The 576,716-nt window shown below is 41.2% G+C and overlaps 1 protein-coding gene across 2 annotated transcripts; it reads left to right on the forward strand.

Moving 5' to 3' along the window:
- The first annotated feature begins 25,694 nt into the window (after positions 1-25,694).
- PIGN (phosphatidylinositol glycan anchor biosynthesis class N) lies at positions 25,695-386,671 on the forward strand. Of its 2 annotated transcripts, XM_063450558.1 has the most exons (30): positions 25,695-25,776; positions 43,095-43,241; positions 47,128-47,386; positions 47,875-47,996; positions 50,418-50,516; positions 50,811-50,917; positions 58,521-58,645; positions 68,171-68,301; positions 69,167-69,283; positions 77,401-77,441; positions 87,940-87,999; positions 92,980-93,072; positions 102,492-102,547; positions 154,859-154,937; positions 165,085-165,267; positions 173,829-173,968; positions 180,384-180,483; positions 180,575-180,667; positions 198,443-198,534; positions 207,482-207,593; positions 230,726-230,834; positions 243,972-244,074; positions 258,080-258,182; positions 287,976-288,062; positions 291,606-291,661; positions 307,613-307,688; positions 321,628-321,701; positions 348,476-348,518; positions 359,613-359,665; positions 386,073-386,671. In XM_063450558.1, exons 3-30 carry the CDS (start codon positions 47,166-47,168, stop codon positions 386,194-386,196), a joined length of 2,799 nt encoding a protein of 932 aa, XP_063306628.1. In that variant the 5' UTR covers positions 25,695-25,776; positions 43,095-43,241; positions 47,128-47,165; the 3' UTR covers positions 386,197-386,671. The 2 variants fall into 2 exon arrangements, with proteins under 2 accessions (XP_063306628.1, XP_063306629.1); XM_063450559.1 differs by lacking the exon at positions 43,095-43,241 and having other exon boundaries at positions 25,704-25,776.
- The last annotated feature ends 190,045 nt before the right edge of the window (positions 386,672-576,716 follow it).

Raw genomic sequence — 576,716 nt, forward strand, 5'->3', positions numbered from 1 at the left:
TGCTCGCTGTATTATATATTCTATATAGTATTAATATAACCCGCTCGCTGTATTATAACATTCTATATAGTATTAATATAACCTGCTTGCTGTATTATAACATTCTATATAGTATTAATATTACCTGCTCGCTGTATTATAACATTCTATATAGTATTAATATAACCTGCTCGCTGTATTATAACATTCTATATAGTATTAATATAACCTGCTCGCTGTATTATAACATTCTATATAGTATTAATATAACCCGCTCGCTGTATTATAACATTCTATATAGTATTAATATAACCTGCTCGCTGTATTATAACATTCTATATAGTATTAATATAACCCGCTCGCTGTATTATAACATTCTATATAGTATTAATATAACCTGCTCGCTGTATTATAACATTCTATATAGTATTAATATAACCCGCTCGCTGTATTATAACATTTTATATAGTATTAATATAACCTGCTCGCTGTATTATAACATTCTATATAGTATTAATATAACCCGCTCGCTGTATTATAACATTCTATATAGTATTAATATAACCTGCTCGCTGTATTATAACATTCTATATAGTATTAATATAACCTGCTCGTTGTATTATATATTCTATATAGTATTAATATAACCCGCTCGCTGTATTATAACATTCTATATAGTATTAATATAACCTGCTTGCTGTATTATAACATTCTATATAGTATTAATATTACCTGCTCGCTGTATTATAACATTCTATATAGTATTAATATAACCTGCTCGCTGTATTATAACATTCTATATAGTATTAATATAACCCGCTCGCTGTATTATAACATTCTATATAGTATTAATATTACCTGCTCGCTGTATTATAACATTCTATATAGTATTAATATAACCTGCTCGCTGTATTATAACATTCTATATAGTATTAATATAACCTGCTCGCTGTATTATAACATTCTATATAGTATTAATATAACCCGCTCGCTGTATTATAACATTCTATATAGTATTAATATAACCTGCTCGCTGTATTATAACATTCTATATAGTATTAATATAACCCGCTCGCTGTATTATAACATTCTATATAGTATTAATATAACCTGCTCGCTGTATTATAACATTCTATATAGTATTAATATAACCCGCTCGCTGTATTATAACATTTTATATAGTATTAATATAACCTGCTCGCTGTATTATAACATTCTATATAGTATTAATATAACCCGCTCGCTGTATTATAACATTCTATATAGTATTAATATAACCCAATACCTGATTAACATTTTGCAGCCTAAACATCCTATATTTAAAAAGTGTGCCACAATAAAGCTGATCGTCTTAATCTTGTAAATGACAGCCTATTCCTATTTTATGAGTTGGGTAGCATAGTTACGGATCCTATAGTTGAAGTGTTGTAAACTGTGCCATTTTTGAAAAACGGTAAGTATTATATAGTATTAATATAACCTGCTCGCTGTATTATAACATTCTATATAGTATTAATATAACCTGCTCGCTGTATTATAACATTCTATATAGTATTAATATAACCCGCTCGCTGTATTATAACATTCTATATAGTATTAATATAACCTGCTCGCTGTATTATAACATTCTATATAGTATTAATATAACCCACTCTCTGTATTATAACATTCTATATAGTATTAATATAACCTGCTCGCTGTATTATAACATTCTATATAGTATTAATATAACCTGCTCGCTGTATTATAACATTCTATATAGTATTAATATAACCCGCTCTCTGTATTATAACATTCTATATAGTATTAATATAACCTGCTCGCTGTATTATAACATTCTATATAGTATTAATATAACCCGCTCGCTGTATTATAACATTCTATATAGTATTAATATTACCTGCTCGCTGTATTATAACATTCTATATAGTATTAATATAACCTGCTCGCTGTATTATAACATTCTATATAGTATTAATATAACCTGCTCGCTGTATTATAACATTCTATATAGTATTAATATAACCTGCTCGCTGTATTATAACATTCTATATAGTATTAATATAACCCGCTCGCTGTATTATAACATTCTATATAGTATTAATATAACCTGCTCGCTGTATTATAACATTCTATATAGTATTAATATAACCCACTCTCTGTATTATAACATTCTATATAGTATTAATATAACCCGCTCGCTGTATTATAACATTCTATATAGTATTAATATAACCCGCTCGCTGTATTATAACATTCTATATAGTATTAATATAACCCGCTCGCTGTATTATAACATTCTATATAGTATTAATATAACCCGCTCGCTGTATTATAACATTCTATATAGTATTAATATAACCGCTCTCTGTATTATAACATTCTATATAGTATTAATATAACCCGCTCGCTGTATTATAACATTCTATATAGTATTAATATAACCGCTCTCTGTATTATAACATTCTATATAGTATTAATATAACCTGCTCGCTGTATTATAACATTCTATATAGTATTAATATAACCTGCTCGCTGTATTATAACATTCTATATAGTATTAATATAACCCGCTCGCTGTATTATAACATTCTATATAGTATTAATATAACCTGCTCGCTGTATTATAACATTCTATATAGTATTAATATAACCCACTCTCTGTATTATAACATTCTATATAGTATTAATATAACCTGCTCGCTGTATTATAACATTCTATATAGTATTAATATAACCCGCTCGCTGTATTATAACATTTTATATAGTATTAATATAACCTGCTCGCTGTATTATAACATTCTATATAGTATTAATATAACCCGCTCGCTGTATTATAACATTCTATATAGTATTAATATAACCCAATACCTGATTAACATTTTGCAGCCTAAACATCCTATATTTAAAAAGTGTGCCACAATAAAGCTGATCGTCTTAATCTTGTAAATGACAGCCTATTCCTATTTTATGAGTTGGGTAGCATAGTTACGGATCCTATAGTTGAAGTGTTGTAAACTGTGCCATTTTTGAAAAACGGTAAGTATTATATAGTATTAATATAACCTGCTCGCTGTATTATAACATTCTATATAGTATTAATATAACCTGCTCGCTGTATTATAACATTCTATATAGTATTAATATAACCCGCTCGCTGTATTATAACATTCTATATAGTATTAATATAACCTGCTCGCTGTATTATAACATTCTATATAGTATTAATATAACCCACTCTCTGTATTATAACATTCTATATAGTATTAATATAACCTGCTCGCTGTATTATAACATTCTATATAGTATTAATATAACCCGCTCTCTGTATTATAACATTCTATATAGTATTAATATAACCTGCTCGCTGTATTATAACATTCTATATAGTATTAATATAACCTGCTCGCTGTATTATAACATTCTATATAGTATTAATATAACCTGCTCGCTGTATTATAACATTCTATATAGTATTAATATAACCCGCTTGCTGTATTATAACATTCTATATAGTATTAATATTACCTGCTCGCTGTATTATAACATTCTATATAGTATTAATATAACCTGCTCGCTGTATTATAACATTCTATATAGTATTAATATAACCTGCTCGCTGTATTATAACATTCTATATAGTATTAATATAACCTGCTCGCTGTATTATAACATTCTATATAGTATTAATATAACCTGCTCGCTGTATTATAACATTCTATATAGTATTAATATAACCTGCTCGCTGTATTATAACATTCTATATAGTATTAATATAACCCGCTCGCTGTATTATAACATTCTATATAGTATTAATATTACCTGCTCGCTGTATTATAACATTCTATATAGTATTAATATAACCTGCTCGCTGTATTATAACATTCTATATAGTATTAATATAACCCGCTCGCTGTATTATAACATTCTATATAGTATTAATATAACCCGCTCGCTGTATTATAACATTCTATATAGTATTAATATAACCTGCTCGCTGTATTATAACATTCTATATAGTATTAATATAACCCGCTCGCTGTATTATAACATTCTATATAGTATTAATATAACCTGCTCGCTGTATTATAACATTCTATATAGTATTAATATAACCTGCTCGCTGTATTATAACATTCTATATAGTATTAATATAACCTGCTCGCTGTATTATAACATTCTATATAGTATTAATATAACCTGCTCGCTGTATTATAACATTCTATATAGTATTAATATAACCCGCTCGCTGTATTATAACATTCTATATAGTATTAATATAACCCGCTCTCTGTATTATAACATTCTATATAGTATTAATGTAACCCGCTCGCTGTATTATAACATTCTATATAGTATTAATATAACCTGCTCGCTGTATTATAACATTCTATATAGTATTAATATAACCCGCTCGCTGTATTATAACATTCTATATAGTATTAATATAACCTGCTCGCTGTATTATAACATTCTATATAGTATTAATATAACCCACTCTCTGTATTATAACATTCTATATAGTATTAATATAACCCGCTCGCTGTATTATAACATTCTATATAGTATTAATATAACCCGCTCGCTGTATTATAACATTCTATATAGTATTAATATAACCCGCTCGCTGTATTATAACATTCTATATAGTATTAATATAACCCGCTCGCTGTATTATAACATTCTATATAGTATTAATATAACCGCTCTCTGTATTATAACATTCTATATAGTATTAATATAACCCGCTCGCTGTATTATAACATTCTATATAGTATTAATATAACCGCTCTCTGTATTATAACATTCTATATAGTATTAATATAACCCGCTCGCTGTATTATAACATTCTATATAGTATTAATATAACCCGCTCGCTGTATTATAACATTCTATATAGTATTAATATAACCCGCTCGCTGTATTATAACATTCTATATAGTATTAATATAACCCGCTCGTTGTATTATAACATTCTATATAGTATTAATATAACCCGCTCGCTGTATTATAACATTCTATATAGTATTAATATAACCCGCTCTCTGTATTATAACATTCTATATAGTATTAATATAACCTGCTCGCTGTATTATAACATTCTATATAGTATTAATATAACCCGCTCGCTGTATTATAACATTCTATATAGTATTAATATAACCCGCTCTCTGTATTATAACATTCTATATAGTATTAATATAACCCGCTCGCTGTATTATAACATTCTATATAGTATTAATATAACCCGCTCGCTGTATTATAACATTCTATATAGTATTACTATAACCCGCTCGCTGTATTATAACATTCTATATAGTATTAATATAACCCGCTCGCTGTATTATAACATTCTATATAGTATTAATATAACCCGCTCGCTGTATTATAACATTCTATATAGTATTAATATAACCCGCTCGCTGTATTATAACATTCTATATAGTATTAATATAACCCGCTCGTTGTATTATAACATTCTATATAGTATTAATATAACCCGCTCGCTGTATTATAACATTCTATATAGTATTAATATAACCCGCTCTCTGTATTATAACATTCTATATAGTATTAATATAACCTGCTCGCTGTATTATAACATTCTATATAGTATTAATATAACCCGCTCGCTGTATTATAACATTCTATATAGTATTAATATAACCTGCTCGCTGTATTATAACATTCTATATAGTATTAATATAACCCGCTCTCTGTATTATAACATTCTATATAGTATTAATATAACCTGCTCGCTGTATTATAACATTCTATATAGTATTAATATAACCTGCTCGCTGTATTATAACATTCTATATAGTATTAATATAACCTGCTCGCTGTATTATAACATTCTATATAGTATTAATATAACCCGCTCTCTGTATTATAACATTCTATATAGTATTAATATAACCTGCTCGCTGTATTATAACATTCTATATAGTATTAATATAACCTGCTCGCTGTATTATAACATTCTATATAGTATTAATATAACCTGCTCGCTGTATTATAACATTCTATATAGTATTAATATAACCCGCTTGCTGTATTATAACATTCTATATAGTATTAATATTACCTGCTCGCTGTATTATAACATTCTATATAGTATTAATATAACCTGCTCGCTGTATTATAACATTCTATATAGTATTAATATAACCTTGCTGTTTAGTAGATAGGAGAGTGCGCTGGATCTTGTGTATTTATTGTATAATATGGCCCCCAGCAGCACCCCATTTAAGCATGTTTAGGTGAGTGCAACCATCCCCCCATGTTTCCTATATATATTTGGGAGTCTAGCCAACTCCTTGGTTCTGCACCCCTCCCTGTTACAGGTGCCTCATCTCAGGTCCCTATTTAGCCTTGTACTGCAGAGAGCCTCAGATGGAATTTTTTCCCAAGTAAGTGGTTAATCTCATAAGAGCAGACATTAGACTGTGAGAGTAGGACCTGCCAAAGATGGGGTACATTGACGTTGTGGCAGGCTTATGCAATGTATGATCATATAATGTAACTAAATCCCCATTTTTTTGCCTAGATTAGGTGTTTTTAAAAAAAACTTTTACAGACTAATAAAGTCTGTCGACATTGAAGTTGCTGTTTAGTAGATAGGAGAGTGCGCTGGATCTTGTGTATTTATTGTATATACATATATATATATATATATTGATACATTTCTTCTTCTAATTCCAAATATTAGTTCTTTCAGGGTAATTAAATTATACAGTAAAGCATACGCACATGCAGACACAGACAATCTTACTGATGCACACAAATAGGCTCATTGACAGACAATCTCAATGACACACACAGACAAGGTTACTGGCACACACACAAATTTAGTACAGACAAACTCTGATACACACACAAGCTTACTACAGACAAGCTCACTGATTCGCACACACTCTCCCTACAGACAAGCCCATTGACACACACATGCTCCCTACAGAAGAGCTCACCAACACACAGATTCACTACAGACAAGCTCACTGACACACACAAACTCACTAGCAGGCACACACACACAGATGCTCACTCACTAGCAGATGCACACACACACAAAGGCAGACAGTCACTGACACCGAGGCAAACATCCACACATACAGAGAAAGGGAGACCTTCACATACACAGGCAGACCGTCACACGCACAGGCAGACAGTCACACGCACAGGCAGACAGTCACACGCACAGGCAGACAGTCACACGCACACGCAGACAGTCACACGCACACGCAGACAGTCACACGCACACGCAGACAGTCACACGCACGCAGACAGTCACACGCACGCAGACAGTCACACGCACGCAGACAGTCACACGCACGCAGACAGACACACACAGACAGCCGCAGACAGTCACACGCAGACAGTCACACACACACAGTCAGACAGTCACACACACACAGTCAGACAGTCACACACACACAGTCAGACAGTCACACAGACAGTCAGACAGTCACACAGACAGTCACACACACACAGTCAGACAGTCACACACACACAGTCAGACAGTCACACACACACAGTCAGACAGTCACACACACACAGTCAGACAGTCACACACACACAGGCAGACAGTCACACACACAGGCGGACAGTCACACACAGGCAGACAGTCACACACAGGCAGACAGTCACACACACACAGTCAGACAGTCACACACACAGGCAGACAGTCACACACACACAGTCAGACAGTCACACACACAGTCAGACAGTCACACAGACAGTCACACACACACAGTCAGTCACACACACAGTCAGACAGTCACACACACAGGCAGACAGTCACACACACAGTCAGACAGTCACACAGACACAGTCAGACAGTCACACACACAGGCGGACAGTCACACAGACAGTCACACACACACACAGTCACACACAGGCAGACAGTCACACACACACAGGCAGTCACACACACACAGGCAGTCACACACAGACACACTGACCTGCTTCTTACCTCCACATCCCTTGGAGCTCCTGGAGGCTGGTTGTTGGGGAAGCAGGGACTCCTTCCTGCTTCCCATGCTGCAGTCAGCCAGGCCCCCGCCGCACCGCAAGCTCCGCCCTGCCGCACGCTAGGCCATGCCTCTGCCGCACACTAGGCTCCGCCCCGCCACAATTTTTTTTTACATTTTTTTGAAATGATGCCGGCCATGTGTGAGCTGTGCTGGCCGCCTGGCTCCCCCTGCTCCCATGGGGTCCTGTGCGGCCGCACAGCTCACACATGGCCGGCTGGGATCACAGGAGCCTGATCAGGATGATAAGGGCTGTCAGCCCCGCCCCTGGTGCCGTGGCCCACCGGGAATTTCCCCGGTATCCCAGTGGGTCAGTCCGGCCCTGCACACTTAGCACTCCTCACACAGAGCACCCCTCACACACAGAGAGCACCCCTCACACACAGAGCACCCCTCACACACACACACTCAGCACCCGTACACACAAACACATACACTGCACCCCTCAATGCACTATGGGTGTGTGTATTCAGCAGTCTGTATGTAGTCAGCAGTCTGTGTATGTGTGTGTGTGTATTCAGCAGACTGTGTGTATGTATTCAGCAGTCTGTGTGTGTGTTTGTGTATATGTATTCAGCAGTCTGTGTGTATGTATTCAGCAGTCGGTGTGTACTCAGCAATCTGTCTGTGTGTACTCATTATTCTGTGTGTGTATTCAGCAGTCTGTATGAGTATTCAGCAGTCTGTGTATTCAGCAGTCTGTATGTATTAAGCAGTCTGTGTGTATTCAGCAGACTGTGTGTACGTATTCAGCAGTCTGTGTGTATGTTCAGGGCCGGCCTTAGGCCATTAGGCTCCCTGTGCGAAAAGTCTTCATGGCGCCACCCTCCCCAAGTTGCCTGTATACAGTCACACACACAGGTACAAGCAGACAGTCACACAAACAGTTACAAGCAGACAGTTACAGGCAGACAGTCACACACACACACACACAGTTACAGGCAGACAGTAACACATGCTTAGTTACAAGCAGACAGTCACCGAGACAAACACACAGTTATAGGCAGACAGTCACACACAGCTACAGGCACACAATCATGAACAGTTACAGGCACCCAGTCACACACACACACAGTTATAGGCAGACAGTCACAGATACTCCGTTACAAGCAGACAGTCATACACACTTGGTTACAGGCAGGCAGACACTCACGCACGCTGATAGGCACACACACTGCGTTAAAGATAGTCACACACAGTTGCAGTCACACATACAGTCACAGGCACACACAAAGGCACAGCTACAGCGACACACACAGTTACAGTCACACACACAGGCAGACTGTCACGCACACATAGGCAGACTGTCGCACACAGGGAGAAAGTCACACACAGACAGGCAGGCAGTCACACACACACACACGCAGGCAGTCACACAGACAGTCACACACAGGCAGGCAGTCACACAGCACACACATACTTACCTCTTTCAATTATGGCTGGAAGGGGGAGTGGAGGCAGTTGGCTGTTGGGGGAAGCAGGGACTCCTTCCTGCTTCCTCCTTCCTGTGCAGCAGTTACCAGGGGCTTCTGGTTTAAACCCGCCTTTGCTGCCATTCAGCAGGCTGTGTGCATGTATTCAGCGGACTGTATGCATGTATTCAGCGGACTGTATGCATGTATTCAGCGGACTGTATGCATGTATTCAGCGGACTGTATGCATGTATTCAGCGGACTGTGTGTATGTATTCAGCAGTCTGTCTGTGTGTAATCAGCAGTCTGTGTGTGTATTCAGCAGTCTGTATGTGTATTTAGCAGTCTGTGTCTGTGTGTATTCAGCAGTCTGTGTCTATGTGCATTCAGCTAACGGGGTGTGAATGTGTTTAGCAGACTGTGACTGTATTCAGCAGTCTGTGTGTATGTATTGTATGTATGTATTGCATTTGTTGGAGATACTAATAAATATAAGCTTAAAGGGACTCTCCAGTGCCAGGAGAAAATATATGGGTTCTGCAGTGCCCCTCTCCCTCCCATCCCCCATCCCATGTTGTCTGAAGGTGTTAAAACCCCTTCAGTGACTTACCTGAATCCAGCGCAGATGTCCCTTGGCACTGGGTCAGGCTGCGCCCACGCTCCTTCTAATGCGTGCGCATTAGACCTCCCCATAGGAAAGTATTATTTAATGCTTTCCTATGGGGATTCCGGCAACGCTGGAGGTCCTCATGCATAGACAGCCACTAGAGGATGACGTAACCGTAGCCAGTTTACAAAAACTGCAATAATTACACTTGCAGGGTTAAGAGTGGTGTTAGTTGGCACCCAGACCACTCCAATGGGCAGAAGTGGTCTGGGTGCCTAGAGTGTTCCTTTTAATTTTATCTATAATTTAAATTTGTATTCATGTGAGTTGTGTGTAGGCAGGGCCCCAGTGCACTGCTTTGCCCGGGGCCCATAATGTTGTTAAGATGGCACTGATCATCTGCATATGCCACTATTTAAAATGTCTCCTTCCCCACCTCTTTCCCCTCAATCTAGATACACTCTGATTCAGTGTAACAATGGCTTTAAAGAGAGAGCAAACAACAAAGGGGAAAATGGGCACCCCTGTATTTTCTTATTCCCTGTTAAAAAGGGTTTCCTCTGTGTCCAAGGTAAAACCAGCTGGACCCTTAGATCGGTGTGTGGAGCACACAGATGGCCTCCATGAAAGGTTGTGGGAACCCCCGGCAGCAGTCCAAACAAGTACGGCCACTTCGCCTGTCGAACGCCTTTTCCACATCCAAAGAGAGGAGCAGAGAAAGCATCCAAGAGGCTCCCATGTGCCAGACCAGATCTATAACTCTTCTTTTATTCTCTTAAAGCTATCTTTAGCGGATGATTCCCACCTGATTTGGGTGTATGAGGGTAATCAATAGACAGTTGAGCCTAATCGTCAGGACCTTTTGGTGTCTGCATTTATGAGTAAGGTAGGCCAGTATCTGCTTACCTCAAGGGGGTCCTTTCTGTCTTTTGTAAGCAAGATTATATTGGCTAGTGTCATTTCACTAGATAAGGAGTCCTCCATCATTTGGTGGGCAAATGTGGGGTGCCTAGGTAACAATGCACATTGTGCTTATGCTGTTCATTGTTGCTAGCGTGTGATGGGGAATGGTTATAGAGAAATTAAAAAAAAATCCCTGAATACTTATGTCCTTGGGTGCCGTCACTACTGTTACCTCCTCTACCATTAGCTTATCCTTTAGCATGGAGGAGTTAAACTGCCATGATCATTGAATCTGAGCCCATCAGCTTCTAAGGGATAAGGTAATGTCTGAATGGTCAGACCATGACATTTTATTTATGTCCGCCTGTCGCACAAGGAGGACCACTTTTTGTGAGGTGAGAAACAAGTCTATGCGGGAGTAAGTCCCATGGGGGGCCAAATATAATGTATATCAGTTGTGTCTGGGTGGTATGCCCTCTAAATGCCGATCAAAGAAAAGAACTCTTGACTTTTCCCAAATTAAATCTGAATGACAAAACTGCAGTAAAAATACCTTAGTTGTGACTATGGCTGAGTTGGGGGATTTTTACAAACCAACTATTTTTGGTCAGTTTTAGCATTTAGATTTAATTTACAAAGATTCTGAGTTTAGTGAATTTTATTGATAGTGTTGTTTTAACAACTTGACTATTAGTCTAAATATTAAACAGTTTTAATTATACTTAATATGCATGCATTCCATCATATAGTCACAGCATTAGAGTCCATGAATTTCAGTAACAGCTTATCTTGCCAGCCTTCTCAATGTGATCTCCCCTGATCCCCCGGGGTCTGACTCCAGTCAGCTGCCATGCATAGTACCGCATTGCAATCTCTGCCTATGATCAAGAAACCCACATTATTTCTGGAGTTAGTGCCTGTGGTGGAGAGAACGCTCCCCCTTCCTTTTCTTTATTTTTTGGGGGGATATGAAGTTTTGTCAGGGGACAAAAAGAAGCATTTATACTTGTTCCATAATCTCTGATGATATCTTTTTCATGTGTCACAGTTCTATGCTTAATTAAACTCTCACATGCTGCATAATGGCTCCTGTCATCCTCTTGTCTAAGATGATATTGACACTATCTGATATTGTATGTAATGCTTGTCTTCCTGTACTCTTAAATAAAGAATTAATAAAAAAAAAAAGAAACCCTTATTACGAGGTTTGACTATCTCATTTAGTCCTATCAGCTATGTTAGGAGCGTGGTTATTGAGCAGGTGAATTACCCTCAAGCTCATGGCTCCTGAGATACATATGTTATCACTTGTCTGTGTCTGTCTGAGAGTTCGTGACCCACAGGGTGCATCTCCTGTGGATGAGGATCTCTACTCCATTGTGTTTGTGATCTTTATGGCAATATTTGAGGACCTGGTCAAATGATCTCTTCAGCTCGCTAAAAGATATGTGCCATTTCTTGGCAGAGTTGAGGTCCTTCACATGTAACAATATTATTTTGACCTATTATGACCATTATGACCTATTGGGGATCGTTGAGCACTCCTGCGTGGATGTGAGCACTGTTGTCCACTATCCATGTTCTCACTGCGCACACCTTTAGAGCTTTTTCCGTCACAGTGGGGGGACACAAAACATATACAAAAATAACCAAATAAACATTAATCAACGTAAGATTGAACATCCCTGTATTCCCTGCGGCAAAAACTGCGGACTCCATGCGGCAAAACTCTTTGACAAGCAATCGGTGGGAAGAATCCATGACAGCCATTAGGTTATTGAGCTTCTCTCTCTAAGGCCTACTTGAGAGGCATCACCAGAGGCACTTATGCCTCGTTTCCACTGAGCGGATCGGTTCGGTTCGGTACGGTTCGCTATTTTGGGTGTTTCCATTATGAAAGTAGTCCATACAAGCAAACCGTACCGATCCATTCAGGGTCCTGCTTCAGATGTAGGGCCATAGGAAATGGATCGGTTCGGTTAGGGCAGAGCTACTATACAATCCATTGATTGGTGGACAGGAAGAGCATTTTTTCTAAACCCCGCATGGCCCTGAAGGTCTGACTTGCAGTGGAAACGCTCACCAGAATGGGCTGGTCCATTCTAAACCAAACTGTACCGACCCGAACCGATCCGCTCAGTGGAAACGAGGCATTAGTGTCTTTCACTGTCTAATCCTTCATGGTACTGCAGATTAGATTTCATTAAGGAATGACAGCGACCCTATAAGGGAAGACTCCATAAAGCCTCTGGCAATGTTGTCATGTCTTGTCATCCATCCATAGTATCCCCAACCAATGACAGAGCATGGATCCATTCCTTCCCATCTCTGACCTCTGCGATACCCCATGAGACCCCCCCCCCCATAACCTATGGTCCTTTCCTCCCACGCAGCACTAATTAACCCCCCTCACATGGAGGCATTGGTCCTCTAGCTCTCACCAAGAAACTCTGGGTCAGGCAACATTCCTACCCCATTAACAACCCAATCTGTATTCCGCTCCACTCTATTTATGTTTATTTACATACCGTATATACTCGAGTATAAGCCGACCCGAATATAAGCCGAGGCCCCTAATTTTACCCCAAAAAACTGGGAAAACTTATTGACTCGAGTATAAGACTAGGGTGGGAAATGCAGCAGCTACTGGTAAATTTCTAAATAAAATTAGATCCTAAAAAAAATATATTAATTCAATATTTATTTACAGTGTGTGTATAATGAATGCAGTGTGTGTGTATAATGAATGCAGTGTGTGTGTATAATGAATGCAGTGTGTGTGTATGAGTGCAGTGTGTGTGTATGAGTGCAGCGTGTGTGTATGAGTGCAGCGTGTGTGTATGAGTGCAGCGTGTGTGTATGAGTGCAGTGTGTGTGTGTGTATGAGTGCAGTGTGTGTGTGTGTGTGTGTGTGTGTGTATGAGTGCAGTGTGTGTGTGTGTGTATAAGTGCAGTGTGTGTGTGTGTGTGTATAAGTGCAGTGTGTGTGTGTATGAGTGCTGTGTGTGTGTGTGTGTGTGTGTGTGTGTATGAGTGCAGTGTGTGTGTGTGTATGAGTGCAGTGTGTGTGTGTGTGTGTGTATGAGTGCAGTGTGTGTGTGTATGAGTGCAGTGTGTGTGTGTGTGTGTGTGTATGAGTGCAGTGTGTGTGTGTATATGAGTGCAGTGTGTGTGTGTATATGAGTGCAGTGTGTGTGTGTGTGTATATGAGTGCAGTGTGTGTGTGTGTATGTGTGTGTTGCAGAGCCTTGGGGGGGGGCAATTTTATTATTTTTTTTACATTATTTTAATATTTTTTTTTCATTATTTTTTTTTATTTACTTATTATTTTTTTAATTATTTTCATATTTTTTTATTATTATTTATTATTTGTAATGTTATTTTTTTTTTTTTAATTATTATTTTATTATTAATTTATTTTTGTTTCGTCCCCCCTCCCTGCTTGCTAGCTGGCCAGGGAGGGGGGCTCCTTCCCTGGTGGTCCAGTGGGGTTGGTAGTTCAGTGGGGGGGCTGTGGGGGCTGCAGAGATGTTACTTACCTTTCCTGCAGCTCCTGTCAGCTCTCTCCTCCTCCGCGCAGTCTGTGCAGCTCCCTCTGTCAGCTCACACTGTAAGTCTCGCGAGAGCCGCGGCTCTCGCGAGATTTACACTGGGAGCTGACCGAGGTGCTGAACGGACGGCGCGGAGGAGGAGTGAGCTGACAGAAGCTGCAGGACGGGTAAGTAAGATCTCTGCCAGTATATACGGTACTTGTTTCTTTGTGTCGTGTTTTACATTTTGATTGAGTTTTTTCTTTTGGGGTGTTTCTCCTCCTGTCAATTTGGCAAAGGCTGCTCAAGATCTGCCTCTGCCCCCCTCCTCGTACCAGCCTTTAATAAATGAATTTACCCAATGGGTGGCCAATACTGCAAACACACTCTGGGAAAGAGAAATCGTAAATTCTGCTATATGTATGTGTAAATATGTAGCTGCACTCTGTTGTAGGAGGTTTTTGCTCTGTTGCATTTCTTAATAATTACCTTGGCGATGTAGCTATGAAGGAACTGGACTATCACATCGTGGGCAACATTGCCACTGCTCCGCTTATGTGCAGGGCCCGATGAGTCTGCTCTATGGACCACTTCTCCAATAGAGGGTGAAAGAGTTCTGTCATGAGTTGAAGTAAAGAGCCCTACCCCAATGCCCCCTGAGCCCCGGATCCGTACATTGTGCATCCTTGACCTGTTGAAGAGATCTTACAGCAGAGTTTCAACCATATTTAGCCAGCCTTGTAGATTGTGTGTTGTCAGCCATGTTGTTATGGGCTTGCACTACCCTCTCCACTATGTTCTTTAGCGCCGCCATACGATTGTATAATGATTGTATTTCGGCCCGTAGGGCTTTACTTTTTTATAATTCTTTCGCAAAGTAGGCTTTATCTGAGCTTATTTTTTGTAGGATACGCTTAGTGTTATCTGACTGGACATGTGAATTGGAGGCTGTTTTGTCATGTTCCTCTAACCCGCTTGGCTGAATTCCAGCCCATCATCTTGCGAGTGTTTTGGGCCTCTGCCCGTTTGTTTAAAGAATGTCACTGTAGCGGAGAGCCGATCTTGCACAGCTATTCTCCACTAGAGATTCCAGTGAGGCTCAGGAACAAGGTGATGTTAAGTCCATAGGCAAGGTTTCCAGCAGGTAAAGTAATACAGCAGTATCCCCATCGCAATCCCAATAACTGGACGACACACAGTTTCAGGAGTAGACTGACAAGCTTTATTCCACAGTTCCTTATAAAGCCCTCTCCCATGCAAGGGAGGAGGTTCTAACACTTAAGACATTATCCAATCTCTAAGTAGTAACCTCCCACAGATCTCCTCCCCTCCTCTAGCATCATAATCCCCTTATTGTGTACACAGTTTTCCCCGAGTTTTGGATGTACCCTAAATACTTGGGGTACATCCACAAATCCAACATCCCCAGATAGCTCTATTCTGGGGGACCAACATACTTAAAAATTAGCCCATTCGGATGAATGGTTCGTGAGATATGGGGTTCCAAAGATTTGACCGACCGCATGGGTAAAGTATCCGAAAACAGTTCCATGCATTTTGGCCCTGCGGTCGGTCACAAACAAGGGAATGAAAACAGGCGAATTGCCTGTGTTATAGAGCCTGGAGAGGGTTTGAATGAATTCCCTTGTTTATGGGGCTCTTTCTACCGAACGGCGGGTCATTCGGTAGTTTCCATACGAATTTCTGGAAGTATGGAGGTCTCAGCGGTGTTTGCCTAGTCAAGTGTCCGATTTTAGTTCCAGACACTCGACGGCAAAACACCGCTGTTCGGTAGTTTAAGATGGCCGCCGCCACGTGTTTGTTTCCCGAATGGCGGCCACCCAGAGGACAAAGACCACACTGCACTGATTGCCAATGACCTGTTTGCAACATTGTTGCAAACGGTAATTGGAGGCACACTCATTCCTGGGTGGTCTGGTTGTTCGGTAGTTTCATTCCCTTGTTTTATTTGAATGATTCTACCGAACAACTAGAGGAATACAATTCTTTACATACATTTAACTGTCATTATACCCGGATACCATGCTTTCTATACATGTACATACACATTAAACCAGCCATATGACCAAATACACTTATTCTCATACATGTCGTGGGACAGCCCGGTACCAATCCGCTACAGTCACTATGGTAGCCTTCCATTTTGAAGTCTTCTTCTGTGAATACTTCATAGTGCAGGACACCTTCCTACATCTTCGGGTGAGTTTTTGGGCTGTTCTGTGAAGTTTTTCTGCGTTTGGCAGTTTGTCTTCCCAGGAGCACACAGACTACACACCATTCTCCTCATGGATCAAGGCACATCCCGTCAATGTCCATTTTTAATCCAACCTTGTCAACACTGATTAGCTAAGTGCACTGGGGAAGGTTAACCCTGTGTTTCTAGCCAATCAATATTGTCCAGGTTGGATAAAAATTACATTGATAATGCAGACGTTTTACTCTGCATTATCAATGAGGCCAACATAGACGTGGTCCCTCGGCACTGAGATGATCACAGATTTATATGAAATGGCTATAAAATAGTTAATATTAAACGAAAGGACTGAATGTGGTGGAATCTCAGTAAAAATAAATTTATTAGGACAAGATTGCCACGTGGTATGTGCACTTGCATATGCTGATGTATCGGTCGGTTGGTTGCACGTGGCAACGATACAATCAGTAGTGTAAGGAGCATGTGTAGGAATACAGGATATACGAGTATTCCCCTCCTCCATTGTGCTGGGCAAGCCATGTGGTCAAACAGGAATTTAGTCTCTATTCTGTTGATTGGGTAAGAGTACGTGTAGGTTGAACTGATTATAGGAGGAGCTATATGTCTATATAAGGTGCCTACACTGTACGATCAGGGCTCATATTTTAGCTGTTTTTGGTGACATTAGTCCCTCTGAGTCCCGGTCGGTGAATCGAATAAAGATCTCTTCCTTCCTGAAGAAACCTGTGTCCATCTCTCTGTGCTTGGCTTCCGTCAGTTTCTCCGGGACCATTTGGTACCATTTGGTGCATTGTTCAACGGTAGCTGAGAGCAGAGGCGTGAGACGGTCTATCTTTGCCCACGCTCCCTACGGCTGCACCCCTGAACTTTTGTGTGGACCTCCCTTCGTCTCGGCGCCACTGGTCTGTTGTCCAGGAGATCATCGCCCTCTACGTAGTAAGTGCTGGGGTGCCCCCGTCGATGAGTGTGAACTCAGGTTCAGGAACGAGGAGGTAAGACGACTACTGGTTTAGACGGTGGACCCACTAGGGGTATTGGATACCGATTGTGCGGTAGGCCCATAAGGGGTTTGTATTGTGTATGGAATTGGCCCCCTCAGTAGAGGGAAGGAGCGAAGGCGCACCGCTCATAATTAAACGCCCTGTAGTCAGCCCGTTTAATCTTGGTTTGGAGTCAGGCTGGGTCCTGTGTAAATAGCCCAAGCCGGACACCGGTGTCTTGTCTAGACTAGCGTATCTAGGGTGTATATTTCGTTCGCTAGGTCGGAGGGACCGGGAGACTAAGCGGAGCCTGTGTATATTCTGTCCGCTAGATCTCAACCTATCTTGGCTAAGTGGGAAGGCGTGTAAATTTGGAACCCACTAGACTATTGATAGAGTAGATAGACTAAGAGGGTTCTGTGTAAATTCCGCCCTCTAGTTCGCTATATGTGGTGCTTGGGCAGCGACGGCTAACCAAAACGGATGTAAATTGTTTTAGGTAGTCCCTTGAGGTATTGGCCAATAGATAAGTTGGGAAACTGTAAATGTGTTAAAATTATTGTAGTAGAGTGTATATCTTGCTAGATAGCGTGAGCTCTGCCGTCTAGCGAGAGTGTGAATAGTGTGTAACTGTATCATAGCGCACGGTACCATAACCACTGACATGTACTATAACCACTGACATTGTGTAAAAATTACTAACAACTGTTGTCTTATGTTATATGTATAATACCATAACTGTTACTAACTGATCTGTGACTTTAAAACTGTATTATAACCACTTACTAACTGTACCATAACCACTGACTGTGAAGATGAGATTACTGTGATATAGTTGGTTAATTAAAAGTTGATTTATAGTACGGATAATTGTAGAGATGATTTATAGTTACAGAGATAAGTATCTAGTGTTTGGTAAATCTTTGTGAGTGAGACGTCGTGATATCACTGTATGTATGAGAATTCTCTGCGTGTTATCTTGTGTATGATTGGCTTAGCAACTGTGCCACATGGTGCTGTTGCCAGGGAAACGAGTGTGACTGTTGGAAGTGTATTTGGGGTATTGTGTTTCTTTGTATTAGACGCTCCGTTGCCAGTATGGGTGCGTCTGCCTCTAAGATTGTGTATACCTTGTCGTGTATGATGAAAAACTTTATAAAGGAATATGCTGTTTGTGATTATGGTGTAACACTGTCCCCCAAAAGATTAAAATACTCTGTGTAGCAGAGGAAGGCCTGTTCTGGTAACCAGTGTTCCTGTGGATCCTTGATCCAGATTTAATACAGAAGGTTTACATTGTAATAAATAATATGCTGGGGCTACACAGTAGTTTCTGTATACAGATTGTTGAAACACTGCTAAATGGATCAAGCTGTGCTAAGAGGAACAATGGAGTCCATGGTAACCAGAACCTGTTTGTTCACTAAGGCCTTAATTTCACCTAGTTTGGACACCTCCCACCTTGCATCTGATTACCAATTCATCCTCCAGAGCCAGAGTAGGCATTCCCCCACTCTTCCTCCCAAGCTAAAACTGGTATAGCTAGTATTTGCATTCCCCCTGCTCTATTGTCCCCGCCTACCCACATACCTATCTGTTCTTTTCTTTCAAACAACCCCCACCGATTCTTTGTAAATTTAAACTGACTTCCTTTTTGGTAGGAGTGTATTTTAGTATTGAATTTTATTAACAGTTAAATTGTGAGGAGAATTATTTTCAAATAATTTTTATTAAAGTTTTACATATTTGTATAACAACAAGAATATAAACATTGTATTGGGGGTAGGAAGGGAAGGGGAACTTGGAAATGGAAAAGAATAACCATCCAGTATTAAAATAGGCATAACAGTGTATATGGCAAAAAAATAAAATAAAAAATAATAATATGTTTTTACATCAATGCATTTTAATAACAAATATGTCAAAGACCATATGCTGTTTTGATTTTTTCTTCCCACTTATCCCAATTGTATTTTAATATTGGGAAACCACGCATATTAGCTCTATGTGATAACTCGTGTGCCTTGTTTTCTAGAATCAAATTAAAAACTTCCCTGAGAGATGGCACATCTTGGGACTTCCAATGTCTAGGTAAACAGGATGTAGCAGCGATCAAAATGTGACCTATGATTATTTTGTCTGATCTATTAATGGACTCCGGGAGTTTTTTAAATAAGGCTAGTTCCGAGGTTAAAATGCTAATGGTTCTGTCCACTTTAATAATTAGGTCGTGAATCAATTTCCAATATTTAGTTAATTTAGGACAGAACCACCAAATATGGGCCATATTGCCCACACCCCCACAATCTCTCCAACACCGGTCAGAATACATATTGTTCATGTTGTGCAATCTAGACGGGGCCAGGTACCAACGATATAAAATTTTATAATGATTTTCAAAGTGGTCGGTGCAATACGAAATACCTTTTAAAGCTTTAAAAAAAACGAACCATTCTTCTAGATCGTACTGGGCACCCAACTCCGTCTCCCATGACAACATATGTTTTAATTTAACTAGGGGCTTGGCGTTATAAAACGAGTAGCATAAGGATATCATGCCTTTACTAGTGGGGCTGCATAAAAAAGCTTTCTCTAATGGAGACATCTCAAGCGTTTTATAGTTTTTATCCGTTTCAGGTACCTTATATAGTTCTTTCAATTTGTCAATGATTACCTTACAATCCAACTCACATACATTCGTTAATCCATACTTAAGTTTCAATTTTTCCAAAGAAAGAATAGCATTGCCGTGAAAAAAAATTGTCAAGATTAGTTATAGAGCATTCCTTCAACAGTTCTATTTTTAAGGATGGAATATAATCTTTCAATAACTCAATAGGCATTGCTCTATATAGGCTGGGAGAATGATCATTTTTAAAAACAATATCCCAGGCCTTAAGTGTAGTCTTGGTAGATAAAAATAACTTTGTAATTCCAGGTCTTTTCTTAGAATGTAACCAGGGTAATTCTGACAATCTAACTGGTAAAATTTTTGATTCTTCTATTTCCATCCATCTGGGTTTATCAACCTGATTATTAGTGAGGAGAATTCTTAATAACAGTAACTGAGTCTATTGGATTAGATAATTCTCAGCAATGACATTGTACCATAATCATTGAAATAGCACTGAAACTATTGAACACAGTGTAAAATACAACTGGAAGAAATGATCAAAGGTATAAGATGCTATAGTACACTTTTATCCTTTTTTTTAGTTATTGGATGGGCCCCTCCCAGCTTTGTTCAAAATATCCCCTTTACTAAAATACAAACTGAGATGTTTAATTTACCATAGAACTAAAGCTTTACTCAAGCCTAGATATTAGGGTGAACAGTGATTAAAATAAGCAATAATAAAATAAGCACATAATTAAAGTTTATCTGCTTCATTAGACTTTAAGAAGGCACTCTAGGGCCACCTACTGGCTATCTTCGGGAGGTACATTGATTTACATTGTTTAAAATATTAATTACGTATAATCATCTTTAACTCTATACTGACATACAATAGACAGAAGTAGGATTGATTACCCTATTTTAATATATTTATTGCTATAAGGTTTTATTATGTATAAATATATTAAAAGTTAAGTTTTATTATTAGACCCATAAAGATTATTTTGATACAATTATTTACCCTTTGGTGACACCGACTGGTAGGTTTTTGTTTAACATTTTTAATTTATTTTTTTTTCATCTGCCAAATGCTGACTAGTAGAATTACCTCACCCCCTTCCACCTACCTTACTACCCCTAGACCGGAACTTATTATAAAACAGTCTCGCCGAAGTCCCATATTAACCCGACAGATGACTGGTGCCCTCCAACCCCGACATTATCAAATGCCTCTCCGACTGACACCGGGCCCGACACATATTAACGGTGAGGGCCAGTTACAACATGCTGATCCCGTATTTGTCTATATTCCCTTTACCACTACTGACTTATTCAACTGGAAGACCCATAACTCCTCCTACACAGATAAACCTCAAGCCATGTCAAAGACGGCTGAGGTATTGAACCCAGTTACTCATCCTTCAGAAAGAACTATCACTGTAATAGGAGCAACTGGGAGGAGTGCTGCTAAACCGGTTCTTAAAAGTCGACTCTGTACACTGGGAGGCCACGTAGTAAAACATCAGTTCCTTTATATGCCTGAATGTCCAGTCCAACTTCTAGGACGAGATTTGTTGTCGAAGTTACAAGCACAGATAACATTTCTGCCTAACGGAACGACATCCTTGAAGTTTAATGGACCCTCAGGTATAATGACATTATCAATACCGAAGGAAGAAGAGTGGCGACTTTATACAGTGTTGAATCCTTGTTTAATATACCAGGAGTGTGGGCAGAGAGTAACCCACCAGGACTTGCTCGCAATATCCCACCTATACGAATTGAACTAAAACTTGGGGTTTATCCAGTGAGCCTAAGACAATACCATATTCCCCAAAAGGCAAAGAAGAACATACAGTCTTATTTGGATAAGTTCATAAGCTGTAAAGGTGGCAGAGGTGACTCCGTGGATTCATCATTCTAGGGTTAAACCAGCATCAAACTTTTGGCAAGCTATCCCAGATCCTGAGAATCCCTGCAAGATCCGGTTGAAGAGAGTGACCCAGTTGGATTGAAAGTGATGTTTGCGAAGAGTTTTGTTACAAGGGAACATCAACAAGAATCTACAAGTAGGTGTTTTGACGGCCACAATAAAGCCTGACCCCCTGCCTACGTTACATAGTCAGAGTGTCTTGAAGGGATCTCTGTGAAGGAAAGTGAGGATCAGAAGGACTCCATTCCCTGCAGCCCTCACACCTGGAAGCTGAGGTGCCATCGCACGGTCGAAGAGTTAGGAAGAAGATGTCAGGAGTGATGTGTTTAATAATGTATATATGTGTGTTTTTAATTATTCAGGAAGGTAGAGGTACCGACACACCAGGCTGCGAGGTTTGCATTAAGACTACGAAAACAGGCAATCACATTTCCCAGACCCTTATTTGTCATTCACAGTATGAGTGTAAAGGACATGTATCTAAGTGTAGATACTTAGGCATAGATTATAGTGTATGCCATTTAAGAGCAGGAGAACCTAAGTGTTTTAGCCCTGAGTATCAACCCCGTACAATTTGGTTGACTATTCGGAATGGAGACTCACAGGGGACCCTGATAAATAAGACCATACTAGAAACCGTTCATTCTCCAGGTGTTTTTCTATTTGATGCATGTAAGGTGATATCAGGTGGTAGAAAACCGTGGAATGTATGTGGCGATCTTAAATGGGAAAGAACGTATGGGTCTAATGATAAGTATATTTGCCCCAGTTTTAAGTATAAATATATAGATCCAAAATGCCCAAATAAAGAATACAATTATTGTCCGTATTGGTCCTGTGTGGGGTGGGCAACCTGGGGACAGACAGTAGATAAGGATATGATCGTCACTAAGTTGCCTACCTTGCCATATTGTAAGTCTAGGGAGTGTAACCCAGTCCATATACTTATCAATGACCCAGAACGATTTATAGATAGGTTTGGGAACTTTTTTGGGTTCCAGATATATGGAACAGGTTTGGATCCTGGGACAATATTATTTATAGGAACCGATACTGTGGCAACCCAGACTCATCAGGTCTTTCATTCCTTCTATGAGGAGATGAGTGTGGAAAATAAGATCCCCCATAATGCAAAAAACTTATTTATAGATCTAGCCGAGAGCATTGCTGGTAGTCTTAATGTAACCAACTGCTATGTGTGTGGAGGTACTAATATGGGAGACCAATGGCCATGGGACGCAAAGGAGGTAATGTATTCCGGTTCTGAGACAGTTGAACAGTTAATATCTTCTCAAACTGATTATCAAGTGAGTGTTAGAGGTAAATCTGAGTGGCGATTAAAGACCTCCATTATAGGTTATGTTTGCATAGCAAGGAAAGGAATAATGTTTAATACATCTGTAGGAGAATTGACTTGTCTAGGGCAAAAAGCTTATAATGATAATACAAAAGATACAACTTGGTGGTCAGCTTCAAATGTCTCAGAACCACCTAATCCGTTTGCAATTTATACCAGTTTAAAGGATGTGTGGTTTGACCTATCTGCTACATCTAGTTGGAAAGCCCCAGCAAATTTGTACTAGATCTGTGGTAAGAAAGCCTATTCGGAGTTACCACAGGACTGGGAAGGGGCATGTGTATTAGGTATGCTCAAACCATCCTTCTTCATGTTGCCAATTGAAACAGGAGAGACTTTGGGAGTTAAAGTGTATGATTTAAATCATAGAAAGAAAAGGGGACCCCTAGAGATAGGTACCTGGGAAGATAATGAGTGGCCTCCCCAGCGTATAGATTATTATGGGCCAGCTACGTGGGCAGAGGATGGTACTTATGGATACAGACCCCAATATACATGCTTAACCGTATCATAAGATTACAGGCAGTGGTTGAGATAATTACCAATGAAACATCACAAGCGCTTAATCTCCTAGCAAAGCATAACACTAGGATGAGGACAGCCGTCTACCAGAATAGATTAGCCTTGGATTACCTATTGGCAGTAGAGGGAGGTGTATGTGGGAAGTTTAATCTAAGCAATTGTTGTCTTCAAATAGATGATGAAGGGCAAGCAATAGCTGAGCTTACTAGCCATATGGTTAAACTAGCACATGTGCCTATTCAAGTATGGAAAGGGTATAATCCGAGTAGTTGGTTTGGTAATTGGTACGAGCAGTTTGGAGGACTCAAGGCACTGGTAGGTGGAGTCATGCTAATCTTGATGCTGTGCCTCCTCCTGCCGTGTCTGATTCCTTTGGTAGTTAGGTTTGTGCAGAGCATTATAGAGAATATAGCAGAGAGAAAGGCCGCTTCACAGATAATGGCTGTTTGCAGGTACGAGGCTTTAAATCAAGGAGAACACGTACAGGAAGAGGAATGCTGAGGGGTTCGTCTCTCTAGAGAGTCGTAAAGTCTAGTCTGGTTTATGGCAACTTGAGGTGTAAGCAAACCCTGATTAAGTGATGCATCTGGGATTATGAAATATCAGAAGCATCAAAGGGGGGAATGTGGTGGAATCTCAGTAAAAATACATTTATTAGGACAAGATTGCCACGTGGTATGTGCACTTGCATATGCTGATGTATCGGTCGGTTGGTTGCACGTGGCAACGATACAATCAGTAGTGTAAGGAGCATGTGTAGGAATACAGGATATACGAGTATTCCCCTCCTCCATTGTGCTGGGCAAGCCATGTGGTCAAACAGGAATTTAGTCTCTATTCTGTTGATTGGGTAAGAGTACGTGTAGGTTGAACTGATTATAGGAGGAGCTATATGTCTATATAAGGTGCCTACACTGTACGATCAGGGCTCAGATTTTAGCTGTTTTTGGTGACATTAGTCCCTTTGAGTCCCGGTCGGTGAATCGAATAAAGATCTCTTCCTTCCTGAAGAAACCTGTGTCCACTTCTCTGTGCTTGGCTTCCGACAGTTTCTCCGGTATCATGACTAGACAACATAAGCAATAGCAGCTGCCCTTTAACCCCTTAAGGATCAAACTTCTGGAATAAAAGGAAATCATGACATGTCAGACATGTCATGTGACCTTAAGGGGTTAATTAACTGATATATATATATATATATATATATTTATATATATATATATATTACTGCAGTAAATGACAGAGCAGCACTTTTCATACACTGTCCATCAGCATAAATAAGAGAAATGTACAGGAAACAGTTGATCTGTAAATCCTTAAATAGCATTAGGACAGGGCATAGCTGCTAGCAACAATCATCAGCCATCATGTGATTATTATTAAATTGTTTATAAGATTGTATTTTGTATTAAATATAGCATATATTTCATTAGGAATGTCGTTCAGTATACATCTGACATAAAACTAATACAGCTGCGATTGATGTCTAATAATGTGAGAATTTAGGTATTGCGCCAAGTAGAATCGTCTGACAAGAACTACATTTCCCGGCATGCTCCAAAATCGACGTCCTCACTCGGCGACCAGGAAGTATGCACAAGCATGACAAAATGACAGAAGAGTAGCTGGGAATATAAGCAAAGCATCCAGGAAAGCTGTAACTGGGGGTGAGTGAGGACTTATGTGATAGCAGTTGTAGTTTATAGGTTAAGAGTATTTAAGCGAATAGACGGCCAAACTAAATGTAAATAAAGGACTGAGCACTGATTGAAGCTCAGAATGGACATTTCTGTATTACAGAATCAGTGAGGAAAGGGAGTTCAGAGATGTTGGGGATTGCAATGCAGGAGGTATTGAAATCTATGTTTCAGTAGCTAACTGCTACAAATATTATACATGGGGTTCCATTTATTCAATCACTTGTGCTTTCAGAATGACTTGCATTTTTTATGTTCATTCATTAAACTTTTAAATGTGATATTTGAGTTATTTAAACTATTATTTTAAATGCCGATCAAAGAAAAGAACTCTTGACTTTTCCCAAATTAAATCTGAATGACAAAACTGCAGTAAAAATACTTTAGTTGTGACTATGGCTGAGTTGGGGGATTTTTACAAGCCAACTATTTTTGGTCAGTTTTTGCATTCAGATTTATTTTACAAAGATTCTGAGTTTAGTGAATTTTATTGATATTGTTGTTTTAACAACTTGACTATTAGTCTAATAATTAAACAGTTTTAATTATACTTAATATGCAAGCATTCCATCATTTAGTAACAGCACTAAATACCAAATTATGGTTTTGATATATATACTTTGTTAAATATAAGCCAAAATAACTATAATTATGTGTGGAATTATCATCTGTTGTATTATTTATGTCTGCGTACTCTTTGTGGTGTTGTGTGTGTGTGTGTGTGTTTCTGTGTATATATATTGTCTTTGGTCTTGCTTGTATGGGGCTCTCTGTAACATTAAGTGTGTGTATGTGGGTTAAGTGTACTATTTGTGTGTGTGTGATGGGGGCTATCTGCAGGCCTCCCAATCATTCCAATTTGCCCAGGACTGTCACTTTTTCAGAGTCCTGTCTACAGGAAGCTTAGAATGAGAGCATCATAGACTCATGCCAACCAAGCTCCACATTTAGTTGGCTGATCTGCTTGATTGGCAGATGGTTTTGTATTCATTCATGCCAGTTCTTGGACCTGCTCCTCTGCAGTGCTTGTCTGGTTTAGGGGCTCTTTGCAGTTTTGTGTATGCGTTGCTGTCTGTAATATTGTGTGGATTTTATATGTAGGAGGTTTTTGCAAGGTATGTATTTATGCATTACATATTGTTTTAATAAAATATTTATTGTAATGTTTTTTCCACGCCCCCTCCCTCTTGCCTACGTTTTGCCAGGGAGGCGGCTTGAGTACTTGGCATTCTCTGGTAGTCCTGTGGTGAGCGTGCCATGGACCCTCTAGGCTTATAGTAGTGAGTAACTATTAAGGCCTGGCTACTAACATAAGATTTTAAATTGCATACCTTGCTTTGTGGGTAATATACAGAGAAGATTTATTTGAACACAATTTGGAGCTTTGTTTAGGTGTAGCACACCACATATTATTTCACTAAGAAGTGATAGCCAAGTATTATTTGTGGTTTCAATGAGATGGGCACATATCAGATCAAGAAAATGCCCAGTGAAAATGCAGTGTGCATGTAATATAGGCAAAATATAATAAATACATTTCAAATAACAAGTAACATTTGACTTGAACTGGTGAAACAATAGCAGTATAAAAAGCATAGGCGTGTGCAGACTATTGCATAAAGGTGTGCACCCTAAAGCACACACACACACACACACACACACACACACACACACACACACTCTGTGTGTGTATGTATGCATGTATGTGCATCTAAAGGATATATATTGTGTGTGTGTATACATATATAATATATATATATATATATATATATATATATATACACACACACACACACACTGCTGTGTGTGCTGGCTGTATGTGTGTGGGTGATGTATGTGAGTATTGTGTGAGGACCGTTTAGTTAATAACCCCCTTCCCTTCTTACCTTTTGTAGGGAGGGGAACCATGCTGCTGGTGGTCCAGTGGTGAGTGAACTCTAGCCTGTGGGGCTAGAGTTCACTCTCGCAAGATCTGAGGGTTGCCGCTGCAATGCTCCAACCTCGCGAGAGGAACCCGGCGGAGCTGATGGCTAGAGTCCTCTCCTGCCTCCCTCCCTGCTTGTGGGTTGGTGAGGGAGATCTATGGAGGCACATAGCGCCAAACTGCTGTAATGCCCAACGATGAGACATAGGCAGATCAAATTTATCTATCCAAATTCTAACTAAAAACTGAAATGGTTGGTACCTGGCCCCTTCGAGATTACATCAAATTAATGCAACTTTTTCAGATAGATGTTGGACTGCATATGGGAACCTCTGAACTTTGTCTCACCTATGGTGGCACTGTGGGAAACTTGTTTGGAAGGATATTAATTTGTTAATTAAAAATATTGACCCATCTATTGTCACATTTTCACCAAAATTGGGATTGTTTAAGAAAGTCCCCAAAACAGTTAGTAAACTAAAAAGGATCATGAAAGGCCACATTCTTATAGTAGCGACAACCTTGTTACTTGAAATCACTGACCATCCCATCCATGAAGAAAGTATTACATCTAACACTTGATAATAAGACATTGAGGCAAGATCCCCTAAAACAGTTAAATAGTTTGTAAATGGTTGAAATCCTAAAGGGGACCAAGCACCAAGGACTTCCTGGCACCATAACAACTTAATTTTGATTAACTTGTTATGGTGTCCTGAGTATCCTTTTAATACCATTTTTTTTTGTCTTTTATAAACCGTATTTAAAATGTTTTGGTGCAATAAGTGGGAAACATGAACATTGCTTGTATTCTTTAGTACTATACAAACGGAATTTGTCTCCTTAAAACGACACTATAGTCAACTAAAGCTTAATGTAGTTGTTCTGGTGAGTATAGTCAGTTCCTGCAGGCTTTTTAATACAAACACTGCCGTTTCAGAGAAAACAGCCTATTAACCCCTTTAGTGGCAGCGACTCAGACGGCCGCTAGAGGTGCTTCCGGGGTTAGCGCAGCACAACGTGCAGTGCAGCTCTGACGGTCAGCGTCTCCATGGTGGTACTGAACTTTCCCTATAGAAGTGCATTGAGGCAATGCATCTCCATGAGGAGATACTGATTGACGCAGTGTGGTGTTTTGCTGCACATGTGCGTTAGCCTTTCAATGCTTTCCTATGAGAAAGAATTGGATTGGCTGAGGTTATCAATTCTGATTATCTCAGCCAAGGAAATGGATTGGGGAGGGAGCCAGTGCTGGCAGTTCAGTGCGGTGATGAAATATAGGTATGTTTTTCTACTTATTTAATGTGAGCAAGTGGGGGCCGGTAAGCTCAATAGTGTTTTTATATTAAATTGCAATAGGTTTGCATTTCAGATCCTATAGTGTTCCTTTAAGACAGGCTTGCCCCAGGCTTGTGACCCCCCAGATGTTTTTGAACTACAACGCCCATGATTCTATGAATAAAACAGCCAATGCGCATGATTCATTTAATAAAACAGATAGCCAGGTAATCATGTGAGTTGTTGTAGTTCAAAACATCTGGGGGGGTCATCATGTTTGAGTTTCTGTATGTGTTCAGTAATGGATATGAATAATAGTGAAATATCAAAGTATCTTTTAATACCCTTTATATAAGGCTAACAGAAATTGTAGATTATACTAGCTTTAGTGTAACTATAATCTTAATTTTATTAATGCCAGGAGGGAATATTTGCTTAAGTCTCTCTTTACCAGAACTCCACAGCAGCACATTAACATAGAGAGATAAACATAGGCATCTATAAAAGGCTCCTCCCAACCAACCATTTCCTCTTTCACGCTGCGACCAAATTATGTACACAACAATGCCAATAAACTAATTAAAGGGAAAAATATAATACGACAATGAATGCCATCTGGAAGAAAACTTCGAAGATTGGATGGGATCTTGATCTTCATCCTGCCAAACAGTCGATTCTATGAACTGTAGTCGAACTATTAAACTGAAACGAAATAAACAGTCGAAAAACACTGATTAGTGAAAGAAATGTACAGAGAAAGACATAAATCCCACTATCCAGTACTGATAGTACAAAAAACATGAAACCCATCATCAACTACCGGCAATACAATATACCAGACACCTCCTCCAACTTCCCCAGACTACCAAATCTAGCCCAGGCGACCAGACAAATCAACAGAAATTCAATCAATCCAAACAAGGGGGGGGAAATAAAACTGGGTGGAAAATATTCGCCTCCTGTTATTAATAAAATTAAGATTATAGTTACACTAAAGCTAGTATAATCTACAATTTTATAACATGACAGGAGGCTTCATATTTGCTGTTTTAACGCTCTGACAGCAAAGCAAAAGAAGCATGGTCTGACAGTCTAAAGTAGAATTTGCGAAAAGTATCTTCATGGGACCAGTCCGCCGAACGCAAAATGTTCTGAAGGGAAGCGCCTGCCATGAAAGCTCTGGAAGCTGCGGCGCCTCTAACCGAGTGCGCTCCGAAGGTCGCATTCACCTCCGCCAGTGTCAATAACCATCTTATTCATCGAGCCAGGGTAGGGGACGAGACCGGCTTGTAGGGTCTGACATACGAGATCAACAACTGGCCAGAATGAAAAGAGCGAAATGGAGTGGTAACAGCTACATAGCGAGCCAGTGCCTTCACCACACAGAGTTTCGGCGAATCCCTGAAGTAAGGATACGACACAGCCGTCGAATCTGACTTGGTACGTCTAACCACCTTGAAGGAGACCCCCACTGGAGAGAACGTGAAAGCGTAGATATTGAAGGCCAGGACATCAGAAACATGTCTGAACGAGACCAGACACAACAAGAGGGCAAATTTCGCCGAAAGCTGGCGAAGGGAAAGGTCCTGGTTATTTGGCCATTCCCGAAGGAACGCTAAAACCATACGTACGTCCCAGATGGAAGAGTACTTAGGCGCCAGAGGATGCGCCAGCCTCATTCCACACAGAAGTCTGCAGACTAGCGGATCCTGGCCGATGGGAAAACCTCTAAGTGGGACATGCGCCACCGAGATAGCTGACCTAGTCACGTTAACCGAGCGGTACGACCGACCCAAGTCAAAGAGGTGAAATAAGAAATTCAACACGCTGGTTACAGGGCCTGTAAAGGGATCAGTATCCCGTTACAAGCACCAGCGACACCAGGAACCCCATGCTGAGAGCATCTCCTCGTCCCGGGAGCCCAGGAATCCCAGAGAAGGTCTCTAGCCGATTGCGATAATGCCTCGACATTCCAGGTACCCCTGAAAGAGTCCAGGCCACCAAGTGTAGGTGGCCGTCCCTCACTAGGGGATGAGGGTTGCCCCGGGAGTCCGAGAGGAGCATTTGAGAGGACGGTAAGAGAAGAAGATCCCGATAGGAGAGATCCAGGAGTTCCGGAAACCAGGCTTGACTCTGCCATAGCGGATTCAGCAACACCAAGGACACACGTTGACGTCGAACTTGTTGCAACACCCTGGGAATCATAGCGAACGGAGGAAAACGCATACGCTCCTTGCGAAGGCCACACCTGGAGAAAAGCGTCCACTGCTGCGCACGCTGGATCCGGGAGCCAGCTGAAGTACGTCTGGGTCTGGTGATTCGTCCTGGAGGCGAATAGATCCACCGTGAACGGACCCCTCTGGTACATGAGTTCGAGGAAGATGGGCCGAAGGAGTTTCCAGTCGCTGGCATCCCTCCAATATCTGGAGAACCAGTCCGCTGTCAGGTTCGACTCCCCCGGAAGATTTTCCGTTTGTAAGGTGATGTTGCGTTGGAAACAGAAGCTGTAAATCTCCTTCGTCACCTCTGATAGTGTTCGAGACCGAGCGCCCCCCCAAACTGTTGATTTGTTGCACCGCTGAGACATTGTCCATCCGAAGGAGGACGCAGCAGTCCGACAGGTGGTTTGCCAGGCTCCGAATCACAAATGAACCCGCAATCAACTCCAGGCAATTGATGTGGAATTCCGATTCCTTCTCCGACCACGGGCCCCCCATGAACCCGGTCGCACACGTGGCACCCCAGCCCCAAAGACTCGCATCTGATTCCAGCACGAAATCTGGGGTTGGTCCGAATATCGCCTTGCCGTTCCAGGCGGACATATGCAGGAGCCACCAGCGCAGTTCGGTCTTCACATCCGGAGACAGGGAAATCATCTGGTCGTAAGAGGGTCTCTTGCGTAGAAAATGAGCCTTCAGCCGTTGCATGGCCCTGTAATGTAATGGGCCCGGGTAGATTGCCTGTATCGAGGCCGAGAGGAGACCCACCACGCAAGCTAACATTTGAAGGGTAATCCGGTCTTGCCGTAAAGTCCGTCTTATCTCCTTCCGAATGGTCGCTATCTTTGCCAAAGGCAGGCGGAGAACGCATTCTTTCACATCGACTTCGAAACCCAAGAACTCCACCGTCTTGGAAGGCTCCAGATTGACTACAAACCCCAGGTGTTCCAATAAGGAGATCGCAGAGCGTGTCTGATATCTGAGCCTGGAGGGGTCCTCGCAGAAGATCAGCAAGTCGTCCAGATATATTATGCAACGGACACCCTCTGACCTGAATTGGGCGACTACCGGCTTCAGGAGCTTGGTGAAGCACCAAGGGGCTGAGCTGAGGCCGAAGGGAAGGCATGTGAATTGGCATGGAAGCGGAGGAATCTGCGACGGTCCTCGTCCACCGGGGCGGAGAGGTAAGCGTCCTTCAGGTTCAGCCTTGTGAACCAGTCTCCTGGCTGGAGAAGGTCCCGAAGAAAATGGATGCCCTCCATCTTGAAGTGTTGATAGACCACGAAGGCGTTCAATTCCCGCAAATTGATTACTGGGCGGAATTCTCCTGACTTTTTCTTCACTAGGAAAATCGAGCTGAAGAAGCCCCCCAAATTCGGGACCCGTTGGACTGCGCCTTTGGCGAACAGAGCCCGAACTTCCGCATCTATCAAGAACTGTTGTTCTCTTGTGATGATGGGGACCCTTAGAGGCCCAACCTGTGTTGGAGGGGAGTGGAAATCTATGACATAACCCCGTACCGTCCGCAGGACCCATACATCTGAAGACACCTCCCGCCACCTGTCCCTGCAGTGAAACAGTCTGCCCGCATGCAATAGAGGGTGATTGAAAGTGGCAGGAGTCATACTCACCTGAATCTTGCCCGTCCCCTGGCACGGTACCCCCGACCTCTATCCACCCTCTGAGTGTAGAGGGGTCTGGATTGGTACGATGGAAAGAAGGATGGACCACGGGATCTTTGGCGGCCCGAAGACCAGCCACGGCTGGAGGCACGACCCGCTGTCGTCCAGCCTGTCTAAAAACCCGGGATGACTGTGGGCGGATACCTTCTTTATGGAGGACTGTGCTTTATCCAGGGAGGGAAACAGATTGACGTGTTTATGCAGCTCCTTAATGAAAGGTTCCCCGAACAGCAGGCCTTTAGCCAGGGGGCCCAATTCTTTGGACCCCAGCTCCGACAGTTTGTTGTCCATATGGAACAGAGCTGTCTTCCTGCCCTCTGTGCAGAGGGCCACATTGGCATTGCCCAGCAGGCAAATGGAACGTAGCGCCCAGTCCCTCATGATGGCCGGGTCCAGGTTCGTACCCTCTGTGTAGGCCTCGTCTGCTAGGGCCAACATCCTGCACAGGGGGCCCAGCATATCCAGCTGTTTATCTTGCGCTGAACGGAGGCTACGCTCCACCCCTTTCTTGGGGTCCCGACCCGTACGAGTCAAATACGCGGCCACCAGGGGGTCAAAATCCGGGGTTGCTGCCACCTTGTCCGGGAGGTGACCTAGAGGAACAAAACTTGTAAGGGAACCTTTTCCAAAGGATCGAAAGAGAGTTACCAAGAGCCAATAAAATTCAAGGATAAGTCCCAGGAAGGAAAAACAGATCTCTAGGAGGATATCTGGACCTGACAGATTACAAAACCTTCAGGTTAACATATGGATGCAAAAATCTTTTTTCAGCAAGATTCTCAGGATTGAGGCCTGAACTTCAAAGCAGAAACACAGAAACCTGCAGAAAAACATCCTAAAGACATTGAAGCATGGGTCTACAGACGGATGAACACGCAGGCAGTGGTGTTCCCAACACCAATACAAAAAACAAAAACCTGACCCTTATTAGAAAGTAGACCTTTAAAGCAGGAAGTCTAGTTGATCAAAGTAACACAGCAATTTATATCTTCTTGCAGACCTAGATGATGAAGTAACCTAGCAGTAGCCAAGCCATTAACCTGAACCTCTACAGAACCACTAGGGTAGATTCCTGTTCATTATGAGATTGTTCGAGATTGGAAGTTACCACTGTGTGGAGGCCATCTTCTTGAATGTCTGGAACAAGAACCTTCTTTGGCCAGTATGGAATAAGAACCAGGATAAGGCTCCGAAACCCCTAATTTCCGAAGAAACCTTGGAAATAGCATCAGCGGAAGAAAGACGTATGCCAGCCTGACATTACATTATAAGCAAACTACAAAATGCATAAATAGTTACATATAAGTGTACTAAATGGTTATAGGAGATGCCATATTCAATAAACCCCCAAAAATGATTAATTACACAAAAATAACATACCAGACCTAGTGAGAAGAAGGACAAGAGTCAACCAATAGACCCCCAACGTTTCGGCAAAATGCCTTTATCAAGGGAGCCTGAAAAAAGGCATTTTGCCGAAACGTTGGGGGTCTATTGGTTGACTCTTGTCCTTCTTCTCACTAGGTCTGGTATGTTGTTAATATTTTTGTGTAATTAATCATTTTTGGGGGTTTATTGAATCTGGCATCTCATATAACCATTTAGTACACTTATATGTAACTATTTATGCATTATGTAGTTTGCTTATATGCAACTCAAGAATTTATTGATATTGCATTGTACTCTTTTTTTTTTTTTTAATTCTTTATTTTTGTAGTGCATATAAATGGTACAAGCATGCATGAGGTGCCCCGAAAGCAGTCCTCAGGCTTTTCCCCGCTAAACATATGTTTGGTCAGGTATGTCAGTGAGTCGCCATCGTTGAAGTACTAGCATTAACATTAATCAGAGGCTATACATTTCAATAGGGTAATAGCTTTGTCTGTCAGGCTACCTAAGCATCCAGTAGCTAGAACTGCACAGTAGGAATATCTGAGTAATATTATGCCACTGCTAACAGTAGATTAGAGAATAAAAACTGAGGCATAAAATACCACTGGGAGTGGAGTCTTAGGAAAGAGTGGGTTACACTTCTGTTGTAAGTCTGGTAGATACTTTGCTCGGTGCTTTCTCCCTGTGCCCAACATGGGCTTCTGCAAAGCATCTTTGGCAGTATTGATCTGGGGTCCCAGTCAGCCAATGCCTGTCAGGGGTACCTCACATTCTTGCAAGTTATCGTGGTATAGCGAGTCTCTGGGTCCGTGACCAAATAGATGGGGCTGGTCTGCTAGCCGGGACAGGGTCTGACTTATAGCAGGGTGTTGCCTTCTTTTGGACCCCAGGACCATCTGGTGGGATATGTGAGCTCGTTGTGTCGGGCATTTCCGAGGTGCTTGCTGTTCCTGGTGATGGCTCATATGCAGTTTCGACTTCTTATGCTGGGGAGAAGAACGCAGCTTGGTCCTGGGACTAGGAAGTCCTGTGTGGGTCTTTGTTCTCTTAAGGGTGCAGCTCTGGGCTGGAGGTCCTCCGGTCCGCTGCTTGTTCCCAGGTGGGGCAGTGCTCCCCCCAGAGAAGTGAGGGGCGCCGAGAGGGTGACCACAGGGTGAGTCCCCGTTTAGGCTTTGTGCGACTCACCACTGGTCGACGTACAAAGTGTTGAGGCTGTCGTCAACCCTCCTCCTCCCGGTTCTCCAGTGCTCCCCTGAGGCCCATCTCAGAGTCGCGGGTAGCTGTCCGTCGGCTCGTGGGGTTATAGTCGGTGGGGCTTCCCCCGGGATGTCCCCGGGGTAAGAGAGCTTGGCCCAAAAATCTGTGAGCAAACGGTCAAGCCGCTCCGACAGTGGGGGTAGCAGAGGCCCCAGTGCTGGGTGACACGTGGCGTCCGCCATGATGTGCCTTGTACTTTCGGTGGTACAGGCAAGTCGTGGTTGGTGCCCCAGTCCAGGGCTGCGGGCTGTTGGTGCCGGGATATCCCTCTCCGGCAGGGGGGGGGTATGGAGTGTGCCGGGGAGACCGTTGGCGGTGTAGGCCGCAGTCGGCGGAGGTAACTGCCGTTTCCCCCGCACCGTCTGTGTAGGCCGCATGTAGGCCTCTGATCTATCCCCTGGCTGTAGCTGCCGATTTTGACCAAGGGTCCGTTTGTGCATCGCTGTGTCGGTAGACCTTTATCTCTGGGGCTCGAAAGCAGGCACTTTTTGCCCACTTTGGCCCAGAGCTCGCCTAATGTGCGACTGTTCTGCTTGGCTGCCAGGCTCCCCCTGCATTGTACTTATTGTCATTTATTGTCTTTTCTATGCATTGATACTGTGTATGAGAGCCTATTATTTTGACCCATGTAATAAACTTTTTTTCATAAACTCATGTGGTTGTGCTCCTTGTTTAACCTCCCTGGCGGTATGATTATGTCAGGAATTTTGTACCAAAAGCGGTACCATTTTTTTGCATGGAAATTTGGTGTTATGTATTGTAGGCCAGTAATTACTTTCTTAAACCTGACCAAAAGTACTCTCAGATGTGATAAAGTTCGAAACATAAAATCATGAATTATAATCTAATAAATAATATAATTTTATTCAATAATGTAATAAATAATGAAATTTGTCAAACAAAGAAAATTCAGTAAACATCCTGGGTGTGGTAAATGTTTGAAACATGGGACTGCACATAGACCGACATCACAATCAGGGCAATGGAATCTGGTTTCCTTTCGGATTTTTTTTCCATTGCTATCTCGCTTTGAGCAGCAAACTACGCACATCCTTGTAGGTGCTTCCTTTTTTGCGGTTGGCGGGATGTAATCCATAAAGTGACAACCAGTCAGGCGTTCTGGGTTGACAACGTCAACAGCACGACGTCCAGATCTGTTCACGGCCACTGATGCCGTTTGGTAGTTCACAAAAATCCGCTCCGCCACCTTCCAGATAAAGTCAGAATGAACAAGAGGCTTGTCACTCTTTCCTCTGTGCAGTATATAGGCATTCCAGAGGCATTGTTCCAGTAGATGCCTCAAGATTTTTTTGTAATATTTTTTTTGTTGTTTCCGCATAGCCGGATAAAATGTCATCGCCTGATCAGCTCTATCGACTCCTCCCATGGTGTTGTTGTAGTCAATCACAAGTTGTGGCTTCATGACATCTTTCCCACCTCTTGTGTGGACCATAGCAGTGGAGGTGTTATGCACTGTACTCATTAGGCATACGTTTTTTTTGTCACGCCAATGCATTGCCATCATCTTTCCTTTCTGCCAGGCAACCATTTCTCCTGTTTTCAGTTTTTTCTTGGCAAACATAGATGGCAGGTCACGTTGGTTGGCCCTAACGGTTCCATATCCATCAGTCTTGTGTTTTATCAGAAACTCGTACAGCTCAGGCGATGTGTAAAAGTTGTCCGTTGTCACACAATACCCCTGATTCAGCAATGGCTCAAGCAGTGTAAGGACTGATGATGTTGCCATCCCATAGCCGCTGTACCTGGGGTTGAATTGTGTTCCTTTACCGGTGTATATGACGGAATTCCATATATAGCCAGTGGCAGACTCGCAGAGCATATAGGATTTTATTCCAAACCGTGCTCTCTTGGATGCGATGTATTGAATCCAGCTGAGGCGTCCCTTGTAAGCCATCAGACTTTCATCAATGCTGATGTCTCTATCTGGCACATGGGCCTGCTGGAAATGTTTTAGGATCATTTGGTATACTTCCCAGATCTTCTTGAGTTTTGCCGCTGGATGTGTGGCTTCGTCAAATTGGTGTAGTGCAAATTCTTCATTATGAGGGAAAATCGGTACTCGGACATGATGGTGCCAAAAAATGGGGTTGCCAGCCATTTATTGGTAGTCCAGTACCATTTCTGCAGGGGTTTCCCCACCACCCCCTGAAGAAGTATTAGCCCCAGAAACTTCCAGATGTCCTCTTTAGTCACCGGTTTCCATTTTCTGTTCCTGGAAAACTTGCTATGCAGAGTAGCTGATTGCTGCTCGTTGTAGCGATTTGTCTCCGTGACAATCTTTTCAATGACGTCATCTGTGAGAAATAATTTTAGGTATGCCAAAGGATCATTGTGCTCAACGTCTACCTTCATCCCAGGTGATCCAGTAAACGGAAATCTTGGCGGCGGTACCTCATCCATACCGCAATCAATAAGGCACCAAGTGCGCACATCACTGAGTTCGGGTGCAGAATCGTCGCTGTCGCCACTTCTCTGGTCACTGTCAGAGTCGGATGACGAATCTTGTCACGAATCGCTATCGCAGTCGCTCAATTCTGCGAGGGGCTCTGTGTCGCTGCCGCTGTCACTCCTCTGATCCAAACCCGCTTTGGAGATGCTAAAGTGACGCTTTGATGCCATGGTAAAAAATGTATGTTATGGGCAGAAATTACAGCAAAAAGGGCAGGCAGGGCAGTGTAGGATGATCAAATTTCAAATCTGAGGTGATACTGTGTCAAATCTGAGGTGATACAATGTAATCTGACAGGATTTCACTGTATCACCTAACTTTATGTGTGTGTGTCACTTTTATACTTTTATGCATTTGAATTACCCGCCCAGTTCCGCCCCCATGAGCCTCTGCGGCTCACAGAGACGGATCCAGGAGGGCAGATGGAGGCATCCGCCGGGGCTCTCACCGGCAATCACAGCGCGGGGACATCGCTGGATCGCAAGGAGAAGGTAAGGAAACTCCGCTGCCAGCTCTGTTATCTGCCCCGAGCGTGACTCGGGGTTACCGCTTCTGGCAGCGAAAATTAACCCCGAGTCACGCTCGGGAATACCGCTAGCCTGGTTAAGCAATATATTACTTCCCAGATCTGCCAGAAAGCCTCTGATTATCTAGGAGAAAATCAGGAGCCTCTTTAAGGGGCTCCACAGAAATATTGCGGCTGACATTGGCCAGTTTAGGGAAGAGATCATTGGGGTCTCCACATGCCTTCACAACACGGAGGTGAATAATACATTAGAACAGGATATCAAACCTGGATCTGGGACTGCAGACACTACGCTTATAAGCCCAGATTCAGGAGCGCATGTTGACCATCAAAGACAGGAGGTGCTGGAAAAAAAGAAAAAAAAGTATGGCATGATGCAAACCATTAAGGCTGCAGAGATAGCGTATCTATTTTATAGATTACTTCTTCACTTCTTCTCTGCAAAACAAGCTAAAGAAATGCTTCTCGATGGATGGTACCGAATACCTAAATCAGCTTCCAGCGATCCTGAAACAAGCACAGTCATTATTGTTAGATTCCAACAGAGTCAGGACAGATTGGCATTCATGGCAGCGATCAGCAATAAGTCTTCACTTTGCTTTGAGAATCACTCGCTGACTTTCTTTCTTGATTTATCTAGTTACTAGTACCACCCTAGATTGTTGGAGGTCGTTGCGGCTTTTACCAAGGAGCTTACTACTTGTAAGATGCAGTACAAATGGTGCTGATCACTCGAGATTTTGGCTTGATAAAGGTTAGCAACACTTCAGAGATGACATTCATGTTGCAGAAGCTTGGTTTGACCACCGACCTCTCCAAACTGACAAGTCCACCTCTCTCAGCGAAACCGAGAACTTGGATTCAAAGAGGATTCACCCATTCGGGCCAGTGGCTCAGAGAGGGGCTTCCTCCTCTGCATCAATACTGTGACTAGTCCACACGCAGCTATTGTTTTTTTTTTTTTTTTTACTTTTGTTTGACTTTAGTCTGTGTTTTTTTTTTATAGATATTTTTTGGTTAAATAAATAGTGTTTCCAGGAGCACAGTTTTATGCCTTAGTTTATTCTTTACCTGCCGGCCAATGGGGGTTATGTCCCTGTTTTACCCACTCTTTCCCCCCTTACCCCCCTCTTCACGGCAAATAGTAGAAGAGAAGTTACCTTATCAAAATGTATCAAACTGCAATAATTACCTGCTCAGGGTTAAGGTACCTGGGCAATGAACCCAGACCACTTCAAGGAGCTGAAGAGGTTTGGACACTCACTTTAACAAAAAAAAAAAAACAACTGATATTGTTGTATACCACTGGGACTGCATAGATAATTAAATAATTGCAAGGTTCGCTATCTCTAGTTTAATAAGTTAATCATTCACATTTGGGGAACAAATTACATTTTTTTTGTTTAGCTAAAATAACATTTTATAGCTTATATATTCTTGTATTTGCTTAACCCCTTAAGGACCAAACTTCTGGAATAAAAGGGAATCATGACATGTCACACATGTCATGTGTCCTTAAGGGGTTAAACATCAATGTTTGTTAACTGAACTGGTTAAACAAATTCTCTTACAAAACTGCAATAGTTTGCCCTCTTACCTGTGTCCCCACCAGGTGCCAAATCCTTTTCTGATGTTGGGCAATGCGCATCTGTTTTTAACCTGGTCATCATTGACTGAGCGCTCTTAGCCAATAAAAGATTCTCTGTGCAAGAAATATATGCATTGAATTACCATTAGCCAGCAATGACTTCTTGTTCCGTGCTGGCGACCGATGTACTAATGGTGCTACTGGAGGTTGAGTTATACCATCTTGAAAAGCTGCAGGTACTGACTCCGGGCACCATGAACACTTCAGATCACTGAAGTGGTTATGGTTCTTGGAGGAATCCTTTATGGCAGGGGTTCCCAAACAGTCCTCAAGTAGCCCCTACCAGTCCAGGATTTAGGGATTATCCTGTAGTATCTAACATGGTTTTATTTATTATAATTTTTTTTTTTTTTCTAAAAGAACCTTAGACACAACTGGGTAATCCCTAAGTCCTGGACGGTTAGGGGGTACTTGAGGACTAGGTTGGGAACCTATGCTTTAAGGTAAGCTGTTTACTCTCTGCATATAGATATGTAAAATAACAGTGGGATTGAGGTCTTTACTGAACTTTTGTATATTTATCTAAATTTTTGGTGTGAAGGTATGCATGTTATCTCTATAGCTACAAGTTCAATTAACTTGGATTAATGTAATTAGTGTACAAAAAAATGTAAATTAAGCATCGTAATAAGGAGTTATCACTTTATTTTATGTTCAAGAATTTGTATGACGTGATAACATATTGCTGACTTGGGACATGAGGCTGTTAGCAGTGACTCTCCACAGCCATTTTGATGACGATGAGTTGGCACAGAGAGGGAAACGTCCTTATTATGACATCTCAAGCAGAAGGCTTTACGTAGAATGCTTTGGGATTCTCTGCATTTTGTCAAAGCGCTTCAAAATGTTTTGACAAAAAACGTAACCCGTAGTCTAATACAGGCACAGGCAACCTTCAGCACTCCAGATGTTTTGGATTATGCCTCCCATGATGCTTTGCCAGCACTATGGGTGTAAGAGCATTATGGGGGATGTAGTCCACAACATCTGGGGTGCCGAAGGTTGCCTACCCCTGGTCTAATATCTCCATAGCTACAACAAAAAAGCAGTACTTGCTATAATTCCAGGAGTGTCCCTTTAAACCGCTAGACTGGTGTATTTACACAGAAAATACAATATAATCTGAGTTTATTAACCATTACTGTCACTAAAGTGATGAGTGTTTTTAAATTCAAAGTGAATTTCAAATTAAAAGTCAACATAGCCAACTTGGAAATATTTTCCAAGTCAGCTATGCTTCCATATCTGTGTTAGCTTTAAATGTGCAATTCTCTTTGAATTTATTTACAATTCTGAACCATTCCCACTTTAGCGAATAACTCTTTTAATGTTCTTTTTAATTTTCAGAAATCTTGTCATAACTGGAAAACATGACACTAGGTGGCAGTATTGAGCTGTCCCTGATTTTTTTTTTTTTTTCTTCCCGTATCTAAGGACAGACAATTAGACTACAGAAACTTGTTAATGGTTTTGCACCTGTCATGGTCATTGTATCTTAATCCAAGTGATTGTCTTAATTCAGTAGCCCTAGGTTATCATATGAAATGGTAACAGGTGTTCATAACATGCAGTATTGGGACATCTTCCAAATAGCATAACAATTGCCTGCTTATATGATTTTTCATGCTCATTACAATGGATAGTCCTCAAAAACAAGCTGCTTTGGCTAGATTAGACTATCTGTATATGTTCACGTCGTGTGTATATTGGAAATATTCTGATTTGCAACATCTACGCATCGTTGGGAAAATGTATTTTTAATTGGTCGATGCTTCAACACTACTTTCCAAATGTCATGCTGAATATGCAAATGAGCATGCACAGCATTCCTGCTTTTTAAATTTATTGCCCATGTTTTCCTACAGACCTGCCGTTTGTTTTAGCTTTTGCACCAAAGCATGGGTTAAAGGGGAACCATTACCTCTGTGGAAATGACATTATTGACTAAAACATCAACAGGGTTATTCACTAGACTTCGGCGCCACGGAAATTTTCGTTTTGTCTGAATGCAAATGTGTATTCCTGACAATTTAGTGTCACATACACTATTTAGCCCTTGTCTCCTTCAATAACTAGAAAACTAGAAAGCGGGGCATGGATCTGTTGGCCCTGCCTCTGATCCACCTCCCTGGCTAACATTATCAGAAGTGATGATCTCAGCCAATCACAATGATTTCCCATAGGTAAGCATTGGTTTACCTTTGGTTGTCAAGGAGGCGTGTTAGGGGCAGAGCCAAATGCCGTCCTGGCCAACCAGCATTTCCTCATAAAGATGCATTGAATCAGTGCATCTCTATGGGGAAAGTTCAGAGGCGCTGAGCGTAGGTGTTGCACACTATGCTTCACTGACCGAGGAAGCACTTCTAGTGGTTGTCTGAGGAGTGGCCTCTAGAGGTGTCCATAGGGAGCAATGTAAACACTGCCTATTCTCTTAAATTTGAGAAATACAACTATTCATTTTGCATTTTTATTTTAGAATTCTTTTTCCCCACAAAAAAGTGATCATTGCTATTTAACCCCTTAAGGACACATGACATGTGTTACATGTCATGATTCCCTTTTATTCCAGAAGTTTGGTCCTTAAGGGGTTAATAAGGTATTTTATTATTGTCCGTTAGAGATGGCATCATACACCCCTAAAGGGAATTGCCTTTTATACAAATTGCTAAATAAATCATGTATCATTAGTGTTCATTTGCTAATTCCTAAATAATGATTTCTAAATAATATCTGGAACATCTTGAAATCCATGGCATAGATTAGTATATGCATGACCAATTTTAAAACATTTTCCTGCACTCTGACTTCTGCTTATGACATGAGCTACTAACAGGGTATTTTCAGATTTGTAATAAAGGCTGAGTGAGTTCAAAATGTCTTTTTTCCTTTCAGGAAGCCTTTCCTGGCATAAGTGTAAAATCAATTCTGCAGAATTAATAGCAAGGATGATGCATCTGCCATGCTTGTGAAAACATGAAAAATTTATTATTTGGAATATCAAATCTGTATTTCACCTCATGAAAAGAGCACATTCTATGTGTAAGTAGATTGTTCAAATACTGTTTGCTCAGTTAATGTCTTGTTGTCAGTATGCACACAATGAACCATTTTGCACTTAGTCATCCTCCAATCCTTGCTGGTACTCCTGATCCTTTGAAACATTTACCACTATGTCTGTAAAACATGCATAGTCTTTGTCACATTGCAATATAATTGTAAAAAAAAAAAAAAAAAAAAAAAATCAATAATTTGTCAATCACAAAATAGTCAGGTATTGATGGGTTGTTAAAGAGTTATGCCAACCAAACTAAAATACTGTTTAACCCCTTAAGGATGAAGGCAATTGTCCAAGTTCTGACCAAAATAAAACCTAGAATTTGAGCGATATGTCTGTTTAACATTTTTTACCTCTTTCATATGAAGTGCAACCACACTTTTATGTATCAAACTTAACTTAAGGCCAGCTGTCTACCAGCTGAAGCTCAACAGAAAAAGGGTGTTGCAACAGGACAATGACCCAAAGCATAGAAGTAAATCAACAACAGAATGGCTTAAACAGAAGAAAATACGCCTTCTGAAGTGGCCCAGTCAGAGTCCTGACCTCAACCCGATTGAGCCTGACTGCCGAGCAGACTGGTCGCACTCAACCAGAGCTCCGTGCGAAAACCGGCTAACAAGCGACATTCCCCCAAAACTACCACACCAAACCTTCCACAACGAAGCAGCAGAGTAGTGGGGTGACCCCCGAGACTCAATTTGCCGGATCGCCGAGCTCGGAGAAGCGACCTGGAGCAGACACAGGATTGCGGCCTACCAACCTATGCAGGCGCGGGAGTGGCAGCCGACCTCCGCGCCAACAGCTCAGCGGGAAAACGCTGCAACCCTCCAGACCCCGTTCACCCCCCCTGGCCGGTGAGGGATATCCCGGTACCACCAAGCGACGGACACAACACATACGACCCAAGCAAACCTAAACGGTGAGCGAGATACCCAGACCACATAACTTGCAAACGCACAAGGCACCTGAGGCCCAGCCAAAATGGCCGCCCAGCTAAGACACAGAAAAAAGTCAGCGGTCAGCCGTGCCACACTCCACTCTCTGATGGCCCTAGACCACTGTGCCTGAAATTCTGCATAACATTGGTGGACAGGGGGGTGACCTACTAGCGGGCTACACAATTAGTGGCCTCGTGGCTAAGACCAACCACCCGCAGACGTCATTACGAACACCCAGCTCTGGCCTTCCAGGCGGCCACCAGGCCGCGCAAACGCCAAAGACCGGCATGGCGGGATCACGAACCAGGCACACACACCAGCCCCCTCTCACAGAAAAGTAACACCACCGAACAGACCCTAAGGCCCAGCACTCTACCAGAACATGGCTACAGGACCACGCCAAAGGCCCCAGGGAACCGGCAAGTACACAGGCGGACGCACATCGGCCCGACCTCCCACCAACATAACAGCGAGAACTCACCCACAAGTGGTCGGAACCAGCTGATGAAGAGGCAGACAACGGCAATGAAGACGGCCCCGACATGGTGGCACATAAAGCAACATAAAACGCACCGGTGGCAGACACCAAGCAAACGGGAACTGGCGACCCCAGGGAATGGACTTACTTTGCAACCCACTTCACAGCCCGAAAGCAGAAGTCACTCTCCCTGGCTATCGGGAAACTACACGTCGGGCATAGGCTGAACTGTCTCCGCAACCGGTCAGACACACGGACTAGAGCCATATGCGCGCTCCAGTTCCTTACCACCAGTGGTATTCTCTTATATTTTTCCCATATGATTGCCTTTTTTCCTTATGTTTTTTCTTTAAATTTCATACTGCCTATATCACCATAATGTTGTTGCCTGAACTACGCTTACTTACACAGTATAGTTTGCCAGCCAGTCCGGGCTAAAGTGAACGATCTCCTTCTCAACAAAGCAATGTTTTATACCTTTATAGCCTAGCATGTTTTATAATAAGGCACCGATGTCAAACATAGCGTTTCATATATTTTACTTTCTTTTATTAGAAATTTCTTTATATAAGCCTGTTTTGGACGCCTGTTTCAATAGGCCTGTTTCCTCTCAGCATGAACCTAATTGCATGGCTTTGCTAAAAATAAGATTGCATGTGTCTTGTCTGTACCCTCAGTCACGCCTCTGCATACTTTATCCTGACAAGTGCACATAGGCTACCTCAACACTCACCTTAACAATAATTGCAGTTACTGTCTATGCCATAAGCCTGTTTAAACGTTGCCTTTTACCTTACTCGTTTCTGCACTAAAGCAAGAATTTCAACAAATATAATCCTGGCATATATATGACTGTTAGTTCCTCTCAGGAATGTAATACCTTATACTCTACAAAATTTTACTGTAACTAGATCCATCATAAGCCTGTTTATTAAGCTGTTATATATAAAAAAAAAAAATTGTGCACATTTTTCATGCCACTGTATACCATGTAAAACACTTGAAATACGCTGTTGTGGCACTTATCGAAATATTGTGACTATCTGCACTACTAAAATAAAGAATAAAAAAAAAAAAAAAAAAAAAAGAAAGCGATTCACACCAGACATCCTAAGAATATTGCTGAACTGAAACAGTACTGTAAAGAGGAATGGTCAAGAATTACTCCTGACCGTTGTGCACGTCTGATCTGCAACTACAGGAAATGTTTGGTTGAAGTTATTGCTGCCAAAGGAGGTTCAACCAGTTATTAAATCCAAGGGTTCACATACTTTTTCCGCCTGCACTGTGGATTTTTACATGGTGTGTTCAATAAAAACATGGCAACATTTCATTCTTTGTGTATTATTAGTTTAAGCAGACTGTGATTGTCTATTGTTGTGACTTAGATGATGATCAGATCACATTTTATGACCAATTTGTGCAGAAATCCATATCATCCCAAATGGTTCACATACTTTTTCTTGCAACTGTATAAAACACAACTTAATGTGAATAAAATCTAAAAAGGTTTGAGATAACAAGACATTCTGTTATGTTCCAAGTCCTGCATGACATTTTACCCATGAATGTTATAATACTCTTAGCTTTTACTACAATAAAACACACATATTTGTATGCTGTGATGTCCCCATATATTAGTTTCAATTTTCAAAGTTACAGAGTTTGCTTAATTCAGTTTTTGCACATTACAATTTTCCAGATTGGTTTGCTTCAGCCAATGTTGCCTTTGAGACCGGAATGAAAATTACCCCCGTCATGGCATACCATTTGCAGAAATAGACAATCTAGGGTATTCAAAATGGGGCATGTCTCGTCATTTTTTTAGTAGCCACTTAGTCATTAACCCTGGCCAAAGTTAGTTTATTTATTTATTTTTTTATTTTTGCATTTTTCACACAAAAACTACACTTTCACTGATAATATTATTGTCAGAAGTGTTACTGCTCTAAAACACTCATTTATGTTCAGCGGTGTCTTATTAGTACAACAGTACCCCCAATCTACAGGGTTTATGGAGTTTTGGGAAGTTACAGTGTTAAAAACATGGATTGCAAAGTAAACTCTTTGCTATTTTTGGCTGGGCTGTCAAGTAGGTCCCCTAATATATAATTAATAAAATAATATAATTATATATAAAATAAATTTAGAATCACATTTATATACAATCAGATTCCAAACTCTCCACCATGGCCAAGACCAAAGAGCTGTCCAAGGATGTCAGGGACAAGATTGTAGACCTACACAAGGCTGGAATGGGCTACAAGACCATCTCCAAGCAGCTTGGTGAGAAGGTGACAACAGTCGGTGCAATTATTCACCTCAAATCTCAACAAATGAAACTTTGAGTATAATAAAGACAATAAGTCCAGCATTGTGTGACATTTTTAAATCTATATTAAGTTACATGTTTTTTCTGTTTTTACATTTTTTTTTCCTTTTCATTACTAGGATTTTACAACGGCTACTTCTCAAAATACATTTAGAAAATGCTCCTCTCGTTCATTGCTGGCTTGTTCGTGCATTTTGTTTTCTTCACTTCGATTTTTGACATCTACTTTACATCACCATTGATACATGGGATGACCCCGCAGCGCACACTACTGCAACCACCAGCAAATCGCTTGGTGCTGTTCGTGGCTGATGGCTTGAGAGCTGACACTTTTTTTGAGTTGGATGAAAATGGCACATCCAGGGCACCGTACCTCAGGTACAAGCTGTCGCTCATAAAATAAATTGGTTTTATATTTCAGGTACATTATTGCAGTACAATTATATTTGCATATTTCATCCCCAAAAGGTTTGCATACGGACCACATAACTAGGACAGTGTTGACTAACTGTGAACTTCAGATGTTTCTGAACTACATTTCCCATAAAGTTCAGCATCAGAAGTTTCTGGGACCCTGTGGCTAATAGCCTTGGCCCTATGAAGTGTCATTTGGTGCCTTGCTTTGATTAAACCACTTAATAATGCATCCTGCAGATTTTACGTAGTTTCCTTTTATGTAGATTCCTCCACCACCAACACTGTTGAATTTTTGATCTGGTATACACACTTGGCTAAAAAAAAATAATTCAAATATTTTGTTAATATTAATTCAGCTTTTATTGTATTTACATTTTACTTTTTATGTACACACAATTTAACTTGTTTCGATTTTATTCTGAATTGAATATCTCATTGTTACATTCTAGAGATATAATCCACACAAGAGGTAGCTGGGGTATTTCTCACACTCGAGTCCCTACAGAGTCTAGGCCTGGACATGTGGCTCTTATAGCTGGCTTTTATGAAGATGTCAGTGCCGTTGCAAAAGGTGAGAAGCCTTGTAAGAAGTAACATTAGATCTTTGCAATTGACAACTAGAACTGTCTTAAAAAATGTTAATATTAATAGATTTACGTTTTTTAATTCTGTAATCTGGAAGTCATCTGATTGTATTTGCCCAGGTTATGCCTACTTGTCACGCAACCCAAAGTACAGAATGCTCAGTTCTAAAATTAATGTTGCTTTCCTTGCTGTATTGTGCTGAAGGTTATTAAAAACATTGACACAATAGTTTGGGAAAGCAATACAATACAAGTTTTACAACTGAAGGAGTGCCTGATTTTAATTACTATTTGTTGATGCATCACTAACCAGGCGCAATCTGTTTGTAACTATGCAGTGTGAGCCAAAGCTACTTTAATGATGTGGTCTGAGAGACATTGCTGTTTGGCTTGCATTCAGAAAGCTGTGAAATTGAGTTATTTTCCATAGAGTTTAATAAACTGCCTGTATTTGAATGGTATCTACGCAGAACACATAATTATAGCCTTATTATAACCACAGGATATTTAGAGTGTATGTATTAGGCTAGTTATACCATACCTGAAGAAATCTATTACGTGACGTGAAAGAGTTGTCCTCTGCATATTCTGCCTGTTTTGACTTGCTGGTTAAGCATGTGATTTTGCTACTGATTCCTGGTTTGATTTTTTTTTTTTTTTCCTTTTATATTTTGAATTACAGCAGCATCCAACACACACATACATTACTAGGCAGAAAGAGCGTGAATGGACTTGGAAAATTCAAGGGTTCTGTATACAGGGATCACACCTAAAATGCAACTTTGTGATGAAATATAGTATGTCAATAGCTGATCTGGATCTTGGCAAATAATATAGTCTACTCTATACTTTAGCAGGAGATCTATAAAAATGATATCAGAAATGTGGTGTAAAGTTGTACACCACATCTAAATTGATTTCCTTGCTTATCCCCTGAATTCTGTTGTGATTTCATAACTTAACTAATCACAAGACCGTTATATACCTCAATGTATTGCCAACTTCATTTCAGAGGAGATAAGTGTAAGAGTAAAATTAACTAATTGATCATTTCTTCGCCATGGACTTCTATGTAATTTAGCAATCTCTTGTTTGTCCTGCAATCTCTTTGCAGTGCCGGGAAGAAGTTACCACGGCACAGACACAGACTCATGTTGTTCACAGTAAACATCTCCAACAGGTTATGTTGTGTTCTTTAACAAGGCATGCTTTTACTTCTTTGTCCAATCAGATAGATACACCTGGTCTTGATGTAAGGAGAGGGCAGTGAAAGTGGAGTGAGGAGTTTTGAACTTCCCTTCTTTAATTAGCTAGATCAGTCGTATGGAGGGTGCTTAATTAGGACTTTACTGCTGTTACTTTGCAAACAGCAGTAAGGGGCTAGGATTTAAAGTCCAAACTTGTAAACAACCAAAAAGCTTACTATGCTAAAGCTTTGAAACTTAGTCACTAACATATTAAATATCAAAAAGTATAAAAATAATAACATTCCATCAATAAAGGATCCTCTGTTATTTAATTTATTAGTAGATTTTAGCATATTGTAGCTCCATCTTTAGGACAAACTATGGCCCCAGTTTAATAATCTTTCCAAAATGTTTAATAAGGTTAGAAAAACTTTCCCAATGATTTATTTACAGAAGTCACCATTCAAGTTTATGAGTTATTTCCTACATAAATAATTTGGAAATTCTTTTCCGACAATCATTTGGAAAACTTATGCTGGTTCTACCCATGACATATCACAAATTACCATTTAAAAAAAAAAAAAAAAATAAATAAAAAAAAATCGTTCATTTTCATTTAATTCAAAAACAAGACATAACATAATGTGATGATGTAAATAGTAAGTACATGAGTGATATTGAGTGTAGTTATTACCCTCTTAGCTGGTAAGCATTTATTCTTATTGAGGTTTTAAGTTCTAATGTTAACTGCAAAGGGATCAGGCAGGATCCATATGTGAAACCCAATGTGTAATACAACTCATTAGAGGTACTCAGCCCATATAATCAGTATACCATAATGAAGTAATGTTACTAAGGTAAAGAGTGAAGGTAGGGTAAACTGCAGGGGAAAGGGAACCATAGAGTCGCTACAACTGTGCAACATGTATAGCGAGGGAAGGCAGTAGGGCAGGTGAGACCTGTGCTGGTCTCATTCTGCCAATATTTGGGGATATCCTATCCCATTGGACTATTGAATATTTTTCTGAAGGGTGAACGGGTCAAGGACAGTGTGGGGAGTATTTATTTTTTCTTCTTAAAAAAAGACAGGATTTATATTGTGCAAAAAAATCCAAATATAACCTTTCATGTAATTATATAAGTATTTTCTATTTATTAATTCAATACCATCTACTGTCTTGTGATGTTATGTCCTCTGTGTTTATTTCTCTGTGTGTGTAGGTTGGAAGGAGAACCCTGTTCAGTTTGATTCTGTGTTCAATGAGAGTGCATACACATGGAGTTGGGGAAGTCCAGATATCTTACCCATGTTTGCAAAAGGTATACTATGTATTATCTATCTGTACCTGAAGGCCTGCTTCACTGGGTGATGCATGCTACCTTTTCATAATTTGTCAGTCAGACAGTAGTGGGAATAATATACACCTAGACAAGAATTCCTAATAGAGACTTTCATATACTTACATGCAGACTATGTTCATAGTAAGAGTTGCAAATTTATCTTGAATTTTCTTGACAGTTGCGCAAGTTGTTAAATAGAACAGTGATGATGTAATGCTCCTATGCTTGTATTAAAAAAAGCACATAAATTGTATGACGTCTGCTTCTGTTCAGGTGCAAGTGGGGAGCATGTTTACACACATTGCTACTTGGCAGAAACTGAGGACTTTGCTGCTAAGGATGCTACCAAACTGGATACCTGGGTTTTTAAAAATGTGAAGGTTAGTATAGCATTTATTTAACATCATCCTTGTTTCATCGTTCAACCTGTAATTAAAATAATAAAAAAAAAAAAAAAAAATGTTTTCATGATTTTTTTTTTTTTGTAAATTTGATTTTTATTAACGTATTTGCATTGTCATTTCAACAAGAATTAGGCAAGAAGCAATGGGACTCGCAGGTCCCTGGGAATAGTAACAAAAAGTATTTGCAGGTGGGCTCGCAGGCCCCAATAAACCTTATGGACTCGCAGGTCCCGCTTGTTCTTGTCGATAGTATTGATTTTATGGAGTCATTATTCAGTATCATTCGTGAAGGTGAGACTCGCAGGTCTCTTTGTGTTTTGTATTTTTTTTTTTTTGGAGGTTCGTGGATGCGCAGATCCAATTGTTGCCATGTACGACTTCAGATTTGTATAGTGGTCGTGAGCCGTGTGGCTCTCAACTGATGTCGTATATGTTCACATTTAAGTTTCAAGTGTAAATTTCAACATCCTATAATTTTAAGATTCCACCCCCTCTGTCCTTAACAGTAGAATGCTGAGTTAAGTAGGTCATGTCCCAGCTGATTGAACTTGGTGTGTTCCACCCTATGTCCTACCCTTAATTGTCTAGGGGTGTAGTCTCTAGTTGTCTACAGCTTTCAAGTAGCCGCTAGGGTGTCTTTATGTCGGGTAACATTGGCCTACTGTATGGTTTTAGAGTCAAGTGGGGTCTGCCGGTGCTTTCTCTTTGGGAATTGGGGAAAGGTAAGCAGGAGGGGGTGGGGTGGTCGGGTTGGTCCTCTGTCAGTAGTCTTCTGTCGCCTTGGGTGTTCAGTTTCCGTGTTCTGTCAGGTGGTTGGGAGGTGGGCATCAGTGATTGTCCTAAGATCTAGTTGGAATTTCGGTTTTGCCGTCTCTAGGATCCAGTATGTCCATATGTCAGTGTATGTCGTCGGGGTAGTGTTTGTCGTCATTGTCAGTTCCTCAATTGTCCTTAGTTCCTCCATTTGGTTGAACCAGGACAGCATTGATGGTGTCACAGGTTTCTTCCAGTATTGAGGGAGAACTCGTTTGGCTACATTTAGTATTCTGATAGTCATGGATTTTTTATATTTGGAGTGGGGAACTGGTGTATGGTGTAAGAGCATCGCTGCCGGTTCCAGGGGGGGTGGTCGTTCTGTGAATTTCCCTAGCATCTTGTGTATTCCCCGCCAGTACGGGGTGACCAGTGTACAGTCCCACCAGATATGTTTCAGTGTGCCTTCTTCCCTTCCACATCTCCAGCACAGACTGGATAGGCTTGGGTTCATTTGGTGTAGGAGGTGTGGCGTCTTGTACCAGTGCGTCAGGAGTTTGTAGGCCGTTTCCTGCGTTTTACTGTGTGTGGAACAATGGTGTGTGAGGTAGCATATTGATTCCCAGTCCGCTTCCGTGAGTGTGATACCTAGGGTTGCTTCCCATTTACCCATGAAACGGGGCGACTCAGTCGGGAGTTCCGACTGTAACATGGAGTACAAGGAGGATATCCCGTGTGGGAGTGGGTCTGGGTGCGCGCTGATCCTCTCTATTGTGGTGTATTCCCTGGCGAGTGCTGGTCCCTGTGGTAGGGTGTGTATGTAGTTTATAAGTTGGGCATAGCGAAAACGAAGCATAAATGTTGGGGGTGTTTCCTCTAGCATGTCCGTTAGCCGTTTGCAGGTCCCTCCCTGGAGGGTGTGATGCAATCGTGGGGACGTGTTCGGGATGATATCTCTGAGGGCTCGTGGGTCTAGTCCTGGGGGGAAGTCCTCATTATGTGTCAGTGGCATAAGGGGGGAGGGGTAGGGTGAAAGGTTTCCCTGTCGCTTGACCTTCCGCCATACCCCCAGGGTGTTTTTCGTGTATATGGACATGTCATGTCCTTCCGTCTGGTCACGACTCCATGGGAGTCCTGCGATTGGTCTACCTGCCTCCGTCTCCTCTACCGTTTTCCACAGTTTATTTACCCCGTCCTTGGACCATTCTACAACCCTCTGTAGGTGCGTAGCCACATAGTATAGCTGAAAATCTGGGAGGGCTAATCCCCCTTTGTCCTTAGGTCTGGTCAGTGTGGAGAATTTTATTCTGGGTTTCCCCCCGCCCCATATGTACCTGGTCATCTCCTTCCTGAGTGTCATAAAGAAGGGTCTCGGAATTACAATGGGGATGGCCTGGAGAAGGTACAGGAGGCGCGGGAGGAAGTTCATTTTTATGACCTGTACTCTCCCTAGCCACGAGATATGGGGATATGACCATTCCCTCATGTCCCGCTGGAATGTCTGTAGTATGGCCGTGAAGTTGTCTCTGAACAGGTCTCCCGTGCGTTTGGTCAGCCAAATTCCTAGATATTTAATCTTGTTTTCGGCCCATTGAAAGGGAAGGCTGCGTCTCAGGGATTCCGCTCTCGTGTGGGGTACGCTAACGTTTAGGATGTACGATTTTCCGTAGTTAATTTTCATATTGGATATGTCCCCAAATATTTGTAGTTCTTTCATTATATTCGGTAGGGTGATTACTGGGTTGGTCACCACGAAAAGCAGGTCATCGGCATATGCCGCTACCTTATGGTGTACCGGGCCCTTCGTCAGGCCTGTCACGTCTCCGTTGTGTCTGATGTGTGTGAGGAATGGCTCCAGGGCCAGAGCGAAAAGGAGCGGCGACAGGGGACACCCCTGTCTGGTGCCATTGTGGATGGTGAAGGCATTAGTTAGCGCCCCGTTGACTAGTACCTGGGCAGTAGGTTCTCGATATAGTGCCTCTATCCATTGTCTTAAGTGGGGGCCCAGTCCCATGTGGGCGAGCGTTTCGAAGAGGTACTCCCATCTTACTCTATCGAAGGCCTTCTCCGCGTCTGTGGACAGCAGGAGAAGGCCTCCGATCGCCGTCCCGTTGCCGTGCATAAGGGTAAGTGCCCTGATGGTGTTGTCGCGGGCCTCGCGCCCCGTCACAAACCCCACCTGATCAGGATGGATCAGAGATGGGATGTGCTTCGTGAGGCGCGAGGCGAGGACCTTAGCCAGGAGTTTGACGTCGCAGTTAATTAGCGAAATTGGTCTATAGTTCCCACAGTATTCCCTGTCTTTGCCGTCTTTGGGTATGACAGTTATGTGGGCCGTCAGGGCTTGCTTGGGGATATGTTCCCCTTCCCTCACTGCGTTGAACGCTTCCACCATTGGTGGAAGTAGCTCCTCCGCGTACGTCTTATAATATTTCACCGGCAGGCCGTCCGGCCCTGGGCTTTTACCGGGTTTGGTGCTTTTAACTGCTGCCGACAGCTCCTCTATTGTGATGGGTTCGTCAAGCACATCGGCGGTTTCTGCGTCTAGGGTCGGCATTGGGTACTTTGTCAAGTATGTTTGAATCGAGTGGCGAAGGCGGGCCTTCGCTGGTTCGGTCTGTGGTTGCGGGAGTGTGTATAGCTCCGTGTAGTATGCGCGGATTGCGTTCATGATGTCCGATGGGAGGCGGTGTAGGGTACCCTTCTTATCTCTGATCTTGTCAATGTACGTGTGTTGCCTTCGTTTCCGCAGCATAGCAGCCAGAAGCCTGCCGCTCTTGTTCCCGTGTAGGGTAAAGAAGGCTTTATGTCTAGCGGCGTCTCTATGGTGTTTAGAGTGGATTAACGTGGCTAAATCTCTCCGCAATTGTAGGAGTCGGGATTGGAGTGTGTGGTTCGGGTCGAGTTTGTTTTGATCGTCTATGTGGTGTATTTCCTCTAGGAGGCTTGCTAGTCTTAATTCAGTTTGTTTCTTTATGATCGCCCCTTGTTGAATGTAGTGTCCCCTTATTACTGATTTGTGCGCTTCCCATCGTACTGTCGGGGATGTATGTTCGGCTGTATTGAGGGATAGGTAGTCTCTGATTTTGCGGCCTATGAGGGTTACGACCTCCGGATTAGTAAGAAGGTATTCGTTTAGTCTCCATTTCGGGGTAGTGGGGCGAAAAAGTGGTGATTTTAGTTTAAGGGTGACTGGCGCGTGGTCTGACCACGTCGCCGTTCCAATCGTGGCTTCGGTGACCAGTGAGAGATCGTAGTGTGTAGTGTATATGTGGTCTATTCGGGAGTATGAGTTGTGTGGGGGGGAAAAGAAGGTGTAATCTCTTGTGTCTGGGTGATGGGCTCTCCAGCAGTCAACCAGGCGGTGACTGCGTAGTAACGCTTTAATGTTTTGCCGTTGTTGCGTGGGAATGTGGGAGGTGCCTGACGATGTGTCCCATGTTGGGTCTAATGCCATGTTAAAATCCCCTCCCAGTATGAGGGTTCCCTCTCTAAACTCCATGAGTTTACGGAGTGTTTGCTTGAGGAAGCGGTAGTGTCGTGTGTTGGGGGTATATACTGTCGCGAACGTGTATTGTCGCTCTGCTATTTTCCCTTTGAGGAACAAGTATCTGCCCTCGTCATCCGTCATGCTTTCTCCCCCCTGGAACGGCACGCTCTTGTGAAGTAGTATCGCTGTTCCCCTAGCCTTTCCCCCGTGATAATCGCTGTAGTAGCCCTGTGTGTAGCGGTGATTAGTCAGTTTGGGTCTAGCCCCTTTCTTGAAATGGGTTTCCTGTATCATAACTACTGAGGCCCTCCGCTCGTGAAAGTCCCTCAGCGCCCCGGATCTTTTCTCCGGTTTGTTGAGTCCCTTCGCATTGATAGTGATTACGTGTAGGGGAGCTGGTGTCAGGGCCATGTCTATCGTCCTGTGTGTCTCGGGTGGGTGGCACTTCTAGTTCCTAGTCCGTTTTCATGATTTTTAACAATTTAATTTAGAGCGTATCATTAGTCTGGAAATATATGGCTTTGGGCCTACATACAATTATCGTATTCACAATACAATAATATATACAAAGCCATGCATATAGCAATATAGCAAATTGCAAGGCACTCAAAACTAAAGTGTAAAGAGACATTCTAATTACTACAACAACGTAGGGTATTTGCATAGTGTAATGCAGGATGACTCATTTCCTCCCTTTATCCTATGCATTAGTGCTTCTGTGTTTTACTTAAATTGCAGCAGCTACATGCTCACCCTGCACTCCATGATAACAAAAGTGACCTATAGCTTCTCCATACATCTTGAATGGCGTGTGCATAAATGACATATACATGGCATATGATGCCTAAGTGACTTGCACTGGATATTTTGTAAATCAGCTAAATGTGCATGCATTACTGTAATTCATGATAAAACATGGAGTTGCCATTACGGCTAAATTGTCATATGTGAGATTTATGCACAGCTTGATAGCTAAACAAAATGATAGAAAATAACAAATCCTCACAATTATGTGAACAGTTTTTATTTTGTAATTTACATGTCTGTTGAATGCTTTACAGTTTAAAGAGACATTCTAAGAACCAAAACCACTTCCAACTTTGGAATCTAATATTTTGTCCCCGTGACTACCCCCCCAAAAAACAGAAAATCCAGTACATGGGGGTAGTGTTATATTCAGGAGACAATGTTAAAGAAAATAGTGAGGCTTTGTTGCAATAACTCATACCAGGAATAAGAAATGTCCTGTGAAAAGTGAGTTCATGTGTGGAAAAAAGCACAAATAAAACTATTACCGCTATGTGGGCCCTTCATTTCTGATAAAGTGGTTATACCAAACATCTTAAAATGCACCACTTGAAATACTCTGGGTTGCCTACTTTTGAAAATGGTATGCCATAATAGTGGAAATGTTATTACCCAGGCTGCCATGCTTTCTCAAAAGCGAGAGAGGCCCAGAAAATCACTTTGCCAAAATTCCAACTTTGAAATGGACATCTAATATATTTGTCCCTGTGACTTCCCCAAAAAACAAAAAATCTGGTACATGGGGGTACTGTTATATTCAGGAGACAATGTTAAAAAAAAAAATAGTGATGCTTTGTTGCAATAACTCATACCAGGAATAGGAAATGTCCTGTGAAAAGTGAGTTCATGTGTGGGGAAAAAAGCACAAATAAATCTATTACCGCTATGTGGGCCCTTCATTTCTGATAAAGTGGTTAGACCAAACATTTTAAAATGCACCATTTGTTATACTTTGGGTTGCCTACTTTTGAAAATGGTATGCCATAGAAGTGGAAATGTTATTACCCAGGCTGCCATGCTCTCTCAAAGGCAAGATAGGCCCAGAAAATCGCTTTGCCAATTTTCAATGTTTAAAACCAAAAATGGACAGGCGTATATTTGACCCTGTGTAACTTTTTAAAACCCCATAGAACCTATACATGGGGGTACCGTGGCGCTTGTGAGACATCACTGGACAGAACCAGGAGTGTTTCAGGGCAGTAAACTATATACTAACAATAATATTATCAGTGAAAGTACAGATTTTATGTGAAAAATGCAAAAAAAAAAAAAAAAAAACGCTAACTTTGGCTAGGGTTTGTGCCCAAGTGGCTACTACAAAAGACTGGGCATACCCCATTTTGAGTACCCTGGGATGTCTACTTTTTCAAATCGTATGCCATGATGGGTGTAAATTTCCTTTTGTGGCTGCCATACGGTCTCAAAGGCGGCCTTGTCACAGCAGACTAATCTGACAAATTTGAATGTGAAAAAGCATATATGGATAAGCCTCATATATGACCCTGTAACTTTCTAAAAAAAACATAAAACCTATACATGGGGGGTACCATGGCGCTCGTGAGACATCACTGAACAGAACTAGGAGTGTTTCAGGGCAGTAAACTATATACTAACAATAATATTATCAGTGAAAGTACAGATTTTATGTGAAAAATGCAAACAAAAAAAATGAACGCTAAATTTGGCTAGGGTTTGTGTCCAAGTGGCTACTACAAAAGACTGGCCATACCCCATTTTGAACACCCTGGGATGTCTACTTTTTCAAATGTTATGCCATGATGGGGGTAATTTTCATTTCTGGGCTGCCATACGGTATCAAAGGCAACCTAGGTCACTCAAACCAATCTGTCAAATTTCTATGTAGAAAATAAAATAATGGACAAGCCGTATATTTGACCCTGTAACTTTCCAAAACCCCATAAAACCTATACATGGGGGGTACTGTTTTAATCGTGAGACATTTCTGAATACAAATATTATGTTTTATTGCAGGAAAACCGAACAGTATTCTGACATTAACAGTTAAATTGCCATGCTGAAATTGAAAAATAACAAGATTTCTTAAATTTTTCAAGTTTTTTAGATTTTATTCATATAAAATGGAGTTCCATATATGAATGTTTGATATGAAATGAAATCTCTGTTTCCCCTGAACAAAATTATATATAATAAGTGTGGGTGCACTTAGTATGAAAGAGGTAAATTATTGTTGAACAGACATATAGTAAAATTCTGTGGTTTGTTTAAATTTTTTTTGAATCACAATTGTACATTTGGCTGCGGTCTTAAGGGGTTAAATTAATAGCTGGGTTAAATATTACATAAACTGGAGAATCAGGATTGCTTATATGTATATATCATATCATTTTTATGTACACTAAATATTTTTTAAATTGCATTTAGCAATACATCACTTTGTAATATGAAAAGCATAAACGTTATTATCCATTTCCCCATAGTATCCTCTATTCTCCAAATGTATTTTTTTTTTCTTTCTCTTTTTAATTTATCAAAACATTTTTGTTTTAGGAATTCTTTATTTCTGCCCGGGAAAATCAAACCCTATTTAATAAGCTAAATGGTGAAAAGGTTGTGTTTTTTCTTCACTTGCTTGGTTTAGATACAAATGGACATGCTCACAGACCAGGCTCAAGGTGTGTGGATTTTCCTTTTTAGCATTGACTAACACAAGATTATGCAGCTGTAATACATAAATACATTTGCAATTTATAGACTAAAACAAATTCCTCAATAACAAAGCATTTCATGATGTTTATTTAACAAATAGGTGAAGGGTTATTTGGGTACTAATGCTGACTCTGCTTTGTCCATTTTTTGTTTGTCACATTAATTATTTTCATGCTCTGTGCTCATATTTTCTACAAAACTAGTGTTGTGTTTTTGGAAGTAGGCCTGCATGTAGTGTTATGTTTAAAATCAGCCCTTTAAATGGTTTTTAAAGAGGTTGTTTTTTTAAACAATTGTTTGCAATCTCTAATTTTTGTAGAAATTCGTGCTGTGACAAACATATTTGATATACCGATAGTCTGTTTTTTATTGAAACCCTTTAAAGGGACACTATAGTCACCTGAACAACTTTAGCTTAACCCCTTAAGGACACACGACATGTGTGACATGTCATGATTCCCTTTTATTCCAGAAGCTTGGTCCTTAAGGCAGCAATCTTATCCAACATAGTCTCAGATAATCCCTTCTTAAAGGGACACTATAGTCACCTGAACAACTTTAGCTTAATAAAGCAGTTTTGGTGTATATAACATGCCCCTGCAGCCTCACTGCTCAATCCTCTGCCATTTCGGCGTTAAATCCCTTTGTTTATGAACCCTAGTCACACCTCCCTGCATGTGACTTGCACAGCCTTCCATAAACACTTCCTGTAAAGAGAGCCCTATTTAGGCTTTCTTTATTGCAAGTTCTGTTTAATTAAGATTTTCTTATCCCCTGCTATGTTAATAGCTTGCTAGACCCTGCAAGAGCCTCCTGTATGTGATTAAAGTTCAATTTAGAGATTGAGATACAATTATTTAAGGTAAATTACATCTGTTTGAAAGTGAAACCAGTTTTTTTTTTCATGCAGGCTCTGTCAATCAAAGCCAGGGGAGGTGTGGCTAGGGCTGCATAAACAGAAACAAAGTGATTTAACTCCTAAATGGCAGTGAATTGAGCAGTGAAATTGCAGGGGAATGATCTATACACTACAACTGCTTTATTTAGCTGAAGTAGTTTAGGTGACTATAGTGTTCCTTTAAAGTTATTTGCATGAAAATTTACTGTCCATAATTTTCTGCACTGTAAGTTGTTATACGTCTCCTACATGATCATATCTTGCACTTTGCTGGTCAAGATCAATTAATAAAGTTCAATACATGCGAGTTTTTCTGTGGAGTTATATTCAATAATAAAGAATCCACAGGTAAATCCTGGGCGGATCGATTTGTTTGAGCTCAGAATAAAAGAAATTAAATTTCTTTGTACCAGCTTAAATTCATTTGTGCACAAGTCCAGTAGGGGTATATTGCATGTCAACCTGATCAAATCACAGTTGCTGTGATAAGCGATAAAAATAACATTTCCAATTTGTCCCTTTATTAGGTATCTACACAAAATTTCACAAATGTAAATGCAACAGAAAAGTAAAAGACCAAAAAAGACTAATCATGCTAAAGGGAAACTATAGTGCCAGGAAAACAAACTCGTTTTCCTGGCACTGTAGCTTCCCCCTCCATCAAGGCCCACCACTGTGGTGCAGAAGGGGTTAAAAACCCTTTGTTACTTACCTGGGTCCAGCACTGACTCGGGTCCGCCTCGCATTAGTATTTCTCCATCGTTCGGCATTATACAATGCTTTCCTATGGGGTTTTGGGTGGAGCTGGATGTCTCCATGTATAGAGCGGAAGTCTCTCTAGTGGCTGACTGGTAGACAGCCACTAGAGGTGGAGTTAACCCTTGCACGGAATTCTTTTTAATAAAACTACATTAATTACCTGCTCAGGCTTATGGGCCCTAGGATAGTGCTAAAGTGATTTAAGTGTCTGTAGTGTCCCTTTTTAATTTCCAAAATCATGCTAATCTAGGACCCCAATGCATGTTTTGCATTTTTCTCCTTTAATAAGCAAAATGTGAAACCCATGTTGTTTAAGATACTAGCTTAGCACAATTTTTGTGAAAGAGATGTAGTTTTTCATATTTTCTTCTCTGTCTCATTTAGTACTCTATTATATTTTCTTTCAATTAGCTGTGTTTTTCTTTGTTTTACATTAGCCTTGTTTTATTTTTCTGACTGCCATTCTGGGGGTCAAGAAGGAATTTTTTGTCCTAGCTTGTTGCAAAATTGTGCTTCAAACTGTTTTTTTTTTTTTTTTTGCCTTTTGGATCAACAGCAAAAAACAAATGTGAGGAAGGCTGAACTTGATGGACGCAAGTCTCTTTTCAGCTATCTAACTATGTAACTATGTAACTATGATCCTTTCAATTCTGTACATTTCCTTATGGGGATCTAATGTAGATACTTAATGAAGGGACAAATTGGAAATGCTATTTTTGTCAAAGAGGGAAAAGTGGGAGATGGGGAAGGAAACAGAGTAGTTCCCACAGTGAATACAAGAATACATACCAGTCTTTGGCAGGAAAATACTGATCCTGGAATGAGGATGTCCACAAGACCAAATGAAGGGTGATGTAAGATGATGATGATGATTGATGTGAAAGAGGAGGATTCCGGAGCCCTGTCACAGTGGGGAGATTGTTGATAAAGAATATATTGAAAAAGTGTCTAGGATTAGCCTCTACAACCTACACTGCAAGACAATCTCCGGTATCTGCTACTTTTGTAGCACATTTATGGAAACTTCACTCCCTCTTTATTAGGGCACAACCAAACCAAAGAGGAAACAAAAACAAAAAAACAACCAAACCACAAGCTATAAGGTATTACTCAAATTACCAAGGGCGGGGGGGGGGCGGAGCCTGGCTCTGGAGCTGATCAGACATGTGTAACACGAGCTCCAGCCTGAAATCCCACTTTAAGCGAAATAAACTTGGTTCTCATGCTACAATCTCATCCAAAACGTACCACCCTGGTAGGGGATGCAGGCTGGATCGTACAGAATCTACTCCCGTAACGCTGAGCCACTGAGAACGCGGGCTGCATCACTGGGGCCTACCGCAGCAACAACAAGCCTGACTAGAGGCCTAAGTGGAGGTAAGAGCGCGGTTGAGGCGGCCAATCACCCATCCAGGGACTCCCCAAAAGCCAATATTAACACTGTGGAGGACCACCCACAAGCCTTCCTCCCCCCTCCCCCGCCGGTGGGGGACATCCCGACAACAGCAGCACACCCTCCGCTGACTCACACATTCCACAGACTACAAGCTCCTAGAGTCACCGACCCCAAAATGGCGGATGCAACGAGCAAGCCCGCAAATAGGGGGGACTGCGGGGAGCAGCTGAATAACACACTGATCAAGCTGGACGCAATCCTTGCTGCCTTCTGGGCCAATATCTCGGAGAGGGCGATGACCACAGCTAATGTCAAGCGGTCTAATCCCGCACCACTACCCCCGGCACCCACAGGCCCAAGGGGCGGACACAGACCAACAGTCACTAGAAGTCCCCTCAAAAGGCACCGAAGATGGGATCGGAGACACAAACGGACATGCAGAGCCTGCCTCAAGAGAAGTACCCGCCGCCGCGTCAAAACCGCACCGGATGTATGGCGCCCAGCCCACCGGGATGGTGCCGACCACCCGATGGAACAAACTTACCCCTTCATAAGCTGGTAACCTGGTGCTTTGCCGAACACTTGCCTCTGGGGGCCCCCGGGGTATGTACCCCTCACCCAAAAGGGATCAGATGAGCACAAGCAGGAGTGCGGAGTCTGCCAGGCATGTCTTGCTATACATAGACTTCCACATTATGCCGTTACTCATGTGAACTGCTCTCCACAAGTTATTTCACCTCCCGAAGAGTCTATAACCATGGTCGCTCATACATATATCTACTATATTTACTATACCCACTTATGTATCTTGTTATTGACCAATCTTATCTCATGGGACACTTTCAGTTTGAATTAACACTAGTGGTAGGGCTGCTGACATGTCGTAACAGTTGATAACATTCAACTCACACCCTGACCACAACAGCTGTCGTTCTTAATAATGCAATGCCTTAGACTTACAAACCCCAGCACTACTAGCCATGTTAAATGCACGTTCAGTCTAGCATGCTACACTATACTCCCTTTATGTTTAACTGCCTGTATTCCTCATGTTATATATAAAAAACATGTGCTGTCTAAACTGCAAAATGTTATGAAAATGCATGCAGAAGCTGTCGTGGCTCTGTGCGCTTGTTGTGAATCTGAGCACATTAAAAATAAAGAATTAAAAAAAAATAAAAAAAATTACCAAGGACTAGTGATGTCCCGAACGGTTCGCTGGCGAACATATGCGATGTTCGGTCCGCCCACTATTCGTCATCATTGAGTAAACTTTGACCCTGTACCTCACAGTCAGCAGACACATTCCAGCCAATCAGCAGCAGACCCTCCCTCCCAGACCCTCCCACCTCCTAGACAGCATACAATTTAGATTAATTCTGAAGCTGCATTCATTTTTTTAATTTATTTTTTTGTATTATTTTTTTTGTTTGTGTTTATTATACATTATCCTCCATAGCCAGTAACCTGTGTTTATTATACATTATCCTCCCATAGCCAGTAACCTGTGTTTATTATACATTATCCCCCCATAGCCAGTAACCTGTGTTTATTATACATTATCCCCCCATAGCCAGTAACCTGTGTTTATTATACATTATCCCCCATAGCCAGTAACCTGTGTTTATTATACATTATCCCCCATAGCCAGTAACCTGTGTTTATTATACATTATCCCCCATAGCCAGTAACCTGTGTTTATTATACATTATCCCTCCCCATAGCCAGTAACCTGTGTTTATTATACATTATCCTCCCATAGCCAGTAACCTGTGTTTATTATACATTATCCCCATAGCCAGTAACCTGTGTTTATTATACATTATCCCCCCCATAGCCAGTAACCTGTGCTTATTATACATTATCCCTCCCATAGCCAGTAACCTGTGTTTATTATACATTACCCCCCCCCATAGCCAGTAACCTAAAGATTACTTAGTATTCGTAAATAATATGCCCCTACTCGCTATACCGCGAGTAGATGCATGTCTAGTAAGCAGTGAGCCTGTGGCTGCTCACTGTAAAAAAAAAACAACCTAATAACCTCCCCCCTCCCTTGCGCGGATGGTAGGGGCCCCATAAATAACAATAAGGGGGGGCGGACCTACTGTCCTCCTCCCCTGGCCCCCACCCCTGAGCAGTGGGTGGGGGCCCTAGATAAGAATGGTGGGGGGGACCTACCGTCCTCCCCCCCGGCCCCCAGCCCTGAGCGGTGGGTGGGGGCACTAAAAAAACAATAAGGGGGGGACCTACTGTCCTCCCCCCCGGCCCCCACCCCTGAGCGGTGGGTGGGGGCCCTAAATAAAGATAGGGGGGGGGACCTACTGTCCTCCCCCCGGCCCCCACCCCTGATCAGTGGGTGGGGGCCCTAGATAAGAATGGTGGGGGGGGAACCCTACCGTCCTCCCCTCCCGGCCCCCAGCCCTGAGCGGTGGGTGGGGGCTCTAAATAAAGAGAGGGGGGCGGCCCCCATCCCTGAGCAGGTTTTTTATTTTATTTTAAGTTCGACGGGTATGATGGCTTTTTATTTTGCCTTTTTGGGGGCTGAAAAATGAAGATTTTAGAAAAAAGAAGACGTCAAATGGTCTAATTTTTTTTTACAGGTTATTTATTTTATTCCCCCCTCACTATTTTTAGGGTGAGGTGGTAGGTAGGGGATAGTTTGATTTGGGTGGGGGGGGGGGGGGGTGACTAGGGGCTTGGGACCCCTAGTCACCTTGATTGGGGGGGATTTTCATTTAGCTCTGGGGTGGGGGCCGGGGGGCGGACAGTAGGTCCCTCCCCTTATTGTTTTTTTAGGGCCCCCACCCACTGCTCAGGGGTGGGGGCCGGGGGGAGGACAGTAGGTCCCCCCATCTCTTTATTTAGGGCCCCCACCCACTGCTCAGGGGTGGGGGCCAGGGGGGGAGGACAGTAGTTCCCCCCCCATATTGTTTTTTTTAGGGCCCCCACCCACCGCTCAGGGGTGGGGGAGAACGGCAGGCCCCCCCCCCACCATTCTTATCTAGGGCCCCCACCCACCGCTCAGGGGTGGGGGCCGGGGAGGAGGACGGTAGGTCCCCCCCCACCATTCTTATCTAGGGTCCCCACCCACCGCTCAGGGGTGGGGGCCAGGGGGAGGACAGTAGGTCCCCCCATATCTTTATTTAGGGCCCCCCACCCACCGCTCAGGGGTAGGGGCCGGCGGGGACAGTAGGTCCCCCCCCTTATTGTTTTTTTAGGGCCCCCACCCACCGCTCAGGGGTGGGGGCAGTGGGGGAGGACGGTAGGTCCCCCCCCACCATTCTTATCTAGGGCCCCCACCCACCGCTCAGGGGTGGGGGCCGGGGAGGAGGACGGTAGGTCCCCCCCCCACCATTATCTAGGGCCCCCACCGACCGCTCAGGGGTGGGGGGGCCAGGGGGGAGGACAGTAGTTCCCCCCCCCATATGGTTTTTTTTAGGGCCCCCACCCACCGCTCAGGGGTGGGGGCGGTGGGGGAGGACGGCAGGCCCCCCCCACCATTCTTATCTAGGGCCCCCACCCACCGCTCAGGGGTGGGGGCCGGGGAGGAGGACGGTAGGTCCCCCCCACCATTCTTATCTAGGGCCCCGACCAACCGCTCAGGGGTGGGGGCCGCGGGGGAGGACAGTAGGTCCCCCCGTATCTTTATTTAGGGCCCCCACCCACCGCTCAGGGGTGGGGGCCAGGGGGGGAGGACAGTAGTTCCCCCCCCCCATATTGTTTTTTTAGGGCCCCCACCCACCGCTCAGGGGTGGGGGCCGGGGAGGAGGACGGTAGGTCCCCCCCCACCATTCTTATCTAGGGCCCCCACCCACCGCTCAGGGGTGGGGGCCGGGGGGAGGACAGTAGGTCCCCCCCCATATCTTTATTTAGGGCCCCCACCCACCGCTCAGGGGTGGGGGAAGGGGGGGAGGACATGCATCAACTATGTAATTTTCCATGGAAGTTTTGCCATGGATCCCCCTCCGGCATGCCACAGTCCAGGTGTTAGTCCCCTTGAAACAACTTTTCCATCACTATTGTGGCCAGAAAGAGTCCCTGTGGGTTTTAAAATTCGCCTGCCTATTAAAGTCTATGGCGGTTCGCCAGGTTCGCCCGTTCGCGAACATTTGCGGAAGTTCGCGTTTGCGAACCGAAAATTTTATGTTCGCGACATCACTACTAAGGACACATATTGGATACAAACATTTTAAATAGTCCTAATAAAAGAGTAGCTCTGTCGAGAACTTGGAATAAAATGCCAGGAATTTCAACCCATAAGTGGTTGCTACAGTAGGACTCATCCCTGACTGGCTTCCCTGATGGGGTGCCTGTAGCCCTGGTAAAAATGTGTGCTAAGATAATACTCTCCTTTTACAGGCAGGCACGTTATTAGTAATGCTGACTGTGTCACTGTAATTCCCAACTGTTGGCTTTGCCTCCCCCCCCCGCCCCCACACACCTTTCCTGATTGCAAGTCTGTGAATGCTAATATGAAAAGAGATTTTCAGTAAAATGCAACACATGTATACTGTGTTAAAGCCAATGGCAACATTTAAAAGCTGTGAAAAGGGATCGTAAGTAAAATAATGGTGTACAAATAATGCTATGTTATCTTGTGAGAAGCATTCCTCATAATTGACAATCCTTGTGAAACAGATGACTTGAAACTATACTGTAAACACACTGATTAGCACTTCACTTGATGATGTATGGGATTTGACAGCACTTTGATCAATCCATATATAAATGGAGCTTACGGAAGAATAAGAATCAGTCTTACTAACTAAAAAGGGATGTAATATAAAGTACAATGAAACGGCTGGAAGAGATCTTCACTTGGTTTTGGGTAAACCTGGTGAGCCACACAGCAACAGCACCCCACCAAATTCAAGAGGACAGTGGGGTAAGAGGATCCCCTCCAAACAGTCTCTATTCAAGTACCAATATTGCCTGTTGCCATGGGCATACATAGAGCATTTGGCACCCGGGGCGGGTCTAATTTTTGCCCCACGCCCTCCCCCAACTTTGATGTTTCAGTTGTTTAGTAGCTAACTCCCTTATTTGTTATCCTTATGTGGGATCAAATAAGGGAGCTATCTACTAAACACATACACATTTATATACAAACATAATACATGTATGTTTGTGTGTGTGTATGTATATATATATATATATATATATATATATATATATATGTATGTGTATGGATAAATATATGTATATATACACACACACACGTGTGTGTGTATGTCTGTGTGTGTGGGCCTGTGATTGTGTTTGTGTATGTCTGATTATGTGTGTGATTGTGTGTATCTCTGTGGTTGTGTGTGTTTTATGTATGTGATGGTGTTTGTGGGTCTGTGGTTATGTGGATGTGTGTGTATGTATATGTGTGTGTGTGTGTATATAAATATATATATATATATATATATCAAATTATTTTAGAAAGCCTACATCTGCAATCGTGGCTCTGTAAGCCTGTCTGTATATCTTTTACAGAATTGATATTAGAGAGTCTAGAACAGAGCTGCGGGCTGCCTATGTCATGTGTTCCGGGAGTGGAAAAGTGCATTTTTCTATACAGACTCCTACCACCAAAACCACTTCTGAAAGCAGGAGTGGTCACTGTGGTTGGAGCACAACATTTTGAACAAGCCCAAAACATACACAATCAAACTAGCATGTATTGAACTTTACAAATTGATCTGGACCAGAAAAGTGTAAGATTCGATGAGGTTGGAGACATAGAACAACTTAGAGTGCAGAAAATTATGGACAGTAAAATTAATTTGTTTAATGTGACTTCTCTTGAAATTACACCACCGGCTGACTAAATATTAAAAATCACTTAGAATTTTTTTTTTTCTTTTCAGGTGATCCATCTTCTTTCTCTATGTATGTTTTCTCTATGCTGACTGTTAGATGCAAAGGACATTGTTTTGATTGACAGGGAGCTGAGGTGGAGATGTGCAGGATAAAGAGGTGTCTGGGAAATTTATTTAAACACTGAATCACTAATGTTTTTTTTGTGTATATTTCTGGCAGTATAAACACAGCATTGCTTTGTTGGAGAGCTGTTAATATTTGGATCAATCTAAATTTATAAAATTTTAGCTCCCTTAGCAATCCACAGTACATCAGTTACTTCTAAATGAACAAACACATCTCTAACCTTTTTCTTCTTTATCTGTTCTATAAGAAGAGGTTTTGGTAACCCTACTGAGGTAGGGTAGCTGTATTGTTCAGAGAATAAAGTATCATGCAAACAGATGAGACAGGAAGGTCAAACTTGTCTTCAGACAGAGCCCAACCTCTCTCCGAGACAGAAAATTAATATCCAAGATTCTTTCCAAATGTGTGTGTGTGCGCGAGACCTGATGCCCTCTGTCTGTCTTCTTGTTATATCTGCTTATCATTTCAAAGAATGCTTTTCTGATCAATTCCAAAAAAAAGGGAGTACAAAGAAAATGTGAGAAAAGTTGACGAAGGAGTCAAAGAAATCGTGGAATTGATTGAAGCTTTTTATGGAAATGATGATAAAACAGCATTCATCTTCACCTCTGACCATGGAATGACAGACTGGGGTGAGTGTATCATGTGTGTCCATTGCTTATCTCTCTTTGTGAATAATTACTTTCTTTTTTGTACGCTTTGATTTTCTGCATGAAAGAAAGACATCACATTTTTAGAACATATTTTTCACAATCTTTATTTAGTCAATTTTATATAATAACAAGACATATATTAAGCGAAAAAGCGTAAACACAAACTTAAACATGTTAATCTAATCTGGGTGGTTTACATATATCTGTATTACTCTTGCATAAATACGTTTAGTGTTGATTAAGAAGGAAAAGGATTATGAACTATAGAGGAAATAGACAAAAGGGAGCTGAGAGAAAGACCATAGCAAATTTATGGAGAAAGGGCTTTTCACATTGACTGTTGGGCTGTTTTAACAGTACTAAATAACACTTAAGAATTAAGAATGTTTAAATTGTAACTAATTCAGCTCTATATATTGGCTGTTTGACCTATGCTGACTATGATCGCCCCCCCTATTTTGTTTCCTCACTAGATGAGCGGTTAAAAAGTAAAAAGAACAAAAAATACCCCCCTTCCTGGCACCCATATACCACCCCCTCTTCAGCTTACTTGTGTTGAATGTATTCTTTGGCACTGCCATTATCAGTTCTATCTAACATGGGCAAGAGTAATAGGCTGAGAGCGCTGTTGACTGTGTCAGCCACAGAAGGATATAGATGTATATCCTATATGTAGAAGTTCCTACATCTCCCATAATTAGCACTGTGAAAAGAGAAATGGGGGGAGGGGGAGATACTAGTTTGTTAAATAGAAGTCTTGTAACGTGTTTTGTTCCAGGTTTATGTATAATCAAATCAGATGTTTGTGTTATGTTTCAACTACATTACAATATTTTTTCTCCAGGGTCTCATGGAGCTGGCCACCCATCTGAAACCTTGACACCACTGGTTGCGTGGGGGGCTGGGGTTCATTACCCTAGAAGAATTACATTGCAGCATGTAGGAGACACCTTCTCAAAACGTATGTAGTTTAAAAAACTGAAAGAATGGAAATCTTTTTTTTTTTTTTTTGTTCACCGCTGTAAACTGATGAACTGGTGAATAAATGTGTTTCACCATTCAATCTATGGGTTGGAGCCCTATAAACACATAATCAAAATAAATCGGATGTGGTGAAACGCCATAACTAGAGGATTCTAAAATATAACTTTTATTAGATATCAATTAAAATTATCCAACACATGGATATAGATGAGATATCCTCCTAATAAAGAGAGAGAATTTGAGAAAGACCCAACAAAGTGGGAAATTCCCAAGAGATTACCATTAATTGAAGCCACTATATCAAGGTAAAATGCAAACTTTATTAACTGAAATAAAACCTATATGAACAACCCACCAAAAACAGTGTGCTCTACAAACGTGATTACATGAAAAAAACTACTGTGGTTAGTAGACTATACCTATTGAAGTAGTAAAGAACAGTAAATGCTAAATGTACCCAGGTTTGTAGAATGATCTAATGTTTAAAGGACGATTGTGTCCAAAATAGTATCCAAAAGTTTAAACAGTGGGATAAAAATTGCAATTTGCCACTTCATATCATTTGGATAACCTTTTCAACATAGTATCACATAAGTAGCATGCCATATACACAACAATTCTATCCGATAAAGAAAAATAGGTTAGTGGTAAGTATTATTCAAACCTACAGCCAAACATCTGTTCGTATAAGGGATAACAGGGAAGGTGCATGTGTTGGTTGATCCCTGCACTTGTCTAGAAGTTAAGAAAATATTTCTAATCCCTATGTATTTTGCAGCCGGCACATGCTCTCTCCATGTCAGCAGCCCCAGGTATATATTTGCAGAAAAAAATTCAAATGATATTACCCCAATAGTTGTAAGTCAAATTATAAAGGAGAAACAAATGTATATAAGTACATTTAGTGTCCAGGGGGAAGGAGTTAGGGTAAGCTAGATTTGAGTAATGAGTACAAAAAAACTTTAACTCGTGAAACACCTAAGTCTGCACTCAACGCGAGTTTCACCCGGCTGTCGTTGCCGGGATCATCAGGAGTGCTTGAAATGGTCCAGAGGTGAGTCGATTTTTATATGCAACAGTCATTGTTGCTATTGGTTAATTGTCGGCTCGTGGGAGAAATCAGCGGTTGATAATCTCCCAGATAATATTGTTAGAGGGGTAGATTTAAGAAGATAAGAAGTGTGGAATATAGAGCATCATTCTATAGAAGAAAAGTGACATAAGTTATAATAACGATGATGATATATTTAAGAAAAAGTTATGCACAGAATATGAAGTGATAAATGAAAACAAGTATGAGTTAAGCTATACAGTTAGATTCGATTGTTAATTTGACAATACATGACTGTGTGGGTAACCTGGTCACCTATCGCCGGTATATTGATAATTAATTTTTTATCTGGAGGGGTCCTGTGGGACATCTCAAATTGTTTTTAGAATATTTCAATACTAATAACTGAGGTATAGTCCGTATAGCTATTAGTAATACGTCCGTGGATTTTTTTTAGACCTTACTATATTTATAGACCATAATAAGATCAATCCGAAAACCTTTTTTAAACCTGTAGATGTAAATAGTTCTATCCAGTCTTCCACTACCATCCGTGGGTAAATGGCATTCCCAAATCACAATTCCTTAGAATAAAGAGAAATTGCACAAGTGAAACGAACTTTACGATACAGGCATCCAAATGAAGCAAAGATTTTAAAGAAAAAGGTTATGATGACAATAAAATAAAATCCAGTTTTAATGAAGTTTTAACGATAGAAAGAAAGGAACTTTTAAAATACAAGAAGAAGCAAATGCGACAAGATCAAAATAACGTACCCATTTTATGTGATTTTAGCCAAAATAGCCACAAACTAAAGAAAAGTGTAAACTGGCGCTTTCCAATTTTACAACAAGATCCCCAATTACAAGACAATTTAACAGATAAACCAACGATTATTTTTAGAGGAGCACCCACTCTAAAACATAAAGTGGTGAATATTTGCATAAAAAGAGAGAAAAATAAAACTTTTTTAAATCCGAGCAAAGGTTTCTTTGGGTGTGGCACATACTTGGCATGCAGAAGCACCAGCAGTAAAAAGAGTCATATAACGATTTTCAAAAATCCATGTCAGCAAATTTCTTTTCACATAAAATAATTAATTACTTGCGACTCGAATAATGTGATTTATTTATAAATCTGCCCATGTGGGCTAATTTATGGAGGTTGCACTAAAAGAACACTTCATATTAGAGTAGAAGAACACGTGAGGAACATTAAAAAAGCATGTGAAAATCATAGTGTATCCTCCCACTTTAAAATACACCATGATTGTAATCCGATAGATGTGCAATTTTTGATATTACAACCGAGTGACCTTAACGCAGATTTTGAGCTCTTCCACTTTCTTAATTGATGTTTGATATTTTTTTTTTTTTAGTCGGTGTACTATATAGCCATAGGCACTTTAAATATTTATGTACATACTGTTCACAAATATCTGGGGACACTACTATGTTTACGTTATTTTTTATTTATTCGATTCATTAATTTTTAATGCTATTTTTAGCTTAAGAATACCCCACTTGTTGGTACACTAAAATGTTAGAATATTAACCCCTTCTTTTATTAGTCATTATTTTTTATCAGCAATTGTTCTTAGTAACTTCTATTATCGCTACCACTCTTATTTATGTTTTATTTCTATTTTATTAGACCATACCAACTTGTTCTAATTATATTGATTATATATATTGCAAATAAGTGTATCTTTTCATGTGCTTGCACTAATCACTGTTCCACTTTCCCGCCCCCTTTTTTCCTTTTCCAAAACTGTGTGTTTGATTTCATGTGGGTGGAGGACTTTATTAAAGAGTGAATTTGTCTGACCGGCGAAACCAGAAGTGACGTGCCGCAAGTGACATCGCGTATATGGCATATGTTTGGATCGACGGCCCACACCATTGAGGGGCGCCGGATATAATGCTGAATTGAATGTTAATTTCTTTACCATAAGCCTTCTCCAAAGGCGTTTCAGAGAATTTTGCAGTACATCCAACTGGCCTCACAACTGCAGACCACGTGTAAGTACACAAGCCTAGGACCTCCACATCCAGCATCTTCACCTTCCAAAATCATCTGAGATCAGCCACCCAGACAGCTGTTGCAACAAGCGGTTTGTATAACCAAAGAATTTCTACACAAACTGTCAGAAACTGTCTCAGGGAAGCTCATCTGCATGCTCGTCATCCTCATCAGGGTCTCAACCTGACTGCAGTTTTTCGACGTAACCGACGTGAGTGGGCATATTCTCACATTCAGTGGCGTCTGGCACTTTGGAGTGGTGTTCTCTTCACGGATGAATCCCGATTTTTCACTGTACAGGGCAGATGTTGTGTGGGTGAGCAATTTGCTGATGTCAACGTTTTGGATCGAGTGGCCCATGGTGGTGATGGGGTTATGGTATGGGCAGGCGTATATTAGGGACAACTAACACAGGTGCATTTTATTGATGGCATTTTGAATGCACAGGGATACCGTGATGACATCCTGATGTTGCAGCATGATAATGCACGGCCCCCATGTTGCAAGGATCTGTACACAATTTCTGGAAGCTGAAAACACCCCAGTCCTTGCATGGCCAGCATACTCACCGGACATGTCACACATTGAGCATGTTTGGGATGCTCTGGAACGTCCTGCCAACATCCTGCAACTTCGCACAGCCATTGAAGAGGTGTGGATCAACATTCCACGGGCCACAATCAACAACCTGATCAACTCTATGCAAAGGAGATGTGTTGCACTGCGTGATGCAAATGATGGTCACATCAGTTACTAACTGGTTTTCGGACCCCCCAACACAGTAAAACTGCACATTTTAGAGCGGCCTTTTATTGTGGCCAGCCTAAGAAGTGCTCACTAAGACAGATTTAAACAGATATGTGAACAATATTTGAGAGAAATAGGCCTTTTGTGTACATAGAAAAAGTCTTAGTTCAGCTCATGAAAAATGGGGGCAAAAACAAAAGTGTTGCGTTCATAATTTTGTTCAGTGTATATGGATTGTTTGGAAAACTATTTACTATTTTAGTCTTCCAGCTAGCTATGAGGATATCTCATCTATATCCCAGTGTTGGATAATTTTAATTGATATCTAATAAAAGTTCTATTTTAAAATCCTCTAGTAATGGTGTTTCACCACTTCCGATTTATTTTAGTCTAAAAAAACAAAATCATCATCAACTAATAATGCAGTTTTCTATTTGTATTGTATTTATGTTCTATGATAGATAAACATATTGTTTAAACAAATGTGATGCAAAGAGTGATGGGGGTACCCAGTAGTAATTTATTTGTTCAGTCATAAATTTCCAGGACTTTTAAAGAAAAATAAGGGGAAAGTGATATTTAGTCTTAAACATTACAAAATCTGTCCAACTGTAAACAATAGTTTGCCAACAACATCATGTCAGTAAAGTAGTGAAAGTAGTAAGCTGTGCTTTATGCATGATGTGACTTACTTAATTGGCCACTTCTGAAACAATTAACTAGGGGTTTATCTACAAAGTATGGCCACTTGTAAACCATGATTGACTTATTAGAGATCATTGGCATTATCTCTCCAAAATGTCCCCCCATTCACCCGTTTTCCACTCTTTATGGGAAAGTCACAGAGGTATATATATGATGCTCTTTTCAACTTGGAAATTTGACAATTTTATGTTGCCTTTAAGAGAACATGGCACCCTGAGAAAGAAAATTGTCCCCAAGATGGCATGCCTTTTAACAAGAATTCTATATTGTCACGTATTCATCCTCTTATAAAAATGTGGTAATGGAATTTACTGTCCACACAGGAAAAGTTGTGCTGAGCAGCAACCAAATCCACAGAAGAGTTAATGCTGAGCAGCAATTATGCAAATGGGAACCTGGTAACTGCCTTTGGGGTCAAAGGCCGGTTACAGCCTATCAGATCTAGAGGAGGGGTATTTAGGCCCAGTTCTCATCCTGCTTAGTGCCCTATCATAGGTTCCCTTGTGGTTGTCCGAGAGCGCGTCCTGATTCAAGTTTCTTCTGTTTTTTTACTTTGGCTTTGATTTTGACTTCCCTGTATTCTGTATCCCTGACTTCTGGCTTTCTCTTATTGTTGTGTCTCTTTCTGTATCCCCTGACCTCGGCAAGTATCCTGACTATTCTTTGGCCCGGTAATACGTTACCTATTAGTCATCTGCGTGACACAATTCTACGTGCTGGATCAGCTAGTAATCCTGACATATATGTAGTGTAGAATAATCAAACCAACTGACAAAGTCCCATACAGAGTGATTCAATCGTTCAGCTCTGTAAGGTTGACTATGAAACTTTCTGTCATGCAGAGGGCAGGAATAACTGGAGTACTTCCCTGTAGCAAGGGAATTGGTGGAGCGCCTTAGGTGTCCTTAGCAGTTTATGTAACAACAAAAATGGAGAGAACAAGTACGGAACATGTAGTAGGTCTTATGAAGGTAAAAAAAAGTAAGGAATATGATGCACACTTACACTTACACAAAGAGTTTTGAACCAGCTCGCACCTGAGCGGTATGATCCCTGCTTAGGGATATTGTGTAGTTCTTGTGTATCCGATAGTTATTCTTGTAGGGTGTCTTGTAAGCATAAAAAGGAGAGCAAATAAAATAATATTGTGAAGTATATTTTGTATAAAATTCCCGAAGTAAGTAAGTTTATAGGGTTACCCTCACATATTATGAAACTTGTTCCTAGGATGTAGCATGGAGTAGTATGATCCTCAATCAGGGATATATAGGTAGTGCAGGTTCTCTCCATGCAGAATGAAAATATTTAGTGCACAATTGATGTTCGTGTGAAACCAAATAAAAACGTACACAGGAAAGAGCAATTCCAGCTTGCTCAATCTAAGCTCGTAGGTGGTTTGTATCCCCATCAAGTATCATGAAAAATTCTAAAAGTAATTTGTTATTTTGACTGTTTGGTCTTTTAGATTTCAGCTTTGGTGACTCCACTTTATCTGGAGTTATCCTTAACAGTATTAGCTATCTATCCCAGAATCCAATTTAGGTAAACTACTTCTAGCTTTTTAGACTTACCTTTTAACGCTATTTCCAGAGAAAATACCTAACTGTACATCAGTCACGGACTTCTCCAGAGATAATGGACTTATCTAGGTTTTTTGGGAAAGTAACCTGTACCAACTCAACCAGAAAGTTATTGGCAATGAAGTATTACCATTCCCTGAAGCGGTGGTTGAAGAAACTGACAAACACTAAGGATGTTCAGAATTACATAAATGATACAGGATGCATCAAACTTTTACAAATACACATCTAGTGGCAAAGCCACGAGGAAGGATATATCATTATTTCTGGATATTTTGATTAGGCATTTCAGTTTGCTGCTTGTAGTAGGTTGCAAAGTGGTTATCATCAGTTATATACACTATTGTTTTATATTGTTTTCCTTTCTATTCTAGATGTTCATTATCTTTATTTTTGTTTTGTGTAAAAGATTGTATGTATTTGGTACAGTTGGCAGTGTATTTAATTCTGTTGTTATTGCAGAATGTGACATCAGATGTCAGTCCATACACAGAAGGTGAAAAGCTACAGCATAGGACAAGCTCAGTCAGCCATGTATAGTGCTTGATAATAAAGTTGTCGAGGAAACCTGATAAGGCTGTAAAATTTTATTTGACGACAAGACAACATTAGCAGAACTCTACATAAAGAATATTTTTTTTTTAAAAAGAGCTAGGATTGGATGTAGGGTTTGAGGTCTGTGGGGATCTAGAGGTAGCATACTTGTCAAGCAATATGAGTGCTTACTAGACAAGTGGTTATAAACTATATAAGGAAGGTACATGTGAGTGTATGCCAGTTAAGAATATAATGAATACATTGATGGTCATTGTAATTATTTTGTAAGACAAACCAGCATTATGAACCATGAAGCGTTGAGTTTTTGCATGTGGATTACTTGTATAGATGCATATTCTATATATCTGTAATCATTAATAGGCATTATCATCTTTTGCAACATCTGTTGCATTATAATTGCATTAGAATTGTTTCTGGGGAGAAACATACAACCACACAGTCTTTAAGGAACACTATAGGGTCAGGAACACAAACATGTATTTATGACCCTATAGTGATAAACATACTATTAAAGTCCCCAGCCCCTCCCTAGCCTTCTTACAAAGGGTTCAAACTCGCCTTGTTACCAGGGACATGCGGGTCCAATAGGAAAGCATTCCCATAGGAAGATATCAGCCAACAAGGTGGAATGGGGGCATAGCTGAACACCACCCGGGCCAATCAGCAAATCCTCATATGCAAAGTCAGTGTTAAGAGCAAAAAGCCTGCAGGGACATATTTTACTCAGCAGAACAACTACATTAAATTAAGCTAAAGTTGTTCTGGTTACTACAGTGTCTTTTTAATGTTTAAAAATGCCACACATGTTTGTATTTTTTTTTTTTTTTTTTTTAGCAATCACAATCATTTTATTAACCCTTAAGCAGGGGGAGTGCCTGGAATGACCGGTAGTCCCCCTGCTGCCTGAAAAAAAGGTTAAAACAGTTTAAAATTAAATAACTTTGGCCAGTGTTTGTGACTAAATGGGGGTAATTCTCATTCCTGCGCTACCATACGGTCTCAAAGGCAACGTAACCAATCTGACGAATTTCAATGTGAGAAAAATGAAAACTGTAACATGCTATATTTGACCCTGTAACTTTCCAAAACACCATAAAACCTGTACATAGGTGGTTCTGTTTTACACGTGAGACATCACTGAATGTGTGTATTTTATTGCAGTAAAATAAACCGTATAATGACATTCACAGTTAAAATGTTATGCAGAACTAAAAAAGTAACATTTCTTAATTTCGCTTTTTTATACTTTATTCATATTAAATTATATTTCATTGCTAAATATGTTTATGGTAAATGAAAGCCCGGTTTCTCCTGAATAAAATGATATATAATAAGTGTGGGTGCACTTAATTTGAAAGCGGTGAATTACGGTTGAACAAACACATAGTAAAATTCTTTTTTTTTAATCTTATAATTTTATGTTTTTGCAGAGTGGAAACTGGATGGCTTGGATAGACTTGATGTCAATCAGGTAAAGTTTATTTACCTTTTTTTTGGAGTGTACATTGTAATTATGATGGAATGATGGAAAAAAAGCAGTATGTAAGAGACAGAGATCTGACCTAAAGGGTAATAACAAAAAAGGATATAATATATATATTTGTAAAACAGGTGAATATGTTTCACATTTCCATCCACAAAACTGAATGAAGCTGCACATAAAGCTGACAGCAGGTGCAGTGCACCTGCTATTGGCTTAAACATCAGTTCTGCTCATCCTCGTGTGAGAATCTATATGTGTGTCCTAAGGGACACTCACTCCTAGCAGTTTATACATTATGCTGCTGGTGGATTTGGCATCACAGAATTTCATTTGGTTCCACTAAATTGATCCAGGCAGGGGATTCGGCATTGTTATAAACATCAGGAAATTACTTTACATACCATGTGTATGTATTATGTAAAATGCTACTAAATAATATAAAGCAAAAAGTAGTTTGTGGCTTCTCCTAAAGTTTATTTATATATGTATAAATAAATATTCATTTGTTTTTTAAAGGGACACTATAGTCACCCAGACCACTTCAGCTCAATGAAGTGGTCTGGGTGCCAGGTCCCTCAGGTTTTAACCCTTCAGATGCAAACATACTCTGAAACTGCTATGTTTACATTTGGGGTTAAGCCAGCCTCTTCCAGACAGCCACTAGAGGCGCATCTGTGACGCTGGAGGCATATTATGCCTACATCACGCAGTGCGTCCATAGAAAAGCATTAAGAAATGCTTTCCTATGGGCACTTTGAATGTGCACGTTCGGCTCCACTGACGTCGGACGGGGGAGCTGAGGTCACCAGCACCGAGGGAGCCCGGCGCTGGAATAAGGTAAGCTGCTTTAAATTATTCATCAAATAAACAGGTAATATCATATTTAAAAAGATTTTCCTGTAACAAAATTCTCAACCTCAAGCTGACTATGGAAAATATTGGAACTTTGGAAAAGTCCACAATTGATCCACCATAATTTAAAAGTGTACACCTTTATGTATGTATTGGGGGTTTATAATAAAACCAGAACTCTGTGATCTGAGAAAAATATGTGTTCCTTATAATTCTTCCCCCACTGAACAGTAATTGGTTAATATATTCGCTGTTCTGATTCCATCCTGGAATCATTGTCAGTAATAAACCATACTCAAATGTAATACAGATTGACAGCTCATTCACGCATTACAATCACTTTACACATTAAATTATTAGGTCCCTGGAGACTTCGGCTCTGTCACCTTGACAACTTCAATGAGTCGTTTTACTTGTTTACCCACAAATACATCTCTCACCTCCTCAACATCTTTTAGTCATGGAAGCAAGAAATTCCACATAAGCTGACAAAAAGGTCATGATTCAAGGTTAATGTTGATGATCCAATTCGGACTCTAAAGGGAAAGCCTAGGAAACTTTTATTGTTTGTATTTGAGGTGTGTAATTGACCAGTCCTGCTTTGCATAATCAGTAGACATGGTGAGAAGGAATTAGATATCCCCAAGTTATAGTGTTCATTTAAACACATGAATTAAAAAAGTAATAAAATAAACTGATCTCTGTATGTGTTTGTGAACTTACATTGACAAGCATATCTAAAATTACCTCATGAATATATAAAGTGAGTTCTATAACCCGTTAAAGGGACACTATAGTCACCAGAACAACTACAGCTTAATGTAGTTGTTCTAGTGAGTATAATATCTCCCTTCAGGCATTTTTATGCAAACACTGCCTTTACATAGAAAAGGCAGTGTTTACATTGCCCCTAGCGACACCTCCAAGTGGCCACTCCTCAGATGGCCACTAGAGGGGCTTCCTGGCTCAGGGCTGCACGGTTAGTAGCTCTGCCGTTCAGTGTCCCCACGGGCGGCATGGAGACGCTGAATTTTCCTCATAGAGATACATTGATTCAAAATGGCATTTGGCCCCGCCCCGTGCCGATTTTAGCCAATCTAATGCTTTCTCCAGGGGATTGGCTAAATATATGCCATTTTGATGATATCATATTGGGGGCCGGGCCAATGCCAGAAGACCCTTGGAGAGCTGAGAATAAGGTGAGTTTTAACTCATTTTGAGGGGGCTAAAGGGGGAGGGGGAAGCCCTGTATTATTGTCCTAATTCTGTCCCAGAACGGTCTGATGCGGGTGCATGTCCACCATATATGTATAAACATACCAGCTTCCTCCCCGCATCGCCAGCATGTGTCTTGGAGTTCAGGGTTCCTTGCGTGTAGCGCCATCGGTGTCAGATACCATCTGGTAAGGATCTTGTACGAGTTTTCTTGGGAGCGTGCCGAGCTCGGTGTCTTTCGTATCAGGGTAATTCTTTTGTCCCAGTCCGCGTCTGTCATAGTTTCCTCAAGGTCCTCCTCCCCTTTTCTGATGCATGGTGGTGCCAGCAAGTATCTGCTTGTGATTAAGATAGTGTAGATTTGTGAGATGGCTCGAGGTGGTTCCCTGTCTTGCGTGCAGAGAAGTTCAAATTGTGTTAAGTCCCTCAGTAGGGAAGTTTTTTGCGGGATGGATCTAGCATATTGAGTAATTGGCGTTTTTGCTAGGGCGTGGGCAAATGTGTGCGGTCTGTCTGGGTACAGTTCTCCCAGTGGTCGAATGTCAAATGGTTGGTGGAGTACGTATTTTATGCGGGGTACCGTATTGTGTCTTGCTGGGCCTAGTGTTGAGCCGTAATCTCCGGCCGGAAAATCTGGGTTTCCCTTCAGGGGCAGAAGCGGGCCTGGGTCCGTAGTCAGGTATTGTTTCGTGCCCTGCCCGTGCCATACCTGCATGGTCGCCGCCACAAATGGGTTGGTGATGCGTTTGCTCCTATATGCTGCCTTAGTGATCCACGGTAAGGATCTGAGGTCACAGCTGGTTGTCAGCTTCTAGTTGTGTCCACTGTTTGGTGCCGCTAGCTATCGTCCAGCTGATGACTCTTGTGATGTGTGTCGCGTGGTAGTACTTTACGAAGTCTGGGAGTGCTAGGCCCCCTCTGAGCTAGGGTAAGATCAGTTGGGAGTGCGCTATGCGTGGGGATTTGCCCTTCCAAATAAAGGTGCGGACCTCCGTCTTGAGCGCCGAGAAGAACGTTTGTGGCACTTTATCGGCACCGTTTGAAATATGAAGAGTAGTTTCGGCAGTAGCGTAATTTTCACCGCGTTCACTCTGCCCAGCCAGGATATATAGTAGGATCCCCATCTTTGCAATTCCTCCATCGCCTTTCTCAGTATCGGGAGGTAGTTGTGGGTGTAAAGATCTACCGGGTTGGGCGTAAGCCATATCCCCAGATATTTCATGCGTTGGTCACACCAGCGATATGAGTGTTGTTCCTGGATCACGCGTTTGAGGGTTTGGCTGGTAGTTAAGTTTAGTATCTCCGATTTCGTGTAGTTGGTGCGGAGGTTCGAGATGTTGCTCTACACTTCGAATTCTGTCTGGATTGCTCGTAGGGATGTCTCCGGGTCCGTGACCACGAACAGCATGTCATCCGCGTATGCCAGAGTTTTGTGATGTATGTTTCCGACCGTCAGTCCCCGGATTTCTGCGTTATGTCTAATCTTGTTGAGGAAGGGTTCCAGCGTCAGTGCAAAGAGTATGGGCGAGAGCGGGCAACCCTGCCTGGTGCCGTTGTGGATCTGAAACGGGTCTGTCAGTGCGCCATTGATCCGGATGCGCGCCGTTGGATTAGTGTATAGCGTCTGCACCCAGGTCATATAATTGGGCCTGATGCCGAGGGAGCGGAGTGTTTCGAACATCAGGTCCCAGTCCACCCTATCGAACGCCTTCTCAGCGTCAGTGGACAGGAGTAGGGTTGGGACCTTGTGTACTTTGAGGTTCAGGGCTCTGATAGTGTTGTCCCGCACCTCCCTGCCTGGTATGAAACCCGCTTGATCCAGGTGGATTATGGCTGGTAGCAACGGTGCCAGGCGTGCTGCCAGTACACTCGCCAGAAGTTTGAGGTCCGTATTCAGGAGGTGAATTGGGCTGTTGGTGTGGCCCCGTCCTTGACCGAGTTCAGTGCCGCCAAGAGTTTCGGTAGTAAGTCCCCTGTAAAGGTTTTGTAATATTGGAGGGGTAGGCCATCTGGTCCCGCTGCTCTTCCCGTTTTCGCTTTTTTGATGGCTTGCGCTAATTCCTCTGGCGTTATGGGGGCTTCTAGTTCTTCCTGGTCTACTTCCCCTATTCCCGGTATATCTGCCGCGTCCAGGTATCTGTGGATGTCCTCTAGTTTTTAGGGTCTCGGTACCTCCGGAGCGGCGTGTCGGAGACTGTATAAGTTCTTGTAGTACGCGTGGAATGCTACCAAAATCTGTTCTGGTAGGTGTCTGAGTTGTTGTTGTTGTGTGTCCTTGATTTTCGGGATATATAGTTGGTTCCTGCGTTGCTTCAGGAGGTTCGCTAACAGTCTCCCGCATTTGTCCCCGTGTTCATGTATCATATGTTTGTGGTGTTGGTATGAGCGTTGGATTGCGCGGTTCAGGTGTGTGGTAATTTGGTTCCGTTTGGACAGTAGTTCCTCGTAGGTCGTCGCATCTAAGGTGCGTTTGTGTCTGGCCTCTAATATCTCAATTTCCGTGCTGAGCTCATGTACCGTCTGTATCGCCCTCTTCTTGCGGGTCGCGCATATCGCGATGAGCCGGCCTCGGATAACTGTTAGGTGCGCTTCCCAGCACATCAGTGGGGTAACATCATCCGTTTCATTGTCTTCAAAGTACCCCTGGATGTGTTGATGCATCTGGTCTACGACCGTGATGTCCGATGATAGTGATTCGTTCAATCGCCACGACAGTTGTCTGGGTTTGTGTAGCGGTGATTTCATCCGTATGCGGATTGGGCTGTGGTCCGACCATGTCATCGGTAGGATTTCTGCGGTGTTGAGCAGGGTTAGGTTGCGATGAGGTACCAGGAAGTAGTCCAGTCTTGTATAGGTCGAGTGGGTCGTTGAGTAGAACGTATAGTCCCGGGTGGAGGGGTGTAATGCCCGCAAGCAGTCTGCCAGCTGGTGGAGGTGTAAGAGGCGGAGTGTGTTGGCATGCCTGTTGTGTGGTGTGTTCCCATGCGAGGATGTTGAGTCCTGGTCTGGGTGTATCGCTAGGTTGAGATCTCCGCCTACGACCAAGGTGCCTTCCGCAAATTTCATCAAGGTGTTCAATGCGTCTCGTAGGAAGTGGTATTGTTTCATGTTCGGAGCGTACACATTAGCGAACGTATACGTTTGGTCTAGGATTGTGCCTTTTGTGAAAAGGTATCTGCCATGCTTGCATCTTACGGTGGCTTGCTCCATGTATGGGACTCGTCGTGAGAAGAGGATGCATACTCCCTGCAAGCGTCTGTCTGGGTTGTGACTGAAATATCCCGTTTGAAAGTCGCGGTCTTTCAGGGCTGGTGCCCTGCCTTCCTGGAAGTGCGTTTCCTGGAGGAACGCTATCGAAGCTTTGTAGTGTTTCAAGTCACGCAGTAGTCTTGAGCGTTTCTCTCTGACGTTCAGGCCACGGACATTATAGGAGACTATGCATAAGTCCTCCCTGGAAAATCCGCCGAGTCCCGGCGTCGGCATCGTCCGGGCGGGATCTAGGGGGCAGGGCGAGCGGGTCGTGAAAGTGTACGTGTGTCACTTGGTGCAGTCAGTGGTGCGTCAGGGTACTGAGTGGAGCTGTAGATGTATTTACTGTCGATTAGGTCTGTTACGTCAAGGAAATCGGACAAGCGTCCCGATTGATCGGCCACTAGGTCACACCCAGTGGTGTGCCTGTGTCGGTGTCGGGAGTTATTTGTCCCCTGCTAAGTGGGGACTTTTATGTCCTATGCCTGTGGGGGAGTCGGGTTATACGTCCGAGTAGGTTCGGGCCACCTCTTGGCGTCCGCCGATTCCGTGCCGGTGCGGAATGCGGTACCATGTACGATATGTGGTATGTAGTCACCTGTCTCCTTGGTGGCTATGTAACTGGAGCAGCCGCTTCTTCCTTTCCTTATAGGGCGTATGTGGGTCAGTGTATGCGTGGCATGCTGGTTGTAGTGTGTCGCGTCTCTCAGTTGGCTTAGCACTTTGCGTTTCAGTGGTGTCACTCGACTTGCGTGGCATGTCTCGGGCGTGGCCTCGGTTCGTGAGTCCCCGGTTGGGTGCATGCGTGTTGTAGCTGCGTGTCTGGCGAGGTGAGGTTCGGCTCTATTGGTGTGATCTGCAAGCAATAGTATGCATGTGGGGTTTCAGGGTGGTTAGTCGTTAGTGTCGGGGCTAGTGTTGACACCTGTTCCCTCGCTTCTCCTCAGTCCTGTGATTGTGAGTGGAGCGTGAGTCAAGTGTGTTCGGGAATTAGGCCCTGTGCGGCCTATCACTCCGGTATGGCGGTGTGGTTGCCCCTACTTTGGTCTATATTTACGTCAGTGTTATTGGCCATGGCAAGGTAAGGTCATACTGGCAGGCCAACTCTTGGGCTGTTGCTTGGTCTTCCTTGGAGTAGTCATCAGGGTTTTTTTTTTTCACCCCACTCCCTGACGTCTATAGGCGTTGCCTCGGGGTATCCGTCCCATGTCCTCCCATATCCTCACCCGTCCCCCATCCCTGCCTAGCTCTCCCTGCCTGACGTTCGGCCACCTGTCCCTTGCCTTCCCCCCCCTCCGTTACCTACTCATGTGTCTATTCCTCCGGTCAGCCCTCCTCCCCCCTCGCGCGTATGCAGACCATTCCTCCCTCTTCCCCCCCCCCCACACCTCCCTCCCCGCTCCGCTCTCAGTAAGGGACATGGAATATTTACAGGGGATGGGGGATGGACCGCACAGCGCAGGTGGCAGGCAAAGGTGCACAAAAGGGTACAATTCCTAGTTTTCTGCTGAGTATACTTCGGAATAAAATAAACATTTGCATTGCTGAACCGACAGATTTTAACTAACATTAACTGCCCAGATTATAAAATTGGGCAGACCGTCAGAGGAAGGCCAATGTGCCTAAGCACTGGCTGTTTGTTTAGGGTTTGCAGTGAGTCACTTGAGGAAGTACAAGTTTTCCCAGTGCCACAGGTGTAGGGCAATGAGAGTGAGAGCCTTACCAAAGGAAAAATCCCAATATGTCTTAGTAATATCACACCTAGCCCAAGACCTTGTTTGGTGGGAGAGACTATCCATCTTTAGCTCAGACCCACATGGGGTGCCCTTCTAACCCCTCTCCCAGTTGGCATGCCAGTTATTTTGGCCCGGGCGTGGCTCCGTGCTTGACCCTCTGTTTATTGGCTCGTGCCTTAACACCAGCAGTTCACAGTTCTTGTGTATCTGTCCGATCTTAGCAGTGCCAGTGTAGATGCTGGACCCCGTACCCCTCCCCAAGTGTCCTGAGTTACCCCCCCGTGGCTCTGCACATGCGGAGTGGTGTCCCATATCAGGGATCTCTCACGTTTGGAAGTCCCTATGCTGCGTGGTGTGCTGCGGTCCCATGATCCCGTATCCCCGTTCCCCACCCCATCTTCTGCCTATGTGTCTAGTATGTGTTCATGTGTCACCCCAGGTAGTACTCACGGTTTGTCTAGCTCGCGCCTTGCCGGGCCCGGATTCCAGTTTCTGCGGCGTTGTTGCTGGGGTCTTTGAGGACCCTGGTCCGGCCTGCGTGGTTGTTGTGGTCCTGGCGGGGGTTGGAGAAACGACCTTGCCAGCCAATCGGGAACTTGTAGCGGCGGGAGGCCCATGGAGGAAACCCGGGAAGTCTTCTGGCCTCCTTACCACCAGTTGATCTGGGCCTTGCCTGGCCGAGAGGGAGAATGGAAAGCCCCATCGGTACGGTATTCCTGCCTGTTGCAGAGCGGATGTTACTGGGCGTAGGGCTCTCCTGGCCTGCAAGGTGTACCTGGATAAATCTTGATATAGCGATACGTTCTGGCTTTCAAAGCGGATGGTTCCCATGCTGCGGGCCGTGCGCAGTATGTCCTGGCTTTCAAAGCGGATGGTTCCCATGCGGCGGGCCGTGCGCAGGATGTCCTCCTTCAATTGATAATTTTCTAGGCAGCATACGATATCCCTAGGTTGTTCCTCCGGTGCCGGCATGGGCCGCAGTGCCCTGTGCGCCCTGACTATGCCAAGTCTGGGTATTTGTTGGCCCCCCAGTATCTGGGTAAACAGGCGCTGCAGCGCGTCTGGTACGTGTTCTGCTGGACCTCCTTTCCTCATCCCGCGGATCCGTAGGTTCAGCCTGCGGCCGCGGTTGTCCAAATCATCAATCCACGTGGTGAGGTTGGCAGTGTCCGCTTCCTGATTAGCTACGGGCCGAATTTGTTTGTTCCAGGTCTGTGCGTAAAGACCTGGTCTCAGACTCTGCCACTGACATATGGGCTTCTACATTAGCCAGATCAGCGCGTTGAGCCACCTCCTCCCTCACCACGCGGCCCAGGCGTTCAGATAAGGCCTCAAAGTCTGCCTTGGTGAGCAAATGAGGTAGTATGGCCTTCCACTCACCCTCTTGTGGGGGCTGTGTCTCCGATATGATCGATGGTACCGGCGACATCCTAGCCGGCGTGGAGGGGAAAGGAATCCAGTTCCTGGCTTGCGGCCTCCTCCTCCCGCTGCGGTGATCGGGCGCGAGTTGCAGCTTGGAGGTAGGAGCGTATAGATTGCTCCCCTTCGCGTCCCGAGGGTCTCGGGGTGCCGGTGGGGTCTGACTGCTTCCATGTGCAACCCATAGCAGTGTGTGGACGGGCTGGGTGCGTGTGGGTATGCGATTAGTATGCGGGCGCCACGAGGAGCTCTGGTGTTAGGCGTCCATCTTCCTCGGCCGCCGGACACGCCCCCGAGTATATCATTTTGATCATTATAATCTTCCAGCATATATTATCATGGCAGCTACCATACTCTGTTGCACAATACTGCAGCATATACAGTTAACACAAAGCAAGTGTGGTAAATTCTCCATACTGATGTTTAACCTTATCCTCTGGCTCTTCCTGGTACAACCTCCAACATAAATTTGATGCTTACTACAGTTTGAACAGCAGAAAATATTCTCCTTTATATGTCTGTGTTTGTGTGTTGTTTTAAGTATTACGTATAGAACTCTTTGGACATACCTTATCCTGTGCTTACATGAATAAAAAAATCTTGATTCCTAAACAGGTCTCTCTGAAACCTAAATTATTACAAATATTTGTCTATCTCTAAATCATATTAATTTTATGTATAATCACATGACATATTTAATATGCATTTGTCCTCTAGAAAGCAGTGAATTATCAAGCTTGTACCCATTAATAACTTTCCACACCTGTTACAAGGCATGTTATACCATATTTTCTGATCATAGAGATCAGACTAATATAAGGTGGAAAAAAGTGACATGAGGGTGCAATAAGTGAAAATACATAATAATATTTTGTTTTGTTTCCTTTATTTATTTATTTTTTACATTTTAGGGGCATTAGAGATGCAATTTAGTTCAGTTTTTGCTGTTATTTAGAGCACCTATTCCCACGGAGAGTCAATATTAAATCTGACAGCGTCTGTGACTCTGCCTTCTATTTCATTTTTACAACAAAACCCAAACAATATTACTAGCTGTCATCTTTGAGATATGTCATAGTGTATGAGATCGCTAATACGCAGACTGTGCCTAGACTACACAATTCTGTTATTAGGCGGAAACACTATTCACTTGATGGCTTGAAACTAGAATCCATACGTGCCAGTACCATAGGACCATTTTTTAATGCCATACATTGCTTCTCTCTTGAACATCTTTGTTTTCTATTATGACCTTGTTATATATTCTCATGGTTTCTCTTCCTATTGGTTAATTTAATTTTATAAACATTTAAAGTGTAGCCCCTATTTCTTCACAAAAGTTTGTTTTCAGTGAATTTATGGTGTCTTAGTGTCAATTTATTTTTTTAAAACCTTTTTTTTTTTGGACACACTGTTCTAACAGTTTATAAAGTAACATAAATAATTAAAAACAAGATGTATTGTTATGTAATATTGGATATCACAACCCAACAAAAGTATACAAAAGTGTCCGCAAGAATAGTCTCTTAAAATATAAATAAACAGACTGATTTTTGTCAACTGGCAATGTTAAAGTGTGTAAATCGGAGTGAAAACCTTGTGCCCAGCATTCATGGTGTTTGTTTTATGCAATAAACACCATAATGTTAGCACCATGAGATTACATTTTTTTATGGTTTCTGGTAGTGTTGCATACCTACAGATGCCTGGTACTGGTATTTCTGATCACTCATCGGAAGAACATTACTAGTTGGAAAAGTTAGCTAACCTGTTACTTCACTATCACTGCCAAAATCTATTCCACTGTACCTACTTCTTATGCAATAAATATATATATATTGCTTATTCCAGTAGTGTTACTTTGTGTACAAGTGTGAACAGTTTTGGATTAAAGTATTGACCTGATGGCTGTGCCCTACTGTTTAGATGTATTCTAACTCTGAGTTTGGCAGCTTAGTGTAGGGATGTGTAGATTGCGTCTACTGTTTGTAATATGTTTGGTGTCTGTATTGCAGGCAGATGTTGCCCCTCTGATGGCTTCCCTCATTGGTGTTCCTTACCCTCTGAATTCTGTGGTAATGTATTGCGTGTCACAAGCACATACTTTATGTAAATTAGGAAAGTTATAAATGGTCCTGGGTTTTTGGTTGTTGCTGTTATTTATTTTATATTTATAAAGTTATAGTAATATTTATTGTCCTGATTTATTTCAGGACCAGTCTTAGGGAAATAGTCCTGAAATATTATTTATCCTAAAGGGGTTAAAGGAACTGAGATACCATTTAGACTAGTATTGTAGTAAAAACAACTCATCGTGTCAGATTTAGGACTATGTTATACTTATCTCTCTTTAATTATTTGCCCTTCTAGTTCATTTTTTCCTGATTTTCCTGCCTCATTTTGCCTTCATATAAGCTGCATTAAAGTCTGGTGCACTTCCAGTAGATACCCAACTTTAAATAATTAAATTCCTGATACCAGAGCAGATGAAATTATTTTAAAGATTTAATAAAAGCTTGTGCAATTTGTTTTTTCTTGTGATACATTATTTGTGAGATATCTCCTTTACTTAAAGGAGCACTACATGGTTAGTAACACAAACATGTATTCCTGACCCTATAGAGTAAAAATCAGTCTGGCCCCTCCCATGCCCCTTTAAAGGTAGTAAAACTCACCTTATTTCCAGCGCTGCCCGGGTCTTCCGGCGCTGGAATCAATGCAACTCTATGGGGAAAGTTCAGTGTCTCCACACTGCAGCACTGCCCCAGGAAACCCAGGTGTTCCTAGGCTGTAATATAAACACTGCCATTTCTTTGAAAAGCAATGTTTATATTAAAAAAAAAAAAAAAAAGCCTGCGTGTACGGACTATACCCGCCAGAACAACTACAATAAGCTGTATTTCCTGGCTAATCATGGCAGCATATACACATGGGTTAGCTCCTCCCCTTACAGCCAATAGGACAGGATTAACCAAATTCTTATATAAAAGGAGGATCCAGAGAAGAGACCCTCAGTCTTTTTCCTGTCCTTACAGCCTTTAGGAAGGGAGCTCTTTAGCTCCCTCTATAATTTTATGTAGTCTACTTATTTTCTAGATCCTTTACTGTGGGCATGTGAAGTGCACACATGTATTTCTTATTACCACTTTCTCCTTCCTATTCTTCCCCTTCTACCCGAGTTGGTGATCACCTGTACTTTCCTGGGCTGCCTGAGACCTGTAGGAGTCTTCCTTTTCTTAACTTTCCGTCCTTGGTTCTCCCAGGTCGGGAGCATGGAGAGGACGCCCGCGCATGCGCAATGCGCTCGATTCGCTTGGCGCCAGAATGCAGTCTGGGTAAGGTCGCGAGGTCGCGGCGGCCATCTTTACTGTGGGCAAAACCGAAAATAAACAGGTTAGTAAATGAGCAGAGACTATTTAAAAGTACCTGGAACTCGAAGGAGGTTGTTGTGGAGTCCGTTATTAGACAACTTGCATTGGATTATCTAGAAGAAATTTAAGACTCTGAGATCTTTCTATTCTTTGCCACAGGTTTGTGTATTTCTGATAAATATTTATCCCTTTATTGTGACAGTTTACTTGTATATTCGTAGAGCAGAACCTCAGGTCCCAAAGGGTCATCATTCCAGTGCCAAAAGAGGAACGATTCCACGGTCATTATTCACCTCTGTTCTTGGTCCAGAAAGACAAGGACAAGTGGAGACCTATCCTGGACCTGCGGAGGATCAACAGGAGTCTTCTAATCAGATCCTTCAAGATGGAGTCCATAAGATCCATCTCCCCAGCTATCCGGAAGGCAGGATTGGCTCATATCCATCGACCTACGGGACGCCTATTATCACATCCCGATAGCCAAGGAACATCGTTTTCTACGATTTGCTATAGGAGAGGATCACTTCCAATTCAGAGCACTTCCATTTGGCCTGAGCACAGCACCCAGGACCTTTTCAAAGGTGTTGGTCGTGCTTATAGAGAGATTGAGGATTCAGGGAATCTCTCTGTTCCATTACCTGGACGACCTTCTGTTGGTAGCACCAAACGTCCAGATGGCGGTTCTACACAGAGAATTTGTGCTATCAGAACTTCATCGATTCGGCTGGTTGGTGAATCTACAAAAGAGCAGCCTCATTCCATCCCAGAAGATAACGTTTCTGGGGGGCGAACTTCGACACACTCCGGAACTCTATTTCCCTTTCACAAGAAAGGATACGGAGGATTTTGATCTTTGTCTACAAGATTCTGCACCTTCAGGTAATAACAGCAAGAACATACTCGCAACTTCTGGGCAATCTGACCTCTTCTATAGGACTAGTCAGGTGGGCCCAGTGGCATCTCAGAGTTCCTCAGAGGTCGTTCCTAAACCAGTTCAACCGGCGGGTTATGGATTGGAATCAACCCTTGAAGATCTCTCCTGTTGTGAAAATGGACCTGGTCTGGTGGCTAAGAAGGGTGAATTTGGAAAGAGGTTTTCCTTTTGATAGAACCCAATTGGGTCATATTAACAACAGATTCCAGCGCACATGGCTGGGGTGCCCACTGTCAGGACCCAATGACTCAAGGTCGATGGAACAGACAGGAGTCGGTTCTTCCGGGGAATGTTTTGGAATTACGGGCCATCCACAGAGTTCTCATACACTTCAGGGGGTTCCTGAAGAACAAGTGGATACGAGTCCAGTCCGACAACTAGGCAGCTGTGGCCTATGTATCTCATCAGGCGGTATCATGAGTTGGTGCCAGAAAAATATTCAAGGTATTTCTGCAGTACACCTTCCGGGGATTCAGAATACCATGGCGGACTACCTAAGCCGCGTGACCATAGACAAGAACGAGTAGCATCTAAGCCCTGAAGTTTTTCAGGAGCTGTCTTTGATCTGGGGAACCCCAGAGATAGACCTCATGGCAACCACCCAGAATACCCAGATCGAAGCCTTCTTCTCGAGACTGTTCGACCACAGAGCCAGGGGGCAGGATGCTCTATCCCTACCTTGGAGGTTCACTCTGGCCTACGTGTTCCCTCCTATACCTCTCATTTACCCAACTCTGAAGAAGATTCAGAAGGAGAAGGTAGAGGTCATAGCCATCCTCCCATTCTGGCCCCGGCGGCCCTGGTTCCCTATGGCGAGACGGATGAGTCGGGAACCTCCGAGGGAACTCCCGTTCCAGGCAGATTTACTATCCCAGGGACCATTGCTACACCCAAACCCCCTAACCCTGAAGTTGTGGGCTTGGAGATTGAGCGGGAAGCTCTGATGAATGCTGGTATGCCTGACACAGTCATTAAAACTCTCCTGCGGTCTCGTAAGATATCCACTTCCTCCACATATTATAGGATTTGGCATGCCTTTGTTTGCTGGGCACAAGAACATCAGGCATTATCTTCGGTGCTCTGTTTCCTTCAAACTGGCCTGGATAAAGGCCTTAGCTATAATACTCTAAAGCTCCAGGTATCAGCTCTATCCGCTTTATCAGGTACCCGATGGGCACTGGAACCATTGGTCATCCGTTTCCTTAAAGCGGCAATTAAGATCCGGCCTCCTCTAAAGGTATTTCTGCCGGCATGGGACCTACCTCTGGTCTTGAAGGCCATGACTAGTGCTCCCTTTGAACCACTTGACCAAGCTCCTTTGATGGTACTCACTCAAAAGGTACTCTTATTGGAAGCTCTTACTTCCGCACAAAGGATATGTGAAATCCAGGCATTGTCCTGCGAAACACCTTACACAAGGATTCTTCAGGACAGCTTAGTTCTCAGACCAGTCCCGGGATTTTTACCTAAAGTGATATCTAAGTTCCACTTGAACCAGGACATTGTTCTACCATCCTTCTATCCTAATCCCTCTTCTCCTGAAGAAGTTTGGCATACTCTGGATGTGGTTCGAGCATTATCGATCTACCTAGAGAGGACCAGCCCCTTCCGTAGATCCCCCAGATTATTTGTATTGCCTTTTGGCAACAGGCGGGGTGAAGCTGCCTCTACCTCTACATTGAGACAGTGGGTGGTATCGACCATCTCATGTTCTTACAAATACTTATCACTACCGTTCCTACTGGCATCAGAGCTCATTCTACTCTGGCTATCACTGCATCTTGGGCTTCTGTGGCAAATGCTTCTCCTGATGAGATTTGTAAGGCTGGCACTTGGTCTTCGGTGAACACTTTCATCCGCCATTATAAACTGGATGTTAGAGCTACAGTGGACTCTCACTTTGGTCATCAAGTCCTTAATTCAGTCCGCTCCTCTCGACGCTCGTAGTTTGTATATTTATATTTATCAGCATTAATAAAATATTCTTTTTGCATTCATTATGTCTCTTGTTTCCCTCCCTATGAGCTTGGATAATCCCATGTGTATATGCTGCCATGATTAGCAAGGAAAGTGGAAAATGTATTCATACTTACCGCAATTTTCTTTTCCTGGCTATTAGTCATGGCAGCATATACAACCCACCCTTATGGGTCTACTTCTTCTGTAAGTGTTTGTTACTGACTGAGGGTCTCTTCTTTGGATCCTCCTTTTATATAAGAATTTGGTTAATCCTGTCCTATTGGCTGTAAGGGGAGGAGCTAACCCATGTGTATATGCTGCCATGAATAATAGCCAGGAAAAGAAAATTACGGTAAGTATGAATAAATTTTCCACTTTGTTCTGGTAACTATAGTGTCCCTTTAATAAACCGTGTTGTAATTGAACATAGATTGTTTGGGGTGGAGGGTTGTTTAGCTTAATTAAATCAATCATCATTAGAGTGGCTTTTATTCTGAGTTGTGTTGTAAACTGCTAATACTTATTTTTTTTATTTACAAAATAATACAAAATGGTAATGGTTTTTAAAAATTATTAAAGCCTCTATAACTTCCAAAGTCTAGTTTAAATTATCTGCAGTGAACGTAAAGGGTATGTTGGTATTCAAATATGTATGGTTTGGATCTTGTAAATGGTATATTTGTCTTTCTTGGTTGGATTTCCGTGGAAGACCTTGAAGGCTGTTTCAGTTTGTAGACTGTATGATTAATGAAGTGTGAGTTTTTCATACAGTGCTCTTATTGCTCATGTAGGGAATTTTGCCTGTGGAATATCTTAATAGCAGCGACCTCTTTAAAGCAGAGAGTATGCTTACAAATGCACTTCAGATATTGGAACAGTTTAAGGTAAGATAATGTGTGGTTTTTAAGTAATCTGCAATGAACATACCATATTTAAATGTTTTAACCACTTTAGGACAGGTGTCAGACAGTGCTTATACTGATACTGTATATGAGTAGCTGTGCACATAATCTGTAATAAGGGTTAATGGTAAAGTTTTTTATGATTATTAAAATCTATGGTTACATGTCTTCCGGTGTATTTATTTTGCATGCATGTTTATAAGTTAATGCCACCTTTCCATGAAAAATGTGGGCTTCCTCTTGCTCTAGGAGACCTACCATCTTGAAATCCAGTTTTATTAAAGCTAATCCAACTGATAAAGATACAGGTAAACAGAGTGCTAGTATGGGTTCATGAATCCTGATATTTTACTTGTTAGTAATTTGAAAAGTGTGAACCCCTCCAGACAGTTGAATAAGCATGGTCCGTCAGATAACCAGCCCTTCTGAATAAACAATACTTAAGGATGGCAGATCTCCTGGCGTGAAGATAAGCCAGAAGATGGCATGGTAAAAAGTTATAGCTCATATAAATGCTCTGAAATTTAACACATAAATGTAAACTACTAATACTTGGTTGTTTACAAAAATTATAAAATAAAAAGAGTTTTCTGTTAATAATAAAAGACCATAAAGGGACACTTCAAGCACCATTACTACTACATCACATTGTAGTGGTTATGTCTCGAAGAGTTTGAGAAAGTGGATTCTCCAATGTTCTGTATGTTATTGAAATGCAAAAATGGACATGCTGTGGTGATTGACAAAAAAAAAATGGGGATTATATTCCAACTTTTTATACCATAAGCATAATGACAAACTGTAGTGTTGATTGTGCTTAGCGTACCATTACTCTAAGGCTGTCCTAAGAAAAGTAAGAAAAAAGAAAAGAAAAATGTAACTGAACTCCAAGCGTCCACCTCAGTTACTTTCTCAACCTAACTTTTCTCATTCTACCCTTCTTCCTCATTCTACTTCTAAATCTAATTTCTTCTCTTTTTACCCTCATTCTTTATCTGCTGTTATTATTATTCATGCTTTACATCCCCACTTACATTCGCTAAATTAGTCATATTCAAAGTGTCTCTTTTCCTCTGTGTACTAATTGCATCTCTTGCCCTCCCTGCAAACTAATTGCAATGCCGCTCAGCCTCCCTGCAATAATTACAGTACCTCTCAACCTACATACTCCACTCTCAGGGCCCTCTATTCTGTGTCTCTTTCCCTTCCTGCACTAACCACAATACCGCTTATTCTCCCGGCATTCATCTTAGTGCTTCTCACCCTCCTTGCATTCATCTTAGTACTTCTTACCCTCCCTACACTTATCTCAGTGACTCTCACCCTTCCTGTACTCATCTCAGTGACTCTCAACCTTCCGGTAATCATCTCAAAGACTCTCTGACCCTTCCCGTAATCCTCTCTGTGACTCTCTGACCCTTCCTGTACTCATCTCAGTGACTCTCACCCTTCCTGTACTCCTCTTAGTGACTCTTACCCTCCCAGCACTCATTTTTACCTTCAAATATCACAGTAGATGGGCACAGACACATAAGTAGATTTATCTGTAGCCAGTGATGTGCATTGACTGAAGTAACAGTAAAGGATGTTAGTTCAGCAGACTATATGGTCTTCAAATATAACACAGTAGATAGGCACAGACAGTTAATTAAATGTATCTGTAACCAGTGATGTGCATTGAATGAAGTATCAGGCAAAAAAAGGGGATATATCTGTTTACCTGTATTTAGCATCCTAATGGCAATAGATTTACTTTTACAGGACATGACCATGCTAGTTGTTGGCTTAACAGCTGGGGAGAATCAGAGAAACTCCTTAGTATTGACTGCATGATGTGCCAAAAAAAGCTATATAGTAGGGCAGTCCCACCATAGTGGATCTCCCATTGGCCCATGAATTATGGTATTGGTGTAGGAAGTTGTAACTGGAGCAAAGAATAGACATAGGATATCCCATGTTCTATAGGGATGCTACATCTTTAATATAGATTAGTGCGTGATGGTAGCTATGAAGCTGCTTCTTATGAAAACGCTGTATAAAATGTATGTGAGACTCAATAATCGGAGATCAAAGTGATTTAAGTCCTGAGGGAAATATTACACGTTGGATGCGTGGTGTCTGGTGTTACAATAAATGGGATAGTGCTCGTGGACTCTTACCTCTGAATTATGGGTTATGTATCAAGGGAAGCAACTGAGAAGGGATGGAAGAGATTTTTGAGCATTGGATTACCAGATTCATAAAGTGACCTTTAAGAATGGGCATGCACCTTACATGTAAGGAAAAAGAAAGGCTGCGCCAAAAATAAAAAAAATAAAATATAAAAAATCAAATTAAAAATCAAATTAAAAATAAGAAATAAAAAATAAAAAATATAATTGGTAAGTTCCAATAAATATCAGAAGGTAAAATGGATATAGTCACTAATTCCGCTGTAGGGTTATCTTCTCTTGTTATAGTAGTTCACACCGTCTCGTGATATGGAAGACACAAGAAGAGAGAACCAATCGTGCGGAGTGTATAAAATGAATGCAACAATAGTTAAAATATATATAATACACTCACATTTGGATGAGCTTTGGCCAGCTCAGGATTTGTAAGCATACAGCGGAATAATCCCCGCTTACAGGATATGTTGGTGCTTGTCCTCCAGGGGGTTTATCCAATTCTCAGGAAAATGAGATAAAAACAGCAAATAGTGCTCTCTGATAATATAATGAAGTAGAGAATAAAATAAAATATACTCACAAGTAAAGTGCAGACCACACTGCACTTTAAAAATAGCATTGTTGGTATAATCCCCACCTCAGGATAGGTAGTATAAAATGCCAGGAAAAAAATAAATAAAAATAGTAATAGTGTGTAAAATGATAGTGGCACAGATATATAACCAAAAATCATTTATTTTATAAATAACACAATTTAAATAACCAATAACGCGTATAAAATAAGTCAGGTCCATAAATATTGGGACATCGACACAATTCTAATCTTTTTGGCTCTATACACCACCACAATGGATTTTGAAATGAAATGAACAAGATGTGCTTTAACTGCAGACTTCCAGCTTTAATTTGAGGGTATTTACATCCAAATCAGGTGAACGGTGTAGTAATTACAACAGTTTGTATATGTGCCTCCCACTTTTCAAGGAACCAAAAGTAATGGGACAATTGGCTGTTCCATGGCCAGGTGTGTGTTATTCCCTCATTATCCCATTTACAAGGAGCAGATAAAAGGTCCAGAGTTAATTTCAAGTGTGCTATTTGCATTTGGAATCTGTTGCTGTCAAGTCTCAATATGAGATCCAAAGAGCTGTCACTATCAGTGAGGCAAGCCATCATTAGGCTGGGAAAAAAAAAAAAAACCATCAGAGAGATAGCAAAAACATTAGGTGTGGCCAAATCAACTTTTTGGAACATCCTTAAAAAGAAAGAACACCCTTCACAACAGTTGGCCAGATCAAGAACACTCTCCAGGAGGTAGGTGTATGTGTGTCAAAGTCAACAATCAAGAGAAGACTTCACCAGAGTGAATACAGAGGGTTCACCACAAGATGTAAACCCTTGGTGAGCCTCAAAAACAGGAAGGCCGGATTAGAGTTTGCCAAACAACATCTAAAAAAGCCTTCACAGTTCTGGAACAACATCCTATGGACAGATGAGACCAAGATCAACTTGTACCAGAGTGATGGGAAGAGAAGAGTAAGGAAAGGAACTGCTCATGATCCAAAGAATACCACCTCATCAGTGAAGCATGGTGGTGGTAGTGTCATGGCGTGGGCATGTATGGCTGCCAATGGAACTGGTTCTCTTGTATTTATTGATGATGTGACTGCTGACAAAAGCAGCAGGATGAATTCTGAAGGTTTTTCGGGAAATATTATCTGCTTATATTCAACTAAATGCTTGGTGCTTGTCCTCCAGGGGGTTTATCCAATTCTCAGGAAAAGGAGATAAAAACAGCAAATAGTGCTCTCTGATAATATAATGAAGTAGAGAATAAAATAAAATATACTCACAAGTAAAGTGCAGACCACACTGCACTTTAAAAATAGCATTGTTGGTATAATCCCCACCTCAGGATAGGTAGTATAAAATGCCAGAAAAAAAAAAAAATAGTAATAGTGTGTAAAATGATAGTGGCACAGATATATGACCAAAAATCATTTATTTTATAAATAACACAATTTAAATAACCAATAACGCGTATAAAATAAGTCAGGTCCATAAATATTGGGACATCGACACAATTCTAATCTTTTTGGCTCTATACACCACCACAATGGATTTTGAAATGAAATGAACAAGATGTGCTTTAACTGCAGACTTCCAGCTTTAATTTAAGGGTATTTACATCCAAATCAGGTGAACGGTGTAGTAATTACAACAGTTTGTATATGTGCCTCCCACTTTTCAAGGAACCAAAAGTAATGGGACAATTGGCTGTTCCATGGCCAGGTGTGTGTTATTCCCTCATTATCCCATTTACAAGGAGCAGATAAAAGGTCCAGAGTTAATTTCAAGTGTGCTATTTGCATTTGGAATCTGTTGCTGTCAAGTCTCAATATGAGATCCAAAGAGCTGTCACTATCAGTGAGGCAAGCCATCATTAGGCTGGGAAAAAAAAAAAAACCATCAGAGAGATAGCAAAAACATTAGGTGTGGCCAAATCAACTTTTTGGAACATCCTTAAAAAGAAAGAACACCCTTCACAACAGTTGGCCAGATCAAGAACACTCTCCAGGAGGTAGGTGTATGTGTGTCAAAGTCAACAATCAAGAGAAGACTTCACCAGAGTGAATACAGAGGGTTCACCACAAGATGTAAACCCTTGGTGAGCCTCAAAAACAGGAAGGCCGGATTAGAGTTTGCCAAACAACATCTAAAAAAGCCTTCACAGTTCTGGAACAACATCCTATGGACAGATGAGACCAAGATCAACTTGTACCAGAGTGATGGGAAGAGAAGAGTAAGGAAAGGAACTGCTCATGATCCAAAGAATACCACCTCATCAGTGAAGCATGGTGGTGGTAGTGTCATGGCGTGGGCATGTATGGCTGCCAATGGAACTGGTTCTCTTGTATTTATTGATGATGTGACTGCTGACAAAAGCAGCAGGATGAATTCTGAAGGTTTTTCTGGAAATATTATCTGCTTATATTCAACTAAATGCTTCAGAACTCATTGGACGACGCTTCACAGTGCAGATAGACAATGACCCGAAGCATGCTGCAAAAGCAACCAAAGAGTTTTTTAAGGGAAAGAAGTGGAATGTTATGCAATGGCCAAGTCAATCACCTGACCTGAATCCGATTGAGCATGCATTTCACTTGATGAAGACAAAACTGAAGGGAAAATGCCCCAAGAACAAGCAGGAACTGAAGACAGTTGCAGTAGAGGCCTGGCAGAGTATCACCAGGGATGAAACCCAGCGTCTGGTGATGTCTATGCGTTCCAGACTTCAGGCTGTAATTGCCTGCAAAGGATTTGCAACCATGTATTAAAAAGTGAAAAGTTAGATTTATGACTGTTAATCTGTTAATCTGTTAATCTGTCCCATTACTTTTGGTCCCTTAAAAAGTTGGAGGCCCCTTAAAAAGTCCCTTAAAAAGTTCCTACACCTTTCACCTGATTTGGATGTAAATACCCTCAAATTAAAGCTGAAAGTCTGCAGTTAAAGCACATCTTGTTTGTTTAATTTCAAACCCACTGTGTTGGTGTATAGAGCCAAAAAGATTAGAATTGTGTCGATGTCCCAATATTTATGGACCTGACTGTAAAACTGAAAGCAATATCATAAAATTTGGCAAGATGTTAATAACATTAATATTGTTGGTTTATCCTTACATTCCTATTTTGTTTCTTCTTAAATTTTGAAGAATTCTCCATTAAAAAAAAATGTGTGTGTGTGTGTGTGTATATATATATATATATATATATATATATATATATATATATATATATATATATACAATTTGTTTTTAGGATAAGCGTATTACTTTTTAAAGGATCACTATAGTGTCAGGAAAACAAACCTGTTTTCCTGACACTATGTAACCCTTGGGTCCCCCCCAACCTCAGGTCCTCCCTCCCGCTGGGCTGAAGGGGTTAAAATCCCTTCAGCTACTTACTTTAATCCAGCACCGGGCTCCCTCGGCGCTGGTGACCTCTCCGCCCACTGCAACGTCAGCTCCCGAGTGGAGCAGAATGCGCGTGCGTGGCCAGAGACCTGAGCGTGCATTAAAAACGCCCATAGGAAACCATTTCTCAATTCAGAAGCGCCTTTAGCAGCTGCCAGGAAAACAACCACTAGAGGCTGGATTAACCCTGCTATGTAAACATAGCAGTTTCTCTAACACTGCTAATTTTACATCTGAAGGGTTAAAACCTGGGGGACCTGGCACCCAGACTACTTCATTGAGCTGAAGTGGTCTGGGTGACTATAGTGGTTCTTTAAGTTTAAATTAAAAACTAATTAAATTAAGATATTAAATGCACCTGTAATGTAGGACTTAACCTGTCTCCCCTCTGCAGCCTGAGTCACCCACTGTAAGATCATCAATCACAATAATCAAGGATCCAACACAATGCTTCCCTTAGAAAAGCATTATGGGCCAACGATGCATGCACGGTAATCGCTGTGGCCTGCCAATCCCACGCAGAAGTTTTGAATGTAATGCTTCTCCATGAGAAGCTATAGTCATGTTTGGCATTATTGTGCTGTGCATGACGATGCTGAACACTTCCAAAATCTTACGGCAAAGTGCCTTTAGTGGCTCTTTCTTTCTGACTTCCAGTAGAGACCAGGTTTTTTTCACCAGTAGTTTATTGTTTCTCAAAAATGACAATATTGTACAATGAAAAGGGGAATGCATTTATGCACCAATGTATTGATGTTTAGACTGTCAACTTTAGATGTGTTATATTGTCATGGATGGTATGGGTCATAGCAGGATTGACACAGTCTTTCTTCCCTCTGAAGTTATTGGAATATGTGCCATTCAGTTGGATATCAACACCCATACCTAATATTTATTTTAAAATAAAAACAAAGGAAAGTCTTCTTTTTAACCCCTTAAGACCGGAGGGCGTACAATTATGTCCTTTTAAAAGCGGCTCTAAACGCCGCAGGGCGTAATTGTACGCCCTCCGTTTTTTTGTTACTTACCCGGTCGCCGGCGGTCCCACGCCGGCGATCGCGGTTGGGGGGACTTCCAGGGAGCCCCCCATGGCACCTCCGTCCTCTTCAGCCCCCCCGGGCCATGTGAGAGTGAGGTCCTTGCAAGGACCTCACAATCACATGGCCGGGATAGCTGGCTGCAGCATTGCCAGCAGGGGGACTAACTGTAATAAGTTAAATCAGTGTAAAAAAAAAAAAATACATACTTAGATCATATATATATATATATATATATATATATTACACACATACACTGTCTAGGTGTATTTTAATATTAATATATATATATATATATAATTATATATATATTAATATCAAATTACACGTAGACTGATACTGATTAAATATATATATAATTGTTATATATATATATCTATATATAATATAAAATAAAGAAATATGTAAATACGTAAAAATAAAATAAAAAAAAATAATTGAAAAATATATAGATGTGTTTTATTTCGTTCTAACTGTATTGTGATATTAATATATATATATTTATATCAAAATACACGTAGAACAAAATAATATATATATCTATATACATAAATATATACGTATATATCACTATATATATACCTATATATAAATAAAAATATTTTTAAAAAATTATATATATATATACATATATATATATATATATATATATATATATACACACATATATTAATTCTACACATATATTTATGTAATATTTTTACATAATTAGGTATTCTAATTAATTACAATTAGCGGGACCTGCCTGACAACCCATGCCGAAAGTATAGGGAATTTAATTTGTTAGCACTATATTTAACCCTATAACTTTCCAAGACACCATAAAACCTGAACATGGGGGGGGGTACTGTTTTACTCGGGAGACTTCGCTGAACACAAATATTAGTGTTTCAAAACAGTAAAATGTATTACAACGATGATATCGCCAGTAAAAGTGACATGTTTTGCATTTTTCACGCACGAACAGCACTTACACGGACGATATTATTGCTGCAATACTTTTTACTGTTTTGAAACACAAATATTTGTGTTCAGCGAAGTCTCCCGAGTACAACAGTACCCCTCATGTACAGGTTTTATGGTGTTTTAAAAAATTACAGCGTCAAATATAAGGCTTGTGTTTCATTTTTTTCACATTAAAATGCGCCAGATTGCTTACGTTGCCTTTGTGACCCTATGGTAGCCCAAGAATGAAAATTACCCCTATGATGGCATACTATTTGCAATAGTAGACAACCCAATGTATTGCAAATGGGGTATGTCCAGTCTTTTTAGTAGCCACTTAGTCACAAACACTGGCCAAAATTGGTGTTTTTTGCATTTTTCACACACAAACAAATACTAACGCTAACTTTGGCCAGTGTTTGTGACCAAATGGCTACTAAAAAATACTGGACATACCCCATTTGCAATACCTTGAGTTGTCTACTATTGCAAATGGTATGCCATAATGGGTGTAAATGTATTTCCTGGGCTACTTTACAGTCTCAAAGGCAACGTAACCAATCTGGCGAATTTCAATTTCAAATGTAACGTGCTATATTTGACCCTGTAGCTTCCCAAAACACCATAAAACCTGTACATAGGGGGTACTGTTTTACACGTGAGACTTTGCTGAATACAAATATGTGTATTTTATTGCAGTAAAAGCAAACAGTATTATGACATTGACAGTTAAAATGTCATGTAGAACTAAAAAAATAAAAACAATCTTATTTTCTCCCATTTTTTCATATTAAATTATGTTTCATAGCTAAATATTTGATATTAAATGAAAGCCCTGTTTCCCCTGAATAAAATGATATGTAATAAGGGGGGGGTGCATTTAATATGAAATAGGTGAATTACGGTTGGACATATAGCGCAAATGCCAGGTTTTGTTTACATTTTGTTTCGTTCACAACGTGTACATTTGGCTCCGTCCTTAAGGGGGTTAATAATGTTTTAATGGAAAACAACAACAAAAATTTATTTGCACATATTAAAAAAATCTAAATAATGCTCTTTCAAAATAATGTTCACTGTATTGACATTGCTTGACTAGTCCATCCTGAGATGTATAGATGCATCGCTAGATGTTCCTCTAGAGATTCTAGATAAAGCTTTGATTATTAAAATATTTTATAATTGGACAATAGTATGTATGTTTAAAATTCCATTTATTACTACCATTCATCAGTCACTCATTATTTATTTTTCTCCTAATAATTCATGTTCTGCAGGTCAAAATGACTCAAAAGAAAGAAACCACCCTATCTATTCTATTTTCTCCATTTGCGTAAGTACATGTTTACTTTTAGATGCTTTTTTGTTGTTTTGGGGAGAGGTAGGCAATCACTGAACAGAGTTATTTACTGCGCATTAAATTAGTGGAAACTACAAAATGAAAATTGAATATCCGAACTGGAAAAGTATCAGAAAATTTGCAATTCTCTGGTCATTTCCCATCAAATTTTAATGATAAAATGATTATCTTGATAATGTTTTATTCGGAAGTCATCTACATGAGAGAGAGAGGACAGCCAGGGACACATGCCAAGTATTATAATGCATGTCTGTATGTCTTTATGTTTCATAAATAATTATTTGTAAACATTCTTTGTTTACTTACAAAATGCAAAGACCTAAATCAGGGCTATGGGAATGCTTTGGATGGTCTTTTTAGTGTCCCTGCACAAATATCGAGCTTACCATGTTGCTCAGTGAAGATTGTGGGAACTTCAAGTTAGCATTCTTTTTAATGTATATATTAAGTTAAGTGCAGCTGGCAATGTAGTGAGGAATACCAGCTGAGCAAGGAAACCTAATAGAACTGGCACATGTCTTATAGTGTTTAATTTTGGCAAGTGTTTTATATATAAATATACATGATTTCCATATCACCCAGGCATAGTCATACATTATTGACAATGTTATCAAAGTAGCATATAGAGACTCTCAAAATGTGGACTTGCCCATTTCAGATTATTCAGGCTGCATAAGTGGTTTTAATGCCCAGTGGGCATGTCAGATTGTATAAATTACTTTTGGTAGTCTCTCCAGACTGATTGGAAAGGTCAGCCAGTGTATCTAAGGTTTTTTTTTCCTGTAGCATTGTCTCTTTAAGTCCACACATTCTTATTCTTTGTCCTAGTCAAATTGTCCTTGTATTCAACATTTCTATGAAGTGTCTATAGGTGGCATTGCTAGGTACAAATAAAAGCCTTCCATAAATGTAATTCGCTACTTCCTTTGTTTGTTCTGTTTGGATGGATGCTAGTGATGTTATAAATTTAGTTGTCAAATATTCAGTTTATTATTTTAACTCTTAAATAAAAAAAAGCACACCCAATAAAAGTATCAAAAAACGATATTCTTTATATACTCAACACATGTACAATGTTCAAAAAGGAATTATTATATCTAGATAAAAAAAAGCTGTACCACTAACCTAAGATAATCAATATATATATCAGTAATGTGTCACAAGACACATCTAGCATATGACAAATAGAATAAAGCAAAATCTAAATGGGTACACCGGACAAACAAAAGACACAAAACTAGCAATCAGTCTAAAATGTGAAGAGTCAAAATAAACCACAATACTTACCAGATAAGGTTTTCATTTGATTTTCTTTAACCAAGTTTACCAATAGTTCTTCACAATTTTAATACAGTACTTCTCATTGTATTTTAGTCCAAAATAATGTATCTCTTCATTGGATCAGTTAAACAGAAATTGTGTTTCTAATTCCCATTTTAGATCTTCTTTTATAGCTAGGCCTACTGCTTGGGATTTAATTGTAGTTCAAAAGTTCTCCATATTCTGCAGTATCTTTTAAAAGGGCCTGTATCAATGTTTTTTAGGATTTGTTTTAAGAAGACATATACCATCTGCATAAAGTGATGATTTAACCCCCTCTATCATTCTTGTTTCCTTGGATGTTATAATTTTTCCTAGTTTTATTGGGTAGAGATGTTAGTGGCTTATATAAAGTGGGGGGAGACTAGGGACATCCCTGTTGAGTTCCATTATATACTCTGAATTATTGGGATTCTACTCCTTGTCCCACTACCCTGGTACTTAAAATTGTATAAAGTGCCATGATGGCTTTAATTATCCCTTCACCAAACTTCATAGTCCGTAATGTCTCTTCTAGGAAATCCCACTTGGCCTTTTCAAATGCTTTTTCAGCATCTATTGACAGGGCCAGCATGGGGTATTCCCTTTTAGGTACCTCTGTTACAATGTTAATTATTTTCCTCACATTATCATTTGAATGTCTTCCTTGGACAAATCCAACCTGATCTGTATTTATCAGATTGGGTAATGCATTTCTTTTATACGATTTGCCCATATTGATGAATATATTTTCGTATAATTCTTTATCAAAGCTATAGCTCAATAAATTTGTTGGATTTTTATTGGCTTAGGGTATTGGAAGAATAGTTGCACCTAACAGTTCCTGGGGGACTGCACCATCTTCTTTTATTTGTTCGAAAAGTTTAATTTAGGTGCTGGTGTTTTATTTTTCTTAAAGCTTTTTATTACCATATTAATTTCTTCCTCAGATATATATATATTTTTTCTAATAAAGCTGATTTTTCTTATGGTAGTTTTCATAAACCTACAGAGTTAAGATATTCTTTCATTTTTTTTCCTTGTATTATCTTTCTTTTTTATATTATATGGAGAAGAATAAATGATTTAAATTTGCACCAATCTGTTCAGGACATATGCTGGTCTTGCCATAATTTCATAGATTCTTGAAGACATATTTTGTACAAATAGTTGTTGGGTGAATCATTTATAGGCCTTATTTCCAGCAAATTATTGGATATTTTTGTTAGAATTGTATTTGTATAATTGTATTAATAATTAATAATTCCTTACCCGTTTCCTTAATCTATTCATTTCCAAGACCTTATTGTTATCAATATTATTTTTATTTTGTCTATTCAAATTTTCAAATCTTATAAATAATTCTGGTAAATTATTCCTTTTTTTTGTTTTTTTCTTTTTGTTGCGTTTAATTTTTTTTTTATTTATAATAGAGGCTTCTCTTCTAATCAGATGGCCTCTTTTAACACATTTATACACGTTCCTTACATGCACTATCAATATCTCTTTAAATAAGTTCTCTTCAATACATTGTTCTATTATTTTTTATTAGATCTTCATTATATCTTTTATCCTGCAGTATATATATTTTTTATTTCTTTTTTCTTTTGCTTATATTTTGTTTTATTATGATTTTTTCATGTTCACATATTGTAATAAAGGAACATTGTTTATGCATTTCCAATATACAACTTTTGAAACTTTATCAATACAACATGTGTAATGGAGCAGTATAGGAGATAAAAATTTACAGGAATCCAAATATAGTGTAGTATGTCTTACAGCAAAATGGCAGAAGAAAGAAAAATGGTATTGCACTTTTCTGGAGCTAGAAATCGGCTCCAGATCACTGCGCTTGGACGGTATAATCACCGTATGTTCACATGTACATGGTCCTAGTCCCCTTTAGTGAGGTGTCGGTAGTCCTTGTTGTATGGCCAACCCTGTTTACTTTCAGTATATACCATATGTCGGTGGTTAATGCTCTAGCAGTATGAAAAGTATATAAAAGCAAAAATAGTGCTCTCTCTTTTTAACATACAATAAAGAGCCCAAATATTTAAAGTTTTGTGCTATAGAAAAAAATCTTCCCGCCCCCTCCTTGTGGAGAGGTGGCAACCTTTCAAAAATTCTAGGTAAGATAGAAATGAGCTGGGTCTTTAAATTAAACACTCTGTCCCCTCAGGGATTAAATGTTGAATTTGATCTTTTAAATTTTTATAACTTTTTAAATGTTGTTTTTACATCTTTCTTTTTATTAGGTTGCTTCTCATTAGCTGTTTTTTATATTTTTCTGGCTTGTATGTATATTTTATCGTCATTTATTTTACTTTTTATCTAATTCTGTTAGCCTATATCCATTTATTTTATTGTTTTAGTCCCCCTCTGAGACTTCAAGTCCGAGAATCCCTCTGTTTCCACTTCCTTCTTTGGGAGCATTATGTGCTATCTCCCTCTTTGATTATTTTCGGGTTGTCATGGCGACGTGGTGCGGACTGCGACGCCATATTTTTGCTCCTAGGAGAGTACACTCACGATCGTGTGTTTCGGGTCCCAGTGCCTCTCATGCAACCCTCGTTTCAGGCTTATTTATAGCCCTACTCTCTCCCTGCCCTTGGTAGCCCCTCCAAAAAGTTAAAATCTCCAAATAGTATAAATGTTCTTGAATGAGATCATGGAACTTTGTAAATTGAATGATATATTATGCTCTTGAATGTATACGCAACTAACTGAGAACAGATTTGTTTCCTAAATGGAATCATGACAAACAATGAATACAGATTTCACTTTGACGTCAGCTTGTTTAAATATCTATTCATATTTAAGATTTTTTTGCTATCAAAATATCAGCACCTCTTTTTTTTTTTTTTTCTGAGGAATTTGCAAACAATTCAACTATAGGAAAGTTTAATGTATTTCTTTTTATGTTCATTTTTTTTTTTTTTAGCTTTCTCTGTCTTTCAGTTTTTTTTTTTTAATTAATGCAATTCAATATTTTACTTTACAAACAAAAATCCAATATGTTCACCCGTTTTTGTAGAATATTTAATCCCTGTAAGTTTAAGGTCATTATTTTAAGTATCATAATTTCTTCGAAATTTGCTAGGAAAGTTATGGAACAAATGTCTGGAATCTCTATAATCCATTTGCCCAGTCTGAGAAACAAAACACTGCATCCAACACACAGATATTGCAGATTTAATACTTGCACCTTTCCCTCTCTTGCTCGAGTTCCTACCCCTAGGAGAGCTGTCACGCAATTCTTAAAGAAAATTAGATATCAATGATTTAAACTATTAAAATTGTCTTTCTTTCCATGAGAGACCTTACAGAGAATAAAAAGGAGAAAAAGACGAGATATTTTATTTTCAGTGTCTTCAGTGTCTACTTAATTTCTTATTATTTATTTTTTTAAATATTTTTTTTACTCAAATATATCAGTACAGACTGAAGAGCCTCTAAATGTTTACTTTAAAAAAAAAAAAAAAAAAATTAAGCTTGACTCTGTATACATCAAAGGTTAAAATCAAAAGGTGCCCAGAATTAGGATAAAATTACATGCACTCTTTAAAGTGCATGTGAATCATGCATTGTTCTGCTGCCTGAACTGAATAGCTTGTTTTTTTTTTTTTTTTTTTTTTTTTTTATATATATATACAGTTGATGGAGGGAACTCTAACTAGGCCATGTGTGCAGATTTCATATCAGAATGGTTTTGCATTAAGGAAATGTAACTGTTAAATTGCTTAGCAGAAACACACAAATTGCCTCGAGTGTACTCTAATGCTATCCTCACTCATGTAGATTATGCAGCTCTCTGATGGCAGTGAGAGTAATAATAACAAAGTATTTAACCAGGAAAGGTACATTCAGATTACTCTGGTTTCCAAGTCCGTCCTGGGGATGTTACCTTAGCCCAACATCCAGGCGTTGTTAATAAAGCTTGTATCTCCAAATATATACTCCAGTTTTGCACAACTCAAATAGCAAAAGATATCTACTTTAGGTTTTTGGGAACAAAAAGTAGAGAAACTTACAGTGACCGTTCAGCACAAGTGGGGTAATGCTATATGCTGGAATTCCATTCCTGGGAGTCTGGAAAGGCATTCTCCTACATCACAATACAGTAACTCATGGTTTTGGTGTATAAGAAGATCAGGGGGATAAACTGAAACACTATTCTTCAATGACCTCAATGTAACAATGTTAATGCTTGACTTTCAAGGTAAGAGATTAAATAATTCTTATTTGGGCTATTAGAGTAAAATTCAGCACCATTAATTCATTCGGAAATGTTATTTCTTCATTTGATGATCGATTTGACTTCAAAGACATGAAAGTAATTAGCTGGCTGATTAGCCAGGTTTGTTTCAGTTTTGTGTTTTATATATATTCACTTTCATCTGCTGGTTTCACTTTTTTTTGTAACTTAACAAAACATAGATAAATCATCATTAAAAGTCTTGAACATTGTTTGACGTTTTATAACACAAATCACTAGTCCAAAAATTGGGAAACAGTGGACCAGAACCTAAAAATATAATGTAATTATTGAAATCCTCCAATAAGTCACTTAACACATCCTATATTTTAAAGAGTTCTCATTTTCTCTATTATTGCTTCTTTGCATTTGCTTAGGGTCTCATTAAGTTAAAAGTGTAATCCAAATGTAGCTCACTGCACCTTGCCAATAAGGCCCAAAGAACGCTGAAACGATCATCTGGGGTTGCCGCATCTCTCACGCAGAGAAAACTTGCAGGCATTTCAGATCTGGACTGCTCTTATGGGAGGGATTAGTCTGATACTTAAATTATATATATTCTCTTTGTAATGGCACAAGTGAGCAAAAACTTTTTGAGACCTGAGCGAGGACTAACCAAATCTATTGCGTTTTCGGAGGTTTTGTTCTTTCTGGATGTTTCAGTTTGGAGGACAGATTTACTTTCAGTAAGGTATAGATACAATATGTTCAGTTTGTTAGTGAAAACACATGCAAGTGTAAAAATTAAAAGATATACTCACCTGTAATTAGTATCAAACTTCCCCACACCACGTCGTGGTGTTCTGGAATGTACCTTCAAATCCTGGGCTTGGCAGGGACGAGTTAGGCATTTTAGGATGCGACTGCATGATTTGGGTGATAGGGTGGCTATTAACAGAGCTGGATTCTCTGTTGGGTACAGGTACCCAAATTATGTGCCAAAGAAACAATCAAACAAGCAGATTGTCGCAGCAATGATCTCATGGAATATATTTGCCAGTTATTAGATGCATATCATGTGGATAAAATTTAACATCCATATCTTTGGTGCTGGACTTAGTAAAACTCTAATAGAAAAACGTATCCCCAAACGATCTCTAATGTCCACTCAGACCTTAGTAGTACATTCCACTGCACACCAATCTTTTTAGAAAAGGTACATATATAAAACCTGGAAATACAAGCAAAAACTTGCCTCATGCACCAGTCCAATATCATATAGTATGTAAAGGTTGATAACAACAGGCTCTGTGATCCTAGCCTGTCATAATATGCAGTAAAGTATGAGAAGAGGGAACCACATAGAAGTGACCACAAAAGATGGACCGAAATGCCATACCCAAATTATGTACATTCTTTAGGTTTAAAATGTATTCAGTGATCCATTCCTCAATACAATATAATTTATTTTAAATTAAAACTCTTCCCAATTGTTAAGTGTCTCCATAGCACTGGGAAAGGTAGTGCTATTGCAGCGAACACTTTATTGTCGTTGATGAATGTGGTTTTTCGAACTATTGGTTACCCAATAAAACCACCGGGCTAGCGCCATTTATCAATTTAAATGGAACTTGTAGTGACAGGATCACTTTACCTGAAATCGCCCTCATACACACCAAGTACATTATTCAGTCTAAAATTTCTAGATTTTTTTTTGTATTACTTATGTCCTGTCCAGCACCATCATGTCCTTAGCTCAGTTGAGGGTGTTACTTTAGAATTATATGCACGTATGCTTTTAAAACTAAGCATAAGTTGTATTTGCCATGACAGGAACACTTTACATTTTATGCTCTTTAAAGTGAAACAAAGTCATATTAGACTTGACAGGTGCACTTTAAGATATTGGTTTACCTGTTAAAATGTTCATTTTTTATACAGTATCTACTACAATGCATAGAATGTATAAGAAAGCTCAATTTGTCAGGTGTAGACAAACCAGCATAGAAGAGTGTCAGGGTAAAGCCTTTTAAGTATATGTGCTGTTGCTTCCAATACATGCCTGTCCGTACAATCCCATTCAGGAGGTGGTGACTCACGCCTGAGTCATTGAGCAGTCTGCCTGCTCAATCCTATGTGAGTACACATTTTATTAATACTCCTTGTATACGATTTTCATACAGCAAGCACTATTAGTTGTCTCTTCTCTTTCATGATCTACATATCGAAACAAGACTCAACCCTCTAAGCGTATCCTACAAGCGGGGATTATACTGCTGTACGCCATTCACACTAGAGCTGGTCTGAGCTCTACTTCACGTGAGTAGGACTATAGTAAACTATGTTGTCGTATACCACCTTTACCAGACGTATTGCCCTATCATCTGTCTTTTTTTCCCACATACGGATTTAAAGACCAATACCTCCCTACGTATCCTACAAGCGGGGATTGTACCGCTGTATGCCATCCACACTAGAGCTAGTTTAGCTCTACTACACATGAGTAGGATTACTATAGATCTCTCCTTCCTGCAATTGAACGCTTTGTATCAGACGTATTTGCACTATTATCTCTCTCTCTCTTTTTTCATACGGATCCTGAAAACCGTCTTCATTTGACCCATAGAGAGAATATTCCTCCATAAAAGCCGTCGGTGCCCCATCAGGCCCAACTTGACACTTTGCTTTGGCACTACTTATTCTCTGGACTTTGTTTATTTTAGTCGTACCATAGTCAGCTTTGGCGCAACCTTTTTCTATTGTGTCTTATGCTGTACACACACCTATCATTTAGAGTTAGTAAAGAGCAATTAAAAATAGCACTTGATGTATGTATACATTTAGGTATATTTTACTGACTTAGCTTTTGTGGAGGGATTCTACAATGTGCATATTACAGTAAATGCCCTGTGCATTAAAGGGAAACTCCAGTGCCAGGAAAACAATCAGTTTTCCTGGCACTGAAGGGTCCCTCCCTCTCCCTCCCACCCACCAATTCCCAGTTACTGAAGGGGTGAACACCCCTTCAGTCACTTACCTGAGACAGCGGCGATGTCCCTTGTCGCTGCCTCCTCCTCCGCGCCACTCCTCCCTGTGATTAAGTCGGCCGGTGGGCGAGACTGATCCCGCTGACCGGCCGCGGAGACCTAATGCGCATGCGCGGCAATGCCACGCATGCGCTTTAGCACTCCCCATCGGAAAGCATTGAAAACGAATTTCAATGCTTTCCTATGGGGATTTGAGCGACGCTGGAGGTCCTCACACAGCGTGAGGACGTCAAGCGACGCTCTAGCAAGGAAAATCCTTGCTACAAATCAGGAAGTGACCTCTAGTGGCTGTCTAGTAGACAGCCACTAGAGGTGGAGTTAACCCTGCAAGGTAATTATTGCAGTTTATAAAAAACTGCAATAATTACTCTTGCAGGGTTAGAAGTAGTGGGAGTTGGCACCCAGACCACTCCAGTGAGCAGAAGTGGTCTGGGTGCCTGGAGTGTCCCTTTAAGGGCAATAGTTTTATAGATATTATAATTTGCAAGCTTGCAATAGAAAACTCTTACATAGGTGGCATTTATTAAAATGCATGCAATTTGGAGGAAGTAGTAGAATGAGATCTAGTTTCTTGTATAGTATTGATAAATGTAGTAGTTGCACATTTGATTGCAGCATTCACAGTTTGAACTTATGACCAATCGTATTCAAAGTTCTCGGTGTTATTTTGTACACCCTTGTTGTAAAGAGTGGTTCTTTGAATATTTCTGGAATATCAACTTGAATAAATCTGACAATTCTCTTCTGACATCCCTCATAAGGAAAATGCTACAAAATTGCCACTGTAGCATTACATCAATGTCTTCAAACCCTGTAAACGGTATTCAGCATACTCCTCATCATTGGGCGCTATGGACTCTGGGAGGGGGGTTGCTGTGCATGCGCTGATTGTTGCAGCAATGTGGTGTTGGTTGAATTCACAGGCACATATTTATGGACTTGCTGGGGATAATTCTTTGTTGTTCCCAAAAGAGAGACAATTTGGAAACAAATCTGAAATGCAGGGACTGTTCTTACAAAATACGTAACTGTTGGTAGGTATGTGTAGAGGCTGCAGTGCATGAAACTCCCAGAATGTCCACTGTTTCTGTGATGGTATAAACATATTTGGCAGCAGAAATTATAATTGGGCCAAGCCACATTGAATAACATCTTATCCATTCTAAGTTTGGTTAGTCAGGATCTAGATCTCTTGACAACATATCTTAAAGTAATGTATTTCTTGGGATGGGAGACGGGGTAAATCATCAAAATCTGAACTGCATATCCGATGCCCCCCTAATATTTCACAGGTTCCATCCCCAGGGGAGAGACTTTCACTAGCAACTGAGTAGCAATGGGTGCCCAGTCGGTTGTTTTATACCTTCCGCATTTGCCCCCTTATTTTAATATGGTGGTCTAAATTAACCTCCATGTGTTTTTAGTTATTTTTTTAATTTTTTTAAATGTTATGTCTTTAATGTGGCGGTTGGCCAGCAAGTGCTGCTAGTAGTGCCAGTGGACAAGTAGTACTTAGAATTATCATGCACTTAAAAAACATGCAAGTGAACAATAATTTACAAAGTTGCACCCTGCCAGATGCTTTTGGTTCCTAATTTTAGTAAAACCAATTCATTGTGAATATTTCAATGATTCAGATGCAAACGCAACAATTTTAATCGTGACACCGAATGCATCTGGGCGATTGCTGCAGATTTGTTTGGACCAGCAGAATTGCAACCATATTTAGCTTTAGTTCGAATTTAGTAATTTTCAGTACATAACCCCGATAGGATGAGAGTCCCTTCTTAATGCAGTGCCCAAAATACTACAGTGAAACTATTTTTAATCTTGGAAAAAATAAACACATGGAGCAGTGTGCCACCATAATCTGTGACATGCCACCTAAAAACACAGTAATTCTTCTCGACCTCTACTGCATAACCCCTTCAGAGACTGAAAGCATCACATAACCCCTTCACTAAATCATATACTTTAGCAACATAAATATCTACTTTGTCTTGCCAATAAAACTGCATTGATCTAAAGAGTGAGTGAGTGTGTGTTGTTTTATGTTCAGTTTGATTATACAGATAAATACTCACAGAAAGCTGACAATTCCGTAATTTTCAATTTCCATTCTCTACTATGTCCAATGCACATGCCGAGTATTAATGCCCCAAGCCACTTGTTCACCATCTTAGCAACATTCCTTTACTTATCTTTTGGGAGGAAACATAAAAATGAAAAAAATATCTAATTTTGACAGCCATCTCTATGACCATCTATGTACTAGCAATCAACATTATTATTGGTATGTTATTATTTATATAGCACCAACAAATTCTGCAGCGCTTTACAGTATGTGGACAAACAAACTTGTAGTTGTAACCAGACAAGTTGGACACACAGGAACAGAGGGGTTGAGGGCCCTGCACAATGAGCTTACATGCTAGAGGGAGTGGGGTAAAGTGACACAAAAGGTAAGGATAGTATTAGACTAATGACAGTTGCAATATAGGAATCAGTCGGGAGCTATTAACAGTTTAATTGATATGCTTTTATGAAGAAGTGGGTTTTTAATGATTTTTGGAAGGAGTAGAGACTGGGTGAGCATCTAACGGAGGAGCGAAGTGAGTTACACAGGAAGGGTGCAGCCCTCGAGAAGTCTTGAAGGCAAGCATCAGAGGTGGGAGTACGGACAGAAGATAGACGTAAGTCTTCAGCAGAGCGGAAGGGCCTAGACGGGACATACTTGTGTATTAGGGAGGATAGATAGGTGGGAGCAGCATTATGTAGAGATTTGAAAGCAAGAACCAGAATTTTAAATTGAGCCCTACATCTTACAGGAAGCCAATGTAGGGACTGACAGAAGGGTGAGGCATGAAGCACAGGTCATGTCAAACTAACTTGATTGCGTTCTACGAAGAAGTAAGTAGAAGTATAGATCAGGGTGTTGCAGTGGATGTGATCTATTTGGATTTTGCCAAGTCATTTGATACAGTTCCACACAAAAGATTAGTGTTCAAACTCAAGGAAATCGGTCTCGATGAAAATGCTTGTTCTTGGTTAGAACATTGGCTTAAAAACAGAATACAAAGAGTTGTCGTTAATGGTAAATTTTCAAGCTGGACAGAGGTGGCAAGTGGTGTCCCTCAGGGGTCTGTTCTGGGACCCCTTCTATTTAACATTTTTATAAATGATCTTGAAGACAGCATTGAAAGTCATGTTTCAGTGTTTGCAGATGACACAAAACTTTGTAAAATAATACAATGTGAGCAAGATATTACTTTGCTGCAGAAGGATTTAGATAGACTGGAGGACTGGGCACTCAAATGGCAGATGAAATTTAATGTTGAAAAATGCAAAGTTATGCACTTCGGCGTAAAGAATACACAAGCAACGTATACCCTTAATGGAAGTGAATTAGGGATAACAACACACGAAAAGGACTTGGGAATTGTTATAGACAACAAACTATGCAACAATGTGCAATGTCAATCAGCAGTGGCCAAGGCCAGTAAGGTATTGTCATGCATGAAAAAGGGCATTCATTCTCGGGACGAGAATATAATTTTGCCTCTCTATAAATCACTGGTAAGACCACATATTGAATATGCTGTGCAATTTTGGGCACCTGTTCTAAAGAAGGATATCATGGCACTAGAAAAAGTGCAGAGGCGGGCTACAAAATTAATAAAAGGAATGGAACATATCAGCTATGAAGAAAGGTTAACAAATTTAAACCTATTTAGTTTAGAAAAACGTCGCCTGAGAGGGGATATGATAACATTATACAAATATATTCGGGGCCAATACAAACCATTGTGTGGAAATCTATTCACAAACCGGACTTTACATAGGACACGAGGCCATGCGTTTAGACTGGAAGAAAGAAGATTTCGTCTAAGGCAAAGGAAAGGTTTTTTTTACTGTAAGAACAATCAGGATGTGGAATTCTCTGCCTGAAGAAGTGGTTTTATCAGAGTCCATACAGATGTTCAAACAGCTACTAGATGCATACTTGCAAAGACAGAATATTCAAGGATATAATCTTTCAATGTAGGGTAATAACTGCTTGATCCAAGGATGAATCTGACTGCCATTCTGGGGTCAAGAGGGAATTTTCTTGTCCTACCTTGTTGCAAAATTGTGCTTCAAACTGTGGTTTTTTTTTGCCTTCTTTTGGATCAGCGGCAAAGGGCAGATGTGAGGAAGGCTGAACTTGATGGACGCAAGTCTCTTTTCAGCTATCTAACTATGTAACTATGGGCGGTGCGTGTGGACAGGAAGATGAGCCTCACCGCAGCATTCATTATGGACTGTAACGGTGCAAGTTGGGAGCACGTAAGACCACTGAGAAGCGGATTACAATAGTCAAGGCGAGAAAGGACAGTGGAATGAACCAGCACCTTAGTCGCATCTGGCGTTAAGTAGGGTCGGATGTGCGCAATTTTTGTAATGTTTTTATTAGTAAAGTGTAAGTAGGTACAACAGTGCCTGTATCGCCACAACAGCGTCAGCAGGCTCTAATTTGTATGCATAACATAACAATTGTGCAATACAGGGAGTGCAGAATTATTAGGCAAATTAGTATTTTGACCACATCATCCTCTTTATGCATGTTGTCTTACTCCAAGCTGTATAGGCTCGAAAGCCTACTACCAATTAAGCATATTAGGTGATGTGCATCTCTGTAATGAGAAGGGGTGTGGTCTAATGACATCAACACCCTATATCAGGTGTGCATAATTATTAGGCAACTTCCTTTCCTTTGGCAAAATGGGTCAAAAGAAGGACTTGACAGGCTCAGAAAAGTCAAAAATAGTGAGATATCTTGCAGAGGGATGCAGCACTCTTAAAATTGCAAAGCTTCTGAAGCGTGATCATCGAACAATCAAGCGTTTCATTCAAAATAGTCAACAGGGTCACAAGAAGCGTGTGGAAAAACCAAGGCACAAAATAACTGCCCATGAACTGAGAAAAGTCAAGCGTGCAGCGGCCAAGATGCCACTTGCCACCAGTTTGGCCATATTTCAGAGCTGCAACATCACTGGAGTGCCCAAAAGCACAAGGTGTGCAATACTCAGAGACATGGCCAAGGTAAGAAAGGCTGAAAGACGACCACCACTGAACAAGACACACAAGCTGAAACGTCAAGACTGGGCCAAGAAATATCTCAAGACTGATTTTTCTATGGTTTTATGGACTGATGAAATGAGTGAGTCTTGATGGGCCAGATGGATGGGCCCGTGGCTGGATTGGTAAAGGGCAGAGAGCTCCAGTCCGACTCAGACGCCAGCAAGGTGGAAGTGGAGTACTGGTTTGGGCTGGTATCATCAAAGATGAGCTTGTGGGGCCTTTTCGGGTTGAGGATGGAGTCAAGCTCAACTCCCAGTCCTACTGCCAGTTTCTGGAAGACACCTTCTTCAAGCAGTGGTACAGGAAGAAGTCTGCATCCTTCAAGAAAAACATGATTTTCATGCAGGACAATGCTGCATCACACGCGTCCAAGTACTCCACAGCGTGGCTGGCAAGAAAGGGTATAAAAGAAGAAAATCTAATGACATGGCCTCCTTGTTCACCTGATCTGAACCCCATTGAGAACCTGTGGTCCATCATCAATGTGAGATTTACAAGGAGGGAAAACAGTACACCTCTCTGAACAGTGTCTGGGAGGCTGTGGTTGCTGCTGCACGCAATGTTGATGGTGAACAGATCAAAACACTGACAGAATCCATGGATGGCAGGCTTTTGAGTGTCCTTGCAAAGAAAGGTGGCTATATTGGTCACTGATTTGTTTTTGTTATGTTTTTGAATGTCAGAAATGTATATGTTGAGATGTTATATTGGTTTCACTGGTAAAAATAAATAATTGAAATGGGTATATATTTGTTTTTTGTTAAGTTGCCTAATAATTATGCACAGTAATAGTCACCTGCACACACAGATATCCCCCTAAAATAGCTATAACTAAAAACAAACTAAAAACTACTTCCAAAAATATTCAGCTTTGATATTAATGAGTTTTTTGGGTTCATTGAGAACATGGTTGTTGTTCAATAATAAAATTAATCCTCAAAAATACAACTTGCCTAATAATTCTGCACTCCCTGTATATTAGGTTTGCACATATCACATTTATTAGGATAATGACAGGTGAAGACATGCATATTCATAGATTAGCTAATGGTCTAGGTTCTTGAAACTTTGGTAAATTAGCTGGAACTTAGGCAGACAAAGGGAGTATGGGGAGATAAATGTGTCCCATGTTATACAGAGTGTAGTAGGGTATTCCTGTATGTGTTCAGGTGGGTGTGTCTACTTCTGCAGGTCCAGTTGTCGGGTGCTCTTCGGTAGGCAGTTGTGTTCATGTAGCAGGGTGGCAGTGCGGTTTGGATGGGGTGTGTTCCTGCCCTTAGATCGGGTCGGTATGGGTGGTTGAGTTAAGTGCTCATAAAGGTTAGCCATTGTGACCAGCATGTTGTGTATTTAGAGTATGAGTGGGTCAGTGAGAGATGCAACTCTTCCATTAATCTAATACGTTCCATTTTTTGAATCCATTCCCTTATTGTCGGATGAGTTTGTTTTTTCCAGTAAATCGGGATAAGCATATTGGCTGCTGTGATTAGGTGGTTGATTAGCGCTGTCTGGGGTTTAGCCATCGGTTGTGAGTATATGAGAAATAGGGATACTTTGGGTGATAGTCTCCGTTATCCCCGAGATCAAGGTCATGATCCTTTGCCAGTATGTTTGAATGACTGGGCATTGCCACCAGATATGTCCCGGGGTGCCACCTGGTTGGTGGCACCTCCAGCAGGAGTCTGAGAGGCTAGGGAATATGCGGCTTAAGTGTGACTGGGTATAATGCCATCTAGCTTTGCGTTTGTAGTTGTGTTCGTGTGTGGCGTTGCTGATTGAAGAGTGGAATATGTTCGTAAAGATGCCTTTGCATTCTGAGTCGGAGAAGGAAATGTTGAGTTCCCTTTCCCATTGGGCTAGAAATGGGGGACTAGGGTGACATGTGTCATTCTGAAGTAGATTATAGAGTTTTGAGATGTGTTTCGACTTGAGGCCTACGCTATCGCACAGGTTTTCAAACGTGGATAAGTCTCTTGTTGCACCGTGGAGGAGTGGTGTGGTTGTAATGAAGTGTGTTAGCTGATTAACGTTGAAGCGTAGTAAAGGTGTGGCTATCGTTTCGGGTATGATCTCCTCTGGTGGTTTAATCCCTTGGGTGTTGAGTAAGGTTCCCAGCCTAAGGTAGCTGTGTATATTTTTGAACGTAGATGGATTCATACCAGGTTGAAATAGCGGGTTGTAGGTTAGTGGGTATAGAGGGGATGGATGTGGTGAGATACTTGGCAGCGGTCTAATCTGCTGCCATGTGCATAGTGTCGGGGTTATGGTTGGGTGGAGATTGTGTGGGTGGTTGAGAAGAGTTCTGCCGTTGTCATGCCAAGGTATGGTGTGTATAGGTACTGGGAAACAGAGTGCTTCAAGTTGCACCCATTATTTTGGGTTATTGGGTATCGTAAATCTGCGAGAGGACTATGGCTTTATGGTAGTTCTCAATATTAGGTAGGCCAAGACCTCCATATTGTTTTGTGTTGTCAGTAGCTTGTGTGATAATCTGGGGTGTTTTATGTGCCCATATGAAGGTACTGAAGGTGCTTCTTAGGGTGGTGAAAAAAGTTTTGGGTAGGGCAATAGGAAGGGGTTGTATGTAGAGAATTTTGGGGAGGATGTTCATCTTTAGGATGTGTGTGCGGCTGAGACAGCCAAAGATAGGTTTATTTCACCTGGTTAGGTCTTTCGTGAGAGATTGTAGCAAGGGCGGGAAGTTTAGACTATAGATTTTGGATAAATTGAAGGGTATGTGGAGCCACAGGTAAGTCACGGCCTCATCTGCCCAGTGGAACTGGAATTCTCCCTGCAAGGAGTTTTTCGTCTCTTGGTTCACCTTGAGTGGTAGAATCTCACTCTTTGTGAAATTGACCTTGAAGTTGGATATGGTTGCATACCTATTAATGTCTCAGATTAGGGCTGGTAGGGAGGTCATGGGTTTTGCGATGGAGAACAGGAGGTCGGCGGCAAAAGCTGCCAATTTGTGTTCCCCGTTATTTATTCGTATTCCCTGGATATCTGGGTTGTCTCTGATGCCCTGCAGGAAGGGCTCCATTACTAGAACAAAGAGTAGAGGAGAGAGGGGGCACCCCTGTCTCGTGCCATTTCTGATATGGAAGGGCTGGGATAGTTGTCCATTGATGCGGACTTTAGTATTGGGGTTGGAGTAGAGCGCGTTCATCCACCTGAGCCACGCGGGGCCTAACCCCATGTATTCCAGGGTTGTCAAGAGAAGGGACCAGTCCACCCTGTCAAAGGCCTTCTCCGTGTCAATGGAGACTAATAGGCTTTGCGCTGCGGAGAGCCTTGAGAGGTGTATAAGATTTAGCACTTTTATGGTGTTATTTTTGGCCTCGCGTGATGGGACAAAGCCCGTCTGGTCAGGGTGTGCGCAATGTTTTTGAGATGGAAGCGGCAGGATTTGACGATAGACTGAACATGAGGCGTGAAGGAGAGGTCAGCGTCAAAGAGAACACCTAGGCAGCGAGCCTGCGTGGTGGAGCTGATGGTGGCACTGTTGACTTGGAGGGAGACAGACACAGGAGATGCAACACTTGAGGGAGAAAAGACCAGAATTTCAGTTTTGGTCAAATTGATCAATAGAGAAAACTACCTCAATAAAGAGAGAGAAAGTGTTTCTTTACAGTGCCCAAAATGTAAAAGCTGCTCAACACTAAAAGTGGAATACCCCTTACCCACAATAAAAAACAAATATACAGAAATAAGGTATACAAATTATACCAAACAAGTGGAGCGCTCTAAACAGTAGAGGGGTTTACTCACCCCTTTGGTACAGTGACAGTCTTGAAAAACTTGAATGTACATATACAAGGAAACAAAAAACAAGAAAAACAAAAATATAGTGCAGATGTTCCAAAAATGAATAATTGGTAGTAAGTAATGACTGAAACCACTCACATGGACAGGAGCCTATATGGTATTGGCTCCGTAAAAGGATCCTTTATGCTTTTAGGGCAGCAACACACCCCTTTATCCCAGGTAGTGTCCCTCCAGGAGTATACAACGAGAAGAAAAGCAGAAAAACAACTGTGTAGAATTGCACATACTATAATGGTATTTTGAAATATAAATAGTTGTGCTCACCTTCTGCAGAGCCCTGAAATCCCGGCTCTGAGGTTGATAAACAATGTGCTACTTTAGAGGGGGAATAGCACTCTCCCCAATGGAGTTCCTGATGGCTAGAAAGGACTTTGGACTAAAGTATAAAATAGTAAATAACATTTATTGTATTAAAAACAAAATAAATGGGTACTTAGAAAGTAAAAAAGATCCAATAAAAGTCCAATAAAAAGTCCAGAATAATCAGCTAAACGTGTTTCACTCTATGAGCTTCCTCAGTAGCTGCATGATAGCCTCAGGAATCCTTCTTTTTAAATGTTTGAAAGTCCTTGTGGATCCTCCTCTTGAAGTCACATGGTGTGGAATTAATCACAAATTGGAAAACAGGTTACGCTCTACATTATATGTTACAAGAGAAAACATCTGTGGTAGAGAATTTCCATTTGTTGACAAAATTGTCAATCATCAGTGATGTTTAGTTACGTAATGTTCATTGGTAGGGACATAATTTTAAATATCCAATGGTGTGAATGGTTGGCGGAAGTGACATCACTAAGTGATATTGCCAACCATCTCCATCCTCCATTTTAAATGGTAACATGATTTTATATATCCAATGGTGTGAATGGTTGGCGGAAGTGACATCACTAAGTGATATTGCCAACCATCTCCATCCTCCATTTTAAATGGTAACAAAAAATAAATAAAAAAAATAAAAATAAAAAATAAAAAATACAATGGTGTGAATGGTTGGCGGAAGTGACATCACTAAGTGATATTGCCAACCATCTCCATCCTCCATTTTAAATGGTAACATGATTTTATATATCCAATGGTGTGAATGGTTGGCGGAAGTGACATCACTAAGTGATATTGCCAACCATCTCCATCCTCCATTTTAAATGGTAACAGGATTTTATATATCAAATGATGTGAATGGTTGGCGGAAGTGATATCACTAAATAATATTGCCAGCCATCTCCATCCTCCATTTTAAATGGTAACATAATATTAAATATCCAATGGTTTAAATGGTTGGCGGAAGTGACATCACTAAGTAATATTGCCACCCATCTCCACCCTCCATTTTAAATGGTGACCTAATTTAATGGTGTGAAATTACACTTTTGGTATAGATTTAAAGAAAATGGCATAATTCAAAATCAATGTTCAAACCGTTGGGTTGTAGAGTACCAAGGTTGAACATCCATCTCATTTCCTGTTGGCCTAAAATTTGGTTGGAATCCCCCCCCCCTCCAATTTCCTAAAACTTTATAAATACCAATAAAAGACAGTCCCTTAGGATTACTATTATGGGAGATCTTAAAATGGTTAGAAATACTATGTCCCTCATATCCTTTCTTGATGTTTCTAACATGTTACTCTACCCTTGTATGTAAATTGCGTTTCGTGCGGCCTACATATTTTAGGCCGCATGGACATTCCAACATATAAATGACATTTTTAGAGTAACAAGTAATTAAACTTTTTATATGGAACTCCTCATTGTTTTTTGCATTATTGAAATGTTCTATGTGTCTTTTCTTATTTCCAGTATTCTTACATGCTAGGCATATACCACATCCAAAGAAACCTTTTCTACAGTCAATCGGTTTTATATTGCAATCTTTTCGAATGTAATTTCTCACTAGTAATTTTTTCATATTGGGTGCTCCTCTAAAGATTAGTTTAGGTTTTTCTGGCAGAATAACGGTTAGAGCAGGGTCTTCCCTTAGAATTGGCCAATGCTTATTGATTATTTTTCTGAATTGATCATTTCCATGGCTATAATTACAAATAATTGGTATTGTGGCATTAGATTCTATCTTATTATTTTCTGTATTCTTCAATAAGTCATCTCTTTTTATTATTGATACTTCGTTAAGTGCATTTGACAAAACATCTTGTTTATAAGCTTTTTCAAGGAAATTATTTTCCAATTTTTGTGCCTGTTTAATGAATTCTACTTCCTCAGTGCAATTTCTTTTAATTCTAATAAATTGTGATTTAGGGATTCCCTTTAACCAAGGTGTAAAATGACAGCTTGTGGTGTAAATAAAACTATTAACATCTACCCGTTTAAAATGGGTGCTTGTTTTTATCTTATTATCTTCTATATAAATGTTAAGATCCAAAAAATTAACTTTAAGTTTACTAATATCTGTGGATAAAATGATACCCCAATTATTGGAGTTAAGTGAATTTATAAAACTAGTTAAAGATTCCTCCGTGCCTTCCCAAATAAAGAATAGATCATCTATATAACGGCGATAGGTAACGAGACCCGCTGCCCAGCCGGCCCCATAATGGACAAACTGGAGCTCCCAGTAGGCCATAAATAAATTGGCATAGCTAGGCGCGAATCTCGTTCCCATCGCCGTTCCACATGCCTGGAGATAAAAGTTGCCATTGTACCAAAAATAATTGCTTTTCAAAATTAGAAGGATCCCTTCCATAATAAAATTAATTTGATCAATTTAGAAATCGTTAGATTGCTCTAAAAAATGTCTCGTGGCAGTGCAACCTCTATCATGTTCAATAATGGTGTAGAGGGAACTAACATCTGCGGTTACTAGAAAACAATTTTCATTCCACACTAGTTGGTTTATATGCCTCAAAATGTCACCTGTATCTTTTAAATAATTAGGTGTACGTTGTACCAAAGGTTGCAGGCATCGATCTATATATTCGGAAAGTCTACATGATATAGATCCGATGCCTGAAACTATAGGTCTTCCCGGGGGTTGGGTGGGATTTTTATGGACCTTAGGTAGATGGTATAGTACCGGAATTTTTGGGAAATCTACTTTTAAATAATTAAATTCTTTTTGGTTTAGAATACCTTTTTTATAACCCTTCTCTAGGTACTTATGGAATTTTTCTTTTAATTCTTTAGTGGGGTCTACTTTTAATTTTTTATATGTGTTATCATCGTTCAATAATCTCTGAGATTCTTTGTTATAGTTCTCCAATGTCATGAGGACTACCCCCCCCCTTATCCGCTGGTTTAATTACTATTGAATAGTCTTTCTGGAATTTGTTTAGGGCCATACGTTCTTTTTTGGTGAGATTCTGCTGATATTTATTGGGTTTCTTAATTTTGTTGAGATCCTTTAATACCATTTTTTCAAAAGTTACCATTTTGCTTGATATCAAATTCTTAGGGTAAAATTAACATTTAGATTTTTCTTTTAGATTAGTATGTTTGTAATTGTCTTGAGAATTTTCAAAATTAGTCATGATGGGATTCTTTTGAAAGAATTTTTTTAAACATAACGTTCTTTTGAATCTATTGAGATCAACATATGTGTTGAATTTGTTTAAGCTTTTAGTTGGTGCAAATTTAAGGCCCTTCTGTAGTAGTTTGATTTGAGGGGATTTAAGAACGTGTGGAGTTAAATTAAAAATTCCTGCTTGTATCTCCGTTGCTTTCTTATCTAATGGTTCCGCTTGTCTCTTTTTCCTCCTCTGAAAATCCACTCCTCCTCTAGCTCCCCTTCCTCTATGCTCCTCCTTCTTTTTTGTGGTGATTTTTGTTGATATTGAGATTTGTGTTTTACTCTGTTCCTCTGGTTCCAAAAATCCTCTTCCTGAGGAGTTTTTGCTAGGGTTTCAAACCTATTGGAAATAGGTATGTACGATAACCTTCTTGTATTTTTATGTATTTTACTTTGAGCAGTTAAATATTCATCCGATCTTGCCCTTCTTTCTGTTCTTATGGGGTTTTTTTAAATGTCATTTTCTTGAATCTGTGGCTTAGGGGTACGTAAGTCTCCATATTTGGGGGCCTTAATTTCATCTCTTTCTCCTAATAGTTTTGATGGTTGATATGGCTTGGAGATATAGGGATTTCTAAAATTAGGGACCCTACCATAATTTCTTTCTCTTGGTTTATCTGGTGACCTGTAATATGTTCTTTTGTGGGGTCTATCCTGAATGTCCCGTTCATGATGCTTGTCTGGGTACTGTGTATGGTATGAATTTGGTCTATATTCTAATTGATTTCTCTTGCCATATGTACGTACTTCATTTCTATTGTAATCAGTTTTGTCTCGCATGTATTTTTTCTTTTTTATTTGAATTGTATCTTTCTCTACCTTCTCTAAGCTGTGTTGTAGATTGTCTGTAACCTTTTTATATTTCTCAGCATTTGTATGATTTAGTAGAAAGTGCTGTTCCTTATTTATCTCTGAATCAAGTTTTTCCAAATTATATTCCCTTCTTTTAATTAAAGTCTTCATCATTGTGAATGAAAAAGAGTCAAGCATCACTGCCCATTCGTCCATAAAAGTTTTGTCATCTTGGTCAAATGAGGGAAATTTAAAAAATCTAAGACCCCATTGAGTTATTTTGTCTCTAATATACTTGTCTAGGGTAGCTATTTCCCATTTTATCCGTATTTCTTTACTTAGGAGTCTTTCCAAATTTTTTTGGCAATCTGAAATGGATCTTTCCTCTACTTGGTCTATTTGGTCAAAAAGATTTTTTTCCATACCGAATACTTCATCAATATTTTTGCAGTGATGCTTTTTTCTTTGTTCAAAAAGTGACATAGTGCAAACAGGCAAAGTGATGTAAACACAAGGGTATTTTTGTTATCTTAATCAATAGAGAAAACTACCTCAATAAAGAGAGAGAAAGTGTTTCTTTACAGTGCCCAAAATGTAAAAGCTGCTCAACACTAAAAGTGGAATACCCCTTACCCACAATAAAAAACAAATATACAGAAATAAGGTATACAAATTATACCAAACAAGTGGAGCGCTCTAAACAGTAGAGGGGTTTACTCACCCCTTTGGCACAGTGACAGTCTTGAAAAACTTGAATGTACATATACAAGGAAACAAAAAACAAGAAAAACAAAAATATAGTGCAGATGTTCCAAAAATGGATAATTGGTAGTAAGTAATGACTGAAACCACTCACATGGACAGGAGCCTATATGGTATTGGCTCCGTAAAAGGATCCTTTATGCTTTTAGGGCAGCAACACACCCCTTTATCCCAGGTAGTGTCCCTCCAGGAGTATACAACGAGAAGAAAAGCAGAAAAACAACTGTGTAGAATTGCACATACTATAATGGTATTTTGAAATATAAATAGTTGTGCTCACCTTCTGCAGAGCCCTGAAATCCCGGCTCTGAGGTTGATAAACAATGTGCTACTTTAGAGGGGGAATAGCACTCTCCCCAATGGAGTTCCTGATGGCTAGAAAGGACTTTGGACTAAAGTATAAAATAGTAAATAACATTTATTGTATTAAAAACAAAATAAATGGGTACTTAGAAAGTAAAAAAGATCCAATAAAAGTCCAATAAAAAGTCCAGAATAATCAGCTAAACGTGTTTCACTCTATGAGCTTCCTCAGTAGCTGCATGATAGCCTCAGGAATCCTTCTTTTTAAATGTTTGAAAGTCCTTGTGGATCCTCCTCTTGAAGTCACATGGTGTGGAATTAATCACAAATTGGAAAACAGGTTACGCTCTACATTATATGTTACAAGAGAAAACATCTGTGGTAGAGAATTTCCATTTGTTGACAAAATTGTCAATCATCAGTGATGTTTAGTTACGTAATGTTCATTGGTAGTGACATAATTTTAAATATCCAATGGTGTGAATGGTTGGCGGAAGTGACATCACTAAGTGATATTGCCAACCATCTCCATCCTCCATTTTAAATGGTAACATGATTTTATATAACCAATGGTGTGAATGGTTGGCGGAAGTGACATCACTAAGTGATATTGCCAACCATCTCCATCCTCCATTTTAAATGGTAAAAAAAAAAAATACAATGGTGTGAATGGTTGGCGGAAGTGACATCACTAAGTGATATTGCCAAAAGGCAGTAGTGAGATAGGACGGTAGTTAGACGGGGAGTTAGGGTCAAGGTTGGGCTTCTTTAGAATTGGGGTTACAAACATTTGAACGTATTGGAAAATAAAAATAAGTCACATGTTCAAAATTTATGAATGGGACTGCAGGGTACCATGAAATGCAAATCATTGAGTATAAACACAGCTGTTTTAATTGGTTGCATCTACAGTGATTGGTAGTGAATAGCCAAGAAATAAGGCATTCATATTATTGACCTCATTGAATTGGGCTCAACTGCCAGTAATACTTATGTTGTGCGATTTATAACTTTTCCTTTAGTATTAGTTGAATAAATAAGTTGTTGTGTGAATTAGAACAACTAGGGTTTTTTTTCCAGCCCAACCATTGACTTTAATATTTTTGTATAAGCTTTTCAAATAATTTTATAAAGTTTATCTAAAAATATTAAATCGAGACTGTCATTGGTAAATAGCACCTGAAATGACCAGCTCTCTTAGCAGCAGCTGCTATATATTGATAGGTTTTCAACCTTAACATTATTTTTTCCTGGCTGGCCACCAATAACATGCTTGCAAATATTCTGACCAGTCATAGATTCGCTGCTAGCGGGTAAAACACAGAAACATATGCTTTTGAAGCTGTCACCATAGCAATCGCACCATGCCAGTTCAAAAAAGCTCATCCTGAATACTTCACCCTGTGATTGGTCTTAGCCACAGTGTATACAAAGTGATAAACTGCAATTCTGTGCTGTGCCAGATAATATCTACATAACTTTTATAGTCCTTATACAATATATTTTGATATGTTCATCAATTGCGCAATATGGTTACTTTACCAAACCTGAAACACTTTTATAATTGACATATCTACCAACCTGCAGTATTATATTTTTGGAATTTGTATATACATCGTTTCATAATCAACAGAATGTATTTATAGGATTCTATAACTAATATCAGAGTTGCATAGTTAAAGCAACATTCTAGGCACCATAACTACTCCCCTGTCCAATTCTTCATTTTTGAAGAATTCCATAGAAGCGGAAGGACAAGGGCAGAGCTAAATGGCACTGGCGAGAAGACTTTGAGGTTAAACTCTTTGTAAATCGTAACTGGTATAACCCCCCCTAATGGTAAGCTGGCGTCTGAGACCTCCTGGTACCATAACATGTTATGGTGCCCATAGGTTTCCTTTAAATATACAAAGGAAAGTTTATAGTGCCACTGACACTTGCAGTGTCTGCATATTTTAAATGCACAGTGACTAATATTTAACCCCTTAAGGACTGGACTGTTTTTGCGATGTTGTACATTTGCGACCAGGCCTCTTTTTACACTTTTGTGGTGTTTGTGTTTAGCTGTAATTTTCCGCTCTCTCATTTACTGTTCCCATACAAATTATATATTGTTTTTTTCAGGACAAAAGGGGATTTCTTTACATACCATTATTTATATAATCTCATGTAATTTAATTTTAAAAAAATGAAAAAATATGATGAAAAATTGAAAAAAATACACGTTTTTTGAATTTTATGTGAAAAATCTTTTACTCATCTACAAAAGCGAATGAAAAAAACTGCTAAATAGATTCAAAATGTTGTCCTGAGTTTAAAAATACCCAGTGTTTACATGCTTTTTGCTATTTTTTTGCATGTTATAGGGCTATAAGTACAAGTAGGATATTGCGGTTTCAAAACATACATTTTTAAAATGTATCAATAGTGACATTGTAACACTACTATCTGTCATAAATTGCTAAATAACACCCCACATGTACATATTTTTTAAAAAGTAGACAACCCAGGGTATTCAATATGGGGTATGTCCAGACTTTTTTAGTAGCCACTTAGTCGCAAACACTGGCCAAAGTTAGCGTTCATATTTGTTTGTGTGTGAAAAAAGTAAAAAACTAAATTGAACGCTAATTTTGGCCAGTGTTTGTGACTAAGTGGTTACTAAAAAAGACTGGACATAACCCAAGGTATTGCAAATGGGGTGTCTTCTTTTGCAAATGGTATGCCATCATGGGGGTAATTCTCATTCCTGGGCTACCATACGCTCTCAAAGGCAACGTAACCAACCTGGCCATTTTCAATGTAAAAATATTTGACCCATATATTTGACCCTGTAACTTTCAAAAACGCTATAAAACCTGTACATGGGGGGTCCTGTTCTACTCAGGAGACTTTGCTGAACACCAATATTAGTGTTTCAAAACTGGAAAATGTATCACAACAATTATATCATCAGTAAAAGTGCTGTTTGTGTGTGAAAAATGCAAAAAAAGTCACTTTCACTGACAATATCATCACTGTGATATGTTTTACTGTTTTGAATCACTAATATTTGTGTTCAGCGAAGTCTCCCGAGTAAAACAGTACCCCCCATGTACAGGTTTTAGGGTGTCGTAGAAATACAGGGTAAAATACAGTGATAGCAAATTAAATTCTCTGGACTTTCGGCCTGGGTTGGCAGGCAGGTCCCTTAAATTGCAATCAATAAAATAACTTAATTATGTAACAATATTACATAAATACGCACGTAGAATTTAAATATATATGCATATTTATATATTTGAAGTCTACGTGTATATTTATATAATTATTTATGTAATTTTGTATATCGACATATGAATAGTTCGCATTCTTTTTATTTATTTATATATATATATATACATAGATATATATACAATTTCATTCTAAGTGTATTTTGATATAAATATATATATATTAATATCAAAATACAGTTAGAATAAAATTTCGTATAGATATATAATTTTTTTTTTTTTATTATTATTTTTATTTTTTTTTATTTAATTTAAATTATTTATTATTCGTATTTTATAATAATATATATACAATATATATAGTTATTATATATATTATATATATACACGTGTGTAAATTAATTATAAGTGTATTTTTATATTAATATATGTACATATTAATATAAAAATACACTTAGCATGACATTATATATATGATATATAGACATGTATTATATAGGTATAATATATGTCTATATATCATATATATACACATATATAATAATATTTTTTTTTATTAACTTTCACTTTAATTTTTTTTATGATTTTACACTAGCAGGGAGACTGCCTGTCAGCACAGACAGTCCCCCTGCAGGCAGAGACTAGGACACCTATTGTGACCATGTGGTCGCCCTGTTGGGCGATCACATGGCCCCAGGGGTCCTAAACCGCCATGGGGAGACTGTCTGGGCTGCAGGCAGTCTCCCCACACCGGGAGCACCGCCGATCGCCGCCGGGGGAACGACGGCGATCGGGTTAGTATATTTTAAATTTAGGACGGTTCAGGACCGTCGTCGGTCGGCAAGGGAAAAATGCCGATGACGGTCCTGAACCGTCCTGCGTCCTCAAGGGGTTAAAGCAAAAGGAAGCTATACTTACCTGAAGCCGTACGTTGTGGGAGCTCTCATCTTCTTGTTGGCACTCTCTTTGACGCTTGTTTCATCCAACAAGAGCCCAAATGTTTTTGCATATGTGCAAGAGTACAAAGCAGAGATCTGTGGGAGATCCTGTAACACCAGGAAAAAATGTGTGTGGGTCTGGCTTAGATGGATTAGAATAAATAGAATTAGAAAGAAAGGTGTTATCTGTCGTGGTAATATTTTATTAAAAAGCGCATGTCACCTACCTTTTAAGAAGCATTAAATGTATTTATAAAAACTACTTGTAGCTGTTGCTTTTTTATTTTGCAATCATTGTAATTGTTTTATTGATAGTTGGTATAAATATTTAATGGCAGTTTTACCTCAGCAGAGCTGTGTTCAGTGATTTGTGAAGTAAAACCTGCATAACTAATTTTCTTCCTGTCCTGAACTCCCCTTATGTGTCCTCACTCCTGCTTCTGAAACTGATAGAAACAACTCGCTGCTTGGCGAATAATACTGCAAGTCCTATGATAAGTACAGTAGTCAAAATGGCCTCTGTCTAGTGTTGATATGGGGATTTCTCATACAGTTACTTACATTGTTCGATTTTGAAATATAAATAGACTTTGATTTATTTAGCATATTGAATACATGCAGGGCTGGAAAATTCACGTATACAATAGCTGCATTTTAGTTCTATTCTCTTTACTTCTACTGCTCGCCCCTACCTCTTTCAAATCTTAAAGGAACATTATAGTCACCTGAACAGCTTTAGCTTAATGAAGCAGTTTTGGTATATAGAACATGCCCCTGCAGCCGCACTGCTCAATCCTCTGCCATTTAGGAGTTAAATCCCTTTGTTTATGAACCCTAGTCACACCTCCCTGCATGTGACTTGCACAGCCTTCCATAAACACTTCCTGTAAAGAGAGCCCTATTTAGGCTTTCTTTATTGCAAGTTCTGTTTAATTAAGATTTTCTTATCCCCTGCTATGTTAATAGCTTGCTAGACCCTGCAAGAGCCTCCTGTATGTGATTAAAGTTAAATTTAGAGATTGAGATACAATTATTTAAGGTAAATTACATCTGTTTGAAAGTGAAACCAGTTTTGTTTTTTTCATGCAGGCTCTGTCAATCATAGCCAGGGGAGGTGTGGCTAGAGCTGCATAAACAGAAACAAAGTTATTTAACTCCTAAATGGCAGTGAATTGAGCAGTGAAATTGCAGGGGAATGATCTATACACTAAAACTGCTTTATTTAGCTAAAGTAATTTAGGTGACTATAGTGTTCCTTTAATTGAAACAATGATCTTCTACTTATTAATCTACTATTTTTGGCCTGCACAAAATAAATATCTATTGAAAAATAATGTCTATTTAATTTACATTTTCTTAATTTTCCAAATTGGTCATCCTTTGCTTAATAATTATGTAACACAAAGCATTTTACCAGAAATTTGTAAATAATATATGCATTTACTTAACATGGCGTGTAATAATGTTTAAATCTAACCCCAATTTTAATGTACTTTATGAATTAATGCAGACCCTCAAATCATCAATGCACCTTTTGTGCAGGCACCAAACTATTTATTTTATAAAAAGGCATATACTTTTAGAGATACTGTATCTCTGTGTGGGAGTAACTATAAGCCACATTAAAAAGCATGAAGGGCTCCTAGTGTAGCAAGAGTTACTTGCTGCTAAAAGTGATACATTTCTATAAATGTAATCGATAGATTGAGTGGGTCCTAACTAGCTCGAGTGTATTGGTTTTAAATAAACAGCAGTGGTTAGTTTCTGATGCTCATATATAGAATAGTTAATCTTTACAGGGAAATGCCAATCACCACAACCATCCATGTTACTTGCAGAGCTCAAGTGCAGTGACCTCCTATGTACCTGTCTCACTTCTAGGGCAATTGCATCCTTTTTCAGTATGTATCTTTGCATCTTCTTATAATAGAAAAATAAACCTGATAAAATGTACTTTGACCTTTAAAATTGCAGTCTTGCCTACAGCATCATTTGTTGGATTTTTATGTTCGCCTAAGTTTCTCTGCTGTGTTTAACTCTTTGAAACGCATGACGTTAAATTATTTTAAATTGTTTATACCGTGGAAGTAATCCCTCAGCTTGCAGGCAGTAAGTTCAATTTTAGGAGTGCATGCTTCACTGACTCGATTGCTTCTAAGCTTTTGGTTGGTCACATTGTAAATCATTTGCTAATATAAGTTATAAGCAAGACGTCTTAAAACCCAGAATTCATTGCCGCAGCTGAGCTACAGAACCTGTATGTGTCATCCCTTGGAAAATAAACTTGGCCTAATATTTGGAAACATTGAGAAATAGTTTGCAGACGTCTGGTCGTTGAGAACCCCAGTGTGTCATCAAGCTTGGTATTTAATTCGTTTGGCTTATTTTGTTTGACATAACGTACTTTCTGTGATACTTTATATAAAATACATTTCCCTGTTCTTTTTATCTTTTTTTACATTAAATCTGGTATTACATTTTGACATATCTGGTCTCTGTTATAATTAGACTTTACTGGTTACACCCAGTATTTTTTTTTTATTAAGGGGGTTCTAGTTAGCTATACCTCAGATATAGATTTTTAAAAAAAAATTATTCTTATAGAAATTTTTTTTCACAAACTGCACTTGATGATGTTCCTGACTTGTACCTTGCTCTGCTCATATTTCATTCACTTAATTTTTCTTATTAGTTGCCTATTAGCTATTTTTATAATAGGCACTATTGTCTATCAAAATGTTTCTTACAATTTCTTTTTATTCTTCTTTTGCACGTAGCGATCTCAGACCTTTTCAGAAGATGACATTTGGTTAATTTGAATAGATCTCGTTTTTTTGTTATATGAAGCAAAACTAATTAAAGAAGCTGTGGTGTGTGTTTTATGCTCCTCATATATTGTGGTGTAGAAAATCTCAGGGTTATCATTCACATCGCAGCCTATTGTTGGATAATGACAGTGCTTGCTAAAATATTTGATTAACTCTTGTGAATGAGTTGCCCAAATTATAAAAATAACATTTAAGTTCATTAAAACAGATCTGATTTGCAAAAGTAAAAGTGTGCTGAGCAACATAAATGCATTTAAACATGTTAGACGCAATAGAATAGCTGTAACCCAGAGTCACATACCAGTTCTTCTTGTCCCGGCAACGGGACGGACAGGTTCCCCCACAGTGCAGGTAGAGATTTGGTGCGGTCAGCACAGGTTGCTGACCGGGAGGTGAGTGCCCGATAGCATCCCGGGCGGGAACTGAGCGGCAATAGTACTTCCGGGTTCGCGTTACGGAACGCGACCGGGTACTGGCTTTTGTGGCATTTCTGAAAGAGTTCCCGGGTGGTCCTCCTTCATTGCTCGTTACGCATGCGCACAGCGGTTGAACGCACGCCCGGGAGGCTTTGCGTTCCACCGAACACAGAATGCAAAATAGTGTTTGGCGCCAAATTAAAAATTTGGACTTATGTTGCTGTGCAGGACCTTCCTGACCCCAAGGGTGGGTGTACAGTCCCTGTTCTCCGTGTCAACAGCCCTCCTACACGGATCTTAGGTGATTTGAGGTGAGATTTAACTATTTAAACTCTCCCTTTTCACCTTTCTTTATGCATGTTCCTAGAATTATTTTATTCTGGTGTTTTTTCCCATAGATATGTCCAGTCCTATATCTCCAGATAAGACAGATAAAGACAAGATGTCAACATCTGTTCTGAAAAAAGCCACAAGCAAATCTAAGCACTTATGTTGTCTGGAATGTGCGGTACCTCTACTGACGGATGTCGCAAAAAGACATGCAATCAGTGCTCAACGGAATTGCTAGAAAAAGCCAAGCAGACTGATATGGCATCCTTCCTGGGCTGGTTTCAGGAACATTTGTCCCAGACATTTGAATCTTTTAAAGATGCTGTGAAAAAAGAACCGGCTATTCAAGAGAAACTGCCTACAAAGCGTAGGAGGAATAGATCGCCTTCTGTGTCTGACGTCTCTTCAGGTGAATGCTCTTTTTCTTCACCTTCGGATATTTCCAGCCTGGCTTCAAGTGTGGAGGAGGGTTTTCCACCAGAAGAGCTGAAGAAATTTATTAAAGAAGTGACGACGGCGTTACAAGAAACTGACCCTACCAAGGGTAAGGTTAAAGGTTTCCCAATGTCTCCTAAAATCTTGGATTTCCTTCATAGAGAATGGAAGAATCCTGAAAGACGTGCGTTTATTTCAAAGCATTTTAAACTGCTGTTCAAGCTACAGTCTGAAGAAAAATGTGAAGATCTTCCTAAAGTGGATGTTCAGATTGCCCAGCTATCAAATAAAACCACTATACCCAATGGTCGAAGTCTCCGGACTTAAAGACCCAATGGACAAACTAGCCGAAACTTCATGTTGAAGAATATTCCAGGCCGCAAGATATCAGTGCAGAGCTGTAATTGCAGGTTCAGCGGTTCTCAGAGCTCAGAGCATTTGGCTACAAGCCCTGGAAGATTCCCTTATGGGAAAATCAGATACAGATCCTTCCCATCTCATGTTCCTACTGAAACTATCCAATGAATTCCTTTCGGATGCCTCTGATGAGTTTCTTCGTTTATCAGCAAGAATTATGGGTTTGTCGTCAGTAGCCAGAAGAGCGCTTTGGCTACGAACATGGACAGCTGATTCTGCGTCTAAGGCAGCCTTATGTGAATTACCCTTTGAGAGGAACAAACTTTTTGGTACTCCTTTGGAAGACATTATTAGACAGATGTCTGAAACAAAGAAAGCCCTACCTCTGGAATCAAGAACCCATGGATATAAAAGATTTCAGTACAAGGGTCAGAGGTGCTTTCGTTACCAAGGACGGTTTTGCAGGTTTCAAAAACATGGTGGAAACAACAGCCAGTGGCCTAGACAGGAATCCAACAGGCAAGACAAAAATAGGAAGTTTTGACGCCAAAAGAGTGGGAGGACGCCTTTGGTTCTTCGCCCACGGATGGAAAAAGAGTACAAGAACCGTTTCAGAAGGTTACAGAATAAAGTTTTCATCAAGACCACGTCCATCCTTCCTACTGTCAAGCTATCCTTTAAGGGTAAAAACAGAGGCACTCCTAACAGAAGCTCTTCTTCTTTTAAGAAAAGATGTGGTAGAGAAGGTACCCAAACGTTGGGTATTTCAGGGTGTTTACTCACGCCTTTTCCTGGTTCAAAAAACAGATGGATCCTTTCGGCCGATCCTAGTCCTGAAACAATTAAACACCTGCATACCGTACCAGAAGTTCCGTATGGAAAGTATTCTGTCTGTGACAAACATTTTACAAAAGGAAGATTACATGGCAAAGTTAGATTTAAAAGATGCTTATCTCCATGTACCGGTTTCAGAATCTTCCCGGAAGTTTCTCAGGTTTGTAGTTCTAACAAGAAAGCGAAGGATTCTCCATTTACAATTCAAGGCTCTTCCCTTTGGCCTGTCCTCAGCTCCTCGAGTTTTTACGAAGATCCTGGCACCCATAGCAGCAATTTTACATCTGAAAGGTATTTCGATTGTTCCATACCTGGACGATTGGTTCCTGAAAGCCCAATCAAGACAACTGCTAAATCTTCATCTCAAGATTGCAATGAAGGTTTTAAAAGATCACGGTTGGATCCTGAACCTGGAAAGTTGGAAGTTGACTCCGTCACTGAGTCTAGAATTCTTGGGTTTTCGGGTAGAATCACAGTCCCTTTCTCTTTTTCTACCAATAGTGAAACAAATGAGGATATTAAAAGCCGTATCAAAGCTGCAAAAAAACCTAAGCTCAATCAGGGCTGCTATGAGGTTACTAGGCCTCCTCACTTCTGCAATCCCGGCTGTTGCCTGGGCAAAGGCAGAATCAAAACCATTACAATGGGACATTCTTTCCCAATGGACACGAAAACAGGAAGATCTAGACTCTCCCTTCCACCTATCCAAAGGGTTAAAAAGACAACTGAACTGGTGTAAAGACAGAAGCAACATCTCAAAGGGCCTATCGTTTGCACAGAAACAGTGGATTACGATAACCACAGATGCCTCCCAGACGGGTTGGGGCACCCATCTAGGTTCTCAGTTCCATCAAGGTCTTTGGAACAGAGTGGAGGCAGGCGCTTCCTCAAATTTCAGGGAATTAACCCCTTAAGGACACATGACGTGTGTGACACGTCATGATTCCCTTTTATTCCAGAAGTTTGGTCATTAAGGGGTTAAAAGCGGTTTGGAAGGCACTGGTTTCCTTCAGTTCAGCCATCACCAATCAGTCAGTGAGGATTCAGTCGGACAACGCCACTACAGTGGCTTATTTGAATCACCAGGGAGGCACGAAGGTGAAAGCTCTACAAGATCTCTGCTACCTCATAATGTCTTGGGCCCAAGCGAATCTTCTCGCAATATCAGCTACCCTGGGCAGACTAGATGGGCCGAATGGTTCTTATCTGCCGTCACATTCTATGTTTCTATATCAGAGGGTCGCTAAACATTATTGCAGACAACCTCAGCAGAAGCCATTGGTCTCAGGCAGACTGGGCACTGTCAAACCAAGTTTTCTTGGAGCTGGTTTCACGCTTCGGCAGGCCAGAGATAGACTTGTTGGCCACAAGGAGAAACAGAAAAGTACAAAGATTTGCTTCTCTCCATACAGGAGATTACCCAGATGTCCTAGACGGTCTATCGATCCCTTGGAACTTCGACATGGCTTATGTTTTCCCTCCTATCGCTCTTATATCACGGATTGTTTAGAAAATAAGATGGGAGAAGGCAAGAATTTTGGCAGTCCTGCCCTTCTGGCCGAACAGAAGTTGTTTTCCAGAAGTGGAAAACATGACCATCTCACGTTGGCATCTCCCAGTCTCTTCTCAAATATTGGAGAATGTGACTCTTCCCATGGAAACCCTGAAGATGTTTCACCTGACAGCATGGTTGCTGCAAGGATGATCCTTCAAGGTCATGGTCTTTCTGACCTTTTATGTGACGTGTTGCTGTCTTCTGTCCGCTTGTCCACTTCGAAAATCTATTTCAGAGTTTGGATGAAGTTCAGAACCTGGTGTTCACTTCGAGGTTTGGATCCGGCCAAAGCCTCTATCCCGGAAATTCTTTCTTTTTTGCAAGATGGGTTTGAAGCCGGCCTGGGAGTATCTGCGCTCAAAGGCCAGATTTCATCTCTAAGTCACTTCCTGGTTCGTGACATTGCCTCAAACCTGCTTATACGAAGATTTCTTAAGTCCATAAGGCTGAAGAGGCCTCCCAAGTTAGTACCTTTCCCTACTTGGGATCTGTCTCTGGTGCTTCAAGCCCTTTGTGAACCACCGTTTGAACCATTACTGGATGTTCCGATCAAGCTGCTTACCTTCAAGACGGCTTTCCTGGTGGCTATCACCTCTGCTAGAAGAGTAGGTGAGATCCGAGCTCTCTCTTCCTCTACGGAATTCACCATTTTTCATCAAGACAAGGTGGTCCTGCACACCAAGCTTTCTTTTTTGCCTAAGGTTATTTCTAGTGCTGCTATTAACCAACCCTATTGTCCTGCCGGCTTTTTGTCAATCTCCTACATCGGATCTGGAAAGAAAGTGGCATCTCCTAGATGTTAGAAGATCCCTGATGTTAGATTTATCCTAGATGTTAGATTTATCTTCAGAAGACTAAGGGGTTTAGATCCTCAGATCATCTATTTGTATACTTTCAAGGCACTAACAGGGGTTGTGCTGTCTCAGGACCCTCTTTGGCCAGATGGCTGACAAATACAATCAGGTTGGCTTATCAATCCAAAGGGATTCCCCTTAGTTTCCCGTTAAAGGCTCATTCCACTAGAGCTATGGCGACCTCCTGGGCTGAAAAAGCAGCCGCCTCACCTGAAGACATCTGCAAAGCTGCTACTTGGTCTTCCTTACATACCTTTATCAAGCATTATAGGCTGGACGTATTCTCATCATCTGAAGCTGCTTTTGGGCGTAAGGTGCTACAAGCTGTGGCCTGCTGAGTTCCCACCCTTTGTTTAGTGCAGGGATCTTGCTATATCCCACTTGTAAGTACTGCCACTATACGAAGGGAAAAACAGTAATTTTACTTACCGTAAATTCCTTTTTTCTTGGTATAGTGGCAATACTGGCTTTCCCTCCTCTTTCATATAGATTAAATTCTTTGCATTATTCGGTCTCTGTTTGGTTCTTTTGTATTACTGGTATGTGACTCTGGGTTACAGCTTATATGGAGGCAGCAGGCAGAGAACAGCAATTAAATTCTAAGAAGGGGGAGCTTCTTGTCCAGAACCATAAGGAACATCCCACTTGTAAGTACTGCCACTATACTAAGAAAAAAGGAATTTACGGTAAGTAAAATTACTATTTTTTAGCTAGAAACTAGTTAAAATTAAGCTGGACTGATTACATTTTTGTTTTATATTTATGTAAACCAACTACCATTGTGTGTTTTAAATATTTATTTTCTACCCAATAATTGAGTATGGCATGGTTTATATTTCATCTTAAGACTGTTGTGACTGTAAAGAGAGATGATTCTTTATTTGAATGACCACTCCACACCCATAATGCATTTCAGCTTGGGAACACAGCTAGATTGCCATGTCGGATAGATGTGTTTAAGAAGACCTCTTCACTAACTCTCCAGTATTCAAGCTATATTGCAGCCATTTGCCCTAATTTAGGGACCCAGTGACTACTTACCTGCCCATGCTTACTGCATCAACCTCTTCCACACATGCCCTGAGGTAAGGAGATACATCTTCTGGCCAAGAGCTGCTGATGCCTCTGTGGATTACTGGTGCTCCCTACACTCTGTCTGTACACGTGAGGGACTCTCCACGATAGGGGACTGACTCGGGGATCTTGCCCTACACACATGGGGTGGTAGGGTAATCAGACATTCTGTGCTGATTCCTATAAAAACATGGGGCCTGGAATTCAGAGTTTGGGGCGCAGTTGTGCCTGGTATGCACCCATGATGTCACAAGCAGCCGGCCAATCAGGAGCCGGTTCAAAGCCTATCTCTCCCACCTGGTGGCATCTGGATGTGGGATTCACACCCCTAGAACACCGGACTGGATAGGGGCACGTAGTAAGGGGGGACGGGCTGGACAGGGACACTCACTATTCATACCCACCAAAGGGCAAGTCTTGCAGGATTACTAAAGGGAACGGCGTTCCTGCTGTGGAAAATGTGCAGGAACGCTGTTCCCATGTGTTCCTGCAGGACTCGAGCCCTGATTCTATAAAATATATATACAGTTGCAAGAAAAAGTATGTGAACCCTTTGGAATGATATGGATTTCTGCACAAATTGGTCATAAAATGTGATCTGATCATCATCTAAGTCACAACAATAGACAATCACAGTCTGCTTAACCCCTTAAGGACACATGACATGTGTGACATGTCATGATTCCCTTTTATCCCAGAAGTTTGGTCCTTAAGGGGTTAAACTAATAACACACAAAGAATGAAATGCTGCCATGTTTTTATTGAACACACCATGTAAACATTCACAGTGCAGGCGGAAAAAGTATGTGAACCTTTGCATTTAATAACTGGTTGAACCTCCTTTGGCAGCAATAACTTAACCAAACGTTTCCTGCAGTTGCAGATCAGATGTGCACAACGGTCAGGAGTAATTCTTGACCATTCCTCTTTACAGAACTGTTTCAGTTCAGCAATATTCTTGGGATGTCTGGTGTGAATCGCTTTCTTGAGGTCATGCCACAGCATCTCAATCGGGTTGAGGTCAGGACTCTGACTGGGCCACTTCAGAAGGCGTATTTTCTTCTGTTTAAGCCATTCTGTTGTTAATTTACTTCTATGCTTTGGGTCATTGTCCTGTTGCAACACCCATCTTCTGTTGAGCTTCAGCTGGTAGACAGATGACCTTAAGTTCTCCTGCAAAATGTCTTGATAAACTTGGGAATTCATTTTTCCTTCGATGATAGCAATCCGTTCAGGCCCTGACGCAGCAAAGCAGCCCCAACCATGATGCCCCCACCACCATATTTCACAGTTGGGATGAGGTTTTGATGTTGGTGTGCTGTGCCTCTTTTTCGCCACACATAGTGTTGTGTGTTTCTTCCAAACTACTCAACTTTGGTTTCATCTGTCCACAGAATATTTTGCCAGTACTGCTGTGGAGCATCCAGGTGCTCTTGTGCAAACTGTAAACGTGCACTAATGTGTTGTTTGGATAGCAGTGGCTTCCTCTGTGGTATCCTCCCATGAAATCCATTCTTGTTTCGTGTTTTACGTATTGTAGATTCGCTAACACGGATGTTAGCATTTGCCAGTGACTTTTGTAAGTCTTTAGCTGACACTCTAGGATTCTTATTCACCTCATTGAGCAGTCTGTGCTGTGCTCTTGCAGTCATCTTTACAGGTCGGCCACTCCTAGGGAGAGTAGCAGCAGTGCTGAACTTTCTCCATTTATAGACAATTTGTCTTACCGTGGACTGATGAACAGCAAGGCTTTTGGAGATACTTTTATAACCCTTTCCAGCTTTATGCAAGTCAACAATTCTTAATCGTAGGTCTTGTGAGAGCTCTTTTGTGCGAGGCATCATTCACATCAGGCAATGCTTCTTGTGAAAAGCAAACCCAGAACTGGTGTGTGTTTTTTGTTGGGCAGGGCAGCTGTAACCAACACCTCCAATCTCATCTCATTGATTGGACTCCAGTTGGCTGACATCTCACTCCAATTAGCTCTTGGAGATGTCATTAGTCTAGGGCAGGGGTTCTCAACCAAGTCCTCAGGACCCCCTACCAGTCCAGGATTTTGGGATTACATGGGTGTGTCTAAGGTGTTTAGAAAAAGGGAAAAGGTGTTTTTTTTTTTCTTTTTCTAAACACCTTAGACACACCCAGGTAATCGCTAAACCCTGGACTGGTAGGGGGTCCTTGAGGACAAGGTTGAGAACACCTGGTCTAGGGGTTCGCATACTTTTTCAACCTGCACTGTGAATGTTTACATGGTGTGTTCAATAAAAACATGGCAACATTTCATTCTTTGTGTGTTATTAGTTTAAGCAGACTGTGATTGTCTATTGTTGTGACTTAGATGATGATCAGATCACATTTTATGACCAATTTGTGCAGAAATCCATATCATTCCAAAGGGTTCACATACTTTTTCTTGCAACTGTATGTATGTGTCTATAAAGTATGTCTAAACCATATCTCCATAATCATAGGTCAATTTGTGCTTCTTAGTACTCATCAAATTCTACTCTGAAATGTGTACCTGCAAATCAGTGTAGGGATCCTAATATGGTAATGTGCCACTCTGCCAAGCATTTTCTAAATTCATCCCTCCTCGTCTTTTATCAATTGCATTATACTAGTCTTCACATCTGATTTAAAAAAATAATATTAATAAATATAATCTGACTAGTCACCAGAGCAATTACAGCTTAATGTAGTTCCGGTGAGTATAATCAGTCCCTGCAAGTTTATTTCAATAAACACTGTCTTTTCAGAGAAAAGGTAGTGTTTACACTACAGCCTAGGGACACCTCTAGCGGCCAATCCTTAGAGAATACTAGAGGTGCTTCCTGGGGCAGCAGTGACATTCAGTGCCTCCACCCTCTGCACGGAGCCACTGAATATTCCTCACAGAGATGCATTGATTCAATGCATCTCTATGAGGAGTTGCTTGTTGGCCAGGGCTGTGTTTGGTTCTGCCTTGGCTGAGATCAACAGAATTGACAATCTCAGGCAATCCAATTTTTAATGGGACAGCATTGTTACTGGCTAAGATCATCATTTGTGATGAGTTCAGCCAAGGATGCAGATCAGGGCCAGAGCCAGCACCAACAGACTGGAATATAGGTAAGATTTAGTAGGGGCAAGGGGTTGGGGTAGGGGCAAGGGGTTGGGGCAGGGGCAGGGGAGGCTAGGCTAGATAGTGTTTTTAACATTATATGGTCAGGAATACATCTCTGTATTCCTGTCCCTATAGTGTTCCTTTAATAACAGAAGCCAACAGCAATTCATGCTCTAGAAATTAAGAAAATAGTAAAATTCTTTGTAAAATATATGTCAAATAATCAATTTAAAAGAGAAAATGACATCAGTAATTGGCAGGGTTGCTGGGTTTTTTTTGGACGCAATTCAGCTCAATGCTGTTATACTGTCCAGCCTGTGTGGGTTCTTTATACAGAAGGCTTTTTTCTTCTCTTCATTTTCATTAATCTAAGTACCATATTAGCCAAGCTTTTCTGCAGTTCAGCTTAACCTCTTTTTTTCTCTCCGGAGTGTTTTATCGTTTACTGGTGGAACAAAAGGAATGCTTGCAGTAAGGTTCATTAGATTCACTGTGGATATTGCAGGTAGAGAGGCACAGACTGAGAGTAACTGTAGTCATTAGCCAGTCCCTGTAAACGTACCTTTTAAATCTTTGCCATTTATGAGAATTTTATCTTTATTTCAGAGCCAGGGTGCTGCCATCCTTTCAATTGACATAGTATAGGAAAGCATAGTTCCCCCTTGTATTGTCCGATACTTGTACAGTGTGAGCACCAACTGTCTGCTGATACTTAGACCTGCAGAAACTGTGCTGGGAGGGTGTAAGCACATGGCAGTTTCCTGTTCAGCTAAGAGGTTTGTCATATGCTTGGGCTGTGAAATAGGGAAGTATGATTTCCCCATTAATAATCAGTGGATAGGGGGTTGGAGCTCAGAGGCCACAGAAGAGTATTTAAAACGTAAATGTTCAGGGACAGATTCCTTGCATTGTAATCACTACCTTAAAGGACTACTATAGGCACCCAGACCACTTCAGCTCAATTAAGTGGTCTGGGTGCCAGGTCCATCTAGGATTAACCCTGCCTGCTGTAAACATAGCAGTTTCAGAGAATGGGTTAATATGGGTTAATCCAGCCTCTAGCGGCTGTCTCATTGACAGCCGCTAGAGGCGCTTCCGCGCTTCTCACTGATTTTTTAAGCTGGTTATGGTGTTTGGAGTGTTCCTTTTTTAGCAAAATATAGTCATTTATTTATTTATTTTTTTATGTGTAAAGTGTTCCATTGATTCCATACCTCTGGTCTTTGGACATCGGTAAGAGAGTTTAAAGGAGGTAGAGACAGTGGCAGAAATCGCTTTACTGGCATACCCCCTTCCAGTGAAGCGATTTGTGTCACTTGCTCTGCCATAAGGGTCAGACCCACGTGAAAATGGGTGGGTCCATCTGTAGAATTGTTAGGTCAGCCTGGCGTAAATTGCCACCAAGGGCGGTCTATGTAGGGCTCACTGTTTTATTGATCTCTGCAGAGTTGTGGCCTGAGCATAGAACGAGTGTGTCTAATGTCGCTTGATTGCTGTACTTGTTGGGACATTCCCAAAATCGATGATTGGGAAGCTTGTTGTTTGTTGTGAAACTTTTGTGCAACTACTAGATTTAAAAAAACAACCACTTGGATCTAGTATCCCCACAATGTTTGTAAGCAGTATTGACCAGGACTTCTCTGACCTCGCTTTATGTTTTAATAAGTCACAGGTTTTTTACCTTTTTTTTTTTTTTGAAAACCTGAAGAATCAATTAAAGTTTATTACTATTATATTATATCAACAGCAGTTGAGTTTACTATAATAATAGTTATTTTTAATATTGAGACATATGTAATAATAACTATTTATAAATCTCACACAAAGTACTTTCAATTATCTTAAAATAAAAAAAAATTCTCTTATTAAAATGCTACTAGTTGAGTTCATCTTAGAAGCAAATTGAATAATATTCCAAGTTTTATTATCACCAATATCATTATTATTAATACTGTATCATTAGCGCAGTATCAATCTACATTATAGCTTCATACAATGATCATTACTGAAAATGAAAGTTGCATTTTAATTCATACTGACTAAAATGTGCATTGCCCTTGTCTTAAATTTGTCTAAAAATCTATATAAAATATTTGTTTCATCTTTGTTGTAAAATCTATTCATGAAATTAATTGTAGATTAACTTTGTCTTATATGCTATCTATTTCTGGCTGTATTTGTGTTGCCACTGTGAGTGTATTGGCTCATTCCATTTGCTTTGCTACAGTAGCCAGCTGCCTTTGCATTGTTTAGCATCATTACCTCTCTTTGTCATTAGCTTAAGCAGAACGTCCAGGGATTTATCTGCAGCTTTGGAGTTATGTGGCACATCAGACATTTTTTTTTTTTTTGTAGTGTATAGTGGTTTTCAGTGGTTGGGCCTGAAAAGTGCTGCATAAACAGAAATGCAAAAACTCTCATTGCCCTTCTCCGTAGCAGTGACTGATAGGAATCCCAAGTTGGTAAGACAGAGAAGCCTCTAGAGATTGCTTGCAGTTCATGGCAGCCTTGTCATTATGCCGAATCAAACATGTTTCACGTTGTGATGTAGATGTTATTATCAAACATGGAAATTTAAATCGAACAATCTAACTTCCATTAAGGCCATTAGTCTTAATTGTTTTACAATCTAAAATTTGGCTATTTATTGCAATGCTTTTTTTTTTTTTTTTTTTTTTTTTTCAATACTACTAAACTATGAGTTCTACATCTGCAGACTTAAGAATCACAGAGTATGATGGTACAGCTTTTTAACTTATTGTCTCAAATCAGTATATAGGGACATGAACCAGCGTGTCACAACATTGTTGCATACAGATTTCTAGTAATGTCATCATTTTCTAAATAGTAATCTATTTTATTGATTGATGTTTTATGACAGTTTATTTAACCCCTTAAGGACCGGACTTTTTTTGCGATGTTGTACATTTGCGACCAGGCATCTTTTTGACACTTTTGTGGTGTTTGTGTTTAGCTGTAATTTTCCGCTCTCTCATTTACTGTTCCCATACAAATTATATATTGTTTTTTTCAGGACAAAAGGGGCTTTCTTTACATACCATTATTTATATAATCTCATGTAATTTAATTTTTAAAAAATGAAAAAATATGATGAAAAATTGAAAGAAATACACGTTTTTTGAATTTTATGTGAAAAATCTTTTACTCATCTACAAAAGCGAATGAAAAAAACTGCTAAATAGATTCAAAATGTTGTCCTGAGTTTAAAAATACCCAGTGTTTACATGCTTTTTGCTATTTTTTTGCATGTTATAGGGCTATAAGTACAAGTAGGATATTGCGGTTTCAAAACATACATTTTTAAAATGTATCAATAGTGACATTGTAACACTATTATCTGTCATAAATTGCTAAATAACACCCCACATGTACATATTTTTTTAAAAGTAGACAACCCAGGGTATTCAATATGGGGTATGTCCAGACTTTTTTAGTAGCCACTTAGTCGCAAACACTGGCCAAAGTTAGCGTTCATATTTGTTTGTGTGTGAAAAAAGTAAAACACTAAATTGAACGCTAATTTTGGCCAGTGTTTGTGACTAAGTGGTTACTAAAAAAAGACTGGACATACCCCATTTGCAATACCTTGGGTTGTCTTCTTTCGCAAATGGTATGCCATCATGGGGGTAATTCTCATTCCTGGGCTACCATACGCTCTCAAAGGCAACGTAACCAACCTGGCCATTTTCAATGTAAAAATATTTGACCCATATATTTGACCCTGTAACTTTAAAAAACGCTATAAAACCTGTACATGGGGGGTCCTGTTCTACTCAGGAGACTTTGCTGAACACAAATATTAGTGTTTAAAAACTGGAAAATGTATCACAACAACTATATCATCAGTAAAAGTGCTGTTTGTGTGTGAAAAATGCAAAAAAAGTCACTTTCACTGACAATATCATCGCTGTGATATGTTTTACTGTTTTGAATCACTAATATTTGTGTTCAGCGAAGTTCCCGAGTAAAACAGTACCCCCCATGTACAGGTTTTAGGGTGTCGTAGAACGTTACAGGGTAAAATACAGTGATAGCAAATTAAATTCTCTGTACTTTTGGCCTGGGTTGGCAGGCAGGTCCCTTAAATTGCAATCAATAAAATAACTTAATTATGTAAAAATATTACATAAATACGCACGTAGAATTTAAATATATATGCATATTTATATATTTGAAGTCTACGTGTATATTTTTATAATTATTTATGTAATTTTGTATATGGACATATGAATAGTTTGCATTCTTTTTATTTATTTATATATACATAGATATATATACAATTTCATTCTAAGTATATTTTGATATAAATATATATATATTAATATCAAAATACAGTTAGAATAAAATTTCGTATAGATATATAATTTTTTTAATTTTTATTATTATTTTTAATTTTTTAAATTTAATTTAAATTATTTATTATTCGTATTTTATAATAATATATACAATATATATAGTTATTATATATATATTATATATATATACGTGTGTAAATTAATTGTAAGTGTATTTTTATATTAATATATGTACATATTAATATAAAAATACACTTAGCATGACATTATATATATGATATATAGACATATATTATATAGGTATAATATATGTCTATATATCATATATATACACATATATAATAATATTTTTTTTTTATTAACTATAACTTTAAATTTTTTTTTTATTTTACACTGATTTTACAGTTGCAGGGAGACTGCCTGTCAGCACAGACAGTCCCCCTGCAGGCAGAGACTAGGACACCTATTGTGACCATGTGGTCGCCCTGTTGGGCGATCACATGGCCACAGGGGTCCTAAACCGCCATGGGGAGACTGTCTGGGCTGCAGGCAGTCTCCCCACACCGGGAGCACCGCCGATCGCCTCCGGGGGAACGACGGCGATCGGGTAAGTACATTGGACGGTTAGGACGGTTCAGGACCGTCACCGGTCGGCAACGCAAAAATGCCGATGACGGTCCTGAACCGTCCTCCGTCCTTAAGGGGTTAAAGGCATTCTCTAGTGCCAGGAAAACAAAGCTGTTTTCCTGGCACTATAGGGTTAATAGGTCCCCCCTCCCGCGGGACTCCCTTCAGCCACTTACCTGAATCCAGCACCAATGTCCCTCAGTGCTGGGTCAGGCTCCGCCCACGCATCTCGCGCGCATCAGACCTCCCCTTAGGAAAGCATTTTTCAATAATGGACCAAAAGTCTGTTTGGATTCCAGAAGTGCCCCCAGTGGCTGTCTTGTAGACAGCCACTGAGGGCAGACTAAGAGATGCAGTGTAAACATTGCAGTTCTCTAGCACTAGGTGCAAAAGGGACACAGTGAGCTGAAGTGGTCTGGGTGCCTACAGTGTCCCTTTAAAGATTGGCAAGCTCTAGAACAGCAGTGGTGAACCTATGGTACACTTGCCACAGCAGGCATGCAGAAGCCTCTCTGTTGGCACACAAGCCATAATTTTGCTGCATCTTAGGCACTGCTCTGTACGTGCTCGTGGCTGTTAAAAAGTCTGCAGCAGTCATCTGATTTGTGATTGGACAGCTCTCAGTAGACATGATTGCTTGCACAAGTAAGACGTGAGAGAAGGGACCTTTCATGTCAATTCACATTTTTGTAAATAAACCTCTTATTTTATTTTTATTTTTTTACTATCAATATGGTTTTTTGTAAAACTGTATCATTAAAATTCATTTTATTGTGTATTCCTTAGGAGGATAATAAAACCGTTAATTGGTTCAGAAAGTTGGGTGGAGTGTTTTGTAGTTCAGAAAGTTGCAAAGAAAACCAAACCAAAAAAAAAAAAAAAGTTTTCAGGTTTAATTGCCTTGTTGACAGTATGAGATAAATAAGTTTGTTTTATGTTGCAGTCTCGGCATTCAAGCTCCAAAAGGTTTATCATCACTGCTTTGTTAGTACTTCAGCTGTTTTGTGCCAAGTCTCTCAACAGGCTTAACCACAATATACTGGCGTAGCAGAGACCTTCTCATAAATCCTGTTCATGGCATGTTTCTCAATTTGTACTAAAGATAAAAATAAAAAAAACAATGCCGTACTCTTGTACATGTGAGAGAGGTCTATGGAGGATCTGGCAAGACTGTGAGATCTTCCCTAGAACTCTTCACGTGATGCATTAAACATTGCCTTTTACCATAACTGTTTCTAGCAATGATTGCTGGGAAATTACTAAATTTGGAAACAGAAACTTTACCTTTTTTAAGATTTTTCAAGCATTGTGGGGGGGGGGAAAAAATCACCATACAGAGTACTCTTACCTGGTTTATGATGAATTCTAATACTGCTATCAATCAACCAACAATTGCATTTAAACCATCAGTGCCATCATTTTGCCTATGTGATTAGAACACCAACCTTGCCCACATTCCACTAACATCCAGATACCTTCTACCCGGGTCACTCTTCTTGGGATTGCTACCCAAAGCTCGGCAGACCATCTTCCACGTGGTGTTGGTAATTAAGCCTGTCTGCAGTACGTGAGGGACCATGGTTTAAACAGATTTTACGTAAAATCTCTGCATTTCCTAGCATTTTTCTGTAACACAATGTGTCGCTATGTGCTTTCAGTATAGTTTAGTGTAGCACCTTCCAATACAAGTACAGTATAAGTTAGTTTACCCACAAAAGGACACAATTAGGTTCAATCAAATAAAAAGTAAACTGCTAAAGTATAATTAAATACGTTGAAAAAAATATATATTTATGTGATTGCTCTTTTACTTCATGTACATTGCACATCACATTGCTGTTTATCAATAACCCACTATATAGAATGTTTAATATTATTCTACGTGCAGCCTTACAGACATCTTGCATTATGCTGCTATTTTGGGAATTTGCATTTCCTAAAATAGGTGCAGCTCTTCTACTAGTGAGCTGCTACTTTATCATTTCTTTACATGTATATTGCTCTAATACACAATTTGTCTTTTTAAAAGCCGTTTTTATTGAATGCATAATCACAGATGGTACATCAAATATGATACAAATGATACAATACAACTGTAATACAGTCCATTGTACGTGCTTTAAGAAAACCACAATTCATCTGTATACCGCTATTTATTTTAAACTGAATTTGAGTTTTGTTGTTCCTTTTATTAAATGGGCTAAGTACATCTGTGTTTGAAGTAAAATATATACCGGACTTCACATGAACACTTCTGACATTTTATTTTTGTAATTTTGTTGGGGGGGGAGGAAGTCATTTAGGGACAATGACCTGTTAGTGAAAAAGAAGAGAATTTTTTTTTTTCTTTCTCAGAATGGTGATCGGGAAAGAGTATTCCAGTCTATGTGATTAATAAGTTCCAGATATGCTCCATATCTGGAAGAGATTTGTTAGCAAGGCAGAGGTGACCAAGTTAGGTTGAGTACTTTATGTTAAAAACCAGCAATGTGAAAAGCTTTATAAGTTAGAGTACATCTCAGAAATCAGAGAAATCAAAGTAAAACTGATACCGGAGAAACTGACGGAAGCCAAGCACAGAGAAGTGGACACAGGTTTCTTCAGGAAGGAAGAGATTCTTTATTCGATTCACCGACCGGGGCTCAGAGGGACTAATGTCACCAAAAAACAGCAAAGTCTGAGCCCAGAACTGACTGTGTAAATGCATAATATAGACATATAGCTCCTCCTATAGTTAACTCTACCCACATATACTCTTTACACAATCAGCTGAACAAAGCCTAACGTTCCTTACCTGTTAGACCACATGGCTCACCCAGAACAATGGAGGAGGGGAATATGCCACATGGCAATCTTGTCCTAGTAAATTTATTTTTACTGAGATTCCACCACAAAACAATCTGCAATTTTCACCATGCAAGACAATACATCTTCCCAACAGCTTATCATCTCTAACCTGTGTTATTGCTTAACGTACTTCTTTCCTCTCCAGATAGAATTTTGGTTGTAAAGTCCAGACATCTACGTGAAATGCTAACTTAGCAGTAATATTTGTTATAGACAAGGCACACTTTGAGGGAGGTGAGATTAAACAGCTGTCAAGCAAACAGATGATTTTACAATCTTAAAATAATTTCAAATATACAGGCATGCAATGTTAAAGTTGTACATTATAACACAAAATGTTGTTCTGGTCCATTAACCTCTTCAGACATCACACAAATGGACAGAGTGAAACCATGTATCCCTAAGGGACAGATTGCTGAATGTTAAATAGCATGGGAAAGCAGTGAATCATTTTGCTCCCTGTTAATGCAATGCTTCACTATAATTTATGTGGTGTCATTTTCATTGAGCTTAGCTTTTTTTTTTTTTTAAGGTTAGCTGATTTCTGTACTGTACATTTGAGAAATCACTGTTTGAGTAATTTTTCAAAATATCCATGCTGGTAAAAACTTAAAAGAAGGTTTTAACTGTGAAAATATTCCCCCGACATAAAATAAAAAATAAATCATTATTGCTCAAAACAAATCTTTGATTTAGAGATAAATGGTTGAGAAGGTTAAATAGTGGTTTCCGAAATCATTTTTCAAATTGCAAAAAAGTTGGATTTTTTTTTCATGTTTCCTATTGGGTATTCTAATCAACAAAACATGTAATATTTCCAAGAGTAAAATCACATAACTACTCAAATACAAAAGCTAAAACTTGGGACAAGTCTTAAGCAGGAACCAAAGTATTAATCATACCATTTAACACTAGATATAGAGAATTGCAATAGGGTTGTAATTATTTTCACTTTAAAAAGCTTCAATACAGTTCCTCCCCGTAGGTGAAAGAACCTGCATTCTGGGGAAAAATTATTTCCAACCTTTAAAGGACCACTATAGTGCCAGGAAAACAAACTCGTTTTCCTGGCTCTATAGGGTCTCTAGGTCCCCCCACCCTCAGGGCCCCACTCCTGCCGGGCTCTAGGGGTAGGAAGTGGTTAAATCTTACCTTTTTTTCCCTCGCCGGGTTCCCTCCTTCTTTCTCCGTCATCGGCTGAATGCGCATGCGCGGCAAGAGCCGCGTGCACATTCAGTCAGTCCACAGGAAAGCATTCTCAATGCTTCCCTATGGACGCTGGCGTCTTCTCACTGTGAAAATCACAGTGAGAAGCGCGAAAGCGCCTCTAGCGGCTGTCAATGAGACAGCCACTAGAGGCTGGATTAACCCATATGTAAACATAGCAGTTTCCCTGAAACTGCTATGTTTACAGCAGAAAGGGTTAATCCTAGATGGACCTGGCATCCAGACCACTTCATTAAGCTGAAGTGGTCTGGGTGCCTATAGTGGTCCTTTAAGTGCCAGAGTTATGCCCAAGCACTTTTGTGGTAATGTGTCAAGTGCACTTTTGGTATTCAAAATGGTTCAATAAGTACAGTGTGTTCAACATTAATATCTTATTGCATTACAAAATAAAACATAGCTGAATTACATGCTATATACATGGGGTGGGATATGGCTTCAGCCACACACACTATTCTTTTGCAGGAGGTACATTGAGATGTCTGTTGGCAAAGTACTGAAGGATTGAAGCAGCACATGATTTTTAAATGGTCTTTGATAGCTCAGCCCATCACAACCACAGTGTTCTCCAGGTCTCAACTGACCTACTGATATATTTTCTAGTGGACTGCAATACCTGGAGTTCTCCAGACTGATAGTGAGGTGTTTGCTAGTAGCTGCAGTCCGGAATGAGACCGTGTTCTTGACATTCATAATACACTCTGGTTCTCGTTGATGGTAGCAGTCTGTGTCTCTCACTTGTGCAGCAATCTCGTGAATGCTCCGTCATGCTGCGCAGGTTATACTAATGAAGGTCGGTGATGGACTGACAGTGGTTTGGGCCCCCAAGCAAAATTAGGACCTGGGCCCCCTGCAGATCAATATATTTGCTAGTGTAGATGTACCGTGTATTTGATTGCATGTGCATGTAACGTGAATGTGTGCTTCTGTGTGTATATTCACTGTGAGCCATGGTGTAATTATATATGTATGTCTTTGTGTGTCGTGTCAGGATATGTGGAATTAGAGTTTATTTAGAGGGAAACTATAGTGCTAGGAAAACAAAGTTAGTTACCCACAGTTAAAAAAAACCCTAGGTGCTGATGTCCCTAGGTGCTGATTCAGGCACTGCTTTCGCATTAGGACTTCCCACACAGTAAAGCATTGTATAATGCTTTCCTATGGGGTTTTGTATGAAGCTAGATGTCCTCATGCATAGCGTAAGGACGTCCAGCGTCACTTAGGTGACCAGAAGTTGCTTAACGACCCTGAAGTCTCTAGTGGCTGGTAGACAGCCACTAGAGATGGGTTAACCCTGAAAGGTAATTATTGCAGTTTCTCAAAAACTGCAATAATTACCATTGCGGGGTTAAGGAACCTGGGACACCTCACTCAGACCACTTCAATGAGCTGAAGTGGTCTGGGTGCCTAAAGTGTCCATTTGAATATATTTAAGTGGATAAAAAGACCCCACAATCAAAAATGGGGGGTGGGGGGGGACTAGTAATTTCTACCACTAAATCATAGTAGTAATCATGTGGGGGTAGGGGAGGGTTAGAGGTCATAGCATAGGATGCAGGGTTATAAAGGCCATAGTGGGTGCAGAGGTTAATAGGGGCTTTAATGAATGCAAGGGGTAATAGGGGCTGTAGTGTGTGCAGAGGACATGGGGGCTGCAGTGGGGGCAAGGGGATAAACGCAGTGGATGACCGGGGCATAGAAGCTGTAGTGGTTATAGGGGCTTTAGTGGGGACAGGGAGTAATAGAGCCAATAGTCGGGGTAGGGGGTAATAGGGGCTATTGTGGATGTAGGCGAGGGATAGGGGCTGTGGTAGGTGCAGAGAGCAATAGATGCTGTAGTTGGCAAATGGACTGTAGTGCGGGCAGGGAATATAGGGTCTGTAGGGGATATAATAGCTGTAGAGTGTGCAGGGATTTTAGGGGCTGTAGCGTGTAGGGATGCTGCAGGGGTTTGAAGGGCTGCAGGGGTAGACGGTCTGTAAGGTAAGGGGTCTGTAGGGGCTGCAGGAGGTGTAGGTATTTTAAGGACTCTAGTGGGTATACAGGCTGTAGGGGGCTGCAGTGGTTAGCAGGGCTGCAGTGGTTAGCAGGGCTGCAGTGGGTAAGGGGTTGGTGAGGTTTAAAGAACAGCAATAGGTAGGGGGGCTGCAGGAGTTAGAAAGGCTGCATGGGGTTAGAAGGGCAGTAGGGTGTTGAGCGGTTATTGGTGCTGCAGCGATTAGAATGGCTGCAGGGGGTAGGGGAGTTGTAGGGGCTTCAGGAGGTAAGGGGGCTACAGGGGGTTATAAGGGCTGCAGGGGTTATAAGGGTTGTAGGGTGTAGGGGGGCTGCAGGGGTTAGAAGGGCTGATTATATAGAGTTTTAATTAAAAAAAAAAAGCTGCATTCCCTTCCCTCAGCCTTACCTGTGGCATGCTGTTGCAGATACTGCTAGCTGTCTGTAATAGTGATCAGGTAGCTCCGCACAGCTCGTTGAACTTTTGCCACATGATTTCATTTCCTGCATAAAATAATAAACACATTGGAAAAGCCCCATTAGCTGTCTCTTAGTGTGCCATGCTGTGACCGGAAAAGGGGGGATTGTATTTTGTAACAGGGGCCCGTGGAGTGCAGTTCGGGCCCCTTGCTGTGTTCAGGCTGGCTGGGGAGATGCTTAACTCCTCAGCCCAGTTGTTACGTAACTGCACAGCAGGCAGGCCCCCAAGAGCCTCAGGCCCTCGGTCCATGACCAATTTGCCCAAGTGCTCAGTCCGCCCCTGGTTGCTGGGATATATGTTGTTATGTCAAACAACTCCAGAAGCCTTCATTTATCAAATACATAGACTGCTCTATGTGAGTAGGGTACACACACAGAGTTTTATGCAAAATAATTTAAAAATTGTATTTGTACTTGGTCACTTGTCCATATTTTGCCAGCCCAGTCTACTTAAAGGAGCACTATAGGGTCAGTAACACAAACTTGTCACTGACCCTGTAGTGCCCCCCCCTTAACCCCTTAAATATAGCAACATCTTACCTTTATTCCAATCTGCTGCAGCTGACTCTGCCCCAGATCTGCCTGCTTGGCTGACATCATCAGAAGTCATGATCTGAGTCAATCACAATCCTTTTACATAGAAAAGCTTTGGATTGGCTGAACTTGTCAAGGAGGCAGGTCAGGGGCAGAACCAGCACAATCCAAACACAGCTCTGGCCAATCAACATCTCCTCATAGAATGAATCAGTGCATCTCTATGAGGCAAGTTCAGTGTCTCCACGCAGAGGGTGGAAACACTGAATGGCAGTCCTGCACTGACCCAGGAAGCACCTCTAGTAGCCATCTGAAGAGTGGCCAGTGGAGGTATCCCTAAGCCAGGGATAGGCAACCTTCGGCACTGACGTTGTGGACTACATCCTCCATAATGCTCTTACACCCATAATACTGGCAAAGCATCAAGGGAGATGTAGTCCAAAACATCTGGAGTGCCGAAGGTTGCCTATGCCTGCCCTAAGCTGTAATGTAAACACTGCATTTTCTCTAAAAAGACTGAAAAAAAACTAAAATGTTTTTACTGCAAAAAGCCTGAGGAGAATGATTATACTCACCAGAAAACATGCAATAAGCTGTAGTTGTTCTGGTGGCTATAGTGTCCCTTTAACATTCCATATGTGGTCTTTACAACTTTATGCAGCGATGGACGTTCCTCGTAGAGATGTATTGATTCTGTGCATATCTATGAGGAGATGCTGATTGGTTTAGTGTGGAGTTTTGTTGCGCAAGTGCAAGAGCCTCCCAATGTTTTCTTATATTGACAGAGTTTGATGAACTCAGCCAAGGAGTAGGGGCAGGGGTAAGTAAATCCATCTTTTACTCCTCTCACAAGGTGACTGGGGACCTAAATGGCACATTTAGAACTAGCGTGTCAGGAATACATTTTTTATTCCTGACAATTGTGTTCCTTTAAGCTTAAAGTGGACTTGTCACGGCTGACATTAATAGTGTTGACTTAAGCCCAGGGAGAGAGATGTTTGACCTATTTGTGTATATATCAACATTTGTGTTCATGCACAATAACAGCAGTTGTGTGTTTGTGGAGTGATACACATTATTTATTTATAGCTCTTGTCATAGCAGTGCTTGGCAGACCTGTGAGGTAAAGAGACTTATTTGACTTTTATTGTAACTTTGAAAAGAACCATATATCAGTATTCATAATTATTTCATTGTACTTATTTACCTGTATGTCTGTCTGTCTGTCTATCTATCATACTGTTACTTGTATGTCAATAGCTCAAACTCCCATTTTTCCACGCAAGCTTCTTGCTTTTTACAAGCAAACATTTAAACTTACCATCTGTTTCTTGAACTTTATTTGAGCATGTATTTTGCATTTTCTTCCTCTGTTTGCTACACGTGATATATACATATATATTTATTTATCTTTGTTTATCCATGTACACACCTTTTTCATCACTATGTGTTTGCAGTTTGCTTTCAGAGTCTGAACAGCTTGACATTTTGAGGAAAACAAAATCTTACATTCAAGGAGGAAATTACAAAGAAGCGGTAAGTGTAAAATCAAAAGTCAGCACTAGTTGCTTATTTGAGTAATGTCTTTCATGTGTCCTTGCGTTTCTTTTGTCGTAAAGATTGGCATTTCAATCATACGAAAACTCGTAGCGCAAATCTATTTAGCACCAAATTACCAGAGCATTCAGAGCTAGACATAGCAATTTGTACTGCACCGGGAAAGTGACATGTGATTTCTCTTATTTTCTTTATTAACCATTTAACACTGTTTCTGTTTCAGCCAGTTATCTGGGCTTTTTTTTTTTTTTTTTGCTGACTAAGAAACAACCATCTGTTCTATCAGTGGGTGATTCTCCACCCTTTGTTTCTAAGAGCAGAGTCTCCTTTGAGGTTTTTGGTGCAGTGCTTGCTATAACCATTTACTCTGGTACTGGAAATACACCTGTGATGGAAACCATCAAATAGTTTCCATCACTCCACACTCACAACCCTTTATCAATTCATATAATTCCAATACCTTAGCAAAAAGTAGAACGTTTTATTTTCTTTCTCTCCCCCAATTGTCCCCCCGCCCCACCTTGTTCTCTGCCCCCCCCGCCCCCTCCTCATTATTTTAGCATAAATTGTAAACTATAAAACATAAAAACGAATGTGTTTTGGGAATACAAAAAAAAGTTAAATAATCATCATTGTGAGTTTAAAGTAACATTTCTGGGAGACGGGGCCTGACCGCCATGCAGACCGGTCGCATACGGGAAAGGATCCTGCAGACTCGGTCTATTTCGGCTGATAATCTGAGCTCTTAAATCTCCCATTGCAAAGATACCTTGGTTACCCTGAGAGCCTGGTGGGGGCCCTTATAACCCACTGAGATATTCACAACCTACGGGGAATCGCATAAGGGGAAATATTGATTCGGGGAGCTCTTGAAAGCAGAGGATTGGGGGGGCCAGGGGAAGCGGGAGCTGGGAGAGGGGAGGTCCTTTACACTGTTAGCTGTGTGTGTACAATGAAAGATAACACTATCAAAGTACATAGATGTCTCAGTGGGGGAAGCTAGGCTCCTCCATATGTTGTCAGTAGCTAGGGAGGTGGGCTTGGCCACAACAGATATGATAATTTGCCGTGACACATTCCTAACACAATAACTACTGCAATTAACAGTTATTATACATTTAGAAGGCCTCTGAGTGATTATGTATTTTTTTTACTGCAAACTATTTAGCTTGTTACTTATAATGCAAGTAGTAAGGTACTGTTTGCCCAGGGTTGCATTAGTGTAGTTAAAATCAGAGAAGATAAGCACAGATTTATGAAGACCTTGAACATGTGTAGAAGCATACAGGATTCTGATTGCTGTATGCCAAGAATGTATTTATTTTAACAGTTTGAGAGTGTGACTTCTACAGCACTGGCCTTATCTATCATATTCCAGAACTGTAAATAAATTGCTCTGCATTGGAATTTAGGGTTTTAAAGGCTTCTGACTTAATGGGATAATGCAGATCAGCCTTTCTTTCAAGTAAGGAAATGCTAAATATGTTTGCCTTGTATGCTTACTATACATTGGCTACAGATACATATTTTCATAACCTGAGAATCAAATGATCAAAACCAATAATAGCCTCTACAGAACTTGTTTACCATTTCAACTGCTTTTAGGGCAATGACCTTTATTCATCCGTTCGTATCTCCTCTTTAAGCATATTAGAGCATGAAATTAATAATATGTTGCCCCATATCTTCAGATGAAAGGGGTTTAATGCACCTTTAAATGTGTTTGTTATAGCAGACTGTCAGCATGGAGCTATACCCACAAGAAGTTCCCAAAGGTTTAGTATGTTTATTATGTAATTGGTACCTGCTCAAGTGATGCTTCCTATTGTGATCTATATTGTGCATGGTCTTCCATTGGCTTCAGTGAATATATATATATATATATATATGTATATATATATATATACACAGGGAGTGCAGAATTATTAGGCAAATGAGTATTTTGACCACATTATCCTCTTTATGCATGTTGTCTTACTCCAAGCTGTATAGGCTCGAAAGCCTACTACCAATTAAGCATATTAGGTGATGTGCATCTCTGTAATGAGAAGGGGTGTGGTCTAATGACATCAACACCCTATATCAGGTGTGCATAATTATTAGGCAACTTCCTTTCCTTTGGCAAAATGGGTCAAAAGAAGGACTTGACAGGCTCAGAAAAGTCAAAAATAGTGAGATATCTTGCAGAGGGATGCAGCACTCTTAAAATTGCAAAGCTTCTGAAGCGTGATCATCGAACAATCAAGCGTTTCATTCAAAATAGTCAACAGGGTCACAAGAAGCGTGTGGAAAAACCAAGGCACAAAATAACTGCCCATGAACTGAGAAAAGTCAAGCGTGCAGCTGCCAAGATGCCACTTGCCACCAGTTTGGCCATATTTCAGAGCTGCAACATCACTGGAGTGCCCAAAAGCACAAGGTGTGCAATACTCAGAGACATGGCCAAGGTAAGAAAGGCTGAAAGACGACCACCACTGAACAAGACACACAAGCTGAAACGTCAAGACTGGGCCAAGAAATATCTAATTTTTCTAAGGTTTTATGGACTGATGAAATGAGAGTGAGTCTTGATGGGCCAGATGGATGGGCCCGTGGCTGGATTGGTAAAGGGCAGAGAGCTCCAGTCCGATTCAGACGCCAGCAAGGTGGAGGTGGAGTACTGGTTTGGGCTGGTATCATCAAAGATGAGCTTGTGGGGCCTTTTCGGGTTGAGGATGGAGTCAAGCTCAACTCCCAGTCCTACTGCCAGTTTCTGGAAGACACCTTCTTCAAGCAGTGGTACAGGAAGAAGTCTGCATCCTTCAAGAAAAACATGATTTTCATGCAGGACAATGCTCCATCACACGCGTCCAAGTACTCCACAGCGTGGCTGGCAAGAAAGGGCATAAAAGAAGAAAATCTAATGACATGGCCTCCTTGTTCACCTGATCTGAACCCCATTGAGAACCTGTGGTCCATCATCAAATGTGAGATTTACAAGGAGAGAAAACAGTACACCTCTCTGAACAGTGTCTGGGAGGCTGTGGTTGCTTCTGCACGCAATGTTGATGGTGAACAGATCAAAACACTGACAGAATCCATGGATGGCAGGCTTTTGAGTGTCCTTGCAAAGAAAGGTGGCTATATTGGTCACTGATTTGTTTTTGTTTTGTTTTTGAATGTCAGAAATGTATATTTGTGAATGTTGAGATGTTATATTGGTTTCACTGGTAAAAATAAATAATTGAAATGGGTATATATTTGTTTTTTGTTAAGTTGCCTAATAATTATGCACAGTAATAGTCACCTGCACACACAGATATCCCCCTAAAATAGCTAAAACTAAAAACAAACTAAAAACTACTTCCAAAAATATTCAGCTTTGATATTAATGAGTTTTTTGGGTTCATTGAGAACATGGTTGTTGTTCAATAATAAAATTAATCCTCAAAAATACAACTTGCCTAATAATTCTGCACTCCCTGTATAAATATAATAAAAATGAAAATCCAGCACACTCCCTTATCTACTAAACAGCAACTATGGTGCTGACACCTAATCTAGACAAAAAATAATGAGAGTTTAGTTACATTATATGATTATATATATATATATATATAGTAAGGCATAGCCTGTAGGGCTATAAAAGCTCAGGCCCCCTCTGGCTCAGCACTGGAATAGCCGGGTTCATTCGGAACCTTTGTACTTCCGGTTCGAGCTCGTCCCCACGTGATCCACTCCGGTCCGAAGTGCTTACCCTCTGCTCGGTACTATCCCTCCGTGCTCGGCGTCAAGCGCTCCAGCCCGGCAATCTACCGGGATCCCGACGAACTCCCATCCTCCCCAGCCAGACCCACGGCGGTTGCTGAATCCGGACACTTACTTACCTAATCCAGGGCCCAGAAACCGTGAGTCTCATCCACACCACCCTCAGCCAGACGCCTGGCATCCACGCACACTTTGCTCACCTGTTCCAAATTACGTCCTTATACTTACCCTACCGCTCGGTACCGCAGTTCCTTACCATCCGGTTTCACTGGTCACGCAGACCTCAAACCCTTACTCTCCAACGCGGTTCGGTAACCGGCCACCCGGCAATTAGTGTTTGCAAATTTCTTGCTGACAAAACGCATGTCAGCTCACAACGCCCCCTGGTGGACAAAATATATTTATATCCGTTTACTTTCTCAAAAAAAAAAAAAAAAAAAAATAACAGACGACCCCTGGTGGCCACACATATTATGACACAATGTTAAAATAAGCAGTATATATGTTTGTTGGTTTTTTTTTTCCCCTTCTTTTTCCCCAGATTTCACTATTAAGTTATACTCCTGGCTATTATATCATAATGTTTTCATGTGTAATATGTTTTGTTCAAATGTTTACTTGAACCTGCAACACATTTCCAAAAACCGGGTGAGGTTACCTATCACCTACACAGGTGTTTTATAAAAAAAATAAAAATAAAAAAAAAATTAATTAATAATACAATTAGATATTTAAAGCTAAACTTTTGTCTTTACGCACTCGGTAAGGATTAGCTTACCCCATGTCAGGGGTTGTCCCGTCCTTTGTCATGCCCTCCACATAAAAGTCACGACTTAAACCAAATACGTCCATCTCCTCAGGATTCACTCCTGGCCCAATTCGAATCCTGGTTCAACAACCCCTGATACTCGGAGCCATCATCGGACTCCCATTCCTAGCCTACCACTGGTAAATATTTAAGTTTCACCGCACTTTATCCTTAACCGATATTTAACAGAGAGGATACAAAGGATAACTTCTAACTCTACCCCCAGATTGTTACCCCACCTGACGTCCAAGCTATCACCCAAATCAACATCGTTATTTAAAGCGTTAACAGGTAAAACCATTTTAACAAAAAAAATAAAAAATATATATTTTCAAGCCCAAACCAATTAGCCGTCCCTAACCATATGTTTTATTTCACAGACGAAAAGGAAATAATAATAATCTATAAATCCCTCCAAAACCCAACGTTGGAAACTCGTACAACAAACAAATAGGTACGGTCGCACGACAATCACTCCACCCCGACCCAGTATATATATATATATATATATATACATATATAGGGCAGTCAACTGGTGACAACTGGCGTACAGCCTGTAGCTAAGTTATTGTAAATTAAAAATGTTCCTGGGAGGCATACACCCATCCTCGTCGGAGGTATTCGCCCCTCGGCCCAACGCATAGACAGAGCCTCACAACAACCACCCTTGGTGGTCAGCTAGGGTCTCACCAGTCACAGCCAACCTACTTTGTCTTGTTACAGTCACAGAGAGGCCAACGTTACCGCCACGTCATTTAGGTGTCCCTCGTCCAACCGGCCCTCCACATAGATAGAGCCTCTCTCGCCACTTGGCATTAGTAGGGCCTCACCTTCCTCATAAGACAGATAATGTTTCGCCGGCTCGGCATAGCTAGCACCAGTTGACTCAGGCAACTTCGCTCAGAATCAAAACCCGTCTCTTACCCTATTTTTCATTTTTTAGTATGTCTCAATCCCATGACCAAGAAGAAGAGCTGGCCATACCTGAAACCCCTACCAGACCCGCCACTCCGGCCGGCCCAAGCACACCCACCGAGAACCTAGAACCAGCCAGCCCATACGCTCTCCGGTCATGGACCATCCCCAAGCTCGCGGCTGAACTACGTCGCATGGGTGTCCCGTATCCAGCTACAGCCCGCAAAGCAGAACTGTACAAACTTTACATTTCTAATGCTTGTACTCCCCAACCTGGAGTAGTTCTGCATTCAGAAAACTATAATGAGATCAAGGGTCTGATGTCATCCCTCTTGGCCTCAATTACCACGATCAGCACCAGGCTGGATAAACTGGAAACTCCCCAGACGGCGACAGTCACCTCGCCCACACCAATCCTCACTCCGGTCCTCCTCCCCCACGGTAATGACACTACCATAAACCCAATACCAAGCACATCCTCCCACATCATCACGCCTGCACATTTCGTACCCCCGACAATACGCAAAGACATTCTGGAAGGCAAGGACATAAACCTGGTTTCTCTGCTAATCGCATCACAAGATGTCGTAGAGAACAAGGCTTATTGCTACGGTGATCTTTCGGTTGTGCTAAAAGCCAGAGATCCCAGGCTCAACCGGAAGCTCACCATACCGGAATTCATCCTTGCCTTCGGCCTCTACCGTGACGTAATCTGTTCCACTTCCCCTCACCGTAGGGAGGAATTGGACTTGTACATGCACAAGTTGGTGGACTTAGGACACAAGTATGGGGGTTTTTCCTTCTATGATTACCACAAATCTTTTTCGGCCAAGGCGGCAGCATCCATAACTCAATTTAACACTCATACCAACTGGAGTAACATGGATACTGAACTCTTCTGCCGCCATTTCGCGGGCCAAAAGCCTCCATCCTGTGCCCTATGCGCCTCTATCTCACACTCCACCAACCTGTGCCCAGTCGATCCTAACCTTCCTACCACTAGTCGGGCTACCTTCGGTTCCTCCACTACAGAACACAGAGGATTGAAGGACAAGTTGGGCAGACCCATTATATACCTTGGCAAAGCGCAGATCTGCAACAACTTCAATTCAGGAAGTTGTGGGTTCAGTTCTTGCAGACTGCTGCACGTCTGCTCAATCTGCTTCCGGGCACATGCAAAAACTATGTGCCCCAATCGTCTGTACCCCAAACAATGACTAACCGAAGTTAGCATCGACAACCTGGCATTTTACCTCCAGGCACACCCTTCCCTTCACTTAGTCAACTTCCTCATTCAGGGCTTCACTGAAGGTTTCCACACGGGTCTAGTCACACTCCCCACAGGTGTTCTAGAATGTCCCAACTTACAGTCAGCTATCCTTGACCCAATCACTACACAGTCACTACTCAAGACCGAACTGACTAACGGCTTTATCATAGGCCCCTTTGTTCACCCTCCTTTCGCCAGCTGGCGCACCAACCCTATAGGTATTGCCACTGGCAAGTCCAACAATAAAAAAAGACTTATCTACGACTTGTCCGCTCCTCATTCTTTACCTACTCCCAGCATCAATTCGTTAATACCTTCGGAAGAGTTTTCCCTGCAGTATACCACAGTAGATGATGCCATTCAATCCATTCTGAGGGCAGGGGGGGGAGCCTGGTTGGGAAAAACCGATATTTCCAACGCCTTCAAGCTCCTACCCATTCACCCGTCCCTGTGGCACGTGCACGGCATCAAATGGGAAAACAAATATTACTTTGCCACCCGCCTTACCTTCGGAGCAAAAAGTAGCCCGAAATTATTCGACATTTTTGCCGACACTTTATGCTGGCTACTCCTCAATGTCACTCACTGTCCCACTGTTCTGCACTATCTGGATGACTTCCTGACGATAGAACCACCTCAGTCCGCACCAGTTAGTCTCCAGAAAACGTTGGCCTTATTTACAGCATTGGGGGTGCCACTGTCTCAAGCTAAGACAATAGGCCCTACTTCAAAACTCACGTTCTTAGGTATCAACCTAGACACCGTTACGTTACAGGCTAGTCTCCCTCGTGAGAAGGTGCAGCAGATCATTGAGATGGTAAAGTATTTTCTGGGGAAGGACACGTGTACCAGGTCAGACCTACAATCCCTACTGGGCACGTTAAACTTCGCCATGAAAATCATTCCCCAAGGTCGGGCGTTTATCTCAAGATTGCTGAACCTCCTCCCGTTGCTCAATACAGACTCCAGCAGGATATCGCTAGATATTCACGCAAGGGCAGACCTACTCATGTGGTTACGGTTCCTAACTCATTGGAATGGGGTAGCCATGTTCATTACACCTTTATCAGACTCCTCACCCATCATCTGGACCGATGCAGCAGCTCACACAGGGTTCGCAGCAATCTATATCAATGACTGGTTCAGAGATTCATGGCCGGTAGAAACCCTAGGTCTACCCTCATTTCCGAGTACATCGGCTCTATTTGAGATCTACCCAATAGTGGCAGCCGCAAGAGTGTGGGGACACTTATGGCAGGGGAAAGCGGTAAAATGCTTTTCCGACAACAAACCAGCCTGTGACATAATAAACAAGGGTAGATCCTCCTCACTCACCATCATGAGACTGATTCGAAGGCTGACTTGGTTAGCAGCGACACTACAGTTCCATATCACTTGCATCCACATCCCAGGGAAAACCAACATAGCCGCTGATGCATTGTCTCGATTTAACTTACAGGTTTTCTTCAAGACACACCCCACAGCCAACTCCAGACCGGTCAGCACCCCTCCATTCCGAGACCTCATCCTGGACTAGAAAGACTGCTATCTCACAGCAGATACCTAGCCGGAGCAGCCCTATCCACAAACACATCCCGCGCTTATAATCGAGCATTTAGCTTATACACCAAATTCACAACAGACCATCAGTTAACCAACACCCATTCTTTAGACTCCATTATCGCCTTTATTTCTTTCTGCCACCTTAACCTAAAATTAGCATTGAACACCATTAAACTATATCTCTCGGGTATACAACATCATATCATCAGTGCCTACCCTAGTACTAAACCCTTCATATCTTCCTATCCCGTAAAAAACATATTAAAAGGTATACTGAGATTAGACATACCCACTACCTCGTCTAGACTACCGATAGACGGTCCCAAGTTCCGCTCACTCTCCAATATTTTGGACTCCAAACCTTTCGAATCCCATACCAACCTGGTTATCAAGACAGCGGCATACCTAGCTTTCTATGGGTTTCTACGTCCAAACGAATTCACTACCAATAGTGTTTCTTGTCAGCCTCTCTACATTTCAAATCTCCAGAGAAACACAGATCACTACGTTCTCAGCCTAGGTCGCACAAAAACTAACCAAGTAGGCCCACCGACTAAGATCTGCTACTACCCCACGGGCAATCAGTGGTGCCCGGTCGCAGTATTCGACACCTTTTTGGCCTCCCTCACAGGTCTCAATCAAAACACCCCACTACTCGCACTCCAAGGTCTACCCTTAACAACGGCCAAGTTCATTCAGTACGTCAGAACTCTGTTCATCCGACTCGGCCTCAATCCCACAGGATTTTCCGGTCACTCGTTCAGAATCGGAGCCGCTTCAGCAGCCTCTAGTCATGGCGTACCATCTCACATAATTAAAAGATTAGGTCGGTGGAAATCAGCGGTTTACACCACTTACATTCCACAACCAGAAATAGAACTAAGATCAGCATTCGAATGTCTTGCTATGTAATCTGTGTATAAATAAAATGAATTGTTTACTCCAACCCTTTTGCCCTCTTTTATTTCAGGCCTACCTCATACGTCGGTTACGGCACACCTCAACCGACTTTCATACTCTGGTATAATCAGTACACTTACGGCTTATGTCCCCGACTACAAATAGTAAGGCATAGCCTGTAGTTGTGGGAGGGGTTACCCGGCTATAAAAGCTCAGGCCCCCTCTGGTTCAGCACTGGAATAGCCGGGTTCATCCCTCCCACCACAACCCTCTATAAACCATTCCTGGGTGGGCCCTCTTTTATTTCAGGCCTACCTCATACGTCGGTTACGGCACACCTCAACCGACTTTCATACTCTGGTATAATCAGTACACTTACGGCTTATGTCCCCGACTACAAATATATATATATATATAAGTCACAAAGTCCTTGCACACAGGCTCTATGTAGTAAATCCGGGTTGTTGCAGTCTGGGGGAAAATCTTATACACCAATAGTAGAGATGACCAGCACTCTTGGTTTGTAGATAAAGGTTAGAAGTTGTAGACTTTAATGTTGAAACATTTTAAAACTATTCAACTATTCAACTGATCAACTATTTTAAAATGTTTCAACATTAAAGTCTACACGTTTTAACCTTTATCTGCTGATCATCTCTACTATTGGTGTGTGTGTATATATATATATATATATATATATATATAAGTCCACAAACCTGCACTCCAGAGTGTTGAAATAAATTTTGGCGCGGTGCTGGTCTGCAAGATTACCCAAACTGCATATAGAAGATAGCACTCCAAGGATTTCAAAGTAAGGTAAAGTAAACCATAACTTTTATTCAGCAGATGCTGTGAAAACAACTTTCTTCAATGATTGTACTAAGAATGTTTGTTTGTTTTATTCCCCTCTCTCTTGCTTCTAGTTGATTTTGTGCAGATCTCTTATCGACCTTGCATTAGAAGGACTCTCTTACTATCATACCTATGATAGATTTTTCCTTGGCATCAGCGTTGTCATGGGGTTTACTGGTTGGATTTTGTATATTATTTTAATCATCATAAAAACACAAACCGATATCATCCAGACTTCGTCAAATTCTAGAAAGGTAAGAACCACTTCTGTTATTTTAAATTGTTTGCTTAGGTTTTATCAATGCTATATGTATTTATCTAAATTGCACAGAGCTTGCACATTTGCTCTTCAATGAGTGCAGTTAAAATGTCATGGTTAAATTATTTCCTTTAGTTTCCCTTCCCCTGTTCATCTTCCTCTTCTTCCTCTTTATAAATCTGTCTGGACTATGGTAACAGTATGAATAACAAGGCAAATCTGTATATATAGTAGCTAAAAGGGTCAAACTTAGTGGCTTTCTCAACTTTGTCTCTATTTAAAATGCATTATTTAACATTGCGCTAGATACAATAAGAAAGTGGTGAGAATATCTAAATTTCACAAACTTGCATGTCTGAGTTGCAGGGCTTTTAGTGGGAGCACACAGAAGAGGAGAGCACGCTGTTTGAGCTTTCCGCTTATGCTCAGCTTGCTGGGCAGTAACAGATGATGTTATGACTGTGATTGTGCTACAGCTGAGTTAATGGCAGTGATCTTGGGTCGGATAATGGCTGATTCCAACCAAAGATAAATAAATGGCATTGCGTGCTGAGGAAAATTATAAAATTTTCCCCACAAGGTTACCACCCACGTGGACCTTGTGGAGCACAGGACACAAAGTCACAACAGCCAATCAACACAGTATTGTACAGTTAGACACTCCCAGCTAATGTACACAAACCATCCCCTCTGCCTGTGATACAATTACCAAACACAATGGACTAACTTATTTACCACAGGCAGAAAATATCCAGTTTTACCCAAAGTCCAAAACCACCCGAAAACAACAACAAATCCTACATGGATAGCCCTGATCTGGGTGAACAACATATCCAAAAATCACCCAGATTAGAGCAAGAGTTCAAAGGTTTTATGGACTTCACATTTGATCGACCGCAAGCATGGCTTTCATGCCCAAAATAGTTCCTCAGATTTAGGCTGTGCGGCCGCTCTATCTTCTCCTCTATCCTGGAGATAATTGGCTTAAGTGGCTATGGTAAGCCAATTATCTCCAGGTACAGGAAATATCTCAAAGTCCAAAATCTGTTACAAAAAACACATAAAAATACATAACTCATATAATGCAATGTTTAACCTATATGTCCAACATATCCCCAGATAGCTTGGGTCTGAGCGCTCAATATGTCCGAACAGCGCTCAGATCTCACAAATACAGTTGGATCGCCATGTGGTTAAAGTTGTCTCTTTTGACCAACCACAAGCATGGCTTTCATGCCCAAAATAGTTCCACAGATTTTGGCTGTGCGGCCGGTCTATTTTCAATGTTAAAAGTGCACTATAGTAGGGTGAGGTCAGAAAATAGCAAGGGCTGATGGGAGATTGAGGAGGGTCAAAGCAGCCAGTTTAAACTGGTCTGGCAGTGCCCCTGGGACAACGCCCTGCTGAAGAAACAATAGGACAGGAAAAAGGGGGAGGGGAAAAGGCACATTTTTCCATGGATTTAAAGGGGCAGAAAAAGTGTTTTAAAATCCAATAAGCCCAAATATACTTTTTAAATGGCAATACACCCCAGGGGCCATAGTCGCAGGGCAGGAGGCTGGCAAGCAGGCCCCTCCAAAAACTCATGGCAAACTCCCTTAACCCCTTAAGGACACATGACATGTGTGACATGTCATGATTCCCTTTTATTCCAGAAGTTTGGTCCTTTAGGGGTTAAAAAGGGGAGTTTGTCACAAACAACATAAAAGAAATTTAAAAACTAAAAACAGAAACTTGCACTAGGCAAGGCTTAGAGGAAACATTGCAAATGCCAGTGTACAGTGGCACATGTGTTGGCCAGCATAGCTTGGCTCTTGCTGGTGGTATCAGGGTTCACAGGATGGAACAGCGTGATGTCATCAATGTCCCAGATTGGAGTCTGGGTAATGTGCTGCTCTACCCCCGGGATCACTGTAGGAAGTGGTGCAAGCTCCAGGGCCGAGAGAAAAGCCACTGACTGTGGGAGTAGTGAAATGAAGCTGCCTTCCGCTGTGTTATATGCTAAGTTGGTTTCCCGGGCCCCATTTGTAGGGTATGGCTCTGTCTCGCAGCGGTTTGGTAAGTGGCCTTAATGATTGTCGCCATTGGACAGTAGGGTGAGAAAAGTCCCCATAAAACAAGATGGTATAGGTTTTAAAAGCGTAGTGTGGGACCTTTCTTGCCTCTGTCATAATCGCAGCGCTGTCCGCTTCCTATCGGAACCGCACCATCAGGTCTCGAGAGACAGTAGTGGGGGCTTGGGTGATTTGGTCACTCTAAAATGCATAATGGTCACTATTACTTTCACTTTAGTTGGAGGTAGCATGGAGGCTCATAGCCTTCGTAATAAGTGCGGGATCTCTTGCAGAGGAACGGATTTCGGGATACCTCAGATCCGTAGATTCTGCCGCCGCTGAGAATCCTCCAGCAGTGCAAATTTCGATTCAAACCGGTGCTGGTTTTGTCGCATACATGCCATCTCTTCAGCTAGGCCTTGATGCTGGCACTTGTTTGCGTCGGAGTCCTCTTCCACTACCATTTTACTTCCCACCTGTTATGTCTGAGCAAGGTTTGTTTGATAATGTAAGACTGAACATAAGTTAACTCCATTTCTATATTAGTAGCAAGAGACTGTTAAATATCTAATAAGATGTGGATGTGATGCATTTTCTTGGGACTTAGAGATTTAAGTAACAATCTATAATGTTTTTGCTATGCCAATAGGAAATTAAATTTCAAAGAAGAAAATTAGCATTTAGAATTTTTTAAATACTAGTGGATATGCATTTAACATCATTTTAGGTTGCATTTTTATTTATATAAATACAATGTATAAGAAATCTATACAAAGACTTTATTATTCCATCTGTTATTGCTCCATGCTTTTATAAAATTCTGTTGACGTAACCTATTTGAGAGTAGATATCTGTACTCTGGACACAATATTTCTTTTTTTTTTCTTTGCAACAGACAACGGTTGCAAGATTTCTGTGTTTGCATTGTGTTTGCATCTAAACAAGTTTATTAGAATATTGTTTTTTCAGCAAGCGAAGAGGAAACTACACCAGTTTTATCAAGGTGAACTATTCTAGATGTAAATGTGATCATTATGTAGCACATATTTTGTGCCATTTGTGATCTCCTCCCCAAGTACATTGATAAGGGTGTTCTGTTTGCTGTTACAATTCTACAATTATATCTGAATAGCCACACAGAAATCATACTGTTGGGTACTGCAGTGCAGTACAATGATGATGGCAATTACACTGTTTGATTTTCTAGTTAAATGCCCTGTGTCTTTCAGACATTAAAGCCTGGTTAAAGAAACAAAAAGGATATACCGTATATTTACAAGACAATATTTTAGTCTGCTGTATACTAGGTGTGATTCTTATTCAGCTGTGGAACAAACACTGTCCAGATACATTTAGGCCTGTGAAGATTTTGGGCATAGATGACTACCAACCTGTGCAAGCCTTTCCTTCAAACTGATTTAGGTTAAATTGGCTATTTTTGCTTTGCGCACTGGTTCTGTTTCATAAGAATGCTCTTTCTCTTCATCGTTGAGAAAATTAGCTGGCTTGATACTGCTGAAGTGTCAAGAAACAGAGCGTTCTCTCTATAGTTTTCTTAGAACAGCAATTATCACTGTTTCTCCATGTATTTTGCACTGAGATACTCCTACGCTGTTACTTTTTCCACCTCTTTTTTCAAGTAATAAGACAAAACACAATCATTAAGTTTCTGCCCTTGAAAACTATAACTTATTTTTTGGCTTCTGTAAGGCTCAAATATGTGCGGACATTTTTTTCAAGAAGTTAGACCACTACTGTTCATTAACACTTTATTTTTTTTGAAACTGAAAGTATAGCCAGATGGAGCTAATATTATATGGATGCAAAATGTTGGTGTTTTCAGGGTCACTTTAACCTGACCTGCACGCAGAATGTTGGTGTCGTCAGTGTTACTTTATTGCACCCAATGGTCCTTGGCAAGGGCTTTTATTCCCTCCCCATCTGTGTCTTGTTATTAGTGAAGTACATATAAGGTGGGTCTAGTGGAGGAATAATTGTCTCTTTAGCATTTTCTTAAACCTTAAAGAGTTTCTCCAACCCTTTTTCACAGTTAATAGAATAATGCCCTATTGATATTATTTTATATGCCCCCCACCCCTAGTAAAACTCTCAAAGAGTGATTTAAATTAAAGTTTAATTTACCTTAATCCGGCGCCAGGCAAAGGCATGTCATATGAGCTCCACCGAGGTCCAAAAAAGTATTCACGGAGAGAAGTCTTTAATTCAATCTTTTTAACTGATCAGGGCACATGCACGTGCTTTGAGCCGTCTGGGGGAGGGGAGCGGAGTTAGGTAAAGAAGGAGGAGGGAGGGTGGGTAATTTAAAAGAATTAATAAATAGCGAAGTATATTGGGAGGAGAGAGGGTTTCATTCAGTGTTGGTGGGAGGGAGGAGAGCAGAAGTGGTCATGATGGTTCGAGTAGCCCTTTAAGCTTATTTTGTCTTCCGTTGACATGATCTGGCATGGAATTGATCTAATGATTGTCCCTAGGCATATGACATTGTTGCATTTTGTTGCATACAGTTGAGCCCAATTAATGAACCAGCTAAAGTATTGACTCTTAAAATCATATGAATGCTGATACAAACGAAAAGTCATGTTTTACAAAATATTAACATCATTAAACACCTTGCCAATATGTTTTTAACTCACACAGCTAACACCAACGTAACCAGGGTCTCTTAAAGGGCCTGCATAGAGTTAAAAAAAAAAAAAGGAAGAAGCGTAATGGAGGAAACTGGAGTAGTATACATTTAGAAAGTGTATACACCAACCAAAGAATAGGTATAAGTCTGTAGGGAAATACTTGGCCCTTTGGTTCCCTCACATTTCTGAAAGCATAACCAAAACTGAATAGTTGTAGACCAAGAGGAACTAAATGGCTTAAGGAAGAAAATACATTCTGTTGAAATTTACCAAAATAGTATAATTGTACCAGGGTTAGAAGCATGCACAATATTTTTCTAATAAAGAAAAATGGAAAACTGCACATATGCTATGCAGTCTCTATCTAAAGTAAAACAAAAAACAGTTATGTAGATGTTCCATTTCTGTGAAAGCACATCCCTTTAACATAGCCCGAATGCTGTGTATGTCCTTTGCACATCTAAATTACATGATCTAAAAGCACTGTTGCTACATGAGCATACATTTAGACACTGTCTTAGCACCTTAATCACTACACCTTAAAGGAACACTATAGTGTTGGAGTACCTATTAATGTTACTGGCTCTTCTCAGTAAGGATTTAAAAGGCATTTTACTTACCTTTTCTCCATTGGTGCTCAGGTCTCACCTTGGCTGGTCACTCCTCTATGGCTGTGATCATCAATCTTGGCGATCTTAGCCAATCCAATTGTTTCGCATAAGAGAGCATGGGGAGACCATTGAGCATCTCCATTGAGCATTGCCAATTAGTGAGGTGAGCGTGAAGTCACTGAGCATCATCAGTAATTTCATACTCCGGATCAGAAAGATCCTGTGAATCCTCCATATAGGACTCGGTGAACTCCTCCTCAATATCACTGAGCTCAGATTCAGAGTTCAGTTGGGCTTTTGCCCTTTTCGAAAGTCTAGTCGATTTTGCATGACTAGTGGCTCTTTTGCGCGGTGGTAAATTAATCACTCCGTCCATTACAGGTATGGTACTGTCCATCTCTATTCTTTTTGAGGAGTGTTTAGCCTTATATGAGGCGTTGCGGCCAGGCTGAAGCAGAGCTTGTGTGAGTACAGGTACTTTCTCCTGAGTAGTAAGCTGAGCCGATCTCTGTGCCTGTAACAGGGTCTGGGCAAATACCTGAAAGTGAATCAGACATAACCCCCATCATTGACACCAGGGCCTTGTCATTGCTTTTGCCATGGAAGTGTCAATCAAAGCCTGCATGTCAGCAGGATCAGTAAAATCAGCAGAAAAATCAGCCTCATGTCCAGAGATGCCTGGAGAGGCTTCTAAATTAATCTGCATGTTTGCTTTAGTTCCAAAAGGCCCAGGAAGATCCTGTCAGATGGCATTGTAAATATACAAACAAACCTAAGGGAATGAATAAAGTAAAATAATACCAAAAAGAAAGGGTTGAGTAACCCTCAAGTAAAAAATAAATAAATAACTAAACAGGATAAAGAAATGAAAGTACTCACAATAGCGAACAAATAGCAATTGCAATAGGAAAAGGCAGGAGCTGCCCGGCCGCCACTACAACTAAACCCCAACTTGGATTTCTGGCAGTTGGGGATCAGAGCTGCGGCCAGACATACAATTGAAGGGAAAAAACTTCTCGATCACTGTGCAGGGGACAAAGACGCCCCTGAGCCCCAATTAATCTTGGGGGCAGGGAGGTCACAGGGAAAAGAAATTATCAAAGGATATACAATAAAGCATATAACTGAAGCAAATAAAGTAAACAAATCAAATTAAGTTAAAATTAAGTAACTAAATCTATTTATAAATATGAAAATATTATAATTAAAATATAATAACTATATTAACCCCAGTAATGATATGAATAGAGTAAAGTAAAAGATCCCACAGTTAAGAACCGTGGGACCCAGTGTCACTTAACTGGGGGAGCAGCAAAGAAAGAGGAAGTAGTATACTGGACACCACCTATTATGCTGTGAAGAGGATGCTGATTGGTTGTTCCTGTTGCTAGGAAGATATACCTCTCATGTTATTTACTGGTTTCTTTTATACTGATTTAATGTTATTTTTCTTTGCTGCAAAGGGGAAAAAAAAGAGAGTGCAGAATAATAGGAGCCTTCCTGTCTTAATAAAATCTGCATACATCTTGTGGTTAGCCAGAGTGTCACTTTAAGTTGAAAGCTATTTTCCTCACTTGCAGGGTGACACTGCCGCTCCCAACATGCTCACATGCTGCTGTTATCAGTACATGATATTTCACCTAGATGTCACCATGTGTCTTCAAATACAGTTTTACACAATTCATGTGGGATTAAATGGGGTGGAGGGGATTATTAAAATAAATAAATAAATAAAAATCTAACTTTAGTCTCAATTTAAGTTGAATATTTTCAAGGAACAAGCAAATGACTTCCATTCATCCTTTACTTCAGCTTGCTGAAAGGGTGAGTTCTGTAAGTTTACAGATAACGAGTGAATGCATACTGCAATGCATTATTTACAGATTTTTCCAACAAATCATTGCTTCAAGTAACTCAATTACATAATTTATTACATTGTCAGAATGTTTTTCAGTTCTGTTTTAATTGTACATTCCCCATAAATTAATATTTGACCATATAAACATCTTGTGTAAATGAAACGTTTGAAGTTACCTTATCATGCAAAAACATGCTCAAACTTCATGGATAATTGAGTTTCATGTAGATATTATACTAGCCAACAAAGAGATAATATGCCACTATTTATTGAACATTTCCAGCTTATATTAGTTCAGGGCGCTTCCATAATTCCTAGAAAACCATCTCAAAATGCTATCTGTGTGTTGATTCATTAGTAACTTTGTTAGGTAAACTTTTGCACCTGATAATTAATGTAAATTGTAAACCAATTTGAAAACCATGGAGCAGCAACTCAATGCCTAACATCATGGAGACATGTTGAAGAGGTTCCGTTACTGTTCACACCAAATATAGAATGATGAAGAAATGTCATCCATGTGGAATGATAGATGAGCCTTTGTGGTGGTTTGATTATCTCGTTACCACTTTTTTACACAGAGCAGACTCTAAACTGTACAGAGAATGGTCTGTGTTTGTATGTTGCATGTTTATTATAAATAAGTGTAAGGGATGACATTCAAACAGGTATCCATTTTAATTAGGAGAGTGGTCTTAGACACTTGTTGGTCTGGTCTAACTTGAGAAATGTTGTTTTGCATTCACTACATATCACAGTTTTGGAACACACTCCAACATAAGGGCAATATGCATGCATTCATTAGAATGTAAGTTCTTGTGTCCAATTTCTTGTCCATGATTCCAAACTGCATAATTTTTAGTTCTGTGCAACAATTACAATGGTTGTCCGCACGCTCTGCTCACTGGCGACGGATGTAATAAGCTTCTCAACTGTCAGTCAGTGCTGAGAGCAAACCTGCAAGTAGAAGCTTATAGGAATACCTCCTGGTGCCAGCCTTTAAACAGCTCCTTGCCTCCCTACCATTTATGCTTGTAGTATGTCCAGTGCTTCGTCCACGCCACTTACTAAACACTACTGGCAAACCCACTCTCCCTCACTCCTTCCCCTGATCTGATTTGGCACATGCCACCATGGTCTATCGTTGCTAATGCATGATAAGCATTTTATTGTCATGTGTCCAGGAGAAAGGGGAGGATGGGGTGGAACCTAATATATAAGGCAAAAATTAAAATGAATTAATATACTAACTAAAGTAAACCTTTAATTAATTTGCATTACCATTTTATGTAACACTATGAAAAATAACTAAACTTTTCAAATAAAAGAATAATAGTGGTAAATACAATTATGAAAAATCTGACATATCTAAATTTATCTTGCAGGAAAGTTCTCACCTCTCAAGATATGGATTCACTGCTCTAGGGAGTTTTATCACCTTCTTTTTGATGATCCAGTCGTGTCCTTGGACCTACTATGTTTATTGCCTTTTACCCATTCCAGTTTGGCACGCTATTTCCATCGAGTAGGTTGAGTTCCAAATGAGTTTTAACAATGTACATTTGTCTTATTTTACCTTTCCTGTCTTCTGAGTCACAATCCTCAAAGCACAACTACATTTTCTGCAACATAAATTGTTTCTGAACTCGGGAGCAAACAATTCCTAAAGTAAAGAAATTGGGATCTCAGCAGGAGTTTACAACAGCAATGTTTTCTACACTTAAAAGACTTAAAGTGTGCCTTTTATTAAAAATAATGAAATGGGTTATATAAATGATAGTTTAAAGCCTGTGTGGTTTATATAGACAGCCCGCATATCGAGGGATGAGCATGCCCGCTCAACAAAAGGCAGTACAATTTTTCACCTACAATAGCCGTTTATTACCAGCAAGGTAGAATTAATTTGTCCCAGCATAAATATGAGACTGTAAAATGATACATTTTTATTACATTACATTATTTATGCCAAAATAGCCAACCTAACTATTTTTCCAGCATGACTATTTTGTAATTCCCATGACATTTTTCAACCCCATGGTTAAATGAATACTAAACTATATATGCTGGGAAGATCTTTAAACTAGAGTTAAAACATTAGCTTAGCTAACTTGCTAAGTCTTTTTTTTAACACTTCAAACGACAAAAAAAATAAAAAAGTGTATTCCTTTTGGAAATTGAACAATGGGTAAACACTATAATTATGCCAATTGGCAAACTACTTGCATTGCATAGTGAATCCAAAGTAACACAGACAAGTTATCTGAATTCTTTGTTTCCCTTTGTGATATGGATCCATAAATGTAGCACCTCAGGGCCTGCAGTAAAAACGCATGGTAGTCTGTAGTGACTACACAAATAACACCGGTGGGGGAATGGTCAAGCCCAGCAAACACATATTTCCTGTTTAATTTCGACATTTAGCTTAGTCAACATACTTTCCTCTTGTGTGTTGGTCAAAATGTTGGGTTCTGACAGATACTTAATTAACAAATGTTTATCTTGTTTAATTTAAAAGGAAACCATAAACGCTAATAATGCAAAAATCAAAAACACCAGATAATAAATACAAAGGATATTTTTTTTTGTTTTCCAATACAAAGGTAATTACAATACCCATCAGTTTCACAATCTACAACACGGAAGACCGTGTACATAATGAAAAATAATGAATTTTTTTTAATCATAACGAAGATATGAAACCCTTTTTAGGTGGCATCTCCAATATGACTATTTAAGACCGGTCATCTTCCATTCTTCAAACTACGGTGAGATTGCCTTCAAATGTTGTCAGTATGGTGAAATTTAGCTAATCCTCTATCAAGAGTCTCTAACCCATGTTTAGATCAGCTTAATGGAGCTCAGAATAGATTTAGTGGCCAAGATTGCTCTTTATTCAGAATTATTACTTGTTCCTTGGAAAACACCTTTGGTTTTGATATCCAAAATGAGGAATGCATCTAAGATTGATAGCACATGTTCATAATATGTCCCAAAACTACCATAAATACCCTTGGCTGCAAAATCCCCAAACTTCTAAAGCTCTTAACTTCATTGTTAACTTCATTGTCAAGTTTTGTTAAGGAACATCTCAAGCAGATATTCTCTCCACATTCTCAATCTCTCTTTTTTAATGGGATCGAATACGACACTGATCCTTTCTCTAATTGTAATTGTTCTTTTTCATGTTCTTTGATTTGAAAATCATCTTTTGAATTTATTTATCTATAAAATATTTCACCAGGATGGATACATTGAGATCGCTCTCGTTTTCAAGTATGTCCTGGGTCTTTGTCCACAAAACATTGCATTGTTACAATAGGATACAATATTACAAAAAATACAATATACAAACTATATATATATATATATATATATATATATACACACACATGTATACATTTAATACATAACAGGTAATACATATATTCAACCATGACAGGTGCATTCTGTGCTGAGATATATTGCCATAGATCTCTTAAAAGATTTTTGATTGAATGAAGATTTGACTGTGTGCCTGAGGTTATTCCATAATTGCGGTGCTCTGTAGGAAAAGGAGGATCGAACCACTTTATTTTTGTATTGCGGTTTGTTAAATATCATGCTAGTACCGGATATTTACTTTATATTGCACATATTGTTTTGCAGATTTTTTTTTTTTGTCCATTAAATAATATCAAGTTAATCAAAAATACAATATACATTGTTAATGTTGTAAAAGACTATTGTAACTGAAAAAGACTGATTTTTAATGGAATATCTACGGAATACGGAATATCTACAGAGCACATTATCAGCAACTGTATGTCCTGGGTTTCAATGGCACATTGTGTTTGTTAATCCAAGTTTATCATGTGAAAGGGATAATTGATCACAGAGCGAAGGGAACGAGGAGGGGCATACCTATGGATCTGTGAAGAGATATAAGAGGGCCTAGAATTGTTCAGTGCTTTATATGTATGGGTTAGCACTTTGAATTGACTCCTATAGGATACAAGAAGCCAATGTAAGGACTGACAGAGCGGTGAGGACAGACTAGAGAGGAAAATCAGTCTGACGGCGGCATTCATTACAGACTAGCGGGGCAATACGGCTTTTGGGAAGAACAATCAGGAGAGGGTTACAATAATCCATGCAGGAAATTACTAGAGCATGAACAAGCTCCTTGGTAGCATCTTTTGTAAGAAAGAGGCGGATGTGGGCTATGTTTTTAAGTTGGAATCTACAGGATTTAGCAACAAACTGGATGTGAGGCTCAAAGGTGAAGCCAGAGTCAAGTATGATGCCAAGACAGCGTGTTTGCAAGGATGGATTTATGTGGATACCACTGACTTGAAGGGAGAGCGACAGAGGAGGATCAGTATTAGGAGGAGGAAAGACAAGGAGTCCAGTTTTAGAGAGATTGAGTTTCAGAAAGCGGGAAGACATCCAGTCAGAGATGGAAGAAAGGCAAGCAGTGACACTTGCAGGACGGGGAGGAGAGCTATATTTGGGTGTCATCAGCATACAGGTGGTAGTGGATTCCAAAAGAGTCAATACGTTTTCCAAGAGAGACAGTATTAAGAGAAAATAGAAGGGGACCAAGGACAGAGCCTTGGGGAACTCCAAACGAGACAGGACGAGGGGAGGAGGTATCCTTGGAAAAGGAGACACTGAATGAGCGTTGGGAGAGATAGGAGGAAAACCATGAGAGGACAGAGTCACAGAGACCGAGCGATTTGAAGAGTTTGAAGGAGGAGATCAACGGTGTCAAAGGCAGCAGAGAGGTCAAGAAGAATTAATATGGAGTTGTGGCCTTTGGATTTAGCTGCAATTATGTCATTACTAACTTTGATAAGAGCAGTCTCAGTAGAGTGGAGAGGGCAGAAGCCAGACTGAAGAGGATCAAGGAGAGAGTTGGAATTGAGGAAGCGAGGCACATGGGTACAGACAAGTCTTTCCAGAAGCTTTGTGGAAAAGGGAGCAGGGATATGGGACGATAGTTAGAAGGGGAGGATGGGTCAAGAGATGTTTTTTCATGATAGGTACTACAGTGGCATGTTTAAGGTCAGCAGGGACAATGCCAGAAGAGAGAGAGAGCAGTTAAAGATGTGTGTTAGGGAAGGTACAAGACAAGGAGAGAGAGATCTGATGAGGTGAGACTGGATAGGATCGAACGAGCAAGTGCTGGGGTGAGAGCAAAGGAGGAGCGCAGCTACTTCTTGTTCAGTAGCTGGGGAGAAAGTCTGAAGGGTAGGAAAGGCATGATCTACATGTAGTTGAGAAAGAGAAAGACAAGGAGGGGAGAATTCTTTCCTTAGCTGTTCAATCTTGTTGGTAAAGTAGCATGCAAAGCTATCGGCTGGAAGGTTAGTTTTGGGGGGTGGTCACAGCAGGGCAGAGAAGATAGTTAAAGGTGTCAGAGACGCCTGGGATTGCGTGAGCATGAACTAATGAGAGGAAAAGTATGACTGTTTGGCAAGGGCTACGCTGTATGAACACAATATAAATCTATAATGAAGATAGTCTGCCTGGGTGCGGGACTTCCTCCAGAAGCGTTCAGCAGAATGGGAGCAACTCTGCAGTCAGCGTGTTGATTTAGTATGCCAAGGTTGGGGGCGTGTCCTTCTTGAGGTGCATGTTTGGAGCTGGGCTGCAGCGTTCAAGGCAGAGGTGAGGGTTGTGTTATATGTGGAGATGGCCAGTGAGGGACAGGAGAGGGAAGGGATGGATAGCAGTTGTGAATCAGTTTCAGATGACAGCTGCTGGAGGTCAATAGAATTAAGGTTCCTCCTGAGTTGAGTGAGGTTAGGCTGAGGTTTTTGGGTGAGGGGGTAATCGAGAGCAAGCGATAAGAGGTGTTGATCAGAGAGAGGAAATAGAGTGTTGAAGATATTAGATACTGTACATGCATCAGAGAAAATAAGGTTGAGGGTATTGCCAGCTACATGGGTGGGAGAATTAGCCCACTGCAATAGACCAAGGGAGGAAGCAATTGAAAGTAGTAGTTTAGAGGCTGCTGAGGTCAAAGGTGGGTTAATGGGAATATTGAAGTCTCCAAGAATTAGGGATGGAATATTAGAAGAGTGGAAGTAGGTTAGCCAGGCAGCAAAGTGGTCAAGGAAGAGGAGAGGGGAACCAGGGGGACGATAGATAACGGCAATGCTAGCAGAGAAGGGTTTGAAAAGGCGAATTGAATGAATTTCAAATGATGGGAAACAGAGGGAAGGGGGGATGGGCAGAGTTTTTAAGGAGCAGTGGGGTGAAAGGAGAAAACCTACACCGCCACCTTTACTCTCTGCTTGTCTTGGATTGTGGGTAAAGTGAAGACCACCAAAGGATAGTGAGGCAGGTGTAGCAGTATCAGAGGGAGAAAGTCCTCTTTCTGTTAGTGCAAGTAGGTTTAGGGAGTGTGAGATAAATAGGTCATGGATGGAAGTTGATTAGAAGGTGCTGCACACAGAGCGTGCATTCCAGTGGGCAGCTTTAAAGGAGGAATTATAGCGAGAATGACATGGAATGGGTATTAGGTTGTTGTGGTTTCTGGTGTTCGTACCAGGTGGCTTAGTAGCGGAGGGACCAGGGTTTGGAGCGACATCACCAGCTGCTAGGAGCAGTAGGATGAAAAGGAAGAGAAGGTTGGAGTAAGATTTAAATGTTGGGGAAGAGAGTTTGCATTTAGGGGATTTAGGAGGGGTTGAGTAAGTGGAGCATCAATAATTGTTGGTTCAATTGCAGGCTCAAGATGGCCAATGTATCTCTATGAGGAAAATTCAGCGTCTCCATGCAGAGCGTGGAGAAGCTGAACGGCAACACTGCCCCAGGAAGCACCTCCAGAAGGCAACGGAGGAGCGGCCACTGGAGTGGTCCCTAGGTGACAAAATAAACACAGACTTTTATCTGAAAAGGCAGTGTTTTCATAAAAATGCCTGGAGGGAATGATTATATTCACCAGAACAACTTCATCAATCTGTAGTTCTGGTGACTACAGTGTTTATTTTAGAAAACTTTAAAGGGAAGCTCCAGTGCCAGGAAAACAGTGTGAGGACGTCCAGAGATGCTCTAGCACAGGTTTCCTGTGCTGGGAACCAGGAAGTGCCCTCTAGTGGCTGTCTAGTAGACAGCCACTAGAGGTGGTTAACCCTGCAAGGTAAATATTGCAGTTTATAAAAAACTGCAATAATTACACTTGCAGGTTAAGAGTAGTGGGAGTTGGCACCCAGACCACTCCAATGGGCAGAAGTGGTCTGGGTGCCTGGAGTGTCCCTTTAAATTACAGTTTGTTGGTTGATTGGATAATAGTGTATTTCAGTCAGCAGTGGTGGTTGTATTTTAATTATAAGACAATACAAATAAGTTACAGAGTGAGCTGGTAGTACAAATCAATTATGTGAATAGCTGTTCTTGGTTTATCATTTGAGTTGTGCCTTTGACCTTATAAAAAAGTAATAGAGAACAGCAGCATTCACTATGAGTTATTATGTAATTGTATTTTTTCCATGGCATAAGCCCAACTCTGCCTACTTCTGCTGAGCTCAGTCCTGCCTGCTGATCTTGCTGAGAAGATGCTTAGAAGACATGCCAATTCTTGTAAAACTGCTGCGTTTTCTATTAAATGGCCTAATAATACATGGCAGTGCTTAAGGTTTGATTCAAAGCATTAACATTTGTTTTACCACTTGCAGTAATGTATCACAGGTAACATAGTCTTTCATTGTGCATTTGTTTGTCAAATCTTTTGCTAGTTGAGACTTAGATACATTCATTTTCTTCTAAAATTACTTTTCTGAGCAGCATGGCCAGAATGATCCAAGTGGTAATATATCAACTACTTAATCTCTTGGCTTCCCGCATTCATGTATCTGCTGTGGTTTGCTTACTCCAAAGCTGATGTTCAGAGGTGATTAGAGCAATAAATGACTTTTTCATTTTAGATGATTTTTTATTTTCTTATTGTCTTTCAGAGTCTGGATACTTAACAAGTTTGTAGATTACATGCTTTCCATTTCACTGGCTAGAACTATGGGTTTTCTCCTTGTTATCATCTTGGCAGTTGAATTAATGGTGAGTTATATAAATATGTTTGTTAAATGATTTCTTAATTTTATCATTTATTTAAATTTATTTGTATTTACTCTATTTTTTTGTGTTTTAGGTCCTTAGTTTTTTCTACCGAGCAGTGCTTACAGTGGGTTTGATTGCATTTGCTTGCTGGCCAATCGGTACAAAAATGTACACTCAATCTAAGGTACTACATTAACAATAATATTTAAGTATTTAACCCCTTAAGGACACAGCTTCGGAAGCTGGACCTACCCTTAAAGACACAAGCAATTTTTGCATTATTTGCCATTTGTGTTCAACCACATTTTGCATCTTTCATTAATTGCACCTACACATACTATATACCGTTTCTTTAGAGGACAAAAAGGGCTTTAATTCAATGTCACATATAGATATATAAATTATAAGGTGTTTTTTTTTTTCTCTAAACACCTTAGACACACCCAGGTAATCCCTGAATCCTGGACTGGTAAGGGGTCCTTGAGGACTGGGTTGAGAACCCAGATTTCCACACAATGGTTTGTGTTGGCCCCGGATATATTTGTATAATTCCATCTGTCTGTTTGACAGATTGTGTGTATCTAACTATGTGTATGAGAGTTTTTATATCTGATTATGTGTGTCTATTTCACTGTTTGTGTGCATCTAACTGTGTTTGAGTATGTCTTGCTGTGTGTCTGACAAAGTGTGCTTGAGTCTCTGGCTATTTTTGTGTGTTTGACCATGTGTACATGTGCAACTGTGTGTTTGTTTGAGGCTGTATGTGTGTCTGACCACGGGAATCTGTGAATTTCCAACATTGTGTATCTGTGTATGTGACGGTGTGTAATGTGTATGAATGTATTCCTAAAGAGTATGTCTATGACAGTTTGCGTGTATATCTGTGTGTGTGGCAAAGAGTGTGTATCTAGTTGAGGGGGTCCAACCAATATTTATTTAAGGGCCCCCAAGATTTCTGATGGAATCCCTGTATGTGTATTTGTATGTATGTGTACACACCCAAATACAGATCATACTTTCATGGGTTTCTTGGTGGTTGGTTGGTATATAAATTAAAACTTTGTGTGTCAGCATTATTGGCATGGTTTTGCTGATGCCCTATTCTTTTTTCCACTGCCACTCAGAATTAGATTCATTTAGGTTGACACTCTAGAAATCTCTCTGAAAACCATATTCTTGAGGAACTACAGAGCAATTACTCCATTCAAATCGTAGCATCCAAGATTCTTCATGTCAATAACATAGCTTGATCAAATTGGATTAATCAACCAAGAAAAGGCTAGGCCAGTTTAGATGCTCATTTAAATTTACCGAATTGGTTTATTTCAATGTCCTCTCTTCTAGGGGCTACTTGTTCAATGTTTACTGTTAAATGCATCATTATGTTGTTAACTACATTCTCTACTCGATTTTTTTTCACAGTGAAGCTGCTCTGATATATTTTTTTTCTTTCAATTTGACAATTTTTATTAAAGTTTTGTGTGGGTACAGAATGAAAAAGAGGGGGAGGGGATTAGCAGCAACATTGTATACAGCATATCGAATTAGCACAGTAACCGTAATATACTCGCTTGTAGTTGTTACAGAATTTTCTATGTTTTTTTGTAACTTTGCATAGTTGTTTTACAGTTCTTTTCCAGTTGGTACAGTTATCTAACTCACTATGCCCCATGATGGTGTTAGGCTATCTAGAAAGACACCTTCCCATACCCTGTCCTAGGATATTCGCTGCTGTGAATGGCGTATATATTTGGATACCCTTGCACCCATAGTGCTTCCCACTAATCTAACCTGTCCCATGTGTGGGTCAAGACTCCCCATGCTTGCTGTCAGTGATCGCAGACTCCACCGAGGTGGTGCTTAGCTGCCCCGTCGATCGGCTGCTGCGTCTCAATGTGCTGCCCGGGGAGCAGAGAATGGGGGGGTGGGGTTGTGATTGTCAGCTGCAGTGTTCCAGGTACTGCTCGCATGTTCCCAACTTGTGGCAGAGCAGGCCTCCTTGATTCTCCTGCACTGGGTCACATGGTTGTCACAGCTCCAATATGTGATAAAAATGTTTTTGTTATATATGTACACATGTATTATGCGCATGTTTGTGGTTTGCCCCTGCTTGGCAAGTCTCCCAGTAAGGGCCGTATGTGTCAGTGTGAGTTACTGTGGTGCCTTGGTGGGATACGTAATTGTCCCATATTATCTTGGCCTCTAAAGTGTCCTTGTTAGGAGCTATATAGTTGTGTGACATGGGGACAGGTCCCCAGCCTCTCGCAAGAGGATTTCATTGTGTGGCACATCCTGTGCCCACACATCCTGTGCCCACACATTCTGTATCCTGACACAACCTGAGCATCTGTTAGTCCTGCAAAGTTTTCAATGCATCGTGTTTCAACTATATACATATCTCCCCGAACTCTACGGTAGCACCAGGTGTTAACGGCAACATGTATCTGGCTGCGTTGGGCCCTTTAAATCTCACTGTTAGCTGTGGGCTTCATCCAGTAAATTGCAGTCTAACAGCAGCAATATTGCAATATAACAAGGCACAAATAAAATATTAAATATAGAAATCAGAACTTTATTAGAACGTTATTTCTACAGCTGTCTGGCTCTCTTCCATTCTGGGGAAAGTCTGCATGCTTGCAGGTCGATTTCTAGGCTCTCACGCAGTTCCATACCCCAGCCTTGCAGCACCTTGGAGCTATCTTCATTTGTGGCAATTGCCGCCGCCATTTCTGTGGATCAGCAGCTTGACCGGGTATCCTCAGGGGTAAACCAGATGGTATGTGTGTAGCAGGCTTGTGATACTGGAGAAGGGCCATCTCTTCCTGAGTGTGAAGGCTGAAATGCCCACGAAGATCAGAGTGCCGGTGTATGGGGCTGGCAAGTTTCTGGCATTTCTGCTTGCTCTCAGGATAGCATCTTTGATATGGTAGTAATGGTGCCTTGACCAGCGTATCTCTCGGGGCCTCTGCCGGTATAAACGTGGGCTTTTGGACCCGGTGTACGCGGTCCATGAGCAGCATGTCCGTTGGCATATCAGGTTGGGGAGGGCCTTGAATAGGCCTGTGACATGTGCTTAAAGTTCCGCCGGTCCAATGGCTTCCGCGATGAACCGCAGCTGGATATTATTCAGTCGCCCTCTATCCTCCATATCAGCTAGCCTCGAGTCATACACATCAAGCTGTGCTTTGAGGCTTTCCACCTGGGAGGCTCAGTCTTTGTGGGCCTTTGCGTGATCGGACATCTTGTCTTCCATAGATGCTGTTCCGGCGCCAAGATCCTGGACCACAGAGCAGATTTCCTGCAAGGTATTCTGCAGGGTTAGCTGAATCTTCGCCAACAGGGCATTCAGCATGGATTGTAGCACTCCCTGAGTAATCGGCATGTCTGCTTCCATGGAGTTCTGGGTAGGTCAGCGTCGGCACCATCTTGGCTTTCCTCCCGCAATATGGCTTGCTTAGTCGTGCCTGTTTTAACGCCAAAGAAACTGGAGTTTTCAGATTTTTCAGTTTGGCGTCTGTTTTTGTGCTGAGACATGGTTTTTGAAATTATAAAGCAAAATATATTTTTAATGCTTTAATCTTTAGACTAGCTGCTTCTCAGCTGCTTGTCCTTCTTGTCTGCTGCAGATCTTAACCAGCTTTTGTTTAGGAAGCTTGTTGAGATCCAATCAGCTTGATGCAATGACTTTGTTACATTTGTGCTATACGAGTAATGTCAGCATTTCCTACACTTTCTCTGCCTCAGCAATTGTAGTGGCAGGGAAGGATGGATTCACTTTATTAACAAGGTCAAAAAGTGAGGAAAACTAGGCATCTCTAAGCAAACATAAGTGTTGGTGGTGGTGGCTGTAGTTTCCTGGAGAGGGAATCTGAAGGCTGATAATATGAGACAAAGGGCATAATTGTGAATGAATTCCCATTGGTTAGCCATTCATAATCATGCCTGTTAGTTTTTATTATGATTAGCACTCTGATTCCCTATCTCACTCACTGTGCAGTGAACAAGCACCAAACAGGTTACTGAGAGGCGGATGGCATGGACATTATCACTGCTGAAATGCTGGGGCAATATTATAAAAAGGTACAGATCAGCATAGTGAATATAATGCCAATCTGTGCTCCTTTCCTAGAAATTCTCAGCTTTTGATTTTTCCAGAAGTAGCCTGTCACAATTAGCAAAACCATAAGCGATTCGGGGGCCTATTCCTCCATTGGACTAATTAAATGGTTCTCCCCTAAAACACAACATTTAGACCAAAACTGCTGCTGCATTTATAAAATTCTCCAACTCTTCAGTAGTCACAGCTTGCTATTTTAGCTTGAATCATGTTGTTTGATATTCAGTTCATTGCAATTTACCATTTAGTGAATGAACCCAATTTTTTTTGCAGATGACATTGTCCGAACATATTCCTCTACATGAACTACTTCTAACCCACATCACATTATTTCTTTGCCAAGTATTTGCCATCATTTATATCACTGATTAAGTAATTGATACCAAACATCTGCACTATAATATCAGAAGTGCTGGGTGGTTGACACTGCTGACTTGCTAATAAAGGAATATAATCAGTTTTATCCCCTTTTAGGGCAGAGCTACAGCTGAGCTGAGTATGCCAAACTGTTGTAGAAGACACTTTTTATGTTCTATCCCAATAAAAACCTGAGGGGATGCCCAGCTATTGCTATAGTTGTTGCATGTTCAGTCTCATTGCATATGACCTTGGCTTTATTGACTGCTTTTTAATTCCTCCCTAATCTTTACCGGATTAGTCACTTTTTCTCTCATGTAAACGGGGGGGGGGGGGGGGGGGGAGGGGAGAAAGAAGAACAATTAAAAGTCCTGTATTATTAATTTATAATAAAGGACTTTTAATTGTTCTTCTCTAGGAACAGATTCTTCTTTCTTCCCTCCCCCCCCCCTCCCTGTTTACATATAAACTATTTGGGTTACCCCCTTCTACCCCCTTCTCTGTTCCTATACATTGTTATACCTTACTTTGGCCATTTTTTGTATAGTTACATTTTCTCTCATATCAAGTTTCAATAACATACATAGTAACCTCTTCCAGTGCTTTATTCCATTTGTAGGTTTTGTCTTTACTATGTTGCTGCATGAGAGCAATTTTTGATGTGACATAACTACTTGGAACTTGGCGACCGTGCAAGAGTAAAAAAATAAATAATACTAAAAAAAAAACGTCCTGCGCTCAAACTCCCACTACACCATGGCTGCAGTATACATCTACCCAACAACAACAAAAAAAAAAAAAAAACTTACCTGTGCACTATGCCATATCTTTATGTACATTTAAAACTGGAGGTTTATTATCACTCCAAACCTCTTAGGTGAGTCCTACACTAACAACTCACTTTGCTATTTTCAGCTAACAGGTAAGATCTCTAATGAAGCAGAAAGTGATTTTTCCATGAACCCCTACACACATACTAGCCTTATTATGACGCACGTGGGGTACGCAGCAGCACTTTAATGCTATGCAATATTAAAGCAAATACAAACACATACAATTTAGCCCTGCGCTCAAACTATTACTACTCCTTTGTGGTAACAATGACTATATTAGTCATCCGCCCAAAGAAAGGAAGAAAAATAGGCCTGTGACATGTGCTTGAAGTTCCGCCGGTGCAATGGCTTCCGTGATGCAATATCCTAAATCCCACAGATTGCTTATTATTTTCGGTCTAGAAAAATCCTGATTTCTAACCCTTCCTCTAATTGAAGCAAGTTACATGCCTGCCTGAGTGTGATGTGGTCCGTGACAAAACCACTTTACAAAACAAAAATCTGTATTGTTAGAAAATCTACAGCTACTCACAAATATATTTAAGCAATCAAATAGTTTGTTTCTTTTTATTTTAGTTAGTACAAAAATAAAGATGTTATTCTTAAATAATCATCTCTGCATGTATTCCATTCCAATGTATGTTGCATATCAACACAGGCACACCTCGTTCTACTTAAAGAGGTGCTGATTAGGCGATCACCTGAATCAAATCTAATATAAAGATGAAAAATATAAAAGCTACTGCAGATCAGCACTATGCTCTTGCAATCGGACCAGCTGGATGGCAAAACAATGCTCGTAGTACCTGAAAAGTAATTGAAATATTTTTTTTTTATTATTGACCACAAAAAAAAAAAGTTGAAAATAGTTTTTGAGTCAGGAAAATAAGAGTTCAATTCGGTCTTTACTGGCAGAGGGATATAGTGAGCGTTGGGTTGCTTCCTTCCTTAAAAATGCAAAGACTGCAGTTCATAACAACAAGGTCAAGCAGCAGACATAGGGGACAACAAAGCACTAGCAGACAATGAAAACTACTTTCCAATTAAAGTCAACCCATTTGAATGCTGGGGTGAAGTGCATGGCAAGGATGGTTCGAAACAGACTTGTAAGGGCAGGGCAATTCATGTTAAGATAGACAAAAGGCCTTCATTAATGAAACTTCAACATTCAAAAACAAAATTCCATTCACAGAGTGGTAAAATTACATTCATGCTCCCTTGAGCACCAATTTTTTAAAGTTAATCAGAATAAAAAAACCTGCCTTACCACTCATTTCATCCACCATACATGGACTTAATCGTAGATACAATAATTGTCACGGCTCTTGACTGCACGTGGTCGCACCTGATCGGTGCGACCACGCTGACAGGTTAGTGAACTTACCTGTTCAGCAGCGAGCCGAGAGCCGTCCCGCCGGCCGCCCATCCCCTCCACAAGCAGCAAACAAAATAGCGCCGACCACGAGGTCGTGGACATATGTAGCTCCGCCTCCAAGGGTCACGCGAACGAGCGTTTGACGCACACGCACGTTCTTGGGTCAGAGGCCAAGCTCTGACCAATCACAGCACAGCACAAGGAGGGATATTTAAACCCCTGAAGTTCCCTAGCCTTTTGCCCTGTCGTGGTTTCAGTTCCTTGTTCCTGAGAGCGTTTTTTCCTTGTTCTTGTTATTTCATCTTCCTGGTATCTTGACTTTGGCTATTCCTGACTACTCTTGTCTCTGGTTTCCCTGACTTCGCTTTCCTTATCGATCTTGTGTATTTCTGGCTTCCTTGACCATTCTCTGTCTTTCAACATTTTAACCTGGCCATTCTAAGAACCGGTTTACGGTCTGTCTATTTTCTATAGTCTATGTAGATATTACATAGTTTTGCGTGTTGGACCACACTGGTAGTCGTGACAATAATATAAGTCACTTTTTTTTTTTTTACCTGACAATCTGGACTCCTGCTATAAACAAATGAGTGTCCAAAAGTCAGGTACTTACAGATGTTGGAAAATAAATTTAACCCAGTCCTCACCAAATAGCATATAAACATAATAAAAGATAAAAACTATGAATTAAAACAAACCGTATTATTCGAGAAAGATAAACAGAAGGAAAAGTGTTCCCATTTTAAGAGAAATATATGTGACATTGTTTTTGTATATACTCTGTAATATAATTACCCTATCAAACATGTATATAAAGAAGTCTACTAAACATTAACCCATATACACACAATTTCACTCAAAATAAAAGCTGACATTCCATTCTTTATTCAATCCTAATGGCTTTCTTCTGCCCAAAGTAAAGATCTAATTAACTTATCTCTTACTTAACAAACTAAATCTGTCTCCTCTGGGTTTCAATTGCTTGAACTGCGAAATTTTTAGAATTAACCCCATTGATCCTAAAATGTTTCCCTACAGGACATTTAGTAACTCAATCATGAATCCTGTGTTTAAGAGATCTCTCGGCCCTTCCAAAATATAGCATTTGGCATACATCGCATGTTACTACATATGTTACATAGTTACTGCAACATTTAATGTAATAATCATATACTGCTTCCCTGTCACAGTAGATGTAAAGAAATTCACAACTGTATGTTCATAGCACATAAATCTCAGTCTGCTTGTAGCTTCCTTGCCTATGTATCCAATGGAAGAATTAAAATAATAAGGGGAGAGCATATTGGCAAGTGATTTACTTCGCCTAGTTAAAAATGTACTACCTCTTCCAACCAAATGTTCTAATTAGAGATCAGTAGGCAGAATTGGTAGTTCCACCACTGGAACTAAATTCAAACAACTTTAACTTCATGAAGGGAAAAATCTACTTTATGAAGGGGAATCACAAAATCCTAGTAGTACCTCAAAAGTAATTGAAATAAAAAAATATTTTTATTGACCATGCCAATGCTTCCATCATTAATTTTCAAAGATAGCAGTTCAACAACAATGTCAAGAAGCGAACGTTGGGGACAACAAAGATACAAACTGGCAGAGGGTAAAAACTACTCTTGACTGACCGGGATGACTGCCAACTCATTCCAATGTCACTGAACACATGGGATCAAATCCTCTACAAAAATAATGGAATATGTCAGCTGGGGTGAAGTGCATGGCGAGAACGGTTCAAAACAGGCTCATAGGAGCAGCTCTGGAGTTGTGCCAAGGTAGAAAAAAGGCCTTCATGAGTGAAAAGCAAAGACAAGCTAAGGCTTGGATTTAGACCATAAGGATTTGACCACAGAGGACTGGAGTAAGGTTATATTCTCTGATGAGTCCAATTTTCAGCTTTGCTCAACACCTTGTCAACTAATGATGAGGCAGAGGCCTACGAGCCACAATCTCTCGCACCCACTGTGAAATTTGGTGTAGGATCAGTGATGATCTCAGGGTGTTTCAGCAAGGCTGGAATTGGGCAGATTAATCTTTGAATTGAATCACATACAAGGAAATCTTCCTTCTTTCCTCTCTGACTATGTTCCCCATTGATTATTTTTTCCAGTAGGACAATGGTCCATGCCATACATCCAGGTCATTCAAGGTGCAGACACATGACCACCAGATTAAGATCCTGTCATGACCAGGCCAATCTCTAGACCTGAACCCCATTGAAATTATCTGAATGTGATCAAGAGGACGATTGATGGTCACAAACCATCAAACAAAACCGAGCGGCTTGAATATTTGTGCCAGAAGTAGCATAAGGTCACCCAACAGCAATGTGAAAGACTTTTGGAGAGCATACCAAGACAAAAGAAGTGCCTTGTTAGTTACAGTATACAATCATACATTGCCTAAGCCTGCCGCAAAGCTAATGTACCCCATTTTTTGAAAGGAACTGTCCTAGCAACCTAATGCCTAATGTGTGTGTGTGTGTGTGTGTGTGTGTGTGTGTGTTTATGTACATTGATCAGTCACAGCATTAAAACTACTGGCAGGTGAAGTTAATAACATTGATTATATCGTTATAATGGCACCTGTCAGTGGGGTGGAATATATTAGGCAGCACATGAACAGTGAGCTCTTGAATTTTATGTGTTGGAAGCAGGAAAAATGGGCATGTGAAAATATCCGAATGGCTTTTACTAAGGCAAAATACTGATAGCTAGATTACTGTTTATAGCATCTTAAAATTCTTGTGGTGTGTTCCCGGCAGTGTTAATTTTGGTGGCAAATTTCAATTTAGTTTTAATCATTGTCTTTTGACTAAAAAGCCATTTTAGTTTTAGTCATATTTTAGTCATCTGAATTATTTTAGTTTTAGTCTCGTTTGAGTCGACTAAATCTCCAGTAGATTTTAGTTGACATGACTAAAATGTATTTATTTTTGTAAATATATTTTTATTGATATTTCTGTAAGCATGTAAACCTTTTGGACACGCAGGTCCCTATCAACAGGAAAATATTTTTTCTTTTTTGTCTAAGAGGGTGTATCAAAGCGTTTATACATTGGGACTCGCAGGTCCCCATTCACCAGAATACGACACTTCATACTATCAACTATGGTATTGCAATGCACTTTTACATTGGGACACACAGGTCCCTAGTGACCGGAGCAGGAACTTTTGCTTTGTATAGTATGGTGTTACAAAGCAGGACGCATATGTCCCCATTGATCAGAATAGCAACCATTTCTTTGTGGAACGGTGTGGCATAACAGGTGTACCGTGGGACACACAGGTCCTCAACAATAGGATTATGATTCATTATCTGATAAAGGGGGTATTGTAGAGTGATTATACTATGGGGCTCGAGGTTCCCCATTACCCAGAGGGGCAGGCAGAGAGAACACTAACTGTTGCGATGCCCATCTTGAATATAATAATATGCATTGGAACATTTTATTCATGTCTCATGTCTGAAGCATCTGTCTTATACCACCGCCAACCTCAGGCTCTTTGAACCCATGACCCATGCAGCAGGTAGGACGCCCTCCGGGGAAACAGACCTCGGTCCTTGCCTGTCATACCCGGTTGGATCTGCCCCCTTCAGAGCATCCACCGACTACCAGAGCCCGTGCCGCAGGCGTTGCCATGAAAAGTAACCATGATATCACAGTGCCAGAGATCCTGGTAAGGCAGGGGTCAGAGAAAAAGGTATAGAAGAGTGGGAAAGTGGGGGTTAGGAAAGAAGGGAGGAGGGGGTCGGGTCTTTCGTTTGTCAGTTATGTCAGTCTGGTCCTAAACCTGTGAGTCTTGGCTGTTGTCAGTAACCAGTGTGTCCATATGCCTAGATAGGTCTCGGAATTCCCCACAGCAGTCATGTGTAATTCCTCCACCGCCCTGAGCTTCTCTATCTGGGAGAACCACAGGCCTAGGGAAGGGGTGATTGGTTGCCTCCAAAATTGGGGAATGATTTGTTTAGCAATGTTTAGGATCCTGATTGTGATTGATTATTTATATTCTGACTTAGGGGTCCTAGTGGAGTGTAGCACTAGGAAAGCTGGGTCATACAGGGGAGGCTCGTCTGTAAAGAGTTATAGCATGTCCTGGATTCCCTTCCAGAATGGTCTAATGCTTCCACACTCCCACCAGATGTGATAAAGAGGACCAGCCTCCTCACCACATCTCCAGCACCAATCCGAAGGACCTGGGTACATAGACCGCAGGGCCTCCTAGGTTCGATACCAGGTCGTCAGGAGATTGTAGGCAGTGTCCTGGGTCTTGCTAAAGACCGAGCAGTGGTGCGTCAGGTAGCAAATATTCTCCCAGTCGGCATCACTGAACTTACGGTGCAGTAGAGTCTCCCATTTGCTTATAAATTTAGGGTGTCCAGCGCGGGTTCAGAGTTGTAGCATGGAGTATAGGAAAGATACTCCATGATGCGAGGGGTCTGAAGTCATACAAATGTTTTCAAAGAAGTTTGGGTCTCGTACGCAAGCTCGCCCATTCGGAAGAGTGTCCACATAACTCCTGATTTGGTTGTACTTAAAGGCTTGTAAAGGTGTTGGAGAGGTGGTTCGTGTCATGTCAGTTAAGGTCTTAAGTCCACATACAAAAATACAATCTATAAGATAGGAAAAGAAATAGCGAATAATGGTGTAGAATTAAAAGCACCAGGAAAAGCGCTAAATAGAATGCACTCACAGAGTAGTCATTGGCTGCAGGCATATAAATAATGTATAGATGAGAGGGGTTCAATCTTCTTCTCTTTTTTCCTTAAAAGGGATTAAGAGAGAGACACATACATAGTGCATCAATAAAATAATATTTGCAAAGATTTATTTACATTACACTCACAAGATGTATGGTTCAATTCAGCATATCTCAATGTAGTTCTTAACCAGACTGGAAATGTAAATGGGATCCATCCCTCCAGATCAGGAACGAAAAACAGAGCAGCCAAATAAAACACAAAAATAAAAACAAAAATTAAAATGAGTTCACGTGCTTGATAGTTCCTCTCTGCCCTATGCGTTTCGTCCTCAGGTTCTCTCATCCTGTTCTTCTTTTAAATTAAGTATTTGCGCCTTTTTTCCGTGTCCGTAACCTTCCTGACGGCAATGCAGGAAGTGAAATCACCTGGATACGTGTTCACGTTCCTTAATTAAACGTATCGCTGTACGAAAGGAGCTTCCGGTAATACTTTTCCTATCTTATAAATTTTATTTTTGTATGTGTATTTAACCCCTTAAGGACCAAACTTCTGGAATAAAAGGGAATCATGACAAGTCACACATGTCATGTGTCCTTAAGGGGTTAAAGAAGACCAAGGCATTAAGATTTCCAGTAATCCTTTTAGGATTTTGGAATACAACGTTTTACCTCTAATGATGCAAATTAATAAACAACTGAAGGACTTGAGAACAGCAGAGATATCATGGACAGGTAGAATTAACATCGTAAAGTCTTACCTGATTCCCAGATGGAGTTATATATTCTGTATGTTACCATTGAAAATGCCTAAACCATGGCTCATGATGATTCAATCTGCTTTAGATAAATATATATGGCTGGGGAAAAAACCCAGGGTTAATAAAAAAATTTTGAATTTAAAGCCTAAGTTGGGAGGGATGGGAGTCCCTGATATTACGGACATATATGAAGCTTGTTCATTGGCGCATGTTATTTCCTCTATGAAAGAGAGCTCTAGGGGTGAATCATGGGAAAAAATTGAGGCTAGGAAAGCGGCAGTTCCGGATTTGAGCACTTTATTTTGGAGTATATATAAATATGAGAGAGATGATATGGGTTTAATTCTAGCTAATTTATTGGGTCAATGGAGAATCTGGAAAAAAAGACTCAAAATTGAAGATAAAATTATTATTGATTTACCCCTGCATGTATTGTCCAATAAAATTGAGGATTTAAATCTAGATCCATGGTTAAGCAAAAGTATTAATAGAATAGACCAGCTATTCCAACAGCAACAAATTAGACCTTTTGAGGAGATTAAACAAGTTTTTTCACTTTCCTATAGAGAAAGTTTTGCGTATTTAAGGATAAAACATTTCCTAATGAGACATAGAATAACTGAGATTCCTGAGGAATTACAAACTTTCCTAAATTTGATAAACACCAGACATAACAAAAATTTAGTTTCCAAAAGCTTAAAAATTTCTAGTAAATATAAGTCAATCCCTGAATTCCCAGCCCTAAAAGCATGGGAAAGAGACTTACAAATTACAATTACGAGAAATGAATGGCTTAAGGCCAATAAAGCAGTAATGAAAGCCTCGCACTGCCTAAACCTAACGGAAAGTCATTATAAAGTTATCAATAGATGGCATTACGTTCCAGCTAAATTAACAAAAATATATCCAGGATCTCAATATCTCTGCTGGCGATGCGCCTCATTGAGAGCAGATTATGTTCATATATGGTGGTCATGCCCGATTATATCTCCATTATGGCAAAAGGTAGCGAAATTCTGCAGGGAAGCAATAGAGGTAGACCTTGATTATACTTGTAGCTCTATGATATTACATCTGGGTTGGCCTACAATTCCAAAGGATAAAAAATAATTAATAATCCATATTCTCATAGAAACTAAAGCTACTCTTGCAAGATTCTGGAAAACTCCAGACTCCCCGACTTGGGAGCTGATAAAACAGCAGGTCTTGAATAATTGCAAAATGGAAATAGGGATATTAAGACAAGAACACTACTTTATTCCGCGAATTGAACAATGGCAGAAATGGACTATAAAACTAGATAGAAGAAATTAGTCTTAATTTACATTAGGATGTACATGCTATGGAACTGCGGTTGGGTGGTGAACCCTGAGCATTCACTTTCAAGATATCCGTGGTTATATGGAACCTGATTAGTAGATAGAATGACTGATGAGTGTTGCCTTTCAGGTTCTTAAGATTGACTCGGGACCAACCCTCGGCGAGAGTGGTTTTTTTTTTCTTTCCCCTCTGTCTAGGTTTCGTTAATACAAGGCTAGGGTAGTTGGGAAATTCAGGGCAATGCAGAAATATATAAGGAAGGGACTTAAAACTAAGAGGAATGAGAAAAGGGGGATTGAGGGAAAAAGGGAGAAGAAGAAGTAGGAAGGAAAGAGAAAAGAAAAGGAAAGGGCCCTTAGAATTTATTACATATATTTAACTTCATCCTCTCTGGAATGAAAATTGCCAAATTATGATTGAACTGTAACAATATTTATACATACCCTATGTCATTTTATTCTTATTGTGTAAATGTTGAATGTTTAATTTATGCTTTCTTATATGTTTGTAATAATGCATGTAAAAGAAAAGAAAAAAAAGGGGAGAAAAGAAAGGGAAACTTTTCAATAAAGATTATATATAAAAAAAAAAAAAGAAATCACCTGGATACGTGTTCACGTTCATTAATTAAACGTATCGCTGTACGAAAGGAGCTTCCGGTAATACTTTTCCTATCTTATAAATTTTATTTTTGTATGTGTATTTAAAGAAGACCAAGGGATCTTCTTACAATCTATTCTACAAGGGTAAATTACATTTTATATATCTTTTTTACCCACCGTTGTGAGCACGTGTGTTATATAGATATATATTTTTTCTGACGGTCTTAAGACCGTCTGGTGAAGTAACGTGATGGAGTCTGGGAAGGGGATCCCCAATCACATCTCTAAAGGCCTTAGGATCGAGTCCCAGTGGGAATTCTGAATTGCACGTCAAGGGTAGTAATCGGGATGGGAAACCAAAGAGGCTTAATTTAGGCAACATGGAACGCCAGACCTGGATAGTGTCTCTGGAGCATGCTGGGTACCTCTGTTCGTCCTCCAATCTCAGCAGCCATGGGATTAAAGCAACCGGTTTCCTAGCCTCACCCGACTCCACCCCCTTCCATAGCTTGGAGACTGCCTGCTGAGACCATGAAATCACTCTCAGTAAGTGGCATGTCTGATAATACAGGTGAAAGACTGGTAGGGCCATTACTCCCCGGTCTTTGGGTTGCGTGAGTTGATCGAAATTCATGCGGGGCCTCCTCCCACCCCATACATAAGTCCCTAATGCAGTTCGCAGTCTGGTAAAAAAGGGTCTGGGGATCAGTATTGGGTTAGTCTGAAATAAGTATAACAATCTGGGAAGAAAGTTCACTTTTGTGACTTGTATTCGTCCAAACCAAGAGATGTGTGGATATGCCCATTCCTTCATTTCGTCTCTAAACCTGTCCATCATTGGGAAAAAGTTTTCCTTAAACAGGTCCATTCGCCGCCTCGTCAGCCAGATAACCATTTAACGGATCTTACGGTCCGTCCACTGGAACATGAGCCTCTGGCTAAGCGGTTCCGCTCGCGCCGTAGGGATATTCACGTTTAATATGTGGGACTTGGGGAAGTTAATTTTCAGGTTTGAGAGTGCCCCAAATTCCCAAAAGGCTTTAAGGATATTGGGCAGGGTGACCTTTGGGTTTGCTACAGAAAAGAGGAGATCGTCAGCATAGGGCACTATCTTGTGCTGTGTGCCTCCCACGCCTACGCCTCGGATGTCCGGGTTCTGTCATACGGCCATCAAAAACTGTTCCAGGGCAAGGACGAAGAACAACAGTGACAAGGGGCGCGTGCCATTGTGTATCGAGACATACAATGTCAAAGCCCCATTCACTAAAATCTGCACGGTTGGGTTTTCGTATAGTGCTTCTTTCCAGCCCCGCAGCTGTAGCCCCATGCCCAAGTGAGCCAGGGTGCGGAACAAGTAGTCCCACGAAACCCGGTCAAATGCCTTCTCCGCGTCCGTTGACAGCAAGAGAAGGCCCTCCGAAACTTCCCGTTTCCCCGTGTAGTAGAGAGAGCACCCAGATGGTGTTATCCGGGGCCTCTCGCCCCATCACAAACCCGACCTGGTCCGGATGTACCACAGAGGGTATGTGCATATGTAGGCGTATGGCAAGCATCTTCGCTAGTAATTTGAGATCGCAATTAATTAAAGAAATGGGCCTGTAGCTCCCACAGTGCTCTCCATCCTTGCCCTCCTTTGTGATGATCGTGATGTGTGTGTGGCAAGGGATTGCTTGGGGAATTGGTGACCCTCTCTTTGGCATTAAAAGCTGTGAGCATGTGTGGGTATAATGTTTCTGCAAAACATTTATAAAGTCTTACAGGCAGGCCATCAGGACCTGGGCATTTCCCAGGTTTCGACGGTTTCACGGCTTGGGCTAGTTCCTCTACAGTCAAGGGACTATCCAAGAGGTCCGCCACCTCCCCGCCTATTGTAGTCATGGTATGGGTCGTCAGGTATCATTGGATGGCGTCATGTAGTCTGCACTTGGCTATCTCTGTACAGGATTTTGGTAGGGAGTACAGATCGGAGTAGTAAGCCCTAATCGAGTCTAGGATCTTACTGGGTATGCAGTGGAGCGTGTCTGATCTGTCTCTAATGCGGTGTATGTATGTGAGCTTTTGCAGCATCCTAGCCAGTAACCTCCCGCTTTTATTTCCATGAAGGGATAAAAAGGTCTTGTGCCACAAAGCAGCTCTATGGTGTCTAGCGTTCAGTAGTGAGGCCCCGTCGATTTGTAGGAGCTGTCTCTGTTGCATAGTAGTCTGAACCTTTTTATCGAGGGCATCCAACTGCCTGATGTCCTGTATGAGAGTCATCATGCTCGCCTTGTTTTGTTTTTTAGTTTAGCGCCTTTGCATATGAAATAGCCCCTCGTCACGCATTTGTGCGCTTCCAATAAGTGTGTGGAGGAGGTGGTCCGGGGTGTTGTCTGTAAAATAGTCTCTGAGTGTTTGTCCTGCGTCCGTCAGGATGTCCTGTCTGGATAGCAGGTAGTCATTCAGGTAGTCATTCAGCCTCCATTTAGTCTTAGTGTGATTCTCATCAGGGCATGGTCTGACCAAGTTGCAGCGTCTAGGTCAGCGTGAGTTAAGGTCGGGAGGTGGTAATGTGTCATGAAGAAATAGTCTAGTCGAGAGTAAACTTTGTGAGGGTGAGAGAAGATGGAATAGTTCCTTTCGTCTGGGTGGTGAGCTCTCCAACAGTCAATTAGGGGATGTCTGTCTAAAAGGGCCCTAATGGCCATAAGTTGTTGGGTAGGAACATGGGGGACTCCCGATGATGAGTCCCACCTCGGGTCAAGAGGCAAATTAAAATCTCCCCCCACTATCAGGATACCCTCAGTGAAAGCCTGTAACCTGCGAAGAGTTTGGGAGAAGAACCTATAGTGTCTCTGATTTGGGCCGTACAGGCTAGCAAAGGTGTATCTGTGGCCCGCTATCGTGCCTTCCGTTTCCATACGTCATGACCGCCTCCTCCACAAACGATATCCGTCTAAGTATGAGGATACGCCACTGTCTGCTGCTAATGTCTTGTTGCCAGATACCACAGGGTACGTTAAGAGGTCTTGTGGAGTCCATGACTTGACACATCAGAGCTGTTATGGCCACACAAGTGGGACCTACATGATATTAGGCAGATGGTTTTAATGTTGTGGTTTATCAGTGTACACACAAACACAAACCGTTTTTTATTCACAAATTCAGCATTAGAATTATCTGCCCATCTCTATTTATTTGTTTGTAGTCAACTTAGTTGTGATTTTATAAGCACATTCTTTGATGCCAAGTTTGTAGTTTATCTGTAACAAAACAGCCTGAGGTACACGGCAAGCCATAGATATTAATACCTTCAGTCAGTGCACTTAATGAAATGCTTGTAATAATCACTGTCACTCCTGTGACCACAGAGGCACTTGCCTGGGATCATGAGTAATACAAAATGATGTCCTTTAGCTACTCTTTGATTATAACAGGACAATGATGCGATCCTGTTTACAGTCTTTATTTAACAGGTGAACTAATCACGCACTGTACATCATAATTTTGTTTTTTAATATTAAGCTTCTGCGATTCTCAGTGCTTTGCCATTATAAATATGTGTTTGCCAAAGGGGTTTGTCATACAGTAAGCAATTCTCTGACACTCAAGGAGTTAAAAAAAAAAAATAATAAAATAAAGTTCTGGTCTCAGTTTGGCCTTTTCTGCAGTTTAGATCCATGAAGTAGCTTTTTTTTATGACAAATCATTTAAAAGCTTCTTACAAAGTGCATGTAACCTGCTTTTCTAGGTCTGGTCTGGATTTAGTGGTATACAGTAGATATTGCAACCTGTGGAGTACATCTGAAACAGTCAAACAAAGTATTATTCTGTGTGTTCTTTTTGGGTAATTTATCTACCACAGTGATGTTACTGATATTTCCTTTTCCTTTTTTTTGTTTACAGATAACAACTTTGGTTTGGGTTGTCTTTTGTTTGCTGCTAGCAGTGTTTCCCTTGATGCCGGTTGTTGGAAGAGAGCCTAACATCACTCTGGTGTAAGATCAACATTGTCTTCCTATATCACATTTAGTACGCACTGATTCAGTGAGCCCTGTCACACACATGAGCTATTAGAGAGTTGGGAGAGTGCTGCTGTTGTGACAAGCTTCCCTATTCCTCTAATGAAACAAACTGCTGGTTTTCATGGACTCTTTATGCTTCTTTTGGTGCTTAGATAATAGGCTCTGAGAATTGGTACATCAGGGCCTTTTCAATTTACTGCTAGCTTCCGGTTTCCTTTGTACTAGCCCCTTTGGTTATTTATTTTATTTGAAAAAATATATATTTTATTACAAATCTAAAGTGCTTCTTATGTCTTACTTTCCTCACAAATGTTTCCTTCAATCTTTTCTGATAAATGGCGCGTATACCTTTATCTCAATCATACTTGGATACGGATGACTATCCTACACAGTTTACTTTCATTTCTAGATTCCAGGTAACTTAATTTAATGTGCAGTTTAAAAATAAATAATGAAAATGCAGATTAAGTACATTCAGTGCCAGAGGGCCTACCATCTCATTATAGTGGATTTGACAATAGGAGTAAAATGTTTAGCAAATTACGTTTGACATGTTCGAACAACTCTTCAGTATCTGTTGAGACACACCAGATAGCTTTATTGTGCATTTGCTGTAATTCTCATATAGTTATTAATACATGGGAGCATTATATTCTGCCTGCAGTACAAACTTTTCATAAATAATTAACTATTAACTGTTGGTAGCGCATACAAAAACATTTTAATAAAGTGTTGTGTAGTTAAAAATAAATGGAATACACCAACCTATGTTAGTTTAGTCAAGAATTGCTATTTAAATTATTTCATTGCACTATATTATTTTTTTTTTAAAAGAGCGATGCAGCATGAGATTAACAGATATATTCAGACCAAAAAGATTAAAGTGATGTTACCACAACAAAATTAATATATTTTTCAGGTATTAAAGGGACACTATAGTCACCTGAACAACTTTAGCTTAATGAAGCAGTTTTGGTGTATAGAACATGCCCCTGCAGCCTCACTGCTCAATCCTCTCCCATTTAGGAGTTAAATCCCTTTGTTTATGAACCCTAGTCACACCTCCCTGCATGTGACTTGCACAGCCTTCCATAAACACTTCCTGTAAAGAGAGCCCTAGTTAGGCTTTCTATATTGCAAGTTCTAATTAAGATTTTCTTATCCCCTGCTATGTTAATAGCTTGCTAGACCCTGCAAGAGCCTCCTGTATGTGATTCAAGTTCAATTTAGAGATTGAGATACAATTATTTAAGGTAAATTACATCTGAAAGTGAAGCCAGTTTTTTTTTTCATGCAGGCTCTGTCAATCATAGCCAGGGGAGGTGTGGCTAGAGCTGCATAAACAGAAACAAAGTGATTTAACTCCTAAATGACAGCGAATTGAGCAGTGAAATTGCAGGGGAATGAGATCTATACACTAAAACTGCTTTATTTAGCTAAAGTAATTTGTGTTCCTTTAAAGGTATTCTCCAAGGACTGTACAGCTTATTGTAATGATTATGTTGACAGGGTACTATGGTTGATGTCTAACATTTTCAAGCAAATTGACAATAAGAAGAATATTCTCTAGCACTCAAAGTTTCACTTCCTCTTTCTCCGTCCAATCGATTGTGTGGTGTGACAATGAGAGTCTGTAAGTACTGTGGTATAGGAAAATTCTGCCACATGGAAATATTAATGGTGAATAAACTGCATCAACGGTGCCAACAGAGCTGCAGTTGTTCAGCACAGCCAAGGTCTTCTATACATGAGTGTTTAAAGCCTTCAATTGCATTACATGCTCATGCCTTCTTAATCCCTTAGTAACCAAACCGTTTTTCAATTTTCTTACAGTTAAGGACCAGAGCTCTTTTTAAATTTCCGCGGTGTTTGTTTTTAGCTGTAATTTTCCTCTTACTCATTTACTGTACCCACACATATTATATACTGTTTTTCTCACCATTAAATGGTCTTTCTAAAGATACCATTATTTTCATCATATCTTATAATTTACTATGAAAACAATTATAAAATATAATGAAAAAATACTTTGACACGCCAAAATCTGTTACGCATTTACAACCGCCAAAAAACACCCGTGCTGAATAGTTTCTAAATTTTGTCCTGAGTTTAGAAATGCCCAATATTAACATGTTCTTAGCTTTTTTTTAAGTTATAGGGCTATAAGTACAGTAGCACTTTGCTATTTCCAAACCATTTTTGTTTCAAAATGAATGCAAGTTACATTGTAACACTGATATCTGTCACGAATCCCTGAATAACCCTTCACATGTATATATTTTTTTTTTTTTAAATTCTTTATTTTTGCATGTGCATATAGGTTACAAACAAGCGTGCAGGGCCACGACAGCTACTGCAAGCATATTCATGGCATTTCAATGAGTGGCATTATGATACAGCACATATTTTTTGTTTAAACATGAAAACAGCGAGTTTTGCTACAAATTAGGCATGCATATGACAATCCGAGGTATTCCTGGGTTTAGTAATATATTTAGCGGGTGATCCTTCATTTATCAAGCTAGGACAACAGCATTACTATTATTAGTTGCTATAAAGCAATGTTAGGTTAGGATAACCTTGCTGGTGGATAATATGAGTAAAGAGCTTAACTAGGTCGTTTAAAACAGGTATGTAGAACAGGCTTATAGTACTAGTTTAGAAAACAGGCTCATATAGCAGGCTTGTAAAACAGGCTTAGAGGATTTATCAAGGTAGTAGAGTTATGCATATATTATAGCGTGGTCAAACTAGTGTGTTTTAGCTCAAAGACATCGGGTAAGCTGCACTGCAGAACAAGTGTTAAACTATTAAGAGCTACACTTAAGTAGATTTGGCCTCAAGTAGAGGTAGCAAACATGGTTAGGCAATACACGTTCTGTGGCAATTGTGTTAGACTTGCGTATGTTAGTCAGAGTGTCTAAGTGTTCGTCTGTTCTGTCGAGTAAGATTAAATGGGAGCAGGTAGTCTAAACACACGCCTAATGAGTGTAGGCATAACAATAATTTGTTATCGACAGCAGTCAAACGTGTAGCCTTGCTTTGGGCGAAGGTGAAGCAGTGAATTAGTTGTTCGCAGATTCTGACATATGTATAAGCATTTCAAGAAACAGGTAATTGTCACCAGGAGCAAGGAAAATAAAACTACAGAAAAATTGTGGAATCAGATTGAAAACATTCTGTCACCAACAGTCTCTAGTGGAGTCAGCAAGAGCAATGTGGTTAGTTACTCATCGCTAGTGGCAAGTGTCCCGTTTAACCCACGCCAGCCTGTGGAATTTCACCAGCCCGTTGAGGCACCCATGCGTTATTCTTTTGCGTCGGGTTGTTAGTTGGAGGTAGCCGTCTCGATGCCTCTGATCCCGGTTGTTGGGGCTGGTTGTGATGTTTAGCTGTCCCCCTTGTTGCAGCCCTCTGCTCAGTCCCAGCTCTGGGTCGTCTCACGGAAACCTGACGGTCTGATGAGCTTTGCTTGGGTACGTAGCTGGGGTTGTGGGGTGGCCTGTTATTGTCCTTACCGCGTTTGTGGATGCGGGTGCCAGTATCTGGGTCCGCGTGGCCAGTTTCCCGCTTCTTCTTGTATCGGAGCTGGACCGCCGCTCTGAGGGCCTGTAGTGGGGCTCCATAGTGGCGACGGCGGGTCTCCGGGCGGATCCACGAGGCTACCGCTCGAGCCGCTTGAGGATAGGGCAGTCCCCTGAGGTGCAGCATCTCACAGAAGGCCGAGTAGAGCCTGTCCAGTGCCGCCAGGGGGAGGGGGCACCTGAGCTCTTCCTCAGTCTTGTTTTTCGGCGGACGTCGGGCGGCCATCTTTGCCACTGCTGGCTTGCTTTCTGTCAGCTAGGTAGGTTGTCTCACTAGCTTTCGGTTCTGGTCCGCCGGTCTAGTGGGGACCGGGATGTCCCCCCCGGTCCAGAGGGGGGGGGGGTAGGAGGTCTGTAGTGCTTTCTGGGGCGTCCGGTGTCGGGGAGAGCGGCCGCCTCTCCCCGGCTCCAACTCCCGCAGGCCCCAGGTAGCGTTGCGGTCTGGGAGCCCCGATTCGTTCGAGAGGGGTATCCCCCGGTTCTCCGGTGCACCCCCGTCGTGGGTGTCGCACTCTGGAGGGGTTCTGGGCGATATAATCGCTGAAATCACCTTGTTTATCGCTCGCCCGGCGGGAGCTCTTTCCCCACGCTTCCAGTCAGTTCGGCGGTCAGGCACATGTATATATTTTTTAAAAGAAAACAACCAAAGGTATTAAACTTGGGGTATTTTGACTTTTTTCGTGCTCTTTTTATGCAACCATTTTACCACCAATCTATGCCAAATTTAAAAAAACCACAAAATAATTGGTAATTTATTTGACACACATAGCAATTTAAGAATACATGTACTGAGAACCCCAATATGTGTTCAGCAACATCTCATGAGTACAGTGATACCACCCATGTACAGGTGTGTTGGGTTCTCTGGGGTCTAAAATACCTTATTTAGAGGGTGTTCATTCCAGTTTTCCAACCTGGAATTTTCACAGCTGGTCATAAAGCACCCATGTCCGATTTGGGACATTTTTGAAGCCGGACAATGTAATTTACCCCCATGAAACCATATATTTGTGAAAAGTAGACACCCTGGGGTATTTCAAATAGTGATATTTTAACACTTTCCATGCACTAATTCTACCACCAGTCTTTGTCAAACATTTAGGTAGTCATTTTTTTGTATTATTTTTCACACACATTCTACTTTAGGCATTGAGTCTCAGCTCCTATTAGGTATCATTGCCAAAGAACACCCGATTATGTGTTCAGCAACATCTCCTGAGTACAGTGATACCACCTATGCATGGGTTTGTTGTGTTGTTTGGGGGGTGCAGTGCCAAACTTCTGACCTATGTTTTTCAAATTTGACATATCTATCTTCTCTTTGGGGGCCTTTTTAGATATCCCAATTTATATTCTTGCCATGAGCGTGCATATATTTGACACCCCATGGTATTGTTTATGGAACTAAAGATAGGCCTATCAGAAGAAATACTCTCAATTTCAATTCAAATTATAAGTCATACAATTGTAACTGAACCTTCCCAAAATCCTGGCAAAACTATGCATGGGGGGCATGGGTGTACTCAGGAGGCCTTGCAGAAAACAACCTGGATTGTTTTCTTGCAATAACTAACAACAGACTCTCCTAAATAACAGTCAAAAAGTTATATGTGAGTAAAAATAAAAATTGAAAAAAATACCACCACACATTTTTGTCCAATTTTTTTGACTAAAACGATTGCATAAAAACACTCCATATACAATACCGTGGGGTGTAAACTTTTCAAATATATGCATGCTCAGGACAATCAGGACGGTAATATACGGTATATTTTCTCTGCCCCCTCTTAAAACAGACTCTGCATCTTTTTGGGGGATTCTGCTTTGCCGCAGTAAGGGGGATTTTTAAAATAAAATATGTAGTCCCAACTCTGCTCTCTCCCATCACGACCCGGGGAGCAGGTGCATCATGCTACAAAATCCCCGAAATGATCTGGAGCTGAAACTGTAAAAAAGTCAGTTGCATTCCGGGGTTTGCTTTTGTGCACAACAAAAAAGCATTGTGGGTTGCAATCTGCATTAAGTAGATTGCAACCTTTTTGTACCAGGCCCTTATCTTGCTTATAATTAGGTAGGGCTGCAGCAGCTGATTTGCCAGATCAACCCACCCATATGCCGGTTATAGGCCTTGATGCACACTGGCTTCCTTGTGCTCTCAGCTCTGCCACATACAGAGACCTCCACAGTCCTCTCAGTGTGGATGGTGGTAAGAAGGTACACATCCTTCTTGTCTCTGTACTTAACTGCCAACAGCTCCTCTTGGCGCAGAGCTGAGGTCTACCCCCTTTGTAGCCGGGTGCGTGCAAGTTGTCCTGGGAAACCTGGGCATTTTTTTTTGTTTTGTTTTTTGTACCGCAAGCTACTGTATCAAAACAATACAAAAGCTTGAAAAAAGGGACACTTGTATAAAAATTGTCTGTATAAAAGTGGTACCCTTTGTACATCAGGGGGAATATCAGGTCCCAGACAATCTTGTCACTGGGCAACCTGGAGGGTAAAGGTGGGTATGCTTTCCCTCGTACACCCGGAAGGCCTGAGTATACCCAGTCTTGCTATCACAGAGCTTATACACCTACCAAAACACTAAAAAAATAACCCCTAAAATAATGCACAGACCGCAAAATAAGTGCTGCTGTGCAAGAGCCGGTGATCTATACAGTGTTCATTGGCAGGATAGGGGTTAATAGCTCTGAGAAAAGCTTTTTGGTCTTACCAAAAATAAAATCACAAATAAGATGAACCCCTAAAAAATGCACAGGCAGCAAAAAAGTGCTGCTGTGCCAGAGCCAGTGATTATAGTGATCACTGGCAAGATAGGGGTTAATGGCTCTGAAAAGAGCCATTGGGTCTCACAATTTTACAAACCCCTACCTAAAACACAGATCTCTCCCCCTCTCTCACTAAAACACCAGTGAAGAGAGTGAGGGAGATCCACACTGATCATAGTCAATATTTACCAATATTGGCATGATCAGACAAATGGGGATCATAGTTATAATAAATATTATTGTAGGGGCAAGCTGATTGGATTGGATGTCCCTAGCCTGCCTCTATGATAATGCAGACTAGGGACACCCCCAGAAGCCCCATGATGCACTGCCTTTAGAAAGGCAGCATCATCTTGGGAGCCACATGGCAGGGAGGGGTAGGTGTTATTAGGTTTAATTAAAGGGGCACTATAGTCACTAGAACAACTACAGCTTATCGGATTTGTTCTGGTGAGTAGAATCATTACTTTCAGGCTTTTTGCTGTAAACACTGTCTTTTCAGAGAAAATGCAGTGTTTACATTACAGCCTAGTGGTAACTTCACCGGCCACTCCTCAGATGGCTGTTAGAGATGCTTCCTGGGTCAAGGCTGCCTAAAATGCATCCAAACATTCAGTGTCTCCTCCCTCTGCATGCAGACACTGAACTTTCCTCATAGAGATTCATTGATTCAATTCATCTCTATGAGGAGATGCTGATTGGCCAGGGCTGTGTTTGAATCATGCTGGCTCTGCCCCTGATCTGCCTCTTTGTCAGTCTCAGCCAATGCTATGGGGGAAGCATTGTGGTTGGATCAGGCCACCACATCTGATGATGTCAGCAGACTGCTTGTTTTATTTTTGAGGCAAACAGCATGCAGTTACAGCTTCTGGTTTGAATACAATAAGATTTTGCTATATTTATGGAGGCACGAGGGGCCCAGGGGGGCTAGATGGTGGTTTAACACTATAGGGTCAGGAATACATGTTTGTGTTCCTGACCCTATAGTGATCATTTAATGAGTGATTCCAGGGAATAGATCAGTTTATCCCTTTTGGAAAGCCAAATTGAAATGTGGATATTCATGTCTTTATGATTCAACTGATTGTGAACCATAGTTATGGTGTCTATTAAGGCCCTAAGAGCCTTTTTTGGCAACGATTATCTAAACTTGCCATCACAATGGGTGACAACTTACTCTGATTATATGCTTGGTTCTAAGAATTGTGCAAAATACTTTTTAAATAAGTGCTTGAGGCTGCAAATTTCAGTACTATAAATCTTGAGCCATGCAGTTTAATGAAAACATGTTTAGGTTTAGTATCTAGTTTATTACCTATAGTATCTTTAGTAACTCTTTGGTACTTATAGACTTGATTTCACTATGTCTTGTTAGAAATCAACCCTGGACTGTTCAGGCAGTAAACTGGTTTAAATGAAAACCATGTTTGTTTTTTATTTCAAAGTTCTGCTTTTGAAATGGGGCTTGGTATTCAATCTTTAACAATAGCTGATAGCTATTTTCAGTAGATTAATGACAGGAGAATGAATCATGCAAAACTCTGAGAAGCAGCATTGTTGTATGTGGTCCAGTTCAATTACTGTGGCAATGAATTATAACTTTGTTTGAAAGACATAATAATAAAAAAAAAAAACCATAAAAAAAAATCTGCACTATTACTTTGCCTAAAAGTTCAGGTAAAACAATAGAAATATATTACTGGACTGACTTGTGTTCCTTATAATGATTACGTCACTGGTACTGCTATGTGCTGGCTGTTCTGTGGTTCTAGATTAGTTTTATATTCCCCTTGTTCCATGAAGCTTTAATGCAGCAATCATAACATACAGTGCAGTCACATCTATGCACTGAACAGTTGAATTATTGGTCTATGTTTTGTCATGCTCTGTGGTTCTGTCGGCTTTCTAATCAAAACAAAAATAAAATCAATATCCGTGTGCCTAAGTGAGGAATAGAATGCAGAAACACGACCAAAGCCTTATAGTTAGCATTGCCTGGAGAATGCAGACAGCAAGCAGATCGAATGTGTAACCATAAAATCAGGATTGGTACAAAACTGGAGGCTTTCCTTTTTATTTCCTTTTTTTTTTCATTTCATCTGTAAGTGGCTTAATTATCTGTAGCTTCAAGATAACAATTAATGTATCGTAGATCTAGATAAATCTCCCCAAAAATAACAATAACAGAAAGGAAACATTGTAAATGGCACTCCAGAAATCAGCGAAACTGGTGTGGGTGGTCCTAATGCTTAATATTACAAGTGTGGTAAAGAGTACATTGATGTACAGCAGTGGAGTATGAATAAACTATTGATGAAGATGATGATAATTGTATTGTATGACTGTCCAAAACTGTTGATTAAACCTAAGAACATCTTTACTTTACAGGAAATCACATTGTGTTCTTGTTTCTTCTTGAGAGAACTTGTCTGCTTTACTTACTGTGTTTAAAATGTTTAACTTTCATATTTAAGACTCAAGAACTTGATTGTAGAGCAAATAATATTCATAATCTGGGAACAATTATTTTACATAAAGCAATTCATGCCGCTTTCTCTTTATTTTCAGCATCTGTGCCGGATTTGCTTCTCTTTGTATTTCCTTGACCTCAATATGGTATCTTCGGAAAAGCAAAGACAGAAAATTTGGAGACCAGAATTTGGCTTTGAACATCTGCCAGGTTAGTAAAATTCTAACAGACGGAAATCTTGTAACCGCTAATCTGGTTTGTAGGAAGCATCAAACCTTTGGTGGATTTGAAGATCCTGGATGTCTTCATGCAAAGTGTGTGGACATTCAGTATCGTTTCATGGAGTTAAACACCGTAAAACAACAGGAACCGGCTCTAGAGGCAGTCTTAATGCTGCAATAAGAACACATGCATTCTGAACTAATAATCCAAAATTTTTTGGTCTGATATCTCTTAGAAGAATACACTAATTGGGAAACATAAAAATATAGACTAAAATATTGCACATGCTTTGTAAGTATCACATTTATCCTATAATTAACACTGATACTTAATGTCCACATGCCATTGCTGTTTTGTACATTTGGGGGCTCAGTCTGAGCTTGTGCTTAGACTCGCCTATCTAATGATAACTGAGTCTCCTTAGTGTCAGCTGTGATCAGATTACTTGCCACCACACTGATAGGGTGGTGTACCAATGCTACAGGTACATTACTTGACACTTTTTTTTTTTTTTTTTTAACCAGCAAGGAAACACTTTTACACAAATATACAAACTTAAATAAAGCAAAACAAGTTTGAAAAGTATGTAATAAATGTTTATGAACACAGTATAAACTTTGCCAGTTTACTTTCTCTGGCACACCTCTGAGCTAGGTGAGTTTCTTCAGCCTTCCCTCTGTCTCTTACGTTACCATTTCCCTGCCTTTTTTCTCTCCTACTCCCTTTCACGTGAATGGTGTAGTACTAGTTCACATGAACCCATGTACTGGCTATGTGACTTTTGCAAACAGAGCAGCTAAAGTGCTAAGAGCCAGGGAAACAATGGTGAAAAACTGATTCTCCGCATCTTTGCATACAGAAAAGAAAGAGCAAGTGTAATAATTGATAATAAATAATATATATATATATATATATATATATATATATATAATGTGCACACAGACACACAACATTTACACAAATGTATCCAAACAGTCCTCATTTATAAAATTATGTGATTTCCTGCCTGCAGAATGAGATTGCAGCATACTCCAGCACAACAATCTTAAATGCTGTCAATGGGTATGGTGACACAAAGATTTATGGTAAACTTGATTATTGATATGCCTAACTCTTTCCCTTGTGTTTTGAAAGGGTTTTTCATTACCATGGAAAATATCCTACGATCATCCACCACTGTTGTTTTTCATGGGTGTCTAGACCTTATTGTGTGTCGAGAGCCTGTGGCTGCTCACTGTTAAGAAAAACAACAACGCATTCCCCCCCTCCTGAGCCCCCACCCGCGACGTGCGAGTGGGGGCTTTTAAACTAAAGGTGGGACCTATTGCCCCCCCTGGCCCCCACCCCTGAGCGGCGGGTGGGGGCCCTTAATACCAATAAGGGAGGGAGCTATTGTCCCCCCCGGCCCCTACCCCTGAGCGATGGGTCGGGGCCCTAAATATCAATAAGGGGGGATCTACTGGCCCCCACCCTTGAACGGTGGGTGGGGGTCATAAATAAGAATTGGGGGGTCCTACTGTCTTCCCCGCCGGCCCCCACCCCTGCGTGGCGGGTGGGGCCCTAAATAACAATAAGGGAGGGGGACCTACTGTCCGGCCCCCACCCCTGCGTTGCAGGTGGGGGCCCTAAATAAAAATTTAACCCCCCAGGTGACTTGGGGTCCTCAAAGTGCTCTGTGTCATTTTAAACAGCGTGGGAAAGTTATTTGGAATTTTTCCACGCTGTGTAATTTGACTCATAACACTCTGATTGGTTACTTAATCCACAAATCAGAGTGCTCTGTGTCATTTTACACAGCGTGGGATAATTCCAAAGAACTTTCCCACGCTGTGTAAAATGACACAGAGCACTCTGATTGGTGGATTTCAAGCGATTCAAGTGATTTCCCTATTCCCTATTTGTTTGCAGGGCACTTGTCCTGCTCTTATCCCCATTTTACTTCCTTTTGCAGCCTTCTAGCCCTTTCCAGGACTTTTTAAGAGAAATTTTTTACTTCAATGGGGTTCGGGTTCGGGGTCAAGTTCGAGCCCGAACCCAGACTTTTTTTCACAGTTCGGCCGAATCCGAACATCCAGGTATCCGCTCAACTCTAATCAACAGCAAAAAACAAATGTGAGGAAAGCTGAACTTGATGGACGCAAGTCTCTTTTCAGCTTTGTAACTATGTAACTATGTAACATTATTCACAAATTAATTATAAAAATATAATTTATTGTGACGACAATAATAATATGTAACATGCGTGATAATATCAGTGAATATTTAGGTATAACATATGTATATATGTATATACACATAGGTATATACAATATGGCAGTGATTTAAACACAATATAGACAGCGAAATAGCAAGTTATATTGACGTTTGTATGCAGTTTTCAACAAGATTTACAACAGGACACATTACTTTGAAATCAACTTAACACAAAACACAGCATCTCACAGCAGCACAGCGTGCCGACAGTCATATCACACTGAATTAACTCTTTCACTGCTGGCTACAATTCTCATAGGCAAGATATCCTATTATATTGCAATTTTACAAATAAAATATTTCTCATACCAGATCATTTACCATTCCTATGTCCATCCAATAAGAATAATTCTAACCAGATTTTACGTTTGCAGAATTTTAACTTCCTAATTAAGGTTTACTATTTCTAAATTACATTATTATTATTATTATTATTATTTTATTATTTATACAGCGCCATCAGATTCCGTAGCGCTGTACAAAGGGTGGACTAACAGACATTTAATTGTAACCAGACAACTCGACGTACAGGAATAGAGAGGTGAAGGGCCCTGCTCAATGAGCTTACATTCTAGAGGGAGTGGGGTATAGTGACACAAAGAGTAAAAGTAGGGGTATGAAGTAAGATGTTAGAAAAGTATTCGCTGAGGGCTTGGTAGGTAATTTTTGACAGTTGCAGGAGATGAGTCATGGAGGGTGGGGGATGAAAACCTGCTAACCGTTTAATTGATATGCTTTCTTGAAGAAGTAAGTTTTCAATGATTTTTTGAATGAGTGGAGACTGCGTGAAATTCTCACCAAGAGAACAAATATAGGTAGACAGAGTGATAAACAGCGCCCTATAAAGTGAATATACAGTGCTGATAGTGCAAACAGAGGTATATATACTTATATATCTGATGACATCTGTGACTCCAAAGTATCTTGAAAAAAACAGAAAAAAATATACACAAATAGTGCAATATGTAGCAGCAATATTTACTGTAGGTAAAGTGTGTAAAGTGCGCACTCACAATTGATTGAGGTACGGAGAGCTCTGCTGATAATCGCCTGGACGGTACAATCCCCGTCTGTGGATATATATGGATCTGCAGTTCTTATCCTCCAGTATATATGGGGAGACACAATAGAAAACATTATGGTGTAGTATGCACAAGCATAAATAAAAAGAATAAAAAGATGGTATCCTACTTACAATATCCAGAGCATGACTTGCTCTGGTATGGAGAGCGTTGGTGGTATTATCCCCACCCAGGATATGCAGGATACACCAGGAACGTAGATGATTCTCTTTTTATTATTTTATATATATATATATATATATATATATATATATATATATATATATGTGTATATATATATAATAAAAAGAGAATATCTCTTTAAAACTATAGGTTTTCTATTGTGTCTCCCCATATATACTGGAGGATAAGAACCATAAGGTTTTCTATTGTGTCTCCCCATTTTTACTGGAGGATAAGAACCATAAGGTTTTCTATTGTGTCTCCCCATATATACTGGAGGATAAGAACCATAAGGTTTTCTATTGTGTCTCCCCATATATACTGGAGAATAAGAACTGCAGATCCATATATATCCACAGATGGGGATTGTACCGTCCAGGCGATTATCCGCAGAGCTCTCCGTACCTCAATCAATTGTGAGTGCGCACTTTACACACTTTACCTACATTAAATATTTGTGTATATTTTTTCTGTTTTTTTCAAGATACTTTGGAGTCACAGATGTCATCAGATATATAAGTATATATACCTCTGTTTGCACTATCAGCATTGTATATTCGCTCATCAGATATTGAGTCTCCATGTACTCCTGCCCCATGTAGGGTATAGGAATCGGAATGTATCAATGACCAGTGTGTAATCTGACTATGTCCTAAAGCCAATGGACAAGTTAGAGACATTTGGTGAGGTAGTTTTATCGACTATACACATATCTATACGTATGAGAGGTGTACTGGGGAAAATAACTTGTAGTCCCTTTCAGATGGATATAAGCTGCGCCAAGGGTCGTATAGGTCATGTTTGTGTAAGAGTGTGGATAATTTGTGGCTGTCGGAGATGGCCAGGTGGGTCGTTTTTTTTTTTTTTTTTGCCTTGAGTCAGTTTGATGTCTATGGTCTAGTGTACTGTTAAAGTCCCTGCATACTATGGTGTGGCCTTTATGTAGCATAGATATCCTATTCAGCACCCTGGCTAGAAAGGAAGGTTGGGAGTTATTTGTTGCATATACTGAGGCAATAGTGATTTGAATCCCATTAAGAGTTCCCACCACAATCCGCAATCTTCCCATGTCATCTTTGTATATAGTTTCCTGTTGAAATATCCAGTCTGAAACAATATGGTTACCCCTTTTGATTTGTGTTGGGAGAGGGCATGGAAGATTTGAGGATAGTGGGTCGGTTTAAAAGCAGTGGGGGGTTCATCGAGAAGCATTTAAATTGGTGGGCCATAGTGAATGTAGGTTAATAGTTATGTTGTGAGATTTGGTTAAAGAACAGGAAGTATGTGCAGCGCCTAAATAGTCCTCATAGGGATATAAAAAGGAAAAAAAGGGAAATACGATGGTGTAGTATTTTAAAAATGAGATTTGTGTAGAGAAGATAAAAAATGTCCACTCACACTTTTTCCACGAAGAACTACTTACACCTATATGGATATATATATATATATATATATATATATATATATATGTATATGTATATATATATCTCCACGAAGAACAACTACTTACACCTATATCCTTGATTGGGGATCATACTCTATCCTTGGAGCCATATCTACGGCTCCATAACATGTGAGTGCACATTTTTATCTATACCTATTCCTGCTTCATATCCCTTAATACTACACCATATACAATTCTTGTATCTTCTAATTTTTATGAGGATGCCTCCCTACAACTACGACAATAAGAAGAATCAACCCTGCACTTAATCTTTAGGCGAGGATCATTTCGCCCAGGCGCATAAGTAGGAGCTGTAGTTAAGCTCCAGAAAAGTGTGAGTGACCATTTTTTAGTTTGAAAATACTACACTATTGTATTTCCCTTTTTTCTATTTTGTATGCCTATGAGGAGTATTTAGGCACTGCACCTACCTCCTGTTCTTTAACCAGCTTTCAATCGGAAGAGAGAGACTCCACACTTGGTGTTTTAGCTGCCATTGGACAGTAATTATTTTACTTGAGCGCTGAATTATCTTTTTTACGTTGTGAAATTTGCAAACTCCCGACTGAGCCTGGTCAAACGGTCTGTGCCTGCCAGTCTGACCAGTGTACTAAACCAGTAAATGGGGAGTAGGCTGTTAATAATAAGAGAGTACACCTTTGCTGGAGATTTGAGGCAGGGGGCAAACGAGTAGAACAAAAGGAAAGTAAAGAAAGTATGTACATAAACTGTTGACATGGAGAGTGTGGAGTGGGATGCATTGCAGAGCAGTTAGGCTCACAGTCCAGTGTGCATCCCATGGGGAGGTCGTGTAGAGCGAACCTCGGCCCAGAACAAAATATTGTGTGCATTGTATATTACACAAACCGTCTGCTTCATTGCCGGGGGGAGAGTTTACTATGGATGACGTCCTATTCAACGAGCCTGTCTCCATATTTGCCTTTACCTGTGGCTTAATGGTTAACTTTTGTATCATAAGGAAAGGTTTTTTTAAAGTTTTTTTTTTTTTTTTAACCATTTTAACATATTTCTCAAGGTATGTCTATAGATTCGTGGGTCACTATTAGGCAGCCCATCAAGTAGATCTGTCACACCCAGCTTATTGTTTGGGTGTACCTCTACCCTCTTGGCCTGTCTTGGCCATTTTAAATGGCCTATAGTAAATTTTGCAATAAAACATCAGTACTATGCAACTCTAACATCAACATTTTAAGCTGTGAGAATAGTTTGTAAGATACCAGACCCAGAGACTTCTGAAAAAGCAGGGTTATTGGGTTTGGGTGGTTTGGTGTGGAGGGTCTTCATCTGTGTGGAGGCAAGTAGGTTTTCTTATGGAAGACAAGTGTACGTAGTTGTTGCCTTTTCACCTGCTTGTAGAGAGATACAGTCCCTGTTATTTATAGATGTTCCCTGGGCTGTACATCACGCTTGAAGCCAGATTTTTTTTAATCGTAGCTCAAATCTTCTCCGGTTATGGGATAGTTCGCAGGGTGGTAAGTCGATGAACTTAGATGTGGAGCGAAGTAGATCGCTAACGCGATGACGATCCTGTCATCTTCCATTCTGTTTTGATTTTTTGGGGAGGGGGTATGTTGATGCAGCAGAGTTGGAATTTGGTGTATGCCACAGGCCCCATTCTTTGAGTGTGGTAGTCTGCCTTCTGGGTCCACAATAATATTCATCTTGCTGTTGCGCCCGATAATTCGTTTTGTGAGATATCCCCAGTGGTAGGGTATTTTGTGGTTGCGTAGGGTTTTTGTGATAGTGGAAAGCTCTCTCCCTCTGGCCATTGTGAGGGCTGAGAGGTCTGCAAATATGGATATTCCTTCACATGGTACTGGCACTGCGGTTACTTTTCTGGCCTCGGTGAAAAGGGCCTCTTTAGATTTATAGTAGTGAAAACTGACTGTTATGTCTTGTGGCTTCTCTGCTGTAAAGCGTGGTGGTCTCAGCTCTATCCAATGACCAAGCCTTTTCATCTAAGTTAGGGACCAGAGCTGAGCACATGGCTGTTATGTAGGATGGAATCTGCTCAGTCGTGACGGAATGCTGCGGAACCACACATTGTTTCAGCACGACCTATCTTCTAGGTCAGCCATCATGTGCCACAGTTTTTTGTTTTTTTTTTTCGCTTGTGGAGCTGGTCCTTGACCTTGTTGTGGGCCATGCAAAGTTCCTCTGTCTTTTTTTCTATGTGGTCTGTGCGATCCCCAATCTCCGCCAGCTTTTTATGTATATCGGACAGGGTTCTGGTAAAGACCTTCTTGATAGTAGCTCTCAGCTCTTGGAGCATTTGTTTCAGGTATTCTTTTGTTATATGGCCATCTCCCATGGTGTCTTGAGTGAAGATCTTGTTCCGATGGGCCTTCTGAGGCAGAGAGAGGGCTTCGGAGTCTGCGTCATCTTGAGCATGCTTGTGTCTGTCTCTTTTATTGTGCTGGAATGGATCCGTAAGCTTCCGTTGTTTCAATGGAGATATGGTGATGCCTTGATAGTTTTTGCTTTTTTGTTGTTGTTTATATTGCTTTTGCTTTTGGCTCAATGCTTTTGGCTCAATGTGGAACGGAGCTCTCACTTCATGTGTCCGATCAGGCTTGGACACGTCCCCCATGTTAAGCTCCTTTAACCTTTCCTGGTAAGTTTATCCTGCAATCCATCAACCAGTTTAGTAGCCCTTCTCTGAACTCTTTCCAAAGTATCAATATCCTTCTGACGATGCAGTCTCCAGTACTGTGTTTAATACTCCAAGTGAGGTCTCACCAGTGTTCTGTACAATGGCATGACTTCTCTCTTGTACTGCTAATACCTCTCCCTAAACAACCAAGAATTCTGCTAGCATTTCCTGCTGCTCTATTACATTGTCTGCCTACCTTTAAGTCATCTGAAATAATTACCCCTAAATCCCTTTCCTCAGATGTTTAGGTTATTTGGGACATCTGTCTATGAAACCGCTTTTGAGCCAATTGGCCAATTACTTTTGATCCCTGAAAAAGAGGGGGCTACATATTAAAGAGCTGTTATCTCTACACTCTTTCAATTTAGTTTTGATTTCCCCCAAATTAAGCCCATATTTATTATTTAACTGTGAATTTAATTTATTTTGGTAAACAGCTAAAATAACAAAAGTAGTATCAGTGTCCAAATATATTCAGACCTAAATGTGTGATATTGCAATGAAAGCTTAAAGGGAAATCACCGACTTGTGGAAGTCAACTTCAAATTTGATTTTATAGAGGGCCTTTATGAACATTTTCAAAGGATGCAGAATTAGAGATGGGGCCATTGATTGTAATCACAAACGAAGTTTAAAAAAACAAAACAACAAAAATAAGTTAGTGCACTTTTAACTATGCAACTTCTGTTTGCGAAGGAAGCAATAATATCCTTGTCACTTGTGTAGCTTGTAGAGATTAGCTCTTTGGCTGGTTGTCTATTAAAGGACCACTATAGTGCCAGGAAAACATACTCGTTTTCCTGGCACTATAGTGCCCTGAGGGTGCCCCCACCCTTAGGGTCCCCCTCCCGCCGGGCTCTGTTGTGAGGAAGGGGTTAAACTTACCTCTTTCTCCAGCGCTGGGCGGGGAGCTCTCCTCCTCCTCTCCGCCTCCAATCCTCCCTTTCGGCTGAATGCGCATGCGCGGCAAGAGCTGCGTGCACATTCAGCCGGTCTCATAGGAAAGCATTTACAATGCTTTCCTATGGACACTTGCGTGCTCTCACTGTGATTTTCACAGTGAGAATCACGCAAGCGCCTCTAGCGGCTGTCAGTGAGACAGCCACTAGAGGATTTGGAGGCTGGATTAACCCATTTATAAACATAGCAGTTTATCTGAAACTGCTATGTTTATAATAAAAAGGGTTAATCCTAGAGGGACCTGGCACCCAGACCACTTCATTAAGCTGAAGTGGTCTGGGTGCCTAGAGTGGTCCTTTAATATCTAAATCGTCCAGCACACTTTTACGTTTATATGAGAAAGGACATCCAGAAAATTTAATGTCTGAAAAAGAGCTTATAACAACTGAAGTGGAGACTTTTTACATGGCATATAGGTCCAATATGATCTAGAAGAAAACCATAAAATGCAAATTCTGACTTTGTATGCCTTAAATAAGGCGTGCTTGAAATGCAGAAATTAAGATTTGGTTGAATGTAGATGTTGTGCTCACATCTAGAAGCTTGTTTATTTACTTTGTCCTATGAATAAACATGTATCCCTTGTCCAAAACATATTTTGGTGTCAGACGACCGTAACTATGATAATGTGAATTATACTGTAATTGAGCAGAGAATATTAAAGAATCGTATTAATCATTCACCCATAGCAATCTTTTTTTGAATGATAGCTGACCTTTCTCTCACTGTTTATCCTGGCATTTTGAACTATTGTCTCAGGACAGGAGGTTCTGTATTATGAATCCTGTACCTTTGGGGAGTTGAAAAATAAATTATCCCTTTATTGGATGGCAAGCATTGGGTTAAGATTTTACAAAAAAAAAGTAGATTAGTGGAATGATGCATCATCTAGAAATGGTGTCATGTATTTTCCTCTGAGAAATAGAAGGGCTAAGTTTATTAATTGCTTTTAAACTACTGCAGCTGCTGTAAAGGTTCCCATGAAATCATACATGAAATAGATTGACTTCTGGAGAATCCTCTGTGGACATGACCTGAAATTCCAATTTTAGCATACAGTGTGCAGATTGCAACCAGAGGCGATGTCTTTTTCTTAATTCATGCTCTGCATGTGCAAAACCAATAATTTAAAGGATCAATCAAATGAACAAAGTGAAGGTTACTTAAAGGACCACTCTAGGCACCCAGACCACTTCAGCTTAATGAGGTGGTCTGGGTGCCAGGTCCTTCTAGGGTTAACCCATTTTTTCATAAACATAGCAGTTTCAGAGAAACTGCTATGTTTATGAATGGGTTAAGCCTTCCCCCTATGTCCTCTAGTGGCTGTCTTATTGACAGCCGCTAGAGGCGCTTGCGTGCTTCTCACTGTGATTTTCACAGTGAGAGCACGCCAGCGTCCATAGGAAAGCATTATGAATGCTTTCCTATGTGACCGGCTGAATGCGCACGCAGCTCTTGCCGCGCGTGCGCATTCAGCCGACGGGGAGGAGAAGAGGAGGATCGGAGGAGGAGAGCAGGAGGAGATCTCTCCGCCCAGCGCTGGAAAAAGTTAAGATTTAACCCCTTTCCCCTTTCCAGAGCCGGGCGGGAGGGGGTCCCTGAGGGTGGGGGCACCCTCAGGGCACTCTAGTGCCAGGAAAACGAGTATGCTTTCCTGGCACTAGAGTGGTCCTTTAACCCATCATTTTCATTGGTCTAAATAGAAAGTAGAATATAAATTTTGAAAAATATTTTGACATGGCATTTGACTACAATTTAAAACATTTAGCTTTATAATATATAAGTTAAATGTGCAATCTTAATGATGATGATGTCAGCAGGCAGTGGGCAGGTCTAAAGGAAACAGGGACAAAGCCAGAAGCTTCAGGCTTGAATACAAGTAAGATTTTACTATTTTTAGGGTGGCATGAGGGATACAGGGGGGCTAGATGTTGGTTTTAAGGTCAGGTGAATGGGTAATGATCCTATTGATATAGATATATATATATATATATATCTCTATATATATATATATATATATATATATATATATATATATATATATCTCTATTTATATATATATATATATATATATATATATATATATATATATATATATATATATATATATATATATATATATATTACTGTTCTGCACCACCTACATATAACATGTACTCTGAGGGGTCCTTCTTAGGCACAGAAACCTGAGAATTCGTGTTTCCACAACTATCAGAGAGTTCCCAGGTTGACATGCAAATAAGCATAGGCAGGCATCATGTTTCAGACTTTATGCAGCTTTTATGCAGGTACCCTTAGCAATAGACACTTTTACATTTGTAGACAGCGCGTTTAAAAAAGAAAAACCAAAACCAGCATAGGCTATGATCCAAAAGTATCAATGACCAGAACAAAACCATGGAATGTAGTTTCGACTTTGTGGGTCTCATCAGGTTCTGGTCAGGAAGCTGAAGAAAATATAGTTGGGTACCAAAAAGATTGTGGTGAGATCTGTAATGTGATACCAGTCTGTGCTCATTCTGGAGGTACACAACTCACATCACAGAAAGCCAGTGCCTGGGGAGCATTCACCTTTACCGTTACCACCAAACTAACATCTGAACTGCTGATTTCGGGACGCCGAGAACAGCATAAGGTCTGCACCCAGTACTTTCTGAATTAATTAGTAGGCATATCATAACGAAGCCTTATTATTATTCATTTAAAGATATCTGGAGTTTGTTTTAATTCCAATTTTATTTTATGTGAAACTTTTTATATTGACACTTAGCTTTCAGCTAAGATTCAGCTAAGATTCTAATAAAGTCAGTTTATTTTAAAATACAAAGGATTCCTTTTTGCAGTGAAATAGTAAATTACTAATTTACCCCTTTTTTTTCTTTGCATCTTTATATCTATTTGAGCATGGAGTAACACCATCAAAGAAAATACCGGGAACAAATGGACTTGCACAGACCATTATTGGACTTTATTATTTAGTCTGTTGCATTTATTATATGAGTAATTTCACTGACTTTTTATTTGTGTTTTTTCTCTAGAGGTAAAGGGTATACTTTTCATCTATGTGCTCATTTTCATGTCAAGCTGGGAGATCTGGGATAGTTGTGGAAACATGATTCTCTATGCCCATGAAGGACCTCTCAAGGTTCAATTTGATATATGCAGATGATGCATAGCAGTAATTTTTTTGTATTTGTAATTTGGGAGCTGCACCATTCTTGCTCTAACCACAATCTTTTTGGTACCTAGCAATAGACTTCAACTTCCTGACCAGAACCGGCTAGAGTGTTATTATAACTCTCTAGATTGGTGAGCCCCCTTTAATTAACCAAATGAAAGTGTTTACTTACCTAATTTCCCTTGGCGTACCAGTCTTGCTTCTGTCGATTAGCATCCACTGGCTGAGATCATCAGTACTTATGATCTCAGTCAATTAAATGCTTCCCAATAGGGTAACATTAGAAGACAAGTTCACAAGCACAGCAATTCAATGCAAGTCTTTGACCATCGGTCCGGCAATCTTTGCAGAATCTTAACCAAAAAGTCCTTCTAGGTGGCTTTAGGCAACAATGTCAACACTGCCTTTTATCATAATAGGCAGTGTTTACATTGAAGAGAATGCAGGAATAGGATCTTTGCCCCAGAACCATTAGGCTATACTGATGATGTGCATTTCATAGCTTTTTAGATCACATTCATGCAGTGATTTCCTTTACTGACAAAACTAATTAGTTTTGCTAAAAAAAAAGAAAAAGGTTGTACCTTTAGCTATTCTTCCTATTTTTACAAAGCTCTTATTAGTTGTATTCAGAGTTCATACTCCACTCGGCCAATGAGAGATCAATGTAAACTAAGCTGCTGGCATTATTCTGCCCCACAGCCAATCATTGTCCTTCTATTATTTTAACCCTTTCCCATGGTATTATACAGAATAAAGATGACTGTAATAGACTTCAAAAATGTAAGAGCTTTGAACAGGATGAAATGAATATGAGGCCAAAACCTATTAACTGCATTTACGCTATGTCGGTGCCCAGAGTGTTCCTTTGAGTCAGGAGAGTGTGCATATAGAGGAAGACACAAAAGTTAAAAGTAAGAAATGTAAACTCTTCCAGCTTGTTGAAAAGTGACAAATCTTAGTCACCAAAACCCCACTCCTAAATACCCTCTTTCTTATCATGTCTTGTTTGCACCGATTGATGTTGTTAAGTATTGTGCTATTTAGCCAATAAAATTAATTGTCTCAGATTCTTGAAATATACCCATCTAGGCTATGTCACCCAAGGGCAATGCACACGATAAAACACCTTAATCCACAGACACCACCTATTCATCCAGATATTGAAAGTTATAACTTTAAAAGTTATAGTGTAATATACTAAAGTAAGAAATCAAGGTGAATTCACGGTCACAATAGTTGAACTGTGGAAAAAAAATAAGTCAGCAATGCTTTCTATTAGGTTACTATCGCCTTAAAGCGACTCTATAGTCTACATATAAAAGCAAGAAAGACAGGTCCCCCAGCCTTCCTTCTTGCTTTTATATGTACTTTCAAATATAAAAAAGCATTTTCGATGCTTTTTTATATTAAAAACTTACCTCCGTTCCAGCGCCGAGCTCCCAGCCATGCCGCGCCCCCTTTTTCGTCAAAATGACGAAATTGCGGGGCCCAATAGGACGCTTCTCTGAGAGAAGCGTCATTTCTCCCTTGTGCGCATGCGCGACTTCCCCGCACATGCGCACAGACTTCAGAGGGCGGCATTCATGCCGCCCTCTGAAGTCCTGAGCACACTACCGTGCATGCGCGCGGTGTGCGCGGCCGCGAGCTGAGCTGACTGACAGCTCAGCTCGCGTTTTTTGCCCGCCCCCTCTCCTCTCTGACAGGATGGAGAGAGAAGGCACGCACACAGTGCCTTCTCTCTCCTGCACACGTCAGACGTATCTTAATACGTCTGATGTGTACAGGCCCTTTTTAGGGCCCTTCATGATATGAAGTCCCTCTGGTGGCCGTCTGAGTGACGGCCACTGGAGGTATTCCTATCAATCAATGTAAACACTGTATTTTCTCTGAAAATACAGTGTTTACATTAGATTGCCTGCAGGGAGCTATAGATCTCACCTGAACAAATACATTAAGCTGTAGTTGTTCAGGTGACTATAGTGTCCCTTTAAATTTGAAATTCACTTTGAATCCAATTTGAATTTTCACTTTAGAAAATAACCCGTTCAGTTTAACCTTCATAAACTATATGAATAACTCATCCCCTTCTGTATTTAATTTACCTGGCAAAAAGACATGCTTTGGATTTCTGCCTTTCCTCTGTGCGTATTATTACCTATTCTTTTGCATGTGTCGCTAAAGAATAAAATATGACTTTGTACCACTGAACTGAATGCATATTTGGTAAGACAAAATGTGGTTCCCTCATTGGGCATTGAATATCATACACAGAACTTCTAGGACAAATCCAGAGTTCCTAAGTTTGTACACATTAATAAACATACACTCTTCGGCAACAAAATAGACTGGCACGCTAGACGTAAATATTACTTTTTCTCATTCTTCGTTTCATTTATCCTTTGCCTTAAATTTTTTGCCAACAGCCTTATCTAGTAATAAAAAACATAGAGACATAGAATGTGACGGCAGATAAGAACCATTCGGCCCATCTAGTCTGCCCAATTTTCTAAATACTTTCATTAGTCTCTGGTCTTATCTTATAGTTAGGATAGCCTTATGCCTATCCCACGCATGCTTAAACTCCTTTACTGTGTTAACCTCTACCACTTCAGCTGTAAGGCTATTCCATGCATCCACTACCCTCTCAGTAAAGTAATACTTCCTGATATTATTTTTAAACCTTTGTCCCTCTAATTTAAGAATATGTCCTCTTGTTGTGGTAGTTTTTCTTCTTTTAAATATGGTCTCCTCCTTTATTGTGTTGATTCCTTTTATGTATTTAAATGTTTCTATCATATCCCCCCTGTCTCATCTTTCCTCCAAGCTATACATGTTAAGATCCTTTAACCTTTCCTGGTAAGTTTTATCCTGCAATCCATGAACCAGTTTAGTAGCCCTTCTCTGAATTCTCTCTAAGGTATCAATATCCTTCTGAAGATACAGTCTCCAGTACTGCGTACAATACTCCAAGTGAGGTCTCACCAGTGTTCTGTACAATGGCATGAGCACTTTCTACTGCTAATACCTCTCCCTATACAACCAAGCATTCTGCTAGTATTTCCTGCTGCTCTATTACATTGTCTGCCTACCTTTAAGTCATCAGAAATAATCACCCCTAAATCCCTTTCCTCAGATGTTGAGGTTAGGACTCTATCAAATATTCTGTACACTGCCCTTGGGTTTTTACGTCCATGATGCATTATCTTGCACTTATCCACATTAAATGTCAGTTGCCACAACTCTGACCATTTTTCTAGTTTACCTAAATCATTAGCCATTTGGCTTATCCCTCCTGGAACATCAACCCTGTTATATATCTTAGTATCATCCGCAAAAAGACATACCTTACCATCAAGACCTTCTGCAATATCACTAATAAAAATATTAAAGAGAATGGGTCCAAGTACAGATCCCCGAGGTACCCCACTGGTGACAAGCCCAAGCTTTGAATATACTCCATTGACTACAACCCTCTGTTGCCTGTCACTCAGCCACTGCCTCACCCATTCAACAATATTGGAATCCAAACTTAATTGATAAATAGTGGTGATTTTGTATTTTTTTTCAGAAGTGCTAAATATACTTCACAGAAATATAAAGACATGTCTGGAATTGTCTTCTAGTGGAAGTGGAGGAGGAAAATACAGTAGAGCAATGAAGTGCACATAAGTTAAAATGTATAACGTTTCCATATTTTCTGTGATTATTGCAGTTTATTGATAAGCCTTCTATGTGCAACAGTGTCAAAAGCCTTACTGAAATCTAGGTAAGCAATGTCTACTGCACCACCCTGATCTATAATTTTAGTTACCCAATCAAAAAAATCAATAAGATTAGTTTGGCATGATCTCCCTGAAGTAAACCCATGTTGTCTCTGATCTTGAAATCCATGTGTTTTTAGATGTTCAACAATCATATCCTTTAACATGGTTTCCATAACTTTCCCCACTACTGAAGTAAGGCTTACTGGCCTATAGTTACCCGACTCCTCCCTATTACCTTTCATGTGAATGGGCACAACATTCGCCAACTTCCAATCTTCTGGGACTACTCCTGTTATCAATGATTGGTTAAATAAATCTGTTAATGGTTTTGCTAGTACACCACTAAGCTCTTTTAATAGCTTTGGGTGTATTCCATCAGATCCCATTGACTTATTTGTCTTTACTTTTGACAGTTGAAATAGAACCTCTTCCTCTGTAAACGCACATGTAACAAAGAACTCATTTATCCCTCTCCTTCATTTTCATCTGTAAATACCGAACAAAAATATTCATTGAGGCAGTCAGCTAGACCTTTATCCTCTTCTACATACCTTCCTTCTTTTGTTTTTAATCTAACTAATCCTTGTTTTACTTTTCTTTTCTCATTTATGTATCTAAAAAAAGTTGTGTCCCCCTTTTTTACTGACAGTGCTATTTTCTCTTCTGTGTGTGATTTGGAAGCTCTTATAACTTGCTTAGCCTCTTTCTGCCTAATCTTATAAATCATTCTGTCTTCCTCACTCTGTTTTTTTTTTTTATAATTACTAAATGCTAACTTTTTGTTTTTTACTATTTTGGCCACATCTGCGGAATACCACAGTGGTTTCTTGAATTTTTTGCTTTTACTGACAAGCCTAATGCAATTTTCTGTTGTATTCAGTAGTGCAACTTTGAAATAATCCCATTTCTCTTGGACGCCATTTAAATTGCTCCAGTCTGATAGTGACTCCTTTACACATATTCTAATTTTAGAAAATTCTGTTTTGCTAAAGTCTAAAACTTTTATTTTTGTGTGGTATGACTCAGTCACTGTTCCTATATTAAACCACACTGATTGATGATCACTGGATCCTAAACTTTCACCTACAGTAATATCGGATACCAAATCTCCATTTGTTAACACTAAATCTAGTATGGCCTCTTTACGAGTTGGCTCCTCATTGACGTGTTTTAGAGACAATCCCAGTAGGGAGTTTAGAATATGTGTGCTCCTGGCACAAGCAGCTATTTTTTTTCCAATTCACATCAGGAAGATTAAAGTCACCTATGATGATAACTTCCCCCTTCATTGTCATTCTAGCTATTTCCTCAACTAGTAGATTATCTAACTCTTTAATTTGTCCTGGGGCCCTATAAATCACACCTACACAAATTACTGTGTGACTACCAAATTCTAACGTAACCCAAACGGACTCTATGTTCACCTCACTAACTTCTATTAGGCTAGATTTTATGCTATCCTTCACATACAGGGCCACCCCTCCCCCTCCACTGCGATCTATCAACCATAGTCTTTATCTTTTCATCTCCAACCCTTCGACCCATATATTTGTCATCCCCTCTCTTTTCACATTCCTTAACTAGTTTGTGTTTTCATTCCCCCCAAATATCATGGTGAAGGGTTATTGTTCATGGAAACAGCCAGTCAGGATAGTAATATGCCCTATCACGCAAAACTCAGGTCAAAGGCAGGAAAATGAACGGACAGTAACATATTAATGGTCCTCAGTGTTGGTCAGGGTTCATTTTGTTATAGAAAAAGTATACAAGCCAAAAACTAAAAGGCAATAGGATAGAAAGAGAAATTAGCCGGAATTCAAGGAATACAGAGGTACTCAATAAGGAAAACTAGCCAAGGTCACATACCAGGAAATCAAACCACAAAAGAACGCACTACTGGGTAACCAAATGGAACCAACAACAGGGCAATGTTATTTTGATGGTGAGGGTTTCAAATGGAGTAGGATGAACCTCATTGGTCTGTGTCAAATTTCCTGTACTGAAATATACGTGCATGGTGTCACAAATAATACATCCAAGCACGCATTTGAATTGATGCAGTGAGAAAAGCGCCATGTAATGATGCAGGATCATACCATCCAGCATCACATGATGAGGTGGTAAAGTGATGTACGGAAGGCGGTACAAAAACCAGGTACGATAACACAAAGTATATGATGCTTTACGCAAATTGTCACTTCCTCGTGTTCCAGCATTCTTAATATTTCTGTCCTCCCTATTACACAAACTTTCTTGACTTTTGTAGTGGTTGATTTTTGAACGGTTAACACACATCTTTATGCTCCTCCCATACCGAGCACCAACATTGTGCATATGTTTTGGATAGTCTCCATTATTAAACTGCCAATTAATCCACTCAACACCATTGCAATGGTTGTAAAAAATAAAATAAAATGGTTGACAGGCACACACCTACAATCTACATGGTTAGACCAGTTGGACCATTATGTTGTACATTCATACTTTTGTTATACAGTTCTTGATTTCAGTTTGTTCTAATGGCATTATTTATTGAGCGGGCTATAAAAAAGAGAATGTATGGGTCCCTGCGCAATGCTTTGCAACCTGTCACACACTGGAAAAAAAACAAAACACCACAAACATTTAACAGGGTTACTAGATACAAATATTTATTTCTTTCTTTCTTTCTTTGAACTATGACATTGGAGAGAGAAAAACAAAACACGTTAACGAATGACAAAAAAAACCAAACATTTTTAGCCATGAATATGCACAATGTATTTATTTTTTCTACTTACACGTGAGTACATAATACCAATATGTATTATTTATTCATGTTCTAATACTTATTGGAGTGCTGTCATTATGATTAAAAAATAAATATGTAAGAAAGATCAGCATCTTCGCATTCTTCAATAAAAATCTAATTGTCCTGGGATTATGGCTTTTGTAGAACACACTAATTGTAATTGCTATTATGAATATCATTTTTCACAGTTTCAATGATTTATAGAACATATATATTAAAATGTGTTGTTTTGATATGTTAAGTCTCAGGGTACAGTGAAGCATTAGGTTAGATAAAGAAGATTAAATGTCTACCGCTTATTTTGCTTAGTATGGCTAGCCAGCCTGAAGAAGCCAGTAGAACTGGCTTTAAATCAATTTTATTTGTCACAGCTGGTAATTTTTTTACTAAACCTAGGCACTGCATAGCAGTGTGAACCAAATTGTGGCTACATTCAGCTCTGTGGATGGTTAAGGATTAATGTAGAAAAATGGTCACAGTTGTAGCAACTGACATTTAATGTGGATAAGTGCAAGATAATGCATCTTGGACGTAAAAACCCAAGGGCAGAGTACAGAATATTTGATGGAGTCCTAACCTCAACATCTGAAGAAAGGGATTTAGGGGTGATTATTTCTGATGACTTAAAGGTAGGCAGACAATGTAATAGAGCAGCAGGAAATGCCATCAGAATGCTTGGTTGTATAGGTAGAGGTATTAGCAGTAGAAAGATGGAAGTGCTCATGCCATTGTACAGAACACTTGTGAGACCTCACTTGGCGTATTGTACGCAGTACTAGAGACCGTATCTCCAGAAGGATATTGATACTTTAGAGAGAGTTCAGAGAAAGGCTACTAAACTGGTTCATAGATTGCAGGATAAAACTTACAAGGAAAGGTTAGAGCAACTTAACATGTATAGCTTGGAGGAAAGACAAGACAGGGGTGATATGATAGAAACATTTAAATACATAAAAGGAATCAACACAATAAAGGAGGAGACCATATTTAAAAGAAGAAAAACTACCACAACAAGAGGACATATTCTTAAATAAGAGGGGCAAAGGTTTAAAAATTTCAGGCAGTATTACTTTACTGAGACGGTAGTGGATGCATGGAATAGCCTACTAGCTGAAGCGGTAGAGGTTAACACAGTAAAGGAGTTTAAGCATGCGTGGGATAGGCATAAGGCTATCCTACCTATAAGATAAGGCCAGGGACTAATAAAAATATTTAGAAAATTGGGAAGACTAGATGGGCCGAATGGTTCCTATCTGCCGTCACATTCTAGGTTTCTTTGTTTTTAACTAAGGTTGTGTCTCAGCATTAGCCCTTTTTAGTTAAAGGGACACTACAGCCACCAGAACCACCACAGCTTAATATAATGGTTCTGGTATCTACAGCATGTCTCTGCAGGCTGAGCAATGAAAAACATTGCCTTTTCTTTGAACATTACTGCCACTCAGACGGCTTCCTATCTCAGTGCTGCACTATGGGCAGCATCTACTTCCAGTGTCTCCACAATCTGCATGGAGACGTTCAGCATAGTGATGCGTTGATTCAATGGATCTCTATAAAGAAATGCTGAATAGCGCAGCATGTCTTTTTGCCATGCATGTGCAATAGCCTTGGAAAGCATTGGCTTGACTGAGATTGTCCAGATTGATGATCTCAGCCATGGAGGCAAGGCAATCCAAGGCAAGACCAGCACACAGATGGAGAAAAGGTAAGTATAGTAAAGCTACATTTTACGGAGCGGGCTGGGAACCTAAACTGGTACTTCAGCATGATAGTGTTAGGAATACATGTTTGTATTCCTAAAACTATAGTGTTACTATAAAGCAGTTTAATGTGGTGGATTTAAGTTGGTGAAAAATTGATGTTATGGGCTGACATTGAACAGTTTCAGTTTACACTTGGGTATACTGCTATTATATCTTCATTAACAACATGCTTTTTTAATGTGATTTCCTGATTATAGTTCTTTCAGTTCATCCCTTAATTACCAAGGTGAGCTGCAAAGGGACAAGCACGCAGTAAGGTCACTGGAAAGATGAAATTAATTCAGTGCCACAGGAGTAATCAAAGTATAGCTCTCTTAGTTTTGTTCATACATTCTGGTATGTAGTTTTATTTTCCATATTTTCCAATGAATGGATTTGACATGTTGACTGTATTAATATATATACGAGTCCCATAGCTCATACCATGATGTACTGGTTAATTGCTAACAAGCTATAGCATATGTTTAACTAGAAATTTACATATCTAAAAAGCTACAGGAAGGAATCATTATCTTATATTGAAGCAGTTGTAGATAAGCCAATGAATACGACCCCTTTCTATGGTGCTAGGATCGTGTCTGCCGTGGCCACTGCCAGAACTGGGTAAAGGAGGGGGTACATTAGAAAGTGATGAGGAAGGTAGAATGGGCAGGCTCCTGGGTTTGTTGGAAGATATCAGATCTGTGCAGCTGACTTCAAAATTAGCTTTTATCCAGTTATAAGTGGTTATATCAACAAGATAAATTACTTTAGTAAATATTAAATTTTGCAAATGCTTTTTGCAATCATCATAGCAGTTATATTATTCTATTGACATGAGTAAAGTTATAATAATTTTTTTTTTATTTTTAAATACCAACTCTAATGTATTACCAGATTGTATTTATTTATTTTTAAAATTTTTGTTGATGTTCAGGGTACAGGGACAATAGAATTAGGTATTTTGAGTACATCGGTGAGGCAGTACATGTATAGTCTGGGTATCTCCTGTCTTTGTGCATGATACATACAAATGTTTTCAAAACCTAAATGAGATGTACTCTCTGTTGCCGCTGCTTCCCAGTGCTGGTACGTCATACTGTGTTGTAGCCATAGAAATCAAGTTAGTGTGTATTCTCTTATTTTTTAATTTTTATTAATGTACCTATGTCACAGCTTTTGGGAGCCGAATGTGTCATGTGTATTTTGTTTCATCCATGTAACTCATATAAGCTTGTCTTGCATGCAATTTTCCAATGAGTTTATCGTGTGTCAGAAATTAAGCTCCCTGTATCTGGCTACTGGATACAAGTTTGCATTGTCCCTAACTTTTGTGCTTAAGCCATTCAAATAAGTCTATTGTCTCAGTTCCTTGTGTGGCCTGACCAGTCTCCTGTCTTCATTGTATGGTTCTGTACTGTTAGAAGAGTAATCTCACTAGCAATCCCGAGCATCTGATTTTAATATAACTTAACGGAACATATACTCACGTATAGTGATGTAGGATTGTTGAGGGGTATATTTAATGGAAAAGTGAAGGGTAGAAAGGAAAACTATATACAAAGTGGGTAACTCACAGGCTGCAAACCTCATGCTATGATCATGCTTGTGAAATACAGCAGTGCTCATCTGCTTCTTATGAGCGCTGGGTTGTATTACTGTGTTACCATCTTAATCTTTAGATAAATATACACAGAGTCATAAAAACTACCAGCTCTATTAGACTACAAGATTATAAATACTTGTTAAATGTTTTGACCTCTTCCATACTCCCATACTGTTGAAGTTAGATCTCAGTGGCTATAGGTGGGGACTGCTGACCAACATGAAGCGGCTCACATATATTTGTTTTGTGGTGGCTGTCTTGGCTGGTTCCAAGGAGCTCAGAACATTAGCAGAATAAGACGTACATGAGGGAATATAACTTCATATATTTGCTAGGTATTGTCTAGTATGAAGTGTAAATAAAAGTAACCTATGTAAAACTTGAGACACAACGTTTCTTGTTAGAGTCCCATTAACTAGAACATTAAATCTTCCTGCTCAATATGAAATCCATGCATGCCAGCAGTCTGGAAGCCGGCAGTACAGCCATGATTCTGGCACTTTTTCTTTTCTTGTGTCCATCTTCTAGGACCTCCAGAGAAAAATCCCCATAAAACACCACTCAAGTGCATTATTAATTGTGACTGCCTTTTCCAGGCCATTTCAATAGGAGAGCCATTCAGCTGTACTCTGCACATGGACATCTGTGATTGTCTGCTTGGCAGGGCTTCCTGTCATCCTCGAGCATTGGCATTCTCACAGAAAATATGGAAACGTTATACATTTTAACTTATGTGCACTTCATTGCTCTACTGTATTTTCCTCCTCCACTTCCACTAGAAGACGATTCCAGACATGTCTTTATATTTCTGTGAAGTATATTTAGCACTTCTGAAAAAAAATACAAAATCACCACTATTTATCAAATAGGTCTATAGAAATCTTTTAATTTTCTGCTGATATGTATTTTATCTTGCATTACATTTTGAACCTAATATATATAGTTAAGGGAGTGGCATCATTATGCAGGAGTTTTGTTTTATGTTTTTCTTTCGCGAAACACTGTGGCTATGAAAACATTATTATTTTTTTTTATTTTTTTTTTTACTCTTCATAAAACCCAGAGTTAAGATGCTGAGTGACTTGCAAAACACTGTTTATTGGGGGAACATGAGTGAAAAAAAACCTAATGGTTCTTGCTTCTTAAAGAACATATTTACTTGTAGTTTTCATTTCACATAGTTGGTGAGAAAGAGAAACATGCGAGATACCAGAGTAATAATCACTACTCATCTCCTGTGGTAAATGAGAAATGACAGCAGTGTCAGAATATAGGCTATAAAACATTTACATCATGCGCTGTTAAAGCGCAATTTATATTTGAATTGCTCTTTTTCAGTCAAAACATAACATAGTGCCTTACTGTGTTCTCTGATGACACATCATTTTTAATGAAATCATAAACAAACTGGAAAGTCTGCCATGCACGTCCAATGTTCACCATGCTCTGCTTTCTTTTCAGGTGCTGAGTCTTGCCGTTTCCACATATGTTGTGAGTAGCACCCATGCCAGCCTAGCCATCAAACAAGGGGTTCCTCTGATTAATCACATAGTCAGCTGGGCAACATTAGGTATGGCATCAATAGCTTTATGTCTGCATATTCCAACTGCATGTCTCAATATCACAATATTATGGGAAGAAGAGTAGTGCAAATGTAACAAACCTTATGCCCACATATATAAATATAATCATGGCGCTGAAAATGGTGGTGTCATGTCTACAGAACAATACGCATGAGATTTAATTAGTAGCCCCGAATAATTTGAACAAAAAAATATTTTTGTTGATCACTTGCAGTGATATATATTGGCGTGTGAAATGTAGGGTTACCATTTGCAAATTTAAAGGGACACTATAGTCACCAGAACAACTACAGCTTATTGTATTTGTTCTGGTGAGTATAATCATTCCCTTCAGGCTTTTTTGCAGTAAACACTGTTTTTTTTTTTTTTTGTTTTTTTTAAATTCTTTATTTTTGAATGCAGAATTAGTTACAGGCGTAAGCAGTGATATGTTCAGAGTTACATAGCATTTTAAACATTGGGTACATGTAAGCAATAGGTACTGCACTTTTTTTTTTTTCAAAACAAAACAAGATCAGTAGTTAGGTAGTTTATGGCTAGATGTCGATGTACATATTTTAAACAGTTAACTTTCATTCTATGCTGGTTTATTCAGGTTCTAACCGCTGTATTTGCACTATGCTATAAGAAGCTGTCTATTACAAAAAGTCATGCTGTGGCTGAATAGTTGTCTTCAGTATTAACGCTTAAATGGTTTCTTCTGCTTATAACAAAGAAGGATTTATTGCTATAATGGTTCACCAGCTTGTCAGGTGTATTAGATCTTTTTGTTAAATAACATGAGGTATAGGGGGTTTATGTGGAGGTAGTGCATGGTACGTTTCAGGTGATATAAGTTTCATAGGGTGGTCATGCTGCTCCGTGGAGCAGATGGCTGTTCAGTACCTATGCGATACGTGCCTTTTCCTACCTCGTCTATGTCTTTAGTGATTCGGTCATGTTGGATGTTTCGTGCTAAGGGGGGGGCAGAGTATAGAAGATGGTACGTAGCTCTGATGGTGTGCCATGGTGTGCTAACAGTAATATTGGACGTCGCTTCTATGTCTCTGCTATGAACTTTGTGCGTACGTTAGTTGAGCATTTAGTGTCACTGTTTTTAGGGCTCACTTTTGTGTGGCCACTGCTCCCTAAGATGGGTCGTTTATTGCATGCTTGATCGGTCACTAGGTTTGGGGGGGAAGGGAGAGGGGGATTAAAACGAAAAATAGTAGTAGGTCAAGTGGGGTGGTGGGGGAGGTAGGGAGGGCCAGGGAGGGATCGACACCGTTCCATGGGGGTTTGCCGCAGGTAGGTAGAGTGTTTTACTGTGTGTGTCCTATCCGGTAAAGCTCGAGCCTCGATACGGTGTTCATGGGTCTCAGCGGTTCGTGTAGTCTTCCCATGGCTCCCATGTTTTTATGAATAGCGGGTAGGTGTCCCTGACTTGTGCCGTGAGCCTATCCATGAGATGGGCTTCCTTTATGTTCTGTGTTACTCTGTCTATGTGGGGCATATCTGTGTGTAGCCATGTCTGTGCCATGGCTCTCCTGGCTGCTAGGTTGATTTTATTGAGGAGTTTTTGTTCTCTGTGTGTGAGTTCGTCTAATGGTTTTGCTATGAGGAATGTCCCTGGCTCAGGATGTATAGGTTTGTGTAGTACTGCTGCTAGTAGTGTGGCGATGTTTTCCCAGAAGCTTTTCGCTTTAGGGCAGTCCCACCACATGTGGAAGTAGGTTCCCTTCCCCCCACACCCCCTCCAGCATGTGTCTGTTGTTGTTTTCCCCATTCTGTATTGTTTGACTGGCGTGGTGTACCACCTCATGAGTGTTTTATAGCATTGCTCCTGGTGTAGGACGCAGATGGAAGACTTCGCCGCCGCCTCCCATATGTCTTGCCAGTCCCCGCTTTCCGGTGGGTTTTGCAGTTCCGCTTCCCACTGTGCCACATATGTGGGTGTCTGTGTGTCGGCTGTTGGTGCACTCAGTTGGGTATACAATTGCGTTATGTGGCCGGCCCGTGGTGCTTCCCTGGCGCACAATGTTTCGAAGAAGGTCATCTTGGCCATAGCTGCCTTGCGGATGTGTGGTTTTCTGGCGAAGTCTCTAAGTTGGATATACCTAAAATAGTCTCTGGTGCCTAAGGGGGCCAGCGTTTTTAGGTTGTCAAAGGATCGGAATGTGCCCTCTTGGTATAGCTGATGGTACCTCTGAATACCCGTATCCTCTATGTTTCGGAAGTCCCTAGCCGTGAGGCCGGGTGGAAAAGCTTTGTTTCTGAGGTATGGGGTGAGGGGTGACGTCGGGTGGGATAGAGCATATGTGTCCTGGCATCCCATATCCTGGTGGAGTTCAGGATAGCTGGGCAGGTTGTGCTTAGTGCAGGTCTGTCTGTACGGGGTACCCATATCCAGTATTGTGGGAGGTCGGTATTCATGAGCCCGGTTTCTAGGTCTACCCATCTGTGTGTGTCAGGCGGTGAGTGCCATTCTATGACTTGCGCTAACTGGGCGGAGAGGTAATAAAGATAGAGGTTGGGCAGGCCTAGGCCGCCCTTGCTTTTGGGGGTGTATAGCGTCTGTCTTGCTATTCTGTGCCGTTTGCGTGCCCAGATGAAGTCGTCTATCGCTGTTTGCAACGGTTTTTGGTCCCCCTTAGTTACCTTGATCGGGAGTGCTTGGAAGATGAATAGCAGTCGGGGGAGGAGGTTCATTTTGACACTGTGTAATCTGCCAATCCACGAGATGGGTTTTTCGTGCCATCTATCGAGATCTCTCATGAGGGTGTTTATGATTCTTTGGTGGTTCTCTTTATATAGGTCATTGGGGTTGACGGTTAGTGTAACCCCTAGGTATTTAACTGGTCTGGGGCATATGTTTAGGTTCGTCGCTTGTTGGAGTCTTGTACTATCCGTCGCTGTCATCCCTATCGGCATGCCGACCGATTTGTCAAGGTTTATCTTATATCCCGATACCTGGCTGAAGTAGTTTGAGGAGGTGTGCGGTCGAGCTGGCTGGGTTAGTGAGGGTGAGGAGTACGTCATCCGCGTACGCAGATACCTTGAACTCTTCCGTGGCTATTTTGATGCCCGTTATCTGCTGGTGTGACCTTATGAGGTGTAGCAAAGGTTCTAGGGCCAGTATGAAGAGGAGCGGGGGGAGGGGGCATCCCTGACGTGTGCCATTTGTAAGCTTAAATAGTCTCGGTGTTGCGTTTGGTATCACGGCCTGTGCCCTCGGGTTAGTGTATAGGGCTTTTACAGCTGTTATATAGAATTCAGGCATCTGCAACCTTCGCAGAAGCGCAAACATGTAGTGCCATTGGACTCGATCGAGCGCCTTCTCCGCGTCCAGGGAAAGGACCAGAGAAGGCGTCCGATTTTCCCCCGCCCACCATATAAGATCCGTAGCTCGTCTCGTGTTTTCGTATAGCTGCCTAGTGGGTACAAAGCCCACTTGGTCCGCGTGAATACATTTGGTTAGTATGGGGTTTAGTCTATTTGCAAGTATTTTAGCATAGACCTTTATGTCGAAATTGATGAGTGAAATTGGACGGTAGTTGGCTACCTGTGTGTCATCTCTGCCCAGTTTGGGGATTAGTACGATATTTGCCGTTGCTAAGTCTTGGTTGGGCGCGTCTCCCTCCGTCCACCACGTGTACATATTGGCTAGATGGGGTACTAAGTCTTCCTTGTATGTTTTGTAGTACGCCCCATCATAGCCGTCAGGACCTGGGGCCTTGTTTCCCTTCAGGCCTGTGATCGCTCTTTCAATTTCCTCTTCGTGGATGGGGTCCTGTAGCGGTGCTGTTATGTCTGCCGATAGGCGTGGGAGCTGGGCTCGGTCTAGGAATGTGTCTACAATGGTAGTGTAGTGTTCGTTATGCGCTGTCAGCGTGGGAGAGTGGTTATATACCGCCGTGAAGAAGTTCGTGAATTCATCGTTTATGTCTTTGGGGGTAGTGAGTAGTTTGCCCTGTTTGTCTTTCAGAGCGGTGATCATGGTGGTTGCAGTCTTAGGCCTGAGGGCTCGAGCTAGGAGTGTGTCCATTTTGTTGGACTTCTGTTGTGAGTTCTTTACTGACATCGTCAAGCATCAGTTCCCTAATCAGGTGTCTAGTGTCTTTCAATTCTTTGGACTGTCTGTTTATGACGCAGTTCTATTTTGCGCAATTGTGTTTGGAGGTCTGCTAGTCGTTTACTTCGTTCCCTTTTTAGTCGGGTGGCTATTTTTATGAGGAGTCCGCGGATTACGGTCTTGTGAGCTGCCCATAGAGTCGTCGGGGAGACGTCTGGGGTAGCGTTGGTCTGAAAGTATTGTGTAATTTCTTTTTGGATTTCGTCCTTGACCTGTGAGTTTCTGAGTAGTGATGCATTCAGTCTCCATCTCCACGGCGTGTGGGTGCCTGGGGTTTTGAGTGTAAGAGCTATATCTGCGTGGTCTGACCACGATATGGGGTTGATCGCCGTCGATTGAGTCCAATGCATGCCTGTTTGGTTTGTGAGGAAGAAATCTATTCTGGAGTAGGTGGTGTGTGCCGCCGAGTAGAATGTATAGTCCTGTTCCCCTGGGTGCTGGAGCCTCCAGGGGTCCAGCAGCCCATTGTGTCGTATGAAGTTATGTAGGAGTTTGTCTTGTCCCCCCCTGTTCTGTGATCTGGGGAGGCGGGGTCCTCCGCTTCTGTCGGAGGCCGGGCAGGGTGTAGCGTTCCAGTCCCTACCCCAGGATGAGTATCCCCCTCGGGAGCTTCCTAATCAGTGTTTCGAGATCTGTCCAGAACTGCGGGGAAGGGGTGTTCGGAGCGTATATATTTATGAGGTGGTAAACATTAGCGTGCATTGTTCCCGAAAGCACCATGTACCGGCCCTCCGCGTCCGTTTGTACCTCGTGGATTTGCATGGGACAGCGTTTGTGTATGAGTGTTTCGACCCCGTTTTTTTTGTATGGTGCCCTGGATGCGTAGGCCTTAGTATATATGTGATTTGTTAGTTGTATCTTCGAAGCGCGTGGTATGTGCGTTTCTTGGATGAAGGTGATGTCAGCGCGTTGCCTGTTAATTTCCCTTAAAAGGAGCCTGCGCTTGTTAGGGGCGTTCAGCCCGTTAACATTCAAGGATGTTAGTTAGAGTTCCATGTTTGGTTAGTGTGGGGTGCGATGTGCGGCTTACTCGTCTCTTGGTGAGGCAGTTGTGGTTCAGTGGCGTGTGTTTTAGAGTTCCGCCAACTGTCTGTCCCCAGCGAGTGTCGATCCCTCCGCTGGCTGGCGGGGAAGGGAGGGGGTGGGGGGGATTGGGTACGGAAGGTGTCCGAGATATGCAGGTACGGCAGTGGGCTGCAGTCAGTCCACTATCCGATGAAGGAAAAGAGAAAAAAAAACTATATACAAAGTAGTACTCTGCAGGTACTTAGTACTGCAAATTTATCAAAAATTTGACAATGCTAGATCGCAAGTCCGGGTCTTACCTATCGCCAGGAGCCAGTGGGGTGTGCTCCCACCGCGCTGAGTTGTGTTCCTCTCGCGGGGTGGAGGCTCAGCTGCCTAGCACCCTGGCGAGACCCATATGTATATTTTACAACCAATGCTGCTCTATCCGATCGGTCGGCCTCCTGTCGGGGGTGGGGGTGGTGGGGTGTCATAGTCTCCTCTTTGTGTGTCATGCCTCATCGTCCCGGGGTAGGGTGTCAGCCTGTGCAAGGGGGGTCTAGTGGTGGGATGTTAATTCATAGAGCGGGTCAGCCTCTTTACCGTCCCCTGTCTTCGTCCCCAGCTGAGCTGTTGTCCATCTGCCCCACATGTCAGCGGGGCCCCAACCTCCAGGGCATGTCCCTTTTATTTTATTTTTATTTTTATCTTCTTTTGTTTGTTTGTTTGTATTGTTTTTGTGTCTTTTTTTTATTTATTTATTTATTTATTTTCCCTCCCTGGGGGGGTTGGTTTGTGCCCTGTCTGCCTTTCTTTCTGACAGTGTTTTCTCATGGGGTGTTTATGTCTCAGCGTCCGGTATGCTCCCTGTCTGTCCAGTCCTCTGCAGGGAGCCCAGAAGCCTGTGTGGTAGTTACATCGCGCGGTTTGAGCGCTGGGTCGCCCCTGCTTTATATGGGAGTCTACATAGCTTGCTAGTGTGGATGTCTGGTGTAGCCTGATATCTGGGTGGTGGGCCAGTTAAGGGCCTCAGAGGTGTGCCAGCTACCTGGTCTATTGCCGCCTCAGTTCGTGTGCTCCCCTAGGTGGACGTGCCCTCCTGCCTTTTCCCCCCTTCAAACGGCCCATGGCGGGCTTCGCTATCTGCTTGCTGGGTGTATTAGCCATATTTCTGGTGCTCTATGTCAGCCCACCAGTGTCCTCGGTAACAACATGTCCCCCGAGCCTCCTCCCCCCTCCCCCATCGTGTCCCATTCCCCTGTGAGGCAAAATCGGTCTCCGCTCCCATTCACAGTAGTAATTAATTATTTTCTATGCTAGCTGAAACAGGTATAACATGCAAACTGTGCACTTAAGAGATTTGAAATAAATAAAAAAAAAAAAAAGAAAACACATTAAAAATCAATATGGTTAGCTTGCGTGCATATGAGTCCCCTGGAGTGTCCATCTCCCACCGCCACGGGATCAATTGGAACTATTGCTCTGCTCTTCCCAGGATGCGGGCAGTAGGGCTTATGTCGTCTGCGCCATGTGTGGGCATCTGCAGGTCATCTGGAGCTTCGATGTTAAGGTCTCTTAAGAATGCCCTCGCGTCTGCTGTCGGCAGCAGGACCGTCGGTCTGGGGCCGTTGAACGCGATGATCTTGAAGTGGTAGCCCCAGGCGAAGCGAACCCCTTTCTCTCTCAGCAAGTCTGTGATCGGCTTCCATTCCTTCCAGCGCTGCAGCGTGGACGGGGCGACATCTTGATACAGTTGGAGTGTCGTACCTTCCCACGTGTAAGGCTGTTGCCTGCTCTGTTTCAGGATCGCCTCTTTCGTTTTGAAATGGTGCCACTTCATTATGACATCCCTGGGTGGGCTGTTGCTGGGTCCCTTGGCTCTCAGGGCACGATGCATTCTTTCTACTTGCCAGAGCTGATCAGGGATGTTGGGCAGTCCCTGGCGGAGGCATGCCACCAAGATGGTTTCCAGGTCTGCATCCTCCACCGTTTCAGGCAGGCCCCTGATCCGTAAGTTGTTGCGCCTGGCCCTGTTTGAAAGGTCTTCCAGCTCCAGTTCTAGGTCTGCAATCCGGTGCTGCATGGCGTTGGTAAGTTTTGTTGCTCCATTGTAGGCAGTGGTTACTTGGGCCATGTGCTTCTCCATAGCCGAGGTGCGGGCCCCAATGGCGGCAATCTCCGCTTTCACTTCCGCCGTGGAGCGGGCTATTTCTGCCGCCAAAAACCCCTTGGTTTCTGCCAGCGATTTCAGTATCGCGGTGCCGGAGACATCTCCGACAGTATCGGGCATTGTTGCAGGGCTGTCCGCCTCCGTGGGAGGTGTGCTGGCTTGCGAGCCGCGTGCAGCAGGCCTGTGAGTAGATAGCATGTCCGCTATAGATATTGCCTCCTTCTGGCCCTTCTTTGTCGATTTGCGGTTGGACATCCATGTATAGGGAACGGGTCCGGTTCTGCCGTGTGCGGAGTCACTGTTTTGGGTCACCAGCCTTGGTTGTAGCGTTTTTATGGGTCTCGGGTGCGGAGCTCTGAGTCTAGGCGGCCATCTCGGTCGGCAGTCAAAACCACGCCCCACTGTTTTGTTTTTTTCCCAGAGAAAATGCAGTGTTTACATTATAGCCTAGGGATACCTCCATTAGCCACTCCCTAGATGGCTATTGCAGGACCTTTTTGGGTCAGCACTGCCATTCAGAGGCTCCACCCTCTGCATGGAGACAGTGAACTTTCCTCTTAGAGATGCTCGTGCTCGCTCTGCCCCTGATCTGCCTCCTTGACAAGCTTAGCCAATCCAGTGCTTTCCTATGGAAAAAGCATTGATATTGGCTCAGATCACCACTTCTGATGATGTCAGCCAAGCAGGCAGATCAGGGGCAGAGCCAGCAGCAAAAACTGGAATAAAGGGTGGGGGGGGGGGGGGAGGATAGAAGGTGTTTTTCAAACTACAGGGAGTGCAGAATTATTAGGCAAATTAGTATTTTGACCACATCATCCTCTTTATGCATGTTGTCTTACTCCAAGCTGTATAGGCTTGAAAGCCTACTACCAATTAAGCATATTAGGTGATGTGCATCTCTGTAATGAGAAGGGGTGTGGTCTAATGACATCAACACCCTATATCAGGTGTGCATAATTATTAGGCAACTTCCTTTCCTTTGGCAAAATGGGTCAAAAGAAGGACTGGACAGGCTCAGAAAAGTCAAAAATAGTGAGATATCTTGCAGAGGGATGCATCACTCTTAAAATTGCAAAGCTTCTGAAGCGTGATCATCGAACAATCAAGCGTTTCATTCAAAATAGTCAACAGGGTCGCAAGAAGCGTGTGGAGAAACCAAGGCGCAAAATAACTGCCCATGAACTGAGAAAAGTCAAGCGTGCAGCTGCCAAGATGCCACTTGCCACCAGTTTGGCCATATTTCAGAGCTGCAACATCACTGGAGTGCCCAAAAGCACAAGGTGTGCAATACTCAGAGACATGGCCAAGGTAAGAAAGGCTGAAAGACGACCACCACTGAACAAGACACACAAGCTGAAACGTCAAGACTGGGCCAAGAAATATCTCACGGTTTTATGGACTGATGAAATGAGAGTGAGTCTTGATGGGCCAGATGGATGGGCCCGTGGCTGGATTGGTAAAGGGCAGAGAGCTCCAGTCCGACTCAGACGCCAGCAAGGTGGAGGTGGAGTACTGGTTTGGGCTGGTATCATCAAAGATGAGCTTGTGGGGCCTTTTCGGGTTGAGGATGGAGTCAAGCTCAACTCCCAGTCCTACTGCCAGTTTCTGGAAGACACCTTCTTCAAGCAGTGGTACAGGAAGAAGTCTGCATCCTTCAAGAAAAACACGATTTTCATGCAGGACAATGCTCCATCACACGCGTCCAAGTACTCCACAGCTTGGCTGGCAAGAAAGGGTATAAAAGAAGAAAATCTAATGACATGGCCTCCTTGTTCACCTGATCTGAACCCCATTGAGAACCTGTGGTCCATCATCAAATGTGAGATTTACAAGGAGAGAAAACAGTACACCTCTCTGAACAGTGTCTGGGAGGCTGTGGTTGCTGCTGCACGCAATGTTGATGGTGAACAGATCAAAACACTGACAGAATCCATGGATGGCAAGCTTTTGAGTGTCCTTGCAAAGAAAGGTGACTATATTGGTCACTGATTTGTTTTTGTTATGTTTTTGAATGTCAGAAATTTATATTTGTGAATGTTGAGATGTTATATTGGTTTCACTGGTAAAAATAAATAATTGAAATGGGTATATATTTGTTTTTTGTTAAGTTGCCTAATAATTATGCACAGTAATAGTCACCTGCACACACAGATATCCCCCTAAAATAGCTATAACTAAAAACAAACTGAAAAACTACTTCCAAAAATATTCAGCTTTGATATTAATTAGTTTTTGGGGTTCATTGAGAACATGGTTGTTGTTCAATAATAAACTTAATCCTCAAAAATACAACTTTCCTAATAATTCTGCACTCCCTGTATAGGATCAGGAATACATGTTAGTGTTCCTGACCCTATAGTGTTCCTTTAAGCTTGTTTTCCTTTTCAGGTTTGCATGTTATGATATGTAAGAATGTCAGACTGAGCTATACTGGGACAAAAATACAACTGAATGGTAATGGTGTATTTTATTTTATCAAACTTTTCTCACTACTTCTCACTTATGTTCAGCATAATCACTCTGTTCAGAATAACCACTCAGTGCCGAGAGAATGTAATGTATCGTTGTATCATACCTCTCCAGCACTGTATTAGAATGTGGGAAACTCTTCTAATAGATCATGCAGAGAGAGCATGCTATCTTGTAGTCTATACTGCAGGAGCCTATAGACAAGTCTAGTACCAAGTGGGCAATAAACTGAGGATTCCAAGGTGTACTACTACTAGTGACCGTGAATCCTGTCTTTCCTCTTTGAAGCTACTTGCTAAATGGTCAGACAGCTGTAATTAAAAACAGAAAGAACTGCAACTAGTTCAATTCAGGTGAGGCTTCTGAATGCACTATGCACCTGCCTTCGCTTCTCCCTCTATATCTGGATATGAGATTGTCTTCTGGAGGCTCAATGATTAGTCCCTCTTCACCCAGTCTATTGTGAGTGGTGAGGTGGAAGGAACCAGTACTGGGCTTTTGCCTGCAAATACATTCTTCTTTCACCCACTATGCGATATAGACTAATCAATATTAGACCCTTGTGTATGGAAATTACCCTTATCTCTTCTTCAACCCCCTATGTCATGTGGATACTTGCAGAGCAAATATTGCAAGGTCAAGGTCATGAAATCTGCATCATTTATTTCTACACAATATCACTATAAATGTTTATTGCAAAGGTTCTCAATCAGAATCAGGTCCTTTTAATCAGAAAAATTTAAACAGATTGCCTTGGTCCTTGATGTGGACAACATTTTTTTTTTCAGTTTGTGTAGGCTGTGAACAAAGGATTTACTCATCTGCTTTTGGATATGCATTAGCTATGGGGTCAACCAATGCCAGAAGGTATAACAAATTTGGCGAGTGATATTGCATCGTGCACCCGTAATGTATTTCCCACATCTGGATAGCTTAGAGCAAAAACTGTTATGGAAAAAAAACTTCTGAGTCTGAAGATTACAGCAGAAATACTCAATTAATCAGCCTTAACATAGCATTGAGTTTTCTTCTCTAGAAATTACTTGGCATATGTAAAAAGGGAGAAGAAGAAACTGCGTGAAAATCATTAGTAAGGGCTTATGGGATATTTAAATGAATATAAGATGGTAAAGTTAGAAAATGATCTCGGGTAATGTGGGATTAGGTTACAGATTTTATGATTGATACAAGCAAGGTTTTGACCATTGAGGGATGCAAATGATTCCCTATTGATAAATCAAATCGCAATAAGCCAATAGAATTCTTTTTAGCTCAGATTACTCTTAATCCTGACCTTTTGACTTCTATGAATTCCAAATTTCATATTGGGAAAAGTAATAATTTTCCTCTTGACCAGTGAGATCTTGGAACATTCCATCCGTATCACAACAGATACAGCCATAACTAAATAGAAAAACATTGTTTTCAAAATGAATTCACACATAAACATAATAGCCAAGGCCTCTATCCTTGATTGATTTTTGTGCAATCCCAAAATAACAGTGGGAACCACACAAGATGGATTGCTGAGCAGTTACATATTAAGCTAGAGCTGAGCGTGCAGGATTTCCTAGCTTGGAAGTAAGCTTTTTGTTTGTTTGTTTGTTTTTACCAACTTAAACAGACATCAGTTGCTAAAGGTTTTGAACCATATATATTTTTTCTTTATATTACCTGTAACACATCAATTGTTTTATATATATATATATATATATATATATATATATATATATATATATATATATATATATATATATGAAACCAAGAGGGCTGCACTCACCTGAACATGCATACATTATAGGGTGCTGCTGGGGCCAAAATAAAAAAAATACAAAATCCAGCGCAGTCGCTTATTCACTAAACAGTGATTTCAAATCAGATTGTAATAGTTTTATTTAAAAACACCTCACCTAGGCAAAAAATAATGGGTGTTTAGTTACATTATATGATCATATATTGCATAAGCCTTCCACAACGTCAATGTACCCCATTCTTGGCAGTACATAAAATCTCACCATAATATGTTAGACAGAACAGACATGATATGTACAATCCATTCCACTTAGTGTCTTTACTTTGCTTGATCTACCTGTTATTTCAGTGGGCCTATCATGTTTTCCAATTCCATTTTACAGTGTCACTCAACTATATTTTTAGATGGCTGTTGTTCCAAATATAATGTATACATTGATCCCCATAGAGGATAAATAAGTCATGTTGGGGAGCTTCCAATGGCATAACCCACAGAGCATTGGAGCATAGTAACTAATTCCGAAGAACCCCTACTAAAAGAGGAAAAATGGAAACGAGCAAGTCCTTATAAAATAATAAGGATAGTGTATTCAAAATTGGACAAAGTATCGTTTTTTTTGTAACAGTCCACTTTGCTATTTTTGTAAGGATCAATTGTGGTTTATATTGCTGAGTTATTTACCTTTGTGGGATTATAAACATATTTCTTTCCTATATTCACTGTGAAGACTGAGATCTAATTTGGAGACTCCATATGTATATATTTTCTTTTGTTAGGTGACGGGTTTATTATTATTTTTCACTGAATATTTGAGTCATTTAATACATAGTGATGATACCAGTGAAATAGTGCAAATCTAAAATAAAATGTCCCTATATAAAAACGTATAAAATGCAACTTAAAATAACTTATCTAGTCTCAAAATTATTCAACCCTCTGAATAAAATCCCTCACAACAGCACAAATATTCAAAAAAGGGATTCATTAGTTGCATCAGGTGTGCTTGAGCTGTAACATTTACAAATACCTGAAATGGCTGGGGGATTGTAGAGTGTCATGTTTGACTGCATGTTAGAAATAGGGCTAAGTCAAAAGGTCCACAGACAACACATGTTTTTCATATTTGTGCTGTTGTGAGGACTTTTATTCAGGGAGTTGAATAATTTTAAGACTGGATAAGTCCTTATAAGTTGTATTTCCACATGAATTGTTTGTTGTGTTGGCTATTTCATTGCTTTTATTTGATTTGTTCTTTTGTAACAGCTGAAAGTCTATAAATGGGGATTGAATAATTTTGATTACAACGTATGTGTATATGCATAAATAATAAGTGGTTCCTTAATACACTAAAATGCCTGGCTTTGCATATGTATAAATCGTTGATGCTATGCACTGTGAAGAAGCAGCATATTTGTGCAGCACTAGTGGGTAATATACAGTTTTCTTTAAATATATAAAATATAAAGTTGCATTCTGTTATTGTGATAGTACATTAAAAATGATGTACAATAAGCACACGTATCAGTAGAACTTGCCATTCATCCATTTTGATGTCTGATTTTCATGTTTGTATATTTGCAAATAAGACATAATGATTTCATTCTGTTTTCTTGTAGCATCTGCCTTGGCTGTGCCGCTGCTTAGTACCACCTTTCTGTTCCAGAGGCTTCTTTGCATATTTATTTCTTTTGTATCCACATACCTGTTGCTGAGCACCGGGTAATTGTCCATTTTAATGTAGTAATCAGTTGCTTATTATGTATAGTATAAGTTATGATCCATATTCTATTAAATTGTGCAGTTAGTAAATAGAAACATTTACCTAAAATTCAATAAATAAAAAAGGTTTTCCAGCACTTTCTATAATGTTACTAGGCAGCTAGGACACCACAAGCCAGAGTCTCTTCTTTCTGATAAAGAAAGGGGGTCACAGCACCTAGTGAGTGTCTTCTGATCCAGATGGTGCTCAGTGCATATAAAAGAACAGGAGACACAATATAGTATAGTGGTGTAGCGGTACTTACCCTTTCCAGGGGCCAGCCGGGGTCCTCTGTTCAAGTCGTGCGCGGTCCTGCTGCTGCACGAGCCGCGCGCGGCTCATCCGATGGCTGCAACAGGAAGGCGGGCAGTGACCGCAAGAAGCGGTCACGTGTCCCGCCTGACTCTAAGAGCGCGCCACGGGTCTCGGGCGGGCTCTTAAAGGAACAGTGGGAGCCTAAATTGGCAAAGGCTCCCCATTGGTCCCTGTCATGCCACACTCCCCATACACTTATCTTTTGGGGGCGTGGATGTGACAGGGGTCAATCAAAATAGTTGTTAAGGCATATATACTCACCTTTTCCCTTAGTTCCTTGCCCTATCGTGGTTTCTGTTTCATGGTTTCGTGGTTTCTGTTGGGGTATATTTTCGTTACATTACGATAGGGCCAAGGACCCCTCAGACTTAGCTCAGCAGATGGCTTCTCATGAGGCTAGATTTGTAGAGCAGGATCACCGTATGGATCAGATAGCCCAGGCTCTCCAGACGCTCTTATCTAGAACTATTCCAGCAACCACACCTAACCCTCCTACACCTCTTCTTCCTGAAGTATCTACTTTGCCTAATACTTCGGCCCATTTAACACCTCCTCCTAGGTATGGAGGGGACTCTAAGACTTGCAGAGGTTTCATTAATCAAATAGAATTCCACTTTGAGATGTATCCACGTACCTTTCCCACAGATAGGTTTAAAGTGGGGTTCCTTATGCACCAACTTACCGATAAAGCACTTGAGTGGGCAAATCCTATTTGGGAGGCTAATGGACCTATGGTGCATGATTTCAATAGTTTCCTTACGTCTTTTCGTAGAACTTTTGACACAACTAAAAGGTCAAAAAATGCCGCCAGAGCATTAATGAGAATTAAACAGGGTTCTAGGTCTGTGGCTGACTATGCCATTCAGTTTCATACCCTTGCTTCACAGGTAGATTGGACCAACAATGGGTTAACTACTGCATTCATGGAAGGTTTATCTGACACTATACTGGATGAGGTAGCAGCTAGGGAGCTTCCTATTGCATTAGATGACCTTATTGACTACCTCATTGATAAATAATAGGATTTGTGACAGGCTCTATACTAAAAACAGGAATAGACGTTTGGTTACACCTATTAACCCCAGAGTTGATAAACCTGAGAGTGTTAAAGTATCTGAGGAGGAACCCATGCAATTAGGGGTTGCCAAACTCTCTGATACTGAAAAATTACATAGGAGAAGGGACGGACTCTGCCTATACTGTGGTAGGAGAGACCATATGTTAAAAGAATGTCCCTTGCTTCCGGAAAACTCTTGCACCTAAGACCTTATAGGGGACTGGCCTTGGGTGTGATATCTAAGTCTCCTAAATTGCCTCCTAATCGTTTGCTTCTCCCTGTTTCTTTGCATATGGGAAAGAGTTGCATAGCTGAGCACATACAAGCCCTGGTTGACTCCGGGGCAGCTGAAAATTTCATAGACTCTGGTTTTGTTAAGAAAAACAACATTCCCATAAGAGAGAAGGAGATACCCTTGGCCGTTGAGGCCATAGATGGTAGACCATTAAGTTTTCCAGTTGTTACTCATGAAACTGTACCGTTACACATGTATACAGGGCTTTTACACTTTGAAACCATTCGGTTCCAGGTCATCTTCACACCTCGTGTTAGGGTATCCATGGTTACGTGCTCACAATCCCATTTTCGACTGGGAGTCAGGGCAAATAAAATCATGGAGCAAAGCCTGCTACGAGTCTTGTACTATTAAAGTCACCCCTTTGAATTCTATTAATGTTCCTACTACTCCTCCTTTGTCTACTGTTATACCCCCTCAGTACTTATTTCTCAAGACTGTCTTCGATAAAAGGGAGGCTGACAAATTACCGCCTCACAGACCTTACGATTGTGCTATCGATTTATTTCCTGGCACTATACCTCCAAAGGGCAGGGTGTACCCTTTATCTGTTCAAGAAAACCATGTCATGGAGAAGTATATTAAGGAATCACTAGAAAAGGGGTTTATTAGGAGATCCCCTTCTCCGGCTGGAGCGGGGTTCTTCTTTGTATCGAAGAAAGAAGGTGATTTAAGACCGTGTATCGACTATATAGGTCTAAATCAAATCACCTTTAAAAATGCATACCCTATACCTTTAACCCCTTAAGGACCAAACTTCTGGAATAAAAGGGAATGTCATGTGTCCTTAAGGGGTTAATCACGGAATTATTTGACAGGCTCAAACATGCTACTGTATTCACTAAATTTGATCTTAGAGGTGCATACAATTTAATACGTATTAAGAAAGACCACAAATGGAAGACGGCATTCAACACTAGATCTGGCCATTACGAGTATACTGTTATGCCATTTGGTCTATGTAATGCCCCAGCAGTATTTCAAGAATTTAATAATGACGTCTTAAGGGACTTTATTCACACATTTGTAATTGTGTACTTGGATGACATATTAATATATTCTACAGATTTACACACTCATCACAGACATGTTACAATAGTTCTGAAGACCCTTCTTGCTAATGGTCTTTATTGTAAACTGGAAAAATGTCTATTTGACCAATCCAAAGTCGTTTTTGGGGTATTTGATTTCCTCTAAAGGTTTTCGTATGGATCCCCAGAATCTTTCTACTGTCATAGAATGGCCTCTACCACAAGGTTTGAAAGACATTCAGCGTTTTCTTGGTTTCTCTAACTATTATAGACGCTTTATTAAAGGTTTTTCCTGTATTGTAGCGCCTATCACCCGTATGACAAAAAAGGATGGCAATACTCGTGTCTGGTCTCCCGAGGCACTTCAGGCTTTTGAATTTCTTAAGACTACGTTCGCCTCTGCACCTATTTTACAGCATCCTGTCCCCTCACTGCCCTATATTCTTGAAGTTGATGCTTCCGATATCGGGATAGGTGCTGTCTTATCCCAAAGAGAGATGCCTGAAAAGCCATTGCATCCTTGTGGCTTCTTTTCCAAACAAATGTCCAAAGCAGAAAAGAATTATGATGTGGGTAATCGCAAACTCCTTGCTATTATTTTAGCACTTAAAGAATGGAGACATTTGTTAGAAGGAACTAAGGATTCCTTCCTCATATTTACGGATCACAAGAACCTATCCTACCTTAGTGAGGCTAAAAGATTGTCTTCTAGGCAGGCTAGGTGGTCACTGTTTTTGTCTCATTTCAATTATATTATCACCTATAGGCCAGGTGACCGCAACACTAAAGCAGACGCTCTGTCCAGACAGTTCGCAACTGCTGACAAACTGGAGATTGATGTTACTCCTGTCATTCCCCCAGACAGGATAATAGCTACTACTATTTTGTCTATTTCCTCGTCCCTCTTGCAGGCCATACAAGCGAAACAAAGCATGGCACCTAACGAGAGGCCTACTGATAAACTATTTGTTGATGTTCCCGAGAGACGGGATATTCTGTCATTGTATCATGACACTAAGACTGCTGGACATCCTGGTATTTCCAAAACGGTGTCAGCTGTTTCTCGGTATTTTTGGTGGGATTCCTTACGCATGGATGTCACCGACTAAATAGGTGCTTGTACTACTTGTGCCTGTATGAAATCTTCTCGTAGAGTTCCTTGTGGGCTGTTGCATCTGTTACCCGTTCCCGAGAGACCTTGGTCTAACCTGTCCATGGATTTTATTGTTGAATTACCCCCTTCGAATGGTAACACAGTTATCCTAATGATAGTAGATCGGTTTTCCAAGATGGCTCACTTTGTGTCTCTTCGCAAGCTGCCCACGTCTAGGGAACTGGCACTTATCTTCGCTAGAGTGGTGTTTCCGTTACATGGCATTCCTGTATCTATTGTGTCCGATAGGGGTAGCCAATTTATTTCCAGGTTCTGGAAAGCCTTTTGTTCGGAAATGGGTATTACTCTCTCATTTTCTTCCGCATACCACCCCAGTCTAATGGAGCTGCTAAACGTGCCAATCAATCTCTGGAGCAGTACCTTCATTGTTTCGTATCCCACCATCAGAACAATTGGTCTGACCTTCTTCCTTGAGCTGAGTTTGCTCGGAATAACACTACTCATGATTCTTCTGGCAAGAGTCCTTTTTATGTTGTCTATGGCCAGCATCCCGTTGTTCTTCCGGCTGCTTTCTCCTCACAGGGCATGCCAGTTCTGGATGAGCATTTGGCTGGTTCGCGTAATACTTGGGAGCAGGTTCAGCGTTCTTTGGTGGATTCCGCTTCTCGCCAGAAGGTGTAGGCTGACAAGCATCGCAGGGCGGCTCCTTCTTATGTCGTGGGGGACAGGGTTTTGCTTTCCACGCGTAATATTCGTCTCCGGGTGCCTTCTATGAAATTGGCTCCCCGCTTTATTGGTCCTTATCGTATTTTGCATAAGGTTAATCCTGTTTCGTATGCCTTGGGTCTTCCTAAGAATCTGCGTATTCCTAATGTCTTTCACACTTCGTTGTTGAAGCCTTACGTACGCAACCGCTATACCCGGCATACTCCTCCTCCCCCTCCTGTCTCTGTGAAGGGTCATGAGGAGTTTGAAGTTTCTGCCGTTCTTGACTCTCGTTTCCTTAGAGGTCGACTTCAGTACCTGGTGCATTGGAAGGGCTATGGGCCTGAGGAGCGCAGTTGGATTTCCTCTGACGCTGTTCACGCTCCTCGCCTTGTGCGTTCCTTCCATTCTCGTTTTCCTGCCAGGCCTGGCCCTCCCCGTCCGGAGGGCGTGTCCTCAGGGGGGGTACTGTAGCGGTACTTACCCTTTCCGGTCAGGGTCCTCTGTTCAAGCCGCGCATGGCTCATCCGACGGCTGCAACAGGAAGGCGGGCAGTGACCGCGAGAAGCGGTCACGTGTCCCGCCTGACTCTAAGAGCGCGCCGCGTGTCTCGCCCTCTTAAAGGGACAGTGGGAGCCTAAATTGGCAAAGGCTCCCCATTGGTCCCCGTCATGCCACACTCCCCATACACTTACCTTTTGGGGGTGTGGATGTGACAGTGGCCAATCAAAATAGTTGTTAAGGCATATATACTCACCTTTTTCCCTTAGTTCCTTGCCCTATCGTGGTTTCTGTTTCAGTTCCCTTCAGCGCTTGTTGTGTTCAGTTGTGTTCCTTCGTTCTTGACCTTGGCTTTGTTTCTGACTACGTTATCTCTTTATCCTTATCTGTTCTGTTTGCCGGCTTGCTGTTTACTGTGTACCAGACCCCGGCTAGTCCTAGTTTACACTGTCTCTTTGTGCCCTTCACCTCGGATCGCTCCTGAATCTGTACTCTCTTATATGTCGAGTCCGGACATTCTAAGGTCCGGTAGACGTATCTCCCCTCTGTGTTGTCTTCTGTTGAGTTGAATCCTGTGTGTTGGGGTATATTTTCGTTACAAGTAGGTATTTATACTTGGTGAGGAAAATATAAAAATGCACTTCTGATCAGCTCCAAATAGTAGCTCTTGGGCGGTATGATTCCCCCCCTATGGATATACTGGGGCAGCAACAATTTACGAGGAAGTGAGTCATGATCCAGATGCACTGTGTGGGAGTCCTGGTGTGGGTAGTAGCAGCTCACTGATGCAGATGTGGCATTAAAGAAATATAAAAACAGTCAATAGTGCTCACTGATAAAAAAAAAAAAAAACTCTATTCAAATAAAGTAAAAAAGAGAGGCACTCACAAAAGGAGAACAAAAATTAGGTTTTGCTCAACCCAGATAGCATAGCTGGTATAGTTCCCACCAAGGATATTTCTGGAGTCCTCTTTGATAAAATCTTCTAAAAGCAATTAGGAGGGTCCAAAATAGGCTCTTTTTTTTTTTTTTTTTTTTTTTAATTCTTTCTTTTTGTAGTGCAAGCGTAAAATACAAGCTGCTCAGGTATGCCACAACAGCATAAACAGGCAAAATTTGTTACAGGGTAATACATTGAAGTGGCATTGTTAAATCTGCACAATTTTTTTTGTTCGTAGATGATTTGTCAAACGCTGAAGAATAGGCTTAGTGAGGTTACTACAGGCTAGGTACAATTTTCTAGTTGTTTTGATATTTGTGATAGGTTATTACAAGATGAAGTCCACAAGAAGTGACACACATTGAACGATGGGTTGGGTGCATCTTTTGAGTAGTGCATATTTTGGCTATATTGATGCATAATGGAATCAGAAACGTCTAGTAACAACACGTCACATATCATTTAGCAAGAACAAACTATTTACAGATTAGATAGGGTAATACACTTATAGCTATTGGTATAATTTTAACATGCTGCTACGGTTTGTGAAACTAGCATAGACGTAAAGTTACAACTCAATACATCCTGAGGGAACTACACATTTCTCCTTAAGTGTAACGACTAGATATAGGCAAGAGAAACCCGTCAGTTTGTGTCTACATGTTAAAGCTATATGTTATGCTGGGGCTCGTGTTGCATTGTCATGCTGTGGGTATGCTTTAAACTGAACGGTAAGCTGGTTCGCTGCGTGTCAAGGGCCAACAATGGCCGCCTAAAGAGAAAAGAGAGACCTAAAACTGTGGGTACATATAACATTCTCGACTGAGTTTCGTGGGAGTTTGTGAGGGGTATGTGATGCAGAGTTATAGTGGGTACTGTGCCTGGTGTTAAGTCCAAGTCTCTGCTGGATCAACCGATGCCGTGTTGGGGTTGCGAGTGTGCTCCCAGCGGTGGTCGGTGTATTTGGTGCCAGCTCCCCGGAGTGCGAAGGCTTGCCGTCTCTGGGTCTCGTAGGAAGGCGCTGGGCGGTGAGTCATCTCTCCGTTTTGCGGCTGTGCTGTGGAGGGGTGGATGTGACCCTTGCTGGGCGCCTGCTTTTGGGGCTGGTGAGTGGCTTGTGTGGGAGGCTATCTTAGCCGTCGTGGTCTCTCGAGTGTGGGGGCCATGGAATTTGCCTATGCGGTATGGCGTTGTTTCCCGCCCTTGAGCTTGTCGTCGTTCGCAGGGTCTAGTCGCTTGTTTAGTTGCTTGCGGAAGATAACTGTAATGGCGCCGCCTGGTCACTGGACAGACCCATTTGGACACCATTTTCACGGCCAGATGGTAGGCTATTCCGCGGTCGCACAGCAGCACCCAGAAGTTCGCACACAGTCGGTCGAAATCCCCGAGGGGGTTCATGGTCGATTGGGCTAGTGCGCTTCGCTGGGCAGCCATTTTAGTTGCTTTCCACCGACTTGGCGATTACTGTTGCCGTGTTGACTCAGAAGGTCTGTCACCTCTGTGCTTCAATCGTCGCTTTAGGTGCCGGGATATCCCTCTCCGGCGAGGGGGGGCGGGGGGAAACGGATTCCGGGGAGACTTCCAGGTGAGAGGCTGCAGTTCCTCGCTTTATCTGGGTAGGCCTCTGGTAGGCCTCGGGTCTATCCCTGGGTAGGAGCCTCCGTTTACGGTCGGGATGCTTGCCTCTCGGCGCTATAACGCTTGGTTTCCCTTCTCCGGGTCTCCCAGCTTTCGCTGTGGTCAAATTTGCGCTGTATTTGGTGGTTTAAGAGCGAATTTGCACGGAGCTCATGTCCAGTGCGACCGCTCGGCATGGCCGCTTAGCTCCGCCCCCCCAATAGGCTCTTTTTATTACATAAAATATGAAAATACACAACGCGTTTCGCCAAATCACAGGCTTTCTCAAAAGTGTTTACAGATATAAAGACCATCCTGGTTATATACCATTTCAAATAAAATTTTTAACAAAAAATGGTTGTGTGATGTCACAGTCACATGACCAATAGAATTAATGAACTAACTAAAAGTCTAAATAAGGATACAAACATACAGAATCAGTGGAAATGGGAGATGGTAGGTTCCAAGTGCTTGAGATTTATTGGTGGAGAGTAAAAGGCGGATAATACAACCCAAATCGGTGTCTCTCTTTTCCTTTCAAGAATAAGAAGTATACACATGAAGGAGAGAGTAGTGCCTTGTAAAAATCATCAGGTGTGAAAAATATGTAACAAAAGAAGGGAACAGTGTATAATGTTAATTATACATTTACCGTGTATAGAGGTATTAGTCAGCTCTACATTTGTGTGAATGGACTGTATTATCCCAGCCTTAAGAAATGTGGTGCATCTCTTAATTCAATTACACTGGGAAGAAAATATATAAGGATTGTGAGTGATGTCGCGAACATAAAATCTTCCGTTCGCGAACGGCGAACGCGAACTTCCGCAAATGTTCGCGAACGGGCGAACCGCCATATACATCAATGGGCAGGCGAATTTTAAAACCCACAGGGACTCTTTCTGGCCACAATAGTGATGGAAAAGTTGTTTCAAGGGGACTAACACCTGGACTGTGGCATGCCGGAGGGGGATCCATGGCAAAACTCCCATGGAAAATTACATAGTTGATGCAGAGTCTGGTTTTAATCCATAAAGGGCATAAATCACCTAACATTCCTAAATTGTTTGGAATAGCGTGCTTTAAAACATCAGGTATGATGTTGTATCGATCAGGTAGTGTAAGGGTTACGCCCGCTTCACAGTGACAGACCAAACTCCCCGTTTAACGCATCGCAAACAACCGTAAACAATCCATTTGCACAACCGCAAACTCCCCATTTGCACAAGGTTGGATACCAAGCTAGCCATGTCCCGTCCCTTGTCCTCACTGATGTCATTGAAGGTCTCTTCCTCCACCCAGCCACGTACAACACCAAGGCTCCCCGAAAGGTGACAACAAGCCCCTTGGGACGCCTGCTGTGTTTGGTCTTCCACCTCCTCAAAGCCACCTTCCTCCTCTGACTCCTCTTCTTCAGACTCCTCTCTCTGCGTTGCCTCTCTCTGCGTTATTATAAGGTGTGTTAAGTAGTACTATTCCTATCAGTTTAATCCCTGTTACGTCCCCTATCAGGGGACGTGTATATGGTATCGATTTTAGGAACCGGGAGATGGAAAAAGATGCTTGGTCGGTCCTCCTACTTCAAATTTGGGGCACTGTGCGTGCAATCTAATGTGCCACCAGATATGAGTGGTGTGTTAAGTAGTACTATTCTTATCAGTTTAATCCCTGTTACGTCCCCTATCAGGGGATGTGTATATGGCATCGATTTTAGCAACCGGGAGATGGAAAAAGATGCTTGGTTGGTCCTCCTACTTCAAATTTGGGGCACTGCGCGTGTAAACTAATGTGCCACCAGATAGGAGTGGTGTGTTAAGTAGTCCCCCTCATCAGGCCTTTTTTAGTCGAATGCATTGCCCACTGTCAGTCCCTTCGGGATCCATCCCTCATTCATCTTAATAAAGGTGAGGTAATCTAGACTTTTTTGACGTAGGCGACTTCTCTTCTCAGTGACAATACCTCCTGCTGCACTGAAGGTCCTTTCTGAAAGGACACTTGAAGCGGGGCAGGCCAGAAGTTCTATCGCAAATTGGGATAGCTCAGGCCACAGGTCAAGCCAGTAGTCAAGGGGTTCATCGCTCCTCAGAGTGTCGATATCTGCAGTTAAGGCGAGGTAGTCTGCTACCTGTCGGTCGAGTCATTCTCTGAGGGTGGACCCCGAAGGGCTGTGGCGATGCGTAGGACTTAAAAAGCTCTGCATGTCCTCCATCAACAACACGTCTGTAAAGCTGTTGTGCTGTGACATCACCCTCATACGCTGTGTAAATCATACTTTTTAATTGATTTTGGAACTGCTGCATCCTTTCCGACTTGCGGTAATTCATTAACATTTCAGGCACTTTCTGCTTGTACCGGGGGTCTAGTAGCGTGGACACCCAGTACAGGTCGTTCTCCTACAGCCTTTTTATACGAGGGTCCCTCAAGAGGCATGACAGCATGAAAGACCCCATTTGCACAAGGTTGGATGCCGAGCTACTCATGTCCCGTTCCTCGTCCTCAGTGATCTCACTGAAGGTATGTTCTTCCCCCCAGCCACGTACAACACCACGGGTACCAGATAGGTGACAACGAGCACCCTGGGATACCTGTTGTGGTTGGTCTTCCTCCTCCTCCTCAAAGCCACATTCCTCCTCTGACTCCTCTTCCTCACAATCCTCTTCCAGCGTTGCCGCAGGTCCAGCAAGCGATGCTGATAAGGCTGTTTCTGGTGGTGATGGTGACCGCAACTCTTCCTCTTCACGCTCATCTACCGCCTGATCCAGCACTCTTCGCAGGGCACGCTCCAGGAAGAAAACAAATGGTATGATGTCGCTGATGGTGCCTTCGGTGCGACTGACTAGGTTTGTCACCTCCTCAAAAGGACACATGAGCCTACAGGCATTGCGCATGAGCGTCCAGTAACGTGGCAAAAAAATTCCCAGCTCCGCAGAGGCTGTCCTAGCACCCTGGTCATACAAATACTCGTTAACGGCTTTTTCTTGTTGGAGCAGGCGGTCGAACATTAGGAGTGTTGAATTCCAACGTGTCGGGCTGTCGCAAATCAAGCGCCTCACTGGCATGTTTTTTCGCCGCTGGATATCTTAAAAGTGCGCCATGGCCGTGTAGGAACGCCTGAAATGGCCACACACCTTCCTGGCCTGCTTCAGGACGTCCTGTAAGCCTGGGTACTTATGCACAAAGCGTTGTACGATCAGATTACACACATGTGCCATGCACGGCACATGTGTCAACTTGCCCGAATTCTAATTTCTTCCGTTGTCACAAACCACTTTGCCGATCTCCAGTTGGTGCGGAGTCAGCCACTGATCCACCTGTGCGTTTAGGGCGGACAGGAGTGCTGGTCCGGTGTGACTCTCTGCTTTCAGGCAAGTCAACCCCAAGACGGTGTGACACTGCCGTATCCGGGATGTGGAATAGTACCTGGGGAGCTGGGGGGGTGCCGTTGATGTGGAGCAAGACGCAGCAGCACAAGAGGGCTCAGCCGAGGAGGTTATGGAAGAGGATGGAGTAGGAGGAGTAGAGGAGGTGGCAGCAGGACTGCCTGCAAGTCGTGGCGGTGTCACCAACTCCTCTGCAATGCCACGCATTCCTTGCTTGTCAGCCGTCAGCAGGTTTACCGAATGCGCAGTGTAGGTGATATACCTGCCCTGACCATGCTTTGCAGACCAGGTATCAGTGGTCACATGGACCCTTGCCCCAACACTGTGTGCCAGACATGCCATTACTTCCTTTTACACAATCGAGTACAGGTTGTGGATTGCCTTTTGTGCAAAGAAATTTCGGCCGGGTACCTTCCACTGCGGTGTCCCAATAGCTACAAATTTTTGGAACGCCTCAGACTCCACCAGCTTGTATGGTAAAAGCTGTCAGGCTAAGAGTTCAGACAAGCCAGCTGTCAGACACTGGGCAAGGGGGTGACTTTGTGACATTGGCTTCTTACGCTCAAATATGTACTTGACAGACACCTGACTGTGGGCAGATGAGCAGGAACTGCTCAAGGCGAGAGACGGAGTGGCGGATGGTTGAGAGGGGGCAAGGAGGACAGCAGTGGTTGACGTGGATGAAGATGCTGGACCAGGAGGAGGATGGCAGCTTTGAGTTTGTGTGCTGCTTGTACTCATGTGTTGATCCCATAGGCGTTTGTGATGTGCGATCATGTGCCTTCGCAAAGCAGTTATACCTAGGTGGGTGTTGGACTTCCCACGACTCAGTTTCTTTTGGCACAGGTTGCAAATGGCATCGCTGTTGTCAGAGGCAGACACACCAAAAAAATGCCACACTGCTGAGCTCTGCAATGACGGCATTCTGGTGGTGGCAACAGCACGTGTTGATTGGCGTGCTGTCTGGCTGACCCGGGTGCCGATGCATGCTGTCTGACTGTGCCACTAGCTCCTGGCGACGACCTCCCCCTGCTTCCAACTCATCTCCTCCTCTCTGTCTCCCCATCTGATCTTTCCCCCTGTTCTTCTTCTCTTCTAGCGGGCACCCACGTGACATCCACGGACGCATCGTCATCATCAACCGCTTAACTTGTATCTGACAACTCAGCAAAGGAAGCAGCAGCGGGTAGAACATCATCATCATCACACCGTACGTCCATGTGTGTAATGCTGCCTGACTGAGACATATCCCTGTTATCTACATCCTCTGGCAATAATGATTGCGCATCACTCATTTCTACCAAGTGATGTGTAAATAACTCCTCTGACATATCAAGTGAGGCAGCTGTGGTGCTAGTGTTGGTGGTGGCGGCAGGCGGGCGAGTTTTAACTTGAGAGGTGCCCGAAGCTAAGCTGACGGAGGATGCTGCGTCAAGGTTCCGAGCGGAAGCTGTAGAAGATTGGGTGTCCTGTGTTAGCCAGTCAACTATGTCCTCAGAACTTTTCGAGTTCAAGGTACGTGGCCTCTGAACACTGGGCATTATTCTAGGGCCAAAGGGAATCACAGCACCACGACCACTACTGCCCCTGCGGGGTGGCCTGCCTCTGCCTGTCATTTTTTTTTCGATTAGTGGTACTATGCGTGCAAGCTACTGTGACAACAGATATGAGTACACTGTGCACTGGCAGAAGTTGGCAGAGTAGACGCTGTAGGCCTGACACACACGCTTGCAGACAACTAACTGCTATTCAATCTATTACAGTCAAAATTGTATTTTTTGTTTTTTAAATGTACACTACTGTAACACCAGATATGAGTTGCACTGGTGTGACACTGTGCCCTGGCAGGCCCTGAAACACACACGCGTGAAGGAAACTGACTGCTATTATTTCACAGTCAAATTTCTATTTTTTTTTTTTATTGTACACTACTGTTACACCAGATATGAATTGCACTGGTGTGACACTGTGCTCTGGCAGGCCCTGAACCGCACACTTGTGAAGGAAACTTACTGCTATTATATTACAGTCAAAAAAGTTTTTTTTTTTAAATGCAAGCTATTGTGACACCAGATATGAGTGGTGGCACTGGGCAAGTTGGCACAGTATACACTGTGAGCCTGACACACATGCTGGCAGACAGGCAACTGCAATTAGATTACACAGAAGAAAAAATGTTCTAGCCCTAAAAATGGCTTTTTGGGGTGCTGTCCTTACAGCAGAGATCAGATGAGTCCTTCAGGACTGTAGTGGACACTGAATACACTAGCCTAGCTATCAATTTCCCTATTAAATCAGCAGCAGCACACTGTCCCTCCTCTCACTAAGAATGCAGCTTCAGAATGAATCTAAAATGGATGCTGTCCGGGAGGTGGAAGGGTCTGGGAGGGAGGGTCTGCTGCTGATTGGCTGGAATGTGTCTGCTGACTGTGAGGTACAGGGTCAAAGTTTACTCAATGATGACGAATAGGGGGCGGACCGAACATCGCATATGTTCGCCGTCCGTGGCGAACGCGAACAAGCTATGTTCGCCGGGAACTATTTGCCAGCGAACCGTTCGGGACATCACTAATTGTGAGCATGCAGTCCCTTTTACTGTGATATAAATCAAATTCTTCCATTGGCATGTGATCTCATATGCCATGTTGTATTGTAGCATTTTATTAGCCTATTTAAATGTGGGATTTATCATGGAGTGTGCTCATATAAAATATTGTTTATGAAATTGCATGGTATGTATAGATTTGTTTTGAGCCAAGTTGTTATTTTCACAAAGCCACTTCTCTCTTAGCATCTGTACAAAACTGGACCCTATAAATTCAATTGTAATTAACCTCAAGGCCAAAAATTGACAGACAGCCAACCAGCCACTCCCCTGCCTAACCCAGTATATTTTCTACAGTGTGCATGCCATTGTAAATGTAAGATGCATAAACACTTATTTTAAATGTTGTTTCCCTGACCAATTCTGAATAAGTATGTTAATGACGGTGGGGCCCTTGTATTTCAGGTATGAAGCTTTGTTTCCTGTGATTTTGTCATGTTTAATGTTTGTCTGGATATTTATGGAGCAGGAAACACTTGTGAAGAATGGACTTTCTGGCAGAAGGAAGGTAATGAACTTAACCATTAACAGTAGAATTGTTTATTTCTACAACTTTTCAATCAGATATAAGGAACAGGAAAGAACTGATTTAGGGCACGTATGCCACAGTTGTTCTTGACATACTCTAAAAATGTCTATAACAATCTGTATGTTGATTCTTAATGCCTTCTGACCAGGGTGGCAATCTTCCATTTCGATAACTTAGAAGAATCGTTCAGACACACACAGAGATAATCCATATGCAGACTTTATTTGGAGAATGGAATAGACTTTGATCTCCACATCTCAAAATATTTTGGTTCTATGTTAGAGCCTTTCTCAAGGCTGAGAAGTCTACATTTGAATGATCTGTGTGTGTGTCCAGGTGTTTTTTAACACATGGAATTGCTGGAGTTGGCATGTAGACTAAAATTTGAGCACACTAGAAATAATGAGGATAAGATAATTCAGTTTAGATACAAGAAAAAAAATATATATTAAAGGGATGCTATTGGCACCAAAGCAACTTTAGCTTAATTAAGCATTTTGATTTGTAGGCCATGCCCCTGCAGTCTCACTGCTCAATTATCTGCTATTAAGGAGGTACATCACTTGGCAGCTATAGTCACACCTCCCTGTGGGTGACTTGCACAGCCTTCCTGAACACTTCCTGTAAAAATCTCATGTTTAAACTTCCTTTATTGCACAGTCTGTTTAAGCTAGAATATCTTATCACCTATTATGTTAATAGTTTTCTAGACCAAGCATGTCAAACTTGCGGCCCACAATTAATATTTTTTGCGAGCCGCGAGTTTGCCATGCTTACTAAAGCAGAGTAGGCACCTGCTCTCCCCACATTGTGTGTCTGTCAGTGTGTGTGTGTGTGTGTGTCTGTCTGTCAGTGTGTGTTGGTCAGTGTTGCGATGGCCACAGCTGGACAGTGGAGGACTTGGAGGTACATGGAGGAACACAACGCCACGTCACATTCTGACGTGACGTCAACGTGCTCCACCTTCACAGATTTTCAAGGAGTAGCAGGAGGATCTGTTTGGGACAGGATGCGGACAGCGCCATTGGGGGTATACCAGAGACTGGACTCCGGAGTCGCATATTGGCAGCGGCAATGTGAGTGGAGTCTGCTTGTTGGCTAATATTGTTTCCTGTTTTTTTAAACAAGTGCTGAGGATTAGTAGAGGGGGGTGCTGGGATTTAGTATAAAGGGGGGTGCTGGGATTTAGTATAGAGGGGGGTGCTGGGATTTAGTATAGAGTGGGGTGCTGGGATTTAGTATAGAGTGGGGTGCTGGGATTTAGTATAGAGGGGGGTGCTGGGATTTAGTATAGAGGGGGGTGCTGGGATTTAGTATACAGGGGGTGCTGGGATTTAGTATATACAGGGGGTGCTGGGATTTGGTATGGGGGGGGCTGTGAATTAGTACAGAAGGGGGACTGTGAATTGGTACACGGGGTGGGGACTGGGATTTAGTACAGGGGGGGGACTGGGGTTCATTAGAGGGAGATGCTGTTTTTGTTTTTTATACTGTACTTTTCAAAACAGTATAAACAGTCTGGGGAGTATAAACGTAAAACTTGTTTATGTGGCCCATGCTAGCCTTTGAGTTTGACATGCTTGTTCTAGACCATGCAGGAGCCTCCATATGTATAATTAAAGTTCTGTTTTGGAGCAGTAAATAAAAACATATAAAGTAAGTTGACATCTGATTAAAAAATTAAAAATGCTTATGCAGGCTGTGTGAGTCACAGCTAGGGAAGGTGTGGCTAGGGCAGCATGGATAGAAACAGGAGTGATTTAACTCTTAAATGGCAGAGAATTGAGCAGTGAGACTTCAGAGTGATGATCTATACACAAAAACTGCTTTATTAAGCTTAAGTTGTTTTGATGCCTATAGTATCCCCTTACCTCCGAGCTGCCAACAGTACTGTTGCACTATTAGTGTTTATACAATATGCAGTAAAAGGATACAGAAGCATAGAAGCACTGTACTTAATTTTCTTTTGGAGTATATTAAAATATTAGCAGATGGAGTGGTTTGTGAAAGATTGGAAGGAAATCCTACTTCATTTGCCATTGATTAGACTGGTGTTTCCATGTAAGCAGCAAACTATTACACTAATTTCCCCTTCAGAGAATCCAATACACTTGAATACTTTTCCAACAAGAGTATTGGCATCCTGGTCTTTGTTAAAGGTCAGTTTTATTAATGATGAAAAAAAAAAACCTCCCTAAAAGGTGCCTTGACCATATAACACTAATGCAAGTGTGCAGGGCAATGAAGCTTCTGGCATTTACTTTTTGACTGGTAATAAGGATTCAGCCCAGATTACATTTTGTAAAATATTACACAAATTCAAGATGTTTTTCTCTCAAACTTCCCTACATGTTTTATCTATATTTGTATGCATCCTTTTGCATGTGTGTGTTTATTTGAAGGAGTGGAATCGGATTTACTGTGGGTTAATTAGACATCTCAGAGTTGTATAATGTGCAAATACTTGGTTCCTTCAAAATGCCAAGATTTTACACTGCTTGATTGGCAAGCCTTTTATATTGACCTTACCCCCCATCCTCCCAATTCTCAGGAGGAGAGGGTTAAGGTCAATCACATACTTACAAGCCCTTTTTGACATCATGGATTCGGTGAAATAGTCTGATATTTGGAGGAGCAAGTAAAGCTTTCTGTTGAAGCATGGCCTATGGGCATATAAGCTTTGCAGCACATTACATTCACATGCTTATCAGAATTAGTCTTTCATGATTAAAGATGTTATCCATACACAAATGACATCACAAACTATTAACAAACAATAAATAAAATGCAATATGTGTGAAAGATTTCTTATGCTTTCAAATTGTATTGACCATTGGAGTGATATCTAAAATTGCACTCCTTGACTCTGTAGCTTAAACTCTGGCAGATTAACCACGGCTAACAAGAATACAGACTATTTGCTTAAAGGACCACTATAGTGCCAGGAAAACATACTAATTTTCCTGGCACTATAGTGCCCTGAGGGTGCCCCCACCCTCAGGGTCCCCCTCCCGCCCGGCTCTGGAAAGGGGAAAAGGGGTAAAACGTACCTTTTTCTAGCGCTGGGCGGGGAGATCTCTGCCTCCGATCCTCCTCCGTTCCGCCCCGTCGGCTGAATGCGCTCGTGCGGCAAGAGCTGCACGTGCATTCAGACAGTCGCATAGGAAAGCATTTACAATGCTTTCCTATGGACGCTTGCGTGCTCTCACTGTGATTTTCACAGTGAGAATCACGCAAGCGCCTCTAGCGGCTGTCAGTTAGACAGCCACTAGAGGATTTGGGGAAAGGCTTAACCCATTAATAAACATAGCAGTTTCTCTGAAACTGCTATGTTTATAAAAAAAAATGGGTTAACATTAGCTGGACCTGGCACCCAGACCACTTCATTAAGCTGAAGTGGTCTGGGTGCCTAGAGTGGTCCTTTAATGTGTCCTTTTTTTAAAGTCCATTTGATAAGCCACTCTACCACTGACTGAAATCAGCACTGCAGTATCATGGTTAATCATACATTTTATAAAGATTTTTTTTGTCTTAAAAATATATATTGCTTTAGGTAAAATATTAAATCCTTAATTTTTGTTTTTCTGTACAAACTCCCTTTAGAGATCAATTGGCAGCCATAAGATTGTTAGAACAACCAGAGCCCTAAAATGATCTGACACCCTACAACTTGATGGGAAGCAAAATCTGCCTCTCCACCTCTTAACAATAAATATTATGTTTCTCTGTCAGAATCTTGGAACTTGTTGTTAATCAGCTTGTGGACTGGAGTAAATGATATATACATAGCATTTGCAATACACTGTTCTGTTTTCCAGTAGGCGGCACAGTTCTCAGTACTTGCTAAAAGCTGTTTTTGCTTTCCATCTGATTTTCTAAAACTGCATCTGTTGTGGGGACAATAAACCGTTCTCCTCCATTGTTGGCACAACATAGTGTTCATGTAAAACAAGCTGTCTATCGTTGTTGCTCTGCTGGAGCTCAGCCATGCTGACGCATAGGATGCTTTGCTGTAAAATATGGGCTTATCCATGCTATGTTCTACTCCTTGTTCTAAAAGGCCATTACATCTGCCCATTACAGGAATTAAATTGTTCATGAGTCTTTAGGCCAAGAAATGCCATATGCATGCAAACTCATGTTTTTATGACATCTAAATCACCATAATATAGTTTTACCATTCCAAAAAGCTTAAGCAAAAATTACAACATATTTCAGATCGATCACATCAAGTGAAAGCTCAAGCTATATTGCTCACTCTTTCCACAAGCTGTCATCATTTTATTACACTCACACACATCTGCTCATTTACTATATATATATATATATATATATATATATATATATATATATATATAAAACAGATAAATTCCTTGCACTCACGCTTTCCTGTTAAATGCCGGGTGCCAAAGCCTGCTGGCTGATTCACATAGAAAATCCACAATGAAGGCTGCACTCCACTGTCTTCATTAAAATCCAAAACAAGCATGTTCGTTTTTTTGATCCTGAGGAAAGCCCAATGTGGGGCTGAAACGTTGATCATTTTTTAATGTGTACTCAATAAAAGTTTTGGATTTAATGAAGACCGTGGAGTGCAGCCTTCATTGTGGAATATGAATATATATATATATATATATATATATATATATATATATATATATATATATATATATATATATATATATATATATATATATATATATATATATATATATATAAGAAATGCTTGTATCCTTGCACTCAGGCTTAACCACAAATTTCGGGGCCGGGTGCTTCAAAGCCATAGCCAAAAAGTATACATGTAAAGAAACGGCTTGCAGTCACGGACTTGAGATATAGAAGTTTTTCTTTATTCAAAGCGTATCCATAAAATCATCACACCAACGTTTCAGCCCTCGTCCGGGGCTTTCCTCAGGATGAACAGTCAGTTCATCCTGAGGAAAGCCCCGGACGAGGGCTGAAAGTTGGTGTGATGATTTTATGGATACGCTTTGAATAAAGAAAAACTTCTATATCTCAAGTCCGTGACTGCAAGCCGTTTCTTTACATGTGTGTGTGTATATATATATATATATATATATATATAAAATTGTAGAGATGATAGCACTCTCAGGACTCCAATATAAGATTTAACTTTTAATAGCTTACAGGATAAAAAATCGACATTTCAGTCTGCTATGCACAGACTTTCATCAGGACTAATATATACAGTACAAATACACACTTATATACAAATAGGAGAACAAGCAATTAACTTACCCACCACCGGAATTAACTCCCACTCCCTGTCTGTCCGGTCCGAAAAAACGCGCGGATTCTGCCTTGGGTCACGTGTGCGTACGTGACGTCGGCGTCATTACCACGTCACGTGATCGGCCGGGCTGCAGCCTAATTGGGAGGGTGTTGCTATGCGACCACTGTGTCCATAGCAACTAAAAACAAACAACAACATTGCTGGAAAGACTTTAAACGTTATATGTCTAACGGGCATACCCCAGATAATCTGCACTGGCGAAAAGGGTAGTATATCTACAGACTTTAACAAGATATGTACATTAAAGCCCAAATGTGCAGGCAAAGCATGTATAACCATGTAATCAAAACCCCAACACGAAACAGGCATCTAAATCTAAATAGAGGGAAAATAAAAGGCCAACAGAATAATAACAACTAAAGCATAATTATCCTGATTAGACATAGAAAGCACATATCATGAGTACTGCCTATGTAAATTACCGCTAAATAGATAGCATCAATTTTCTCCCAACGACACCCCTCAGTGTTTACATAAACCTATTTCAGTACACTACTCAGGGAGAGAGCCCCTTACAAAATCGGGGATAGCTCCTAAGTGTAGAACCACTAGTCAGGGATGATGGGTGAGCGCCTATCCCCCTGGGTGGGCACAACCTCCCATACTATTAACGCTGTATAGGCAAGATAAACAAAATAAACAAAATAACTACTAGAATAAAAACCTATAGGGCATACACGGGACTATACCGAGTGCATACAAATTATGTACACTTACAATCCAACACCCTCCTTTAAAACAGGGAAGGTAAGCATATCAGGTTGTAGGGAAATGCTATTTCACACACAGTACTATGTACAGAAATACCAGGGAAGCGGTGCATACCCCATAGTGAGGGGGAGTTAGGGTGTCTGCCTATCCCCCAGGGTGGGCATCGCCATCCCCACTCTACCTCCACAGGGTAAGAAGGTGCACAAAAAATACCAAGAGAGATAAATGATAAATGTAGATAATGAAACCAAATGATATCCCAGGCGCCAAAGTGGAAAGCCCGGATAGTCCAGGGCTCCCCCACTTCCATGGCACAGGTCCCATGGACAAAAAAGCCTAAGGTATCAAGTTGGTCTAATACGATGTAACGGACCCTCAACATAACCTACATGTCACCACATGCTGAGTAATAGAGATGGTGCCATAACCCGTAGGGTGGGCACCAGCCTCCCACAACAGACAGTATCAGGGTGAGTATATTCAAAAAAAGGTTATATCATAAAAAGGCAGACAGTGAATACTTCTCATTCAACCCATTAGGGTGGACAGTTTGAAGAGTCCTGATCCAATATAGTTCCCTCTGCAGGAGCATCTTCTTGCGGTCACCACCCCTTCTAGGCATAGGAACGTGATCGATGGCCATCAGTTTCATAGATGGGAGAGTATGGCCTAATTCGAGGAAATGTTTGGCAACCGGTAGATCGGACTTCTTATCCCTATATGCCGTCCTGATGCTCGATCTGTGATTACGTATCCTTTCTCTAAAGGGTAGATCGGTCTTTCCGATGTAAGTCAACCCACACGGACACATTAACCTATAGACCACAAAATCACTGGTGCACGTCAGACGGTGCTGTATTCGATAGCTGATACCCGTGTGTGGATGGGTAAATGTTTTCCCAGGGATCATGTGCCCACAGGTTACACAACCCAGGCAACGATAGCATCCCAGGTTCTGCGACATTTTATCTTTCAAATAGCAGTGTGTGGGGTCAGTCTTCACTAATAGATCCTTCAGGTTTTTATTTCTTTTATAGCAGATCATTGGTGGTTGTTTGAAAATGTCTGGTAGAGTAGTATCATTCTTTAGTATTCTCCAGTTGTCACAGATGATTTCCCTGAATTTTGATGATGATGTGGTATAAGTAGTGGGGAAGACCAATCTCTTGGGCTGTGCTGTGGACAGTGAGGGATCCACAGTTGTGAGGCACCTATTGAGTGCTTTGTGTAGCACATAACTGCTGTATCCCCGCTCCTGAAACTTGTTCCACATACCCTTAAGTTGTTCTTGAGCATTATTGAAATCAGAGTTGTTACGCAGTACCCGGAGAAATTGTGAATATGGCAATGAATGTTTTAATGCTGTCGGGTGGAAGCTGTTGGCCTGTAGTAGCGTGTTGCGATCTGTGGGTTTGGAGTACAGTGTATAGATTAGGCTGGAGTCCATGCGCGTTATTCTGACATCCAGGAAATCTACTGTAGATTCATCCACCACCGCTGTAAGTTCTATATTGGGCGTGCATAGGTTAATCTGTGCAATCATCCGTTCCACTCCTATTACATCCCCCCTGACTAGCATAAAGATGTCGTCAATATACCGGACATATAATAGGATGCGTTCTTTATATGGTTCCAAGATGTAGTTGGTCTCAAACTTGAACATATAGCCATTTGCATACATGGGTGCCATCGCAGCACCCATGGATGTACCTGCAATCTGTCTATACCACTCAGATTCAAATCTGAAATAGTTTTGAGACAGCACGATGTCTAATATTTCCAATGTGAATTCTATTGGAGGACCACTGTAGTGTGCGGATACTGCTAGAATTGATCTCATTGCTTCAATCCCTTCTTGGTGCGGTATTACTGTGTATAAACTCTTTACGTCACAAGTCACTAGGACTATAGGTCCAGAGGGTAACTTCATGTCAGACAATCGCTTGATGAAGCTTGGAGTGTCTTTAATACACGTCGGAAGATGTTCTATGGTCTCCTTGAATAAGTGGTCCAACCACTTTGCCAATGGTTCCAATACGCCCCCTATTGCAGACACAATGGGGCGTCCAGGGGATATCTCTTTATTCTTATGCACTTTGGGCAGTGTATATAACACTGGGGTTCTGGGTGCTGTTGATTGCAGGTACGTGAATAGTTCCATGGAGATGTAATTAGAGTGTAGGCCTCGCACCAGACAGGTTTCAATCAAACGGATAACCTGTTCTGTGGGGTCTTTTTGCAGCTTCAAATAGGTAGATTGATCTGAGAGTTGTCCCAAAATTTCGGAGCGGTAGTCAGAATAGTTTTGAATGACAATACCGCCCCCCTTGTCGGCTGGTCTGATGACGATGTTCTTGTCACTAGCCAGTGACTTAATAATGGCTCGATCCTTCTGTGTACAATTGGAGTGGTGTGGACCACTTTCTTTCAGATGGTCAGATGACTCTTTTTGCACCGAGCGTAGAAATGTTTTGATAGAAGCCTGATTAGGCATGGGATCAAAGGTACTCCTTTTCTTGAATTGAGCAGACGAAGTAGAGCAGTCAATAGATTTAGACTTAAAGAAATCCTTAAGTCTTAGGGAGCGACCAAAGTGACGCAGTTCCTCTCCGGGTACTGCGTAACAACTCTGATTTCAATAATGCTCAAGAACAACTTAAGGGTATGTGGAACAAGTTTCAGGAGCGGGGATACAGCAGTTATGTGCTACACAAAGCACTCAATAGGTGCCTCACAACTGTGGATCCCTCACTGTCCACAGCACAGCCCAAGAGATTGGTCTTCCCCACTACTTATACCACATCATCATCAAAATTCAGGGAAATCATCTGTGACAACTGGAGAATACTAAAGAATGATACTACTCTACCGGACATTTTCAAACAACCACCAATGATCTGCTATAAAAGAAATAAAAACCTGAAGGATCTATTAGTGAAGACTGACCCCACACACTGCTATTTGAAAGATAAAATGTCGCAGAACCTGGGATGCTATCGTTGCCTGGGTTGTGTAACCTGTGGGCACATGATCCCTGGGAAAACATTTACCCATCCACACACGGGTATCAGCTATCGAATACAGCACCGTCTGACGTGCACCAGTGATTTTGTGGTCTATAGGTTAATGTGTCCGTGTGGGTTGACTTACATCGGAAAGACCGATCTACCCTTTAGAGAAAGGATACGTAATCACAGATCGAGCATCAGGACGGCATATAGGGATAAGAAGTCCGATCTACCGGTTGCCAAACATTTCCTCGAATTAGGCCATACTCTCCCATCTATGAAACTGATGGCCATCGATCACGTTCCTATGCCTAGAAGGGGTGGTGACCGCAAGAAGATGCTCCTGCAGAGGGAACTATATTGGATCAGGACTCTTCAAACTGTCCACCCTAATGGGTTGAATGAGAAGTATTCACTGTCTGCCTTTTTATGATATAACCTTTTTTTGAATATACTCACCCTGATACTGTCTGTTGTGGGAGGCTGGTGCCCACCCTACGGGTTATGGCACCATCTCTATTACTCAGCATGTGGTGACATGTAGGTTATGTTGAGGGTCCGTTACATCGTATTAGACCAACTTGATACCTTAGGCTTTTTTGTCCATGGGACCTGTGCCATGGAAGTGGGGGAGCCCTGGGCTATCCGGGCTTTCCACTTTGGCGCCTGGGATATCATTTGGTTTCATTATCTAAATTTATCATTTATCTCTCTTGGTATTTTTTGTGCACCTTCTTACCCTGTGGAGGTAGAGTGGGGATGGCGATGCCCACCCTGGGGGATAGGCAGACACCCTAACTCCCCCTCACTATGGGGTATGCACCGCTTCCCTGGTATTTCTGTACATAGTACTGTGTGTGAAATAGCATTTCCCTACAACCTGATATGCTTACCTTCCCTGTTTTAAAGGAGGGTGTTGATTGTAAGTGTACATAATTTGTATGCACTCGGTATAGTCCCGTGTATGCCCTATAGGTTTTTATTCTAGTAGTTATTTTGTTTATTTTGTTTATCTTGCCTATACGGCGTTAATAGTATGGGAGGTTGTGCCCACCCAGGGGGATAGGCGCTCACCCATCATCCCTGACTAGTGGTTCTACACTTAGGAGCTATCCCCGATTTTGTAAGGGGCTCTCTCCCTGAGTAGTGTACTGAAATAGGTTTATGTAAACACTGAGGGGTGTCGTTGGGAGAAAATTGATGCTATCTATTTAGCGGTAATTTACATAGGCAGTACTCATGATATGTGCTTTCTATGTCTAATCAGGATAATTATGCTTTAGTTGTTATTATTCTGTTGGCCTTTTATTTTCCCTCTATTTAGATTTAGATGCCTGTTTCGTGTTGGGGTTTTGATTACATGGTTATACATGCTTTGCCTGCACATTTGGGCTTTAATGTACATATCTTGTTAAAGTCTGTAGATATACTACCCTTTTCGCCAGTGCAGATTATCTGGGGTATGCCCGTTAGACATATAACGTTTAAAGTCTTTCCAGCAATGTTGTTGTTTGTTTTTAGTTGCTATGGACACAGTGGTCGCATAGCAACACCCTCCCAATTAGGCTGCAGCCCGGCCGATCACGTGACGTGGTAATGACGCCGACGTCACGTACGCACACGTGACCCAAGGCAGAATCCGCGCGTTTTTTCGGACCGGACAGACAGGGAGTGGGAGTTAATTCCGGTGGTGGGTAAGTTAATTGCTTGTTCTCTTATTTGTATATAAGTGTGTATTTGTACTGTATATATTAGTCCTGATGAAAGTCTGTGCATAGCAGACTGAAACGTCGATTTTTTATCCTGTAAGCTATTAAAAGTTAAATCTTATATTGGAGTCCTGAGAGTGCTATCATCTCTACAATTTTCTACATTTTTGCTTGACAAGCACCAGGCAAGTAACTTTTATTTCATGGAGTGCAAGATTACTTTCCATTTATATATATATATATATATATATATATATATATATATATATATATATATATATATATATATATTTGTGTACGGGATTATGGAAGGGGCGCACATTAAAGTGTGTGTAGTTTAATAAATAAGAGTCGGTTGAGGTGTGCCGAAACCGACGTGAGGTTAGGCCTGTAAATAGAGGGCCCACCCAGATATAATGATATATGAAGAGGGTGTGGTGGGAGGGAATTTCCGAAATCGTCGAAGACCGGTAAGTAAGGGGTTTGCTGGGTTTAAATAGGCTTAAAATCCCTCCCACAATTTCAGGCATACGCCTTCTATATATATTATGCATTCCCACACATACGTTCATTTAAATAATGTTGCAATAAATCATTTTTTATATTTTATATTAAAGGACCACAATGTAGGACGTACAAATAAAAGTATTAAAATAACAACAGAAACAATTTTTTGACCAAGATTATTATAGTGAATATGTTTCCTAGAACAGGCCGTAATAGCCGATTTCACAGCTACTTCCCAGGTGACAGCGATGATGTCTCTGGGTGCATTCGCTGGGGTGGTCGGTGCCTTTCCTAATCCTGAAAGCTGTCACAATATGCGCCGAGTCTTCTGCGCCTCTCACCTCCATTACCCGTGTCACCTTGTGGGCGAAGTTCAGAAGGGCCTCTGGGCCTACTGTTTCATGCGCTCCGCAGATCCTGATATTTTTCTGGCTGTGTCTTGCCTCGAGTGTTGCCACTGTGCGGTAGAGGCTTTGGACCTGTTGGGTGAGGGCTTCCACATGGGAGCGGGTGTCTGTCAGGCGCCGCTTGTGTGTTTCCTCTCTGGATTCCACTTTCCCAATCCGCTGCCGCAGCCTGCCGATCTCGGCCTGTACTCCCACCAGATCTTCCTCCTATACCTCTCTCAGGTCCTGGAGAAGTTTTTTTTATGTCCCCCTTTGTAGAGGGAGATGCGTCTGAGTCTGCCCTTATGAACACTCCACTGGTGGCCTAAGGCGACCTCTCTTTGTCCATGGAGTCACTTGAGCCATGCTGCCTCCCTGGTGCCATATTTTTTCGGGCCTGTGGTTGGTCAAAGGACAGTCGGATGTCTGTGGGATTTACACCCTCTGGGCTAACATTTTATGTTATGTTTGCACCCCATCGCTCTCTGGAGAGTATCAGGAATAGTGAAGGTTCTCTTTTTTTTTGTTTATGTGACAGATTCCCTGTCCCTGAATTATTGTTCTACATTGACTGGTCCGGTATACAAACATCATCGAACAGTTTGAACAATTTGGTTCGTATACCGAACCATATACCGAATGGACAGACCACCCAGAACAGTCATGTGCCGCTCATTAACCTACCTGACCTCTTTCGCAAACCGCAATTACCAACATTCCAAGTGGTCGACTGGGTGGCCGCCGTTCGTGTGGACGAACATGAAGCGGCAGCCATCTTGGTTTCGCGAACGCATACAGCGGTGTTTGGTCGTTGAGTGTATGGAATTAAAATCGGGCACTCAATGGCGCGAACAGCGCTGGGACCTCCAACCACATGTGTGTTCGGTTTTATTCGACTAACTAGAGTGGCTTTCAGTAGAAACAAACTCCCGCACGAGGGGCACACGACCAACTCATATACGAACTGTTACTTTCGTTATTTTATTGTGTTTTGTACTCCCGAAAGAAACCGACCGCTAAGCCTGAATTTATGGAACTCTTTTACTTAGGCGCCTCGTGTACGTTTGGTCTAAACTATACTCCAGTGGCGTTTCGGGTGCATTTGTGGGATCTGAGTGCTTTCTGGATATGTTGGGCGCTCAGATCCAGGCTACCCGGGGATATAGGACTTGAGGGGGTACCTACTTGTTAAGCGTGTTTTGGGGTGTTCCATTAAAACAGTTCATCTTTACCCTCAACACAGAGCCTCGTCTTGTGATTGTAGGGAACAGCTATACCTGCTTTATTACCGCTTGGATTACTGCTTGGGAATACTACAGCATTACTCACACTAAGGGGGAAAGGACATCTCTGGCGGCGCTAACCCCTCTCCTCATGGGGTGGTTGCCACAGTTCACCTTGTGGCAATAAGGCCTCTTTTCCAGTGTATTGAACCGGAGCACAACATATGCATGTCTGCTCAGTGTCTCAGCTAGCCCCCCCCCTTTTGAGTAAATAATATACATTTTCTCCCTGATCACTCCCCCTACCACAATATAGACCCTCACACACACTACATCAGTTCACACACCCTGCACCCCCTCACACATACCCAGCACCTCTTAACACACAGCATCCCTCACACACATACTGTGCACCCCCCCATACACATACCGTACACCCCCTTACACACCCTGCATCCCATACATACCCTGCACCCCTTCACGCACACACACTGCACATCTCATACATACTGCATCCTCTGGCACATACCCAGCACCACTCACACACACACACAGCACCCGTCCTACACATGCGATCCACCCCCTTAAAGCACTTACCGTGCACCCCCTCACACATACCCTGCATCCCTTCACACACACAGCACCCCTTACATACACACACAGCATCCCTCACACACACCCTGCAGCCCCGACCCCCACCCCCTCATAGACTGAACCCCTTACAGACACACTTTATCCCTCACACATAGCATTGGTTTTTATTTCTGGCTTTTGCTGGTCCGCAAAATATTTCTCCTATTTTTGCAAGGCTGCGGGTTTTAAAAGTTTGCAGAACACTGGTATAAATTACATAGTGACACAATTGAGAGTATTATGTAAATAAACCTACATTTACTAACTTCACACCTGTATTAATTTGTCATGCTACTGCATTAAAAGCCTACACTCACAGCTATACCAGTGCACTCTGTTGTATACTTAATTGTTGATGCATTAAAGTATCACAAATATGTTCTATCTCTCTCGGCATTGCAGTGGAATCTGGGCTAACAATGGAATGGTTTCAAAAATAGACCCGGGGTTTCTCAGGACCCTGATTTGGACTCTTGCCCCTGTCAGCCATCCCTAGCAACTCTATTGTCTTGGATTATGAAAAAGATGTGCTCTGTGTTATTTCTGTTCTCTACGTGTAATTGTTAAGAAAATTATTTAGTTTCAAGTAATGCAAACACATAGAAACTGCATCCAAATTAATTGCAGTATTAAAAAAAAAAAAAAAAGGCAAATTTAAAGAAACATTATAGTGCTTGGAATACAACACTGTAGTGTCCCTCTTTCACCCCTCCCCATTCATTGCGCTCCCACCCCAGTAAATTAAAGGGTTAAAAATCCTTTAAACATTCAGCTTATTCGAGCGCCGAAAACCCTTGGTGCTGCCTTCGTCTCTCCCTCCCCGGCACCAAGGATAAACCTAATGCTTTGCTGAGGGAGATTTGAAGACAATGGAAAGCGTGAGGATGTGTACAGCATTTTCACGAAGTTAAAATCTGTGAAAATCAAGGAAGCACCACTGGTAGACAGCCACTAGAGGCAGTCTTAACCCTGCAATATCAGCTTTGCAGTTTCTGTGAATCTACAGTGTTTTCAGCTACAAGGTTAAGGGAACAGGGGCACTGCACTCAGATCACTTCCATGAGATAAAGTGATCTGGGTGTCTATAATGTTCCTTAATGTGCATATTCTCACATGGATGTGCTCTAAATCCTTTGAAGTTCAGTGCCGTAGGGGAATTTGTTTACCATCATCTTTTTTTTTTATTGTGTATGCAGAACCTCTTTACCAGATCAAATATATGTAAATCAGTTGGTACAACTGAAATCAATTGGGTTCATTATTAATAACTTTTACAAGTCTCCCTACTATTATTAGTTTCCTGTTTGCTACTAATTTAGTGGATATCAGTTTATTCCATATTTTCCAAGAGATTGAAAAACACACATGTATAATGATTCTTACAGGGCTATATATCTACGTCTCATATATTTTTCATGTAATGTTGATCAAAACAAAGACACTATACTTTCCAGCACAAAAGATTGAACTGGATGTGTCCATATTTGCGACATCATTTTAGTTTTTGGGATTTTTTTTTATGTGCACACAACTTAAAAACACTTTGTTTAATTAATAGAATTGTATGTGCAGCCAGGGATAGGCCATTGAAAGGAATCACGCAACTCTACTCTCTATTGCTCACAACCACACCACGCGCACCACCGCGATATCAGTCCCGTTGGGAACAAGCTACAGGCCAAACAATAACAGACCAACACTGGGAAAAGATCCACGTGCTGACGCACCAAGGCACACTCAGCTCAAAAATCCAGGAACTTAACTACAAAATCATGGTCAACTGGTACAAGACCCCAGCGAAACTACATCGCATGAACCGAGAAATCCCTGACATCTGCTGGAGATGCGGAGCCGAGGGAGGGACAGACATCCACATATGGTGGTCGTGCCCTATAATCCAGCAGTACTGGAAACAAATCCACACAAAAAGCATCACAGACCCGGACCTGCTGTTCCAGCCCCTGCCGATGCTACTCCACCACCCCACACGCCCTATCGCTACATACAAACGATCCCTAACCAAACACTTACTCAACGCAGCGAAATCCCTCATCCCTACCAAATGGCGCGCAACTGAGCCACCGACTGTGGAGCAATGGATGGACCGAGTGGAGGATATATACAGTATGGAGTCCCTCTCGGCATCACTACACGGCACGGGAGACAAATGTGCTGTTACCTGGTACCCTTGGTGCACCTACATAGCCCAGAGACGACCCACAGCGACCAGGGACGCAAACCACCAGGCAGCATAGTTCTAGGATACACTAGACCTGACCCGCAGAGCTCTCACAGGATATAGGCACTTTCAGTCCCCCACCCCTCTCTCCCCCCCCCCACTGCCCCTTCTTTCTTTTTTCTCTCTTCTTCCCCTCTCCCTCTCCCTCTTCCCCCCCTTTCCCTTTCTCCTGCCTCCAAGCCAGACCCTTGATCCCCTTCCCTTTCCCCCAGTCAGGAGATCGGGGGCACGACGGCGGTGAACAGGGGACGGGGGTGTGTGGAGAACCCATGGCCCAAATGGGCCGACCTACGGGGGGCATGGGAGGAGGGGAGCATACCAGAGGAGGACGTCCGCAGGAGCTTAGCCCCCGGGATTGGAAATACAGCCAGACCCAACGGATAGGGCAGACGGACTCCACACACCAGGTAGCCCGACCAACCCCAACATGCACACCAACAAACAAGAACAGACCTAGGGGCTTGGTTGCTGGTTTGCCCCACCCAGCACCATCATGACTACGGTTCCCCATGACTGCAACACACCAAGACCACTAGATTGGTCCATTATTCGGGGAAACACCATCCCAACCTGACGAAATGGAGCGTATTCTCTCCACGACCCTGACCTGACCCCCAATCTACACCGACCAAACACTCCTCAAGCATAAACGTTGCTTACACCTATGCTTAATTGAGGGAAGACATGAAACAAGGATAGCGCTTCACCAGGAAGGCAGCCCACAATTAAAAGACCTCTCAAAGAGGGGTTCTGCTGTAGTATAGGCTACACAGGGTCACAAGTTACTAGTTTCCCACACTCTCTAACCCAGTTGGTCGATGAGACCCTTGAGACGAGATGTATGGTATATACCCACAACTGATCTGTAAAACCCTGACTGTTCCCCCTTTCTCTTTCTGTACCCCATACACTCTATTATCTCAATAAAAAACAATGATTGGTAAAAAAAAAAAAAAAAAAGAATTGTAATCCGATATTACATGACCATAATACTAAGATACGTTTTTTAACTTTCTTAGTAAAGGGGCTAAGTCCTGAGATCTCAATCATTTCCAGGATCACAAAAGACCTTGGGGGTTTGAGAGCCATACATTTTAAACAATCTTACCAATAATCAGATTTAATATTCTTATTCGGTTACTATCGGCATCAGAACACCTATTGGGTATGTCAGAAAGTATAATTTTTAATTCAGTCGAGAATTGTCTCTTCTAAAGCTAAGTAACCTCCATTCATATTTTACCCATTTAAATTCAAAGGGAGCTATATTGGACTGTTATCTTTACAAATTAATAAGAACACATTTTGAATGTTGAAATGCTTCTGCTTTTAAGCAACACAAAATGACATGTATAAAATATATAAAATTGACTGAATTGCAACAATTTCCAAATATAATTAGGATGGTTAACAAATGGTTGACTTGTTTTGAGGAGCAGATTATTTGGATGAACTGCATATATTATTGGATGACAGAGTATGGTATAGTGGACACAATGTTCATCCAACTATTCAGTGTATTAGTGAATTGAAAGCATTGATTGATGGTGCTTGGCTAGATGGAGTTGTAACTAGAAACTAGATTTAAAAAAAAAAAAAAATATTATTTCTTTATTTCATTAACTCTTATTGTTTTCCCCTTCAAAGTGCATAGATTTTTACTAACCCATTTTATTCATAGCTATCATTCATTGCATAGCACATAAAACCATTGATTGCATTATTTACTCACAGAAACACTTTCCAAAGTAATTTACATTACATTTAACAATTTTTTGACCGAGTACATTAATGTGAAGATTATCATGGATAGGTTTAGACAATCCAACCACTTTTCGGCCCAAAGTTTATCTAGCTTAATGCACACAAATTTTAATTTTGGCTCTGGTCCTTTTTCCTTTGCCTCTCAGTAAGGTTATCATCATGGTCAAGTTTTTTAAGGAATTCATTAAATAACGTGAATGCAAGGTGATTTGATCCCCAGTCACGCTGTTTAATACCCCTGTTTTCTAACCACTAGATAGGAAACCTGAATCGCAGTTACAGTTCTGTTAATGAATGGTCAGTAAAATCGTATCCTTATACTTCAAGTTGGTTACAACAGCCCTCAGGGAAATATATACTTAAAAGAATTGTAGAACTCACAATAGTTTCAATGGTCAGGGAGGGGATTTACATGCCAGGCACTCCCTGCCCTTCTTTCACCTCACCCTTCCCCCCCAAAAAAATCTAATCATATGCAACGATGAATTGACATGACATTCTCTAAATATGTAGTGAGCGTATGCAACTGTTGACTCACATGCAGGTTTAAAGATGTTAGAAGTGGTTAGAGTAAATGGGTTTTTAAGGTTAGAATGGGGTTAATATTAGAGTTAGATTACATAGGGTTTAAAATGATAGCCTGAGAGGAGTTATAACTGTGGTATAAGAGGGGTCTGGGGATTTAGGGTTAAAGTGAGGTTACATTTAGTTAGGCTAGAGTTGAGATAGAGTTCATTTTAGTAATGGGATACATGTGGTGTTTACATTTCAGGAGTTATAACGAGGACAAATGTTTTTCTTCATGCTTAGATTTTGAGTGCTATAACTTGGGACTAAGAAAAGTATTTGTTTTGAAGTGTTCAGATTTAAGGTTAGGAAAAGGTGTGTTTTGGGCATGAGTAGTTTGAAGTTTTATTTGGAAAGGATTCAACCCATTATGTCTTCTGTAGTCCAGTCACACCCCTATGATTGATAACCAGTAGCTTATTGCTACAGAAACTGTTATACAGTGTGCATCACTCAATGCTGTTCCTGCATCTCCTGCAAGGCATTTTTATGTGAGAGACTTTTAGTGGACTTATGGGAAGAATCCCTTCCACTTCCTGTATAGACACAGACGCTGGAGGAGTAGAGACTGCAAAGAGTTGTACACCCTCTATTACTTTTCCTGCAGCAGTTCTATCAAGCATAGGAGTAGACTAATTGAACTAAAGAGAACACTGGCCATGTCTCCTAGTGCTTATTTCTCTCCACCAGCTCACTTTAGTTTTAGGAATATACATTACATTAGGCGTCAGGTGGATTTAAATAATTAAGAAACTAACAGTGTCACACACAAAACAGAGATGAGGCAGGTAAGGAAGGAGTATCAAGGCTCTCTAAGTGCTCATTAAGGGACTCAGAGAGGTACATTAATGTGCACTTAAAGGTCCGTGGGATAGGGGCCGCAATACTTACCTTAGCACTGACAATCCATGTTACGCCACTGTGCCAGGTCCCAAATTTGTATTGTTTATGTATATTTTTCTATTAATAAGAATTACTAAGGTACTAGCACGATATTTTGCATACCACAATACAAAAATAAAGTGGCTCGATCCTCAGTTTCCTACAGAGCACCGCAATTATGGAATAACCTCAGGGACACAGTCAAATCTTAATTCAATCTAAATTCTTTTAAGAAATCTATGGCATTATATCTCAGCACAGAATGCACCTGTCATGGTTGAATATATTTATTACCTGTTATGTATTAAATTTATATATATATGTATTTTTGTAATATTTATTTATTTATTCAATATTTTACCAGGAAAGATACATTGAGATTTATCTCGTTTTCAAGTATGTCCTGGGTCCACAAAACATTGTATTGATACATTAGGGTAGAATAAAATACAAAAACAATATTAATACACAATACAAAATTTAACATAGAACAGGTAGGAAACATATAATCAACCATAACATGGTATGTAGAGAGGGATCTCTTAAAGGACTTTAGGCTTTGGGAAGATTTTAAAGTGTGCGGGAGGTCGTTCCACAATTGCAGTGCTCTGTAGGAGAAGGAGGATCGGCCGCTTTCTTTTTGTATTGAGGTAGACTAAATAAAGTGCTGGTACTGGATCAGAGGTTATAGGAGGTGGGAACAGCCAAGGAGAGCATTCTGCTCAGGTAGGGTGGGATTTGCTTGCATAGATTACTGTGTTCTCTGTGTACATTTGAGGATTTGCAGACATTAGGCAGATCATTTATAAATAATGTAAATAGTAGGGGGTCGAGAATGGAATCTTGGGGAACACCACACGTGACTGGGAGAGGGAAGGAGTCACTGTCAGAAATGGACACATATTGCGAGCAGTCCGATACATATGATCGAAACCAGGTTAGCGGACAGTCACCAATACCTGAGTTTTTGAGTTTGTGCAGTAGAATGTCGTGGTCTACTGTGTCAAAGACCTTTGCAAAATCAAGGAAAATAGCTCCAGTTAGGTCTCCTTGTTCCATGCCAGTTTGGATGTCATTGCAAACTTTTAAGAAAGCAGTTGTAGTGCAGTGATTCTGGCAAAGACCCAATTGATCAGGGGTCAGATAGTTTGATTGTTGGTAATACTCACATAGTTGAGTATGGACACCTTTTTGTAAGAAACCCATACGGATTGGCTAATTGAACCAAAGGCGGGCTTTTCAACGGAATAAAAACCGGAACGAGCAGAACAACCCCACAGCCAACTGAGGAAGCTATTTTGAGCGAAACGCGTCTTGGCAAGAGGATTCATTGATCACTCAGAGTATTGACTCATTGTTTTTTATATAGACTGATTTTTTATTTTCTAGTTTTATGTGTTACTTTTATTGAATGTATATGTATTAAGTAATAAATCTAGATACCTTGAACTCCTGAATCCTGCACTCCTTCCGGTAAGGGGAAATGTCACCCCAAATGACACTAAGCCTGCAAACTCAGAGCCAGTGATTTAAGGCTCTAGAAAAGGTGAGCACCATTTCAACCACTTATACATTTACTCAAGAAGGTTTTAAAATACTACACCCAGAGTTCCTTTTTTGTCTTCTTATACCCACATTTTGGAGAAAAATAGAGGCAAGAAGTCCATAACAACAAAAGGGGTTTAAGTTGTCTACCTTAAAGACACGGAAGCCTGGAAGTTTAGAGCCTAAAATCTAAAAAGGCTCTAAAAATTGTGAGTAATTTTAATCTCACATAAATAATCAATCACGGACTATATATAATACTGCACAATTATTTTGTATATATTCTTTTGTTTTCTATGTATACCCCCTAAACAAAACAAATTGAGAGGGGTAAACCATATATATCCATTTAGAATCTGTATAGTGCTGCACTCAAGCTAGAGGATTGGAAGGTGGAAACACCAACCAGCCCTCAAGCTATTTGTTTTTCCTGGTGTTTGTTGTCTTAAAGTGGGATATTGGGAGTACCCACAGAGTGTCTGTAGCAGCTAAAAACTGCACTATATTAACTATAATAAGCGCCAACTATAACCACACCGTTTTGTGCCCATATTTCTAAAAATGAACTTGTCTATATTGGGTCTTTGCAAATTTAGTGGGGCCTGATCCACATTTGTATTTTCAGGATGTGTGTCATTTATTAGCTTGGCAATCAGGGTTGTGGAGCATCCGACGAAATAATTGTTAAAGGCATTTGCTACATCTAAGGGAAGTTGCAGGGTTTGGTTATCCACTTTGACAGTGGTGGGTTGGGAGTGGATTGGGGGAGTTTGTAATTTATTTATGACTTTCCAAAATTTTCTAGGGTTTGATAGGTTATTGTTCATATTTTCACAGAAATATTGGGCCTTGGCCAGTTTTGTTTGATTTGTGCAAATATTTCACCATTTTCTGTCTATATGCACGGTGATCATTCATAAAGCCAGGACATACTTGAAAACAAGAGAAATATCAATGTATCCATCCTGGTAAAATATTTTATAAATAAATAAATATCCTGTTTCTTTTCTTATGTTACAGAAGATAGGGACATGCGAATGACATGTTTTACACAGGGAGTTTGAAAGTCTGAGGACAACCCTGGGAGTAAAATATTTTTTACACATTTAGTAACACTCAAAAAAACGTATCCCATGATTGTTTTGTAGTAAATATGATCAATGGAAAGTCCCTTTTAAGAAGCAATAGTATGTCATGCCTTTTAAAACGAGAACAGTTTACATTACTAACATTTATTTGCTTCAATGCATTTTTAAGTCAAAGATAAATGTTTTTGCTTTTATTTTGGATGCAATGGCTGTTAATATGTTTGATGGTTTTGTTGTAAAAGATGCAAAAGTATCTACTGTATAAATAAGGGAATGTAGTAATCTTGTGCTGTATATTTATTTTTCCATCAGTCATACTGATTTTCCGTACTGGGAAAGGCTTGGTTCTAAATAACAAAGTCACACTGAACTGAATTTGTACAACTGTGGCCCTGTCAGTAGGATACTGTAGTGCATATAATTCCATTGTTTGATTTGTCAAATGAATATCCATAGCCAGCTTTTTTTTTCTTTCTTCAGATTTGTTCTTTTTTATGAAAAAAAAAAACAAAAAAACATTCCTGCTGTATTCAAATGCATATAGTTTAAAGGATGCTGGCTTTGTGATTATCTGAACTTTTTCACTAGTAATTAAAAAAAACGTTCTGCTTCTCACATTACATGTACTTAAGGTAGTTTATAAACAAAAGTATACCACCTTATATCAGTTTGGAAAAGGATTTTTTAATTTTTATTTTAGGGTGCCTAGATTGATCGGTGTCACAATGAACAGTTTTGTCATTGCATCCTGCAAGGCTTGTGACATCAGGGCAAATTGGAGTAGTATGTTTTTGTGTGGTGATGTTTTTATAAAAATATTTTTAAAAGTTATTTGAGAAGGTAATATAGGAAGTATAATTTCTATGTGGATGACACACAAATCGATATGTCCACTCCTGATCACTTTCCCTCTTTACTTGTGTCTCTGACTGCTATTTCTGACTCAATGGCTGTCCAAAACAGAACTTCTTGTTTTCTCCTTCAAGTGTTGCTACTCCTGTGTCTGTCTTTCTCCAAGTCAGTCGTACTACCATCAGCTCTACCTCCCAGGTTCACTGCCTAAGTGTTCTTTTTAACTCTAACCTCTCCTTCACCCCTCATGTCCAGTCGATTGCAAAAAATGCCGCCTGCATCTCAAAACATACTGCATTTAAATAGGGGCGAATGTTGCTATTCTCTCTCGCCTTGACTACTGCAATCCGCTTCTCAGTGGTCTTACGTGCTCCGAACTTGCCCTGTTACAATCTTTACCAAATGCAATGGCAAGGCTCATCTTCCTATCCGCCCACACCTCCTCTCTCTGTCAGTCCCTACATTGGCTTCCCATAAGTTATTGGGCTCAATTTAAAATTCTGGTACTTGCTTACAAATCTTTACTGAACACCTGTGTCTATCCTCGGTTCGTACTCCCTCCTCGAATGCTCGCCTTTAAGACTTTCATAGGACTGCACTGTTCCTGTGGAATCCTTTCCCTGCTTCATTATACTCTCACCCAGTATCCATTCCATAAAATAATTATTGAAAACTCACTTCTTCAGAAGAGCATATAAATTAAATTGTTAATTACTTTCCCTCACTACACCTTGCTTCCTCTCCTTCAAAAAATAAACCGAATCACTCATTATAAACTATTCAAGCAACCTACTTTTCTACCCTTCTCTTTCCTTTTGATTCACTATACCCAACTCCCTCTAGAATGTAAGCTTATTTACATCCCTCTTTTAAATATATTTGTTAGTCCACCCATTGTATAGCACTGCAGAATTTGTTGGCGAAATTTAAATATTAATAATAATATGGTTACGTAAAAAGTAAGTAAACCTATAGTCCAAATGCACCACATTTTTTACCTGTGGGGCAACATTTTCCTTGCAGTATTTATCCAAAAATTAATTAACATCCTAGACCAGTGATGGCAAACCTTTTTGAGCCCGAGTGCCCAAACTGCAATACATGCCAACTTTTTTCCCTCAAAGTGCCAACATGGCAAATAAACCTGAATTCTGAGGTTTACGTTTAGAAAAAACTACTAGTACGGTTAACAACTTTTGTTTTAAAAGAAGAACACAACAGAGAGTTAAATTATACAAATATAAATAATGATATAAATTAAGCTTATATTTATTAGTATCTCCAACAAATGCAATACATACACACAGACTGCTGAACACATTCACACACCAACTGCTTAATACATAATACACACACCGACACACAGACAGACTGTTAAATACACACACAGTCCGCTAAATACACACACACACAAACACGCACACAGTCCGCTGAATACACGCACACTGCTGAATACACACACACACACTGCTGAGTACACAGTCTGCTGAATACACACACACACACTGCTGAGTACGCAGTCTGCTGAGTACGCACGCAGTCATGTGAATACACACGCAGTCAGCTGAATATACACACACACACACACACACACTGCTGAATACATAAAGAATGCTGAACACACACACACAAATACTGCATTGAGGGGTGCAGTGTATGTGTTTGTGTGTAGTGCTGTGTGTGTGAGGTGCTGTGTGTGTGGGGGGTAGGGGTGCTGTGTGTGGGGGGTAGAGTGCTGTGTGTGTTTTGGGGAAGGGGTGCTGTGTGTGTGGGGGGGTAGGGGTGCTGTGGGTAGGAGGGGTAGGGGTGCTGGGGGTAGGAGGGGTTGGGGTGCTGGGGGTAGGGGTGCTGGGGGTAGGGGTGCTGGGGTTAGGGGGTAGGGGTGTTGTGGGTAGGGGGTAGGGGTGCTGTGGGTAGGGGTACTGTTGGTAGGGGGTAGGGGTGATGTGGGTAAGAGGGGTAGGGGTGCTGTGGATAGGGGAGGTAGGGGTGCTGGGGGTAGGGGGGGTAGGGGTGCTGGGGGTAGGGGGGGTAGGGGGGCTGGGGGTAGGGGTGCTGGGGGTAGGGGTGCTGGGGGTAGGAGGGGTATGGGTGCTGGGGGTAGGGGTGCTGTGGGTAGGGGGTTAGGGGTGCTGGGGGTCAGGGGGGTAGAGATGCTGGGGTTAGGGGGGGTAGGGGTGCTGGGGCTAGAGGTGCTGTGGGTAGGGGGGGTAGGGGATGCTGTGGGTAGGGGGTAGAGGGGTGCTGGGGGTAGGGGAGCTGTGGGTAGAAGGGGTAGGGGTGCTAGGGGTAGCGGTGCTGTGGGTAGGGGGGTAGGGGTGCTGGAGGTAGGGAAGTAGGGGGTGCTGTGTGTGGGGGGAGGAGTTGAAGATGCATAACATTTAAAAAAAAAAAAGTTTAAACATATTAAATACTTATTACATCAGTATCCCCCCTTCTCTTCTTCTTACCTTTGGTGAAGGGGAGGGGGGGAACACAGCCATCCCTGGTGGTCCGGTGGTGGTATGCAGGACAGGAGGACAGGTCCTGCAGCTCTCCTGTCCTCCCGCGCGATGCTGTGTGGAGCGTTGCCATGGTAACGCGCGGCAACGCTCCACACAGCTCGCGGGAGGACGGGAGAGCTGCTTCCTCGATCCCTCCCCCCTGCTTCCGGTCCTCCCGACACGGAAGCAGAGTAGGCACCTGCCGTTTTGGGCAGGCAGGTGCCTACTCTGCAGTGATTGCAAACTTATGACCGCGTGCCCACAGAGAGGGCCCGGCGTGCCACCTGTGGCACGCGTGCCATAGGTTCGCCATCACTGTCCTAGACATATAAGGCATACAAATGCCAAAACAGCCATAGTCACTAACAAACATATAAGCCAAGAAGTCTCATCCACTAAAGAGTTAATGCAGAGTATAGAGACCACCTCTTCTTTGAAGCCTCGGACTAGTGGATGAAAGAGCTGGACAGAGCGGACAGTGCTGTCTTCACATGTTTGTTTTTAAACCATTCGTGAACGGATTTACCCCACAAGGTAAAACAGCACTCAGGACCTCCTCACACTACAACAACTTCATTGAGATGAAGTTGTAATGGTGTTCCTTTGACCCTGGGGACCATTTGTTCATTTTAATGCCTTTGCCTGCTAATTATCAAATTATCTCTCATTATAAAATTAATTGATAAGATTATCAGCATTAAAATATAAAAGCACTGGAACCAAACATTTCACAGATGCTCCACTTTTTTCATAAATACACAAAAATCCTCAATAATTTCTAAAACTCTTGTCTTGTCATTTTAATTATTATTCAGATGGTATCATTCTCCTCAAGTTCAGATATGTGTTAGAGATATGAGCAGTTTTTTTGAGATTTCTGATGTCTATTCTCTGAATGCGATTTAATAAATCCTTATTGAGTGTCAGTTATTCTAGCAACCAAACACATATTTGGCCTTCAATTAGATTATTCTTTACCAAGTGTCCTCCTTTTTAATCAGCTCAGTAAATGGCACAATTTAAGAAATCAGTTTTCCACGCTTCATATGGAAATTGAAAATGGACTTGATTGATGAAATACCACTTGAAAAAACAACTGCCTTATCATTTCTATAATAGTTACTGCCTTATCATTTACTAATTTCTGCTTAATTTTCTTCACTTCGTAGTACTGTTCCATAGCCTGTCTTTAAATAGGAAGTTTGTGAGACATTTTTCTTACCCCCTTATATTGCTCAGAATAATGTGAAAGAGTGAAGCAGCCTCTTATGACATGTTATCTGCATTAACCCCTTAAGGACACATGACATATGTGACATGTCATGATTCCCTTTTATTCCAGAAGTTTGGTCCTTAAGGGGTTAAAGGGACACTATAGTCACCCAGACCACTTCAGCTCAATGAAGTGGTCTGGGTGCCAGGTCCCTCAGGTTTTAACCCTTCAGATGCAAACATAGCAGTTTCAGAGAAACTGCTATGTTTACATTTGGGGTTAATCCAGCCTTAAGTGGCTATCTTCCGGACAGCTGCTAGAGGCGCATCTGCGATGCTGGATGCGAATTTCACATCCATGGCGCAGAGCGTCCATAGGAAAGCATTGAGAAATGCTTTCCTTTGGACTCTTTGAATGCGCGCGCGCGGCACTTGCCGCGCATTCCGCTCCACTTGGGAGCTGACGTTGGACGTGGAGGAGAGGCGCTGGATTAAGGTAAGTGGCTGAAGGGGTCAGGGGGACCCTGAGGGTGAGGGCACCCTCAGGGCACTATAGTGTCAGGAAAACCGCTTTGTTTTCCTGACACTGTAGTGATCCTTTAACAGCCAAGGACTGGAGATATAATTTATTTTTACTCCTCACGCAAGGTTAGTACTCTCTATCGGGACCTGGGGTAACTTACAGCTGCACATTCGTTTCTGTAGTTATTCCATTAAGTTTAAGTTCCAGTGCTTAGATTTAATTATCTATATAATACACATGTTATTAAAGGAACACTATAGTGTTAGGAACACAAAGCTGTTACCATTCAAATACTTACTTCATCTGTTGGTATTTCTGAATCAATCTTGCCCCAGAAATGAGCAGCCTCTTCTTATTTCTAGAAACTAACACATCCTGCATTAAGAAGTGATACATATGTATCTCCAGCCTCTTCCCCTCTTTATTATTCCCAAGTCCATAATCCTGCCTTTTGAGTTGCAACCATCGCAGTCGAATATTCTTTCTTTCTATTTTTCCCTTTCATACCTCTGTCCACACCCTACTTTCCTTTGATACCAGTGGATGAGTAAGTGATATGTTTTTAATTGACGTGTTTCCACCTAACACAGTGCTGAACATGTGCTCGAGAGTGCCTTATTTTTATTTTTTTTTAAATTTTTTTTTTTTTAAATTTTTTTTTTTTTAAAACAACTTGTCTCGGTGGTACAAGGCATATGGGTTTAATTTACCAAACTCCCTTAGAATATTTGCTTGTGTACAAACATTGTCTCATTGTTTTTGTTATGTCTTCTTTCCCGTTTACTTATTGTTTGTGCACTTTTTAGTGCTTTCTTTTCTGTACGTTACCATACATTGTTTATGACCTTTGTAATTTTATCATTGAATTGAATTTACATTTGAGCAACATCAGAATAAATGTTGTACAGTCTGGAAGGCAATGATTGGCTGACTGAGAGCGCAGGGGGGAGGTTAGCCAACTACTACCTTCTAGGATTGCCGAAATTACACTGCTGATGTGGAAGTGTAAATCCCATATTATCAATGCTGGAGAGCCCCGGCTTTTGTCAAACTACCCTAAAATGGTTTCAAAATTATCTTGGAGTGCACCCAAATGGTTAGTTTCAAATAATATTACTATTATGTAAACTGACTTTAGAAATAGTAGTTTACATGACTGTGACACTTTAAACAAAATAATCGCTCACGGCTAATACAGTAGAATTTTAACAGATCACCAACCATCCTAATTCAAAATCCCATAACCTAAAAGAAAAGAAAACAACTACTCCTGCAAAACTAAAGGTAGATTTTATTAGAAATGTCATAAGGATAAATAGTGTGCGTAATGTAATGGGGACAAATTGTGTTCCAGATGGTGATCTTTAATATATATTACAAATATTAAATGTTTCAAAACATGAAAAATTACATATTGACTTATTCCTTCTATGTATGCAGACATCCCAACATGGAAAAATGTGTTTCAGGAAGGTGACTTCACCATCTACGACGCTAACCCCCCCGCCTGCGTACGCACCCCTTACACCACAAACATGTATGGACACCTTGACACACAGATACGCACACGGACACAGATACACACACTGACACACTCAGATACACACACGACACAAACACCCAGATACACAAACCGGCACATACACTCAGATACACACACTGACACGAACACCCCGATACACACTGACACATACACTCAGATACACACACTGACACAAACACCCAGATACACACTGACACATACACTCAGATACACACATTCAGATAAACACTGACACACATACTTTATATATTTGCAGCCACCCTCTTGTTACCTTATCTTTGTTTCCTGGAGGGTGGCTTTCTTGGAGCTCTTGCTGAGGCTGATTTTAGTGAGCATGCAGTAGAAGCTCACTCCAGCCTCTCCTCTGCCCCGATGCTGCGGACTTCATGCTGCCTCCTCCCTCCACTCCTCCTGTGCGGCTCTATGTGAAGTGACAAGCTGTCATCACTTCCTCCCTGCTGGCTGATACTATGGTCGGCTCTCTAAGGGCCGGTACCTGATCAGCCCCTGTTTAGGGAGTATGAGGGAAGGGGCCTGGGGGGCACAAATCATATATAATATCCTGGTAATTAACACACACAATCTGATATACATTGTATGTCACATTGTGTGTTTGATTTCTGGGATATTATACATGTTCTGCGGGTATCAGGTTGCCGCATGCAAAATACAGAAGTCTCCCGAACTACCGGGGGACTTGGGATGTCTGTGTATGCATACATTTTTTTTTAAATATACATGCATCTACATGCACATCATTTCATATATTATACATTTACTACACGGTATATATGTTGGAGACGGATATAATGGACAGATGCATCTTGATGGGTAAAATGTTGAGTAGTTAGTATATGCAGCCAAGTTAATCTTAAACTTTAAACATGACTGGGAAAAAATATTTAAAGCATATTTAATAGTACAGTTTCACCGTTTCTCATTTTCTAGTGCCAACAGCCTATTTCTCAGCAGGGACATGACTTACTCGATCTAATATATGCACAATATTACTCACAAGGATTCATACGAGGAAGATTTTTTTTTTTTTTTTTAGGTGCTGTAGCAGTAAATCCCCACTGTCTTCATATATACACATACAAATTCCTTTTATCACTGTCAAAAAATCCTTGCTGTTTCTGATTGACTGCTTTTCCCCCATCTGTTTAATCTGAAGCAGAGATTAGGAATCAGATGGGTTAAAAAATGCCTGTTGCATTCTGTAATGGTATTTACAACAAGCAGAATAAGTTATTTGAAATATCTTAAATACAGCATAACTGGTAAAAAAAATAAAATAATTTATAATTAAACTTAATAACGATTACTTGTGACTTTCTAGTTGATGCATATCTGTGATTTACAAAGCTAGTTTTTTTTGTTGTTGTCTATGGAGGCCCTAGGTTTAAAATAGTGAGGGGACTATTGTATTCAATTACTCTATCTCTTACCCATGCACTGTATGCCTTGGAGCTTGGCACAGACACATATCTGTTTCCATGCCTAGATTGTTGCAATACTATCTCTCATTATTAAAAATGACCGTAATGACACATTGCATTGATTTTTTCCTGTTTCTTTCACAGCTTAACAGTATTGACTTCTCCTGCAGTACTGATATATCTCAGGTTCGACAGCTGAATTTGGATGACATTCGAAGATCCTTTTTCTTGGTATCCTTTTTATGATGCTCTGCATGCTTCATATGTGGGTACAGATAATGTGAAAGATTCATCTTGGTCATAACACTGAGGCCTTGGGGAGACCAAGCAGATTGTTATCTACAAAGATTTAGAGTTGTGTGCTATTCATGAATCTGGAAGATTTTTTTTTGTGTGCATTTTTTGGATAAAGTATGCCTAGTTTTTATTTATTTATTTTTATTATGATTGAAGTACTTGCCTTTGAGTTATTTGCTCTTTCATGCAAATAACTTTAAGATTTACAGGTCTCGAAAAGTTTGCATTTCAGCATTCATAATTCTACCCACTGAATCTAAGAACTGTGTTTAGGCTATGGTGATACCCAAGTTTGAGAGTAAGCAACCTTCAGCATGTAGTTGTGTACTACATATCCATAATGCTTTTACACCCATAATGCTAGCAAAGCATCGGGGAGATATAGTCTGAAATATCTGAAGTGACGAAGTTTGCCTAATACTGTGCCTAGTCTTTCTACACTTATTTGACCAATTTTTATGTTGGAATCGGTAATGCATTTCTTATTTTGTGAGTAGTACAATCAAAAATCAATAAAACTAAATATAGTATTCATCCAAAATATTTTTTTTTATTCACTTGAAACATACATGTAAACATGATAACCAGAAATAAAAGAGTATAAAATATTCAAATGGATAGAATATACGATAGAATGTAAAATACTTGCTCTCAATTTTTGGTGACTATGTAACAGCATAGTACCACTATATATATAGGCACAGTATTATATATATTCCCGGGCCCCTGCTAGTGTATCCTGTGAAGAAGGGGCACAAGAGTGTAATCTTGCACTTCTTGCAGAAATTATGTCCTGGGTTGCCATGCCTTATGTGCCATGGCAACACGCGACTCGCAAGAATAGAGGACCTAATGCTGCAGGATTTATTCCACATTATAAAAAAAAAAAACTGCTTACATTAAAATGTAGTGAGTTCACTGTTATCAATCAAATTTGCATCCACAACATTATGGGATAGTCCAGCTGCTTGGATCATCTAACTAGGGCTGCATTTTAATATTTTTAAGTAAGTTTATCAAATTATATTTTTTTTTTTAGAAAAACCTTATGTTTTTGAGTTATATGCAGATGTCACCATTAAAGTTCATGGGAATTTTACTAATAGAATGTGGTCATTTGAAAACTTATTCCAAAATATTAAATCAAGGCTTAAGCTGGCTACTCTGCTTGTCCCTCTGTGTTCTTATGATTTCTGGTATGGACTTGTAGAACCTTCAACCTCTGTTTGCCTGTGCTGAGAATGCAACTTACTATATTTTAGTGTAAACAGTTTTTAAAGTAAAAGAATAAATATTTTTTAGGATTCCTATGAATATAAATTGGTTAGCGCACAACCCACTTAGTCTTCTTTTAAATTGGCAAAAAAATTTGGGGTGAGGAGAAGACTTCACATTTGTCACCACAAACTGAAAAATTAAAGGACCACTCTAGGCACCCAGACCACTTCAGCTTAATGAGGTGGTCTGGGTGCCAGGTCCTTCTAGGGTTAACCCATTTTTTCATAAACATAGCAGTTTCAGAGAAACTGCTATGTTTATGAATGGGTTAAGCCTTCCCCCTATGTCCTCTAGTGGCTGTCTCATTGACAGCCGCTAGAGGCGCTTGCGTGCTTCTCACTGTGATTTTCACAGTGAGAGCACGCAAGCGTCCATAGGAAAGCATTGTGAATGCTTTCCTATGTGACCGGCTGAATGCGCGCGCAGCTCTTGCCGCGCGTGCGCATTCAGCCGACGGGGAGGAGAAGAGGAGGATCGGAGAAGGAGAGCAGGAGGAGATCTCTCCGCCCAGCGCTGGAAAAAGGTAAGTTTTTACCCCTTTCCCCTTTCCAGAGCCGGGCGGGAGGGGGTCCCTGAGGGTGGGGGCACCCTCAGGGCACTCTAGTGCCAGGAAAACGGGTATGCTTTCCTGGCACTAGAGTGGTCCTTTAAAACATGAATGCTTCCTGCAACAATTTGATAACCCCCCTCCCTTTAACCCCTTAAGGACCAAACTTCTGGAATAAAAGGGAATCATGACATGTCACACATGTCATGTGTCCTTAAGGGGTTAAAGTACTTATACTTGGCTAGCTCCAGTATGAGTAGTGTCATCTTATTTGGGACATGAGTTTACCATAGACAACAAAATAGTTGATTATTTTGGTCTTCAAACATGATTGTTTTTCTCCCCTATAGAGTTAGAAATACAAACCTAAATTCCTTACGCTTTATTGCCCCTGCCCATAGTTAGATACAGATTGTTCATCACAATTAATAAATTAAGTTTTACTCACCTCTCCACATAAGTCGACGTCAATGCTTTCCTATGGCCTTACACATCACATGGCAAAGTTTTACTGACAGTTTTATAACAGCCACTAGATGTGGATTTAACCATTCAATTTAAACATTGCAGTTTCCATAAAAAGGCAATGTTTTACATTGCAGGGTTACAAGGACAGGGCCAGAGCACCAAGAGATGAACAGGTCTTGGGTGACTTTAGTGGTCATTTAAGTACTTCCAACCCCAACCAGCAGTGACACCATTAACAGCAACTTTGATAGCACGACCGGTTAACCTAGATAAACCGTAAGGTGGCTTCTCTGTTCTACAGACCCTTTGATGGAAATGCAAGGGTTCTTCTGACTGGAATGCTCTTAGTAAAGATTGGATCGGATGAAAACTGACAACATAACAAATGAGCTTCTACCTGTCCAAGGTTCTAGCCTATCGGTTCTCTTTTTGTCTTCGAACATACATGTTAAAATGTTAGAACACACTATAATTTCTCAGAACAATTTAGCTTGCTGGAATCAGCTGGTTTGCTTTCCGTATTTCATAATGTAGCTTGTTACTATTGGTGTAACTTGAGATCTATTGTTTGATTTAGAAATAAACCATCTGTTTGGTGAAAGTAAGAAGTTAAAATAGACCTGTTAAAGGATGTTGTTTATAAATATATTATTGGGTAGGTAATTATTTGATGAAAACTTAGTGTTGGCAGAGTTGATAACAAATATATAGGTTTCATACCTAGAATATATCTTCCTCAGCCTTCTGCAAGGTGACAGATGGTGGACAGGGTTTTTGGCTGTGCATTAACAACTATCCCAGATGAAGCTTAAGGCATACCACAATTTTTTATCATTTTAGGATACCACTCACCGACTTTAGGTGGCAGTGTGTGCAGTAAACTACCCATCGCCATCATATTCTTTACTGCTTTGTCCATGATGCAGCAGTAGAAGCTATAGGAGTAAAAAAAAAAATTAAATTTAAACATCACATTTGCTCGAGGGCTTGTTTAATAGATGGAATGTTATTGCCCATGAAGTGGCACTGTCTACCTTTTTCATGACAGACTAATTAAGACTACCATCAGGACTAATGGGCCATGAGTAATTTATATTTACAGATGCACAGCATTATAGTGTGTTGCTAATTTTCTGATTTTTACATTCTTCTTCTTTTATAATCCTTTTCCTAAACGTAATAAGGTCTTCTTCATAATCACAGCCTTTTTCGGCACCGGAAATATAGCATCTATTAACAGGTAATATGCATAACATTATCACTTCCTTGATTGTGAAGTTTAAAAACAAAGTTTATTTTTTTAAATGATGCCATAACTATTTGTGGTTTCAGGGAGACTAATTAAATTGTGTTTGTGCAATATATTTTTCAATTATTGTTGTTTTTTTTTTTTTTTTTTTTTCATTTTTTATTACAGTTCGATGTTTTAGTGAGAAATACCTACACTGTAGTCTATTATGTATGAATGAAGCAGATGATATTTCAATATGTTAACGTTGGCGCATATTGATTTATATACTGAAGTGGTCTTAACATCTGCTTGTCTTAACATTCCCCTTTTATTATAATATAAAATATGCCACAAAAGGGAGATTATAATGGAACACTAAAGTTTTTTTTCTTCAGAGGAAAAGCAAGCCCTGATACTGCAAACCTACGCATTATCAGAATGCACAGGTGATTGTGAAGTAGGAAAGACCTCCTAATGGAAGAGGAGGATCATATAGTGAGACATTTTATGAGAAATAATAGCTATGGCAGAGGGCAAGTGAGATACTTAGCAGCTGAAATCTGTATGGGAGAATAGTAGGGTAAGAATATTGGATTATTTATATATTATTTGTGTAGGCGAGCTTTACAGAGACTGGTTAAAGCGGAGATCACGAACTGGAACTGTGAGAGAGCAAAATAACTTTACCACATGTCCATGATTGATTGGGGTATAGACATGCTTACTAGAGCAGAGTTAGTCATTCAAAAAGGAGATTAATAGCATGTGGATTTGTATCCAACTTTAGGAATGAATGAATTCTGCAGATGTTTGTAAGTCAAAGCAGCAAGATTTAGCGATTAACCATGGCATTAGAGAGATTTAAACATGGAGAAGACCCTGCGTGTGTGATAGAGTGGACTTAAAGGGATCCTATAGTCCCAGGAAAACAAAGCTGTCTTTCTGGCACCATAGGGTTAATAGGTCGCGGCCCTCCCTGATGCCCCCGCACTTACCGGCATCCAGCACAGATGTCCCTCGGCACAGGGTCAGGCCCCGCCCAGGCTACTACCCCGACAATGTCAACCGAAGGGGGAGACCTAATGTACGTGCGCCGCAATGGCCACATGGGCGCATTAGACCTCCCCATAGGAAAGCATTATTCAATGCTTTCCTATGGGGAAAATCTGACGCTGGAGGTCCTCATGCAAGCGTGAGGACTTCCAGTGTCAGATTACGGACCAAAAGTCTGTTTGGATTACGGAAGCGCTCCCAGTGGCTGTCAGGCACTGAGGGCAGACTTAGAGCTGCAATGTAAACATTGCAGTTCTCTGGAACTGCAATGTTTCTCATTGCAGCACTAGGTGCAAAAAGGACACAGCACCCAGACCACTTCAAGTAGCTGAAGTCGTCTGGGTGCCTACAGTGTTCATTTAAGGGGCATAAAATACATTTGTGTAGAGAGGAATAGAGCATAGACCAAGGGTCGGCAACCTCTGGCACACGCGGTGCATTTGAGCAGTACGCAAGGCTGCCGACCGATCTTCACAGAGGAACTTGCGATCTGGAATTCCGCCTATTACACTGTTCTTACCACGACTCCTTTGACGTCCGCAACTGTGTGCCCTGTCTCCAGCCCTCCCACTCTGTCAGCAGCATCCTCAGCCCCGCCTCCTGCCTAGCCTTTAGCTCGGCCTCCTGCCTAGCCTTTTGCTCTGCCTCCTGCCCAGATGTCAGCCCTGCCTCCAGACCTCACACTCTTTTAGCAGCATCCTCTGCCTGGATGACTTATTTACAGGTCACTCCAAGCAACTCTGTGTGGGGCTTCTTGTTTATGTGAGCCAATCAGATTCAGAAGCAGTAGTGATCATAGGGGTCACTTCTGCTGCTGACTTGTCTCACAAAAGCAGATTGCCTTGTCTCTTGTGCATGCCTCTACTACTACCTTTGTGTCTGTTACTATCTCTTCACTTGTGTCTGTCTGACAGTCTCTGAATACTATCAGGTAAATTGCCTTAATTTACCAGGTGCCAGTGCCACACTATTTATGTTACAAATAAATGCTCATCAGGGCATACAGGGATGGTCCCCAAGAGCTTGCAATCTAACTCAAGTTAACTTTACTGTGATACGAAGAACTGTCTGTATCAGACAGTCCATTTATATCACATAAATGTTAACTTGTGTTAGATTGCAAGCTGTACAGACCATGCCGTAGTCTCTATATTTAAAGGCTTGAGGGAATGGCCCCAAAAGCTTGCAATCGAAGTCAAGTTATCATTTCCTAATTCTGTAAAGTATACAAACAGAAATGCTAGATTGAGTTAGATTGCAAGCTCTTGGAGCCACTCCTGCAGTGTGAGAGACTAGGAGAGATCAGATATGAAGTGTGAGCAGTAGACTCAGCTACAATGTGTCACATCACACTCCACCATCCACACACATACACCATACTCAGCTGCCCCGCCACATTGCCAAAATCATCACAACAGCTACCCCCCACCACACACACACATCACAAATAGCCACACCATACACAGATATCCCACATAATTCCACACACAGTAGTAGAACACTGATGCAATCTGAACCACATAACTGAGTTTTATTGCTGTGGAGCTCTGTGATGAAATTATGCACTCACTTTGATTTAATTTGATGTGAGTTGTATCTCTCAAGCGCTTTGTGATATGTTCATACACTGCATTTATTACTCTCATATTATTGTGAGTTTTATTGCTGTTGAGCTCTGTGATACTCATACACTGCTTACATACATGAGCGTTTTATTGCTGTAGGGCTCTGTGTTACATTCAGCAATGCATTTACCGTGAGGCTAACAAGGCATTTGCCTTGGGCGGCACTTTCCAGGGGGCGGCAAAAACACCGCCCCCAAATGCCCAGGCAAATGCCTTGTTAGCCTTGTTTTATGGGGGCCGAAGAGCTGGCTGGCCAGCTTTCGGCCGCCAGGGGCGGGTAGCCAGTTGTGTTCCAGGTGCCGCACTAAGTGGTGCGCGAGGAAGCTGAGCAAGAAGATCACATTTTTTTTAAATAGGTCACATTTTTTTAAGATAATCACATTTTTTTTAAATAGCAATAATTTGTGAGTGTTTGGGGGAAATGTGTGTGTGTTTCTCAGTGTGGATCTTTGAGTGTGTGTGTGTGTGTGTGTCTGTCAGTGAGTTTGTGCCTGTCAGTAAATGTTTGAGTGTGTGTTTGTGTCTGTGAGTGTGTATTTGTGAGTGTGTGTCAGTCAATAAATATGTGTGTGAGTGTGTGGGTCGGTCACTGAATGTGTGTGTGTCTGTAAGTGAATGTGCGTGTGTCTGAGTGAGTGTGCTTGTCTGTTAGTGCATGTGTGCGTCTGTCAGTGTGTTTCTGAGTGTGTGTGGGTGAGTGATTGTGTGTGTCAGATTGTGTCAAATCAGTGAGTGTGTGTATGTCAGTGTATCTGAGAATTGTCCGTGAGTGGTTGTGTCAGTGTGTGTCTGTCAGTCAAAATGCGTGTTTGTCTTTAACAGGAAGAAGTGTCGCCTTGGCGGGAAGGAGTGGGGCAAATTTAAATTAGGGGGTTCCTGAGCTCCTCATGCCTAGGGCAGCACAAATCCTAAATACACCACTGGATACACTAAATACTCTCCGTACATAGTTTGAGACCTGTGATAAACTTAAATTCTGTACATTTCAATGCAGGTTCACACCATAACAGTTAGTTAGCGGCAGTGAGAGGCTGAGCGTGTCAACTTAGCATTCTCTGTCAATCACTGTCCTCATCTCTGGTATGGGGTGTGATGGAAGCATAGTTGTGTCTCCTCTGCATCATCATTGGAGGCCGGGTTTCTGGAGATCAACCTGCTCTGCTAAATGGTGAGAAAATCATTTAGTAGTGACATGGATCCTGGCACCCACTTACTCCAGGCAACATAACCACTTAGGTACATTAAAATAGTTATGGTTGTTGTTTTTGGGGACCCTGCTGGGCCCTGCCACACTCTAAATCGATATTGCAGTAGCCCTAACTTGGGTTTACTCTCCTACTGACGAGAAGATGTGATTGTGGCTGACATGATCCTGGAGGGTGCTTCGAGCATATTGCGACCTGGTGTGCACCAGGGAAGGGAGAGGCAACCAATCTCCTACCTTGAGCAGCCTGAGTTGAGCCAAACACCAGCTAGTGCCCTAGCACTTCCTCTCCCCTTTGGACTGGCGGGGGTAATCCCGGTCTGTTCGCGGGAGATTTCTCAGGGAGCTGAGAGCACATGACACCACCGCAAAGCTGACACCACATGGCAAGTAAAATGACAGCCACGGTGTGCGCTTATGACCCAGACAGTGGGAAATGGGATGTGCAGAATCGGCCAAACTCGCTCTTCAACGCCTTTTGGCGGAGACGCCGACGGCAGGTCAGAATGGCTGTGAGAAGGAGCAACACTTCATCATGCCTACATTCAAGCCGGGTATGCTCTACTGCACCGGAGGGGCAAAAGGAGCAGCAACACAGCCTGTCTCCACATCTTTGCTGCATACTGCCTAGGTCCTGTAACTGGAACACTTAACCTGTTCAGCACTTCAGCACAGCAAGGCTGCGGCCTACCCAGAGGGTTATAGGTTGATAAAAGTCAGACACTCCGGATCTCCACAGCCCAGAAGCCTTTTCATCGCATGTTATTATTTTGTGTTTCACATTATCCAGTTAACACAGAAGAACTGCAGAAGTACATTGTGGCGCTCAGAAAAGAGTTCACAGAACGATGTCAAAATTTTGAGATCCATGGGATCCACTCCGTTTGATCTAACTCTTTTTGAATGGATGAATGTTGATGATTTTGAAATTCAGCTTATTGAATTGAAGGCATCAGAGTTATGGAGAACAAAATTTGCACAACTACGGAAAACTCTGGAGGGAAATTGCACAGATAGATCAGCTACCATCAGTTACCATCAGTTACCAGTGTTGGACCAGTCTACCTGAAAATGTATCTGCTTAAAGAAAATTGCATTTGCGTTGCTTTCAGCCTTTGGGTCAACATACATCTGTGAGCAAATAGTTTCCCACATGAAGATCATTTTGAATCCGCATCGAAGCCATCTCACAACTGCTCATTCAGAAGCCTGTGTGAAACTTAAAGTTACACAGTATGTTCCTGACATAGAGGAACTAAGCAAGGGTAGGGATCTCACTAAGTTTGTTCTGTAAAAAAAATGTAAATATGTTGTTGTATGTGCTTTGTTATTATGTTTTTGAAATATTCTCAACAAGTGTAAATGTAATAAGAAATGACATTAAAAAGATAAATATGATTAGTTGTTGTCTTAAAACTGACCTTCTTTATTTGTGGTTATCATTAATAAAACATTTAGCTTTCTTAACCATGCATTCCTCTGACTAAATTGCTGGCACACCAAGGGACGTCAGAGTTTTTCTTTAGCACACCACTGCGAAAAGGATGTCTACCCCTGGCATAGATGTTTGATGCCTTGAACTTTCTGTGGAGGAAGTCTGCTTAACCCCTTAAGGACACATGACATGTGTGACATGTCATGATTCCATTTTATTCCAGAAGTTTGGTCCTTAAGGGGTTAAAGTGACATAATAGGCACCAAAACAACTTTAGCTTAATGAAGCAGTTTTGGTGTATAGATGATGTCCCTGCAGTGTTACTGCTAAATTCTCTGCCATTTAGGAGTTTATCGCTTTTTTATGGAGCCCTTGTCATACCTCTCTGCATGTGACTTGCACAGTCTTCCTAAACTTTCTGTAAAGAGAGATCTAATGTTTAAACTTCCTTTATTGCACAGTCTGTTTACTTTAGAATGTCTTATGTCCTGCTCTGTTAATAACCTCCAAATCCTGAAGAAGCTTACTGTGTGTAATTAAAGTTCGAATTTAAAGAGCAGGAGGCTGTGTGATTTTCCTTAACTTTGATATGGCCTCTAGCCTTGATCTTTTTAGGCAGCTCCCAAAGTCCTTGGCACAACAGGCTCTCTAAAAATGACTGAGCGAATAAGCCCACTATTTGAAGAACCTATGCTTCTTTGGGACCCCATAAAGTAGCATTAATGCAAAGTGTTCTTTGTGAACAATATAGCTCAGCAAAAAACAGGAAAAGTAAAATGGAAGCTTAAGGTATACTCTTACAGTATGGGCCATGACACACGTCTTTTTACGTATACTGTAAAACATGTCTTGGTCTCAGGTTATGCACATAACGCCATATATTAATTGTGTTGATTTGCTTTTCATGTTCAGTATCTCATAGGCTGTTCACATTTTCTTGCCCTTAGCCAAGATTTAAGTTGAATTAGTTCCTTTCTCCATAAAATGGTTTATTTTCAACCTGGCAATTAAAGAGAGTGAAAATGTTGTGTTGTATTACAAAGGTTTCCTTCCTTTTGTTTGTGTTATTTTCTGGTTGGTTTTCTAGGGCAGTGAAATGCTTTGTCAGTTTTCTATCTCTGTAAAAAAAAACCTGATTCTATAACATAGCTTTTGTTAGATGTAATTGTTAGTGAGGGGACAGGTGAATTGTACCTGTAGACACATTTAGGTTGATTTAGGCCTGACATGTTGGTGAAAAGCTCTGAGCAGTTAATATGAATAGCTTATGAGTTGGCATATGTACCGTATGTGTTTGTAGATAGAGTGTTGTGCATATTACTATAGATAAGCTTCTGCTTTACTCTAGTCACAATTTGGTTACAAAAGGAGATTGAAATTGGAAAGAGACATCAAAGCGTAATCTTTTTGTAGAAATAGCAAAAACCGAGATGTTGCTTAACACATTTGGACGGGTTTTGTTTTATAGAATTCCTGACATTGTTCATTATAAATAAAATTTCCAACTGCAACAAAAAGTGTAAATTTGTCCCTTCACAGTTTTATGAATAAACACATTAGTTTGTATTGGCCATTATTATTACTATTATTATTATTATTATTTATAAGTGCCAATACATTCTGAGATATTGTACAGTAGGTGGATTAACAAACATGTCATTGCTACAAGACAAGTTGGTCGTACAGGAACAGAAGGTGCTGATGGCTGCTAAAACAACCTTACTGTCAGGGTACCTGAAGTCTCTACCTCTGAGAGAGGTAGAGACTTAGAAGTTTATCCGTCCAAAAGGTCTGTTTCCTCCGTCCCTCGCGGTCCTTCCGGTCATTTACACGCCGGCCGCGAGGGATCCACTTCCTTTTGTAACACGACGCCCAGCAGTCGACGTCATGACGCTAATCAGGACTCGTCGGAGGCGTGTCTACTCTCCTGAGCCAGGGTATTTAACAGTGCTTCTTCCATTTGCTCATTGCCCTGTCGTGGTTCTAGCCTGTCTAGTCACCCAGCGCTCTTGTATTTCAGTTATTCCTTTTGGTTCCGACCCAGCTTGTTTATATTCTCTGCTTATCTCTGTTACCCTTTGACTCGGCTTGTTCCTCGCTTACCTGTCTTCTCGTTCCCTCGACCTCGGCTTGCCTTTGACCATTCTATCTTTCTCCGTACGTTAGTCCGGCCATTCTAAGGTCCGGTATACGTACCTTTCTACTGTCTGTACTCTGCGTGTTGGATCCCTGTCCCGATCCTGACATTACGACAGGGCCAATGGATCCTGCAGGTACAAACAGTCAGCTTGGTCCTTCCGATCCTAGGTTTGAAGCCATGGAACACAGAATGGATCAGATGGCCCTAGCACTACAGGCGTTATTATCTCGTGCTAATAACCCACCAGAGGAGACGCGTACTACTTCTATTTCCCCTGTGAGTTCAGGCCTAGAGGTAGCCACTGTAGGTGTCTCTTCCCGTATTACCCCACCAGTACGTTATGGTGGTTCACCTGAGAAGTGTCGTGGTTTTTTAAACCAGATCAGTATCCACTTTGAATTACAACCTCGCTCCTATCCTACAGATAGGGCGAAGGTTGGATTTATTATCACCTTACTCATTGAGAGAGCTCTGAGATGGGCCAACCCATTATGGGAGAATGATAACCCGTTAGTATATAATTATAATGCCTTTGTAGCTGCCTTTAGAAGAACTTTTGACCCTCCTGGTAGAAAGGTCAATGCAGCTAGATTACTTTTGCGCCTGAGACAAGATAACCGAACACTTGTGGATTATGCACTAGAGTTCAGGTCTTTGGCGGCAGAAGTTAAGTGGAATGAGCAGGCTTATATTGATGTATTTTTGAACGGGCTATCAGATGTAATCCTTGACGAGGTTGCTACTAGAGAGCTTCCTGAAAATTTGGAGGATTTCGTTCATTTCTCGTATTGATGAGCGTTTAAGAGAGAGACAGAACACTCGAGAGAGGAACTTTAGACCTTCCTTTAAATTAGCTCCCGCATTTCAAAGTCCTGATTCCACTACCTCACTGTTTCCTGAACCTATGCAGATAGGCAATACTCGCCTCTCAGAAGAGGAGAGACAGTACAGGAGAAGGGAGGGATTGTGTATGTATTGTGGAGTCAGAGGTCACTTACGCCTGAATTGTCCTAATCGCTCGGGAAACGCCCGCACCTAAGTTTCTCTAGAGGACAGGCCTTGGGTGTTTCTATTTTGTCCTCTACTCATAGCTATAAAGATCACAGGCTTCTGCTACCAGTTTCTTTAACTTGGGAGAAGGGAGTACTAAAGACCATGGCTTTGATAGATTCCGGAGCTGCTGAGAATTTTATCGACCAGGCCTTTGCTACTAAACACACTATCCCATCCCAGTTAAGGGAAACACCCTTGGCCGTTGAGGCCATAGATGGTAGACCTTTACTTGAGCCTGTTATCTTTCGTGAAACCATACCCGTTAATTTAACTGTTGGTATCTTACACGAGGAAAACTTATCGCTTATGCTTATTTCGTCCCCTTCTGTTCCCATAGTCCTGGGTTACCCATGGCTAAAGAGACATAACCCTATTATTGATTGGGAGTTAGGGGAGATACTCTCCTGGGGCCAGGGTTGCCAGGAGAGGTGTTTACGGAGGGTTTCCCCATTGGGTGTAATCAACACACCAGGTAGTTCTACCCAGTCTACAGATTTACAGATACCGCCTCGGTACCTGTATTTAAAAGCAGTATTCGACAAAAGGAATGCCGATACTCTACCTCCACACAGGACTTTTGATTGTAAAATTAATCTACTACCTGGTACCATGCCTCCGAGGGGCAATGTATATCCTCTATCCACCAAAGAGAATTCAGTTCTAGAGGAATATATTCGGGAGAATCTAGACAAAGGATTCATTAGGAGATCTTCTTCTCCTGCCGGGGCTGGTTTTTTTTGTTAAAAAGAAGGATGGTTCCCTAAGACCTTGCATTGATTACCGAGGGTTGAATAAAATAACCATCAGAAATGCCTATCCGATCCCCTTGATTACCGAGCTGTTTGATCGCCTAAAGGGCTCTAAAATTTTCACCAAGTTAGATCTCAGAGGGGCATATAACTTGGTGAGAATCCAGCAAGGACACGAGTGGATGACAGCGTTCAATACCCGTTATGGGCATTATGAATACACGGTCATGCCTTTTGGTCTTTGTAACGCACCGGCAGTATTTCAGGATTTGATTAATGAAGTTCTCAGGGAATTTCAACATGATTGTGTTATTGTGTACCTGGACGACATACTTATACACTCTAGGGAGATTGAGACCCACCACAGACAAGTCAGAAAGGTATTACACAAACTTCTTCAACATGGGTTATACTGCAAATTGGAGAAATGTAGTTTTGACCAGTCTCAGATAGACTTTCTTGGTTACGTGATATCTGGGGAAGGCTTTAAGATGGATCCCGACAAACTCCAGTCTATTTTAGATTGGCCTTTGCCTAAGGGACTCAAGGATATTCAGAGGTTTATTGGTTTCTCCAATTATTATAGGCGCTTCATTAAGGGATACTCTTCTATTATTGCGCCTATTACCAATATGACCAGACAGGGGGCGGACACTAAGACTTGGTCTACTGAAGCTCTCGTTGCTTTCAAGACTCTCAAGGAACTTTTTGCCTCTGCTCCAATTTTAGTCCACCCTGATACGACTCTGCCGTTCCTACTCGAGGTCGATGCCTCTGAGACAGGCGTAGGTGCTATACTGTCACAAAGGTTAGGGGTGGACAAACCACTACACCCTTGTGGTTTTTTTTCCAAGAAACTGTCTGGCCCTGAGAGCAGATATGACATCGGTGACAGGGAATTATTAGCGGTCATTATGGCTTTAAAGGAGTGGAGACATTTATTGGAGGGGACCTTACATCCTGTTACCATTTTAACGGATCACAAGAACTTGTCCTATATTGGGGAGGCTAAGCGACTGTCCGCCAGACAAGCTCGTTGGTCCTTATTCCTGACCCACTTCAATTATGTGCTTACTTATAGACCTGGTTCTAAGAACTCTAAAGCCGATGCTTTGTCTCGCCAATATGAACCTTCTACTATATCTGAACCTGTTCTTTCCTCTATAGTGCCGAAATGTAATATTATCGCTAACACGAATCTCAGGATTCACTCTCCGTTACTTGCCGAGATCTTAAAGCTGCAACATCTAGCCCCTAAACAGACTCCCGGGGGTCGACATTTCGTTCCTCCTGCTCTTCAACTGGAACTGCTACAATGTTTCCACAACAGCAAGGTGGCTGGACATCCTGGCATTCGCAAGACGTGCGCTTTGATCTCTAAAGACTTCTGGTGACCTGCTTTACGTAGGGATATCAAAGATTTCATCGGTGCGTGTGAGGTTTGTACTAAGACCAAGCAACCTCATACGCTTCCATGTGGATTTCGGCATCCCTTAGAGGTTCCAGAAAAGCCGTGGTCCTGTTTGGCTATGGACTTTATTGTCGATTTACCTATATCTAAAAAACAGACTGTTATCCTCACCGTGGTTGACAGATTCACCAAGATGGCTCACTTCGTTCCTCTGCCTAAACTTCCGTCTTCTCCCGAGTTGGCAGAGATATTCGCAAGGGAGATTTTTCGTTTACATGGGATACCCTCCCAAATTGTATCTGACAGAGGCTCCCAATTTGTTTCTCGTTTTTGGAGATCCTTCTGCTCTCAACTGGGTATCAAATTGAATTTCTCTTCCGCCTATCATCCTCAGTCTAACGGAGCTGCTGAACGCACCAACCAAAAGATTGAACAATATTTACGTTGTTTTGTTTCCGAACACCAGGACGATTGGGTCGGTTTGATTCCTTGGGCGGAGTTCGCGCACAACAATCTCGTTTGTGATTCTACTCATTCAAGCCCCTTCTTCATGAATTATGGCTTTCATCCATCCATTCTTCCCTCGGTTTCTCCTTCCCAAGGGGTACCGTCGGTTGATGTTCATGTTGCCAATTTGAGGAAGTTGTGGGATCAGACTCGACAAATTCTTCTGCACAATTCTATGCTGGTTAAGAAACACGCTGATAAACGTAGAAGGTCGGCTCCGGTTTTTGTTCCAGGCGATAGAGTATGGTTGAGTACTAGAAACATTCGTTTAAAAGTGCCTTCCATGAAGTTCGCTCCTCGTTATATTGGACCTTACAGGGTTCTGACTCGAATTAACCCAGTTGCGTATCGTCTAGCTCTTCCATCTGCCTTACGCATCCCTAACTCCTTTCATGTTTCATTGCTGAAACCGCTAGTCTGCAACAGATTTTCCTCCACGGTATCCTCTCCTCGCTCTGTTCAGGTGGAGGGTCAGGAGGAGTATGAGGTCAACTCTATCATCGATTCTCGAATCTCCCGGGGGAGAGTACAATATCTGGTCGACTGGAAAGGATATGGTCCTGAGGAGAGGAGTTGGGTACCTCAAGAGGATGTTCATGCTCCTCGCCTCCGCAGGGCGTTTCACTCCCGCTTCCCATCTCGTCCCGGTTCCTTCCGCCCGGTGGGCGTATCTGAGAGGGGGGGGTACTGTCAGGGTACCTGAAGTCTCTACCTCAGGTTATCCGTCCAAAAGGGCTGTTTCCTCCGTCCCTCGCGGTCCTTCCGGTCATTTACACGCCGGCCGCGAGGGATCCACTTCCTTTTGTAACACGACGCCCAGCAGTCGACGTCATGACGCCAACCCGGACCGACCTGTCACTCAATTGTCTGGAGACTAATCAGGACTCGTCGGAGGCGTGTCTACTCTCCTGAGCCAGGGTATTTAACAGTGCTTCTTCCATTTGCTCATTGCCCTGTCGTGGTTCTAGCCTGTCTAGTCACCCAGCGCTCTTGTATTTCAGTTATTCCTTTTGGTTCCGACCCGGCTTGTTTATATTCTCTGCTTATCTCTGTTACCCTTTGACTCGGCTTGTTCCTCGCTTACCTGTCTTCTCGTTCCCTCGACCTCGGCTTGCCTTTGACCATTCTATCTTTCTCCGTACGTTAGTCCGGCCATTCTAAGGTCCGGTATACGTACCTTTCTACTGTCTGTACTCTGCGTGTTGGATCCCTGTCCCGATCCTGACACTTACATTCTAAGAGCAGTGGGGTAAAATTTACCTGGGGTAAGGTTAAGATGCATTTATGAATGGGAAATGTAGGTTGCTAGAATTGTTTACAATCAATGCTTTTTTTTTTTTTTTAGATGACAGTAGCAGGAAAGAATGCAGGGGTTACTTGATCTGCCTTCTTGATGGAGTGTTTTCTCAGTGATTGTTTTTTTTTTTTTTTTAAAGTAATAGAAACTGAGTGAAAATCTAATGGAGTAGGGAAATGAGTTCCATAGGAAAAGCACAGCCCTAGAGAAGTCTTAAAGGTGAGAGTCAGAGGTGCAAGTACAAACAGCGGATAGATGCAGGTCTTCTGCAGAGCATAGGGTTTGGATTAGACATACTTGTGTAATAGTGTGAATAGTTAGAAGCATTTTACATTGAGTCCTATATCTCACAGGAAGCCATTATAACGACTGACATAGGTAGGTAGTGCAGTAGGACAAGAGGAGCCTGGCTGGAGCAATTATTACAGACTGGGATTGCATAAGACCAGTGAGAAGTAGATTGCTGTCATCAAGGCAGGAGATGATAGCAGCATGGACAATGCATTCAGTGTTAGGTAGTGTGAGCTAAGTTTTTACGGTGAAAGTGATACGATTTGATAATTAACTGAATTTGAGGGCTGAAGGAGAGGTTGGAATCTATGAATATACCAAGGCAGTGATTGTTTGAGTTAGAGCTAATAAAAGTGCCGTTGACTCAGAGGGAAACATATACAAAAGTAGTAGTGTTTGAAGGAGATAAGACGATAAATTAAATTTAAGGAAGTTAGCTGCTATCCAGTTAGAGGTAGACAATGATAGATCAGGAGAAGACTGTTAGATTTGCATGTCAACGGCGCAGAAGTTATATCGAAAGCCAAAGTAACTGATTAGTATACCAGGGGAGGCAGTAAAGATTGAGAATAGTAGGGGAACAAGGACAGAACCTTGGGGAACACCAACAGAGAGGGGTTGGGCTGGAAAGGAAAAACCATAATAGGACACTGAAAGAGTGCTGAAAAAGGTAGGAGGTGAACCAGGAATGAGCAGAGTCATGTAGATCGAAGTTTTGAAGGATGAGAAGAAGACATTGATGATCAACTTTGTCAAAAGCAGCAGACAAGTCAAGAAGAATTAGAAGGGAGACCTGAGCACTGGATTTTGCAGCGATTTAGTCATTGGACACTTTGGTCAAGGCTGTTTTGAGTAATGTGTGCGGAATCCTAACTGAAATTGCCAACTCTGAAATAATTCAAACAGGTCAAGCAGAGAGTTAGATTTAAAGAAGTTGGTCAGTCTTCTGTACAAAACTCTCTCAAGGATCTTGGAGGCAAATGGTTTTAGGGAGATAGGGCAGTAGTTGGATGGGGAGTTTGGATTTAGGTTGTGATTTTTTAGAATTGGACTCGTGGTTTCGCTTGAAGGGTGCAGGAAATACATCAGAGGGGAAAGAGATTGAACATTTTAGTGAGAGGCAGACCAAGAGAAGGAGATAGTGCAAATAAGATGTGAAGAAATAGGACTGAAGAAACAGCTGGTGGAGTGGAAGGATTGAAGCAGAAGACTCTTCTTGTGTAGTGGGTGTGCATGAGCATAGGATAAATGAGGGAGGAAGTGGTGTACTGGTAAGTGTTGGTAGGGGTAGGAGAGAGATACAGTGAGGGCAAAAAGTATTTGATCCCCTGCTGATTTTGAACGTTCGTCCACTGACAGAAATGATCCGTCTATAATTTTAATGGTGTATTTTAACAGTGAGAGACAGAATAACAAAATGAATACAGAAACATGCATGTCAATGAGTGAAATAAGTATTTGATCCCCTTTCAATCAGCAAGATTTCTGGCTCCCAGGTGTCTTTTATACAGGTAACGAGCTGAGATTAGGAGCACTCTCAAATGTCAGCTTGTTACCTGTATAAAAGACCCCTGCCCACAGAAGCAGTCAATGAATCAGATTCCAAACTCTCCACCATGGCCAAGACCAAATAGCTGTCCAAGGATGTCAGGGACAAGATTTTAGACCTACACAAGGCTGGAATGGGCTGCAAGACCATCGCCAAGCAGATTGGTGAGAAGGTGACAACAGTTGGTGCGATTATTCTCAAATTGAAGAAAAACAAAATAACTGTCATTCTCCCTCAGTCTGGTGCGCCATGCAAGATCTCACCTTGTGGAATTTCAATGATCATGAGAACGGTGAGGAATCCGTCAAGAACTACACGGGAGGAGCTTGTTAATGATCTCAAGGCAGCTGGGACCATAGTCACCAAGAAAACAATTGGTAACACACTACGCCGTGAAGGACTGAAATCCTGCATCGCCCGCAAGGTCCCCCTGCTCAAGAAAGCACGTGTGCAGGCCCGTCTGAAGTTTGCCAATGAACATCTGAATGTTTCAGAGAAGTGTTGTGGTCAGATGAGACCAAAATCAAGCTCTTTGGCATCAACTCCACTCACCATATTTGGAGGAGGAGAAATGCTGCCTATGACCCCAAGAACACCATCCCCACCGTTAAACATGGAGGTGGAAACATTATGCTTTGGGGGTGTTTTTCTGCTAAGGGGACAGGACAGCTGCACCTCATCAAAGGGACAATGGATGGGGCCATGTACCCTCAAATCTTGGGTGAGAAACCTCCTTCCCTCAGCCAGGGCATTGAAAATGGGTTGGGGATTGGTATTTTAGCATGATAATGACCCAAAACACACAGCCAAGGCAACAAAGGAGTGGCTCAAGAAGAAGCACATTAAGGTCCTGGGGTGGCCTAGCCAGTCACCAGACCTTCATCCCATAGAAAATCTGTGTAGGGAGCTGAAGGTTAGAGTTTCCAAACGTCAGCCTCGAAAACCTAATGACTTGAAGAGGATCTGCAAAGAGTAGTGGGACAAAATCCCTCCAGAGAAGTGTGCAAACCTGGTGGCTGGTGGCCTACTACAAGAAACGTCTGACCTCTGTGATTGCCAAAAAGGGTTTTTCCACCAAGTACTAAGTTAAAGGGGTCAAATACTTATTTCACTCATTGACATGCAAATCAATTTATAACTTTTTTGACATGCGTTTTTCAGAATTTTTTTGTTTTGTTATTCTGTCTCTCACTGTTAAAATACACCTACCATTAAAATTATAGACTGATCATTTCTTTGTCAGTGAGCAAACGTTCAAAATCAGCGGGGGATCAAATACTTTTTTTCCTCACTGTATGAGATCTCTTCTCTCATTGCTGCAGTCTTCTCAGTGAAGTAAGTTGTGAAGTTTGAAGCAGTTATGTTAGTAACAGAGGAGTGATAACAGGGCAAAGAAGAGTGTTTAAAATGTGACAGTGGCATTTGGGTTCTCAGGTGAGTGTGGTTATGAAGTCATTGAAGTGGTTTTCTTTGATAGAGGAAAGAGCCAGACTGTATTTACGTAGCATGAATTTATAGTGGAGGAAATCATGTGTGGAATGAGACTTTCTCCAACAGCATTTTTGGATGTATCGGGTTAGCTTAGTATGCTAAGATTTTAGCTAGCTATGTACTTTAATTCTTATCTTTTTTTTTTCTTTTTACAGTTTTGATCCTGCCTCCGTGTACTGCTTTCTAACTATATTTAACCCTTTTGTAATGGGAGGCCTGATGATGTGGAAGGTGAGATGGATATTTTAACATGAAGCGTGATCTTTGAACCTAAATGGTATCTTTAAAGATGTATAAATGGGCTTTATACGTGAGATCAAAATGTGGCTGGTTTTCAACTTTTTATTCTCAAAATCGCCACATTTCTTACAGAGCAGGACTAATTTTCAGTACAGCCATATAAAAAAAGTGTACTTTTCACCCATTTCATACATAATCTGCTACATAATTATTAGATCACTTTCTATTTTACTGTAGCAGACAAACAAGGATGACAGGTGCTTTGCTAAGTGTCTAAAAGACCAGGTGCTTCAGTCTACATTTTACACTCCTCTTGCATATAATGCCGCTCGCCGCTCAGGGGGTGGGGGCCAGGGGGGACGATAGGTTTCCCCCCTCCCCCCATTTTTATTTAGGGCCCTCACTCGCCACTCAGGGGTGGGGGCCGGGAGTGGGGCAATAGGTCCCCCGTCCAATGTAATAGCCCCCACTCGCGCGGCACGGGAGGGGGGGACACAGGTTTTTTTTTTTTATATACTAGACATGCCCCTACTCGCGGTATAGCGAGTAGGGGCAGAATTTACTAATACTAAGTAATCTTTACTTAGTAAATTACTAAGTAATCTTTACTTAGTATAAGTAAATTTGGCTGAAAGACCAATTTAGGTTGGAATTAGGGAGCTATCTGCTAAGCGCCCGCATGATGCAGCCACAGCACGAATAGGATCGGAGTTTAATTCATTAGAATGAAATTCTGATTAAAAAAAAGTCCCGAATTGCGTCCTAACACGAATGGCAGCAGGAAGCATGGCAAGATCATGGATCAAAGGTGAGATTTGTAGGAAAATTGCTTTGATCACCGGAAACTAAGCACACTTTGCTGGTCAAAGCTGGTCAAGCAGTCCCTGCTTTGTCTTGTGTTTTAAAGAAAACTAGAGCAGACAGGATGAAATGAAGAACAGATCCTGACAGTGGGAGAGAAGAGGATTCGATTGTGTATATATATAATAGGAAATGTACCCAAGGCACACCAGAATTTGCACATTCATTTTTTATTTATTTATGCAATATAGTAATGAATTAAACAGACTTAACAAGAGACAAAGTGCATACAGTTGTGCAAAATATGCAAAAACAGTAGTCCCAAAACCACATTAGAATGCTAATAAAGTGCAAAGAATAACAACAAACACTCATCAAAAATGGTATACTAACCAAGAGCAGGAGAAATGGCAACCCCGACGTTTCGGCCCTTATGCCTTCCCTATCCTGGGGAATATAATGATTTAAGTTCTTTATAAATCCTGCCCCATATCACACCCTAAGTCCAAACCATAATGTGCTATAAATCACATTGTGACACCAACAGGGTTGTTTATTAAAGCGCGTATTTAAAGTGAATTTCAAATTTAAGGCCACAATAGCCAAATTAGAAAATATTGTCTAAGTAAGGTAGATTTCAAATCTGACCACTTTGGCATACATTTAGAATTTCACTTCTGATTTTCACTTTTGTAAATGACCCTGACAAATCTTTGAATCAATGCAGATTACATGAACCTACAGTCAGGTCCATAAATATTGGGACATGGACACAATTCTAATCTTTTTGGCTCTATACACCACCACAATGGATTTGAAATGAAATGAACAAGATGTGCTTTAACTGCAGACTTTCAGTCTTAATTTGAGGGTATTTACATCCAAATCAGGTGAACGGTGTAGGAATTACAACAGTTTGTATATGTGCCTCCCACTTTTCAAGGGACCAAAAGTAATGGGACAATTGGCTGCTCAGCTGTTCCATGGCCGGGTGTGTGTTATTCCCTCATTATCCCATTTACAAGGAGCAGATAAAAGGTCCAGAGTTCATTTCAAGTGTGCTATTTGCATAATCAGTGAAGCAAGCTAACATTAGGCTGAAAAAAAAAAAAAAAAACCATCCGAGAGATAGCAAAAACAATAGGTGTGGCCAAATCAACTGTTTGGAACATCCTTGAAAAGAAAGAACGCACCGGTGAGCTTAGCAACACCAAAAGACCCGGAAGACCACGGAAAACAACTGTGATGGATGACCGAAGAATTCTTTCCCTGGTGAAGAAAACACCCTTCACAACAGTTGGCCAGATCAAGAACACTCTCCAGGAGGTAGGTGTATGTGTGTCAAAGTCAACAATCAAGAGAAGACTTCACCAGAGTGAATACAGAGGGTTCACCACAAGATGCAAACTATTGATGAGCCTCAAAAACAGGAAGGCCAGATTAGAGTTTGTCAAACAACATCTAAAAAAGCCTTCACAGTTCTGGAACAACATCCTATGGACAGGTGAGACCAAGATCAACATGTACCGGAGTGATGGGAAGAGAAGAGTATGGAGAAGGAAAGGAACTGCTCATGATCCAAAGCATACCAACTCATCAGTGAAGCATGGTGGTAGTAGTGTCATGGCGTGGGCATGTATGGCTGCCAATGGAACTGGTTCTCTTGTATTTATTGATGATGTGACAGCAGGATGAATTCTGAAGTGTTTCGGGCAATAATATCTGCTCATATTCAGCCAAATGCTTCAGAACTCATTGGACGGCACCTCACAGTGCAGATGGACAATGACCCGAAACATACTGCAAAAGCAACCAAAGAGTTTTTTAAGGGAAAGAAGTGGAATGTTATGCAATGGCCAAGTCAATCACCTGACCTGAATCCGATTGAGCATGCATTTCACTTGATGAAGACAAAACTGAAGGGAAAATGCCCCAAGAACAAGCAGGAACTGAAGACAGTTGCAGTAGAGGCCTGGCAGAGCATCACCAGGGATGAAACCCAGCGTCTGGTGATGGCTATGCGTTCCAGACTTCAGGCTGTAATTGCCTGCAAAGGATTTGCAACCATGTAATAAAAAGTGAAAGTTAGATTTATGACTGTTAATCTGTCCCATTACTTTTGGTCCCTTAACATATACAAACTGTTGTAATTCCTACACCGTTCACCTGATTTGGATGTAAATACCCTCAAATTAAAGCTGAAAGTCTGCAGTTAAAGCGCATCTTGTTTGTTTCATTTCAAACCCATTGTGTTGGTGTATAGAGCCAAAAAGATTAGAATTGTGTCGATGTCCCAATATTTATGGACCTGACCTGTATATTTATAAAATAGTTAAATTAGAAAATGAATCTCTTAGTGAGCTATGCTTCCAGGTCAGTTACTTTTGCCTTAAATTTGAAATTCACTTTGAATTTATTTAGAATTCTCACTTTAGTCTATTATCCTGTTATTGTGTCATTATTGCAACACTATTCTCCTGGAAACACTTTTATACATATCCCCCATTGTTTCCCTTAGGGAACTTTGATCATCCAACTTTAGCTTCTGCAGCATGTAATCCCATGTAATATAGTGTAGGTATGGAGCAATGCAAGCATGTGATGATTATTTTCTAACACACAAAATTGTAGTGAGTTGAAAACAAAAAGTGCTAACTTGCAAAGATTCTCACTAGTAGTGACACCTATTTTAGCCTTAATTTTGAAGTTTGGTTTTCACTACACTACACGGTTGTGTATGACAACTATTAAAATATATATTTACTTAATCTTATGCCATTGACAAACTTTATGCACGATCTGAGCATTTCAATTCAAAGTCACATCACTTCATAGTATCCTCAGGTGTTAAAGAGCTACTTCTTGATCACCCTCACCTTATCCCTATTACCTGCAGTTATTGTTGGTATGATCACTTAGCAGAATAAGTGCCCACGAAGGAACTGATGGTACACAGAGCTACGCCAGATAGCCTCCTCTTTTCAGCACCTAATAACAACTGATTTCTTCTAAGTTATATTAATTATATATTTTTTTTGACAATTTCACAAACAATTATCTCCCTTTAACAGACATTTGTAGGGTCAATAAATCCACTATATACACAACCAATATGTGATAGTGAGAGTGTGTAGCGCTTAGTAATTAATCACTTACTCCCCAGCAATTTCTTAAGGGTATGTAAGGTATCTGGGTAGTATTCGATCCGTTTGTTGTATGTTCCTCAAGAAAGAACAAAAAGAAAACAGGGAAAATTCGCCCTGGTGTTGAAATCCTTATAACTATTGGTATCAGAAATAAAGGTGGAGGTATTCTTCTCACCTGAGTAAGAGCCCGTAACCTGGCTCTAAGTGTAATGGCCCGTGAGTCCTTTTTAGGGATGACTCTTTCCCCCTTTCCCCCTTTCAGCAGGATAGAAGATGTACCAGATGCATGTAACTCAATAAAGGTTTATTCATACGAACATTTAAAACCATTTAAAATACATACAATATCCTGGTAGTTGTCCAAAATGCGTTTCGCCGATCTCACCCGGCTTTCTCAATTGGTGACTTCCATCCTGGTTTGTTATACTTAAATATCCCTCCTTCCGTCCGGATTGGAGGAAACGGACCGCATTCCAACCAATCATGGGCGTTCTCATGGGGGAGTATGAGGAAATTCAGCTGAAAGTACTCTATCCCTTATTAGTGACGTCATCGCGCACGCACGTAAAAACGAGCGCGTGATGTCACTTCCGGGAATCTGAATAGTCTCTATCCATCCCACTATTTGATGATGCCTCCTTCCCGGTCACGTGGGATCCAGCTTCCTTTTCTGTGATGTAGATTCGTGTTCAGGTTTCCACACATGTAGAGGGTGATTTCGCCATTTTGTTCGAGGGCAAAGTGCTGGCAAAAGAATGTCCTTAATAATGTCCACATAAAAGTCCATATTCTTCCCTTTATTTGGATGGTATGCCCATATTAGAGCATTGTAAACACATAAATAAAGAGATACAGATTATTAGTCACTCCCAAATACATTAAAAATCATTATACCATCTCCACCAAAAAGCAACCCAAAACGCTGTGCAAAAAAAGGGGGGGGGGGGGGTCTTTCTATAATGGTTACTATGATGATTTCTCCACCTCAATTTGTAGAAATAGAATAAAACAAAAAGTTTTTAAAAAAATTAAAAAATAGTAAATAGATAAGAAAATATTGTTATAAAAATTGTAGCCAATAATTATGTTAAATATATATATATATAAAAAATATATAATAAAAAGAATTTATAAAAAGTGGCATATTTCAAAATCAGCATTAAGACCATAAGGTTGCATAGTGTTCAAATTAAAAATCCATTTCATCTCTGCTTGTCCAATTAGTTTTATGGGATCCCCGCCTCTCCAATTTCCAATTACTTTTTGGATTCCCATAAACTCCATTAGATGTGGATTACTATTATGATAGTTTTTAAAATGTAAGGATACACTGTGTTTTAAAAACCCATTTTTAATATTTCTAATGTGTTCCTGAATCCTAGTTTTAAGGGTCCTAGTGGTCCTCCCTATGTAAGCTAACCCACAGGGGCATGTAATCATATAAATTATCTTTGTAGAGTGACAGGTAATAACTTGTTTTATTTTAAACTTAGTGTTTTTATCTTGTGGGTGGCAAAATTCTCTCACTGCTCTTTTGCTGCTTTTAGAATTTCTACAAGCCCCACACATCCCGCATCCATAAAAAACAAACTTTTCTTTAAAGAACTGGTTTGTCAATTTTCTTGTTGGTATATGGTTCTTGACTAAGGTGCTTTTAAGATTTGGTACCCCTCTATACACTATGTCTGGTGTGTTCGGGAGTATCGAGTTTAAAACTGAATCATTCTTTAGTATTGGCCAATATTTTCGGATAATCTTCTTGAGGCGTCCACCACTATAATTAAAATCGCAGATAAACTTTACATTTTGTGGTTCTGTACTATCCTTAGTGCCTTTGTACTCTATTAATTTCATCCTGTCCTCATCCACTACTTCAGAAAGGGCTTTCTCTAGGATACCATCATTGTACCCTTTTTCTTTAAAATCATTAATGATTTTTACCGCCTGTTCGTGAAATTTATGTTGATCTGTGCAGTTTCTTTTAATTCTGAGCAGTTGTGCCTTCGGGGCGTTTAGTAGCCAAGGGGAGAAGTGGCAACTATTCTCCCCTATGTAACTGTTAACGTCAAACTTTTTAAAATGAGTGCAGGTTTTTAATACATTTTGCTCCACATAAATATTAAGGTCTAAAAATTCCACGGCATTTTTGCTAAAATTACTTGTAAGTTTAATGCCCCATTCATTTGTATTAAGATGATTTAAAAACACTTTTAGTGATGTCTCGTCTCCATTCCAGATAAAAAATATATCGTCAATATAGCGGCGATAGGTCACGAGGTTCGCATCCCATCTACGGTCATTCTGGATAAATTCTAATTCCCAATGTGACATAAATAAATTCGCATAGCTGGGTGCGAACCTCGTGCCCATCGCCGTGCCGCAGATTTGCAAGTAAAACTCCTCCCTATACCAAAAATAATTATTGGTTAAAATCCAGTTTATCCCCTCTACGATAAAATCAATTTGTGGTTGTTGAAATCTTTTGGAACATTCTAGAAAGTGCTTAGTTGCATTACACCCTCTCGTATGTGAAATTATTGTGTATAGGGAGTTTACATCGGCAGTTACGCGGTAGTAATTATCATTCCATTCTATATCTCTAATTACTTGTAGAATATTGATAGTGTCTTTGAGGTAGCTAGGGCATGTGCGAACAATAGGCTGTAAGCATCTGTCAATATATTGAGATAATTTACTAGAAATGGAGCCTATCCCGGAGACTATGGGTCTTCCGGGTGGTTTATCTTTATTTTTATGTACCTTAGGTAAATAGTAAAATACAGGAACTTTAGGGTGTTGTATATTCAAAAATTTATATTCTTTCTGATTTAAAATATTTAAAATCTTACCTTTCTCAATTAAAATGTTATAACTTTTTTTAAAATCTTTAGTGGGATCAGTTTTTAGAATACGGTATGTTTGCTCATCTCCTAACAGTCTCTGTGCCTCTTTATCATAATCATCAAAATCTAGAATGACAATCCCCCCCCCCTTATCTGCTGGTTTAATTACCAGGGACTCATCCTCTCTTAACTCCTTCAAGGCCTGTCTCTCATGAATATTCAGATTATAATTACTTGATTTGGGTTTATTAATTTTATTAATGTCATTCATTACCATTTTTTCAAATGTCACCATTTCCTCAGAAATGAAATGGCGAGGGAAAAAAGTGGAATTCTCTTTTAGGTCTGTATGGATAATGTCAGACTTGTGTTCACCTATAGAGTTATGGATGGCAGGATGCTTCAAAAAGAATTTCTTTAAACAAAGTTTACGTTTAAAATGATTTAAGTCTAGATAAACGCTGAACCTGTCTATCGGCTTGGTTGGGGCAAATTTCAAACCCTTCGCCAATAGGCTCATTTGAGATTTAGTCAGTTCCTTTTGTGAGAGATTGAAGATTCCGTTCTGTTTGGATATCTTTCTCTCTTTTCTTTTTTGTAGGAATGTTCCTCCTCTAGCTCCCCTTCTTCTATACTGCGTCCCCGTTTCCCTGGGGATAATCGGGGCATTGGGGATTCCTTGTGACGACCCCTCACCTGTCTGTGCCAAAAATCCTCATCTACCGAGGGTGCGGAGAGAACCTGAAATCTATTCCGTAAGGTGACTTCATTATCGTTATTTTGGTGTGGTCTGCGTGTGGTCCCAGATTTGTTTCTCACAGTAATCCCAGATTGGTCTTTCACAGTAATCAGACCAGATCTGGGTGATTTTGTCCCCTCCTTTACTGGGGGCACAGGCCACTTTTTCTTAACCACTGGTTCCCACCTTCTATTGTCACGCCTTGGTGAGTTCCCAACTCTCCATGATGACCTTTCTCTTTGACTATACCCCCTATAGCCGGGGGTCCTTACCACCTGATCTCTACTTTCCCTCCATTCATTTCTATTGGAGTTAGGTTTAGCACTTCTATATCGTCCACCCTTATTACTATATCTTGTATTTCTATATGCTTGTTCTCCCCCCTTTGCATATGTCCTAACCTGATTTTGTGCGTAGTCTTCCTTATCACGTAAATATTTCCTCTTTTTAATTTCAATAACATTGTTTTCTGTTCTCTCCAAGTTCTTTTGGATGTCAATTAGAGTGTTATTATACTGTTCCTGTGTCATATTTTCATTCAGGAAATTCTTTAATTCCATTATTTCCGAATCTAATTTAGGTAAAGTATTATTCCGTCTCTTAATAATCAGACTCATCATACCGAATGAAAAGCTCTCCAAGAGGTCTGTCCACTCCTGTATAAAGTCTTCTTCTTCTTGGTCGAATGAAGGACTTTTGGAGAACCTCAGGCCTCTTGGAGTGATTTGTTCTCTAGCATATTTATCCAGCGTAGCTATTTCCCATTTTATTTTAATCTCTCTAATTAATAATTTCTCCAATTTATAGCATGCATTACGTAGTTTTATTTTCAAATCTTGTTCAATAAGGGTGAACGATATAGAAGTGCTAAACCTAACTCCAATAGAAATGAATGGAGGGAAAGTAGAGATCAGGTGGTAAGGACCCCCGGCTATAGGGGGTATAGCCAAAGAGAAAGGTCATCATGGAGAGTTGGGAACTCACCAAGGCGTGACAATAGAAGGGAACCAGTGGTTAAGAAAAAGTGGCCTGTGCCCCCAGTAAAGGAGGGGACAAAATCACCCAGATCTGGTCTGATTACTGTGAAAGACCAATCTGGGATTACTGTGAGAAACAAATCTGGGACCACACGCAGACCACACCAAAATAACGATAATGAAGTCACCTTACGGAATAGATTTCAGGTTCTCTCCGCACCCTCGGTAGATGAGGATTTTTGGCACAGACAGGTGAGGGGTCGTCACAAGGAATCCCCAATGCCCCGATTATCCCCAGGGAAACGGGGACGCAGTATAGAAGAAGGGGAGCTAGAGGAGGAACATTCCTACAAAAAAGAAAAGAGAGAAAGATATCCAAACAGAACGGAATCTTCAATCTCTCACAAAAGGAACTGACTAAATCTCAAATGAGCCTATTGGCGAAGGGTTTGAAATTTGCCCCAACCAAGCCGATAGACAGGTTCAGCGTTTATCTAGACTTAAATAGTTTTAAACGTAAACTTTGTTTAAAGAAATTCTTTTTGAAGCATCCTGCCATCCATAACTCTATAGGTGAACACAAGTCTGACATTATCCATACAGACCTAAAAGAGAATTCCACTTTTTTCCCTCGCCATTTCATTTCTGAGGAAATGGTGACATTTGAAAAAATGGTAATGAATGACATTAATAAAATTAATAAACCCAAATCAAGTAATTATAATCTGAATATTCATGAGAGACAGGCCTTGAAGGAGTTAAGAGAGGATGAGTCCCTGGTAATTAAACCAGCAGATAAGGGGGGGGGGGTTGTCATTCTAGATTTTGATGATTATGATAAAGAGGCACAGAGACTGTTAGGAGATGAGCAAACATACCGTATTCTAAAAACTGATCCCACTAAAGATTTTAAAAAAAGTTATAACATTTTAATTGAGAAAGGTAAGATTTTAAATATTTTAAATCAGAAAGAATATAAATTTTTGAATATACAACACCCTAAAGTTCCTGTATTTTACTATTTACCTAAGGTACATAAAAATAAAGATAAACCACCCGGAAGACCCATAGTCTCCGGGATAGGCTCCATTTCTAGTAAATTATCTCAATATATTGACAGATGCTTACAGCCTATTGTTCGCACATGCCCTAGCTACCTCAAAGACACTATCAATATTCTACAAGTAATTAGAGATATAGAATGGAATGATAATTACTACCTCGTAACTGCCGATGTAAACTCCCTATACACAATAATTTCACATACGAGAGGGTGTAATGCAACTAAGCACTTTCTAGAATGTTCCAAAAGATTTCAACAACCACAAATTGATTTTATCGTAGAGGGGATAAACTGGATTTTAACCAATAATTATTTTTGGTATAGGGAGGAGTTTTACTTGCAAATCTGCGGCACGGCGATGGGCACGAGGTTCGCACCCAGCTATGCGAATTTATTTATGTCACATTGGGAATTAGAATTTATCCAGAATGACAGTAGATGGGATGCGAACCTCGTGACCTATCGCCGCTATATTGACGATATATTTTTTATCTGGAATGGAGACGAGACATCACTAAAAGTGTTTTTAAATCATCTTAATACAAATGAATGGGGCATTAAACTTACAAGTAATTTTAGCAAAAATGCCGTGGAATTTTTAGACCTTAATATTTATGTGGAGCAAAATGTATTAAAAACCTGCACTCATTTTAAAAAGGTTGACGTTAACAGTTACATAGGGGAGAATAGTTGCCACTTCTCCCCTTGGCTACTAAACGCCCCGAAGGCACAACTGCTCAGAATTAAAAGAAACTGCACAGATCAACATAAATTTCACGAACAGGCGGTAAAAATCATTAATGATTTTAAAGAAAAAGGGTACAATGATGGTATCCTAGAGAAAGCCCTTTCTGAAGTAGTGGATGAGGACAGGATGAAATTAATAGAGTACAAAGGCACTAAGGATAGTACAGAACCACAAAATGTAAAGTTTATCTGCGATTTTAATTATAGTGGTGGACGCCTCAAGAAGATTATCCGAAAATATTGGCCAATACTAAAGAATGATTCAGTTTTAAACTCGATACTCCCGAACACACCAGACATAGTGTATAGAGGGGTACCAAATCTTAAAAGCACCTTAGTCAAGAACCATATACCAACAAGAAAATTGACAAACCAGTTCTTTAAAGAAAAGTTTGTTTTTTATGGATGCGGGATGTGTGGGGCTTGTAGAAATTCTAAAAGCAGCAAAAGAGCAGTGAGAGAATTTTGCCACCCACAAGATAAAAACACGAAGTTTAAAATAAAACAAGTTATTACCTGTCACTCTACAAAGATAATTTATATGATTACATGCCCCTGTGGGTTAGCTTACATAGGGAGGACCACTAGGACCCTTAAAACTAGGATTCAGGAACACATTAGAAATATTAAAAATGGGTTTTTAAAACACAGTGTATCCTTACATTTTAAAAACTATCATAATAGTAATCCACATCTAATGGAGTTTATGGGAATCCAAAAAGTAATTGGAAATTGGAGAGGCGGGGATCCCATAAAACTAATTGGACAAGCAGAGATGAAATGGATTTTTAATTTGAACACTATGCAACCTTATGGTCTTAATGATGATTTTGAAATATGCCACTTTTTATAAATTCTTTTTATTATATATTTTTTATATATATATATTTTTATATATATTTAACATAATTATTGGCTACAATTTTTATAACAATATTTTCTTATCTATTTACTATTTTTTAATTTTTGTAAAAACTTTTTTTTTATTCTATTTCTACAAATTGAGGTGGAGAAATCATCATAGTAACCATTATAGAAAGACCCCCCCCCCTTTTTTTTTTGCACAGCGTTTTGGGTTGCTTTTTGGTGGAGATGGTATAATGATTTTTAATGTATTTGGGAGTGACTAATAATCTGTATCTCTTTATTTATGTGTTTACAATGCTCTAATATGGGCATACCATCCAAATAAAGGGAAGAATATGGACTTTTATGTGGACATTATTAAGGACATTCTTTTGCCAGCACTTTGCCCTCGAACAAAATGGCGAAATCACCCTCTACATGTGTGGAAACCTGAACACGAATCTACATCACAGAAAAGGAAGCTGGATCCCACATGACCGGGAAGGAGGCATCATCAAATAGTGGGATGGATAGAGACTATTCAGATTCCCGGAAGTGACATCACGCGCTCATTTTTACGTGCGTGCGCGATGACGTCACTAATAAGGGATAGAGTACTTTCAGCTGAATTTCCTCATACTCCCCCATGAGAACGCCCGTGATTGGTTGGAATGCGGTCCGTTTCCTCCAATCCGGACGGAAGGAGGGATATTTAAGTATAACAAACCAGGATGGAAGTCACCAATTGAGAAAGCCGGGTGAGATCGGCGAAACGCGTTTTGGACAACTACCAGGATATTGTATGTATTTTAAATGGTTTTAAATGTTCGTATGAATAAACCTTTATTGAGTTACATGCATCTGGTAAATCTTCTATCCTGCTGAAAGGGGGAAAGAGTCATCCCTAAAAAGGACTCACGGGCCATTACACTTAGAGCCAGGTTACGGGCTCTTACTCAGGTGAGAAGAATACCTCCACCTTTATTTCTGATACCAATAGTTATAAGGATTTCAACACCAGGGCGAATTTTCCCTGTTTTCTTTTTGTTCTTTCTTGAGGAACATACAACAAACGGATCGAATACTACCCAGATACCTTACATACCCTTAAGAAATTGCTGGGGAGTAAGTGATTAATTACTAAGCGCTACACACTCTCACTATCACATATTGGTTGTGTATATAGTGGATTTATTGTACTGGATTATAATAGGATTGGAGAGTTCCTATTTTTTGTGTGGGAGCTGCTGCACTAAGAGCACCTTATTTTGGAAATTATTTTAAGCGCCTGTTAACACAGATTACTTTGTATACTTGTTATTTGTAGGGTCAAGTCTGTGTACAGTCAATCATCTCATCTGTCAGTATAGAGCAGAGGTAGGGAACCAGACCACATCTCTCATAATGCTCTAGAGCCGTATTGCTGGCAAAGCATCAAGGGAGATGTAGTCCTCATCAGCTGAAGTGCTGAAGGTTAACTATCCCTGGTATAGAGGCTGTGTCCTGTACTATGGCATCATATTGGTCTTTGTTACAAAATGTGCTTGAATATCATGGCTTCCAGGTAATGTTTGCTGCAAGAATCATCACTTTCCCGTGTAACAGCACATATCCAGCTGTATTAATGCCCAAATAGTGTTTCACCTCTAGTTAATTGATCAATATCAATATATTTTACATGTCAGACATCTGCCACTGTAGGGAGTTGTATTCTAACACTGCTAAGAAATTTATGAAAGCAAAGTACATTGAATTAAATAAAAGATCTGTGTAGGTTCAGTTATCTCCCACTGGCATTTAGCACGAACTAAACTGGACTGAGAAGATAAAAAAAACAAAAAAACATCCATATACACTTGTGCTAATGGCAATCAATTATTAATCATGATAATATATCTAAAACCATGTGAGCTATTATTCTGCAGCGTGTCACTTTGTTAAATTGTGCATTATTCATTTTATCTTACATTGTTTTTATTTTTTTTTGTATTATAAAATAATACTTGATTTCATCTGCGTTGATTCAATTTTTAAATGACTGAAATAATGAACTGACAATCACAGGAGGGGATACAATAAATGATGAGCTATATTTAGGTATTCTTGGGGCTATAAGGACAACACGGTATGTTGCCAGCTAAGATTGCAATACAGGTGTACTACATTTGTCACGCTGTTTTTGATATACCTCGGTACAATGTACACTGCCAATCAAATTAATGGCAGCTAACAGGCTGCTGTCATAATACTGTCATAGACATTGGAGAAATAAGTTACTTCAGGCTATTAGCCCATGAACTTTAACCCAAACATTTTATGCATGCATTTATATATTTTAAATAGCTAACTTAAAAAAAAAACTCACATTAGGCTGTAAGACGGGTTAAGAAAGAGAAATACAGAACTTTACTTTGGTGTTACTAAGAAGCTTGATTGAAGGATTCGCATAAGAGGTTTTCCTTGACACGAGTCTCATTTCTGCTAAATTCAATGCGTACTCTCTCTAAGCCACAAATTGCATCTTCTCATGCATTAATCAGTGTGTAGAAAGGGTTTATATTCCTGTATTCATTTCAGTATCTATGTAACCTGTGAATTTGTTCAAGAAGGGCAACATTAATTTGAAATACTTCTAATGTAATGAAATATTCATTCTGTCAATCATCATCCCCATCATTCAGTGACTAGGTAAAGTCTACTTACTAAAACCGCTGCACAAATAACTATGAATTCTCAATCTATGCTTTCATTTTTTTCAAAAAAAATAGGTTCTCATCCCTTTTATTTTGGTGATGTGCGCTTTTGAAACGGTCCAGATCTCAGCACAGATTTCCTCTAAAAGGTATGAAAAAAGACTGGTATAAATGACCATTGCTGGTTTCTGCTTACTAAGCCAATGTTTGTTTTGACAGAAGAATACTATTTTCAACAGTTTCAACAAGCCACAGGATATCTATGTATTAGTTTTAATATATAATCTCATTGTTTATACAAGTCCTGTATACTTTGGTGGACATCACTCACAGCTAGTCCATGCAAATTATCCTTATCTAATATAGTGTAAATTATAGCTGTGGACAGGGGGGTAAAATGTCATTGTTAATAATGGGCTGTACTCCGATTGTAAAGCAGGGCTGATGAAGAGATATGTTTAATGTGAAAGCATGGCAGAATCCAGCTGTTGCCATCAGATTTTCTTTGTTCATTTTCTTTTCTTTTTTTTTTTCTCTGTGTAGCAGCAATGAGAATATAATGCGAATTGTAGTATCAGCTAAGCAGCTCGGTAGAATAAGCTCTGCCCTTGTAGATTGAAGTTACAAGACGAAATCCTTCAGAGCCAAATATCCTGCTGGAATGTTTTTTTTAGGCTTTAATGTAAGCTTTTATACATACATATATATATATATATATATATATATATTTTTATTTTTTTTTAACTTGGTGTGTTGCCAGGCTGAACATCGAGAGAGCCAAATATTTCTTCCATAGATCAGAAATGCACGTACACGCATAACCTTGTAATTCCTGTACCAATGCATGTTGACACAGATTGCCTATGGACCAAACATAGAGACTCTGTCTACACATAACTGTGATTAGAAATTAAGAGCATTATCAGCTTATATATTTCCAGGTTATATTTTCTGTAGAACCAGATCATAGTTTATAATAAAGCTTCCAGATTGGGCTGTTTTTGTTGTGAAACTCTATATTACATTTTAGATGAAATATAAAATTACGTGATATCTAGCTACCATTGGTAGTCAAATAATGGTGAACTATATTTCCCCTAATGCTTAGGCAGTCTAAATCTGGGGTACCATGGTTTTACGGAATGAGAAAAGAAAAAAGACAGTATTTCATTTAGTGCTTATAAGCGAGCAAATACTTCACTGTGTTTTCAAAATATTTTTTAAAGGGTTATTTCAAGCAACAGTCCTCTGTAGGGGTAATGATTCTAGAAGTAGCCCATTTCCTGGTAAAGGGGCAAACTGTTTTACAATGACTTGCCCTCTTACCTGAGTCTTCAGCAGGTGATAAGTGTGATTTTTGGGTGATGACATGCATCTGGCTTCTGCAGAGTTCAGACGCTGAATGCCAATCCTGCCATCTACTCATTGGCTATTCATTTCATCATCTGACTGCTCTAAGCTAATGAATGCAACTCTGTGCTTAAAAAACATGAATATCGTTGACATTAGCCAGTCCAGAACACCACTGTCACAAAGTAGTTAAACTATTTTCATAGTGAAACACTACACAGGCACCATGACCACTTCAACTCACTGAAGTGGTCATGGTGTTTTACAGAATTGTACTCCGCAACTAAATATCAGTTACCACTGCATTTAGCCAGTTTGTGTTTGAGAAATTGAAGACTTGATTTAGAAATATTGGACACATTTTTCAAATGATTTCATATTTTTGGATAAAATTTTAAAATGATTTTCTCAAAATGTTAAAATGTCAAACTATATATCATATTTATCAATATATCAAAGTATTTAAATATTTATTTTTCAAAATATTAAATCATTTTAAAAGTTTATCCAAAAATATTAAATCATTTGAAAAGCTAATATAAAATATTAAATCAAGGCCCATGTTTTACTTTTGTAGCTTGTAGAAATTCACAAGATTGGTTATACTTTCCTAGGATGAAAAGGAAATGGTTTTGTGTAAATAAACTTTTAGCTTTTCATGTGTTTGTTAGCTTCACCTTCTTATCTGATACGAACATGAAGACCATCCACACACAGTGAAAGCAACATTTTAAAACATGTTCATTTAAATGAAGTAGCGCAGTTTCCACCATAGCTGTTTTTTTTTATTATAATGTATTTATAAAGTGCCAACAAACGCCACCATTCTAGATTCACTGTATTATGGAGTATAATAAAATGTAATTTCACAGAAGCAGATTGATAAAGTAGGTTTATGGAGCTTTGTCTGCATGTTTACTGTCTGAAATGGAATTGCAAAGTTAAAAAACAAGGTGTAGAGATACCTACTGTAGGTGAGGACATGAACACAGATTGTCTATGGGGATGTAATAGCTTGAGTTAGGAGTGTGAGATTTGTATTGGGATGTTCCTTCAAATGGTGAACATTGGCATTAATAGGTTTTAGCATTCCAGTGTATTGGGGAAAGTATTTTTTTATAAAGAGTCCAGAAGAATCTAATAAGAGAATTGAAAAGTTTCAGGTTGTGCAAAAAATGGAGAGACTTTGATGGGGATTGTAATCAAGGTAAATTCATATGTATGGAACCAGAGTAGTGGAAGGCCTTGCAAGCCAGGATAGCGACTTTGCATTTTTATCAATAATTAATTTTTTATCATGTGATGCTAAGCCAAGGAAAGGCCTTGTAAAGTGTAAAGGCTTTAGAAGGTAAGAATATGAACCATTTTTTCTATAGATTAGAGTCAAGTCAATCAGATGTGAGGGAGTTATGTAGAGGTTTTTGCTGTCTATTTACTAAAACATTTTGTGTATATTTAATAATACTACTACTTCTGGTACGACTCAAAGAGCTTTACTGATATTTACATAAGTCTCAAACAGAATATTCTAGAATTTTTTATAAAGATCTCACATTCTATTAAACAGTAGGAAACTGTAGAGTAGAGACAGGGTCATTAATGCTTATAATGTCCACCTTCAATAAATTGGAAATAGTATTCTGATCAAGTAAATCTTAATATGGAATTTAACAGGTACAAATTTAAACCCAGTATAATTCCTTAAATAAAAAGGCAGATAAGAGAGCGCAATAAATGATAAATATTAAAGTGATATACAAAATGTAAAAAAGCCGCTAAAAACACACTAGAAACTTCCTTAAAATTTCACAATCCACAGTAAAAAAATAAAACGTGTTAGCGCTATACTGGAAAGACCCAGTACTGGAGAGACTGGGTACTCCACATATAATCTATGAAAAGAACAACTGCATATGCATTATTTCAGTTCGTTATAAAAAAAAAACCTTGAAAATATCTACAGCATATATCTTTCAGTATGTACTCTTTCAAAAAATTGTATAAATACTGTAATGTCAAAGAGTTCTTGGGTAGTAATAGAAAGGGTTAATCTTGCCACACAGATAGGATCCACAGTCTTAGGATACACTGTATACCCCGGCAATAGTAGTACCTTAAAAAGATACAAAAAAGATCCACATAGGGTAACACTGTACTTATTGGCATAACATTTAAAACCCTCTCCCCAAAAAGGAACCCTTACATAAACAAATGGTCGTACTTGCTTCCAAAAAAACACAAATCAAGCATGGGTATTAGAGAGTGAAAGCTTTACCGCCCGTCGTCCTGATTGTGTGGGTCCTGGCTGGATCTCCTTGCCGTGCAACCAAGTGCTTGTGCTGGAAGGACGCCAAGGCTCAGAGCTGGTATCTCCGATTACTACTCGTTCACCCCTCTGAATCAAAAGCCGTTTGCACTTCAACGCGTTTCGCCCGAGCAAACTGGCTTTTTCAAGATATTGCCGCGGCAACTAAGAGCGTTCTTAAATACAATCACATAAGTCTGTCCTTAACCCCTTAAGGACACATGACGGACATATTCAGTCATGATTTCCTTTTATTCCAGAAGTTGTGTCCTTAAGGGGTTAAAGTGCCAGATTGCTTCAAGAATTTATCTATCCGTGAAAAGTGCTCTCCCTTATATTGTATATTACATAGGGCTTTCCAGGCACATAAAATCAATGACCTTTACAGGTCAGGAGGTAGAGGAGTCCAGAAGAGAAAAAAGAATCAAATGGTAATCAAAAAGTCCGGTTGCTCAGGCGAAACACATTGAAGAGCAAACGGCTTTTGATTCAGAGGGGTGAACGAGTAGTGATTGCAGATACCAGCTCTGTGCCTTGGCGTCCTTCCAGCACAAGCACTTGGTTGCACGGCAAGGAGATCCAGGCAGAACCCACACAATTAGGAGGACGGGAGGTAAAGCTTTCACTCTCTAATATCCATGCTTGATTTGGGGTTTCTTGGAAACAAGTACGACCATTTATTTGGGGAGAGGGTTACAAAGTGTATGCCAATAAATACAGTGTTATACTATGTGTATCTTTTTTGTATCTTTTTTTTTTTTTTTTTTTTTTTTTTTTTTAATTCTTTATTTTTGAGTGCATGAGGATTACAACATAGCTTACTCTGCCACGACAGCGGTCATAAGCTTGAACATGTCACATTGTGATATAGTGGTGGCATATAGACATTGCACATTTTTATATTAGATTAACGGACAATAACAATAATAAAAAAACTGTCGACTTTTGGCATTTGTTTTTCGAGACTAGCGTCGTGGAGCTGACGTTGGGATAAGGTGACAGCTTGGTGCCATACGTGGGGGTAATTGTGGGGGCCCAAGAGATTCACGGTCGGGTAGTCGGCTAGCGAAGCTTAGTCGGGCCAGGCACTTCACACTTTCGGTCAACCTGTCTGGTTGTCGTGGGAGGTGGTCTAACTGAACACACTGATATTTACAATATGTTGAGGTTGGTTCGTGCTTATGTGGTGAGCGTCAGGTCAGTCAGTGCTCATTTGGTGTATGCATGAGTAGGCATGGTGTGCGTCGTTGTTCCTCGTGTGTCGCCCCGTGGGCCACTAGACCAACGGGGAGGGGAGGGGAGTCTGTGTGTGTCCTGTCGTGCTGGCTGTGAGTGGTGGGAGCAGAGAGGCGACTGTGCTAATAGCCTCCTGTGGCCGTTTTCCGCAGATTATCTGCGATCTCAGAGTTAAGTGACGGGCTATTTGCGGGCAGGTCATGGTGCCAAAGGGCTGTAGGTAAACTAGAAAACATGCAAAGGTCCTGATAAAGACAACATGTAGCTTGGGAGTCCTTTAGGGTCCACGTGCACCGGCCCCCTCAGGGGGATCCAGCCTCGATCGTCGTGGCACGAAAATTTTAGCCTTCTCTGGGTTCCAATCGTGTGAGGGTCTCGCGTTCTTCTGGGGCTTCGCCTGTTGCATGATGTCCGGAGGTAATCCCAGCACTGGCAGCATGTTTCGGGCGTCTTGAAGGTCGTGGACCACATGCCTGTTTTCGCCCCGTACAATGAGAAGGGAACGGTCCGGGCGCCATCTATATGGTATATTCTTCTGTCTAAGGAGCGTGGTAAAGGGCTTTAATGAGCCTCTCCAGGCCAATGTGTCGCCCGTTAGATCCGGGAAGAAAGCCAATGAATGTCCTTCAAACATAAGTGGCTCCTGCGCTCTAGCTGCTGCCAGGGTTGCGGCCTTGTCTTTTCTGTACTGAAAGCGGATTATGAGGTCGCGGGAAGACGTCGCTGGGGCTGTGGCCGGCTTTGGGATCCGGAATATACTTTCCAGAGGAATGGCTTTGGCTGCTTTTGGTGTGTGAAGGCCGGTGAGTAGCCTGCGCACGTAGTGGGGCAGTTCTTCTGTGGGCAGATCGTCCGGTATCCCCCGTACCTTAATGTTGGTGGCTCTGCGCCCGTCTTCCGCTGCGGTGAACCGCCGTTCGAGGGCCATGGTCGTTTGTTTAAGGTGAGTAACCTCCGATTGCAGGGAGGTGATAGTTAGTTCGTGGGCTGTCGAGGTGACTTCCAGGGTGTCCAGCCTCGTGGTGATGCCTTGAAGCTCCGTGCGGAGCGCGGCTATGTCCCCTTGGAGCGTGGTTTGCAGGCCTGCAAGCAGGTTTTTTAACACCGCTGTTGTGACCGGTGCTCCATCTGGGTCCTGGGGTTTGGGCACAGCCACCGGTTGTCTCGGTGTTGCTATCGGGTCTTCCTCCAGGGAGTATTCTTCCGATAAGTCGGAGTAGTTGTCGGCGAAGGTCGCCATATTGGGCCCTGAGGTTTCGAGGGCCTGTCTCCACATTGCCCCAATGTCATGGTTCTGGCTTGGCCGATCCGTCTTTGATTTTTTCGATTTGCGACCCATAATCGCTCTGCTCTCTTGTGCTGACGGTCGTGGTGATTTTAAGCGGTTTTATCGGGCTGTAGCACTGTTTTTTGCTGTATTTGCTCAGGAGCTCCGACGCCATGCGACCTCTCTGCTTCGCAGTTAGGCTCCGCCCCTTTTTGTATCTTTTTAAGGTACTACTATCGCCGGGGTATACCGTGTATCCTAAGACTGTGGATCCTATCTATGTGGCAAGATTAAACTTTTCTATTACTACCCAAGAACTCTTGGACATTACAGTATTTATACGATTTTTTTTCAAAGCGTACATACTGAAAAATATATGCTGTAGATATGTTCAAGTTTTTTTATATAACTAACTGAAATAATGCATATGCAATTGTTTTTTTTTTCATAGATTATATGTGGAGTACCCAGTATATAATTTAGGGTCACTCTAGTATACCACCAACACGTTTAAATTTTTTTATTATTCCTTACATACTTCCAAACATTAAAAACAATAATTCCTGCATCATCTTTATGTAATAAAACATCAGATAAGTAATATGTTTCAAACACATATTGGGGAGATAATTTGTAGACTCTCAAAAACAACTACCGTAACCAGTTTTTAACTGCTTAAGGACCAAGGCTTTTTTGAGATGCAACACATTTGTGGTCACTTTTTCAATGCCTTTATTCTACCAAAATTACCCAATTTCTGTTTAAGTGCACCAACACATTTTATATATACTTTTGAAAAAAAAAAATAAGAAGTAGGGCTTTCTTGTCATACTGTATAGGTATACATAACACTGAGGTAATTGTAATAAAATATTAGATAATGGAAAACATATTAAAACAACTTGTTTTTTTTTTTTCTCAGTTATACATTTAATAATTTCTACTCACCAAGGACAACTAAAGAAAACTGTCGCCAAATATATTCACTCTATAGTCCCAGGGCCGTCTTTAACGCGGGGCAAACGGGGCAGCTGCCCCGGGCCCAGTAGCTCCTGGGGGGCCCAGAGCAGCTGCCCCGTGGGCCCCGCGATTTGCGCAGCCCCCCTTGGACCCGGCGGTGCGGCTGCACAGAGCCGCACCGGCCCGCAGGCTGAGGAGGCTCCCCGGGTGGCTCATGCACTAAGGGCCACCCGGAGAGCATGTGTGAGCAGGGGCCCGGTCTGGCGCTGTGACGCTTAAACAGCGCGACCGGGCCCCTTCCTGTACCGGCTGGGAGGAAGTGACGTCACTTCCTCCCGACGGAGAGCACAGCCGCGCGGGAGGAGAATGGCACGGAGGGGAGTTCCAGAGGAGAACTCCCATCTGCCTCAGCCTGCCACTGGACCCCAGGGAAACCACCCTCCAGGAAAAGGTAAGAACCTGGAGGGTGGCTAAATGTATGCTTGTGTGTGTCAGTATGTCTGTCTGTGTATGTATGTATGTGTGTTTGTATATGTCAGTAGGCCTGTGTGTGTCAGTATGTCTGTCTATGTGTATGTCAGTATGCCTGTGTGTGTCAATACTTCTGTCAGTGTATGTGTCTGTGTGTGTCAGTGTATGTGTCTGTGTCTGTCTGTGTGTGTATGTATGTATGTCTGTCTGTGTGTGTGTGTCAATACATCTGTCAGTGTATGTGTCTGTGTGTGTCAGTATATCTGTCAGTGTATGTGTCTGTGTGTGTGTGTGTGTGTGTGTGTGTGTGTGTCAATACGTCTGTCAGTGTATGTGCCTGTGTGTGTGTGTATGTATGTATGTATGTCTGTGTGTGTGTCAGTATGTCTGCCAGTATATAATTGTGTGTCAGTGTATGTGTGTGTCAGTATGTATCTGTGAATGTTTTAATGTCTGTCTGTGTGTATGTGCCAGTACGTCTGTCTGTGTGTGTGTCAGTATGCCTGTGTGTGTGTCAATACGTCTGTCAGTGTATGTATCTGTGTGTGTCAGTATATCTGTCAGTATGTCTGCCAGTGTATGTGTCTGTGTGTGTGTGTCAGTATGTCTGCCAGTATATATTTGTGTGTCAGTGTGTATCTGTGAATGTTTTAATGTCTGTCTGTGTCTGTATGTGCCAGTACGTCTGTCAGTGTGATTGCGCATTGGGCGTAATTGGGGGGAGGGATAGGAGGGGCAGGGCCCAGGGGGCCCAAGAAAATGCATTGCCCAGGGTCCTAATCATATTATAGACGGCCCTGTATAGTCCCGATTGTTAAAATGGATTTCAATTAATTTTTAGAAGCCGTACAATAAAAACCGCAAGCAATGAATTATGGTTTTAAAGCTAAAACTTTTAAAGTAGTTGCAAAATCCAAAACCACTACACAAAAGTATATACAGGTAGAACGTACATCCCCAAGACTATGTAAATAAGAACATTGTTTGGCACGTTTGTTATGAACCATTTTATCCCAAAATGAGGTCAAATTATTTAATTATGTTTGTGGAGGGGGTTTCCACACATTTTATTCTGGGGAAATTCACAGACTATGCGTCTCCCACTACTGCATACACAACATATTTGTATTCTGCTGCTTTTCTCGATTACAATGACTCCCCACATGTACACCTTTCCCCTTAATCCAACTCCTAACCCAACACTTAAACCACCCATTGAACCTACCCTTGAACCTACCCTTGAACCTACCCAAAGTCCATCCCATACTCCTACTGGCTGCGCACTGTTTGGTGTACATGGCCCTACTCATGGCACAGCAAGTAGGGGCAGGACGGAGATGTTAATTTGGTTCGAAATGTGGACAATCGCTAATGCCCAAGTGTTCAACTGGGCATGTGTGCAAATTTCACAGCGCTATCTAGTGCGGGCAGATGAAGGCTGCGGTACAAGTCATCCAGGGAACACTAAGATGGCACCTCCTAGAACAAAAATCTGGACAAGAAATAAACAGGTAATAAATGAAATGGGGGACCTAGGGGCATTTGGGGATGACTAGGGGACAATCAAATGTAGAGGAGTCAGGAAGGGGGGAGGGGAGGGGAGGTTAAAAAAAAATTGTGTCTGTGGCCATGACAGTGCCGCTTTAAGACTAAGCATTGCTAGCATCTGAATACATTAAAAGCTACTCTCACTTTCTAGAATGCATCAAGCCCACCTTGCGTTATTTACATTTAAATGAAACACTAATTACATTGAAATTGACTCATTCATGTCTTTGGTGAGTACTGTGCATATTGTATAGTTCATATGTGACTCAAGAGGTTTTAACTGCTTCCTATTAATCTTTACACCATGAACTGCTAAAAATACTATGATTTCTTTAATTTTGCTTTACATGGACTTTTAGTCCCATAACGAGACAAAAATCAAGTAGGAGTTGAAAAGATTTTCTATACTAATCATCCAGGTCTATTCAGTAATAACGTCATGGCCCAGGACTGCTCTGTCCTCCTGCGACATCTGCGATGGATAGTTGATCTACTGACACGTCTGGGGTTCCACATCAACTGGGAGAAGTTGAAATTCTTGGGTTTCCTCGAGAACTCGGCAGAGGACTCCTTGTGCCTACCGACATCCAATACCCACAAGGAAAATGGTCGCAAGGAACTTCGCAGGGGGTTACCCGACCACATCTCACGCTACGACACTTAGCAAGAATCATCGGGCTGTTGGCATCTTCAATACAAGCAGTGTTCCTGGCACCAACATCTTCGCGAGGGAGCCTCATATGCGGCTCTGGTTACCTTGGTGGATTCACAACCTTTGGGCGTGGAACTGCAGGGCCATATTCGTCTCTCAACTGGAATTCACCATAGACTCGGGCGCCCACTGCAAGGGTGTATCGACAGGAGGACCCTGGTCGGAGAACAAAGCCAGAATACACAATGCTTTGGAACTACTAGCAGTATTCTTCGCGATTCAGAGTTTCACGAAAGGGACCGCCAGCAACTGCAGTCGCCTACGGATGGACAACATATCAGCAGTTCGATATGTCAATCACATGGGCAGCACCCAGTCGGCAGTACTGGCCCACTTGGCAATGGATTTCTGGGAGTTTTGTCTGGCACAGAATTTGGTGGTCCAGGCGGAGTACCTATCGGGCCTGCACAATGTTCAGGTGGACTGGAGTTCACGCTATCTCTCCGTCAGCAGCGATTGGAGATTAGCAGTGGAGGTATTCTACACTATCTCGTCCCTGTGGGGCCGCTGTGCCATCAACCTGTTCGCATAGCGACTCAACACACAGGTGCCCAATTTCTTCAGGTGGCGTCCGGACCCAGCCGCAAAAGCAGTAGACGCTTTCCTACAGGAATGATGTGGCCCTCTTCTCTATGCCTTCCCTCCATTTGCCATGATCCCCAGGGTATTGGTACAGGTGTGTCGCCAGGCTGCGGAACATAGTCCTGTTTTGGGGGACTCCGTCATGGTTTCCTCAACTTCTGGAGATGGCAATACATGTTCCCAGATTGTTGCCGAACTGTCCGGACTTGCTTTGCGATTCGACGAACTGTCACCACCCACTCCTCTCTGCTACTGATGGCTTGGCGGATTTCGGGGGACCCTGGCATATCTCAGGAGTTTTGGACACAACTCGACGCCTTTTGGTGGTTGCATGGGTTTTCGGAACTCGAAGATCAGCTTAGAGATCTTGGGCTGGCTAGCGACATGGATCCTATTTCAGCCCCTGTAATGGCGATTCTCCACCTCCTCACGTCTCTGTTTAAAGCTGGCCGGGCCTACCGGACGATAAATGTGTATAGGTCAGGGCTTTGAGAGCTATCCTGCAGGACAAAACCCCCTTGGCTGCCGGCTCCCGCCTCTCTTGCCCTTCGAGGACACTATACTTCCCTACTTGGGATGTCTCCTTGGTGCTATCGTTGTTTAAATCCTGGCCATCGAGGACCTTTCCTTACGCCAATTGTTGGAAAATTGGTCACACTACTTTGCCTGGTATTCTGTAAAAGGGTTTCAGATGTTCGGGCCTTGGATTTCAGATTTAATTCCTTCACAACCGCACGAAGACTTTCGATCAGATCGGTCTCTTACGCGGCTTTCCCTTTGACTCCAGCGTTGTGCCCAGTGGCTTGTTTACGAGAGTATGAGGTTCGCACTAAGCCTAATTGGTCACCATCTGTACCTATTCTGTTTCTTTCCTTTCGACCGCCTTTTACCCCGGTGATGAGGACTACTATGGCTCGTTGGGTGAAATGGGTCTTACAACAGACGGGTGTTGACATTTCGGTGTTTGGAGCCCATTCGGTCCGGGGCACTTTGGCCTCTTCGATGATGACCTCAGGGGCACGGTTGGAAGACCTGATGAGAACGGCAGACTGGCCCCTGGAATCTACGTTCCTTGAATTTTATTTTCGACCGGTGACTCGTGTTTTTTTAATGCTTTTTAAGCTTTGAACTTGCAATATGAGCCTCCGTGTCTTGTTATAAAATTACATGATTTTGCTATTACATGACGCAAAGTCATGATTTTATTAAAGACACAGAGGCAAGTATTGTCCCACCGTAGACACACTTCTAAATTGGTTTACGTCTTCCTGCCCTGGTATTTTTCTGATTGGATAAGGTTGGTATTACAATGAGTGGGCATATTATTGCACTAGGTTGCTGGTTAATATGTTTGGAGTGTGAGACTGTTCATAGGTTTCGTTAATGTCTGCTGTAAGGGTCTGTCTCTACCTTGCATGCACACTAGTTTTAAGGAACGAAATAACCATGTGGGTCCTGTCTATTTATGTTTTCTCAGCCTTATTCTGTCTCGTTTGCTGGATTCCAACAGATTGTCGTCTATCTGGGTCCTCTACGTTGGCAATTTCTTCTTCTGTGCTACTTGTTCCCAGTTCATTAAATTGTTATATGGTTGGATTACGTCTAGGTTTCGGGACCGTTGTTCTTATGCGGTTGGACGGGTTCATCGGTTCTTGTTTGGTGTTTGTTATTGTGGTTGCATCTCCAAAGAAAGAGGAAATGGGATGGGAGGTGCTGACTATTATACTGGGACTTGGTATGGGAGTGGCTTATCACTGTGTATACGGTTTTTTTCTTACTGTTTTGTATTTTGCTGCTATTGGTGGACAGTAAAGAAAGGCATATGCAATACTCGCCTCCGTGTCTTTAATAAAATCATGACTTTTCGTCATGTAAGCAAAATCATGTAATTCTTAAACAAAGCTCTAGTTACTAATGAAACCAGTATTTCAGAAATTGTATTAATTTGCTCAGAGTTATGCACTTCATTTCTTTTTGGTAAAATATTCTTCTGCGTTTATTATTTTGTATCTTTTTTTTATTTCTTTTTTTTTTTTTCATTGCATGGCAGTGTTTTATACTTTTTAACCCTCAGTTTGCATTATCGTTGCACGACAATCTGTCTACAATATTACAGATTTGTGCTTGTTTCATGTGTTAGTTGAAATTTGTGCATTCATTGTTTTAATTAAATTTTATTCAAATTTTCCTTTATTTTGTTGTGCATAAAAGATTACAACTTTGCCTGTATAGCCACAACAGCTTCAACAGGTGCGATGGTCACAGAGTTTTGAACAAAATTATGGCATGAAAACAACTTACGTATGTTTTAGTCATATAAACGTTTCCTAGTATAGTTAACAGGTTTAACTGTAGCCTTATATCATTAAAGAGACAGCAGCCTAAGGTCGAATGAGGTTGTAGCGAGTGTGAGCCGTGGGTAACAGTGCCCTGGTTGCGTATTTGTATATACATTAGTGAAGGCAGATATGTGCTTCAGGGATATTGTGTAGGTTTACATTTCCATGGTCAAGCATATTAAATGACTGTAGAACAGAGAATACCCTAAGCTCACAGCTCCAAATTTAGTCAGGTGGTGTCATTATGTATGCCAGATCTAGTTGTGGCGAAAATGTGAGTTCCAACTAAAACGAATGGGGGGCGGCCTGTGGGCAGCAGGGAGATGTGGGTCGAGGTGTCCCTCCAGTCGCTTTAGCTTGGCGCATGAGGGAGTGGGCTTGGAGGTCCTCGGTAGTAGGTCATTTTGTGGTGCGTGTCTGGGGGTCCGTCACTGGAGGTCTGTAGTGTGTGTTTGTCAGGGGTCCCCGACGGGGCCCCTGGGAGCCGCTTGGGGTGTGGTATGTGCTGGCCTCGTCTAGGTGAGGGAGTAGGTCATGTGTGTCTGGTATTCAGAGATGTCTTGGAGTCGTCGCTCCGGTAGGGGGTTACGGGCGGTATGGGGTAGTAGATAGGGGGAGCAGTGATGGTGGGGATTGGCAGGGGGTTGGAGTGGGCTGGGGTGTGAGAGGTGAGGCGTGGACCTCAGGGGTCCGCGCCCGGGTCCGCGTCCCAGCCCCCCCCGCCCCCGGAGCCGGCAGATGCATGTTCGTCCGAACCTGTCTCTGGTGTTCCGTTGTTCCTGCTAGGTCCTGTCAGAGGGGGGGGCCTTTCGGCCGTTCCGGGGGGCTGCGTGTCGTCTCTGGTACTGGCTGGGGAGGCGAGCCATCGGAGCCAGTGGTACCATGTGTCAAGGTAGCGCTGCGTGCGTCCCGCCGCCGAGAGGATCAGCTCCTCAATCTGCCTAATATCCTCCACCCTGGCCAGCCATTCTCTCAGCGTCGGGGCCGTGGTTTTTTTCCAATGCTTCGGGATGAGACTACGTGCCGCATTTAGGAGGTGTGGTATCACTGATCTTTTAAATCCGGATATGGGGATTGATGTTAGTTGGAGCAAGTAGGTTTCCGGTACGAGTTGTATGTTCGCATCCGTCATGGTCACTATTACCGCGTGGATCGCCGTCCAAAAGGGTTTAATAAGTGGACAAGTCCACCAGATGTGGAAGAGGGATCCCAGTTCCTTTCCGCACCTCCAGCATTCGGGTTCGCAGGTGGTTGTCATTATGGATAGCTTCTCAGGTGTCCTGTACCAGTGTGATAGCATTTTATACCCGGTTTCCTGGAATTTGGTGGCTATGGATGCTTTGTGTATGAGCGTAAACACTGTGGTCCATTGTTCCGCTGGTAATGTGTATCCTAGGTCCCGTTCCCAGTATTTAGTGAAGTAGGGGAGAGGCGTGTCGGTGGATGGTGTGATCTGCATGCGGTAGAGGAACGATATTGCGTGTGGTGGGCTTGGAGGGTTCGTGCATACCGTCTCAAATGTAGTGAGTGCACGGGCTGCTGAGTCCAGTCCGGGTGTGGTCTTCAGAAACCTCGTTAGTTGGTGGTATTTGAAGTGGAGTGGCCAGGTGTGCGGGTTATTCGGGACCAGGTCTCCCAGAGGCGTGATTGAGCCCTGTTTGTACACGTCCTTCAATCTGCAGGGTGCCGGTAGTCCCAGCGCCGTAGTGTAGCGGGGGTCCTCCGCCAGGGGGAATCTTGGGTTGTGCGATACGGGACAGAGAGGTGAGAGCTCCGGAGCCATGTCTTTTTGCAGTGCCAGTTTCCTCCAGATGGACATGGTGACATTCAGTGTTGGGTGTTGTTTTGGCAGCTCACCTGACATTGCTCTCGGGAGCCATGGAAGGAGGGAGAGGGGTGTCCGCGAGAAGCTCGCCTCTATCGGGATCCACAGTTTGTCTTTCGGGTTATGTGTCCATTCTATCAGCCGTTGGAGGTGGATCGCCTGCCGGTATTTTGCCAGGTCCGGCAATCCTAGGCCCCCGTGTAGTTTGGGTTTGGTGAGAGTGGCAAAGTTCAGTCTCGCACGTCTACGGTGCCACACGTATTCTGTCATTGTCCTTCGGACTTGTGCGAGAAAGGGTTTGGGGATATGTACTGGTAGGGTCTGTAAGAGGTACAGGAGACGAGGGAGAACATTCATCTTGAGGACGCTGATCCTTCCCAGCCATGTGATGTGGGGGAGGTGCCAGGAATCCAGGTCTTTCGTGATCCGGTCGAGGAGGGGTGGGAAGTTGATGCGGAAGGTGTCCGCGAGGTCCGCTGATAGCCATGTCCCCAGGTATTTGATCGCCTCTGTGCACCATCGGAAGGGGAAGTCAGTCTGTAGGCTGGTCACCAGCGTTTGAGGGCATCCCACATTGAGGATCTCAGATTTAGTGAAGTTGATTTTTAGGTTTGATAAAGTGCCGTATGTGTCGAATTGCTGCATCAGTTCCCTTAGGGAGCGCTGTGGTTCGGTGACCGTGAACAGGAGGTCGTCCGCATATGCGGAGACTTTGCTGACTCCCCAGCCGCCTCCGATCCCAGAGATGTCGGGTTGGGATCTCACGGCATTGAGGAACGGCTCCAGGCTGATGACAAAGAGCAGAGGTGACAATGGGCAGCCCTGTCTCGTGCCGTTTTTGATCTCAAACGGATCGGAGAGAAGTCCGTTTACTTGTACCCGGGCAGTCGGGTTGGTGTACAGGGCCGATATCCAGGCCATCATGTGCGGGCCCAATCCGAGGTGTTCTAGTGTGGACCGCAGGAAGGACCAGTCGACCCTGTCAAAAGCCTTCTCCGCGTCCGTTGAGATCAGGAGAGCAGGCGAAGGGCCCTGCTTTGCCGCGTGGATCAGGTTGAGCGCCTTGGTGGTATTGTCTCTGGCCTCCCGACCTTCCACGAATCCCACCTGGTCTGGATGGATTAGGTCTGGTAGTAGTGGTTGGATGCGGAGGGCCAGGATCTTGGCGAACAATTTGAGGTCAGTGTTTAGCAAGGAAATCGGTCGGTAGCTAGCACAGGAGGACGGGTCCTTCCCTTCCTTTGGTATTATCACGACATGGTCTCGAAGCGAGGCTGGGTCCATTGTGCCTCCGTTTTGTATGGAGTTGTAAAGGGTGAGCAAGTGTGGGGTAAGAACGTCTGCGAACATCTTGTAATATTTTGCCGTGTATCCGTCCGGTCCCGGACTCTTTCCCTGTTTTGCCTTTTTAATGGCTAAGCATACTTCTTCGCTCGTGATATCTTCCTCTAGGGCGGATATGGTTCCGGGCGGGAGCTTAGTTGTCATGTGTTGTGTAATATATGCTTTTTGTCGTGCTGCAAAGATCTCTTCTGATGTGGTGTTGCGTATGGGGTTTGCGGGCAAGTTATACAGTGAGGAGTAATACTGTCTGAATCCCTCCGCAATGGCTTTTGGTGTCAACAGGGATTGTCCCCTCAGGGAGATTCGTTGGACATGGCTCTTTAGTCTCCGTGCTCTCAGCGCTCTTGCGAGTAGTTTGCCGCTCTTGTTCCCGAATTCATAGAACGTTTTCTTCGCGAGTTGGAATTGGAATTGAATCTTCGATGTGAGTCGTGTGTTGAGATCCGCTTTGGCGTCTAGGAGTTGTTTGTAGGTAGCGTCGTCGAGGGTGCGTTTGTGTCGCGTTTCTAGTTGGGTTACTTGGTCGATGAGGTGTGAGATTTCTTGCGCGCGCTGTCTTTTCAGGCGGGTACCGTGTTTGATGAGAATTCCTCTGATCACGCATTTATGCGCTTCCCAGATGGTGGGCAGTGTGCAGTCAGGCGGCTTGTTGGTGAGGAAGTAGTGCTCCAGAGCGGTGCGCACCTCCGTTTGTATTATTGGGTCATCCAAGAGGGATTCGTTAAGTTTCCACGTCCATTGCGATTTGTAGGGCCTGGGGTTGTCGATGGTCAAGAGTATTGGTGCGTGATCCGACCAGGTCATGGGTGCTATGCGAGCAGATCTCAGTGTGTCCAGGTCTCTGTGTTGGACGAAGAAGTAGTCTATTCTCGAGTAGGAGTTGTGTGGTGTCGAGTAGTATGTGTAGTCTCTTTCTGTATCGTGGAGAATGCGCCAGCAGTCTGCGAGCTGATGGTCGGAGAGGAGGGACCTCATGCCCCGGAGGACATGGTCCGGTATCGTGGAGGTGCCTTTCGACGTGTCGATTCTGGGGTCCAGAGGGGCGTTGAAGTCCCCACCAACTATGACGGTGCCTTCTCCGAACGTTTCTAGGGTTCTTAGGGCAGAGGTTAGGAACTTCTTCTGTCCCTTGTTCGGGAGGTAGAGGTTCGCCAGGGTGATTTTCGATTCGCCTATTTTCCCTTTGATGAAAAGGTATCTGCCTTCCGCGTCCTTTATCTCCGCCTCCAGATGGAACTGAGTGTCCGCCGAGAGTAGGATGGCCACTCCCTTGGATTTGTTCAAGGGGTTGTGGGCGAAGTGTCCAGTGGGATAGTATCTGTCGGAGAACCTAGGGGCCTGGGGTGCGTGGAAGTGGGTTTCCTGGAAGAAGGCAACCGACACCCCCAGCGCCCTGATCTCCCGTAGGGCTCTGGCCCGCTTGCGTGGGGAGTTGAGGCCCCTTGCGTTGATCGTGTAGAGGTTGATGGTGCTGCTGTCCTTTCTGCCTGCGCCGGGGGCGCGGGGGGGCGAACCCATGCCGCTGGGTCTCCCGCGGACCCGGGCTGGGTGGTGTTCAGGGAGAGGAAGGGAGGGAGCAGTGGAGTGGGGTGTGTGGGTTAGTGAGTGTGATTGGGTCGCTAAGGCGACAGTAGGTAGGGGTAATGTGCCGCTGGGAGGCGGAGGTCCGGGGACGTTGTCCCGTGTGTCCGCCTCACAGGTTTGTTGGCAGTGCACCCGTGGGGTTGGTGGCGCTGGGTGAGGGGTGGTCGCCCACTAGTGACTTCCCGGTGAGAGGTGAGTCACAGTCGGCCCTCATCCGTCTCCCGCTGCCCAGTAGCTCTGTGGTGGAAATTGATGTGGCACCCATGGAGGGTAGGATCATAGGAGGGAGCGGAAATGGTCTGTGTAGTGTGTGAGCAGGCGTCCGCTTCAGCCCCTTGATGGTTTGTCTCGTGCCTCAAGCGGCGTGAGAGTGGGGTGGGGCGAGGTGGGGACTTTCGGCTACATCAGTATAACATATATCCTTAGACAGTAGCATTCCCAGGAAGAATTTAAGTAACATTTTAAACAATACAAACAATTCAAACATTTCAGGCAGTTTATGCTAGGCGAACAGATTGAACAGATTAAGCACATCAAGCATGCCCATACAGAGTGATGTCGGGTGGTGAGATGGCCCTCCGTCGTCAGTCGGTTGTGGTGTGCGTCGTGGGGGGCGTGTCCTGTCAGAGAGTATCCATTCGGGTATGAGGGGGAGGAGGGGAGGGGGAAGCGTGTGCCTATTCGCCTCTTACCCTTTGGGTTTTTGCCTTGACATTATGTTAGCTTAGGCTGTCTCGTGTTGGTAGGGTTATGACTTACGTCGGTGCGCCTGCCTTTCGTGTGTGTCTTGTGGGTGTCTAGGTGTCTCTAGTGTGGTCGTCTTGAGCCCTTTGCTTTTGTACGTATAGCGTGTCCCTGTATGCTCCTGTGTGGTCTGCCTGCCCACCCTGGGGTCAGCTTAGTCGTTCGTTTGCACTGTGTGGTGTTGTTCCAGGCCTCTCGTCAGGCAGGGTCAGTTGTCTCGTATCGGTGAACAAACCTAGAGCTGTTGTTTGGGCAAATGTTACATTTTCAGAAAAGTACATAGGTTAAGACAGAGATAAAAAACATTGGCATTAGCAGTGTGACATTGAAACCATTGCGACTCAAGGTGTCGGTGTCCTGTCCCCCTAGTGTCAGTGTTCCTTAAAGTGTGTGCAAAAGTGTGGTGAGTGGGTGTGTGTTATGCTATTGTAGGTCTATGTAGCAAAGGGTGAATAGGTTGTTGTTGCTGTGTGTTGTGTCTCATGGGGGTATGTGTGTGATTAGTGGTGTGTTTGCAGTGTCCATGATCCCCTGTAATATACTTGCACCATTGGTCACATTCTCCCATCGCATTCTACGAGAGGGTGTTCAGAGCGATGTTAGAGCAGCAGTCCACGGAAGTCCAGGAATGCACCGGGTAGGGGCTCCGGCGTGAAAATGGGACTCAGTCTCCGGGTGTGGGGGGTGTGGGAAGAGCCAGTATTGGCAATGGTAGGGCAATGGGCCGTCTAGAGGTGCTCGGTGCAGTGAGTCAGACGCCCATGTTGCAGGGCCCAATTGGGCATTGGTGAGATCATCGGGGCAGTCCAGGTGGGGTGGTGGAGCAAGATGAAGTCCAGTGTCCAGAGGGTCATGCAGAGAATGCGTGGGGGGGGGGGTTGGTCAGAATGAAAAAGTCTTGGAAGTGGGGTGGGGGGGGAACTTTGATGTCTAACGAAGGTGGGTAGATCGGATCCTTTGATGCGTAGCTCAATCCTTGATCTTGAGTGGTAGGGAGTAGGTAGTGTCCCCTTTATTCCTCAGGTGCTGCTTGCTGGGGGGGGGTGAAGTCGGTGTCAGGGCCTTGTGGTGTGAAGCGGCCAACAGGTCTTCCTGCGGAGCGTTCATTGACCGGGCAATTAGTCCAGTCCGGGATGGGAGTTTGTGGGAGGCCGAGCGCCTCCTGAAAAGCCTGGGTGTCTTGCGGTGTGCGGATCGTGGCTTCAGTGTTGCCCCGGCGGGCCGTAAGGGCAAAGGGAAATTGCCAGCGATATCGGATTTGGGCTTCTTGTAGCATGGCGGTTATGGGTCGTAGTGCCCTCCGGGCCTGCAGGGTGAGGTGGGAGAGGTCGTTGTATAGCTCGACCACCTGTCCCTCGTGCCTCCAGGAGCGTTCTGCACGGGCTTTCCTCATGATGTCCTCCTTTAATTGGAAGTCAGGTATATGGCAAATTATATCCCTGGGGGGGGCGCCCGGGGGTGGTTTGGGCCTTAATGCCCTGTGAGCCCTGTCTATTGGTATGCGGGCTTCCCTGGGCCGGCCTAGGATACGATTGAAAAGTGGCACTAGGAGGGCCCTAGTGTCCTCTGGGGCCTCTGATTCCCTGCAGCCTCTTACCCTGATATTGTGCCGCCTGCCGCGGTTATCCAGGTCCTCCACGTGGAGCCGCAGGTCCTGTAGTTGCTTGGCTTGTGCTGTAGTGGCAGTTATTGCAGGACAATGCAGGCCTGGGCCTTGGGTTTCTAGATTTTGCACCCTCGCTTCCAGTGCCTTGAGGGAGGTGCCGAGGGCCGAAATTTCGGTGCGCAGGGTGGATCTAACCTCCTCAATGAGGGTCTGGAAATCCTCCTTTTTCGGCAGGGATGTAAAGAGGGCATACCAGTCCGGTGTTTGTGGGGCCGGCGTGCTTCCTCGCATGCTGGGGCCGTCTTCCGACATCGTGGAGCCTGGCGAGGAGGGCGCCATGTTGGAGTCCTCCTCCTGTGGGAGCAAGTCGCCCGGCGTGTGGAGGTAACTCCTAATCGAGGGGTGGGAGCTGTTCCCCTGGGTTCTCGGGGTGGAGGGGGTCATTTGGGACCGTCTGGTGCGTCCCATGGGTGCCAGTTTGTGCTGTGAAGTCGTGCTTTTGGGCAGGCAGGAGCGGAGCGCGAGGTTTAGGCGGCCATTCTCGTCCGGCGCCAAGCCACGCCCCCTTGTCTATCTAAATTTTATATATTAAGTAGCGCAGTGCAGGATTTACATATATAATCTTAAGTAACATAATATCTATGCTGTGGTGATACCATCTGTATAAACTGTTCATCTCCCATAGTCATGATGCAGTGTTCTGTTTGTTTTCACAACATAATTGTGTTCAAAATAAGCTAATGTTCCAAAACTCAATTTGCATAGCAGTGATACCTGAAATACTACCTTTTTTCCTGTGACATTGTTAACACAATGTCTTTCCATGGAAATAAATGTTTTATCAAAGTTTCACATACCTACTTCGATAAATTGAGTGCCCCTCACATCTGATTATGTCACTTCAGTAGAAAATGGATCTGGTTGAATTTCTATGTGTAATATGGTAAAGGAAGAACTCAAGAATCTTTGGTATCCACTACAGATCTCCGTGTGCATGTACCATGACATGATTCTCTTTCCCATCAGCCAAAGCAAATGAAAGTTCAGTAAAGCACTTGTGTTTTGCCTTCTTTCAACTTATACATCATTTAAAGGAGTACCTCATTTGTCTTATATATATTTTGATATGTTCTAGTTTTGATTGCATTGGCATCACTGGAATTCTAAAGCCATAAATAGGCAACAAAGCCAAAAGCAAAACCCAAGATTTGTAATCATGAACCTAGCTATTGTAGGGATTGCTTTTGGAGCACTTAATATACAGTGAATGTGGAGGTGCTTGTGCAATACAGTGTTTTCTTTCTTTCTTTTTTTTGTCACTGGACCTATGACAACAGTGACAGCTGGGTACTAAGCGTTTGGGCAGAATTTAGTTTAGTAACCATGCCCATTTGTTGGAAGCCTGGCAATCAAGTCATGATTTGCATCACTGATCCTACTAAAGAAAAATTAGATCTATCGTCCATTTAAGTTCTTATGGATATTGCTTATCCATATCTTTATGCTGTTATTTATGTTTTGTTTCTTTTTGATACATAATACAGTATGTACCGTAATTTTTTTTTATTTTTTTTTACATAGATTATTCTTGATGTTACAATATGTTTCAATGTTTTTATGGATAGTGCGTTATGTAGGCATTTTTCTTGTGTAATATGACATTTTTCTGCAAGAGGGTTCCATTCCCAAGCCCTTGAACTGCAACCAGCTTAATGGCATTTGACAAGTATCCCTGCACTTATATTGTCAGTATCCATGAGTGGACATCCTAATAGAACGCTGGGGCAAATGTGCAAGTGTAGCCAATTAATCAGCATAAGCACTTAACCTCCATAGATTTTGTGATTTATATTTCATGAAAGTTATATAGACATATAAAATAAAAGTGTCCAGGTCAAATTAGAAATTCTTGCTGGCATTGTAGATTTTCCCAAGCCTTTAGATAGCTTAATCTTTGGTACCTGTGTAAATAAATGTCAACCTCTGCACAGATAGTATCTTCTCTCCAACGTTTGCAGTCCAAAGGTCTTTTATAGTTAGACCCTTAGATTAAACCATGAAGATATTGGTTTTAAAGCAATATATCAACACTGCTATTGTTATCAGCATTTATTTAACACCAATATATTATATAGCACTTTACAAATGTGCAATGAGAATGTAAAATATAAAATAAATAAGGCAGGTTAATGGGATGAGAAACCTATAAGTGAGTAGGGCCCTTAACAAATGCACTAACAATTTCAACAAAGAGATTTACCTGAGCAAACAAAGGTTAGGGTAGATTTTAGATGTACTATGTAACTGACAACTGACACCTGTGGAGTAAGGTTCATGTTGTCAGTTTAGAGTGGTATAGTTGATGTATTTTAGATTTATTTCTGCAAGATCATTAAAGGGGCACTTTAAGCACTGCTCATGTTTGAGTAGAATTAATTGACTGACAGAATCAGCTGATGCTCTTGTCAGCAAATAGTGTCAACAATTTATTTTTTTACACATATACATATACATTTATTTTACACACACACACACACACACATAATCTTTCTCTCTTTTCCTAAGTTGTGTTTCAAAGCTGTTATATACAGCAAACATAGACTCAAGGGAATCCATGTTTAAAATGGAATGAGGCAAAAATTTGATTATTTGTTTAGCTTATTTGGGTACATCTACCCAGAATCCCTTGCAGTAGTGAAAGCTCTGTTAACGTGAGATTTCTCTGGGGAAAGCAAGTCTTATGGCTTGCAAACAAAACAGGGTAGTACTAGCGCTAATTTGCAAAAAGTGAATAGCGGATGAGCAGCTTTAACACCAAGTTCTTATCTTTAAGAGTGAGTTCAGTGGTAGTGTACCGGTACCCAATTCTTTGCGATTAAAAAACTAGAAAGAGATTGGAGAGGAGGAAATTTTGATACTAGAATGAGTAAGAACGAGATGGAATGGATTTTTAAACTAAACACGCTCATCCCATATGGTCTTAACACGGACTTTGAGATGTGCCACTTTTTAAGATAAATATATGTTTTATTTCAATTTTAGGAGGTTATCGTTCTTATGAAAGATTTGAATTAGGTCTTTGTATGCCTTTGTAGTTCTGATATTGTTATTTTTATATATAGGATATTTTTATATATGCCCGTTTTTGCTGCTTATAGCTAGGATCCCTTATGACTATATCTATGCACTGTATGGTCCTGGTTATGTATACATTCCTATGATAAATTGCCTAGTTGCCACATTAGATCTCTCTATTAACGCCCCGTTTGGACGTCTATAGCAAGGATTCACTATGAAAAAAATGTATGCACTTTATGGTCCTGGTTATCGATAAATGTATATTATTCATTTCCCCTGTTGCTACAATGTTTCTATATAAAACTATTGGTCTCTTTGTAATATATTTATGGCCCCATTCATTTAGAATCATATATATTTATCCCCCGTTTTTTCAGTATAAGATTTAAGAAAGAATCAACCTTTCCCCTCATTTGAACTTTTGCCATTAAGAATGTATATGTTCTTCTTATCCCTACATCTATCCCCCATCATTGTGGAATGATACCACACACTTCCGGGTATCGGCCGAGTGAACCGCAAGGTGGAACGCATGACGTAACGGCCGAGAGACACGTGACCGGAAGTGATGCGGAAACCCGGAAATACACGAAAACGAGACGTGAATCGCAGGGCGTCACCGTTCCCATGGAGATAGCCCGCGAAATCACGGACTCTTAATCAAGGATTGGACTCTTAAAGACGTATAAAAGCAGGAACAGGTCCCAAAGAAGAAATAGAGACTTTTTTATCCAGTTGAAGAAGCTGTTGAAGCTAAACGCGTCCTGGAACTTGGAGAATACCGGTCTTTATTTATTTGGACTTTTTTATGCCTACACAGTGTTTTTATATTGCTATATATAGTTTTTTATTGTTATAAATAGTTTTATGTAATAAATATACTTATATTTCTATAAACACTGGTGGCATTGTTCCTGCTCTTAAAGAAGGTGTGTGGTCCTTAACCACATATACCCGTGATCAGAGCCGATGTGGATGGCTCTGTGTCTGTGAGTACAAATCTGTTCTTTTTCACACATATTTGGAACCATACGGTACTGCACCATATATATGTTTTAACGTTTCAGAGTTTTAAAGACAACAATATCCAGCAAAAAGAAGGGATAGGGTCGCCTCCACGGACCCCACAGGCGATCAAATTGAGCTATACACTATTAGCTCTCCAAAGTGTGAGTGGGAATTTTCCCTCTTAATTCAAATCTATTTTCATTTTTGTCACAGTTTACACTATGTTTGGTATATTCTGTTTTTTTAAGGTACTGATTACCAACTTAGGACACCTTTATATATACCTAAAAGGTACTGTTTATGCATATATTCACATATCAAAGTTTATTCACCAATTGTAAATAGGAAAAAACACTATTGTTATAATTCAATATCTTATAGCGCTTCACCAGTACACTACCACTGAACCAAGTCTTATGGCTTGACTGGTGTGCAGATTTTTGTTTAGCAATGTATTAAGTATCCACTTACTTCAGGTGGAAGGGGTTTTCATCTACACCTTTGCCCCCACCACAACTCTGTTGGTATGCGTGTGTGTGTGTATGTATATATATATATATATATATATACACAATCTAGTACGGGAAAAGTACTTTTTTCCTAAATCTGAATAGGGCATCAGGCTGTTGGTAAATGGGACACCCAGATAACTCTTACCTAGTAATAACACGGATGGCCAGCTGGCACTGTAAGCTATAGTAGTTATGGTGTTTAGTGTGCCATCTTAACAAATGAAATTCAGATTTGACCATACCACTTATTTTTACACTGGACAACTGCCACTTTGCATAACATATGAATTTACTTTCTAAAGGAACACTCCACACCCATAAAGCTTTATGCTTGATGAGTGTTCTATTTCAACTCTGCTTTATCAAAGTTCTGATTTCAATGTTATAATTAAGTTATGAAACCCCTCCAGCCAGCATTGTTTGCTTCCTCCTTCCCTTAGCTTCACTTAGCTAACTGAAGTGGCAGACACACTCTGCTTTCTTCTGCAGGAGCAAGTGAGCCTGTGAGCTTAAAATGAAAAGCCTCTGATTGGCCATTTCCCGGGGGGAAAAAAGAGGAAGGCTTGTAAAAGCTGCAGGCATTTGTAAGCATTGTTTAGCGATATACCCCCAATGCCAGCTTGCATAACTAAATGCACAAGGTGGACCAAACATCCTGATGCCAAAATTACTGCAATTTTATACAGTAATGCTTTCATTGCAGGGTCAGGGTCGCCTCTAGTAGCTGTCTTCCTGGTGGCACATAGAAGCACTTCTGCTGTGAGAACCTAGACAAACAAACCTCCAATAAGAGCGCAGCTATGGCCCTTCATGCCTTTTTCCTTCCCAATACTCCTCTATGAAGAGCATTGGATAGGACATTTAGAATCATTGGCGTGATGTTGCGGGAGGCAGATCAAGTGGCTACAGGGACTCTGGGTGCTGAGAAAAAAAGGTGAGTAAAACACATATGTGACAAAATGCCTTTTGTCACTGGGTTTATTGGTGACAAGCTGCCCTTTACCCCTGGCTGTTGGAGGAGCCTGATTGCCAGCCTCTTACCTGTTGACTATGGTCCCTGGGAGATTTGGCCCTTCAGGTGCAACATTTGGGCATATTGGATTTGTATGGTGCTGCTGCTGGCCCTTTAAAAACCGTGGACATATTATGACTTTTAGGAACAATGTCCCTTTAAGACTGTGTAGCAGATTGCATTCAGGCTGCCTTCAATATTATGTATGCTATTATGTGTTCGGTAAATTGTAAATGTGTATGTTCTATGTGATAAATGTAACAGTATGTCTTTTATTGTCCTTTGTCTGCCATGTGGCTAATGGAGTTTTGCCTCTGTCCTTGGAGATAATTGGATTACTTCCCAATTATCTCCAGGATAGAGACTCTGTGGAACTTGTTTTGGGAAGAAAAGCCATGCTTCATTTGGTCACAAAGGACTTTCCCTTAACTTTTGAACCACTGGTCTGATTCGTGCCATTTTTAATATGTTGTTCCCCTGAATGGATTGATTGTGAATATGTATTTTTTATGGAGATTGGATGTATGGTTTTAGAGTTATGAAAGTTGGGTAAAAAGTATGTTTTAACTGTATGTGTAATTGGGTTACCTCCCAGGATAAGGGGAGGGAATCTGTGGGTTGTAACAGAGATGTTATTGGTTGTTTTATACCTCCCTGTGGGCGGTCCTGTATTGGCAAAGATTGTAATAAAAACCAGACTGGGTGTGCCAGCACCTCAGATCATCTTGTACCTTCATGAAGTTTCGGCTCATGTTTGGGGGATTGGAGAACTACACTCTGGGGATTGCTATAATCACTATACTCCCCAGAGTATAATCGCTGAGCTCTGCTAAGAGCTTGTTCCTGTTCCTGCTCTCTGGAATTCGGAGAGGTCCACCTACTGGAAGCTGGACCCTGGTCTTGGGTTCAGAGTGGGTGGAGTCGGCGAGACACCAACCAAGCTGCGGCCGTTCGTGGGGTCTGCAGTGGTTATGGTGTCAGGCAGAGTGCCTGGAGACCTCTGAAAGCACTAGGAGCATCCGTCAGCGGAGGGTACCCGGTCGGGGTGCCAGCGGTTCCGTTACAACATATTTACCATTTTTATTTAGATTTGGGGTTGTGAATCTAAATAAAGAGAACACTATAGTATTAGGAATACAGGTTTGTATTCCGAACGCTATAACATTCATTTAATGGTATCTACAGCTAACTCAATAATTTATAGATGCATTGTTAAAATCGGGGTCAAACTCTTCTCTATACCATTAGTTTGTTTCATGCACCAGAATAATGCATCAGTGATACGATTAAAAAAAAAATATATATATATATATATATATATGTATATATATCCGCTTGCAGCTTGACAGAATTGAATGTACTTTACATTTTACTGTATTCCAGGGATCTATGAAAGTATTTACTCTATGTTGAAATAACTTTTACCTTTCTCTCTTTCAGTCTGTTTCTCATCGTTCTTGTGATATCAGACATTATGTCTCTGGTAAGTCATCACTGGATATTCTTTGTCAATAAACCAGGCAGGCAGCGCTATAATAACTCATGCTAACAATATTCATAACATAAGCACACCCAGGCAGTTTTGTTTGTTTTGCAGAATTGAGCAGGCATAAGCAGAAATATTTTTCAATAAATTATTGCCCATTCTGTAATCTGTCATAGTCCATAAATACAATATTGTGTGCACTTTAAAATGTACTTCTTATCAATTTTCTTTGAGAAGTGATTTCTAGATACGTTGCCTGCGAATGTAGATGCATTTGCAAAAAAAATTCATTTAGTGACGTTATGCATAAGGCAATTCTGTCCGCTCAGGATATTAATTGTTTAAGTGCCAAAGGGACAATGTTGACCGCTAGAATATTCATGCAGTGATTTAATCAATTTTCATTTATAAAATGACACTCAGAAGGTTGAATTCTAATGTAATTAATAACCGCTTTACAAAGGTAACAGGTACGAGAGATAGTGTTTATCGTGAAATGTGTAGTTCACTTTCATCTCCCCTGTCTTTCTTTGAATTCCCTTTAAAAAGTTTAATTGTAATCTTTAATGGGTACTAGAAAGGTACAATTAAGTGTGTTTGAAATCCATTATATAAGACCTAAAACTACATTTGACAATGAAGGACATTCACACACACGAACAAACATTATCTTGACAGTTTAGTATGAATATATATATAATTATATATATAAAGGTGAAACATCTTTAAAGTCTCAGCTTGTATAAATCCAAGAATTAAAAGGCCATTTGGGAAAAATAATTTCACTTTGATTTTGTAGCTAGAAATGCAGACTGTTAGTCGTTTATGATTGTCCCATGAAGCTGCAGATCCGCTTTCGCATATGAATCAGCTCACAACTACGACATGAGCTGATTTTCAGTTGAACGTTGATGAGGACTGTTTAAATGCATTGTCCTATGGCACACTCAATGCATTTATTTTACTACCTATTCTAACAGAAGCATATGCTTTCACTTGCTGCTTGTGGCATCTACAATACTTAATAGCTAATAGACTTTAGGTTATAGACAAGCAATAAGTAAACCTATTTATCGAATAATAAAAATAAAAAAAAAAGTCTGCTGAGAAGGCTAGCGTTTTATACAAAGTTCTCAGGCTTGTGGTTTATCTAAAATGTAATCTTAATGGAAAGTCTCTGTGCATTCAGATGTTCAGTTGCAGAAGCGTTTAAAGTGAATTCTCTCATGTGACAAAACCATCCCATTGGCAATAACAATTTATATAACAAGAGGACTATGGTAATGTGTTCTTCACTGTCTTCATTATCTTCCCATAAAATATTTTACTTTGATATACATCAATATTATGTCAATAATTTCTACAGTACTCTAAAATTAATTGAACTGAACCACAAACTATTCATTTTTCCCCGTACAGAAACTAATTTTTACAACAGGTTTTCAGGTTACAACCAAAAACAGCGCCAGTGTTACATTAAAGGGAAACTATAGTCGCCAAAATACCTTTAGCTTACTTAAGCAGTTATGGTGTATAGGTCATGCCCCTGCAGTCTCACTGCTCACTTCTCTGCCATTTATAAGTTAAATCACTTTGTTTATGCAGCCCTCCTTGCGTGTGACTTGCACAGGCTTCCTAAACACTTCATGTAAAGTGAGATCTAATGTTTACACTTTATTCATTGCAAATTCTGTTTAATTTAGAATTATTTTTTATTTAGAATTTATTATCTCCTGTGCTGTTAATAGCTTGCTAGACCTTGCAGAAACCGCTTATATGCGATTAAAGTTAAATTCACAGAACGGGAGATAAAAAGTTTAAATCTGATTGAAAATTACACCATTTTTTTAATGTATCTGTGTGAGTCACAGCAAGGGAAGGTGTGGCTAGGGCTGCATGGACAGAAACAAATGTGATTTAAATCCTAATTGGTAAAGAATTGAGCAGTGAGATTGTAGGGCCACAGAAGAGGCGCACATAAGGACTGGGGGGAGGAGAAATAGACACACCAATGGCCTGGAGGTACAAAGAGTCACACATGGGAGTTGTGGGGTTAAATAGACACACAAAGGGCTATGGGGACAAAGAGGCTCCCAGAAGGGCTGAGGAGGACAAAGAGACACACATAGCGCTGTGGGGGACAAAGAGACATAGAAGGGCTAGATGGGACAAAGAGACACACAGAGGATCTAGGGGGGCAAGAGGCACACAGAGGGGTTGGTTAAGGGCAATGATACAAACAGAGGGGCTGGGGAAGGGGACACAGAGACACATAGAGGGGCTGGAGAAGAGGAGAATGACACACACAGAGGGGCTGGTGGAGGGCACATTGACCACAAAGAGGGACTGAGGAGGAAGAAGAAGGAGAGACACAAACAGGTTCTGGGGGCAAAAACACACGTAGGGGCGGTGGGGGGAGGGGGAGGGGTACTGTGCAGGAATGAGCCAGTTGTAATAGACTTAGATCAATGTTACCTTAAACGTGGGACTTCTTTTTAAGGTATATTAAAGTCATCGGTGCCACTACAGCTTAAAAGGATTCTATAGTATTAGGTATACAAATATGCCCCCTCGCCGGCATATAAAGGGTTAGAAACCCTTTATTTACTCATCTGATTACAGCGCCGATGTCCCTCGGTTCTCCGCCTCCTCCAACATCATCTGACAGGGGGAATCTAATGGTCATGCGCAGCGAGCGCATTAGGGCCCCCCCCCCCCCGGAAAGTATTGCCTCAATGCTTTCCTATGGAGATTTCACTGACGCTGGGGACCCTAATAGGTAGTCCAAAACATGTTTCCAAAAGAAGCAAGAAAAATATATGTAATTCATTTTTTTTTTCTTTAAATTGAATTGCTATTAAAGTAGCCAAGAAAAAAAAATAGAGCTTGTTATACAAACTTTGTTTTCAAAATTATTAAAGCCATAGGAATGCATGACTTTCATACAACTTAACATTACGGGTTACATGTCAAGAAAAATAAAATATGCTGAAAAAAAGGGACTCTTACAGGCACATACTCTGCATTAATTGTATGCTATTACTGTGTCTCATATTATGTTTGCTAGTGTCACCATGCATTTGTGTGTTTTTTGTGAGTTGTCATCTTTGTAAAGTTTCACAAGCTGATTGAGAACCGCTGCCCTAATACCACTTTTTTATTTTGATAATCTGCGTAATTGATTACTCAACTTGCTGTACATTTTTGTAATCAAACTTTTTAGCTAGTAGATGTTTATTCGTTTTCTTGAATTTTGTAGCAATTTTTTCATGATTCATAGTCTGTGCTGATTCAGAGACGCATACAATTTTACATTAATGTTTTTAAGTAGGTTGCATGTGATGTTTTTTATTTATTTGAAAGGGTATAGTGTCGAGAGTGGAATGCATTCCTGGCAGACTTTAACACAAACAAGAAAAATAAATTGCAGTAAAAGCCTTGAAGCATTCAAATCTGGTAAATGAAGCTCTTATGCTTGCAGAACATTTCATAAATGATCAAACTCTTTTTGGCAACATGGACTTAGGCAGGAGGAAAATCTTAGCGAAAACAGGATGTTTGTAATGAGCACTTTATGGGTCTTGTGCACAAAGCTGAACTTATGGTTTATTGATTTACATCCTCTGAAATTAAATGGACACAAAGATTATGTACATGTTTTTTGCCAGTGTTTTATTTTTTGGAACATTCCACAGTTATATAAACAAAATAATGAATTGAATGAGGAGTGGTCTAAGGGTGGGAACCCATGCTGTATAAAACACAACTCTTATTCATTTACTGTGAGATGAAATTAAATGTGATCACTTTTGCACCGTCCTATTAAAAAGAGAAATATGTCCTTAGCGTGTGTCTAATGAGCCAAACTCACAAACATTTTTGCCAGCATTTGAGCAGTGAACTAAATCCATTACAAGAGAGCTGATCATGCTGCACACATGCTAATATTTAAATTTATTCTAAATCACATCAGCTAATTCCCACAAACTTCCCCCAATAATGACAAGTCAGAGACAAAGTTAGTGGCACTTGCTGCCATTCACTTCTACACAGTTTGTCTTAGTGACACTGTCTCTTAGTGCAATCACTCTTCCTTTTACTTTGAGTACATATTCTGCAGATCGCAAAATCTGGGTCTCTCTAATTATCACATTTTATTTCTGTTTTCTACTGTCAATTCTACTTTTCCACAGTCACGCTGTCCCTCTCTCCTTCCATCTATCATTATTTTCTTGTCTTTCTCTGTTACTTACAAAGAATTAAAGTTCGCTCTATCTTTAAAAAAAGTTAAACATATAACTATATAGTGTAATAATCTAGTGCAGCACTATAAAGTGGTAATTGTGTCGATATAGTACTATAATAATCAAAGTGCAAAAATATTACAGTACTGTATTGACACAATTAGCTCTTTATAGTGCTGCACTAGATTATTACACTATATATTTTATAGATATAGCACACTTTAATTTTTGTCCAAAAGTGCTTCCAATCTATGATGCCTTGCTACCCCAGCTGACATGTAGGAATTTTGTTTTGTTTTGTGAAGCACATGCATGTGTGTAAGTGTGAATAATTGAGTGTATATTTATATATGATAGTGCGTGTCCATATGTGTATTTATGTGTTTACTTTGTGATGTATAAGATGTATATATTTAGCTGGTGTTTGCATATGTAGTTACATTAAAATAATTTATGTGTATGTATTGGTTGTGTCTTTTAACCCCTTAAGACCGCAGCCAAATGTACAAGTTGTGAACGAAACAAAATGTAAACAAAACCTGGCATTTGCGCTATATGTCTGTCCAACCGTAATTCACCTCTTTCATATTAAATGCACCCCCCCCCCTTATTATATATCATTTTATTTATGGGAAACAGGGCTTTCATTTAATATCAAATATTTAGCTATGAAACATAATTTAATATGAAAAAAATGGGAGAAAATAAGATTTTTTTTAGTTCTACGTGACATTTTAACTGTCAATGTCATAATACTGTTTGCTTTTACTGCAATAAAATACACATATTTGTATTCAGCAAAGTCTCACGTGTAAAACAGTACCCCCTATGTACAGGTTTTATGGTGTTTTGGGAAGTTACAGGGTCAAATATAGCGTGTTACATTTGAAATTAAAATTCGCCAGATTGGTTACGTTGCCTTTGAGACTGTATAGTAGCCCAGGAAATAAATGTAAACCCATAATGGCATACCATTTGCAATAGTAGACGACCCAAGGTATTGCAAATGGGGTATGTCCAGTCTTTTTTAGTAGCCATTTGGTCACAAACACTGGCCAAAGTTAGCGTTAGTATTTGTTTGTGTGTGAAAAATTCAAAAAATGCCAATTTTGGCCAGTGTTTGTGACTAAGTGGCTACTAAAAAAGACTGGACATACCCCATTTGCAATACCTTGGGTTGTCTACTATTGCAAATAGTATGCCATCGTATGGGGTAATTTTCATTCTTGGGCTACCATGGGGTCATAAAGGCAACGTAAGCAATCTGGCGAATTTTAATGTGAAAAAAATGAAACACAAGCCTTATATTTGATGCTGTAATTTTTTAAAACACCATAAAACCTGTACATGAGGGGTACTGTTGTACTCGGGAGACTTCGCTGAACACAAATATTTGTGTTTCAAAAGAGTAAAAAGTATTGCAGCAATAATATCGTCCGTGTAAGTGCTGTTTGTGCGTGAAAAATGCAAAAAACTTCACTTTTACTGGACTATCATCGACTATCATCGTTGTAATACATTTTACTGTTTTGAAACACTAATATTTGTGTTCAGCGAAGTCTCCCGAGTAAAACAGTACCCCCCATGTACAGGTTTTATGGTGTCTTGGAAAGTTATAGGGTTAAATATAGTGCTAGCAAATTAAATTCCCTTTACTTTCTGCATGGGTTGTCAGGCAGGTCCCGCTAATTGTAATTAATTAGGATACCTAATTATGTAAAAGTATTACATAAATATATGTGTAGAATTAATATATGTATATATATATATATATACATATGTGTATATATATATATAATTTTTTTTTAAATATTTTTTATTTATATATAGGTATATATATAGTGATATATACGTATATATTTATGTATATAGATATATATTATTTCGTTCTACGTGTATTTTTATATAAATATATATATATTAATATCACAATACAGTTAGAATTAAATAAAACACATCTATATATTTTTTAATATTTTATTTTCAATTATTTTTTTATTTTATTTTTTTACGTATTTACATTTTTTTAATATTATATATAAATATATATAACAATAATATATATATATTTAATCAGTATCAGTCTACGTGTAATTTGATATTAATATATATATATATATATATAATTATATATATATCAATATTAACCCTTTAAGTCCAGAGGGCGTACATTTACGTCCTTTTTAAAGCGGCTCTAAACGCCGCAGGACGTAAATGTACGCCCCACGTTTTTTTTTCACTTACCCGGTCGCCGGCGATCCCACGACGGCGATCGCGGTTGGGGGGACTCCCAGGGAGCCCCCTGCGGCACCTCCGTCCTCTTCAGCCCCCCCCGGGCCATGTGAGACTGAGGTCCTTGCGAGGACCTCACTATCACATGGCCGGGATAGCTGCCTGGTGCATTGCCAGCAGGGGGACTAACTGTAATGACAGTTAGTCCCCCTGCTGGCTGAAATCAAATAAAAATTAAATAAAATAAGTGTAAAAAAAATATATATATATACTTGGATCATATATATATACTATATATATATATATATATATATGATCTTAGTATATATATACACATATACATACACACACATACACTGTCTAGGTGTATTTTAACCCCTTAAGGACTGAGCCAAATGTACACGTTGTGATCAAAATAAAACATAAACAAAACCTGGAATTTTACTATATGTCTGTTCAACCGTAATTCACCTCTTTCATATTAAGTGCACCCACACTTATTATATATCATTTTATTCAGGGGAAACAGGGCTTTCATTTAACATCAACTATTTAGTTATGAAACATAATTTAATATGAATAAAATATAAAAGAATGGGAGAAAATGAGAAATGTTATTTTTTTTTTAGTTCTACATGACATTTTAACTGTGAATGTCATAATACTGTTTGCTTTTACTGCAATAAAATACACATATTTGTATTCAGTGATGTCACAGGTGTAAAACAGTACCCCCTATGTACAGGTTTTATGGTGTTTTAGGAAGTTACAGGGTCAAATATAGCATGTTACATTTTTCAGTTTATACACATTGAAATTCGCCAGATTGGTTACTTTGCCTTTAAGACCAAATGGTAGCCTAGGAATGAAAATTACCCCCATGATGGCATACCATTTGCAAAAGTAGACAACTCAAGGTATTACAAATGGGGTATGTCCAGTCTTTTCTAGAAGCCACTTAGTTGCAAACACTGGCCAAATTTAGCATTCATATTTGTTTGTGTGTGAAAACGGCAAAAAACTAAATTGTATGCTAATTTTGGCCAGTGTTTGTGACTAAGTGGCTTGGAAAGAGACAGGGTCAATATAGGGCTTGCCCATTTCAGTGTGCCAGATTGGTTTGCTGGGTCTATGCTGCCTATGGTAGCCATGGAATGTGAATTGAGCCCATAATGGCATACCATTTGCATATATAGACAACCTAGGGTAATCAAAATGGGGTATGTCCAGTCTTTTGTAGTAGCCACTTTCACGAACGCTGGCCAAAGTTAGCGTTTTCATTTGGCGGGTTTTTGCATTTTTTTTTTTTTTTTATAAATTCTTTATTTAGAATTTTTTGGTAGTAGTAGTAGAGTGGTGGTACAGAAAGTAGAACTTGGGAACAAGGTTAATTGTACAGAGTTCATCAGTTTCAATAACAACATCTGTAACAGTTTTAGGTAACAATTAGTTGCGCGACAGTTTTTGTGGTGCCAACGTGGTCGTTTGCTGTCGCCTCTTGACTCTGTGTCTTGTAAGGGAAGGGTACAAGACAGTTGTTCTAGTTGGGGGTAACACGGTAGTGCACGTTATCAGTTTGTATCATCTTTATCAAGATTGCTGTTGAGTCGCGGTTTGTGCCTTTGGGTACCCCGTGCGTCAGTGCTTTTGAAGTATGGTCGGTCTTAGTTTGTGCGGCTCCCATGAGGGAGCTTGTGGGGTGCTAGAGGGGGTGGGAGCGGGACGTGTGGGTGGGGCGTGGGGAAGGGTTTTTTGCATTTTTTTAAACACAAAAAAAATGCACTTTCACTGACGATATAATTGTTGTGATACGTTTTACTGTTTTGAAACACTCATATTTGTGTTCAGCGAAGTCTCCCGAGTATAACAGCACCCCCCATGTACTGGTGTTATAGTGTTTTTGAAAGTTAAATATAAGGTTTGCCCATTTCATTTTTTTCATATAAATTTGCCAGGAATAAGAATTACCCCCTTGATGGCATACCATTTGCAAAAGTAGACAACACAAGGTATTGCAAATTGGGTATGTCCAGTTTTTTCTAGTAGCCACTTAGTCACAAGCACTGGCCAAAGTTAGCATTCATACTAGTTTTTTTGCATTTTTCACACACAAATAAATTTAAATGCTAACTTTGGCCAGTATTTGTGACTAAGTGGCTACTACAAAAGACTGGACATTACTCATTTTGAAAACCCTGGGCTGTCTACTTTTTCAAATGGTAATCAGGGGGGGTGGGTTTATTTTCATTTCTGGGCTGCCATACCATCTCAAAGGCAACATAGCCAATCTGGCAAATAGCAATTTACAAAAAATTTAATTGGCAAATCTTATGTTTGACCCTGTAACTCTTGCAAATCACCATAAAACCTATACTTGATGGGGACTGTTGTACTCATGAGGCATTACTCTACACAAATATAGTGTTTTGGAGCAGTAAAATGTATTAAATTGATATAATTGGTGAAATTGCAGTTTATGTGTAAAAGATGCAAAAAAAAAAAAAACTAATATAAACGCTAATTTTGTCCAGTGTTTGTGACTATGTGGCTACTAAAAAAAGAGTGGACTTACCACATTTTGAATACCATGGGTTGTCTACTTTAAAAAATATGTATGGTTTGATGGGGGTAAATTACATTGGCCAGCTTCAAAAAATGTCTTAACTAAGACATGGGTGCATAATGACCAGCTGTGAAAATTCCAAGTTGGAAAACTGGAATGCGCACCCTCCAAATAAGGTATTTTAGCCCCCAGAGAACCCGACACACCTATACATAGTGTCACTGTAGTTAGATGTTGCTGGACACATATCGGGGTGTTCGTTGGCTCTAACCCTTAAAGTTCTCAGTAGATGTGTTCTTAAGCTGCTACATGTGTCAAAAAACATCACCATTTATTTTTATTTTTAAAATTTGGCATAGATTGGTGGTAAAATGGTTGCATAAAAAGAGTCAAAATACCCCAAGTTTAATACCTTAGGTTGTCTTCTTTTAAAAAATGTATACATGTGAAGGGTTATTCAGGGATTCCTGACAGACATTAGTGTTACAATGTAACTTGCGTTCATTTTGAAAAAAATGGTTTGGAAATAGCAAAGTGCTACTTGTACTAATAGACCTATAACTTGCACACACACAAAAAAAAGCTAAGAACATGTTAACATTGGGTCTTTTTAAACTCAGGACAACATTAGAAACTATTGTAGATGCGTCACAGATTTTGAGGATCAAAGTTAGAAAATGTTTTTCATATTTTATAAACAAAAAAAAAAGATAGTAAGTTATATGATATGATGAAAATAACAGTATCTTTAGAAAGACCATTTAATAGCGATAAAAACTGTATATAATTTGTGGGTACAGTAAATGAGTAAGAGGAAAATTACAGCTAAACACAAAAACCGCAGAAATGTAAAAACAGCCTTGGTCCCAAATGGTAAGAATATTGAAAAGTGGTCTGGTCAATAGGGGGTTAAATGAACCTTGTTTCTGGGAAAAAACACGGAACAATTTAAACACAAAGCTTTCATTAAAACATCCAATTTATTTAGTAAAACTATTCCAAATGCTCTCCGGAGAAAGCTCCACCCATAGTATAAAATGCATTGGCTTCATTGAATTGTTTTGTTGTCTGTCTGTTGCTCTGCCCTTACTACATTGTAGCTTCTAATATGGGACTTTGGAAATGTTTCACTTTTAATTTTGTTTGTAATAAGTTGCATATTCTAAAGAAGTAACATTTTGTGCTTTTATCTTGAAGATCTGTTAGTCTGTTTCTCTTCTCTAAAAGAATTGTGCGCCTTGTTGGAGGTGATGCACAATTTGAAAAGCAAATATATACAGGATTATATACTAATGTATGAAGTCAAAGTACATTTTAAAGTATAGACCACAATAACTGAACTGGAAACATATCTTAGAGATATTTTTTTTACAGTTCAACTATTTTTAATTTGAAAATTCCCTTTGAATTTTCACATTGTTAAATAAACCATATTGAGTAAGACTTTAAAATGTTTTATATATCCTTGGACTTTTTCGTATTCATTCAAAATTTAAAGAGTCACTCTTATAAAAACAAGACAAACAGGGTTTTCATAACACTGCTGCCCTCCAAACATTTAAAAAAAAAAAGAAAACGAAAGAAAGAAAAGCTAAAACTTATCACAGTTCTAGCAATGAGGCAAAGTTCTCCCCTCAGCCCCATCATCCTCTGTTGATTTCAGTCCTGATGGAGAGTGGAGGAGGGGTATATCACAGGACATGGTTGATATTGGCCAGCCTAGAATTCTTGTTCCAGGTTGGCCAGTAACCTCCATTTTAACTAGACTTTCACAGACACACATACATATCTATACATATTCATACCTACTAAAAACTCTAACATTCAGATTTAAAATGGATTATTGGCTTCCGCACCCCTGCTGCTCACTTTTGTAGGTAGTTTTTATTATACAGTTTCTGTAGTCTGTAGCAGAGGTGTTTGCGTGTAATGGGCATAATAAATAGTAGATATTAAACTGTACTGTAGATCATGAGAACCCTGAGATATTTTATGCTTTTTATATTTGTGTAACGTTTTAACTTTTTTTTTCTTTTTTTTTTTTACATGCAGCATTTTTTCTTTCTTGTTCAAGATTATGGAAGTTGGCTGGACATAGGAACAAGGTACATAAAAACTAAACAATGTCCTGGTAATGAATTGCAAATCCAGCATGTCACGTTTGTAATGTAATAATACTTTTTACACACTCGTTATGTCTGGGTGGCAACAGTACAGGCAAAGAACTGATCTCTCTGTAAAAGTAATGGTGCTGTCACTTTGGTAGACAGCTCACTTTGCACTGTGTGTGTTCGTAATGCTTGCCAGTTATAGCCTGTTTCCTTACTGCACCATTAAACATATTGCACTGCTAGAATCTGTCACTCTACTGTCTGAGACCAGCCAGTCTGGTTTAAATGATTAACCCCTTTGTGAATGACATTTGGGACTGAGACATGCATGCATAACTTACCTCTTGAGACCTAAATTATAATATACTCTATATATGTTTTAGAAGGTAGAGGTGCTTTCTTTCACTAGCTTTTATATATATAAAAAAAATAATATATATATATATATTTTTTTTTTTTTACACAGCTAGTGCATTTGAAAAAGATAACTCAAAATAGATTCACTGAACTCTGATTTCATAATTTTTTTAACATTAAAAAAAATATATATAGGAAAGTGAATTATGGTTGTAAAACATTTTCGTTAATTTTTATATGCTAAGTTAACTTTAATAGCATTTACAGAATTGAAAATCACTACAAAACCAAATACATTTGTTGGAGGTAAAACCATCAGAGCATTTAGTAAGTTTTTTAAAAAATATTTATTTATGATATTCCACATGGGAGTACACCGGTAGCAAATATGGTAATTCACAAAGTACAAACAATTTCGAGCTTCAACATAGTATTCGCAGCAGTAAGCATGTGGAATGTTTTTTTTTTTTGTTTTGGAGTGAAAAAGAAAAATGAGTAAGAACAAGATTCAACATCCTAGCGGGTCCCTCACGGGTAAATGTTACAGTGTTGGTTGTTTTTTTAATAAAACCTGATCCCCGTGGGATATCCCCTTCCCGCCTAGGCCATATGGGGCCTACTATACCCTATTATTAACCGGATAGAAGGGGTATTTCGGAGTCAAACATGCACCAATCTATAGTGTAATCGCTACATAAGTAGTATATTAAACGGTGAGTTAACATTGCTATTACCTATCGGTAAATATACTAAACAAACATAAGTGCAATGGAGAAAAGGAGCATTAAAAGAAAAAGAGAATCACCTTGGCTGGAGGTTGGACAATCCTCTCTGGGCAGGAGGGACATCTCTGCAGGTTACAACCGGTCAGGTCTTAGGGTGTGGAGGCATAGGACGCTAAGCTGCCCAGGATAAGAACCAGAGGGGTCCAAGCCAGACAGTCCTGTACCTTCTGCCCTCCGGAGTTCTGCCAGGTCTCGGCTACGTAGATGAGTCTCCAGCTCTGCGAAACTGTGCACTCTGTGGGAGTTACCCTGGTAGGATATTAGGAGTGGTTTAGGAAGTTCCCACCTATAATTGATGTTCCTTGAATAAAGTATTTGTAGGAGTGGTTGCAGGGATCTGCGCCACCCAATGGTTCTTCTAGTCAGATCCGGGAACATGGCAAGTGTTGAGCCTTCAAATAGCAAGGGGGTCTTCCAGTGAGCTGCGGCTGCAAGTAGTGCCTTGTCCTGCAGGGATTGAAAGTGGATGATTAATTCAGTATATATACTCGATGGTGCAGTTCTTGGCTTCGGTATGCAGAACATGCCTTCAAGCTTCACTGCCTTAGCTTGTTTGTACGGTAACAGGAGGTTTATCAGTCATCAGACAAAGTAAGGAGCTTCAGAGGGGCCTCCAAAGTCCGGTATGCCTTTAAAGTCCTTTAAGCGCCTCCACTAAGGCGCCTATCTTATCGGAGGTTGTCTGTTGGTGTTTCACAAGTTCCTTAAATTTGTGTTCTATTGAGGTCAATCTCGAGTCTTGTGTGCTCACTGAGGCCTCTACAGCTCAATGTGCATGGTGGCGCCCCATATGGCGCCCTTAAAGAAGGCCATGTCTGCCATAATGTTGACCCTCTGTTCAGCGTGCATGGTCTTGTGTTGGCTGGCAGTAACTGACTGGCAGTGGGTTGCCTGGGACCTGTGAGAGGTTCTTACGATACCCCAGCTCCTGCATCAAAAGGGGAATCCTTCAAGGAATAGAAAGAGCCCTTGTCCCCCTATTACCTTTTTGTCCCATGCAGCCACCTGTGATCTCCGCAGAAGTTCTCCGATATCTTTTGGCGGATGTGCGTTTGTTGGCTTCGTTTTTTTGTTTGTTTTTTTGCGGCCCATGACGCAGAGAGTAGCAGGTGAGCAGCTAGTTTCCCAGCTTAAATCTGCCTATATTGGTAGTTTGAGGCCCGGAGTTCACAATAGTGCAACGTCTCTGTTCCTCAGCTGGCTCCGACCACGTAGTGATTTTTTTAAAAACGGTTTTATAATCAAGCCTGGCAAAACATATGGTTATATTTTTTCACAGGTTTCTTTTCCATGGGGAATTTCACACACTGTGAGTATCCTACTACTATAAAGACCCCAAATGTGGGTTCTGCAACTGCCATTGGGTACAGCAGTACTGCTGTCCATGACTTATTCATCTCAGGTTCCCTAAACATACTAGCATTAACTGAAACATGGGTCTCTTCCTCTGACACGGCTGCCCCTGCCTCGTTATCCTTTGGTGGTCTTCAATTAAGTCACACCCACGACAATCTGACAAGAAGGGTGGCTGGTTAGGGTTTATGCTCTTATCCCACTGCTCCTTCAAACCTATACCCCTCTCTTTCTCCTCATTTAAAGTTCACTCAATTCATCTGTTCAAAAATATCTCTACAAACATTGTTGTCATTTACTGCCCACCTGATTCTCCTAGCCTCTTCCTTAAAGGACCACTCTAGTGCCAGGAAAACATACTCGTTTTCCTGGCACTAGAGTGCCCTGAGGGTGCCCCCACCCTCAGGGACCCACTCCCGCCGGGCTCTGGGGGGAGGAAGGGGTTAAACTTACCTCTTTCTCCAGCGCCGGGCGGGGAGCTTTACTCCTCCTCCTCTTCTTCCTCGCGACGTCATCGGCTGAATGCGCATGCGCGGCAGGAGCCACGCTCGCATTCAGCCGGTCGCATAGGAAAGCATTCATAATGCTTTCCTATGGACGCTTGCGTGCTCTCACTGTGATTTTCACAGTGAGAAGCACGCAAGCGCCTCTAGCGGCTGTCAGTGAGACAGCCACTAGAGGCTCTGGAGGCTGGCTTAACCCTCAGAATAAACATAGCAGTTTCTCTGAAACTGCTATGTTTATAAAAAAAAGGGTAAAAGCTAGCTGGACCTGGCACCCAGACCACTTCATTAAGCTGAAGTGGTCTGGGTGCCTAGAGTGGTCCTTTAACCATTTTGCTGCCTTGCTTCCCTAATTCATTTAAAATAATATTTCATTCCTAATTCTTGGTGACTTCACCATTCCTTTCAACTCACCTTTGACTGCATCAGAATTACTCTTATTTACTTCCTCCCTTGGACTGTCCCAGTGGGCTAATTGTCCCACACATCCATCTGGCAACACTCTCGATCTTATTTTTTCAGATGCGCAGTCTCTAAACTCTGTAACACTTAATTTCCTCTCCCAAATCACCATTTCTTATATATTTTTCTTGAATGACTCCACACACAATATCCTCAACCTAACCTTCCTTAACTCATTAGAAATCTGAATTCTCTTGACCTCCACTCACAGTTACTTGATGCCTATTTCCTTGACACTGCCCTTGCTTCAAACACACACCTCATAGAGTATGTGCTTTCAACAGTGGCACACTAAGTCAAAGAGATACTCTTGTTCAGCTGAATGCTGCTGGAGGATCTGCTTCTCAGATTTGGTCTGTTACAAACTAATTTTCCTCTCATATAGTGCAGCTCCTACCCTTGCTAAACAGTCATAATTTTCCTCTCTTATTAGTACATACTGCCACAATCCCAAGCGGCTTCTTTGACACTTTCAACTCCCTTTTTATCTCTGCCGTGGCCACCCCCAGAACTAACCTTTAATTTTATAGTTTTGCATGATTTGTTGACAAGTTTATTCGGTAAAGGAATTAATTCTTCCCCCCCCCCCCTTCCTTTTGCTCCTCTCTCTCCCAAACTCTCCAGGCCTTCTTCCCAGCTACTGAACAGGAGATGGCAGCACTTCTCCTTTCCCCTCACCCCACTACTTATCCACTTGATCCCATTCCATCCCACCCTATCAGAGCTATCTCCCTTTGTATTTTGGCATCCTTAACACATATCTTCAACTGCTCTCTTTTTTCTAGTGTTGTCCCTGCTCCCCTTATACTTGCTATTGTCTTACCTAATCTAAATAAAGCTATTTCTAGACCTTCTTCCACATCTACCTACCGTCCCATATCTCTGCTCCTTTTCTCCTTAAAACTTCTTTACCGATTCATCTTTACCCGTCTGGCAGACTTTCTAATTCCAACTAACTTCTTGACTCTCTTCAATCTGTCCTCCACCTCCTCCATCCTACTGAGACTGCTCTGATTAAAGTAAGTTAATTTGGGCCTGCTCATTAGTCGAGCTGCACACATGATAAAATAGACACAACAAGAATACACCACACTACTCAAAGAACTAAGACACCAAACGACAGCACAACTCCTCTCGCCAACGGAAGCAGGACAACTCCGGCTTAACAAAATGAATAAGGAACTGAATGACCTACTGTTCCAAAAAAACACGTGTATACTCCATAGGTTACTAATGAAAAGGTACTCCTAAGGCAACAAAGCAGGGGAAGCCCTAGCATCCTTACTAAGACATGCCCAAGCCAACTCCAAAGTCCAACACTTAATCTCCCCTGGTGGAAGATGCTCAACCCACAGAGCATAAATAACATGATGGCGGACTTCTACAGCACACTCTATAACCTAGCCACAGACAAAACGACACATCAACCCACCAGTCAAGAAATTCAGGAACTCCTCTCCCACATTCGCCTCCCCTCACTAACTCCCAACACAATGCAAAACACTCCAAGCCTCCAGGAAATAGAAAAAGGCCATCCGCTCCCTCCCATCTGGGAAATCACCTATCCTGGATGGTTTCACAAATTCTTATTATAAAACTCTCTGCCCAATCCTGGCCCCCCCTACCTGGAAAAAAAGTTTAACCACATCTTACACACGGGTCACATACCACTCGAAATGCTGGCTGCTCAAATTGCCATGCTTCCAAAACCTGGAAAACCCTCCAACAGGCCCCAAAACCTCAGACCTATATTGTTGCTGAACATGGACACAAAACTCCTGGCAAAGATCTATGCAAACAGACTCTCAACCATTATACCCACTGTGATACATGGAGACCAAGTGGGGTTTGTAGCAGTGAGAAAGAGCTCAGATGGTACTAGGAAGCTGTTAAACCTGATGTACAGTGCGCAAACCTCGGGAAGGGCGAGTGTATTCATCTCCATAGACGCTGAAAAAGCCTTTGATAGGGTACACTGGGGCTTCCTCGAGGAGGTATTACAGAAATTTAAATTCCCACCAAACGTCATGTCCCTAGTGTCAGCACTTTACTCCAGCCCATAAGCCCGAGTGGCGAATAGTGGTTTCATCTCATCAGAGTTCCAGATTACCAATGGGTCACACCAGGGATGTTCACTGTCTCCCATACTATACATCTTTGCCCTTGAACCCCTAACACAACTCATACGGGAGAATACAAACATTAGAGGAATACGAATAGGTGACGTCGAACACAAACTCGCAATGTTTGCGCACGATATTATGCTATCAATCTAATCTCCTGACACGACACTCCCACAACTCCATGAAACCCTGGCTAAATACAGTGCCTGCTCATACTACAAACTAAACATAATGAGAACACAAGCGATGAGCATGCACCTACCAACCCACACTCGAAATAACCTAAAAAGCAGCTATGCATATGAAGGGCACACTGATCACCTAGCTTTCCTAGGGGTAGCTTTCACGTCCAACCCTCATGCACTACCTCAAGCCAACTATGTCAAACTAGCACACAACATCAAAATCCAAATTATGGGATGGTGAGGCAAATATATTTCCTGACTGGGACGCATGGCAGCGGCTAAAATGCTCCTTCTCCCCAAACGCATGGCAGCGGCTAAAATGCTCCTTCTCCCCAAAATTTATTCTGCAACCTGCAAATTTAAACTCCCAAAGCACTTTATTCCGGATACACAAAAGATGCTCAACGCATTCATATGGGATAACAAAAGACCAAGGGTAGCGGCTTCCACACTGTACAGACCTTTCAGACGCAGGAGAATGGGAATCCCTCATCTCGACACCTACTACACAGCATCCCTCCTTAGTCCACTAATCATGGCCTTTCACTAGGACACACCGCCTACATGGCTCCAAATGGAAGCTGGAGGACAAGACATTGCAACACTAGCCTGGATCCCAGCACACCTCAGGCCCAAATACAAGGATATCCTTCCCACTATCCTTCCCAAATACAAGGATATCCTTCCCTTCCCGCATCGCCACCACCTATGAGACATTGAAAAACCATGCGTACAACGCAAACCACCCACAAAGCTAATGTCCCAACTGTACCACAACGCAATTCCAAAATCCTACACTGCACAACTCTTTCACGGAAGCTTGGGAACCAGACTTCCAGAAACGACTGGACGATGCCCAGTGGTCCCGCATATTCCTAGCAAACAAAAAACTCACACTATGCACTTCGCATATAGAACTGTCCAGAAAACCTTTATACCGCTGACATCTATTGCCAACCAGATTGAAACATATGAACCCCAAAACATAAAAAAAAATGCTGGACATGCCCAAAAATCACACCCTTCTGGGTAGAGGTCTCGAACCTGATTGCACATGCCACTAAAGTTACATTACCCCTGAACCCAGAACTATACTTACTACAACTTCTCCCACTGAACATACCAAAAACGAAACAGTATCTGATTTACCACATACTTATAGCAGGATTATATACTATTAGCAGAACTTGGTTGTCCCCACACACTCCGCAAATCACATCCTGCACTCAATCTGTGGACTCCTCTAAAAAATATTAAATCATGGCCAGAACGACCAGACCTCCACAGAAATTTTGAAAAGAAGCATGGGACATGTGGGACAAGCATAAACCCCACCTAACATAACAGGTCTACAAAAAAAAACTACACGATCACACCACCGCGATAAACAAAAGATGGATCGCCCCTTGTCCTCACTTTCTCCCCCACGCTCCTGTCCACCACTTGTTACACCCCCTCCCCACCCATTACAACATGGGTAAAAATTGGTACATGATGTTATGTGACTCATATGCATGTGACGTATAACACATCATAGGACAGCCATAGGCAAATAGGATCATCATAAGAAATGTGTAGTCATGTCGCGAACATAAAATTTTCGGTTCGCGAATGGCTAACGCAAACGTTCGCGAACCGGGCGAACCGCCATAGACTTCAATAGGGAGGCGAATTTTAAATCCCACAGGGACTCTTTCTGGCCACAATAGTGATGGAAATGTTGTTTCAAGGGGACTAACACCTGGACCGTGGCATGCCGGAGGGGGATCCATGGCAAAACTCCCATGGAAAATTACACAGTTGATGCAGAGTCTGGTTTTAATCCATAAAGGGCATAAATCACCTAACATTCCTAAATCACAATGGATATGGCACCTGACATATGACATATTGACACCTTGACATATAGATTGACACCTGTCCTCAGAGACCCTGATACACACTGACACAGAGCAGAATAGGGACTGTTCCCCCTACATAGGGTCACTTGGCAGATATGGATTGACACCTATCCTAAGGATCCCTGATACACACTGACACAGAGCAGAATAGGAACTGTTCCCCCTACATAGGGTCACTTGGCAGATATGGAATGACACCTGTCCTCAGGGACCCTGATACACACTGACGCAGAATAGGGACTGTTCCCCCTACATAGGGTCACTTGGCAGATATGGATTGACACCTGTCCTCAGAGACCCTGATACACACTGACACAGAGCAGAATAGGGACTGTTCCCCCTACATAGGGTCACTTGGCAGATATGGATTGACACCTGTCCTCAGAGACCCTGATACACACTGACACAGAGCAGAATAGGGACTGTTCCCCTACATAGGGTCACTTGGCAGATATGGATTGACACCTGTCCTCAGGGACCCTGATACACACTGACACAGAGCAGAATAGGGACTGTTTCCCCTACATAGGGTCACTTGGCAGATATGGAATTTCCCCACGCTGTGTAAAATGACAAAGAGCACTCTGATTGGTGGGCTTGGAATCTAACCAATCAGATTGCTCTGTGTCATTTTACACAGCGTGGGAAAGTTCTTTAGAATTTCCCACGCTGTGTAAAATGACAAAGAGCACTCTGATTGGTGGGCTTGGAATCTAACCAATCAGAGTGCTCTGTGTCATTTTACACAGCGTGGGAAAGTTCTTTGGAATAATTGTCGTTATGCATTATGTGCTAAATAAAAAATGTTAATGAAAAAAAAAAGGTAAGTTAATTTAATAGAGCAGGAAATGCAAACTTCTAAAGTAAAGTCAAGATCTGATTGAAGATGAAACAACTTTTATAATGGAAGCTGTGTGAGGCACACAGTTTAATTTTTATGCACTTAATAAACTAGCTGCAGTACATAGCATCTAGATGAAGGTTGGAGATTAGTCTTGATGCAAGTAACTAATTGTTTGGTTACTGTGAACTTAAGTCCACCTGTACTCGCTGTACTCATTTAAGGTGATCCATTTAAACTCTGCTAATACCAGGAAGTGCACAAATGTTTGCCTAGAGCAGTCCCAACCAACTCCTCACGGCACAACAACAGTCCAAAATTAAGACATTCCCAATTATGTTTCAAAGGAGATATTGATAAAACATAAACAATTTGTGTGCCTTGAAAATGCCAATGGGAATTACTGGCTTGGAGCATTATAATCACTAAATGTGGCCATGAGATGTTTGTGATTAAATCTGTGTTTTACAGAGATAACCCAAAATCACCTCCCCTCATTATTTTATTCTGGTGTTTATTTTCTGTGATAAAATGGTAACATGTTAGCAGATTGGTTGTAAGACAATAATTGTACCATTTGTTTTCCAGAAAACAAATCCAACAGATATCCTTGGAGACTATGTAAAAAGCACTCATTTACAAATTACACCCTCAAGAAATCTTAGTTATGCATTTAGTATTTATCATGGTGCATGTATGTGTCGTGTTAAAGACATAAGCCAGAAACACATTTGTTATAGTAACAGTGCAAGAGATGGGATTAAACACATGCTCTCTAAAATAAGCGGTTGGATTTTCATTAGAAAACTGAAGGATCCACTTTTCTGTCAGATATACCATGAGCAGATTATTAAGCAAAGAAAATATATTTTCACTTCAGAGTTAAATTAAGCTAATATTGAAGGTTTATTTTTTTTAACTGGCAAGTTGTGTCATAGAATTACTTTATACTATGCATTAACAATACCAACACTTCTGTGTGTTTTGAATTTGGAATGAAAGTGCAATATGAAAATATGTAAGGGAAAAGGAAGGCCTATATTATGGGTTTGTAGGAAATTCGTACTGATCAATGGAGCCTCTGTTGAAGAGCTGTTTCTTTAATTTATTTTGAACTTTGTTTATTTGCTGTCAAATGTCACTCTTAACATTCGTAGGTGAGATAGGATTAGAGAATTTACCTGATAAAAAAAAAATCTAATTTCCTTAGTTGTTACTGAGTTGGTGTGAGTTGGTCCTCGCAATGTTTCGATCATTATAAGTACCGATCATTTTTCTCTGGCATTAGGAAGGTTTACCATAATCTCGTTTGTAGCTTTTTACATGTCTGCTTCTTTTCACCAATCATATCTTACTTCCTGTGGATACTGTAATTATTTTTTTATTATTATTATTTTTTTTTACGGTTTTATTTGTCTGTACACCTTTATCATTAACCATAATCCCCAGGATGCCCACTTTCTTAACATATTTTATCTTCAATTAAAAAAATAAATAGTTTTTATATCATCTATCATTCTTTTGTCACATGCTGTTCTCCAGCTGTAGAATAATTTTAATTAAAAGCCTTTGGAGTAAAGCATCTAGATGGCCATTGCATAACACTCACCTTTCTCATCTTATAGTCTAAGCCCACTTTTACTTCTCGGTTATTTAAGTCTATGAGCTATTTTAGTGTAGACTCTATATATGTGTTTGTCAATTTGTGTGTATGTGTACTTGTCAGTGAGAGTGTATGTGTGCTTGTCGGTGTGTGTGTATGTGTGCTTGTCGGTGTGTGTGTGTATGTGTGCTTGTCGGTGTGTGTGTATGTGTGCTTGTCGGTGTGTGTGTATGTGTGCTTGTCGGTGTGTGTGTATGTGTGCTTGTCGGTGTGTGTGCTTGTCGGTGTGTGTGTGTGTATGTGTGCTTGTCGGTGTGTGTGTGTGTGTATGTGTGCTTGTCGGTGTGTGTGTGTGTGTGTATGTGTGCTTGTCGGTGTGTGTGTGTGTATGTGTGCTTGTCGGTGTGTGTGTGTGTGTATGTGTGCTTGTCGGTGTGTGTGTGTGTATGTGTGCTTGTCGGTGTGTGTGTGTGTATGTGTGCTTGTCGGTGTGTGTATGTGTACTTGTCGGTGTGTGCGTGTGCATGTGTGCTTGTCGGTGTGTATGTGTGCTTGTCGGTGTGTGTGTGTGTGTGTATGTGTGCTTGTCGGTGTGTGTGTGTATGTGTGTGTGTGTATGTGTGCTTGTCGGTGTGTGTGTGTGTATGTGTGCTTGTCGGTGTGTGTGTGTGTGTGTGCTTGTCGGTGTGTGTGTGTGTGTGCTTGTCGGTGTGTGTGTATGTGTGCTTGCCGGTGTGTGTGTGTGTGTGTATGTGTACTTGTCGGTGTGTGTGTGTATGTGTACTTGTCGGTGTGTGTGTGTATGTGTGCTTGTCGGTGTGTGTGTGTATGTGTGCATGTCGGTGTGTATGTGTGCTTGTCGGTGTGTGTGCTTGTTGGTGTGTGTGTATGTGTGCTTGTCGGTGTGTGTGTATGTGTGCTTGTCGGTGTGTGTGTGTGCTTGTCGGTGTGTGTGTGTGCTTGTCGGGGTGTGTGTGTGTGTGTGTGCTTGTCGGTGTGTGTGTGTGTGTGTATGTGTGCTTGTCGGTGTGTGTGTGTGTGTGTGTGTGTGCTTGTCGGTGTGTGTGTGTATGTGTGCTTGTCGGTGTGTGTGTGTATGTGTGCTTGTCGGTGTGTGTGTGTATGTGTGCTTGTCGGTGTGTGTGTGTATGTGTGCTTGTCGGTGTGTGTGTATGTGTGCTTGTCGGTGTGTGTGTGTGTGTATGTGTGCTTGTCGGTGTGTGTGTGTGTGTATGTGTGCTTGTCGGTGTGTGTGTATGTGTGCTTGTCGGTGTGTGTGTATGTGTGCTTGTCGGTGTATGTGTGCTTGTCGGTGTGTGTGTATGTGTGCTTGTGTGTGTGTGTGTGTGTATGTGTGCTTGTGTGTGTGTGTGTGTGTATGTGTGCTTGTCGGTGTGTGTGTATGTGTGCTTGTCGGTGTGTGCGTGTGTGCTTGTTGGGGGGGTGTGTGTGTATGTGTGCTTGTCGGTGTGTGTGTATGTGTGCTTGTCGGTGTGTGTGTGTGTGTATGTGTGCTTGTCGGTGTGTGTGTGTGTGTGTATGTGTGCTTGTCGGTGTGTGCGTGTGTGCTTGTTGGGGGGGTGTGTGTGTATGTGTGCTTGTCGGTGTGTGTGTATGTGTGCTTGTCGGTGTGTGTGTGTGTGTATGTGTGCTTGTCGGTGTGTGTGTGTGTGTGTATGTGTGCTTGTCGGTGTGTGTGTGTATGTGTGCTTGTTGGTGTGTGTGTGTGTGTATGTGTGCTTGTCGGTGTGTATGTGTGCTTGTCGGTGTGTATGTGTGCTTGTCGGTGTGGGTGTGTGTGCTTGTCGGTGTGTGTGTGTGCTTGTCGGTGTGTGTGTGTATGTGTGCTTGTCAGGGGTGTGTGTGTGTGTGTGCTTGTCAGGGGGGTGTGTATGTGTGCTTGTCGGTGTGTGTGTGTGTATGTGTGCTTGTCGGTGTGTGTGTGTGTATGTGTGCTTGTCGGTGTGTGTGTGTATGTGTGCTTGTCGGTGTGTGTTTGTGTGCTTGTCGGTGTGTGTGTGTGTATGTGTGCTTGTCGGTGTGTGTGTGTATGTGTGCTTGTCGGTGTGTGTTTGTGTGCTTGTCGGTGTGTGTGTGTGTGTGTATGTGTGCTTGTCGGTGTGTGTGTGTGTGCTTGTGTGTGTGTGTGTGTGTATGTGTGCTTGTCGGTGTGTGTGTGTGTGCATGTGTGCTTGTCGGTTAGTGTGTGTATGTGTGCTTGTCGGTGTGTGTGTGTATGTGTGCTTGTCGGTGTGTGTGTGTATGTGTGCTTGTCGGTGTGTGTGTGTATGTGTGCTTGTCGGTGTGTGTGTGTATGTGTGCTTGTCGGTGTGTGTGTATGTGTGCTTGTCGGTGTGTGTGTGTGTGCTTGTCGGTGTGTGTGTATGTGTGCTTGTCGGTGTGTGTGTGCTTGTCGGGGTGTGTGTGTGTGTGCTTGTCGGTGTGTGTGTGTGTGCTTGTCGGGGTGTGTGTGTGTGTGTGCTTGTCGGTGTGTGTATGTGTGCTTGTTGGGGTGTGTGTGTGTGCTTGGCGGTGTGTGTGTGCTTGGTGTGTGTGTGTGTGTATGTGTGCTTGTCGGTGTGTGTGTGTGTGTGTGTATGTGTGCTTGTCGGTGTGTGTGTGTGTGTGTGTGTGCTTGTTGGTGTGTGTGTGTGTGTATATGTGCTTGTCGGTGTGTGTGTGTGTATGTGTGCTTGTCGGTGTGTATGTGTGCTTGTCGGTGTGTATGTGTGCTTGTCGGTGTGGGTGTGTGTGCTTGTCGGTATGTGTGTGTGTGCTTGTCGGTGTGTGTGTGTCGGTGTGTGTGCTTGTCGGTGTGTGTGTGTGTGCTTGTCGGTGTGTGTGTGTGTGCTTGTCGGTGTGTGTGTGTGTGCTTGTCGGTGTGTGTGTGTGTATGTGTGCTTGTCGGGGTGTGTGTGTGTGCTTGTCGGGGGTGTGTATGTGTGCTTGTCGGGGGTGTGTATGTGTGCTTGTCGGTGTGTGTGTATGTGTGCTTGTCGGTGTGTGTATGTGTGCTTGTCGGTGTGTGTGTGTGTGTATGTGTGCTTGTCGGTGTGTGTATGTGTGCTTGTCGGTGTGTGTATGTGTGCTTGTCGGTGTGTGTGTATGTGTGCTTGTCGGTGTGTGTGTGTGTATGTGTGCTTGTCGGTGTGTGTGTGTGCTTGTCGGTGTGTGTGTGTATGTGTGCTTGTCGGTGTGTGTATGTGTGCTTGTCGGTGTGTGTGTATGTGTGCTTGTCGGTGTGTGTGTATGTGTGCTTGTCGTGTGTGTGTGTATGTGTGCTTGTCGTGTGTGTGTGTGTGTATGTGTGCTTGTCGGTGTGTGTGTGTGTATGTGTGCTTGTCGGTGTGTATGTGTGCTTGTCGGTGTGTGTGTGTGCTTGCCGGTGTGTGTGTGTGCTTGTCGGTGTGTGTGTGTGCTTGTCGGTGTGTGTGTGTGTGTGCTTGTCGGTGTGTGTGTATGTGTGCTTGTCGATGTGTGTGTGTGCTTGTCGGTGTGTGTGTGCTTGTCGGTGTGTGTATGTGTGCTTGTCGGTGTGTGTGTGTGTATGTGTGCTTGTCGGTGTGTGTGTGTGTGTATGTGTGCTTGTCGGTGTGTGTGTGTGCTTGTCGGTGTGTGTGTGTGCTTGTCGGTGTGTGTGTGTGTGTGCTTGTCGGTGTGTGTGTGTGTGTGCTTGTCGGTGTGTGTGTGTGCTTGTCGGGGGTGTGTGTGTGTGCATGTGTGCTTGGCGGTGTGTGTGTATGTGTGCTTGTCGGTGTGTGTGTGTATGTGTGCTTGTCGGTGTGTGTGTGTGTGCTTGTCGGTGTGTGTGTGCTTGTCGGTGTGTGTGCTTGTCGGTGTGTGTATGTTTGCTTGTCGGTGTGTGTGTATGTGTGCTTGTCGGTGTGTGTGTGTATGTGTGCTTGTCGGTGTGTGTGTGTATGTGTGCTTGTCGGTGTGTGTGTGTGCTTGTCGGTGTGTGTGTATGTGTGCTTGTCGGTGTGTGTGTATGTGTGCTTGTCGGTGTGTGTGTGTGCTTGTCGGTGTGTGTGTGTGCTTGTCGGTGTGTGTGTATGTGTGCTTGTGTGTGTGTGTGTGTGTATGTATGTGTGCTTGTCGGTGTGTGTGTATGTGTGCTTGTCGGTGTGTGTGTATGTGTGCTTGTCGGTGTGTATGTGTGCTTGTCGGTGTGTATGTGTGCTTGTCGGTGTGTGTGTGTGTATGTGTGCTTGTCGGTGTGTGTGTGTGTATGTGTGCTTGTCGGTGTATGTGTGCTTGTCGGTGTGTGTGTGTGTGTGCTTGTCGGTGTGTGTGTATGTGTGCTTGTCGGTGTGTGTGTATGTGTGCTTGTTGGGGTGTGTGTGCTTGTCGGTGTGTGTGTGTATTTGTGTTTGTCGGTGTGTGTGTGTATGTGTGTTTGTCGGTGAGAGTGTATGCGTGCTTGTCTGTGAGAGTGTATGCGTGCTTGTCTGTGAGAGTGTATGCGTGCTTGTCGGTGAGAGTGTATGCGTGCTTGTCGGTGAGAGTGTATATGCGTTTGTATGTGTGTTTGTCAGTGAGAGTGTATGTGTGTCTGTGTCAAGGTTTGTGTATGTTTCACTGTGTGTATCTGAGTGTGTGTGTGTGTGTGTATTGGTGTGTGTATGTGCCAGTGTGTATTAGTGTGTCAATGTCTGTGCATGTGTCATGGTGTGTATCTTTGTGTCTGTGTATATGTCAATGTGTGTGTATGTCTCAATGTTTTTATATGTATGTATGTGTATTAATTTGTTTGTGTATGTATAAGTGCAGCAATCATATGTGCATACATCCCAGCAATTAAACACCATCCAAGCAATCAAACACGTATATGTGCGTAAATCTCAGCAATCAAACACCAACACAACATGCAAACATACTCCTGCAAACACAAACATTACATACAAAAACCCCTGGATTCAAATTCCAAATTTATATACGAACACTGAAACACTAATACTACACACAAATGTACATCTGCATTTAAAAGCTAACACTACATCCAAGCAGTGGCGAAACTACCACGGTCCATGGGGGCCCGGTCAGCGCTTCGGTGCTTTAACAGAGCGACCTGGCCCCCTCTGATGATGTCAGACGTTGGGAGGAAGTGACAACCCCCGGTCACTTCCTCTCAGCAATCACCGGAGCCGCACGGGAGGAGGAAGGAGAAGAGGTAGTCAGAGTGGGAACTCTGACTCCCATCAGGTTGAGCCACTGGACCCCAGGGAAAGTAACCCTCCTGCGCATTAGAGGTAGGAAACAGGAGAGTGACTAAGAATTTGTATGTGTGTCTGTATGTGTCTGTTTGTATGTATATGTGTGTCTGTATGAATGTTTCTCTATATGTGTGTAGTTGTGTGCCTGTATGTTTGTGTTATACTAAGATATGTAACAGCGTTGATGTTCCTGGAGGGATAAGCCAAATGGCAAATGATTTAGGTAAACTAGAAAAATGGTCAGAGCTGTAGCAACTGACATTTAATGTGGATAAGTGCAAGGTAATGCACCTTGGACGTAAAAACCCAAGCGCAGAGTATAGGATATTTGATACCCTACTAACCTCAACATCTGAGGAAAGATATTTAAGAGTAATTATTTCAGATGGCTTAAAGGTAGGAAGACAATGTAATAGAGCAGCTGGAAATGCTAGCAGAATGCTTAGTTGTATAGTGAGAGGTATTAGCAGTAGAAAGAGGGAAGTGTTCATGCCATTGTACAGAACACTGGTGAGAAGTCACTTGGAGTATTGTACGCAGTACTGGAGACGGTATCTTCAGAAGGATATTGATACTCTAGAACAGGCATAGGGCAACCTTTGGCACTCCAGGTGTTTTGGACTACACCTCCGATGATGCTTTGCCAGCATTATGGGTGTAAGAGCATTATGGGGGATGTAGTCCACAACATCTGGAGTGCCAAAGGTTGCCTATCCCTGCTCTAGAAAGAGTTCAGAGAAGGGCTACTAAACTGGTTCATGGATTGCAGAATAAAACTTACAAGGAAAGGTTAAAGGATCTTAACATTTATAGCTTGGATGAAAGACGAGACGGGGGGATATGATAGAAACATTAAAATACATAAAGGGACTTGACACAGTGAAGGAGGAGACTATATTTAAAAGAAGAAAAACGATCACAACAAGAGGAAATAGTCTTAAATTAGAGGGACAAAGGTTTAAAAATAATATCAGGAAGTATTACTTTACTGAGAGGGTAGTGGATGCATGGAATAGCTTTCCAGCTGAAGTGGTAGAGGTTAACACAGTGATAGAGTTTAAGCATGCGGGGGGTAGGCATAAGGCTATCCTAGGCTTAAGGTAAGGCCAGGGACTAATTAAAAATATTGGGCAGATTAGATGCAAACACACCCCTGAATAAAAATGCTAACATTACATACAAACATCAACTGTACACACAAAAGCACACCTGTCTGCGCTATCTACTATGCGCTACAGTGCCCAAACATTTTGGAGTTCCACGTTGTTAGCGCATTAAGTCAAAGGGATCCACAGAAAAAAATTAATTGGGAACCCCTGCTTTAGAAAAATGTATTATGCCACACATCATTGGTTTCACTTGTCCATGCTGAATTGTAACACCTTAAATAGCTTTGTAAACATCAGTATGACATGTTCAATAATATGAAAACCTGGCTTACAGGCGGGTCTCACACAGCTGATTGCCTACACTTTTACCTATTATTTTAGCCAAGTTTGGACCTTGTGTGAGGCCTGTAGAGATACTGCTGTATTTTTATGTATTTATTTTATTTTGCCATGATTCTACCTGTAGGATTCCTCACATTTCTTGGAAAAAAAAAAGGTAACATTTATTTTAGCCTCTGAAAGCAATCTAATTACAGCGTATGTTCTTTTTTTAAATGAGTGTTGTAAATAATGTAAATTTATTGCAATGGGCACTCTGAGTACAGTTACTTATGTACGGCTAGTTAATGTATATGAGTCAGACTTGGCATAGATAAGTAATTGGTTAAAAGCATGGATAATTGCTTGCTTAACATTTAAGCTCTTCATTAATAAACTAGACTTACCGTGTTATGTTATTGCAGTTTCAGAATAGTGATAAAATGCTCTTTGTTCTACTGCTTGGTGTATTTCTAAAGCTAGGCATTCCCATCTGACTGTAAGCTCAGTGGGCCAGGGACACCCTGTCTGTATTTTATTCTACTGCATTTCCATTACCAGTCAACTACCCTAATGTAATGGGCAAAGTGCTAAGATATACATATTTGAGCAGCCATTTAGGTTGTGTTTTTTCTCTGCCAATGGGCACCTGTAAGTCCAACCTTTTTGTTAAAACACTTTATGCCATGATAGTGTGGTTAATCCTCCTGTTATGCAATGACCTTTTTTGTTTTTTAAAAAGGGTGCTTTCGACTTTAGAGAGGGGCTGGACCATTGTTAATAATTCCATGGCAGTTGAATATTTTTGCGACAGATTGCATGTGTGGAATAGGAACTACTTCCAAATAAGTTGTCCAGTTTGTGTACTCAGCAGAAGTATTACTAATCATTTAAAGGAACACTGCAGGCACTGTGTCTGGTTCATCTCATTGTACTGCTTATAGTGTTTGGAGTACTCTGGTACTGTCACTTAATTAATGTTTTAATGCTAAATTCGAGTCCCCAGCATACAAAAGTAAACTCTGCGCTCAAACTCTCACTACTCCTTGGCGGCTGCAAGGACTATAGTATACATCAGCCACAATAGATAAAATAAAAAACAAAGAAAAATAGTTACTTGCACACTATGTCAAATCCCTATGCCTATTTAAATAACTGGAGGGTTTTTTTTGTATCACTCCAATGGTCATTTAAGTATAAACTCACCTGCCATGTCAAGGCAAAACATCTTAGATGAGTCCTACACTAACAATTCACCTTGCTATCTTCAGTTACAACATGGGTCGTCAACCTGGTCCCTACCGCCCACTAGTGGGCGTTTCAGGATTCCAGGTGGACGGTAGGGATTTTGGCTGCTAAATCCTCAGATTGAGAGAGTGGATGGCTGGGCTGGTGGGGCTGGGCTGACAGCCCTAATGATCACTCTGATTAATCCTCCCCTCGGACTGTGCCAGCCTGTCTGTCCGAGGGGAAGAAGGAGGGAGGAGCTGGGGGCTGATGTAGCTGCCAGCAGCTGCAGGGAGACCTGTCAGTCTCCCTGCACACTCCAAAATCATTTCGGCCACATGCCCCGCCTCTTAACAGAAGCCCCACCTCCCACAAACAAGCCCCGCCCCCACACACATTTCTGGAGACCTGCCACCGGACCAAAAGGAAACTAAAAGGTATTTACCTTTTTCAGCCCCCTACCCACCATTCAAATGCCCCCCACCTCACAGACAGTCCCCCTACCCACCTCACTGTCCCCCTACCCACTATACAGCTCCCCTACCCACTATACAGCTCCCCTACCCACTATACAGCCCCCTACCCACCTCACAGCCCCCTACCCACTATAGAGCCCCCTACCCACCTCACTGCCCCCCTACCCACTATACAGACCCCTACCCACTATACTGCCCCCCTAACCACCTCACAGCCCCCTACCCACTATAGAGCCCCCCTATCCACTATAGAGCCCCCCTATCCACTATAGAGCCCCCTACCCACTATACGGCCCCCTACCCACTATACAGCCCCCCCTACCCGCTATACAGCCCCCCTACCCGCTATACAGCCCCCCTATTCACCATACAGCCCCCCTACCCACCTCACAGCCCCCCTACCCACCTCACAGCCCCCCTACCCACCTCACAGCCCCCCTACCCACTATACAGCCCCCCTACCCACCTCACAGCCCCCCTACCCACAATACAGCCCCCTACCCACAATACAGCCCCCCTACCCACCTCACAGCCTCCCTACTCACTATACAGCCCCCCTACCCACCTCACAGTCCCCCTATTCACCTCACAGTCTCCCTTCCCACTATACAGCGCCCCCTATCCACCTCACAGTCCCCCTATCCACCTCACAGTCCCCCTATCCACCTCACAGTCCCCCTATCCACCTCACAGTCCCCCTACCCACCTCGCAGACCCCGAACCCACCTTACAGCCCCTCTACCCACTATACGGCCCTCACACACACCTCACAGCCCCCATACCAACTCACAGTCCCCCTACCCACCCTACAGAACCCCTACCCACCCTACAGAACCCCTACCCACCATACAGAACCCCTACCCACCATACAGCCCTCCTACCCAGCTTACAGAACACCTACCCACCTCACAGCCCCCCATCCACCTTAAGAAAATCGAACCAGATAATATTTAGTCTCGCAGTATCAACCTCAAGGACCTCATTAATCACTAGTAAAGTTAATTTCAATTTACTTTATTGTTTTCTCATTAAACTTTATAAAGTTAAAAACATTAACATGGATAAAGTAGAAATAAAAAGATAAATGTACGTACATTTATTTTATTTTTAAAAACACCCTCCTTTCTAAAAAAAACACTCTGCACTTGCGCGAAAACTGGTGGGCGGTAAGGAAATGTTTCCATCAAGAAAGATGCATTAGTGGCCGGTAGGTAGAAAAAGGTTGACTACCCCTGAGTTAAAAGGTAAAAACGTATTGACCTTTAACAGGGAACACATGGCAACACTGTAACATGGCGTTGTAATACAAAAGAAAATACAAACATACAAAATGTAACTTTGAGCTCTTACTCCCACTACTCCTGGGTGGCTGCAATGACTAGTGCACAAGTAACTTTTTTTTCTTTGATTTTTATTGAGAGTCCCCACCAGCCCACCACTCTGTGCTGCTTTGGCTAATGTGGACATATTCGCATGAGCAGCAATCAGCAACTGTGATTGGTTGACTGCTTGTAGCCTATCAGAGCTACAATTGATAGTATGAAAGGTGTAATTGCTGACTTACCTTCACCTCCAGTAGGGGCCAGACTGTGGGTGGTTAGGGACCCTTATCTGGCGTTAAACTGCTCTAAAATAGTGTACCACTGAATGGAGGGACAGTGCCAGGGAACTCCAGGCACTACAACTAATTCAAAGAGATGAAATGGTTTTAGTGACTATAGTGTCCTTTAATATAAACACCTGTGTAAATGCCATTGTCTCCAATGGCATATACATTCTCTCCCAGCCTCTTTATTTTTTATGTTTCACAAGGCCTCTCTCTTACTGTATGTCTGTTTTGTGTCAAAGTAATTTTGTAATACACTGTAAAATCTATTTTTGGTTCTCTGTCTATTGTTAGTACTATATAACAAAATAATACTAATGTATAATAATGATCTGATTTGCAGTTATGCAATAATTATGCAATACAGGTAAGAAAATATTTTTTTTTCTAAAAAGTAGTCTAAATTCTAAAAGGTATGCCAAAGCTATAGTGCCACAAATACGATGTCAAAATGAATAATCCTATTTGTCCCCTATGCAAATAATTTACTGGATTCAAGGACAATTGTTACATCTGTAACACAAATACAGGAGCACTCAAACCAGACTAACCAGAGCAGAAAATAGTAGTAAGCCAGTTCCAGGTGTAGTTATCGGAAAGACTACCTACCATAGAGGTCAATGAACGAACTAGAATTTCTTCACCTGAAACTCAAAATGTGATTTAAACGAGGGAGAAGGAATGCACATCTTGTACCCATGTGAAAGAGATCCTATTAGTACATGAATAATGTGGAGGTTTTAGTTTTTTTTAACTTGATTGTGTTGTGAAGACTGTTATGAAAAACTGTTGACAAATGTCCCCATCAGCAGTTCACATTATTAAAGAGGACAGCCACTGACAAGGTCATTGACATGTTAACACATTTAAACTGACAGATGAGTGTTAGCAAAATTTCCCTCTACAATGTGGTTAACATTTTCATCTCCTCAGCCCACGTTTTAATGCACCGCATATCATTGTGTCAACTTAATAACCAACTTCATCGCTCTCTTAAGGATAAGCATGATCAAAATACGAGAGGATCATATATTCATATAAATTTATCAGAATATACATCAATGAAGCTTAGATTTAATTTGATGAAATTTACTCAAAGTAAAATATAGTTCACTGTTCTTGTTTAAACTATTTTTAGGGAGAAAATTAAGGCCGGTGCTCAAAGAATTCCCACGTAATTCCCAAGCCATTTTCCAAAACTTCGAGAACCAGATGGCTGCCTTAGCATATCTGTAAAAATTGTACATTCCCAAGACTGAATAATGACCAATAGAAAGCCATGATTATTTTCCTCATCTTCCATCCCCAACCCCATGTTTGAGCGAAAATACATTAATAAACGGAGTGGGTACACTTTAGATTCCTTCTAAACCAGAAGAGCAGAATTGTTTCAGCCTTCAATCTACCTGTCCAGAGTGAGGGATTTATTTATACTGATCTGGGGACTGTAGCATTGCTTATAATGAATATAATATTTTGTAGACCGTAGTATTTGTGGATAGTATATCTGTCATCTGAAATAGCCATTGCGTTTGGGTTATTTCAGTCACCTGCATTCCTTTTACAGTTTGCTATTTTAGGCAGTGCATTCGGAAAGTATTCAGATCCTTTTATTTTTTCACATTCTTTATATTGCAGCCTTATACGACAATTGTTTTTTTTTTTTTAAAATCTCCCGCATCAGTCTACACTAAATACCCCATAATGACAAAGGAAAAATCTGATTCTTTTAAAAATGTGCAAATGTATTAAAACAGAAAAAAAAATGTAAATGCCGCATTAACCTTTTTCTATGACACTTGAAATTTAGCTCAAATGCATCGAATTTCTCCAGATCATGTTTGCAATATTTCTGCTATGATTCACGTTGATTGGAGTTTGCCTGTGGCAAATTCAATTGATTGGACATGATTTGGAAAGGCACATGCCTGTCTATATAAGGTCTGACAGCTGTAAATGCATGTAAGAACAAAAACCAAGCAATGTGGTTACAGGAGCGGCCTACAGAGCTCAGAGACAGAATTCTGTCAAAGCACTGATCTGGTGTAGAATAGCAAAACATTTAAATTGCTTTTGAAGGTTCCTAGAAGCAGCCTCTATAATTATTACATGGAAGAAGTTTGAAACAACCAGGAAAGCCTGCTTGGAATTTGCCAAAAAGCACCTAAAAATTCTTAGACTGTGAGAAGCAGAATTCTTTCTTGTGATAAAACAACGACTGAGCTGTTCCTAACTCAAAGCATCATGTCTAGACTAAATTAGAATTCACTCATCACCTGCACAATACCATCCCAATGGTGACGTGTGATTGGACTGGTCATGGTTAAAGGACCACTATAGGCACCCAGACTACTTCAGCTTAATGAAGTGGTCTGGGTGCCAGGTCCATCTAGGGTTAACCCTGCCTGCTGTAAACATAGCAGTTTCATAGAAACTGCTATGTTTACATGTGGGTTAATCCAGCCTCTAGTGGCTGTCCCATTGACAGCCGCTAGAGGCGCTTCTGCGCTTCTCACTGTGATTTTCACAGTGAGAAGACACCAGCGTCCATAGGAAAGCATTGAGAATGCTTTCCTATGGACTGATGGAATGCGCGCGTGGCTCCTGCCGCGCATGTGCATTCAGCCAATGACGGCGGAAGGAGGAGGAGAGTCCCCAGCGCCGAGGGAGCCCGGCACTGGAGGAATGTAAGATTTTAACCCCTTCCTCCCCCTAGAGCCAGACGGGAGGGGGGCCATGAGGGTGGGGGGAGACCTATTGTTTTCCTGGCACTATAGTGGACCTTTAAGGGAAAGCTGAATGCAGCGATATTTTTAATGAACACCTGTTCCAGAGCAAGCACTCAGGACCTCAGACTGGGCTGAAGGATCACCTTTGAACAGGACAATGACCCTAAGCACAAATCCAAGACAAGCTAAGAGTGGTTTAGGGATAACTTTGTGAATGTCCATGAGGGGCCCAACCAGAGCCGGCCTGACATGAACCCAATCTAATAGGTAGGCAAAACCTGTTGTCTCATTCCCAAAAAGACTTGAAACTGTAATCTCTTCCAAAGGTGCTTCAACTAAGTGCTGAGTTTAAGGTTCTGAGTACTTATGGCAATGTGATATTTCATTTGTTTCTGATTAATATATTACAGCTTTGTCAAAAGTCCGATTTTTACTTTTGTCATCATGGGGTACTGAATGCAGAGTGAAACAAAAGATTGTTTAAAAGATTTTAAAAAATGAATTGGTATACGACTGCAACATAAAAAAAAAAGCTGAATATTTTCTTTATGCACTGTATTTTTGATGCACCCCTGCCTAGTCTGCTGTGGTCAAAATAGGAAAAATGGAAACCAAAACCAAAACAGAACTCCCATCACACTTATTGCAGCCACCTCTGCCACACATTAAATACTTTCCGCCATATGCACACACTGCTATTCTCACATATTATAGAGATAATGAGAATGGTGGAGAGAAAATGCTGGTAGAGGGTGGAGAAAATCGAATCATGAGAACAAGGGGAGACTGGGGGCGTACCATAAAAAGACAGAGGGAAAGAAGAATACATTTGTCATAGAAATTTTAGGAAATATGCTGGGAGAAAAAATATGGTGTTACAGAGGCAACAGATGTTAAAAAGACTGAAAGTCTTCGGAACACAGACAAATACAGTGTGAAACAGGAAGAGAAGACAGTGCAAATGAAACAAGAGAAAGATAAAAGAGAACGTGTAGCTGGGGGACAAACTAGGGAGTCTAAGTAGCTGGGGTGCATTGAAAGGGATCTGTGGGACATGAGGTTATTAACCTGGATTTTTGCCTAGAGCAGTAAAATAGTTGCAGTGGCCCTGCCTTTTCATCGATGCACATGGGTTATCAAAACAAAAACAAAAAAGTTACCCATTCAGGGAATCCTTTGGGTTATCCTTTGGAGGAAAAGGGTTACCGTTTGGCAGCATGAATTATTCACTTGAGGAATATGTGGTTAGATCTGTTAGAATTTTGATGGTAAATAACCTAAAGGCTATAATATAAATATACCAAGTAGTTGTCTACTTATCTAATGAATATGAGATTTAAAGGTACCCAGATTCAAACAATTTATAGCTTTGTTAATAACTCCCCTTATTTTATAAAATCGCTGTGTCTAGCAGGTATCTGCTCATAATGGGTGACAGTTTGGATGAATTCTGAGCTGAACCTCCAAGGACATGGCTAGTATGCTGTAGCTAACAAGAACCGGTTAGAAGAGAGACCAAGATTTCCCACTAATCCTGTCATTTGTAGGTCATTTTGGTCATGTTATTGGCAATAAATTCACATTTGTTGGATAGCGCTTTTAATACCAATGATTACAATGCTTCATTTTTTTGTGCAATGTGTTTATTTTTTTTTATTGAAAATAAATGTATTTGGCAAAGGTCCAGATTAAAGTACATGATAAAGGCAATGTTCAAACAAGCGTGTTGAGTAGATTGTATATTTTAGGGATACACACCCATGTGCTAAGGAAAGATGGAATCTATTCTTTATTTTGACACACAGAGTGATATAGCAGCATAGTCACCCAATAGTAGACAAAAGATTTCTTTGAACCCCTTGAAAGGCAGGCTATTTTTCACCCTACAGACAGAGCAGTTTTGATGTTTTTTTTTTTTTGCTGTGTGTTATTATTATTATTATTATTGCCATTTATATAGCGCCAAAAGATTCTGTAGCACTTTACAATATTATGGGAGGGAAGATTTAACTATAAATAGAACAATTACAAGAAAACTTACAGGAACGATAAGTTAAAGAGAAACCTGCTTACAGTCTATAGGAGGTGCGGTATAAAACACATTAGGACAGAAAATCGCAATCAAATGAGGTGAGAGTGAAGCAGAGCTGGAGGAGAGAGTAAAGTGCCGTCCTTTAGGAGAGAGCAAGAAACAGGTATGTGAGGTAGAGATTACTCTGGGAGGCCATAAACTTTCCTAAAGAGATGGGTTTTAAGGCACTTCTTAAACGATTGAAGACATGGGGAGAGTCTGATGGCGGTAGGGAAGCTATTCCATAGGAAGGGAGCCACCTGCGAGTAGTCCTGCAAGCGTGAGTTGGCCGTATGGGTGCGAGCAGCGGACAGGAGGTGGTCACGGGCAGAGCGAAGAGACCGAGACGGGACATACCTATGGCTCTGTGAAGAGATATGAGGGGCTAGAATTGTTCAGTGCTTTATAGGTATTAGTTTAGATTTTTGAATTGACTCCTTTAGGATACAGGAAGCCAATGTAAGGACTGACAGACGGGTGAGGTGTAAGAGAACCGACCAGAGCAGAAAATCAGTCTGGCGGCAGCATTCATTACAGACTGTAGCGGGGCAACGGCTTTTTGGAAGGCCAATTAGAAAAGGGTTACAATAACCATGCAGGAAATTACTAGAGCATGGACAAGCTCTTTGGTAGCATCTTGTGTAAGAAAGGGGCGGATGCGGGCTATGTTTTTGGGATTATATTGGACTTGAGGCTCAAAGATGAGGCCAGAATCAAGTATGACGCCACGACAGCTCGTTTGCAAGGATGAACTTATGTGGATATCCCTAACTTGAAGGGAGAGCGAAAGAGGAGGAGAATGTTGGTTCAGTTGTGATTTTAAGTTTATTTCCTTGCTTACTTTTTGGTACCCTGTGAGTATGAGTGTATGTGTATCATTATTTAATTTGATATATTTGTGACAACCATCATGTAATGTGTAGATCTGTCAACTACACTAAATGCATTTGTGACTGCTGATGCAGTCTGTATGAGGCCACTTTAACATGTCGTGGAACTACGGGTCTCGCCAATCATAGTAAGACTGGATGTATGCTAAGTGCAGACCTCCTATCTTTTTGCCAACAACTATTTTTAGCAGCAGGGGATGGAGATGGAGAGTAATTAAATTGGCCTCTATGTGTCAGGAGAGATCTTTTTGTCTCACCTGACTGACAGGGATATACATTTCAGGTGCACAAACCAAATTGTGTTTCTCAATTCCTGGCTTACAGGAAGATATTGCTAACACTATTGTGGAGTTCCGAATACTAGCATTTATTAAACCTTTTCAAATATAGTGAAATCTATTTTGTATGTGTCTATATGCCACATATTTATCCCAGTAATGCCTATGTCTTCTAAGGTGGTCTACTACTCCTAACCAGCTCCGTATGGGAGTTATGATAAATTACCTGGTGGGCCCCATGGTTGAACCTCCAGAAAGAGAATATATTGAAACTTGTAGTTGCAGACACTGGCATGTATTGGCAATGCACTTGTTAACAGTGATATAATAGCTTTCTCATTCCTAAAGTGTTCTTTCTTTTTTGTTTACAGCATCAGTCACTATGTTATTGTGATGTGCATGACCATCTTCATGATGTTGCTGAGCGGACTCGCTCACTTTCTTACGACAAAGAAAATTGAAGTGTGGAGAAAAAAGAAACATCATTCCACTTGACAATATTAAACAAGCCTGGCACTGTCTGTCTCTGAAAGCCAACTAGAACTAAAATATATAGTGTTCTTTTTTCCTATGTGGAGGATTGTAATGCCATGTGCATGGTATGTTTGGGATAAAAAGGACAGACTCAGACCTGCATTCATAAGTTAATGAAGCTCTGTACCTATCGGATAATGTGTATATGTTAACTCAGGGATCTGTATTATGCTCATTGAAACATTCTATATACTTTATTGGTGTTATAATACAGTGGGCATTGTATATTTTGCAATTCATGTATTTTGAGGATTATTGCATTGCTCCTGTGTAGCACCATTACCTTAATGTGATCATCAAGATCATCTTAAAAAAAGTTCTCAAATAAAGTACAACATTGTAAGTGAAATCCATTGAAAGACTGAGATGAAAAATAAGGGTTCGCTGCTATGGATATCCAATGTGCACTCTAAAGGTTATTTTTGTACAGGGTTTTTTTTTTCCCAAAATGGTGATGCTTTTGTATGAATGTGACATGTCATATTGTAGTATAATTTACCTTGCATTTTTTAAACTATACCAACAATTAAACTTACCCATAAAAACCCTCTCCGTAACTAGTAGAGTTTGTGATTATTTAGACCATATCGTAATGTTGCAGTGGCATATTTTTAGGCTGGATGTGTCTCCTGACCGAAAACCTAAGCTCAATTCTAATACATAATATTAAAGGGACACTGTAAGCACCAACATCACTGCATCTTAATGTAGTGGTTTTGGTGCAAAGACTCAGTCTCTGCAGTATGAAAAATGTAAACATTCCTGTAAGTAAATGGCAGTATTTACATTTGTTGAAGAACACACCTCTAGTGGCTGTTATACTTCCATTAGAGGCTATTTACCAAGCAGAGCTCATCTCAGAGCTCCGAGCTTCTGCACTAATATAACCCATATTTTTTGCAGCACTGCTCGATCTGGGTGACTACCAGTGCAGGAGTAGAACATAGGACACAAAATGGGTAGAAAGACCAAAAAACTGAAGCCTGACAAACCACGAATGGGCCTCAACATCGGAGACCTCCTGCGGCAGGCACAAGGTGCAAATGGGCCCAAATTGACTACTACCCTGAGGCCTTCTCAGACCTATCGGACGAGCTGTCTCTGGGGCAGGAGGAGGGTGCCTTGCCAGCTTGACCGACCCAAACTTCAATATCTAGCAGCCCTGACAAGTCTCCAGTCAAGACGGCGGTACTTAAAGACCTCCTGGCAAACTTACAGAAAAATATTCTGGCCGATGTGGCAAATCTGCGTGCTGATCTCCAAGGCCTAACGGCAGGCTCGGTGCGGTGGAATCCACAATGGGAGAGCACACACAAAAGCCTCTATGTAGCAAACAATACTTGGGCTCCAAAAGCAGTATAAACTCTATGACCGGTGTTTCGCTGCGATGGAAGACATGCGGCGCAAGAATAATATAAAAATAAGGGGCATCCCAGAGGACATTCCCTCAGAGGAACTGCCACATATGCTGAGACGACTCAATGTGGCATTGTTATCCCTGAGGCAGGCCAAATCAGTGGGCCTGGTGGGCTGCTTCTGCATCCCCAAATCACCAAAGGGCCCTGCAGAAGTTCCACGAGACCTGATAGTTCACTTCCACAATGGCAGGGATAAAGCAGCAGTTCTAACAGCTCTCAAAGACCTTATACTTTTGAAGGGATGCGACTTATCTTTTATCCTGACCTTTCAGCAGGCACTTTGGCATGGCGGAGGTTCCTTTAGAATCTTCACTGCTCTCCTACAGAAAAACGGCATCCAATACCATTGGCGGCTGACCTGTACGCTGTTAATCCCCCACAGAGACTCCCGATATGCTGGCCATGGTATTACTGCAGCAATAACCTTATTAGCCACATTGGGACTCCCGATGGACAAATTGACACCAGTCAGATCTCAAGCAGCCAAATCTGCAGTCCACCATTGGCACCTTACGAAGTTAACAACATTGATCCAGTGGAAGTCCCCACCTGCTACATATGCAGTGGCCATCACCTGAATTTCCTGCTGAAACATGATATGCCTGCTTACCTTAGCCCTACTTTGTTATGTATATATGTTTTCTCAGTTTTTCTACTTATAGTATTGTTAGTTCTTAATACAACACGGAAGCCATTCCTCACTTTCTGTACGAGTGGTCATTCGATTGCATACCTTTACCCCCTCCCCCCGCCTGTAGTTGTAACACAAGCCGGATACCACATGCAACTCCATTGCCAGGCGTTAAACCCCCAGACCCAGCGATACACCTAATGGTACCTCTGTACCCCCTACTATAGGACTAGCATAAGTTACTTATGCCGATAATTTACTATTGTCTGTTTGCTCCATTACAAGGCTGGACCCTTAGGTGTTCATATTTTCATACTCTTTATGTGTTAGACTTACATTTTGACTAATACATGTCCTCTTTTGACACGCATGCCTTATCTGACCAACACTATATTACTAATATTTTAAAATTGTGCATAACCTCTTCTTGCCATGTTTGAAAATGTATGATGATATTAGGCCTGTTACTGCTGTTGTGGCAACACAGGCTTGTTTGTTATAACTTGCACAACGAAAAAAAAAAGAATTAATAAAAAATTAACACTTATATATTAGGAATGCAACAATGTATTCATTATCCATAGTCCATCTGCACCCCCATTATCCCTCCTTTTGCCTCCCATGACTCCCTTCAATGTCCTACCTGATTTCAGCGCATATGTTCCATGGCGCACTGGGTTGGGCTCCTCCTCAGCCCATGTCAGCTAATGGGGGAACATGTAATGCACATGCACACTGTGTGCCGTGCACACATTAAGCCTTCCCTATATGAAAACATTGACATTACGCTGGATTTCCTCATGCGGTTTGGTAGACAGCCCTAGAGGAATTCTTAACACTACAGTGTAAACGTTGCAGTCTAAGGGAACAGGGCCACTGCCCTCAATGAATACTATCCTAGCAACCTACTTTTCTACCCTCCCCTTACTTTTTGTGTCACTATACCCCACTTCCTCTAGCATGTAAGCTCATTGAGCAGGGCCCTCAATCCCTCTGTTCCTGTGCGTCAAACTTGTCTGGTTACAAATATGTGTCTATTAGTGCACCCATTGTACAGCGCTATGGAACTTGTTGGCACTTTATAAATGATAATAATACCAATTCAATTAGATAAAGTAGTTAGGGTGCCTATAGTTTCCTTTTAAGACCTTCAGGTAGGCTTGACTTGGACAGAAATCCAAATTGAAACGTACTCTGCTTGAGATAACCTTCAAACGGGTATTTTATACAGGTAACATACTGAGATTAGGAGCACTCCCTTTAACCCCTTAAGGACACATGACATGTGTGACATGTCATGATTCCTTTTTATTCCAGTTTGGTCCTTAAGGGGTTAAGAGAATGCTCCTAATCTCAGCTTGTTACCTGTATAAAATACACCTAGGAGCCAGAAATCTTGCTGATTAATAGAGGATCAAATAATTATTTCACTCATTGACATGCAAATCAATTTATAACTTTTTTGACATGCGTTTTTCTGAATTTTTTGGGGGGGGTTATTCTGTCTCTCACTGTTAAAATACAACTACCATTAAAATATAGACTGATCATTTCTTTGTCAGTGGGCAAATGTTCAAAGTCAGCAGGGGATCAAATATTTTTTTCCCTTACTGTAAGTCGGTCATGAGGAGACACCTCATACGCTTAGCCTAGAATTAAAAAAGATAAAGACAAGTCCCTATTAGGTCTACAATCCGCCTTTAAGATAGCTGAATATAAACACACTCCATCTCTACAGGTGCAAACCACCTTACTGACACTCCGAAGTGAGATAAAAAAATTACTGATGGACGATGCAACCAGATCCATGTTCTGGAGTAAACGATTGCTCTTTGAAAAAGCCAGTAGGAGTGATTCCTTATTCACTAAAACCCTTAAACCAAGGCCAAAAAGAACATCTAGCCGGACTATTAAGACTTTGGTGAGAGAGATTCTCACCTTTTCGGAATCATTTTGTAAAGCCTTTACTTCCTTTTTTTATTTTTAGCAAATTATATAGTCATACTCCGGAACATATACTGAGACATTATTCCTGTATGGAGTCTTCACAGAAATCTTTCACCTCCCTTTATTTACATAGACTGCTGAAGGACACTCTTTCCACACTAGGCATAGAGTATAAATATGAACATATGCGCACATACATCTAACTAGCCATACATGCATGCATAATTAGCCATGTACTCATATACTTGACTATCAAATAACCTATGTTTTACTTTCTGTGTGAACAAATTCAGATTTTTTTGGTTCTCAGCTCTCATGTTTAACCCCTTAAGAACCAAACTTCTGGAATAAAAGGGAATCATGACATGTCACACACGTCATGTGTCCTTAAGGGGTTAAAGTGTGTCAGAAGTGGAAAACAAATATTAAATATGCATTCATGAGCCATCAGCACCAATAGATTTAAAGGATGTATCCATTCTGATTTTAAAAGGAAACTTGTACTTATATAAAATGTTATTTAGCTTTAAAATGACTATATTTCAATTCACCAGGTGTCACAAAGAACTCTAATGAGCACAAAAATATTAACCATAAGCATTTTTTAGAGATATCTTCCATTGAAGGGAAAAGCTGAAAATGAGAGCCAGTTTACACTAATGATTGCAGATTTGTGGAGTAGATGATGCAAGGCTCATAGTTTGCATTTTTCTTCCCCCCTACTCCCCCGACCTTTTTTTTTTTTTTTCCCTTTATATACTGATTTTGGCCTATACTGTGATTGCGAAATTTGCAGAAGTTGCACCTGGATCATTTTATTACATTCCTTTATCAACACAGACTGTTTATTTATAGTTTCCTATGGCAAACTTATGAACAATGCAAATTGTGTTGTAATGGAAATTAGTGAATGTAGTGCACAACTGTCATGTGTCGTTTAAAGAAATATTCCATATTTTTAAAAAATCAATCAGTAGATTAAGTAGCACTGAAAATCAATTAATCTACTTTAGAAGAGAGCTAAAAAGCATTTCAAAACTATTGATATTTCTAAGATTATTTCAATTAACAATAACCGCTACCCTGAATGCGTTCCTATACTGCATTGCAGATGTTGTATCGCACTCTACTGTTATATGAGTATTTTAAATTTTATATGAAGTATCAGCATGTTTAAATGTACTATATATTAAATACTTTTTAAAATTGCCTTGATCTCTTGGAAAAGTACTGGTCAGTTTCCTAAATACCAGTTACCAAAGATAAAACCAGAAGGGAAATATAGCAGACATAATACGGTTCCTTGAGATGGCCAGTTTAATGCAAGTAAATTGAAATACCAAATTGTAGTCTAAAGACAAGCCAGGTCTTAGGTTAGAGAACACTGGCAATCAGGATTAATTAGCTTAGGTGTGTATAACCGAAACCAGGGTACATAATTTACCTAAAAAAATAATAAATAACTAAAGGAGTTCCAAGACTAATGAGACTCCAAATCTGGTTTTATACAAAGTCTGCAAAGGACATTATGAAGCTATGTAACCAATCCGGAAATAAGCTTGGAGTTAAATTAGTAAAGTGTACTACAAGCAGCAATTATATATAATCCCAAAGTGTGCCAATAAAAAAATCAAATGATAAATACTTTATTGGCAAATTTAGATAAACAGGTACTATATAACTGGGATAATTGCTAAATGGCAGGGGGTATACTCCTGATCTGAAGGTACTATAAGACTCTAGAGTGCAGATCGTATGCCTAGTACCAAATCAGTTAATCAACAATCCAATTGGAGAGTCTGAAAACTATATTCAGAAAATAGTGGGGCAGCAATCAGATGTCAGACAGGTTCAGAAAAATAGCAGTAAAGGCTTCTGTTAGCAAGAGCTCATCGACCTCAACTATTAATATATCATATGGTACCTAGCAAAAATAGCTTAGGAATAATTTAACAAGAAAAAGGAGGAGAGACACTGGGCTAGTAAGACCCTATAATTCCTAAAAACACCTTCAAGGGTGTTCTATGCTGTCCCTATGAGCTAGAAGTAAAACCCATCAGATTGCCCCTTGCCAATAAAATAAATGAAAAGAAAACTCCAAGCTACAAAATTAGAGTGAATAAAGGTGTTAGACACCTAGTGCTCCCATAGTGAGTGAAATAATAACAAGCAAAAACCCGACGCGTTTCGGTGCGTGTAGTGGCACCTTCGTGTGAAGGTCCTTTTAGTGAAAATTGTTTACATACAGTTTCTTATATTTCTTTATCTATACATAATTTACCTAACTGTTCAAAACCATTGCATAACCAAATCATACAAGCGATGTACTTATAAAACCACAAATGGCTCATGTAGAAAAAGCACTTTTATTTATATATATATATATATAATATATATATACCTCTTCTTTCTTCTTGATGTTGGGTGGCTCGCCGTGATGTTAATATACATATATTTTAAAAGTCCCCTGTTTGTCAGTTACAACATCAGTACACATCAGACATGTTTTATTTAGGTTTATTCTGCTTATAATTACTTCATAAGAAAACAACAAAGAATATTACAAAGTGATGGCTATTCAACAACCAATGTTAATTGCTGGACTCAGAAAGAAGAGATAGTCTTTGTTCTTAAAATCAGAGTAGTTCTTCTTAAAACCTACCGCCAACACTCCCATTAAATAAAGGATGTATATGACAAAACCTTTCTTTCTGTAGTTACACAATCAAATAAGAACATTCATACGATTCCTCTTGGTTTAGAACCACATTCCAGAATTCTCAGACAAAGAAAGTCATGTGACTTATTGATACCATCTGTTACTTATCTCAATCCAAACACACATATCTAATGTAAATAGAATATGATGCTATCAACCAACATCAGAATGGCGGCACAAAACAGCAGGAAAAACGAGTGAATGATTCCATGAGGGCAACACTGTGGGCAAAGTTGTTGCATCAATAAAAGATGTAAGTCTGCACGGTCTGTCATCAGAATTGTTGTGTAAGCATTAAGAATGACATGGAATCTCGTGAAGATCAACAAATAGGTTTTCATACTGAAGAAAAAAGGTGACATTTTGTGACATAATTTTGTACAGCATACATACAGCACGTGTGCAGGTGAATTAGGACACTGTTACATAGAAACATAGAATGTGACAGTAGATAAGAACCATTCGGCCCATCTAGTCTGCCCTATTCTCTAAATACTTTTAGCAGTTCTTGGCCTATTCTTATATCTAGGATAGCCTTATGCCTATCCCACGCATGCTTAAACTCCCTCACTGTTAACCTCTATTACTTCAGCTGGAAGGCTATTCCATGCATTCACTACCCTCTCAGTAAAGTAATACTACCTGATATTATTTTTAAACCTTTGCCCCTCTAATTTAAAACTATATCCTCTTTTTGTGGTAGTTTTTGCTCTTTTTAATATACTCTCCTCCTTTACTGTGTTGATTCATTTTATGTATTTAAATGTTTCTCTTGTATCCCCTCTGTCTCGTCTTTCCTCCAAGCTATACACGTTAAAATCTTTTAACTTTTCCTGGTAATTTTTACCCTGCAATCCATGAACCAGTTTTGTTAACCTTTTCTGAATGCCAATATCTCTCCTTATACAACAAAACATTCTGCTACCATTTCCTTCTCCTCTATTACATTGTCTGCCTACCTTTTTAGTCAACTGAAATAATCACCCCTAAATCCCTTTTCTCAGATGTTGTTAGAACTGTATCAAATACTCTGTACTCTTTCCTTGGGTTTTTACGCCCATGATGCATGATCTTGCACTTATCCACATTAAAGGTCAGTTGCCACAACTATGACCATTTTTCTAGTTTACCTATATCATTTGCCGTTTGGCTTACCCCTCCTGGAACAGCAACCCTGTTACATATCTTATTATCAGCAGAAAAAAGACATACCTTATCAAGTTAGTACAGCAATTATTTAGAATTCACTCTTGCAGAAAAAAATAAAAGGTAATCAAACAAGCTTGGAACATCACTTAAAAGAAAGAATAAAGGTTTACACATCTATGATCTCAAAATTCCCCTGCAGGTCAGATATTCCATTGATAAACTTCCTGTATTGTTGTATGGAGTTAAGTCATGGATGTTGAATACAAATTAATTCAGACATTTGATATCTGACTTAGACTGTATGCGTTACTCTGCCTCAAGTTACGTTCTGTTATGTATACAAATCAACCTACATGAATGGCACAATGTGAGAAATTTTTTGTCTCATATAAATTGTATTTAAAAGTGTCTCCTTTTAAAGCATAGTTCTTTTAGATTTTTATAGTACGGTATTAATTTCATTTTAAAAGACCTTTTGAGAGCATGTTCTTTTTTATTTTATGGTTGGTTATTAATTTCATTAGTATGTGCACATTTTTGTGCTTTGTCAGAACAACTAAATAAAATATTCATGGCACTTAATATTATGTCTTAAATAATCTTGTAATAAAAAAGAAACTGCAGTAAAAGAGATTCATGATTGAAATGATGATATCAATAAATTAGACTTTGGCATATCCTAGTGAAGATTATTGTAGGAAATGTAAAGCGTTGTTGTCAATGAATCTGTAAAGTGAATTTTATAACAAGACAGGAGGCTTCATATTTGATTTACTCTCTTTACGGAACCTACCAGCAATAAAAAGAAGGGTTAATAAACAAGAAAAAATGAGCCATACATTGTCCCATCCACACCCTCATTGCGACTGCCTTACAGGTAGTCTGTTCCAGCATGGAGTCCTTAACGTATTTTGGATTTTTTTTTTTTCTTTGGGTTTTGCACTTGTATCACCCAATCTGCTCTTTTTTCCCTCTACTTTTCTACTTTGATCCACCTTGTTTTCTATTTACTATGTAATAATTTTTCCTTCTTGCTGTCCATGTTGTACTGGGCAGTTTTCCCCTTATCATTGGCCTTCTTTCTTTTTCTATTCTACCGGTAGAGTTTTTTTTTTTTTTTTTCATTCCTCTTGCTTGCAACTACCTTTCTGTTATATACTCATTCATTCATTTTGTGTGATCCTATTATTTTGTCCGTTCATCTTAACCCCAATTTAACTGCTGGTTTTATTGTGTTTGCTATCAGGGTGAGCCCCTGTCACAAGCACTTACATTATGAAGGCGAGCATCTGTCACAGGCACTGTGGCGGTACCAGCCTTGCCACTGGGCATTGGAGAAGACTGATTGCCAGCCTCCTGCCATGTGACTATGGCCCCTGAGATGTATTGCCTGCTCTCCTGTACTGCTGAGGATTGCTACCCCTTAGGTGGATTTGGCTATGGAGCTTGTGTAGTGCCCTCTGTTGGTAGCAACAGTAATATGCACTACCTGAATAGCAAGACTGGTAATTTGCATATTCGGGTAGATTTGCATATCGCTAATTCTGCATGCAGGAGAGACATTTGTGTTAATTATGGTCTTCCCCACCTATTTATAAATATGTAATTATGTTATAATAAGTCACTGAATGTTGCATGCTATGATTTGACTGTTTGTAATTTTATTGAGTTTTCACAGCAATGTTAATGTAATGACCAAATGGGCTAGTCCCAAGTAAAATAAAGATTTTGTCAGTTCTACTTCACCCTCAATTTGGAGTCCTGTCTCTTATTGGGGGAATCTGCTACAAGGGATTGCTATGCTCTGCATATTCCCTTGCTATAATCACTCCTAAGCTCTTTTAAGAGCTCGTTCCTGCTTCGCTCTGGAAGGAAGAGAGGTTCGTCCTGGGGTGGTTGTGTTGTCGGCTAGAGTGCTTGGAATCCTCAAGAAGCGCTAGGAGCATCCATCAACGGAGGTACCCAGTCGGGGTGCCAGGTGATCCGTTACATTGGTGGCAGCGGTGGGATGGCTTCCTAGCCTTGGGAAAACCAGCACTACTTCAGAGATGGAAGGCCGTGCAGTATCTCCCTTTGATGCCAGGCTCCAGCAGCGACTACAGGATGTGATGCGCAGTATGGAGTATCCTATCCCAGAGGAAAAAGAGACAGAGTGGAGGGTGGCGCTTCGTACCGATCTCTGGAAGGAGGACATCGACGAAATTCGACCCTTCCGGTTCGAGGAAATCCTGACCACTAACCAGCGCCAAGCAGAACAACTAGAGCTGCGGATGCCATTATTGGGAAACCAGCCCTCAGAGGAATGGGTAAGCGAACTGGAGACGCTAGTTGAGACTGAGGTGTGGCTGGATGATTCCTATCGGGCCCTGCGGTGGCATGCTTACCACCTCTACCCATGGCTGATTGAGTACAAGTGTATTGAGGGGGAAGACTACGATGGCCCTGGTTTGTTGTGGGATACTATTGAAACTAGTCTCTGGTTCGGAGACACCGACATTGCTCGCTTCTGGTCCATCCGAGCTGAGCGGGCAGACAACTGGGACCTTACGGAGATCGATGCCATTCAGCCAGATCTATCTTTTCTTGCCAACCGGGAGTGGGAACTAGAACAGGATTATGTTTGCCTATTCCAATGTATAACGCCGCCTGTCTCTGACATGATGGGGCTTATTGACTGTGTGACGAAGTGCCCTTCGCCACTTTGTCCTGGAGAGGCATGCTTGCCTGCCTCCTCCCCTGCGACTATGGTCCTGGACTATATTGCACTGTAAACCCTGTATTCAGGCATATGGACTTGTATTAGACTGTCTTTTTCCCTTTATCTATGCTGTAGGTTTGGACTGCTAATATAACCTAACAGCCAGGGGATTTAGGCGAATATATTGCATGAGAATACCATTACTGGAGAATACAGCCGTTCGTATGGTTCCATGCGAATTCTTTGTGCTCTGAATAGGTGGCCGCCATTTCGGGACTTTTCCACGTGTTCGCGGCCATCTTGCGTGCGAACAGCGGTGTTTGCCTGTGAACGCATGGAACTGAAATCGGAAGCACAAACAGGCGAACACCGCTAAGACCTCCAGACATCCAGAATTACGCACGGAAACTACCGAACGACCGGCCGTTCGGTAGTTATACTTAACTTAGTATGGGGATTCTAGCGACCACAAAGATGCGAATGGATGGCAAGAATTTCGTCTATTTTACCGTGCGAACGGAGACCGACCGCAAGGCCAAAACTCATGGAACTATTTTCGGCTAGTTGGTCTGTGCGGTCGGTCAAAACTTTGGAGCTCTGTATCTCCCGAACCATCCATCCGAATGGGCTGATTTTTGGACAGACTGTTCCCCTGAACAAGGGCTATTTGGGGATACCAGATTTAAAGCTGTACCCCCTGTTTTTGGGGTACATCCAGAACTTGGGTAAAATAATGTATGTTTTAATTGGGTTATGTGTTTATCTGAGGGGAGGAGACGTGGGGGTGTTACCATGCATGTGATTGGTCAATTTCATCCTCCCCCTGGGAGTGTCCTGTATGTACCTGATCCTAATAAAAAGCAGGCTGGGTGTTCCAGTCCTCAGACCTCTTCTGACCCTCAATACGTAGCCTTGTCTCGTTATTGGAGGGAACTGCTATATCACACTGGGGATTGCTATGCGCTGCATATTCCCCTGAGCTCTTAATCACTTAGCTCTTGTAAGAGCTTGTTCCGGATACGCTCTCCTGGAGGAGAGGTCTTCCCCACACGGTCCTGGAGGACAGAAGCCGATCCAGGGTGGAAGGAAGACGGCGCGGCTCCAGTTAAGCTACGGCGGTTGTGGAGCCTGCGGTGGTTGTGGTGTCGTCTGCAGTGCTTGGAGTCCTCTGAGAGCGCTAGGAGCATTCATCAACGGAGGGTACTCGGTCGGAGTACACGGAGCTCCGTTACATTGGTGGCAGCGGTGGGATGGCGTCCTAGTGCGAGGAGAAGCAGCTCAGAGACACTGGTAACGTTTGGAGTTACAATTGAGGGCAACGCTAGCCATTGGGCAGCGCCCCTGGCTACAACAGGATGGCTTCCCTAGGGCGAGGAACAGCATCCTGGGAACACCCAGCAAAACTGGACTATTGGTATAGTCACGTACAGTTTGACGCTATGCTGAAGCGGCGGTTGGATGTCTACGGGCCCCTTCTAACCGAGGAAATGGTACCAAGAATAAGGAGAGAACTGGCGGAGTATCTGCAGATGGAAGCCGAATATCGGGCAGTGAGGGCAAAGTATTCCGTCCCTGCGCCCCAACAACAGCGTGAGTTACAGGGGGCCGAAGGGGCCGTCCTTTCCCCCCAGCAGCCGTGTGTCCTACAGAGAGCAGAGACAGTTGGTCCCTCTCTACAGCAACAGGATCATGGTAAGGGAGTGGAGACAGGCGGTCTCCCTCTCCAGCGGCAGTGTGTACCCCAGGGGGCCGAAGGTGCCGTTCTTCCCCCCCAGCAGCAGTATGTCCTACAGAGAGCAGAGACAGTCGGTCCCTCTCTACAGCAACAGGACCATGGTAAGGGAGCGGAGACAGGCGGTCTCCCTCTCCAGCGGCAGTGTGTACCCCAGGGGGCCGAAGGTGCCGTCCTTCCCCCCCAGCAGCAGTGTGTCCTACAGAGAGCAGAGACAGTTGGTCCCTCTCTACAGCAACAGGACCATGGTAAGGGAGCGGAGACAGGCGGTCTCCCTCTCCAGCGGCAGTGTGTACCCCAGGGGGCCGAAGGTGCCGTCCTTCCCCCCCAGCAGCAGTGTGTCCTACAGAGAGCAGAGACAGTTGGTCCCTCTCTACAGCAACAGGACCATGGTAAGGGAGTGGAGACAGGCGGTCTCCCTCTCCAGCGGCAGCCTGTGTTTCCGGGAAAGGAGCACAGCACCCCCTCTCCCCAGCGGCAGCTTCCCCCAACAAGGGGAGACACCAATCCTCCAGACGGCGCAGATGGGACCGTGGTCTCTGTGCCTGACCTACAGGGATGCTGGACAGCCTTTCCAGATCCCCAACTACCCTCACCGGGACACCCAGAGGAGGGGGTAAGTACAAATTCCCCTCCCCAGCTAACTCCTAGCGTGGCACCAGGGTTAACGGAGGCGATGCTAACCCCTCCTGACGTCCAGGTTCCCTTAACTACTGAGCCGGATTATGGTCTCAGTACCCCAGCGGAAGAGCTGGCAGCTGGGCAGAGTGCAGTCGGCCTCTGCCCTACCTTTTTCCCTGGTCCAGAGCCTGATGTCCTACAGGCTACCCCAGCAGAAGAGCTGGCATCTGGGCAGAGTGCAGTCGGCCTCTGCCCTACCTTTGTCCCTGGTCCAGAGCCTGATGTCCTGCAGGCTACCCCAGCAGAAGAGCTGGCATCAGGGCAGAGCGCCGCTGGCCTCTGCCCTCCCACAAGTCCCCACAGCATGTTACCACATCACCACAACAAAATACCCAGGTGCAGTAATTGTGTCTTGTGGGTGGGTCACCCTTGTACCTGTTTGTTGTGGGTGGGCTACTCTGGCATTTGGTTATTGTGGGTTGGTGGATCGACTAACGGAGGCACTGACCGACAGAAGGTCAGGTGCCTGGTTAGTCTTCCCCCCAAAGGGGAGATGTGTGACGAAGTGCCCTTCGCCACTTTGTCCTGGAGAGGCATGCTTGCCTGCCTCCTCCCCTGCGACTATGGTCCTGGACTATATTGCACTGTAAACCCTGTATTCAGGCATATGGACTTGTATTAGACTGTCTTTTTCCCTTTATCTATGCTGTAGGTTTGGACTGCTAATATAACCTAACAGCCAGGGGATTTAGGCGAATATATTGCATGAGAATACCATTACTGGAGAATACAGCCGTTCGTATGGTTCCATGCGAATTCTTTGTGCTCTGAATAGGTGGCCGCCATTTCGGGACTTTTCCACGTGTTCGCGGCCATCTTGCGTGCGAACAGCGGTGTTTGCCTGTGAACGCATGGAACTGAAATCGGAAGCACAAACAGGCGAACACCGCTAAGACCTCCAGACATCCAGAATTACGCACGGAAACTACCGAACGACCGGCCGTTCGGTAGTTATACTTAACTTAGTATGGGGATTCTAGCGACCACAAAGATGCGAATGGATGGCAAGAATTTCGTCTATTTTACCGTGCGAACGGAGACCGACCGCAAGGCCAAAACTCATGGAACTATTTTCGGCTAGTTGGTCTGTGCGGTCGGTCAAAACTTTGGAGCTCTGTATCTCCCGAACCATCCATCCGAATGGGCTGATTTTTGGACAGACTGTTCCCCTGAACAAGGGCTATTTGGGGATACCAGATTTAAAGCTGTACCCCCTGTTTTTGGGGTACATCCAGAACTTGGGTAAAATAATGTATGTTTTAATTGGGTTATGTGTTTATCTGAGGGGAGGAGACGTGGGGGTGTTACCATGCATGTGATTGGTCAATTTCATCCTCCCCCTGGGAGTGTCCTGTATGTACCTGATCCTAATAAAAAGCAGGCTGGGTGTTCCAGTCCTCAGACCTCTTCTGACCCTCAATACGTAGCCTTGTCTCGTTATTGGAGGGAACTGCTATATCACACTGGGGATTGCTATGCGCTGCATATTCCCCTGAGCTCTTAATCACTTAGCTCTTGTAAGAGCTTGTTCCGGATACGCTCTCCTGGAGGAGAGGTCTTCCCCACACGGTCCTGGAGGACAGAAGCCGATCCAGGGTGGAAGGAAGACGGCGCGGCTCCAGTTAAGCTACGGCGGTTGTGGAGCCTGCGGTGGTTGTGGTGTCGTCTGCAGTGCTTGGAGTCCTCTGAGAGCGCTAGGAGCATTCATCAACGGAGGGTACTCGGTCGGAGTACACGGAGCTCCGTTACAGACTGTATGCCACCGGAAGCATTGAGTTTAGTTCTTCCTCCCCAGCAACCAAGCCTGTTATCAGGGGACCTTGGTACTGTACCACATATGTCCCAACCAGCACCAGAGATGGAAGATCTTATTGACTTGTCCTGGGAAGACACCCAGCTGGCAGGTGGAGATGGGACCGAGGTCTCTCTACCGGCCCTACAGGGATGCTGGGCAGTCGGCCCAGATCCCCAGCGGCAGTATGTATCCCAGGGAGCTGAAGGTGCCGTCCTTCCTCCCCAGCGGCAGTGTGTGTCCTTAGGAGAGGAGACAGTTGGTCCCTCTTCCCAGCAGTCCAGTGAGTCTCAGGGAGCCGAAGGTGCAGTCCTTCCTCCCAAGCGGCAGTGTGTGTCCTTAGGAGAGGAGACAGTTGGTCCCTCTCCCCAGCAGTCCAGTGAGTCTCAGGGAGCCGAAGGTGCAGTCCTTCCTCCCCAGCGGCAGTGTGTGTTACAGGGAGCTGAAGGTGTCGTCCTTCCTCCCCAGCAGCAGTGTGTGTCATTAGGAGAGGAGACAGTTAGTCTCTCTCCCCAGCGGCTGAAAGTATGTATGGGAGAGGAGCTTGTTACCCCCTCTCCCCAGCAGCTGAAAGTATGTATGGGAGAGGAGCTTGTTACCCCCTCTCCCCAGCAGCAGCTTAACCCACCAAGGGGAGACAGTAAGCTCCACAACAGTGCAGATGGGACCGTGGTCTCTGCACATGCACCACTAGGGGTAGGGACAGTCGGTCCTGTCCACCAGCAGCAGGGCTGTTTAGCCAAAGGGGAGACAGTCGGTCTCCCCCTCCAGCAGCAGGACTATGTAACCAATGGGGAGACAGTCGGTCTCCCCCTCCAGCAGCAGCCCCAGATCCCGAGAGAGGAGCCTACCAACTCTTCTTTTCAGCATGGCTCCAACCAGGCTACTCCCGTGGTAGCGCTGGCACTCAGCAACCCACCAAGGCAGCCTATCAGTACCCCACACAGCCTTGTTGAGGCACCTGGACATGGACGAGCTAATCTTTTACCCAGGTGTAGTAACCATGTATTGTGGGTAGGCTGTATTACTGTTTGTGCTTCGTGGGTGGGTTGCTGGACTAACCAGGGCACTGACCGGCAGGAGGTCAGATACCCTGTTAGTCTGTTTGGAAAAGGGGAGAAATGTGGCGGTACCAGCCTTGCCACTGGGCATTGGAGAAGACTGATTGCCAGCCTCCTGCCATGTGACTATGGCCCCTGAGATGTATTGCCTGCTCTCCTGTACTGCTGAGGATTGCTACCCCTTAGGTGGATTTGGCTATGGAGCTTGTGTAGTGCCCTCTGTTGGTAGCAACAGTAATATGCACTACCTGAATAGCAAGACTGGTAATTTGCATATTCGGGTAGATTTGCATATCGCTAATTCTGCATGCAGGAGAGACATTTGTGTTAATTATGGTCTTCCCCACCTATTTATAAATATGTAATTATGTTATAATAAGTCACTGAATGTTGCATGCTATGATTTGACTGTTTGTAATTTTATTGAGTTTTCACAGCAATGTTAATGTAATGACCAAATGGGCTAGTCCCAAGTAAAATAAAGATTTTGTCAGTTCTACTTCACCCTCAATTTGGAGTCCTGTCTCTTATTGGGGGAATCTGCTACAAGGGATTGCTATGCTCTGCATATTCCCTTGCTATAATCACTCCTAAGCTCTTTTAAGAGCTCGTTCCTGCTTCGCTCTGGAAGGAAGAGAGGTTCGTCCTGGGGTGGTTGTGTTGTCGGCTAGAGTGCTTGGAATCCTCAAGAAGCGCTAGGAGCATCCATCAACGGAGGTACCCAGTCGGGGTGCCAGGTGATCCGTTACAGGCACCTATAGATTAATTTTGAGATTCACACTCCACATGTTGTACGATATACTTGGCAGTTCTTGCTTTGCCTTACTAGCCTCTTGCTTTGGCCCTGCTGGGTGAGCCCCTGCTGCACTAGTCATTGAACATCTTTACTAGCTTTTTGCTTGCCACTGCAGGTTGAGCACTGCTATGATAACGCCATATTATCAATGTTGTTCACTCCATCTGTCAGTGGTTTTTAATTTTAAGGCTGTTCAGTGTACACTTAAAAAGATGCATAGGCTGGAAAGAGATTTGCGGTCCATTAACATCAGCCTTCCTCACATCTGTTTTTGCTTTGTTTGAATTTTTATCTAATGAGAATTGTAACATATTCACTAGAAGGGACAGTTCTTTTTCTCTGTACTTTCATGTATACTTATTGCTTTAATTTTGAAGGTTATGTCCTGGACTGGGACCTGGGCACAGGCATTTTTTTACTCTCATGCCTCATGTATACAATGCTTTCTGTCATTTTTCCAGTGCCCCTGCACTATCAAGTAATGCAGAAGCTCAAAGCTATGTACCTTTATTGATCAGCTTAATGTGATATACTGATTCCCCTGTCCAACTAAGTTTGATTGGAGCTCCACTGGTGGCATTGCAATATGGAAGCCTGGAATTGCAAAGCAATTTTCGTCTCCAAAACAGACTTTGTAGTAGAGTCAGTTGCCAGCAGTATGGGATGGTGTGGGACCTGCAAAGGTATGTCTAGTAGGGCACCCTGGACTCCTGAGAAATAAGATCTGGAGCTCATTGCAGGAGAATTTGCGATCCATTACTTCATCAAGCACCTTTCCGACTGCTTCCTCTTTCTTCAGATAAACAATATATTTGTAGTCCAGTACATCTATCACTGTTGATGTGGTTGACCAAGGATCTGTACTACTTTGTCATGGACAAAATCTCTCTGAGAGAAATATGTTCCTAGACTCAACAATGTTTAGGCAGATTAATTCTCTTACCACTGGTGTAACTCCAGTGATTGGATGCTGAATCTAAAGATGTTAGTTCTTAAAAATCTACACCAGGGTCCTCCAACATTGGATTTTGTCTCATCCGGAAAGAATCATCAGGTGCAACACTACTTCAGGCGGCTTCCAAATCATCACAGCCAAGCCATGGCCTGCTTCCAGAGCCTACACATTTTCTGTGATCTCCCATGTTATGAATATTGGCTTCAGCTTGTATCAATTGCTATTTTGGGACACTTTGAGTTTCACGTTCAGCAGCCTCTGCTGCTTTTGATTTAGCAGATAATCTTTCTGATATTTTGGCCTCTCCTCAGCGGACTGCTCCCATAAATCAGCATTCCATACATTTTGCCTACTCTTGCTTTCCTCTTTCATACATTTTGCCTACTCTTGCTTTCTTCTTTCACTCTCCTGTCAGAGCATTGAAATGTAAATATGAAGCCTCCTGTCTTCTAAAATGTGGGCTTATTGTAGCTTTTGTGAAAAATGTTTTGACATTTTAATATTTTATTTAAAAAGACAGGAGGCGAATATCCCCCTCATGTCCCTTCCCTTTTTTCTATATATTTTGTCAATTTATTTTCCCTTTTATGGTATGTGTTTATTGCATGCATGTTTTTTTTCTGGTCACATAATTGGCAATGTTTAACTTGTTAGTCATTGTATATATTTTATGCTATTTTGTAAGATACTTGTATTATGTAATCCTTTTCATCAGATGCTTTCACAAATCTCTGTTTCTTTTCCCTCCAGTGTGAAATTCTTGCATTCACACAAAGTTTTCTTGCTGGAATAGTTCCTGTTTGGTTCATCTTCAATAGATTTTTTCCTTGGTGCTCCATTCTCAGTCGGTTAAGCACACACTTTTAGCATATTGAATAATTTCAAGGGCAATGTTTAATGTAATGCAATCCCACATGTTCAAATCACTATGCTTTGCTCGTCATACCAACTGATCTGTGCATCAGATGGTCAAATCAGCCCTTTGTAGTACAATGCATTTTATGAACATCTTGAATTATTTGCTATGGCAAATAGTTGGCCATATGTTCCTCATAATAATCATTGTTTAGATATGTATTGTGTCCTATAATAATTGTCCTTGGCACAAATTACAATCATACCATCCATCGAACTATGCATCATGTTTGTTAAGCAGTGCTATATGACAATTAACTTTTTCTGCAGAGAATCTGGTAACACACTCCTTGAATGAATAAAGAATAGCAATAGAGAACACACATTCCTGGTAACGGGGCTGAAATAATTGGAAAGCTTATTATTGAAAGATAACCAATCTTCAGATTGCCATATATCCATGATTAATATAGGATGTTAACAACATTTTTTGGAAGCTGTAAAGAGAAACCAAAAGTGCTTTTATATAAATTCAATTACAAAACAGAGCTGTAGGATATAATTTGTTTTACAATACTACGAAAAAATGGAAATAAGAAAGGAAAAACGGGAAGGGGAGACATAATTCTGTTTTTCACTTACAAGGTGACACTGACGGCAACACTTAGAGGGAATAATATGGAGAACAGAGGAGAAGCAGAAGAAAACCAGTACGAGATGGTGGACCTTAAAAGGATAAGGGAAAATCTATATGTAGGAGCTAAACTGGACTACCGTGAAAGTGAGAGGTAACATATGAATGGGCCTTTAACAAACTGGACAGGTGTGTAAGGCAATCTTTTTTTAATTTATACTTGACCACAACATTTCTGATAGCAATCCTGATGGTCAATCGTAACAAAACATACATCATTTACATTCTCATTTATTTGATTTGTATTTATTTATTTCAAACTTTTTTTTTTTATTGAAACGCATAGTAGAATGTGACAACATAGCATAGCTATTAGGTGGTAATGCACATATGAGATTATAATGCCTCATTTTATATCAAAAGAAAACAAGAACACAGTGCTAAACATATGGACTGTGGTTAAAGAAAACAAGCTAGTCTTAGGGACTGAGTGTCAAGATGGCAAGAGAGAGAGAGAGAGAACAGAAAAATACAAGCCAAAGTAGTAGACAAACGATAGCAATAAAAAGATAGACATGTTAGTCAAACAGTGAAATTATAAATGCTCTGCAACCCCCTAGTGTTAAGTAAATGAGAGAAAACAACACAGATCAGCAATTTGGAGCCATCCAATACCACAGGCAGGCCAGAATGTTGAGGCAGTCTCAATTCCAGGCCATGTCAAAAAGTGCTCATCTGTTCCCACTCCAATACAGTGCAGGCTGAGTACATTATGTTGTCGACAGTATGTGGTTCAGCAGTATGTAAGTTTCCTCTGATCTTCGGCCCAAGGTCTTAATGGGAGCCTTTGCCTTAAGTCCATTGATCCTCTCATCATGATCGTAGGCCCATGGGTTCTGCAGGATCTGGTCATCCCTATGGGTGTATGGACAGCGGTGGGGGGTTACCTCTAGAGATGTCGCGAACATAACATTTTCCGTTCGCGAGCGGCGAACGGGAATTTCCGCAAATGTTCGAAAACTGCCATAGACTTCAATAGGCAGGCGAATTTTAAAACCCACAGGGACTCGTTCTGGCCACAATAGTGATGGAAAAGTTGTTTCAAGGGGACTAACACCTGGACTGTGGCATGCCGGAGGGGGATCCATGGCAAAACTCCCATGGAAAATTACATAGTTGATGCAGAGTCTGTTTTTAATCCATAAAGGGCATAAATCACCTAACATTCCTAAATTGTTTGGAATAACGTGCTTTAAAACGCACACGTGTGAAGGAAACTGACTGCTATTATTTCACAGTCAAATTTCTATTTTTTTTTAATGTACACTACTGTTACACCAGATAAGAGTTGCACTGGCGTGACACTGTGCCCTGGCAGGCCCTGAAACGCACACGTGTGCTATTATATTACAGTCAAAAAAGTTTTTTTTTTTTTTTAAATGCTATGGTGACACCAGATATGAGTGGTGGCACTGGGCAAGTGGGCACAGTATACGCTGTGAGCCTGACACACACGTTGGCAGGCAGGCAACTGCAATTAGATTAAAAAACAGCAGACTGATGTCCTGGCCCTAAAAAGGGCCTTTTGGGGTGCTGTCCTTACAGCAGAGATCAGATGAGTCCTTCAGGACTGTAGTGGACACTGAATACACTAGCCTAGCTATTGATTTCCCTATTAAATCAGCAGCAGCACACTGTCCCTCCTCTCACAATGCAGCTTCAGAATGAATCTAAAATGGATGCTGTCCAGGAGGTGGGAGGGTCTGCTGCTGATTGGCTGGAATGTGTCTGCTGACTGTGAGGTACAGGGTCAAAGTTTACTCAATGATGACGAATAGGGGCGGACCGAACATCGCATATGTTCGCCCACCGTGGCGAACGCGAACAAGCTATGTTCGCCGGGAACTATTCGCCAGCGAACTATTCGGGAAATCTCTAGTTACCTCCAATTAAACACCCAGCTTGGAAGAAGAATGGGCGATCAGGACAGCAGGGCAGCTCATGTGCGGCAATAGGTGTAGGTTGGTGTGGGCTGTTCTCCAAGTCGGCCCCCGGCTCTGAGGAGAGACAGGCAGCAAAATTGCTGGAAATGAGTGCCTGTACATCAGGAAGTGGGTGCATCTGAGGTCTGTCACTGTCGGCAGCAGAATTTTTGGCAGGTAGCTTCAAATCTGTAGATGAAAGGGTCAAGCCACTCCTGGGATCTAAGGCATGTTCAGGATTGTGAAAACTCCAGCTCGCTGACCACTTTGGCCTTGCCATGCAGGTCCTGTGTCAGTTAACAAATCTTAGCCTTAAGGTGTTTGTGCCTCAGTGGGAACTGGGATATTCTCCTCCAATCCAGAGGGGGGGCTGGTCTGAGTGATATTCTTCTGGTAATGCAGCGTTGCGTAGAGCAGATGATCAGCCACCTCACCCGTCCAGCTGCTGTGCTAGGCCTCCGTGAAATCTCCGGGTGAAAATCCAGCAGGCAAACAACCAAAGGTCTCTGGCCTATCACTTAGGGCTCCAGATACAGGTGAGTTGCAAATTGAATCATTTGGGGCGAGCTGGCTGTCAAAAAAAATCAGCAGAAAATAGAGGCCATAAAAGGACAAATAAATGATATATTGAGAATGCAAACAATATGGAATATTTGAGAACTAAATGGTACTATAGGGAAAACAGGGCTAATATATATATATATATATATATATATATAGAAAATATTAAATACCTCTCCGATTTTTTGAGGAGTAATTTGTTATGGATATATATATATATATATCCATAACAAATTACTCCTCAAAAAATCGGAGAGGTATTTAATCTTTTCTATCAAAATGTATATAATACCCCAATTACAAATAGCAATTTAGGAAATCCTTTAGAATTAAAAAAAGATGAAATCTATAACAGAAGAACAATCAAAGGAACTAAATGTTCCTTTTACAGTAAAGGGAATATCAATGGCTATTGATTCACTAAGGAAGGAAAAATCACCTGGCTCAGATGGCTTTCCAAACATGTTCTACAAGACATTTAAGAATGAGATAATCAAATAAATAACTGCTGCTTTAAATGAGATGATAATTCAAATAGACTTAATGATAATTAGCCAATAGACTTAAAAATTTAATGAAACATTTGATACATGAAGATGAGACAGGCTTCACAAAAGGTAGATTAACAATATTACAAGAATGATCGATATATTAGAAAATTTTGATGAAAGAGGAGTCCTATTTTTGGCACTATAACTAGATGCAGAGAAAGCATTTGATAGGGTCAGGTGGGACTTCCTAAAAATGTTTCTAACTGGATAGATATTTCATGCAATCTGGGCCTTAAACACAAACCCTAAAGCAAGAACAATTGGAGGGGGGTGTCCCTTCTCTAGTTGTTATATGTACACTATCAATCAAATCACTAGCCAACAATATAAGATATAACGCCACAAGGTATTTATAGTGAATAATAAAGAATACAAAATCTTGTTATTCGCGGATGATGTTGTTATTACATCAGAGAACCCGCTTATATCTCTTGGGGAATTGATGAAAGTTATAAAAAAAATTATAGCACATTTTCAAATTACAAATTAACTATAGATAAATCATTAATAGTAGATAAAAATATTAATCCTGAAACTAAAAAAATAACTAAACCGTTTAAATGATTTTAAATGGATAAAAAAAGAAATTACATAACTGGGGATACATTTTACAGAAAACCCTAAAACTATTGTAGAGGCAAATATATTAACTTTCACGAAACAGATTAATACACAATTTAAACCGCTAAAACTCAGAAATATCATGGCTTGGTAGGATTAATGTTATTAAAGCATACATCCTTCCAAAATGGTTATTCATTTTTCAAATGATCCCCTTAAAAATACCAAAACCATGTTTAACATTGATCCAACCATATTTTACCAAATCTATATGGAAAGCAAAAAAAAAAACTATAATACATTTGAAAACATTATCACTAAAATAAAACGACGAATGATTGGGTCTTCTATCTTTCAAGCAAATGAAGCTTGTAGAATAAACCACATTATTTAATACTTTGAGGAATAAGGCAATTGAAGAATCTTGGTACCAAATAGAGGTAGCTAGTATAAAAACAGATGCTATAAAAAATATTTTGGAATTTAAATAATAATAAAAAAAAAAAGAGAGACAACTATCTTTGGTGATTGAGGATCTATAATTTTTATGGAAACATGTAACTTAAAAATTCAAGGAAATCCTCGCCAAGATCAGGTCCCACCCAGATATACAATGGGTCCAGGTGGGAAGGGACCACTATCTAATATCTGCCTACGCGGACAACGTCCTCCTCACCCTGACAAAACCTACCACATCCATGCGGGCACTAACCCGGACTCTGGAGGAATATAGTTCAATATCAGGATACAAAGTCAATCTTGACAAATCCTGTGCCCTCATCATTAAACATGACTGACACAGACGAACGAGATCACAGCACTACACCACATACAGATTTCACGTACCTCCATTAAATACCTGGGCGTACACTTGACAGCTGACCCGACGCAATTATATGCACGTAACTATATACCCATGTTTCAAACCTTGATGAGGGACCTAGACAACTGGGTAGACAAACCGATTTCATGGATACTCTTCCTATTCCAGGCACTCCCACTCCCGGTCACCAAGTCAGATCTTGCACCACTGCAGAAAGCAATCGGTGGCTTCATATGGCACAACAAAAGACACCGTGTCTCACAACACTCTTTACCATTCAAAACCCACGGGTGGACTAGGGCTCCCCAATCTCTTTTACTATTACCTAGCAGCGCAGCTCTCCCAGATAGCAATGTGGCATGCGCCCCCGGGAGAGAGGAGATGGGCAGATCTGGTGGCGGGATTGACCGGGTCGGATCTACCACAGTTCTACATCTGGATGCCTAAATTCCAAAGAGCTATCTTGCGCACCAAATGCCCTGCGATCCTTAACTCCATACAGATCTGGGATAGAATACTCCTCTCCCCAATGATGCCCTTACTGAGAAATCAAGCCTTCCCCCTGGGAATGAGGGCCAAAGACTTTAAGAACCTAGAACAGACAGGGCTCCAAAGGATATGCCACATATATACAGGCAACAAGGTAGCAACATTCGAGGAGCTCACAAACCGAGGGGCTCTCAAACCGGGGGATTTCTTCCGATACCTCCAGCTCAAAGACTATGTGAGCAAACCACATGTCCAAGAAATAGCGGCACAACATTTGACAGGATTCAAACGCATTTGTCTTAAAGAGGTGACCCCAAGGCATGATCTCCTCACTATACGCACACTTATCTACCTCTGGTGGAGGTTGTACGGGACAAAAGGGACCTTCATCCATATGTGGTGGGAGTGCCCGGTAGTAGGGTCCTTCTGGACACAGATAGGAGCCCTAATATCAAAGTTTTTTTTACGAAATATAGAGATAGACTCATGGACATTCTTCCTGTCTCGAACCAAAGATGACTGGACCAACTGGCTAACTGGCTCAAACCAGACATACCATCCGTAGTTGCAGTTACACAAAAAATACACAAAATATGCCTCATGGACAAACTAACAGCTATCACTAGGTGAAAAAATGTGAAAAAACATGGGACCCCAGGCTACAACGGGATAGTGACGATTGACGAGACATCAAGCATTATCCCCCCCTATCACTCCCCCCGCCTTGACTGCACCTAAACTAAACCCTCCTCCCCCCACCCGCTCCCTCTCTGCTCCCTCCATAGCACCTGAGACCTATTCTGACCCTCTAACTTGCAGCCTTGACTCATGTTTGTAGGGGACAGCTATAATCACTACAGGGATTGCTATGCTCTTCATACTCCCTTAGCTAATGAGCTCTTGTAAGAGCTCTTGTTCCTGATCCTGCTTCGCTCTACAGAAGGAAGAGGTTCGCCTATTGGAACCTGGAGCCTGGTCGTAGGTCCAGGGCGCAGAGCAGACGGCGAGATACCAGCCCAGCAGCGGTGGTTCGTGGAGTTCGCAGTGCTTATGGTGGCTACGGTGCTGATGGTCCTTGGGTGAGCGCTAGGAGCATCCTTTTCTACGGTCCAACTTCCAGCCAGCCTGGAGGCAACCGTAACATCAGGCAAGTAGTTAAGTCAGGCAGTAAATAGCTTACACAGCAACATAAAACAACAATGGTACTCCTAAGCAAGGCAGCCACTTTTTTTTTATGATACAAGCTTATGTTATCAAGTTAGGTATTCGTGAATGAAGTGAGGTTTACAAGCTAGTCTGATTATGCTGGAGTGAAAGCAGGGGCGGACTGACCGGTCGGGCACTTCGGACATGGTCCGAGGGCCCGGCCGGGAGGGGGGCCCGCCATCAGGGGGCCCGGCCGCCCCTTTAAATGCTGCAGCCGCCTGAGCGCTCTCTTAAGAGCCTCAGGCGGCTGCAACTTCTCACCTCCCCTCCCCTGTAATTGTGCGGTCCGCGGTGCCCGGCCGGAGTGATAGGAAGGTGCTCAGTGTGCACCTTCCTGTCAGTCCGGCCGGGTACAGGAAACAGAAACTTCTGTTCCGCGCGGAACAGGAGTTTCTGTTTCCTGTACCCGGCCGGACTGACAGGAAGGTGCACACTCAGTGTGCACCTTCCTATCACTCCGGCCGGGCGCGCGGACCGCACAGCAGCTCGGCCACGCTACAGGTGGGGGTGGTGGGGGGCAAAAAAGAGGAGGAGAGGGGAGGGGTGGGCAAAAAGAGGAGGGGAGGGGGGCAAGAAGAGGAGGGGAGGTGGGCAAAAAGAGGAGGGGAGGGGGGCGAAAAGAGAAAGGGAGGGGAGGGGGTTCAAAATGAGAACGGGAGGGGAGGGGGGTTAAAAATGAGAACGGGAGGGGAGGGGGGCAAAATGAGAAAGGGAGGGGGGTCAAAAAGAGAAAGGGAGGGGAGGGGAGGGGGTTCAAAATGAGAACGGGAGGGGAGGGGGGTTAAAAATGAGAACGGGAGGGGAGGGGGGCAAAATGAGAAAGGGAGGGGAGGGGGGTCAAAAAGAGAAAGGGAGGGGAGGGGGGGCAATAAGAGAAAGGGAAGGGAGGGGAGGGGGGCAAAACGAGAAAGGGAGGGGGAGCAAAAGGAGAAAGGGAGGGGAGGGGGGGCAATAAGAGGAAGGGAGGGGAGGGGAGGCAAAAAGAGAAAGGGAGGGGGTAAAAAGAAAGGGGGGGTAAGAAGAGAGGGGGGTAAGAAGAGAGAGAGGGGGTAAGAAGAGAGGAGGGGGGAGTAAGAAGAGGGGGAGGGGGGAGTAAGAAGGGGGAGGGGGGAGTAAGAAGGGGGTAAGAAGAGGGGGGAGGGAAGAGCAAGAAGGGGGGAGGGAAGAGTAAGAAGGGGAGGGAAGAGTAAGAAAAGGGGAGGGAAGAGTAAGAAGAGGGGAGGGGGGTAAGAAGAGGGGGGAGGGGGTAAGAAGAGGGGGGGCGGGAGTAAGAAGGGGGTAAGAAGAGGGGAGGGGGGTAAGAAGAGGGGGGAGGGGGTAAGAAGAGGGGGGGTGGGAGTAAGAAGGGGGTAAGAAGAGGGGGAGGGGGGAGTAAGAAGAGGAGGGGGGAGTAAGAAGAGGGAGGAGTAAGAAGAGGTGGGAGTAAGAAGAGGGGGAGGGGGGGTAAGAAGAGGGGTAGGGGGGAGTAAGAGGAGGGCAATTGCCCCCTCCCCTGTCCGCAGGCACCGTGCGGGCAGCCGGCAGGGGAGGGAGGAAGGGAGGAAGAGAGGACCCGGGAGCTCAGCCTGCAGCTCCTCTGGGTCCTTCTTGCGCGAGCACAGATCGTTGCCGCAGTTACCACGGCAACGTTACGGCTCTGGGGAAAGTAAACTCTAGCCCTGGAGCTACGGGCTAGAGTTCACTCTCAACACTGTAACCACCAGGGATTCCTGGTGGTTGCAGTGGTGAGAGTGAACTCTAGCCCCATAAACACACTACCCCCACACACCATACACATTCACACACTGCCCCCCATACACACACACTGCCCCCACACACACCATACACATTTACACACATTGCCTCACATACACTGCCCACCCATACACAAACAGCCCCCCATACTAACATTGCCACACACATACACAGCCCCCTCATACACACATTGCCCCACACACCCTACACATTCACACACTACACCCCCTCACACACACTACACCCCCTCACACACACGGAACCTTTCACACACACTGCACCCCTTACACATTGCACCACTGCTCCTATACCCTACAACAGCCTCATATCCCAGCAGACCCCAGGTAAGTTGTCAAACTGTTCTTAAACGGTTTGACTACTTACTCTGGGAGGGGGGCCCGGCCCTCCTTGCACCATAACGACTACACAGAGCAGTAGTGGTTATTGTGCATGGATTATTTCTTTAAATAATCTCCAAGTGACCCAGTAGCCAGCAAGCCAGCCAGCCCACAGGCCAGCCAGCCAGCCCACAGGCTGGCCGCTGGCCAGTAGCCAGCCAGCCCACAGACCACCAGTTAGGCTTACAGCCAGCAAGCCCACAGCCTGCCAACGGCAGCCAGCAAGCCACAGCCAGCAAGCCAACAGCCTGCTAGCCGCAGCCAGCAAGCCCACGGCCTGCCGGCAGTAGCCAGCAAGCCCACAGCCTGCCAGCAAGCCCACAGCCTGCCAGCCGCAGCCAGTAAGCCCACAGCCTTCCAGAAAGCCCACAGACTGCCAGCCAACAACAGTAATTAAGGTAAGAGGAGCCAACTTGGCCTAGGTATCAGCGAGCTATGTTGTGTTGCTATATTGTGAATAGTGTTGGAGAGACCCCCCTCCAGGCCCCATTAGACTCCATTGTAGTCTCTAATGGGACCTGGAGGAAATTCTTTCTAACACACTCTCTAAAGGACACTGAGATAGCGTCTGCTAGAATACTCCCCCCCCCCCCCCTCCATGGCCCATTAGCCCTCAATTGTAGTCTCTACTGGGGCCTGGAGGCGACTGTTTCCAGCAGGGACACTGAGATGGCCTCTGTTAGAAAGACCCCCTTCCAAGCCTATTAGACTTCATTGTAGTCTCTAATAGGGCCTGGAGGGGATTCTTTCTAACACACTCTCTAAAGGACACTGAGATAGCCTCTGCTAGAAAGACCCCCCTCCATGGCCCATTAGCCCTCAATTGTAGTCTCTACTGGGGCCTTGAAGGGATTATTGCACTTTTGTTCCTTGTGTCTAAAGATTGTGTAGGGTGTGGCTGGAGGCGGTGCATGGAGGCGGGACATGGGTGGCGCTTGCTACGGAGTATGGGTGGGGCCTGTAAGGGGGCCCTTGATTTATTTTGCCCGGGGGCCCTGGGGGTTCTCAGTCCGCCCCTGAGTGAAAGAAAAGAAGGCAAATATAACAACATTTTAAGAGGCACTCCTTACGCTGTGTATTAAGCGCAATATATGCTTTCTCACGACAACCTATGTCATGTTACCCCCTCCCTTTATTTACTGTACTCCCTATAGATGTTATGTTATTTAAAACTAAAAATAAAGAATATTTATAAAAAAAAAAAAAGAATTCAAAGAAAACTGATGATCTTCCAATAGAAATCTTAAAAATAATATAGAAGGTCTCGACCTGAGACAATGGGAATAAATGGAGTAAAGCAAATGGGTGATTTCATTATAAATAACAAGATAAAATATTTTGATCAGCTCAAAGAGAAATGGTTATCATCAAGAAAAGGATTGTCTTATATAAGAATTAAAAGATTTTAATTGATAAACAGATTAAATCAACAAACAACTCAAATAAGGTATTTTTCTCAAATTACAAACGTGCCACACCAACCCTTCTGCTATGTTTGACTTTGACTTTCACCGGATAAAAGAAACACCGGATTTGGGTGTTAGGTTGCCCCAGGGAACTGTACCAGTATCTACAAGCGCTGAAATACCTCTGCTTCATTTTTCTCAAATGCTGAATGATAACAAAACCATCACATATAATTCACCTCTGTGAGGATCAACTCTATATACAAGCTATACATTTTTGGAATAAGGAATTACAGATTCAATATAAGTACTAGAGAATGGTCAAAGATGATGAAACAAATACAAACCACCATCCATTGCCTCAACTTAAAAGAGGTATAAAACAAACTGGTCAATAGATGGTACTTTGATCCATTAAAACTATCAAAAATTCATACAACCAGCATGCCAACGTGTTGGAGATGCAAAGCAACTAGAGCTGACTATATTCACATATGATGGTCATGCCCTAATATACGTAAGACATGGTAGAAAATATTTAAGTGTATAGAACGATGGACATCAATTAAATCAATATTCTCTCCTGCAACAGAACTACTTCATGTTGGTTGGCAAAGGATGGAAAAAACTAAAAGAAACATCATACTAAATATATTACTTGCAACTAAGATAAATATAGCAAAAAAGTGGAAATATATTAATCAACCTAATACCGAAGAAATAAAAAACTAAATTATATAGATCAATGCCAAATGGAACATGGTATCAATAAATATTTTAGTTTATCATATAAATATGATTCATGTTGGACAAAATGGGTCCAAAAGATCAATCAGGAACATAATATAGGAGGAGAGTAATAGAGAAGAAGAAAAATCTAGAAAGAAAGGGGGTGGGAGGGGTAGAAAGAAAAAGGGAAAGGGAAAAAAACGGAGAGATATTACAGAAAATGAGAATGGATAATAAGAAAACGTTAATGTCTTAGGCCATGTCTTACTTAGTAATTTAAGAGTATGGTGTATGTTTGTGTTAACTATAAAGTCTTTACCTATTGGAACATTAAATATGTCTTAACTTCCGATAATACATTTGGGTTCCATATGCTGATATTGTTTTTTTTTATATAGTAATTTATTTTTTATGTTTTTCTTTATGTATGTATGATTTTATATTTTTTGAAAGACAAATAAAGAATTCATAAATAAAAAACATATTATTGCTATTATTTATAAAGCACCAACATACTCCCCAGCGCTATACAATCAGGAAAGATAGACAATACAATATAGACAAACTAATACAGAAGCAATAGAGGTCCCTGTCTGTAAGTGTTAATCTAGTATTTACAAAGTACCAAGTTGAGATGGTGAGTTTTTATAATCTAGAGGTTATGATGGGAGCTTGAGACAAGAGGGAGCAGGTGGAAATTTGAAGGTAATGGACAGGGAGCTTTAGAGTATTTCCACAAAATGCAGAGATGCAATGTTATTGAAGAGTTAAATGGGGAAGATGGAAAGGCATGCTATAAAAGAAGCAGAAACCAGAGTGGGTAGGTGGGAAGTGCTTAGTAGAAATACAATGTTTTGCTTGGTGTGGATTTGATGTAAGTGAATGAGGCCTCTTGGTGGGATAGATGAGAAGATTACATTTAGCTGAAGCAGGGGCTGATCCAGAACCTAATCTCGGGAGGGACACTTGTAGGTTATTTAAAGAGACAATCCAGCTCTCTGTGGTGATTATGGTGCCAGGAGTGCCGTGGCGCCATCCCAGAGTAAGTAATCAAACTGTTTAAGGTCAGTGTGACAACCTGACATCCCGGGTCTGTAGTAGGAGATAGGGCCTGTAGTAGGGGGCGTGTGAGGGGTGAATTGTGTGTGAGGGGTACACTGTGTGTGTGATGTAGGCAATGTGTGTGTGGGGGATGGTCCTAGTGGTGAGTGAACTCTTGCCACTCTCTGCTCTCAGGAGAACTGAGCACTGCCCTGGTAACCGGGGCAACGCTACAAGCTTGCAAGAGGAAAACCCAAAGGAAGTCCCCCTGCCCTACCCTCCTCCCTCCCCCCATCCTCCTCACCTGCTGTCCAGCAAACTGCCTGTGCGCCAGTGAGGGAGATCTCTGATCCATAAAGGCACACAGCAGGGCAAAAGTAGGGAATACAGATGTTATGATTGGATGATCCTGAATATTTCCCACCGATGCACAGCTTACTAATTGATATAATGTGTTACCAGAAACTGTGATAAGACTGCAACACCATGTTCTATGTACTTGTATGTGACTTTGCATATAATGGATGATGTATAACGTTTGACCTTACAAACACTGTACTGATTGTATCTCTAATCGCCTGTCTACTCATAAATAAGGAATGAAACCTTTTTTTTTTTTTAAATAAAAGTTTGCCAAATAAGTTGTATGTTTCAAGAAATGAATAATAACATATACAGTAAATACTAGTAGACTGCATGTACATAATAAAAAACAACAACACTGCATGTACAAAATACAATAACACTGAATGTACATTATACAATAAAACTCTAACACTGCATGTACACAATACAATAAGCACTGCATGTACATTATACAGAAAAACACTGCATGTGCAGAATATAAACACTGCATGTACAGAGTACAGCAAATACTGCATGTACATTATACAATAACACTGCATGTACAGAATATAACAAACACTGCATGTATAGAATATGAACACTTCATATACAGAATACAATAAACACTGCATGGGCAGAATACATCAAACACTTAATGTACAGAATACAATAAACACTGCATGGACAGAGTATAAACACTGCATGGACAGAATACAACAAACAATGTATGTACAGAATACAACAAACAATGTATGTACAGAATACAATAAACACTGCATGTACAGAATATAAACACTTAATATACAGAATACAATAAACACTGCATGGACAGCATACAACAAACAGTGCATGTACAGAATATAAACACTTAATATACAGAATACAATAAACACTGCATGTACAGAATACATTAAACACTGCATGGACAGAATACAACAAACACTGCATGTACAGAATATAAACTGCATGTACAGAATACAATAAACACTGCATGGACAGAGTATAAACACTGCATGGACAGAATACAACAAACAATGTATGTACAGAATACAATAAACACTGCATGTACAGAATATAAACACTTAATATACAGAATACAATAAACACTGCATGGACAGCATACAACAAACAGTGCATGTACAGAGTATTAACACTGCATGTATAAAATATAAACACTGCATGTACAGAATACATTAAACACTGCATGTACAGAATACAATAAACACTGCATGGACAGCATACAACAAACAGTGCATGTACAGAGTATTAACACTGCAAGTATAAAATATAAACACTGCATGGACAGAATACAACAAACACTGCATGTACAGAATATAAACTGCATGTACAGAATACAATAAACACTGCATGTACAGAATACAATAAACACTGCATGTACAGAATACAATAAACACTGCATGTACAGAATACAATAAACACTGCATGTACAGAAAAATTGCATTGACAAGATAGCAGTAAAGAAAGTAACAATGGAAGAAGAAAAAAAGATATGTAGCTACAAAGTACAAAGGGCGAAAATAAGAGGCAGAATAATGGTGCTTTAGTGACTTCAAAGCTGCCCTTAGGCCCTCAGAGCAGTTGAGAAAATGTTGTTTGGAATGGATTCTTTTTTATGACTATATACATTTAAATATTTATAATATAATTGATATACATATGTAATTATATATATATATTATACAAATGACATAATATTACATGTCTATATTACATATGTATCTGCTTTCTATTTTGTCCGTGTGACTAAATCATTTTATGTGTCTCACTAATAGACTAGGTTTTGGCTCACTGTATGCTACTGGCAGATCATTAAATTGATTTTAAATTCATTTCCATCTAAGGCAGTAACCAGTGCCCACAGTGTCAATGTGAAATGCGTTTGATGTGTTGCTTTCTTAAATACCTGTGTATCTCTGCGTTATCTTCATTTAATCTTTCGGATTACAAAACCAAGATGTAATGATTATAGCTAGGCCAACTACACATAAGAACCTAAGATAAAATAGAATGAATTATACATATAATGTGTATAAATACATTTTCCTAAAAATAAATATCACAATCACACAGAACTGCTGTGGTTGAAAATCTGCCGTAGGCCTCAAAGGGTATGTAGATGAGTCCACTGAACCATGGCCGACATTCCATTTTCTAGGCTGTATTAGTGATTTGCATGTTCTCATATTCCTACAGTTATGCATCTTTTTATGCTATTAAAATAAACAGTACACTACATATCTGTCTTTTTTTAAATGTCCTCCGCACTGAAAGTTAAAGGAGAACAATCGTTACATGCTTTTTGTAGATTACCTACAGGTAAAGTGAAAAAAAAAATGCTACTTGTTTCATTAGTAATAGCCATATATGTTGGATCAAAGCGGACTCCTAAACCATTTCAATAAAAGCACTATCATGACCCATCTTTTTTTCCAGCAGAACACACTACATCAATTTTATCTTTTCCATGTCACGTATTAGGAATGTAACGTTGGTGTGAAACTGGAGTCATAATTACGGAGAACACTTCTTTCCAACAATATCACCCATTAAGGACTGCCTGCCTGTCCTTACGCTTTAAATTTCCGTGTTTTATTCCTTTTTTATTTACACAATAAATAGAACATGATTCGGTAATCCAGCGGTTTACTCTGTGATGATCTCATGATGCTGTCAAATACCCATCCAAAAACATGACTTTTTAAAATGGCTATAAGTGACCAGCTCAAAGTCACGTAGAAAAGGGGGACGCGTTGCATTTGCTTGCCCATTTTCGGGTCTATTAATATATAAAATATGTCATTTTATTATGCCACTCTTATTCACTTCATATATTAAAAAGGAAAGGATAATTTAATTTTCCCGATACTTTGAAAAAAAATTGTATTTATTGATGTGCTTATTATGCTGAAACATTTGCTTGTGCTTAAAATGTAGCCAAAGTAGAAATGGGTCAATAATTACTCTTTACTGTCTCTTATCTAAATTTCAATATTCGGAATTACAAAGAATGCTTTCCAATTTGCAAAAACCTTACTAGTTAGAAGAAGAAAAGCTACATGTAAAATGAATCTTCAAATAAATTGCTGTTTATTTCAATTTGCAAAAGCTTTTGTTGCAATGTGAATTGGCCAGGATTACTCAATATCCATTATTTAACAATTGAAGAACATTAGGTTCTCTTCTGTCTGTGAAAGGGATATTGCTTCCCAGTAAACACATGCTGACCTCACTTTCTATCTCAATATTTCTCTACATTCTCTCTTTATCTCACTCTTATAAAAAAGGTCTCCAGTAATAAAAAACTGCATTACTCCTAATAGATTGTTTATAGGAGCTTCAAATAGACTCTGAGCACTGCCCAGTAGCTTCGCAAATCCATTCAGTACTGTAAAGACTTTTTGCCATTCGTATGATTACTTCCATTTAATATGTATAAATAGATAGATAGAAAGAAAAATAGTGTTAAGATTGACTAGCAAAATGCAAAAACAATATTTGGGAATCAGATAAGCATCTAAAAGGAAAAAAATAAACCGAATATAGTAAAGTAAAGCATGGTACAACAAGACTGCACTTTTTAGAATGCACTCGCAATGTCCCCGGACAAACTGCGCCTTGGGGTGCCCCCCCCCCCCTAGTTAAGGCGGGGGGCTAACACCTTCTTTTAGTTCCTCCTGCTGAGGATAGGATCCAGGATAAATCAGAAGACCATGAAAACTTTCTCCAAGCTTCAAATTGATTTATTAGATACAAAAAATTCTATTGTGGACTTCCTCAGGGACAATATTAAAATATAATACACACACAATAACATAATTTAAGTGTCAAGCTGCATAATATCCCCCTTTCCCCCAGGCCTTTAAATAGGGCTATTCCCCTTCAGTCATTGTTGGTTCAGTGGGCATGAATCCTTTAGTTCCTCCTTATTGCGTTATATTCCTTCACCTTCATATTTTCCTTGTTCTCTCTTTGCTTCCAGCTGATTGTAGTTGTCAATGATTTTTTCTTCTGGAACGCCGTCCTGCATTCTGGCGCCATCTTGTTTGTGTTCCACCATTGGATCTTGTTCCCGGTCAAGTGCTCGGGTAATTCCGCTATTCTGTTGCGTTCCACTTCGGAATGCAACCCAGCTTTATTGGTAATGAAATGTGAGGAACGCTAAGAAGAGACTAGTGTTAGTATTTGCTTTGCTGTAGTGGGAGTTTGAGGATACAGGCACATATATACATGAAATATCTTGAGAGGCACATTAGAGACTGGTTGTTTTTTTTATATTAAATTGCTAACTGCTATATGAAATATCATTATGTTTGTTATTGTGTTCTAAACACGTCATCTACAGGGAGTGCAGAATTATTAGGCAAATGAGTATTTTGACCACATCATCCTCTTTATGCATGTTGTCTTACTCCAAGCTGTATAGGCTCGAAAGCCTACTACCAATTAAGCATATTAGGTGATGTGCATCTCTATAATGAGAAGGGGTGTGGTCTAATGACATCAACACCCTATATCAGGTGTGCATAATTATTAGGCAACTTACTTTCCTTTGGCAAAATGGGTCAAAAGAAGGACCTGACAGGCTCAGAAAAGTCAAAAATAGTGAGATATCTTGCAGAGGGATGCAGCACTCTTAAAATTGCAAAGCTTCTGAAGCGTGATCATCGAACAATCAAGCGTTTCATTCAAAATAGTCAACAGGGTCGCAAGAAACGTGTGGAAAAACCAAGGCGCAAAATAACTGCCCATGAACTGAGAAAAGTCAAGCGTGCAGCTGCCAAGATGCCACTTGCCACCAGTTTGGCCATATTTCAGAGCTGCAACATCACTGGAGTGCCCAAAAGCACAAGGTGTGCAATACTCAGAGACATGGCCAAGGTAAGAAAGGCTGAAAGACGACCACCACTGAACAAGACACACAAGCTGAAACGTCAAGACTGGGCCAAGAAATATCTCAAGACTGATTTTTCTAAGGTTTTATGGACTGATGAAATGAGAGTGAGTCTTGATGGGCCAGATGGATGGGCCCGTGGATAGATTGGTAAAGGGCAGAGAGCTCCAGTCCGACTCAGACACCAGCAAGGTGGAGGTGGAGTACTGGTTTGGGCTGGTATCATCAAAGATGAGCTTGTGGGGCCTTTTCGGGTTGAGGATGGAGTCAAGCTCAACTCCCAGTCCTACTGCCAGTTTCTGGAAGACACCTTCTTCAAGCAGTGGTACAGGAAGAAGTCTGCATCCTTCACGAAAAACATGATTTTCATGCAGGACAATGCTCCATCACACGCGTCCAAGTACTCCACAGCGTGGCTGGCAAGAAAGGGTATAAAAGAAGAAAATCTAATGACATGGCCTCCTTGTTCACCTGATCTGAACCCCATTGAGAACCTGTGGTCCATCATCAAATGTGAGATTTACAAGGAGGGAAAACAGTACACCTCTCTGAACAGTGTCTGGGAGGCTGTGGTTGCTTCTGCACGCAATGTTGATGGTGAACAGATCAAAACACTGACAGAATCCATGGATGGCAGGCTTTTGAGTGTCCTTGCAAAGAAAGGTGGCTATATTGGTCACTGATTTGTTTTTGTTTTGTTTTTGAATGTCAGAAATGTATATTTGTGAATGTTGAGATGTTATATTGGTTTCACTGGTAAAAATAAATAATTGAAATGGGTATATATTTGTTTTTGTTAAGTTGCCTAATAATTATGCACAGTAATAGCCACCTGCACACACAGATATCCCCCTAAAATAGCTAAAACTAAAAACAAACTAAAAACTACTTCCAAAAATATTCAGCTTTGATATTAATTAGTTTTTTGGGTTCATTGAGAACATGGTTGTTGTTCAATAATAAAATTAATCCTCTAATAATTCTGCACTCCCTGTATTTTCTAATGCATAATAGTATATAGATAGTTTATTATACGTATAAATGAAAAAAAATTTTTTTTTAATAAATACAAAAAAAATATAAAGGCATAAATGTATATACAACTACTAGTAACAAATAAAAAAATAAAATCGCTTTCTAGTCTGCTTCCTATTATCTTAAATCAAACAAAATGCAATATACTATTCATGAGTATCTTAGGGGTCAGATACTAAAAACATCTATGGAAAAAATAAAAATTGCACAACAAGAGAAAAAAGGAAAATAATCCAGAAAAATAAAAAAATAAAAAAATGTGAAAAAATATATAGATATACAGTCCCTGTGTGTACACACTAAAAAAGCAACAAAAAAATATTTCATCCAAAGATCAGTCCCTTAACGGACAGCTCTCACCCCTTTTTTTTGGTTTGAAAAGTCCTCTTTGTAAGTGTAGTTCAATCTATCCAGAGTTCATGGGGGATGTCCAAGTTTTGTGTGTCTGGAAGCTGCTGAGAGGGATATCTGGGCTGTGGGCTTGGGACTAGTCCACCCCTAAAGGCACTAAAATTGTCAATACAAATGTTAGATTTTTATATGCTGAAGTGCGCGTGCGCCAGCCTTTTCCGCAGATCACGCCTCCAATACGTCTTTGCGGGTGCGTCTTCTTGCGTATGCGTTCTGCAAATGTCTCCAGTCGTAACGTAAATACATCTATGTGATGCTTGCGTGCCTGAAATTATATATGAAATGAGCACCATTTTAATTCAAGCTCTAAAACAACTTTATTTACACTCATGTTGTATCTTACATATAAGCAATGCTTGTATTTGTAGTAATGACATCAACACCCTATATCAGGTGTGCATAATTATTAGGCAACTTACTTTCCTTTGGCAAAATGGGTCAAAAGAAGGACCTGACAGGCTCAGAAAAGTCAAAAATAGTGAGATATCTTGCAGAGGGATGCAGCACTCTTAAAATTGCAAAGCTTCTGAAGCGTGATCATCGAACAATCAAGCGTTTCATTCAAAATAGTCAACAGGGTCGCAAGAAACGTGTGGAAAAACCAAGGCGCAAAATAACTGCCCATGAACTGAGAAAAGTCAAGCGTGCAGCTGCCAAGATGCCACTTGCCACCAGTTTGGCCATATTTCAGAGCTGCAACATCACTGGAGTGCCCAAAAGCACAAGGTGTGCAATACTCAGAGACATGGCCAAGGTAAGAAAGGCTGAAAGACGACCACCACTGAACAAGACACACAAGCTGAAACGTCAAGACTGGGCCAAGAAATATCTCAAGACTGATTTTTCTAAGGTTTTATGGACTGATGAAATGAGAGTGAGTCTTGATGGGCCAGATGGATGGGCCCGTGGATAGATTGGTAAAGGGCAGAGAGCTCCAGTCCGACTCAGACACCAGCAAGGTGGAGGTGGAGTACTGGTTTGGGCTGGTATCATCAAAGATGAGCTTGTGGGGCCTTTTCGGGTTGAGGATGGAGTCAAGCTCAACTCCCAGTCCTACTGCCAGTTTCTGGAAGACACCTTCTTCAAGCAGTGGTACAGGAAGAAGTCTGCATCCTTCACGAAAAACATGATTTTCATGCAGGACAATGCTCCATCACACGCGTCCAAGTACTCCACAGCGTGGCTGGCAAGAAAGGGTATAAAAGAAGAAAATCTAATGACATGGCCTCCTTGTTCACCTGATCTGAACCCCATTGAGAACCTGTGGTCCATCATCAAATGTGAGATTTACAAGGAGGGAAAACAGTACACCTCTCTGAACAGTGTCTGGGAGGCTGTGGTTGCTTCTGCACGCAATGTTGATGGTGAACAGATCAAAACACTGACAGAATCCATGGATGGCAGGCTTTTGAGTGTCCTTGCAAAGAAAGGTGGCTATATTGGTCACTGATTTGTTTTTGTTTTGTTTTTGAATGTCAGAAATGTATATTTGTGAATGTTGAGATGTTATATTGGTTTCACTGGTAAAAATAAATAATTGAAATGGGTATATATTTGTTTTTGTTAAGTTGCCTAATAATTATGCACAGTAATAGCCACCTGCACACACAGATATCCCCCTAAAATAGCTAAAACTAAAAACAAACTAAAAACTACTTCCAAAAATATTCAGCTTTGATATTAATTAGTTTTTTGGGTTCATTGAGAACATGGTTGTTGTTCAATAATAAAATTAATCCTCTAATAATTCTGCACTCCCTGTATTTTCTAATGCATAATAGTATATAGATAGTTTATTATACGTATAAATGAAAAAAAAATTTTTTTTAATAAATACAAAAAAAATATAAAGGCATAAATGTATATACAACTACTAGTAACAAATAAAAAAATAAAATCGCTTTCTAGTCTGCTTCCTATTATCTTAAATCAAACAAAATGCAATATACTATTCATGAGTATCTTAGGGGTCAGATACTAAAAACATCTATGGAAAAAATAAAAATTGTACAACAAGAGAAAAAAGGAAAATAATCCAGAAAAATAAAAAAATAAAAAAATGTGAAAAAATATATAGATATACAGTCCCTGTGTGTACACACTAAAAAAGCAACAAAAAAATATTTCATCCAAAGATCAGTCCCTTAACGGACAGCTCTCACCCCTTTTTTTTGGTTTGAAAAGTCCTCTTTGTAAGTGTAGTTCAATCTATCCAGAGTTCATGGGGGATGTCCAAGTTTTGTGTGTCTGGAAGCTGCTGAGAGGGATATCTGGGCTGTGGGCTTGGGACTAGTCCACCCCTAAAGGCACTAAAATTGTCAATACAAATGTTAGATTTTTATATGCTGAAGTGCGCGCGCGCCAGCCTTTCCCGCAGATCACGCCTCCAATACGTCTTTGCGGGTGCGTCTTCTTGCGCATGCGTTCTGCAAATGTCTCCAGTCGTAACGTAAATACATCTATGTGATGCTTGCGTGCCTGAAATTATATATGAAATGAGCACCATTTTAATTCAAGCTCCAAAACAACTTTATTTACACTCATGTTGTATCTTACATATAAGCAATGCTTGTATTTGTAGTCTCTACAGTTTATATATTTACCATGTCAGATTTCTGAAAGTCTATAAGTCCAGCATAGGGGGAAAAAATATATATAGTTATTTAATGGAAGTTTTTTAAGAAAGTTGTGAAGAAGAAATATATTTAACAGAGAAACTTCCATGTTTCTAAATACAAATAGATTAATTATTGCTAAGCTTTAGAAAGATTAGGGGAAAAAGGAGGGATTAATAGGGAAATTTAACGGAATATATTGTGGTGATATTCCTAAATGAAACTTCACTCTATTGAATGTCTGTAAATCTTTAAGGGTGTATACAAGAAAAATATATATAAAAAAGACAACAAATAGATAATCCCCCAAAAAATCCTATATTATGACTATTTAATAGCATAATACTGATTAGGCATATATTTCTTACTCATATAACACCTTGAACCTTGCACAAATCCTCTTAGGTAGCAAATAGTGTACCTATTGCAACAGGAAATCAAGGAGTCACACACCACATTACTTAAGAATGTTCGAACAAATCCATTATAAAGAAAGCATACTCACCACCAGCTGTGTTCGTGTGAAAAATGTATGTGGTGCCTCATAATGACGAACCCCGCATTCCGTTGGGTAGTGGACCGGAACTGGTCAACAAGTTGAGTGTATAGAGAGAGTTCGAGAGCCAATTGAACCAATCCTAGTCTGGGCAGTGCTCTGTAAAGTAAGTATAAAAATAGTATTTGTTTACATGGGTATCTTACTGAACATAATTAGGGTATTAACAAAAAATATTATGATTCATTAAGGATTTACAAATACCTTCTCATATGACCTCTATAGAAAATGTTTCTGATCATAGTCTTCGTTTAAACCCATTGGATATAATGTCTCCAAAGTACTTATCCATTTTGTCTCTTTCTGGAGTAACATCTTGTCTATCACCACCCCTACGTAGGTGTGGAATACTATCAATTACTTGAAACCGAAATTTGTTTACATTATGACCTAGTTGTTTAAAATGTCTTGGAGTTTCCTCTCTGCAATGCTGCTCTGATGCCTCTCTTGTGCTCTCTTATACGTTGCTTAACCAGCCTAATTGTCTCTCCCACATAAAGCAGCCCACATGAACATTTCAAACTATTAACTACATGGTCCAAGTTGCAAGTGTAGTAATCATTAATAACCTCAGTATGGGTGTGTTAAATGTTCTCCTTTAATTAAACTGTTGCAGTGTACACAACCCAGGCACAGAGACTTTCCTTTCTTGGGTTCTGAAAAAAACCTTGTTTGTTTCTTTGTTGCAATATCTGATTGTACCAAAATATTTTTAAGGTTCTTAGCCCTTTGATACAGAAATAGTGGAGGATTGCCAAATTATTTAGGTAAGTTAGTATCCCCTTCAAAAATATTCCAATATTTCATTATTATGACCTTAATTTTTTTACTATATGGGGTATAAGGTGATATAAATGGAATTCTGTCTGAATTATCCCTTATTTTAGTTGTATTCAGGGCCTGTTCCCTTGTGAGTTTACATACCCTCTCCTTATGTGCTTCCACTAATTTAAATGGATATTCGTAAACTTACTGCACAGGAAATCTAGTCCTGATTGTACCTAGTTTTCCTGTGATACTATTCTTTTCACTCTTAGAAGTTGACTACAGGGAAGGCCATCTTTCAAGTGTTGAGGGTGGTAACTTATGATCAAGGAGGTTGTTTCTGTCTGTGGGTTTTGCATAGAGTTCTGTATGTAATTTATGTTATGTGAGATATACTTGTGTGTCCAAGAAAGGAACCTTGTATTTATCACATGTGATAGTGAATTTGATATTGGAATCTAATGAGTTAAGTTGATTGAAAAGTGTATCTAGTGGGGCTCTTGTGCCACTCCCAACATACAAATACGTCATATAGGAATCTCTTCCATACTAGACATCTCTTAAACAGTGGTATGGTATATATTTGTAGTTCTTCTAAACGATTTATGTATATATATTGGTGTATGTTGGGGCGACATTCGAGCCCACTGCTGTTCCCTTGATCTGACTATAATACTTGTCCTCAAAGAGAAAATAATTCTCTGTGAGAACAAAATCTTAATAAATCCAATATGTATCTTTTAGTCTCTATGTATTGCATCAAGTCGTTATTGTTATCCAAAGTCCATTCAACTGCTCTAAGTCCTCCCTTGTTCTCAATAGATGTATATAGGAACTGAACATCCAGGGTTACCAGCCATATCTCATCTTGTTCAGTTAAGGGAAAATTCTCAATTAATTTCAGACATTCATTAGTGTCTTTAATAGAAGACTTCTGCGTTGGCACATATTTAACGAGGAATTTATCTAAGATTTCTGCTGGGGGTTGTAACACAGATCCTTTCCCACTAACTACTGGTCTACACGGTGGGAACTGTGGGTTCTTATGTATCTTAGGGAGAGTATAGAACACTGGTATGGTTGGATGTTTCCTGTTTATGTATCTATACTCTCCCTCAGATATTATCCCTTTGTGTCTGGCATCCTTAGTGAGTCCCCGTAGTGTTGTTTCTAAACTATATGTGTTTGTAAACTGGTAACTCTCAGTATCATTAAGTTGTGTTCTGATCTCTTTAACATAATAGGACCGATCCATAATCACCTTTATCTGCAGATTGTATGATGGAGTCTTCCTGTTTCAAATTATTTAAAGTGAGCCATTCTTTCTTTCTTTTGTTTGTTGAAGGTGTTTGCTCCTGTTTTTACTTTTCTTCCTAAGTTTCTTTATATCCCTTTTGACTAGGTTAGAAAATATGTCAATGGATTGGGTAACAATGCATGGTGTAAAAGTACTTTTTGGTTTCAAACCTGTTTGTAATGGTAAGGATAGATCTGTGGTCTGGTGAGTTAAATTAGCTGATGTACTCTGTTCATCCTCTTCCTCCTGCATTCTATTCTGAGTTGCATAGGTATCCATAGATACATTCAGTGTATCTCTTGTGTCCCTTCCTATTATTCCTGTTGTGGAAAAATAAAACTTGAGTTTAAGTTGTCTAAAGAATTTATATAAACATCCATCATACTCATTGTGGATAAGGGGTAGGGACAAAAGATAAGCCTTTATTTAGAATACTTTCCTCCTGTGGGGTTAATGGCCTACCTGATATGTTGTGTATCAGTTTCTCTGCCTGCTGGTTGATGGTTTCCCTCTCCTGTCTAGTGAACCTCTTGCTGTGACCCCCACCCCCTCCTAATTGGTCTCTGATGAGACCGAGGAGGATGAGGATGGTCCATCTGACTCTGAGCACCATCTTGATTTTGGTCTATCCTGTCTCTCCTTGTTTGTTCTGTATTGTCTACTGCTTTATTGATACCATGTATACACCTGTTCCTTTTGATAATCTATAGTATCTCTTTTAAATTCTTTTTATATCCCTCTGTTTCTTTTTGATATTCAACTAGTTTTTCTTCTATTTGCTTTTTCAGATTCTCTAGCTCTGTTTGGGAAGTTAATGCTTCAAATTCTCTTTCTAAGGTTGCTATTTCTTTAATAAGTTTGAAAATTTATTTTTGTAATGTCTCAATTGTCAGGACCATAAGGTCCACAGAACATTTATTCAGTATCCTATACCAGGTTTCACAATGTTCTGGATTGTCTTTACCTAGTGTGGGGTGTAACCTGACCCTTAACCCTCGCGGTATCCGTTTTTGTCTTAAGTATTCCCCTAGAGAGTTAACGTGTAGTTCCCAACTCACTTTCCTCTTTAGTTCTCTCTTCAACTTATTGGAAATGCTGCGTTCATTATCATTGGGTAAAAAAAAATCTCTCACCCCCTTCAAAGCTGAAGTGATTTGACTTATGTCACCCAAAAGTTGCCATATGTAGTATATAACCCCAAAAAACTTTTTTTGTATCTCTGAAGTTGCTGGAAAAAATGATAATGTATTTCTTAATTAGATAGTGGTGCACAATACGTGGGGCTATATATACATAGAAAATTCCAAATGTATTGGTACTCTAAGATTTGTAGTGGTGCTGGTATCCAGGTAACCCACAAAATACCTTAGAAATAATAATATAATAATTATAATAATAATAAAAATAAATCAATACAGATATGAGAGTGCCAATATATTTGGAATTTTCTATTAAAAAAAATAATAGATTAAATCAGAATGGTTAAAATGTCAATGAAAAAATATAAATAAAATGAATTATAAAATCATGAAAAAAGTATAATATATAAAATATATGAAAATGAAAAATAAAAAGATTTTATTAAATAAAATTAATAATACATGAAAATAAAAATAAAAGTAAAAATAAAATACATATAAATAAGCATAAGATCAAATGAAAATATGAATATATATATATAAAATGAAAAAGATAAATAAATAAAAATGAGTATGAAAGTAAAAAATAAATACAAATAAGAATGACATTGATAACATAGTTACATAGTAACATAGTTACATAGTTACATAGCTGAAAAGAGACTTGCATCCATCAAGTTCAGCCTTCCTCACATATGCTTTTGCTGTTGATCCAAAAGAAGGCAAAAAAACCCAGTCTGAAGCGCTTCCAATTTTGCAACAAACTAGGAAAAAAATCCTTCTTGCCCCCAAAATAGCAGTCAGATGTCTCCTTGGATCAAGCAGCTATTACCCCACTAATTAGAAATTATATCCCTGTATGTTATGTTTTTGCAAGTATTTATCCAATTGCAGTTTAAACATCTGTATAGACTCTGACAAAACCAACCCTTCAGGCAAAGAATTCCATCTCCTTATTACTGTAAAAAAAAAAAACCTTTTCTTTGCCTTAGATGAAATCTCCTTTCTTCAAGCCTAAATGTGTGACCTCGTGTCCTATGTATAGCCCTGTTTATGAATAGATTTCCAGATAATGGTTTGTACTGGCCCCGAATATATTTGTATAATGTTATCATATCCCCTCTCAGGCGCCATTTTTCCAAACTGAAGAGATTTAAATTTTTTAACCTTTCTTCATAACTAAAATGCTCCATTCCTTTTATCAATTTTGTAGCTCGTCTCTGCACTTTTTCTAGTGCCATGATATCTTTCTTTAGAACTGGTGCCCAAAATTGCACAGCATATTCAAGGTGTGGTCTTACCAGCGATTTATAAAGAGGCAAAATTATATTTTCATCTCGAGAATTTATGCCCCTATTTATACATGACAAAACCTTACTGGCCTTAGCAATGGCAGATTGACATTGCATATTGCTACCTAATTTGTTGTTTATAACAATTCCCAAATCCTTCTCGTGTGTGGTTATCCCTAGTTCACTACCATTAGGGTGTAAATTGCCTGTGCATTCTTAACCCCGAAGTGCATAACTTTGCATTTTTCTACGTTAAATTTCATCTGCCATTTTAGTGCCAAGTCCCCCAATCTATCCAAATCCCTCTGCAGCAAGGCAATATCCTGCTCACATTTTATTACTTTACAAAGTTTTGTGTCATCTGCAAACACTGATACATGGCTTTCAATGCCCATTTCAAGATCATTTATAAACATGTTAAATAGAAGCGTTCCCAAAACAGAACCCTGAGGGACACCACTTACCACTTTTGTCCAGCTTGAAAATTTACCATTTATGACAACTCGTTGTACTCTATCCTTAATCCAATGTTCTACCCAAGAATATTCATCTAGACCAATTTCTTTTAGTTTGAAGACTAACCTATTGTGAGGAACCGTATGCCTTGGCAAAATCACCTTGATCTATATTTCTACTTACTTCTTCGTAGAATGCAATTAGGTTAGTTTGACATGACCTATGTTTCATAAAACCATGCTGATTATTGCTAATGACACAGTTCTTCCCAATGAATTCCTGAATATTATCCCTTAATAGCCGTTCAAATAATTTCCCAGTCACAGAAGTTACGCTCACAGGTCTATAATTTACAGGCAAGGATTTCGAACCCTTTTTAAATATAGGAACAACATCTGCCTTCCTCTAATCCTCCGGTACAATACCTGAAACAAAAGAATCTTGAAAAATTAAATACAGAGGTTCACTTATTTCCCCACTTAGCTCCTTAAGTATTCGTGGGTGGATACCGTCAGGCCCCGGAGCTTTATTTACATTAATTTTCTTTAATAGCTGTAGCACCTTGTCTCGAGTTATCCAATCACAAGTTATCTGCAAGTTTGTTGCAGCAATCATTTGCATAACATATTAAATAAGGTAAAAATATGAAGATTAGAATATGAAAAAAAATAAAAATAATTATATATATATATATATATATATATATATAAAGTAAAATTGACCGCACTCCAAGGACTTAGTGTTGATAATAATAAAATATAACTTAATTTATATCTTTAAAAAATATCGATGTTTCAGCCACAATACAATCACTTTCCTCAGGATGGCAATAAAACACACAGGTACAAATGTTCAAATAATTTCCCAGTCACAGAAGTTACGCTCACAGGTCTATAATTTACAGGCAAGGATTTTGAACCCTTTTTAAATATAGGAACAACATCTGCCTTCCTCCAATCCTCCGGTACAATACCTGAAACAAAAGAATCTTGAAAAATTAAATACAGAGGTTCACTTATTTCCCCACTTAGCTCCTTAAGTATTCGTGGGTGGATACCGTCAGGCCCCGGAGCTTTATTTACATTAATTTTCTTTAATAGCTGTAGCACCTTGTCTCGAGTTATCCAATCACAAGATATCTGCAAGTTTGTTGCAGCAATCATTTGCATAACGTATTAAATAAGGTAAAAATATGAAGATTAGAATATGAAAAAAAATAAAAATAATTATATATATATATAAAGTAAAATTGACCGCACTCCAAGGACTTAGTGTTGATAATGATAAAATATAACTTAATTTATATCTTTAAAAAATATCGATGTTTCAGCCACAATACATTCACTTTCATCAGGATGGCAATAAAACACACAGGTACAAATGTATCATATTTATATAGCTATACATAAAAGGCACTCATCGACTTCATGTGTCAGAGAGCCGTGGCTAATATAATTGTTAGAAAAATGGCAAATATTTCTAATTATTAACATAGAGTACGAAAAACATGAATTGATACATTTGTTGCTTTATTTGATGACTGGGAAAAGCCGCAATCAATTAGATGTTTAGATGATTATTTTAGACAAAAGGAAAAACTTCTCAGCAGTGAGACCAAAAAATGGCGGGAGATAGCTTTTTTGGAAACATACATGAAAGAAGGTTTAATACCCAGAGGTCTCAGAGTAGTCAATATTCCAGCTTTTGGTTTGGAAAATGAATTATTCCTTAAAAAATGGGATGAAACTTTAATTAATTGTTCATTTCAGTTAATGGAATTAATTATACATTATTCAAAAGAGATCAAAAGTAAAGTGGAAAATGAAAGTAGAGGATTAGACAAAAATCATTCATTTAATAAGGAGAGTAAGGAATTTAAAAAAAAAATAGGAAGAGATGGCTAAAAGATTAAAGGGCTTAGAAGAAAAAATAGCAACGACTAAAAGTAAAAAAATATAAGAGAGATAAAGAGGATAAAACCAAAAACTCTTTTTCTACACAAAACAAAGTTTCTAGAAGGAGAAATTTTTGAGTTTATTGCAGGAAATCTGATCTAACATCCTCTCCTTTTCATAAAAAGGATAATAGAACAAATAATAAGCATAAGAAAACCCCCACCCAATTCTCTAGGTAAGGCAGAGTACAAACAGAGTTTAGAAAACTACCCCACACACAGGAAAGGAGACTATAAGGAAGATTAACGCATAATAGAGAAAACAGAACCTATGCTCAAGTAACCTCTATAGAGACCGTTCCGAATAAAGCCAACCACCATTTAAGAGATGAACAGGAAGTTTTTTTTAGACCAAAACTCCAGGGTAAAAGACAAATCAATTACCAACTATTTTTTACCCAGGAGAGAGACATGGGAACACCCCAACCGATTCCAGTCATTACAGACAGAATCCCCATTAAAGAGAATACGAATAGAGGAGGGAACACCAACCCAATATAAATAGACACAGTGTTACTTATCAGAGAGACAAGCAAGGGACTATTTAATCTAACTGAAAGGCTTAAAATTTGCTCCAGAAAAATCAGTTAACAAGTTTGAACTATTTATAGATTTAAAAAAAAAAAATACAAATACAATCTATAAAACAATATGACAAAAGGATGGTGTAGGATGTTTTAAACACCATAAAGTGCGCAGATATATAATGCACTCACAGGATGGAGCTAAATTGTAGACGGAAAAAGGTTTCTTTAAAATTCAATGAAGGTCAAAATCTTCTTTTAAACCTTAAATATAAAGGGGAGACACAAGGACATAGTGCACCAATCTGACAGATGACAAAATAATTTATTCAAGTTTCAACTCACAAGATACGAAGTAAAATGCCAGCATGTCACAAATCTCAAAAGAAGTTCAGCTCCAAAGGCGAACTCCTGGATATGCAGATTGGATGCAGCAATCAAAATAAATAAAAAATAAAAAACGAAAACCATACATATAAACATAAACTATAAAACATAAAAAAACAATAAAAAAGTATTTACAGCCTTGGTCTCTCCGTCCAACGCGTTTCGTCCTGAATAAGGACTTCCTCAGGGGTAAATCAAATATGTTGTGTCCTCTCCTTCGTCTCCTTTTTAAATGTTTGAGAAAGAAGAATCCCGCCATAAACGGACGCCAATCCTGTCGGATCTCCGACATCTGTGTTCGTTAATTGACCACTTCCGGGTTCCAAGCCTCGTTTTCAGATTTGCGTTCCGGCGGTGAAAAAGTTCCGGTATTGTGTGGAACGCACATTTGCGTTCCACAAGTAAAACGATCGAAAAAAGTCCCAGTCCATGAGAAAATAATAAAACAAAAGAATACAAAATGGCAAATGGTTAGGAAAAAAGGAAAATCCACAAGTAAACTGGTTACAGTGGTTATACAAGCTATAATAATGCAACAATATTGCTAAAATATATAAAATAACCCATAGGACTCATTGTGAAGAACTCTTAAAACACCTTTAGTGAACAAGCAAAAAAGACAAAAAATTAATAAATAAGCCCCAAATGACGAAAAATTGGTATAGACATGGAGTGTGAAATTTTAAAGTATAAATAAATAAAAATCCATAATAGGATAAGAAAATTAATTGTAAAAACATTTTTTATAAGAAATATAAATAAAAATAAAAAAATAATAATAAAATGAAATAAAAGAAAATGAAAATGAAAATAAATAAATATAAATATAAAAATAAATAAATAAATAAAATAAATACAAATTAAAATTAAAATTAAAATTAAAATAATAATAAATATAAATATGAAAATAAAATGAAAAAAATTCTACAAAAAACACACCATATCAAAATCAATGTTAAGTCCAGAAGGGCTGAAACTTTTAAAATTAAAAATCCAAAATCCTTCCCTTTGTCTCAGTTTTGAAATAACATCACCACCTCTGTCATCTAAGATGACCTTCTCTATACCCGTACATAAAAAAGTCTCAAAGCTAAAATGTGGGCAATTATTGCAGTGAATCGGCACAGAATGGGTGGTTACATTTTTCTTTATATTGTTGCAGTGTTCCATGAATCTAGTTTTTAGCGCTCTGCTTGTCCTCCCCACATACTGAATCCCACAGCCACAGGTTAGAAGATAGACTACATTAGTTGTATTACAACAAATGTGGTCTCTGATTGTAAATGATTCACCTGTTTTATAGCTAATAAAGTGCTGTGTTTTTTTTTTTAGTAAAAATCTACAACGGGGGGGGGGGGGGTACAGTGGTTATGTCTATTAATTATTATTTAAAATAATCTTTTCGTATATTGGGAGATAAAGAAAAGTACGTTAAGTTAAACACCAATCCCAATATAGATTTTAATAGGGAATTAAAGGAATTTTCTCTCATTATAGGAAGATTAATTTCCTGGATGATAAATTATTTTTATTTTTGCATTTAGAATTCCCCAGGATCCCCACTTTTTATTTCCTGCCCAAGGTGCACAAATCTACTTCGCAGCCTCCGGGACGTCCCATCATAAGTGGAGTTGATTCATTGACTTCCAGGTTGTCCGAATATGTGGACTCTACCCTCCAAAAATACGCTCAAGGTGCTAAATCCTATCTTAAGGATACTAAACACCTTATCCAAGAATTGGATTGCATCGAATGGAGTGGGGACTACATATGGGCAACCCTGGACGTCACTTCTTTGTATATGATCATTGATCATTCCCTTGGCCTAGAGGCTGTAAAGTGTGCTTTGGACAAGGATACTGAAGTATCCTCCCTTCACAGACAATTTATTTTGGAAAGCATTCACTTTATTTTAACTCATAATTATTTTAGTTTTGATGGCAATTTTTACCTACAGGTCAAAGGCACTGCCATGGGGACCAAGTTCGCGCCGAGTTATGCGAATATATTTATGGATAGTTGGGAAACTTCAAACATTTGGAACAACAATCCTTTCGGCGCGAACTTGGTACTATGGCGGAGATATATAGACGACATTTTAATAATTTGGAAGGGCCTTTTGAGCTCATTACATTAATTTTTTAAAGAAATCTTCAGATGTAAGAACATCAATAGAAACAATCTTCTTATTAACAAAAATAAAAATAACACAAAATATGATTTTACTCTTTCCTTTGTAACACAGTATAATGTTTATGTTTTTAAGATTCAAAAAATTTTTTAAAAAAACTTTGGCCTCTTTTACTTGCAGATGAATTTTTAAAAAACAAATCCCACCAGTACCTAGAATGATTTTTTTTAAAAAGTAAGAATCTAAAAAATCATTTGGCTCCGAGCACTTTTAGGACTAAAAAAAAAAATGAAATCTCAATCTTAAAAGGTTTTTATAAATGTGGGAGATGCAAAGGTTGTAGATTTTTACCAAAAAAAACACAGCACTTTATTAGCTATAAAACAGGTGAATCATTTACAATCAGAGACCACATTGGTTGTAATACAACTAATGTAGTCTATCTTCTAACCTGTGGCTGTGGGATTCAGTATGTGGGGAGGACAAGCAGAGCGCTAAAAACTAGATTCATGGAACACTGCAACAATATAAAGAAAAATTTAACCACCCATTCTGTGCCGATTCACTGCAATAATTGCCCACATTTCAGCTTTGAGACTTTTTTATGTTCGGGTATAGAGAAGGTTATCTTAGATGACAGAGGTGGTGATGTTATTACAAAACTGAGACAAAGGGAAGGATTTTGGATTTTGAATTTAAAAAGTTTCAGCCCTTCTGGACTTAACATTGATTTTGATATGGTGTGTTTTTTGTAGACATTTTTTCATTTTATTTTCATATTTATATTTATTATTATTTTAATTTTTATTTTTATTTTTATATTTATATTTATTTATTTTCATTTTCATTTTCTTTTATTTCATTTTATTATTATTTTTTTAATTTTTTCAATTTGTATTTATATTTCTTATAAAAAATGTTTTTACAATTAATTTTCTTATCCTATTATGGATTTTTATTTATTTATACTTAAAAATTTCACACTCCATGTTTATACCAATTTTTCGTCATTTGGGGCTTATTTATTCACTTTTTGTCTTTTTTGCTTGTTCACTAAAGGTGTTTTAAGAGTTCTTCACAATGAGTCCTATGAGTTATTTTATATATTTTAGCAATATTGTTGCATTATTAAAGCTTGTATAACCACTGTAACCAGTTTACTTGTGGATTTTCTTTTTTTCCTAACCATTTGCCATTTTGTACTCTTTCCGTTGGGCGGAGAGACCAAGGCTGTAAAGACTTTTTTATTGTTTTTTTATGTTTTATAGTTTATGTTTATATGTATGGTTTTCGGTTTTTATTTTTTATTTATTTTGATTTCTGCATCCAATCTGCATATCCAGGAGGTCGCCTTTGGAGCTGAACTTCTTTTGAGATTTGTGACATGCTGGCATTTTACTTCGTATCTTGTGAGTGGAAACTTGAATAAATTATTTTGTCATCAGTCAGATTGGTGCACTATGTCCTTGTGTCTCCCCTTTATATTTAAGGTTTAAAAGAAGATTTTGACCTTCATTGAATTTTAAAGAAACCTTTTTCCGTCTGCAATTTAACTCCATCCTGTGAGCGCATTATATATCTGCGCACTTTATGGTGTTTTAAACATCCTACACCATCCTTTTGTCATATTGTTTTATAGATTGTATTTGTATATATACTGAAGTAGAAGACTGAAGGGATCTTCTTACAACCTTATTTAGGGTAAATCTTATTTTATATTTGTTTTACCCACTGGGGCGCACGTGTGTTATATATATATATTTTTTCTTGTATTAAAAAAAAAATACATATGGTTATTAACTCTGAAAAGGCATTTCTTGAAAAATCCCATTGAGAGGGCAGATGTAGAGGAGGAACACAATATACAAGCACGGTTTAAACCGAAATCACATTTTTTCCAGTACAAAGCAAAGCATATATTGAAACATTTGAAAAGATGTTAATCCCGGAATTTGATAAAATAGGAATAAACACCCATACAACATCTAATCTTACATGATTTTTCATCAAATCACCAGTTATTCCTATCTTCTATCTTTTATTTTTTACCAAGAATTCTCAAAAATTTAAATTTTCCTCCAGGGCGCCCAATTATAAGTGGTATTGACTCTATCACAGCCAATCTGTCAGCTTAAATTGATGCATATTTGCAAAAATACGCTCAAGAAGCAACCTCATATATATAAGATATAACATCAATTGAGGAAAATTAAAGTGACCATTTTATTTGTTGCAATCTTTGTTCTTTTTCACTCCCTCCTTCCCTGTTTTCCAACCCTTTTCCCCTCTTCCCCTTGGTTTCCTTTCCCTTTTCATTATCCAAAACTTATTTTAAATCTAATAAAATGATAAAGTGTAATTCTATTAAAAGTATCGATTACAAATACGTTGATGTAGAAAATCAAACTCCATTCACACAACAATTCATACCTGTCCTGGCGTGAGAGTGGAGGCATTAGTTGGAAGGAGTCTCAGGCAAGTCTGTAACCAGAGGCAAGAGTCTCAAGACTAACATACACAGCGTTCTCCATGAATCTCTGATAGTTAATATGTGAGGCTATTTCAGTCCACTTAGTGATTGCCTCAGATCTCCATTTTCTTACTAAACAGACTTTGGCCATTTATATATGCACAATTAGCATTTGTATTTCTTCTTTCAATTTGGGGATATCCAAATGGAACAAAAAGAGTTGGGGGGACAGTTCAATATGGGACTGTGTTAAACTTGTAAGTTTATTTTCTAACTTGACCTTCAAAGGTAATAGGCATAAATGCTGTATAGTTCCAGTTTCCCTCTCGCATCTCCAACAGAGATCACTAATGTTGGGTTGAATGTTACTTGTAACCTGTCTGCTGTCAGATACCATCTGTGTAAAATGTTTAGATAATTCTCAAACAGTGATATACTATGAATAGTTCTTTTTTTTTTTGTCAGATTTAAAGCGGTAACCCATTCACTGGATACAAATTCTGTGCTCGGCTCCGTTTCATAATCCCACGAAGCATTGTAACCGTTTTATCTAATCTTAGAAGACAAATAGGAGCAATTATCTAGGTCACAGGGTTTATCCAGCTTATTACCGCTCTTAATTTCCCTATTTAAAAAAAAAAAAAAAAAAAAAGTTTTTACATTTAAAGTAAGTAAGGTGCTGGAAATTCCATGATTTGTACATAGAGTAGTGAATGGTCTAAAAATCACTTCATCAAATAAGTCTTCAATATATACAATGCCAGCATTTACCCAACTCCTTATATTTATTTAGATTGACTAGGTATTCTCAGGCAGTTTTAAAATGTCAATTGTGAGTTGTGATAATTATAGAGAATGGACAATTGACTACCCACTCACCTGTTCCACCCTGAGAAGAACAAAGCTTTCCCACACATCGAGTCTGTTGCATGAGTGACTGTCCTTCAGTGTAAAAAAAAAGCACCAGTGACACCTGTTCGACTACTTTCACAAATTTAAAGAAAGCTTTGAAGGCAAATTGCATGATGCAGCTATAGAGGTCGCAGACATGGTCAAACAGCAAAACTCAGGCAGGTTAAAACCACTACGCTGAAAGTAATTTTAAGAAAAGTGGGAGCAGCCATGTGTAATTTTACTTTTTTTTTAAAATATAACAATATAGAAAAAAAGATTTTAAATTCAAAGGGAATTTGCGTCTGCGGAGGTAGCATGAGTAGTCACACAGCAAGACTCAACCAGGCAGAGTGAAACCACTAAGATGAAAAGCATTTTAAAAAGGAGGAACATTAAGAGTAATTTAATTTGATAAAAGAAGAACCTTTCTTTTTGCAGCCCTCACTACATGATGTGGAAAGTGTGCAAAACAATGCAAAACTACAAAGGAACCATCTCTCTTTGACCATGTTCCATCAGTGACAACAAACCCAACATGTGCATTGGTGCCTGTCTGCTCTCTCAAGCAATTTGCCACCATTCGCCTACTTTTCTTCTATCAATGCAGCATGTAGCAGGAGAGATCGATAGCTCTGCTGCCCCACAGTTCCACTCACAGCCTGCCGTACTACTAAAGTTGGATCTCCTCCACTACCAAAATACCCAGGCAATCCATCAAAAATTATAGATGAAGTTGATCCCAGGGTCAAAACATGTTTTGGGGAGTAACAGGGAAAGCTGTTTAATGGATCCCTCAACTGTTAGCTGAGGGATTCAAAATGTGACAGAGCTACTTCGTCCCCTAAAACATCCATTCCATTGTCAAATCCAAGTTCTCCCTCAGCCTAAATATCCTTTTTCTGTTGTACACTTTGTTGATTTGTTATGTTTACTTCCTCTGCGCATGAAAGATGTGATCATATCGCATATTACTATAAACAGTTTTAACACAAATATCCTTTGCTGAAGCCACTTCCCCTAGCCGCCGGGGGTTGTAATGCTGCTATTGACTGAGTTAACCGGCCGAGTCGAGAGGGATGCCTGGATACCCAGGGCTTGGGGGCTCTACCCTCCATAGAGCCCCAAGAACACCTTCTAAAAATGATCTGGACCAGCCATCCACAATCATGGAGCTCCTAGCTGATTCATAGTATAGCCTCGACCTGGCGAATCCTTGTGACACGCTGTCACTTGTGCATGGATTCTCCCATCCAGGTGCTATTTGGACACTGGAGGCTTGGGGTGATGAGCTATCCAGGGGTGTTATATCCCTCTGTCCAGTGAAAAATGGGTTCTGGGGTTTTATACACCATGGCTCCATGTCTGTGAGGACACAGTTGGGACTTAACCTGGACTAACACCATTATAATCCCATACAGAGTGGCCTGGCGGAGGGAATTACTGTAAACAACATTGTATTTTATGGAGTGGGAATCCACAATTGACTTGAAAAATAGTTGTGCTGTGTCTCTAAATAAAGTGTTTTTTTTTCGCCCTTACATTAAGGCTAAGGTGTGGGGAAAATGGCTATAATCACTACCGATTTACCATTAATCATTGCTTATTATTGTTATTAATTTCAAGCCTTACATTTGACTTTTTCCTGATTTTTGGAGTTTCACTGTCAAGTTAGATAGGTAAATATAGAAGCACTCACCATTCTGATTATTCTTGTTTCTTTAGGAAAAAAAGAATAGCAAAATACAAAAATTCAACTTTCAATTTTCAAGTTCAGTTTTCAATAGGCACCTGTTTATAAGATACCCGTGCAGGCGAGTAGGAAACCCACGCACACACACACACACACACACACACACACACATATATATATATATATATATATATATATAAATATACATATACATACACACACACATATACACATACATTTACACACATACATACACACAGACATATACACATACATATACACATGTAGAGATAGAGATAGAGATAGAGAGCAGTTAACGTGATCACTGTTCACTTGAAGTGTAGCTATGAGTGCTCAGTAGCTACTGAGTATACATCATTCTCTGTTACCTAGCTTTGCTCTGCTTTCATTTATAAGTACTCTTGTGAACCCCATTAACCCCTTTACTCTAATGCACTTTTGGTTTTCAAAAATATTAACATAACATTTATGTAAAGCAAGAGATGCATAGCTAGCATAAAACCATATAACACAGCAATTACTTTACAGACAACATTTAAAATATGCAAATTTACACAATTTAATATTTTCACTTATTCGTTCATTCTTCATAAAAATATTTGCAAAATGATAAGCTTTAGACAGCTTAATCTTGCAATATTTCACTCTGGATCTGGAATCTTAGTATAAAATCAAACATGCAATTTTCTCACATACAACAGGTGTGAAAAACACATGTAAATAAAAAACTGCCAAACACCTTGTTTTTAAGTATTTATAAAGTCCCTAAAGGCATTACTAGTTGTGGAGTTACTAAAAATTGCAACAGAATGTAAAAATAATGTCTGATTTGAGCATAATGCCCACATACAGTAAATACAGTTAAATACTTTTTATTTCTAAAATAAAGGAATTTAACCCCTTAAGGACCGAGGACGGTTCAGGACCGTCATCGGCATTTTTGCATTGCCGACCGAGGACGGTCCTGAACCGTCCTAACGGTCCAATGTACTTACCCGATCGCCGTCGTTCCCCCGGCGGCGATCGGCGGTGCTCCCGTTGTGGGGAGACTGCCTGCAGCCCAGACAGTCTCCCCATGGCGGATTAGGACCCCTGTGGCCATGTGATCGCCCAACAGGGCGACCACATGGTCACAATAGGTGTCCTAGTCTCTGCCTGCAGGGGGACTGTCTGTGCTGACAGGCAGTCTCCCTGCTTAGTGTAAAATCATAAAAAAAAATAAAGTTTAAAGTTAATAAATAAAAATAATAATTATATATGTGTATATATATATATGATATATAGACGTATATTATATATATATAATATACGTCTAAATATCATATATATAATGTCATACTAAGTGTATTTTTATATTAATATGCACATATATTAATATAAAAATACACTTATAATTAAATTACACACGTGTATATATATAATATATATAATAACTATATATATTGTATATATATTATTATAAACTACAAATAATAAGTAATTTAAATTAAACTAAAAAAATTAAAAATAATAATAAAAATTGTAAAAAAAATTATATATCTATACAAAATTTTATTCTAACTGTATTTTGATATTAATATATATATATTTATATCAAAATACACTTAGAATGAAATTGTATATATATCTATGTATATATAAATAAATAAAAAGAATACGAACTATTCATATGTCCATATACAAAATTACATAAATAATTATATAAATATACACGTAGACTTCAAATATATAAATATGCATATATATTTAAATTCTACGTGCGTATTTATGTAATATTTTTACATAATTAAGTTATTTTATTGATTGCAATTTAAGGGACCTGCCTGCCAACCCAGGTCGAAAGTCCAGAGAATTTAATTTGCTATCACTGTATTTTACCCTGTAACGTTCTACGACACCCTAAAACCTGTACATGGGGGGTACTGTTTTACTCGGGAGACTTCGCTGAACACAAATATTAGTGATTCAAAACAGTAAAACATATCACAGCGATGATATTGTCAGTGAAAGTGACTTTTTTTTGCATTTTTCACACACAAACAGCACTTTTACTGATGATATAATTGTTGTGATACATTTTCCAGTTTTGAAACACTAATATTTGTGTTCAGCAAAGTCTCCTGAGTATAACAGTACCCCCCATGTACAGGTTTTATAGCGTTTTTGAAAGTTACAGGGTCAAATATATGGGTCATATTTTTACATTGAAAATGGCCAGGTTGGTTACGTTGCCTTTGAGAGCGTATGGTAGCCCAGGAATGAGAATTACCCCCATGATGGCATACCATTTGCAAAAGTAGACAACCCAAGGTATTGCAAATGGGTTATGTCCAGTCTTTTTTAGTAACCACTTAGTTACAAACACTGGCCAAAATTAGCGTTCAATTTTGTTTTTTACTTTTTTCACACACAAACAAATATGAACGCTAACTTTGGCCAGTGTTTGCGACTAAGTGGCTACTAAAAAAGTCTGGACATACCCCATATTGAATACCCTGGGTTGTCTACTTTAAAAAAAATATTTACATGTGGAGTGTTATTTAGTGATTTATGACAGATAATAGTGTTACAATGTCACTATTGATACATTTTAAAAAATATAGGTTTTGAAACCGCAATATCCTACTTGTTCCTATAGCCCTATAACATGCAAAAAAATAGCAAAAAGCATGTAAACACTGGGTATTTTTAAACTCAGGACAACATTTTGAATCTATTTAGCAGTTTTTTTCATTCGCTTTTGTAGATGAGTAAAAGATTTTTTACATAAAAGTCAAAAAACATGTATTTTTTTCAATTTTTCATCATATTTTTTCATTTTTTAAAAATTAAATTAGATGAGATTATATAAATAATGGTATGTAAAGAAAGCCCCTTTTGTCCTGAAAAAAACAATATATAATTTGTATGGGAACAGTAAATGAGAGAGCGGAAAATTACAGCTAAACACAACCACCACAAAAGTGTCAAAAAGATGCCTGGTCGCAAATGTACAACATCGCAAAAAAAGTCCGGTCCTTATGGGGTTAAAACTGCTATAGCCATGTTTATCAACAATCCGTATCAATGTAGTTTTATTGCAAATCCGTGGGTGCCCTTTAATTTCCTTTTATTTACTGTATTCTCCCCTTCCTGTCTGAATGGTAACTTTGGGTAACTTTATTTGCATTTTATAAATGTCATCAATGAAACAGCAATAGAAGGCCAAGTTGTGTTGCAAAAAATGGCGCAAACCACTGCTCCTTGGGTTTGCAGAAAAAATTGTTTATAAAAATAGCTATAAAGAAGGGCAAACCGAATGAAATGAAAGTATCCGCTTGAAATTTGGATAATTGGGGATCAATAAATAAATAGTGTTTCATTTGTGTATAAGGTGTTAACATCAATAGTTAACCATTTAAAGCCCTGGCACGATCTAAAGTCAAATAATAGTGTCAGTAGATGGCTAGAATCCCTAAATATGAGATTGTACTTGCTTTGCATATACTTTTGTAAATGTCCTTGGAAAGAGGGATCTGTAAGAGAATCAATAGAGGATCTAATGGGTCTACCAAGGGGATTAGTCAAATTATTATCTATTTGGGGGAGGGAGGGAGGATGAAAGATAGGTACTACATCTTGTGATGAAAGTAAACATTTAAATGCATTATTAATATTTGTGTTTAGTTCAAGGGCCTCCACACAAAGTTTAGCTAGTTTAAAACTAACGATTTTTGAAGGATCACAAATTAAAGATTTATATTATTCTTGATTCCCTAGTAAACAATTAGCCTATTTAAGGTAGTAATTCCTTTTCAACATCACAATTCCCCCCTTATCTGTTGGTTTTATAAATATATTGGAGTTTTGTTTAAATTCCTCTGATACCTTTTGTTCATCCACAGTCATATTACACATATTACTATACATTTTTTCAAAATCGAAAAGGACACTCTCATAAAACACAATTATAAAATTCCTTTTATCCATCACAGAATATTTTGAAGGCGGTTTAAAGTGAGCTGTACCATTTTCATCCAAGATTTTTATTGGATCTAAAGGTTTGTTTGTTTCCTCATTATAGTCCTTATCATCTAGTAATTAAAATAATTTGTTTATCGAGATGTTTATCAAGCGCCCCAATTTTAATAGAATTGGAAATATTAATGGATAATATTTAGATAATTGAAAGGAAGATAGAATAAAAATCCCTTTAGTTACGACATTTTTCTCAGTACTCTTGGCTGCACCTGGTTCATCTTGTCCTCTGGACTCTCTATACCAAGAAGTGGATGTGCTTTTTCCTTTGTTTTGCTCTCCTAGTTGTAAAAAATATTTTGTTGTTCACTGATTGCAAAGTATTTATTAGTTGATTTAGATTACTTACCCGCTACCTTTTTGTAGAGATTGAATTCTGTTGATGGACCTCTTTTGGGTGAACTCTTAGTCCTTCAAACTCCATATTGGGATTCCTCATTCTCTTAAGCACATAATATTGATGTATCTATTGCCTCTTGTATCAATGGAGTGAAACAATTCCTTTTAAGTGGTAACAGATTAGGGTTATCGTCCACTTTCCCCATAGTTTTAATGTAGGGGTATCTCTTTTGACCTCTTCTTTGTTTAGATGTATAGGATTTATATTTTATAACTGATTTATAGTGGGTTGGATTTCTGGTAAAGTCAATTCCTTTCTATAGACTTATTGGAAGATGGTCTATTAGGTTTAAAGCCACTAGGATTATTTCCCATATCCAATCACCTGGGGGTAGGCTTTATTTTTTTTCCACATCGATTTCATTTATATGTACAGTGCTTCTTCATTATTTGCAGTTTGCTTAGTTGTTTATATGCATGTATTTATGTCTTATATATATATATATATGTCTTAGAAATCTAATGTCTTATATATATTGAGCTTTGAAGATGGTATTATCTTGTACATTTAACATGCGATTTTTGATTTGTTTATGTATTTTTATGATTTGCGCTCCTTTTCAAGTTTAGCAAAGTGAGTTAAGCAAAATATGAAGCCGCCTGTCATTACTAAAATTAAGATAATAGGTACACTAAAGCTAGCTAAATTGTCCATTTTTTTTCCATGAAATATAACTAATAAAATAGTTATTAACAGATATTATTAACAACAATAGATATTATTAACAACAATAACTAATATTTAGTTATGCAACACTCGCAGATGTTATAGTGCTGTACAATGGGTATACCATATATGGAACTAAACTTTATATATATTCTGATCAGCCACAACATTAAAAGCACCTGCACAATATCATGTAGGTCACCTCATGCTGCCAAAACAACTCTGATGCCTTGAGGCATGGACTCAACAAGACCTCTGTGGAGCCTGGCACCAAAACATTATGAGCCGATCTCTTAAGTCATGGAAGTTGCAAGATGGGGCCTCCATGGATCAAATTTGTTTATCCAGCACATCCCACAGATGTTCAAGCAGATTGAGATTTGGGTGAATTGGAGGCATCGGGAACACCTTGAGCACTTTGTCCTTTTCCTCAAATCATTCCTAAATAATTTTTGCACTACATAGAATTCCTGTCTTACTAAGTCGAGTGCTCCTATACACACTGATATTGATTGACTTATCCTTTTTCCCCCTTCAGGATTCCACCGGCTATGTACTTCTAGGATATCAGTAAATTAAGCAACAAGAGGGATGATACCTTAAGGTTTAGCCAGGTAGAGGTGGAAAACCTTATTTGTAGGTTAGATAGAGGTATCTTTTCTGGTCACACAAATGTGGAAGGCTTATAGCGCTGGTTAGAATTCCTCAACAGGAAAGCCACAAAATACTCTTTACATTCTAGTACATTAGTAGAGTATTTTAAAGATAAGCAGATCCCCTGAAGGCTTAGGTTATATATCAGGCCCAGTGTTTGCAGGGAGAGACCAAATTCCTAGGTTTCTGGGAAAAGATCCTAAACAAGTGCAGTGTGGATCTTATAGCTCTAACCATAGAGCTATAAGACATATCATTGAACAGCTATATGAGATAAAATCAAAGGAGAAAGTGGATAAATTACTCTCTGATATTGAAACAGGGTTGATTAAATTTGAGGCTGACATCTTAAAATTAAGCACATTCAAGTGGGATACTTTGGATTAACCACATAAACAGGTCTATACCAGGCATGAAAACCATAGATGCATTTGCAAAACCCATAGACCAGGCTACAGACCACAGCTACAGGCTACTCCTGCACAAATTCAAACAGTAGTGAGAACAAGGGTGGTGAAGCATGGGACAATAGGCCTCATTTTTTAGGCCACCTTTACAGATTCCAGGATGACTGCGTGTGACTACATTATGACCATCAAAATACTGATCATACCTCATGCCTCGAATCGAGACAGCCCTATGTATACCTTTTTTATGCCACTTGAAAACTGGGATAGATAAATATATCGGACCACTTTTGTTCCCACATACTTTTCTACCTGCTGGTAGTTGGTTTTATCTATCATTTGTTTGCCTGACCCATGGGAAGTTATCATTTATTATTTTTATTTATTATTTTTTTGTTCTGCTCTCCAGTTAATATTGTGTTCTATTTTGAGGGACACTGTAAGACAGTTGCACATCCCTTGTCTGGCAAATGGCATGGTTTGCACACTTTACTTACACTTCTAGAGATGATCTGTTGTTAAAATGTAAAACACCCTCATAAAATTAGGTTACTAATTTAAGAAGCAAAACAGGCTCGTGCAAATGTAATGTTTATCTATTGAACTAATTTTAAAGGGCAAATCTAAGCACCAAAACAATTTTAGCTTAATAAAGCAGTTTTGGTGTGTAGACCATGAAACTCAGGTCTCAATTCTCAAGTCTTTGCCACTTAGGAGTTAAGTCATATAACCTCCATGAATTGTGTTTTTCCATTTTACACCACAGTGTGCCAACATTTTTGATGCAAGAAACATGTATTTCCGTTCCCTTACCAAGATTTACGGACATGGGTCCCTTTCTTGCCCTCTCAGTGGACTATCAGGATTTCCTTTTTTTTTTTTTTATAAGCATTGGCAAAAAATCATGACAAAAAGAACCAAGGAAAAACAACCACGGCTTTATAGACACATTAATCAATACAATAGGCTGCAATGGTTATTATGCTTACAGGATTACCGAGACCTGACTAGTAATTTGAATATAATGTGCAGGATTTCATTTGAAACACTGCACATTTGGAGATTTAGCACATTGCTCCTGAAGGTGTAACTCCACTTGGGACCTGGTACGGGAACGTAGGAATTAAACTGATATCCATAAAGTACTGAAACCTTTTATAATAAATATGAATACACTGTATAGAGCCATACATGCATCTTTATCAAAAAAGTGGATGTTAATAATTACAGCTGAAATCAATGTATGTTATAACTTCTGGTTGTAGAAGACCTCGAGAGGATGCTTTATAAAGAAAAAGTAGAACAATGCATTTATAGCCTTCTAGTCTTGAAAGCGTTAAACAAAATGCTCACTAGAAATCTTTCAATAGCATATTGCTTTATTTAAGGTGCAGAGTCTGTCTAACTAGTAGAAAGACCTTGTTTACTGAACAAAATGTGACATCCTTTAGATTCAGTGCAATCTTATCCTCTTTAATGGCACAAGTGAGCAAAACCTCATGTCAGATGTTCCCAGGAGGATACTATCCCATACTGCAAGTTAATGTGTTTTATTTTTCTGTCACCATCTCTTCTTGTTTCTTATGAAACATCTCTTATATACAGTATCTCATTTATATCCAATATAATGCAGGAAAGTAAAAAAAAAAAAAGAAAAAAGAAAAGGTCAGGCTACTTTTAGCACGACACATAGAAAAAAAAGTATCCTTACAGATACATGAGGTTTGCACCAAAATAGGGTATATTTCATGACTATAATATATTTGAATAAAAAAAAATATATAAAGAAAATGAAAATATGCTATCTTTTTTTTTTTTTTTATTCTTTATTTTTCCGTGCATATATGCGTAACAGTTATGCGAGTGGTGCCCCAAAGGCATTCCGTTCGCTAAAGTGGTATACTATTATATATTACAGTAGGGCATGGTAATGACATTTGCACATTTTGTTGTTATAAAGCGATAAAAAACGGTGTTAAAACAATAGCATGGAAAAAACAATTGAACATACTATGTGGTGTACTAAACATTGCTGCGGGCGTGAGCTTCGTTCGGAACCTTATTGTTTACGTCCCATAGTTGTGCCTAGTCGCAGGAGTCGTGTATTAGGTTAGTTTGTGAATTAGCCAGCAGGTGCAGCAAAATACGTGTGTGACTATGCGTTAAGGCAAGGTATTTCTTTGGGCATATAAATTGTGGAGCATATCTTGTTATGCTCAGATGTGTATCTGACTGCAGTGTTTGGGTATGTTGTACCTGGTCGCTGCCTCGTCGCCCACTCCCCCGCGGCTACCCATGGCCGGGGAGGGGAGGGAGGGAAGGAGCTCCACGTATGTCGAGGTGCATTTGAGAATGGGTTGGGTTAGGTGAGGTGCCGGTGTGAGCGCTTGCATAAGTAAACTATAGTGTGCGGACATTTGTAATACAACTGTAAAAACGTTAATGGAGACAACAATAAAACAATAGTAAGGTCATCTGTGAGGCTAGAGTGACACACAGTAAATCATAGTGTCATAGTGAGGCCGAGTGTCGTACAGTCCCGGTCAGTATGGTCTACACTTTGAGGGTCTCCAGGGCCTTCTCAGGTGCCTTTGTCTTCAGAGGGGATCTGTCTAGGTCGACGTGGTACGAATACTTTGGTGCGCTCTGGGTCCCATCTGTGTTGCTGGCTTGGGTTCTCATGGGGTGCCGGTCCAGGTATAGCATCTTGGGGTAGTCCCAAAATATGCTGCAGGTCTCTTGCACCTTGAAGCGAGTGTACCACATGTTTGTCTTCCCCTTTCATGACTATAAGCGATCGATCAAGGCGCCATCTGTATTTAATGTCCCGTTGCCTGAGGAGGGCAGTGAATGGCTTTAGGGACCCCCTCCAAGCTAGTGTGCCGCCTGTTAAGTCGGCGAAGAAGGTTAAGGAATGTCCTTCGAATGAGACCTGAGTTCTATTTTTAAGCGCTGCCTGGAGTGTGGCCTTGTCCTTGCGGTGGTGGAAGCGGACTATAAGGTCACGGGTTGCGGTGGTCGGGGCTCTAGACGGTTTTGGGACCCTGAATACGGATTCAATAGGGATAGTTTTAGACTGCTTCGGCGTGAGTATCTCCGTCAGGAGTCTGCGGACATAGTGCGGCAGTTCCTCTGCCGGTATATCTTCCGGCAGCCCCCGTACATTTATATTAGTTGCTCTGTGCTCTTCTTCTGCGGCGGCGAACCGTCGGTCATATTCCTCATTTTTGTGTTGTAGGTTAGTAATCTCCGCCTGCATTGCAGTGATTTGCGCATCTCGCGCCGCAGAGGCGTCTTCCAGGGTTCCCAGCCTTCCATTCATGCCCTGTAGCTCCGTGCGTAGGGCCGCCATGTCCGCCTGTAGCGTGGTCTGGAGGCCTGCCAGCAGGGTTTTGAGCACTGATGTGGTCACCGGAGCGCTGTCCGGGTCCGGAGGTTTGGTCCCCGGTGTAGGTAAGTGTGTGGTCGTTGGGATGTCCTCTTCCTGATAGAAATCGTCCGAGAAGTCGGAATATGTATCAGTGTGGTCGGCCATTTTGGGCCTTGCTGCCTCGCGGGCCTGTCTCCACAGGGCCCCAATGTCTTGGCTCTGCCTCGGCTGGTCGGGCTTCGCTTTTTTAGATTTACGCCCCATATCGGTTCTGCCGTCTCTCTCTTTCACCTGTGGTGATTTGGAGGAGGTATAATGGGCTGTAATGGGCAAAGATTTGTTTTTTCCGCGGGAGCTGCAGCCCCATGCGACTTCTCCGCTTCGTGGCTCGGCTCCGCCCCCTGAAAATATGCTATCTTAATAAACACCACTGTCCTAAGGTTCACAAAAACTGATAATCTTAATACATGGGATGTGTATAATACGTTTTGTGTTATAAGTCTATAAATTTGGAAAATAGTTTGTAATTTATTGTTTGCTTGTAGCTTATTTTGCTGGGATTGGTTGAATAACATACAAAAAAAAAATAAACAAAATAACACAGCTACCAGATGTTTGTTTTGTTAAGCAATTCTGATGGTGCACATGCTCCTTTGTGCCTGATTTTAATTTTGAACGTGGGGGGCACTGTCACTTTATGTGTCTCTTAATTGGCGTTTCTCAGTCCAACTATAGTAGTTATGGTTAATATATGGCTCAGGTTTGTAATCTAATTTTCTATGTTGTTAAATCATAAATTTCGATTTGTAGAAAATCCTTGACTAGGCATTCATGCTTCATTGAAAGCATCCTTCATTTAAGTTACTAATCTAGAGACATGCACGGCTGCAAGTTTCATTGTCTCTTTACATTCCTCTAGTAAAAAGAATTGCTAGTTTTACAAAACTGGTGTAAAGGGAAACATTAGCCTTCCCATGGTGTTTACAAGATTTAAAAAGTACACAATTTAATTTAGGCTTAAGGGGAACTACTATCTTTGGTTTTGTTTGGTTTAATGCATTTAATGTATCATTGAGAACTCTACAGAAAAAATGTGTCAATATTCTCTTTATGTTTCCTGGAAGAGCACAATTCACACGACGCGATTCTATAAAACTTATGGAAATCTACTTTTTAAGCTTATTAAAACCCCCCACTATATTCAATAGCAGGAAACAAATAATCCTTTACCCACATGTCAATCTCCAACTTGACATTTCCTTCCTTGTTTCCTTCCCCTATGACCAGAGGTAGGAAACCTTCACCACTCCAGATGTTGTGGACTACATCTTCCATAACTGTATCACAGCCATATTATGGCAAAGCATTAGGGGAGATGAAGTCCACAACTTCTGAAGTGCTGAAAGTTGCCTACCCCTGATAAGCTTTCCACTTTTTGTGGTCCTTTAGATATTTTTTTTCTCAGTTTATCCACAATAAAGTCCCCTGTTCTCACCTTTATCTCCTAATTATTTTCACATTTCATAAACATATAACACAGCAATTTTGTGTATACCGTATATACCCGAGTATAAGCCGAGTTTTTTAGCACATTTTTTGTGCTAAAAAACCTCAACTCGGCTTATACTCGAGTCTATAGTCTGTATTATGGCAATTTGCATTGCCATAATACAGACTGGGGGAGAGGGGGGCTGGCAGAGCTGTAACTTACCTGTCCTGCAGCTCCTGTCAGCTCTCTCCTCCTCCGCGCCGTCCGTTCAGCACCTCGGTCAGCTCCCAGTGTAAGTCTCGCGAGAGCCGCGGCTCTCGCGAGACTTACACTGTGAGCTGACAGAGGGAGCTGCACGGATGGCACGGAGGAGGAGAGAGCTGACAGGAGCTGCAGGACAGGTAAGTTACAGCTCTGCCAGCCCCCCATTCCCCCCACTGAACTGCCAATGCCACTGGACCACCAGGGAAGGAGAGCCCCCCTCCCTGCCATGTATCAAGCAGGGAGGGGGGACGAAAAAAAAATAATTAGTAATAATAAAAAAATAATTAAATAATAAATAATAATACAATAATAATAATAATTAAATTAAATAAATAAAAATAATAATGAATAATAATAAAAAAAATTAAAATAATAAAAATTAAAATAATAAAAAAAACACCCACCCCCCACCAAGGCTCTGCAACACACACACACACACACACACACACCGCACACCGCACTCATACACTGCACTCATACACTCACACTGCACTCATACACTCGCTGCACTCATACACACACACTGCATTCATACACACACACTGCATTCATACACACACACACTGCACTCATACACACACTGCACTCATATATACACACACTGCACTCATATACACACACACTGCACTCATATACACACACACTGCACTCATATACACACACACTGCACTCATATACACACACACTGCACTCATACACACACTGCATTCATACACACACACTGCATTCATACACACGCTGCACTCATATACACACACGCTGCACTCATATACACACACGCTGCACTCATATATACACTGCACTCATACACACACTGCACTCATACACACACTGCACTCTACACACACTGCACTCTACACACACTGCACTCTACACACACACACTGCACTCTACACACACACCACTCATACACACACACTGCACTCATACACTGCACTCATACACTCACACTGATACACTCACACTGCACTCATACACTCGCTGCACTCATACACACACACTGCATTCATACACTCACACTGCATTCATACACACACACTGCATTCATACACACACACTGCATTCATACACACACACTGCACTCATATATACACACACACTGCACTCATATATACACACACTGCACTCATATATACACACACTGCACTCATATACACACACACTGCACTCATATACACACACACTGCACTCATATACACACACTGCACTCATATACACACACACTGCACTCATATACACACTGCACTCATATACACACTGCACTCATACACACACTGCACTCATACACACACTGCACTCATACACACACACTGCACTCATACACACACACTGCATTCATACACATGCTGCACTCATACACACGTTGCACTCATATATACACACGCTGCACTCATACACACACTGCACTCTACACACACACTGCACTCTACACACACACTGCACTCTACACACACACTGCACTCTACACACACACTGCACTCTACACACACACTGCCCTCTACACACACACTGCACTCTACACACACACTGCCCTCTACACACACACTGCACTCTACACACACACTGCACTCATCACACACACTGCACTCATCACACACACTGCACTCATACACACACACACTGCACTCATACACACACACTGCACTCATACATACACATGCTGCACTCATACACACGCTGCACTCATACACACGCTGCACTCATACACACACTGCACTCATACATACACATGCTGCACTCATACACACACACACTGCACTCATACACACACGCTGCATTCATTATATACACACAGTGAAAATAAATATTCAATTAGTATAATTTTTTTAGGATCTAGTTTTATTTAGAAATTTACCAGTAGCTGCTGCATTTCCCACCCTAGTCTTATACTCGAGTCAATAAGTTTTCCCATTTTTTTTGTGTAAAATTAGGGGCCTCGGCTTATATTCGGGTCGGCTTATACTCGAGTATATACGGTATATAGTTTTGTAGACAAAAAATAATTATGGAAATGTTCACAATTGTTATTTTTTTCATTTATTCATTCAGCCTTTATAAAAAAAAAATGTTGTGAAATGAAAAGCATTAGACAGTATACAGTGTTCTTAATCTTGCATTATTTCACATAGGGTTTGAAAAAGTTAGTATGAAAAAAAAAGAAATATTTCGCATATTCAGTAGGTGAGACAAAATTATCAATAAAAATGTTGAAATACCTTGCTTATGGTTACTTATAAGGATATGAATGCATTATTAGCTGAAAATTGCAACAGAATGTAAAATAATGTCTGCATTTAAGCATAACTCCCACATACAGTAAATGCAGTTGAAGGGACACTATAGGCACCCAGACCACTTCATCATGATGAAATCCCTGTAGTTGTTATTGTGCAAGTAAAAGCATTGCCGTTCTGCAGGAGCAGCAATATTTACATTGCTGGGTTTAAATGCCTCCACACTGACAGCCACTAGAGGCACGTTCACCCAAAACGCTTTAAGACCATCTAATTGGCATAGCACAGTGTTTTGCCACTGATGCACATTAGCCCCCCAAGATTGATGATCTCAGCCAAGGAGTAAGGGCTAAAGGAAGGGATGAATGGTCACCTAAACAGTAACCAGGACACTAAAGCAATTGGAATACACATTTGTATTCGTTTCCCTATAGTCTTCCTAATCTTTTATTTCTAAAATAAAGATATTTAACACTGCTATAGCAATCTTTATCATGGAATGCTAATGTAATGCTAACTGTGAAATGATAGAGTCCATTCACTCGTCCCATAGAAACTCCCTTTACTGTTTGGGAGTAGAGGGTGAGTTTACATTTGCAACAAGTTTGCAAGCATCATATCAGTAACCAATAGCCTCTGACAGAGTGATTAATTCCTCTACTGGCCGGTAATCATTCGTAAAGTATAAAAGAGGGTGAATTAGGCTTTATGGATTAAATTTCATACTGTAAAATATAGGAAAATAAAAATATTTTAACTTGATAGTGAAGGGGTTAGCTTCGCAATGTAGAATGGCATATCATTCTTGTTAGACGAAGGTAAGGATGCAAGTCTAATTTTACTTGATCTTTTTATAGCTTTTGACACTGTTTAGTATAGGATGGTCATAAGACCAGCAAAAAAAGTTGAAGACCTCAGAAGACTAGGGCTAAAGTGAATCACCTCTGTCCTGACCAAACATGTCCAAGAAGTGAATGTAGGTGAGAAAGTTCTGCTAAGCATAAGGAAATGTGGTATTCCACAAGGTTTAATACTAACATCTCTGCTGTTTAACATCATTATCAAAACCCCCACTCACTTCCAAAAGACAGAGGCGTACACCTCCACTTACATGCTGATGACACTCACCTGAACACTGGAACATCTAAGGATCATAGGAAACAAGCCAGCACCAGAGCAACAATGGATGAAAGCAAATCTTACGTAATTCAACACTGACTTTACCAGCGCTGTAACAATAGAAGAATTTAGGACATCTTGTAAAGCCAATACAACAATGGCTCCCACATCACCTCTTCCGCTTGTTAAAAGCAACTGTTCTCTAGGACTTTAGTGAAGATAAGGATATAGACATGTCATACACTGAATTAAAATCATGACAATAATTGTTAATACACCATCCTAGCTTGCAAATATATCTGATATCTTCAATATCCATGATGCCATGTTTTATTTATGGTAGTATAGGTCTTCAAAGTGATTTTCAAATTTAAGGCCAAAGTACTTGATTTGAAAGCTGAGTTAGAGCATTTTTTCAGTTTGGCTACAACCTTAAATTTAAAATTAACTATGAATTGTCACTTTAGTGAACAACCCTGATAATGTACATATAGCAATCCCATAGGTCCATAATAACAGTTAAAGGGACACTATAGTCATCCAGACCACTTCAGCTCAATGAAGTGGTCTGGGTGCCAGGTCCCTCAGGTTTTAACCCTTCAGATGCAAACATAGAGTTTACATTTGGGGTTAAGCAAGCCTCTAGTGGCTGTCTACCGGACAGCCGCCAGAGGCGCATCTGCGACGCTGGAGGCATATTATACCTCCATCATGCAGAGCATCCATAGGAAGGCATTGAGAAATGCTTTCCTATGGACACTTTGAATGCGCGCGGCACTTGCCGCGCATGCGCATTCAGCTCTGCTGACGTCGGACGGGGGAGCCGACGTCAGCGGGGGAGGAGAGGTCACCAGCGCCGGTTTTAACCCCCTTCAGCACCACGGGAGGGGGACCCTGAGGGTGGGGACACCCTCAGGGCACTATGGTGTCAGGAAAACCGCTTTGTTTTCCTGACACTATAGTGATCCTTTAATCAGGAAAACAAAAAAGAGTCAACAACTTGTAAGAACATATCCTAATCTGCATCTCAAAAAAGCAAGTATGATCTCCAGGAGATGGGAGAGAGTGGTTGAACATGTCGTGTCCTTTGGAACTGTAGCGGTACTTACCCTCTCCAGGGGCCGGGCGAGGTCCTCCTTCTCCGCCGCACGCCGTCCTGCTTCTGAAGGGGAGGCGTGCACGGACCACGAGAAGCAGCCACGAGCCATTTAAAGGGACAGCGGGAGGAAAAAAATAAAAAGGTATCCCATTGGCCCATGTCATTCCACATTCCCCATACTCTCACGTATTGGGGGCGTGGATATGACAAGGGCCAATCAAATCAATCTAATAGGTATTTATACTCACCTTTCCCTTAGCTCCTTGCCGTATCGTGGTTTCTGGTTCAGTTCCCTTTAGTGCTTGTATCGTTCAGTTGTGTTTTTTTGGTGCTAGACCTTGGCTTTGTTCCTGACTCCGTTTTCTCTTTATCCTTGCTTGTCTTGTTCGCCGGTTTGCTCTCCTGTGTACCAGTCCTTGGCTTTGTTCTAGTTTACGCTGTCTCTCTGTCCCCTTGACCTCGGCTCGTTCTGGACTCTGTCTTTTCTTGTCCTCATCAAGTCTGGCCATTCTATGGTCCAGTAAGTCGTATCTTGTTTTCTTGCCTCTAGACTATCTGGACTATTCTTGCGTGTTGGGGTATATTACCGTGACAGGAACAGGTTCTTTCCCCCTGAGATTTCCAAAGAATTTCACGCAGTTTATTGTAATTTTATGTTTAGTATGCAATGCAATGGGTGCTGCATGGGAAGTATAGGTCCATGCTAACTAAAAGAGACCAGTAAGATGAGTGAAGGTAGGAGGTAATAACTCAATACATTCCGTAACAATGGCTTTACGATATATCACATCTAATATATGAAGAAATGTTTTTTCCTTTATGGTTGTTTTCCACCCCCCCCTCCCATTCATCATTTTATCCCTTTAATAAACACACGTCATATCTCTTCTAGCATCCTGTTACACTTACAAGTTTTGTATGCATGTTTTCCTTCTGATGCATGCATTGTCCTGTTTTATCTTACCTTTGTCAACAATGACTGCTCTTGATAACATTTATTATTTTATTTTGTTTGGATATCTGATTGTAACTGCCAAAAAAGATAAACATTTAAAATAAAAAATGCCATTATATAATGTTTAACGTATGCTTGCAACACTTGCATTGCCAGGATCAACACTTGCATGCCAGGATCATGATGTTACGCTGATATATGCTTTGGTAACATCATGTTTAGACTACTGCAATGCACTCTATCATGGCCTCCCATAAAGGTTACTATATTGCCTTCAGCTGGTACAAAATACTGCAGCGAGACAACTTTTGCCATGTGACGCCCATCCACCATACATTGCACTGGCTACCAATAAAATAGTGCATGCTGTTCAAGATAGCCCTGCTATCCCACAATACTCCACATGATCAGGGACCAAGCTATTTGAAAGAATTATTGGTGCCCTATGTCCCAACTCACACTCTTCTTCAGCGAATGCCTGGAAACCAGCTATGCCAAGAAATCAACAATTGTGGCTACAAGCTTTTTATCATGCTACCTCCTATCCATGGAACACTCTCTCTAGCACAGTAAAAGAAGACAACAACCCGGGACATTTTTAATCAAAGACTCAATATCTACCTGTATACACAAGCCTTTCAGGAATAGAATCTGAGATTTCTAGCTACGTGTCCAATGAGATTAAAAGCGCTATATAAGTTGTTATTATTATTAAAAGCAAATCATTAAAGGGTTACTCTAACCCTGCCTAAGTATTTGGAGCTTTCAGTTTAAAATGCCCTATTGGGCGTTATTCACTATGTCCCCGCACCCTGTTTAAAACCTGCAAAAAATAACTATGTACTTACCTGGAATTAAGTACAGGGTTAAACTCCCTTTTCATGCCCTGTCTGACATCATCTCTGCCCTCAGGAGGTCAAAGAGAAGCATTAGATTGGACCAATTCACCAGTTCATAGTGGATTTGTGCGCAAGGGGAGGTAGTGGGGATGGACCTCTTTTTTATATCAAGGGGGAAAAAACTAACATAGTGTCTTCAAGGGGGAAGTTCACTATGTCTGTTCAAAGCAAAATGGAGTCCTGGTGGTTGAAGTAACCCTTTAAGTCAGAACCATTACGCAGTGTTTTAGTCTGGGCTTAATACATTGGAAATGAGGCATGATAAATGTTTGAGTGTTCAAAAAACCCTCATTTTGCTATTACCACATTTAATATATAGACAGGGTGTGCCAAAATTCAGAGTACATTTTTTGTTGTTGTGGGTATATATTATAACTGAGCCTTGGGAGATTCATCATAGGTAATTTCATGAAGGAAATTAAGAAAAAATCGTGGAATTTTATTTTTAAAAGAGCAGGCCCGTTATTTTGACGCATAGATAAAGTCGTACTGAAATGTGGTTTCAACACGATGAAGCTACAGTCAGGGCCGCAGTTTGGGGAGCGGATAATTTGAATAAATTCTCAGATTAATTGACCGCCACGTCCACCCGACCTTTCAGCTCTTGATTACTTCCTGTAGGGATATCTGAAGGAGTGTGTGCACGTGAACAAGCCATGTACACTTGAGCAGTTCAAGGACAATATCCATGCAGACAATATCCATGCCCACCCCGTTTTTCATTCTGTATTGTAATTTTGCTTATTTGTTTCAGAATGTCACAAGTATCCAGTGTGATTTCCTTATTTCTTTCATTGCACAGTGTCCATTATGAAATTTGTCTTTTGTCTATGCTCGCCAGTTATTTATTTAGTCAGTATAACAAGATTGAGTCTGCCTGAGTCACCACCATTCAGGATACATGATGGAAAAATCTGACTCTGTGAGGTTGTAGTCAACACAAGAAAGCACTCTGCAAATACATTCCACTAGAACTCAAAACATAACATAACATAACACGTGTTTTGTTTTTATAAGAAATCTGAACTCATTAGCTTTTACTTCAACAGGAAATCATTTTCATTGTTTATAAAATACTGTCTAAGGAGTCCTGCAGAAAGACTGTGAAGTCTGAAACATGACGCTTGTCTGTGCTCTTTTGCATGTCAAGCTGGGAACAATGGGATAGTTGTGGAAACATATTTTCTTGCATTTCTATGCCCAGGAAGGACCCCTCATAGTCCAACTTGAGGTATGCAGATGATGCACAACAGTATTTATTGGTATTGTCGCAATTAGTCAGTCAAGCACTTGGAGGTGTTTTTTTCCATTACTATTAAACTGTTACAATTTTCCAATATTCCCAATTCCAGTGATCTTCTCTGTTATGTACTTACAAATGATTACTATAGTGTAAGGTATACAATTATGTATTACATAAACTATAAAATCTCTTTAAAGTTTAACACCCTGGCTTCTCCATCATCTTTGGATATATATTCCCTCTCTTATATCCAGAACTGAAGATTCATAAAAAGTATCTGTGTAGAATCTTTATAGAGGTTCTATCAGACCTTCTACTTCTCTTACTTTTGTGAGACACAAGGAAACATGATTCATACAATAATTGAAAAATAAAAAAAACAAAAATCATCTCTTACCACTTGTTGAATTTACTGAAATAATAATTAGTACAATCTCCTTGAAACATAACTTAGAGGAACCTAAAACGTAAGATTTAAAAAGGGGATGAGTGGTGTAATAAACGTTTAACTCGCAAGTTGGAATAAACTTGGAATTAATAATAACATTAATAACTAAAAATAAAAACTTAAAATAATAACTTAAAAACTGAGTGTAAAGTCAGAGTGGCAATTCAATAATATTTATTAAGAGAGGCTAATTAAACACATAAACAATACATATACATTTGAAATAGGCTAGTATATGTTGCTACTAAAACTAGTCATTGACTGAATGGAAAGTAGGCTAAATTAACATAGCAAAATAGGCATAGACACATGATACAGTTACCACTCCATCGATCAGCAGCTGAGAGTAAGAGAGAGAGAGGGTGTGTATAGTGGGGAGAGGGGAGAGAGAAGGTGAGGAGGGTGAATTCAAAGAGAGGAAATTCCAAAAAGAGAGAAAATGTGCTATTCACAGGGCTTTAAACAGGTTAGGCCCTCCTTCTGCTGGACACACCTCCCTTAGTCAATCCCTTAGGATATAACAGAACCAGAGTGCCTCCTGGGGGAAGGGGGATTGCATTGGAAGGGAATGGAGGAGGAGTTTATCAACAACCCAACTGATTTTGCCTGGTGAAAGGCCATGTGCTTCACAGAGGACTCCATTATTGCCTAAGGGTAGAATGGGGGCTTGAATCCCTGTATTAGAACACAATAACACTTCATTGGCATACAGTTTGGCTGTTAATCACATCCCCCCACTTATTACAAGTGGAAAACAGCATTTTGCCAAATTCTTCCGCTTCCATCTCAAAAACATAGCTCGCATCCGCCCCTATTTAACACCAGGCGCAGCTAAGATGCTGGTCCATGCCGTTGTTCTTTCTCGCCTTGACTACTGCAATCCCCTTCTCAGTGGTCTTACGTGTTCCCAGATTGCACCGCTGCAATCTATAATGAATGCGGCAACAAGGCTCATTTTCCTGTCCCCCAGCACTTCCCACGCCTACCCGCTCTGTCAGTCCCTACATTGGCTTTCAGTTAGATACAGGGCTCAATTTAAGATTCTGGTGCTTGCTTACAAGTCCCTACATAATACTGCTTCAACCTACCTATCCTCCCTAATACACAAGTATGGCCCGTCGAGGCCCCTGTGCTCTGCCAAAGACCTACGTCTATCCTCTGCCTGTACTCCCACATCTGATGCTCGCCTCCAAGACTTCTCCACGGCTGCACCTTTTCTGTGGAACTCCCTTCCCTTTTCCTTTAGACTTTCACCTAGTCTGCACTCCTTCAAAAAATCTTTGAAAACACACTTCTTCAGGAAAGCATATCATATAAACTGTTAGTAGGTTTTCATCCAACTCCACTCCCCCATGACTCCTCTCCTGCAACTGTCAAAAATAGCCTTCTAAGTTCTCAGTGAATACTTTTCTAGCAACCTATTTCATTACTCCTACTTATACCATTTGTGTCCTTATAATCCACTCCTTCTAGCATGTAAGCTCATTGAGCAGGGGTCCTCGACCCCTCTGTTCATGTGCATCCATTTGTTTGGTTACAATTACGTGTCTGTTAGTCCACCCATTGTACAGCACTAGGAAATTTGCTGGTGCTATATAAATAATAAAATAATAATAATAATAATTTTGAACGTTCCAAGTTATTTGTATACATTGTCCTGCCTTTTAGACCTCACTTGCAAATGTCTATGTAGCCAGACCAAACACGGAACCGCACCACACTACACAAACGTACACACCACAGCCTTACCCGCCGCCCCTCCTTGCCCCCACCCTTTCGTCCGCCCCTTGCGGGAAGACCTAAGCATAATCTCCTATAATGTACATGGCCTCAATGTCAGAGAGAAGCGCACAAGACTCCTGAGGACATTACGGGACATCGCTAGTGTTTATCCAAGAAACGCACTTTCAGGAGGGTAGGGCGCCGGCCCTGAAGGACCGCAACTTCCGAACAGGGTACTTCAGTAATAACCCAGATAAACAAACGCAAGGAGTATGCATTCTCTTTTCAAGCAGAACCCCATACACAGAGCAGGCCACCCTCAGGTGCAAACAAGGCAGATATATTTTCACTAAAGGCACTATTGTAGATCAAATCTACACATTCGCCAACATACATGCCCCAAACACAAAACAACACTATTTCCTCCGGAACACTCTAAGCACCTTGATGAAATTCACGGAAGGCACCCTGATCATCAGGGGAGACCTGAACCTGGCATTACACCCAGATCAGGACTCCAAATCTCCACACGGAGCAACACCACACAACAGACATGCTAACACACTCCACCTTCTACACCACCACAAATGGGCAGATTGCTTGCGAGCACTGCACCCAACAACCAGAGATTACACCGTCTATTCACAGACACACTCGATATACACAAGACTAGATTACTTCCTAATGACACACCACAACCTAAACCTGCTTAAAGCCGCAGAGATCCTGCCGATGACCTGGTACGAATGCGGTACGAATGCGGCTGAAATCACCGCTATACAGACCCCGGCAGATGTCATGGAGCAACACCATAAGAGAATACTTCCAAAACAATGAGATGGAGGACGTGACACCACTGACATGCTGGGAAGCTCACAAGACGGTAGTCAGGGGCCAGATCATCGCCATATGCGCAACCCGCAAGAAGGTGGCGGTGCGGGAGACGCTCGAGCTTAGCAAGGACATACCCTGGAGGCCAGGCACAAACGCGCCCTCGACACACAGACATACAGAGAACTAACGGTCAAACGAACCCAACTCACCACACACCTCAACCGAGCAATTCAACGCTCATACCAACACTACAGACACATGATACATGAACATGGAGATAAATGCGGGAGACTGCTGGCAAAACCTTCTGAAACAACGTAAAACCCAACTATACATCCCCAAAATTAAGGACACGCAGCAACGACTTAAGCACCTCCCAGACCAGATCGCAACAGAATTCCACACCTACTACCAAGGCGTATACCACCTCCAGCAGGACGAACCGTGAGACCCGCAACCAAACAAACTTAATGACATACACAGATACCTGGATTCAGCACATATGCTGGAAATACAGGAGGCCGATCGAGAAGCACTAGAAGCCCCATCGCGCCGGAAGAACTGGCATACGCTATTAAGAAGGCAAAAACGGGCAGGGCACCGGGACCAGACGGGCTGCCTCTTCAATACTACAAAGTTTTTGCACAAGACGTCGTTCCGAAATTACTGCAAGCCCTGAATTCCATTCAAGAGGGTGCCACACCAACAGCCCAGTTCGCCTCGGCGAACATCACCCTGCTTCCGAATGAGGGAAAAGACCCAGCACTGTGCCCAAGATACCGCCTGATATCGGTGCTGAACACTGACATCAAGCTTCTTGCCAGCGTTCTGGCGTCACGACTGGCACCGCTACTACCAGCCACGATCCATCCGGACCAAACAGGGTTCATCCCAGGCAGGGAGGTGAGGGACAACACAATTCGGGCTCTGAATATCATAGCGCACATCAGAACCCAACAGCACAGAACCCTTCTCCTGTCCACGGACGCAGAGAAGGCGTTCAACAGAGTGGACTGGGATATGATGATGGAAACCCTCCATGCCATAGGCATAGGACCGAAATACGGCATTTGGGTTAAGGCGCTATACACCTGCCCGACGGCGCAAATCAGGCTTAACGGCGCACTGACAGACCCGTTTCGGATCCATAACGGGACCAGACAAGGCTGTCCACTTTCACCATTACTATTCGCGCTGACACTGGAGCCATTCCTAAACAAAATCAGACGCAATGCAGACATCCAGGGGCTTACGATATGAAACACACATCACAAAACGCTAGCGTACACTGATGATATACTATTCGTAGTCACGAACCCAGAAACCTCCCTACCAGCGATACAGAAAGAATTCGAGGAATACGGGCAGATCTCGAACCTCAAAATTAATTACTCAAAATCAGAGATACTGAACTTAACCATAAAACACATGGACAGACTAATTCTTCAGAGGCAACACCCATACCGCTGGTGCGACCACCTCATGCGATACCTGGGGGTATTGCTCACCCCCAACCCAGCAGACCTGTACACACATAACTACCTTCCCATATTAAAAAAAGTGACGGAGGAACTACATAGATGGAGCGCCTTCTACATCTCATGGCTGGGAAGGATAAATGCGGTCAAGGCACTGAAGGCAGAGGTCCGCACGTTTATATGGAAAGGCAGGTCCCCACGCATAGCACATACTCAGTTAATCCTACCCAAGCTCCGGGGGGGCCTGGCAATCCCTGACTTTGAAAAATACTATCACGCAGCACACCTTACACACCTGGACGGTAGCCAGCAGCACAAAACCATGGACCCAACTGGAATCCGACACCATCAACTGTGACCTCCGGACACTGCCCTGGATACCCACGGCGGCGTACAGACGCAAACGCATCACCAACCCCTTTGTGGCAGCAACCATGAGGATCTGGCATAGGCAGGGCCCAAAACAATACCTGACGACAGACCCAGGCCCGCTGCTGCCACTAAGGGGCAACCCAGACTTCCCAGCGGGAGACCTTGGCCCCACACCGGGCCCAGCAATTCCTCGCATAGCAGACGTCCTCGTGCACCCGTTCGACATTCGGCCATTAACAGAACTCTTCCCGGACAGACCACTCACATTCTCACACACACTGGCTAGAGCACAAATCTCCCAATATACCAGATCCATCCCGCAAAAACCATCCCTGTTGAAGGAAACTACACAATTCGAACACCTCTGTACGCAAGACACGGAAACACCCCGAGCCATCTCACAGATATACACAATACTGATCACCAGTAGGTACCTATTGGCACCGCCCTGCATAAGGAACTGGGGAGAAGACCTTGACGAGACCATGTCGGAAGCGGACTGGGACAAATGCATCACCCTGGTACAAAATACACCGAGCTCTGCACGCCTGCAAGAAAACTCTTACAAGGTGCTCACCAGATGGTATCTGACACCGACGGCACTCCACGTCAGGAACCCAGACACACCAGACACCTGCTGGAGATGCGGGGAGGAAGCAGGCACATTTCTACATATCTGGTGGTCATGCACACGGCTAAAGCCCTTTTGGGACACAGTTAGAGACATAATACACGAAGTAATGGACGAGATGCTCCCAGGGTCCCCGGCATCCTTTCTCCTCCATCATACCAGCATGGCCATGCAGACATACAGCAGATCCGTACTACCGCGGTTGCTGAACGCAGCCAAAACAATCATCCCCATCTATTGGAAGCAGGCAAACATACCCCCGATATCGAGATGGGTGGAAGAGGTAGAAACCACCAGGAAATACAAAGATATAAAGGCAAACACTCCGAAACACAGGGACCGTTACACCAAACGCTGGTTTCACTGGATAAGGATAACCACATCAGACGACTTTCAACGACGCCTGGCCCCGCAGTAGCCAGAAGGCACGAGAAAAGGGAGACGGCAACGGGGGAACCGGGCGGGGGACGGAGGGATGCAGCGGATAGGGGCAGCGGCAGAGGATGCAAACACATATAGCCCCACACCCAAACACCAATCACCACCCCCCCACACCAAACCCTGACCAGACCCACTAACACACAGAAACAGAAGCTAAATGAGACTGAAAGACCTAAACGGGACACCCCCACTTAACATGACAGACAGGAGACACTATACGAACGATACAGCCCTACACAGCGCCACAAGAAACCCGACCCAACATAGACACATGGACAGTTGAGACGCAGAGTGGGACAACACCGCAGTCAGCATAGGAGGGAAGAACACACACAGGAGATACAAGTCCAAAAGTTCGCAACGACACACACACACACACATACACCTAACCAAGGCCCTTCAAACCAAACACAAAGAGATAACATAAAACAAAAACAGGCACCACACACCGAACATCAATCAGTATACGACATCAACACAACCAAACGGGAAAAAACACACAGGAACCGAATCAACCACACTAATAGACGAACCACACCATGTTATCACAAAGGGCTGAAACAGTATGCCTTAGCGGCAGAGATACGAATTTGGCACACACGCGCAATGAAAACCAGACATCCAAGTAGGCTACAATGCAGCAGAACCTAGAGATACACAACGCCAAGTGCACACGAACCACTGAGATACTCCATACCGCACATAGTGCCCCCCAGCTAGGTAAACCTAAAAACCACACCTATTACAAGGACAAATACGGTACACAAATAGACGAGCACAACCTCAACACACCAAGCTACACAAGGCAACGGATACTTAGAAGCACAGGTAACATACAGATATACGTACTAGAGCAAAGCAGGACGAGGTTGAAAGTCAGATATATGCCCCTCAGAGGAGACACAAATAGACAGCTAACAGACCGAATGCTAACAGTAGAGAAGCTAGGTACATTCAGCACGCAGCCACGGCACCCCTGGTACTGATATGACGCACCGCACCAGCAAAAAGACACAGGGCCCACTGGCGTAATAAATAAATAAATAAATACAAAATAAAAAAAATAAAAAAAATTTAATATGCACTGGGTAGAAACACTCGAAACCATATTCGCTTGTGTAACCACGATAAAGGTACACCACAAGCCTAACAGATGTCAAGTGCGAGCAACTAAATATGCATATATCTACTGTATCACACCTGCATTAACCAACCGGCCTCTGCGTAGGCGACGAAATGCAAACAAATGTATGTATCGAAACCATGCGCCCCTGCGTGGGCAACCTATGCTTTATTATTCACAAAGATGCTACCTGCATATATGTTACGACAACAATAAAAATATTCAAAACAAATGTCTATGTAGTATTCTAGTGAGATGATGTTTCCATTCTAAAACTCCCTGTACCTTTCTGGAATTTGCAGCTTTCTACCAACAAGTAAAATAAAACTACTCTGTTTTAGTATCCACACTAACTTCCTTACATGGACATTTTGATTCTAGTCTACTTACTGTAATGAAGAAATTAAATTATTTTGAAGAAATAAATTGACAGTTAAGCTCTGCAACTATATTGAAAATCCCTGAGCCATCTGAATCCTTTTATTGTAAATGTAGATTGTTCTGATAAAGAAACAAAGAACTCACTGGTCCTCTGCTTCAAAATGCCTTTTATTGTAGAAAAAAAAAATCACAGTTTCCATAATTAACAATACTATCAGTGGTAAATATTGGCATGGAATTAAAGTTACCCTGGAACAATGGAGACGTATTCTAGAATTAAAACAATTTCCAAGACCCATTTACACAGATCATATAAATCTAGTCTATTTAAGGAAGGATTCAATTTCATCCTCCAAACAAGCCAGATGGATATTATATTTGAATCAGAAAGAGACCAGAGCCATAAATAGCAACACACTCTCTCTCTAATGTTTTTCTCTGAACCTAAAATAACATCTTCTTCTACTATCATTTCCTCTAACACCATTGTAGGGATCACTTCCAGTTTCATTCACTTTATAAAATCATTGGTGATAGTAGAATGAATATGCCTCCTGTCAAATATAACCTGTCCTGTGAAGATCCTTTCTTTAAAGATAGTCTTGTCTGTGTATCCTTCTCTTGATCTTAAATATGGCACACAATAACCCTGTTGCAAGAAATATGTGCTTGGACTAAATAATTCTGTATGGTTTATTTATAAATGTGCCCATTCCTGAAAATCCATGGCAATCACTCTGTGTGGATTCTACAAGGAATGTCCTATATCTTTAAATCACAGTATTATTAATGTGGTTCTAGAATAGATATAAAATACATATTAGAGTACAGTGCACACACAAGAAAAGTACAGTTTTAAATTTTACAAGGCTACTTATAATTACCTATCTTAGCAAACAAACATGGGGATCAAAAGCCCCATAAGCCACTGCGATAGATCACACGGCGCGGCCCGTAATTGAATATGGCCGCTGACCACGTGACCACAATTTTTTTATATTTTCTTTCAGCCTGCTCAATCAAATGTGAGTAAACACTTGGTACTTTTTTATTACACCTCTGGTTTTTATACTGTAAGCACTATTGCTGTATATATATTTTCATATGGTCCCTACATCAAGCAAGACTACAAACACTTCACGTATCCTATAAGTGAGGATTGTACCACTGTACACCATCCACACTAGGGCAAAGTGGATAGCTCTATTAAACGTGAGTAGGACCATTTAGATCTTCTATACTGTATCCAGCCCCTACTTGGGACATACTGCACCATTAGTTGTTATCTTTTATCTATTTTATATGAACTTCCAGGATTCACCTATGTCACATTGAGAAATAATCCTACTATCAAGACTGTGTCCACCTTTCTATAGACAGGTTTCACTTTGGACGTTCCTACCCCTTACACTTTTTCCAGTCTATCTTGGACTTTTACATATTGTGTACATATTTATTTTGTTATATTTGATACCAGTTTATTTTTTATTTTTTCTCTTTTAGTGGTGCTACCTTTCCTCCATCTGTTTTCCTCTAAACATGGGGATTCAGTTACACTATATGACCATATTGTGTGAAGCCCCTCACTATGTCATAGTACCCCAATATCAGTAGGTCCTACACTAATTTTACCATGGGAGAGTAAGATGCTAACTGCAATACTTACTGCTTAAACTGTTTCCAGAGAATCTTCAATTTATGCTTTTCTGGGGTTACCTTCAAAGGGGCACTTATAGTGGATGGGTGGGGTGCTCAGCCCAATAGGAATCTAGATTCCAAATCTACACATAAAAAAGGGCAATTGATCACACATTTTAGTCCTCTAAAATCTCTTCCAGCATCTACTCAAACTGACCAGGACTCTTTATTCAACAAATTAAATTCAGTGATCTTCGCAAAGAACTGATATCTAATCATACAGTATCTTTACAACAACAAACATTTGACCAAAAGAAAGAGCGATTAAAGTATAGGATACTATGTTTGTTATAATTCTTGTGTGCAGGATTACTGATTAAATGTATTAGGTCAGTTATGGACTTAACTATACATAGATTACACTCTTATATAGGATGACATAACAAGGCCTATTAATTATACAGGACTGAAAATGTGTTTACATTGAAACAAAGCTGGCACACCCATCATTGCTCTTAAAATGGAAATAACCAACCCAGCCTTAATATCAAATTCAATTATTTATGACATTACCACATACAGAGTCAAGGATGCTGTCATTTACCTACTCCATGAAAGTATTCCTGGCCTGATGTGTTACTATTTTTTTGTGTGCTTTATAGGTTTGTTTTTTTTGCATTTTACTTTCATGCTCCTGTCTTCCAAATAGTTTTTATAATAATTCCATTTCAAAACAATGAACAATAGTTATAATATATCTGAAAACAATTAAAACAAATGAACAAAACTGGAAATCACTGAGATTTGGGAAAGATTTTTGTCCAAAATTTCTAAAATGTGAAAATTCTCTAACTTGCATATTTTAACCTAAAATTTATGATTTCCTTGTCATTTCTCCAATTTTCAGTTTAGTAGTCAAACCAAATTATGAAGTTGAGGAGATGTTAAAAATCACAATGTATAGAGCATCTTTAAATCATGCTAAAGGTAAATCGAATTATATTGTGATTAGTCATACATTTTCTGATAGTTGTATAATGGAATTGAAGTGATTGATATTTATTAATAATTACGAATTCAGAAGCCTTGACGATTCTGATTAATAATTCTTCATTCGAGACTAACCATGTGTTTATGTTTCTTTGAAAACGTTGCATTATGAAGAACTGGGCGCTGGATTAATATGAAGTCTAAGAAATACCAGTACAATAACACTGTGAAAACAGTGACAGAACAAAGACAAACGCATCCTGAATGAATACAAATTAAACTGGAGCTTACGTGAAATCAGTGAACCAAATTTAAATGCCAAAGCTGATCATCCATAATAAGACAATACAAAAGTAGCAGGCAAGCCAACTCAACATTGTACAAGACAAATGATCAACTCTGTAACTGGAAAAGCAGAACAATTAAATCTACCAGCAGGATACATTTAAGTATACAGTATATATTATGTGGAAAATATGCTGCGCGCAGGAATTTCATTAAGATTATTGGATGAAAACTCGCAATGGAAGTAAGATCTTTTAGTTTACTCGTGTAGGGTAATATTTAGTAAAAAAAATATTTTTTACAAACCATACATTTTGACATTTGCAAAAAAAAAAAAAAAGGAAAATAGCTTTGCCCACCATTTATTTTAAGAATTACAGCTGATCCGAGTTGTTGATGACAGCCATAAAACAACAAACATGTTGACCGCTGTCAGTGTCAGTGCTGCAACTGTACTCTACAAAACATCCAATTCATTAAAGCATATTTGCACAAATCTCACTGACCTCTTTAATGCCTTTTAATGGCCAGGAGATCCCCAGACACTCAGGCTCTCAAAAGGTTGTCCCCACATGGGAGTTAACCCCTTTAATGATCATAAGAGACTGAGAGACTCATCATTTTCTGGATTCTTGTGACCATTAAATGGGTTAATACCCGTATGTGTCAGGCCAGGAGATTGGATATATTCAGGTGTGCATTACTAATAACTAGAGAGAGAGCGCAGAAACTGGTAGTGATGGGTAAACCTTCTCCCTCTTATGTGATAACCTGTATGCATGTTTCTAGCACATTAGGTAAGATAGACTTGTATCACTGAATAAACATAAAATAGCTTAGTAAGATGTGGAATATAATTCACACTCATTTGTTTGTAATTGGCATCAGTGACGCCAACAGGTTTGTGAATTTTAAATGTAATACTTTAACATATGTATGATAAACTATGAGGTGGTTTCTTTAAAGGGTGTACATATAAATGTAAAAATAACTGTTTAAATTTGCGTTAGGTAACTTTTAACATGAAACTATAATTAGAGCAGAAACGCTCTTTTACCATATAAGGTACTAGCTATATATGCATACAGTGCATTTTATTTATTATTATTTTTTATGCAATAAACATGATAGTGTATGGGATAAAAAAAACAGAACTCTCTGAATCCATTGTTTGAACAATATCTTTCCTCATATAGGAGAGCTTGAAAATCCAGCAACATAGTTTATACAGAATTATTGCACTTTAAAAATTAATTATCTCCCAGTAAATGAAATCTAATCATTGATAATATCAGCTGTATCATCTCCTTTTCAAAGAACATCACTTTAGTGGCTCAGGAAGCCTCCTTAATAAGAGATCTAGCACACGTCAAATTTGTTTAGAGATCCTGTCAGTCCATTCGATTTGACATGTTGATCTAAAGCAAGACTTGACTGTTTCTGCATAAATGTCAAGGTTAAGGTATGTAGCAAACAACATCCTCCCCACCCCCCAGAAACTGTTATTCTTTCATAATGGTGGTGAAAGGGTAAAATAAAATATATGCTTGCAGTCAAAATGTCAACCTGTTTTATGCCTCAGTAGATTTTTGATCAGAACCTCATTCGTATACCAGCGATTTTAATGTACATTTTTTGTAAATGTCAACATGCTCAACTCAACTAGAATAGCAAATGTGTCTGACCTATATGTTTTATTCTTCAGGGCAGTTTCTATATACAACCTTTTCTTTTATCTGCCTTGCTGCAACGGTGACTGCAATTTTCCTTGCTGCAGTGATATTCTCAATGAGAGAGCCTTTGCTTTGAAGATGTAATTGAAGGTGAATGACCTAAACAAATTTCTGAAGTAGACGCAGGCTGTTTACTTCACTGCTTTTAAAAATCCTTGCCTATCAAACAAACTAAATAAAGGTTTAATGCAAATTATGGTGAGATCTATCTATAAAGAACACAAGTCAAATTTCTAACACGTTCAACCACTGTCCTTTATTTTTTGCTCACCCTTCATCCTTGTGCTATCACTTAATTAGCATGCAATGCCAGAGGCATATTTTGCTAATTAAGGGAAAGAGGTTGTAAGGTTTCATATTTCAACTACCTAGACTAGAGTCTGGCAGTGATTAAGGCTGAAGATAATGGCTACTCAGCTTCATAAAGGTCAGATAATACAGCCATAATGTAGGTTATTAGAAAGTTATGTTATATAATGCACTTCAAACAAACGATTGTCTTACTGGTCTTCATTAGTGCATTCTTTATGAAGGCAAAGTTTAATATCATGTCCCAGCTATAAGAAGAATTAATCTAGATTTCTCAAACACATAGAGATCACACGGCAGGTTACACTAGAATGAGAAAAAGTTGAGAGAATATTAAGTGCATCTTGATTTGAGAATACGATTTCATAACATATCACAGGAGGTTTACCGATAAGTGAAATAAAAAAGTATTCTACACAAATACTCACCAGTGTGCTGGTTTAAGATGATCTTTTTTATTTGAACACAGAAACACAGACAAGCAGTGTTATTTACTAGAATAGCTGAATTCTAACAACATTTGACATTTGTAAATTTACTAAAGCCAAATGCGGTCAGGATTCAGTTGGCTTGAGCAAATCAGGAATATTGAAACGGAGAGGGAGAAGGGATCGGAGGCGGATAAATATTAGTACCTCACAATCCAAACTTTCCCAAGGCTAGGAAGCAACCCAAAGATAAGTAACTAATAAAACATAACCTTTAATAAATATAATATAAATAGATTTTTGGAGTATACAACTCGTAATTGATCATAAAATGCTAGCCACTAGCCAGCGCCAGGCTAACAAAATCATCCAATAATGAGAAAAAAGGAAAAGAAAAATAGAAACCAAATAATGTCAAATTAAATACAAATAAATAAAATAAGATAAAAAACGACCAAACAAGGCGAAGCAGAAAGTAACAGTATACCTCTCCGTTAAGTAAATAAATAAAACAAAAAAGAGATAGTAACAACTAGTGGAAACAAATGTAACAAACGTGAGAATAAATAAGCGCCTTGGTTTAGGTTCCAAGTGACTGTGAGTGAGGTGATCTGCAATAGTGTTTTTCAAGCAAGGGTCTTATAATAATAATGACCAGTTCATACGGAATATGTCGTGGGCCATCTCCCATTGGGCAAAAGGACCTGTCCAGAAAATTAAAACGTCATCTATATACCTGTACCACTTGTACATAGATGCGGTAAATCTACTGTTCATAGCTGTATATACTGTGGTCTCCTCCCACTAGCCCAAATACAAATTAGCATAACTGGGTGCACAAGATGACCCCATGGCCATTCCTCTGAGTTGCAGGTAGTATTTACCATTAAATGTAAAGTAATTATGTGTTAAAACAAATATAAGAAGAGAGAGAATAAATGTTTGTTCCATTTTGCTGAAGGTTTTGGTTTTTGACAAATAGGCACAATGATCATGCATAACTCTTGATCTCACAAAGAGTTAAGAGTTACCTTCATTCCTCTCCAATCTGATTGGTGGATTTTTCCACCAAATGGCTTTTGCGGCGGGAGATTTAAACCTCCGACATCCGTTACTCGTCTCCCCTGGAAGAGCCATTATATGGTGAAACGTGCGTCGGGACAGTTTTAGTGTAGTGGTTGGCGGATAGATTAGGGATGATGCTGCAGCTTATTATGACTCTATAGATATAGCCACCACTCTATGGTTTTATCACACCTTTATTTTCATTTACTTTAATTTTCATTTACTATCAGACAACTATGTGGATGTGGGGGGTACGGGTAGGGTTTAGATTTTTTTAAGAGGTGCTTACGAAGGCACATTAGGGAACTACTTGGAGCTACTGGTTATCCCTTCCCTTAATCACAATTTACCTTTCTCCTCTCAATGTGCTCTATTTCTTAGGAGTTTATGTCTTATAGATACTTATTTATTCTCATGGTTGTTACATTTGTTTCCACTAGTTGTTACTATCTCTTTTTTGTTTTATTTATTTACTTACCGGAGCGGTATACTGTTACTTTCTGCTTCGGCTTGTTTGGTTGTTTTTTATCTTATTTTATTTATTTGTATTTAATTTGACTCATTATATGGTTTATATTTTTCTTTTCCTTTTTTCTCATTATTGGATGGTTTTGTTAGCCTGGCGCTGGCTAGTGGCTAGCATTTTATGAACAATTACGATTTGTATTCTCCAAAAATCTATTTATATTATATTTATTAAAGGTTATGTTTTATTAGTTACTTAGCTTTGGGTTGCTTCCTAGCCTTGGGAAAGTTTGGATTGTGAGGTACTAATATTTATCTCCATTATAGTCCTTTGGGGTCTAATTAACCCCCTTAGGATTTTTATTATTTCATTTTTTTATTTTAAAAACTTTTTTTAATGTGGCAAAGCTGTATTCCTAGCACGATTGATCCCCCTGCCCCCCCCCCTTTTTTTTACTTACCTGATCCCAGCGCTGAGTAAAATGTATAGTGATAATGATATCACCCACGGAAATGCAGTTTTTGTGTGAAAAAATATACCAGTATACCAATCTGCCAAATTTCAACATGTAAAAACTGAAATAGGCAAGCTCTTTATATATAACTTTTCAAATACCATGAAACTTGTCACCGGGGGTGGCATCAGTGTACTCGTGGGACATCACACCATACAAATAAGTGTGTTTGATTGCAGTAAAATCTAACAGTATTATGACATTCATAGTTAAAATTTGATGCAGAAAATAACAGAATTTCTTATTATGTTTCATAAATATGTATTTGATGTGAAATGAAAGCCCTATTTCTCCTAAACAAAATTATGCATAGTATGTGTGGTTGCAATTAATATGGAAGATGAAAATTATGGTTGAACAGACATAGAGCTCAAATTCTACGTTTTGTTTTGGTCAGAGCAATGGTTATGGGGTTAAAAGTTACTCACCATTGCAAGCTTGACACCACACTTACCATTGTTATTATAATCCACAAGAAAAGCTAATTTTAATCTGCAGAAACATTAGTCATGTGGAAAATAATAAGCAGAAAATGAAATGTATATTTGTGGTAGCAGAAAGCAAAACAAAAAAAAGTTGACTTTAGTTATACGATAAATATTGTTGCTGGTTTGAGTTGGTTTGCTAACCAGTAACTTATCTGCTCTAAATATTTCAAATGTGTGACCTTGAATGTTTTCTCTTTCAGGGTTTGATAATATTAGCAGACCACAGCAATTCTTAACTATAAGAAAAATACATAAAGACAGATGGCTTTATATGTTCTTGTCAATCTGCACTTCCATTTGCCTGCAATTACATTAAAAAGGCATTTTTTTTGCTAAATCAGAAAATCGATATTTCGAATGCCAAGTGATAAAAAGGCAATTTTACTTTATACTTGTGTCTTATCATGATTTTGTGTTATTTGTGCAGAACTAATATAAGCATTGTACTGTACCTATACAATGTTTTTATATATGGCTTAAACAATTCATATTTATTTTTAACACTTGATATTTTTTAATATCTTCTGTTTTATTCTAGTTAAAAAAAATCTAATTGGTGTTTTATTTAAAAAGGAATATAATGTTAATGCACACACAATACTACTCTCCATTGTGTAATTAATTGCTGATCCATTAACCCACATTTCCACGTGCACCACCTATTGGAATAAATGTATGCATCCTGCGATTTCCACAAGATTGCTCTTATTTATGTTTCTTTGCATTGCTATCCTGCGATTTCCCCGTTCACGTTAACGCTGCTGGGAAATACTTTTTTTTTTTAAATACTTTTTTTTTAAAACTAAATTTAGGAAAAAGAATACGCGGTCAGAAGATTAATGTGTTGTTAAAGTGGAAGTGTTACACCTCATGTTTTTTTTTATTATGTTTATTCTTTGTCTTCAACAAATATGCTTACTGTGCCCGAAAAATAACATTCAAATACATACAGAAATATTTAGCTCTTGCCTGGAAAAGGTATCCTTCATCTTGGCGGCCTCTCGGTCTTTATTGTCAAGTTCTGCCTTTTTTTGTAATTGAACATAGTAACAATGTTACTCTCTCAATACAATGTGTGCTATGACTATGCTATGATTGTAAGGACTGAACTAGATTCTGATTTAAATTGCTAGTATAACTTGCAAAAAAGGTTATTCACTCAGGCAACTCACGTGCAACTATCCCTAGCACACAAATGCCAATATCTCACTATATATACACAGTGTTTAAAGCAGAAACACTGGACATACATACTCCTTCCACCATGACCACTTCAAATCACTGAAGTGGTAATGATGGTTGGAGTTACCCTTTAATAGATCTTTAAAAGAAGATCAAGAATCACATTAAGCAAAGCCCCATGGCCTAATCGTATTCACCCACGTGTGTCTAGGGAGCTTAGTGTAGAAATATAATACCACTGTTTTTTATATTTCAGGATTTTGTTCTTTTAGGAGTTCTACTAGAGGTTGGAGAAAAGCAAATGTGATGCCTGTATAAAAAGGGTTTAAAAGCTCAACCTGGAAACTACACACCTGTGAGCTTATCATTTGTGGTTAGGAAATTATTTGAAGTCTGAGATAGAACACTGGCTTAAAAATAGAGTACAGAGAGTAGTTGCAAGAGGAACATTTTCAAATTGGTCAAAATTGGTACATGGAATGCCTCAGTGTTCTATTTATAAATTATCTTGAAGTTGACATTGAAAGCCATTTGTCTGTGTTTGTAGATGACACAAAACTAGGTAAGATAATACAATCTGAACATGATTTAACTTCTCTACAGAGAGATTTGGAAAGTGGCAGATGAGATTCAATACAAATAAATACAAAGTCACACGTTTTGGAATAAGGAACCCACAAGCCACTTATACATTAAATGGGGTAGAGTTAGAGATAGCATTAAATGAAAAGGACTCATGTACAAGTATAAACCACAAGCTATGCAACAGTATCCATTGCTGATCTGCTATTGCAAAAACAAGTAAAATGATTTTGTGTATGAAAAGGGGTTTTGATTCACGTGACACAAATATATTTTTGCCTCTTTACAAATCAATGGTAAGACCCCTCCATGCATGTGTGATGCAAAGCATAAGGAAAGGCAAGAAAAGCTGAAATAGTTTTCTTTTGAAAAAAGGCATCTCAGAGGGGATATAATAGTACTATACAAATATATACAGGGTCTGTACAAACTGCTACGTGCTAAAGTGTTCATTAGCAGGAATATACATCAGACAAGAGGAAAAAGGTGTTTTTGTATTACAGCAGAGGAAACGCTTATTTACAGTAAGAACAATAACGATGTGGGATGCGCTGCCAAAAGTGGTTGTGTTATCAGATTCTATAGATAAATTGAAAAAAGGCATGAATGGTTTTTTTTGCATAAACAGAATATCCAATGATAGAATTGATATGTATGTAAGCAGGTTGTTGATCTAATGAGAAATCTGATTGCCATTGTGGAGTTAAGAAGGATTTTTTTTCCCTTCTGGGGCATAATTGGATATGACCAGGGCCGGACTGGGAAAAAAATTAGGCCCGGGCATTTTTCTAGCAGAGCGGCCCCCTAAGAAGGGGGCGGGGCCAGAGAAGGTGTGTTTTGTCATCACTAATGACAAGCACGCCACCTCTCAAAGTGAGCATGTTAGTTCAATGCGCAGAGCCCGCTGAAGAGCTCTAGCATTAGAAAAAGGCATGGAATTTGTTGCACATGCTTGCGCTGTGTTTGCTTTTAAATTGTCTCTGGTTTCTCCACAAGTGGGATACCAGAGGACAAAAGGGCCAGTAAAGTGCATGGTGCATATGTTTGGAGCCTGCTTGTGGGATTGCGTGTGTGTAGAGTGTGGTGTGGTATTGTGTAAATAGGTCAATTTCATTTGTGTTTGTGGTGTAATATGTGTGGCTAGGGGCTGTAGAGAGTGTGTGTATAGGGGGCATAGTGTTATAGGGGATGTAGCGAGTATGTGCTTACTGGCTGTAGTGTGTGTGTGTATAGGTGACGTAGCGTGTGTAGGGGTTGTAGAGAGGGTGTGTTTAGAGAATGTTGTATGTGTTTGCTGACAAGGAATGTAGTGTGTGTATAGGAGATTGTGTGTGTGTGTAGAGGATTAAGAGTGCATATAGGGTAAGGGATCTAGTGTTTATCTGGAGCGTAATGTATGTAGTGGTGCAGTGTGAGGGGTGCTGTAGTGTGTGTGTGTATGTATATATATATATATATATATATATATATTTGGACGTATTGTATGGGTGAGGGGCGCAGTGTGTGTGTGTGTATGTAAGAGGGGTGCTGTGTGTGAGGGTGTTTTTTTCTGCCGTCACATTCTAGGTTTCTAATTTTCTTTGTTAACTCACTGAGGGTTATTTTATATATTATATATATATATATATATATATATATATATATATATATATATGTATATATATATATATATGTGTGTGTGTGTGTGTGCTGTATATGTGTGGGAGTGTGCTGTGTGTGTGAGCGAGGATGCTGTCTGAGGGTGCTGTGTGTGAGTGAGGGTGCTGTGTGTGTCTGAAGGTGCTGTTTGCTGTGTGTCTGAGGGTGCTGTGTGTGTCTGGGGGTGCGCTATGTGTGTCTGGGTGCGCTGTGTGTGTCTGGGTGCTGTGTGTGTCTGGGGGTGCGCTGTGTCTGGGGGTGCGCTGTGTGTGTCTGGGAGTGCTGTGTGTTTCTGGGAGTGCTGTGTGTGTGTCTGGGTGCTTTGTGTGTCTGGGGGTGTGCTGTGTGTGTCTGGGGTGCGATGTGTGTGTCTGGGAGTGCTGTGTGTTTCTGGGTGCTGTGTGTGTCTGGGAGTGCTGTGTGTGTGTCTAGGAGTGCTGTTTGTTGTGGGGGTGCGGTGTGTGTGTCTGGGGGTGCTGTGTGTATCTGGGGGTGCTGTGTGTCTGGGAGTGCTGTGTGTGTCTGGGGATGCTGTGTGTGTGTATGGGGGGCTGTTAGTGTGAGTGTATTTTGTATTTAAATGTAAATATATATATTTTTATTAATAACAAAAAAAAAATAAAAAGTTATACCCCCCTTCTTACCTTTAGGGGGTGGGAAGCCGGGTTTCCATGGGGGGGTGCCTGATCCCTGGTGGTCCTAGTGGAGGTGGGGCAGATTGCTAAATATCCCCCCTCCCTTCTTACATCATGCCTGGGAGGGGGGATCCTTTCTGCAGCATCCTTCCCTGGTGGTCCTAGTGGTGAGAGTGAACTCTAGCCTGGAGGCTAGAGTTCACTCTCGCGAGATCTGAGCGTTGCCGCGGTAACCGCGGCAACGCTCAGACCTCGCGAGAGGACCCGGCGAAGCTGCTGGATAGAGCTCCGCCGGTGTTCTCTCCTGCCTCCCTCCCTCCCTCCCTCTCCTGCTGGCGGCCGCATCTCAGTGTCTCTGGGCCGGTGAGGGAGATCTTTGATCTCCCCACCGGCCCATGGAGACACACAGCAGGGCTGGCGCTCGGGTAGCGCTGGCCCTGCAGGGGCTGGCAGGGGAGATCCTGTGATCTCCCCTGCCGGCCTCGGCCCCACAGCCATCGCGGCCCACCGGGCATTTGCCCGGTATGCCCGATGGCCAGTCCGGGCCTGGATATGACTACAACTATTTTTTTTTTTTGCCTTCTTTTGTATCAACAGCATAAAAGAATGGGCTTCCCAGCTATGTAACCAAGTAACTATGCAAAAGGTTAGCACAAGTTACAGAAAATTTCCAATGTTATACTCAATTGTGCATTTTCTACAGAGGCGACTGTTTACCTTTAAGATTGTATTCTTCTTGTGTTGTACTGCTTGCAATGTAAAATCCTTGCACAATGTGCAATGTGCTCTATCTGGTATTTTTAGACAGAAAGCTATTTCATAGTAACATTTCATCTGCTTCTGAGACATGACCAGTTCTTTCCAAAATGTTCAAGATTTAAAAACACACTGATACACGAGCCTGATGCTGACATCCCCTTTTATGATGTTGACATTGAAGAATACATTTGTTGACATAAAAGCAAAAGAAGCTTCTTTATTCACTTAGAAATGCTTTAAAGCCTTTGTACGTGAGCATAAAAAAATAAATCAATATCCTAATACATTTTCCATAAGTTTATTTATTCTAATAATGAGAAAACTTGCATGGTACTCTTCTATAGATAATACATGTTTTACATTTTTAATCTAAAATACATAAGGAAACAGTCTTGAGCAAATCCAGTATACTGGAAGTAACCCCAGTAAATTGCTTATCCTGAATGTATTATCCCATATCCATTTAACCTCTTCACTGTGGATGCAGGCCTCCGAACTGCCCTGAATCAGGTGGGGTGGTTCCAATTTAAGGCTCCTGTCCCACTCTTCTGTATTTGTTCCATGGTGTTCTGCTATGTGGACACCAGGTTACTGCCCCTAGAAAGCGTAGAGCAGGTATCTCATTAGCACATCAAGCACATCACTCATGCAATGCTATGGTCAATAGGACTGTGCTCGGTGTGCTATAACACCTCTCTGTGTTGTGGGTATTCCCTATCGATTCAATTTACACTTTTACCTATGTTAGGAGGTTTACAGATGATGGTTCTATGCTATCATCTGCAGCACTACAGAAAGCAGTATAATAAGAAAGAATCTAATGATTCTTTCAATATATGGATTTTTTTGTAAACTAAAGTTATTGACTATTAAGTAAAAATGTGCACTTACACTTTTTTAGAACTTTAATTCAGCTCCAACTTGTACGCCTGGGCAGAATAATCCCAGCCTAAGGATATAGTGCAAGGATATAGTCTTAGTTGTGGAAAATATCCAATAAGAATTTTAAAAAACTAATAAAAATTGTGATATAGTGTAGTATATTGAGTTATGGAGCAATTGTAGGTATATATATAAACTGTGCACTCACATGTAATTGAGTCCTAATATTGGCTCCAGAAATAGCGTATGAAGTGGTATGATCCCCACTCAAGGATATAGGATCATACCCTTTGTATCCTTAAGTGGGGATCATACCACTTTATACGCGTACTTGGTGACTGAGCTGTCATTGGACTGTAATAATTTTATACTAGCACTGTAGCGGAGAGCTTATATTCCACAGCTATTCTCCACTTAAGATCCCAGTGAGGCTCAGGAACAAGTATTGTAAATCCTTAAGCAGTAGTAATTTCAGCAGGCAAAGTAATCCAACAATATCCCAACAGCACTCCCAATGACTGGACGACACACAGCATCAGGAGCAGAACTCACGTTTATTCTCACAGTCTCCTTTTAAGAGTTTCTCCCATGCAAGGGAGGGATTTACAAACATTAGGACATTAACCAATACAGTCACAGTTAACTCCCACACATCTCCTCCCCTCAATGTGACTCATAATACTTAGGGTACCGCCAGGCAGCCCTGATCTGGGTGAATAATATATCCAAAATTCACCCAGATCAGACCAGGGGTTCGGGAGTTAGGTGGAGGGTGAAGTTTGACCGATCGCACACGAGATGGTATCCGGAAAAGGCTCCATGTATTTGGGCCCTGCGGTCGGTCTCCGTTCGGCAGTTAAAACGTATAGTAATCCTTACCATCCACACTTAATACTACATGCATTGTATTTCCCTTGTTCAGCACTTTGTTTCTACCGAACGGGGGGTAGCCTGGTCCCTCCGTTCGGTAGTTACGGAACTCTGGATGTCTCAGTGGTGTTCGGTTGTTTGAGTGTCCGATTTGAGTTCCAGACACTCGACGACCAAACACCGCTGAGATTTTTGTGCGTAAGATGGCCGCCGTGCGTGATTCGTATACCGAGCGGAGGCCACCCAGGCACTTAATAGGCACCCATTATTCTGCGGTTTTTGAGAAGTGTGACCTCTTAACGAGGTGCACCCTTCTCACTGGGGTGGTCTGATAGTTCGGTAGTTTCATTCGTCTGAAATCTACCGAACCCACATATGCAATTATACATCTTATACACTATACATGAATGGAATAAAACGCAATGCAATATACACAAATTTTTACAGGACAGGCTTAACACAATCCGCTACAAGCACTGATTTTCTTCTTGTTATTTTCTACATCTATGTAGATATCAATATTTTTTGTTCGTTTTATCCAGAAAACATTTTGAGAATAATATGAGAAAACATGAGAAGGTAAATGAAAAGTATATCAGATGACATAAAGTAAAAACTATATGTTATATGGGAGTACGTCCAGACACGTCTTCCCCCCCACCAGTCACTCCCAACTGCCTAAAAGGATACCCTACCATGGGTAGTTGTACCCCCATCACGATCATCCCCGTGGGCAAGGCCCCAGGCCCAGAGGCTCGACCATTTTACTATTGGGAGAGGGGGGTGAGTCCATGCGCGGAGCAACGATGTAGAGGAAAAGCTGATGAAAAGGAAGGAGAGGGGGAAAGCCATTTTGTATCTCTTGTGTTATACTCTTTCTGCTGCAAAGTTTGTTGTTAACATTCCTAAGACTACACGACTACGCAAGATTTTTTAATATTTTGGATAGATTATCTAAGTTTTGCCAGTTGAAGGTTGTTTTTACCATACATTAGAGGTTTTTAATGGATGTTATAGCACATAAACTGCAAAAAAAAAAAAAAAGAAGTAATTGTTGGAAATTTTCAAATTAGATCTATTTTCCTGAGTAATGCATTGTACGAGTAATTTCCAAGGATTGTCCTTGAGACATCAATGCATTTGAGTATTTTGAGAACTTGAGAAATATGTTGATTTTTCCCAGTAGTACACATCAATCTCTGTTAATGAAGTGGGTGGTGGTTTCTATATCCCAACTCCCAAGTGACCAGCAAATAAAAAAAATGGACTATTTGGACGGCTCAGAGCGCATGTGCACAATCTGAGCCATTGAGAAGAGGGGGTGGGAGGGAGGATAACATTTCATTTTATTTATTTATTAATAAAAATAGAACCAAATGGAGTGTTGCGAGAGGGAGCGCACAGTGGGAGAAAGCTATCTTCCCCTTGCAGGCGCTATGACAGAAGATTATAACATCTGTTGCTAGCGAGCTGTGCACACTGATAACAGAAGTAACATCTGCACATAATTGACAATACAGGTGATACTGGGACACTGTGAGCCTATAATATTGCACTTTTTCACAATATTGTAATTTACTGAGATTGTGGATTTTGTTTTCATGAGCTGTAAGCCATAATCATCTACAAATCACGGCTTGAACTATCTTGCTTTGCATGTAATGCGTCTATCTCATATATATCTCATATATTAGTTTCCCTTTTTACGTTGCATTACTGAAATAAATTAACTTTTGCACGTATTCTAATTTTTTGAGTATCACCTGTAGGTAGCCGGGGGGAGTGCGGGGGGATGCAACTAGCCCACAGTACACAACTAAAAATAAATGCGCAGTATTTCAAGCACATGCACACTCCTACAGCCAAGACCACTTCAGATCACTGAAGTAATCATGGTGATTGGAGTAACTCTTTAAAGATATTCTATTGGCTTCATGGTGATTGTTGCTTTAAAACTCTTTAACATAGAGTAGCACCTGCTTTGCCTAAATAAATCTCCTCTTTACTAGGTTTTTCACTGAACTGAGAATTCACAGAAGTCGATGTGAATTCAATGTCAATTTCAAAGTTAGCTATGTTCCGGGTGAACAAAAATGTGCAAAATACAGGCTACAACAAGCCAGGCTGTGACTATAGTTAAGGTGGAGATATTTTTAAACCATCAGTTTTAGCCTGAATTGTGTAATTTAGATTACAATCTGTTGTAATTTAGAGTTTAGTGAATAAAGCCTTCAGTGCTTTTTTGGCTGTTCACCTACCATACCCAACATGATTGGCATCTATACACTGTAATAGTTAAATCAATACCACATTCATTGATGTTAAGTTATAGTTCAGGTTCCAGTGTTAGTATTCCTTGGCATTACTTCGATGTCATGGTCATGCTGCCACATAAAGACAGCATATAAGGGTTCCACCCAGGGCACCATGGCATATGTGGAGAAAGTCCATGAATGCCCAGCCACAACCATCACAGAGACAGGGACAGTCTATGGATTTGCAAGTGCATGCTCCTGCATGTCCCTCCACCTCAGCAGTGACATGCCAACTCACAGTGGAATGCCTGTAGCTACGTTGCATATATGAATTTGCGTATCTGTCTCTGTGTGATTGTATATTTGTGTGTCTATCTGTGTGTAGGTGTTTGCATTTGGGCATGTGTATGAATCTGCTTATGTGTTAGTGTAGATGTAGGTATTTGTCAGCACATAAGTTTGTTTATACAAATATATAGGTCAGTTTTTCCCAGCAAAAAAACTGATGCAAAATCCAGCAGTGCTCCTCCCGAATTCAAACTCGGAATCAGAACCTGCCAACACATTGGTATGATGGAATCATTTCCATCACTTTAACTGACAGGGCTTTGAGATGGAGTTATGAGATCTGTTTTTCAGCCCTAAGTCTGCAGCATTTAAAACTTCAGGTAAGTATATCTTTTAAAAGAAGTTTAATGGAGATTTTGACTACTGAATGTATACATGATAGCGATATGCTGCTGAATGTGGACATTATTTACTCCCTTAACTCATACATGACAGGGTACTATGGGCATAATATTCACCTCTGTGTCCTATGTTTTATTTTGTTTAGAAAATCATTCAAATGGTATGCCTTTTCAGAGTCATTATTGTAAAGCCAGAGGTAATGATTTAAAATCTCTTCTTTCTGGTACCAATAGTTCTCTAGCCGTATATGCACACAAAGCAGCCTTATAAATAACATGTGAGAGCTGCTATAGCCTTAAGCACGGTGGTGGATCGATGGGGGAGCCTGTGATTTGCCAGGGGCATTTATGGGAGGAGAATTAATGGGTAATATTGTAGGCGGAATCAAAGCATCAGGGATATCCTGCAATAATTGCAGCACGAAGATGAAATACCTGATGGCTCAGTCCAGCTCCTTCACAGGGCCATTCATGAGGATTCTTACTGGGAAATTCCATTTTAAGCTTGCCCCCTTCCTTGCTTGCCATGTTCTAGAGAAAACAAGTAATGCAATATGGCTTGTAGTTGTCAGTGGAACTGGACCACCAGCATAAGAAGCCTACCGATTTCTTGTGCATGAGGCTGCAAGAAGAAGGGATAAGGAGTTGTGATGGTGAGAGAGAGAGATATTATAGGAAGCTGAGGAGAGAGAGGGAGATGGAGTCTGGGGGGAGAGAAAGGGGAAGCTAGGAGTGAGATGGGAATTAAGTTGGGTGTTGAGAGGGAACTGGAGCTCAGGGAGGAAGAGATGTGACTGCAGAAAGATGGAGCTGGATGTGTAAGGGGGAGATTGAACTGAGGGTTGAGAGGGAAATGGAGCTGGGAGGGTGAGAGGAAATAGAACTAGGGGATTAAAGGGAGATGGCGCTGGGTAGAGAGAGGAAGATGGAGTTGGGGAGAGAGAGGGAGATAGAGAATTACAGGCAGAGTGCATTCGCATACTTCTCATAAATAAAGCTCCCAAATTCGGGTACTGGATCTTCCCCTGCCTAAATGTTTATTCGGGTTTATTTCAGTTTGGTCATCTCATAGTTGAATTGCATTTGCTTGATTTGAATTATAGACTTTTTATAACCTCCTCAACCTGTTTACATTGAATATTTGGCATAGCACACATCACAAAAGGTTAACCAAAGTCACCTTTAACATATACATAATCCTATAACATATACATAGACATCTTAAACTGTATTATGATATAGCCATCTAGGATGCAGTTTAACTTCCTTTACTGGGACTGGTCAATATTTAGTTTTAAGGAAGGGTCGGAGATTCCTCTAGGTATAAAGGAAACCCAATACCTAGATACCAGGATTTTGGGACTAGTGGCAAAGTATTTCTGGATAAGCATTTAATAGGTAGCACATTGGCAGGTAAAGTTACATATGGGTTTACACAGATTTTTCAAATACTAGTAATTTGGCCGCAGTATAATGAACTGGTGCTAAATTATAATTACTAATGAGGGGTGAAATATATGAAGTTGTAATAAATTACCACTATAGAAAGCACAGAATAAATACATGCCAGCCTTTGACACCAATCTTGTAGGTGTAACATTAGGAACACTATAGTGTTAGGAATAGAAGCGCTCCTAGACACACACTACTGCCCATAGCTTCACATACAACACCACAAACACCTACTACACAACAAATACAACACACAACACCACAAACAGCCCCCTCTACACACAGGCAGTCCCACAAGCACCCTACAAATCCATGCAAAATATCCTTCTGGCCTTTTTGTCATTTGGTATCCCACGTACGGAGATGGAAGGCAAGTCACACAGTGCAAGCATGTCATTAAATTTGCTTGCGCTGTGTGGAACAAACAAATTGCTTTTACCTCATGTAAGTGTGCTTCAGCCAGCACTGAGCATGGAAGAGCATTGAACTAAGATGTTTACTTTGGAGGGGTTTACTTCTTATTAAACAAAATGCCCTCCCTCTACTTTGCTTTAATATGCTATTGCTTTGTTTTTGGCCCTCTTCTTAAACTGGCTCTGTCACCTCAAACTTACCTTTCTCCTATTGGTTTCTCCTCTCTTCCTCTTTTGATCAATTTGTCTTAAAAATAAAGTAGGGACTACTTTTTCTTATGTATTTTTCCTACGCTTAACAATCTCGACTAAGGGTGGAACTTAAACTCAGCTCTGCTTCCTTTTTCAAACTAACAGAAATTAAGAAAATAAGAACATATTCGGAAAAAGAAGAGAAAGCATTAGGAGAAAGGTACGTTTAAGGTGACGAAGCCACTTTAAGGAAGGGATTATCATATTTTAACATCAGCTAAATCCATGAGGTTTTCGAACTTAGCAAGACCATAGATAATCATAAAACAACCACTGTCAATTAAATAATTTCTTCACACCTCAATTACTTATGCTGTTCCCTCATTGTAACTGTCACTGTCAGTCAATCCCCTGTCCCTCAATATTTAGCCATATCTCCTACCCCCATCCCCTCATTTTTCATCTATATCTTCTTTCCCAATCAATCTACTCCTTCCATTTATAGACCCAATCATATATCTGGGCCTTCCTTTGTGCATTTGGTAGTTATATACATGTTCTTTACCATCCTAACTGCATTCAGTAACCTTATCCCTATAGTGGAGCGCTAAAGTGCAAAAACGTAAACGGGGTAACTCACTCCACTTGTGTATATAGAGGTACAAGGGGATATTTCCAATATATAAAAGACCAAAAACACAAATATAGTGCAGATGGTAATTATAAGTATACAGCATATCCCTAAATTGTCAGATCACTCACATGTGATGGAGCCTATATATATTGGCTCTGTATATATGGCTGTCATGCTCTTAGGGCAGTAGCACACCACTCCTTCAATGGAATATATCCTGCTCTAAGGTATGTAGGTATAGTGCCACTATAGAGGGGATGGCACTTTCCCCAATGAAGAGTCCTGAGGCTGTAGAAGACTCTTAATATACTATAATCTATTAACAAAATTATTGAAACAGTAATATTAAAAACAAAGGTATAAAATACTGTCCACTCTTATATAAAAGATCCTTGCCAGTCAAAACACATTTGACTTCTCCTGAGCTTCTTCAGTCAGCTATAAACCAGTCCCAGGAATCCTCCAACTTTAACATTCTTATGGTCCCTCTTCTTCATTCCCATGTGATTTGTAATTAGTCAATGATGTCAATTTCAGGCTGTCTGCCCCTTTAATCAAGTGTATTCACCTGTATTAGGTATCCCCTATTGGGTAATACTATTTAAAATCATTGGTGGTTCGTGGAAACCTGCGGGGACACATCATGCATGCCCGATGTGGTTGGCAGAAGTGACATCATGGGATGGTTGACAGATGTGGTAAACGGTGTATTCTGCAACGTCACTTCCTCCAATCACGTCGGGCATGCATAACATGTCCCTGCAGGTTCCCACGAACCAGCAAAGAAGAGTAGCAAAGAGGCCTGACATAGAAGGAGTGATTTGAAATCAAATCAACATCATTTGCCAAGCTTTCTGGGTCCAAATAAAAAATCGATCCTGACTTTTCCCCACTGTGACAGGACCGCCAATGTGGCCCGCTGCTCGGACATCTAACTCCCCTTCTGGGCAGGGGGCCTTTACCCACCAACCCACTGTTCTTCCTTCCTCAGGGCTCTCCATGATCTGAAGCACCGTTCCTGCCAACCGGCACAAGCAGATCCATGGACAAAAGGAAACAGCTCCAACTAAGGCCCAGGCTAGGGGTGGTGGGAGGCTGCAGCGCAGTGGACTGTGCCCTACCTACTGTCATGCCTCACAGCCACCCTCCCAGCTAACCAAGAGAAGTTGATGAGAAATCACGGCTCGCTCAGGCCTTGCCACTCATCACAGTGACTTGCCTCATTGAGCCCTGCAACATCTATTGAACCTGACAGCAGGGAGAAGGGACACTAGCCCTCTGGCATGGTACCACCGATTTACAATATTGTGTGTAGAATGAAAGGGGACTTTAATGGATCATGGCATACCACTCTGATGCATCTAGGGATGCTGTCTTGCTGTCATGAATTTGATATTTGATTTTGACCCGTTGTTTTATACTTTATTTTCATCCTCTTATGAGGCTTACAGTGCATTATTGTCGATGACTAATCCATACCCACTGGTAACTCCCCTAACACTGAGTGCAACTCAAACTAGAAGCTACCCCAGAGATAAAGACGTTATTGCAGCTCGTTATTATATTGAATGTACAATGTCTATTATATAACCTTTGTCGCACTCACTACCTTTAATACATATGTCTATCACTCCCCAATTGCCTTACCTCTAATATAACTGGATGCAGCTCTAGACATGATAATTCTGCTTGTTTGTTTATACCTTATCATCCTGTTAGATCACGCTGTCAGTTTATACCGCCTGACCTTATCACTTTTCCTGACTAACCCTATACTGACGAGTGCAGCTTATCATGACCTCTCATTCTTATATGTTGCTAGTCTCTCATGTCATATGTCATTGCTGAAACGTGTTTGTATCTCTGCACAACCAAAATAAAGAATCAAAAACAAAAAAGAAGAGGAATCACGTAAAGGAACCTTAAATGGGCCTATTACAAATCCTTGTTCTGAATCTGTGTTTCTGAGGGAGTTAACTGCAACAGGATCTCTCAATGTGGACTGCAAATTATTACGTTCCAAAATGCCTGTGTGTCAGGAAAGTAAACCTGTGTGAAAACCATGAGTAAACCCTAAGTGTAAGAACTCCTTTAAGTGTGGGGATGGATAGGTAGACAATAGTTGCAACAGAACATTAAATGAACACTATAGTCACCTAAATTACTTTAGCTAAATAAAGCAGTTTTAGTGTATAGATCATTCCCATGCAATTTCACTGCTCAATTCACTGTCATTTAGGAGTTAAATCACTTTGTTTCTGTTTATGCAGCCCTAGCCACACCTCCCCTGGCTATGATTGACAGAGCCTGCATGAAAAAAAAAACTGGTTTCACTTTCAAACAGATGTAATTTACCTTAAATAATTGTATCTCATTCTCTGAATTGAACTTTAGTCCCTTAAGGACACAACTTCTGGAATAAAAGGGAATCATGACGGAATATTTCCGTCACGTGTCCTTAAGGGGTTAATCACATACAGGAGGCTCTTGCAGGGTCTAGCAAGCTATTAACATAGCAGGGGATAAGAACATCTTAATTAAACAGAACTTGCAATAAAGAAAGCCTAAATAGGGCTCTCTTTACAGGAAGTGTTTATGGAAGGCTGTGCAAGTCACATGCAGGGAGGTGTGACTAGGGTTCATAAACAAAGGGATTTAACTCCTAAATGGCAGAGGATTGAGCAGTGAGGCTGCAGGGGCATGTTCTATACACCAAAACTGCTTCATTAAGCTAAAGTTGTTCAGGTGACTATAGTGTCCCTTTAATTTTGACAAACATTAAATACTGCTTAGTTTATTAGGGCACATAGACTCGGCGTGTGCCCTGAAATATAAAGAACAAATGTATAACAGCCTGCAAGCAAAACTACAAGAACCAACATTAAAATTATTGCATATTTGGGCTTTCCTAACAAAAGCAATAGGCCGACCCAGTTTGTCCTTCAATTGTTCGTATAATGTTGCATTAGTAGTATGCTGAATGCATATAAGGTTGGAAGAATGTGATGTAGAAGCACATATTGCACACACTGGTTTCCTAAGGCCTTCAAAATGCTTGCAGAAGAGCACTATATCCAAACAACTCTGGTCTGCTTTGATATTGCACTATGCAAAGGATCGGTGATAGTCATAAAATGCAAAGTCCCCACATTTGTAACCTAGATCCACCAACATGTGCAAGAAAGAATCAAATTCTTTTCTATGGTGTGGTAACCTGGAGCATTCTACCTTTGTAACTAACAAAAGTAAATACAAATTCAGATATGGATAACTTTTGGTTCAGCCTTGGGTCTCTTGCTTTCATAATTACTGATAAGTCCCGTAGGGAAATGTTTTGTTTTCTACAATGTCTTTCAATTCCAGGATACCCTTCATAATGTTAGGTAGAACAAGATGTGCAGCGGTAATCAGGTGTGTAGCAGGAAGAATAACCAAAATTACCCTACTCCAAGTTTGGAAAATATTGTGTGCGACAAAAATTTATATGTATTGGGATTAAAAGCTTCTGTATGCTATTTTATCTAGAGCTGGTTTAAGCTCCATCAAATGTAAATTGGAAATTGGACTTAAGTGTGGTATGCAATATATTTGAGCAACATATTGCACTATTTGTTTTCCCTGTTTTTTCTGCTCTCTTACATACGCTGTCATAAAGAGAAACCCTATCCAAGAGCATCATACAGAAATCTGATATAAAAATGATTGTTAGTCTTGAACTGTGTCTGGATACCCGGTATCTGATCTTATCTTATTTTTGCCTATGAACTTTGGCTACATTTACCCCTTGTATATTTTTTAGATTGTAGATATACATTTTTGGCGCACCCTATATCTTTCTTAGTTTTTTTTACCATTGATTGTTTTATAGGGGCCTCAGAGGGATTCCTCTATTTGTACAGTTCTGTTTTTGATCAGTTGTGTAGCGCTGTCTCACCTGGGCTTTTGTTTTGTTTCTTCCAAAGTTGGAAGGCCTACAGGGCCTACAGGCAAAATACATCATGGCACATAAATCTGATGTTGTTAAAACTAGACACAAAAATAAATTAAACATGGGATCAGCACTAGAGAACCAAACAGAATACTAGAGGCAGCATACCTAAGAATATGGGGTTCCCTCTCAACCCCATGTGATACAACACTAGAGAACACAGTAGAAGGTTACGCCAAATATAATAATACTCTAAATTTACTATAGGCTATTGGTCAATAGAAACTGATACATAAGACAAGATATTGTACAAGTCAATACAAAAAAGTCATGAACTGTAAAAACAAAATATAAAAAGAATTAGATAATAAAAAAAGGGGTACCACTTGTAGGGTAGAAACAAACAGCAACCGACTAATTAGTATATGTGTAGAAAAAGCACAGCAGATTCTTGAAATCCAGATAAATGGAATAGAATTTCAGGTGGGCTTCAGAGCAATGCAGGGACCATCCAACCTAAAAGACAAGAGTAAGAGGAAAAAACAATAGTGCTCTCTGTATATTCTGGGTTAGAGAAAGTTGTATACAGGATATTACTCAGACTTTATTGAGGGGACAGACCACTGCCTGATGCAGGCATAGGTAATACAATCCCCACCATGGATTCTTTGGTTCGGTCCAGTTGCAAGATAACAGCACAACACAGCAGTTCCAACATACACACTGTAGGTGTCAGAGGCGGATTTAATAGAGGGGTAAAGACCAGTGTAATCCAAAACAAAAAAATAATAGAATAATAGGGCTCTCTATATAATATGAGTTAGAGCAGGAAATATTAAGAAAATTTATCACACTATTTGGAGCAGGCAGATCACTCTATGATTCAGGCATAGGTAGTACAATATTAAAGGACCACTCTAGTGCCAGGAAAGCATACTCGTTTTCCTGGCACTAGAGTGCCCTGAGGGTGCCCCCACCCTCAGGGACCCCCTCCCGCCCGGCTCTGGAAAGGGGAAAGGGGTAAAAACTTACCTTTTTCCAGCGCTGGGCGGAGAGATCTCCTCCTGCTCTCCTCCTCCGATCCTCCTCTTCTCCTCCCCGTCGGCTGAATGCGCACGCGCGGCAAGAGCTGCGCGCGCATTCAGCCGGTCACATAGGAAAGCATTCACAATGCTTTCCTATGGACGCTGGCGTGCTCTCACTGTGAAAATCCCAGTGAGAAGCACGCAAGCGCCTCTAGCGGCTGTCAATGAGACAGCCACTAGAGGACATAGGGGGAAGGCTTAACCCATTCAGAAACATAGCAGTTTCTCTGAAACTGCTATGTTTCTGAAAAAATGGGTTAACCCTAGAAGGACCTGGCACCCAGACCACTTCATTAAGCTGAAGTGGTCTGGGTGCCTAGAGTGGTCCTTTAAGAAAATTGATCATGCTATTTGGAGCAGGCAGATCACTCTATAAATCAGGCATAGATAATACAATTGTTAAGACCTGCAGTGGTTATGGTACTGCGGTCTTCTATTCCTTTCCCAACAGCTGAGCATAAGTGATTATAGCTGCAGCAGGGAGTAGAGGAATAGTATAGATGAATGCAGCTTCCAAGACGATTCTCCCCAGCAAATATAATATTCCCCAAACATGAGCCTAGACTTCATGATGGGTGTAACAGGAATGATCTTTATTGAAAACACACTGGCTTTTATGAGAAATCCTACTGCAAGAGGACCTCACACAGCAAACAAAGACATTGACCAATCATCATACAGTTTTACAGTAATACACGCCTTCCCTCTGCCTGGGAGATATTGAGATAAGTTAAGGAATAAATCAATTATCTCCAGGCAGAGGGCACACAATTTCCCCAAAAGTTAGAACACCCCTTTCCCCACAAGGTATATCCACAAATTACATATCCCCTGATAGCCCCGATCTGGGGGACAAACATATCCAAATTTCACCCAGATTGTTTCAGGGGTTCTTAAAAAGTATGGAAGTCATGTTGTACCGACCACACACGAGGCTCCTGCCCAAAACAGTTCCACGAATTCAGCGTGTGCGGTCGGTCAATTAAGAAAAAGGTAAAAAACGAACAAAGTACCGAATGGATCCTCCTGACTCATAGGAGTGATTGCTCCCCTTGTCTGTACGAACAAAACTACCGAATGGCAGCCTTCTGGCTGTTCGGTAAGGTAGAGAAGCCGGCGTTCGGTAGTTTCAGTGGTGGTTCGTGAGGTCGAGTGTCCGATTTTAGTTCCAGACACTCGACGACCAAGTTCCGCTGACTCCCCTCATGCGAACAAGATGGTTGCCGTTTTCTATTCCACGTGGCGTTCGGCTATACGAACAGCGGCTGCCCAGGGAGCACTTAATAGTCGGTTCGTTTGAACTTAATGAGCCAGGAGGGTGGTCGGTGTTCGGTAGTTTCAAACTACCGAACCAATATTCAATATCCATACAGTGAATGGGGAAAACAAACGAATAAAGAAGAAAATGTTAAGTAAAAGTCCATTTTCTTCACAACAATCCCCACCAAGGATTCTTTAATCCCGTCCTTATGTAGAAGATAAGCAGGATGCCAGGTATAGCAAAATAAATAAATAAAGGTAAAAGCAATAATAGAGGTATATGGCACACTAAAATATAATAGAATATCCAATTTTCCTTTATTATAACAAAAATAAAATAATCCACAACACGTTTCATCATGCAGGGTTTTATCAAGTGGGCAAAGGAGTGCACTATTACAATGAATACAAATAAAGTCATGTTGATTATATCTTCAGAATTACACGTAAAGGAAAATAAAATACTCCGACAAAAAAATATTAGACTTTATCACATGTACTTACAGTAGACTTACAGTACTTTTTTTTTTTTTGACATTCTTTATATAGTTTTGTGTTTCATCAGAAGGTAACAATACAAACATTTTTCATCTTAACAATGTTTCACTAATGGCCTCGTCTGGCATACCCTGCCCCATGTCGCTCCCTCTGCTATATTACAAAGCTACTGTTGGGGCTCCGCTGGTATTTGGATCCGTATGGACTGGGGGAGCCAGCCTCGGAAAGGCTGTTAAATTTGCATTTCTCCCGTTCCCCACCCTCTGTCCCACACCCCTGCCCCATGATCTCGGGTTTTGGTCGGAGGGAGTTGTGTGTAGGGTGATGGTAGTTTGGGGGAGTAGTTTGCTGTACGGTTGGGTCGGGGTTCCTCGGTTCGAGGGGTGAGTCGTGCCCTACCCTCTGGGGGGGGGGGGTGGATAGGATTGCCTCGTGATGCATCCCTCTCCTAGGGTCTCGGTCTCGTCTGCCAGGTGGGTAGGTAGCATCTTACTGTTTGGTTGTTGTCTTTGCCTGCCCAAGCGGTTTGTGCGGGGTGGTCAGTTTGGTGAACCCTAGGTTGCTGGAGTCAATTATGTCCCCTCGTCTATGTCATGGGATTGGGTGTTGAAGTGTCCCTGTGCTGTACTGGGTTGGTGTGGCCACTCTTAAGTTGCAGGCGTCGCCTAGGTCTCGGTCGGGGGCGAGGGGTCTGTGTGCAGGCCACCCCCCTGGGAGATCTGTGCGGTACTATGGTCTCTACCGGTGACCGTCTGGTGTCAGGACCCGACTGAGTCGTGTAATCCCCTCGTACCCCGGGGACCCCTAACCGTCCTGTGGGGGTGGAGTGTGTGGGGTGCGCACCCTTCGGGTCGGTTGTCTTGCTGTTTGCAGCGAGTGTGTCTCTCCCCGTCCAGTCCCCCTCCCACTCATGACCGCCTATGGTGCCCGGGTCTGCTGTGCCGTGTGCGTGGCTCTATCGGTCTCTTACATGATCTATCTTAGTTCGTGCGGGGTCAATCTTGTGTAGGTGGGGACCCTTAAAGTTTGTTCCGGGTCCTGTTGGTTGATGAAGGCGGTCGGACCTCTGTGGGAGCTAGTACTAGGCTAGGGTGGCCAGCTGCATATTGTCCATACATAGGCAAGGGTTCCATGGGGATATCTTCGTCAAGGATTTCCACGAGTTTGTCATGGATCTGTTGCCAGTAGCCTGTGATCTTAGGGCATGTCCACCAAACGTGCAGGTCCGTTCCTTCTGCGGCTTTGCACCGTCGGATGTCAGCCCCATGGATCTTAATTTGGACGGGGTCCTGTACCAGCAGGTCAAGATTTTGTAGTTAAGTTCTTGCATTTTGGTACTTAGTATCCCTTGGTGTGCTAGAATGTGTATCTTCTCCCATTGCTGGTCCGTCAAGGCGACCCCCGTGGCCTCTTCCCATTTGGAGTGGAAGTGCGCCGGCGGCCCTCGGTCTGCTGTGAGGAGCATTGCATAGAGTGTCGAAATTCCATGTGTCAAGTGTACTCCGCTAGAGCAGAATGTCTCGAATTGCGTGGGGTCTCTGTGCAGTAGTTGTTTCCCTTGGAGAGTGTCGTAGTAATGCTTAATTTGGTGGTATCGGAATTGGTGGACGCCCGTGGGTCTGGGTTGCGTTGACATAGTAGTGTATGTGTTCTTTCCTGTCTTGGTGCACCACGCCCGGAGGTGCTGGGCCTCCCCCCTCCAAAGCCTTCTATGTCCCGCTGTTGTAATCCGTCAGCCAGGTCTGGGTTGTGTATTACCGGCGTCATGGGCGCGGGGTAGGTTGTGAGCTGCAGTTTGTAGCGGACGATCGACCAAATCCTCAGTGTCGCCCCAATAAAGGGGTGGTTCCTGAGTTCCCGGTCTCGCAGCGGGACCCGCGTGCATAGCACTAGCGGGACCCGTCTCCCTGCCCATGTCCGTTCCAGGTGAACCCATTGCTTTTCCGTATCCAGCACATGCCAATTGACAATGGCGAAGTACCCCATGGGGTACCTCTGGTCTCGAAGTGCCGGGGCAACGGTCCCCTGGAAATGGGTCTCCTGGAGGAATGCCACCGATGCTCTCGCTGCCCACATGGTTCTCAGGAGTTGTGATCTCCGTTCTGGTGTATTCAGGCCCCTGACATTGTTGGACCAGACGCGTAGGGGCGCCGGAGCAAACCCCCCAGTATCCGGAGAGAGCATGAGGGCTGGGTCGGTGACGCAAGGGGGGGAGATGGGGGGAGAAAGGGGGGGGTAAGGGGGGGGAGAGGGGGGGGTCTGGGTGCGCCCTTCTGGCGCGGTAGGTTTGTATATGGGGCAGAGACCCCGGTTTGTGCTGCCACGATGGGGCAGTAGCCTCTGTTGTCGTGGGGTGGGCGAGTCAAATATGGAAAACCAACACAACAGTGAAACTATGTACAATGGTAGACTTGACTGTCTAGGTGGGTGATTCCGGTCTGGGAGTTCTGTCCCTTAAATTAACAACCCTCCCGTTCCCCAGTCCTAGTGTGATTAACAGTCTGTCCGTGGGTGTGCGTGCGGCCTGCGGTGCGGGCAGGTGTGAAGGATGGGTGTGTCCTCAGTTGGGTTTTACCTGTCCTATATATGTGAGTCACACGTGTCCTCCCCCCCGGCCCTCAGCGTCTGTCTGGGGCCATCTGTTGCTTTGGTGCGGCCTGGGTGGCGGAGACACGGGTCACCTGGTTGCTCCGAATTTATTGTGGTATGGGGCAGGTCCGGGTGGGTTACTTTAGTGGGTCCCTCCCGTTCTAACCTCCTTTTTCTCAGGGGACTCTGAGGTCTGGGGCGTGGTCAAGCGGGCCCTGTTCGTCGTTCTCTTCTGGTCCTCTCGTGGTAGGGTCCCCCCCTCCCCCGGGGCCCCCCAGACCGGGTCCCTACCTCCCCTACCCCCCCAGCCCCCGGCCGTGGTCCCCTCACCCCATCTCCCATCCCTGTTGATCAGGGTGACCAAGTTGTCCCCCACCCAGAGTCCCCCTGGTGCTGTCCGGGCACGGTACGTGCATTCCCCTCCCATGAGTCTCATTCCCCCTCCCCTCCCCAGGCGTATCCGCAGCCCACCCAAAACCCCGGGCAGGAACTACTGCTTCCGGTCCCTAAGCTAACCGGGGGGGGGGGGGGGGCACTCTATATCAGTTGATTAGCTTAAATTTAAGAAACACACATAACATATTTTTAACTGCTGGTGAGATATGAAAACATTCTGGAAGAGTGTAATTGAATGGCATTTAATTCTGTTAATGTGACCCACTTAAAACAGATGGATAGGGGAACCCCGGCAGGGGGGGGGGCAGCTTCCGTGAGAGTCACGACCATAGATACAAGGGGAGCCGTGGGGTCGGGAGCCAGAGGCCATCCTGTCCATGCGTTGATGTCTGAAGGTCGTCTGTGGGTTACTTCGTCCTCCCTCCCCACCTATGCTAAACTATCCCGCTAAGGGTAGGTGTCTCCCCTTCACCCAGGACCCCTCCAGTACCTTGCGGCCCGGCTGGTGCCGGACCGCACGTGCTCCCTGCTCTCGCCTACTCCTCTGCGCTGCCCGGCCCACCCCACATCCGGGGGGGCTGAGCACCTTCTCTCCGGGTCGCGGGCGGGTGGTCGTCAGTGCCCGGGTCCTGCCTGAGCGCCAGTGGGATGTCCAGGAGCCAATTACGAACACGGATGTTCGGCAGTCTGAGTGTCCTCAGTGCCCGCGGGATGTCGTTGGGCCAGCGCACCTGAATCCACGTGTTGCCATGCTTGATTTTGAGACTGAAGGGGAATCCCCAGCGGTAAGGGACCCCCCTATCTCGCAGGTTGGTCGTGAGGGGACGGAGGGCACGCCTGGCATCCAGCGTGAGGCTAGAGAGGTCCTGATAGGGACACATCGGAGCCTCTGAACTGTATGTTCTCCGTTCCTCTGGCAGTCGCCATCAGTTTCTCCTTGTTGCTGTATGCATGTAGGCAGCAAAGGACGTCGCGTGGCCCCAGCGCCCTGTGCACCCGGTCAAACTGAATCTCCTGAGGGCATTCCTGGCCCAAGATCTGCTGGAAGAGGGCTCGCAGGGTGTCTGGCAGGGGGGCTGTATCGGGCTCCGGGAGGCCCCGGATCCGGATGTTCTGTTGCCGGCTCCGGTTCTCCAGGTCTTCAACCTGGTGTCGCAGGGAGAGCAACATGTTCCCCTGTCGCGTGGTTGCCAATTCCGCGGCCCGGTGTTGCGTGCGGCTGGCTTGCGCCTCGGTCTCCAGGGCCTCCACCCTCACCTCCACCGCCGTCAAATCTGCCCGCAAGGCCGTGATCTTCTCCCTGATGGCCGTCCGGAGTTCCTTCAGGAGGCCGCCCGAATCCGCTTTGGTGAGCATTTGGGACGAGATTGCTGCCAGCTCCTGCCTGATCTGGGCCAGTGTATCATCTTGGGAGCCGTCTGGGAGGGAATCCCCCATGCTTTCCTGGCTCGGGGATCCGGGCGCCATTTTGTCCAGCGGCCCTGAGCTGCCCTGTGTGCTCGGTGTGCAGACGAAGTCATCCATCGTGCCCGTGTGGCGGCGTGGGGAGCCACCCAGGGCCTGGGATTTCTTGTTTCGGACCATTTTTGTCCGGTAAGGCCACGTTTTAATAGCTATTTTTTGGCCAGGGGGTGAGGAGCTCGGTCCCTACACGTCGCATGCTTGGCTCGGACACGCCCCCCCTAGTACTTTGTAAATTCCATTACATGGAGAAAAAAAAGTCAGCATTGCTCTAGCCCTAAACACACTGCAATACTTAATGCCCTGTTCTTTAAGGGGCTAAATGAACTGTTTTCTCAAAAAAGCAGGACTACTTACAGTAAGTAATAAATTGCCTAACCTTTAGACTATAAGGAGTAGGCAGCCTTCATTACTCCACATATTGTGGACTACATCTTACCTAATGCTTTTGGAAGAAACCCACAGAACACCATTTCATGCAAAAATATTTATTCAATTAGATACAACATATCATATCATAAGTGTACAATCACATAAATAAGTTGCAACAAGATTACCTTTAGAAACTATTTTGGAGACTCCCGTGACAAAGGCAGTGGCCAAAACGTTGGAGTATTTTGATCTTCAACCCTAGGTCAGTATACAGATTCTGAAGGTAATCTTGTTACACTTTATTTATGTGGATTACGGTGTAGATACTTTGCACTTTACTTCATTGCACTTTTGATTGTACACTTATGACATTACAAAATATTTTTGCATGAAATGGTACGCTGTGGGTTTCTTCCATTTTTATCTATAAGCTTGATATGGTAACAAGGTTTATGACCCATTCTAGCACCCTGCTTTAAATAGTGCAAGTTTATAACACAGGGATTGCCTACTGGAATTGAGCGCTCACTATATCTCTTATATGTATATTACCTAATGCTTTGCCAGCATTATGGCTTTAAGTGCATCATGGGAGATGTGGTCCTTGACATCTAGAGTACCAAAGATTGCCTAAACTACACACTTGAATGTTTCTTATATTAGGACATTCCTTTCCCCTTTAGCGCTGGCATTATATAATCTAGCACAACTTGGTCAACACGTCTCTAAATATGTTAACAGGAACTAAAGGATTTCTTCTGCAGGTTCTGAAGTGAACATATTTACAACAGCATTGAGAAAGTAGAAATAAATTAAATTTCCTTTAAGAACTGCAGAACTAATATGAACAAAGTAAAATGATACCAGCACAGTGAGTGATACATAATCATTTTATTAACTTTATATACTTCATGATTTCTCACTGCATGTAATTTATAAATCAGTATGGCTTTACATTCCCAAAAATATTGTAATATTAGTATTCGCAAAGGTTGTATTTCTCTTATTTTTGTGATACGGTTTCTTGTTTTGCACATAAGGACTGTTCAACCTCAGATTTCATCTTTCTCATTATTGCACTGAGACGCATTATATATTGTTTTATAACGATCAAAAGGGATTTAATGTCATGTGATATATGCATATATAATTTCTCACCTATTGTAAAAAATGCACCCCCCCCTCCCCCCCACAAATGTTGTCCAAGATTTGGCAATAATTATGTGTACATAATTATTGCAGCTTAAGAAAAGTCATTCAAAAATTAATTTGTTTGTTTTGATTTACCGAGTGCATACTATGTCAAGGATTTCAGTCTATTTTAGTAGCTACAGGTCGCAGAATACATGATGTAAAATGAAATTTTAATGTGGAACAATTTAAGAATGTGGTATGTTTGTCTTCTAAGCTTAATAGGAAAACACGTTTGTAGAAATCACAGGCTACTACGAAAGGGTATTTTTACACTTTTTACATAGCCATTTAAACTGGCTCTGTGACCTCAAACTTGTCCTTCTTCTATTGTTTCCTCCTCTCTTCCTCTTTCAGAATCTGTTCTTCATTCCTGAATTATTTCTCTTTAAAACATAAGACAAAGTAGAGACTATTTTGCATACCTCCCAACATTTCAAATGGACAAAGAGGACACTTTAATTTTAGGGGTGTGAATGGGGTTGTGGCATGACTAATCTGAGAAATTCTAGGCAACTAACTAAAACAATGTAAACAATTATAATGTAATTTAAAACAAAAGCGATGTATCTTATTTACACAGACCGATTTTTAAACAAATTTATTGTAGTTTAAAGACACATTACTGTGAGTATTATTGCTGTGGAGCTCTGGAGCTCTGTGATACACTCAGGCACATTAAAGGGACACTCCAGGCACCCAGACCACTTCTGCTCATTGGAGTGGTCTGGGTGCCAACTCCCACTACCTTTAACCCTGCAAGTGTAATTATTGCAGTTTTTTTTAAACTGCAATAATTACCTTACAGGGTTAAGTCCTCCCCTAGTGGCTGTCTATTAGACAGCCACTAGAGGACACTTCCTGCTCTGTAGCACAGGTTTTCTGTGCTAGAGCGTCGCTGGACGTCCTCACGTTGTGTGAGGACCTCCAGCGTCGCTCTATTCCCCATAGGGAAGCATTGAAATTCATTTTCAATGCTTTCCTATGGGGTGCGCTAATGCTTTCCTATGGGGTGCGCATTAGGTCTCCTCGGCCGGCGGGCGAGATCAGTCTCGCCCACCGGCCGACGTAAGCAGAAGGAGGAGCGGCGGGGGAGGAGGAAGCAGCGACGTGGGACCTGTCGCTGCCTCTGGTAAGTGACTGAAGGGGTTTTCACCCCTTCAGCAACTGGGGATTGAGGGGGTGGGAGGATCGTTTTCCTGGCACTGGAGTTTCCCTTTAACAATATGATGCTCCTTGAAAAGAGATAAAAGATGGACAGAGGGATTTGGGCCCTCCTAAATATGGACACTTGAGAGCTTTTCTTTGTCTTATGTATTTTTCCCACGCTTGACAAAGGGTAGGAGTGGCACTTAAGACAAGCTGATAACGAAAGTGGGTCTTGCCTCAAGCTCCACCCTTTGTCAAGATTGTCAAGTGTAACCCCCCCCCACATAAGACAAAGTAGTCCTTACTTTGTATTATGTTTTTTATAGTTAAAGATCGGTATATTTGTTATATTTAGTATATTTGGTATATTTGTTTAAAGCAACATGACAGTAAAATGAAAGTGATGTCGCTTTGTAGACTTTTTAAGCTTATTTTACTTATGAGCTAGTTTTACTATGAGCTATTTAACACACACACACGCATGCGCACACGCACACGCACACACACACACAAAGTAATTTTAGAAACCTACAGTAGTGATGGTGCGCAACAATAAATTTAACATTCACTGTGGACCTCTTATAGAGAGACAATATGCATCTGTGTTATAGATTTAGGTGCATACTAGGTGTATTAATATTAATAACTGGTGTAAACAGTGATTTTGTGACCAAACAGAAGTAATAAATAAATATACTTGCAACAATATACACTCTGATATCTATATAGGAGACAAAAAACAAGAGTGGGCTCCTAGTGCAGCACAATTAAGCATATATATACAAAATACAATTAGCTCTTAAGGTATTACACTCACAAAGTTGGAGTGGTAAGAGCACCACTCGGGGCTATGTCACTCAGGGAGGATCAGCCCCTAGAGTGCGTGGGATCTGCGGGTAAAATACTCCTGTGACCCATATGACAGGTAAGTATTTTTTATTTGGCTAAAATTAAAAACAAAGATGCTATGTAGAGTCCTTGGTCTGCTCACCAGCCTCAGGAAACCGAAAGGCAAATCCAATGTACATATATAGTGTAAAGTCCTTCAGATTTCGTATCCCCGGCTGTTCCTGCTGACCATCTGAAATTTACTTCCTGACACCAGATCTGTGACACGTTTTGCCCCTCCCCTCTGGGCTTTGTCAAACGGCTTGTGTGTCCTCCCACTTCCCACCGTTATATATACAAGGGTTTGGGATCCAATTTTCTCAAAAATCCTTCTGCACAGAGTCTCTTATCTGTTCATAACTGGTTAAACAGCATCACTGATCCCAATGCTGACTAACATACATAAAACTTAAAACGATTAACAGAAATATCTGGGTAATTTCTGTTGATAGACAAAATGCAGAGGTGTCAAAATGTATGTGCAAAATAACATTATATATCTCATGCACCTAAATCTATAACACGGATGCATATTGTCTCTCTATAAGAGGTCCACAGTGAATGCTAAATTATTGTTGCGCACCATCACTACTGTATGTTTCATTGTGTCCAAATCTTTTAACAGTATTAGTTTTTTTGGCTGCTGCACTTGTCTACCATTCCTTTTGCATCATCCTATTTATAGTCATTTTTAATTATAGAAATCAGCACCTTTTTATCCTGTAACTGGATACCTCTATGTTAGCTCTATGGCATTTATTGGAATAAGCTCTGTCTTCTTCAAAGGGAACTCATGTAGAGATGATGTAATTTACTACATCTTTAAAATGCATTTAAAAGAAAATGGAGCATCAGATGAAAGCCCGCTAGTCAATACAGTCACTACAGCTGTCTGTTTTTGAGAGATTTAATACTAACTTCAGTCAAGGAAGCACTTACAGTAGAGACCCCTCTTTTGATACCACTACATCAGTGGAATCGTTCATTGCTGAAAGTGTCAGCAGGACATGCTCACCCAGGAACTAGGCATAAACGCACACTGAATAGTTATGTTAGCCAGACGTCATGCCTCACAGATGACCTCCTACATATAGAACTATACTGCAAAGCGTAAGTGCTTCTAAAGATGTGCTTTCCCTGTGCTGTAGGAGGAAAGTTCCTTGGGGTGAAAATAAAAAGTAGCAAGAGAGGCGAGAATGGACAACAGCTCAATTAGCCTGCACTTCGGTGGGTCCCCACTCAGATCTCAAGCTGGTTTTAGCTTAACTTGTGCCATTACAGAGAGAACATATCTGAAACATATCAGACTGGTCCCACCCGTACGGGCAGTCCAGATCCGAAATGCTAGTAAGTTCCCTCTACACAAAAAGATATGGCAACCCCAGACGATCGTTTCAACCTTGTAAGGTATCAACAGTGAGGTATAGCCAATATTGCTCTAGGCGCCATAAGCAAGGAATCCACATCTGGATTGCCATTTAAACTTAAGGAGAGAAAAAACAAGTAGCAAGAGAGGTGAGAACATCCAGATGTGGACCCCTTGCTCACGGTGCCTAGAGGGATATTGGCTATACCTCACTGATGATACCTTATAAGATTAAAACAATCACCTGGGGTTGCTGGCATTTCGGATCTGGACTGCCCATATGGGTGGGACCAGTCTGATATGTTTCAGATATGTTCTCTGTGTAATGACCCAAGATGAGCTAATACCAGCTTGAGATCTGAGCGAGGACCCACCGAAGGGCAGGCTAATTGAGCTATTGTCTGTTCTCACCTCTCTTGCTACTTATTTTTCCTATTTTTTAGTTCCTTGGGGTCCCTGGATGAGGGAAATATGAGAACAAAAATAGTGAAGATGGAACAGGACAGAAAAATAGTGATTGTGCTGCCAAAAGGAAAAATGTATTTTCTTACTTATATCAGGTATGACAAAAATAGATAAATAAAAATTGTCACATTCCCTGCTTAGTATTTGTAAAGAACCTTAATTGCTTTACTAGAAGTACAGCTTACTGAAAATGGCAACAGAATATCGTTGACGCCGCCTGAGCCGCCATGAGTGAGACGCTAAACATTTCCAGCTAAGCTTTCTCTGCCGTAGCCGGTACCCATAGCCGAACGGAATGGAGTGGAGCTGAGAGTTGAGAGCTGATATTTGAGATCCTAGAACAGAATAGAGAACTGGGAAAAGAGCTGACAGGAGTTCAAGGACAAGGTACCAACTGGCAAGGTATCAGAGGGCCAGGGGGGGGGGGGGGGGGGTTCTACAGAACTTATAGAAGGTTTACAGAAATATGACACAGATCTAACAGAAAGATACAGAAAGAAAGCTGAGAAAAGGGAGAGAGGAGATAGAGGGGAGATTAAACAAAGAAGAAAAGTTTGTAAAGTTGAAAAAAAGAGATAAAAAAAAGAAAAGGGAAAGAGAGAGGAAAAAGGGAGGAAAAGTATAGAAAGACTGGAAAGGAAAGAAAAAAAGAAAAGAAAAAGATTTTTGAGCCTAAGAAGGTTTAAGAAGGCAGATATGCCAGCGAAGAAGGCCCGTGCAGCCGCGACTATGGCAGTTTCTAGCACGGATGTTATAAATTTGCATCAAGGTACCCCTACATCTACCTCTACCTCTGCACCTCTGCCCCTTATCCCTGTACATTCACATGTACCTGCACAGGCGTGTACAGCGAAGGCAAGTCAGGCTGATGCAGACGTTCCACAGAATAACTCAAACATATCTTTAAAGTCACCTATAAGTAAATTCTCATGTGAATTGGGGGCCCAAGCAGGTTCAACTGAGAAGGTCAGGAATATACAGAAAACACAGAATGTGCAGAATATACAAAGTAGAGGTGCAAATAAATCTGCTAATCAAGCTCTACTAAGAGCATACAAAATGGGCAAAATCAGCAAGAACCCCCCCCCCCCCCCCCCCTGAGAGCTCCACTGATAGTCCCCTTGAGAGTTCTGTAGAAAGTCATCTCGAGAGCTCTCCAGCCACAGAGACCTATTCAGAGTAAGCAGGATCTGGACTCTTTGCTGCTACAGATGCCATCTATAATTGATATGGAAAAGATGATATGCAAACTAGAAGCAAACTTTTCTAAAAAAAATACAAACCCTAGTCCAGTGACTAAATCCAACTAGGAAAAAGAGTTCAGATGCTGGAAGAGGAGGGCGAAGAGATAACTACAACATTTGGAGCACTTCAAGATACTCTAAAATTTCTAAACAAAGCTCTCATGTATATGCATAATGAAATTGACAATCTAGAAAACAGGGGAAGAAGAAATAATCTCAGAGTTAGAGGAATTCCAGAACCAATTCGAAATGAAATTGAAGATCTACCCAAATACTGCACCGGTTATTTAATCAGATTTTAAAGTCCCCGATTGAAAATCCAATCAAATTTGATAGGATACACAGAGTCTCACGACCCAGAAAACTATCCCAAATAAGTCCACGTGATGTGGTATGCTGTTTCCATAATATTTTACAGATGGAAAACATTTTACTCTTGACAAGATTACAAAAAGAATGGGAATTTGAGGACTCTTCTGTAAAAAATCTTTCAAGACATCTCTCAAAAAACGTTACTAGCACGCAGAGCATTAGGACCAATTATTGCAATGCTTAAGGAAAAAAATTCTGTTACAGGTGGACATTGCCCTTTAGTCTTATGGTAGCCCACCAGGGTAAAATAGCAATCATCTCATCCCCTTCTGATGTTCAGACTTTCCTACAGATCCTAGATTTATCAACAGTAGAAATCGATGACTGGACAGGTTTGGGTCAAACTGGAGTATTACCAATAATACCACAGAAGATGAAATGGAAAGAAGCTCATAGAAAGATTGGCTACAGATAAATAATGTTAATAGTTGATCGAGACTGAAAGACAATCTTGAAGATTTGGGAAGAATCAATATAAACATAAAAAAATATTTCCACCCCTTCCTTCCTGGTTCCATCCCCTCCCCCACCCTCTGCTCAATATTATGGTTGGGGCTGGGGACGGGGTGAGAGGGGCAGAATATAAATAGGAGTGTGAAAGTTATTTTTTTTTCCTTAATATTGAAAGGAGTAGCGGATTAACGTCTGTATATAGTTGCTGTATGATTATGTGGCCTGTCTATATTAGAAGGCTCGGGTGGCAATCTATTCTCTGCTAGATGCCTTCAAACCCCCAAGAGGTGCTTAGATTTACTTGCAGGTCCTTTTTTGTGCCTGTCAAGTCTTGCACCATGTCAAATTGTTTTCTCTGTCTTTTGAATTTTTTTATTTTTCATATGTTTTTGTTTTCTAGTAAGCGTATTGAGTATACAGTGTTATCAATGACCTCCTGGGAGCTCAATTAAATGGATTTGTATTAGGTCTTGAGCAGATGAGGCTGCTGCATGACGGTGGAAAATATTTAATTTATTTACTTTTTTTTCTCTCTTTTATTTTTCAGTATGTAAATGGCACAATTTAAGATTATGACACTGAATGTTAAAGGGTTGAATACCCCTGAAAAACGTACAATCTTTATGAATGAAATGCATAGAAGCTCGGCTGAAGTGTGTCTCATTCAAGAGACCCAGAGGAGATTCAGCACCTATATTACAGTCAAAATCCATTTCACGTGGTTTCTATAGCAACTATTCTGCAGGGAAATCAAGAGGAGTGGATATCCTTTTTTTCAGATAAGATTATTTTTAATTCAATAGAATTAGTTACAGATCCCCAGGGTTGATTTGTTTTTGTAAATGGTATGATAAACAATATAAAGTTTACATTTGCAAATGCGTATGTCCCAAATAAAATTAACATTTATTAGGCGTACTCTGGATAAATTAGAATCCTTTGCTGAAGGAATCTTGGTGGTAGAATGGGACTGGAATTTAGTATTGGATCAATCATTAGATAGTACATTTAAAGGGAAGGATTATCTTAAGCATCAGAGAGTTCTCCTACAGAAAACTTTGCATGCACACCAGATGGCTGATAGTTGGCGAACTGTGAATCCGACTGGGAGAGATTATACTTTCCTTTCCCACTCAGCTAATAGCTACTCAAGATTGGATATGATTATTTTTTTACCTCAAAGCTCCCTGGGATTATTCCCCAAAACCCAGGTGGCGTTTGAACGAGTCATTATTAGAAGATCATAGAGTACAAGATGAGTTGAAAACCACCATAGTACTGTATTTTGATGAGAATAAATCAATTGATATTCAGGATTTGTGGATGTGGGAAGCACAAAAAAATGTGTAATTAGAGGGGTCTTAATTAAATGGGGAGCACATATATAAAAGGAATGCCTGGCTGCTTTACAGGCATTAACCCACAAAATAGAAATTGAAGAACTGGCCCATAAGCTAAAACCATCCTCTGATATTTATCAACGCTTAGTAGCATAAAGAATGGAGCTGAGAAGCTTACTTAATTTACAGGCCCAATGAACGATTCAGCTCACACGTAGATCCTTTTATTCACACGGTAATAAATGTTGAAAATCATTAGCAAAAACATTGGAAAAAAAGGCTCCAGTCCTCTTATATAGCAAAAATAAAGGATGAAATGGGAAATGAGCATTTGACAATGGAATCAATAATGGAGACATTTAATAAATACTATCAGGGACTATATAATCTGCCTAGATCACCGGGAATCAAAGATTGTATGTTAGAATCTATCAGCTCAAATATTTCAGAGAAAATTTCGCTTGATGATTTGAAATCTCTGGAAACTCCAATACCAGTACTGAGTTTGATAGATCAATTCAATCCTTCCCAATTGGGAAGAGTCCTCGCCCTGATGGTCTTACAATTTGCTATTATAAACTTTTACAGTCTAATTTAGTTAAAACTTTTTGAAAGGCAATCAATTCAATTGCTCCTGGGATTACTTTACCCCCACCAATGTTACAAACATGTATTACTTTAATTCCAAAACAATGGAAGTGTGTGGGAGTTATAGACCAATTTCCCCGATAAATAATAGCACTCCGTCTCAAACCCCTTTTGCCTGGACTGGTCCACCCTAATTAGGCTGGCTTTGTGATGGGAAGAGAAGCATGAGACAATACCACTAAAATCACAAGTGTTATACACGGCGCAAAACTGTCTAAGAAACCTGTAGTGCTTTTTGCTATCGATGCAGAGAAAGCCTTTGACAGGGTGGACTGGTCCTATACTTTTACTGTACTGGAGGCACAGGGGTTTAGAGATAAGTTTCAGCAATGGATAGAAGTCCTTTATAATAGCCCAACCGGCGGTGTAAAGGTAAATGGACAATATTCAAAATCTTTTTTTATAGGAAATGAAACAAGGCAGGGATGTTCTCTATCCCCCCTTCTTTTTGTTTTCACTATAGAACCTTTAATGCAGGCAATTAGGAAAAATCCCATTTCTTGGAGGAGAATTGAAAGTTTCTGCATTTGCTGATGATATTCTTTTTTTCATTAACAAACCCTACCCAATCAGTAACCCAAGTGAAAATGAAATTAGAAAAATTTGGCTTAATGTCTAACTTTAAAGTAAACATTGCTAAATGTGAGATACCGGGTATAAATATAACAGACGCTTTAAGGTTGAAATTAAGTAGCACACATGAGTTCTATTGGTCATCGGGTGGGCTTAAACGATTGCTGGTCTCATAAAAACTAATTATATACCAATTTTGACAGAAATTAAGGAGGATTTTGTAAGATGGAACCTACCACAATTTTCTATTCTTGGACGTATTAATATTATAAAAATTATGGTTACATTACTTATCTTTTTGCCACAGTTAATATTCATAAAGTTTAGGAAAATGTTTGTATAATTTATTTGGAGTAATAAAACGCCTTTTACTAAGCCATACAGATAAGGGTGGGCTTTCGTTACCTAATTTATATTATTATTATGCGGCAGCATTGCTGACTAGACTAGGAGAAATGACTAATGTGGAAGCACGACGATCATGGTATACTTTAGAGCAAAGCTTCACAAATGTTCCTCTGTATAATCTTCCATTGTTAAGTTGCCCTATAACTAGGCGTAACCCCGCATCTCATCCTCTTTTATTAAGTATATTCAATTAATGGTGGAAATATAAAACTAGGTGGCATTTATCCCCTGGAATGTCACCGTTATATCCATTGGCAGGAAACCCTGACTTCCATAAGGGAGAAGGAGGTCCATTGTTAACTCGTCTGATGGGTGAATCTGGGGGAAACTTTAAATTATTAGTACAGGAAAATACAATCCCAACTCTTAATGAATTGCATGGCACTTCTAAAACACCAACATTGCTCGACTCATTGAACTATTCTAAATTTGTTAACTTTCTACGAAAGGAGGTTCTGCCAGATTGGATACCTTGAAAGCTTACCTCCTTTGAGTCGTTCTGTGTTTCCAAACTGCAAGGAATCCATTCTCTATCTAAAATATACAATATGATACAAATAGGTGTAGTGGACGAGGCACCTGTTCATTTTCAGACTAAATGGACAAATGCCTTACTTATACATATATCGGCTGATGACTGGTCTTATATTTTTCGCAAAGTAATGATGAATTGGGTTAGTCAGACTAAAAGGGAATTTTTTTATAAATGGGCAATGGGGTGGTATAGAACCCCTGCATTACTGCATCGTTATCTTCTAAAAGTAGGCAATAAAAGTTGGAGATGTGGGCTTGAGGAAGGTATTTGGTTGTTTTGCTCAAATATTTAGCAGTATTGGAAACAAGTACTTATATATATTAAACACATTTTACCGTTATCATATGACTTAACTCCCTCGCAGATTTTACTTGGATGGCCTAATTCCTTTACTGATATAAAGCAACAGAAGCTAATGTGGTTTTTAATAAATAAGGCCAATACTTTAATTCCTGTTTTCTGGAAAAAAAAATACTATCCCGACAATAGAAAATTGGGTAGAGAGAGTCGAAGTGAAAATAAAAATGAAAAATACCCTTGGATAAATTATTGGTCTTTAAAAAGAGAAGTTGTATGATATATAATGTGATACATTTAGTTGTTTTATTATAATTGGTTGTCCTGCCGCCATGCAGTAGCCAAAACGTAGCTGTAATAGCAAATGGAAATTTAATTTAATATATTGCAATTTAAGATATTGATTTGATTCTATAATGTTCAGACTTAGTGTATCGTACTACATGACACCAGAGGTAAGGAAAGACTTTACTATATAATATGATAATTTCCTTGTTCTATTGGCCACATTGTTTTTCATAAATACGACTAGGAAGAATTAATTATTAGAATTGATGCAATACACTTATTATGTTGTACATGTGTATGTTATTTTATTTGTATATTTATATATATATATTTTTTCTTTTTTTTGTATAAAAAGTATCAAAAAACAATATAAATATGATACTACAAACTAATATGGAATATTTAAAAGTTGATGCATTTTTTGTAATATGTTAAATGAAAAATAAAACTAAAATAAAAAAATATTTCTTAAATAAATGTTTTCAAAGGGTACTCTATAAATCTCTATGCCAATTTAATGCCAACAGCAAAATGGTATGACACATTGAAACTGCCTTTACTATTTGGGGGGTAGGGAGGACATTTTGAGTGAAATGAGTGGAATTGGTTTCTGGCAGATAAATTTGTTCCTGTGCAAGCTGGCAATCATTCTGTCAGTGTAAATAAATGTCAGCAATTCTTTATGGATTTGATTTTGTTTTTTAAATTAATTGAAAGTAGAGATGTGTGAACACATTGTTGTTGTTTTTTTTTAGGGGGGGGGGGGGGGGAAGGAGGGGATTATAAAGCACAATGCAAACAAACAAGAATATTCCTTTAAAACTGACTAATTATTACAACTAAACTGTTCTGCTCTTATGCTTCTTCATGTGAAGCAAAACCCAGACTGCAGAAAGTTTCCAATCAGTACTCTTCATTCCTAATATTGGAATTTTGGTTTGTAAAGTCATATATAAACAAAGATTACATGAGATTGGTCTAAACATGCTTGCTATCCCCTGAGTTCTTGAAACCTTCCTGTTATCTCTTTTCTGAGTTGTCATATTATGTGAGTTTCTCTAGCTGTGTGGAACAAATCCTGTCAATAAAGATTTATTATAAATATCAGCTATTGCGGCTGTTAGAGTGACATGCTACTTTCACAGATATGTCCCAGTTAATAAATAGACAGGGCAAAACATCCTGCATTAAAGTGTTTTTACATTCTTCTTTAACCCCTTAAGGACACATGACATGTGTGACATGTCATGATTCCCTTTTATTCCAGAAGTTTGGTCCTTAAGGGGTTAAAGGAAAAATAACAGCACTGAAGTGATGATAGTGTTGGGTTAACGCTTTATGCTAAGTCATGGGAGGATATGCATTTTGTCAGGATTGTAGAAGCAAATAAAGTACGAATGTCAGCATTTGAAGGTAATGAAATAAAACTGCGTTATTTGCGGGTGGGAGTTACTAGGCAGGGGTGGCAGTGAATTATGAAATACCAAGGTTCCGCATTCACATTAGGGGTAGACAACCTTTTGAAGTGCAGTGTATGTTGATTGTGTGTTTGTGGGCTGCGTGTTGTGTTATACATGTAGGTGTGCTGTTTGTGGAATTTACATGTGTGGGGCTATCTGTGGCGCTAGTTGTATGTATGTGGACTGCTAGTAATATTGCACGCATGGTAGCTGTCTTTTATGTTTGTATGTGGATTACTCATACTATTTGTGTGTGATCAGGCTTTTTGTGGTGTCGTCTGCATGTGGTATCGTAAGTGTTGTGTAGGCTGCCTTTAGTGATGTTTGTATGTATGTGAACTGTTTTTAGTATTGTGTGTGTTTATGAGGACTGCCTGTTGCGTTATGCATGTCATTTGACTGTCTTTGATGTTAAATGTGAGTATATAAGTTTCTTATAGTACTTAAATGTATGATGTGGACTGTCTCTTGTACTGTAGGGATAACTGCTCTCAGTCTGTAGTGTTGTGTTGGGAAATATTTGCAGGGGACTTAATTACAACTTTGCTTTAGTTAAAAAAAAAAAAAAAAGTTATTATAAATGTTATTTTATGCCCTTAAACTTTGCCTCTCTGAAGTTTTGTGTGTGGAGGTATTTGCAGGGGTCTTTATTTAAATGTTGCCTGAATTTAAAAAGTTATTATAAAGTTTTTTTTTTACGCCCTTTCTTTGCCTACCTTTTGTCTGGTCTGATGGTTGGAAATTGCAGTCTGCACTTTCTTTGAATGCAGACCACTTGTCCTTCTGTCTCTGCTCTGATACTTTAATGGCAAGTCAGAGCATTTCCATATCAACTTGTTTCAATGCTGTTAATACCTGAGAAACTTCAGAATGCGAGGGGAGGTTACTTGTGATGCCTGCAACCTTGGAGGAGCAGACCACAGGATTCCTTGTGCTCTCTCACACATGCCATAGGCTGCGGATCCATGGTCTACACCATGGGTTTGGATTTTCAGGTAGGTGGTGGTGGATTCTGCAGAAAACGCCCAGTGGGCCTCGATGGCCGAGGACCAAGGCCGGCAAGGGAGATCATTTCATCTCCCCTGCCAGCCCATGCAAAGCTTGACTTGCTGTAAGCCCTCTTGGGCTGGTGAAGAGATCAAAGATCTCCCTCACCGGCTGCTGGCACTTAGTTCCAGCAGAGGGAGGGAAGGGCCTGGGAGGCTTTGTGTTGCTCCCAGGAGCAGGCTTGTCGGAGCATTGCCGCGCGTTACCATGGCATGCTCCGTTACAGTGATGTGCTCTCTCACACATGCCATAGGCTGCTGATCCATGGTCTACACCATGGTTTTGGATTTCAGGTAGGTGGTGGTGGGTTCTGCAGAAAACGCCCAGTGGGCCTCGATGGCCGTGGACCAAGCCCGGCAAGGGAGATCCTTTCATCTCCCCTGCCATCCCATGCAAAACTAGACTTGCTGTAAACCCTCTCGGGCTGGTGAAGAGATCAAAGATCTCCCTCACTGGCCCGCTGGCACTTAGTTCCAGCAGAGGGAGGTAAGGGCCTGGGAAGCTTTGCGTTCCTCCCAGGAGCAGGCTGGTTGGAGCATTGCCGCTTGTTATCATGGCATGCTCCGTTACAGTGCTGTGCTCGCAGTAGGACAGGAGAGTCAGCCTGCAGCCTGAGGAGCTGCAGGCTAAAGTGAACATGCCACCACTGGACCACCAGGGCTCGCAGCATTATGACCTCCTCCCTGGTAAAAGGTAAGAAGAAGGGAGGGGGGAGACAGTAAGATAGATTTTCACATCTCACCCACCTACACACAGCATAAACCCTATGCATTCTTTACACACAAACACACACTGCACCCCTCACACACACTGCCCTCTTCACACACACTGCACCTCTCACACAAACACACTACACCCTTCACACAAACACAAACACACAGCACCTCAGAGACACACGTAAAAAAAAGTAGAATAAAAAAAATAGAAAAAAACTAAAAAAAATAAATGCAAAGTACGTATTAAAAAACAAAAATTGCACTTGCGCAATATAATTAGTTACTGCGGCACTGGCGGTCGGTAAGGAAATTTTACCATCAACAAAGATATAAAAGTGGGTGGTAGATATTAAAAGGTTGTCTACCCCTGGTCTACACTTTTGATGCTTGATTAGGTAATCTTATTCAGGTTTTTTTTTTTTACCTCCATATTCTTTATTTGTATTGGGAGTTTAAGACAATGACAACGTTTACACATCTGAGTAATATGAAATCTCAAAGAAAGAAACATATCAGTAGAAAATATTTCTGAATTCCGGTATCACTATGTATGGGTAATTACATGGCGAAGGCATTGATCGTATGAATAAAATTATTGCATCAGCTAAAATTTCCAACCTGGAGTTATAACTTGGAGACACGTGACCTATCCCAAACCTATACAAATCATTCCACAAGAGACCCAAAAATGTAGAAATAAAACCAGAGTGAAAGGTTTGATGAGCAGATGAAGAAGCAATCCTAAAAATCTCACGAAAAGGTAATCTGAAGCTTATAAATGACACTAGAGCGACACTAGATATTAGCTTGAAGAAACACATTTTTAGGACTATTATAAGGCCATCTGTTGACATAAAAAATAATACATGAACATTAAACTCTCTGTGGATGGAGGGCTGGACAAGTGATCTAGGAGAGGAAAAGCGATAAAACCATCATAGTGGAGCTGGCAGTTCAAGTCAATTTCTAATTAGCCTTTTGGTTCCACCAATCCAGCATAGATATCATGTTAGGACATTCATGATTACATGAACTTGTGTGGCTTCTAAAGAAAATATAGCTAAAACTTCCAGTTTAATGTTTATTAAGAAATGATCACTTTTCTTTATCTTTGTTTGAGGATTATAGCACGAGAAAATAAATAAAATGGTGTGATAATCATTCAGGTGGTAGAGAAAATAAAATAGTCATGTTAAGTAAGGTTTTGATGAAACATTATGAGGGTGAAATGTTGATAAGTGGAGGAATAGTGCTAAGGGATTGTGTTACTGCCAGGGAGATAAGAGTAACTGCCCAATGGTTGCTGAGATAGCAAGATTAAAGGGAACAGAAGTTTTGCAAACTCTTATTACAACAATAAAATATCAGTATGTGTCATGGTTTTCATACAGCTCGTATTTCCTGGGCACAAAGGCATTTATTTCCATGTTCAAGTTTTTAGTTTAATGTGAACATTTTGCAGAAGAAAATATAAATATTTTTTTTATTGGTATAACAATAACTTTACTGTGACAGGAAAAATCACCAAAGTCACGCAGGTTCCCTTAGCAAGAATGGCATAAAGTGGTTGTCTTTTTATAGTATAGTGAGGAGTTTTGACATAGACATTTGATGATTTATAAATCACTGATAAATTAGTATCAATAGTGCTTTATTATAATATTGATGTGCTAATACTCAAAGGCGTGCGCAACATATTTCAATAGGATGTGCACGCAGGTGGGCGAACCCTGGCGGGTCATTCAATGATGCAGCATGCATCCCTATTGATGCTCAGAATATGTGTGTCAACCAAGATAGAAACAGGGATTGTGGACAGAAGGGACATGTCAGCCTGTCATAAATGCAGACTTACAGTCCTTTGGATGGCCCAACACAAAGTACATCATCCCCATAATTTGAGGTTTTTACTTCAATGGCCATTAGATGTAAGCTTCCCTGATACGTCATAGCAAACCTCTTAGGGAAGTCCTATAATAACATTAGCATCTCTACACCAGGGGTACCGCAAGAGCTATGGGAGCAGCCAGAATGTTGCCCTGGGTTTTCCCTGCTTGAAACATTGCACTGCCAGGTGTTTCCCACCACAGTGGGAGCACTCATGCTTAAACCGACAGCTACTGTACCATCTACAGTGGCTCTTATTGAAGAGTTAGCAGATTCCCTTCTTGTGCCCCGCCGAACTTCCTGCAGGAGTACCGGCGGCTGATGGAAAGATGTAGGCATCCCAAATCAGATACCAATCAGTGAACAGTGAAAGGCCCTCTCAGGGAATCTTTTATTCAAAATGCATGGGAACATTGCAAAACATTGGAAATAGTTCCCAAACATGCAAGGTAATTGCTTACCTTTATCCTCTTCCCAGATCTCCCCTCAACACAGACTCTTTATCAACCTGGCCCAGGGAAAGAAAATCCATATACTAACCCTTTCGAATTTTCTCTTTCACATACTATGTCACATGAAGGCCAATCAGAGCAACGTCCCACACTGGGTACTCACCTCAGACCAGCTTCAGTAACCCTGGTAACAGGCACCGGACTGTCAGGACAGGGTGGGGTGGGGACTCCCCCCTTGAGTGCAACTTAGCATGGGGACCCCCCCTGGAGTGCAACTTACCAGAGTCCCTGTGTCGGCGCAGGCAACAAGTGATCAAAAACTGCCTTCAGCAATTGTATTACCAGCCCCTGAGACCCACCACCCCTGGATGCCTCTATCTGCATTGGCTACCAAGCTGTAGACATAGTCAGACGCCTAGAGCAGTAGACCTGGTTTATCCATCCTCTGAGGCTCATCTACTGAATGCCCATGGAACAGCTGCTCACTTCCCTTTGCCTGACGATTGAATTTCATTCAAATTTTGGCATAGAATGGTCTTTGACTCCTGCTGGCGAATTTCAGCCAAATACATCAGTTGAATATCGTCGGAATCCTGAACAGCCTCTGAATCCATCCTGCGAATGGCCTTTGAATTCATCAGCCAAATGTCCTCCAAGTCCTGAATGGCCTCTGAATCCTATTATCACTGAATGCAAACTGTGATTTTCCTCTTCTTTGCTTCTGAATGATGCAGGGGCCTGTGACATCAAGACTGTTTACAGACGTCATGTATGCACTCTTGGGGGAGTGTCGAGCATTACTCAGCCTTCCCATGCGTGTGTCCTCATGTGCAGATACGAGGTCCTGTGCCGCCAGAATTGAATTGCTGAGGATTTTGAGACCTCAACAGCAATCTGGTGTCATCTTGATTTTCTGAACCCCTATCTTGTAGAGCTGTCCCTGACCTGGAAATGTGACGCCTGGTACCTCTTCCTGACCTTTTCCTTGCTGTGACCACTGGATTCACCTACCCTTAGTTATATAGTTACATAGGCTGAAAAGAGACATGTGACCATCAGATTTAGCCTCTCACATCTGTTTTTGCTGTTGATCCAAAAGAAGGCAAAAAACTGTCTAAAGCACTTCTAATTTTGCAACAAACTAGGACAAAATTCCTTCTTGACCCTAGAATGGCAGTCAGATTTATCCTTGGATCAAGAAGTTATTACCCCACAAATGAAAAATGATTTCCCTGAATATTATGTTTTTGCAGGTATGCATCTAGTTGCTGTTTAAACATCTGTACAGACTCGGAGAAAACCACTTCTTCGGGCAGAGAATTACACATCCTTATTGCTCTTACTATAAAAAAAAAAATACTTTGCCTTAAACTAAATCTCCTTTCTTTCTTCCATTCTAAACCTGTGACCTTGTGTCCTTTGTATAGTCCTGTTTATGAACAGATTTCCAGACAATGGTTTGTATTGGCCATGGATATATTTGTATAGTGCTATCATATCCGCTCTAAGGTGCTGTTTCTCTAAACTAAAGAGGTTTAAATTTGTTAACCTTTCTTCATAACTAAAATGTTCCATTCCTGTCATGAATTAATTGTTGCCTAGTTTGTGGTCTATAACAATCTCAAAATAGTTCTCATGTGTTATTAGCACTAATTCACTACCATTTAGAGTGTAAGTTGCTTGTGCATTCTTTACCCCGAAGTTTGCATTTTTCTACATTAAATGTAATCTGCCATTTGAGTGCCCAAACTATCTGAATCCCTCTGCAGCAAAGTAAATATCTTGTTCACTTTGTATTACTTTAAAGTTTTGCGTTATCTGCAAACACTTTCAATGCTTATTTTCAAGATTATTAAAAAATATGTTAAATAGAAGCGGTCCCAAAACAGAACCCAGAGTTAAACCACTTACCACTTTTGTCCAGCTTGAAAATGTACTATTTATGACAATTCTCTGTACTCTATTTTTAAGCCTTTTTTTTGTTCTGCCCAAGAACATGAATTTTCATCTAGACTAATTTCTTTTAGTTTGAACACTAACTGATTGTTTGGAGCCGTATTAAACGTCTTGGCAAAATCTTGTTGTCAAAATGTTGATCACATCCACTGCAAAACGCAGCGGAGCTTATATTATGTTTATATTAACTTTCTTTAGTTGCTGCAGCACCTTCTCTTGAGTCATCCAATCACAATTTTTCTGAAAGTTTTTTTTTTTTTTTTGCAGTAATCATTTGCATATCTCTCTCCATAAGTTCTTCCTTAATATATACTTAGAACAAATTGTTATTTAATATGTCTACCTTTTCCTCGTCTTCTTTAACTAACACCCCTATCCCGGTTTTTAGAGTACCTACACTTTCATTTTCTTTTACTTTTTTAGAATTTCTGTACTTAAAAAATGTCTCTGGGTATCACTTGTCTCTGGGTATTTCTCATTTTGTAGTTTAGCGAATCTAATCGCCTTTTTGCATGCATTATTAGCTTCCTTATATCTATTATAGGATGCCTCTTTGTCTGATTTAAATGCTTTAAGTGCCCTTTTCTTATTTTTAATTTCTAGATTTACAGTCCCACTAAGCCACATTGGTTTTAATTTGCTTATTCTATATTTATTATCCAATGGTGCATACTCAGAAATTAAACTTTCTAATATTTGTAGATATTCCATTTACCCGCAGTGTTTCTGCCAGTCAATATATTGTAAAGCTGCCATTATCTTATTGAAATTGGCCTTTTAAAAATTAAATGTTTTAGTATAATCCATGTGCACTTGCTTTTTTGAGTTCATTTCAAAGGACACTATATTGTAATCACTATTTCCCAAGTGCTCCCCTATTCGAATGTTGGTCAAAAGAACAACATTGTTTGCTATAAACAGCTGTCGTTTAACAGGTTTACAGACCTGATTCCCTTTGCTGAAATTCTAGTCCCTCTATCGCAATTTATGTCCGGATGATTAAAATCTCCAATAATTAACATGTTATCCAAATGTAAAACGTTCCCAATTTTCTCATCAATATTAACATTAGGTGGTTTATAACATATCCCAACCAACAAATGATGTACCTTATTTTGCCCCAAGCAGATATAAAGCTTCCACATTTTCCTCATCATAATCCACTTGCTTGAGATTTGGCTTTAACTCGTGGTTGACATACAAACATAACATTTCCTGTCCTTCCTAAAAAATGAGAAAACATTTAAGTTACCTGCCCAGTCGTGTCTCATCTCACCTTGTTTCTGTTATGCCTATTATATCATATTTCTTAGTGTACGCTATTGCCTCTTGTTCCCGCGATTAGTTATTTAGGCTCCTTGCATTAGTAAGCATATATTTAATATTATCATGTCACTTGTACTTTATGTGAATTTTCATTACTAATTTTCATACCTCCTCTGTTCTGATCTTGCCCCTTTCCCCATCTCCACCCCGTTCTACTGAGATAAAACCCATTTCTTTTCTGTCCTATCTCGATTTTGTAGATTTCTATGTTCCTCCCCCCACCACTAGTTTAAATCTCCTCCAACCTTCTAGCCATCCTGTACCTCAGAACTGCAAACCCTCAATCATAGCAATAAAGATTGTACGCAAGAGCAAATCGGCCCAGTTCTCTAAAAGCCCTCCTTCCTACACCAAGACTTCATCCACGCATTGACCTTTTTAATCTCCCGCTGCCTTCCCACTGTATCGTGTGGCACAGGTAATATACCACCTTGGAGGTCCTCTTCGGACTGGAATGTCCTGGTTCCAGGTGTGCAGTATTAACTTGTAACCATTTGGTTGCCATGCTAACCACTCCGGCAGTACCCGCAGTCATGCTCCCTATTCACTTTGGGGGTTTGGCCTTCCTACGCTTGTGAGTTTTAAGAAACATTTGAGACATTGGACCTTGGTAATCCATCTAGAATCAGTAAAAACAAACTAGTAACTGTAACGGAATTTTACTAAAATTCTATATCCAATAATTTCTAAATTGGAATAAATAAACACTAGCTGGAAACAAGCAGGACACCTTCTACTAGCTGCTGATAGCCAATCTATGATTTCTCATTACCAAAACTAATCATGTAAACTGTTCATATCATCAAGTCATGCAAAAAGCAGATTGTTTTTGCATACATAGAACTCATTAGCTAGAAAGAAATGGACATATTATTGTCTGGAAAATCGCATTCCACTAATTCTGTACTTCCATATGATCACTCGAAAGTTTACAGAAGCCATTAAAGGTTTGCTTTCTCCATAATGTTTCTCCAAACATCACTTAGCTATAAAGCACATGTTGACTGTTCCACAGTAGAATGTTTTATGAGAATATTTTCTTTCCATAAAAATGCAGGCGATAACTATATTTTCAGAATAAACGTTCCATAAAAGTGCTTGACGCTGTATAAAAGATTTGCAGCTGTTTTGCATGGAATGCTGTTGAAATGCTAATCTATCAATCTGCAGGTATTAAAATTCTGACTTGCTTTATAAGCGCTTTATGAATTCACAAACTTAACCCCTTCAGTGACAGACAGTGGATGCATACTTTACTTTGGAATGTGTTCCACAACCCTCTGGAACTAAAAAGAGTTAGAATTAATAAGTGACGTTTGTGGGAGATTTCACAGTGAAGGGTTTTAATGGTGAATTTTAGCAACATTGCAAAGCGAATCTGTGATCCATGGCATTTTGTTCGAAATAAAATTGATATTCCTAATGTTAATGTGGAAGTGTAACTTTAGCAATGAGAGGTGCCAGGCTATTTGTGCCAAGGGAACTCTTGGTTTGTGTCAAACCTCTCAGAATATACACAATGTAAATTAAGGAACAGTGCACACATAAAAATAAAATTTAACATTTTACAATGCTTCTTAAAATTACCTGTCTCAGCAAACACATATGGGAATTCAATTCCACCATATGGCCATATTGTGTTAAGCCCACGACTACTTTACAGTACCACAATATCGAAGGGTCCTACATTCATTCCATCGCGAGAGACAAATTAAATAGTGCAAGTGCTAAAAAAAGCTAAGGTGTATTTTAATAATCTGTTGTAAGAGCATTGTGAATATGTATAATGCAACATTGGAATTAGTGTAGGACCCACTGATATTGGAGTACTGTGAAGTAGTGGTGGGCTTAACACAATATAGCCACATGGTGGAACTGAATCCCCATATTTGTTCACTGAGATAAGTAACTTTAAGTAGCCTTATAAAATATTAAATAGTTTTTATGTGTGCGGTGTTCCTTTTTCTCTATTATGAATACATTTTGGAACAGTGAAACAGGGGAGTGGGCCTTGGCAAGGCCAGGAAGTGGGCAGGTGGAAAAGTATGGGATGGGTTTAGGGCAGGGCTAAGAAAGGGAGGAGGTTTAAAGAGGCGGACATCTTAAGAGAGGGGCCAGTTAATCTGAATTTCACTGACCTGTTACTTGTGGCTGGTCAGCGGAGTTCTTTTTCTTTGTCTCCCTCTGCAGGTAATGGCGTCGCTGGAGGAGATTCTGGACGGAGTTCGGGCGGCGGTTCGTGACAGGGGACTGGCGTGGCTCCATGAACAAATCGGTGCAGCTGCCACCCATGCGGAGGGACCGGAGAGGAGGTCGGCGCGGAGGACCAGACCGCTGCAGAGGTTGAGCCCGGGGGAGGCCCCTGCGGGCCGGCGGCGGAGGAGCCCTTCCACGGTCGGCGGGTCGGCTGCCGGACCGGGTACTGCGGCGGAGGAAGGAGTGCGGCAGGTGCCGTCGGGTGGACCTGCCGGGCAGGCGACAGCGGGCGCAAAGCGGAGGCCGCGAGGTCTAAAGGCGCCCCGCGTAATGGCGGCCGGCGGGACAGCAGGAGGCGGAAGTGCTGCAACACCAGCGGACCATGCGGCCGCGGATGGCATCACCCACGCGGCCAGTGGGCAACGGAAAGAGCGTCCCGGTGAGTCAACCTCCAGGGGTACCGCTGAGGGGCAAAGGGGGAACGCTAGCGGGGCCCCCACAGCACAAGCGGTTCGCCAGGCAGTAAGGGGAGACCAGGTCAGCAGGGGATCCAAAGGGGCGGCCGTAGGGAAGGCCAGAGCGGAGCACAGTGGAAGGGTAGGAGAGGACAGCGGAGCGGGTCAGACAGCTCAGAGGGTTTCTGGAGCTAGGAAGGCGACAGGCGGCCTAGCCCCTGGGGTTGTGGCCGAGTCAGAGAGGGCGGCCGGAGAGAGGCCAGGCGCTGCGGCTGTAAGAGAGCCAGTGGGATCGGCGCGGTCCAGGGAAGCAAGGGGTGGCAGTATAGAGCGGGGGGGCCCATCCAGCTGCCCCCAGGTGCGGCCAATCGACAAGGAAGCGGCAGTGAGGGACCATGGCGGCAAGCGGCGCAATAGCGGCGCCAGGTACAGCAGTGACAGGAGCTGGTCAGGAAGACAGGAAAGCAGGGACAGGAGCCATTCACGGCTGGGCCGCAGCGAGTCAAGGTTCAGTGGCAGGGAGAGGAGGAGGAGGCCCGGTTCAGAGGAAGGGAGGAGGAGCAGGAGGCGAAGTGCATCAGGATCTTCCGAGAGGAGCTTCAGGGAGCAGCGGTGGGGAGGACACGGCAAGGGAAGTCGGATGGCTCAGAGGAGAGGAACCCGGGCAGCCGGAGAAGAGCGTAGGGAGGAAGGGCGGGTAGGGAGCTACTCGAGCAGACTACCCAGGTTGTCTTCTCCTCACGGAGTAACTCACCGGCGGTTCCGAGGCGGGACCAGGCGGGCAGAAGTCGGCGGCTATTGGAAGCTCCAGTGTCTGAAATGGCGGATGGAGGGACAGCAACCCCGCGGCCTGCAGCGGCCAGGGGCATCAGCGGTGAGTCTTCCTCTACACCACACCCTGGGACATTCATACATTGTTTGAAGTCATTCATAGATTCATGGGCAGGGGATGGGGAACCACTTAGGTTCGATAGGGTCTGGTCAGCAGGGGACAACAACGGGCCTGGGTTAGAGAGGGCGACCTCAGGAGTGACAGGTGGTAGTGGGGAAGAGACAAGAAGCATGGCTAAGCCCGATGGATCGTCAGCAGGGGACGGGGTACTGGACGTGGCGGGCGGGGACATTACGGAAGCCGCGCGTCAAAATGTACATGTGTCGTCCGCGGGGCCGTTGGGTTGCCATTTGAAAGGGGAGGTTAAGGAAAAGATTGCGAAGGGGGAATTCGTGGAAATATTTTCCCTTCTTCCCCTGGAGCAATTTTTGGATTTAAAGGAGGAAGACAAGAAGGATGCCAAAAAGGAGGAGGAGGAGAAAAGGCAGAGGTATCGGAAGATACCGAAGACCTTCGGCAATTGGCTGCGGGCCTTTTGTATATTAGCTAGTGTTATTGGGGAGAAGCGCCCGGAGTGCTGCTCACAGTTGTTCTGTTACCTCAACGGTATTGGGGATGCGTACCGCACCTATGGGGGGTTGGCGTGGTGGAAGTATGCGCTGGGACCAAATGGACCTGCCATTGTGGATGCGGCTAATGATGGCGCAGAAGAATGCACCCTTTCCAGGGACTGCCGGCACCGCTACCGGCGGGGCAGTGGTGGCAGGTCAAAAGAAGCTGCTGGGCTTACAACGAGGGACAGTGTAAGTGGGGAACCGCATGTAGATTCCGGCATGAATGTTCGGGGTGCGGCGGGAACCACGGGGTCAACAGGTGTTTCAAGAAGGGTAAGCCAGACGCGGGGGGAGGAGCAACAGGGGCAATTGCCCCCTCAGCTCCCGCTGGGGGTGTCGCCGGTGAAGGTAGGCGCGATGTTGCCTTGGCTAAGGCAATACGCTGATCAAGCAGTAGCAGAATTTCTTCGGGCTGGCTTTGCGGGGGTTTTTAAAATCCCCTTCAAAGCTACAGGGCCGGGTGTGCCTTGTGATAACCTTAGATCGGTCAGGGAACACCCGGGGATTGTGCGGGAAAAATTGGCCAAAGAAGTCCAATTAGGGAGGATGGCGGGGCCGTTTCCGGCCCCGCCCTTGGCGAACTTGAGGTTGTCACCATTGGGGGTGGTCCCTAAGAAGGAGGAGGGCAAGTTCCGTTTGATTCATCATTTATCGCACCCGAAAGGGTCTTCGGTGAATGATGACATCGATGCCGGCCTGTGCTCGGTCTCCTACACATCATTCGACAAAGCCGTCGAGTTGGTTAGGAGATCGGGGCGCGGGGCGCTGATGGCCAAGGTGGACGTGGAGGCGGCTTTTCGGCTGCTACCCATACACCCGGATTGTCACCACCTGCTGGGGTGTCACTTTGAGGGAAAGATTTTCGTGGACTTGTGTCTGCCTATGGGTTGTTCCATCTCTTGTGCCTACTTCGAGAGGTTTAGTACCTTCTTGGAGTGGGTGGTGCGCATGGAATCGGCGGGGGGTGCCATAGTGCACTACTTGGACGATTTTCTGTGTGTCGGCCCACGGGACTCTGAGCGGTGCGCTCAGGTACTGAGGGTGTTCCAACGGGTGGCACATGCCTTCGGGGTGCCGTTGGCTGAGGACAAGACGGTGGGCCCCACCACGTGCCTTAGCTTCTTGGGACTTGAGATTGATTCAGAGCACGGGGAGTGCAGGTTGCCTGGTGACAAGTTGCGGCATCTGCGACAGTTAGTGGAAATGGTCAAGGGGGCGAAGAAAGTGACCTTGCGGGGGCTCCAGTCCCTCGTGGGGAGCCTTAATTTTGCGTGCAGGGTGATTCCCATGGGGAGGGTTTTTTGTCGGAGGTTGGCCCAAGCGACCAGTGGTGTGCGGCGGCCGTCTCACTACATTCGGGTGTCTGCCGAGATGAAGGACGACTTGGGGGTTTGGGAAGAGTTTTTGGACAACTTTAACGGTAAAGTGTTCTTTCGGGAACCAACGGTGGCGTCGGCTGCAATGGAGTTGTTTACAGACGCCTCCGGCAGCATTGGTTTTGGAGCTTACTTGGCAGGTAAGTGGTGTGCGGAGGCGTGGCCGGAGCCATGGAAGGCGAGTCCTCTGATGAGGAACTTGGCATTCTTGGAGTTGTTTCCCATCGTCGTCGCGGTGGTGTTATGGGGTACGCAGCTAGCAAACAAAAAGGTGGTATTTCACTCCGATAACATGGCGGTGGTTCAAGCGATCAATAGTTTGACCGCATTGTCACCTCCGGTAGTACGCTTGCTGCGACAGTTAGTGCTTGGTTGTATGTCGTTCAATATCATGTTCAGGGCTAGGCACATCCCGGGGCTCCAGAATGTGGTGGCTGACGCGCTGTCTCGTTTTCAGTGGGAACGCTTCCGGGAGGCAGCGCCGGACGCACAGGCCCAGGGGCAGGAGTGCCCGGGTGTGATGTGGCAACTCGGGACGGCCTGCTTGGAGACTGCATAAGGAGGTCACTGGCGCCGAGCACATGGTCGTCTTCCGTGAAGGTTTGGAAGTTGTGGGACGAGACGGTGGCTCAGGTTGGTAGCAGTCCTACGGAGGGGCAACGCTTGGATGCGCTTTTGTGGTTGCTTTGTCGATTGTTTGCAGCTCAGGCGTCGCCCGCCATGGTTGACAGACACCTGTCCGCCTTGGCTTTCCTGTTTAAGTTCAATGGCTGGGTTGATGACACCACAACACTTCCTGGTCCGTCAAGCAGTGAGAGGATTCAAGAGGGGGAAGAAATCTGTGGACACGCGTAGGCCGGTCTCCTTTGATTTGTTGCGTGAGCTGGTGGGTGTTCTTCCGGGAATCTGCAGCTCCGCATTCGAGGTAACGTTGTTCACAGTGGCATTTGTGTGGGCCTTTTTCGGAGCATTTCGGATTGGGGAGTTGGTCAGCGCAAACAAGATGGGTGTCGGGGGGCTACAGCTCGCAGACGTGGATGTCCGTGGGGACAGGGTGCAACTGCGGTTGCGCCGCTCGAAGACGGACATCTTTAGTAAAGGTTGCTCAGTTGTGCTGTTTGGGTTGCCAGGTTCAGGAGTGTGCCCGGTGGAGAGAGGGGCGGAGTACCGGGCGTTGCGCCCGGTGGGTGACGGTTGCTTCTTTCTGCACGGGGACGGCTCGGCCCTGTCGCGTTTCCAGTTCGCGAGGGTGTTCAGAATGGGAGTAAAGAAGCTTGGCCTGGAGCCTGGGCAATTCGGGACACACTCCTTTAGGATTGGGGCGGCGACCGAGGCCGCGCGGTTGGGACTGGGTGACGAGAGGATTAAACGCATTGGGAGGTGGGAATCCTTGCGTTTCCGATCATACGTTAGACCGGATAGGTTGGTGTGAGAGGGGCAGTGTTCTGCTGTAAAGGACGGGAAGCCCGGTTATGTTGGCATTAACATATCTTTTCTTTGCAGGATGGAAGGTGTGGATCTGGGGGCACTCGTATGTCTATTGGGCTCAGAAGAGGGCTGCTGTTCGGAGAAGTGGAGCACAGCCTGGCTTTCTTCGGGGAGAAGTGTCGATTTCATGGTTCGGCTTTCGGGGGTTTAGCTGGCAAAGCCTTAGTAGCACGTTTTAGTGCACGGGGGAGGGAATGATTTGGGTCTGATTCCGCAAAGGGAGTTGGTTAGGCGGATGAAGAGAGATGTTGATCGGCTGTTGGATCTGGTCCCTGGCGTGATGGTGGTCTGGTCGGAAATGGTCCCCCGTTTCACGTGGCGGCATGCCAGGGATCCGGCGGCAGTGGCTCGATGTAGGGGCAAGGTTAACAAGGCAATGGCGAGCTTTATTCGGCGTGTGGGGGGCATTGTAGTTCGGCATCGGGAACTGGAAGATATGTTGCCAGGATATTTTAGGAGAGACGGGGTACACTTGTCCGACGTAGGTTGTGACTTGCTCAATCTAGGTTTTCAGGAAGGGATTAGCTTGGCCCTGTTTCAGGGTGGTGGGGGGCGCACATGTCCTTAAGGGATCAAGTCATGTGCTATGGCGGAACAGGGCGTGTTAAAGGCAGGATTTAGCTGGAATTGGGAATGGACAGGCCAAGGCCTAGGCTGGAGTAGGCCAGATGGATTAGAGTGTTGGTAGGTTCAAGCTCTTCGGTGGCTACGAACCTAGGGGGTAGGGGTGTCTGGGTACACCCCTACAGTTAACAGTATGGTTTTGGGGCCTCTTTGGTAGGCCGTGTGTTACTAGTTAAATGTTAAGTGAATGTCAATTATTGTTCAAAAGATAGGGTCATTGTCAGGGGTATTGTGCAGGGGGATAGTAATATAATGTTAGCTGGACAATGACCCTAAATGTTAATTTATTTATTTATATATTTTAATAATTAATAAAGCTGTGGACGTTATAATCCAACAGATAAATTTGGTGTCAGTGTTTTATTTAAGGTAAAACTAAAAGTAGCACCTGCCGAATAACGACATATGTCATGTAAAATGCATGTTTTGGATGTGCCTCCAATTTCCTCTTTGTCTGAACCTCTCAGAAAAGGCTTAACACAGATCTGGGGAGCGGTGCCAGGGGCGTTTAATTGTGGTCATTGTTCTTAGAATTTCCCCTTATACTAAGGAACTGTCACTTTCTGATTTTGTGAAAGCTGACGACATATGGCATGAGGATATGTAACAAATTAAGGAATTTCATAAAGGAATTTGTCTCTTTTTATTTTGTTGTTATTTTTAATATGTTGAAATTGTGTATTTTCATTTGCTTCCTTTATAATTTATTAAAAAAGAAAAATGAGCTACAGCAAATGAGCTGTGAACGTGTATGTAGAATTTGCGTCAAGAAGGGATTGAAAGCTATGAAGGAGAGGAACTTGAAAGTGTTGAGTATTGAAAGTGGTCTTGAATTGTGTCTTAGGGTCCTGTATCTATGCCAAGTGTTACAGTCACTACGAGATGACCACTAGAATCTAGGTTTTGGAAAATAATTAATTCACATTATTGTTCAGAAACAACACATTCCCCCAAAACACCTCATTGCCCTCATATTCCAAAATGCATTTCATCCCTTATTGACTCATATATTGTTATATTTCCCCAATATTATGTCATGTTGCCTGTTAGCCACATGTTGTCATATTTCCCACTTATAGTGCTCCATACATTGTCTTGTTGCCCCTTACATTACGCAATGTATTTTTGTCCCATTGTCCCATGTAGTTATGTTGCCACCAATACTTGTCCATCACATATTTTGCTATGTAATCATGTAAGACACACCTCTACACACAGAGGGAGCTGCAGTGCTGTGAAAAAGATCTCCAGAAGTTGCCTGCATGTCACCCGTTTACCAATATGGCTGAGTGACATGTGAAGATTTGTCCCAACAGGGGCACTTTAGTTATGTGTTGCACATAGCATATCAGATGTAGAATTTATACACTTATTCCACTGGACACCTGATGCATTTCATAATATAACATGAATTTGTTGTATAACCCAGCGGTTATAGTACATTTTAAGAATAAGTCATATATATAAATATCACAAACACATGTTTACTGTTTTATTAAAAATTAGAATAAAAAGTTTAAAAATAGAATTATAATCTTTGTTCTTTCAAATGACTCGCAAAATACTAAAACCACAAAATGAAGAAATAACTTAAAGAAAAAGTACAAAGATGATTATGCGTACCACTACATTGCATAGTGAAGCACTTAGGTATCAAACATTATGATATTAAGTAAAGATGAGAGATGTTTAACATTTCCATTATCATAGTAGATGTAGACTATATTTATGTCTCTCGACTCTCCATCATGCATGATTGTGATGCCAGTTTCATATAAATGGAGCCCTAATGAAGTGACAGCAGCCTAATCTATAAATAAATAATACTATTTAAAAAAAAAAAAACTGGAGATTTATATTGTTACTGCTTTGGCCTATTTGAAAACAGGAGCCAGGAGCTATCGCTCCAATAGCCCCTGTGTTAATCTGGCCCTGGTGAAAAAGGATGGCCACATATTTAAAAAAAAAAGTATTCTTTTTTTTCTGGACCACTTAGCTCTTTTTAATGATGGCAACCTATAGATGAAGACAATCCATTGGTAAAATTATCATTAAATGACTCATGATAATTATCATGAAGTTTGTTTTATATCCTGAATTAGATCTTGGATATGGCACTAAACAGATCATTGTCACTGCCTTAAGAAAAAAGTAAACATGAGCCTATAGATGTTAAGACTTATGGCTCATCTGTTTTACAGATAGGCCTACTTTTGTCAGTGTATGTTTTACATGGAAAGAGTTGGCCAAGTGTTCGGTGCTAGCACTGGTTATCACATGGTTTAGCAATTAAAAGCACTTACCAGAGTAATTTTCTGTGTGGCTCAAAACCTGCAACAATGGTATAGTTACACATGTACACCAAGCCAGCTTTTATGGTAAACAGCAAAACTAAATGGAACATGAACATCAGTCCTCTGTCTTTCCTAACCTTGTGTTTGGGGGTTAAATCTGCATACTAACCTGGTATTCCCCCAGTTCCTTTATCCTGTATGCATAGAGGTGGTTTTTAATATATAATAGGTTGGACTAATAAATTGCCTCTATCCCCTGAGACAATGGAATGGAGACAATTATAATATCTTTTGGCTAGGACATACCCAATCTCCTGTCCAAATAACTGTACTAACAGTCCTCTGGCTGAGAGCATCAACACTCTTAGCCAATCACTGCTCCAATCCCTGGTGTAAATTGGTATTGCGTATCTTTACTAAACAAAGAGTAAATCATTCAGCAGTGTTGTTGGACCTGGCACACAAGCACTCCAGGCATCATAGCCACTTTGTGGTACCATAACCAGTTTGTGGGAATAGTTATGGTACCTACATGGTACTTTTTAATGGTCATAGGGTGTCCAACAGCCTGGTAAGAAAGTCAGTTAGGAATACAACCCATGACCTTCCCTAAAATGTACTCCCCCCCACCATAAATAAAAATGTTTTCAGCAAACAGCAATCCATTGAAGTGATTATGTTGCCTACTTGTCCCTCCTAATTGATTGTGTTGCCTGCTGTGCATCTTTAACATTAGAAGAAGGGCTAAAGCAGCCTGTGGTTCTACTAATTACTATAAGACACAGTATTTGGAGAGCCGAGTACTGTAATTAACCTTGATGTAAAGAATAGAAAAGTTGGCATAGGTGTCTTTTCCTCACTCAATATATTAACCCCACTGCCATTTATTAACTATTTCATATGTGATATATGTCTTCATTTATATGAATTTTCACTTTGTGTTAGAGGAAAAAAGTGAAAGTGATTATTGAACAATGACGACCTTTTTTCCTTCATACACAATATGAATTAGAGAAATTGATTTTATAAATATTCCTCCAATTCATAGTCAATTCATGACCCAAAACACTGCGAAAGCAACCCAGGAATTTTTTTAAACATTGTTTGCAAAGGATTCTTGACAAAGTATTAAAAATATACATTTTATTTATTATTGCGTTAATTTTGCCTCAGAATACCAAGCTGTCTGCTGACATCATCAGAAGTGGTGTCCTGATCCAATCACAGTGGTTCCCCATAGGATTGGCTGAGACTAACAAGGAGGCAGATCAAGAGCCAGCACAATTCAAACACAGCCCTGGCAAATCAGCATCTCCTCATAGAGATGAATTGAATCAATGAATCTCTATTAGGAAAGTTCAGTGTCTGCATGCAGAGGGAGGAGACACTGAATGTTTGGATGCATTTTAGTCAGCCATGACCCAGGAAGGATCTCTAACAGTCATCTGAGGAGTGGCCAGTGAAGTTATAGCTAGGCTGTAATGTAAACCCTACATTTTCTCTGAAAAGACAATGTTTACAGCAAAAAGCCTGAAGGGAATGATTCTACTCACCAGAACAAATTCAATAAGCTGTAATTGTTCTTGTGACTATAGTGTCCCTTTAAGCTTATATTTATTGATACCTCCAAGAAAAGTTTTGTTTAAACATTAAAAACATGATGTGCAGCATATATTAATCCACGCAATGTTAAGTAGGTAGCAAGGGGGAGGCAACTAATACAAATATTAGGCGAACTGTATCATAGCTTTGCAGCTTAAATAAATTGTATGTGGATTTTGTCTTGCTTATGTACACTTAGTACATGTATGTAATTTTCATCAAGGTCAACAGAAAGATTACATGTACAGATTACATGTACAGATAACAGATGATACTGAGGTCATACGTGCACCTAAACATTTTAAAAAGGGGGTTTAAAGGTTCTGCATATATCTCCCTGAATAATATACTGAACATTTGGCAAGCCTATGGGGCCACACTATGCTGCCCATCGTGCCCATGGGTTAAGACAGCCCTGGCTCCTGGCACCCACAGACTCAAGGCACCATAACAACTTCAATCAGTTAATGTGGTTATTTTGTTTACAGTGTACCTTTAATTTAATGTACAAATGATTAGTATGCAAGTTTAAGAGCTACAGTCTGTCCCAATATGTTATAACATGTCAATTTTTATTTTTAGGTGTTTATTTCTATTGATGTCCCATCAACATTCCATTTAGATTTACGAGTTTTCCTTAGATCAAATGACTAAGATTGTAAAAGATAAATCCTCAAACTGCTATTTGCTGATCATTAAAATGTAGTTTCACATCTTCTTGATAAGGATGTGGTTCTGTAAAGAGATTAGGTAGTTAATTATCTGCTCTAAATCAAGACTGGCCGCATTAATGCTTGGTTTGCGTTAATCACATTCCAGTTAACTAAGGTTTATTGTTTACTGTACAGCTGAGACTGATTAAAGATCATTATGGACACTGAAATTGTTGCCTTCAGTAGCAATCTTATTTTGTTTACTTATTATTAATTATTCTGATTTCTTTTAATTCTTTTATTTTTCTAAACTTTCGAATGAAGCACTAATGTTGGTGCTGTACTGTTATAGGTGTGATCCAAGTCAGAAAATGTTATTCTCAGATTACCTGGCGCTTCCATTTATCTATTTTCAGGAACGCTTACTCAGCCTTCTTCATTGTGTATTAATTTAAATATGTTCTGCCATTGGTAAAATATATTAGTCAGATGGGTTTCCTTTCCCAAGGAAATCGTCTACAATCAGGGCACCCGGTTTACTTCCGAGATGACTCACCAGCTGTGGAAGTTATGCGGCATTAAACCAATCCTGTGCTGCCCATACCACCCCCAGACTAATAGCCTGTGTAAGCGCTTCAATGCCACATTGAAGCAGATGCTCTGTACCTTTGCAGCGACTCACAAGGATTGGGAAACATCCACAGAGTAGAGATCCCCGACCAACAACCTCTGTGGCAAACCCCATACAGAATACCAGAGGCGGTTCGGGAGTATATGAGGCAAGAGATCCAGGAGATGCTCCGACTAGGGGTAATCGAACCGTCCAAGGGTCCGTGGACCTCCCCAGTAGTGCAGGTTTGGAAATGAGAAGGAGCTACCGGGTTCTGTGTGGACTACAAGGGGCTAAATGACAAGATGGTCTCGGATGCGAACCCCAGGCCCCATATAGACGAGCTATTAGACAAGTTGGCTCGTGGACAGTACCACACCACGATAGATTTGTGCAAGGGGTACTGTACCAATTTAAGGCAATGCAAATTGGAATGAAGAATGCCACTTTCCAAAGGATGGTGGATTGGCTGTTGGATGGCCTCCATGACTATGTGTGCGCATACCTGGACAACATCGCCATATACAGCGACACTTGGGAAGAGGACCTGATAGACGTGGGATCGGTACTAGACAGAATCAGTATTGACTTTGAAACCCAGTAAGTGCCATATGGGGATGGCAGAAGTGCAGTACCTGGGGCACCGGGTAGGGTGTGGGAAACAGAAACCAGAGCCAGCCAGGTTGAGGCAGTAGCTCACTGGCCCCGTACCTGCACTAAAATCCAAGTGATGGCTTTCCTAGGGACTGCTGGCTACTATAGGAAGTTCATTCCCAACTACAGTGCCCTAGCTAAGCCCTCACCGACCTGACCAAAAAGAACCTGCCCAGACAGGTAAACTGGACCCCAGAGTGTGAGCAGGCGTTCCAAGCCCTCAAGAACGCCCTGATAACTTCCCCTGTCCTGGCTGCTCCTAATCTGAATCTGGCGGTCGTGTGGGCACTCAAAAAGTTGCAGCCCTACATCTACGGACAGCATTTCACACTTCTACACACTAACCCGTGGGTGTGGCTTAACCGGGTCGCAGGAGACATTGCATGGCTGTTATGGTGGAGCTTGGCGCTACAACCATATGACTTTACCATTCATTACAGGCCCGGTAAGCAAAACGGGAATGCCGACAGGTTGTCAAGACAAACAGAGCTGGAAAAGTGATCTGTGAGTACTCCCCCGAAGAACGGAACCCATTCGTCTTCCGAACGGGGACCCTGGTGCCTCATTAGAATGTTCACACCAAATGAATTAGAACGTTCACACCCGTAACATAAGTGCAAAACCACAAGTGAAGTAATTAATGAGTGCTCCCCTGGGTGTGCATTTGCCTTATGTTCTCTACAAGAAGTATTTTATTGCACATAGATCATCATGCCTGATAATATTCCAGTAGATAGACTGAGATGCAGGATAAAGTCTATTTTGACACTGCTATAGGTCATCGAGGTTTGCTGGCATTTTTTGTTTGTTATTTTTTTTTTAAGTTTTTTCTTATTAAAGGGGTTGCTCAGTCATCAAAACAAATAAAACATTTTTTCCATTAGACTGTTCCTTTAATGTTTTCTGCAATAAATAATCTGGTGTCAGTGTCATGAAATTACCATGAATTGTTGACTCACATTATTAGATCACTACATATTGCATGGTAGAGATTGAAGACTTTTATTACCAAAAATATATATATTGAAATGACTGAGCTACCACATCTGGTGCCAAAACTGCTGTGATATTAAATATATATGTCTTAGTTTTGTTTAGTTTTTTACATGTTTATCACATATTAATAAATATTAAAGTTTGTTTAAAGCTAAAGACATATTATGATTCATCAAACTTCATTTTCTTAATTTAAATCAAAATGTACTGCAATCAGGGCCGGCGCCACCTGTAAGGCGACCTAGGCAGCCGCCTAGGGTGCAACTTACCAGGGGGCGCCGGATCCCTGTCCCCGCTGTGGCTCCTCATGCTGCGCCGCCTGAGCGCTTTAGCAAGCCCCAGGCGGCGCAGCACTGCTGCCTGGAGGGCGGCCGGGTTTATGACCGGCAGGAGGGAAGCGCAGAGCGCTCCCTCCTGCCGGTCTCTCCATGTAGCGTGGCCGGGCGGCGCGGAACGCGAGGCAGGAACCTTTGTTTCCTGTACCCGGCCGCCGGCGGAATGACAGGAAGTGCTCACTCAGTGAGCATTTCCTGTCATTCCGCCGGTGGCCGGGTACAGGAAACAAAGGTTCCTGTCTCGCGTTCCGCGCCGCCCGGCCACGCTACATGGGCAGGAGGGAAGGGTAAGGACCACTAAGGGGGGGAAGGGGGGGGTTAAGGACCACTAAGGGGGGGGGTTAAGGACCACTAAGGGAGAGGGGGGGTTAAGGACCACTAAGGGAGAGGAGGGGGGGGTATAAGGACCACTAAGGGAGGGGGGGGTTAAGGACCACTAAGGGAGAGGGGGGGTTTAAGGACCACTAAGGGGGGGGGGGTTAAGGACCACTAAGGGAGAGGGGGGGGGTATAAGGACCACTAAGGGAGAGGAGGGGGGGTATAATGACCACTAAGGGAGAGGGGGGGTATAAGGACCACTAAAGGGGGGGGTGGTATAAGGACCACTAAGGGAGGGAGGGGGTATAAGGACCACTAAGGGAGGGGGGGTATAAGGACCACTAAGAGGGGGTATAAGGACCACTAAGGGAGGGGGGGTATTAGGACCACTAAGGGAGGGGGGTATATGGACCACTAAGGGAGGGGGGGGTATAAGGACAACTAAGGGAGGGGGGTATAAGGACCACTAAGGGAGGGGGGTATAAGGACCACTAAGGGAGGGGGGTATAAGGACCACTAAGGGAGGGGGGTATAAGGACCACTAAGGGAGGGGGGGTATAAGGACCACTAAGGGAGGGGGGGTATAAGGACCACTAAGGGAGGGGGGGGCTATAAGGACCACTAAGGGAGGGGGGGTATAAGGACCACTAAGGGAGGGGGGGTTATAAGGACCACTAAGGGGGGGGGGGTATAAGGACCACTAAGGGGGGGTATAAGGACCACTAAGGGAGGGGGGGGATAAGGACCACTATGGGAGGGAGGGGGGGATAAGGACCACTATGGGAGGGAGGGGGGGATAAGGACCACTATGGGAGGGAGGGGGGGATAAGGACCACTATGGGAGGGAGGGGGGGGATAAGGACCACTATGGGAGGGAGGGGGGGATAAGGACCACTATGGGAGGGAGGGGGGGATAAGGACCACTATGGGAGGGAGGGGGGATAAGGAGCACTATGGGAGGGAGGGGGATAAGGACCACTATGGGAGGGAGGGGGGGGGATAAGGACCACTATGGGAGGGAGGGGGGGTAAGGACCACTATGGGAGGGGGGGGTAAGGACCACTATGGGAGGGGGGGTAAGGACCACTATGGGAGGTTGGGGGGGGATAAGGACCACTAGGGGAGGGGGGGATAAGGACCACTAGGGGAGGGGGGATAAGGACCACTAGGGGAGGGGGGATAAGGACCACTAGGGGAAGGGGGATAAGGACCACTAGGGGAGGGAGGGAGGGGGGATAAGGACCACTAGGGGAGGGAGGGAGGGGGGATAAGGACCACTAGGGGAGGGAGGGAGGGGGGATAAGAACCACTATGGGAGGTTGGGGGGGATAAGGACCACTAAGGGGGGGAAGGACCACCAAAGGGGGGTAAGGAGGGAGGACTACTAAGGAGAGGGGAGGAGGGTGATTACCACTAAGGGGGTGGGGGGAGTAGGGGAATGTCTACTAAGGGGTTTGGGAGAGGGAGGACCACTAAGGGGTTTGGGAGAGGGAGGACCACTAAGGGGGAGGGGGGAGTGAGAAGACCACCAAGGGGGACTGCAGAGGGACAGGGGGCCAAGGGAGAGCACTAAGTGACAGAAGGGGAGAACACGGAGGGACAGAAGGGAAGGGGACATCAATAATTGAGGGGAGAGCACTATGCATTTTAAAAAAAAAAAAGAAAGCTGTTCCCATCTCAGTCCCTATCCTACCCCACAAACCCTCTCCTTTACACTACACACATACACAATGCATCCCCCCCATACACACACAGAAACATACAATGCATTCCTACTCACACACAGACACACCCGAAACACACAATTCATCCCTTACGTTCTCTTACATAATTAATGCACCCCTTACAGACACACACTGCATTCAATTACATACACAGAAACAAACCTTGCACCCCTTACACACACACACACACACACACACACACAGAAACATACAATGCATTCCTTACACGCAAACACACACTACATCCCCTATAAACACACTACATCCCTTACACAAATTGCACACATAAAACATCCCCAACTCATGGATGGGCCATGTAGGTGGATTTATGGGTGGGCATTGTAAGCGTATGCCCCCTGGGGGCCCAGACCTTGAGCTGTGTAAGGGGCCCTAAAAAATGGAGCTGCTTCCTGTTCGTTAATTGTTGTGAGCACTGTTAAAAACAGTCTCCAGAGAGCCTCTTCTACACCAGACCTGTGGAGCCAGACTGAGCCCATCATCAGCCTCTTGTCCTCATCTGGTGGTAAGTAGGAAATCCAATATATTATTAGTGGCACTAATCTCTAATTTACCTCACATTAAATGGATACTATAGTCACCAGAAGCACTACAGCATAATGTAGTGGTTCTGGTGTCTATAGCCTGTGCCTGTAGGCTTTTTAATGTAAACACACTGTCTTTTCAGATAAGACACTTTGTGAAGACTGGCGTTGGCCCATATGGCAGAGCATATGGGCGGGGCATTGTGATGTCACATGGTGGGCTGGACATATGGGGGGGCGGCAAAAATTTTTTTGCCTAGGGCAGCAAAAATCCTTGCACCGGCCCTGACTGCAATGTTAGAAAATGTTCCAATTCCCGTTTGGCAGTTGCTGTAAATGTCTATCAAATACGGTAAGAATGAAGTCCACTGATCTAATAAGAATAGTTGAACTCTATTTGTTGAGGGTCATCAGCAAGCTCGCCAGCAGTGCGCATTAGAACTGAATAAAACCACAGATGATTAAAGGACCACTCTAGTGCCAGGAAAGCATACTCGTTTTCCTGGCACTAGAGTGCCCTGAGGGTGCCCCCACCCTCAGGGACCCCCTCCCGCCCGGCTCTGGAAAGGGGAAAAGGGTTAAAACTTACCTTTTTCCAGCGCTGGGCGGGGAGCTCTCCTCCTCCTCTCTGCCTCCGTTCCTCCCCGTCAGCTGAATGCGCACGCGCGGCAAGAGCTGCGCGCGCATTCAGCCGGTCACATAGGAAAGCATTCATAATGCTTTCCTATGGACGCTTGCGTGCTCTCACTGTGATTTTCACAGTTAGAATCACGCAAGCGCCTCTAGCGGCTGTCAGTGAGACAGCCGCTAGAGGAAATAGGGGAAGGCTTAACTAATTGATAAACATAGCAGTTTCTCTGAAACTGCTATGTTTATAAAAAAATTAGTTAACCCTAGCTGGACCTGGCACCCAGACCACTTCATTAAGCTGAAGTGGTCTGGGTGCCTAGAGTGGTCCTTTAAGTAATATGTAGTTTTGTTATGGAGGTAACCTCCTGCAACACCTTATCAGAAACTAAAACAACTGCCAACCGCTATGGAGAGAACCCTGGACCAAAGTTTAGGAGACAGAAGGATATACAACACAGTTTAACATTATGACTGATCTGTATTCATATGAACTCTCTCTGCGTTTTGCTATAGATGACTGAGATTTTCCAAAAATAGTTAACTATGAACACTTCATGTGTGTCGTTAATAAGCAGTTGTTTTGTTATTGCTTCTCTATATTATCATGTAACCTTTGAGTGCTGCTGTTTTCAGTACTTGATGCAGTTTCATTATCTTCTTTCTGCTCTTCATAACACTTTACAAGTTAAGAATGTGTTTGCTGCCAGGGAATTACAAACCAGGTTCCGTAACCTGCAATTGTAAACAGAGGCAAGAAAAGCACTATTAGTGTCAAATAAAATATTTAGTAGATTTCCATCTAGCTAATATACAATGGCAGACAATCATACTCATAATAAGAAAAAGAATGCACACCAAAACTCACAATAATAACTAACCTGGTTTTAATGAACCTATATCAAATACAGGCAAAAAATAACAATAATAAATAAAGTGGCACAAATCATAAATCAAAAATCAATAAAGATTTACCAAGAGTTCTCACAAGCCTAATAGGGCAGAAACAGGACACAAAAATATTTTTGTTGGGGGGTTATTTCTGTGTCCTGTTTCTGCCCTATTAGGCTTGTGAGAACTCTTGGTAAATCTTTATTGATTTTTGATTTATGATTTGTGCCTATTTTGTGTCACTTTATTTATTATTGCTATTTTTTGCCTGTATTTGATATTGGTTCATTAAAACCAGGTTAGTTATTATTGTGAGTTTTGGTGTGCATTCTCTTTCTTATTATGATGATTACTATTTATATTGGTATTTGAGGGAATACCAGTGAGGATTAGCACCCAGGTGGTTATAGTCTTTATTAATTAGTCTCTCCATACTTCATTTATTTTAAGACAATCATACTCAGTCATACTGTATATTTCAGCTCAATTTTTATTTTTATTTGCTTTACTAAAGTATACTAAATTAGGTTTATGCATATTCTCTTATAGTATTTTTATTCATAAAAGAAACACATTCTGATTCTGAATTAAGTTAATAGAAGAGCCAAAGGTCTTTTGGCAAACATTTTTTAGCATAACACGTGTCAGATTAACATATCTTCTGAGTAATCCAATGTGAATAAGCATTTCTTTCAGGAATATTTTACACAGTCATTTCATTTCCATCTTGCCTCTCAATGGATCAAGCCTTTTCTAGCCATGCTGTTGTAGATTTGCTGGTGTGCTTGGGCTCATAGGCCTGTTGCATAACCCAATTTTGGCCAAGCTTTAGCTATGTGACAGACGGCCTTTCATTTGGCTCTAGAATACTTTTGGAGGAGTTTATGGTCAACTCAATGACTGCAAGTTTCCCAGATCCTGTGCCTGTAAAACAAGCCAAAATCATCACCCCTCCACCACCCTGCTTGACAGTTAGCATGAAGTGTTTGTGCTGATAAACTGTGTTTGGTTGTCACTAAACGTGGCGCTTTGCATTATGGTCAAACATCACCACGTTAGTCTTATCTGTCTAAAGGACATTGTTCCAGAAGTTTTGTGCTTTGTTCAAGTTTGCAAGACTAAACCTGCTGCCATGATCTTTTTAGAGATGAGTCTTTCTCCTGGCAAACCTTCCAAACAAACCATACATGTTCAGTTGTTTTAGTTGTACTGTCATGAACTTTAACATTTAACCCCTTAAGGACCAAACTTCTGGAATAAAAGGGAATCATGACATGTCAGACATGTCATGTGTCCTTAAGGGGTTAACATGCTAACTGAGGTCTGTAGAGTCTGAGATATAAGGTTTGGTTTTTTTTGCAATTTCTCTGAGCACTGCAGATTTTAACCTTGCAGGTGAATTTGCTGGGACTTCTACTTCTGGGAAGATTGACACCGTTCTTTGTTTACCAGGTTTGAATAATCTTTGTTGCTGTAGAATGATGGACTTTGTTTGGAATTGGCCTTATAATCCTTCCCATTGGGCGGCAACCATTGCTTCTCTAATATCATTGCTAAAGTCTTTCCACCTTGGCATTGTGTTAACACACACTTGAATGCTCCTGACCAGCAAGCTGCTAAAACTTTGGCTCTTATAGAGGTATGTACACTTACTGATGATCAATTAATCAAGGGCTTTTGATTAGCAGCACATGTCTGCTACTTAGCCTCTTAATTCCTATGGAAGCAATAAGGGTGTACTTAGTTTTTCACACATGGCTTCTCCATTTTGGCTTTATTTTTTATTAAATAAACCATGGTGTAATATGTCATGTGTTGTTGTTCATCTGAGGTTACCATGAACAGATGATAGTTCTTAAATCCAGAAATGTCAAACCATAGAATTCAAAGAGGGTGTAGTTTATTTTTCCTATGATTGTATGTATTTCGGATACTCTCATGGGATAGACACATATAGATATATACTCACAGGCACGCACTGGTATGCACAGATATGGATAAGCACTGATGACAACATATGTCATTTGGCTCTATAGTTCTACATGGTATATTTTTTTTCATCAAAAAACATAATTTTTTTCTGCCATTTTCTGCCATTTTTTCATCAATTCTGATAATATAATTAATTTAGGTACATCTTGTATGAGTACTATAATTAATCTAAGTGTACTCCACTTGTGTAAATATATATAAAAAAAAAAAAAGCCTTGCACTCCTACTCACATTTTGAATGACCCGGTGCTCGATTGCACTGATAAATAAAAGCCAAAAATAATTAGCACTCCCAGGATTTGTTGAAAGAAAACTTCTCTTTTACTCCAATCGCCAACGTTTCAGTTCCGCTTGGGAACTTTCATCAGGACAGCAAACAACCTGCTGTCCTGATGAAAGTTCCCAAGCGGAACTGAAACATTGACGATTGGAGTAAAAGAGAGGTTTTCTTTCAACAAATCCTGGGAGTGCTGATTATTTTTGGCTTTTATATATATATATATATATATATATATATATATATATATATATATATATATAATAACGATGAAAGCTTGCCACTCTCCTTACAATCTATTATAATGAAAGAAATCTTGCCTGGGTGCTGTATCCACAATCGTCCGGTATATAGAATAAGAAAAAACGGGATGCACTCAAGACTTGAAAAAGACCCGGCAGGGTCGAAACGTCGATCGATTTCTATATGGATTGTACTATTTAATAAAACACCATTTGCACGATTTAGAAGACCTGTGAGTGCATCCTGTTTTTTCTTATTCTATATATATATATATATCTGATATGAACTTATAATGATCGCTAGTCACTATACTATATTATTTTTGATAATGTGGTCACTTAATAGGTATTTAATAGAATAAATCTGTAAATAAATTGATTTTCTTTAAAAAAAAAAAAACCTATATATTACCCATCACAGATTATCACGAAATTTAAAAAGTGAGGTTTCATTAATATGAAGATCTTTATAGCACAATAAAGAATTTACAATTAAATTAATTTATAAGAAGGGCTATTCATCCCCCCTTTTTTCTTTTCTTCTTCTTTTTTTTTTTTTTTTTACTAATTTACCTATATGATGATAAAAGTATACCTTGAACAAATTTATTGAAAACATATGTATAATTAAAGATGGGTATACTGTTCACTTAAGGGTTAAAGGTGTAAAAGGATTAATTGGTTAAATTATTGTATTTATTTACTTTGTATTTTGCTATTTTTTCTACTAACGTTAGTTACAGGCAATTAATAACTTGTAGGTAAAGGATTCTTCCTGACTGGCGATATCAAATTTATGCAGGTTTTGTATCTGGCATTAGTACACATGGCATACACAGCATCCTAATCCCAGATGCATTGGGCAGACTGCTTATGGGTAGGTGAGTGAGTTAAAGTCAAAGATCCTGCTGCCTCGCCCTCAAGCATTTTAACTCTCTACCTGTCTGATAAATATTTAATATAAATTCCCCCAATCTGTGATTGTGTGTAATGGTCTGTGATAATGTATGTGATTGAATGTATAGGTCTGTGATTGTGTGTATCTGTGATTGATTGTGTGTGTGTGTCTGTGTAAATATATGGGGTTATGTGTGCATATGTATATGCATGTGTTTGCGTTCAGTAGACAGCTCCCTAATTTGGTATCCTTAAATCCCACAGACGGATAACAAAAAAGGTTATCTACCAAACAACTGAAATATCAAAATTAAGAAAAGTGCTTTTAAAGTTTTATTACTTATATACATTAACTATATTGTATATTTGATGTGTGACCAAGTCAATTCCTCTTTGCTCCATGTGGCCCAGGGAAGCCAAAAGGATGGACACCTATGCCTTAAACCATTTGTGGAGTGGCTCTTGTAAGGTGTCTTATAACGATTCCATAGATGTAAAAATCATTTACCGTATGTACCACGTGCACAGTGAGAGATATGAACCTTGTTCTAAGCTCTTTTATATATATTTTATAAGCTCTTTTATATAAATTCATGTTTAAAGCAGCAAAAGGTGAGATGGAATGTGTAATCAATCTAGAATTCCTACAGTCCTGAAGATCCTTCAGGGCCAGCTTGGAAACTTAAGATGGGGCAACGGGTATAAAGTCCATGGAATGTAAATGAGACAATTTTGAGTTTGTTGCCATTTTTCGTGCCCGAGCCCCACTGTACAGAAGATGCAATTAATGTACTACCAAAGTGAATAACTAGGATTTTGTGTTCAATTTCTCCTTATTTTTTTTTGATTTTTTTATTGGAGTGACTAAGTTACTTATCATATATTTTTCTTATGTACAGTATGTACTTTGACTATTTTGCTCATAATAAATGTTCTGCCTTTATCTGGTGTAAAATCAAATAACCTTAAGGAATCCATTTAATAGTACATTTTATTACGGAGATAGTTTGATGTGTGTTGTGGGTTTTGATTCTGGTTTAGTGGGGTGACCTTGGCGTATCATTTATAAATTGCATTGGTGGTGGCAGCTTTTGATACTAGAATTAAGTGTGGATCTTATCATTTTGGTCTAATGAAGACGAAAAAAAATGTAATCCTTTGAATTGAATCAATGAATCTCTATGAGGAAAGTTCAGTGTCTGCATGCAGAGGGAGGAGACACTGAATGTTTGGATGCATTTTAGGCAGCCTTGATCCAGGAAGGATCTCTAACAGCTATCTGAGGAGTGACCAGTGAAGTTATCACTAGGCTGTAATGTAAACACTGCATTTTCTCTGAAAAGACAGTGTTTACAGCAAAAAGCCTTAAGGTAATGATTCTACTCACCAGAACAAATTCAATAAGCTGTAGTTGTTCTGGTGACTATAGGGTCCCTTTAATATTGTCTGATTGCCTATTTAGGATCAATGGCAGATTTCTCATAATTAGGGTTTGCCTAACCCTAGACTAAAATTGTTAAAAAAAAAAAAATCTGCAAATTACAATTTTTTTTTATGCAAATGTTACCACCTCTATAGCAGTTCAAGTGTCCCTGATGCTGTCCCCCATTTAAATGCCAAAGTATATTTAGAAGGTTTGCCTTTTGCTGTCCTTATTACTAATGCCGATGATATTTTACTTTTACATTTGTTAATGGATTTCTTTGACTGTAGTGCTTAGATTGCCCCTTTAATAAAAATCAAACTTGTAAGTTAATTGTACAGTGTGGCAGCTTCATTGGAATTGAATAGGTAGTTTCTAACCATTCTTTTGTTATTAGATAACTTATACACATGCAATGGAATACATCTACCCATGTCCACCTTCTTTTTAGTTAAAATAAATAAGAGTCTGAACTTTGGATAGTAGATCCTTGGCATTGCCCAGATATGATGATGACTCAAAACCCAGAGAAAACATGCACAAGAGGGACTTTACATACTTTTTTTTTTACTTTTAAGTGCATTTTAAAGAAATATCTGTAAAAAAAACAAAGTATTTAAAATGGAATAAAAATTCACCCAAGCCTGGAGATCCAATGTTACCACACTATGGATTGGCTTACTGAAGAAGATCGATATACTCTCATTCAAATGCACCAATAATTCTTCCCATACATACATTTAACTCAATTACTACATATACATTAAAATAAACCATCTTTTCTATGCCACAATAAAGACCTGGAAGATAGTGAGAAAATGCATGACCTTAACTGCCAATTGTATTGCCCTTCAAGGCAAACCTTGTTTTAGAAAGGTTTGGCAGGTTATCCTTATATGACCTGATCTGGGGTGTTATACAGCAATTTATTGATTGCATGCATCTACATCCTGACAATCTCCTTTCTTCATGGACCCCAGACATAGATAACCTCTTAACTTGCATATCCCTTTAGACAACTATACACCCTTTTCCCCTATGCTAAGAAATATTCATTAATAATTCTATACATAAAGTCAATCCACATATAGACTATACTTCTCCTACCTTGGAATTTGGAAAATAGCTTGCACAGTTCTCTAATCTTGACCTTGACACTTTTGTCTTCCCTTGGGCTGAAACATTCTTTCATTTTCTCATCTTCTCTGTATGCATCTCTATGCACAGTACAGAGTTTATAGCAATGATTAACAGGCAACTAAGATGGAGGCACTCAACAAAGAGAGGTGTGGATTTTTACATTTTAATTTTATTTTCCTCAACTTGGAAGTACATATTAAAAGGTAAATATGCATATCATTGTATTAAATATAACATTTTGTAAACATAACATTACAAATCATGGGCCACACATTGCATAAAACATAGGCATGAGCTCTTATTAAACAGGAAGAGATAAAAAAAAAATACAGAAGTCACAAAACCACACAAAAAACAGTTAACCATCACATCACATGAATGTAAGCAATATACTCAAACATACATTATGTTTTTTTTTCTCCCCTGTTTTAATTTGTCCGTTGAAACCATAGATTGGAACTCCGTTGTCCGTTGAAATCCGTTGTCCGTTGAAACCATAGATTGGAACTCCGTTGTCCGTTGAAATCCGTTGTCCGTTGAAACCATAGATTGGAACTCATTGCTGTGTTTGCAGAGACAGACATGGGAAAGAAGATAACATAAAGATTAGTATGATATAAATGTTATGTAAAAGGTGTTAAACGGCTTCCTAGAGGCTGTATTGCTTTGAATCTCACATTTCTATTTGGTTTTGATCTGCTGACATGTGTTATGGACAGTTTACTTGCAACGAAACATTCGTCAAAATACTAGCAAACATCACTGGAGAAAGGCCTGGGTCTTTATCATATTGACATTGAGCAAACACATAACTATATATTATTTGTAATGGAAACACGTCAAACTTGAATGCTCAGGTTGAGTGTACCAGCTGTTACTGATAGTTGTTCAACTCCTTAAAGGACCACTCTAGTGCCAGGAAAATATACTCGTTTTCCTGGCACTAGAGTGCCCTGAGGGTGCCCCCACTCTCATGGTCCCCCTCCCGCCCGGCTCTGGAAAGGGGAAAAGGGGTAAAACTTACCTTTTTCCAGCGCTGGGCGGGGAGCTCTCTGCCTCCGATCCTCCTCCGTTCCGCCCCGTCGGCTGAATGCGCACGCGCGGCAAGAGCTGCGCGCGCATTCAGCCGGTCTCATAGGAAACCATTTACAATGCTTTCCTATGGACGCTTGCGTGCTCTCACTGTGATTTTCACAGTGAGAATCACGCAAGCGCCTCTAGCGGCTGTCAATGAGACAGCCACTAGAGGAAATAGGGGGAAGGCTTAACCCATTCATAAACATAGCAGTTTCTCTGAAACTGCTATGTTTATAAAAAAATGGGTTAACCCTAGCTGGACCTGGCACCCAGACCACTTCATTAAGCTGAAGTGGTCTGGGTGCCTAGAGTGGTCCTTTAACCCTTTAAGGACACATGACGTGTGACATGTCATGATTCCCTTTTATTCCAGAAGTTTGGTCCTTAAGGGGTTAATCAATAGGCAGGTGAACATGAATTGGCCTAATAGGAGACAACTATATTAACATAATATTATCATTAAATAGTAACGAAAAAATTAGGCGGGGAGAATGATCCTTTGATCTTCTTTTTTACATTTTTTTTATTTCTGTCTGTAAATGTAAATTACTTCATAAACAACGGCACCAGTACAGTCTGTGCAATTTTTTTTATGTGTCTCAGCAGTGGAACACATCCATCCGATAGGTGACCAGGCAGAAACACAGGCCAAAAAATATATAAAAAAATATTTTGCCTAGTCTGGCTCATTGTTTTGAATGTGAGACTAGGCTAAATTTGCTGCTGTATCTAGCTATTACCTACTGCCAGGGTCACTTGAAACGAGATAGCAGATCAACATTTTTCCTACTGTGTAAATAGGTTGCCAATATACAGTTAAAAAATGTTTTGTTGACTCTTGATTAAAGAAAATCCTATTAAAATTTTTATTATGAGTGAGTGCCGTGTAAGTGTGTGAATACTTTGCAGTGTTTCTTAATGTCAAATACAATAATGTCACGGTAGTAAATACACTAAATAGCAACCCATTTTCCAAAACAATCACCTATTTTTGCTGAATAAAGTTGTTAGTTTACAAAATACTCAATCATTCATATCCTAAATTTATCATAATAAGAAGAACCATCATCAATATCGCCTACTAATCCCAAGTCCATCAGCTCTCAGTACATAGTGTACACAGGGTTAGAGCAGCAGGATACTGATAGACTCCTTATTGCAGCTGGCAATATAATTAATCTGGAGTTGTAATATAGAGCCAAAAAACAGCTGACAGTTAACAGAAGCAAGAAAAATTACAGATCAAAACAGATTGAAATGAGAAATAAGCCATGGTCCCGAAGAGTGAAGCTTTACAGCTTTACAACTTTTGCAACTTTTCATCTTGCCATAGCAAAATCGGATATTGAGTCCACCTTTCGTTTGTTGCCGGTTCATCCGGATTGTTTCCACTTGTTAGGGTGTTTTGCTAACGGTTCCTACTATTATGAAATGTGCATGCCCATGGGCTGCGCTCTCTCTTGTTCTTATTTCGAACTGTTTTCTTCCTTTTTGGAGTGGGTCACGGCAAGAGTGTCGGGTTTGGGTTCCTTGACCCATTACCTGGACGACTTTTTGTTTGTAGGTTCGTCGGGTTCTCAGGATTGCTTTTCTTTGCTCCAGGCCTTCCGGCGTGTGGCATCGGATTTCGGAGTTCCAGTTTCAGAACAGAAAACGGTCGGCCCGGTGTTGGTTCTTTCGTTTCTGGGTATCGAGATTGATACCGAGGGCATGGTTTTTCGGCTCCCAGAGGAGAAGTTGGTGGTGTTACTTCGTCTGGTTGAATTGGTCAAGGGATCTAAGAAGGTTCAGTTGCGTCAAATGCAGGGCCTTTTGGGGCACTTGGTTTTCGCGTGTCGGGTTTTACCAATGGGTCTGGCATTTTGTTGCAGATTGTCCTTGTCCACGGTGCGGGTGAGGGAACCCTTCCATTACATTCAGATCACGAGGCGCCTTTGGGTGGATCTGACAGTGTGGAGCTCCTTCCTACGCCGTTACAACGGGCACTTTTGCTGGTTGAGGGAGGCCACCTCTAATGCTGTGTTAGAGCTCTTTACTGATGTTTCGAGGCATATTTTCGGGGCCAGTGGTGCGCGGGGGAGTGGTCTGAGGAGTGGCGGTCTTCCCCGTTTCGACGGAATTTGACTTTTTTGGAGCTGTTTCCGATAGTGGTCGCGCTGGAACTGTGGGGTGAGGATCTTCGAAATCACACATTGGTCTTTCACACGGACAACATGAGTGTGGTCCATGTGATTGCCCGCTCATGCTCCTCGTCCGCACCAGTTTTGGCGCTTCTCCGTCAACTTGTGCTCCTTAGTCTGCAGTTTAACGTTTGGGTGCGGGCGCGGCATGTCCCGGGTGTGCAAAATGTGGTGGCTGATGCATTGTCTCGATTGCAGTGGGAGCGGTTTCGTGAGGCAGCGCCGGAGGTGCGGCGGATCGGTCTGCGGTGTCCGGACTCCTTATGGAAGCTCGATTTTGAGGCCTGATGGGCTTGGTATTGGACTCCTTGGCGGAGTCTTCCTGGAAGGCATATCGGGCAGTGTGGAGACAGTGGCTGTCGTCAGCATGGGACGGGAATGTATCCTCGGAAACAGGGCGTCTGGAGCAGTGGTGTATTCTGGTTTTGTGCTGCCCTAGGCAGGACAAAACTCAGGCGCCCCCCCCCCATCTCCACCCAACCCTTCCACGCGCCACCCCCACCCAACCCTTCCACCCTGCCCCACATTCTAAATACACACACACACATATTCACTGACAGAAACACATACTCACTAACAGACACTCAATCACTAACAGGCAAACACACTCACACTCACTAACAGACACACACTAACAGACAGGCACACACTGACAGACAGACACACACACTTACAGACACACTAAGAGACAGACACACACTAAGAGACAGATACTAACAGACACACACTAACACTAAGAGACAGACACTAAGAGACAGACACTAAGAGACGCACACTAAGAGACGCACACTAAGAGACGCACACTAAGAGACGCACACTAAGAGACGCACACTAAGAGACAGACACTAAGAGACAGACACTAAGAGACAGACACTAAGACATACACTAACACTAACAGACAGACACTAAGAGACAGACACTAAGAAACACACACTAAGAGACAGACACTAACACTAAGATACAGACACTAAGAGACAGACACTAAGAAACACACACTAAGAGACGCACACTAAGAGACGCACACTAAGAGACGCACACTAAGAGACAGACACTAAGAGAAAGACACTAAGAGACAGACACTAAGAGACAGACACTAAGAGACATACACTAACACTAACAGACAGACACTAAGAGACAGACACTAAGAAACACACACTAAGAGACAGACACTAACACACATACACTAAGAGACAGACACTAACACTAAGAGACAGACACTAACACTAACAGACAGACACACACTAAGAGACAGACACTAAGAGACAGACTAACAGACAGACACACACTAACAGACACACTAAGAGACAGACTAACAGACAGACACACACTAACAGACACACTAAGAGACAGACAGACAGACACACACACTAAGAGACACACACTAGCAGACAAACACACTCACATTAACACTCACTTTTTTTATTTATTTAACAACCCCCCCAGCCTCCTTACCTTTAGGAATGCTGGGGGGGGGAGGGTTCTCTCTCTTTCTGGTGTTGCTGGTCGGGCTGCTGGGCTGGCTGTTAGGCGCGGGCGGCAGTGGCAAGGGAGCACTTTCCCCTGAGCTCTCTGCTCAGCTCCCTCGCGCGCCGCCCGCAGAGTGAGGCTGGGAGGCGGAGCCAGAATATGACGTCATATTCCGGCTCCCAGCCTCACTCTGCGGGCGGCGCGCGAGGGAGCTGAGCAGAGAGCTCAGGGGAAGAGCTCCCTCGCCACTGCCGCCCGCGCCTAACAGCCAGCCCATCCGGCATGTCTGTTAGCCGCAAGGCTAACAAGACATTTGCCCTGGGCGTTTGGGGGCGGCTTTTTTTGCCGCCCCCTGAAAAATGCCGCCCAAGGCAAATGCCTTGTTTGCCTCGCGGCTAATACGTCCCTGGTCTGGAGGCGACTCTAGTGCTGTTGGAGGACATGGTCACAAGAGGTCTTGCGCGGCAGCAGAAAAGGCGCTGGCTGCTCTGTCCTTTCTTTTCCGTTTCATTGGTTGGCGGGGATGTAACAAAGAATTTGGGATTCAGAGAGTGATAAAGGGGTGGCGGCTGCGGTGGTGCCCGGATCGTCTTCGCCCGATTTCGGCGGAGATGTTGTGACAGATTCTTTCAGTGTTGCCGGCGGTCTGTAGTTCGGAGTATGGTTCCAAGTTATTTCGTTTGGCCTTCTCGTTCTGCTTCTTTGGAGCTTTTTGCATCGGCGAGTTGGTTGCCCCTAGTAAGGGGAAGGCCTCGCCGTTGGCGTTGTCTGATGTGCGGTGGTCTCCTTCCACCGTTGACATTCTTGTGCGGCGATCTAATACGGACCAGGCGGCCCGGGGTGCCTGGGTTCGTTTAGGGGCCACTAGGGTGAAGTATGTCCGGTTGGGGCCATTCACGAATTTCTGAAAGTGCATCTGAAGCGGGGGGGGGGCCCTTTGTTAGCTCACTCGGATGGGTCGCCTCTAACGCGGTATCAGTTCTCGGCGATGCTGCGGAAAGCATTGGCCGCTGGTGGGATGGATGGTCGAGGGTTTTCGGCCCATTCATTTCGGATTGGGGCGGCCACTCAGGCGAGTGTATTGGGCTACTCGGCTGCGGGCATTCGACGCATTGGTAGATGGGAGTCGGGGCGTTTTAAGTCATATGTCCGTCCTCATATGTTGTAACCCTCTTCTTGTTGTAGGTGGTCGGCCCCGGTACATGTGGATTATAAAGCATTCCTACGTGTACTGGGCAGCTCGGCAAGCAGAAGACCGGGCCTACGGACGGAATTTGGGGTTCTCATTTGACTTAGCCCGAGTCCGGTGGAAGGGCATTAGGGGCCTTCGATGGCAGCAAATATACCCAGAATTCGTGGTGCTGCGTAAGTTTGTATCAGGGCCGGTTGTGGCAGTGGTCCATGCGGGAGGAAATGACTTAGGGGAATCCAGGACAGTGGATCTTCACCATGCGATTCGGCACAACTTGGCGAGGTGCATGGTGATATTTCCAGACATGACCTGGGTATGGTCGGAGGTGGTTTCCAGGCCGTGCTGGCGCGCGCTGCCGCACTCACGCGGTTTGGAGAAGAGCCGGCGCAAGCTTAACATTGCCGTAGGAAAATTCGGACGCCGGATGGGCGGGGTAGTCGTCCGACATGTGGAGCTGGAAGGTGATAATCAGGATTTGATGAGGAAGCACGGGGTACACTTAAATGCAATCGGGTTGGATATACTTAATATGGGTTTACAGAGCGGGCTTGAGGCTGCGCTGTCGGCGGGGGAAGTCGTCATCGCGGTGGTGGGAGTCCTGGCCAGCGCAAGCAGATGTGAAGAAGTTGCAGAGGAGGCTTGGGGAGTCGCAGCCTGTTGGGAGCTGATGGCGGAGGAAGGCTGCGCTGGACTCATGGTTTGTGGGGATAGACCTGTCTGTTGGGCAATCACCCCAACAGCTGACAGTATGGTTATGTTGCTGGCATGTAAGAATGAATAAAGCTGTGGCCGTTGCCCTTACCCAACGTAATATGGTCTCTTGTGTGTAATTGGGAAAGGGGGCAACGGGTTGGCTGGGCATTACATCTAGACAGCAGTCAAGATCTCAAATAATCCGCTCTTCTTAACCTTGAGAGAAAGAAACGAACTAGTCGAGCCACTTAGATACATACAAAGGTGGGGGGTAACCCCAAAGTAGAAAATAAGAGAAACAAGGAATAATGTATCTAATATATAATGCAAAATATTAGCATAAATAGGATATCAAGGTAGCCAATGGACTTATTCTTAACCTGTCATCATAAATCCGTAAGTGGCCACATGTTGTATACTAACGATCCTATCAGGTAGACTAGACAAGACATAAACAAGAATTAGTGGTGCATTCTTCTACAGACATAGAGTATATCTCTATATACTATATCTCTACGGCAGAATTATGTAAAGAATCATTTTTGAGAAACTATGTTTGAAGATAAATTTAGTAGGTTCCAATTAAGTACTATTAAAAGGGGTTATTACTTTAAAGAAGCAGGCATAAACACTGGATGGTACCATTGGCACATATAATAAGAGATTGGTGCTAGTAAGTTAAATTATATTATAATTATATAAAACATAATTATATAACCTACTGTAAAATCAAATAAATACATAAAATTACATTGATTGTACTATTTTTCAAATGCTAGCTGAGGTATTACAAGTAACAGTTCTAGTTACAGATAACCCCTTTTAACACTTTTTCAGGGATCATTGTTCAGTTCTCATTTTTTTTTTTACTTTTAGAGCTTGTATATTACCTGAGCAAATTGCTTTTGGAGGAAAAATAACAAGTATCAGTACAGACTATTTGAGAGTAAAATAGTCTTGTTTTTCATTTCAGTTATGGGTCAGTAGCTCATTCCTTGACTTGAAAACAAGAGTTGCAAAGCTGTCTGACCTTCAGAACTATTTAAAATAAACCTCAATAATCTCAGTGCTGTTTTCAAAATAACACTTATTAGACAGTGATAGGCACTGGCATTGGAAACTGACATATTATACATGTTCTAAATGAGTGACATACAACTAAAATGAGCTGTAATATATTAACAATACATTTAAGGGATCAGTGCTTTCGGCAGCTGGGCACTATTTCCAATGAATGATTTCCTGTTGATCACTTCTGGGCCCTGATTTTACAGCTCAGTAAAAAGCAAATATAATGCCAATGTGCATGAATTACAGTGTTTTTTGAAGACAATGAAACATAAGTGCACATCATTTTCTGTCTATAATCCATTTCGTTTTAGGCGAAGAAGAGAGAAATGACAGATTACATGAAGTATGGTTAGATATTATTATATTGTACAATATAAGTATTTTTTTTAAATAATTGCACCTACTTACTAATTTAATATTTGTTCCTTAAAAAAGACACTGGAGGAGATGTATCACTTGGCACTTTTTGTAGACATATTCCATGTTCATATTAGGTATGAATGTCTAATTGGTTAAAAAGAACAAATGGGAAGCGGGGCCTGACAGAGATGGCGACTGGACATGTTCACACTGAGCGCCTCATGTACGCACTGATTTTGTCCAGTCGCCCTTGCCATCTACACTTTACTCTGAGCAATCCGAGAATACTTGCCAACCTGCATTGTTGATCGGCTCAGGGTTGCTTCCAGTGGTCACCGACAACTGTTTGCCACTGATTGAGTGCAAGCCTGGCAGGCACAGTAGTAGGGAGAGGTGGCCGATCTCCCGGCCTGATGCGTGCCGACTCTAGGCACCAAGGAGCTGATGCACCGCTACCCCTCCTTTGGACCAGTGTGGGTGATCGTAATATCCACCCTGTGGGTCCCCACACTCCATGGGAGACTCGTGGCTCTGCTTTACTCTGCGACCCAACCTTACCCAACATGGCGGAGGTTGCGTGTCCCCTCGAAGCAGCAGAGCAGGCTGGACACTCTCTTCGACAGGTTCTGGAGGGAGCTGCATGCGAGGTACCTCCAGTCCCCTTCACAAGACCCACTATCTCCCTCACCTCCAATGGTGGTCCGGCTGCTCTGTGGCAGACCAGCAGCCTTGGGCCCAATGGCAGCCCATTCCTGACGACACAAACTATGCCGGCTGCACCAGAAGCGCACCTCACATTGCCTAACACAAAAGCAGGGCAAATGCAGACCGCGATCAGTATTCTATGTGAGAGCTGCAGGGCAGTGGGAAGCACTTCATATACTGCATGGACTGACTGCTCATTATGCCAATTTGTCACCAGTCTTTGAAGCACACAGCTGACCCCACAGCATCATACTGTGGGACTGTATCCTGCCCAGAACAGGCATCAGCTGATAAGTGATCGGTGGGGCCTTAACGCGGCTCTCTCTGTGCCATGCATGCCTAGCCTGCGAAGAACTACTGGTGTACAGGCTACCCTTTTTATTGTTGGCATCTCACTATGATGATATAGCTCGGTGTCCTGTGTTCTGGACTTTCACATAGCAGGCCTATGGGGCGATAATCTCATGTTGCTGACCAGATCGGCTAGTTTAGGTTGCCTCAACAACTACTAGGCACCCAATGCAATTGTTATGCTGCATTGTTTTGCTTTGCTTCTTCTTAGTACCCTCATTGCATTGTGCTACTCTTGGATTTACAAATAGCACCATTGTGTGGTCTAATTGTAACTGAAGTTCAAGAATGTCAAAACAAATACTAAGAATATGCTGTATAGCAGTACATGGTTCTGGGAACATTGATGCTGTGCAGTAGTAATGCGATCCATGTGAATATCAAACAGTAACATCAGAAAGATGGTGTATAGAGGAAAACAAGATGAAATCTCTATATACTTGAAACAGAGGTACCATAAAGCTTTAGGTTTTTCAAGTAAGGATCAACAGGAAATCCAATCCTTTGTGTAACACTACATAGAAAATCAATATAAAGAATTCACATAAATAGATGGAAAACAGGAAACAGACTCTTTCATATTTCTGGTGATTTCGATGGGATGCAATTTTAGATAGCTGTGAAGATGGCCAGGAGAAGTAACAACGTAAGGCAGCCATCTTGGATGTGCTGATTATCACAGTAGGTGCAGCAGGCATGAGGATACACACAAGGTACAACTTAGACATCTCTGGAGTGTTGAACTGTAACAACCCAGATGTTGTGAACTACCATAGGTTTGAAGAGCCCTATGGAAATCGTAGTCTGAAAATATCTGAAGTGTGACACCCCTGCGTCATAATATAGATCAACGAACAGCAGACACATAAATATACAGTTTTACATTTTTTAAGGCTACTTAAAATCACTTATCTAAGTAAACAAACATGGAGATTCAATTCCACAATACAGTCATATTGTGTTAAGCCCACCCCTACTTCACAGTACCACAATATCGGTGTGTCCTACACTAATGCCAACGTGAGAGACAAAGACAAATTAAATAATGATAAATAAGCTAACATGTATTTTTATAATCAGTTGTAAGAGCATCGCGATTATATATAATACATTGACCAGTGTAATAAAACGTACAGATTACTTTGGATACACACAGGCTCTTTTTCAATCAAAATAAAATTGTAAAAACTCTTCCTTTATTCCAAATATACTTTTAAAAATGGAAAAAAGAGATAGCCTGATGTGGAACATGTCTGAAGCATTTTTGTGCGCAAATGCATACTTATTCATAGAAACTCATCCTGTAGTTTATCTGATATACTGTACCTGGAACTGGGAATGTGTTTCCAAAACTGGGACTATGGGAATGTATGCACAAATTGCTGAGAATAGAGCCTACAATCTAAATAGTAGAGACTGCCCTTATCAAAGTTACTAACGACCTAATCGCAGCTAAATCCAAAGGCCACTACTCCATACTAATTCTTCTTGACCTCTCAGCGGCCTTTGACACCGTTGATCATGCTCTCCTTCTTCAAACTCTTCAATCGCTTGGTCTCTGTGACTCTGTCCTCTCGTGGTTTTCCTCTTATCTCTCCCAACGCTCATTCAGTGTCTCTTTTTCTAATGATACCTCCTCCCCTCGCCCTGTCTCGGTTGGAGTCCCCCAAGGCTCCGTCCTTGGTCCCCTTCTATTTTATCTTTATACTGCCTCTCTTGGCAAACTTATTACCTCTTTTGGATTCCACTACCACCTGTACGCTGATGACACCCAGCTATATCTCTCCTCCCCGGACCTCTCCCCTGCCGTCCTGCAACGTGTCACTGCTTGCCTTTCTTCCATCTCTGACTGGATGTCCTCCCGCTTTCTGAAACTCAATCTCTCAAAAACTGAGCTCCTTGTCTTTCCTCCTCCTAATACTGATCCTCCTCTTTCGCTCTCCCTTCAAGTTTGTGGTACCAACATCAGTCCATCCTTGCAAGCGCACTGTCTTGGCGTCATGCTTGACTCTGGTCTCACCTTTGAGCCTCACATCCAGCATGTTGCCAAATCCTGTAGATTCCATCTTAAAAACATAGCCCGCATCCGCCCCTTTCTTGCACCAGATACTACCAAGGAGCTTGTACATGCTCTAGTAATTTCCCGCATGGATTATTGTAACCCTCTCCTGATCGGTCTTCCCAAAAGCCGTACTGCACCCCTACAGTCCGTAATGAATGCTGCTGCTAGACTGATTTTCCTCTCTAGTCGTTTCTCTCACACCTCACCCCTCTGCCAGTCCTTACATTGGCTTCCTGTATGCTATAGGAGTCAATTCAAGGTACTAACTCACACCTATAAAGCACTGAACAACTCTTGCCCCTCTTATATCTCCTCACAGATCCATAGGTATGTCCCTTCTCGGTCTCTCCGCTCTGCCCGTGACCACCTCCTGTCCGTTGTCCGCACCCGTATGGCCAACTCGTGCTTGCAGGATTTCTCGCGGGCGGCTCCCTTCCTATGGAATAGCCTGCCTACCGCCATCAGACTCTCCCCTAGTCTTGCATCTTTTAAGAAGTGCCTTAAAACCCATCTCTTTAGGAAAGCTTATGGCCTCCAAGACAAACCCTTACCTCACATACCTCTTGCTCTCTCCTAAAGGGCAGCCCACCTTGATTGCAAATTCCTGTCCTAATGTGTTTTACACCCCATCGCCTATAGAATGTAAGCTCGATTGAGCAGGGTCCTCTTCAACCTATTATTCCCGTAAGTTTATTTGTAATTGTCCTATTTATAGTTAAATCCCCTCTCATAATATTGTAAAGCACTACGGAATCTGTTGGCGCTATATAAATGGCAATAATAATAATAATAATAATAATAATAATAATAATAATAAATAATTATAATGCTAATAAAATATAATGGTCATAATTTTGTGTGTTTGTTTATTTTTGCTTGCTTATTTGCAATTTTTTTTATAAAAGTGCACATTAGAACCGTTCTGACATTTTTGTGCAAAATACATCTACATCTATACTTTCTTAGTCAACAAGTGCGAACAAAAAAAATAAGACTGAGTGTTTAGTCTTAGAAGTAGCAACTTTAGTGAGACATCCCCCTCACTGTTTCATCAAATAAAATGATATGGCCATGAGGCAGAATAATCAGCTTTTCTATATCAGTCTATATCTCTGGGAACATGTATAAAATTTAATAATTGGTAACTTAATAAAAGGGCACGTTAAGTAGTAATAAAAAATATTGTTCTGAATATTGTAGATTTCAAATTGCACATTTAATATCATAGATCATATTTTGTGGACCATTACTCTTGATATTAAGAAGATGTCTTCAGCCTACCATAACACTCTTGTCTTAACACTCAACTGTATTAATGTGCACAAGGGACAAATGTAACACAGTACAATAAATATAATAAAATAATAGCGAACATTTCATCGGCAGCTACAGAAATGTTCCCAACCATTGCAATATATATTACAATATGAATAATTCTTCAATTATAAAAAAACAACAACTATTGGCTGGAAAAAATAGATAAGGTTGTGGAAATAAATTCATAATGTACTAGAACTCCCAAACTACATTAGGCCACACAGTTCCAACCTAGTCAGAACTGCAGGTATTAATTTTGGCAACAAGCATCCTGTCATGAGAAATATATTAGGCAAATCCACACCTGAAACAGGATGTGTATCCCTGGTTACATTTGCATTTATGTCAAAAGCAGTGAAGCACATGACATTGCCTAGCTTTCCTTATGTGTATTTAGAGATGTAAGGGTACAATACATCCAAGCAGACTTCTAAAATTAGCTTAAGTTTTTCTAGAGACACAAAATGAAATGTGCGAGGAACCATGAGACTAGACTGAAAAATATTATTATTAATTTGAAATATTTCTGCAGGATTTAACTATTAAATAAGCACAAGGTATGTATGACACAAGCATTTAACAGCCTTGTCCTTTGTACCTACAGGAGGCCCGGCTTACTACATTGTTTCTTACAAGTAGAATAGTGAGCCCCTCTGGGAGGGGAGAGAAGGTACAGAGTAAGCTCTGTGGCAGGAGTAGGCAACGTTCGGCACTTCAGATGTAGTGGACGAGACCTCCCTTGATGCTTTGCCATCATTATGGCTTTAAGAGTACTATGGGAGATGTCGGGCGGTCGGACACATAAAAAGTAGCCTCATGGGGTTTGATGGAGCGGAGTTTTGTGGGTAAGTATCAAAGGTTAATGTGCAGAGGTAGCGTGAGCTAGGTGTTAGGCGCAGGGCAGCTCGTGCGGATTGTTTCGGAAGCTGGAAGCTCGGGTTTAGGTAAAGTACCTGATTAGTTAGCTGCGGCGTAAGCCACCCAGCGTCGGGAACCGCGGGGGTATAAATTCAAAGACGCCAAAATCAATTCACCTCAGCTTGTGCTAGAACAAAATTGAAAGTCGGCTCTTGTAAGTGTTAAGCTGAAGCTCTCACCTCAAGAATGTATCTGGCACAGTTGAGGCTCTTTTGGAACAACTCAAAAGGAAGGCTTTAAGCTGTGGTGATACAGAGTAGTTACAAGCATGCCTGGAGTCTGCACCTGGTACTTCAGGTCTGAACCAATTAGAGGAGGAAGGGGTTGAACTGGAGGAGGAACTGTCAATAGAGGAGGATGCTGGCTGTTACCCTCCTACAATTAAGGGGCCAGAGCAGAAAGAACATTTTGGTGAGAGTGACCCCTGCTGGATGCGTGAGGCAAGGATTAAAAGATCCAGGAAGACTTTTTCACCATCTCCAATCAGAAGCAAGAAGAGGCAATGGAAACAGAGCAGAAAAGCCAAACAAAAGAAGAAGAATAGCGAGGCTGAGGAGTGACCAAGACTGTATGAAGAGAGTAAAGCTGTCCAGGATGTCATGGGTCACAGTTAAGAGCTGGGTGAGTCAAAGAAAACTGTGAATAATGTTTTAGGTGACCTAGTTTCTTCACGTTAAAAGATTACTAAATTATTACAGACACCTAGTTTAGCGAGAGCTGGGGACCAAGGTAAGGAAACAGTCACAGCTAGTCCTAAAGTATTGCAGTCTGTGAGGGAAGTGGTTAGAGTGAAAGAAACGTGTATGAAGGAAGCATTAGGGTGTGAAAGCTCCCATCTGGGTTTTCATTTAATTAAATCAATAAAAGATGGGATATGGAAGGAGGAGTGCATTGATATCTTTATTCTGAATTTGCCACAGGGACCGGCTAGGATTGATGTGTTATCATTGTGACACAAAGTATCCACATCAATCCTAGCCGGTCCCTGTGGCAAATTCAGAATAAGGACTACTACTTTGCTGGTAACATTCTTGCACACCGTTCCTGGCTTGTATTTTTAATAATTTTAATAATTTTAATATATACATTTTTATCAATAAACTTATTGTCATTTATAATCATCTTTTAAATTCCTTTTTTTAAAAGTGTTTTTTTAAGTGATACCTAATTTCATTGCACTATAGAAAGCAGTTCCAAATACTGTATTTCTACTATATATGGTTTACATCTTTTCTCATAAAGTACAATGTTTTGGTGTATACTTCACTTAGTCTGCTTTTAGCAGATTTAAAGACGTACACACCGTATATGATTGCATTACACTATACAGTCAGGATACCTAATTTTACTATATCATAGAGAACAGTTCCATATACTGCTCCTCTACTCTATATGGTTTATATCTTTATCTATAAAGTATAGTACCTGGTGTATACTTTATCTATTCTGCCTACAGCAGATTTAAAGGCGTACACACCACACACAATCGCTGCACTTTTTCCTGAAACACTTGATTTTGTTTTAGTTCATTTTTGGCATTATCATATTCAATTTTAACTATAATTTTATTGGCGATACCACACCAACAGCGATTTTAGGTGGACCAGCTCCTGGAACATTCACACCAACCTAGGGTGTTATTTTTATTATTGTACTTTCTCAGACAGGTTTTTGGTGAACTCCTGTCCATATCCAGTTCTGAGCAATTCACCGAAAGTCAGACTCCCTCATCCCTGTGTGTTGCAATAGGCATACCAGACCAATATATTTTGAAAAAATGTATGTTTTGAAACCGCAATATCCAACTTGTACCTATAGCCCTATAACTTGCAAAAAAAAGCAAAAAAGCATGTAAACACTGGGTATTTTAAAACTCAGGACACAATTTTGAATCTATTTAGCAGTTTTTTGTATTCGCTTTTGTAGATGAGTAAAAGATTTTTCCAGTAAAAGTCAAAAAACATGTATTTTTTTAAATATTTCATCATATTTTTTTTTTATTAAATTACATGAGATTATAAAAATAATGGTATGTAAAGAAAGACTTTTTTTGTCCTGAAAAAAACCCAATATATAATTTGTATAGGAACAGTAAATGAGAGAGCGGAAAATTATAGCTAAATACAAACACCACAAAAGTGTAAAAAGAGGCCTGGTTGCAAATGTACAACATTGCAAAAACAGTCCAGTCCTTAAGGGGTTAAATATAGTCTCCTCCTTTACTTTGTTGATTCCCTTTATGTATTTAAATGTTTCTATCATGTCCCCCCTGTCTCGTCTTTCCTCCAAGCTACACATATTAAGATTCTTTAACATTTCCTTGTAAGTTTTATCCTGCAATCCATGAACCAGTTTAGTAGCCCTTCTCTGAACTCTCTCTAAAGTATCAATATCCTTCTGGAGATACGGTCTCCAGTACTGCGTACAATACTCCAACTGAGGTCTCACCAGTGTTCTATACAATGGCATGAGCACTTCCCTCTTTATACTGCTAATACCTCTCACTATACAAGCAAGCATTCTGCTAGCATTTCCTGCTGCTCTATTACATTGTCTGCCTGCCTTTATAGACTAATACATCACTTGTCATAGCCAAAAGGTGAATCGTTAAATGACTTGATTTTTAAAGAGGAGAGTTCAGTGTCTTCTGCAACGTTTGATAAAGCATTAAAGTTAGTAAAGGGATGCGGAAGGAAAGCACTGATGGCCAAGGGGGATATCGAATCTGCCTTTCGGTTACATAGTTACATAGTTACATAGTTACATAGCTGAAAAGAGACTTGCGTCCATCAAGTTCAGCCTTCCTCACATATGCTTTTGCTGTTGATCCAAAAGAAGGCAAAAAACCCAGTCTGAAGCGCTTCCAATTTTGCAACAAACTAGGAAAAAATTCCTTCTTGACCCCAAAATAGCAGTCAGATGTCTCCTTGGATCAAGCAGCTATTACCCCACTAATTAGAAATTGTATCCCTGTATGTTATGTTTTTGCAAGTATTTATCCAATTGCAACTTAAACATCTGTATAGACTCTGACAAAACCACCGGCAATGAATTCCATATCCTTATTGCTCTTACTGTAAGAAAACCTTTTCTTTGCCTTAGATGAAATCTCCTTTCTTCTAGCCTTAATGTGTGACCTCGTGTCTTATGTATAGCCCTGTTTATGAATAGATTTCCATGGTTTGGTAATGGTTTGTACTGGCCCCGAATATATTTATATAATGTTATCATATCCCCTCTAAGGCGCCGTTTTCCAAACTAAAGAGATTGTTGTTACCTATTCACCCGGAGTCATTTACCTCACTGGGTCTTCAGTTTGAAGGTCAGCATTTTTTCAATAAGTGTTTACCAATGGGTTATACTTTGTCTTGTTCATATTTTAAAGCATTTGCGACTTTCATTGAGTGGATAGTTCAGTATGAGTCCAGTTTATTCATCAAATATGGAGTTTAGGTTGACGGGAAAAAAAATATCAGATGAAGATGCTGATTCAACAGGTAATGGGTTGTAAAAAAGTGACCTTAAATGTGCTACAGTCCTTATAAGGTGTGTTTACATTTGCATAAAGGGTGATACCAATTGGGAGAGCATTTTCTAGGAAATTGGGCATGGCAATGGCAAAACATTAAGTCTCGCTTTGTGCACGTTAGAGTAACAAGGGAAGTAAAACAAGACCTGAAAGTATGAAAGATGTGTTTGGAAAACTTTAATGGAAGGTTGCTGTGGCAAATGGAGTTCACAGATTTTGACAGTCTGGAGCTGTTCACAGATGCAGCAGGTGCCATTGGTTTCGGTATATATTGGAGTGGACAGTGGTGTGCGCAAGAATGGCTAGAGTCCTGGGCGCAAAAGGGGTTAACAAAGAATTTAACATTGTTGGAACTGTTTCCCATAGTAGCAGCCATATATTTATGGGGGGGGCGTTTGATTGCCACATGTGACATAGGCGTTTGATTGCCACATGTGACAATTTAAGTGTAGTCATGGTGATCAATTCATTGCAGTATAAGTGTAAAGAGGTAATCAATTGGCTTAGGCATTTGGTCTAAAAGTGTTTGCAATTAATAAACATTTGGCTAAAAGCCAGGCACATACCAGGTAAATTGAATAGACTCTTAGAAATGAAATACTAGTGGCTCTGGTTCAGAGGTCACAACATTGACCAATGAATAAGTGCCAAAGAGCCCTAAAATTACTCTCCCAAAATAGGGAATAACCCTCAAATATAGTATAGAAAGATGAGAAATAGGACTAGAAAAAGTCCGTAATTGGAGAGTAATACAAGAGAAAATGGGGAGCTCCCTACCTTTAATTATCCTAAGGGGAAACAAAGGGGAATAGGACAGGTAGAAAGAGGAGTGGTAGTGAACCAACCAGAAATAAACACAAAAAATCTGATGCCTACTAAGATAAAGGAGCTATCTGACAAGTGTCCTGACTGGAGGTTAAAACTCCCCACATCCAAATCTCATAGAAAGGGATCCTAGGTAGTAGAGATCATAAAAAAAATTGAGCTAATATAAAGAGGTAAAAAAGCCTATATAGGGAGACACTAAAGAGTTCCAGAAGTTATGCCTTGACAGAAACCCCTGTAGAGAGTAAACTGTCCCTAAGTACCTCGGCACTGTGAGAAAACCAATGGTGCCTACCATAACCTAGGTCCCAACCTGTCCTAATAACTTAAAACTAGATTAAATAAATCAATCCATAAGTGCTACCAAAAAGTGCAAATAAATAAATAAATAAATAGAACTAGCTCGACGCGCGTTTCGGCGTTTCAGCACGCCGTCGTCAGGAGCAATGAACTATTAAAGTTCCCTGTAGCAATTTAAATACCTTTAGATGTAATCAGTAGTAACTGTGGCCGGCTGTATAAACCACGTGGTCTGCCGTGCGTGCTCGTCACTCATTGGTCTAACACCTCTCCAACCCCGCCTCTTGACAGCCGCGTCATCTGACGCGGTCCCAATATGTGCAGAGAGGCGTGGTGCTGTAGTTAGATGGTGCCCATGTATAATCTGACTGGTCTGACGCCTCTCAGACCCGCCCCCTTGCCGGCCGCATCACATGACGTGGTCCTGATGTGACCGGTGAGGCGTACTGTCAGACATGAGCTTTACCCACATGGGGACAAATTGGGAGTGGTTAGCCCTTAAGATTACTACGGGCGAAAGATTCCCTCATATAAGTGTAATATGATCATCAGAAAGTGACGATATATAACTACACAGTCTGACAAATAAGTTAAATGCTGCAATAAAACTTTAGATACCAAAATTAGAGAGGGATAGGGATAAACAGGACACATTAGAGGAAGGCTGAGAAGGAAAAACCCTAATTTAAACCTGCGGGAGAAAGGGTCTTGAGTTTGTAAATCCAATAGGATTCATGTTGTCTCAATTTCTTATCCCAGTCCCCCTGTAACGATTCGGGGAACCCAACATGCTAACACACACACAAACACACACACAGAAAGTGTGCAGTACTGGACCTTAGAGTGGCCGGGCTAAGCACACACAGAATAGTCAGGAGACAAGCCGAGTAAGGGGAACCAGAAAACAGAATAACGAGAAACAAGCCGAGGTCAAAGGGTAGGAGAAAGTCACAAAGTCAGATTAACAAGCCAGAGAGTACGTAACCAGAAACACAAGTTCAGTATCAATACTAGTAAGCAAAGACCACAACAGGGCACTGAGAGACAGGAAAGGTAAGTATATATATCATTGCCTTAATTCTGATTGGATAACTTCCAATCAAAATTAACAAACACACGTGGGGGATATCTATACCCCCCACTGTGATTGTTGCACTGTCGCTTTAACGCCGGGTCACGTGAGTGACCCCGGCATACTGATATCAGTGCCGGCTCCCAGCGTGCAGCGTTAGACATGCTGCCACTGGGAGGAGGAGAAGAGGACGCGAGCGGCATGTCAAGGGGAGAGGACGCCGCTCGCCGACCGGTAAGGGGAGGACCGAGGGTGAGTGCTGCGAGAGGATTGCAGCCTCCCCTCACCGCTGCCCGCGGAGCCCTGACATAACCCCCCCCTCGAGGACCACCCGGAGGGCGGGAAGCCAAAGGCTTCAAAGGAAACCGCGCATGAAAGGAGCGGATCAAAGAGGGTGCGTTCAAGTCAGAGACAGAAACCCACGACCGCTCCTCAGGGCCGTAACCCTTCCAATCAACTAGATACTGCAACCGACCTCGAGAGAAACGAGAATCAACGAGAGCAGCCACCTCGTATAAGTCACTAGAGACTGCGCGGAGGGTATCGGAACGCCTGAGAGACCCAGAGAACCGATTACAGAGCAAGGGCTTCAAAAGGGAGGTGTGAAAGGTGTTAGGTATACGCATGGAAGGAGGCAAGGCCAGGGAGTAGGACACAGGATTCACCCTACGCAACACCTTATAGGGACCAAGGAACTTGGGCGCAAACTTCATCGAGGGAACCCTAAGGCGGAGATTCCTAGAGGACAACCAAACCCTATCACCCGGAGCATAAGAAGGAGCTGCACACCTACAACGATCAGCAAATCTCTTTTGAGCAGCAGCAGCAGCACGAGAAAGAGCAGCATGGACCTGATCCCACATCTTCCGTAAGGAGGCGAGGTGCTCGTCCAAAGCGGGCATTCCCTTGTCGGAGAACACACCGGGAAGGACAGCGGGTTGGAACCCATAAGCCACCATAAAAGGACTTACGCCAGTAGAAGAATGAGACACAGTGTTCCTGGCAAATTCAGCCCAGGGAAGGAGATGGGACCAGTTGTCCTGGTGTGCATTCGTGAAACAGCGTAAATACAACTCCACAGACTGATTTGCTCGTTCGGCAGCTCCATTAGATTGCGGATGATAGGAGGAAGTAAACGATAAGGAGACCCCCATCTCAGCACAAAAGCCCCTCCAAAACCGAGAGACAAACTGAGGGCCCCTGTCAGATACGATATCTTGTGGTATACCATGCAAGCGGAACACTTCTTTGGCAAACACCTGAGCCAACTGAACCGCAGAAGGTAGCTTCTTAAGCGGAATGAAGTGCGCCATTTTGGAGAACCTATCAGTTACAGTCAAAATGACTGTCTGTCCATCAGATGAAGGAAGATCCACAATAAAGTCCATGGATAAGTGTGTCCACGGTTTCTTGGGTACAGATAGGGGCATAAGGAGTCCCAGGGGTTTAACATTAGGGGACTTACACTGTGTGCAGACACGGCAAGCCTGCACATAATCTACCACGTCTTTTTTGAGTGAGGGCCACCAAAACTGTTGGAGGAGACCCTTGTAAGTCTTGGTAACCCATGGATGACCAGCCATTTTGGCTGTGTGAAATAAAGTTAATAACTTCTTTCTGTCTTTTACTTTTACGAATAGCTTACCAATAGGAGTCTCAGGGGGTGCTTGGGATTGGTATGACTTGATACCATCAAGAAAAAGAGACGAAATAATCAAATGGGTAGTAGCTATTATATTAGTTGTAGGTACAATGGGCTCAGGAGTGGAGGTAATAGAATCTACAGGTTCGTACTGGCGGGAGATAGCATCAGCCTTGACATTTCGATATCCAGGCCTGTATGTGATTATGTACTGAAAACGTGAGAGAAATAAAGACCATCTAGCTTGTCGAGAGGATAACCTTTTAGCGTCTGCGATATAGGATAGATTTTTATGATCGGTTATAACCAGACTCTTGTGTCTAGCTCCTTCTAACAAGTAATATTTAGAACCTTTGACACAATCAAACAACTCAGTAAGGAGAGGGATCGGATAGGCATTTTTAATCGTTATATTGTTTAGAGCTCTGTAGTCTATACACGGTCTCAAATCGCCCTCCTTTTTTGCCACAAAAAAGAAACCAGCACCAGCAGGAGAGGAGGACCTTCTAATAAAACCTTTGCTTAAGGCTTACCGTATGTACTCCTCCATGACCTGGTTTGCTTTCTCAGAAAGAGGGTAGACCTTACCCCTAGGAGGCATAGTACCCGGTAATAGGTTTATGGCACAGTCATACTCACGGTGTGGAGGTAGACACATGAGGGGACAAAGTCATAACACCCGAGGCCGACCCCTCCCTAGGCCTTAGGTGCTGTAGTTTCCCTGAAATTTAGGGCAGGTATTACAGTGGTGCCCCCTCTTTCCACAATAAAGACATAACCCCTCCCTTCTACGATACGTTCTTTCAGCCTCAGTTAACCCTGTAGCACCCAATTGCATGGGTTCGGGGGATGGTTGCCTAGGAGCAGGTAATGCTAGTAATGCAGTACTGGGTAGAGCAGGTAACACCCGTGTATCCAGCCATCTTTGACTACGCCTCTCTCTAATACGGTTATCAATAAGGATTACATAGTCGATAACATCATCTAGAAGAACAGGCAGTTCCCTGGATGCTATTTCATCCAGTATGTAAGCGGCCAAACCCTCCTGAAAGGCTGTTACGAGGGCGTCGTTATTCCAAACCACTTCAGCTGCTAGAGTGCGGAATTCGATAGTATAATCCGCTACAGATCTGTTACCCTGTCGAACCCTAAGCAGAGCTTTGCCAGCAGAGGCAACCCTACCGGGTTGATCAAACGTGCGTTTAAATGCTGACAAAAAATCTGCAAAGGACATAGGAGACATATTCTCCCACATGGGGTTTGCCCATGCTAAAGCTCTCCCGGACCGGTGGTTTATCAAAAAGGCAATTTTGGATCTGTCAGTGGGATAGGAACGTGGATTCATCACCAAATGGATGTCAATTTGATTGAGGAAACCACGACACAATGCTGGGTCACCACTATAGCGCTGTGGCGGTGTCATATGGACTACATGAGCAGGAACGGGTACTGGAGTGGCAATGGGTTCGGGCACAGCAGCAGCTGCCTCCTGGACGGCAGGCTGCAAGTGTGCAGTACGAGCCAGTATGGTTTGCAAAGCTTGAGCAAACTGATCCATACGGTGGTCCAAGCCATCCATTCTAGCCTCCTGATTAACTAGGAGCTGTGGTATGTCAGCAGGTTCCATTATGGCCCTGTTGTAATGTCACGATTCGGGGAACCCAACACGCTAGCACACACACACACACACACACAGAAAGTGTGCAGTACCGGACCTTAGAGTGGCCGAGCTAAGCACACACAGAATAGTCAGGAGACAAGCCGAGTAAGGGGAACCAGAAAACAGAATAACGAGAAACAAGCCGAGGTCAAAGGGTAGGAGAAAGTCACAAAGTCAGATTAACAAGCCAGAGAGTACGTAACCAGAAACACAAGTTCAGTATCAATACTAGTAAGCAAAGACCACAACAGGGCACTGAGAGACAGGAAAGGTAAGTATATATATCCTTGCCTTAATTCTGATTGGATAACTTCCAATCAGAATTAACAAACACACGTGGGGGATATCTATACCCCCCACTGTGATTGTTGCACTGTCGCTTTAGTGAGTGACCCCGGCGTACTGATATCAGTGCCGGCTCCCAGCGTGCAGCGTTAGACATGCTGCCGCTGGGAGGAGGAGAAGAGGACGCGAGCGGCGTGTCAAGGGGAGAGGACGCCGCTCGCCGACCGGTAAGGGGAGGGGGGACCGCGGGCAGCGACGGACCGAGGGTGAGTGCTGCAAAAGGATTGCAGCCTCCCCTCACCGCTGCCCGCAGAGCCCTGACACCCCCTTCTGTTGAGTTTGTGGGATATATTCTATCCCCATGAACTTTAGTTTATTGGTGGAGTTCAGATGATGAGTTTTCAGATGACGTGAAATTGGGGTTTCCAGAGGTCTTCTGACCGAATTAACGTGTTCTCTAATCCTTAATTTAAAGGGTCTAAAGGTTTTCCCCACATATTTTATGCCGCATGAGCAGGTGAGTAAATAGATGACACCCTCTGTCCTGCAATTAAAGAATGAGCGTACCGGAAAAATTTCGCTATTATTGCTATCCGTGAATTCCTTGGATTTTTGGTCAATGAATTCACACGCGCTGCAATGTCGACATCTATATGTCCCCTTTGGTAGGTAGGTAATTTTTACCTCCCCCCTTTTTAGGGGGGCTAGGTGGCTCTGTACCAAAGTATCACGTAGATTTTTGCCTCTCCGTGCCGTCACAGAGGGGAACGTGGTAACTACCTGTTTGACTTGTGGGTCAGATGTCAGAATTGGCCAATAGCGCTTCAAAGTACCCATCATAAAGTCCCAACCTGCATCATATGTGGCAATACAACAAATCAATTTTTGGTCCTGTCCTTGTGTCTTGTCATCAGTCAAAAGAGACTCACGTTCAGTGCTAATCGCTCTAGCATAGGCTCTACGTAGAACCCTGTTGGGATAGCCCTTATCCTTAAAGGCACGCCTAAGTTCCCATGCTTTGATTTTAAAGTCATCTACAGAGGAGCAATTGCGCCTTAGTCTTAGGTACTGCCCTATTGGTATGCCTGCCTTTAAGGGTTGGAGGTGATGGCTATGCCAATTTAAAAGGTTGTTAGTGGCAGTTTGTTTCTTGAAGAGGGTAGTTGCGACACCTCCCCCAGACTGAATGGTTATAGTTATGTCCAAAAAATGTAGTTGTTTGCCACCCATCTCGCTGGTAAATCTTAGATTAAGGTCATTCATATTGAGGAGGTTTACAAAAGTTTCAAAGTCTTTAGCACTGCCTGTCCATATAATTAGTACATCATCTATGTACCGTTTCCAACAGGAAACCATCCCCATAAAGTGACTCAAATGTGGAGCTGATCTAATATAGTTTTCCTAAGTGCCCAGATAAAGATTTGCATAAGAAGGAGCACAGGATCTCCCCATCGCTGTCCCCCTGATTTGCTGGTAGATGGTACCATTAAAGAGGAAAATATTTTTGGTAAGAACTGTTCTAAGTATGTTAGAAACAAGTTCAATATAGGCAGCCGGAGATTGTAGTTCTTGTTTGAGAATGGTTCTAATGTTGTTAATTCCCTGTATATGGGGTATAGAACTGTACAGTGACTCCACATCCAGACTGCATAATAATGCTTGATCTGGTATGGAGATATCCTTCAAGAAGTTAAGCATTTGTTTTGTGTGTCTTATATACGACGGTAACTTCGAGACAATAGGCGACAAAATCTTATCCAAATATATACTCAGATTCTGAGTCAAATTTCCACAACCCGATACAATCGGTCTACCTGACGGGTTCTCTAGGGATTTGTGAACTTTGGGTAAACTATAAGAGGTTGAAAGTATTGCTTGTTTCACCAGCATGAACTCAAATTCGTTTTTGGTAATAAAATTTTCAAGCAGAGCCTGACTCAACATGGCCTTAATTTCAGCAAGAAATTGCATAGTAGGGTCATGATTTAATACTTAATAAGTCTCCTTGTCATTTAATAATGTTTGTACCATCTGTATATAGTTAGAATGATCCATGAGGACCACATTACCACCCTTATCTGATGGCTTGATCACCAATTGATCATTCTCTTTAAGTTCTTTCAATGCTAATTTTTCTGTTTTAGTAAGGTTACCAGTGGATTCTATACACAGAGTTCCTAATTCGGCTTTTTCAATTTCCCTACATACCATATCCAGGAAGACTGCAATGTTCTTGTAGTCTTTCAGATGTGGTGTAAAGCGACTCTTAGGTGCAAGTTGAGTGGTTGGGATATTAGTAACGTTAAGGTTATTGGAATCAAGGAGTTCGACTAAGGTCTCCAGCCTTCCTCTAATTTGTCCTATTTATCCCTATCCCTCTCTAATTTTGGATGTAAATAATTTATAGGGACATCCCTACCAGTCCTTTTATGTGGACACAATACATTACACTGTAAATAAATACATCACATTTTCCTTATGTCACTGTATGATTATCCCTTTAAATAAGGGATCATATTGAATTTATGGAATTTGATTCACAATATTATTCACTGTTCCAGTTTTTTTATATTTGGACTGTGAGGTACACAGTAATGTTTTAATTAAGCCTTTTAGGTGTTTAAACTGATGGATGAATCATGCATTATAGTAACTGTTAGTCATGCCCCACTGCTTTGGTATCTAAAGTTTTATTGCAGCATTTAACTTATTGGTCAGACTGTGTAGTTATATATTGTCACTTTCTGACGATCATATTACACTTATATGAGGGAATCTTTCGCCCGTAGTAATCTTACGGGCTAACCACTCCCAATTTGTCCCCACATGGGTACAGCCCATGTCTGACAGTACGCCTCACCGCTCACGTCAGGACCGCGTCATATGACGCGGCCGGCAAGGGGGCAGGTCTGAGAGGCGTCAGACCAGTCAGATTATACGTCGGCACCATCTAACTACAGCACCATGCCTCTCTGCTCATATTGGGACCGCGTCAGATGACGCGGCTGACAAGAGGCGGGGTTGGAGAGGTATTAGACCAATGAGTGACGAGCACGCACGGCAGACCACGTGGATTATACAGCCGGCCACAGTTACTACTGATTACATCTAAAGGTATTTAAATCGCTACAGGGAACTTTAATAGTTCATTGCTCCTGACGACAGCGTGCTGGAACGCCGAAACGCGCGTCGAGCTAGTTCTATTTATTTATTTCTTTATTTGCACTTTTCGGTAGCACTTATGGATTAATTTATTTAATCTAGTTTTCAGTTATTAGGACAGGTAAGGACCTAGGTTATGATAGGCACCAGTGGTTTTCTCACAGTGCCGAGGTACTTAGGGACAGTTTACTCTCTACAGGGGTTTCTGTCAAGGCATAACTTCTGGGACTCTTTAGTGTCTCCCTTTAGAGGCTTTTTTACCTCTTTATTTTAGCTCAATTTTTTAAGTTACCTCTACTACGTAGGATCCCTTTCTATGAGATTTGGATGTGGGGAGTTTTAACCTCCAGTCAGGACACTTGTCAGATAGCTCCTTTATCTTAGTAAGCATCTGATTTTTTGTGTTTATTTCTGGTTGGTTCACTACCACTCCTCTTTCTACCTGTCTTATTCCCCTTTGTTTCCCCTTAGGATTATTAAAGGTAGGGACCTCCCCATTTTTCTCTTGTATTACTCTCCAATTACGGACTTTTTCTAGTCCTATTTCTTACATTTCTTGAATAGACTCTTTCACAATTACAATTACAGGAGTTCCGGGAAATGGTACCTCGAGCAGCTGCGAAAGGAATCCAGTTTCCGTCAGACCTTTGGGAATTGATTGGGGACAGTTAAGTGCCTTTTTAGGGAATTCAGTGGCGCTTCTACTTGGCTGGCTTATGTCAGGGCATGGAACGAGTGGTTTAAATTTAAAATATGATTGGGAGTAATCCATTGGGAGTGGATAAGAAGAGTGCAGTTCAATGTGTAGTTCATTTAATGCAGAAAGATGTTTCTAAATCAAAGTTAGCAGGCAATTTAGCAGGGGTGGATTTTTTTCGTAAGCTGTGCGATTGTAAGGCAATCATACAGTATTTCATAATCCATCAGCTGTTGAAAGCTTATAGTAGAAAATTTCAAGTTAGGGATAATAGAACGCCTATTTCATTTTCAGTTTAAGCACAGTTATTTGACGATTTGAAAGTAGTTTGTTATTTTACTCATTAAACTAGTTTTATTTAGATGCTCGTTTGTAATAGCCATTTTCGCAGCGTTAAGGATTGGGGAAATTGTTTCTAGTATTATGGGGGGATAGGGACAGTATTATGGGGCAGGGGCAGCATTGTGGGGGGATAGGGACTGTATTATGGGACAGGGTAGTATTGTGGGGGGGATAGGGACAGTATTATGGGGCAGGGGGAGTATTGTGGGGGGTAGGGGCTGTATTATGGGGCAGGGGCAGTATTATGGGGGGATAGGGACAGTATCATGGGGCAGGGGCAGTATTGTGGGGGATAGGGACTGCATTATGGGGCAGGGACAGTTTTGTGGGGGGATAGGGACTGTATTATGGGGCAGGGGCAGTATTGTGGGGGGATAGAGACAGTATCATGGGGCAGGGGTAGTATTTTGGATGGTTAGGGAGCATTGTGGGGGAGAAAGGGACACTGGTGGGTTATTGGGGGAGTGGGGCTTAGAAAAAACACACTCCACCCAGTCTCCCTACCTTTTGGAGAACTGTAGTGGATCCTGGGCTCCACCGGACTGGAGCTCCGCTCTTCTGAGGGAGCTCTGCTCTACATCCGCTCTCTTCCAGTATAACTCCCTCACGCGCCTTGCACAGGTCCTGGGAGCTGGAATGTGACGTTGCATTGCAACTCCCAGGCACCACTGAGGGGCGCACGAGGGCAATATATAGGCAGAGAGCGGATGTAGAGCGTAGCTCCCTCGCTTGCCCCCCTGCTCTGGTGCCGGCCACGCTACAAGAAATAGCGCCGGCACTGCATATCTCTATTTTCCCTCTGATTTCTTCCCTCCCTTCTTTTTATTAATAACTCAAATGTTTTTGTTTGAATAACCATCCCCTCATCTCTGTGCTTGGATGCATCTCCCCCTCCCTCAGCTTTATTGTGGCCTATGTCACCATTACTGCTACAAGAAAGTCTGATACCACCCCAAGTCAAGCTCATTATTACATTTATAGATAATCTGTCACACCCAAATTTTAAGTAAGCAGAAACAGTAGGTGTATACACTGCCTCTTATTAGTACACTCCTACACTTTCTTAACTCCTAAAACTTAATCTTTACACTTTCTACTCCTGGTTTTGATATTCCAATTTGTTTATTTATTTATTTAACCCCTTAAGGACTTAAGGTAGAAAAGTGGATCGCAAAAAACAAACTCTTCCTGAACACTGACAAAACTGTCACAATGATCTTTGGAACAGTACCTAAATTACACAAATTACACAATTCCCACCTATCCATCAAAACTAATTCAAATGGCACACTGACCGCAGTCCACTCTTTCAAATACTTGGGTATGATGTTAGACTCCAATCTATATTTTGGCCTCCACATAGAAAAGCTTGCATCTAAACTTTATCCAAAAATAGGTGCCCTGTACAGAAACAAATCCTGCCTAAGCCCTACAGTAAAGGAAACGATTGTACAGCAAATGCTGATGCCAATCATTGATTATGGGGATGTAGTATATGCATCTGCATCACAATCCCACATTAATAAACTCAACACATGGTATAACACGTTCTGCCGATTTGTGCTACAATGTAATTACAGGACCCACCATTGTGACATGATAAAAGAACTAAACTGGCTGTCGCTGGAATCCAGACGCACCCTTCATCTTTCCAGCCTTGTGTTTAAGAGCTTTTCTGGGAAACTCCCACCCTACCTGAACAAAATGCTTTCCCCAACTGTTCCCACTTCCTATAACTCCTACACTTTCTTAACTCCTAAAACTTAATCTTTACACTTTCTACTCCTGGTTTTGATATTCCAATTTGTTTATTTATTTATTTAACCCCTTAAGGACACAACTCCTTAAATAAAAGGGAATAATGACGGAATATTTCCAGCATGTGTTTTTAAGGGGTTCATTTTTCTCCAAATTGACTTTTTCCCAGTTTAGCAATGCTCTGCCTTTTCCTCCTTTTCATTTACTCCTTCTCCTTCAGTATCACAATCTCTCCCTACAGCCACTTTCCTCTTTACCCCAACAACCTTTACATTTCCCCCTCTGTGCTACCCCCTTCTCTCAACTCATGCCCTGCACTAATTTTTCTGCTCCCTTTCTCCTACCCATAATCGATCTCATCCTAGACCCCATGCACATAAAACCAACTCATACCTCCTGTCACTATCTGTCCTCCTTCTTTTAGCAGCTGGAGATGTCTCTACCAACCCATGGCTCTTGACCTCCTCTGCACACACTAAAACAACCAGAAACCACACAAACCTCATTACAATACCCTGCCTTTTATCCTCATTTGCCAACATTCAGTGTGCACTGTGGAATGCCCACTCGGTCTACAGCAATCTGAAATCAACAGCCATACACAACCTTTTCCTCTCATACTCACGCACACTACTAGCACTCACAGAGACTTGGCTTCCCCCCTCCCCACACTCAAAGACTTAACTGTAAAGGAGGTGGTGTAGGCATCCTTCTCTTCCCTCAATGTACCTCTTAACCAATCTCCCTTGTCCCTGCCCTATCCTTTGCTTCCTTTGCAGTTTACAATGTCCGCCTATTTTTAACCCACTCTTTTAATTATTGCTATCATCATGTTATGTGTAAAACGCTAATAAACTTTCTCTTCTGTAACCACCGAAAATGAAATGTACCTTCAAACAGCTTTCGCACAAACCACGTTAACGCTGTATTTGTCCCTTGTCCTTTGTCACCACAAAATAAATAATAAAAAATAAAAAAAATTGTGCGGCTAAGGTGCTGGTCCATGACACTGTCCTTTCTCACCTTGACTACTGCAATCTGCTTCTCACTTGTCTTACATGTTTCTAACTTGCCCTACTGCAGTCTATAATGAACGCGGCGGCGAGGCTCATCTTCCTGTCCGCCCGCACCTCCCACGCCTCACCCCTCTGTCAGTCCCTGCATTGGCTTCCCGTAAGATATAGGGCTCAATATAAAATTCTGGTTCTTGCTTTGAAATCTCTACATAATGCTGCTCCCACCTATCTATCCTCCCTAATTCACAAATATGTCCCGTCTAGGCCCCTATGCTCTGCCGAAAACCTGCGTCTATCCTCTGTTCGTACTCCCACCTCTGATGCTCGCTTCAAGACTTCTCTAGGGCTGCACCATTCATGTAGAGCTCCCCTCCCTTTTCCATTAGATGCTCACCTAGTCTCCACTTCTTCAAAAAAATTATTAAAAACTCACTTTTTCACAAAAGCATATCAATTAAACTGTTAATGGCTCCAAAACCCAACACTAAGTCTTCATTGAATACTATTCTACCAATCTACTTCCTTAATACTTCTCTTACCTTTTGTGTCACTTTACCCTACTCCCTCAAGCATGTAAGCTCATTGAGCAGAGCCCTCAACTCCTCTGTTTCTGTACGTCAAACTTGTCTGGTTAAAATTATATGTTTGTTAGTCCACCCATTATCAAGTACTATGGAATTTGTTGGCGCTATGAGAGTGCGGAGGAATATCTATTATTGCGGCCTAGAGTGTAATGTCCATTATTTATGCATTTTGATTCTAGCCCGCTAACTAAATTTCAATTCTTCAAAGTTTTAAGGTATGCCTGGCTAAAGTAGGCTAAGGCAAAGAGCGTTAGTCATCGCACTTCTTCAGAATTGGAGTTGCAATGGAAGCGGCGAGGTGTGGTTTAAGTGATGGAATCATTCAAAAGCTGGGAAGATGGGTTTCTAATAGATTTCAAATATATTTCAAACCTCATTTGTTATAAAAAAAGAAATAAAAATTTGATCAAGGAATTCCTTATGTGTAATTGGTAATTGGTTCATAAAATTGTGGTTTTCAAGCAATTGGTGCATATACTAATATCTCTCTGTAAGGTAATAAGAAGCCAGCGATTGCCTGGGTTATTCGTCACTTGTTTGTAGTGTGGGCCCAGAAGAGGGCACAGGAGCGCACATATGGCGAGAATCTGGGTTTGAAGAGCGCTTCAGTTAAAATATTTTGGAAAGGCACCCGTGGTGCTGAGTAGTCACAGTTATTCGAAATGTTGCAACAATGTTTATACATTTTTACCTATCCAGATTTAATAATATTTAGGAGATAATGACATTGGAACTACAAAATCAGTGAATTTGTTACAAGAGATTAAGAATGATCTTGTTTTGTAGCACAAATTTTTCCAGAAGTGCGCTTTTTTTTGGTCAGAAATGATAGCAAGACATTGCTGGCTAAAATTAAGCTATTTGAAACCGTTGGAAAGGGTGCATTAAAAATTTAAACAGAGCGCTAGAAAAGTTTTTGCCAACGTTGGGGATGCGTTCATATAGGCACATAGATAATGAGGGCAGTTGCGCAGGTATTCGTGTTTTATAAATGACAGAGGAAAGAGAGGAGGAAGCATTGTTATTTATGTTGACAATTCCATAAAGATTACCCCTTTACAAAACCTTAGTCCTCCTGCCACCTTTGATTTCCTTTCTGGCACAATTGAGATCCCGTGCAGTAAATCAATCATTGTTGCAGGAATCTACCGCCTACCTACCTCCCCTGTGCATTCCCTTTCTGACATGGCCCATCTCCTTAGTGAAACCATACCTTAAAACCCAAAAAGTGAACTGTTGGCCTTTGGAGATTTTAATATTGATTGGCTGAATCCTAAAAATAATAGTTCTTGCACGCTGTTTAAGACTTTGCAGCTAACGCAATTAATCTCCTCCCCAACTCGCATAAACATTAAAAGCCATAACCATACCCTGCTAGATTGGATTCTCTCCACTTCTCCTAATAGAATCCAGGAGGCCGGTGTTCTCCCAAACAGTTTTGTACTGCGTGCGCAAAATAATTGCTATTAAATCCTCTCCCAAGGTTAAAATAACTAGGTCCTACAAAATTTTTTATCTCGAAGCCTTTCTTAATGGCACAAATTACCGTATATACTCGAGTATAAGCCGACCCGAATATAAGCCGAGGCCCCTAATTTTACCCCAAAAAACTGGGAAAACTTATTGACTCGAGTATAAGACTAGGGTGGGAAATGCACCAGCTACTGGTAAATTTCTAAATAAAATTAGATCCTAAAAAAAATATATTAATTGAATATTTATTTACAGTGTGTGTATAATGAATGCAGTGTGTGTATAATGAATGCAGTGTGAGTGTATGAATGCAGTGTGAGTGTATGAATGCAGTGTGAGTGTATGAATGCAGTGTGAGTGTATGAATGCAGTGTGTGTGTATGAGTGCAGCGTGTGTGTATGAGTGCAGCGTGTGTGTATGAGTGCAGCGTGTGTGTATGAGTGCAGCGTGTGTATGAGTGCAGTGTGTGTATATGAATGCAGTGTGTGAGCATATGAGTGCA

Source organism: Pelobates fuscus, chromosome 4 (assembly GCF_036172605.1).
Source record: "Pelobates fuscus isolate aPelFus1 chromosome 4, aPelFus1.pri, whole genome shotgun sequence".
NCBI classification, from domain to species: Eukaryota; Metazoa; Chordata; class Amphibia; order Anura; family Pelobatidae; genus Pelobates; species Pelobates fuscus.

What these genes read in the sequence shown, in the direction of transcription:
- PIGN (XM_063450558.1), top strand. Translation starts at nt 47,166, where the DNA reads ATGCTCCTCTCGTTCATTGCTGGCTTGTTCGTGCATTTTGTTTTCTTC. An exon ending in GCTCACAGACCAGGCTCAAG is followed by an intron (nt 58,646 to 68,170) that starts GTGTGTGGATTT and finishes TCCAAAAAAAAG; the next exon opens with GGAGTACAAAGAAAATGTGA. An exon ending in AGTCAGCTGGGCAACATTAG is followed by an intron (nt 230,835 to 243,971) that starts GTATGGCATCAA and finishes GTTTTCTTGTAG; the next exon opens with CATCTGCCTTGGCTGTGCCG.